The sequence below is a fragment of the Pongo pygmaeus genome, chromosome 10, assembly GCF_028885625.2.
Source record: "Pongo pygmaeus isolate AG05252 chromosome 10, NHGRI_mPonPyg2-v2.0_pri, whole genome shotgun sequence".
In the NCBI taxonomy this organism is placed as follows: domain Eukaryota; kingdom Metazoa; phylum Chordata; class Mammalia; order Primates; family Hominidae; genus Pongo; species Pongo pygmaeus.
This window is the reverse complement of record NC_072383.2, coordinates 102,862,274-103,314,739: the sequence shown is the minus strand read 5'-3', so window position 1 is coordinate 103,314,739 and position 452,466 is coordinate 102,862,274. Positions and strand designations below refer to the sequence as shown.

General features: G+C 45.1%; 2 protein-coding genes across 3 annotated transcripts; both read right to left on the bottom strand.

The window, feature by feature from the left end:
- Positions 1–33,108: 33,108 nt before the first annotated feature.
- CHST11 (carbohydrate sulfotransferase 11) lies at positions 33,109–339,180 on the bottom strand. Of its 2 annotated transcripts, none has more exons than XM_054445122.2 (3): positions 338,714–339,180; positions 193,500–193,585; positions 33,109–38,185 (listed from the first exon to the last, which is right to left on the bottom strand). In XM_054445122.2, the coding sequence occupies exons 1-3, from the start codon at positions 338,829–338,831 to the stop codon at positions 37,331–37,333; spliced, it is 1,059 nt and encodes a 352-aa protein (XP_054301097.1). In that variant the 5' UTR covers positions 338,832–339,180; the 3' UTR covers positions 33,109–37,330. The 2 variants fall into 2 exon arrangements, with proteins under 2 accessions (XP_054301097.1, XP_054301098.1); XM_054445123.2 differs by having other exon boundaries at positions 338,729–339,180.
- LOC129010627 (ATP synthase F(0) complex subunit C1, mitochondrial-like) lies at positions 277,897–284,062 on the bottom strand. The gene has a single exon (XM_054445124.2). The coding sequence runs from the start codon at positions 282,044–282,046 to the stop codon at positions 281,636–281,638; it is 411 nt and encodes a 136-aa protein (XP_054301099.1). The 5' UTR covers positions 282,047–284,062; the 3' UTR covers positions 277,897–281,635.
- Positions 339,181–452,466: the final 113,286 nt, after the last annotated feature.

Here is a 452,466-nt window from a genome sequence, read left to right as displayed (position 1 = left end):
CCAGGATACATAGTAAGGTGAAAAAAGCAAGGCATGGAACAGTGTATAAAATATCCTTCCTTTTTGTAAGGTTGTGAGAAACAGGATAGTTCTCTCATTGGGAAATAAACATTTGAGCAAGAAACACTGGGAGAAAAATGGTTACCTATAGAGGACAAGGCATAATAAGCTGAAAGGGAATAGGGATGAGGACAAGACTGGTCAGTGTATACTTTATAGATCATTTTCATTTTTGAATGATGTATGTGTATCTCAAAAAATCATTTAGAACTTTTATTTTTAAAGAAAATTTATTTTTAAAGAAAAATATATTCTTTGCCCTATTGATATACCATTGCAGAAATCGGTCCTAAGGTAATAATCACAATATACATTGCAGCAATTTTCAGCTTTACATTTTTCATTTGAAAACAGACTTAAGCTGGGACTGGTGGCCCATGCCTGTAATCCCAACACTTTGGGAGGCCAAGTGAGAGGATCTCTTGAGGCCAGGCATTCAAGACCAGCCTGGGCAACACAGCGAGACCCCATCTCTAAAAAAAAAATTTAGCCATGCATGGTGGCATGCACCTGTAGTCCCCGCTACTTGGGAGGCTAAGGCAGGAAGATCACTTGAGCCTAGGAATTTGATGTTATAATGAGCTATGATTGCACCACTGTACTCCATCCAGCCTGGGCGACAGAGCAAGATCCTGTCTCAAAAAACAAACAAACAAAACAGACTTAAAGTTCAAAAAAAATTGGTACTATATATTGTAGTCAGTAAATTTATATTTTAAAGCTCATTTGATGAGTTAGGAAAATATTTATAAAATAATGTGTGAAAAATACTGAGTATAAAACTTTATCTGGAATGACACTAATTTTTTAAGACACCAAAATATTTTAAATGTTTTGCTCTGGATGATGTGATTATGGATTTTTTTTCTTTTTAAAACTCTTTTGTGCTGAACACATTTTCAAAAATGAACCTGTCACTTTTGTATTTATTTTTTGAATTACTTAATAATTATTACTTTTCTAGACAATAGATCCCCAGCTCAAATAGTAATTAACTATTGTTTTGGGTCTTAAAAAATAAAAAAAGATTGATTTTTGTCCTGTTTAGTAATGAGTACCTAATGTTTTAAAAAAATGAACATCCTTTTTATTCTTACAGATGAGAGAAAATATTCTGTAGAAATGGAACATTTTAGTACTTAAAGACACTGGGGTATTATTAGTAAGAAGAAATAGTGAATAAATATGGGCCTAGAAGAATAACATTTTTCTCCCTATCATCTGTTCTTTAGGCAAGTGATAATGTTATACTAACATAGGCTTCTGACTTCTGGTAATTCCCACAGACAGCCTTCTCTGGTCCTTCTCCCAGATCACACACCAAATTCCACGGGTTTGGCATAAAACCATTCATGTCTGGCTTACTATAAATCCATGCTGTCCAGCTCCACGAACTTGCCCAGAGGGCAGTTTCAGAGCTTCTCTCTTCGAACTCTTTCTCCTCCACGGCCCTCAGCAGGTGGTTCTGACTCCAGGGAGAAGGCTGAGGCCTCTGGATAAGCTTCCTCAGTAACTCTTTGTCCATGCCTTGACATGCCCATATTGTTTCAAGCTCACCCTTCAACCCATCCATTTCTACCACGTTTCCTCTCTTTAGCACCAGTGGCCCACTTCTCTGCTCCATCATATGCACAAGACTTCCTTGGAAGGGAAAGCCTCCATCTGACCTTACCAACACCATTCTACTCTTCTCCTCTTTAATTGTCCACTCTTGCACAAGAAGAGACTCCTGCCTCTTCTTCCTGGCCATTGCCTCTCTGCTTAGCACCTGACAGCCATGGCACAACTTAACTGCAAGGGAAGCTCGGAAATGTGGTCTTCCTGTGTGCCCAGGAAGAGGAAGAAGAAATGAAATCGAGTTTAACACATAGCATTTGTCTCCACCACAGGACTTAAGACATTTTATTTGGATATTCAAGGAAGACATCACCCAGGAGGCTGAAGGGCTTGAGGCTATTTGAGAAACAGAAGAAAGAGAAACCCATGCAGCTAACAGACTCAGTCACTAAGTCACAATTCCAACTCCTCCTGGCAGAAAATCTAATGACTCATCTTGGCTCTGGCTTCCGATCTGCTGTGGCCAAGTTAAGGAGCAGATATCACATGGTGATTGGACCGCCTCTTCCAGTGCTGTGAGTCCTCTCACAGAGAGGAGTAAGTGGAGAAAGAATGATTGGCACCTCTGGAGTACACACCAAGCCAATCTACGGATCACAGGGAAGGCGACCTGAAGGTTATTTTATGAACTGCTCAAGATAGAACAGAAACAACTTTGCCTTACACTTTACACATTACTTATCCAGGTACTTTCGGGAAAGTAAAAGTTGCAAAGTAAAGTTATATAACATAGAGTAAAATCCTAAAATGTAGTCTACACACACACACACACACACACACAGAGAGAGAGAGAGAGAGAGAGAGAGAGAGAATGAATGCATGGAAAATATGTGGAAAGTGTTTCCTCAAACAATGAATGACTTTTAAACTAATACCTCTCTTCTAGATTAAGACATGAGATACTCTTAGGTTGAATCCCTTTTCACCCTCAGATCAAAATGTCAGTGTCAATAGGCCAAAGCCAGAGACTAGACTCAGCTCTAGCGTTTTGTGGGAATAAGAAGTAATGGATTCACCTGAATCTTGCTGAAGTCAACCTGTATTCCATGGGCAATTCTGGGCCCAGGGTTGGGCAGATAGTAAAGTCCCATTTTAGGTTCAGCCTGCTTCAGGGCAGTGGTAAAACTAAAGTCTTTAAAAGCTGATTTCCAAAAGATCTTTTGCCTAAAGGCAGTAGTCAGGTAGTTTTGGGACGTAGTCTCTTTTGCCTTGACTTTCTATTTCTCTTAGTGAATTAACAGTTGATGTTTATATCATTCATTGGAATATTACTGTCATCCATGTAATTGTATGTGTCTGTGTCATGAAATTTGGACTTTATGCACACAATGATGTGCATCATATAAATCACCAGGAAGGTAAGTTAAGTACTGCCTGGGATTTGTTACACAGTTCCTTTTGAAAGGACACCATCTGAATATGAGATTCTGTTGCTGCAGCTATAAATTAATATGTATGATGCAGGCATTGCAAAGTGTTTTTTAAGAAATTATTACTTGTGTTTTCATTGTTTGCCTTAATGGTTTCTGCTAATAGCATTTCAGAAGTTGAATGTAACAGAAACATGAAATGCCTGTTTATAGAGTGGATAGGTCGTGATAGATGCTAATTGGATTTGGCATACTCTTGTGATTTCATATGGCTTAATATTAAAGAGACAGGTTTTATAGGGCCCCCATGTAAGCTGATCTAGGCCATGAGTGAAGTTAACAAGCTTTAATTAAGTCCCACATGTGAAACCACTTCTGTTATTAACACCGAGAGGACTCCAAAAGGATAAAATATGGTACTCTCAATGTTCATGGTAAATGATATGTGAGAGGGCCAAAGATTTATATATGAGACAATTTATATCAGTTATTGATAAGAGTGAAAATCATAAACTAAATGTCAACAGAGAAATGGTTAAAAAACTATGGTACATAAAATTTGCAAAATAGGTATCATCGTGGACAATCATCTTTTCCAAAAACATTCAATGACATAGGGGAAATTTTCCCAATATAATGGAAGTGAAAAAAGGCATGGCATATGCAGAGAGAGAGAGAATGCATAGAATATATGTGGAAAGTGTTTCCTCAAACAATGAGTGATTTTTAACTAATACATTTTTAATATATTTTTAACAAATAACATTTTAATATATTTTTAACTAATAATTTTTAACTAATTTTAAACTAATACATCTCTTCAAGATTGTTTAGGAAATGAAATACTCTTAGATTGAATCCCCTTTTCACCCTCAGATCAAAAGGGCAGTGTCTATAGGCCAAAACCAGAGACTAGATTCAGCTCCAGACCTTTGGTGGGAATGAGAAGTAATGGATTCACTTGAGTTTGCTGTGGACTGTCCTCCACCATCTCCCACCCAGGGATTAGAGAGAAGCAAAGAAAGTCACATAGGTTTATCAATTTTTCTAAGTCAAAACAAAGAAACTGTGATACAACTCAGGGAGGAGTAAATGAATCCTCACAAAGCTCAGGTATATACTTTTAGACCTTATTTTGGAGAAAACAGCATCAGAACACCCTTATCCAGACCCTTTCCAGCTCAACTCCCCGCCGCAAGCTAGAGGCCTCCTTCACTGAGACCGCGCTCGCTGCTGCCCCTGATGGCGTCAACAGAAACTGCAAGGAGGGCCAGTGGCCGCGGAGAATCCACAGGTCGTGGAATTGAGGAGCATGTCGTCGTGAGCTATTTCTGCAGGAGCGAGTGGTAGTGTGCCCAAGGGAAAGGAAGAGGTTGGGGACACTAAGGGGAGAAGGCAGAAGTGGGAATAAGTAGGGTATAAGCGAGGGCCGCCTAGCACAGCGCTGAGGGCTTAGCCAGTGTTTCACACTCGCACATTAGAGTCACCTGAATCCCTAAAAGAAACACAGATGGCTCCACCCCACTTCAGATTAATTGAGTCAGCTGTGGGGCCTGGGCACCTCAGGGCCATAGTACAGAAGGAGAGAGCAGTGCGGTACAAGTTCAGTAAGTCAGGGACACGGCTGATCAGCTCTTGCCGCCTCCCCGATTCAGCTTCCTGACAGCCCCTGGGGGATTGATTATAGGACTTTCCATCCTCTTTGGCGGCGCCGTGTATGCCTGCTTCAGCGAAGGGGCCGGTGGGGAGGCTGGCCTCCCGTCCTTTATTCAGTGAACGACAGCAGCCCCTCACCTGAACACGGAGGGACACGGAGAGACATCGAGGACCAGTGGAAGTCCCAACTTTCCTCTTCCCCTAAGGTGGCTTGAGACATGCTCTGGGGACAGAAATAAGAAGGGACTCCCAAAGGGCCCACACTGACTTTGAAGTGGAAGACTCGGGATGGGGCTCAGACGAATGAAATATGCATTTAAAAATATATATATATATAGTGATGTATACAATAAAATATATCTTGTATATACATTTTATTGTCTGTATATCATGATGTTTTGGCTTCTTAAAAACCCATAAGAATGATACAATGGACTGTGGGGACTCTGGGGAAAAGGGTGGGAAGGGGGTGAGGGACAAAAGGCTACAAATTGGGTATAATGTATGCTGCTTGAGTGATGAGTGCACCAAAATCTCACAGATCATCACTTAAGAACTTACTCAGCTGCGCGCGGTGGCTCACGCCTGTAATCCCAGAACTTTGGGGGGCCGAGGCGGATGGATCACCTGAGGTCAGGAGTTCGAGACCAGCCTGGCCAACATGGGGAAACCCCGTCTCTAATAAAAATACAAAAATAAGCCGGGCGTGGTGACGCGTGCCTGTAATCCCAGCTGCTTGGGAGGCTGGGGCAGAAGAATCGCTCAAACCCAGAAGGCGGAGGTTGCAGTGAGTCGAGATTGCGCCACAGCACTCCAGCCTGGGCGACAGAGCAAGACTCTGTCTCAAAAAAAAAAAAAAAAAAGTAAACAAATACCACCGGTTCCCCAAAAACCTATGGAATTTTTTTTAAAAAAAAAAGAGGAAGGAACGCTGTCCAATTGCTTTATTTGGCAAAAATAAATAAATAAATAAATAAATAAATAAATAAATAAGTTCTTGTCCTATTAAAAAAAAACAACAGAGGAGATTCAAACAAAAAAATCCTTCTGGGCTGGAGACAGGCTACTCTCTGGGGCTAGCCAATTCTTAGGGAAAGCAAAGGACTCAGCTGGGAGCATGTCTGATATGCAAACTAGCCACTCCAGAGCCACACCTCCTTCATCTGGCCCATACATCCCAGGAGACAGTATTCCTTGGCTTTAGTCACCCCAGGGCCAGGTACTGGGCAACCAGGGACCACTCCTATAGTTTAGAGCCCACCAAAATTATTCAAACTGGCCAATTCTAAACAGTTTAGCCTGCCCTGCCCTGCCCTGCCTTTCCCAGGAAACCCCTGTAACCTCTGGCCTAGACTTTCCCCTTGCCCCTGCTTTCTGCCCCTTGATCATCCCATGTGGCTTCCCCATGTGACCCTGCAGGAGTGCCACACTTCGTGTTTCCAAAATGTGTGAATACAATAAACTGTTGTTTTCCTGAGCCTCTCCTGTGTCCTTTTGTGGCCACATCTGACTGACCATCACATAAAAGAACACAGAACAAAATATACGTGTAATATGTAACTGCATTTTTAAGAGATTGGAAGGAAATGTTCATTATCTTACAGTGAGATTTTAGATTATTTTCTCTTTATGCTTCTCTTTCTCAAATTGTCTACAATGAACATGTATTATTTTTGTATTATTATTATTTTGAGATGGGTTCCTGCTCTGTCCCCCAGGCTGGAGTGCAATGGCATTATCTCGGCTCACTGTAACCTTTGTCTCCTGGGTTCAAGCGATTCTCCAGCCTCGGCCTCCTGAGTAGCTGGAATTATAGGCACGCACCACCACACCCAGGTAATTTTTGTATTTTTTTAGTGGAGACATGGTTTCACCTTGTTGGCCAGGCTGGTCTTGAATTCCTGACCTCAGGTGATCCACCTGCCTTGGTCTCCCAAAGTGTTAGGATTACAGGCATGAACCACTGTGCTCAGCGTATTTTTGTATTTTTTAAAAAGTTATGTGTCCTAGAAGAGAAAGAAACCTGCCAAAAGTGTGTGTTCTAAATGAGATTTTCAAATGAAGTTGGCTGTAGCATTTATGACAGGGGATGTCAGGTTTACTTGTGGCACCCTCATTGCCCAGGCTACTGTCTGTCACTATCATTAGTGATAAAACCATGTTGATTGATATCATCACAGGATAGTGATTGAAGGATTTCTTGCATCCTTTTGAGGTGATTTTGGTGAGCAAGTGATCCTCTATATGACACGGCCAGGAGCAGACAGGACGAGAGTTCTTCATTGCATTTCCCAGGCTTCCAAAACGTCTGCAGACATATATTGGGCAAATTATATTCTAACTTGTTCTATCAACTGTTACCCAGCTTGGTATCTCCCTAAGACCTAGTGTGCAACAAAATATAGTAAATACAACTTCAATTGTGATGTTTTGTCTTGCTACTGATCAGATTATTGGATTATACTATTTTTGGACCCAAATAAATCAACCACATCCTTTGAAATGCACCGTAAGAAGTAAGATAGTGCCCTTGAGAATATTAACAGTAGGTGCCCCTAAAAGTAAAGGGCCAAATATAAGGACATTTCAAGCCCAGTTAACCAGGTAGATGGGGGTGACTTCTTCAGCTGAGGAAGACCTTGGCTCTTGGAACTACTAAATTCCAATGATAAATATCTTTCTTTAAGGGCATTTGAAGGATACAAGCCTATGTACTTTTATTTAGTATATCTTTCTGCCAACTTTAAAAAAAAAGTATTATTTTAGAGACAGGATCTCTCTCTGTTGCCCAGGCTGGTCTCCAGCTCCTGGCCTCATGTGAGCCTCCTGCTTCAGCCTCCCAAAGCACTGGAATTACAGGTGTGAGCCACTGTGTCTGGCCCCCTCTTTCAGTCGACTTTTTGTTGGGTAAACTGAATGCTTAATTCACTATACCCAACAAAACTTATGTTTATGTTTATACAATTATGTATTAATTTTGTGTTGCCTTGGCATCCATTTTAAATACATTAGACTTTCTCATACCAGAAGCAGGGGTCAGTCATTCTTGACACTATTTCCAGTTCAACTCCCTGCCGAGTTCCTCAATGTGCCCCATCCAGATATCTGCCTTATACAACTGCTCCCTAGTGACCACTTCCCCATGGGACAGCTAGATGCAGCCTGCTTGACTGGCCCCATTCACTCTTACACCCCACAGAGACTGTGCAGATCTGCCATAGTGACCACATATCAGTTATTGTGTGACCTTCTGGAACTTGTGCCTGCTTGATTTAAACCCAATTAAAACTCCACACAGGAAACCTGTTTGGATAATGCCCAATACCCAATAAAGGCATTGGCCCATGGGTCTCTTTCTTCTCTCCCTGCCTGTGCTGTCTGACCTCCCTGTGTGGCCTCTAGGCATGCCATGTCCCACCCAAGGACCTGTAAGTAATACAGTCTTTATTTCCATCTTGTATTTCTCCTAATCATTGAAGGATGCTCTCATCTTAAAGATCCTAAATCAAAGAAATGAGGAAACACCAATAGGGTTAATTTTGAGTTTCAATTCAAGCATATTATGAAGTATTCCATATGAGGAAGAATTTTAGACTTCTTGGTCGTTTATCCAGAGGCTAAATTCAGATTAAGAAGCTTTATTAAGCCCCAATTATGAATGTGGCCAAAGGAAAAATGTGGTTAGTGGCCTCAGAGGAATCAGCACATTAACCATCTTGCAGAAATTTAAAACAATTCTGTCCGGGTTAATGGATACAATTAACACCAACAGACACCGTATGTAAGTAACTGAGGCTATTTAACGCAGTTATTGACTATACAAATCTCTGCACTGTGGATTAAGCAGTCTCACAATTCGTTAGAGAACATAATCAGCAAGACTTTATTAAATGTCATTATTGGCTCCAGAGCAGATTTATATGAGAAACACCTAGGTAGGTAGTTTTCTGAGAAGAATGCCTAAATGACCATCATTTTGATGCTTGGTTTTAAGTGGGTAAATATGTATCTTCAAATACAAATTGTTTACTAAATTCAACTTAACTTTCAGCATATCCTTTCTCCCTACTTCTCTCCAATCTTCACTGGCCTTCATTTCTCCCACCACATTAAATGGACTTTTCTGTCCAGCCAACAAGGTCCTTCATAATCTCCCTACTACCCTCATTTCACTTTGACGCGTGTTTTTGCCAGTGTTAGGGCTGGCCTCCTCGTTATCTATTTTATCCAGTGAGCTCATTTCCTCCTTATCTCCCAGCTCCTCAATGGCTGACTCCTGCCCATCATCACCAAAGAATCATTTATTGAGAAAAAGGGAGTCAGAAGTAAGTAAGCCTGTGGTAGAAAGAAGAAAGGATGCATATTTGAATCTGTAATGAGGCTGCCATGGCATGAGTGTGTCTCCTAAAGTTCATGTGCTGGACACTTAATCCCTAATGCAACCATGTTGGGAGGTGGGGCCTAATGAGAGGTGATGGGGTCATGAGGGCTCTGGTCTCGTAAGTAGATTAATGTTGTTATTATGGGAATGGGCTAGTTCTTGAGTGGGTTGTCACAAAAGCGAGTTTGGCTCCCACTCGTTCTCATCTCTTTCCTCTTTTGCCCCTCCACCTTCCACCATGGGATGACACAGCATGAAGGCCCTTGCCAGATGCCAGTGCCATGCCCCCAGACTCCAGAACTGTAAACCCAGGTCTCCAGGTGATTCTGAGAGTTACAGGAGCCAGACATTTATCATTGGAGTTTAGTAGTTCCAGGAATTTAGCAGTTCCAGGCCAGGTCAATAACCATTCCTTAAGAGTGGTTACTAACTTCTCAAACTTTGATGTGCATGTAAGTCACTGGGGGATTTTGTTACAGATTCTGGTTCAGTGGGCCTGGGGTGAGGCTTGACGTTCTCAAACTTTTTCATTTCAAAAAAGTTCTCAGGTGATGCTTATGTTGCTGGTCTGTGGACCACAGAATGAATAGCAAGGCTGGAATGGGAAAGGTAGAAAAGGACACATAGACTGAAATCATTTTGCATCCAAAAAGAAGTTCAGATAAAGCACAATTGCTATCATACTGAGTTTGTGCAGAATAGGATGTTAATGATGATGATAATGGCAATGCTAGGCTGGATAAATATAATTCAGGTTTCCCCAGACCTCACCAACCTGAGTACAAATAAGGTCTTATGTTTACAATATGTTTACAGTAAGTACTCAGATTTATCCTGCTCATTAGTCTATTTGCATATCACAGAAACGCTAGCTCCCTCTCTTTAAGCCTCACCCAATCATTTCTAGGAGTCCCTGGGGGTCTCTCACTTCACTTTGGCAAGAGTCGTCCTCTCAGGGTCTTCAGCTCAGGATCCCCTTTGTTCATGCTCAAAGCTCAAGACGCTGTTTGGGTAGGGGCTTTACTCCTGTTGGTGCCATTCCTGCCCTGACAGCCCTGGTGTCTACTCCTAAGGCACTGTCTCCCAGGATCCCAAAGCTGTAGAACCTTGAGAGGCCAGAGCAGGGCTTTATCCTTGAACTGAAGCCATGGAACGTTGCACATAGCAGAGGGCAATAGCTTTTCAGCAGCATTTTATGCTGAAGCAGCCCCACTTGCTCCCTGCTGTGTCTGTCTGAGTTCCCTGGGAAATGACATCAGATTCTACCTGCAGCCTGTGTCCAGGCCATACCTATAGGCTGGCAAATGAACAGATATCATATCTGTCTCAGTACAAGAGGAAGCATACAGATAGACTCCAAACTGAAAAATCTGTCTCCTGGAATTGAGTTTCTTACCAAAGAAGTGTAAAAATAGGGGCAAGATGGCCAGTGCTTACGCCCATTTGCATAGAAGTTATCTGGGATTACCTTTTGTTGCACTCTTTAATTGGTTCACTGTTCTTGGAGGTCATGCCATTGTTTGTCTTCAAGTTATTTTTCCTTTTGCTGCAGTAAATCCTTAAGTTACTTTTTCAGAAAGTGTATATACTTACCTATATATATGTGTGTATCTATATATAACCTATATGCAAACATGCATATATAACCTATATATGCATGTTATATATAACATGTTATATAACCTGTATATGCATGTCATATATAACATGTTATATATAACCTATAAACATGCATATATAACCTATATAACATGCTTGCACACACATGCATGTTTGAAGATAGGTTTTTGTATATCTAAGTTTTTACATGTGTGAAAATGTATTATATCCCTCTAATATTTGATTACTATTTTGGGTAATTTTCCATTTAAAATTATGTTTCTTCAGAACTTTGAAGGCATTTCTTTACTGCTTTCTAGAATTCACTGTCACTAATGAAAGACAATAGTGGTTAAGAGTACTAAGCCAGACTGCTGGGTTTGAGTCTCAGTTCTGCCACTCACAAGGTATGTATCCATGGGTAAGTTCCTTGATATTTTCATCTGAAAAATGGTAATAATAAGAGTAGCTAACTTGTAGGACTATAGTGAGGTTGAAATTAACCAATATAGATCAAGTGCTGAAAACAGCTGATCACACATAGTAAGCCTATTAAAATGTTAGCTTATTAACATTTATTATTAAAATGTTAGATCATTAACATTTATTATTAAAATGTTAGATCATTTTCTTCCTTTGCTCAAAGCTCTCCAGTGGCTCCCTTCTCTTTCATCTTTATATTTATCCTCCATGTTCCAAAACATCATGGTACTATAGCTATGTCAGTCATTTTGCACTCATTGAACTTGGAACTTAGGAAACTTTTTTGAATATCTTCCTTTAGTTCTGGGATTTAAAAAAAAAACCATTTCATGCTTTTTATTCTCTCTTTTCTCTTTCTAGGATGTCTTAGTTAAATTTGGACCCTCTTGGATTGATCTTATGTATTTCTTATTTTTTTCCCCTCAGATTTTCCATTTCTTCGGGTTTTTGTTGTTGTTGTTGTTGTTGTTCTATATTCTGGGAGATTTTTTCATCTATTTATTTCACCCAATGTATTACATTCTTCATTTATGCATTTATATCTTTAATTTTTCACAGCCTACTTCTTGTTTTTTGCTTCTTTTTGTTAGTACTTTGAATGGATGGATATGATATTGATCCATATCTTTGTGGCTCTTAATTATTTGTTTTATGGTCTTCATTTTCTAAGTTATCTCAGTTCCTCCCAGAATGTGATGAACAAAAGTCACTTATAGATGCTTGAAATCTTTGAGCACTCTCCCCATATTTTGATACCTTTTCATAATATTAATTTCATCTTCTCATAGACATTACAAATATTACATTTTCCATCTCCTTGTAATTAGAATATAGACTTTGGTTCAGCCAACCAGCATAGGCCCTTTTGAGAGCTTTGATTCTAAAGTTAGTTGCAAGAAGAACGTGCTAGGACACCTGGCGCCTGTTTTGCTGGCACTGGGGTAAGGCAGAGGTGCAACATTTTTGGAGTCCATAGCAGCAGTGGCCACAGCAGATCTCTTCTCAGACCAGTCCTGGAGTATGGTTCAGGGAGATGTTCCTGGAGACTCAGCCTGAGATGATTCCTCCAGTCCTTTCAAAGATTATCCAATAATAAATACATTCCCCATGATGGCTTTCCAGCCTGGACTTATCCCTCAGATTCCAGATTTTTTCCAACTGCCTATATGACCTTGCCACATGGATATGCAGTGAACCCCACCACCTGGCATTTGTGTCCATGTGTAATCCTCTTTCCTTGAGTGTGGGCTGGCTGGGCATGTTAACTCACTCCTAATTAATAGAATATGGTAGATGTGATGGATGTCACTCCAAGATTATGTTATAAAAGGACTGTGCCTTTCATCTTGGGCACTCACTCTCTCTAGCCCTTTCTTGGATGACTCAACCTGAGAAAAGCCAACTCTCATATTATAAGGAAGCCATGCAGAGAGGCCTCTGTGGCGAGGGACCAGTGCCTGCCAAAAACCATGTGAGTTAGATGGGAAGCAGATCCCTCACTCTCAGTCAAATTTTCCAATGAGACCACAGCCCAAGCCCCAGTGACTCCAAGAGAGACTTTGGGCCACAGATACTCAGCTAAACTGTACTCAAGATCAAACTCACACAAGCTGTGAGATAATAAATGTTTGGGGTTTTTCAGCCACTGAGTGTTATTTTGCAGCAACAGATAATGAATACAGGTGTCATAAATTTAACTTGTCTAGAACCAAACTCCTGATCTTCAAGTCTGCCCTCAAAACACTCTTCTCATAGTCTTTCCTTAAAAAAAGAAAACAGTGGTGAAGAGTACTAAGCCAAACTACTGGGTTTGAGTCTCAGTTCTGCCACTCACTAGGTGTATATCCATGGGTAAGTTCCTTGATATTTTCATCTGAAAAATGCTAATAAGACTAGCTAACTTATAGGACTATTGCGAGGTTGAAATTAATGAATATATGTTGAGTGCTTAAAACAGTTGATCACGCATAGTAAGTACTATAAAAGTTTTAGCTATTTTTCTTAGTTTCATCATTATCTTTATATTTATCTTACTCTATCCTTCTAGTTGCTGAGGCCAAAAACTTGGAAGCCATCCTTTAATTTTCTTCCCCTCTCATAACTGATGCCAAACCACCAGCAAATCCAATTATATCTTTAAAATGTCTCTAAAATTTGATCATTTTTCATCACCTCTACTACTACTACCCTGTACCAGATCACTGTCACTTCTGGTATGGATTATTGCGATAGCCACCTCACTGGTCTCCTGTCTTCCATTTTGACCCTCTAGAGCCTTTTCCACACACAGCCAAAGTGATCTGTGTAACATCAGATCATTTTACTCCTTTGCTCAAAGCTCTCCAGTGACTCCCCTCTCTTTCATAGTAAAGACAGTCTCTTGAAGGGCTTTATGTGGCCTTACCTTACCTCCTACTGTGCTTCCCTGTGCTATCTTCCCAAGTTACACTGCCACCCTGCTCCTCAAATACACAAAGCCTGCTGTCATCTCAGGGCCTCTGCACTGGCCGTTCTTCATCCAGAAGGCCTGATTGCACTTGACTGAAAGGAAGGGATCATGTCCAATCTATTCGTTGCTGTACCACCAACACCTGAAAAAGTACCTGGTTCATTGTAGGCCTTTAAATATTTGTTGAATAAATGTATAAACCCGGGTAGAGTAGATACTTCACTCTGCAGCTAAAAACCCAGACTGATATGTAGCATTCATTGTTTTCTTTGTTCCCCTAAATTTTTCTCCTTTGTGAAGTAGCTTCTCCTTGAATGTCTTATGGTATTAGCGATAGTGAAAGGAGGCAGACAGATTTCTCAGCAGACAGGGATAGGTCCCTGGTGAAACCCAACTTTCAAGCCAAAAACAGCTTAAAGTCTAAAAACTGAGCTGCCAGTTCCAGGTAGAGTCCACAACTGGAGTGAGAACTTCCTCAATGCCTTTTAGCCAATCAAATGATGCTTTTTCCAGGCCTGTCCATGGACTATCAGCACACACTCTCCCATTCTGAGCCCATAAAAACCCTGGACTCAGCCACACACTGGGCTACCTGCTTTTGGGCCCCCTCTCGTTGTCAAGAGCTTTTCTGTCACTCAGTAAAATTGTTCCCTGCTTTGCTCACTCTCTGGTGTCCACATAACCTCATTCTTCTTGGTCATAGGACAAGAACCTGGAATCTGCTGAATGCTGGGGCAAAAAGAGCAGTAACACTGTAACCCTCCCTCCCGCTCACCAAGCAACTGGGGAGTAAAAGCCACTGGGCACCACACAACGCCCATTCACCACACTGCAGGCAGCAGGAACGAATGAGCTGTAACACAAATGAGCTGTAACACATCCCCCATTTGCCGCACACTGCAGGAGGTGGGGACGAGAGAGAGCTGTAACACTTTTTGGGGGCTCAAACCTTGAGACTCCCCAGGTGAGAGCCATAATGCCCTTTGGGGCTCAGTGGTTACTGGCATCTCTGAGTTTTTGGGTGCCACCACATTCCCCTCATCCAGATGCTGGTGCCCAAGGCAGAAGCAGGTCACAGCACACCTGGCTCAGCTGCAGGCTGAGCACAGATCCTGAGGTGGGTGCAGGATCCAGGACAGGGCACAAGCCAAGCATACCCTGTCAGGCCAAGTGGGCAGAGTGAGCCCAGTGTCAAATCAAGGGCCAAGCAAAGCCTGGGCAGGGGCACCATTGGCCATGGAGATTTCTGGCTGGCAAAGCAGCACTGAAAGGATCCTGTGTCAGTAGGTTCATTCACTTAGGTCATTGGCATGATTTTCTCTGTCTTTACTGGCCTCTCTTTTTGCGTGATATGATCGACTATATAATGTGGGTGTTTTTCTGTGTGTGGTGTGTGTGTGTTTGTGTTTAGGGGTGTAGGGCATATCCAATGATGGGCATCACTAAAAGCTTTCATGAAAACATGTCCAGGTTAGGAACAAGCAGATATACTTTCTCTTCCAAATGTTCAATGGGGATGGCTTTCTCTACTTTGAGAACTCAACCACTACTAGAGGAACCCTAAATCCTAGTTCAACTTTTTAGAGGATGTTTATCTGGTTTAAGCCTGGGGGCAAATGCCACCATCACTCATAGGGGTGAGGGAAGCAGGTACTTGATGTTTTTCTGCGATTTCTGTCAACGTCTGCTCTTTGTCTGAATTTCGCCCATTGTACCTGCTGACTCTGAGGGCACCTGGAGGAAAGAGCTCTCTACAGTATGTCTGGGGATGGGGCTCATTCCCTGCAATTTTGTGTTACCCCATCCACTTTCCATCCATTGGTAGCCACAATCTAAGAATGCAGATACTCACTCTCTTTTCTATTCTCAGCAATTTTATGACTTGATTCTATTTCAATCCTGATGCGTTGCTAGGACTAAGAGGTGGTAAACTCAATTGCTCAGTATATCACCTTCAACCTAAAGACACCTCATTATATTGTAATTTTTATGACTTGCCTTCCCCATTATATGGTAGTTTTATTTATCTATTTGTCTTTATTTTCTTTTACCAGAAGGATTTGTTCCTGGCGTTATGAAATTTTGTGATAAGCGTCTTGGTGTGGGCATTTGTTTATTCACTGTGCTGAGCACACAGAGTCCCTCCTTTACTTCTGGGAAAACTTCCACTACTTTTTGATAATTTCCTACTTACTGTTTTATCTTCCTGGAATTCTTATTAGATGGAAATTGTACCTCCTGGGTAGATAAACCACCTCTTCCATCTCTCGTTTTCTATCTGTGTATTTTAAAAAATTTTTTCTATGAGCTTTCTTCAACTCTGTCTCCCTATCCTTCAATTAAATTTATCTTGGCTGTGCTATATTTAATTTCCAAGAGCTCTTTTTATTCTCTATTCTCTATTGCTTATTCTCCTTGTTTCTGGCATTTCTTGTTTTATGTATATAATATCCTCTCTTACCTCTACTTGTTTTTTTTTTGTCTGTTTTAATCTTCTGTATTTCCTCCAGATTTATTTTTTGCCTTCACTTTGTGCTCTTCCTCTTGCATTGGTTGGCTTTCCCAAATATTTGGAGATTCCTGGCTGTATGCTTATGTATCATAAGTGTAAGACCATGCATGGGCTTCATTTGTTGACAAATGGGTTTCACTGTAGAATAATTAGGACAATTGAGCATTTCTATGGTGGTTATTTCTCGGGAGCCTGACTGAAATTTATATTGAAAGAGGCTTATCTCCACATTAAGAAGCAAGGAATCATAGTCAATCACAGAGCAGCAAATGTCAGTGATAAAGTAGCATTGTCTAAGCAGGATTGTCCCCCAAGATGGTGAGCTATGCCCTTACCATATTTGGCTTTATTATCATATATTTTGTGACCAAATTGAAGACAAGTACTTTGATTCATTTTGATATTCCTCAGTGTCTCAATAAATGCATGTGGAATGAATTAATTGATAAGTCAAGCCTGGTAGGAATTTACTGTCTGCCCTCCATATTGTGGGCTTGGCACTGGCTGATTCAACCAAGCACAAATCAAAAGTATTTGGGAAAGAAACCCAATATAACAATAACAAAATTTTTAAATACAGTATAACAACTATTTATATAACATGCACATCAATTAAACTAGAGATAATTTAAAGTATACAGGAGGATGGGTATAGGTTATATGTAAGTACTATAGTATTTTATATAATGTACTTGAATATCTCTGGATTTTGGCATCTGTAGGGGTCCTGGAATCAATCCCCTATGAATACCAAGCAACAACTATACTTAGACCCTTGCCCAGCACCTCAAATTACATCAACCGAATAATGTTGGCCAACCAACTGCTGACTGTGGCAGAGGCCCCAGCCTAGGCCCTGAGTGATCAGCTCCAGGTGAGGCAGCTCAGACCTCATGTGACTGAGGGAAGGTGCACATGTGCCCAGTAGGAAAAGAGTCATGCCTGCCATGTTGTGTTGCTGCTCATTCTTACCAGTGGGGCTGAGCTCATTGTTGGGTCCCTGTTGCCAAAACAAGCCATGGAAATAATGGCTCCCAACTACACGGTGATCCCAAACCACTCTTGTGTCTATGTGGTTTAGATGTGTTCCCCTTTTGTATTTTCCACATTAAAGCACTACTGGTCCTATGTAATCCCAGACATTTTGCCATTTAACTCTCCTGAAGAGCCACTTGTCATCTGAAAATGTGCCCTTTTGAGATCAATAGTGAACATCATGTCCTTTTCCATCGGGGAGAGAAACATTATCCACACTCTCTTTCCTTCTCTAAGTCACTTTATGTCAGATTTTTTCCAATGCCAAGATAATTAAAATTTTTAATTGGCTTTCTTAAGACTTTCTGGATGTAAAAATAGATGATGCCCTTCCCATTTAAGTATGTATTATTCACCTGCATCATACTAAGTACAATAATGGATAAAGAGAAAAATGCTCCCTTCAGAGCCTTACAATTTAATGGAGGAAAACCACACAAACCTAACTATTATAAGTCTGGTAAGTCCTATATTAGTATTTGCACCTCAAAAACAGTATTTAGGGATAGAGTAAAAGCCAGTGGCTCTCTGTGACCCTAGCTGGGTATGCACAGGGCTTCTAAATGACCCTCAAACTTAAAAGTAAAATTTAAAATCAGGAAAATTACCTTGTGCTTTGCTTTTGTTGCTTGCAATTCAGATTTGTAAATTAACAAATGGAAATTCTAAGTGACAGGCAGGTGTGAAAGAGAACTCAAAGAAACAGCTGCTTTAAGGAATAATATTGAAAACATACAAAAGCTGTTAATAAATAAAAAGATGCCCATATGTGTATTTTAGATATCCAAAACACTTATTTCCTGGCTTCTTCACAATCCCTAAGTGTAAATAGATTTTTAAAAAATTAACCAAATCTGCCTAGATTTCTAAAGACCCTCGAGGAAGCATGAGGGATAAGACATAGGTTAATGTAAAATGTTAAGTAAGAAATGATGGTATTAAAAAGGAAAGTTGAGCAAACATGAAAGACAGAACTCAGGCTTATAAATGTGTCTAGGATGTAAAACCAAGGTGGGAAAGCAGACCTGACGCAAGTGCAGCTTGAGTAAGACTACTTGGAACCCTTGGGTTCTCAGAATTCTCTTGGGGACTTCTGGCGATGGGGGATGGAGAAGTGGGGAGGGCTCCATACCCTCTCAATCCTCTTCCCTCACCACCACCAATGACCAAAGCAGCTCTGGGTATGCCTCTTTTTCAGATTGGACTTCTGCATAAGATTTCATTTGAACCAAGTGTTTGGCAAAGTTTACACAGATGCTATTGCATCAGCTCAAAAAGCCAGTCAATAAGGTGGTGGATGCACCTGCACAGCAACCTAAATCAATACCAAATCGCAGACACAGAGACTAGAATGCAGGAAAAATGGACAGATCTTGGGAGTCCTGGGAAGAACTCATTAAATAGAATAGGACAAGCAGATCCCAACAGTGTCTAAGGCTTCAAGGGATACACTAGGGCCAAGAAAATCATTAAAGATCCGTATTCTATCCTGAATGGCAATCTTGTTTCTGTCACTGGGAGAGAATGACAGAAATCCACATTCAAAAAATTAAAGAATAACATTAATTTAAAAATTAAAGAGTAACATTCTAAGAAAGACAGTTTCTGGTCAATGTTTTAGACATCAGAATTAAAGACAGCCTCTTTTAAGGATTTAAAAAGAAAGGAAGCATTGAGAGATGTAAGAAGAAAACAAATTTGGAGTTTACCCCTTAAACTATAGAGAACAGAAAAGGAAGGCTTTGGGGAAAACATACAAAACTAAGAGAAATGGAGTTGTCCATATCCTTGCAGGGCTGGTCAGGTTGACCTTTCAAGGTCTGATTGGCCTTTTGCTTGACCTTTAACCTAGGCCAGGTTGACCTTTTATGAGCTAATATAAGATATGTCAGAGGTACTGAAATAATTTGTCAACCCCACATCCCACAGCTGCAAGAACTTCTATCAGGGGCAATGCAGATTTGAATTACATGAAAACCCTTCTGAAAGAGAAATTGTCTAGGACATTCCCAGAGGGCACAGTTAACAAAGAAACATTAATAACTATAAAACAGACAATAAAATATGAGAAGCACAAGATAAAACTAGACTCTTGAAAAGAGCTGATTACTGGGTTAAGCCACATATACCTGGTCTCCATAGCATTCATGGCAGGGTCTCAGTAATTATTTTTAAATGAATGAATCAATGTGCCAGATACTGTGCTAGATACTGAGAATATGGCAGTTACAACACAGACATGGTTTCACAACACAGACATGGAATTTAGAGTCCAGTAGATTGGGAGTGCAGAATGAAGGGAAATCAAGGTGCTAAAATTTACTACAGTGGCAATGCAAATAAAAAGAGAAAGCAGGCCATAGCAGCCCTTAAAAATAGACTTAGGAAGTAGTAAAAAGTATAAATACATCAACTTATATTTAAGCCAAAAAGATAAAATCCTCTGGATAAAGAAGAACCAGGCCAGGAGCGGTGGCTCACACCTGTAATCCCAGCACTTTGGGAGGCCAAGGTGGGTGGATCATTTGAGCTCAGGAGTTCAAGACCAGACTGGGCAACATGGTAAAATGCCATCTCTACCAAAAATTAAGAAATTAGCCAGGTGTGGTGGCACATGCCTGTAGTCCCAGCTACTCTGGAGGATTGCCTGAGCTAGGGAGGCTGAAGCTGCAGTGAGCCATGATTGTCCCAGCCTAGGCAATAGAGCAAGACTCTGCCTCACAAAAAAAAAAAAAAAAAAAAAAGAAGAAGAAGAGATGAGAAGAAGAGGAGGAGGAGGAGGAGGAGGAACCAGGAACAGAATTAAGAACAAAATCTAACAATCTGTTGCTTAAAGAAGACTGAAAAATGAAAGTCACTTGTAAACTAAAAGAGGGGATTAAGCTATGTGAAAAACACAACAGATAATAGCGTGCAATTCTACAAAATGTAATGAGGTCCTATAATATAAATACCATAATTCCACTTGCTACCTCATCAAGATTGATGAACAGATAGTTTATATACAAGAAAAATCAGACATTTAATTATCTATTGAGAAAATGCACTCCTAGCACTATGAGAAAAAATAACAAATTGAACCATCTTCTAGGCACCATTACTCACGGGTTCAACTAATGAAAATAAATTAGAGTGATAAAGTCCAATGCTAGCAATCAGGAGAAATATGTATTCATACTCCTAGAGGCACTGTAAATGAGTCTTATCTTTCTGGAGACAATCAGGAAATAATGCAATGAGAACTATAAAATTATTCATATCCTTTGTTTTGGTAACTCTAAATCTTAAGGAAATATCCTCTAAAGAAAAAAATCATTTTTAATAATAATGTTCTCATTGGCACTAGGTATAAGGTTTTAAATAGAAATAATTAGAAAAAGCATTATGAAACATAATATTTAAAACTAGAGAAATAACACTAAATTCTTAGTGTTAAGGGATTAACTAAATAACCATAAGATGTTGGCTTAACTATAGGTATTAAAACAGGCATTTTTCTGCATCCACCTATGACAGGATAAGACAGTCCAGAATTAACTTCCCACAATAAAATACTAGAAAAATGGACAAAATATAGACAATAACAATTTTCAGACACTGAACAACAGGCAGAAATGAACTGTGATTCCTTAGAAAAGGGAGCAAAGGAGGCAAGGTCCACATTGCCAAGACTTTCTGTCTGAGGTAATTACCAGACTGTGGTTCACAGAAGGAAATTCCATACAGTCTCTCTGAGTCGAGGAGTTAGACTGAAATTCTGAAATGCCTAGGTGGCTAGAATTAGGTGCAGAGCAGGGTACGCAAGTGAAGAGAGCTACACTAAGAAAAAGCATCAGAAATTTGGATAGAGGTCCTTTTGTGTCTTTGAATGAATGCCAGTGAGTGCATGCATAGAGTGAAATCCTACAAGGCCAGAAGAGAACAACTTCCAAGGAAAGGACAGTTGCTGAGGTACTATATGAAAAATATTTCCCAGAGGTTACACAATGCTGGGAATTATTTGAATTGCTTCTAGCAAGTGTAAAAGACCTCATTAAATATTCATGGAATTAACTGGAACCCTCAGAAAGACCACACCTTACAAATGGGGTTAAATCAGCTCTAGAATAAAGGCTACTCCAGACCCACTTTAACTGAGTTTAAAAACAAACCTGAAGAGGATCAGTCTAATCCATAAGTAATGTAATTGCCTGCCAGAAAATGTCCAACACCTCTTAAAAGAGTATAGTAAAACCCAGCCTGAAAAATGTAAAATTAAATATCCGCCATCAAATTAAAAGTTGCTAGACATACAAAAAGGCAGGAAAATTGGAACAGTAATCAGGAGAAAAATTAGTCAGTATAAGCAGACCCAAAAATGATAGTGATGATGGATTAGCAGATAATAACTTTAAAAGATTACACACACACACACACACACACACACACACTTCCACATTCTCAAGGATATAAAGGACATATGATCATTATAAGGAAAGAAATGTAATACTTTTAAAGATCCAAATGGAACTTATAGAAATAAAAAATGCAACATCTGAAATGAAAATTTCCCTGGGATGGCATTAACAGCAAGATTAAGAATCAGTAAACTTGAAGAAAGAGCAATTAGAAAATATTCAAAATGAAGCACATCAAGAAAACAAAAACTTTAAAAAATGAACAAAGCATTCATGATCAATGGAGCAACATCAAGTGGTCTAACATATAAGTGGAGTCCTAGAAAGAGTGTAGGGGCAGGAAAGAATATTTAGAGAAGTAATGGCCAAGTAATGGCCACACATTTTCAAATTTGATCAAGAGTTTTTAGTTAAACAAAAGATGAGATAATTTGCTGCCAGCAGACCTATAATACAAGGAATAAGAAAATTTTTCAGGTTGAAAGAAAATGAGACCAGATGTGTGGAGTTATGCAAAAGAACAAGGGCCAGAAATGATAAATGTGAGGGTAGATATTAAATTGTCTTTCTCACTTTTTGCATATGTAAAGGATAATTGACAGATAAAGCAAGTGATAACAATACATTTTATAGTTTGTAACATGTAGAACAAAATATATGACAACAAGGGCAAAAAGAAGGGGAATGGAAGTAATCTGTTGTGGGGTTCTCGTGTTAAATGTGTATATAGCATAAATTTTTAAAGATAGACTGTAATAAGTTTAAATATGCATATTATAAATCCTAAGGCAACCACTAAACACAAACCAACAAAGAAATAGCTAATTAGCCAAAAGTAAACGGAAAACTAGAATAATAAAAATACCCAATATAAGCAAAGGAAAGGAAAAAAAGGGAAAAAGGAAGAAAGATAAGAAATAGAAAACGACAAGATAGTAGGTTTAAACCTAACTATATCAATAATTACATGAAATGTAAATGGTCTAAATACTCCAACTAAAAGGAAGAGGTTGTCAGATTAGATTTTTTTTTGTTAAAAAAGACCTGGCCAAGTGTGGTGGCTCATGCCTGTAATCCAAGCACTTTGGGAGGCCAAGGTGGGAGGATTGCTTGGAGCCAGGAGTTCAAGACCAGCCTGGGTGACATTGCAAGATCCTGCCTCTACAAAAAGTAAAAAATTACTTGGGCAAAGGGTGTGCACCTGTAGTCTGGCTACTTGGGAGGCTGAGGCAGGATGATCTCTTGAGCCCAGGAGTTAGAGGCTGCCGTTAGCTATGATCACACCATGCATTCCAGCCTGGGTGACAGAGTGAGACCCTGTCTCTAAAATTTTTTTAAATTAAATTTAATTTGATTTTAAAAGACCCAAATATAGGTTGTTAACAAAGAAAGCTACTTTAAACATAAATACACAGATAGGTTAAAAGTAAAAGAGAGAAAATGATATATAATGCAAACACTGAAAAAAGAAAGCTGGCGTAGCTATAGTAGTATCAAAGTGGACTTCAGAACAAGGAATACAGCTGGGGAAAAACAGGGACATTTCATAATAATAAAGGAGTTAATTCATCAAGAAAACATAACTTTAAATGTGTATGCAACGAATTTTTAAAGTTTTAAAATTAAGCAAAAATTGAGAGGAGAAATAGATTAATCCACAATTATAGTAGGACATTTTAATACTCCCCTTTTCCAATAATTGATAAATAAATGTTCAGAAAATGAATAAGATATGGAAGACTTGAACAACATTTTCCATCAACTTGATCCAGTTGACAGTTATAAAACCTTCCATCCAACAACAGTGGAATAAACATAGTTTTAAAGTCCACAGGGAACATATACCAAGACAGACCCTATTCTGGGCCTTAAAACAAGTCTCTATGAAGTTAAAAGGACAAAAATCATACAAAATATGTTCTGTGATAACAATGGAATTTAAGTAGAAATAAAATGAAGATATCAAAAAAATTCCCAGCACACTTAATAATCTATGAATTAAATAAATAACTATAAAGAAAACTAGAAAATCCTTTAAACTGAATAAAAATGGAAACACAATTTGCCAAAATTTATGGGATGCAGCTAAAGTAGTACTTAGAAGGACAATTTTAGCCTTAAGTGCTTATATTAGTAAAGAAGAAAGGACTCAAATTAATAATCTAAAGTTCTGGCATAAACTAGAAAAAGAAGAACAAATTATTCACAAGGCAAACAGAAGGAAGTAAATAATAAAAATGGGAGCACAAATCAATGAAACCGAAAACAAACAAAAAAAGGCAGAGAAAATCAACAAAACCAAAAGATTGCTCTTAGAAAGAATCAATAAAACTGATAAATTTCCAGCCAGACAATGGAAAAAAGAGAGAAGACATCAACTACCAATATCAGGAATGAAAAACGGAATATAATTACTTATCCAACAGGCATTAAATGTTAATATGAGAAACTTATAAACAACGTTATGCCAATAAATTCAGCAACTTAGAAGAAACAGACATATTCCTTAAAATATATTTTACCAAAGCTCATTCAAGAAAAATTAGATTACTTAAGTAGCTTACTTAAAATTAATAATTTTATTTATCTATTAAATATTTATCTATTAAATAAAATTAATTTTTAATTAAAAACCTTCCCACAGTGAAAATTCCAGGAGCAGATAGCTTTGCAAGTGAGTTCTACCAGATATTTGAGGAAAAAAAAAATACAATTTGTACACAAATTCCTCCAGAAAATAGAAGAGGAAGGAATATTTCCCAAGTCGTATTATGAGGCCGGCATTACCCTCCCATCAAAACCAGACAAAAGCATCACAAGAAAAATATAGGGTGATATTTTCTAGGAACATAGGTGAAAAAATTTAAATAAAATATTAGCAAATTGACCACTTTAATCTGATAAAGGGCATCCACTAAAAACCTACAGCTAGAATCATACTTCATAGTAAAAAACTGAAGCTTTCCTCTTAACCACTTTTATTAAACCTGGTATTGGAAGTCATAGCCAGTGCAATAAAGAAAAACATAAAAGCATACTTGGGGAATTATAATACCTGACTTCAAGGCCTCCTATAAAGCTATAATAATTAAGACAGTGTGATATTGGCATAGGAACAGGCATATAGATCGATAGAACAACAGAGAGAGTCCAGAAAGCAGCTCGCATATACGTGATCACTTGATTTTTGACAAAGGCACCAATGTAAAAATAGTACAGCTCTTTCAACAAATGGTAATGGAACAACTGGATATTTATAAGGTCTGAACTACGACCCTTACTTCATATATACAATACTAACTAAATGGTCATAAACGTAAATGTAAAAGCAAAAATTATGACACTTCTAAAAGAAAACATTGGATAAAATCCTGGAGACTTTAGGTTAGGTAAAGATTTCTTACACAGGACACAAAAAACCCAGCTGTAAAATAAAAATTGATAAATTGGACTTCATCAAAATTTAAAATGTTTGCTCTTTGAAAGACATTAAGAAAATGAAAAGGGCAAACCACAGACTGAGAGAAAATATTTGTAAAACACATTTCTGATAAAGGACTTATGATTTGAATAAACATTTCTCCAAAGAATATATAGGAATGTGTATATAGAATAATCTAAAGTGATACATACATATAAATATGTAATTCATATATAAACAATGGAAAGAATCAGAAATGGATCACAAAAATGATTTTGAGTTCAATATTCAGTGGAATATATTTAAATAAAGGGTTTATTTTACATATAAATATTTTAAGGAAAGCTTAAATTCATTTAAATGAATAATGAATAATCCTTGATTTTGGTGCCAAGATACCAACTTTCCAACATTCACCTCATGGCAACACCCAAAGATGTAAGCTCAAAAGGGAAGAATATAGACGTGGGTATATCACATGAATATAATTTTAGAGTTTGCAACATCTCAAACAGGAAGGTACATTGACTCTCATCTGGCTAATAATTTGTAGCTGTAGGTTTATTTCTGGAAGAAGAATAAAGCCTATTCGTTCTTGATGGAGCAGGGAAATGGGAGCAACTCTTGGTTCTGAAGCAATGACAGGCATTGTTCTCCAAAACACGCAAATGTCTTTTAAAGAATGAATTGGCATTTGGATCCTGCTGCCGCTGATGGAGACTTGTGTCTCTGGTGAATAAGAATAGTACAACAGAAGATCATCCTGCTGTTTTGCTGTAGTTCGCCTCATCTCAATCACAGATCTAACAAGAGAATTCGCCTGCTTTCATTCTTTTATAATATAGCTGGGATTCTGTATGTCTGCCAGTGAGGCTGAAGTTGATGGATGCTTCCAGCACAGGGGTGCCTGGCTTTGGGCTGAATGCTGTCAGAACACGCGGAGGCTTGTTTGGAACAATACAGCTCAGGTGTCGGAGTTGGCATTCTGCTATGGCAGACCCACACAAAAAGCAGATCATTTTATTTTATGCTCCTTGTGCCCCTTACCTGTGTTTCTGTCTGAAAGTCCACATGGCTTGTAAAAAAAAAAAAAAAAAAAAAAAAAAAAAAAAGCCTGGACTGTTAACCGAGCAGTGTCTAGCTCATTAATAATCCTCTTGGAGCAAGTGTCATGCCAAAGGAGCATGGGGTCTGAACGAACCCTAGCTCTCTCATATACTAGTTTTGCAGTGACTTAACCTCTCTGAGCCTCAGTTGATCCATTTGTAAAATTGGGGTAGTACAAATTCACAATTCTTATCTGAAACCCTTGGATCAGATGTGTTTTAGAATTAATAATTTACCCCCCCCCCAAATACTGTGCAAATATCATGTATTTCTTAATACCCCAGTAGAATATGGGGCTGAACTCCCATAATAAAACACATGAATATTTCTGCAGGAAAATGCATGAATATTCACAGTAAGTGGGATAAATAAAGACTATAATTAGTCTCATGCTAGCTAAGGTCAGGTTTCTCTGCCAAGTGAGCTTGCTGCAAATCTATGAAAAAACATTTCATTTTCAGAGTTTTGTGGATTTCAGAACTGCAGATAAAGGGATGTGAAATCATTATATCTAGGGCCACTGCTAAGTCACAGAGCTTTTGTGCAAATTTGACAATTCATTTTCTGGGTGGGTACAGCTTTTGGGCCCATAACTTGGCAACTGGGGTAAGAAAAAGGCATCCAGTCCTTCAGAGTAAATGACAAATGTCAACCCCATCTTGGGCCTACCTTTGTGCAGTGCACAGCCTGCACAACCAGACACAGTGGACCTGATCATACACATCTCAGGGTTGCTGGAAGAGTAAACAGCAATGAAACATGACCCCATCTCCCAAAGCCACAGCTTCTCCTCAGGCTCTCTCTTGTGCTTAGACAGGGGCTTCTCAAATGTGAAGCATATGAATCACCTGGGGAGATTGCTAAAATGCAGGAAGGCTGGTGTGGGGCCTGAAACACTGGGTTTCTAGCAAGCTCCCAAGTAATTTCCATGTTGCCGGTCTACAAACCACACTTTGAGTAATAAGGCTCTAGAACCACTCCAACTTCTCCTGGATGTTTTACCTGAACTTTAATTCAGCGTGTCTCATAGTTAACTGACAGCCTTCCCCAAAACCTGTTTCTGCTCCTAATTAACTGACCTCCAATAATGGCCCCACTATCCAGCTATGGTTGCTCAAACTTGATTCGTGGCAATCCTCCTTCCCTTCTTATTTCCCTCTTCCTCACCTACATTTCCATTCAGTTACTAAAAGCCATAGGTTCTATCCCAAATTAATATTTCTCAATGTAGGGCTTTCCAACCTCAGCATTACTGACATTGTGAACTGAGCAAGTTTTTGTTGTGGGGATCTATCCATTGGAAGGCAAAATCATTCCTGGTTGGGAGCCACTGTTCCAAACCCTCAACTTTTCTCCATCTTTCTAGTTACTGACTTGCATCACTTCTTTCCCAGGGGGAATTTGGTGTTTTGTCTTCATGCATGTGTCAACTATCCCATAACTACCTGTTAACATTTCTATGTTGTCACTTATGAATCTTAAGAATTCCCATATTCTTGGCATCTTGCACAGAGGCTGACATAGGCAGATGCTTAATATATGTTTGCATGGATGAAGGAATGAATGTATCTCTTGACAGCTGCAGGTTCCTGGGGCTGAGATGGAGGAGGGGAAGTTGGGGAAGCTCAGAGCTCTCAGCTTACAGAGTAAGGCCTAGGGCTGTCTGCAGGGTGCTACCATGCAGAGGGAACTCTGTAGAAGAGACATCCAAAGGTGCCCTAAGACACTCTCACCTGCCATGGAGTCTCTTTCTCTTACCCTATTTTTGTCTGGCCTTTCTGTACTGCTTGGAAATGTCCTTCACTTGGGCTAAATGACTCCAGTCCCACTGCTGCTTGCCCAAGTGCATTGCATGGCAGTGTTGCTGTGTGTGCAGCTGCTTGAACACAACCTTTACCCTGAATGGCTGCCCTTGGAACTTGATTTGGGGCTATGTTGGAACCTCAGGCTGGCTTGCTCTGTTAGAGCATCAGAATACTTATGGCTTGTTCTTTCCATTCAACAGTCTCACAGCTCCCTCTGAGACCCCGATTTGAATTTCACTTTGCCATTCATTGGCTTTTTTCGGAAGTCCAAGCTTTCTAAACAGTTTGTCCAAATTTGATGTTCATCAGTCCAGTAGGTTTTCCAAGCTTTTGCCAACTGGGCTAAAGTTTTCATCTCTATCCATGTCTCTTTGTAGCACCATTGGCTTCCACATTTAGACTTCTGGCCTCCTCCACTCTTGGTCCACCAATGATGCCCAATTTTAGTGGGCTGTAGAGTCAACCAGACCTGGATCTGAATTCTGGGTAACTTGGGGCAAGTTACTTATTCTAATTTTCTGCATCTTTATGTGTGTATTAGTTCATTCTCATGCTGCTAATAAAGACATACCCAAGACTGGGTAATTTATAAAGGAAAGAGGTTTGATGGACTCATAGTTCCACATGGCTGGGGAGGCCTCACAATCATGGCAGAAAATGAAGGAAGAGCAAAGGGACATCTTACATGGTGGCACGCAAGAGAGAATGAGAGCCATGTGAAAGGGGAAACTTCTTAAAAACCATCAGATCTCGTGAGACTTATTCACTAACATGAGAACGGTATGTGGGAAACTGCCCCTGTGATTCAGTGATCTCCCACCAGGTCCCTCCCACAACATGTGGGAATTATGGGAGCTAAAATTCAAGATGATATTTGGGTGGGGACACAGCCAAACCATATCAATCTGTAAAAAGGGTCCCAATATCTACCTTGTTGGTTGTTTGTGAGGATTAAATTGAAAGCATGTAACACACTGTGTGGCATATAATAAACTAATAGTTAATAAAAGTTAGCTACCTTTATAGTCAGCTTTCCCTGTGAAAATATAGAATTTGGAAAAGAGCACATTAAAAGCAAACATTTCCAAGCCACCCACAGTTGAGTTTGTGTTCATTGTGTGAAGAAGCTCAGCATAAAGGTATAATTTCTATAGTCAGAGTTCCTTCTTCCTTCATCTCTTCTTTAGGCATTTTTTTTCTCCATCCTTTTGCCAGTTTGGTTCCAGGCACAAAGTTGTTTCTGGCTTGATCTATCAGATAAAGCCCAAGGCTGGTCCTCGCCACAAAATAATCTCTAGCTGCTGCTGGCTTGTCCAAACCAACGTGAAATCCAAAGCCCTTACTCTTCTCCCATAATGAGATGCTCTATTATTTTTAAAAACAAACATGGAGCTGGGTGTGGTGGCTCATGCCTATAATCCCAGCACTTTGGGAGCCTGAGGCGGGCGGATCACGAGGGCAGGAGATCGAGACTATCCTGGCTAACACGGTGAAACCCCGTCTCTGCTAAAAAAAAAAAAAAAAAAAATTAGGCAGGCATGGTGGCGGGCACCTGTAGTCCCAGCTACTCGGGAGGCTGAGGCAGGAGAATGGCGGGAACCTGAAAGGTGGAGCTTGCAGTGAGCCGAGATCACGCCACTGCACTGCAGCCTGGGTGACAGAGTGAGACTCCATCTCAAAAAAAGAAAACAAAACAAAAAAGAAAAACAAAACAAAACCATGGAAAAATAAAAAGCAGATTAATACAGAGACTGTTTTTCATTCCAGTCTCTTGTATTTCAAATTAATAGGGTTTTGTAGAAAGGTAGAGCCTGTGTTTCCATGGTAGAGCGTTTGGAAAGAGGAGTGTAAATTTCGGTTCCCATCTTGAATCTAGCTATGAGCTATTTCTTTCCTGCATCAGCTTTTACGTTTTTCTTTTTTTTTTTTTTAATAATTTCTATTGTTGCATCTTAATCTCTGTCTAACGCCATCCCCTTAACTCCCTTCTCAAAGCAGTTTTTACCTGCGTGGTACCATCTACCTGGTCAATCTCTTAGGCATAAAGCAGCAGAAGCCACAGAGGTGGATTCAGGTAGATCATTAGAGAAGTCAAAGCAGGAAAGGCTCAGAGGTCACGTAACTTAACTGCTTCTCAAACTGTTTTCCTTAGAACCCTACGGCCCATGACGGTTTACGGGGACTTTATGGGAAAAAGGCAGAGCTGGGCCTCGAACCATTCAGTCACAGCATCTCTGCCTCATCTGTTTTACATATGAGTGTTCAGAATGCAAAAATTTTTAAGATGCTCATTTTTAAAAACCGCATTGAAAACCACAGATATAGCTCAATTCTTTTGTTCCGCAGATGAGGAAATGTAAGTCCCCTCCCTGCATAGGAAGTAATTACCTGTAGGTTGCAGACAGCTCCTTGGTGGATGAACTGCAGCTAGGAAAGGGTTTTCAGTCGTGGCACAATCCAGATATTATTGTTTTCCCTATTTCAAAGAGGAAGTGACTATGGGAGTTTGGGAACGGTTCTCAGCCAGCAACGCATTTGGAACCAGCAGGCTGCCTCCACTCACATCCTCTGGCTGTTTTCTCCACCTGTGGGTTCTTACAATTTGGGGAAGAGGCGGGTGCTAGGTGAAGATTGTGAAATAGGGAAAAGGTGGTTGTTTTTCTCATATCAGCCTTGCTAGAATGTTCCTTTTCCTATTACACCAGACATAGTCATCACCCCTGACCCAAGATATCTGATAAACTTTATCTACAGTGAATGTAGCTAGCCCAGTGTTCAGCTTCCTGTAAGTCACCCCAGAACCCGGAGGCCATAGCCACTGGCCACATTGTGGTGTCCAGCTGTGGGGCACTCAGGACTGTGCTTCAGAAGGGGTTTCCACAGAGTTCTGTTCACCAAGCCCTGAGGTTTCTCTCCCATCGCTTCATGCCTCAGATGTATTCTTGACCAATGGTTCCTGGTCTTTTGGATATCGTAACTTTTTCAGAAAATGTTTAAAATGACTTTGGGGGCTGACCCTAAGTTACCAATATTTTATGTCCTAGTATCAATTAACATCTATTATTGTAAGAGAGCCTGGGCATGGTGGCTCACACCTGTAATCCCAGCACTTTGGGAGGCTGAGGCAGGCGGATTACAAGGTCAAGAGATCGAGACCATCCTGGCCAACATGGTGAAACCCTGTCTCTACTAAAAATACAAAAATTAGCTGGGCATGGTGGTGGGTGCCTGTAGTCCCAGCTACTCGGGAGGCTGAGGCAGGAGGATCGCTTGAACCCGGGAGGTGGAGGTTGCAGTGAGCCAAGATCACGCCACTGCACTCCAGCCTGATGACAGGATGACAGAGTGGGACTCCGTTTCAAAAAAACAAACCAAAAAAAAAAAAAAAAAAAAACCCAGACAAACAAAAAAAAAAGAAACAAAAAAAAGAAAAGGTATTCTAATACCAAAAATGTAGGAAAGACATAACTTGAGAAAAGGGAGCTCTTCCCGAGAAAGAGTACTTTACATCTTACACTAATGATTCTGCCTCATCCTATTTTTGTCCACTTGGGGGATCAATAATTACCTTACCCTGACCTGGCCCAGGCAATATTCTGGGCCACAGGCTTCTCAGGTTCTGCAGCTTCTGCAGTTCAGACAGAGGGCACCTGGGGCACCATCAGAAACACCTCCCGATTAGCTGGCAAGAAAGCATGTCAGTGTCACTCCAAGGGGAGCAAACAGGCTAGAGATGACCTCGTCTAGCTTTGCTTCCCACTGACATTTACAATGTTCCAAATGAGACAGAGACAGGCTATGGCAAAGTCACATCCATTCACTGATGAAAAAGGATTATGTTTTCTATGAATCTAAGATGACTAAGCTCTGTGGTCTGGGCATTTCCCAACCAGATGGGACCATAGCAAGGACAGTGATGACACTAGCAATGTATTCTTGGCTAAATGTATTCTTAGCCAATGGTTCCTGGTCTTTTTGGATATCATGCCCATGGGTGGGCACCAGCTACCAGTGGGGAAAGCCAGCTGGTGATTAGAAACCATATCTAGCATGGTTGAAAACGGGATCTATTTTCTCACCCAATATTGTAATGTTAAAAATGTTTAGATGTTATGTTTAAAGAAATTGGTTAGCCGGGCATGGTGGCACATGCCTATAATCCTTGGGTATTTTGGAGGCTGTGCCAGGAGATCGCTTGCACCTAGGTCAAGGTTGCAGTGAGTTACGATCGTGCCACTGCACTCCAGCCTGGGTGACAGAGTGAGACCTTGTCTCTTAAAAGAAAATTAAATTAGAATACAATGAAATACAGAAACAATATTGAGTATAATTTCTTCTTTGGAAAAATATACAGAAATCATTTTTACCAATAAAGCTAAAAGATGCGGTTGGGCATGGTGGCTCATGCCTGTAATCCCAGCACTTTGGGAGGCTGGGGCGGGTGGATAACAAGGTCAAGAGATCGAGACCATCCTGGCCAACATGGTGAAACCCCATCTTTACTAAAAATACAAAAACCAGCTGGGCGTGGTGGTGCACACCTGTAGTCCCAGCTACTCTGGGGCTGAGGAAGGAGAATCACTTGAACCCGGGAGGTGGAGGTTGCAGTGAGCCGAGATCTCACCACTGCACTCCCGTCTGGCAACAGAGTGAGACTCCGTTTCCAAAAAAAAAAAAAAAAAAAAAAGCTAAATGCTCATCCATAGAGCTGAAATAAGCTATGTGGGGAATCAGAACAGGATTGGATTTGGAATTGAAAAACTGGGACTTGAAGTGCAGGCTTGCAACTTCCTAGCAGTGGCACCATGGATGGCCATTTAGAGAGGCATGTCATTCAGTGCCAAAAACATGGAGTTCTGAAGGCACATCAACCTGGGCTTGAATACTGGCTCTGCCACCAAAGCCATTTACTGACAGCCTTCATGGCCTTTTCACATGAGTGGTGGAACTGTGTGATCACAGTGGACCTTCTAATGCATTACTCTACAAAGAGTTTATAGAAAAAATGGAAAGAAGAAAAGCTTCCATTCACCGGATAAACAGAAAGAATTTGGATCTATGGCGGTTTTTACCAGGGCTGAGTCTGCCAACGGAGCCTGCATCTCCATCCTTTGATACACATGAGCAGGGCGCCCTGCATACTAAGGTCCACGGCCCACCCCACCCCTACAGTCTTTTGTTAATGAGCCATGAACAAACCATACACAGAAAGCAGCTTCTTTTTTCTTCAATTTAATTGAAGTTACTTAGAAAAATAATCAGGCTTGAATGGCTTTTCCTGGAGGAAGGTTCATGAACATTTTCACGCTTTTGTTGGCAATGTGGAATTCAGCTTTCTTTAACAGTACAGCAAGATACAGGGAGCGTTTTCTACAACAGGCCCTCTACTGCATACAAATATGTGAAAAAAGAAAATCACACTCCACAAAGATGTGACATTACACGTCCATATGCCATACTGAGCATGCTCATAAGAAAGTAGTATGGGCAGCTCCTTCTGGACCTAACAAAGTGTAGCAGACTGAAATTTGCCTGTTATCAGCCAAGGGTCAAGCAGATTCTAGAAGGCCTTGTTGCCCGTAGGGTTCTAACTGGTTGTGATGGAAAAAGGTTGGAGGAAATGCTGGTGGTGGGAACTCAGGGGAGTGATGTGGTCAGTCCTGCTGACATAGAGATGGGCAAGGAAGGGATTTGGTCACTGGGATTGCACAGAATGGCGCAGCTGAGATTGTGTGTGTGTGTGTGTATGTGTGTGTGTCGGGGAGGACTGGCTAGGAAAGCAAGCAGAGTGCCTCTGCTTCTTCTGCCAACTCTATCTCAGCACTGATCCAGACCTCACCAGCCAAGCGTTTGTGGGACCCGCACACTTTGCTCTGGAGCTTTCTAGTAGCCTGGATTAGACCCCTGTGCTTCATGCCTTTGCCACCAGGAGAACCAGTGCAACTGAAGTTTCCACTGCCTGCTGCTCTCCTGTGGCATCCACATCCTGATTAGGCAGGAGGGTGCAGCTCACCTGGTACACAGGGAGGAGGAGGAACGTCCCCTCTGAGATACCACAGGTCAGCAGACCACCTCTTCCCAGACCAGCTGGGGAGGGCAGGGAGGCGGGGTCTGGGGGAGCTGTGGGAATCATCTAGAGCTTTCCAACCAAAGGGATAAAGTAAGCAGGACTGTCCTTGCAAATACTGCCCTGGCTGTACCCGGTCTTTAAAACACAGCAGCACCTTTGAGAAGTGGCTGGGAGATGGGACGCCTGCCTGTACTTTTCTCCAGCTAAGCATGCATAGAAAGCAGTTTCAAATATTCCTCTTTAAAAAACACAAACTTTCATTTTCCAGGCACACGTCACCAGTGGATTTCTTTAACCAAGGACACAGAATACTTTCTACATTCTGCAAAAACAGTTGAATCCATTTTTTTTTAAAAAGTTTCAATGCCATTAGAAAAGAAAATGTGAACACAAAGCAAAACACGGGGAGAAAGAGTCCCTCATTCCAGAAACCTATTGATGTCATGTCCCCTGAAGGACAATCTTTCTCACTTAAGAGAGAAGCCAGATGAAAGGCCATCTTCACATGACAGTGAGCAGGCTTGCACAACTGATCAAAGACGGGCACAGAAATGCAAAGCAACGTGAATTTCCATTGAAAACCCCCCCAAAAGCACACAGTGAACGATTCCAAACTATGAAACTGAAGAAGCACTCATCAAGAGATCATCTGTTCCCACTGAGCGTCCTTTTGAGCTTGAGGAGTAGGGAGCCACCCTGGGCCCTATACCCTACTCGCCCTCTCCTCTCTTCCTTCTGTCCACACCACCCAAGACTTCCTCCACTCCCTCTGGGAGGGATGGAATCGTAGTCCATGGCAGTATCCAGGATTAGAACCATTGCACTTAAGTAAAAGCTTAATTCATTAAATAAAGTACCTCTGTTGCTGTAAACCAGATGGAGACTGTGGTGCTATTTTGTATTTTTTTTTTTATGGAAGGGTGTTGGGGTGGCAGTTTTTATCCTTGAAGACCTCAGATATGCTAAATCAACCTAAGCAAAGTATACTCGGTGGAACCCTAGCTCTGCGGGGTGATCTGCAAAACAGAGTATCCTGGTCATTAAGTTCAGGAAATGCTACAGACTCAAGGATTATTTTTGGGGATTCACCATGCACAGCACACATTGAAGGCTGAAAAGTCCTGCAGAAAGGAAACTGACTTAACTTTGTTTCTTAAGGATAGTTGACCACAAAACCCTTAGTTTGCATCACACCAACCTGATGCCTCCTGGAACCTGTGTTCTGTAGAGTATGTATTAGAAAATGTTGGACAACCTGTTTCATTATCAGAAGTCCCATTTCTGAGGACAGTGTTCTCTGCCTGGAAATAAGGTCCAGATTCTCAATTCCAGGGACAGCCAAGGTCTGTCACTCTACCCAGTAAAACACATTGCATAAATCTCCATCCATCAAGGGTATAGTTGCTGTGCCCTTCACAAAGGGGAGAGAGCTCAGAAGAAGGTACACAACGTTTTATAAATAGCTTCAGCTACCTTCTCCAGCCCACATCTCACTCACGTTAAATAAAATAATTTCTCCGGTGAGATGTTGCAGCTGCTGCCCACTGAGCTTGCTGTGAGCTTTACAATACAATCTTAATAGTTTCTGTGAATAAATTATTCAATTTTTGTTTGTTTAGAATATCCTCACCCCTTCACTATATACTGCATCAAAAACAAAACAAAAGGCAAAACTTACCCACACCCCATCCCACCCTCCCCTATTATTAAAACTATTATTATTATTATATACAGTATCTGCTACCAACTCATTCACTAGCTGTAAGAGGGATGTGGCTCAAACTTCAACCGAGAAGCATCAGCAATGGCTGGAAATGAGAAGCATGTTTAGATGTTAATTAGCAAGGAACAGGAAATGAAAAGTTTCCAGGCTTCCAGAGGAAATGGGGCATTGATTAAGAGCATGGAAGGCTGTCCTTGCTGCTCATGCATGGCAGTTACCAAGGTGCTGATGGTCTTTCAGCCTCTGGAGGACATGAGAGGGTGTGCATGTGTGTATGTGTACAAATAGTCCACCTCTGACCTTCATGAGGAGTAAAAACCATTGCAAATCCCCAAGTGTGTGAGCCTCACCTCGGCATTTCACACTCGTATGTGGCAAGCAGTAGAAGACAACACTTCTACATGGGGATGTGGTGCTAGGCTGAATGGAGATGACAGTAGGAGGCACTTGAGGAGTGTTCCCCTTTCCTTGCCCAAGGCAGACATTGCTAATCAACCACAGCACTCTTCCACACTGTGCCTGGAGAATCCATTCTGGGGCTTAAAGGCAGACATTACCCATCAATTGGAGCAGGCACATGATAGGAAACAGTTTTTTAGCATCTTTTCTGTTGGTCAGTAAGCTTGGGATCACTCACGAATATAAAGTGGCCTGCTCCAAATGTGAGGTTTTCAAATATGGGCCATAGAAAAATGTAAATTTGTAGGGGTCATGGACCTTCTGCTGTTGCTCATGAATAGTCCAAACCTCATGTCAAGTCCATGAATAATACCAGGGGTTTGCTAATTGTCGAGCTGGATGCTCTATGTCACGTAAAGCTTTTTGAGGGCCAAGACTATTGGGTTCGTTCAACGCTCTATCTTCAGGGCCTAGTATATAGAAGATGCTCAATAAATATTTGTCGAATATAAAGCAATAGCCACTTCACCTTCACTGCAACTGGCACCGCCAGTTTAAAATTCCTGTTAAAAAAGCCTATTCTATCAGATTGCTAATTCTGGTGAAAAATTGTTACAACCAACTTTCTCCTTGGGTTAAAAAAAATCACATTTCTTTAGTGCAAGGGACTTTCAGGTCGATTGGAATTGGTTTGGAATGAGTCCCTTGCAAAGATGCCGCTAAGTGCAATAGCAACCTACTTATTTCTAGCAGAAATTCAAGAATGGTGGCATCCATACACATGACAATGGCTGTTATCACATGACTCCATGAGAGGTTAGTAAGGAGAACATTCATGCCCCCAGATGAGCTGTAGCAAGCAAAGCAGGAAACACAGATTTCTTCTGGAAAGATGTTAGAATTTTGCTGCCACAAAAAGAAATAATGAGACCATGTTTAAATAACTATAAATAATATTAATTAGAATTTATGGAATGCACAATTCATGGAATTCACCAGAACACAAGAAATCTTTGAGACAGTGTTGCAGTATTCACTTCTACAGACAAGGACGACCCATCCTATTTCCCCTGCAAAGACAGCTGTCCTTCCCTACGAAGGATTTTAAATAATTCTCACTATGCTGCTCGCAGCATCATCCCCAAAGAAATATTAATTTACAAAATAACCCAATATCCATATAATTCTTTTGACAAATAAAAATCTTAAATTAAAAAGCATGATTCTCTCCCTCTCCCCACCCCCTTTATTCCAATTTCAGGTAGCTTGGCACTGAGTAATTGAACATTAAAAAATCGAGTTTGTAGACTTCGTACAGCTGCGTTTGGTGCTCTGAGCTGATGTTCTGGAAGAATTCTGTGGTCATTTCATCAGTAGTTCTCGTAGACTTTGCATAGGTGGGGAACTTCAGGTAGCTGCCCACTCCTGCCAGCTGCAGGACGTAATTAGAATCCTCTTCCAGTGTCTCGTACTTGCCCACGAGGTCATAGTGGATGTGGCAGGGATGGCAGAGTGAGTAGACGGTTTGCCAGTGTTCGTTGAACGGCTCCTCCCGCTGGGTGTGTGGGTCGATGAGATAGGCCACAAACTCCTCGAATTTGACATCGTCCCCTTTGCGCAGGGCCTCCTGGGTGGCGTTCTTCCGCTGGCGTTTGATGATCTTGGTGCCGTACCGCTTGTGGAAGGAGATGTTGTACTTCTGGGTGAACTTGTTGCGGTAGGCGGACACCAGCCTCTCGAAGGGCTCCCGGACAAACAGGAACTTCATGTAGCTTTTCAAGCGGTGGTTGATTTCTGGGATGCTGTACTGGTTCAGGGTCTTCAGGTTGGCGGAGACGTGTGCCTCACTGGCCGGGATCTCCATGGGGTCGCTGTACTTCCCCCGCCCGGTCAGGACCATCATGAGCCGCTTCCAGTTGGTGCAGGCCACCTTGGGCACGTAGCAGTAGATGAGCTCGTGGTCCTCATCCACCACCAAGTGCTTCAGGTCGTTGGGGGTCAGCACCCTCCGCTTACGGCTTGTGGCGCTGTTGGCTCGGCACGTGTCTGTCACCTGGTCCCGCCGCATCTGGTGCAGGACAGCAGTGTTTGAGAGCTCCAGCTGCAGAGGAGACACAAGATGAATAAGAACTCAGTACTTGCCTGAAACATTTCTACTTGGCTACAAGTAGATCATAAATCCACCCGTTCAAACACATATCTAAGCTGGGTGCAGTGGCTCATGCCTTTAATCCCAGCACTCTGGGAAGCTGAGGCAGGAGGATCGCTTGAGGCCACAAGTTCAAGACCAGCCTTGGCAACATAGTGAGACTCCACCTCTAAAAAAATTGAAAAATTAGGAAGGCATGGTGGCGTACACTTGACATCCCAGCTACTTGGGAGGCTGAAGCAGGAGAATCACTTAAGCCCCAGAGTTCAAGGTTACCTTGAGGTATGACTGTGCAACTGTGCTCTAGCTTGGGTGCCAAAGCAAGACCCTGTCTGTAAACACACACACACACACACGGATCCAGACCTCATGATGTATAAAGTGCTCTGCTCAGCACTGCTAAGAGACATAACCTAAATCACTCAGAGTCTAGGAGGTGCCAGGGCAGAGAGCTGTCAGCCTCAATAGAGGGCAAAGGGAAATGCTTAGGAAGATTTGTGTGTTCCTCTGAATTCTAAGAGCAAAAGTTTCTCCCCAAAGGCCATTCACTCCTAGTCCAAACTAGTGCTCATAGTCCACCTAGAACAGGAAACAGGAGGGCACTCTGCCCTGCTCTGCCACCGCCTGCGTCTCCAGCATCCAGAGACTCAGAGACCTTCATGGAGTGGTGGCACCCTATTGTTGGCTTCCTGCCTTACCTCCACCACCACTCATGAAAGTTCAGTGTGGTCTTTCTTTTATATAAATGGAATAATATTAATTGTGATTAAAGTTACAGAGAAACTGGGGGCACAGGGCTATGGAATAGTTGCTCTGGAGCTACAGATGAGGTGGTGTCTTGGTTGCCTCCTTGCCCCAGGAACCAAGCCCCCATTCATACACTGGTCTTTTGGGGTTCTCCATAGCCCAGTGCCAACCTACTTTTCCAGTCTGATTCCTACTCCTCACCCCTTCATAACCAGAGGGGGGTCCCAAAAAACCAATGATTCACTCTTTCCTTTTTGCTGCAAGCATTCCTTAGGCTGGGCCCATCTGGGATTCTCCCCTCTCAATCTCTGCTGGTACAAACTTGACAATTCTTTTCTTTTCTTTTTTTTTCCAGAGTCTTACTCTGTTGCCCAGGCTGGAATGCAGTGGCGCGATCTCAGCTCACTGCAACCTCTGCCTCCAGATTTCAAACGATTCTCCTGCCTCAGCCTCCCGAGTAGCTGGGATTACAGGCACGCACCACCATGCCCTGCTAATTTTTCTATTTTTAGTAGAGATGGGGTTTCATTATGTTGGCCAGGCTGGTCTCAAACTCCTGACCTCAGGTGATCGGCCAGCCTCAGTCTCCCAAAGTGCTGGGACTGCAGGGGTGAGCCACTGTGCCTGGCCCCAAACTTGACAATTCTTCATGGCCCCACATGCTCCCCTGCCACACAAGTGGAATAATCATTCCCTCCATTGAACACCCACAACACTGAGTGTGCTTCATAGCACAACCCTCCTGTCTACTTCATTGTTGGTTTTCTCAACTCCTGTGGCCACTTGCTTCACAGGGACTCAGAGCCCCAGAGTCACTGCCTCCTCCAGGCCAGACTGTGGGTGGCTTTGAGTCCTGAGAATGCAGCCGTATCCGTGAAATCCTCCAATTACCTGGACAGCCAAGTCAGTAGAGCCTAGGACTTGAGTGCAACCCAAGTATCTGCCCCTGCTCCTCCAACTTTAAACCTCAATCTGCACAATTTTTACTAAAAGGTGCACAGGGCCATTGGGATGGGCCTAAAGTAGGGCCACTGATGAGTTTGCTGGGGAACTGAGGGGCATCATGGTAGCCACCAGGGAGAAGCCATTGCATCCTGCATTAAGCTCCATGTCCATTTCCTCTCATGGTCCCCAGGACAAAGGATGGTGATGGTCACCATGACAACAGCAGACAGTATGACTAAGGAGCTACTCTGTAGGAGGCACCTTCACAGGTGATTTAAATACATTATGTTTAATCTTCCCAGCAACATGCTGAACTATAACATGCCATCGCCACTAAAAATTTTTATACTCAAGGGAGGAAGCAAACCAAGACAGAGTACTAACACTTTGCAAGGTCTATGTGTGAAGAGTATGGTGATTGTCTCACTGCTTTAGCCTCACAAATAACTGGTGGAAATCTGGAAAGAGTTGCTAGTATCCCCTGATGTGCATTCCCCTTTGCAATCTGACATTGACACTCCTCCCATCAAGAAGTAGAGACTCTACTTCTCCAGTTCTTTGAATGGGGGCTGGCTGTGACTTCCTCTGATGAGTAGAATGAGGTAGAAGCAATGATGAACACGTTCTGAAGCCTATTAGGAAGCCCAGCAGTTCCTAGCCTTCACGCTGTTGGAACGCTGCTCTGAGACAGTCATGCTATGGAAAGACCTGTCTAGCCTCCTGGAGGATGAAGACTGGGGCACTGCAGACCAGCACCAACTGCCAGCCATCCACTGACCACAGTGATGTGAATGATCCCAGGTGAGACCAGCAGACCTGCCTGATTACCTATCCACAGAGCTGTGGCAGATGACATATCAGTGCTGTGTTAAGTCACTAAATTTTGGGGTGATCTGTTGCCCAGCAATAAATAACTGAAACAGGAGAGCTGAAAAACAGGAGAGCTGAGGGTCCCAGCCAGGATATGATGCTGAGACCCTCAGCCAGATTCCAGAGAAGCAAAGGCACCATATAAATTTTCATTTTCCACTTGGTAAAACCAGGTTGGCCTGGAGTTTCCCAAATTGGAAATAACTGGCAAATTACTGACCTCTGGTTATTCACAGACCAAATGTCACCACTCAACCAATTTATCCCCATTATAAAGAGCAGAGCAATAATCTATATGTACAAAGAGGCCTGGGCTACTGAACCACGGATCAAGTTTGCATGTTATTATGACCCAAATGTGGGGCCTGGACCTTTCTTGGCCTTTGTTTCCTTGCCTGTGCAAAGGAGATCCTCACTCCCATGCCTTGTTAGGCTGGTGTGAGGACTATAAGGTGCGTACTCCGTGGCCTGAACACAGTAGATACACAATCAGTATTATTTCTTCCTTTCCTCCCTCTCTAGGCTGCCCCTGCCTTGCCTGTATAAAGAGGCAGTTAGATTAGCTGACTGCCGGGGTCTTGGCCACCTTTAATGTTGGGTAGAGCCCAGTTTCTTCCAGGGTAGCCAACTGGTGGCCATGCATTCTTCTCTGGGCCCCATAAAGAATCTTCCAGAACGTTCTTCCTTAGTGCCTGGGTATTGTTTTGTCTTGCTGAGATTTTGCCACAAAGGCTCAATGCCCAGTGGTCATGGGTCCCCCATCAATCCAAATCTCCAGTGATGCTATTTTTTAGTTCTCCAAGTATAAGTGACACTAGGCATATGCCAAGGAATACCAAAAGCAAGCTGCAGAATTTCCTAATTTTCCCTCCTGCACAATATGTATCAGGATGATGATGACACCTAACACTGACTAGGTGAGTGCTCATTGTGAGCCAGGTAATGCTCTTCATGCTTCACGCTGACTAACTTCTTTAATGCAATCAGTAATAACGGAGATTATTAGGATCTCCATTTTACAGCTGAGGATCCGTCAGATGCACCAGCACATGAACGATAATATGGAAAACGATTTGTGGAGCACTCCTTGTTCATTACCTTGAGGAGATTCTCCCAACATTTGTAAAGCTGTGGTGGTCTCGGCATTGCCTTCTGTCAACGAGGAAACAGGCTGAGACAGGCAAAATGACTGCCCAAGGTAAGTCCTTCTAAGAGAAGCAGAACTGTGACTCGAGCCAGAGTGTGTGACTCAGATCTATGCTTGTCACACCATTCTGGCATGAAGTGTCTGCCTTATCAAACAGAGGTACCACAGAGCAGGAACTTGTCTTTCCATAGTGGTATCCCCGGTGCTTGCAAAAGTGCCAGCCCCATAGGAGATGCTCCATAAGTGTTTGTTGAGTGAATGAATGAATGGCTTAATAATCTCTGTAGGGATACTTGATCTGTAAGCAGGAAGACCCCTCTGTAGTTAAAGAAATTTCTGGGCCAGGTGCGGTGGCTCAGGCCTGTAATCCCAGCACTTTGGGAGGCCGCAGCAGGCAGATCACTTGAGGTCAGGAGTTTGAGACCACTCTGGCCAACATGGCGAAACCCCATCTCTACTAAAAATACAAAAATTAGCTGGGCGTGGTGGTGGGTGCCTGTGATGCCAGCTACTCGGGAGGCTGAGGCAGGAGAATTGCTTGAACTCAAGAGGCGGAGGTTGCAGTGAGCCGCGATCGCAGCACTGGACTCCAGCCTGGGCGACAGAGTGAGACTCTGTCTCAAAAATAAATAAATAAATAAATTAATTAATTTCCCAATTGTTTGTTGATATCATAAAGTTCTTTCATAGAGCTATACTGTGACAAATAATGTCCCTCCCTAATTCATGTCCACCCAGAACCTCAGAATGTGATTTGATATGGAAATAGGGTTTTTGCAGATGTAATTAGTTAAGTGAGATTATACTGGATTAGGGTGGGCCCTGACCCAATGGGTGGTGTCCTTATAAGAAGAGAAAGCAGAGACACAGAGACACGCAGGGAGAATGCCACGCGAGGACAGAGTCGGAGACTGCAATGATGTGTCTCAATGCCAAGGACTGCTGGCCACCACCAGAAGCTGGAAAGAGGCAAGGAAGGATCCATTCCTCTGGAGCCTTCAGAGACAGCATGCCCTGCCAACAGCTTGATTTCAGACTTCTGGCTTCCAGGACTGTGAGAGAATACATTTCTTTAGTTTTAAGCCACTCAGTTTGTGGTAATTTGTTGTGATGGCCTCAGGAACCTAATAGAGGAGGTCAATCATTCAAGTGATAACTTTGAGCAAGTTGGTATTAAATTATAAGTTTAGAGAGAAGATAACATCATATAAGAGACTATTTTATATAGAAGAATAAGGACAGTGTATTAGGGCACTTGTAAAGTACAGTGAGGATAAGATTTGAAATAAGAAGATCTGGGCTTGATCTTGGGCAAGAGCCTTAACCTTCTGAGTCTCAGTTCCTTTATTTGCAAAATGGGGATAGTACCACCTACCCCGCAGGGGTGGTGACTACAGCAAATAAGGTACATTTCAGCATTCAGTAAATAAGATCAACTCTAGTACAGGATTTGGACAAGGTATGGCACAAAATAGGTAGTTAATACGCAGGCATTCTTTTACCAAAGAAGAAAAAAGAAATCTGAAAAAGAACACCTGGATAGGAATCTCAAAGACAAATTTCACCAGCTCTGTAATTTTGTTGCAGGTCAGCCCTAGGTCACTGGATTCAATTAATATTGAATTTGAATAGGAAAACTCTGACCTTTGCAATTCATGACTTCTTAGCTGATGTATTCATCACCCTAAGAGAAGCATTCATGGGCCTCTTGGGCTATTGAACAACGCCATTAAACAAAACAAAACCTGTGTTTAAAGGAAATGAAAGGACTAGGAAGGAAACGGGGCCCATCAATTCTGCCATTTGAATCGCTAAGGACAATTTTGAAGGCAATAACTTACTAAGATGAGCAGAGAAATAAGGGGATCTCCCCCTCATCACCCTCCCAACCCCTTTTGAGTTGGAGACAATGTTCTGGCCACCTGAATCCCCAGGGAGGTAGCATGCCAGTTAATACTGCATTCAGGACCACAAAGGCAGGAAAAATGGAAATGACACCAGCATATCATTTTACATTCAGTTGCACAGGTGGAAAATAACTCAGTGGGGCTTTAAAACCTGGTATTTGAGGTTTCTTTCCCCTCCATTTCCCACTTCTCCACAGCAGTTTAAGGGGCAAATGGTGCACCTGCCACAATGAGGCACACACAGTTTCCCCTCAGGAAGACTCTGGGGTAGGGGTCAAGAGAATGCTTCTCAAATCCAAGACAGAAATTCACCTGGGCCTCTACTATTAATGTTTTTTAAAATATATTTTAATTGGTTTTTATAATTTTTTAATTTTAAAATAATTTCAGGTGACAGATAAAAATATTTTCAGACTAGTGTTGATTTAAATTATTAAAAATAAAATGGTACTAAAATGTGCACAAGCCAGGCACGGTGGCTCACACCTGTAATCCCAACATTTAGGGAGGCCGAGGCGAGTAGATCACCTGAGGTCAGGAGTTCGAGACCAGCCTGGCCAACACAGTGAAACCCTGTCTCTACTAAAAATACAAAAATTAGCCGGGCATGGTGGCGGACACCTGTACTCCCAGCTACTGGGGAGGCTGAGGCAGGGGAAAATCACTTGAACCCAGGAGGCAGAGGTTGCAGTGAGCCGAGATTGCACCATTGCACTCCAGCCTGGGTGACAGAGTGAGACTCAGTCTCAAAAAAAAAAAAAAAAAAAAAAAGTGCAGAAATATAAAACCAGGTGCACAACTGCAAGTTCAAAATAAACATAAACATTCAAATGCACAACATTAACATGAGGGGTGATGTTTTACTGGAACTAAAGCCCTGCCTGAAACCACGCAGATGCTCACTCACTGCTGTGGGTCGGGGTGTTTGGAGTAGAGCTTCCCTCTTCTGTGCTGCATGAGGACTCGGTTTCCTTACCACTTCCTCATTCCTAGTTACTGTGAAACTCAGCACGCTGGAATCTCATTTGACCTTTACTTGGTAAAAGCTCATCACGTATATATTTTCCTTTTCTGCTCATTTCCAATTAGCCCAAGACAATAAAAACGGAGCTACACGGAACCACCAAGAACATCAATGAACACAGGCACCATGACTTCATATGGCAGAACTAGGTTATCCGGGGCAGACCTGATGATCCAGAAATGGATAATCATTTTTCAAAAGATTATCACCAAAATAAATATGCTCAATCAATAAAGTTCTTCTATGGAACTCTAGACCCCTGGGGGTTCTATCTGTGGACTTCTTGAACCTTGGTTTATGAAACCTGGATTAAGGACAGCCCTGGACAGGCCAGAGGGAAGAGAGGAATTCTTCGCCATCATGTCAAAATGGGGCAGGAGAGATTTCTGATGACAGCCTGGCTCCACCAGGGCTCAGAAGAGCTTTTGTAACTGTCATAACCCTTCAGCAACTAACACGTTCCCTGAGCACAGTTCCGGAACTACCGATGGGACCAACAGCTATGGGGACATCAGGAAGACGAGAGTGAAGAAGACGCACTCATTAATGAAGAAAAACCTGTTCCCTCATCAGTAAAAGAGAATGCCCAATTTTTCCAACCAAGTTTGATCAATTTTACAAAGAAAGGACTTGTTGATCTGACAATTATCTGAGCTGTGAGATCAATGTCTTTCTTCTTACATTCCCTTTCTTTCCCCTCTTCCTGTTTGCTTTCTCAAAAGGTTTTGAAGAGACCATAACAAAGGACATATGTGCAGTATGAGATAAAAATAGAAAAAAAAATATTCTATGAGGGCTGGGATTTACAGTCTCAATTGGTTGTGGGCTTCCTAGCAGCAAGGACAAAAGGGGAAATATGATTACATCTTCTTGCTCTAGTTATCAGAAAAGAGAAACATTCCAGTTGTTTGGAGAGGAATATGCACAAGATTTCAAAGGACTCAGAAAATTCAGTGCAGGAGGGAGATTATTGGATTCAGTTTGCCTGTGTTGGGGTATTTAGAGGGTTGCTTTCTTCAGCTGACTGAATAATGCCACGATTCACTTCCACCTAAGGTCAACAGAAAGCTTCAGCATGTATGGAACACTTTGACATACACCATCCCATTTAAGGAACCCGCTGGGACTCTTCCAGAAGCTGCAGAGCCTACTAAAAGAAAGTTTATATTTAGCCGACCAGTCCCTACTCCAACCATGCGTCATTCTCTCCTGGGCTGGCTACCACTGAGTACTAATCATACTTCATGCCAGTGGTTCTCAAACTTGAGCCCACATGAGCATTATTACCTGGAGGGCTTGTTACAACACAGCTTGCTGGGTTCTCCTCCCAGAATTTCTGACTCAGTAGGTCAGACAGGCCTGAGAACCTGCATTTCTAGCAAGCCCCCAAAGTGTTTGGGCCGCCATAATAAATACCACAGACCAGGTGGTTTAAACAACAGAGATTTATTTTTTCACAGTTCTGGAGGCTGGAATTTAAAGACTAAGGTGCCGGATGGGGCTGGTGTTCCCTGAGGCTTCTCTCTTTGGCCTGTAGATGTGCCTTGCTTGCTGCCTTCTCACACAGCCATTTCTCCCCCAGGCCTACGCCACTCCACTCCCCAGGTGTCTCTTCCTCTTAATCTCCCCCCTCCCCCCACAGCCCCCACCGGGCATGTGCTCCAGGTGTCTCTTCCTCTTATAAGGACACCAGTCAGACTGGATCAGGGTCCCACTCGAAAGTCCTCATTTTTCCTCAATCCCCCATTTAACAGCCCTTTCTCCAAATACAGTCACCTTTGGAAGTCCTGGGTGTTGAGAATTCAACATACGAATTTGGGAGGGACACAATTCAACCCACATAACACAAGGAGATGCTGATGCTGCTGGACTGGGAACCAAACTTTGAGAACCACAGCTTTATACTATTTGGAAATGACTGTAATCTAATGTCTTTCACCAATTCACAGCTATACTTGATTACAAAACACAAAACCCAGGTTCGCCATCTGCTGCCAAGAGACTCCTAGATCCACCCCCAGCCCCAGCCTCCAACTCCCTTCATCTCGCTTTGATCTCTCAAAAGTATAAATTAGGTCAGAGGAGGGCTGATTCTAGGAAACCGTGAACATGGCTCCGGGCTCTGGGCTGTGTCCTGCATTCTCGTTTAGATGTCTATTTTTAATTTGGACATTTATAAAAGGCAACCATAATTAGTTTAAGTACCAAATTTAGGGACTGTTTGAAAAAGTCTTTAAAATTTTACTACGTTTCATCTTAAAAGGAAGAGCTAGTTTCCCTTAAATTAAAACATTACTGCAGCGTTTGCAATTTCCCTCAGACACAAGAACCCAAACAGGAGGAAGAGAGGTCGCCCCCTTTGACTGTCTCGGGGTGGGCAGAGTCGGGGGACATACAGGGAAATAGACCCAGAGAAACAGGTACATTTGGAAGCATTAAGTGACTGAGGCTTTTCTGAATCTGCCTTTAACAACTGTTAGCTTGGGTCTAGCCTCAGTTTCTCCACTTAAAAATCTGAATGCAAAACCCCTCTCAGCATCTTATTTGCGCTGCCATCATCTTTCTGTTTCAGAATTGGGGGAGGGGGAGGAGCACCTGATGAGCTGATTTGCTCTGATTATATGACGTTTCTTTCTGGTAGAGAATTACTAAACTCTCAGGAAAAGGGCTAGTCATGAGGGATCACTGAAGACACCACATCCACAGCAAAAAACGGGTCACATGTTTATACTAGCTACCATATATTGAGCACTTACTATGTACCAGCTACTGCTGATCTTCACACTCTATGAGGTAGGTATCATTAGTATTTTCAACTTGTGCATAAGGAAACAGGCACAGGGAGAATAATTAACTTGCTCAAGCTCAGGGAGCTAGGAACCGGGTCTGGGGTTCGAGTCCAGGCAGACTGTGGTCTGAGATCCTGCATGGTGCAGCCTCCTGGGGTCTGAAGACCCACCCGGGAGTTATCGGCTCCCAGGCAGCCACTGGAGGCGTGGGTCTCAACCCTAGCAGCTCACTGGGATCATAGGAGAGCTTTAAACACTGAGGCCTGAGTCCCATCCCAGAGATCTGTTATATTTAATTTCTCCTGGAAATCTGAGGCTGCCCGGGTGGGACCCCACTATTTCAGGGGCTCCAATGCCAGGAGCTATAAGCTAAAGCAAAGACCTGGACTGGAGTGGTGACCGGCATATGATCTTGGGCCAGTTTCATCTTCCCGGTCCTCAGGTTTAAGATAGGGGACTTTTCATTCAGTAGAGCCAGGGGTCAAAGGTCTAGAAGGTCACAGGTCTCAGACATCTTTGGGTGCATTTTAGGGGAAGCACTAGGAATTACATAATGCTCAAAAACTCTTAGGTTTAGAAAAGAAAGGAGAAAAATATTGGGCCTTTAAAGAAACGATCTGGTCTGGACCTGGTACAAAACGTAAAGGGTTTAGGAAAGAAGTGATTTCATGTTAACTGACATTAACGTTGTCAGGGAAATGGGTTTCTCTGGATTGTAACTTGTCACTAGGGAAACACCTGTTTGACTGCAAGGAACAACAACTGAATCTCTGCAGAAGTTTTGCCTTCCTTTCCAAGGCAAAAGGAAGAAGGAAAACGCACCGTGGCTGGAAAGCATTTTGAGCCCTGAAGGTGAGCTAGGAGGCTCTGGGTGACGGTGATGGAGGACCCGGTGTTGGCCTCTGGATCAGCCCCCAGCCAGCCTCAGCTGACACTGGCACGGGTGAGTGATAGTTCTGAGCTCCATTTGAACCTTGGGATCTTTATAGGCAGAAAAAAATGAGCAGAAAGGAAAGCCCAGGATTTGCTGAGCAATGAGAAAGGGTTGTTTCACCCTAGTAGTTAGAGTACTTCTTTTGTAGGCAGGGTTTATATTGGGTGACCTGGGTTAGAGTCACAAACTCAGAGGCTCTCCAGAGCTATCAGGAAATAGATATGAATGGCCTCGGCACCTTGAATGGGAACGAACCCAATCAGAGTCCTCGGGCCACTGAAGGTGACTGATGCCACATAGATCTCACTGATATCGTCATTAGGGAATGAGGAGCTGGTCTTTCAAGATGTTTCAATTTCTCAAGAGAAGTCAGAATTCAAACCCAGAGCCAACATCATACTAAATGGGCAAAAGCTGGAAGCATTCCCCTTGAAAACCAGCACAAGACAAGGATGCCTTCCCTCACTACTCCTATTAAACCTAGTATTGGAAGTTCTGGCCAGGGTGATCAGGCAAGAGAATGAAATAAACGACATTCGAGTAGGAATAAAGGAAGTCAAACTACTTCTGTTTGCAGATGAGATGATCTTATATATAGAAAACCCTATTGTCTGAGCCCAAAAGCTTCTTGAGCTGATAAACAACTTCAGCAAAGTCTCAGGATACAAAATCAGTGTACGAAAATCACTAGCACTCTCATACACCAACAATAGTCAAGTCAAGAGCCAAGTCAGGAACAAACTCCCATTCACAATGGCCACAAAAAGAATAAAATACCTAGGGATACAGCTAACTAGGGAGGTGAAAGATCTCTACAAGGAGAACTATAAGCCACTGCTCAAAAAAATCAGAGACAACACAAACAAATGGAAAAACATTCCATGCTCATGGATAGGAAGAATCAATATCATTAAAATGGCCCTACTGCCCAAAGCAATTTATAGATTCAATGCTATTCCTATTAAACTACCACTGACATTTTTCACAGTACTAGACAAAACTATTCTATAATTCATATGGAACCAAAAAAGAGCCCGAATGGCCAAGAGAATCCTAAGCAAAAAGAACAAAGCTGGAGGCATCAGCTACCCTACTTAAAGCTATTCTACAGGGCTATAGTAACCAAAACGGCATGGTACTGGAACAAAAACAGACACATAGACCAATGGAACAGAATAGAGAACCCAGAAATAGGAGCATACACCTACAACTATCTGATCTTCAGCAAACCTGACAAAAACAAACAATGAGGAAAGGATTCCCTATTCAATAAATGGTGCTAGGGGCTGGGCGTGCTGGCTTACGCCTGTAATCCCAGCACTTTGGGAGGCTGAGGCAGGCGGATCACTTGAGGTCAGGAGTTCGAGAACAGCCTGGCCAACATGGTGAAACCCCGTCTCTACTAAAAATACAAAAATTACCCAGGCATGGTGGTGGGCACCTGTAATCCTAGCTACTTGGGAGGCTGAGGCAGGAGAATTGCTTGGACCCGGGAGGCGGAGGTTGCAGTGAGCCAAGATCGTGCCATTGCACTCCAGCCTGGGCAAGAGAGCAAGACTCTGTCTCGAAAAATAAATAAATAAATAAATGATGCTGGGATAACTGGCTGTCCCTATGCAGAAGATTAAAACTGAATCCCTTCCTTATACCATAGACATAAATTAACTCAAGATGGATTAAAGACTTATATGTGAAACCCAAAACTATAAAAACCCTAGAAGACAACCTAGGCGATCCCATTCAGGACATACACATGGGAAAAGATTTCATGATGAAGATACCAAAAGAATTGCAACAAAAGCAAAAACTGACAAGTGGGATCTAATTTAACTAGAGAGCTTCTGCACAGCAAAAGAAACTATCAACAGAGTAAACAGACAACCTACAGAATGGGAGAAAATTTTTACAAACTACGCATCTGACAAAGGTCTAATATCCAGCATCTATAAGGAACTTAAATTTACAAGAAAAAAACAAACCCATAAAAAAGTGGGCAGAGGAAGTGAACAGTTTTCAAAACAAGACATACATGAGGCCAAAAATCACACACAAAAAAGTTCCGCATCACTGATCATTAGAGAAATGCAGATCAAACCCACAATGAGATACCATCTCACACCAGTCAGAATGGCTATTACTAAAAAGTCAAAAATAACAGATGCTGGCAAGGTTGTGGAGAAAAAGGAACACTTATACACTGTTGGTGGTAGTGTAAATTAGTTCAACCATTGTGGAAGACAGTGTGGCGATTCCTCAAAGACCTAAAGACAGAAATACCATTTGACCTAGCAATCCCATTACCGGGTATATACCCAAAGGAATATAAATCATTCTATAATAAAGACACATGCACACATATGTTCAGTGCAGCACTATTTACAATAGCAAAGACATGGAATCAACCTAAATGCCCAATAATAGTCTGGATGAGGAAAATGTGGTACACATATACAATGGAATACTATGCAGCCATAAAAAAGAAAGAGATCATGTCCTCTGCTGGGACATGGATGGAGCTGGAGGCCATAATCCTTAGCAAATGAATGCAGAACAGAAAACCAAATGCCACATGTTCTCACTTATAAGTGGGAGCTAAATGATGAGAACACATGGACACAGAGGGGAACACTCAGTGGGGCCTTTTGGAGGGTGGAGGGTGGGAGGAGGGAGAGGATCACGAAAAATAACTAATGGGTACTGGGTTTAATACTTGGGTGATGAAAGAATCTGTACAACAGACCCCCATGACCCCAGTTCACCTATGTAACAAACCTGCATATGTGCCCCGGAACTTAAAAGTTAGAAAAATGTAAATTCAAAAAAGAGAAGTCAGAATATTAGGTTTCATGTGACATCTCTGTGTTCTTAAATGTTAGCTACAATCATTTTGCTGGTGTGAGCCGAACCATCCCTGTAGGGTTGGTGCCTCCCCCAGGTGTTTGAGGATAGTAAGGGGGTACCTTCCTCTGGCTACTCTCAGTCCCCACCGCCTCCAGCCCAGCTGCCCCTGCTCAGTTAGTGGAACCTGTGGGCAACTGCAAAAGAAAGACAAGGCGGAACCAGCCAGACTGTGGGAGTCCCTGGGTGCAGTTAGGAAGGCTCACACTCAGTGGTGGAGATTAAGAGATACCTCTGGAACTGCAGCTCTCCCATCCCCTTCCCTGCTTCCCTTTTCTTTGTAGTACTTATCTCCTTAGTTTATCACAATTTACTTATTTTGCTGGTCTCTCCCTTCTTGAATGTTAACTCTGAGATGGCAGGTAGTTTTCACTAATTTTTGTTCACTGTTGTATTCCCAGTGCTTCACAGACAGTGGACACTGAAAGCTTTGTTGAATGCATGAATGACTTTGGGACAGTAGGGATTGTTCGGGTCACAAGACGGCCAATGAGGCTGCATGGGCTTCCTGTGCCTAAACCCGCAGCCCCCGCCTCATCTTCTGGTGGAGATTTCTGGCTTAGAGCCTGTGGCTGCCACACAGGAGCTTAGCATCAGCCCTAGGGCTGGAGGCCAAGAGAGAAGAGCGGGGACTCTCGGCCCTGGGTAGAAATGCAACAGCTTTTGATGAGGGAAGGACGCTGGTACTTTCCACCCATCTGGTGAGGCCAAGAAACAAGAGGAGGGGAATCAAATCATGCTGGAGGGGGAGGGCTCCAAGGGCTGCCCAGGAAGGACTTGGTCTGAGGCTGCGTGGTACCCCCGGGGCTCCCTTTCAGCCAGGCCAGGTGCAGCTGGAAGGGCCTTATTGACATCTCAGATCAGCTGTTTGGGCTTCCGGAGGCCTGGGCAGGGTGCCGGAGGGGTGCAGGAATAGGAATGGGGCTGCTGCCAAGCTGGACTGCTTTCCAATGAATGGTGGCCCGGAACAGGAACAATAGTGAGGAAGGGATGCAGCTCCCACACTGCTTGGGAAATCAGAAGTAAGGGCAGGCAGGCTGAGCACCTGCTGCCTAGTGCTTTGGGGTCCTCGGAAGTTGCTGCTGGCAGGAGTAGGGGAGGAGCATGGGTTCACTGAGCAGTCCCGGGTGGCTTACCCCTCCCCTAGCCAAGGAGGCCATCAACCTCCCCCACCAAGATGGGCCTCCCAGAGGGTGATGCTCTTGGGAGGCAGGGGCTTGCCACCCTTCAGGATCTCCTCCTGGCCTCTCCCTTCTTTGAACTAGTTGGCTTCATTGGTTCTCTTCCCAGACTGACCAGAATATTCTACTTCTATTTTGGCCTAATCACTTGAGCCCTTCAGGCCTTAGTTTCCCCATCTGCAAAATGGGGACAATAATAAAGTCTACTTCTCAGGGTTGTTTTGAGGATTAGATGAGAGCCCACAAGGAAAGCACATAGCACAGTACCTGGCACATAGTAGGCACTCAGGAAGTAGCTACTGTAAACCTTACAGAGGGTGGTTTCTCAAGTGCCAGGCAGGATAGCAGCAATATTGCTTTGCCTTTCACCTGACAGCATTTCTCAATGTTCAGTGTATGGAAGAATCACAGTGGGAATCTGATGCAATGCGGGTTCCCAGACACCACCCTGAGTAATTCTGGATCAGTGGGTCTGGCTGTCCTGGGAACTTGCTCTTGATCGCTGCCCCATGGTGATGCTATCAGGCCAATTCTGAGGCTGGTGGTCTTTGTTTCACTTTGAGAACTGCTGATTGAGCGTCGCTTTTACATGAGCGGGTTCTGCAGTGAACGCCAAACACGTTTGTCATCTGTGCAAAATGCCTGGCTCATGGCGACTTAATATCTCACTGACATAGAAGACCGGTAGAGACAATTGGCGGCAACTTAGATTGGCAGCTGTTAAGCAAATTGGAGGTCTGAAGAGCAATTTTCTGGCACTATCAAAATTAGCTATTAATATGTATTAACAGACTGTAAAGGATTCATGGAACTTCACAGTAACTCAACTATGAATTGAGAGGCACCCAAAGAGGTCCATTTATTTCTTAATCAAGCAGCATGTTTCAACAATACCTGATTTCTCCATTGTTCCAAAGGTACGCATAAGCCATGCTCTGGGCCTTTTGTTTCTGCATGTTGCAAGCTTCCAGTGAGAGGAAGGCTGGTCTTCCCCCAAGAGAAAGGTGGAGCTAGTTCTGCAGACGGGGCTCCAAAGCCCTCCTCCTACCCCTGCCTGGAAGACACCCTCGTTCTCTCCCCAGTAACCACCACCACCAAGCCTGGGGCCCCAACAGAGCCATTTCCACCACTTTTACCTGCACCCCTTTGCCTCAAGCTGCTCCATCCTGATCATAGTTAATGTCACTATGAACAATGTGAGCTCAACTCATGCCCTCCCTCCAGGGCAGCTGGGATAAGGCCCAGGTATCTCAATGTCCCAAGCACTTGGTGCCCAATACTTGCAGAATTCAGAAAAGGGTGATTGGCTTTGTGGCAACACATGAACATCTTTGCAGAGTACTAAGAAGATTTTGTTTATCACTTCACTGCCTTTTTCCTCTTTCAAGAAGGACGGCCCATTCGCAATCACAGTGAAAGTGAAACAGGAAGACCATCGTGGAGTGCTAGAGGGACAAGCACGTCTAAATCCATCCGTCAGCTGTTTACTGAGGAAGTCAGACATCTCTGTGGCTTCTTAGGCCATGGCCGAGGACATGAAGATACAGATATCCAGGAACAGAGTCACACACGATGGCACGGACACAGACCTGGGGCCCAGAAGTGAATAAGACACCCTCGATTGCATGACATCAGAGGTATTAATATTCTTCTGCCTGTAGAGCTTTCAAATAATTTTACATCTCAGAGTCCTTAGAACCCAGAACTTCAGAGTTACAAAATACCTTTGTGATTATCTGATACCACCCTCTGATTTTCAGATGGCAAAACTGAGGCCCAGAGATGAGAGCTCACCCACCCACTCCCAGAAAGCAGCAGAGCAAAGACTGGAACCCAAATATGCCTTTCTGTTGTGCTGCTGGACTGCAGAGCAAAAAGAGGGATTTTCTCCTTCTATCCACCCAGCAGCCCTTGTTGGAGGTGCAGGGATGGATTCCAGGGCAGAGCGAGGGGGCGGGGAGTGTCATCTGTGTGGTGCCATAACATTCCTATGAAATAGAAAAACCATCTTTGCTACCTTCCATCAACCTCAGAGGAGTATTTTGACAACACATGTAGATTTATGATCAATGGAAATTATAAAACTAAAAAGAAGTGAGTGACCCATTTTATTATCCAGAATAGGGAACGTGGGATAGGTCCCCCTGGGCTGGCCTGATTTCAGAGCTCATTAAAGAAAAGTGAGGCAAGAACTAGGAAAAGTCTTTGCATTTTTTTTTTTAAAGGCCGGTGACCCTACTGAAACTAAGTGGTAGAAACTAAATTGATTTCAGGATACAATTTTTACAGAAAATCAGTGTCTGCCTGATCTCATTCAGTAAATACTGAACAAAAATGGAGAGTATTTGCTTTGAAGGAACAAAGGTTTACTCTCCCTAGGGTGTCTGGAACTCTGCGGACATGAGCAAGCTCGTCAGCACAGGCTGGAGATCAGACTCTGGAGTCAGGCAGACCAATCCGGATGTAAAATTTGGCAATGGCCCTGACCAGCCCCATGATCTGGTGTCAGTAAGATTCACTCTCCCGGCCTCAGTCTCCTCATCAGTAAAGTGGGAGCTGACGAGAGCACAAACCTCACTGGCTCTTATGAGGTTTAAAGGGAATAAAGTCTGCAAAGAACTTACTGCGTCACTTGACCCGCAGCTGCTCTTAATGGACAAGCAATTGATATTCACAGTTAAAAGTTTTTTCTCATGAAAAAAATAGAGTTCTTTACTATGTGGCTGTTTCCATCAAGGGGCAGCAGAGCAGAGTGGTTCAGAACACAGGCTCTGCAGCCAGACAGCCTGGGCTTAAAATCTGGCTCTAGCACTTACTGGCTGTGGACCTTGGGCAAGTTACTTAATCTGAGACTCAGCATTCTCATCTGTAAAATGGGGATGACGGTGCCACGGACCTCCTGTGGTTATAGATGATGGTGAGAACAGCTGACTGTATGCCTGGTGCACAGATGAATACACTGGCCGAGAGAAGTCACTCTACCTTCTAGAAATTCAGGCCAATGCGGTAATGAAAAGATGAGGACATCCTTCCCAACTAAAATTTTGCCCTAAGCTGCTGACAAGGAGGGAGAGTGGCTGATGTCACTTTTGCTTTCACTTTCCCTGCCTCCCTTGGTTGGAGCCCAAAAAGTGATGAGTTCAGGGTGTTCCAGGTGGAGAAGGAGAGAACGCTCAGGCCTGCTCTTGCCCGTACCCACTGCCTGGGCTCCTCTGGCACGCACAGGCTTTGGTTCCCAACCTCCCGCTGACAGCGTCTGCCACCTGCAGGTCCCGCTTTGCCCTGGATGAGCTTTGGACTGGTCAGCTCGCCCCTCACCCCTGCCCAGCAGGCTGTCTACCTCCCAGCCCGGTCCTCCATCTTCAGGAGGGACCCTGCAACCTGGTGGCAGCTCCATCCTTGGCCTGAATCAGTCCAATGACTGCCTCAGCCTGAGGTGCTGGGGGAGCCCAGTTTGAAGCAAGATATGATTTCAGGGAGAAAGCACACATTCTAATAGGGACAAGGAACAGAAAAGATGGCAATGCAGTGTGGCAGCTGGAGTGTAATTTAGTGGCCAAGAGAAGACGCTGGTGTCAGATTCCCAGATCTGGCACCAACTAGCTATGAGGTCCGGGCTTTCTCCTAAAGCCTCTATTTCCGCACTGTAAAATGAGCCAAACAGTACCCCCTGCTTCAAAGGTGGCTGTAAAGCTCAGATGAGAGGAGGCAGTTGCATGTGCCCCTGCAGGTGAGCGCTCAGGAAACGCCTCATTGCATCATGGGGCGGGTGTGAGGATGAAGTCAGGAAGGCCAGACCAGGCCCTTGCCTGGGTGTGTGTTTAGTTCATGTTCACTGCTTTTATTAAGCACAGGTGCCATGGACGCATGGCACAGGAGTGCCGTTCCAGCTTGGGAGAGCAGGGAATGATTTTCCCAAGAAAGAAGTATTCATACAAAGCCCACAGAGGAGGAGTGAGCTGGTGCCAAAGGCCATCTAAGAGAGGATTGGGTGGGGGAACAGGGAGTGCAGCCTTGAGGCGACAGAGAGCAGGGCACCTCTGCGAACCTCGAAGCTGGTCGGGAAGGGGAAGGGCTCCATGGCTGTCCCTGCACAGGCTTTATGCCCAAAATGACAGGGCAGGCCGGTCTGCTGAAGAAGGATGAGCCCGCGGGGTCTGGGAAGGCTGCAGCACCCCCTGACCAGGGCCTTCCAGAAAGGAAGTGTAGCAGACATAATTACACTGGTCCAGCAGGGCGGGGCGTTGGGATCCTTTTTTATACACTAAGTGGCATTCTCTGAGCCAAAGCAAAGAACAGAAAGGTTCAAAAAAGCAAGTAGGGTTGGGGCCTGGGGGGTGAGTTTTCATGAATGAATCTGCTTCCTGTGGCAACTGATGCCTCCAAGGGAGGCCCCTTGGCTCCAGGGAACAAAGGCATCCAGTGACAGCTGGGGACAGGCCACCCAGCCTTCCCAGGGGACAGCCTTGCCCTCCCTTTCCGCCTGGCTCATCTTTCACCTCCCCATGCCCAGCACATTCTCAGGCCAGGCCCTCCCTGCAAAACTGCCTGGTGGGGGATTCTCCCTCCTCTATTTCTGAAATGTTCTTTTCTTTTGAAAAACATCAAAACCACAGGCGCTCAAGAGGAGACAGAAATGCCTCTACTCTGTGTCTTCCTCCACTGCCCCGAGGAAGGCACTGGGCAAAAGGGTCAATGCGAGATCTGGAATGAGGCAGAAAGATCTAGAAGGCTGTAGATCAACTGATCATTCACTAACTAATCTATGACCCCAAGGTGGCCAGACAAGGGAAAACTATAAACTTACCTGCAGGGCTCTGTGATGGGTCAGGCATCCCACGAAGCACTTGACAGTCACCACCTCAGTTAATCCTCACAGTAATCCCCAAAGTGATATCCCCAACTTACAAATGAGTCAACTGAGGCTCAGAGGGCTTGAATTCATGTCCCAAGGCTCAGGCCTCGCAAGTGGTGAGGCCCAGGTTCCACCCTGGCTGTCCTGTTCTGAAGTACATGTCTTTGGCCCCCAAGTCAGCCTCCCCCATGATGACCTCCCGTGTGACCTCAGTCATTCCCACGGGGGATGGCAAGGAGCCCGCAGGCTGATCCACAGCCCAGATCTACGTGGCTTCTGGGTACAGGGAAGCCCCTTGGGCAGTGATTATTGAACTCAGTTCTTAGTCGGGAAGTTCTGATTAACTTCCTTTCCTTAAAGTTGTTACGGAATTTTAAAATTCCCATAGCTAATTGCTGAGGCGGAATATCCCATAAAGATCATCTATAAATGGTGTTAAAGGAAAGTCACATTTTATTCTCAAAGATACTCCTGGTTTCAGTTGTGTAAGTCACAGGGTGAGCTTTGGCCTTCTTGAGCCCTGAAGCCATACTTGGTTTCTATCAAGACTCACAATGAAGATGCTTTACGCAGCAGAAGGACGCATTTCTCCTATACTTTCAAAAATCAGATTTTCAGGGCAGTTTACACATGACTTCTAGTACACCTACAGAGCTGTGTGGGGGACTGAAAGGGACTCGAAGGAGTCTCTTTCATGGACACCTGGATGGAGTTCAGAACTGAACCAGCTTCTCAAAGGGCTACTCTAAGACCCCCAACCTGGCCAACTCCGGGCAAATCAGAGTTCACAGGCCAGACTCACAGAGGGCCAGGTGGGCTTCCTGAGTTGTACGTGCACTGGGTCCCAGCCCAAAAGCCCACCACTGCATCTCTGAGGCTTTGCTACGCTCAGTCAGCCTGGGGTGCTCTTCAAACTGGGCCAGAATCCAGGAGGGCAGGGCATTTTCTCTGAATGTTATAGGAACTTCTAACCAGAAACATCTGGAAATACATGGGACTCTGCCGGATGCCTCTGGGTAAATCTCCAGCTCAGCCAGGCTGGGCATTCTCTGTATGAGCTTGTGAGTCACTGGTCTTTTTCTTATCATCACCCCCTACAAAATGGCCCTCCCCCACCTTCCTTCTCTCTTCTCTTCTCTCTCTCTTCTTCCTTTCCTTTCCTTCCACTGAACATGCCACACGCAGGGCAGTGAACATCCTGTTCCTTCTCCATGGAATGTTCTTTCCCCAGATTCTGTAGGCACAGGGATGGTATCTTGCAGGGGGAACTTTGGGGAAGGGAGGATTTATACCAGAGGCGAGAAGCATGCTCTCACCTTCCCGTTGGACATTGCCCATGGAATGTCCCACAGGAACCTCAAACTCGGAATGTCTGAGAGTGGTCACTGCCCTCTTCCTGTGTCCCATCTCAGGGAATGGCACTGCTGTCTGCCCAGGTTCCCTGCCAGGTACCTAGGCACCCACTCCCCACAGCCTGGCCACAACCCCCCATCCTGGCAATCCTGGTACAAACCACATCCCCTTGAGCCTGGACTGCTGCTGACAATCCCCTAGTTTCTGGGCTCCGAGCCTGGGTCCCCTCCGGACCAAAACAGAGGCTCTGATCACAGCTCTAACTCTGCTGTTCTTGTGCTTTAAACCCATGACGACTCCCCACTGCCTTCCATGGAAAGTGCAGATGCCTGAGCCTGGCACCCAGCATCTGCATCCTGGCCCCTGCCAGCCCCTCAGACTCTTGTCTCTCAGCAGCTCTGTCCCATGCAGGGCACTGGACCCCTGTGATTTCTCTAGAAGTACTGCGTTTTCTTGCACCTAAGGGACCTGCCCAGGAGCGAGTCCCCTGCCCCCAAGTCTCTCTGGATTTGCTTACTCTCCTCTTCCCGCTAACTGTGGGGCTTTCAGACCTCACCATATTCCTCACTTCCTCTAAGATGATGTCTCGGATGACCCAGCCCCGCCACCAGGCTTGGATCAGTCAGGTATCCCCTTTTCCTCGTGCTCCGCCAGTGATCTAGGCTCATCTCTCTTATAGAATGTGGTATTATTATTTTTACCATTATTGCTGTTATCATTCACAGCACAGCCACCAGCACCACCAGAAGAGCTAATATATTTTGAGTGTCAGGGGCCAAGCATCGTCCTAAGCTCTTGTGTAATCACATTTAGTCCTTCTATCACTCCTACAAGGTAGAGACGTATTATATTCCCAGTTTATAGATGAGGCAACTGAAACCCAGAGAGGTGGTCATTTAAGTCACAAAGCTAGCCGGTGGTGCAGCCAGGATTTGAACCCAGGTGACTGGATTCTGGAGCTTACTCTCTTCTCACAACATACTGTAACTGTTTGTTTACCCACTGGACCCCTACCTCTGCTCCCTGAAGTTCAGGACTGTTGCCTTGCTCATCCTAGAATCCCCCGTGTTGAGCACCACCCTTGCCCCCAGAGCAGGAGCTCAAAAAATATTTGCAGAACAGAAGCAAACCTGGCAATTTTGCAGTTTGCCCTGATGAGAGCATGTGGTGCCCGGCAGGGTTCACGTAAACAACACGATGATGATACAGAATCACTGTGTTATTTATCAGATGAAGGCAGGCCTCACCCTTGTCTAAGCATTCCAAGCCCTTCTCCTCTGGATCTCCGTATTATCTGTCTTTTGTCTGTGTTCTCTTGCTTTTACTTTGCCATAAAGCTCCCAGGAGGCACAGCGCCAATTCTCACAAATCCTCCTCACCCTGGGGCACGTAACTGAGTGCCTACCAGGGAAGGCTGTTGGTGGCTGCCTGGGTATCCCATGGGGTGAAGGGTGGAATGAACTACAGGGCGATAACCCCAGGTTCTCATTTCTCCCCATGGCAAAGTAAGAAACACGGGACTGGAGTATCGCAGGCCACCCCGTTTTCCACCTGTGACTGTATTCAGAACTAGGGGAGGGAGGAACAGCAGGCACTTGGGTCCAGATCTTAAGGTCCAGTCCTGCCCTTGTTAGCAGCACAGCCTTGGGCAAGCTGACCTCTCTGAGCCCCAGTTTCTGCAACTATAAAACGGGCCCGGGGTGAGATTTAAATGAATGACATTCATCTTGTGCCTACACAGGGCCCGGAACTGCTGGTCCTTCAGGAGGGATAGTGCCCCTGTGATACTGAGGCCAATCATCTTTCTGATGAATTTTGGGGCTGAATTTTCCTCAAGCAGCTCTGTATCTCCAACTATTTCAAGATAGTTGGATTTAAAATTTTTAAATAAGAAAAATAAACAGAAAAGCACGGCCACTTCTGCAGAGAAGCATGGGCTGGGCCTGAGCAAACACCTCTCTGTGCCCCTCTGGTGGCAGTGCTGACCAGGTACCTCTCAATAAGCAGCTCTGCGGGCAGGAGCTGGCCCTCCCGGCCTTCCCTACTGTTGTCTCAGAGCTACTGGCCCAGGGGAAGCCCTGCTGCCTTCTTCGGAGGAGCAGTGCCCAGCCAAAAGCTACAGAGATTGCTGGTGGTGGCGGGGAGGAGGCATGAGCCCACATTCCTGCGCAGCCCCCACAGGCACGCACTTTCGCCAGGGCTGGGCCATGGGGGCATGGCAGCAATCATGGCATCATCAGAAGGCTCAAAGCGCCCCCAGCTGGCTTTTCAAAGAAACCAGACCCATCACCCAACTCCTTCTACCTTACGTCAAAAGCAGGGTTCCCCTCCTCAGAGGCAGTACAGATAAGATCAGTGCAGCCAACCAATCTCCCTGGGTTTGAATCTGGTTCTGCCACCTACTTAGTGATGTGTGATCTTAGGCAAGTTACTTCACCTCTCTGTGCCTTAACTTCCTTATCTATAAGGTGGGGATAGTATTAGGTTGGCGCAAAAGTAATTGCAGTTTTACCATTACTTTTGATGACAAGAACTACAATTACTTTTGCACCGACCTAATGGAAGTACCAACCTCACAGAATATGCAAAGCATTCAGAAGACTGCTTGAAACACAGTGTGTGTCAAAGTGTTGGCTGCGACTCCCAACAACTGACCCTGGTTCAAGCGTTCCATCATGCAGCCCTGGGAGGGAGGGCTGAACACAGGGGAACTTGCTGGGTTTAAAGGTGCCCCCAGAATCAGGCAAGGCCCTTTCTTGATACCCACAGTCACAGTGTTACTGCCTCCCACAAAGGCCTTATAAATGTCCCCTTTCCTCTTTCTTCCATGCCATGGGGGAATCTTGGATCTACTCCGAGGTCTTTTCCCTGTGGGATCGGGAAAGCTAGACTCCAGATTTTGCATCGAGCAAAAACAGTCTGGCCTCATGCCCTCCATAGCTACATTCAAGATATGTCTTATCTACATCATCTTCCAGTTAAAGAACCCAATGGCAGAACAGCATTGTGGGAAGAGGACACACCCTGGAGACAAGGTGCATGGGTGGAATCCCAGTGCGTGACCTTGCACACATCACCTTACTGGTCTGGGCCTCAGTTTCCCCATCTCTCATAGGGCTGGTCATACCTACTACACAAGGGTGTGCAGCAAAGATTAAGTGAGACGATGCATGTCAAGTTCAAAGCACAGGGCTGACACCCTCTTTGTGGACTACATGTAACGAAATAAGTGCTTAAAAAAATACTTAATACTTAGTTCCAGAAAGAAAGCTTCCAATTCCGATGTCACTGCAAAATCAGTCCCCATTTGTTTTGCCATCTGGTCTCATCAGTGATTAGGAAGCTGGGGAGGAGGATGCCAAAAAGAATCTGGAGACTGGGGGTATCAATAGATGACGTCAGCACCTGGGTGCGGCAAATGCCCCGGTGACAGCAACACCGATCGGATACCTGACTGAGCTCAGGTTTGGATATGGAGGGACATTTGGTGGCTAAGCCCCAAAAGGTGTTTTATTACCTAGTGCTGTGCATGACAGGCACTCCTCCCTGTTACTTCACCCTTAGACCCTTAGAGGGTGGGTTGGGGAAGGGAGAAGAGACGTGAGGAGACTCAGAGATAGGGCAAGAAGGTCTTGTGATGACCTATTTCTAATGTGATGAAAGGTGAATTTTTAAAAAGTAAGTAAAATCCATTGATTTAGTTTTCAGGCCACCTATAAATGTCCCTGGGGTCAAAACTTACGAAAACCAGCCATTGAGTCTAGCTTTTCTGCCAGGACCTTGTCAAAGGCTGGGGAGGCCCTTAGGGAAATGGGGATCACCGCTTTCATCTTTCCGAGGCACTCACGTCTTTGGGAGAAGCCTTGCTGGGGTCTGGTTTATGGCACATAGGCCAACAGAGGACAGGCTCCTGGCACAGCCTGGTTCATGCCAGCAAAGCCCACGAACCCCAGGGGGCCCAGCCACCACAGGGCATGGCCATAACCTGCCACCTCCTGCTTCTGAGCCGCTGATGCTGAGGTGTACCCAAATAGAACCGACCACCAGCAGTGCAATCCTCTTCCCTGGAGGGACCGAGCATAGCTGTGGAGCTGGTTGCAGTTTCTCCTGCCCTAGGACAGAGGGGAGGATGTTGGGGTGGACTTTCTGCCATCACTGCTGATTCCCCCAAAATGCCACCAAAGGCCAATCTGCTGGGCTGCCAGCCCCTGGGGCAGGCTCATCTGTCTCATTCACAGCTCTATTTCCAATGCCCAGTACATTGGGGATTAAACAGTATTTAGTAAACAAATACACCTTGAAGGAGGCTGCCGTTGCCTTGGTGCAAAACCACATTTCGGAATCATGACACGGATGGACATTATGCCAGGGAAGGAAGGGAACTAAAAATAGGAAACCTTTACTTGGTGCTGGAAACTGGACACATTATACCCCGAATCCTTTCAACCCTGAGAGGTGGACACGCTCTGCTCCAATTTACAGATGGAAACGCTGAGGCCCACAGAGGCTGAGTCCATGGTCCCGAGTCTCAGAGGTGCAGGGGTTTACACCCAGTTTGCTTACTCTCCTATTACAAAATGTGGCCTTAGAGCCACAGCCCTCGAGCCCATTTTCAGAACAGGGATACCAGGTTCCCCCCTCTTCTCCTCCTGATCCCCCCAAAATAAAACCGGGAGAAGCCTTTCAGATCTGTTTTCATACTTCCAGCCCAAGCAGGACTTACTCTCTTAGGTCTCAGCAGCATAGACAGCCACCTGGCTGCACAGGCTGGAGGTAGATGACATCTCTTTGGTGTACTTCTTTCGGCTTTGGTTTGCTTACGGATTGAACTGCCTGTTTAGTTTGCTGGTGGGAGTGTCCCTGTTCGGGCTGCTCTTGTTTTCCAGGGCGGGGGCAGCCATGTCCGGGTGATAGATACATTCACCCTCCATGCCTCTAAGCTGTGTTGTGTACAGTAAGTTAGCGCTCCGATGAGGGTTCTGGTCAATTTGGGTTCTCTGGCTTGGAATGATGCAGGAGACAGCCAATGTCAAGGCACACAGATAAACAAGATGAAATGGAGCCGGCAGCCAGGACTGGCCTGAGGAAGACAGCTCGTAAATGGAGCGCAGACAGCAAATGTCCAGGAGGCAGGACAGCTGCAGCAGTCCAGGGCAGAAGGTAAGATGGGCATCCTCTCCCTGGTTTGACATTGAGGCAGCTGCAGTTAACTACCTCACAGCTGGGACCAGGGAGCTGTGGGGAGCAGACTTTTCTGGCAGCTGCAACCCAGGAGCCTTGTAGAGCCCTTCTGGGAAACTGATGTACCTTCCATCCACTCCAAGTTGGCCTTGGATTCAACCTGGCCACTCCTAGAGATGAACAGTGTGGGCGAGCAGAAGCCACTCCTCTCCCCATTTCTCCCCAAAGCAGAGGATAAAGGAGTGAGGATGTTACATCCTGGACTTGGGACTTTTCATATGCCATTCCCTCCACCTGGGAATGTCCTCTCGCCTTCCCATTCTGTCCTTTCAAGATCCAACCAAGTGTCTCCTCCTCTGGGCCCGTCGCTGGGCCAGCCACGCCACACTTTGTACTACCCGCATCCGAGACACACCACTTCATCATACTGTGTGTCACAGGAGGCTATTTCATACCCATCCGGGCCCATCATGAGCTCCTGGTGCCTCTAGCCCCTCCCTCACACCTAGCATGGAGGAGTTCAGTAAACAGTTGCCAGGTGAACACCTGTATCAGTGGCTAACATTTATTGTGCCCTTGCTAAGTGTCAGGCCCTGCATCAAAGGTTTTGTGTGGATTATCTCAGGGACAATCCTTATGACAACCCTCTGTGGCAAGTCACTCTTCTCCCATGTCATACAAGAGGCTGTGTGAACAGAGAGGTTAATTAACTGCTCTCAGGTCACACAGTAAATGAGTGGCAGAGGCAGGATGCCAACCCAGGTCAGATAGTTCCTCCAGAACAAGTGAAGGAATGGTGGAGGAAGCAGCAGGGAGCTTTCAGAGTCGACTGGAAGCAAACCAGTGAGTACAAGGCCCTAGAGGGAGGCCTCATTACTGTCTCTGACCAGTCTGACAGGACGACGGTGCGTGCCTGCCCAGCTAGTGCAATGCTACTTAGAGACCCAAGTCCTGGGACAGGTGAGATCAGGAAACAGAAAGTGCAAAACCACCCCGACACCAACCAGCAGCCAGACACACACGGCTAGAGGAGGAGGCCTTGCCCTCCCACCTGGTGGACCCTGCTCACCAGGGGCTCCCCCATCCAGGTGGCCTGTGCTGCTCCTCCTCTTCATTTTTCTAAACCCAACCTACTCTCCGCAGACCTCTGCCCCAGCGCCATCGAGCTCCCCCTCAACTCCTAAGCACGCGGCACTTCACTAGGCCACCGTCTGCACACTGTACGATTGTGCACACCCACTTCTCACTTCTCCAGCAAGGTTCAAGTTGCGAGAAGACAATACGCTAGACCTTACGCTGCTTCTGTCACTCATGGCACCTATGACAGCCATCCTTCCATGTTCCTGCCCTGATGCTGTCTGTCTGAAATGCCTGGATCTCAAAGTCGGAGGGCAGGTGCTTGTTAAAATGCAGATTCCTGGACCCCGCTCCCAGAGACCCAATCTGGGCACAGGAATCTGCATTCTTCACAAATCATTTGGGTGAACTGTCTGCAAAGAAACACTGCTTGAATCCTCGTACTTCATGACTGGCTCACACTCATCCTCTACACAATTTGCCAGGTCCCCTGTCTTCTCACTTGAGCATCAGGACAACTGATAAGATGGTCAGCACAGGAAGCATGATTTCACGGGGGAAGAAGCTGAAGGTCACGGAGGGGCTTGCTCAAGGGGACAGAGTATGTGGGGCAGGAGGTCAGTCTCCCCTAGTCTGTTGGTCATTCTGGCCGTGTATCTGCTTCTGTCAGCTCATCTTGGCCTCTGTGTTTTTTCTGTCTCTTTTATTTATTTCTTGCTTGCTGTTATCCTTAAAACAATTGTAGAAACTAACGGTAATAATTAGAGGAAAACAATAACAGGAAAATAAAATTCCCCTAAGTTCCCATTAACCAGAGGTAATTATTATCCCTGTTTTGATGTTTTCCCAGCTTTCTGGGGTAAGTTTTAATTGGTATTATACTGTTTTGTAAGTTACAGTTTTCCATCTGACAATTAACCAGCACGACATTGCTCTAACTGGCTCTTGACTCTGGAAGAAAGATACTGGCCATCTACCTTGGAGCTTCCCCTTTCTGTCCATCTCCACACCCATGTCCGCCTTCTTCAGTGGCTTCTTTTTATCCTCTCCCCTCTGCCCTCTAAGGAGTCTAAGAGCTGGTGGGACCCAGGAGGGCAGGGGCCCAGCAGGGTAGGGTGGGAGCAAGCCTTCCCGGGTACGGTTGGGACTTCAGGAGGATCAAGGCCCTCAGTTCAGGACTTCAAGGGTCCCCAGTGTTTTCTTGAGTCAAACCAGTGAGACAAGAGCACATCATGGCCAATGAAGAACAGAAGCTGGCACTTTCCACAGGGCACCTGTAAAACACAGTTGGGAACTCTGAAATTCATCCTAACCTCAGAGAGATGGGTGGCTCCTGTCTGAAATTCCTCCTTCAACTCCTTGCTTTTTAAAGAGAACAACTCACAGCCTTTTTTTTTTTTTAAGGAAGAGTTTGGAGTTGAAGATGGTCTGATCATTTCAGATGTTTCTCCATAGAACACAAAACGCTGGGTGCTAAGTGTGTGCACAGACTGTGGGAGCATCCAAATTTCTGTTTCCTTTCTTCTGAAATCCATCATGCTCCTCCGGGCTTTGCTTTACATTAGTCACAGCTACGGGGAAGTTTTAAGTTCAAGCCCGAAGAGACCTGCTAATCAGTTCCTGCTGAAGACTTCTGAATGGCGACTGATTACAATCCCTAATTGTTTCTAAAGGAACCACTTACCCAATTAAAGCCTCAGCCCATGAAAGGGAAAGTGAAGACTCTCTTGATGTAGAGCTGTGAGAAATTGCAGCTATTATTATTATTACTATTATTGCTGACAATGTTTTTAAAATCATGCTATGTCCAGAGGGCATCAACTCTTTCAACACTGGATTTTATCCCCAGACGTGCCGGAAGGCACAGCTGTGCCTGGATCCACGTCTGTCTCCAGTGTGCCTGCCTGATTTTTAACTTGCTTGCCAGGTTTGGCTACAATGTCATTTCCTTGGAGGGACTTTCCTGAGTAGCTTAGGGTCCCTGTTCTTGGTTCTGTGACCGTCTCCTTATCCTCCCACTAGTCCATAAGCTTCCTGTGCTCAAGGAGCTCGTTTGCCATTTTCATGGCTGTGTCTCCAGCACCTAGAACATTGCCTGGGACATAGTAGATACTGAATAAACACCTGTTGAATGACTGAAAGGGACTGGAGAATGAAGCATTTCCTACTGTGAGTGCAGGCTCCTATCTATACTCGATTATAAAATCACTTGATTAACTCATTCATTCAGTAAACATTTAGGAACACCTACCATGTGCTGGGTGGTGGACTGGTTGATCCAGTCTTATCATCTCCACTCTACCAATTCCCAAAACACTACTCCAAGGTGTGGTGAATGCGCCTCCCCAGAGCCCTGCTACCTGGGGCCTGCCCACTCCCATCAGCCTTCCTGCTGGCCCCATAGCCACAGTCTGTGCTGGGATTTGAGGAGTAAATTTCTGTTTGCATTGGTGTAACTTCAGCACCTGAGCAGATGGCCAACTTCCCTGGCCTTGCTGTATATTCTTGGCTAGATTAATACATTTATTGCTCCTCCAAGGGCTGAACAGGATGAGCTGGGAGCAAGGTTTGGCCCCAAAGGATCTTGAATGTAGGCCCCTGAGGGGTGCAACACAAAATGTAACCAATCAAGACCTTAGGGACTTCCAGGAATTGGCAAATTACATTATTAGAACCATTCTCTTCTAGAAGGTTCTAATAATGTAATTTGCCATTGCCATGAGTGCACTATCATTTGGGGTGGGGGTGGATGGCCAAATAAATGTCTGTTTCCTTTTGGATCCCTAGAGACCCACTTGTTCACAATTACACTGGTGAACTAAGGCAGCTTGGTGGATCAGACAAAAATGCCAGGTGGGAATAATCATCCTTTGTCATGATAGTGACCAGTTCCAGGCATGTTCTTAATAGCCTCCTTACTCTATCCACCAATATTTATCTGCCCTACATCCTACCTTTCAGGGCCCTGAATTCTGCAAGAGAGATGAGATTGTTCAGATATATCAGATCTTGCTATGGGTTCCTTAGGCAGTGTAATCTAATCACATATACAACCACATCTAAGCCCAGTTAAAATGTGTATGCTGGGGATATTTTTGAGGAATTACACTCTAATGTCTCACCCCTACAGCAGGTTTTGATGCAGCTCAAATCCTGGCACGCCCATTACACCTACAGACCAGCCTGGCCCTTTCCAGAAAACCCCATCCTGAAGCAGGGTTGTTGAGCTTCTCTGTCTTGGGGGAGAGGAGGGGAGGAAGACGCATGTTGCCTCCTCTGTCCACCTCCCAGTGGTCCATGATCACTGGGATTTCCCTGCTTGTTCTGTGGAAAGAGTCTATTTTTAGTTTGCGGTGCCAGGTGCCAATTCCAGGCCTCTGGTTTACACCACAGCCTTTTAATTACAAGCCCCTTAGTTTTTCATTTTAATTCAGCTGCCTTGTTTTTCTCTTTGAATATGCTCAATGGCAGATCCAGTGACTGCTTCAAGCGTGGACTCTGCACCCGGGGATGTACAAATATGGACTTCACTGGCCTGCAAGACCACCCAATTTTGACAAGGTCTGTCAGAAAATGAAAAAGACAAAAATTACCATTGAACTTTGAAGCTAGGCCTAAAGCAAAGAATTAAAGAGTCTCTGATTACATATTTCACTAAGGATTCTAGATGAGATGCTTAGAACCCCTTATGAAATATGCAATATTTCTTTCTGCTGTCTCTCTGTTGTCTTCTCTGACCTCTGTCAACAGAGGCTTGGCTCAGGCCTATTCACCACAGGCCTTGTTCTTGCCAATCCCGCTTCATTGGCTCAAGAGATGTCCACAAAGGGATTGATGATGTCAAGACTGAAGAGCTCCCTGTGGTCTAGCCACATCTTGATTAATCAAGATGGCAGAGGCAAAGCAGCTGAAAAGATCATCCATACACCGCTCCTACTGGCCCTTGGGAGTCATGGTGACTGCCCTACCTTGTCTTGCTTGAGTCTGGTGAGTGATGAACCTGCCCACGGACCATCCGTCCTGTGTGGGTTGACCTGGGGCTGTGAGACCCACTGCCCATTCTCCAAGAAAACCAATCCCTGGTGTGTAAAGGGTAATAAGAATTGGCCTACAGGAAGTCCAGGGTTGGAAGCTAGGCTCCACCACCCAAGAGCTATGTGCCCCTGAGTCAGGGGCTTAGAACTTTTCTGAGTCCTGAGACTTATTTAAGTTGAGAAGTGACACCCACTTCCCACGATTGCTAGTATTAGGTGAGAAACCAACCATGGCAGAGAGGAGATACAGGGGAGGCATGCTCAGAATTAAAAAAAAAAAATTAACAGCTTTATTGAGGTATCATGTACACTTTTGAATTTGAAAGGAACCTGAGAACTGTTTAATTGAATTTAGAGCTGGGAAAACTGAGACCCAGAGGTGAACTGACTCACTCGAGGTCACGAACCCATATGACAAGGCTCGGCTGAAGAACCAGGTCTTCACTGCTGTTTTCTTGTTTCGGCACCACAGCCTCAGGCTCATCTAGAAAATGGTCATCTTTAATTCATAAAGGAAGGCAAAGAAACAGAAACAACCTGAAGTGTTGACACGAACACAATGCTTGCTATGCTAACGGCTGCACAGCTACTGTCATTTCATCCTCTGCCATTTCATGAGGAGGGAACCATTATTATCCACATGTGCAGATAAGGAAATTGAGAGTCAGAAAGCTGGGAACGTGCTCAAAGTCAAGTGGCTACAAAATGGGGGCGCTGGACTTAGAAGAGTCCATACCAGAACTGGGGCTCGCAAGGCTGACACTCTACCACCCACTTCCAGCCCTAAAGCACCAGGACACACTGGGGAGAATTCCACTCCTGGGTTGCCTCTCACACAGGTTTGCCAGATTTAGCAAAGAAAATACAGAACACTAGTTAAATGGGAGTTGCAGATCATTTTAGTATGAGTATGTCCCTATATCACATGGGATATACATATACTATAAAATTATTCATTGTCTATGTGAAATTCAATATTAATGGGGTGTCTTGTATTTTATCAGTCCATCTTACTCTAACATGTTGTATTATTTGACCACAGCTGATCGCAAATGCTCTGTAAGGCAACTGCGGCAGCCCCACCGGTGGAGGGAAAGACCAAGGGAGTCCTCCAGCAACTGTTCTGGGCAAGGAACAGCCCAGAAAGCCCACGGTGAGGCCTCAGAGGTGCAGAGGGGAGGCCTGAGGACAAGTTTCTCTGCCTCCTGGGACCCTGGCTGCTGCTCCTAACCCTGTGTGAACAAATGCTTCCACATGGCAAGAGCTCCCTAGGTAGTGACATGGGCAGAAAACCACCCAGAAGTCTCCCCTTTAAAAAAAAAATGGTGGTGAAACATATGCAACACAAAATGTACCTTTTTCTCCTTCCAGTTCAGTGGCATTCGGCACATTGCCATGGCTGTGCAACCATCACCAACCCCCGATCTCCAGAACCTTTTCATTTTCCCTATGGATTCTCTCTGTACCCATCAAACATGAACTCCCCATTCCCCTCCCCCAGCCCCTGGTAGCCATCCTCCTGAGGCATCCTGACTACTCCGGGTGCCGTCAGATACATGGTAAAGTATTTGTCCTTCTGTGTCTGGCTTCTTTCAGTTACCATAATGCCCTTCTCACCACTTGAAGGCCACTATTTTCTCTGTTTAGGACTACTTCAGTAGCCCTTTAACTACTCACCACACTACTGCTCTTTTCCCTATAATCTATTTTCAACAGAGCAGCTAAAGTGATTATTTTAAAATGTCAGATCATATCACACTCTCCCTATAAACCTCTAACAGCTCTCCTTCAACTCAAATTTACATAATTGCCTGTAATACCTTATATGTTCAATTATATACATATACACTTACCACCATGTCTGTGAAATGTCTTTCTCCTACTTCCCAGTATGAACCCTCAAGGTTCATCCACATAGCTTATGTCAAAATTTCATTCCTTTTTAAACACTGAACAGAATTCGTTTTATATAGGAACTGTTTTTCTCTGAGAAGAGGTCAGAAAACACCCAGTCCAATCGCTCGGTCTTCTGCGCACTAAAGGGATACGACAGAGCCCCTTTCCAGGGAGGGCCACTTAGGGTCACAGTAATTAGGGGTACTTGGCCAGGGTGATCAAGGCAGCCCCTCACCCCAGAGTCTAATTTGGGCACCACCTCTTGGCTAACCCAACTCTTACCACCTCCCAGGAGCATGTCTCTCTGTGCCAAAGACCCTATAAAGAAGCCAGAGGCAGATATATGGGGCGCTGCATGGAGGTTTCATTCTCGCTCTAACAATAAAACTAAAACAGGGAGTGGTTTATCGGAGTGAGTGTCGGGAAAGGGGAGCGCAAATTCTCACTTCACTGCAGGCCACAGATTGAACAAGCCTTCAGGGTTAGGGGTGGTGCAGGCAGAGGCCTGGGGCAGACCCACGGCCCCCCAGACGTCCACCCCGCCCGCCAGGCCATAAGACTGTGGCATGCAGTCCCCCATCGGGCTAATGATATCCACAGGGTGATGCCAGGACTTTGTCAAACATGCAGTCGCGTCCCCAGCATACAGGAGGTGCTCATGAGAGACAGTCGTGGGGGTACCACGGCGGTACTCAGAAGCCCAAGCCCTGGCTGGATGGGTGTATTGGGACGTTTGTCATTGGGATTTGGGGAATGGAATTGAAATGGATTAAAAAGATGATTGATTATCAAAAAATTCTAAAAAGAAATAAATAAGGGAGAGTCAGATAAGCCGCAGTTTGTTTTCTCTGGGGAGAGACCCATAGGCCACTTTCTAGGGGGTGCAGGGGTCCTGGAGTGGGCAGGCACTCTCCTCCTAAGCCCCCAGCTTCCAAGGGGCTGAACCCCACAGCGGCGTTTAGCTGCAGATGAGCATTTCATTTACTGAGGACTTGGGGTTTTTAAAGTGAAGTGCATGTGTTTAACACAACTATGAACTGGCTCCCTCAGAAAGCACAGCCCCGTTATGCAGCTGAGGTCGAGGTTCCCAGCTCAGCTCCACTTCAACACCAGTCTCTCATGCAGGCTGGGATAGGCTGGGTCTGGGCTTTTACAGAAGAAAAAAATGAAGGGCAGAGGGTGAAAGGGGGTCAGAGAGGAAGGAACGCGGGGAGGCACAGACCAATGGCTTGTGGCGGTTACCTTCCAGGCAAGACAGGCTGCTGGCCTCACTGTCCCTGCGCAAGGCGAGAGAACCAATGCTGCTTGAGAACCCACTGTCTGAGGCCCCCTGGCCTGAGCTAGTGCCTTCCATTCATTTGGAGTCCTGACTCTGTTGTGTGTACTTGCTGTGTGATCCTGGGCAAGTCGGCAGCCTCTCTGTTTTCTCATCAGCGATTTTAAGACAGGAATGAGTTAAAACAAAGGGCTCACAGCTGTATTAGGGATATCGTGAGTATTAAATACAGTCCTTGAGGGGCCCAGCTGCCCTTGTTGTCACTGTTGTTAATACTGCTGACTGCTACCATGCCTCCCAGGGGAGGTGATACTACCCTCACACCACAGATCAAAAAACTGAGGCACAGGGCCAGAGGCAGGACTCAGCCAGGCATGCCAGGCTCCTGTCTGGGGTAAGCGGGTCTGACAGGGCACGCCAGCACCACCCCCCCGAGAACTGATGGACAAAGGCCAAGAAAGTCATTAGCCTTCACCTAGACACAGAGCAGCCTTCCCGTAGGACACGTGGGTTTGTCTGTGCAGGTCTGAAATCCTTAGGAAGTGATACTGATGAGCGTTCTGGAAAGGTGTGATCCCCATCTCAGCCTCACAAAGGTCTTGGCTCACTTTGATGATGTTTCACTGCCAGGGCCTTTGAGAAAAGCTCCCCTCACCTCCCCCCAGGTATCAGCAGGAAACAGAAAGATGACCTGCAGGGATGGGGCCTTGCTTTCTTTGGACACTCTTTTCAGCAGACTCCAGACAGCAAGGCTGGAAGAGAGAACCAGATCACAGGAAGGAACAGGTGCCAGGCTACGTCCACCATAGCCCGTCCTCTTCCACAAGCAGAAACAATGACGTGTTAGAAATAAAACTCATTCTCACCATTTTTGAACGTCTGCAAAGGCACAATTCATCCACTTCACAGAGGCACTTACGCTGTGTTTCAGAAAACCAGTCTACCTCATCTAAGTACTGCAGTTCAGTCAATATACAAAATATACTAAAAACCACGGTTAGGGCAGTGCTGAGTTTGGGCATCACACTTAGTTTGTGCTTCCTGGTAGCCAAGGTATAAAGAGAAATATGATGGATTATGAAAACTTTTACCTCTGATGAAGTTAAAAACACACCAAATTGGCCAGGCACAGTGGCTCGCATCTGTAATTCCAGCACTTTGGGAGGCTGAGGAGGGCAGATGGCTTAGCCCAGGAATTCAAGACCAGCCCAGGCAACAATGGTAAAATCTCATACACACACACACACAATTAGCTGAGTGTGGTAGTGTGCGCCAGTAGTCCCAGCTACTCCAGGGACTGAGGGGAGCGGATGGTTTGAGCCTGGGAGGTCCAGGCTGCAGTGAGCTATGATTGCATCACTGCACGCCAGCTTGGGTGACAGAGCAAGACCCTGTCTCAAAAAATCCCCCCAAAACCAAACAGGCAAACAACAACAAACCCACACAGAATTTAGAGGTGGGACGTGGATCTGAGTTTAAACTCCATCACTTGCAGACAGTGCAACCTCAGGCAATACCTTAACCTCTTATTTCCTTGTTTATTAAACAGTCTCAGTAATATCTCAGAATATTGGGGGAATCGCCTGAGCCGTGTGTGGCAGTGCTTTGAAAATTATACAGTATCTTCCAGAAATCTGACTTATCATGGAGTATTTATAGTGGTTCTTTCAGTGAAACGATGTATTTTTTTTCTGTATGCTGGCTGTGTTCTCTTTGAGGTGGCTCTGAAAACGTTTGCTCAGGTAACTCCTTATACCAGGGACGCTGTACAATAGGAAGGACAGTAGTCACACCCCATTTTGAGCAGTCATTATCTATCAGGCGCAGGGGTACACTTGCCTGAATTTGAATGAGTTGAGCACACTGTCTAACCCATGGCACCTTCACAGACATTCCGGGATAGAAATACCATTAGCATTCCTATTTTGCAGAAGAGGAAGCTGAGGCACAGAGATACATGAACTGATCTGACTCTCTTTCCCATAAAGGTGGCACAGATGGTCAGAGACAGTGAGCCAGTGGGGCACTGGGCCCATGTGGGATTAAAGGCTCTATGCTGAAGGCACCATTCTGAGGTAGCTCTGGTGTGTGTGTGGGTGTGTGTGTCTGTGTCTGTGTGAGAGAGAAAGAGAGACACAGAGATAAGCCCCAGCAGATTCTTAAGGGCTCAGAGAGCACCAGGGACCCACAGCCCTACTCCTTAAATCTGTGATGCCTGATGAGATGGGGATGGGGATGGGGCCAGGCCCAAACCCAGCTTCTGGCTCTAGGGTTTGCTCTTGCATTAAATTCCCCTTGGTTTCAGCACCACAGGGTGGGTTTCAGTCTTTTGTAAGCAAACATTTCTCAGGGAAGACATGAGTTTTCCTCTAGAAAAACCAAGGAAGCCAGCTTAGCCGAGGACCAGCCCCGGCCCTGGAGCAAACACTGCAGGGCACATGAGATGGTTTCTCCTGCCTTCTCGAATCCACGACCTCTCAACCTTGCTCCTCTGAGCCTCAGAATTCCAGGCTCACTAAGAGAGGTGAGCGGCATCTATAAGACGCTGTCATTTTAAAAGTCCCAAAGCAGCAGCGACTGGTCCACGGTAGACGACATTTCCTGTTTGTGTGAACTTGTTTTGTTTTTTTTTTCAAATTAGATTTCTACTCACTGATCCTCTCCATTTTTTTTTTCCTTTTTAAAAATCGAACAGCAGATCAAAAGAAAAGCAACGGAAAGCTCGTGGTGTTCCTCTGCCTCAAAGGCCAAACGTCTGTGGGTTTTTTGTCTTGGCTGCCGACCGCAGCACGTCACACTGTTTGAAATTTGCAGCTGTGATCATTCATCTTCAGGGGACAGGGGTGGTAGGTGGCCGTGGTCCTGGGGAGACCCCGGGAGACCCTCCCAGCGCATGACATGAGTGTAGCTGCCGTCCAGCCCTAGGTCCTGTCTTCCTGGATGAGGAAATACTGTTCGGGGTCTGGAAGGGGAGGCTGCATGCAGCCCTCGGGGAGAGACACAGCACCAAATGCCTTGGACGCCATGAGTCCTGGCCCTGCCTCTCACGATCGTGAGGCTGTGGGGAGCTACTCGGCCTTCCTCAATTCCAGTTTCTTCATCTGTAAAAAGGGAAAATCCTGGTACCCACTGCATAAGATCGAGGATAAAATTGGACCCTGCAGGTAAAATGCTTGGCACACAGTAGGCTCTCAAGACATGGCAGCTGATGCCAGAGTTGGGGAGCTGTCCTGCCCGCAGGGCAGTGTTTCAGGAGGAAGCATGCTTCCTGGGGCTCCGGATGTCGCCGGCAATGTTTACGAAACTAGACAAGTCCACTTGTTCAATTTACAAAAAGCAACATGTTTACAAGCCCCTCCATAGCTGTGGATCTAAAGGCGGAAAAGTGCCTGGACGGCAGCGTTAGTCTGGAGAGAGGGAATTCTTCTCAGGAGCCATGGAGCAGGGACCCATTCCTAAACCATTCCCACTTTTCCTCCAGGAAATGGGTGCAAGACAAGGAAAGCCATGGCCTGGACTGTCACGTAGAAGCAGCTGGGACACAGTGTTCCCTGGGGCATCTGGGGACAGTGGTGCCTGTAACTGTCCCCTGGCCATGGGGTGCAGCCCCCGCCACCCCTCCCTGAGTGCCCAGGGCCAGTCCATCCTCCATGCCACAGCCAGGGCCTCAACTCCTCATTCTGAAGAATACTGAAAATAAACGAGGGGTCCCAGTTAAAAGGAGGTGTTTATAACTTGAAAAATGCTGATACGCCAGCCAGTCATTTGCCCTGAAGTAGGTAATAGCTAGAGCAGCATTTCTTAGAATTAAAAAAAGACTATGAATAGATAGTTATGCTGTGTCTGCAGTCAGGGCCCTCCAATTAATGGCAAGAAGCCTATGTTTCTGTCGGACTGCAGCCTGAGCCCTGTGTGCGTGTGCCTGTGCGTGAGAGAGACAGCGTGAGGTGGGCAAGGGGAGCGTGGGTGGATGGTGTGTTGACTTCCAGAACTTCGGATCTCAGGTGGTCACCTAGAAATCCAATTGATGGGAAAGAACATGATTTCCTACTTGTAAGCCAACATGGCATTTCTTCATGCAAGCCCCTTACCTAGAAAGAGATACTGGCATCACTACAAAGGGACATGGGGACTCCAGAACTCAACCCTGGCCCACTGAGCATGTATTCAAGCTGGGGAGGCAAGAGCTGTCAGCCTAGAAGACAGTGCATTGCGGAGTGTCTGCTTCCGGGCGTCACCATTCCGGAACCAATAGCCACCAAGGCAGAGTCCTGGGGGCCACGCCTGCAGCCCAGCCCTCACCCAGCAAGAGAGGGAAGGAAGAGGAGGCTGGGTTTACTGTGCCCCATTCTGTATCCTCAACCTAAGTGGCCATTGATCCTCCAAAGGAGAAATGCATTGGGGTTCCATGCACCCTGGAAAGTCGGAGAACCTTCCTGCCAGAGGCTCCTTTCCTGGAATTTACTGTTCAAGCCTTCAGTAACTTCTGCCTTGCTCCTCAAGAACCTCCCTTGTCTTGTTTAATTTAGACCTGGGCAGTAATGAGGACTGTGTCGACTCCACTCTCGTCCACAGGATTGAAATTTTTCATTAAGGAGTTCCTGGGAGACTGGCCACGTTTACTCTCGCAAGCATCGCATCTGCCTGCTTGCTGCAGTCTTCAGGCTGGCTGGCTAAATGACAGTCCTGGGTGGCAGGGAGGAGACGCCCCCAATTTCAGTTCTAAAGTAGGAGTGATTGCTTACCTCTGTGGGGGGCCTGGGGAACTACAAACAATCGCCACTCCTCAAAGGGACTGCAGGTGGCAGGGAGTGTTTTGAAAATATTCATTTTCTACAAATTCATTCTTCATTAGTAACACATGGCAAGGCAGTGTGATGCGGAGAAGGAGCCCAGGCAGCTCACTGAACGGCTGAGTGACACTGGGCTGGCCACATAATCCTTGTCAGCCTCAGTCTCTGTATCTAAGCAGTAGGGATTCAAAAGAAATCCCATCCTCACCTGGTGGTTGTGCAACTGCAATGGAACAATGTGCGTGAATGGTAGAGAAGCAGGAGGTCAAGCCAGGAAAGAGCCAAGATTCTGGAGTCCAACTCACTGGGTTCAAATCCCAGTTCTGCCACTGACAGACTGTGTGGCTTCAGGCAAGTCACAAAACCCCTCTGTGCCACAGCTGTCTCATCTGTCAAATGGGGGTGACAACTGAAACTACTTCAAGGGACTGTAATGAGAATTTAGTGAGGGAATGGGCATCTCATGCCTGATAAAGTGCCTTTCGCATAGTAAGTGCTCAATAAAGATGGGCCCAGGAGTGGGGCTGCTGCTGAATGCAACCAACGCTGGCACTTGGGAGGGGCTCCATGAACAACTCCTGATTCTGCATCTGGGCTACTGTCCTATTGTCCTTTATTTTTATTTATTAATTTAATTAATTTATTTATTTTGAGACAGAGTCTTGCTCTGTCACCCAGGCTGGAGTGCAGTGGCACAATCTTGGCTCACTGCAACCTATGCCTCCTGGGTTCAAGCGATTCTCCTGCCTCAGCCTCCCAAGTAGCTGGGATTACAGGCGCCCACCACCTTGCCCAGCTAATTTGTTGTTATTGTTGTTGTTGTTGTTGTTTTGAGGCAGAGTCTCACTCTGTCACCCAGACTGGAGTGCAGTGGCGCGATATCAGCTCACTGCAACCTCTGCCTCCCAAGTTCAAGCGATTCTCCTGCCTCAGACTCGAGAGTAGCTGGGACTACAGGCACCCACCACCACATCGTCTACTTTTTGTATTTGTAGTAAAGATGGGGTTTCACTATATTGGCTAGGCTGGTCTCGAACTCCTGACCTTGTGATCCGCCTGCCTCGGCCTCCCAAAGTGCTGGGATTACAGGTGTGAGCCATGGCGCCCAGCCTATTGGCCTTTATTGAGGCTTGTCTTCCTGGCACTTATGACCATCCCTGGAAAATGACTAAAAAAAATCCCTGAAGCCTGGAGCCACGCAATTCAGAAAGAGATACCATGAAGACCTACTGAAGGAAGCACTGGTCTAAGTCATTTCCCTCTCAAAATGGTTTTGGGGCAGCTACATCTTCCTGAATAAATACAAATCCCTGTGGTTGGAAGAATAACCTCCCCCTCTTCCTGCATCCGAGATGTCCACATCCTAACCTGCAGAAGCTGTGAATATGTTATGTTACATGGCAAGAGGGAATCAAGGTAGCAGATGGAATGAAGGCTACTAATCATCTGACCACAAAATAAAAAGATTAGCCTGGATTATGTGGGTGGGTCCTGTGTAATCTGTAATCACAAGGGTCCTTTAAACGTGGAAGAGGGAGGCAGGGGATTCAGTGATAAGATGCAAGAAGGACTCGACTGGCCATTGCTGGCTCTGAGGATGGAAGCATGTCATGAATGCAGGTGGCCCCCAAAGCAACAATCCCCTTGATTTGATTTTAGCCAGTGAGATCCGTATCAGATTTCTGAGCCCCAGAACCATAAGATGTAAATGTGTATTGTTTGAAACCATTAAGTTTGCAGTAATTTGTTACAGCAGCGATAGGAAACTAAGATAGCCCCAGATGATTCCTTCATCTTCGAATCTAAGGTAAATTCTGGGCCTGTGAAGCCCTCCAGGGATGAGCAGCATTCATAGACCCCTGCCCCTGCCTCCCCCAGGCACGTTGGGAGCGATCGCGTATATGTTTGCTCATGCATCCTTCATGTATTCAGCAAATATTTCCTGAGAACTTTCCTTGGGACACAGCAATGAAGAAGACAGACCATCCCCTGCCCTCATGGCACTCACAGCCAAAAGTGGAGACTAATTTACGACAGATATGGGTGCAAGATGATCATAGAAACACTCTTCTGTACTTACTGTGTGCATGGCAATGTGCCATATATTAACTCGTTTACTTCTCACAATACTCATGAGGAAAGGAATATTATCATCCCCATTTTACACATGAGGAAACTGAGGCATAGAGTGTTTGCATGAGGTGCTCATGTTCACACAGCTGGATGGGGGTGGACTCAGATTTGGAACCCAGGCAGTGCTTCCATCACTATACTATGCTGCATAAAATGACAAGGGATGGGGGCCATCCCGGAGAAGAAGGACGGTGTGACCCTGGCCTCTAAGGTTTCTCTCTACCCTAAAGGAAGGGAGTCCCCATTTAAAGCAGATGTCTGCAACATTGGCTCTGGGGCTGATATTCAAAGGGCTAAATATGATAGAGCCCTTGGCAGCCCGTGTGCAGACACAGTACCACCAGATCCACCCAAGCTAGGGGCTTGAGCTATACCTTTCTCTGGGCTTGGCACAGACCCCAGGCCTGGGCTGGAGCTGAGCCAAGCTGAGCCTGCTGACAGTCAACAGGCCTTTACTGACTGTTCATGCTCTGCAGCACACGGCTGTCCATTTAAACGCGGATCTAATATTGCTATAGGTCAGGTAAGCTCATTGAGAATGCACAGGGTGATGCTCTCTCAACGAGAGACAGGCACGACACACACGAGCTCATTTATTCCAGCAACAGCCTGCAGCCCCAGAACCCTTTCATCCCTGAGCGATATCCCCCAGGGGTGGGGACAGCAAGGTGGCAAGGCTTCCTGTTAGGGGGAGGGGAGTCACAGGAGCCTAAGCCGGGAGGGGCTGGTGCATGTGGGGGCCCTCCTGGGAGCTGGGGCAGCAGCATCCTTTGGCAGCCAGGCAAACCCTGGCCTGGGTCCATTTCCTCCACCTGTACCTCTCCAGCTGGGTGACCTACAACATGCTCCTCTGGATGTCCAAACTTGCACATCTATAAAGTGAGGACTCATAATAGTACTTCCCTATTGCTGGGAGGACTGAGACAATATAAAGTGTTTAGCTTGGCAGCCGGCACTTAATAATCACATGATTATGTCATGTAGGGTCTTATTTAATCCCTTCCAATGGCTCTGAGAGAAGTAACTGTTACTGTCTTCATTTTTATTTTTTATTTTGTTTTTGAGACAGAGTCTCACTCTGTCACCCAGGCTGGAGTGCCATGGCGTGATCTTGGCTCACTGCAGCCTCCACCTTCTGGGCTCAAGCGATTCTCCTGCCTCAGCCTCCCAAGTAGCTGGGATTACAGGCACCGACCACCACATCCAGCTAATTTTTTTCTTTTTTGTATTTTTAGTAGAGATGGGGTTACACCATGTTGGCCAGGCTGGTCTCGAACTCCTGACCTCAAGTGATCGGCCTGCCTTGGCCTCCCAAAGTGCTGGGATTACAGGCATGAGCCACCATGCCCGGCCTGTCTTTATTTTATAGATGTGGAAACTAAGGCTGGCACAGGAGCCAGAACTTGCCCATGGACTTCTGGCAAGTCAAGGGTTTGCATCCAGGTCACGAGTGGGCTCTTCCCACAGCTCTGCCTCGAGGTCAGCTACCCCAGCTTGCTTGCGGTCTGGATCGGAACATTATGTCTTGAGTTTTAGCCCATGGTCTTTGAAACTGAGTACTCTAGGAGGGATGTACTGTTATCATTCCCATTTTACAGATGAGAAAACTGAGGCACAAAAAGTATGAGTGACCAGCCCAAAGTCACAGAGCTGAGTGGTGGACCCAGATTTGGAACCCAGGTAGTCTTTTTATCTCTACCCCACGCTGCACCTAAAATAAATCCTACACTATGCTGGGCTGTGCTGTGCTCACCACCACGAAGCTCACTGTGAAGAAAGGCCTCCGATGTGGTGCCAGGGTGAACGTCAAGCAGCCGCTGTGTCTGGCTGAGCTCATTATTGTCCTTGTCATCATCACCATCACCATCATCATCATCATCATCATCATCATCATCATCATCATCATCACCTCCACAAAAGCAAACCCGAATTCCTCACATTTATCAGGCAATTTTATATTTTAAAGCCCTTTCCCATCCCTCAGGCCTCTGACCTTTGCCCCAGCCCTGACAGATCACCACTATGGTGGGAAAAACAAGCTCAGTTTGCAGACAGTGAAACTGACCAAGGTGCCATGGTCCTCTACTAGCAGATGAGGCTTTGCACTCCACTTCACAATCTCTCAGGCTAGGCACTTTCTCCCCAGTGCCTCAATCTGCTGCATCCTTTGGCATTTGTGGGAGAGGAAGCAGGAAGCAGTCCCCAGCCCCCGCCAAAGGGAGGGGGCCTCAGTGATAGGGACTTGAACAAGTTTGTTTACGGAGATGGGGCTTCCCTTAGTGGGACTCTCCCAGTGCGCCTTCTTCACATGCTCTGACCTTTGAGATACATATATAAACATCCATGTGCTTGTACAACCCACCATATTGGACATGTAATGGTCACATTGCAATGCTCTGAGCTATGCTTAGGTGGGAGGCAGGGGGTAGCCTTACTACCCAGGAGGCATCTTTAGAGCACCTGACAGGTGGCAGGGAGGCTGCTCAAGCTGCTTCCAAGTTGGAGAACCCAAGGAGAACCCACTGCCAGAATCAAAATAAAGGGGTGGCTATGGGTGGGTTGGCAAAAATGCAACCAACATGTCTCTCTACACCCTAGCCTCGCCTGCTGCTCCAACTCTTCAGGCAGCCTCTGCTCATCCATAGGAGCTGGCTTGGGGAGGAAACCTGTTAGGAAGCCCTGGCTGCAATGAGAGAGCCTGAACTGCAGCATCAGGGGGTAATGAGGATAAATGGCCTCAAATCAGGAAACACATAGCCTGGTGTGGACCTGGCCTCAGGAGTCAGCCAAGTGGGCAAACAGAAGAGTGGCCCAGCACGGCATCCTTCACCAGCAGGACTCCTTTGGGAGGAGGTGCAGAGCCAGGTATCGGCTCCTGTTACCTACCCTTTAGCTGCCATTCGAAACTCATGTAGAGTAAGCTGTTCAGATCTTTTATCTTCATACAGAGCCATTTTGAAAAATTTCTTTACATTTGGCTATACACACCCTGGTTCCCACCTGGTTTTGCTGGTATATTGATCGTGCTTAGAGTAGGCAAAGCAGGTAAATAGTCCCATTCCCAGGACACTGGCTTAGCTTGGCTGATTTCTATCCTGGAGGGCTCCATCTCACAAATACACCTACAATCCACTGTCTCGCTTTGGCTAAAGAGTGGGAGACAGTCATGTCATGTCAAATCCCCAAGCAGAATAAATGCAGTCCAGCCACATCCTTGAATACCTACTGGATTCGGAGGAGGGCCCAGGGTGGAAATATCCACAACCTGGCCTGTGTTTGATAAGACTGAGCTCCTGGAATGGTGCAGCCAGGCTGGGTTACAAGGCATCCATTATTTGTCTTCCGTAGCTGCCAGTAGATCCTTAAGAACACGCTGCTGTGTGCTAAGCATTTTTCCTATGTCCTTACTGCAAGCCGCATGAATTAGAGGTTGGACTTGTTTAATGAGTGCATTTTCTTATTTATCTCGGGGGTCCTGGAGGGGAAGGTGGGAAGGGGGATGGGGTTTGCTTGCACAGAACAATAGAAGATTGTCCCCTAAAATAACAATCCCCCTGTCCCCAGCCAAATAATGGAAGACTTTAAGTTGCCAGGGTCAGGGCCTATGAGAACTACCCAGTCAAACTGGCATCACCCCATAAATTGGGAGAAACGGTCTCCATTCATTCAGCCCAGGAGAAAAGGGCATTTATGCTGTTGTAGAGGGAGGTTTCAAGAATGATGACGTTGGTTTTAGGAATTTCCATGCAATGTCAGGGGGACTGTTCAGGGACTGAGGCTCTGGCTGACCAGGATTTCTCTTGGCTGGTAGTTCTGAGGGTTAACAGCTGATTAGTGTAGACGTGGCCAGCTCCTTCACACCAAATGCTTTCCAGGCAACTCCGAATGGAGTTCAGGGGCTGGGAGAAAATGGCTGCCTGGCCTTTGGAAACAGACAGACCTGGATTTTGACCTTGGCTCCACTACCTTCTAGCTGTGTGCTTCTTCACCTTTCTGGGTCCTAATGTCCTCACGTGTAAAGAAGTGGTAGTACAAAAAGGGGCGGCTGCTGTGAGGAGCGTTACACTGGCACACAGTAAATATGAGATCAAAATGGACTATCTGTTTTACAGAAGATGAGGAGTCAAGATGAGATGCTGAAGGCACACTCCAAACTCGAGTTCCACCCCTCAGATGGCTGTGCATCTGGACAAGATGTTGTGTTTCTCTGGGCCTCAGTTTCCTCAGGTGTCAAATGGGAATAGGAGTAACAGTACCCACCTCACAGAAACCAAATGGTACAGTTGGTGTAAAATGCTCACCCCGTGCCTTCTGCATGGTGAACACTTGATAAGTGTGAGGTCCCAGCTTGACTTTTCCATCCTAACCACTCATTCCTGCCCTGCCCCAGCCCAACCTTAACGTGTTCTTACCCAATCAACACATTCCCAGTGAGACTCAGCTTTTCCCCCAGAACACTCCTCTCCTTCCAACGTCAGGTGCTGCCTGTCCCGTCCCTCCCATAAAGCTAAACTGTGGTCAGAGGCAGCACCAGCTGGACTAGTCTGAAGCCTCCTGGAAGCTTCTTCTGCCTCAGTGGTCTCCTATTATTTCTCCTTGTTGGAATGAGACAGTGCAAGTTTGTAAAATCCTGAGCCCCAGGTGGACCTGGAACCCAGAGATGTAAAACTCATCTAAGTCCTGTTTAGCTATTTCCTTCCAAAGTTTTTTATTTTTTATTTTTTTAATTTTTAAAGCATCACTTGTCTTTAAAGAACCTGGCTGTCACCTCTACTTCACCCTCTCAGGCCCTTTTAAATTCACCCTTGTAGGCTTAAAAAAATGTCAGTGCACATGGCTGAGAAGAGAATAAACCTCTCACTTCCCACTCCTGCCACCCCCCAGTTTGGATTCAATTATAAATTGGCCGACGTTGTCCTTGGGTCATTCCCAAGATTAATTGGGAAATCGCCATTAAGGACTTAAAAAAAAATGAGCCTGGCTGTTTATTCACAGTAGAAGGGAAGGAGGGATCATTTCTAATTCTATTTCCTACCATCTCCATGTGATGCTGAAACGTCAGCTTTCTTTTCTTTCTTTTTGTAAGAAGCATTTTTTATTTGGATATATAACCTATGCAAGAGTTAGGGCAAGAAAGTGCTAGGGACTGCCTATGAAAGGAAGTGCATCTATAAACCAGTGAAAAAAATTCAATCCATCTGGGAACTTCAGGCACTGTTTTAAAAGGGACATTTAAAAAAGCATCCACAGGGCATCTCAGGAAATGTGCTCTGTGTACAAGCCCATCTTGGCATGAATACAGTTTTACTGAGTATGACACAACACGGTTGCTCTAGGGAAGAAGAAAGAATATGTACCCCCCACGCAAATATTTGATAATTGCAACAGGATGTTAAAATGGAAGTTTTGCTAAAACATCAAAATATACTAGACGCCCGATCCAAAAGAGGTCTTGGACTAAAAGCAGACTCTACGATACAGACTAAGGCTGGTGAGCTACTCTTAACTCGTAACCACAATCCTACTCAACTTTGCCCATATGGAGCACAAAAGGGTTGGGTTTTAGGAGATGGGGAAGGAGGCTGTAGAGAAGTTTGCTGGAGGGATGTTTCAGAGCTGGAAGTCACATCTGCCCATATACCCATGGGAGAAGCCTGGGAGATGTCCTCGCATGTGTTAAATAGAAGATGGGGGGTTAAATCACTGAAGAGCTTAATATATGTGCCCTTACAGTTTGAGGGGCCACGTTTACTCATTGTCTGGGGGCACAAACCTGTGACTTACTGCTAAGTAACATCAAAGGAAAAGCTGGAGTGCAGCTGGCCCTCCCAGACCTTCCAGGAAGAGGATGAATGTGGCTTCTTGTGGACCAGAGGGGGCCTTGCTCCAGGGAGGGGTCATGCTTGGGCCTGTCCAGGAGGAGGGGTCCCCTGGAAGGGCATGGGATGGATTTCCTATCCTAGAGGAGCTGAGGAATGAGTTGGGAACTGCAAGCGGGAATGAAGCCTTATTAAGGAAACTGATTCCCCAGAGAGCCCACGGAAGTGCCTCAGAAGAAAAGAGCCTGCTGGGAACATCTGCCCAGTCTGGAGACAGCCAGCACCAACTCAAGACCATGTCAGTGGTGCAAGAATTTCTGTGCATCTTTTCCCTTTCTCCCTCCCTCCTCGCCGCAGCCACAGGCCAGCTGACAGAGGAATCAAGGGCTTGGCTTCACATGAAAAAACTTCTTTTTTTTGAGACAGGGTCTTGCTTTGTGGCCCAGGCTGGAGTGCAGTGGTGCAATCATGGCTCTCTGCAGCCTTAACCTCCTGGGCTCAAGAGCTTCTCTCACTCAGCCTCCCAAGTAGCTGGGACTACAGTCACACGCCACCACGCCTGGCAGATTTTTTGAATTTCTGTGTAGATGGGGTCTTGCTGGCTGTGTTCCCCAGGCTGGTCTCAAACTCCTGGACTGAAGTGATCCTCCCACCTCGGTATCCCAAAATGCTGGGATTATAAGCATGAGCCACCATGCCCAGCTGAAAGTTTTTAATAACAGCTTTACTGAGATAGGAGTCACATACCATACATTTCACCCATTTAAAGTACATTATTCAATGGTTTTCAGTTTTTGTTATTTCAAAAAGAAATCTTGTACCCACCACCCACTTTCGCTGTTACCCTCTGTCCCCATCCCCCTACCCCTAAGCAACCATTGACCTGCTGTCTGTCTCCACGGATTTGCCTATTCTGGACATTTCATAGAAATGGACCGCATGGTGCCCTGCGACGGGCTTCTTAATGAAAGAACTGCATGGGCTGGCTGAACTCTGCAGCTTCCTAGTCATGGGTTCTCGGCAGGTCACAGTAGCACCTGCCTCAAAGGAAGGTGGTAAGGATTAAATGAGATGTCCCCAGTCAACTCTTTCATTTGCACAAGCTCACTCCAGCTCCCCGGCCCCACCCAGAGCTGGCAGAGAAATCTCCAGCATGCTTTGCTATGGTGGGCATCACTATGAGGACAGTGCCTGTCCCTCTACCGGACGACAGCCTGTGAGGGCCATGTCTGCCTTGTTGGCTTTCCTGTCCCCAAAGCCACCTGCCACATGCCTGGCTCCTATCAGAGCCTCATGTACTTGCTACCTGATGACGGGAGGAAGCTGAGGAGAGAGAGAAGGCCCTGGAGCGAACCCTGGCTGTGGGGGCGAGGCTGTGGGTGCAGGGGGCTCGTAGGCCCCACAAGAGGGCCAGGAGGCAGCGCCAGATGGCAGGCAAACTCTGTTGCTTTCTGGTTAAGTTTTAAGCATTTCTTTGTTTTGCAGTTTCTTTGTCATTGACATCTGCTGCTTTGTCTTGTTCTGAAGGCAAATGTAAAGCAGAAACCGGGTCTTGGTGCTTTGCTCCTCCTCATCCCGGGTGCCCTATGTGAACGTGCTCTGTCCTTGGGCCCAGGATGGCTGATCCCCATTCCTTGCCCCGTGACCTTTCTCTCTCCCTACATTCACAGCTTTGTCACTTCCTCTCTGTAAGGCCACGTTCTATGAAGCTACTAAGGTGAAAACGACACACTTTTCAACCGATGCTCACTGGGGCACCTGAGGGGCCCCTGTCGCATCGCAGGTAATACAGGGTCATCGTGCTGGAGCCTTCTGGAGATGGGGGAAGCTGGAGCAAGAGTAGACCCATCTGAGAAGTCACAGATGGCATTTCAAGGGGATGTCTCTACATGGCCCAGACAGTGGTTTTCTAGGGAGCGTCCCCGCCAGAGGGGAGCCCAGCCTGGCTTCCATGTGACCCCAGAGATGGTGAGGATGGCATGGGGTGGGCTGGCTAGGAGGGGGCACCTGGAGGAAGACGCAGCCTTGGAGGACGGAGTAGGGACACCCTGAGCACCTTGCAAGCTTGGCCAGCCTCGGAGCTGTCACTCCTCATAGAGAGCCTTGTTTCCTCCTCACTAGGATCCTGCCAGAGATAGGAGATCCTCACTTTACAAAAGAGGTATCTGGGGCCAGGGAGCTGGTCCAATGCCGCACAGCTAAGCAGGGGCACAAGTGGGTCCCACGCACCTGCAGGGAAAGCTGGCGCCTTTGACAACCCTGCTCCCAGCTCATCCACACAGCCGCCCCCAGGAAGGAGGCATGACTGTCATCAGCCCCATTTCTCAGGTGATGAATCAGGCTCTGTGAAATGAAGTACCCTGACCAAGGTCACTCAGTCACTCAGTGGAGATTCGAACCCAAGTTGGCCTAACTGCAAAGCCTGTGGATGCACCCACCCCTAACACCCCACTGACTTTGGTTAGTGGAAAGGCTGTGTTCTGCGCTCTCCCTTGCCAGAGTGCACGTCTGAACATGGCCCGGCAATCTCCCCGGGGAGGAGAAGGTGTCAGTGCATGGAACAGAATAAGGATGATCGTGTATGGACATGTGTGTTGTGTGTATGTGCATGTGTTGAATAAAACTGTGTCTGTGTGATGTGTCCGTATGCACACATATGCTTGTGAGCATGAGTCTATATGTGTATCTGTGTGTGTGCGTGCATGTGTCTATGTGTACATGTGTGTTTGTATATGCACACATCTGTGAGTGCACTGCTGTGAGCTTGCACCTGTGTTTGAATGTATGGATGTATCTGCCTTCATGTATGTATGTGTCTATGTGTCCTCGTTGTCAGTGGGTATATATGACACATGTATCTGTGTGTGTTTGTGTGCATTTGTATGGGAGTGTGTAAATGATCGCATGTATGTCAGTGGAGATTTAGGAGACTGGGTCCCCTACAGTGGAAAGTTATTCATTTTTTTCAGCTAATAGAAAACAAAGGAATCTTTTCTTCAAGTTCTGCTTTGGGGCCCCAGAATGTAAACTTTATGCGACTAGGTTTACAGTCTCCAGGGGAAGAATGTTCCTTTTGAAGTCATCTAGGCTGAGAAAACTTAGCATTCACTGCTGAGTTTCAAATTTTTTGATTACTACACGAGAAATAAAGTATATCATTCCATATATATTTCTTAAAACAACAGTTACCCTTATCATGTGTAATGTGCGCTATTTTTTATTTTTTCTATTTCATTTTTTAAATGCCAGTAACTATGAGTCACTAAAGTGATGTCACAGCCCATTCGTGGGACATGAACTACACTTTGAAAAACGCTGGCTGGGGGACCCCTGCCCCGACTCTGTAGGAAGGGGTTTCACCCACCCATTTAGCAAATGAGCACTGAGCAGTTACTTTGTGCCAACTACTTTTCTAGATTCTTGGAAAACAAGTTTCCTGCCTTCTTGGCACTTTCATTCTAAAGGAGAAAATGAACAACCACCCTAAAACACTTCAATCATTTCAGGTGGGAGCAGGGTCTGGGAAGGTGCTGCAGTGGGCTGGTCTGGGAGGACTTCTCTGAGGAGGTGACAGTTGCACTGAGACTCGGATGATGAGAAGGAGCTGGCCTTGGCAGGAGGTGAGAGGACGACTGTCCCGTATTTTCTTTCCAGTCTATGCCGCCAAAGGGTGGAAATGGACCTCAATTCAGAGCCTTGCTGTGATCCCATCCTCCTCCCCACCCTTCTCTCCTTCTCCCCTTTCAACTACGTTTTGCCCCAAGTTCTCCATATTAAAATATGGCAGCTCTACAGTGGCATAGACTCATTTCTCCCCCTGGGACATTAAAATATAACATTAGTCTGATAGAAGACAGCTGAGTTTGTGGAGGGCGATTTGGTTGATCAATAAGGCTCAGGAATGAAGGGGAGAGGCCAGGCAGGTGGGGTTGAGAGGCTCGTGTCAGAAAGCCCACTTCCAATGAGACAAAAACAGTGAAAGGAGACCTTGCCCCCAAAGTCATTCAAGGCTGGGGGCTGCCTCTCCAGGGATAGAAAGTGAATGTCTCCTGGTGTAGGTAGGGTCATCTCCCTCACTGCCAGGGGGTCGCTTCTCAAATGCCATCTACTCAGTGAGCCTTCGTTCACCACTCACTCTATCATCTCTCTCTCTCTCTCTCTCTCTCTCTCTCTCCATCCACCCACCCATCCACCCACCTATGTACCTACCTACCTACCTACCTATCTGTTTTTGTTTGTTTTTCTTTTTTTGAGACAGTCTCATTCTGTTGCCCAAGCTGGAGTGCAGTGGCGCAATCTCGGCTCACTGCAACCTCCGCCTCCCAGGTTCAAGTAATCCTCCTACCTCAGCCTCCCGAGTAGCTGGGATTACAGGCACGCGCCACCACACCTGGCTAATTTTTGTATTTTTAATAGAGACAGGGTTTCCCCATGTTGGCCAGGCTGGTCTCGAGCTCCTGACCTCAGGTGATCTGCATGCCTCGGCCTCCCAAAGTGCTGGGATTACAGGCGTGAGCCACTGTGCCCACCAATATCTATCTGTTTTTGAGATAGGGCCTCATTCCTTCTCCCCAGCTGGAGTGCAGTGGTGCAATCACAGCTCACTGCAACCTCAAACTTCTGCACTCAAGCAATCCTCCTGCCTCAGCCTCCCCAGTAGCTGGGACTACATGCATGTTCCACCATGCCTGTCTAATTTTAAATTTCTTTTTATTTTTTGAGACACAGTATCGCTCTGTCTCCCAGGCAGTGGTGCGATCTTGGCTCACTGCAACCTCCGCCTCCCAGGCTCAGTCAATTCTCTGCCTCAGCCTCCTGAGTAGCTGGGATTACAAGCACACACCACCACGCCCGGCTAACTTTTGTATTTTTTGTAGAGATGGGGTTTCGCTATGTTGGCCAGGCTGTTCTCAAACTCCTGGCCCCAAGCAATCCTCCTGTCTTGGCCTCCTAAGATATTGGGATCACACGTGTGAGCCACCGCACCCGGCCCTGCCCACATTATTTAACCTTCAGCCCTTACCTTCCAGACTTGCTATATATTAATATTTCACTTGCTTATCTGTTGATTACCCGGCTCCCCATCTAGAGTGTGAGCACCACAAGGGCAGAGATTTTTATTTTATTTCCCATCTCAGGCACAGTTGGTGCTCAAAAAAATAGCTGTTGCCCAGGTCAATGAATAACAGCTCCCATTTACTAGGCGCCTGGTATGTGCTGAGCCCTTTACATACCTGTGACCCCTGGTCCTCATAGAAGCCCTGCAAAGTGGTTACTATCATTCCCATTCTAGAGATAATAAAACGGAGGCTCTGAGAGGTGAAGGCAACACAGGGAATCAGTGATGAATTTGGAGCCGAAGCCTGGGTCTCCCTGGCTTCAAACCCTCCATTCCATGATGCTTCCACTTAGCAAACAGTAACACTGTATACACCAGGTGACCCACACCAAGATCTTCCTAAAAGCAGGCTCCATAGGCAGCAAGCACTTCTCCACGTTTTGCCTAAAGAAAGTGCGAAGGTGGTGTTATTAATCAGCAGAGAGGCTTCTCTGCCAAACAGCTGGCCCATCCTCTCTGAGTGGAAGGAGAGTTTCATATTGTAATATTATTCATAAAAAATGTCCATGCTTTTTGTTTCTGAACACACTAAGGCACACGGAACATAAACAAGTAGAAACCTATGCCACTAAATACCCTTTGTCAAGTCCCCTGAGATTGAAGCTGGGTGCGCTCCTCTCAGCGCCCCGGGAGGAGTACTGAGGGGCCAAGGTGGCCGGGTGATGTGGGATGTGACAACAACCTTCCGCTTTCCTCCATAACTCGGGGCCAAGCCACCAAGAACAAATGAGCCAGGCATTTGAGGCCTCCAAAGGCCGGGGTTCTGAGGCCTCCAAAGGCCGGGGTTCTGAGGCATCAGCAGCATGATTTTGGTTAGGGACAGCAGCTGTTTGTACTTTTTGAACTACTCTAAACAGCAGATTAACAAGGTTTTTCTGCCCTGGAAAGAGACCAAAAGACATGGGCCACGGCCTTCATTCTCAGACTCTTCTGGCTAAAGCCTCCAGCTGAGAGGCAGAGAAAGGCCACAAGCAGTGACGGTCAAGGCAGCTGGGTCCCACCCCCTCCTCTAAACAGCAGCAGTTCCCAGAATGCCTGGGCAGAACCTGAGCAACAGAGGTGAGGCGGGGAGAGCCCAACACAAGGTCTCACCTCTGCAGGGGCTGCTGCCCGCCTTCCACAGCTTCCCTTTCCTCCCTCTCCTGCAGCCTCCCCCGCCCCAATTAAGCCAGGTCTGGAGCCCAGTTCCTTCCAGGAGACCACAGCCCTGGCCTTCCTGGATCTCCCTGAGCACGGAACCAGGAGGCAAGGGTTAGGCCCCAGGAAAGTGACACAGACAGCGGGGGGAGGTGGGGGTGGAAGGAGTTTGCTTCCAGAATATATCGAAGTGATGGGCTGTCACCTTTCTCTCACACTGTCCAGTTCCTATGGCCTGAACTAAGCAGTGTGTGCACTGCCTCCCAGGCTCGTCTCTACACCTTCAGTTCGACGAACGTTTGACTTCCCACTTGGTGCCAGGCATTGGACCAGGCCCTGGACATGTATCCCATTCAACAAAAGGAGGATCAGCTACGAACCAGGCCCTAAGGAGCCGTTATAAGAACCCGGCCGTAACTACCAGCTATTGAGCTAGGCACTGTTCTAAATGCCCCTCACATGCAAACTCGTCCATCCTCAAAACCAGGCGTCGATGATAAGTGATTTTTGAGCAGAAGCCTGAAGGAAGTGAGGGAACTAATGGGGAAACCTGGAGGAAGGGTGTTACACACAGCGTTGACAGCAAGGCAAAGGCATGTGCCTGGTGTGTGCTTAGCACGTGCCTGGTACAAGCGAGGAACCACACAGTGAGCCTGGAATGGAGTGGGCAGTGCCAGGCCTCACAGGCCATAAGGAGGCTCTGAGCTTTCACTCTGAGCTGGGAGCCCTTGGAGGTGTGAGTGTGGGAGGAACATGATCCGACTTACGCTGTAGACCAGCTCTGGCTGCGGCAGTAGAATGTTCTCAGGTGGGAGAGGAGGTGGAGGCAGGGTTCATCCAAGTGAGACTGGAGAAGAGAGACGGCAGCCAGGATGGGGTGAAGTGGCTGAATTATTGATCTTTGAAAGTAGAGCTGAGAGGACCTGCGTGGGGGCTAAACATGCGGCATGGAAAAGGAGGATGTCACAGAGGCCTCTGAGGATTTTACCCTGAAAAGACCAGGTTGCATTTGTTGAGGTGGGAGATCTGAGCTGTTTCAGACCTGCCAAATTTGCAACGCCAAATAAAGATGGCCAGGAGGCAGCTGTGGGAACAAGTCTGGGGTCCGAGAGGCCCAAGGTGTCAGCTGCCTCATGCTAAGAACAGGAATTATGAATGCATTCACCTAGCACATACTCTAGGGTGCACCCACTATGGCCCAGGCACTGTGCTAGGTTCAGGGGATGCAGCAGGAAGCAGACAAAGTCTCCGCCCTGGTGAGTTCCCATGAGCCAGCAGGCACGCGGCAGGCAGGATGACAGGGAAAGTCACTGGGGAATGCGAGAAGCCAGCACTGAGCGTGATTAGTCCTAGAGAGTGTGGGTGTGGGGCTGCGGGGCCAGGAGATCAGTGGTGACCACACGCCTGCCATCCCCTCCAGGCTGCTTTGGAACTTGCTGTTAAGGCATGAGGAGGACTTGGACTCCAAGTCTGTAAAGGGTGCCAGACTCAAGTTAGATCTGAACGCTGTCCAATCTGCTGGAACCCATTATCGACTCTCGCTGACCCGCTGTCCGCCCTTGGAGAAACGTCGAAATGGTACTGTCTGAGCCAACAACAGCTCAGATGAATAGCAGGGGACGACTTAATGTTCGCAACGTGCTTGAAGACACTGCTGGGGGCAGGGTGGAATCTGGGAAGGAGCCGAGAGAATGGGGAGGGAGAGATGATTTGCCCCAGTGGGAGGGGAGTCGCTCAACCACTGGGACAAAGGGCTGTCTCTTCTCTCCCTACAGCTTCCTGAGGGACCGCGAGGAATCAGCTGGGTGCAGTCCTCCCGTGTCCCATCAGTCGACATCAGAGAATGGGTTCAGGACCACCCAGGTTCCCAACCTTGCTAGCTGTGAACCTTGCGCAAATGATTTAACCTCCCTATGCCTCAGTTTCCATATCTACAAATTAGAGCTGCTGTGCAGTCTCACAGAATTGTTGAGAGAATTGAATGAAATAGCACAGAGCATGACTTAGAAGTGTCTGGCATGCAGTAGTACTCAGTAATTGTTAGCTATTATTATTTATCAAGCACCCAGCGTGTGCTGGTATCGGGATTTCTTTGAAATGGGCAATGGAGGACTTGGTAAGAGGGCAGGGTGAATTAAACACTATCATGAGTTACCTGGGGTAGAGACATTTTCTCCAACAGTCTTTGAGAATGTCATAGAGCAGAGTCTCTCGGCCTGCTTCTCGAATGAATAAAAGATGGCCTTCTAGAACCCAAGGTGATCTTGGCAGTGCTTGGTGCAGCTCACATGAACCTGTGAGGCCAGCCTGGCTGTCTGCCAGAAGTGAGTGCCTCTGAGTCCCTCCCTGACCCCAAACCAAGGTGAACTGTGCTTGAAGCAATATTGGGAGCCCAATACTGGTGGGAGGGGAACACAGCCAGGGTCACTGTGCCCCCTGCCATGTCCAGCACCCAAGTGCATATCAGGCTGCACCTTCCCTGCTCAGTCCCACCTGAATTGAACACACAGACCAGCCTCGGGCAGCCCAAGTCCAGGCTTCCCCCTACTTCCCATGGCTTGGTAAGATGGCAGGGTGAATTAAACACTATGAGTTACCCAGGGTAGAGATACTTTCTCCAATGGTCTTTGAAAATGTCATAGAGCATCCTAAAGTCTCACCTGGAGGGATCCTGCTAGTCTGCTCAATGCCGAACATTCCTGAACAACTGTGTCTTTAGCCTCTGCTTGACTCCTGCAGTGACAGGGATCTCTGTACTACCAGGCAGCCTGCCCCACCTTCTCAGATCTGACCAGCACTGGGCCTCTCGTACTGGAGGTTAGCCCACCCCACGCAGTGTGCCCGCCGGGTTCACTTCATGCACCTACAGTCAGTCTGGGGCTCACAGAAAGCAGGGACCTTCTCATTTCAACCTCAATGATTTATTTTTGCCAGTCCCCAATAACATTGGGTATAAGAGATGTCTTATTATGAAACAGATTTTCAGATACATCAAAGGGATTGATCCCATCTCTTCAACGGAGAGAACTGAGTCAGTAGAAAGAGGGGACACATTCTGGGCAGAAAGACATGGGTTTGGATTCAGTTTGGCCACTTAGCAGCAGGTTAGTTAACTTTGGCCTGGTTACTCAACCCCTCTGAGCCTCATCTGTGTCAAATGGAGGGATTATAAAGAGGAAATGAGACCGTGTGTGTAATGGGACTGCACTATGGTAGGCATCTGGTGTTATTATTGTTGTTGCTATATTTTGCCTGTCCAGCTCCTATGGGGTTCAAGCAATTCCCCTGCCTCAGCCTCCCAAGTAGCTGGGACTACAGGCGTGCACCACCATGCCTGGCTAATTTTTGTATTTTAGTAGAGACAGGGTTTCACTATGTTGGTCAGGATGGTCTCGATCTCCTGACCTCGTGATCCACCTGTGTTGGCCTCCCAAAGTGCTGGGATTATAGGCGTGAACCACTGCGCCCAGCCCAACTTTTCCTTTTTTGAATCTATGTCTGTTTACATCTTAATCCTTTCATTATGCCATTCTCCCAAAAAGCTTCCCTTCTCTGGGATACTGGGTGATATCCAATAATACCTAGCATAGAGTAGGTGCCAAAAAGAAAAAGTTGTTGAAACAGCAATCAATAGCAGTATGAATGTATTACCAGGTGCCAGGTACCATGCTAACTGCTTTACATACATTAGTCACCTGTAACCCTCCCATCTTACACAGGGGCTAATTACTAGTATTATCCCCATTTTACAGATGAGGGAACCGAGGTGCTCAGTTCATTTGTCCAAAGTCACATAACTAGTAAGATGTAGGGATGGGATATGAGCCTAGATGACTGGATTTTGAAGACTGCTCTTTTGACCACCATAGTAAATATGTAATTTTCAGAGCCATTTAAGCCTACAGTGACTCCTGTGAAATAATGAAGGAGGCAGGCATTTCTGTATTCCAGGACTTCGGGGATTTCAGAATGGGTTCATATGATTTTCTTTTTTATTTTTGGTAGTTTTAAAATTTTATTCTATCAGTATTTTTAATAAATGTTTATTGCTGTATTCCCGACAACCCCCAGTGTATTACTGTTTCATTGTTTTGCTATCCTTGTAGTACTGGAATTTAGTTGGAAGAATAAGACATTTACTTCTAATCTGATTTTAAAAAAGCCAGATGGGTAGTATTTGAATACAGCCAGTGTTTTAAATGTAAAAGAAAATGTTTAATCTGGTATTTCTAGAGTTGAGTCATGAATTACAGGCAATGGGATAAAAGTGAATAATTATAGTAGTCCTGTGGGGACAGCTGTAAGAGAGATGGGCACCACAGCTTGCCACAGTGGGCAGGGCAGGACTGTTCCTAGTTTTGAGTGGAACTGAGAGATTTGGGGAAGGATTGCAAAGGCAGATAAAATTATCGAGGGCTCCCAGGAGGTGCTGGCCTCATTCACTCTCAAGCTGGAGGCAGCATCATTTCCCGCCCCTGCTGATGAAGCACTGTAGTCACTGCAAGTGGAGGCCCAAGATCCTTCCCCAAATCACTGAGATCCAACTGTAGGTGAACAAAAGGGCTCCAGTTACTCTGCTTATATTACAGATATAAGAGAAGTGAAACAGCTTGTCTAGGTCCCCTAGTAGGTAAGTGGAAACCACGTGTTACGCGTCAGCCTCATTCACTCATTTGTCTACTCAACAGACATTCAATGAATACCAACTATCTGAAAGCCACCAGGAGGGAAGCACCATGTTCTCAGTGACCCTACAATTGAGACCAGTGCTGTCCCATAGAGGGAGATATCATGCAGGCCACGCTTACAATCTAAAATGTTCTAGCAGCCACCTTCAAAAGCAAAAATAGGCAGGTGGAATAAATTCTCATCATTTATTTCACTCAATATATCCAAAATATCATTTTAACATGTAATTAATATTTAACAAATATTAATGAAAGAGATATTTTACTTTCTTTGTACTCTTTGAAATCTGTATTTTATACTTATGGCACATCGCAACTCAGACTGGCAAAATTTCAAGAGCTCAATCACCACACGTGAGCTACCATATTGGAAAGCACAGATCTGTATGTACAGTTCTCAATCTCAGTATGTGTTAGAATCACATGGGGAACATCTACAAAAATACAGCTTCCCAGCCCCCACCCAAAGATTTGATTCATTAGATGTAGGGTGAGGCCTGAGATTTTGTATTTTAACCAGCATTCCATGGGATTCTAATGCAACTAGTCATTTTGGAAGCAGTGAGCTGCGAAAATGCAGCCGAGTCATTTATTGTGCCTTCTTAGAGACCGGCCAGATAGCCAGTGAAGACTCTTCCCTAATTCATATCGATTAGGAAAAGCTTGGTTTTTAACTAGCCAAGTCAGAATTAAAGACAATATTCAATCACATTCAATTGAATTACTTTTAAGTATAAAGAGTAAATTCAAAAGAGTTTCCAAGTAAACAGTGCTTGCTTTAGTAAACAGATAAGACTTCCTGATTAATAATAAAGAATATTCATTTGCACATGCTACATTAAACTCTTGAAATACTAATTTATTTTCTCAAGATTAAACAAACCTTCAGTCATGTCTCCAGTAATTTGCTCAGCAGAAGAACTTTCTAACAGATAACAGACAGCTGAGTGGTAGCACTGCCTATGCCGAGCCGGTAAGTGCAGGAAGGAAGGTCAGGAGACATCCACCAATATGCTTTCATTGAATGCCTTCTGCATGCCAGACACGGCCCTTAGCCCTGAGACTACAGAGATGGGTGAGAACTTCGGAATTACAGAGTTTTCACTGTAGCTGAAGAGACAGGTGATGACAGGTAGATAACTCTACGGAAGCAGACAAGGAAAAAGATAGTCCTGCACTGGAGCCCGAGGAAAGCTCCCTGGGTAAGAAATGAGCTTACCAAGTGACTTCCAAGTAACAGGAAAGTGTTTCACAAGTAGAGACAGGGAACATTGGCAGAGGGAGCAAGAACACTGTCGTCAAGTGCTTGGAGTCACGTAGGTGAGGAGGTGGAGAAGATGGAGATGATGCTGGAGAAATGGGTTGAGGTTGGGATGATGAAATGCCTTGATGGCCAGGCTAAGGCATGTGGGTTGGGTTCTGCAGGTAATGAGGGGCAGTAACTACAGTTACAGGGGTGCACTGAACAGGGCTCCGGTCAATAATGGATGAATAAATGGCTTGATACGTGACTGCATGAAATAAACATGTTGATGTATTCAACTAGGGGACATTGACACCAGGAGACCAGTGAAGATGCAGGGCACCCATCCAGGCAAGAGATGAGTAATGAGGCTTGGACCAGGTGCTGACAGCAGATGGGAGAAGAGGCCCAAATATTCTTAAATGACCCAGGTAAGAAAGTCAAGACTTGGTAAAAAAAAATGCCATAGGAAGTCACCCTTTACTTGGCAAAGGCTGAAATGCCATGCCACTGTGCATGGTCCCAGGAAAAGAAAAGAAAAGCGCTCCTGAGTCCAGAATCTCCAGGAGCCCTGAGGAAAGATGATGTTGAACTCTGGGATTTACAAAGCATTCCTTTTCATGGGCAGGTCATGCCACTTCTGAGCAAGCTCCTTGTTTTAAATTTTCTTATTTTTTTCAATGGAGAGGCCACTTAGTTGGGAAGAAACACAAAACATCTGTGTGTTAGGGTTCTCCAGAGAAACAGAATCAGTAGGATATATAAGACATATATAACAGGAGGTTTATTATGGAAATTGGCTTGTGTGATTATGGAGGCTGTGAAGTCCCATGATATGTCATTGGCAAGCTGGAGAACCAGGAAAGCTGGTGGTGAGATTCAGTCTGGATACGAGGGCTGGAGAACCAGGAGCTCTGATGTCCCAGCTCAAGAAAAGAGAGAACTGGCCCTTCCTCCACCTTTTTGTTTGATCCAAGGCCTCAAGTGATTGGAAGGATGCCCGGCCACACTGGAGAGGAAGCTCTTCTTTACTCAGTCTACTGATTCAAAGACTAATCTCTTCCAGAAACACCCTCACAGACACACCCAGAAATAATGTTTTACCAGTTATCTGGGCATCCCTTAATCCAGTCACATTGTCACAAAAAATTAACTATCACAATATGTCAACACGAAGCAGTGAGGAGCACCCAGGGAAATCGGGGTCCCCATCCACTGCTGGAGGGTGTCCTGAGACACGCACTGTAGGGACACACTTATACTTGTGCATCTGAAGGCAGACATGCACCAGGATGCTTTGATCAATGTTATTCATAATGATAAAAAAAAATGGAAACAATTTATGTGTCTACCTATAGGGAGATACATAAATAGAATGCAATATAATCATATGATGGAACATGATACAGTAATTGGAACAGACTGAGGGATCCACAGGGCTGGACATCAAAACACATAGCTGCATAGAACAGGCAAATTGAAGAGTAATATATTCAGTATGATAGCACCTACATAAATTATGAAAACATAAACCTGTGTTGCATATTGTATCTGGGTCCTGATATAGGAGTCACAGTATAAAACAAACACTGAAATTTATATTGTAAATTCATAAGAGGTTGAGAGGCAGGGATGAAGGGGAGAAGAGGAGATTCAAAAGAGATTTCTACCTTGGTGATGGTTTATTTATTTTATTTTATTCTTTTTTTGAGACCGAGTCTCACTCTGTTGCTCAGGCTGGAGTGCAGTAGCGTGATCTCAGCTCACTTCAACCTCTGCCTTCCCGGTTCAAGCAATTCTCCTGCCTCAGCCTCCCGTGTAGCTGGGAGTACAGGCGTGCACCACCACGCCCAGCTATGGTTTTTTTTTTTTTTTTTTTGTATTTTTAGCAGAGTCGGGGTTTCACCATGTTGGCCAGGCTGGTCTTGAATTCCTGACCTCAAGTAATCCACCTGCCTTGGCCTCCCAAAGTGCTGCGATTACAGGCATGAGCCACCATGCCTGACCCTGATGATTTATTTCTATTATATAAGCAGATCTATAAAAGATCTGAAGCAAATATGCCACAATGTTACATTTGTGAATTCAGGATGGTGAGTAAAAAGTGTTTATTATATCATCTGCTGCACTTTATCTTCAAAAATTTCCCAAGTAGACAAAAGGAAAAAAGAAAAAAGGTAGGGCGGGTGGGAGCCAAACAGAAGGCTTGGAAACCATTTCTGTGCTCTTTGTACAGCAAAGGGAGCATGCAGATGGCGAGTTAACATACCTAGGAGGCTCCCCTGGGGTTTAATGTTGCATTGTGTACACTCAGGACGACTGCTCAGCAAAGGCAAAATAAACACATTTCCTGTGCTTCCCTTTCTCAGCCCCGCAGCGTTGCCAAAGTGGGGGTGGGAGTGTCACATCATTTATTTACACAAGGTCCTCTTTATATGGATGCCTCCAATAACGTTATTCATCGGGTTGGCTCCTCCAGGGCTGCCCCACCATTCCCAGCAGGCCAGGAGTGTGACTTCATGGTGAAGCGTCACGTCCAAGTTACTCTGTACGTGGCAATGCCAGCTACCCACAAGAAAGGAGGGCTGTGAAGGGGGAGCTGGGGCCGCTTCTGGGTAATGGATTTCCCCCGCCCCCATTTCTGGCAAAGAACTCTGTGGTCACACAATTAAAAAAAATCTATCAATTGTAAGCTAAGGCACATGCGGGGTGGAAGTGAGAGTGAGGGAACCTATTCTTATCACTAGCTCTGAGGTAAGATAGAAATGTCTGGAAGCTCCCCGCTTGCAGCCAGGAACTGTGCCTTAGTCATCTTTATGTTTCCAAGGCTTTCCACAAAGTAGGTGCTCAGGAAATGCTTGTTCAAGAAGCAAACCACAAGGACACACATAAACACACACTCATTGTGTTGTGAATTGTGTTTTCATGAGTTTTCTTTCTCTTCACAGACAGTATCATCTAATGGTTAAGGATGTTGATTCCGGAACCAAACTGCCTAATTCTAGGAACAGACACAAAACCTCTACCTCAGTGCCTTCAAACTATCAGGCCTTGGAGGGGGCTGAGCTGAGGCCCTCCCCACAATGGCTGGCACATAAGGAGCATTTGAGGAATGTTGGCAATTTCCAAATTTAGTCTCAGGGCAAGCCAGTTGGAAAAGCAACACCACGTCCATCTTACAGATGGGACAGCTGAGGCTCAAAGAAATCCTGTTGCTTGTGAAAGGCCACACGTGTTCCTGCCAAATAATGATGCCAGGATCTGAAGGCAGGGTGTCAAGCTTCAGAGAACCCCCCAGCATCCCCTGTGGCTCTATTTCTCAACAGCTGACTCAAGGACCAACAGATCCTTCTTGGCTGCTGTGTTTTCCACCCAGCAAAGGGTCCGGTGGGAACCCCCTCAGCCAAATGGGAGCCACTGACTTCTCCTGTGGGGCCCAGAATCTGACTCAGGCCCAGGGAAATCTGATTCCCACGTCAAAGCTCAGGACTCGGAGCTGCACTTGTTCCGAACACAGAGCAGGCATAAAGTTCTGATGCCAGAAGAAGGGAGGAAACTCCAACGAGCTTTAATCACTCTTCCATCACGAACAGCTCTAGTGACAGCTTGGCCTTTTTATCCCAGGAGTTCAAAGAGTTTCCACCGTTCGTTCTCACAAAGTCCCACGTCCCCTCTGCCTCATTCCCGCTTCACTTTATTGAAGTAACTGTGACCCCAGATAGAATCCTGGCAGGCGACCCAGGTGAAGTCACCCACTTCAATAAACTCATTCCCTCCACTAACGCAGCGTCAAAACAGGGGGCTGTACTCCTCACAACACCCAGGTTTTTTATGAAAATGACCACAAAAACAAAACAAAACAAAACCAAAAAACACATTCAAAAAACATTTTTTTCCAAAGCAGCATCTTGGCCACCTTTGAACTCCAGGGCCTGGTGCAGTGCCCAGTGCAGGATAAGTGTTTGATGAATGCTGAGTAAGAGGAATGAGAAGGCAGCTAACAGCAGCCCTGAGAAGCAGTGCTATTACCCACATTCCACAAAGTCAGGAAACAGATTCAGAGAGGTTAAGTGGCTTGGCTGGGGCTGGACTGCAGCTGGATAGTGGAGGTAGGTTTGAATATGGGTTTTTGCTGGGCTTTTGGGGGCTTTTGGGGGCTTTTGACGTAGGTATGTCCACGATACAAGCTACCCTCTGCCCCACGGTCTATACAATACCTGGCAAAGCTTTCTGATGAATAGATATGCCATAAACTGGGCAAGACCGTAAACTTTGAGATAAATGTGCAGGCCAAATCCAATTTGCTGCCTGTTTTAATATGGTCCCGGAGCTAAGAATATTTTCATATTTTTAAATGGTTTTAAGTAACTATACAAGTTCCTATGTAATATCCTTGATATTGCCTCTTGGCCCACAGAATCTAAAATATTTACTCTCTGGCTTTTTAAGAAAAAGTTACAGATCCTTGAAGTAAACTGTATCTCATTTTATATAAGCGGTCCCAGAGAGTAGGGGTGTACCCGAGCCTAGAGGCCTCATCTCTAGATTGAGGCCTTGGTATCCATTCCATCTCAGCTCTCACCACTATGTACTTCACTTTGGCTAACTCCTACTTATCCATCAATCTCATCTTAGTTGTCGTCTCCTCCAGGAAGCCCTCCCTGACCCCCAGAGACCAAATCAGGGGCCCTTCTCTGTGCTCCCAACTTCTCATGGTCCCTTAAAACCCCCATATCCTGACACTTGGCATGTTGCATTAGCATTGCCACTTTCTTGTCTCCCACCCAGTGGACTATAGACTCCACGAGGGCAGGCACCATTCCACCAGAGTTAAGAAGTTGGGTAATTTAAGTGACCACATATCCTGGTGTGCCTGAGACAGCCTCATCTTATGCCTGTTGACCCAGCACAAATATTAATGATGATCCTTCCCTCTCAAAGTGTCCCAATTTGGAGGATAAATTATATAGTACTGCCACCCTAGGTATGGCATAGTAGCTTAAGAGCATGGCCTCTGGGTTCCAATCTCAGCCCTCCATTTTTCAGTGGTGTCACACTGGGCGTGTTGCGCTGATCTGTGACCCCTTCAAATTTATATGTTGAAGTCTTAGCCCCCAGCACTTCAGAATGTAACTGTATTTGGAGATAAGATTTGGAAAGAGGTAATTAAGATACAATGAGTTCTTTGGGGGGCGGGGCCTGATCCAATCTGATTAATGTCCGTATAAGAAGAGGAAATTGAGACATCAGATATGTGTGTGTGTGGAGGAAAGACTAAGTGAGGATGCAGCAAGACGTCATCTGCAAGCCAAGGAGAGAAGCCTCAGGAGAAACCAACCTGCGGCCACCTTGATCTTGGACTTCCAGCCTCCAGGACAGTAAGACAATAAATTGCTGTGGTTTAAGTCAGCAGTCCCAGCCTTTCTGGTACCAGGGACTGGTTTCATGGAAGACAGTTTTTTTTTTTTTTTTTTTTTTTAATGGATGGGGGTGGGAGGGGCGGGGTTGGATGGTTTCAGGATGAAACTGTTCCACCTCAGATCATCAGGCATTAGATTCTCATAAGGAGCACAGAACCTAGATCCTTGCATATGCAATTCACAATAAGGTTTGTGCTTCTGTGAGAATCTAATGAAGCCACTGATATGACAGGAGGTAGAGCTCAGGCAGTAATGCTTGCTCGCCTGCCACTCACCTCTTGCTGTGGGGCCTGGTTCCTAAAAGGCCAGGGACTGGTACGGGTCTGTGGCCAGGGGCATTAGGGACCCCCGGTTTAAGTAACCCAGTCTGTGATGTTTTATTATGCCAGTCAGAGCAGGCTAATACAGTAAGTTATTTAACCTCTGTGTCTCAATTCTCTCCTCTGTAAAATAATAACAGTTTCCCTCAGAGGTTTGTAAGGCTTCAGTGGGTTAATATATGCAAAACACTGAAAACATCACTCAGGAAATTGCAAATGCTATGAAAGTGTTAGCTATTTTTGTTGGTCACGCCAAATCCCTGGTTCCTAATTCAATGTCTTGAAGGTGGTAGGCAGTCACACACATTGTCTGGATGGACAATGCCCGACTTCAGAGTGAGGATGAGCTGGCCAGGGAGCACTGCATGTGTCGGTGCAGCTGTGCTTGTGGGCTGCACGCTCTGAGGACTGTGGACCGAGGTTTGCTCCATGGGTGAAACTGCAGAGACAGTGAACAGGAGCTGCTTTGGGGGAAGTTGCTGTGCCTGGAACCAGGTCCTCCATTCAGGAAGAAATGCAATCCTTGAATGACTTCATCATCTTGCTCTCAATATTCAAAGACCTTGTATGTATTTAAAACTGATGATAAAGTCAAAACAAGGAGACATGCTGAGGTCTGGTCTGTGGTGTGGCACTGCTCTGCAGAGAATCTGCAGCTTAGGAGAGAAAGGGTTTCCTGAGGCAGTGACTTCCTAAACAGCAGTCACTCACCACATTGTCACACATCCAAGTACCGAGCCACACACTCGGAATTCATCTGGTCTGCATGAGGCCGGTTGCCAAAGCCTGGTGTCCCTTGTCCTGCCCTTAGGTGACAATACCTGTGTTAAATTGTGCCTCTAGGCTGGGGGTGGTGGCTCACACCCATAATCCCAGCACTTTAGGAGGCTGAGGTGGGCAGATCATGAGGTAAGAAGATCGAGACCATCCTGGCCAACATGGTGAAACCCCATCTGTACGAAGAATAAAAAAAAAAAATTAGCTGGGCATTGTGGCGCGTGCCTGTAATCCCAGCTACTTGGGAGGCTGAGGCAGGAGAATCGCTTGAACCAGGGAGTTGGAGGTTGCAGTGAGCTGAGATCGCACCACTGCACTCCAGCCTAGCAACAAAGGGAGACTCCATCTCAAAAAAAATAAAAAATAAAATAAAATAAAATAATTGTGCCTCTAATGTGCCTGTTTTTTTTCCCCCTAGTATTCTTTAAAATAGACACATCACCAGTAAGAGAAAAATGGTTGGTGTGGGTAGCATGCTTTGGGGAATGCTGGCTTGTGCTCATCTAACAGTGGATGAGCTGAAAGTCTAACTCTCACTTTAGCACCCACCTGATGCCCTCTCTAGGCGCCCTTCCCTGGTGAAAGACAGCAGGACACAGAACCTCACATCCTCACAGCACATCCAGAACTGAAAGGAAGTTCAGAACGAGCTGAGCCAACCAGCCCTTCCCGTGCCTTGTTGCGCACTGGCACATTTTCTTAGTGGAGAAACTGAGGACCTGGAGACCTGTCTAAGGCCATCTGTTCTTCGAGGACAGGACTGTGGCTAGAACCCACATCTTTGACCCCAGCCCTGGTGAGAGTTGGGAGGAAAGAAGATGGTAGGAGTCTATACATGACCTAATTTTTTCAACATAGCCAATAATGGATTCTTTCAGGCAAGAAAAGACCAGTCTTTGATGCTGGCCAAAGATGATTCTGATATGCAGTAACTACAGTGAGTAAGCTGCACTTGTGAAAATCCTGTTTTGGTCTGACATTCCCCGATCACTCTGTTTTTATTCTCTTGCTCATATCTCTTTTATTTTATTTTTATTTTTGGAGACAGGGTCTCACTCTGTTGCCCAGGCTGGAGTGCAGTGGTGCAATCCTGGCTCACTGCATCCTCAACCTCCCAGCTCAGATGATCCTCCCACCTCAGCCTTCCTAGTAGCTGGGACCACAGGCATATGCCCCCATGCCCAGCTAATTTTTGTATTTTTTTTATTTATGTAGAGATGGGGTTTCACCATGTTGCCCAGGCCGGTCTGGAACTCCTGGGCTCAAGCAATCCACCCTCCTCGGCCTCCCAAAGTGCTGGGATTACAGGCAAGAGCCAGCGCGCCCAGTCTCGTATCTCTTTTCAAGCAGCCTGTTTGTCATTGTTTTATGACTGGTCAGAGGAAGACCTCAGATGTTGGACCTAATGCATCCATTTTTCATATAAGAGGCGATCAGAAATCGACTTTTATTCCTACCCAACAAGAAGCAACAAATGGAGCAACTTTAAGAATAGTTTTTAGCAAATTGAAAAGAGAAATACAAATGAAATGATTCAACCTTCAGAATGCACAGAGACCCAGAGACAGGAAGGGAATGTTTAAATCCTCACAGAGTCCCCATACAAAATCCTTCCAATGCAATTCTTTCCATCAACTCCACTTTAATAGAAAGCTATTAACTGGATTCTCACCTTATTTATAGGTACTGTGTTATTTTAATGAAAACTAAATCTCGCTTGCTCTGCTCAATCCTTTCTCTGCTCAATTGATTTCCTGTGGCTACATGGGAATAATTTATTTTTAAATCTTCACCTTCGTCACAAGAGTCTGAGCCCACCTGAATGGGGAGACAATTGATATTAGACAAACTGAAAATACTCTTGAGAATGTCACGCAAAATCCTCTCTGGGTTGAATCGACCCAGTTTTGACTTAAATTACGATTTTTGCGTAGTGGTTTTAAGTAAAAAAAATATGCACGGACATCTTGTGAAAGAGGAAAGGGAAGAGGCAGGGGGAGCGACCACAGCAGAGGGGAATGGGGAAGAGCACCTGGGGGGCAGAGCTGGGGACAGTATTGGGAGGAGGAAAGAGACAGGGAACTGGGCTTTTCTGTCCAGTTAAGCAGACAGTGCCTGTGTTAGGCTCTATTTTCCCCTGATGGTTCTTCACAGGGCTCTGTCTCTCCCACGACAGTCCAAACCTCTCCAATGTTAAAGGACAGCTGTCTCCCCCACCCTGTCTCTAACTTCAGGCAGGTATGCTAGCTGCCTTGGGCAATGGTATAAGGCAGCACCTACCACAGTGCCTGGCAAGGAAAAGAATCACATAAATGTAGTTGCAATGATTAATCACGTAATTATAGTAAGTGTGTGACACAAGGTTGCTGAATGAATGCATGAAAGAGAATTCAAAAGGACTTGCTCACCTCATCTCAGCCTCACAGCTGCTGGGAGGTATGTTCTGCCCCATCTTCAACAGAGCATAACACACAAATGAGGGTCTCAGGCGTCTGCCTGCTATGGGATAGAACAGCCATTGGGCCTACCCTTGGCCATGGAAAAAGCTTCCATTGTATTTCTATTGGAAGCAAGCGTGTCCACCCGAGGAGGCAGCAGGCAATTTATGGCCCTGAGGTTTCAGGTTGGGTAGGAAGGGATTCTGGCTGAGGCCAAGGTTTGTTTTGGTCTTAAAAATTTCTTTTCCTAATCCTTACTCATTGCAGGCAGCTTGGAAGGAAAATGAGAAAGTTACAAAAGAATGAAGAACATCACAATAGACCATAACACCCAAAGGAAATACTGTTAATATTTTGACATTTGTCCTAAAAATGTTCTTTCATGACTGTGTGTATATAGAAAGAATTGTATCATATAATACTTATATTAAAAAGCCTACTGTTTTTATTTAACAATAGCTTGTCTCCTTCACCTCCTCTTCTTGCTCCTTTTCTTGCCCCTTCTTGCCCAGGCTGGTCTCGAACTCCTGGGCTCAAGCCGTCCTCCTGCCTCAACCTCCCAAGGAGCTGGGACTGCAGGCTCACCACCATGCCCAGTAGCAATGGCTTTTAACTGACATCTTCCCATGTCCATAAACTTTATGCTACAACATCATCTTAAGGGCTCTATACGTTTTCCTTACATGGCTGTGACAGAATATACTTAACCACACCCCTATGTTTGGTTACTGTCTAGTTCCAATTTTTTGTTATTAGAAATAATACCTGTGTGAACATCCTTAAGGATCCTTAACATTTTATTTTTCACATATTTCTGAAGATTATCTTGAGAATATCTTACGGGTTTTTAAATACACGTTTCAGGTTGATGTTTTAACATTAATTTATGTTTCTAGCAAAACAAGTGAGAGGAAGAAGCAATTTATTCAGAAGACTTCCCAATACGTCAATCTAGCCCTATAGTTCACTAGGCTCAGGGGCTCTTGAGCCTTGCTACCTGGGGCCACATCTCATTTTACCACCTACTGGCTCAGGGACTAGTGGTGAGTTACTTCTCCTTGCCTCTGTCTTCCCATCTATAAAATGGGTAGAGTGGCGCCCACCACACAGGGTTGCTGTGAAGATTCAACTTGTCAATCTACACGGAAAGCATTTGTGATCAAGGATCAGAACAAGAGCTCCAGGAATCTGTCGGTACCCACCCTTTCTAAAAGCAAGCTATTCATCCAGAGTTAAAATCCCACAGCAACAGTCACCTGAACACTTGCATCTCATTTTAAAATGGTCCCTATTGTTTTCCTCTGCTGCAACAGCCTGGGGTTCTTAAAGCGCACACAGGGATGCCAATTTCCAGCCACACAAATGACCACATCTTTGTGTTTTCTGAGAATCAGAAGGCCCATCTGATGCCATGCAGGGAAGTGATGCACAGAAAACACAACCACACTGTTGCCAAATTCGAGTGTGAACCACACACTGGCTGAGAGCAGGAAATACAGAATAACAACCGCCACCCTCACCCAACGGCATTAAACTGTGAAATGCTGGTATGGTATGAAAACAGCTTCCCGCGTATCAGAAAACTGCATTTGGAGTATTTCTCCAGGAAATATTGTTGGTGTTACTAAAATCCAAAGCTGCAAAGGAAAAAAAAAAATTTTGGGGGGGCGGGGGGCGCTGTTTGAAATAGGATCATTCTAGGCAGGAAAGGCCATTTCTTTAAAAAAGAATCTTGAGCTAAATTGGCCTTGACATCTATCTTCCCATTTCAACTCGTAGTACCTCCTCACTTCCCAGAAACTCCTCACTGCCCAGGTCTTCGGGAAGTACCTCCTCACTGCCCAGGTCTTTGTCTAAAGACTACCCTGGAATCAAATCCTTGCCTCCGGCTTCCCGGCTATGACTATGGGCAAATTCTTAAGCTCTTTGGCCTCTTTCTTCATCTGTAAAATAAGGGCTACTGCAGCATCTACTTAATGCGGTGGTTGGAGAGTGAGATGAGATAACTCGGGTAAAGCGCTTCACATGGTGTGTGGTACATAGTAAGTGCTCAATAAATGAGAACCATTGTTATTAACCATCACTACTGCTGTATTGTCCAGGATTTATACACATTTACTTAGTGCCTCTGATGTGTAAGGTGCTTTTACGAATTCAGTCAACAACCCTTGGCTTGACCACCCAAATGAGAACAAGGTATAAAGCACTTGGATGCTAAAAAAACAAAATAGTTCCAGAAGTGCTGGTGAGGGGCGTGGGCCCTGCGGACTGCCCAACGCAACTTCTGAATCCTAGGCCCTATTGCAACCACTCTTAGCACTTGGCAAGGCCAGAAAAGTTGCTGTGTTAACTGTAGGTTTGTGGCATCTATACAGAAGGACCATGAGCCTTGGCAGTTGGGACCTGCACAATGCTCAAACCAATCCCTGTAGAGACAGAGAGATGCAAGCTGATTCAAAATATACAATTTTAAAACAAAACAAAAAGAAACAAGAATGGCCAGGCGTGGTGGCTCACGCCTGTAATCCCAGCAGTTTGGGAGGCTGAGGTGGATGGATCACCTGAGGTCAGGAGTTGAGACCAGCCTGACCAACATAGTGAAACCCTGTTTCTGCTAAATACAAAAAAATTAGCCAGGCCTGGTGGCGAGTGCCTGTAGTCCCAGCCACTTGGGAGGCTGAGGCAGGAGAATTGCTTGAGCCTGGGAGGCGGAGGTTATAGTGAGCCGAGATTGCGCCACTGCACTCCAGCCTGGGCAACAAGAACGAAACTCCGTCTCCAAACAAACAAACAAAACAAATAAATAAAATAAACCAGAACAACAAACTAAAGTCTCTACTTAGCAGTTACTTTGTAACTTTTGATACAGTAGCAGCCACAGTTGCAAATCTTGTCCAGAAGTCCTACAATTTTAAATAAATAGCCAACAGGAAGTGACACATAGTAACTGAATTTGTGTAGGCCTAGTATCAGATTCAAGTTTCTCATCCTTTATTCCAGCAATCATCAACCAACTTTCTAGTCTTTACTGTCTTCTGCACCTGAGTGAGCAGAGGACTCTCTCTCAGAGCACAGCTGTCCCACATTCTGGCACCTGGAATCAGTCAGCCAAGCACTGGATCAGCAGCTAAGCAGCTGTCCATTAGACTCTTTGGAAAAGTCAGGTCAACCCTATGAATCACTATGCTGTCTTTTTTTTTTTTTTTTTTTTTTAAGAGATGAGTTCTCCCTTTGTGCTCAGGTTGAAGTGCAGTGGTGGGACCATGTTCACTATAGCCTCCAATCTCAGGCTCAAGCGATTCTCCCGCCTCAGCCTTCCGAGTAGCTAGGACTACAGGTATGCACCACCATGCCCAGCTAATTTTTTAAAAGTGTTTTTGTAGAGATGGGCGTCTCACTAAGGCTGCCTAGGCTGGTCTCAAACTCCTGGCCTCAAGTGGTCCTCCCACTTTGAACTCCTAAAGTGTTGTGATTCTTGGTGTAAGCCACTGTGCCCAGCCTATAGAAATGTTTTGCATGAATTTCTGGAACCATCAGAAAACACCAGAGTCTGCCAGAGAAGTCCCCAAATAGCACAGGAATAATGGCATAAAATATTAATAATTCATGTCTCAGCAAGGGAATAGGCAGAGAACACATGTTCAGCACCAGCAGTGCCAGAAGCTGTTATTTTGACCTAACTTGCTCCAAATGAAAGTCCAGACACAATCTCTCACACAAAATTCTTCATCAGCTCAACCATAACACGAATAGTCCCTAATAGCATTTATTAAGTGCTATTATGTGCCAAGCACCCCACATACATTAAACATATAATCCTCACAGTAGTCCTACAGGCAAGTGTTCATCTAGGTGATGGAAATGGAGCTCAACTAGGCTGAGAGACTTGCCTGAGGTCACACATTTAATGAGTATTTGAATCCCTGGTCGCCAACCCATACATTATGTCTTAATGATGAATATTTAAAAATGGAGAAAAGGTGTTCAAAATTTATCATTGGGTAATAAATCATGGTATAACTTTTCTCAATAAAAAGCATCTATGTAACTTGAGATGAGCATCTGCATTAAAAGTCATAAAATAAGTTTAGGTTTCTTATACCAAACAACCTAATTTGCTTATATATAAATATCAAGGGATAGAAAAGCAGAATTTCAAGCCAAATTGAATAAAAAGCATGCAGTAACATCGCACCTCAGCCCTCTCAGGAGGCTATATATTTAGATTTTTTTTAGGCCTTACACCTAATGCTTCTGGAGCAAGGAGACAGATGAGGTTTTGCAGATTTATTTCAGCATAAATTAATGCTAACCATCTGGATGGATAAGATAACCAAATAGCCATAAAATCTTGGCAACCTCCAATGTAAGAAAAATTGCTTGGGAGCTGAGAGGAGGAAAAATCCATGCAGAGTTTGTTGGAGGAATGCCAAAGTGATCACAGGGTTTACTAAGATTTTGACTTGCTCTTGCACTTTAATCATAATATATTTGCAGCATGGGGGATTAGAGGCAGTCTTTGGAGGGAAGAGGTTGCATAGAAAATAATTCCTTATAGCTGCAGAGCACCTTGACTGAACAAAGGTGTTTTGGGGCTGGGTGTGGTGGTGGCTCATGCCTGTAATCCCAGCACTTTGGGAGGCCGAGGCGGGCAGACCACTTGAGGTCAGGAGTTCGAGACTAGACTGGCCAACATGGTGAAATCCTGTCTGTACTAAAAATACAAAAAATTAGCCAGGCATGGTGGCGCATGCCTGTAATCCCAGCTACTTGTGAAGCTGAGGCAGGAGAATCACTTGAACCTGGGAGGCAGAGGTTGCAGTGAGCTGAGATCGCACCACTGCACTCCAGCCTGGGTAACAGAGTGGGACTCCATCTCTAACCAAACCAAACCAAACCAAACCAAACCATACCAAACAAAACAAAGCTGTCTTGGCTTTCAGTTTGAGCTTTCTAATAGCCTTTGGAGCCATGGAGGGGCAGGGTGTACCATCCCCTTTTTACAGATGATAGAGTTGGGCTCAAAGAAGCTGAGTAGCTCTGCCATTCAAGGCCAATGCTCTTTTCACCACCCTACGTAGATGTCCTCTCATCCATCCACCTATCTGTCCATCTATCCATCCACTCACTCACCCATCCATCCATCCATCCATCCATCCATCCATCCATCCATCCATCCATCCATCCACATTTCGTACCAATTCCTATTTATTCTGTAATCCTTCAAGAAAGAAGAAAAGGAAAGCCAATCCTTTGGGGAAAGAGCCACACCCATGTGTCTACGCACAGTTTTGCAAGAGGAGTCCTTTCTCATAAATAATGCCACCATCTCGGGGATCTGGAGCTCTGCCCCACTGCTAGTTCTGCTACATCTCCTCGCTCCTCCCTCATTTCCACTGCTGACTATTCTGCCAGCAGTGTGCATTTACAGTCAAGAGCTAAGCATTAAGAGAACATTCTTTCACCTCTCTGCCCTTCTAATCCACTGAATTGGTAGGACTTCAGGCCTCTCCAGCTTAGGTTACTTGGCTAACAGATGCTAGCATGATGGAACTGAGTTCAGAGGTGAATCCAATCATAGTGAATTTTCCCATAGATGTGAATGCATGCATTCACTCACACATTCATTTATTCATCACCTTCATTCATCCTGGTAGATGTTCTTGGCATCTACTCACTGCCCAGCAATGCGCCCAAGGGATGTAACAATGGATACAATTCAAATGTTAAAGAAAAATGTTCAAATCATGATTTAAAAAAATTTTCCTTTGCGGGTGGGTAATCTGGTGTTGGCAAATCAAAGATCTGCCCCATGAGAGTGATAAGTTCTGGGGTGGCTGAAAGGGGAATCTCATATCTTACTATTTCCTGGGAAAATCTATCCATATTTCTGAATACCATATTTCAACCCCACAAAGTTGCTCCCAACCATTACAGGAAAATTGTTCAGTGTAGCCGCAGCTGGATTTAGACCTTTAGAGGTCTGAAACCCTAACAAAACCATAGGGCCACCTCTAAAATGTGATTCAAAGTGAAAATAAGGTGAAACCATAAAGTAAGTATAAGCCCGGCCTCATTTCTGACTGGTCCTATGATGACTACATTGATGATTTTTATAAATATAAATGATTTCTCTTTCCCTCTCTCTCTGTTTTGGGGTGGGGAGCTAGCATGTGTCCAGCTTTGCTGAAGCCTCTGCCTTGGTTTTGTCTGACTGCTGGGTTGTCTCACACTGAGCAGGTGGGTACTGGGCCTGAAAGCGTCAAACCCTGCCCATTGATGACATTCTCACCCTGCCCAATCAACCTCCATTCCGCCTCCTGCTGAAGACCCTGCCCCCTTTTGCCATCTCAACACTTTCTTCCTTCCTGCAAACGTCAGTTTCCCTTTTGAGGCTTGCACATCTTTTAAAGTGGCTTCACTTTTGTCTTTGAATGCATAACACTCCCGTGAAGATAAGTATAGTTTACCCCTATTAGACAAGTCTGGAGAAGAAGGACAGAGAGTCAGGTGGGGCTGGACACAGGGTTGGATACTCGGTGATCAGTGGCTACGGTTACGGTAGCTGGCTTGTTGGGGCCAGGAGCAGTGTTGAAATCTGAAACCTGATTCTCAGTGCTTTCTGCCGGGCTATGCTGCTGTCACCGGGATTGAACATCGGTTGCCACGGGGCAGAATTTATTTCCCAGTGAGGTGGCTTCACGGGAGAAACACAACATACAGGTGAGATCCTTATGCCATATGGAGGATACCATTGCTATCTCTAGTCGGTCTCAGATTCTCCCAATGTCAGTTTGGTGAAAAACAAGACCATAAACACCAGAGAGATGAAATCTTTCACTACCAAGATCCAGGCCAAGACATTACAGGTGTTACCAAAACTGGGGTAACCAGGAGTCAACTGATATCAATGATCCACTTGTGTCCAGTGGCCAGGGAGGGTTTCTTGTCACCAAGGACACAACTAAAATACAACCATAACAAATGCTGCTGCTGTTTCTTCAGGCAGGTCAAAGCTTATAGAATATTACTGATCTTTTCTTTTGTGTGCTGCTGCCTCTACTCGGTTTGTGGTGGTTGGCCAGACAGATGAACACCTTTATTCCTCAACGGCATGCTCAGATGCAACCCCCTTTAGAAAACTTTCCTGATACTCTTGCTCCCTCACTTTGTCCCTCTCTGATGGAATTTGCTGTTCCCAGTGCTGTACAACATATATACTTCCAGTAGAGCCCAATCCCACATTATATTATTTCGGCATTTGTCAAAATATTATGCCAGTTTCTTTTTTGAAAAATCAAAACAGACCAGGCGCGGTGGCTCACGTCTGTAATCCCAGCACTTTGGGAGGCCGAGGCGGGTGGATCACGAGGTCAGGAGATCGAGACCATCCTGGCTAACACAGTGAAACCCCGTCTCTACTAAAAATACAAAAAAAATTAGCTGGGCGTGGTGGCAGGTGCCTGTAGTCCCAGCTACTCAGGAGGCTGAGGCAGGAGAATGGCGTGAACCTGGGAGGCAGAGCTCGCAGTGAGCCGAGATTGTGCCATTGCACTCCAGCCTGGGCGACAGAGAGAGACTCCATCTCAAAAAAAAAAAAAAAATCAAAACAAACAAAAAGAAAAAAGAGGTATATGAGTGTTTCTAGACCTATCAGACTGAAAAACAGACTTCAATTGCCTCCCAAGTAGCAACTGGGACTACAGGTGCGTGCTACCACACCTGGCTACTTTTATTTTATTTTTTTCTGTAGAGAAGGGGTTTTTTGCCATGTTGCCCAGGCTTAGCATGCCATTTTAAACTTTGTATTATTTCCGAAAGTAATGAAACTATATCTCTTTTTTAAAAAGCAGCTTGAGATATAATTTATATACCATAAAATTCATCCATTTAAAATGTACGATTTAGTGGTTTTTCGTGTATTTACAGAGTTGTGCAATCATCACTGTAATCTAATTTTAGAATACATTTATCACCCCCAAAAGATTCTGCCTATGCCCTTTCTAAGCCCTATGCAACCACTAATCTAGTTTCTGTCTCTATAGATTTATCCACTCTGGAACTTTCATATTAATAGAATCATATCATATGCAGTCTTTTGTGAGTGATTTCTTTCACTTAGCATAATGTTTTTGAGGTTCATCCATGTTGTAGCATGTATCAGTACTGTATTCCTTTTTATTGATGATCTATTTATATGTATCCCATCATTTAGATGGTAATGCATGAAGTTATTCATTACAAAGTCATTAGACGGCCCAGCCCTACTCACTGCCACCCAATGATGTGTTACTAGAGAAGTGTTGTACCTTTCCTTCCAGGTACTCCACAACAGGCTGGTAAGAGACTGAAAGAAGAGAAAACCTTTAAACTGATCAAGCACTTGCCTTGCACTAGATGTCTTCATTTATTATCTCAATTCATCCTCACAACAACTTTTTGAAGTAGATATTATTATCCCCAGTGTTATTGAGGTCCAGAGACTTTAAGAGACTGTCGAAGACCACACAGCCATTAAGTGGCAAGACTGAGATTCAAACCTAAGATCTGTCTGCCCCTAACATCTATGCCTTCTTCACCTGAACCCTCCACTCACAGCAGGAACATGGGGGCAGGGACACTCAAAGATGTGGGCCCAGCTAGTCAAGCTTTGCTTGCACGCGAGAACCCGAGGGAGTGTGGTATAAGTTAAAAGTCAGGGTGACCTGACGATTTCAAACGTGGTTTGGGTGGGCACATACCACAGGAGGAGGGATTGAGAGGAACTGACTTTACTGAGTGCACAGCATTTCCTTCCCACATGGAGCAGGTGCAGGAGCTGAATCATTGACCCAATAAGCAGAAATAAACCCTCGAATGACAGGACACCAGTGGGAGGCTCCACACTTCTGCCCAGTAGGCAAAAGCAATGGTGCTTCCTAGCAGAACATCCTTACTTCTATGGTCTGACCAGGCCCCGCAGATTGGCCCCTGCGTGCCTGCGGCCACATGTCCGTCCCCATCCCCACATTCATCAAGGTTTCCCTGCACAGCCTTTGTGTTGGCTTCTTCCAGCCACCAGGTTTGCTTCTGCTGTGGTGCCTTTGCACTTGCTCTTCTCTCTGCCTGAGTATGTCCCTGAGATGTCCCCATGGCATTTGCCTCTCACTCCAGTGTTGAGAGGCAAGAGCGTGGCTTAAGAGCAACACCCACCGGCTCACTCTGTTTTCTTGACTGCATGCTATTACTACCTTGTATCTTCTTATTTATCTATTTGCTATCACCTGCGTCCTCTCAACCAGAAAGTATGCCCCTTGAGAACAAGGATTAGACAGCCTTATGCACTGCTGTATCCCTGGGGCCTAGCCCAAAACCCCTGCACACAGCAGGAGTCCAGTTGATGCTTGGTGAGTCAACGAATACTCAGAGGTTCAAGTCACTCTAATGAAAGCAGACCAGTTGGTGGGGCTTTGCAAATTATAAGGTGGTCCAGCAGATAACCCTGATTCCTGGGGCAGTAAAAAAAACAAACCAACAACAAAAACAAACCAGAGGGGTTTTGTTGTGGGAAGGCCTCTTCCTCTGGACAGTCAGGGCCCGCCACCCTTTGACAAGAGCCAGGGATGCTGCGAGGAGCCTGCCATGATTCTGGCAGCCCTGTGGGGAGCTAATTAGGATTTTCCATGGGGCGGGCTCCATTGCGTCTTTCTCTGTGCTCTACCATGAATTACACATGGCAGTTTCCAAAAGGGAAAGAAAGGTGCCTGCTCTCTGCAGGGCAGGTGATAGTGCTGGCTGTCCCTGCAGCTGGGGCTCGGCGGCCCCAGTATGTTCAGGCCACAAATCCCACTCAAAATCCACACAGGCCTGGCCCCCTCACCAGCTGCTGAGGTCTCATCAGCAAATGACTTTGCATGAGGGCTCTCTCCATTCCCAACTCTTCCTTCTCAAACCACACACGGGGCGGAGGTCAAAGGGGAAGATCTGACTCCAGAGTTCTGCTCAAGGGAGACTGCGGCCCAGGGGGATATGGAGCAGGACGCGGAGGCTCCGGGGCCTGAATTGGTTCCAGGCCTGAGCGGATACCCTCCCAACGGGTTTACAGACAAACGTATATGCCCTCAGTCTCCCTTTGCCTCTCTCCTGGCCGGTGGGGGCTGTAAACTGTGGAGAAGGCATTTGGGGTCCTGAAGTCCTCACTGCTAAATTCTACCTCCCTCAAATAGCACTGGCTTCTGGAAATGGAACTTTCTGGGTTGGAATCTTGACTTGATCATTTACTAGCCAGGTGACCTTGGACTGAATCTCTCTAAATTCCAGTTTCCTCATCTGAGTACTACGAAGATAGGAACATCCACCCTCACAGGTCAGCTGGTGGCCTTTCTTCCTCCTTCATTCAGCCAATGTCTACTGAGTACCAATGACATCATGGTGCTCTCTTATGAGTTAGTTTTGTCTGGAGAATCTCAGGAGAGATAAAAATAGCGGCGAGACTGTGTGAGCTAGAGCAGGAGAAATTAAAATAACCCTAAGAAGGTGTGAGCTGGAGTAAGTGACTTTACCTCTCAGTCTGTTTCACAAACTGAATGAAATGGGGTCAATGCCACACTCCTGAGGACTGTTTTGAGTATTTAATTCCAAACGTAACAGAGAGCCTGACGCACAGTAGATGCTCAATTAATGCTCATTGTCACTCTCTGAAAATATAAAATGTGGTTTTTATCTCCTCCACCATGAAGAAAAATAAAAACCTTGTCCTTTCCATTCCTTGGCAGCCTTAACAAGCATGAAGAAATAGGGTGTTTTGTTATGCAGAATTACTGTAGCAATGGATAACTGATACAATTGCTGAATCAATTCAGTAATACCTCCAATATACCTGAATAGTCTAATTCATTTGATGTTTTTCATTTATTAAACTATGTAAAATGGATTAGTTGAGAAGACTAAATGAATTAAATCATGCAAAACATTTAGAACAGGATGTGGCCCATAATAAGCGCAGCATGTTAGCAAGTATTTTCATAAATGCCCTTCATGTGTTAAGCAATGTCTCACTCTGGGGTTATGGGGTTATGGCAGTCAATAAGAGCCAATGTCCCTGTTCCCCTAGAAGTTCCATTCCAGAGGTGGTGAGAGAGATACCAGACAAATAAGGTGTCTTCTTTCAGTGAATGGAAATGTTGGGGAAGGATATATCTTTCTAGGCAAACCTTTACAATATATTATTAGAACATTTTTCTTTCTCCATTGGGCCCTAAGATAGGCCAACAGAGATATCCAGCAATAAAAGTTAAATGTAACGTTAAATTCTAGAGGTGATGAGAGAGACACCAGACAAATAAATGAGCAAGATCACTTCTGATGGTGACAAGTGCTATGAAGACAATAAAACAAGGTAATGCAAGGAGCAGTGCCTGGAAGGTTGGAGAAGGCCTCTCGAAGGAGGTGATATTTCATCTGAAACTTAATGAGAAGGCACCAACCACAGAAAGATCTCAGGGAAGTATGTTCCAGGAGTGGGAACAGCAAATATGCAAGTCCTTTGGAGGAACCTGTTTGACATGTTTGAGGAATGTGGGCCAGGAAGCTGGAACAGCAACTGAGGGTGATATGAGGTGAGGCTGGAAGGCAAGCAGGGCCCCTTGGAAACAGAATTATCTAGCCCTCTGCCATTGAATCTCTAACCGCCCGTCTTGGCAACATGGTACCCAAGGAGGAGGGGAAGCTGTGCGCAGCTATGCGCCACATTTGAACTTCCGTGAATCTGCAAATGGACCGAATTTCCCTACCTCTCTCTCTGCTCTATTTCCCTCAAATTCCTAGTGGTTTCTCCCACTTTCAAATGGACACCCTGAAGGAGAAACATCACATGACCTGTGAAAGGCTGATCAAACAGAGTTGCTATTTAGGCTCTAGGCTCCAATAGGGGCTATAAATATCTTGGGCCTCTTTTAATATAAACGCTGTCACAAAAGACTGCCTTGATCTGCAGCATTCACAAGAAAATACTGTTTGACAAGCTAATCTCCACTCACCTTCCCCTTCTGGTCCTCACCCATCCTCTGGTCAGCTGAATAACCCTTTTGTTCCTAACTGAGTCCAGTTCTAGCTAGTTGGAACCAGGTTTTGTTGTTTTTCTGCTTTTTGGAGGCCATGGGGACCCCTCGACCTGCACGCTAAGACTTTTGTTCCCTCTGACCAGGCCAAGACACTGGGCTCTGTTTGTTATTACAGGAGCATTAAAAATAATTGAAAAGTAATCATTGCGAGAATAATGGCTCCCATTTTTGAGAGCCAATTAGGACCAGGCACTTTCCACACATTACTTCATTTTGCGCTTTCAACAGTCATGCAAAACTGGTACTGAAAACTCTTCTTCAGATGAGGAAAGGAGGAAATGGAGCAGGGTCGGGAGAAGGTTGGAGAAGGGCGAAGAAATGAAATGTCTGTGTAGCACACCAGCATGGCGCATGTATACATATGTAACTACCCTGCACATTGTGCACATGTACCCTAAAACTTATAGTAAAAAAAAAAAGAAATGTCTGCTTAGCCTAGGCTCACAGGCTAGTTAGTAAGGGCAGGGGCTGGGATGGGGCCCGCACCACACAGCCCCTATAGAAACAAGGATGTGCCAGCACCCTGGCACGATGAGAATGGCCATCTGTGCTAGGCAGAATGACACACCCAAAAGGCCGCATCCTAATCCCTGGAACCTGTGAATGTGACCTTCCACGGCAAAAGGAGAATTTGCAGCTGTGGTAGAGTGAAGGGTCTTGAGGTGGGAAGGTTATCCTGGATTTCCCAAGTGAGCTGCAGCTTCCTTAGGAAAGGAGGCAGGGAGGCCGGGTGCAGTGGCTCACGCCTCTAATCCCAACACTTTGGGAGGCCGATCACAAGGTCAGGAGATCGAGACCATCCTGGCCAACATGGGGAAACCCCATCTCTACTAAAAATACAAAAATTAGCCGGGCGTGGTGGCACACGCCTGTAGTCCTGGCTGCTTGGGAGGCTGGGGCAGAAAAATCACTTGAACCTGGGAGGCGGAGCTTGCAATGAGCCGAGATTGCGCCACTGCACTCCAGCCTGGCGACAGAGCGAGACTCTGTCTCAAAAAAAAAAAAAAAAAGAGGAGGCAGTGACTCAGAGTCAGAGGAGATGTGACAATGGAAGCAGAGTTGAGGAGATGCGGCCATGAGCCAAAAAATTCAGAAGGCATCTAATAGCTAAAAAAGGCAAGGGGCAGATTCTCCACTGGAACCTCTGGAAGGAACTCATTTCTGCGGACACCTTGATTCTTGCCCCAGGAGACCCATTTCAGACTCCTGACCTCCAGAACAGTAAAATAATACATTTATATTGTTTCAGCCTCTACTTTGTAGTATCTTGTTACAGCAGCAATTGGAAACCAATATGGTGCCCTAACTGCAGGCTGATCTCTTGCTCAAACGAGATACGTGGCTCAAAAATCACAATATAAAAAGGTAATCACTGAACAGGTCTTTCCTGTGCAGACAAAATTACAGGAGTTGACCAGCCGAGGCGTGCGAGGATGTAGCTTGTGAACCTTGGCTCTGGAGTCAGACCTGGATTTTAGCCTACACCTCCTGACCAAAGCACAGGTGACCTTGAGCAAGCCCCAACCCTCTCTGAGCACAAGTTCCTCATCCACAAAACAGGGGTGTACCTCTGTCAGAGTCCTTGAAGGAATTAACAGCAATTAATGGAACTGAGTGCTTACAGCCTGACAGCACGCTGTGGACTTTGCATGTATATATCATCTAAGCCTCAAAACAACCCTGTGAGAAGGGCAATGTTATTAATCCCATTCCACAGGAGAGGAAACTGAGGCACAGGGAAGTAATTCGCTCAAGTACATGGTTTAGGACCAGGAATCTGACTCCAGAGTGAGTGATTCTTCAACTCCTGGATTGAATAAAGTCCAAACAAAGCATTTGGCACTGAGTAAGCACTCAGCTCATAACAGTGGTTGTTAGTTCAATTCATTCATTCATTCATCTATTTATTTATTATGGCCTCAGTTGATTGGATCCTGTGAATAGGAGATAGTAATACATCCTACTCACATTACATAGCTAAGAGAAAATAAGAAAAATGAATATTGGAAAGTTATAAGTCTGTATCACCCAGGGGGAAAAAGGCAAATCTATGGTTGAGGCAATTCCATACCATCCTTACTTGTAGAGAAGGCACATGAGTGTATTCGATGCTGCCATCAAGACGTGAGCATAACAGAAGCTGAAGTAATTTATGTCAATTATAGGTCCTTAATGAGATCTATTTCAACGGTAAACTACTCTTTTTAAAATAATGACGACTATCGTCATCTACTTCTGGTTCAATTTTAAAAGCATTTCTTTATAAACTTTTCATTTGGCCACAATATTTTAATATATGTAACTGCTTAGAGTGATCATCACTAAAACATTAATATAATAGAGACACCTATACTAGATTGACCAGAGCAAGGTAAATACAGTAAAAATATACCTTAAGAGTTACGCAGTACCTTTCTTCAGAAAAATGCAAAGTATTTTGTATTTTATTTTTCAAGTCACTGTGTATCAGGACCTGTTATTATGCCCAGCACTTTACATACATTAGCACATTTAATGTGTTAAATGTTATTAACCCCTGAAAAGTGAGGCTCAGAGAGGTTACGTGACTTGCCCAGGTTACACAGTATCTGGGTTTGAAAGACCATCCTTTTTATACCATACACAGGCAAGAAAACAAGGGCATTATATCCTAGATATAGGACTGGAAAACCAATGAGAGAAAAATCTACACTTGTTTCAAGCCAGAGGCTGAAAAAAAAAAGTCTAATCCATTAGCAAAGACTGACTGAGATTCCTCTGTTAACAGGAAAAGCCATTCAATATTCAATTAATTCTATAAACATTTATGGAACTCTGACTCTTAGAAATTATTCAGGCATTTAATGAGGGACAGTCCTGGGTGGTGGCTCAGAGCAGAGCTGCTGGACTCAGGAGGGCCTGGGTTTGAATCTCAGCTTTACCACTTATAAAGTGGGTGATACTGGACAAGAAGTTACTGAACACTTTTTGTTTCTTGGGCCTTGTTTGTTTGTTCATTTCTAAAATGTGGACTGTAACAGCACCTTCCTCATTAGGATGCCAGGATTAAGTATAAAGTCCTTACAACAATGCCTGGCACAGAGTAAGTGCTATGGCAGGGTGGTTATCATTACAGAAACACTGGTTGTCGTAGAATTTGTGATCTGCTTCGGACCACTCTGACAGACCACTGAGAGAAACGAGGCAGCATCTTAACGAACAGCTAAGAGTTTTAAAGACACAAAGTTAGAATCTACCTGGAAATCTTTTACTGACAGAACAGCTAAGGTTTGATTCTGTATTAACAAATATCCTCCCCAAAGAAGCCAGCAAAAAAATCCTGCTCTGGGACAGCAGTCTGAAATGTACAGCCTTATCTGTGCTGGAAACTGCAGAGAAATCAGACTCAGGAGAGGAAATAGACTAAAACTAAGTGCAGGCCATTCAACAGAGGCCAGGAGAGCTGACAGCAGAGGAAAACCAAGCGGCCATAAAGACACGGGCAGGGAAGAAAGATGCCACCAACGTCTGTGGAGAGGCAAGACTAACATGCTGCCTTCTCACTGCTCAGCCAACGTGGATTGATGCAGAACATGTGTCACGAGGCTGACCACATTTAATCTTTCAGCAGCCCTTCCAGGGAATGTTCTGCCAGACTCAGAGAGGTTAAGGAACTTGCCCAAGGTCACACAGCAACAAATTCCAAGTGATTTTAAGTAGGTTGAAAAGTCGAAACAAATGGTTTGCAAATGTGCTGTGCTACATGTTAAATAGTTGTCTAGGACAGTCTCATTGCCTGGGGTAGGTTCCAATGATGATTATGATGCCATGATGTTAATCACCATAAGAATGGTTGATATTTATGGAGTGCTTTGCTAATTGCCAGATAGCACTCAAAGCACTATACTTACATGAACTCATTTAATCCTCATAACAAGCCTATGGGTAGGTACTATTATCATTCCCATTTTACAGGTGAAGAAACTGAGGCCCAAAGAGGATAAGTTACTTGTCCAAGTTAAATAGCTAAAAATAGGTGTCACCACATGTTTATTTTTGAGAAAATGCTCTAGGCTCACCCTAGAAAGCCTCAAGTCAGTGTTAATCCATGTAACAAACCATTCCATTAACAGGTACAGTAGGCTGCATGGTACCTCCCCAAAAGATAGGTCCACATCCAAATTCCCAGAATCTGGGAATGTGACCTTCTTTGGATAAACGGTCTTTGCAGATGTGATTAAGCTAAGGATCTTGAGATTATCCTGGAGTGTGTGGGTAGGCCCTAAATATTAATGACGTATCTTTATAAGAGACAAAAAAGAAGACAGAAGAGGGGGCAGCAACGTGTACATGGAGCAGAGAGATGTGGCCCCAAGCCAAGGAGTTTGGCAACTGGGAGAGGCAAAGAATAAATCTTCCCTTAGAGTCTCCAGAGGGAGTGCAGCTTTGCTGACACCTTGATTTTGGACTTCTGGCCTCCAGAACTGGGAAAGAATACATTTCTGTTGTTTTAAGCCACCTGGTCTGTGGTGATTCGTTATGGCAGCCTCAGAAAGAAATAGTGGGGCAGGTATGGCCAAGCATCAGGGTTTCAGAGTAATCCTCATGCCTGGGTGTCTGAGTGGTGGCAGCAGGAGAACAGAGGTGCCATGCAGGAGGCATGTGAAATCTGGGGGAGGCTCTTGGCTTGGAAAGTGTAGGAAGGAGAGTCACAGTCAGAATCACGAGCCAGTTTTTTCCAGCCAAGAACGCTGCCCAGCAGAGCATACGCTTGTTGCCATGCACTGAGCTGCCTGTCATGGGGAGTCATCTTGCCCCATTGGGAGGTTACTCCTCCCGAGGTCCCTTTGGAGGTGGTGAAGCCAACCATCCTCACATGTTCTATTCCTGAAAGAGGCCAGGGCCAGGTCAGCTTCCAGCTCTCAGAAACACCTGCTCAATGGCCACAAGGCTTGGGATAGCTGATAAAGGGGTTTTCCTTCAAAGTTTTTCATTCTCTGTAGTATTTTGGCAGAATTTGCCAGAAAGCAGAAAGCAATGGTCTCTTTATTCTCCATTTCTGGAGCTATCTGCTCCTTTTGCCCCTCTCTGCAAAGACACTTGCCACAAGACAGCCGGACAGCTGGGCCCCTAATGGAGCCCTGCACACACATCACTCACGAGAGCCATTACTCCGTGAGCCAGAGCTGACCTTGGGGAGAGAGGGACAATCCCCTCTCTCCTGCAGGGTCCACCCCCCTGTGCAGGCCGGACAGGTCTCAGGGAGGTATGTTTCCAGAAAACGCGCTTCCCTGGCATTCCTGGGCATTTTCATTGTCAGGGAGGGAGAACTCGAGCTACCCAAATTGTATCAAAACATCTGAAGTCAGAGCAGAAATCTTAATGCTCCTTCCTCCAGGGCTGATCATTACAATATTTCTTAATGGGTAGGACATGGTCACTGATGGGTCAGAAGGAATGCTGGCTGGGAACTGTGCCAAGGCCTCCTGCCAAGTGCCAGTTTTGCCCCAGCCCCCAACCACACCCCAGTTATGGAGAGGAAATTGATGAGTCACTGGCCGATTTGCTAACTTCAGTGTCCCAATGCCACACGCCTACAAGGTGACAAAGGGGGTTTCCATTTGGCTGTTGAAAGCCTCTTCTCACATTACGCAAGAAGAGGGCTGGGGGCGGGGAGGAGAAAGAGACAGAGAGAGAGAGAGAGAGAGAGAGAAAGAGAGAGAAAGATAGAGATTGGGTAAAATGTCTAAAATTCAAATCATAAGTTAAAGAGGGACTTGCCGTAAGTAAAGGAATCTTTAGTGAATAAAGTGTCACCTCACTTTAAACAGTAGCTTTGCTCACACTGTAGGGGTTCTCTAGGTTGCCTGAGATAACTGTCCTGGCCCGTTTGCTGCGAAACCTGTGGGGGAAGCGACAGAACTTCTTAGACCGATCACAGTGCAGTGGGCTAAGAGCTTCCACGATCAAAACCATGATCGCGCTGGTAACAGTAACGATCAGTAGGCAGGCATTCCAAGCACTTGATGTGGCTCTCCTCATCGAATATTCTTAACAACCCTAAGAATCAGGGCAAATACTGACCCCACTCTGCAAATGGGGAAATGAAGGCACAGCAAAACCAAATAACTTGCAGAGCCAAGATTTCAACCAAGCAGCCCTGCTCCAGCGCTCTTCCCTACCACCCACACCCCATGCTTAGGATCATGGGCGCAGCAAGAAGCCGTGTCCAATCAGAGATCACAAGAGGCTTCGCGGAGGAGGGTGTGCCCATGGCCAGCAGACTAGCTGTCAGCTAAAAAGAAAAGGTCATCTGCTCCCACCCCGTGTTAATGAGAAAAGCTAAAACTGGCCGTTCTCCACTGTCTCATCTCCAGTCTTCCAATCTGGTGATTATGTTTTCAGCTCTGAACATGATCTTAGGGTTTCTCACCTAACACCCTCAGAAGGCAGGGCAGGAAATCCATATGTGGGAAATCAAAGAAACTGAAAAGGCAGAAGCAGAAACACAAAACTGGAAAAGAGTGTGTGTGTGAGTGTGCATGTATGTATGCGTGTGTGTGTTTCTGTTGGTGTATATGTATAGGTGTGGGGGGTATGTGTGGGAGTGTGTGAGAGTGTATGTGTGGGAGTGTGTTTATGTGGGGCGTGTGTGTGAGTGTATGTGTGGGTGTGTATTGGTGTGTGTATGTGAGGGGTATGTGTGGGAGTGTGTGTGTATATGTGGTGTGTATGTATAATGTGTGTGTGTATGCAGGAGTACGTGTGAGAGTATATTTGTGTGGGTGTGTATGTGTGGGAGAGTGTGTATGAGTGTGAGTGCGTGTGTATGGATGTGTTCGTGTGGGAGTGTGTGTATGAGTGTGAGTGCGTGTGTATGGATGTGTTTGTGTGGCAGTGTGTGTATGAGTGTGAGTGCATGTGTGTGGGTGTGTATGTGTGGGAGTGTGTGTATGAGTGTGAGTGCGTGTGTATGGATGTGTTTGTGTGGGAGTGTATGAGTGTGAGTGCGTGTGTATGGATGTGTTTGTGTGGGAGTGTGCATATGAGTGTGAGTGCGTGTGTGTGGGTGTGTATGTGTGGGAGTGTGTGTATGAGTGTGAGTGCATGTGTGTATGGATGTTTGTGTGAGTGTGTATGAGTGTGAGTGCGTGTGTGTGTGTGTGTGTATGTGTGGGTCTGAACATACGCACTTGCACATGTGTATATGCTCCATGAAGGAGGCTACATTGGGGGTGGGTGGGTGAAATGGAGGCAGTTCATGGACGGTCTGGAATAGAAAAGCGGGGAAGGACCACCCTGCCCTGGGTGCCGTGCAGAGGCAGAGATTGCTGGTGGATTCAGAGTGGTGGGGAAGCCCCTTGGTTTTGAGGACTCGCTCTGCTACAGCCCTGTTAGCATCCTAAGGACTGAGGAAGTTGGGAGACCACAAGGCCTCTGTGGGCTGCTCTCGCCAGAGTGCACCTGGCCAGGGTGGACCCCCCTTCCTCCCTCTCCCTGTGAGGCCAGCAGGCCCTGCAGCAGGCGGTGTGGAGTCCAGATTCTTCTGACTCTCTTGGCAAGCTTCCGCCGCTGTCCAGCTGTTGGCTTAGGTGAAGCTTTAGGAAAGCGAGAGGGGAAAAGGGAACTTAGATTTATTAAGGGCCTCCTCTAAACTAACATTTGTTGAGTTGAGCACTTTTTATGTGCTAAGCACAAGTATTTGATATGCATCAACTCAGTCCCCTTGCCACCTTTTGAGGGAATCGCTATTATTCCTGACTGAAGGTGAATCAACTGACAAAACAGAAAAGCCAGGCTCACAGGAGGAGGAAGCGGCAGAGCTGGGATCTGGACACGGGCAGGCTGGCCTCCAAAGCAAGTAAGCTACGAGCTGTCATCATACCCATTTAACAGATGAAAAACTGTGTTCTGGAGAAGCTGGGAACTGTGCCAAGGGTCACGCAGCTAATTTGCAGGTCGCAGCTTGACCTTGGGTCAGCCTGGATCCCAAAGCCAGGCTCTCTGACCTGGTTTACTACGCATGAGTTAGAAACAGTCCACGGCAGAAAGGGGGAGCACTCTACAAACACAATGTAGGCCTGGAGCACGGAGATGCCCAATTAACGTTTATGAACGAACAAAACCTCAGCGAATGCACCCAGGTCTGGAGGCCTGCATTCAGAATCCAGCCTCGGGGGCAGTGGAAAGACCTAGAAGCATCCCTTTTCAAGGGGGAAAAAAAATCATTTGCACCATTTCTGAGAGCTGGAGGGGGAATGGATTCAAAACAAGCAAAGCTCTCCAAATAGCGATAAATACCTTAAATTACCCAGCAAGTTTAAAAGCCTTCATGCTGCTCTTTTTCCCAGTGCAGAACAGGCTCCTGATTGTGGCTGTTTAGAATGGAACATTCAGGAGGGCGTGGAGCTGGCGGGGCAGGGGAAGGGGAGGGGAGTGTGAGGAGGGGAGGAAAAACGCTCTGGCTGCCCGGGAACATTCACCCAGCTGGCTGGCAGGAGACACAGCAGGCGATTGTGCGAGCCTGTGCTTGCAGAGGGGTGCGTATGTCTAACGCACGCTGCAGTGGGGACTTCCTCAGTGCCTGGGGGCCGTGTTCCTTGCCCACAGAAATGGGGAGAAAGAAATGTCAGGGCTAATGTGGCTTCTCAAAGAGGCCTTCATTTCTGGAACCCAGAGTTGCCTGAGTCTTCTCTGTGTTCTTACAGGAAAACAACAGTATTGGTTCCAAAGAGAACAGTTCGCTGAGGGCTGTGACTATCGGAATCTCATTCCCTCCAAATAGCGTGAGTTTGGGGTTTCTCCCTCTTCCGCCATGACCCATACATCTAAGGGGGTTGCTGCCATCAGACAGACTGGTATGAATTAGTGCTATCCACCCGGGGGGATAATAAACGTCGGAACTAGGGGACGACAAATGTTCACAGGCAAGACAGCTGGAAAGACCTGGAATGCCTCTTCCCTTCTGCACAACACAGCTAATCTCCAGCCCCAGATAAGATAAACATGCTTTATGGGGACTGTATTCAGTTGCCCACTTGTGTGGTCAGCTGCAGCTCAGGGAGCATGCACTCACAGGTCCTTCAGCCGACCCAGCTGACGGCCCAATGCGGTGTGTTCTGTGTTGTCACGGTGTCTCGGGAGTGGGTTTAACACCGTGACCTTAGAGGAGTTACAGAGACGCTCCACATATGGAAACTGGATAATGACATAATCTACTACCCAGGGTTGTTCTGGAGAGTGAGTTAACGTGTATCACGTGCTCACCGCTTCCTGGGGGCTTCCTTTGTGGCAGGCACTTTTTAATGTAAGACTTGGCATGGATAATCTCATTTAGTCCCTATATGACCCTATGAGGGGTGCTCAAAAATACTGTCCTCACTTTCTTATTGTGTAAACTGACTTCCAGGGAAGTCGTTAGCTCAAGGTCACACAGCCAGGGGTATATGGTGTGGGTGTAAGCCAGGTGTGGTACCGGGATTGGAACCCAAGTATTCTTACTCCAGCTTCTGTGGGTTGGCTCTACTGGCTAGACTCCCTCCTAAAGACAAAACCCCATGAGTCCAGTTCCTTTAGAATTAGTGGTTTCAATCCTGACTAGGCACACAGATCATCTCTGAGGATTTTAAAAACCATGAACTCATGGGTGCATACCCCTAGAGATTCTGATTCCGTGGGTCTGGGTGTCTAAGGTGTTTGAAAGCTCGCCAGGTGCTTTGGATGTGCAGCTGCAATAACCAGCGTCACCAGAGACCTTAGGTGGTGCTAAGAAGCTGACAGGCAGCATCTCACTCCATCCTCACAACCAGCCTGAGGTAGGTCCATGACTTGCTTGCTTTACAGATGAGGAAACTGAGGCCCAGAGGAATTCATGGCTCCCCTAATGTCATAAAATGAGCAGAAAGCAGAGTCCGGATGAATGTGGAAGTCCTAGTTCCAACACTGGATGGAAATGTAGATGGAAAAGTTAGGGCCACTCATCTAAAACCATCCTGTGCCCACTTGGTTCCTTCCCAAATGACGGTCAAAATTCTGTCCCCGATCGAGATGCAAGGGAAGGACTGGTACGAAACTCCAAGAGCTGGAGCTTTAAGGAACATACATGTTATCATCCAATGACATTTATCTGGAGCTGGATCAGCATCTAGCAAAACCAAGGCCAGATTGCACAACCTTGGTGTGTAACCTGGAACACACAGTGAGCTGAGGCTGGATGACTGTCATTTCTCATTACCAGAAGCGTGGCGGGGGATAAGGACACCTGTAGGTCTCTGTGGTGCCGAAGTACTGTCAACTTCTAATGAGACAGCCTGGAAGAACCTTAAAAGTTTGCAGTCAATAGCTCAGGCCAAATGACTGTTAAAAACCAGACTCTGCTGGACCAAATTCACGGAACTGAATAATTCTTGTGGACAGGGTCGGGGTCACTTACCTCTCAAAATAACTTCGTATCATTTAACACAAGTTCTGTCAATGAAAATGAATGACTATGTTCATGAAGAACTATCAGGTCAACTGGAATGTTCTGCTCAACAAGTGTTTTAAAGGCACCTACTATTTGCCAGGCCCCATGCCATACACTGGCAGGAGTGTGACCCAGACAGAGTCCTGGCCAGCTACCCCGGGCATAGTTTTGGGGGATGGCAAGGGGCAACGACTTGTCTGTTCTGGCTCACTCCAGACCCCACCGCACACGGTACTGTAGAAGGGTGAAAAAAGAGGTTATCAGACCTTGCCCCGCCTCTCTGATGAGGTACCTGATCCCAGCTCTACTGTTCCACACAGGACTTCCCTAGCTTCTCCTCCTCTCCCTTCCCTTTCCTTCTATCTTTTTTCAATCAAGAAACATTTGTTGGCCATCCACTGTATTTCAGAGCAAATCTGTATTTCAGGCATGTGGAGCCTTGGATACTGAATTTGAATACCAATGCGGCAGGACACTGGTATTATTCCATCCCATTTCATTCTTCCATCATCGCACCCTCTAGAATTCAACACGCAGACAGAGGCAAACGAGTTGCAAAAACACAGAGTCCCAAGAACAACGGAAGGAAATTGGATAGTCCTATCTTAATAAAATCTTGCTTTGGCAAAGCAGAATTTAAGGTAAAGGGGACTGCAAAAGCCTGCCCACGTTTCACAATAACCCCAATCTTCTGTATTGCATTTTGGAAAACAAATAAAAATCTTTATTAAATTTCTCCATTGTTGCTTGCATCCAAAGTTGAATTGTTTTGGAAAAAGCTTGAGGGAAACAGTTCAGGTGTTTTTCAGGGAGAGAAAACCTAGACCCGTGATCATTTCAAATGCTAAGCATATTCTAAACCCCTACCAAACAGAACTTGCAATTAGTAGCAATTTAAATAAAGTATTCAATCTTAATTCTATACATGATAGTCTAAATAAGATTAAAAGAGAAAGAGGCCGGGCGCGGTGGCTCATACCTGTAATCCCAGCACTTTGGGAGGCCGAGGCGGGCGAATCATGAGGTCAGGAGATCAAGACCATCCTGGCCAACATGGTGAAACCCCATCTCTACTAAAATACAAAACATTAGCCGGGCATGGTGACGGGCGCCTGTAATCCCAGCTACTCGGGAGGCTGAGGCAGGAGAATCACTTGAACCTGGAAGGCAGAGGTTGCAGTGAGCCGAGATTGCGCCACTGCAGTCCAGCCTGGTGACAGAGCAAGATTCCGTCTCAAAAAAAAAAAAAAAAAAAAGAGAGAGAGAGAAAGAGAAAGGGAAAGAAAAAAGAAAGACCCCCACCTCTAACCCCACAAATCATGGACATTTGCTTGGCATCCAGAGAAAATTCCAAGTATGTTGTTTCAAATTTAAATGCAGAGTTTTCAAGTTTTCAATAGGCATAAAAAGTTAAAAATTAGAAATACAACTACTTACATTTATTGAACATGATGTACCCGATGCTGTGCAAAGCACTTTAGGTTGATGAACTAAGTTAATACTCAGAACCGCCCTGTGAGTAGTCATTATTATCCCAAGTTTACAGATGAGGAAATAGAGATTCAGCTGTGATTCACACCTAGGCAGCATGAACCCAGGATTTGCACTTGTAACTGTTACATTCAACTACCTCCACGCAGATGGCACAGTTTGAAACAAGACTTTCTGGACTACAATACATTTGTAAATGTTTTTAAGACTAGACTCTCTTCTTCTTTTCTTCCATGCTGCTCCTTGCTCCTCCCAAAGTTCTGTTTCCCCCCAAATCCTGAGATGAGTGCTATTAGTATGCTGGCCTTTTATAGATGTAAAAATAAGCCCAGAGTAGGACAGTGACGTAACCAAGGCCACACAGTAAATAACAAATGGGGTAGAATCAGATTTCAGAGTCAGGCCTTTCGATCCCAAATCTGAAGGTTATTCTCATACATCTGCTATTCATCCAAGAGTGACCAGATCACCTAGAGAGGTGAAAGTGGGAGGAGGATGGAAGATAAAAGTTTATGGAGGTAACCCTCCTGAGTCTGCTAGCATAAGGTGAGGCACTCAGGCAGAACATAGAGCCACTCTCTCTTCCTGAATAGCCTGGGTGTTGGCCACATTCATTACTGTAATTAACCCTCGAGGTCTGCCTCAGGGTTGGGGTTATTAAATATATTTTGGTATCTTTAAAAAAGCACATACAGCAAGTTCCATAAATTTAATAAATGGGCCTACGTTGGTGACATGGAAATGTTTCCATGAAACAGTTCTTGCAATTTCATAACCGGCTCATGTAAAACTTTAGGATGTCACTTGGGCCCATTGGAGGAATTATTTCCTTATAAATCTATGGTAGTCTTAGGAAGTCAAAATGGCACCATAAAAAGAAATAACCCCACTTCCCTGGAAAAAGGGCAGCATGCTCTGTCCGAGGAGGGGACTTGGGCTGTCTGCACTTGTAACGTTTTACAGTGACTATTGCTGGCTTCGGCAGCATGCTCTGTCTGAGGAGGGACTGGGGCTGTTAGCACTTGTAACATTTCACAGTGACTGTTGCTGGCATCCAGTGAGGATGTATGCTGTTGCTGGGCTGGGCTGTGTGTTATATTTTACTGGCAAAAATAAGTCTTACATTTTCACATAAAGCCATGCTTCTCTAGAACACACCAAGAGAAAATGTGTCTAAACCTTAACAAAAAGGCCCTGCTGTCTCTCAAAGACCTAAGAAGACCACACTTATAAAAATAAAGTCTTAAGTAATCAAAAAACATTTTTGTTAGCATCTTCATTTTTCTTTGATAGATGACATACATAAGAGTTGTGTTGAGAAACAGCTTTTTAAAAATGTTCCCGCCGCTTCACCCTCAGCTCTAAAATTCAGTTCACCTTGTGGTCTCCCTGAGTATTAGGCTACAAGCACAGTCAGCATTTCGCGGTTTACAGAAGAGAGGTGATATACAGTTCCTACCCTTGAGATGACTCCACTGTAAAGGGAGGAATTATCTGCTAGATAGCTCGCTGGAAGTAATCAATTCCATGGTGAAGAAGTAAGATGGAGGTCCCTATCTCATGTCCAGGGCAGATGGAAGTCCTGGATGAAGACTGGTACCCTAGTGGACAGGGGCTGCTGAAATTATGTATCTGTGTCTTTATCACCAGACACAATGCCTGGCACAGCCTAATTGCTCCATTCATGGATGGATGGATGGATGGATGAACAGATGGATGGGTGGAAGAAAGGGAACAAGAATAACAAAGTCACCCCTAGGAACTTGTTAATAAAGTACCTTAAATGGGCTAAAGAAAGGGGGAGGGGCATTCTTATTATGTCATTGCCCTTGAAATGACATTAAAGCAACCCAAACAGAAATACACAGCTCTCTATAAGGGCACAATGCACTTGGGCAAACCATTCCCGGTAAGATTTTTTAAAATTAGGGTTGGTCTGTATGAGCCCCCTTTGAACACCAGTCTAAGCAAAGCAGTTGAATGTTACGGAGAAAAACTGCTCAAAAGTGATACATGAATAAAAACAGGTTACCAAACAATATAAGCTAAGAGTATCCATTTTTTAAAAAAATACAAACATGAATATCAGAGAAAAAGTCTGGAAAGATGTTTATCAAAATTGTTAGCAATGATTATCTCTGGGTGGTAGATTTGCTGGTGATTTTTACCTTATTCATTTGACTTGTATTTATTTTCTCTACTTTCTATACTAAACAAGTATTTGTCTCATACCCACAAAAAAAAGTTTAAAAATTGCAAGAAATCTGTGATGATGCCAGAGAAGAAAAAGTGTTCGCAAAACAAACCCACTGAAATCAACCTTAGTGAAATCACAGATTCAGTAGAACATCACGAGATGGAAGTTGCACCGAGGTGAGGATGGAGTAGGTTAGAAAGGGCTCGCCCAGGCCTCTGGAAGGAAGCCTTGTCGCACTGACCCAACACAGGCCAGCCTGCTGGATCCTCCTGGGTGCTCCCTAGTCTTTGGCCCAATCCCTCGGGGCACTCCCCGTTTTTCTAGGGGAACAGTTGGTGTTTGTTTTTCCTTTGTCTGTGGTGAGGAACAGCTGTACAACCCAAATCACATTAAATAAATTAGTGGCACCTGAGTGGGCTCCGTGGCACAATTTCTAATTCATACAATGCCTCCAGTTTTGCTATTTCAACTAAATCATTTATCAATTCCTTCACGGATGTCAGTAAATCTCAGCATCTGGGGAACTGTAAACATTAAAATAAGAAGCTATAAAAAATATTAGTAAACCAATCAAAAGCTCAAACAGCAATAAACCCTACTTGCATTACACCTAAAAAACAAAAACAGACCCTCCTCCTCTGAAATTAAATAAACATTCCATATCAGCAGTTTTCAACGAGCTTTTTCTTTCTTCTCAAAAGACCTCCTTATCTCCCATCTGGTACCTTGGTGAGCTGGGAATTACACATCAGGTAAAAAGGAATAAAGGATGGAAAAAATCTGAATTTCTGACTCCAGAAAGCAAACACGATCCATATTTCATTGCAAGAGTTAGGAAATGGCCTAAAAATCGTTATCATTTGAAAAATATCTAGTTTGAGTCATGACTGGGAATTGGCTAATATTTACCCAAGTCAAATGAAAAAGATACACAATTATCACTAACCACAATGATAAGGAGGAGGAACTACCATTCTATGGAGTTCTGCCATTTACAAAGCCCTTTCATTTGATGATTCAAGCCTCACAACCACCCCATGAGGCAGGTAAAAGTTGCAATTATTTCCAGCCTTTAAGATGAGAAACGTGGGGCTCAGAGATGTTCAGTGGTTTTCCTGAGGGCACACAGCTAATGAGAGGAAGTGCTGACACTTAAACCCAGATCTTGGACTCCCAGCCCGTTTCCTCTGCTCGATGACCTGCTTCAGGTGTGACATCAAGGATAAGAAAGTAACATACACTGAGATCCTACTATGTGCCAGGCGCCTTGTTACCAACACCTATCCTTGACTTTAATCTTGTGGCCATGAGAGTTTATATTTCTATTAAAAATGATTTCCTGCTCTCCTTCACCTTCACCCAGATGGAGCTCACTGATTCATCTCAGACTGAGAAACGAGGCTCAGGATGTTTAATTAAAAGTAACATCTTCTTTTTGCCAAGATTCCATGTTCTAATCCTGACACAAATAGAAAGAACAGGTGTTTTCTGAAAAGCAAGGCGGTGGAAACACTAGTCATCTCCAACTTCCAGAATACTTTATCCAAATTTTGTTGTGGAAGAGACCCCATCACTGGGTATGGTTAAATTGGGGTGAAAATCATGTGGCTGCTAGGAAACCAGGCATCCTGGGTCCTGGTCAAAGAGAGGAGCACCTTCACCACTACTGCTGTGTATCAGGAGGCAGAGGAGGGTGAGACAGAAAAACTAGCACTCAGGACCCAGGAGAGAAGGGGCTCCCTTGCTTCCTAAATGTCTACCACATGCTAAGTGCTGTTTGCTGCTTTTTAAAATGTGCAGTGATGGTGCCACTGCACTCTGTTGCCCAGGCTGGAGTTCAGCAGCGCCATCATAGCTCACTCAAAGCCCACCTCAACCTCCCAAGCTGAAGTGATCTTCTCACCTCAGCCTCCCAAGCTGCTGGGACTACAGGTGCATACCACCACATCCAGCTAATTTTTTGTATTATTATTGTTAGTAGTAGTAGCAGTAGTAGTAGAGATGGGGTATTACCATATTGCCCAGGCTGGTCTTGAACTCCTGGGCTTAAGGAGGTGGAAACACTAGTAATCTCCAGTGATCCACCCGCCTGGCCCTTCCAAAGTGCTAGGATTACAGGTGTGAGCCACTGTGCCTGGCCTGTTTGCTGCTTTTTACATATTGTCTCATTTAACCCCACAGACAAATGAGGCAAGAGCTACTCCTTCCATTTTTATGGATGAGGAAACTGAGTCTCGGAGAAGTTGTCACTTGCTCAGAGACACAGAACTCAGGCGAAGCTATGTCAGGATTTGGGCATAGGTGAATCGCTGTTCTCATAGATTCAGCTACATCACCCTTCCCAGGCTCATGGCAGTCTGGAAGTGGACAGAGTGGATCGAGCTGAGGATGTGGTCATCTAGGCTCATTTCTCTTGCATGCTGAGCCCTCAATAGTAGCAGAGACGTCACAGAAGGATAAGAACAACAGAAACCCCAAATGTAAGTAGTTTAGACTAAGACCCCTTTGAACTCCAGCATCTTTTAACTGTAATTCCTTCCCTGTATTGCTCCACCCAGTGGCCTCAAATCTTGGGATTGATCAAGATTGCAGGTGGAGCTAGACTCAGTTTTCATAAAATGTAAGATTAAAGAGGAATGGCAGATACACACCCCTTTACAAGAGCTGGGTTTTGGGTTTTCTTCTGAGAAGAAAGGGGTATGAAAAAGGGCCAGGGATAGAAGGAGTACACTTCTATCTTCACAAGGCTCCTGTGAGCAGCCAAGTCCAGGAGAGGACCTCAGCTGGGATGGAAATTTCCTTCGGGTCTTTCTCTCCTGCTGTTTGCACACAGTGTCCTCTTTCACGGGCCTCCTCTGGCCTATGAAATGAGCTTTCATGTCCTCCATACAAAGTTGGTTTCTCTAACGTGCTGAAAATAGAAGAAACTACCATAGCCATGTTTTCCCTTGGGCTGAAGAGCAAGACGGTGGCTCTGCCATCAAACCCACGTTCAGCTGGGGGCCCACCTGCGCCAAGCCCATGGGCAATGGCAATGCCACAGAGATCCAGTGAGCTAAAAACCCAGCCTGTAGCCCTTTTCCTGAGCTTTGGGAACCAAGGACTTTCCTCTGGTCCTGGCGTGGTACCCAGGAGACCTTTCTGGGGCTAAGAACAGAGCATCTGTACAATCAAAACAGCATCAACAAGTATTTTCTGAGCATCTACTGTAAAGCCAGGATCTGGGCTAGGTGCTGGGATACCACGATAAGCAAAACAGATGTGGTCCCTGGAGCGTCTCATTTCTAGTCTAGCCCAGTACAGTCCAATAGAAGTATAATGTGAGCTACATATTTAATTTTAAGCTTTCCAGTAGCCGCAATTTTAAAAAGTAAAAGAATGAAATTAATTTGTTTTCTTTTAGAGACAGGGTCTCACTCTGTTGCCCAGGCTGGAGTGTGGCAGTGCCATTATAGCTCACTGTAACCTCAAACTCTTGGGCTCAAGCAATCCTCCCACCTCAGCCTCCCTAGTAGCTAGGACTACAGGTGCACACCACCATACCCAGCTAATTTTAAAAAATTATTTGTAGAGATGGGGCGGTCTCACTATGTTGCCCAGGCTGGTCTCGAACTTCTGGCCTCAAGCAATCCTTCTGCCTTGGCCTCCCAAAGCACTGGAATTACAGGCATGAACCACTGTGCCTGGCCATAATTAATTTTAATAATATATCTTTATTTAACCCGACATACCTAAAACATTTTCATTTCAACATAAAATCAATATAAAAATTATTCATGAGATCATTTACATTTTTTGGTACTCATTCTTCAAAATATGGTATGTATTTAACCCTTACAGCACGTCTCAATTCACACTCGCCACATTTCAAGTGCTCAGCAGCCATTTGGAGCTCAGGGCCACCACCCTGAGCAGCACAGCTCTGCACTGTGGGGATGGAGGATCAGGGCAGCGATGGCTCTTGGAGATCCCCAGAAGCTCTTAGAGATATGGAGAAATAATATTACCACCAATGATCATACGTCTGGAGCAATTATCATGTGCCAGGCCTCAAGGAATCCTCCCTAAACAACCCCAAGAGACTGTCACCCCACTTTGCAGATGAGGAAAGTAAGGCACAGGGCAGCTACATCACTTGCCCAAAGTCACACAGCTAATCAATGCAGAGCCTGCGACGCAGAACACAGAGCTGTACTCTCATCCATGGCATCACCCCAGTTCTTGAGCACAGACCCAGACAGACCCCGGGTTAGAACCCGTTCCTTCCGAGCGCCCCCAGTGCTGCTCTTTTGCGATGGGGATCAAGTGAGAGAACGCTTTGGGAGCCCTTGGTAAGATGTGAACGGCTCCAAGTGGAACATTATTACATCTACTAAGTGAAGTAAAAGTGGTTTATAAAGTATCCTCTGCAACCAGACTGCCTGGCTTCAAATCCCAGCTTCGCCACTTACTAGCAGTGTGACCTTGGGCAAGTTACTAAATCTCTGTGTGCCTCAGTTCCCTTGTTTATACAATGAGAACAGCAATAGAGCCTATTTCAAGGATCATCATGAGGATTACACGAGTTAATAAAAAGAAAATGCCTAGCACTTTGCTTGGCACCTAAGAAGCATCCAATAAGGAGTAGTTATCATTATTATGGAGCGAACAGGGTACAGATGTGGGGGTTATTGGATGAGTGAGTCTGGGAGGAGGAGAATGGAAACAGAAGGTAGGAGAAAAGCCAATCATCAAGGCGCTAGGAAGTGCCAGAGTTACGGTCCCCAGGGCTACTTCCCCCTCTCCAGATAAACACCACGGAATGTAAGGTACACGCTGTCATGAGTTAACTGTCTCTCCAAAATGCACATGCTGAGGTACGAACCCCCAGTCCTTCAGACAGTACCCTTATTTGGAGATAGGGTCTGCACAGAGGTGATCAAGTGAAAAGGAGGTCCTTAGGGTGGGGTCCCAGTCTAATCTGTCTGGTATCAAGACAAGAGGGGGAAATTTGCACAGAGACACAAGGAGACTGCTGTGTGAACATGAAGGTGCATCTACCAGCCAAGGAGACAGGCCTGGGACAGCCCCTTCTCTCATGGCCTGAGAAGAAACCAACCCTGACCACACCTTGATCTTAGACTCCCAGCCTCCAGAAGTGTGAGAAAATAAATTGCTATTTAAGTCCCTCGGCCTCTGGTACTTTGTCATGGCAATGCTAGCAGACGCTCATCCTGCCTCCTCTCCTCACCAAGAGGCACTGCAGGTTGGGGGCGGCATAGGGGGCTCTAAGCCAGCCCCTGCCCCAGTCCACACAGCATGCTTGTAAAACTCTGAGTATCCTTGGCCAGCTGGCCTCGGCGGGTCTGTCGCAGTGGAAAACTACCCAGGAAGGTGGGCTGCGTCCCTGAACACTGCTCACTCTGTTTCCCCTGCTACCTTCAAAATCCCCCTCCGTCAACTGAAGGGGGAATAAAGCGTGTCTTTATTCGGGTCCAGGCTGCCTTGGACACCCTGCTCCAGCTTGAGCCAAGGCAGACACAGATGCTTATTGAGCAAGGTTCTCCCTATGTTCCCGACACAGCACACTGGAGCCCAGGTACCCTCAAGAATGCAAGTCCAGCCATTGGAGTCCAGAGGGTGAAGGTGGAAGAAGCCGTCCAGGTAGCCGGCGCCACCATCACCTGGGTATTCAAACACACGGGGCACTTGGAAAAGTACAGAGAAAATCCTTCCAAAATTCCAGCAATCTGAAACAACTACTGCTGATTTTCCAAGCTGTGAAATGGAACATGCATTATTTCTCCCATGCTCTTCACAGAAAAAACATGGGAGCAGGGCTGGCCTGCAAATGATCTCGAGGGTTTTTTTTTTTTTCATCTGCCAGGGAAGAAAGAAGCGCTGTGGCTCCCAGATCAATTCTCCATTCCCAACAAAGGCTGGGTGAGAGGCGTGATCCTGAAAGACTTAATACTTCTCTCCATGAACGGCTGTTAAAGTTTCTAATCAATTATGTCTCTCACCCAGGAGAATTAGCTAAACATAGCAAGGCTTGTATTTTAAAACACAAATCGCTGACAATAACTTAAAATGTGCATAAGTGGTCATTTAGGGTGAAGGATGTGAAAACCTTTCAAATTTACTCTTTTTGTTTCACTCCCAGAGATGAGAAAGACATGCAAATGGTGAACTGAGGATGCTTGCTAGACCAGGAAATATGATTCCCCTTGACTGTTAGGTAACGGGAAAAACAAATTGGGATGGCAGCACGGGCTTGGGCTGACAGCCCAGAGCTGAGGCTGGGCTCCACTGCTTCCAAGTTTTCTGGCCTTAAGCAACTCAATTTCCTGATGCCACGCTTTCTTCATCAATTTAAATAAAAAAAAAAAAAAAAAAAAAAAAAGATGAAGTTTGATCAGACAATGCCTGAAGGTCTTTCCCAGCATACTGTGCCTTTGTAAGGAACACCATATCTTAGAAACATTGAAACTTCTGAAGTATGAACTAGAGGTAGGGACCTGGGATTGTCACCTCTGTAGTCTTAACACCTAGACGGGGTCATTGAAAGCTTGTTGAACAGAAAGACACTAAACAGCAACAAACAAAATAAGGATTTGGTCTTCCTTTCTCCTCCACTGTCTCTGGCTTTAAACCAGCAACCCCCCACTGTGGTCACGAAGATGGTTTGTGAGTGTGTATCTGTGTCTCACTGGCTGAGGACAACATCCCAACATCCCGTGAGCAAGGCTGGCAGGGGCTACTTGTGCGTTAGTGAGACCAGTCGCAGTGGGTCTGGGGCTGGGAATGTCCTGCGGAGCAAATTCCACAGAGGCCAACGAAGAGTCACTGGTGAACGCTGAGCTCTGCCAGCACGCCACAGTTGGCTTCATAGGAGATGACACAAGATGATAAGACTGGATCTATGCAAAGTTACTGTGGCCACCAGAGACGGAGCCTGTGTGCTGTGCTCAGGCCAAGGCACTATCTTTAGTCTGTGAAGACAGACCCAGGGCCTCATCCCAGGCTGACCACTGAGCCTCAGCAATAGGGAGCCTGATGCATCACTTGGAAAAAACATAGAAAATGAATGAGAAAAAAAGAGGAAAAGTGGGTGAGCAGGGTTGCTAATTACCTACCCAGCATCTGGTCTTCCCTCTGTTCTTCACTCATTTGTTTGATTTGATTCGAGGTGGACACCAAATTTCCAAATCTCCCTACCAGTGGCCAACTGACATAGCTCTATCCAATGAATTGTAACCAGAAATCTTTTAAGGTTTGTTCAGAAAGTCTTGTTTTCTAGGTCTAGGAACTACCCCTTTCGTCTTGCTTACCTTCCTTCTTTCTGCTGCCTGGAATCTAGACATGACGGATGGCGCTATAGCAGCTATCTTGGGACCAGAGGAAAAAACTAAGAAAATCATAGATACTTCAGCTCTGCCATTTTTGAGCTGCTGACTTAAAAGAGTAACTCCAACTTTGACTTGTTGCAACAAGAGAGAAAAACACCCTGAATTTACATAAGCGACTACACAGGGAGTGGGGCAGAAGAACTCTCTGTCACTTATACCTGAATGGGCCCACCCTGGTTTATACATGAGCACAGCACCCCTTTTGTACTCTGGGACTTAATGTGTTCCTTAGGTTCAAAATGATTACATTTCCACTCCCTTCTTTACCCAAATCTCTTACCCATTGCTTGTAACACTGTTTCTCTGTTAAACTGACTCTGGTGTATCTTTCTGAGCAACAAGGAGTGAGGCAAGGCAGCCCCGCCTTTGCTAGTGAACTCTGGCCATGAAAAGCAAGAAGGAGGCTGTCCCTTACTTCCCACCACCTTCTCCACCTCCCCAGGGCTCCCACTCCCAAAAGGAAAGTCAAATTCCTCAAACCTTTGCTGAGAAACCCTGGGATCCAGGATAAAGCGATGTTGTGGGGAGTGAGAGCAGTGCTGGAATCCATCCCTAGCTATCCTGCTGAGGCTGGAGGGGCAGAGCTGCCTTCACACTGGCATCTCATACATCAATCAGGAAAGAATTAAAAGAAATGCTGTGAAGTGGAAAATACCTGCCCGTGGCTCCGGCGCGAAGGTCAGGGGGATTTGTACCGAGCAGCTGGAAGCCTGCTCTATCTAGGCTCTGCAAAGTCGCTCACCCTTCCACCAAAAGCAAGGCATGCAGAAACCTTCCCCGTCAACTTGACAAAACCCTCTGCCATTTCCAGCAACTATTATTGGGCATGAATGTGCCCTCACCAACCCCCACTTTCTGAGTGTTTCCCAGAATTCCATGAAGAGATAAGAGAGACACAGACAGACAGAGATCCAAGACACGCATGCAAACAGCCAAAGGATGAGAGAAAGGAGAGCTAAATGTGTGTTCCTTAAGTGCCAGACACAGGACCAGATGCTTCAAGTTTATTTCATTCAGTCATTACAATGCGGATGCTATGACCACTCCTGTTCTGGAGATGGGGGAGCGGGTAGCGGCCTGGTGATGACTTCATAGCTAGGGGGATGTTGGCAGTGGAAATAAATAGAAAGCAGGGGTGCAGGGGCTCATGGTTAACTCAGTTCACTTCTGTGGGGAGGCTAGAGGTTGGCGTCTGTGTGGATGTGGCCCTGCAGCATCCAGCCTCAGCTACGAGCTGGGGTTAGCAGGTACCAGTTCCTTGCTCCTGGCGAGTGGACAGGCCGAGGTCTCTGGAGCACTGGGCTGGGGGCAGGGGGTGGCATGGGGGACATTACTCCCCATAGGAATGGCAAAGGAAGCTTCCCTGCCAGGTGGACTCCTCCTCTGGACTCTCATTCCGTGCTGTGTATCATCCCCATGGGGAATCCAGGGACCCCAGGAGTGACCACCCAGCAGTGCACTGCACTGTCCTCACTGCACAGCCCTCCCCCATGTTTCCATGGCTTTGGTCATGTCCTACTGTCTCCATGGGTGTCTTTCTGTGGATCTCATCATCATCCTGTTGAGACAATCAAGCAGCTTCTCACAGCCTCAGCCCTACGTATTCTTATACAACTGTCCAAAGAGGACTCAATGGAAAATTTTTGGGTTCTACCAAGTGCTGGGACCAGCTTGGATGATTCTGAACACCGGGGCTTATTTGTCCAAGACTCCAGTGACTGCAGGTAGCCTTAGAGCTCTCTCCCCCGACTTCCCTGGTCCTGTATTCAAAAAGCTCCCCTTGCTGAAGGCAGGGCCTTGCCTTCTAGATCACCTCTGCATCCCCGGCACCTAGCACACAGGAGGTGCTCAATACTTGTGGGATGACCCTCTTAAGCCTGGCACCCATACAGGGTTCCATTACATTCTGCAACTGGGAAACCAACCACATATCTATGACTTGCTCCAGACCATGGGGCAGAGGTGGTGTGGGGGGACGTTCTACTACCCTGGGAAAAGCATCTTGGCCCCCCGCAGGTGAAATAGAAGCACAGCACCCGTTTGAGGTTTTTCAGTCTAACCACACATCTGCAGTTCAGGAACCTAGAGCCAGATTGCCTGGGTTTGAATCCTGGTTCTGCCACTACCTGCTACATGATCTCGGGAGGTCACTTAATCTCCTCGAGCCTCCGTTCCTCACTAGAGATAATGTTAAGTTGATGGAGAAGGTTTCTGCATATAGGGTTGTTAATGATTGAATGAGATCATATAAGATGGAGACACAAATACAGACATCAGACCACTGTCAGGCACATGGTAAGGGCCCAGTAAACATGAGCTGTTGTATTATGGGGTGGCTATGATGGCGGTCCACATTTAGTTTTCACTCAGTGGGAGATGGTGTTTGTTTTCTTTCCTCTCAGGTACTCGGATTCACTCACACTGCCCCTCCCATGAGTATACATTTTAGCACGAAGATAAGGGGGTACTGTCTACCACGTAGTAGGTGCTCAGTACTTGTTAAAGAAGGGTAAACTCTGGTGGAAGAAAGCCAAATGTCTATGAACAGATGAATGGAGAAAGAAAATGCAGTATATATATCCAGTGGACTATCATTCAACCTTACAAAGATGGAAATCCTACCATGTTACAACACGGAGGAGCCTGGGGATATTAGGTTAAGGGAAATAAGGCAGTCACAAAAGGACAGATACTATATGATTTCACTTATATGAGGTATCTAAAAGCATCAAACTCATAGAAACAAAAAGTAGAATGGTGGTTACAAGGGGCTGGGGGGCGGGAGAAATGGGGAGTTATTGTTCAAAGTGTATAGAGATTCCACGTTGCAAGATGAAGCAGCTCTGGCAAGCTGTTGCACAACAATGTGAAGGTACTGAGCTCTACAGAACTGTACACTTAAAAACGGTTATGATGGCATATTTTAGGTTATTGCTTTTTACAATTTAAAAAAAAGGTCACTGCCTCCCTAGATGGAATGAGTGGTCATCAGGCCGGGGACGAAGCAGTTTGACTAAGATGTGCGTAGGGAGCGTGTAGGGAGCAGAGACCAAGCAGGGCAGCCTCCCTCTTCGCTGGCCAGGACAAGGCTGTCCTGAGCAAAGCCACTGGCCCCTTGGGCCAGCTTCCACAGGCAAACAGAGCTCAGGATCGAAACCATCATCCATTAACAGCTTCATTTCAACCCAGGAGCCCTGTTGGGGCTTCGGGTCTTCCCCCAAGACGAAGAGGGTGGCCCCTCCTGGGCTAGGTTTGTAAATCAGTTCCTCTGTCTTGGGCCTTGGGAATGTACCAGTTTCCTCACCATGGCGGGGAAAGCGAACAGTAAATACAGCTGCAATAAAATATCATCTAAGCCATCCCAAATGTGAGCTCTGTTCTCCAGAGGCAGTCCAGCAAAATACACATCAGTGATGATCATTTGCGGGCAAATTGGAACAATTTCCCCCTGAAGACATGCTGCTCCCGTGACTGTCCCCTCACCTTGTCTTGAAACTTCTGGTTTTCTTACAGCAACTCAGGACCTGGGACAAGGCCTGAGCTTCTGCCTGCAGGAGCCTACAGGCTCAACTCATCAGGGAGCTGCCTTCCTTTGTGTAATTAGATCAATTATCCCGCTGCCGACAATTACCGTCATTGTCCGTGCCATTTTTAGTTTATTTGGCAGTTATTCTTCTCAACTAAATCAAACTACAAGTTTGATTGCGCTGAAAATGTAAATGATTGTTAAACAACACTAAAAAATCTTCACATTTTTCCTGAATCTCTAAGAGCTGGGGGTGGGTGGGAAGGATGGAACGTGGCATGGAGTGGGGACTGCATTAGGGACAGTCACACAAGCCACCTCTTTTGTGCCTCACAAGCCTGCTAAGTGGGTATAATTATCCCTGCTCAGGAAAAGTATCTTCCTTGTCTAACGTCACCCAGCCAGGAAATGCAGAAGTCAGGGGCTGTGTCTCATGCAAGGAAAGAATGAGAATGAAATGTTAACTCTATTAGATGAGGTGCAGTTGGGGAACCCTGCAAGGGGATCTTCCCAAATGCATTGATTGGGAGCTTCTTAGAGCGGCATCCATGCACAAGAAAAGAAAATGGGTCGGGTTAGCAAGAGCTGGGATGGGGAGAAATCAAGAGGCAGCAGAAAGCAGAAGGCATTTTTACAATTACGGGCAAAGAGCAATAAAAAGCAAGAAAAGAAAAAAGGGTGCTGGGCTGGGAATCATAGGCCCGGGTTTTGTTTCCTTAGAACCTTCTAGAATGGCCTTAGGTGGGTCACTTCTGGTCAGTTCTTCTCAAGGCACAAAGGAGGAGTGACCAGGGGCCAAGGCCAGAGAATCCTAAGCAGGACTGGCCCCCAGGGTCAAGGAGAGGCTGAGCAAGAGAGGTCTGGGCTTCTCCCACTCCCACCCCAATCCTTTTGGCGAGGGTTCCAAGGTAATATTTTATTTAAGGTGTTTTTCTTCTGAAAAACAGTGGTGGGTAACACTATTGAGGTGTGCAGTGATGAACGGCACAGGGCCTCCAACAGAGTAGGTGTTCAGTACTTGTTAATTACATTATATGCATCCAAACAGCTTCCAAAGAAACAAACCAGAGTGTCACATTCTTGGCTCATATTAACTTTTTCAGGGAGAAGTGACAGATCATCTTCATGTGAACTGATGCCAAATTGCAAATCAGGTCTCTTACATCTGGTATTAATTTTTTAAATGCAAATAAGCAATGTACACAAAGCTTTAGGTTAATTTAGAAATTAATCTGATAGTGATGTGCTGGATGGCTTTGGACCAGGAGATGAATCGGCAATTGGGCCACCAGACTGAGGGTCTTGAAAAAGTCTGGGTATCAAAGGTTGGCTTGGCTATTTGAAAATGGGGCTAAAAATTAGAAATAATAATAATGACTAATAAATACTATGTGCTAAGCTCTTCACAAGTATTAAATCATTTAACACTTGCAACAACCTCATGAAGTAGGGTGATTATTATCTGTGACTTGCCCAGGATCACAGAGGGCAGGATGCAAATCCAGGCCCTCTGGCTCCCATGTCCCCATTATTAACCACCTCCACACTGGCAAGGTTCTTAGCAATGCTGGCTGAGGAAGCACCTCCTGCGTGCAGGATCCTGGGCCAAAGTTCACCCCAAGTGCTATTGTGCCTCTCACGTTTTAGGCTCAGATCAAATTCCATTTCCAATTCCAGCCTATGTGGAATTGTCCATTGGCTGGCAAAGCCTTAGATGGGTGCCTGGTCACCTCTTTAGTGCCCTGGAGACTTTGTGAACACATGGGCTGCCCACCCCCACCATCATTTCCTCCCTCCTGTGTCCCATTCCCCCTCGCACTGTGCCCGCGTCTCCAAAGTGAATAAGCAGAGAGTTCTGGTGACCCTTCTAGAGACTCCTCTCACAGACATAGGTTCTAATCAGTGAGATTAACTTGGCAAGCATCTGTGCATCTCAGGGTTGATGAGGTATTTCAACCATGGCATCCAGAGTTCTGAGGTATAAATAGATAATTCTCTACCTGGTAGAAAAACGCAAACAAATCTGCCAAACCCATCAGGTCCTGGCCTCAGCTCAAGGAGAGCCTGACCCAAGAGTTGGGCCAAAGTCTTTGGAGACTGTGGGCTCTTGGCCACTCTCCAGCCCATCCTCCACCCCGTGACCTCCCCAGCACAATCTCATCAACTCCACTCTTCCATTTCAGGAAGCATCCAAAGGATACAGACAAAAACCAGAGAAGTTCCTAAATTTTTTACTACACGTCCAGTGCTGAAGACAGAGTGGGTAATTTTCATTATTGCAAAATACCAAGTGTAAAGTAATGTCATTCTGTTGCAACTCTCTCCCTCTCCCCTGCCCTCTCTGACTTCTGCCGATCCTTCTCTCATCCATCCATCTGCACTGTGGGGGAAATTTTCTTCTAAAACCAAGTAATTGATGGAGTGCCCTTTGGGTGCCCAGGGCTGCCAGGACACTGTTTTCAGAGCCACCAGGGGCACTGAGGGATGCCAGTGTACCTTGTCCATCAGCAGCAGTCTCTGCACAATAATTTACTGAGATCTCCAAGGTGACTTTATTATGTGAGCTCACCATGCTGAGTGCTGCATTCCCCATTCCATTATTTCAAGGGATCTTTTCCTCACTTCTTGCCTACTTTGTATGCACTGACACAAAACTCATAATTTGCCAAACACACTATACTCTGACTCCTGGGCAATTGTTCAGATGAGTTGGCATGCTAAAGATTTTCTTCCCTTCCTTCTTCTTTTTAAAATTATTGCTCCACTGTGGAAGAAGGCATTGAAAGCTTCTTACAGAAACCACATTGGTTCGCCCACTCCCCTCTTAGGTTGGTCTAGACTGCTTTTAGACAAAAGCACTTGGAGTTTAGAGTAAAACAGACCTGAGTTTAATCCTAGATCTACTACAGATTTTGTGACCTCAGGCAGATACTGAGCCTTTCCAAACTCATTTTTCCTTGCCTGAAAGAGACTCATAATAACATGTGCCTAACAGATTGGCTATAAAGATTAGAAATTGTATGTGTTAAATGCCCTGTAACGTAATACAATGCCCTGTACATGGAAAAGACTTAACACAGGATAGCTAATATTGCTGTTAAGATTATTATTAATAATAAAATTACCTCAGATCTACAATAGGGCAGGAGTCAGTAACCTCTGCTCCGATACATCATTCTGTGTCTTAATGATGTTCCAAGAATATTGACTGAACGTGTTGGCTTTCCCATTCCCTCATTTTCCCACCCCTAGCCCCATCCATTCCCCCCCCTTCTCTGCTCTGCTTCCCCCACCCCCGAGGCTGATTCCCATCCTATATCAGCCGGGCTCCATGCTGGCAGCTGGCTGACCTCTGTTTTAGTTTGGCCAACAGGAGGAACCAGCAAGAGGACAGAAAGGAAGAGAGGGAGGAAGGGGAGGTTGATTGGAGTAAGGCTGTATTTCCCCTGCTTCCACTGCAGTTCAAGCAGCTGTCACCCCGGCTCTTCAGGCCTCAGGGTGACAATGGCTCATCTCTGTTGCCATTCTCAGGGTGCCTCAAATCTTGCTGGTTTGCTAGTCCCTGCTCAGATCTTTCTCTCTTTTCTATTTTTTTGAGAGTCTCGCTCTGTTGTCCAGGCTGGAATGCAGTGGTGTGATCTCGGCTCACTGCAACCTCCGCCTCCTGTGTTCAAGTGATTCTCCTGCCCTGGCCTCCGGAGTAGCTGGGATTACAGGTACACACCACTACATCTGGCTAATTTTTTTTGTATTTTTAGTAGAGACGGGGTTTCTCCATGTTGGCCAGACTGGTCTCGAACTCCTGACTTCAAGTGATCCACCCGCCTCAACGTCCCAAAGTGCTGGGATTACAGGCATGAGCCACCATGCCCAGCCCCCTGCTCAGATCTTTATAAGTGGGGCCTTCATGAGAGTCTCTGAGTTGATTTTTGTTTCCTGCCAGACCTTGCTAACCTACTGAACCACGATGACCATCCCCTCAGGAGATGGTCTGTGAAAATGCTTAAAGGGAATGGTCCAAATGGGAGGCAGCTTTGGGTATGGCCCCAAAATGACTCTGCTCCTAAGTTGTAACTTTGAAACTCTGGTTGGACTAAGTGAATTCAAATGTAGATCAGGCACTTGTCCCACATCAGGTACCTAAGGTTTTCAGGAATGTACGTGCCCTATGAGAGTGAAACAGTGGAAACAATATAGATACCCAACAAGAGGGGATTGGTGAAGAAGCAATTATTGCGGTAAGAGGATACACAGTAGTCAGCCTCTGAGGTGTCTCCAAATAAACTTCACCTCCTTGTATTCATACCTTATGTACACATGCTCTCAAAATAGAATAGATTGACCTACATGACCAATAGAATACCATGCAAGTGACAGCATGTGGCTTCTGAGACCAAGTCATAGAAAAGGCATATCCTCTATCTGCCTCTTGCTCTCAGACCATTCACTTGGGGAAGCCAGCCACCATGTTGTAAGGACACTCAAGCAGTCTAGTGGAAAGGCCACGTGGAAAAGTATGAACTTGATAACCATGTGAGGGCACCACCTTGAAAGCTCCAATCCAGTCTTCAGATGATGGCAGCCCCAAACCACAGACCCCACACCAGACATGTCCAACCAAGCCACTCTCAAATTCCTGACCCACAGAAATCAGGAGAGATCACGATTGTTGTTAAGCTGCTAATTTTTGGGGTGATAGAGCATATCAATAGATAACATATATATGGAAATATCACACAGAGGTAAAAATCTTATTTTGAAATGATATTTAGCAAAGTAAAAAGTACTCACAATCTTTTAAATGAAAGGAACAAGATAGAAGATGTGATCTTGGTTTTTAAAAAATGTGTATTTTTATATATTCATCAAAAAGGCCACTGTTAAATGTTTACAATAATTACCTTTGAGTAGAGGAATTAAAGTCCTTCCAATTTTCCTTTCAGTCTTTCTGTGTTTTCCAAAATGATCATTTTTCTTTGAAAAAAAGTATAGCTAAAAAAATAGATTTCCTGGTATTTTTTTAAATGAAAATTTATTTTATATCAAAGGCAAGTGTTTAGTTCCGGTTTTCAAGAGAAGCCAGTTGACTTCCATCAGGAAAAGACAAAGATGTCAACCTTGCATGCTGCTACTGGACTCTGACAGCCACACAACAGCAGCCACCCCATGGCGTCCTCCAGAGAACCAGAGAATCATGGAGGTAAGAGGGACCTTTAGGAGCCTCCACTTGCAGCATCATGACAATGGGCTCTTTCTTTTCCAGGATCTTATTGAATACTTCCTGTGACAGAGAGCTCACCTCCACGTGAGGCAGTCAGTCTATTGGCTGGCAATGCTCATCATTAAAAGTGTATGTGAGAATGAATGGGCATTCCTCTTCCTGTTGATCACTTATTGAACACACACAGAATGAGTGGCTGGTCTGACAGCAGGCACTTGGCTTTGCTCACTGTTGTATCCTTAGCAACTAGCATGGTACCCAGCACAGAATAAGCACTCAGGGATTATTTGTGGAATGAATGATTGAGTAAATTAATGGATGAATGAATAAGTAGTATTTATCAGACACTTTAGGCTCTGGTGATTCAGCGCTAAGCCTGGCACATTGGTCCTGGCCTTCACTGAGCTTAGAGTCTGGGAGGGGAGATGGGTGCAAAGGAAATAGTAAGTTATTTCGTTTTTTTGAGACGGAGTCTTGCTCTGTCGCCAGGTTGGAGTGCAGTGGCGCAATCTCAGGTCACTGCAACCTCTGCCTCCCAGATTCAAGCGATTCTCCTGCTTCAGCCTCTCAAGTAGCTGGGACTCCAGGCCCAGCTATTCTTTGTATTTTTAGTAGAGACGAGGTTTCACCATGTTGGCCAGGATGGTCTTGATCTCTTGACCTTGTGATCCACCCGCCTCGGCCTCCCAAAGTGCTGGGATTACAGGGGTGAGCCACCGCGCCCGGCCAGAAATAATGGTTTAATCACCACTACGATGAAGGTGAACTCCAGGGTTCCATGAGAAATCAGTTTAGGGAGGTTAGGGAAAGGTACCCTGAGAAAGCAACATTTAAGACAAGGTCTGAAGACTAAGTAGGTGTTGGCCAAGTGAAGTGGAGGTGAGAGGAGGAACACTGCAAGCAAAGGCCACCAAGAGGTTGCAGCAAGAGAGCAAAGGAGGAGGAGAAAGTCGAGTGGAAGCGAGGCATGGAAGGAGGGCAGACTAAAGGGATGTGGGGAGTGGATCTCCCAGGGCCCTGGAAAGTGGAATAGAGGTTATGAAATGCAACTTCTCCCCTGTAGGGGAACCCAGAGCCATTACCTGGGTCCATTCACCAGGGAGACACCGGCTGAGCTGGCAGCATCCTGCACGCAGAACTCAGAAAGAAGTCGGGGAGGGGCTAGTGTGAGCAAAGCGCTGGACAGTATGATGCCATCATCAAGGTCCCCAAAGAACATGTTTGCTGAAGCCACCATGACGACCAGCTTGATCATGACAGGCAGAGCTGGTGAGGGTGGAAGAAGAGATGATGGCCCCGCTGGGAGCCACACCCTAATTTGTAGGTAGATGGATACCCTTCAGGATAAAGAGTGGTGCTCTGTTAACACATCTTATTTGGTGCTGTTGTTTTTTCTCGTTTGAGGTTTGTTTATCCTTTCATTTCCTAGTTTAATTTGCTTTTAATAAAGCTCTAATCTTGTCTTGGCTCACCTAATGGGAAAAGGGATTAGTCCACAGCTAAGCCAAGGGGAGGGTGGGGGGAAGGACTTGGAGCCCTTGGAGGCCAGGACCAGCAGGGGAAGGTGAGTGGGTGGGAAGGGCCCCCCAGAGCCCAGGCAGACAAAGAGCAAACTCAGAAGGGGCCAAAATAAAGACAACTGCGGTGCCCACCCCCACCTGCAGGTTGCTTTTCCAACAAGCCCAGCTGGGCTTCCAACACAAATATTTCTTGCAAAGCAGAATAGGAGGCCTGAGCTCCAGTCCTGGCCCAGCCCCCTGGCTCTCTGTTGGGTCAGTTCTTTAACTTCCTGAGCCTCAGTTTCCTCACCCGTATGGTGGGGATGAGAATCACAGATTCCACCTCAGAGGATTATTGCCAAGTACCTGGCTCAGAGTGGGCGCCCTCCAACCATGGGAACTATTATTATTAATTTAAAAGTGGAAGGCCGGGTGCGGTGGCTCACACCTGTAAGCCCAGCACTTTGGGAGGCCGAGGAGGGCAGATCATGAGGTCAGGAGATCAAGACCATCCTGGCTAACACGATGAAACCCCGTCTCTACTAAAAATACAAAAAATTAGCCGGGTGTGGTGGCAGGTGCCTGTAGTCCCAGCTTCTTGGGAGGCTGAGGCAGGAGAATGGCGTGAACCTGGGAGGCAGAGCTTGCAGTGAGCCACTGTGCCACTGCACTCCAGCCTGGACAACAGTGCAAGACTCTGTCTCAAAAAAAAAAAAAAAAGTGGAAGAAGGCTCGCTGCAGTGATCTGTCCTCAGGTTTCATGCAGATAAGCCACGGGCCTGTTCCAGCACAGGGCTGGTGTCTACAGCAAATCCTACCAGCTCTGCTCCTGCACCGTCTCCCAGACTGAAGCCTCTAAGGGGTCTCATCCCAACCCTACTTTCAAGGGACAGATCTGAGATGGAGGTCCAGCCAGTCTTCCCCTACCTACACTGGTCAGCCTGCCACCAGGCTCTGAGACAGAACCACTCCAGCTGCACTCTGCCTGCCAGGGCCAGGGCCAGGACTCAGCCAGAGACTCCAAACCCGACTCTCTTCGTCTCCTCCCCAGTGCTGCTTCAAGGATTTGAAAAACCAGAAGCAGGAAAGCTCCCCTAGAAAGAGGGCATGCTGGCTTGGCAAGATGCCCAGGCAGCACCACGCCAGCTGCAGGGAGCCCAGGTGTGTCTTTTTGGCAGATGCGAGCAGGGCCACTCTGCCTTTGAAGAAAGAGGATTGGCCACACGTTAGACACTGAAGGCAGGAAACAGAATCTGGCCTCAGTGAGGGCTGGAAACAAGGAGAAACCACTTACAAGATGGCTGAGGAAAGACATCAGCAGGGAGGCCACTGTGTGGAATCATAAGCGGTGGAGAGTCAAAAGGCAACCTGAGACAAAATGCAGCAAGTGCATGCGGGAGCCCACCTAGATGCAGGGAAGGTAGGGGGTGTCCAGGAGCTTCCATGGACAGATATCCAGGAGGTGCACTCTGGGAGGGTGGCTGCGGCAGGGATTTCCCAGCAGCCTCTGGGCAGCAATAAGCACAGTGAGGAGGAAGCAGAAGTCCCTCTCTTCAGAGGAAGCAGTTATCCATCCTGTGAGCCAATCCACAACTGGCCGGACAGCTCCTGGCAGAAACCCTCCAAGAAAAGCAGTCTCCACTAGCAGACAGCAAAGGCAGAGAGACCTAAGAGGTTCCTTTCTTTGCTAACTGCACCCCTAAACTCCAGAGGAAATAAGAAAATTCAAATTGCTTCCTGTTGGTACCAGAAGAATCAGGTTTGACAAGTCTCTTTATGAGATGACAGCTGAGAAATGTTCTAGAGAGGTCCCTTCTTACCCTGGGTTAAAACAGTGAAGTCTTGGCTTTCCAGGAGCTGGAAAACACATTCATGAGACCCAGACCAGATTCTCAGGCACAACTGATGTTTCCATCACTGATCTAGAATAAGCCATTCCAGACAAAGGAATTTTCCAGATAGGAAAAACTCCTCAAGTGCAACAACAAAAAAAAGTCATGAGAACCTTTTGTATGTGCGTGTGAAGAAAGTCTCTGAATGTCCTCTTAAGTTCCTCAAATGGAAATCCCCTAAATGTGCTGGGGTTCTTTAAAAGAGCATATTGGAAGAAATCTGTTACTGATAATCCCACGCAAACACGCTACCCAGTACAGTGGCACATTGCCCCTACCATGGTACAGAGGGAAAGACTTGGACTTTGAAAACACAGGGTAGAACCCCATCTCTGCATCTGACGTATGTAACCCTCCAAACTTCTGCTTCCTCATCTCTAAAATGGGTAGTGAGGAGCAACAACAAGGTTTGGGGTTTTTTGTTTTGCTTTGTTTTAAGAGATAGGGTCTTGTTCTATTGCCTAGGCTGGAACACAGGGGCACAATCATAGCTCACTACAGCCTCGAATTTTTGGGCTCAAGCTATCCTCCCGCCTCAGCCTCCCCCAAGTAGCTGGGACTACAGGCATGTGCCATCATGCCCAGCTAATTTTTTTATTTTTTTGTAGAGACAGGGGTCTCACTATGTTGCCCAGGCTAGTCTTGAACTCCCAGCCTCAAGCGATCCTCCTGCCTCAGCCTCCCAAAGTGCTGGCATTACAGGTGTGCACCACCATGTCCAGCCTACAACACGGTTTTTTGAGAAGTAAATGAAATGTACAAAACCTGCATGTAGTGGACATCTAATTGGTATGACAATTTGTTCCTTAAAATGCTTTTGAAAGTAATTAGTAGATGAAAATAAACCTTAGTATTTAAGCAACCTCTACTTGACTACACATCTAGTTGCATAATTTCTTAATTTTAAAAAGTATTCTTGTTTTAATTATAAAAGTAATAAATGTTCATCATAAAAAAATTCTAAATCCCCAAAATAATTTTAAAAGTTAAAAACCACCTATATTCCAACCACCTAGACACAGGCTTGAGATTTTGTTATGTGTCTTCTCAGAGATACACAACAGGCTTGATGTAGTGGCTCATAGCTGTAATACTAACACTTGTGAACGCTGAGGCAGGAGGATCGCTTGGGCCCAGGAGTTCTAGGCCAGCCTGGGCAACATGGTGAAACCCCATCTCTACAAAAATACAAAAATTACCCAGGCATGGTGGCACACGCCTGTAGTCCCAGCTACTGAGGAGGCTGAAGTGGGAGGACTGCTTGAGCCTGGGAGGGCGAAGCTGCAGTAAGCCACGATTGTGCCACTGCACTCCAGCCTGGGTGACACAGCAAGACCTTGTCTCAAAATTTTAAAAAATCATATTAATTTTTAAAAAGTAAAAAAAGAAATGCACAAAGGTACTCTGTCTTTACAATGATACAATTCTTCTATGCATGTTGCTTCGTAATTTTTTTCATTTATGTCTCATGAGCATTTTTTTTCATATTAGAGATCATACTCCCATACTGCCATTCTAAAGGCTGCACAGGATCCCACAGTATGGATATACCATCCTTTAATTACTGCCACATGATATTTTGATCATTTCTAATTTCTCACTACTGTGAACAATACTGAGATGAGTACTATATACCTACCGAATTCCTCATTTGGGCTTCTCAGAAGTGTCACTAATGACGTACAGGATCAGATAACTCTCTGTTGTAAGGACTGTCCTGTGCACCACAGGATGTACAGCAGCATCCCTGGCCTCGACCCACTACAGGACAGTAGCAGCTCCCCAGCTCTGACAATCAAAACTGTCTTCGGATGTTGCCAAATGTCCTCCCTGGGGTGGATGGGGTGCAAAATCCCCCCTGGTTGAGAACCATGTCTTTAGGATAAACTCCTAGAAGTGCCAGATCAACTTATTTTCTTATCCATTGCTAAACTGCCCCCAGAAGGTTGAGTGCCCCCGTCAGCACTGGGGAACAGCCATCCTCCTTCTCATGTTTGCTGATAGGAAGGTGGGTAGGGTCAGCCCAGTTTTGTTTTTAATTAAATTAATAGATTCTCTTTTTTGAGCAGTTTTAGGTTGACAGAAAAATTGAGTGGAAAGTATAGAGAGCTTCCATATACATACACTCATAGCTTAACCCCCAGTTTCCCATTATTAATGAAGCAGGATACTTTCCTGACCCCTTTGTAGGCAGGAACTGGAGTACATGGGTGCTGGCAGGGGCAAGTCCCACTCACTCACTGTTCCACCCCTCGGGGGAGGGGGAACACAGGAGGTGGGATGAACACTTTTGTGTGCCAGCAAGAGCGAACTCTGTACTGACCCTGTGGCAGCATCTAGGGGAGGGTGCCCGTGACCCCTGAAGCCCCAGAAGAAGTGTTACAGTGCCCTTTTAGCTTTGCCATCCATGGACAGCTTAAGTGTTAACAGCTCAGTGGAGGGTCAGTGTGACACCCTTTTGCATTAGCATTTGTGGAATCTGAGTTCTTGTCTGGCGTCCAGGAGGAAAGAGGTCACACAAATGACTTGAAGATGGCAATTGTGGGGGATTTTATTGCCAGTGAAAGTGGCTTTCAGCAGGAAGGGGAGCTAAAAAGGGGACGGAGTGGGAAGGTAATTTTCCCCTGGAGTCCAGCGGTCTCCAGTTGGACTCATCTCCAAAGCTATGCCATCAAGCTGTCCCTCTGAAGTCAAGCTGCTTCTGACATTCAACTGTAGTCTCCAATGTCCAGCTGCTTCTCCACTCTCTGTTGGCTGAGCCTGGGGTATTTATGGGCACAGGATGGGGGTCGGGGCAGGCAACATTTGAGCGGGAAAACAGGGATGCAAGGTCTCACTTTGGGCTACAGTATTAGGCTTTTCAGCTTGAGGGTAGGGACCTCGCTGGGGACCAACCCTCTTCTGCCCAGAATTTCCCTGCCTCCTGTCCCTATCATTAATATCTTGCATTGGTGTGGTACATATGTTGTGACTGATGAGCCACTATCAATGCATTCTTATTAATTGAAGTCCATAGTTTACATTAGACTTCACTCTTTGTGTAATGTCATGTATCCACCATTAAAGCATTGCATAGAGTAGTTTTCTGTCCTAAAAATCCGTTGTGCTCTTTCTGTTCATCCCTCTCCCCACCTCCTGAAATCCTGGCAACCACTGATCTTTTTACTGCCCCCATAGTCATTTACTGCCTTTTACAGACATTTACCAACTTTTACGGAATGTCATATAGTTGGAATCATACAGAATGTAGCCTTTTCAGATTGATTTCTTTCACTTAGTAATATGCACTTAAGGTTCCTCCATATCTTTTTGTGGCTGGATGGCATATTTCTGATTGCTGAATAATATTCTGTTGTATGGATGCACCATAGCGTGTTTATCCCTTCACTTGTGTAAGGGTATCATGGTTGCTTCCAAGTTTTGGCAATTATGAATAAAGCTGCCATAAACATTTGTGTGCAGATTTTTGAGGATACATAAGTTTTTAGCTCATTTGAGTAAATACTAAGGAGTGCAATTGCTGGATCACATGATAAGAGGATGTTTAGTTTCATAAGAAACTGCCAAACTGTCTTCCAAAAGGGCTGTATCATTTTGCATTTCCACCCGCAGTGAATGAGATTTCTGTTACTCTGTGTCTTCACCAGCATTTGGTGTTGCTGGTGTTTTGGATTTTAGCCATTCTAATAGGTATTTAGTGTTATTTCATTTTTGTTTTAATTTGTAATTCCCTAATGACATATGATGTAGAGCATCCTTTCTTACGCTTACTTGCCATCTGTAGATCTCCTTTGGCGACATCTGTTTGTATCTTTCACCCATTTTTAATTGGGCTGTTTGTTCTCTTACTGTTGAATTTAAGAGTTCTCTGTATATTTGGTATACAAGTCTTTTTTTAGATATGTGTTTTGCAAACACAAGGTGGTTGAGACCACCGACCTCCAACTGGGCCTGCACAAAGCCATGAGAGGTGACCTTTTGACATCAGAGGGCCAAGCACTACTCCCTCAGATCATGTTAATGCCACCATTTTCTGAACTCTCATTCCGTGAAGGGCAATGAAGCTTGACTATGCATGCATGGATTGCCAATTACCTCATGTTCCCTTACCCGCAATTGCCTTTCCCCATGCCTCAGGCCACCTTGCTCCTCTATCCCATAAAGATCCCTAAAATCCTATCTTTGGGGAGGCAGATTTGAGACCTGTTCTCCTACCTCCTAGCTTGGCTGCCTCATGAAAAAATTACTTCTCTTTAGGAAAATCCATCATCACAGTGATTGGCTTACTGTGTGTAGGCAAAACTAATGTGGTTGGGTATCAATTGTATGGATATACCACATTTTGTGTATTCATTCACAAGCTTATGGACATTTGTTTCCAGTTTGGGGCCTTTAGGATTGATGCTATTTATTTTTAGTCCTTGGGCTGTGACCAGTGGTGTTAAAGTATTTTGCCATCTTAATCTTCAACCTGTAATATACAAGTATGTCTTATTATACTTCAAACTGTGTGAACTGATACCACAAATGCCAACACGGGCTATGTGACTCCAGACCTGAATTTCAAAGCACATTAATCAGAAGTTCCTGCCACATGCCCTGCAAACTCCAGGATGGCATACATTTCTAACAAAGGTCATGGAAAGGCACATGCAATTCTGAGAACCCCAGTCCCTGAAAGCCACCAAGCCACAGAGTAGCAAGACTGACATTTTCAAGCTTCCCACTCCCAAGCTGACATTTCTAAAAGAGACAATCTCAGCTCAAGTGCCAGGAGAAAAGCCACATGCACAGCTTTTGGAATCTGTGCCTGCCACTGGTATTTGGGATTTGTTCAACTCAAAAGCCACTGCACTTTGCAGATTGCCTGTACCTTTCGAGTTCTGGGAAGCAGAAAAAAAGCAGCTGAAAACTAAAGTTATACCCTATGAAAGAAGTTGCAGGACCTGGATCCATTCAGATAGAGAAATCCTTCCTTTAGGTAAGCTGCACATATTCATCGGCGATTTCAGCCAAAGCAACACAGGATAAGGAACTTGAGACAAATGTCCCACACCCATTCTTCTGCAAAGTTAGCAGGCTTAAAGAAGGGGATTCCTGGCAGAAATGCAAGGCTATTTTTTGTTACCCCAACCCTTACCTCACAATACCCTATCCTGTCCACTACCCAAATCACCCCCACGTACTCCCTTTATCATGAGAGTAGTGGATGTTGGTAATTCAAGTGGCAGTTGGATGCTCACTGCATTTTCCCATCCCACTCCACTGGGAAGGGCAAGAGTTCAGGTTGAGTCACGTGGTTGACACCTATTGCTAATATCATCACACTTTAAGTCAGGTAACTTTCCCACCTTTTTTTTTTTTTTACTTCAACCTATAGTAAGAACATATTGTGCAACTTCACACACACATACACATCTGTTCACACACATACAAAATGAAACAGTCTTACGAGACAATATTTTTATCCTTTCACATGCAATGTCTTCTGATATTTTCTATTTCATTTTGTTCTGTTCTTTTTCTTTCTCTCTTCCTCCTTCTTTTCCTCCAGCTCCTTCTCATTTTGCTCCTCCTTCCTCCTCCTCCTTTTCCCCTGCTTCCAAGGTTGGTTATGACCCGGAAGACCAATTTTACAACAGGTCACAACATACCAATGGTAAACCATTGCCTGGTGCTTGTGCCTCCTTGAGTTGCTCAGCTGAGAGAGCCTGCTCTATGCCAGGACCTGTGCTAGGCACTGAGAAGGTGGTGGTGAATTTTGTAAGGAGTCCCTGTCCTCATAGAGGTTCCAGCCTGGCAGGACCCAGACACAGAAAGAGAAGTGCAGGGAGCTTGTAACATGGACACCTGATTTGGGGTGGGGGGGGCGGGTGGCAAAGGGAGAAGAGAGGAGATGATCATTTTGCTGAGTCCTGCTGAGCAGGAAGCAGACCAAGTGCATGTATGTGACCAGATGAGTTGAAGGTCAGAGCAAGAGTTCCACTCAAAGGGGACAGCAGATGCAGTCTCTCCGGCAAGAAAATGCAAATCTCAGTGGGGAACAGGGAAAGTGACCAGCTTTGAGTGCCAGGGTGGAAGGCAGGCAGGGGCTAGTGGGGGGGCCCTCATGGACGTTGTTAGAGACTTTGCATTTTATTCTAAGTGCAACAGGAAGGAAGCCATAGAGAGGTCTCACACAGATTTTAATCTGGATACAGGTTGGGCATTTTGTAGCCAAAGGTTTTTTTTTTTTTTTAATTATTATTATACTTTTTTAGGATACATGTACACAATGTGCAGGTTAGTTACATATGTATACATGTGCCATGTTGGTGTGCTGCACCCATTAACTCGTCATTTAGCATTAGGTATATCTCCTAATGCTATCCCTCCCCCGCCCCTTTTTTTTTTTTTTTTTTTTTTTTTTTTTGAGACAGGGTCTCACTCCCATGGCCCAGGCTGGGATGCTGTTGGTGCAATCACAGCTCACTGCAGCCTCAACTTCCAGGCTCAGGTGATCCTCCTACCTCAGCCTCCTAAGTAGCTGGGACTACAAGTACGTGCCACCACACCCAGCTAATTTTTTTTGTATTTTTAGTAGAGACGAGGTTTCACCATGTTGGCCAGGCTGGTCTCAAACTCCTGGGATCAAGCAATCTACCTGCCTCAGCCTCCCAAAATGCTGGGATTACAGGTGTGAGCCACTGTGCCTAGCCAGCCAAGGGTCTTTCTTTTTTAAAAGCAAGACTTGGAGATTTCAGTTTAGTCACTAAGTACTTATCCTTACAGATGATGACAGTCAGTGTTTCTTATAGAAACCAGGCCCAAGATCATCTATTCCAGGACAGGGGTGCAAAAATAAAAGTTGTTTTAAAAAAAAAAAATAGGAGTAGTAGGAGTTGCAGTAAGAGCTAGATTTTTTTGTGAGCCTCCTATTAATATATATTGGTCATGCTCTAAGTGCCTTACTTTGATTAGCTCCTTTGATTCTTACAACAATTCCATTAGCTAAATACCATTATCCCATTTTACAGATAAAGAAACCGAGGCACAGAGAGGTTAAGTCACTTGCCCAAGGTCACACAGCTGCAAAGTAGCAGAGCTGAGACTCACATCCAGGCTCTTAAACGCTAGACAATACTGCTAAATAATTAAATGGCACAAAAATCAACGGGAAATAAAAGGGGTGTTCCTTCTTGGCTCTTTACCTGAAGGCCACAAAAGGTGTCATAGAGATAGACGGTACCAGAGTGCACCTAAAGGGCCAAGGACTTTTACAGGAGCTTCGAGCTCCTCAGAGGCTGATGGAGAGAACATGGAGAACAGACGGAGAGAACTGTATAAACAGTTGAGCCTTAGGAAGTTTCTTTGGTTCAGCCTTCTCTCTCCCGGCCTCCACTGTCCTTCCCTGTAAAGCACAGCGTGTCCCATCATGTTTCTTTGAGTTAGAGAGGAACCCAGTCTGGCCAGGGTAGACGGTGGTAGTGTTGAACAAAGAAATGGAGCGGGATGTCTGAGGACACTGAACAACACAGAAATGAGGACACGGGAGGCCAACGCCTGGATCTGATCTGGCCTCTGCCACAGCCCTACTGTGTAACCTGGATCAGCCACCGAACTCTCCAGGCCTCAATAGCCACATCTGTAAAATGGGGGTGATCATGGTCACAATCCAGAGTCAAACCTCATGGCAAGCTTATGGTACATAATATACACTCTGTAAATGTTAATTATATTAGCATTAAATTGTACTGGATCCAGCAGCCCATCCCGTCCGGAATGAAAACTACACAGGTTGAATGACAATGATGTACATTAAGGCGGTGTTGTGTGCTGGCCTGGGAGCTGTTTTCTTTTTTAATTTTTAATTATTATGGATACATAATAGTTGTACATACTGGGGGCTGGTGAACACAGAAGACTTGATCACCAGCAGCTGCTTCTCCATTGAGCGATCACCAACCACGCCCCAACATTTGCAAAGAACAGACTCCCTAATTTGCTTCTTTGGATGAGACTAGCACTGATGAACTCTTACTTCATTAAAAGAGAGGAATGGGAATTAGTAACACTCAGTTGATGTCAGAGATGGCAGATGTGGCTACAGACATGTCCTAAGGCTCTGTCATTCCACCAAATGTTGGGAAACGGCAAAGCCATCAACACAGTCATTTTTAGTCTTGTTCAAAGACATTATCCAGTGGAACTGGATCTGCCAGGTGCTCTTGCGGCTGTTTGCCTCCTGAATTCTCCTTCCAACCCCCCTGTGATGAGATGACTGCTTGTAAGACAACCAGCAATTACATCCTCTTAAGGGTCTGGGTTTATATCAAAACACTGGAAGCCCTGGGCGTGTGCCACCGGAGGGCAAGGCAACATTTGCGATGGATGGGCCTTTAAGTAATCATGTAAGTGTAAAAATGTACTTTTCATTCCTGAAAATGTGGAGAGTCTCACTTCCCTCCCACGCTGTCTTTCACAGACTTTTGCTACATACAAACCTCGGACATGGTGGGGAGGTGATGTGAGGGTGTGCGGAGGCCCCTCGTGGGTTACCTGGGGTCACCTTTGGAGCTCGGTCATCACCTAATGAAAGGCTTTTGTGACAAATGAAATCTCAAAGGGGAATGAAGCTGGGTACAGGGGCAGGACAGGACTCCATACCCAGGAACAGGACTGACGACTCTGCACTTGCCTGGTCCTGAGGGTGAACGCTGCCTTAAATTCTGCAACCCATGAGCCCAGCTTGCCTTACCTAGTCCTGGCCCCAATCCCTCCCTCCCTCCCTCCTTCCCTTGATGAATGACTCAACAAATGAATGAACAAACAGCCAAATGGACAACCCCAGGAGTAAATGGAGCAAATGCATATTGTTGAGGACAGTGATGATCTGCTTTTCAGCTGAAGGTGTGGGGTTTTTAAGAGGTTAATGCCTGGTCTGACGACATCAGTAGGAAGCCACTAGCCCTGGGTTAAAAACAATGGTGAAACAGAAGTTGCTCAGCTAACCCCAAACAGGGAAGACCCCTCTTGACACCTAGAAGAGGTGCCTCAGGGCAAGTAAAGGGCCCTGACATGATCACCCAGCAAGTATATATTTGACATAAAGTAAAATGACCCCAAGAAGTTGTAAGTGCAAAAATACACAGAAATGGAAGAGGGGAGAGACCCTCGAGGAGCGGTTTGGAAATGGTGCGAGACGTGTGGGGCACATGGCAAAGGACAAACCATGAGCATCCTGTGGGCCCTGGAGTTCTTCAGGGACCAGCTCCAGGCCCGGAAGCCCTGTGGTGGAGCCAGCTCGGCTCCTCTTATATTCCCTCTAACAGGCTGTGTAATTCAGTCTTGAGGAGGTAATTCCACATGATGACCTCTGGATTCCCAAGGAAGATGCAGCCACCTCAGAGAGCCGAGATGATCAAACAGCAGCCATCAATCCCAGAATGTCTTTCATTCCCCAGAAACCTACTGAGTGCCTACTATGCACTGGGGATTCATGGTACTGTGAACGAGACAGATATGGCCCTGTCTTCATGGAGCTTCCAGTCTAGTGGAGAAGACAAGTTAACAAACCAATTGCTGAATAATTACTCATCAACACAATGGCAATGAGCTTAGATTACCAGTTCCATAAGGACAGAGCTTTGTGTCTGTTTTGTTAATTGCTATGTCACAACAGCCTGGCGCATAGTAAGTGCTCAAAAAATATTTGTTGAACGAAGTGCTATAAAAGAAAAGCAAAAGTCAAGGGGAGGGAATAGGAGAGGACCTAAGCTAGCTGGGGGCACCAGGGTCCCCGAGAAAGAATGTGGAAGATGCTCCAGGCAGAGAGAACAGAGAGGTGGGGCAGGGGGAGCTGGGAGTGGCAGAGGACGGGAAAATGCAGCTGTGGGACAGAGGGCTCTGAGATGTGGCAGAGGTAGGCAGGGGCCAGATCACACAGAGCCATGTTCCAGGGCCCTTCTGAAGCCCAACTAAAAAATAAAATAAAATTCTAAAACAAGACAGAGGGAGAGGCTGGGCATGGTGTGGCTCATGCCTGTAATCCCAGCACTTTGGGAGGCCGAGGCAGGCGGAACTCCCAGTCAGGAGTTCAAGACCAGCCTGGCCAACATGGTGAAACCATGTCTCTACTAAAAATACAAAAAAATGAGCAGGGTGTGGTGGTGGGCACCTGTAATCCCAGCTACTAGGGAGGCTGAGGTACGAGAATTGCCTGAACCCAAGAGGCAGAGGTTGCAGTGAGCCGAGATCACGCCACTGAACTTCAGCCTGCGTGACAGAGTGAGACTCCATCTCAAAAAAAAAAAAAAAAAAAGACAGAGGGAAAGAGCACATGCAGTTCTTTCCCTCACTGTTCTCTGGCTTCCAACACCACTCAATAATTTAAAATCATTTGATCATATATATTCATAGAATAATGTGTGCCTTCTTTTAATTGCTTAATAGGAGGCAGTGAAGAAATCATGAGTTATTGTCCCAAATGAGGCATTTGTCAAGGAAGAATTATGAGTCAGCCTCGGTTGGTGCTCACATCCAACCCAGGAGCAGCTGAATATTTCCAGCATTAGAAGAGAGCACATCATCAAACCCAGGGCAGCCCCGTCATCCTGCTTCCCGGCAAAGCCCAGCTGCTTTCGTGCATTTATAAACTTATTCCTGGATGGAAGAGCTCTTACCCTCCCTGCCCATGAGCATGCTCTGAAAAATGAGAGATGGCTTCAGCCTGACAAAGTCGATGATAAAGAAAAGATTTTCCCAGGGCCCCTGAGAACCACAAGCGTTTCACCATCACCTTCCCTCACCCGCTCCAGGGAGGACCGCAGCCAGCTGCCCACATTTCCCAGCTTAGAAGAGGCTCCTTAATGTCAGCGATAGCTTCAGTGTACTGGGAAACCAGTGTGGTGTCTGTGGGCTCCTCCCGGAGAGGACCGGGAACGAGTGGGGGCATCCTGCAGAGCACTGTCACCAGCCCAGGTCAGGGTGCAGCTGCAGTACTGACGGACCCAGGGTCATTTCAGATAGCAAACTTGGAAGAGAACTTAATTTCACCTCAGCAGACTGATGGGCTAAAACTAAGACACCCGTTTGAGCGGATGGGGGAACCCATCACATAAAGTGATTTCAGGAGGTTCCCTCCTCCCCCAAACCAAGCCTGACAGCTTGCCAATTTCTGAAATTCTACAGTTAGCGAACCTTTTCTTTGATGAGAAGCTCTAGGACTCCTAACACCTAGTGGGAACTTCTTAGAAGACCAGACTCCTCTTGTATCTACCACTTCCCCTCATCCGCGTTAGCTCAGCACTTCCCTTGCACAGAATTCCACCGGAGCTGGTTGTACGCATCTCTTGTGAGCAACCTGGGGGCAGGAACTTGGACTTTTCAAATGCAAGTCTTCTGCACTGAGCACAGGTAGGCTCCTGTGAACTAAATGGAAGTCCCCCTGCTACACCTCTGCTTGCGCTGTGCCCTTCTGAAGTGATGCCCCATCCTTCCCCCATATCATAACCCCCAATTCTATTCATCCATCATTTGGGGCAGAAGACGGAACCCTGGCGTGGAATCCAGGAGGTCTCGTGTTCCCAGGCAGCATCACCTCCCCACGTTGCAGACACCTCGGGGACGGGGCTCTGCTTCACAGTCTATGACAGGATGATCTGTGCCTACATCTGTCTTCCCTGCTAAAGAGTTGGCCCCTCGAGGGAAAGGTTGGTGCTATATCTACTGTAGAATCCAGCCCCTCAGCGTTATGCCTCAACAGTGGCCTTAAGTCAGGTTCATCAGAGCAGAGTACAAGACATGAGTTCACATGCAAGGGACTGAATAAGGGGGAGCTCCTGGAAAAGTTGGGGAGCAGGGAGGCCCAACTTCGTAGGTGTGCAACCTGTGCCGTGGCTCCGACCCTGCAATCAGAAGGGTCTTAGGTTAGGTTTTAGGCTCTGCTGTCACTGTTGTTTTACAATTCTTAATCATTTTTTAACAAGGGGCCTTGCCTTTTCATTCAGCTCTGAGTCCTGCAAATCACGTAGCCAGTCCTGGGAGCAAAGGGAGGTGGAGAGGCCCAGCAAGGATGGAATTCAGGCCTTCATGCCAGGCTTAATTCTGATCCCATGGGGAGCTCTGGAACATAACTTTACTTCTCTGAATTTGTCCTGACTTACGGGAGCCGGGCTGAGGGCCCCCCCATGAAGAGGTAACTTCCCAGCCTCCTCCCCATCTCTGGGCATGGGAGAAGCAGCTCTTGTAGCTCAAAGGTGGCCTCAGAAAGCAAGTCGCAGGTGCAGGCAGCCATTAGAGGAAAGCACATAGACGCTGGGGGATGAGAGCCCAGAAACCCTAAAACGGATGCGACCGGGTCTGGGCAGAGCGCCAACAGGGTCCGCTACCACCGTCAATAAAATGACTTGAATTATCAGATGCAAAATATGAGGTCTGAGGAAGAGTGAATGACTTGCCCCGGGTGACCCCACTGAAAAGGATTTCAATAAAGCGAGTCCCTTCCAAAGAAAGAAGCTGCACCATCCCTCTCCCCCGACCAGCCAGTATTCATAAATATGCCACTGCGAACTTGCTCCATTGACTCACGGCGCTGCTTCTTCCCACATTTGGTTAACAGCATCCCAGACGGAGCAACAAATCGATTCTGAACACTTTCCTCTCCAGCAAAATGCACACATCGTGGGGCAAATTCCCAGGCGGGCCTCCTCCTGACCACATGTCAGTGAGACCTAATAACCCTGTTCACGTTATTAGGGGTCTCACTGGTGTTAATGAGAGGCCCTTATTCTTAAACTGAACCGACTGAGATCCTGTTTCAGAAGAAAGCCTTCCCTTAAGGCAGACATAAACTTTGGGGTGCAGCTGCTGACACAAGTTGCCAGGATATCCAATTATGCTCATTTCTTCATATCTGAGAGATATCAATCGATTTAAATCCCTGATGTAAGGGATTTCAAAGCTTTCCAGAGAGATGAGGCCGTGACTCCTTGCCTTGAGAAGAGATGTTTTCATGAAAGGAACTAAAATAAGGGCACGTGCACCCACATAGATCTAATTTGTTTTAGTAACTTGATACAGCTTTCCACCTGCTTTGCCCATTTTCGCCTGGTGGAGTAGAAGCTGTCAGTTTCCCTTTCGGGATGGCCAATTTACCAAGTCATTGATATTCTCTGGTGTCTTCTTTCCCCGTCAGCCTGCCTTCTCAGATTTCATTTTCCAGCCAGTTGGTGGACTGCATTTCTAAGCTGGGAGCCCACTGGCTCGGCTGGAGATTATCCTCATCTTTATGGTTGTAACAGCTAACATTTATTGAGTACTCACCACCTGCCAGGAATTGTCTTAAGCACTTTCCATAAATCAACTTGTTTAACCTTTACAACAAATCCTATGAAGTGGGTATTACTCTACAGACAGTGGCACAGAGAAGTTAAGCAACTTCCCCAAAGCCACACAGCTAGTGTGGTAGGCAGAATTCTAAGATGGTCCCAGTGATTCCTGCTCCTGGTATACATGTCCTGTATAATACCCTTTGAGTGTGGACAGGACCTGGGGATGTGAGGGGCTATCACTTCATGGTTATGTTATATTACACAGCAAGGGCGAAGGGATTTGCAGATATAACTAAGATCCATAAGTGAGTTACGTATTAATCAAAAGGAAAAATTATCCTGGATGGGGCTAACCTAAACAGGGAATAAGTAAGACAATCTCCAACTTAACAGTGGGTTGGCTTTAAATCTGATTCAAAATTCTTCCAGATAACTTTATTATAAAATAAGCTCCGTGCTAGATGATGTTGCCCAATTGTAGGCTAATGTTAGTATTCTGAGCATGTTTAAGGTAGGCTGCACTAAGCTGTGATGTTTCATAGGTTAAGTGTATTAAATGCATTTTTTTAAAAAAATTTTGAGATGGAGTCCCATTAACTCTGTTGCCCAGGCTGGAGTGCAGTGCCGCAACCTCAGCTCACTGCAACCTCCACCTCCTGGGTTCAAGCAATTCTTCTGCCTCAGCCTCCTGAGTAGCTGGGATTACAAGTGCGTGCCACCACACCCAGCTAAATTTTGTATTTTTAGTAGAGATGGGATTTCACCATGTTAGCCAAGTTGGCCTCAAACTCCTGGCCTCAAGTGATCTGCCTGCCTCGGCCTCCCAAAGTGTTGGGATTATAGGCGTGAGCCACTGTGACTGGCCAAATGCATTTTTGACTTATGATACTTTCAACTTAGAATTATGAAGAAATAATCCCATTGTAAGTCAAGGGGCATCTGTACTTTAAAGAGGGCTTAACCTTCTCTGAACTCAGAGAGACTGTCCTCTTGGCCTTGAAGAAGCAAGCCACTGTGAGTTCTATGGCTACAAGGAAACGATTTCTGCCAACAACCATGTGAGCTTCAAGGACCCTAAGCTTCACATGAGACTGTAGCCTGGTGAGATCCTAAGTAGAGGACCCAGTTAAAAGATACTCAGACTCCTGGCTCATCAAAACTGTGGGATTTAAAAAAAGTGTGTTGTCGTAAACTGCTAAGTTTGTGTGATTTGTTACCCAGCAAGAGAAACAAATACAGCTAGTAAGAGGCAGGGCTGGAATACAAATGCAGGCAGCCTGATTCTAGAGCACTTGCTCTTAACCCCTGTGTAATTTGCAACTCTAGATCGTTTAGAATGAGGCATTGAGTAGACTGGCCAGAAGACTAAGCTCTTAGGAAGCTTGGGGTGCCGTTATCCTCACCCTGAGGCTCCCAGCTTGTCCATCCATCCAGCTCCCCCTTGTTTCTTGTAGTACATTAGGCACAAAGCCAGCACAGAGGCAGCCAGCGTGGACCTTAGCATCCAATGAGGAAGACAGCAATAAATAAATAACCAGAAAGTCATAAAATAATTACAATAAGCAAAGGGCTGTCAAAGAGAGGCAAGGGTATTAGAGGAACATGTGACCAGCCCTAGAGACCCTAAAGGCTGAGAAGGAGTCAGCCAAGTAGAGGTGAAGCAGAAAGAACAGCAGGTGCAAAGGCCCAGTGGCAGGAAAAAGCAAGGACAGCAGAGGAACTAAACCAAGGCCTGGAGGGCTGGAAGGAATAGAGGGACACCAGATGAGGCTGAAGAGCGAGGGAGGGGCCGGCTCTATTGAAATGATGCTGCTCATTAACACCGATGCAGAGCCTCTTCTGTCAGAGAAATTCAACGCCACGTTACCCTGGACAACGGAAACACATTTCACTGAGCATCGGTGGCCCAAAGTCAAAATTTCTGCTTTCTGAGGAAGAAGCTGGAATTGCTTCCAAGCTCAACAAGTCTTGATAGGCTCATGTTGTGTCTGACAGCTGAAAATAGAAGTCTTTTGGCCTTTTTCTTCTCTTGAATGTAAAAAATGGAACCTGAAGAGATGGTCTGGGCACATGCAGTCAGCGAGCCCTGTGGGGTGAGGGGCTACCTGTCAGCATTTGTGAGGCTGGAGAGAAATCCCTTAAAAGAAACACAGGAAGAACGGGACCGTTGGGATTAAGCAGGACAACTGCAGTCTCCTGTCTCCTGACCTCGGGTTTAATGGCAAATGTCGGGGCCCTGAGATACATCACTCCGTGCATCCCATAACTTCTAAAAGCCTTGGCAGATAGAGACTTAGAGCACTGTGCCAGGCAGCAGGGAAGGGGGTAAGGGCATTAGATGGCTGGGGATTACCTGCTGCTGCTATCATATGCCAGCTGTGTGACCTTAGGGAAGTGATTAACTTCTTTGGGCTTTGGTATTGTCATCTGTCAAACAGAGTGTCTGCCTTAAAGAGTTGTGATGATTGAAATAATGTGTGTAAAGCACAGAGCGAGTATTCAAGAAATGTTAACAATAATTACCACCAGTCCTGCCACTGCTGCTGCTGCTAGTTATCACCACCAACCCACCACCTGCTAATTCTGTCATCCTCCACCACCATCATCATCATCAACTGGCTTTATGCTGAGAAGACACTTTGAAAATAAGCCCTAATCTTCTACAATCCTGATTTGTGTTAAAGATGCATTAAATGCCCAAAAGGAGAGAATAAGAAGCCCATCAAATACTTGGGAGTGCTCCATTCTTGTTGGCTGTGGCTGTGGCAGAGAATTCACATCCCAAGGCTAAGGAACACTTAGTAATTCTGGCCATCTTGCTGGGGCTCTGAATCTGGGCTTGTTAAATAACCTGTTGATTGCAGTTCGGTGCCCCAGTAGGTCTGACTCTGGGGAGAGTATGCGCTGATCTGCTGATGAGGACATTCCAATCCATGCGGCAGCTACAGTTTGATTTAAATTAATAAACAGGCATCTCATTAAATTTTTTTAAACAGTCAACATACTCCTACCATAGGATCCAGCAATCACACTCCTTGGTATTTACTCAGAGGAGTTGAAAACTTACATCCACACAAAAAACCTGCGCATTGATGTTTAGAGCAACTTTATTCTTAATTGCCAAAACTTGGAAGCAACCAAGATGTCCTGCAGTAGGTGACTGGATAAATAAACTGTGTTCCATCCAGACAATGGAATATTCAGCACTAAAAAGAAACGAGCCATCAAGCCATGCAAAGACATGGAGAAAATGTAAATGCATATTACAAAGTGAAAGAAGCCACTCTGAAAAGGCTACACATTGTATTCCAACTATATGACATTCTGGAAAAGGCAAAACTATGGAGACAGTAAAAAGATCAGGGGTTGCCAGTGGTTGGGGGGAGGGAGGGATGGACAGGTAGACCCACGGGATTTTGGGGGCAGTGAAACTACTCTAAAATGTATAATGACACGTGGCTACATGTCCAAACCCGTAGAATATACAACACCAACACTGAACCCTAATGTAAACTGTGAGCCCGGGTGACAAAGACATGTCAATGCAGGTTCATCAGTTGTAACAAATGGATCACTTCAGTGGAGGATGCTGATGACGGGGGAGGCCGTGCATGTCTGGGGGCAGGGGTGTCTGGGAAATCTCTGTGCCTTCTGCTTGATTTTGCCATGAACCTAAAACTGCTCTAAAAAAAAAAATCAAGTCTATTAAAAAACAAATCACATGGAAAACAGGCCATTCCCTCAGGACTCTCCCAGGAAATACCACATTTACATGCACAAGTATATTTTGACCATGTGTTTTTTTTTTGGGTGGGGAGGTTGCCCAAGTCAGAAATGGCAATTAAGAAAAACAAATGTACAGAACCCTCTCTCACACATGATTTCATGTGCTCTGCCCCAATCCTGTAAAGTATTATAGCTCTCCTTGTTTCTCAGGGGTTCGGTGAATGCTGCTTTTAAGGTTAACATGAATAGACAAAAGTTCTGGTCTTTTAAAAAGAAGTTGTTAATGACATAATTGTAAGAGGGAATGTTGGTCAGAATGAATTGTACAGAAGGTTTTATGAGGTTTTAAAAAAGCTTTTCTTATTAAATCACTATAAAACCTCACCAAAATAGCTCAAACTAACTTGGGAGAAGGCCAGTCATAATTAGTGGGGAACCTGAAATGCAGAATATTTCTTTAAAAATGCACTTTTAGTACTTGAGGTTCACATTGTAAAAGGAACCCACAGCTAATAAAGAGTTTCTGTCTTTCACAAACAAATAAGTCTCCGTGTTTTAGGCTGGTGTCCTGAAGGAGGTTAAACAGTCCCCCTGTGTGAGTGTGGAAGAGCCACAGAACCTCACTGGGCCTCGATTTCCTCATTTGAAAAGAAACAAGCCACCAATGAAAAGGACTGGATCACCTCCAGGTACCTCCCAACACTACAAGACTCATCTTTTCTAATTATGTTCACACTATTAATTTGCTTCACAAATTCCTTCTTCGTGGTGAGCTTGGAGGAAATGTTACATATTCTAAATTAGCAGGGTTCAAATTGATGAGCTTTCACTGTCTTCCAGGCAGATTTGGAAATGAAAAAGAAGACAGGGAAGAAAATGAGATTTAGTAGTGCTCACTCTGACACAAAATCACAGGTTCACATGGTCAATTTCAACTCCCAGGGCACCTGTTTTATGGAATCCTTAGGAAGACAATTCAGAAATTTTGCTTTTTTCAGAAAAACAGCATGAGTGAGTTGCCTGTTTGTCTAACAGCGGAAAGAAAAAGGATGGTCAGCTGCGCGTGGTGGCTGATGCCTGTAATCTCAGCACTTTGGGAGGCCAAGGTGGGTGGATTGCCTGAGGTCAGGAGTTCGAGACCAGCCTGGCCAACATGGTGAAACCCCATCTCTACTAAAAACACAAAAATTAGCCAGGCATGGTGGCAGGCACCTGTAATCCCAGCTACTCAGGAGGCTGAGGCAGGAGAATTGCTTGAACCCAGGAGGCAGAGGTTGCAGTGAGCTGAGACCAAGCCACTGCACTCAAGCCTGGGCGACAAGAGCGAAACTCCGTCTCAGAAAAAGAAAAAGGATGGTCACTGGGATCTTTGAATAGCAGAGTCAGGCACTAACACAGAAGGACATAAGTTACTGGAAGTCTATTTGCTTTTCCAGAACACTGGGGCATCTCCAGTTTCGCATCTCAGGAAACAGTGACTCTAGTGGCTTTAAAAGGTTTTGCACAGCTGCTTAGTCACAAGATCAGGCCTAATCACCACAATAGCAAAGTCTGATTCTTCACCTGGTGTTATGGAATGAGGTGGGTCCCCCAAAATTTTATGTTGAAGCGCTATCCTCCAATGTGACTGTATTTGGAGATGAGGCCTTTGAAGAGGTAATTAGGGTTAAATGAGGTCATAAAGGCAGAAACCTAACCCAGAATGACCACGTCCTTATAAGAAGAGAAACCAGGAGTGCACGGGCACCGCGGAAAGACCATGTGAGGACACAGCCAAAAAGGTGGCCGTCTGTGAGCCAAAAAGAGAGGCTCACCAGAAACCAACCTTACTGGCACCTGGATCTTGGGTTTCCAGCCTCCAAGACCCGAGTCAATAAATGTCTGTTGTTCAAGCCACCCAGTCTGTGGTATGTTGTTATGGCAGTCTGAGCTGACTAACACACCTGGGAAAATGTAATCGCAATACTAGCTAGAATTGAGAGCCTGCCACTGTCAGGCTCTGTGCTAACAGCTTTAAGTGCATTATACCACCTCATTCTCACAGTAGTCATGTAAGGTATGTATGATTATTATCTTCATTTTACATGAATTCTTAACCTTTTTAACTCTTCATTCATTTTTCCCACCTTCATTCATTTGATATGGCAAGCACAAATCATTCATTCATTCAACAAACATATCCCAAACACCATGCTTACAACTTTGTACAAAGCAAACCACTTCGATTCCAAGAAGTCCTATTAAGGGTACCAAATGCACTGCCCACATGGCCCGTATGCAATCCTGAGACCACACATTCAGTCTTAAGTACCCAGGGTGTCCACTCCTTCCATCCCTGTCTTCCTTGCTGTGACAATCATTTAATACCTATTGTTTCAAACTGTCTCCCTTCTTTTTCTTCTCCTGCCGATTATGCACCAACCCCTTTTCAAACCTCAAAATTGAGGTTTGCACATAATTGCTCCGACAATTCCCCTAGGATCAGAGGCCGGAATGGAGTGCATCTTAATGAGCTGCATAATTGCTCCTTGAAATGCTTTTCTTCCGCAGCCATTCTCTGAGATTCCGCTCAGCAATTCATTTTCCACATACCTTCCCTCCATCAAGGCTGCAGGCTTCACTCCCCCAGCCTGAGACACTGAGAACGAGTGCTGTGTTTCTCAGGAGCCCCCATTCATCATGGTCATTCTGTTCATTTGCCATTTTCAGAATGAAGATCAACTCAGACTACACAAGGCTTCGTGGCTAGAGAAACATCACATGACAGCAACGGGAAGCTTTCAGAGGCTGGTGTGTTTCCCATACCCCAAAACAAGTTGAAAGTGATTGAAATTAAATAACCCTTTCCTGATTTCATAATGCAACTGCAGACAGCAGAGACGGCGAGATAGAGCCCAGTATTTTACACCAAGGGCACATGAATTTTTTTTTTTTTTTTTGAGATGGAATCTCACTCTGTCACCCAGGCTGGAGTACAGTGGCATGATCTCGGCTCACTGCAACCTCTGCCTCCCAGGTTCAATCGATTCTCCTGCCTCAGCCTCCCGAGTAGCTGGGATTATAGGCATGTGCCACCATGCCTGGCTAATTTTGTATTTTTAGTAGAGACGGGGTTTTTCCATGTTGGTCAGGCTGGTCTCGAACTCCCAACCTCAGGTGATCCACCTGGCTCGGCCTCCCAAAGTGCTGGGATTACAGGCGTGAGCCACTTCGTCCAGTCCACATGCACTTTTATCTACCACGGGTGGCCTGGACCTCGACCGTACATCAGCAATAAAATACTAATAACCAAATCAGGCACGGTACTCTACAGTTTACAAACAGCTTCCATTGTCTCACCAGCTCTTGAGGGAGGCATTATTATTCCCATTTTTAGAGGTTAAGGGCCTGACTCTGGGGAGCCTTCCTGACTTGCTCAAGAACACCCTTGCAGTGTGGTTAGGCTGGGACTTGAACTCAAGACCTCTGGCTCTCGGCACAGTCTAAAGCAGGGAACCCCTGTGGATGAAATCTGGCCACGCCCATTCATTTACATATTGTCTTGGTTGCTTTCATTCACAAGGGCAAAGCTGAGTAGTTGCAACAGAGACCTAAAATATTTGCTGTCTGGCCCTTTACAGAAAACGTCTGCTGACCTCTGGTCTACAGATTAATGCACCAACTTAGTTGAGCACTTTAGACTGCTTCAGCAGGGCGAGATGGCTTTGGGGGTGCTTTGGCTCTTAATGCATGGACAATCATGAACTGAACACTGGACTGGGAGTTAATTGACCCTTGGCTATTGCTGTGGCTGCTGCTGCTGCTAGTATGCAATTACACACTTTTACCATGTGCTTGGCATGGGTCTCAGCCTTTTATTGCATTATCTTCACTTAGTCTTCACAACAAACCTGTGAGGTAGGTACATTATCCTTACATTGGGAGATGAGGAAACTGAGGCACGGTGAGGTTAAGTAATTGCCCAAAGTCACCCAGCTAGTGCCTGGCAGGGGTGTCTGCTCTGAATCGGCATGCTCTTTGCCCTCTCTAGGCTCGACGTTCAGGTTTAGCCTTACCTGACATTTATTAAGAGCTTACTTGGCTGGGGAGAGTTATTTAATGACCCGATCTTCCTTCTCTTTGCACCGTCTAAAATGGGAAGATAATATCTCCCCTGCCAACCTGGAGACAATTGTGAGTTTCAATGAAGCTAGCCTATATGCGGGTACTTTGAGAATACTGTAAGAATTATATAATCATTTCATGAAGGAAAATCTTGACAAATATAACACTATTAATTCCAAATATTTACTCCATCCTTTAAAAAAAAATAAATGTACTGACTAAACAGTGGTAGTACCTCCTACCTATAGGAACCCATCCACAAAACTGTGATCTCATATAAATTTCAGGTTGACTGTGTGGTTGTCAAAGAGTTCTTATGAATATGTACAAGGATTTTGGTTGTATCAACTCGGGCTATTCCCTGCCGGTGTGTAAGCCATGATGTGCCTGTGGGGGTCACCGGGGTTGCCGGCTTATACCTAGATTCGCCAGGCGTTTTCACAGTACCTCACTTGATCCTCAAAACAATTCTGAAAAAGGCAGTATCACCACCACCATCAGCATCCCACTTCCCAGACTCACCACGCTGCTGCCGGACTGCTTACCTGATGTCACAGACCCGGTCTCTCCCAGGCCTCCTTTGGACCCTGGTCTTGGCAGAGGGAAGCTTAGCTCCAACTAAAAAGGGGTGTGTGCATGTTAGTTTTCTATTGCCGCTGTAACAAATCACTACAAACAACTGCTTCCATTCTGGAGGTCACGAGTCCTAAAGTCAAGGGGTTAGCAGGCTTGTGTTCCTTCTGGAGGCTCCAAGGGAAAATCTGTTCTGTGCCTTTTCCATCTTTTACAGGTCACTTACATTCCTAGGCTTGTGGCCCCCTTCCTCACATCACTCCAAGCTCTGCTTCCATCCTCACAACATCTCTTTTCCTGGCTTTGACACTCCTGCCTCCCTTATCATCCTGATGATTATACTGGACCCATCCAGATAATCCAGGGTAACCTCTCCATCTTAAAATCCTTAACTTAAACTGCCTTTGCAAAGTCCCTTTTGCCAAATAAGGTAACATATTCTTATTGCTTGGAAAAGGGGCAAGGCATTCTGCCTACCATAGCTTGGGAAGCCATGACTGCAGGCCTTGGGTTTTGAATGGCCCTGGGCCAATGGCAAGGTCTAGGACAGCACCAGAGAAAGACAGGATGTCTGCAGCCCATCGCCTTGACTGGGTTTAACAGGCTGGGCCACACATGTTCATCTTTGAGGCTGGCTTGGCTTTTATTCTCCAAACAGATCCTTTGCCTAGGCCTTGATCAAGGTGCCCCCACAAACTGGGGGCTGTGGTCTGTGAGACTCCCCAAGATCCCACTGTGTCAAACTTGAGATCAGTAACAACACTGCTTTTGAAAGTCTGCCCAGGCTTTGGACAATGATATTTAGCAAGTTAAATTTGAAATGAACTGATAGAGACAAGCAGGGTTTCTGAGGCTCAAGAAAGACTACACTCTGTGCTCAGTATTAGATAACAAATGGCAGCAATTTGCCATGAGTTGTTTTTGGCAAAGACTTATCTTAACAAGATACTTATCACTTGTTCCTCCCTGGTTTAGTTACACCATAATATCCTGGGGAAGGAGACTCAATTATCAACTGCAATTGACTGTCATTCTCCTAGCTCCTGGTTTTTATTTCAAGATTTTCTAGGCCTGAATCCCAATCATTTTTGTTTTATTTTGTTTTGTGTTAGTGAAAAGAAAGTCACAATGTTCTACGCTATTCTCTGACACGACAAACAATGAACAAAATCAGCCAAGAAAATAAGCTCATTTTGCCACTTGCTCAAGAAAAATGACGCTTTACTCTGGGTAAGTAACAAAAATAAATAAATAAATAAATAAATGGGGAATTTCCATTCCTTGCAATGCTTCTCATTAAGAGAAGGATTGGCAAATTAATTTTACTGTACTGATCTCTCAGGACCTCCGTTTTGAAAACAGCGCTAAATCAGCCCATTTCTTGGTACTGTTAAAGGCATGTTGGAAGAGAAGGCTATGGATGAGCATAAGGTTTGGAGATTATCTGTGGATTTCTATTTCTCATTCAATCCCTTTACCCCATGACCGTGAATAATTGGATGTCAGCTGCTTCTGAACTCCCCTAGTATCTGCCAGTTCCCTGAGGAAGTCACACTTCTTTTCAGACTCCAGCTCATTTATCCTGGAAAATGAAGGAAAACCTATGGAGAGCTGAGGTTGAGATTCTGAACTAAGATTAACTGTTCTATGGATGAGAGAAACTCAGATGAAGCCAGAAGAAAGTTGCGGGGGACACCATTTGGGAGTCATTCTGTGTGGTGACAAAATACCTTTGTGGGACATGTCTCAAGGCAGCCTTCAAGCCTCCTAATTTCCAAATGTCTCTTTAGCATGCAATTTCCCTACAAAATTCAATGAGATCTTCAAGTGGCCCCATCAGGACTGGGATGAAGGCTCATCGGGAATGACAATTATAGAATGACAAAGCTTCTGGGCTGAGGAGTTGGCTGGGCTCACCTATTGGCTAAGGGAACCGTTTCTCCCATTCAAATTTGGTCCTTCGCAAAGATTACAAGTTCCTCCTTGTTAATGAACTTTTGGGTTGCTCTTGAAAAGTAGAAACCAGAATGTTCCATCGGCAAAAACCATGGGCTTAGCACCAGTTAATTTAATTCTTTACCCTTAGTGAATGGGTTTGCGAGATGAGTTAACCCTTTCTGAACCCGGAGCCAACCAAAACCCAATGAGTCTGCAGATCGGTGTAAACAGCCTTCTCCAAAATGGGCAGCCCCCAGATAAGCAGCCCCCACTCCAGCCTCTCCCAGTGCCTCTTTGGGGCTTGCTTTCACTCCTTAGGGCTTCCTGTTAATTAGGAAAGAGACCCCGAATCATTCTGATTCCTGTTTGAACACCAATTCTTGGTTGGGGCTTAGAAGAGAGCGCTGGAAACACAACCCAGTGGAGTGGCTAAAAATAGCCCTCCCCTGAGGAGAAGAGTGAATTGAGAAGAAAATTACACATGGTTACTGTGCCTAGACAGGGAAGAGCTCAAAAAAGAAACATCTAAAAGCAGCCTCCTAACATTTGTGTGTGTGTGTGTAAAATTAAAAAAAAGTTCCAAGCCCACAGAAGTCCTTCTCTGCAACTCCCATTTCAAGCACAGCCTCTGGCCTGAGCAAACCCAGTCCTGGTTCAGGGATGCTCTGTCTGACTCAGAAGAGGTCTGAGTGAGTTTCTAGGAGAAGCTGACAATCCAGGAAACTGAGAGGTGTAGCCGGCACAGGCGCAGGTGGGCACACAGCCCGCCATGCCTTGCTCCCATTTCACTGAATCCTGCCTGCTAGAATGGGGGCTTTCAGGACCCTCCACCCAGGTGTGCCTGGGACAGCCATTGGTGGTCTTCACTGTGCATTTCATTCCAGCTGACCACCCACCTGCGGGCAGGCATTGAGTCAGCCCATTTACAAGCTCTGTATACTCCTTCCACAAACCACTGGAGAAGGAGGGGGTTTCATCTTGACTTAAAGGCCAGTAAATTAAGAATCAAACGAATTCAGGTCACTCATGTAATCAATGAATTGACCCCAGTTGAGCTGGTGGAGGTGGCCTAGCCTGGTCCCACGAGCAACAAACAAGCTCCAGAGCTGGACTGAATCATGGTTCTGCAATTCCCCAAATAGGCTGGATGACGCTGCACACCAACAAGAAAACGCCTCTCTATGCCTCAGGTTCCTCATCTGTAAAATGGGGAATGATGCATTTGAAAAGCAGTGAAAGGTTGTCTGAATGTGAGGGAGTAAAAAGGTCACTGGGCAAAAGAAGCTTCTCTGAAAAAGCACTTACTAGGACCCAAATCATGATTACAATTTTCTTTTTAAAGAAAGAATAGTGGAAAGTTTTAAATGTGAGTACATAGAAATAAAAAAGAAAAAAAAATACTTGGCTAGGTGCAGTGGCTCACGCCAGTAATCCCAGCACTTTGGGAGGCCAAGGCAGGAGACCTACTTGACCCCAGGAGTTCAAGACCAACCTAGGCAACATAGTGAGACCCCATCTCTACCAAAAAAAGAACAACAACAATTAACTGGGCGTGGTGGCCCAGGCCTGCAGTCCCAGCTACTTGGGAGGCTGAAGTGGCAGGATCACTTGCGCCCAGGAAGTCAAACCTGCAGTGAGCCATGATCGCGCCACTGCACTCCAGCCTGGGCAACAGAGCAAGACCCTGCTTTAAAAAAAAAAAAAAAGAAGAAGAAGCCAGGCACAGTGGCTCACGCCTGTAATCCCAGAACTTTGGGAGGCCGAGGCAGGCAGATCACAAGGTCAGGAGTTCGAGACCAGCCTGGCCAACATGGTGAAAACCTGTCGCTACTAAAAATACAAAAATTAGCTGGGCGTGGTGGTGTGCACCTGTAATCCCAGCTACTCGGGAGGCTGAGGCAGGAGAATCACTTGAACCTGAGAGGTGGAGGTTGCAGTGAGCTGAGATTGCACCATTGCTCACCAGCCTGGGCAATAGAGTGAGACTCTATCCCAAGAAAAAAAAAAAAAAGAAAGAAAAAGGAAAGAAAAAAATACGTATTTGACTGTGTACTGCTAGCCACTGTTCTAGGCACTTTACACAAATCAACTCATTTAATTTTCAAAATAATCCAAAGAGCTAGGTATTGTTTTTCTTGTTTTTACATAGAATGAAACTGAGGCACAGAGGGATTAGAAAACTGATCCCAAATTGCTCTGCCAGTAAGTATAAATTAGAACCGAGGCAACCTGACTCTGAGAACCCACAGTTTTAACTGTTACACTTTGTGGCCTTGTTAGCTGAACTTAAATAAGTTATTCCAGCTTTCCAGATGAGGAAACCTAGAAGTTGAAACCTAGAAGTTGAATTACTTGCTCAAAATCCCACTGCTAGTAAGTGGAAGAGGCAGGATTTGAACTCAGGACGTAGGGGTCTAAATTCCATGCTCTTCCCACAAAACTGCATTGTTTGAGATTTGCTGCACCAGGCATTTGGGGGCCGTGCAGGGGGGATGGGAGGAGGGTAAGATGACACCTAAAAAAAAAAAATGAAGGAAAAGGCTGGAGTGAAGGTGAGAGGCGGGCATGGAGAGCCTAGGTTGCCTTCTCCTTCTTGTTTGTTGTGAAAAGTGAAGGAACAGCCCAATCTATGAAAAGAACTATTAATAACTCTGACTGTGGCTACCCAGGGGACCCTATCCTCTAGCCCCACAAATCCCCTTCACTCCAGGGACGCTGCACCCAGGCTGGACAGGTTCTCTTTTTACAGGTACTGCGGTGACCTCTGTTTCTAAAGGCACCTGTTCAATGCCACATTTCTCTTCTCCCTGGGTTGAGTCATATGAAATTATGAGTATTTACTGCATCCAGAGGGACCGAGAGGCTGCACATCCATCTGGCCCACCTTGGGATTCCAGCTCCCTGCCACGGACTAGTACTCCACAGCTGCATAAACGTGGCCTTTTATTTTCCAGGGTTTCTGGAAGCAGAAGCATGCTACCTTCCAAGAGAGGTCAGGGCCTCTTCTGGTGTCCCGTCTCAGCAATCTACACAAACTCTGGGACCACTCGTCCTTTGTGACCTAACCTACTTGAGGGTTGCTTCTTCTAGGGCCTCCCGGGCTCTAAGAAGCTTTATCCAGTTAATGCTTGTGCAGACCACCTGGGACTCTGTTAAAAAGTTTCCTGGCCGGGCACAGTGGCTCATGCCTGTAATCCCAGCACTTTGGGAGGCCAAGGCAGGTGGATCATGAGGTCAGGAGATCAAGACCATCCTGGCCAATGTGGTGAAACCCTGCCTCTGCTAAAAATACAAAAATTAGCTGGGCGTGGTGGTGTGCGCCTGTAGTCCCTGCTACTCAGGAGGCTGAGGCAGCAGAATCTCTTGAACCCAGGAGGCAGAGGTTGCAGTGAGCCGAGATTGCGTCCCTGCACTCCAGCCGAGGCAACAGAGTAAGACTCCGTCTCAAAAAAAAAAAAAAAAAAAAAAAAAAAAGTAGTTTCCCTTTGGCAGGCTGGGGTGGGGGCCAATTCTGCACTTCTAATAAGTTCCCGCGTGTGTCAATGTTGCTGGTCCTTGGATCTGTCTTTGAGTAGGAAAAACCTAGAGAGGTGGTTCTCAAACTTGGTTGTTCATTGAGGGTTTATAGAAAATACTGACTGGGTGGACTGAGCATTGCGATTTTTTTAATTTCCTTTTTTGCTTCTAAAGTGCAGCCAAAGCTGTGAACCCCTGCACTAAAAGATGGTGTTTCTTTTAGAGATAGTGGATTTACAAGATGATGGAAGATTATCCGGCGGACGATGGAGTTCCATCGTCCAAGTGATCTTAGCCTCCACCTGCTCATTTGCTCCCAGGGACCATTTGCTCCTCTCTGCCTTTGCGCCTGAGTAACAGTAACAACAGCAAATAGCAAACAGCCTTCACTTGGTGCCAGACACCTTTCTGAGCACTTCACATGTCTGGATTCATCAAATTCTCACAGAAGAGAATAAGGTAGGGGCTATTCTTTAATTTTATTTTGAGATAGAGTCTTGCTCTGTCACCTAGGCTGGAGTGCAGTGGTGCGATCTTAGCTCACTGCAGCCTCCACCTCCCAGGTTCAAGCGATTCTCCTGCTTCAGCCTTTTGAGTAGCTGAGACTACAGGTGCCTGCCACCACGCCTGGCTAATTTTTGTATTTTTGGCAGAGACGGGGTTTCCACCATGTTGGCCAGACTGATCTTGAACTCCTGACCTCAAGTGATGCGCCCACCTCGGCCTCCTGAAGTGCTAGGATTACAGGCGTGAGCCACTGAGCCCAGCCAATTCTTATTCTCATTTTACAAGTGAGACAAGTGAGGCACAGAGTTGGTAAGAAGCTCTCCTATGTCACATAGCCGGCAGGCGCTGGTGCTGGGATTTCAGCCCACGTGGGGCTAGTTCTAGAGCCTGTGCTCTTGACTACTTCTAGGCTGTGTGGCCTCAGACATTCATCTTTCTCTCAGAGCTTTTCTCCAAACACTGGATGGGACATGAGGCAGGAATCCAGGCAAGCACTGAGCTTGCCGAGTTCTCAAGAGCCAAGCTCTGCCTTGGCAGGATGTCTGTTATATCCGTGGATATATCCGTGGGTATTCTCTGAGGAACATGCTGGAGACAAAACAGATGGCCAGAGCGATTTCTCCAATACTCAAAATGACTGCCAGAACTGCGTATTTGCCATTTTGTGGCTTCAAGTCCCTGATTTAAGATGAAGAGAGGGGAATGTTGCAAAAGGCCATTTTAGGCAGCACTGGAGTCGGCCTGGGCGTCACACCCCTGTGGCACATTCCAAGGACAGCCAGCTTCCTTCTAGGGCTGCCCAATGTCTGCTATGGCCTGCGGCAGGCCTAACCTGTCAGTGTCTCCCAGTGCAGTAATGTAGACATTGAACAGCAGAGGATCAGCTAGAGATACGGGGGCTGTTGACTTTTCTAGAAGTCTGGAGCTACAGTGGAACTCAGTTTTCATGCATCTTTGGCCTGCTTATCCTCTGTATCCAAGCAGAGGGGTGTGGATGGAGAATGCCTGCCCAGGAGGGACAAAGCTTCAGCCCCTCCAGTCAGTGCCTCTTCTCCTTTCTCCCCTCTCCCATCTCCCCTCTCACCTTGGCCAGATTTTAACTGTGCAAGGGAGGGTGGAGTCACTTGTTCTTCCGTGTGCCACCCTCCTGTGTCTTTGCTCTGTCGGGATGACCAAGGCTCTACACACACACACACACACACACACACACACACACGCCTAGTCTAGGTCCATCTCTATGCTCCTCCAACGTCATGTATTAAACTCATATAGGACATCATTTTATAATTTTTTTTATTTTTTTTAATAAAAAAAAAATCCATCCAGGCTGGAGAGCAGTGGCACAATCATAGCTCACTGTTGCCTCGAATTCCTGGGCTCAGGGGATCCTCCGGTCTCAGCCTCCCGAGTCAGCTGGAACAACTGGCGCACAACACCATGCCCAGGTAATTCTTAAATTTTTTGTAGAGACAGGATCTTGCCATCTGGCCCAGGCTGGTCTCAAACTCCTGCCATCCTCCCACCTCAGACTCCCAAAGTGTAGGGATTACAGGCATGAGCCACTGCATCTGGCCAGGACCTCATTTTATAATGGTCAGTCAGTTTACTGGCTTGACACCCCAATTAGAGCACAAACTTCCCCAGACTTATTGAGGTTAATTTGGCAAATAAAAATTATATATATTCATGGTACACAACATGATGCTTAGATAGAGAGATAGATAGTGAAAATGCTGAACACAATCAAGCTAAGTAACACATCTATCACCTCACATAGTTAACATTTTTCGTGTGGTCAGAACATTTAAGATCTGCTTTCCTAGCAGATTTCAAGTCTACAATACATTATTATTAACCATAGTCACCAAGCTGTGCATTAGATCTCCAGAATTTATTCATTCTGTCTAATGAAACTTTGTACCCTTTGACCAACATCTCCCTGTTTTCCCCGCCTCTGGTAACCATTCTGCTCTCTGCTTCTACCAGTTCAACCTTTTTAGATTCTACATATAAGTGAGATCACAAGGTATTTGTCTTTCTGGGCCTGGCTTATTTTACTTAGCATACTGTCCCTGTATTAGTCCGTTCATGCACTGCTATAAAGAACTACCTGAGACTGAGTAATTTGTAAAGAAAAGATGTTTCATTGGTTCCACAGGCTGTACAGGAAACATGGCTGGGGAGGCCTCAGGAAAGTTACAATCATGGTAGAAGGCGAAGGGGAAGCAGGCACATCTTACATGGCCAGAGCAGGAGGAAGAGAGAGAAGGGGGAGGTGCTACACACTTTCAAACAACCAATTCCCGTGAGAACTCACTCACTATCATGAGAACAGCGAGGGGGAAATCCACCCCATGGTCCAATCACCTCCCACCAGGTCCCTCCTCCAACACTGGGGACTACAATTTGACATGAGATTTGGGGATGGGGGTGACACAAATCCAAACCATATCAGTACCCTCAGGTTCACCCATGTTGTCACGAAGGGCTGAAAATTTCCCTCTTTTTTAAGGTTAAATAACATTCCATTTATATATATCTATATATCTATATCTACATCTATCTATCTATCTATCTATCTATCTGTCTATCTCTCACTCACATTTTCTTTATCCATTCGTCCGTTGATGAACATTTAGGTTGATTCTGTATCTTTTTTTTTCTTTTTGAGACAGGGTCTCCCCAGGCTGGGGAGCAGTGGCATGATCATGGCTTACTGCAGCCTCAACCTGACCTCCCTCAGTCTCTCGGGTATCTGGGGCTACAGGCACGTGCCACCATGCCTGGTTAATTTTATTATATTTTTTGTAGAGACAGGGTTTTGCCATGTTGCCCAGGCTGGTCTCAAACTCCTGGGCCTCAAGCAATCTGGCTGCCTCGGCCTTCCAAAGTGCTGGGATTACAGGCATGAGCCATCGCGCCCAGCCTGATTCCGTGTCTTACTGTTGTGAACAATGCTGCAGCTCTGCTACAGTGAGAATGCTGGTGTCTGTTTCAGATGCTGCTTGCATTTCCTTTGGGCATATATCCAGAAGTGGGATTGCTGGATCATATGGTAGTTCTGTTTTTAATTTCTTGGAGAACCTCCATACTGTTTTCCATAATGGCTGCACCAATTTACATTCTCACCAACAGCGCACAGGAGTTCCCTCTTCTCCACGTCCCTGCCAACCCTGATCCTTTATCTTTGACAACAGACGGACTTTTATCTCAAAAGCCCTAACATCTAGCAGAATGCGACACACATAGTAAGCACTAGGGATTGAACTGTGTCCCCTCCAAAATTCGTATGTTGAAGTTCTCACCCCAGTACCTTCAAATGTGATCTTATTTGGAAATAGGGTCATTGCAGATGTAATTAGCTAAGATGAGGTCATACTGGAGTCAGTGGGCCCCTACTCCAATATGATGGGTGTCCTTATAACAAGGGGAAATGTGGACACAAAGCCAGACACCCACACAGGGGGAGCACCATGTGAAGATGAAGGCAGCAATCAGAGCAAGGAAGCCAAAGATCACCCTCAAACCAGGAGGCTAACAGGCAGGTCTGGAACAGGCACTTCTTCACGGCCCTTAGAAGGAACCAATCCTGCTGGCGCCTTGATCTCCGACTCCCAGCCTCCAAAACTGTGAGACGATACATTTCTATTGTCTAAACCACCCAGTCTGTGGTACGTTGTTACAGCAGCCCCAGCGAACTACTACAGTGAATATGCAATCAGTGAGGGAGGCAGGCTGGGGTGTGAGGGAATTCCAGTTCCATTTCACGCAGTGCATATTTGCTGCGTGCCACACACTATAGAAGAAGGAGGAAAGGAGGTAGGAGCGGAAGGAATTGAGAAACAGGGCTGAGTGTGGGCTAAGCGGTGAGGGAGGGTGGGGTCGGGGCTTAAGCAGCCCCCTAATCCCTTCCTAGTCCCGTGACTTGCTTTCCCCAGTTCCTTCGCGCAACTAATCCCTTGCTCCTATTCTCTCCAACCGCCTCACACCTGTCGCACACTAGTCACATAACGTCTTATGAAATCAAAGTTGAGATATAATGACTGATATGTTTCAAAGTGTTAGCCCTTCTACGATACTCACACTTACACTTTCCGGAAGGAATTTCTGGGGGAAACATCGGACATCAGCATGAATAGGAGACTTGGGACAAAAGCGCCATACTCTTCACTGGGTCCCAGGAAACCGCCCACCCTGATGTCCGGCCGCCTCTGCACCTCTAGGGGAGTGAAGCCCTGGTTGCCTCTCCATGCCTCACATGAGGCACAGGAGCAAGTGGCTTCATTCACTGCCCAAACATCCACTGGATACCTTTTCTGGGGCTGGCCCATAGTAGCTACTGGACACCCCAAGATGAATAAGAAAGACAGCTCCTTCCCTCAAGGGGCGCAAAGCCTGGTGGAATCGTTTTAAATAAGTGAGATTAGTGTCATAACATGGGCAGGACGCAGGGACAACGGGGCATTTTACAGACCAGCACTGTCCAAGACAGCAGTCACAAGCCACATGCAGCTACTGAGCACTTGATGTACTGCCTGTCCCAATGGAGATGTGCTGTAGGTGTCAAATACACATCAGATTTCAAAGGCTTAGCATGAAAACACAAACATAAAATATACTAACATATTTTTTATTGACTAAATATGGAAATAATCATTTTTAGGTACACTGGGTTAAATTTTAAACATTATTAAACTTAATTTCACCTGTTTTCTTTTTCCTTTTCAAAATGTGGCTACCAAAAAATTTCAAATGACATATGTAACTTATATTATATTGCTAGTGGGCAGCACCATTCTAGAAAGACATTTCACCGGAGCTTGGAGGGGAAAGAAAAAAATCAGAGCTTCCTGGAGGAGGTTTCTCGCATGCAAATAAAAAAATCAACATTGACTGGGCATCTTGCCATGTGCCTGGGATTCTATATATTTTCTAATTTAATCCTTAATAACTGAACCACAAGCATTTTATTCCTGTTTTATAAACAAGGTCTCCAGTGCTCACAAAGGTTCAGCCATGTGCCTCAGATCTCAGAGTAACTAGTGTGAAGATGGGGTGGAAACTCCCCCGAGATCTGCGTGGTCCATCAGACCCACAGACTCCACTGGGGAAGGAAGATGCGTGCTGCCGCCACCCTCTCACCCTCGATGTCTCTCCTATGGTCAGTTTCAGAACAAGCCAGGGCTTTGTTTCAGTTCTATCCATTCTGACAAGGTTAAAATCCAATTGGCTGAGAAGCTACTTGAGTTGTGTCATTTACAGAAAAATCAAATTATGTGGAGGCCTCTTATAATTGAGGGTAATTCAGGAAATAACTTTCGGGAAATGGCAGATTGTACAGCTGTGTTACCATGTGGAAATTGCCGAGGTCATTTTGTCACTTGAATGCCCTTCTCCAGTTTAAATATGTCAGATTATATTCACACAGACTGACACAGAAAAACTCCATTAGCGCATTGAGCTTACTGTCCAGATTTGAATATATTGGATCAAATTAGGCTTGATCCTGAAACCTCTGTTTCTGAAGCAGAACAACTGCCTATAAAGAAAGCTTGAGTTAAATGTGGACTAATCAATGAGATCAATGCTTTCACATGAACACAACCCAGAGATGAGGTCTTATTTAGCAACCATTACAGAGTACCTAACTAGGCATTGGGAGTATAACAGACATGCCCATGGGAGACTTTTAAAATATGAAAGCTGCATCTGCACATTTTATAGAATATAGGTTGAGTGAACATATATGTAACACATACCACACACACACACACACACACACACAGAGGCACTCATGGCTTTATAAATCAGTGCATCAAGCTTGCTGATCAACACAGACTCTGCTAGAAACAAATAAATCAAAATTGTTAGGAAGTACTCACAACGAAGATAGCTAGTAGCTTCCAGGTAAGAGGAAATCATCCATCTTATTATGCAACAAAATTCCAAATGTGCATGTGCAAAATGTCTGAGCCTATATTACAGAGCACAGCAAGGGCCCAGACCCCTAAGAAAATTCCCAGGTTACCTAACTCCATCGAGACAATGAATGGCTAATGATTAACACCAACTCTGACCTTGGCACTGTCCTAGGTGCTTTTGATACAGAATTCTGAATCTCACAAACCTGCAAGACTGGTATCAAGCTCTGATTTTACAGATAACCAAGGCTTGAACAGGGTAAGTGACTGCCCCAGGTCATATAGCTGGGCTGAGACTCCCCAGTTCCTTCAGGCATCCAATCCTTTCCTCTAAACCCAAATTGTGTTTGACTGTCATGTCCCCTGGCTTGACCAGAAATCCTTCCTGGCTTGACTGGAAATCTGACCGGGAAGCTTCCCTGGTTCAAGAATAATCAATCCGCTAGCCACGGTGAAAGAGGTAGTTCACCGTCCGTGGTTTTTTGCAATGGGCCTCGCTAGTCTATTGTAATTTGCAATTAATAATGAAGCATTCTCCCAAGTACTGTGTGTAAGATCAGGTTAATGTAATATTTCATCTTTGCCAGCCAGCTGCCAGGCTGGCAGTAAGCATTATCTTTGCATAAGGAGTCGGTCTACAACCAAATCAATTAATCCCTCTTTGGCTGGTAGACAGCTGCTGAGTCAAAGAAGATAATTAGATGAACTCGTCATTTACCAGGTGGTTGGTAATGAAGGGATTAATTGACCAGAGTTGGGGACAGTACAACGTCTGCTCTTTCATGCCTTCCCCAGCATATGTGACCACTCAGCATCGTTCTTCCTGAATAGCATTCTAAAGGCAGAGGGCCCTTCTCGTTCCATGCTCATTTCTATGATTGTAACTGATCCTTCAGAAATGTCCATCTGACGCCTGGCCTGGAGCAAGTCTGAGTTCTCCTTCTTACTGGCTCAAGACAGAAGTGGCTCAAGGATCCCTTTCACAGGGCTCCTCCCAACACTTTGGCTGAAGACTTGGCACCTCGGATGGGCCCACATGCTGCTGGCTGGATGTCTAGCACTATAGGCATCAGACCCACAAACCTACAAATGGAGTAGATGAGGGACAATGATCTCTGTGTCCTAGTGGAAAACACGGACACAGAGCTTTCATATAGAAAGACAGTAGAAACTACGTAGAGTGAACAACCTCAGCATATACGCTTTGAGTTGCTTTTCACATAATGGGTTATGTCCTGCATTGCGACTCTCTGGCGTTGGTGTTATGTGGGTGGTAAAAAGAGTTTACCAAGAGAATTGTAGGGAAAGAAAGGCAGATTTATGAGAAAAAGTATGAAAACACATTGCAAGGGAGCAATGGGCAGGTCAGCAAGAGAGGAACTGACTGCAAGCAGACAAAGGCTTGCTGGGGATTTTATAGGATGGTGCTTGTGCTGTGTGCTGAAGAGGGCTTTGTGCAGTACTGATAACGCCAAGGTTTTAGTGAACTCACTTGCATTTTTCTATCATCCGAGGGTCTGGTGATAGGTGGGTGCAGGAAGATGATGAGTTATTTGCATAGGAGGACTATGTGTCCTAGAACATGAAGAAAGGCAGATGTATAGCTTATCTGCTTTCTCTTTTTGTTTTCTCTTGGTCCTGCCAGCCTGCTTCTCCCTCCCTAACTTAGCAAGTTATAGGTTATGTTAGAATCAAAGACTTTTAGGACCAGGGAGTAGGGGGTGCTTAAAGACCCTCCAACTCAGGGCTTCCAAACTCTGGCTACTACCCATTAGAATCACTTAGGGAGCTTTGAAAAATACCAACACCCCAGCCCGAACCCAGACCAATAAAATCAGAATCGCCAGTGGTGAGGACTGCGCACTGGTCATTTCCCAAAAGCTCCCAGAGTGGTCCTAATATGAGGACCACAGGCTTGAGAAACACTGATCCAGTCTAACCCCTTCATTTTATAGATGACAATGCTGAGGCCTGGAAGGGGACATTACCTGCCCTGGAGAAGCCCCACAGTTAGCAAGCGGCTGAGTCAAAAGGAGAAGCTAGGTCATAAGATGCATGCCAGTTTTTGTGGGCCCCTCGTGACCTCCAACCCTGCCAATAGGTAAAGACCAGATGGATTGGAAATGACGAGAATGGCAGACATGAGCCAATCCACATGCTACCAACCTGCCACTCCTGCCCCCTCTCCGATCCGCCCCTGGCATCACCTTCACTCCAGCCACAAACCCCTCACAGTTCTCTGAATGTGCCGTGGACTGTCTCCCTGCGGCCTCGCTGATGTTCCCACTCTGTGATGCTATCTCTCTTCTTTAACATGGGAAAGTCTGCTGTGTCTTCAGAGTCCGGACTCAAATCCTGTATAAAGGCCCCCACTGTGCACCGCCCCTCAGAGGCTAACCATTCACTCCTGATTCTCTCATAACTTTGCAAAAAACTTCTATTATATACCGCTTATCAGGTTACATGACCTAGGTGCCTCTCCTCCCCACGCCCTTTTCCTCTGTTTATTCTATAAGTGTCCACTGAAGGAACAAATTTTGTCAAGCATTGCTGAAAAAGCTATTTAGGTTGGGACTAAGAGAGTCCTCCGCAACTGCCCCAACAACCTTTGGACTATTACAAGCTTTTATCAATCTAAAACATTCAACGAAATCAATGAGCCCAGCTTCCAAATGTCACCAAGATGTTCTATCCCGTGGCAGAATTCTCAGGGGTGATTCCTGCTCTGACAGCCCCAGCCAGGAGACAAAGGCGTGTCCTTCACTGGGCTATGTATCAGGTTCAGTAAGCAAAAAATAAATCTGCAATTTTTATTTATTTATTTATTTATTTTTATTTTTTATTTTTGGAGACAGAGTCTCACTCTATCACCCAGGCTGGAGTGTAGGGGCACGATCTTGGCTCACTGCAATCTCTGCCTCCCAGGTTTTCCTGCCTCAGCCTCCCGAGTAGCTGAGATTACAGGCACGAGCCACCATGCCCGGCTAATTTTTGTATTTTTAGTAGAGACAAAGTTTCACTATGTTGCCCAGGCTGGTTTAGAACTCCTGATCTCAGGTGATTCGCCCACCTCAGCCTCCCAAAGTGCGGGATTACAGGCATGAGCCACTGTGCCCGGCCTGTAATTGTTTACAGCTATTGTCCATTCCATGCCATTCCAGAAGTCCTGGCCCCTGCTTTTGTGAATTTTGCAAGTGGTCCTGAGCACACCTCAGGTCTCGGCTTGAGTCACTGGGAAAAAGAATCTCAAGGAAGCATTTTTTCACCGGGGAAAAATAAAGTACTAGCCTCTCCTCATCCTGCAACCTAGCCAGGCTACGTAGGCCTGGCTCTCCCATTCAGGAGCTGCATGATTGGCACATTGCTCAACCCTCTGAGCCTCAGTTAACATACCTAAAAAATGGGGTTACTGGAGACCTTCCTCTTCGGGTTGTTGTAAAGATTCCATGAGACATGTATGAAAAATACATCAAACGGTCACTGGCATGTATTATACATTTAGTAAATAGTAATTCGTCTTCCTTTTTCTCTCTCATCCTTCTTTCCTTCTGACTTCCTTCTCCCTCCTCATCCTCCTCCCCATCCTGCTTCCTGGAGTCTAACTGATGGAGAAATAAGTTTACTTGAGCACCCTGAAGACTTGACCAATGAGGAGTCACCATGTAATAGAGATTTCAGTGGGGGCCTCCAAGATCTTGTCATTCTCAGTTTTCCTGGAGCTTTTGTTTCCCCCCCAGAGAGTTCCCCAGAATTCCTCTAAATCCCTTGAACACTGTTTGGTCCTCAGAGACCCCTAGAACAATTGGATCTGCTGTGCCCTATACAAACCTCCTAGACTCAGCGCTTATAAATTCAGGGTCAGCCCTGTGCTGTGTGTCTCTCCCCTTGGAACATGGTAATCACAGAGCAAGTGTAAATGCTAAAGAAAGAATCAAGCAGGGCAGGGCTGAACCACATGAGTGATGTTGTGAAGATTTCAGGGAACCCACGAGAGGACCAGGAGGTGGGCGGGGCAGAAGGAAAAGCTGTCTCGCCCTAGCTGGCATTTAGGGGAAATTAGGCCCTATTAATGGCTGACAATGCAGCTCTGCCCTGTGCCTCTGAACTGAGCCAGAGCGGCCCGCAGATGTGCTTGGCCCACAAATATGCAGTTGACACCTCCTGAACTTTCGGTGACTTGATTCCAGCTGATCTGATCGGCAATTACATTTTATTTTGGGGCCAAGGAAACAGCAGAGAACCAGGAAAATTATAAGACATCAGAGTACAGTTTTTCTAAGAATATCAACTCCAAATTTTTTTTTTTAATTTTTTATTTTTTTGAGACGGAGTCTGGCTCTTTTGCCCAGGCTGGACTGCAGTGGCGCAATCTCCGCTCACTGCAAGCTCTGCCTCCCGGGCTCACGCCATTCTCCTGCCTCAGCCTCCGCAGTAGCTGGGACTACAGGCGCCCGCCACCACGCCCATAGAATTTTTTGTATTTTTAGTGGAGACGGGGTTTCACAGTGTTAGCCAGGATGGTCTCGATCTCCTGACCCCATTGTTGTTTTATTGGTTAGGGGTTTGCAAGGCACTAAAATAAGAAAATCTTGGACACTAAAATAAAAAACTCTGTACACTCAAATCAGATTATAGCCAATTTCCCAATATTATAGCCAATTTTCCCAGATTATAGCCAAAATTTCCCAATTTTCCCAACACTTTGTCCAGTGAAAATCTGGGTTTGATTTTTTTTTTTTTTTTTTGGAGAGGGGATGGGTAACTCCCACCAAGAGAACTTTGCTAGTAACAGCAAGTACAGCATAGAGGTAAAGAAATTTGGATTTGTAGTTTGTTTTTGGGTTGAATTTCACTCTGTTTCTTACTAGTTATGTGGCCTTGGATAAGTTGTATGAAGTTATTGGCCTCAGTTCCCCCATCCATAAAATGGTGATATAAAACCTAGCTTGGGGCTTATTATTACAAGGATTAGATAAGATGTTTATAAGCATCTAGATAGTATCTGGCCTACGGTACTGGTAACAGAGTAACTAAGATGGTGTCTTCTTGCCATAATGTTGGTTTCTTATCACCTAAAATAAACAGTTCCTGTTTTCACCATTATATATCAAGCCCAAATACGCAGTCAGTACAAAAAACGGAAACGCCAGCTCGGGGAGCAGTTTGGTTTCTAGCAACTAGAGGGTTTGTCATCTGCCTCAGTGATAACATCATTCCGGGCTCAGCAGCTTCAACAGCTTGGCTGGTAGGGAAATACAAGAAACTGCAACAGAGCCCAATCAGGTGCAAAGTTTGTAAATGGCTCATGGACACAAAACCAACTAAACTCAATAGAAGCTCTCACTCCCTTCTCTCCTCAACTCCCTGGCCCATGGCAGCCCAAATGATCACCAAGACAGTTTCTCTGAAAAGTGCCACTTACTGAACTTGCGTGGGATGGAACATAATTGCAGCTTGTAAAGGAAACCAGCCTAAGAAAAAACATCCCGAGGAAACGAGGTGATTTTCCTGCAGCTACATTTCCCTGGTTGCTGGCTAATGGGGCCAGACAACTTGCCCAAAACGTCCTTGAGGGAGGACGGTGACTCACCCACCTACGCCCTCCCCAATGCCTCCTGGAGCTGCTCTCCAGCCCCAGGTTCCCTCCCAAGTCCCAGGCTACTGCTCAATAGGCCTGTCATCTAGACAATGCTCAGAACACTACCGGAAGGAAGAGAGGGCCCCTACCCAGGACAGGCATCTCTTCTCTGACTGGTTTACAATGGGACCAAGCAGGGTCTGCCTCGCCAGTCAACTCATTCCCCTCAACCCTGAGCTCAGAGTTACCAGCCACAAAAGGTTAAGCACACACCCTCTCCACCCTTTTGTGCCCAGCGCCTAGTGCTAAGCTGCTAAGCTACTAAGCTATATGTTCCTAGGCACATGTAACAGCACATGAAGAAATGAATGAAAAAAAGGAGTGAATGAACTCATGAAGGAGCAAACTCCACAGGAAGCTCCAAGCAAGACACATCACCACATGCAACACTGCAAGGCAGGTATTATTCATGCCACATTATAAATCAAGGAAAGAAACCTCAGAGAGGTTAAGTAAACACCCCATAGTCACATAGCTAAGAAATGATGAAACTAGGCTTTGAACCCAGGTCTGACTCCTAAGTCAAGGCTTCTGATATGGAAGCCACCCTCCTGACCACAAAAATGACAAATCATACCGACAGAGCCCCTGACACATCAGAATTATTTCATCCTCCCAACATTCCAGGAGAGTGTTAGGTAGGAAAACTGACCCCTAAAGAGAACGCATCATATATTCAGGGTTGCACAACTAGTTAGAGATGAAGCCGGGATTTGAACCTGGACTTTCATGTTTTGAATCACAAGTATTTGAGAGCCCTGTGTTAGGTACTGAGGAGCCAACAGTGAACAGGACAGACGCAGTCCATGGACCTTCCATCCACAGGGGCGGTGACTTCAGAAATAGCTTTTCCCATGACACCATATGTTACCCAAAAAATTTGCAGCAGTGTTTCAGTAGTTTTGTTTTGAAGGAGAAAATGATCTGAGAACAGAGGATATCAACAAAAAGATGGGAATGGTTTGCATCTGAGGAGCCTGTGTTGTTTTCGACACGGGTTACCAGAAATCCTATCCTTTGTTGAAGCACAGTTCTGCCTCTTCCTTAGGACAGGGTGTGTGTGGACAGGCTGGGAGATCTGCCTATAATATGCAGATTTTTGGGGCGCCAAAGGGAACCCAACTATCAAATTCCCCACTGAGTTACCACAGAACCCAGTACAGGAAGCCTCAGGCAATACTGACTTGGCAATTAATGGGCTAATCTGGCCAAGTCACACCTCAAGACAGGGCATGAGTTAACCTAATTAGGCCACCATGATGCATAAACTCAGGAGTCCATTTTTCTAGAAGGGAGTGCAGGTGAGAGATTGGGAAGGGGGGTAGGGGGCATCAGATAGTTCTCAAGTGCATCCCCTTGCAAGAGTTCTAAAAATTTGACAGCTTTGAGGCCCATGCATTATCTTCCTCCACCAGGTACCTTGGTCCAAAGAAGTATTAAATTTAGTCAGAGACTGTAGCCAAAGCAGTACATTTTTCCCTCTTTCTCTACAGCTATTGAAGGTCCACTGATGCTGCTGCTAGTTGTTCACTTACCAGTTCTGGGCATCAAGTGCTAATTAATGTTCCTACAAAAGGATCAGCCCCAGCGTCTCCACATCAGGACCCACACACGCCACTGAGGCTGCTGCCATGGCAACCAGGCCTCCTAACTTTGCACTAGCTTTCCATAGAAGACACTTTTCCTTGGTTGGAGCTTTTTTTTTGCTCAAAGAGGAGCTCTTTTCATAACTGATGGCATAGAGGTCACGTTTGCTGCCTCATTTAACTAACGAGTTAGATTTACTGAGGCAGTCACTTAGCAAAAGGTCCCTGCTCACAAGGGAGTTTGCCAAACTGGCACAGTAAGGTGGGGCATCACTGGGTTTTAATATGTGGGATGTGGGAGTGGGTGTCAAGTGCACCCATGTGCAACTCTTCCTTTGGGGATACCAAAGGGAAGACTGCACGGCCTCGCTGGACCTTTAATTCCCGAGTCCCATTGCTCGGACTTGAGACTGTGTTAATCTCAGGAGTTCAAATCCTGGGCAGGTCTGAATGCTTAGCACTAAACCTAGGCATTTCTCTAATTCTAAACATCCCCTGCTAGAATTTTTTCAGAGATGCTACATAGAAAAAGGGTGATGGAGAAAGCAACCACTGAAGGTAAAATGCCAGGCTGTGAAAGGAAGTTTTAAATCCCCCAAAGACCACAATTTTGGAGTTTTTAGTATCCATCCCCACCAAAAAAAAAAAAAAAAAAATTCACATGCTGACAGAGTGCTCGAAGCTTACCTGGATTGGGTTGTAGAGTTCCTGCAGGGGGCTTCGGGACCCCTTCCGGCAGCAGATGTCCACACCAAAGGGATTCCTCCGCATGACTGAGGAAAGAAAGTGAAGGCTCATCAGAAATGAGCAACAAAGATTTGTTGTCTAACAAAGAAAAAGGCACAGAGTAGGGTAGAAGAAACAGGCAGGAAAGAAAGAGAAAACCAGCTTCTAGCAAAGGAAGATTTCCACACTGTCCCTTCTCCAACAGCACAGCTGCTGTCTGTCTTCCCAACATTCAGGCATTTCCACACCCAGAAGGATCTAAATCATGCTAAAAAGTCTCCCCAGCAAGTGTTTTAAGAAAACAGGACAGGCATCTAAAGCTCATTGAAATGAAACCACTTACAAAAGATGGCGTAATGGCTGCTTCAAGACAGCAAGTTCTACCCAGCACCAGGCTTGGTAACACATTTTAAGATTCCGCAGACTTCTCCAGCAACAGTCAATGACCTTTTATTCCTTGTCCCTGGAAGCTGGGCTTCTGAGAACGGGCAGTTCCTTCCCCAGGAGGCTCCTCCCACTGGGTAGGTCAGAGGCCCAGCCTCCCCAAAGCCTCTCCTAAATTATGTTACTTTTAGTGAAAATATCAGCATGAAGCAGAAAAGACAAGAGTTTACGGTTCCAGACAGAGATGGTACTTACAATTAATAAAAGAGGGGGAATTAAGTGAACTCCTCAAACCCCCCCAACATTGAAGCCACCAAGAGCTCTTTTTAAGTGGCAATGAATTCTTTCTTTTTCATTTTTCTTGTTCATTCTGTGCAGCCCCTCGTGCATTGTGTAACACATAGTCATGGGCTTGATCATTATTTGTTGGAGGGAGGAGGAAGGAGGAAGGGAGGGATGCAATGGGGAGAGAGGGAAGGAAGGAAGGAAAAAAGGAAGGTAGGAGGGAAGGAAAGAGAGCAGTAGAGAGGGAGAGAAGGAAGGAGGGAAGGAGGAAAAAAGAAGGAAAGGGAGGGGAGCAAGCGAAGGAAGGAAGGGAAAGGAGGAAGGAGAGAGGAAAAGAGGGAGGAAAGGAAGGAGGAAAGGAAAAAAGGAAGCAGAGAAGGAGGAAGGTGGAAGGCGGGAAGAAGGGAGGGAAGGAAGAAAGGAAAGAAGGAGAGAGAAAAAAAAGAGAGATGGGGAAAGAATAAATGGGGCTTTCTTCTCAAGTACGAGGCAGTTTTCTTATGGTTTGAGGTGCAACAGTGGCATGAGTGGAACAAGGAAAACTAGATCCTTTCATGAGCCTGAAGAATTCACCTGCTCCACAGAGGCAATGAACGGACAGCAGGACATTCCCTGGAACAGACAGCCTGGGTTTCAATACTGGCTCTACCACTACCAGCTGTGTGACCTTAAGGAAACTACCTAACCTCTCTGCGTCTCTGCTTCTTTGTCTATAAAATGGGAATGAGAGGGGCATCTAACTTCCTGGGTTGGATGTGAAGATTAAATGAGTAACTACTATGTGCAGAATGCTTAAAACTGTGCCTGGCCAAAAGCCAGAGTTTAAAAGTGCTGGTGACAAATTTCAGAAGCTGTTTTAGATCCCCCTGGGAGGAAGGCGGGAATTTCTCTATTCGTGGCTATCAAGGGGCCTGATGAGGAGTGACCAGACCTCAAGCAGGGTGCAGCTCAAATGACTGGGAGGGCTGGCTGCAGGGGGTTAGCCCAGGGACCTCTGCTTAGAAGTCAACCTGAGGTCAGGAAAGGGAGGAGAGTCATCCACAAGCAGCTGATGACATCTGGAAGGTCTCCGGAAGAACAACTACTGCTCAGGTGAGCCTCCGTTGACTTGTCACTTTGAGCCACATGGAAACTCTGAAAATCAATCATCAATGCCCAGAAACAAGATGCCATGTTTTCTCTTTCCTTTTCCTTGACTTCCTAGGGCAGGGGTCAGCAAAATTTTCTGTAAGGGGACAAACAGTATTTAGGCTTTGCACCCTACAGTGTCTGTCATAACTCTTCCGCAGGGCCATTGTGGTGTGAAATCCTCCCCAAACAATACAGAAATGAATGGGTGTGGCTGGGTGCCAACAAAACTTCACTGATGAACAGGGAAATCTGGGAAAGTGTCATCTAATTTTCATGTGTCAGAAAATATTATTCTTCTTTTGAGTTTTTTCCACCAATGAACAAAAATGGGCAGTGGGCCAGATTTGGCCCTTGGGCTAGAGTTTGCCAACCCCTGCCCTAGAGAACTGCTCCAGGTCTTCTCGGGGTCAGTAGTACAAGCTCCAAACATAGCTACATGCCCACAGTCTTCCCTGGGGAGGAGGGAATCGCAGGCAAATGTCAATACATTAAAGCCATTAGAATTTGATCAGGCTGTACAGAGAAACACTGGTTCTTTGTTCCTCCAGTTGCCCCAAGAAGAGGGAAAAAAATTCTATGTTGTGTTTTTCTTTAATTTATGACTTCATTTTTCATTTCCACCAAAAAGGAGGTAAACTGTTAAATGCACGCAAGTTGCCCTTGGTGCACAATGACATAGCAACACTTCGGAGAAGTAAAAACAGCCATAAAACTCATAAAATTATGCCCACGCCGGGCAAGATTAAATTCTCCCTATGGCGGCAGACGGGCTCATCGAGGCCCATGGCTCCGGGACCGCCACGGTGAAAAACCTACCATGGAATCCATTAAAAGTCTGCTTTTATGGGGGGCAGTATTATTTAATTGGTTTATTTTTCTAATACAAGGCCTTTAAAATGCTTTGACCATGTGGGGCCTGAACCTTGGGTTCTTTGCATACAGCCATCAGCCCTGCCCGTGACTTCACTGGGTGCCATGGGAACCGGCCTTGGCTCCCCAGACCACAAAAGCTAAAGGGGCCTTGTGTGCCTTTTATGGGAATGATAACAACCCCACCGTTTCTGGAGTGCTCACTGTGCAACAGGCAGTCGGTGCAGTGTGATCCTTCCCACAGTGAAGGAAGTACCTGCATTTTACAGACAACCCCTCCGCGCCTCCCTTAGCTGCAAGCACTTGGCCATGGTCAAGGCCATGTCAGTGGAAAGGAGCCAAGCTGAGTCTCGAGACCGACAGGTGCTGCCCAACCTGTGAGCCGAGGGTCACCTCCCAACTCAGCTAGGCCAGCCGGCCACAAGGATACAGACCACTGAGTCAAGGCCCACCCCACCCACCAGGGTGGGAGGCTTGGGTCAGCACTTTATCTCTCCCCAAGAGGAAAGAAGGAGCCAGATGACTCAGGAGGGGCCCAGTGATCTGTGGAAGGATGAGAAGGAGAGTCAAGAGAAGATAAAGTTCCCCAAATCCTCCGTGTCATGTTCCAAAAACTAGAGTTTCTCAACGTGTGCTCTACTCACTTTCCCCATGATATTGCTTGTTAAAAAGCAGATTTCTGGGCATATTCTTGGGCTTCATCCCAGAGTTGTTGAATCAGAAGGAGGGGAAGATGGAAGTTAAGGCCCAGGAATCTGCATTTTAATAAGATTTCCCCACCATGGGGAAGAGAGGTACAAATTATACTCTTTATGCTTTCTGATTCTTGAGCATCCAATTATAGAATAAACAATTTCCACACGACCTGGCTCCATCTACCTCAGAAGACACTGTAGCATCTACAATAAGAGCTGTAGAACATCTCCTACTGCTGATGTTGTGCAAAGGTTCCGACCCTCCCTAGAGGCTGATCTCCACTGTACCCTCTCAGGTTTAGACCACAGGGGCTTTTGGTTTCCAGGGGCCACAAATGACTTCTGGGCTAGTCATATGCAAATGGTAACAATGAGGACCTACTCTGTTGCCTGGGATGCAAAGGAAGGACCAGCAATTATGCACATGAGTATATTCACCCCACATGTATCTTACAAGTGGCGTTAGGGAAGTTTGAGTAACCAAGGCCCAGACGGTGGCAGCTAACGTTTAGAGGTCACCAATGCTTCGCCAAGCAGTTCACATATTTAATCCCCACAACAGTCCCATGGCGCGGGTACTACTACCATTCTCACTTTACTGATGAGAATACCGAGGCATGGCAGGGTTAGGTAACTTGCCCAGGTCTCATGACTAGAAAGAGGTGGAGACAGAATTCTGCCTTAGACAGCCCATGGTCTCAGCTGCCACACTGGGTCACCTCTTCACTGACAGGTAAGTCAAACATCTCCATAGTCTCCTCATGGCCTGAGACCTGATTGGCTGGCCACTTCTAGGACAAGTCCAAAACACAATAGGATTCATCAAAATGCTGTGACGGCAAACTATTAATTAATGGTTTTATTACACTCATTCATTCGACAAGTTTTTATCAAGCACCTACGATGTGCGGGGCAACTCGCCAGGCACTGGGTTTTGGGGATAGAGCCTCTCTCTAACCTATTCATGTTGTTGCTGTGGTGCTTGGCACGTAGTAGGTACTCAAAAGGTTTATGAATGATAGAAGATTTAACACTTCCTTTAAGAGCATCAGAGAGGTTTGGTTCTTGCTATATAAGGAGAAAACTGCCAGTAGCATTAGGCTACGGTTATTTTTTTTTTTCCTTTGAAAAATGAAAGGTCTGATGATCAAAAGCCCCGCAAAAGAAATCCCTGAGGCCCTGAGGACATTTAACGGCAGCCTTCTGCTGTCCACCCCGCCCACTGGGAGTTTTATTTAGCCACAACACTTGTTTTCTCCTCTCTAAACTCAAATCAATGGGATTAAAGATTTTTTTTTAAAGAATCTAATTAGCTCAATTTACAGTATGATTTCTTGGACCCAGGAACAGTTCCATATCTCCCACAATACATAAATGAAGCTAAAATTAAACTCAAGCCGCTCGTGTTTGTTTCATTGTAATGAAGAGCACGTTGTTTTCAAGTGGACACTCCATTCCCAGTCTGCTAACTGAGAGCAGCCCACGGAGAGCTGGCTCAGGACAAAGGAATCAAGCCCACTTGGTTCTCTGGGCGACTCCCTGTGACCCCTCTCAGTGCTGCTGGAATGCAGGGAGCTGCTGGATTGTTAATTCAGGTCTGAAGACATAGAACTGAAATACTGCGGGACCCTGAGTAGGAACTTGCCTCTCATGCATGGCCTAAAACCAAAGACATTTAGAATTCCAAGGGATTCGAGTATAGGCCAATCCCCTCGATTTACAGAAGAAACTCGGAGACCTTACACGCTTGCCCGAAGTGCCCAGTGTAGCTAGCAGCAGAGCCAGGGCTGGAAGTCATATCTTACAAAATAAACTACCACATACTGAGAATGTACCATGTATCTGATGCCTGACACAACGCTCAGCCTTTTTCTCACATTGTTTCATTGAATCCTCATAAAAAACCCTTTAAGTTAGATGTAATAATGACATCATTTGGTCCCATTTTGCACTTGAGAAAACTGAAGCCCAGAGAGGTTAAGTAACTTGTCCAAGATCACACAGTCAGCAAGCAGCAAGGGCAAGTAGCAGATTGACAACCCATATCTGTTTATTTCCAGCACTGGTGCTCTTCACCGTGCTGTCTCGAAAGGCAGTAAAAGACACTTTTACCCTTACAACTCCTACCATTTTGGGGCTGTCACTTCCCTCAACATTTCAAAATGAAGCACTGTTGTACTAAATCACCCAAGTCCAGATGGGTCTCTGCTCCTTCCACTGGCAAAACAACCATAATACTCGGTTGACTTCGGACACTTTCCAAATCTCCGGACTTGCTAACAGGCTGGGCATGATTCATCTGCTCCACACTCTGAGAGTGCAGAGCAGCAATGCATTTGCAGAAACGTTTTTTCCAAATGCACAAATTCATGCTGGAGCCCTGGCAGTGTGGCCCAGCCCATCCGTCAAGACAGAACAGTGTCTGATTCAACCTCATCAAGTTAGAGGAGTGAGCAATACCCAGCTCCCTCAGAAGGAGCTGCTCCTGCAAAGACAGGCAATTCTGTTTTGCACCTGGGGGACCCAAAGTCAGCCCTCAAAGGACATTGAATCTCCCAGCTCTCCCTCATCCTCTTCTGAGGTCACTGTGATGAAACTAGAGGACCAACCAGTCTAGTTTGCCTGGTCCAAGGAGATACCCAGGATTCAGGACTTTGAGTGCTAAAACCAAGTAAGTTCCAGGCAAACCAAGATGAGTTGCTCACCCAGCAACACCCTTTGTTAGGAGAAGCTTCAACCAGAATTGGATTCAAGTCCTAGTTTTACCCATTAACTAGCCTTGGGACCTTGGGTCAACTTCCTAATCTCTGAAACTCAACTATGCAATGCAGTTAATAATGCCTGTATTATAAGGTGGTGGTGGGAATGAAATGAACATGTAAACTAGCCTGGTCCATGGCACTCAAAAACTGTCCATGTGGAAAGCCACAGAGCTGGATCCCACTCCCAGCTCTGCCACCAAACTAAGATCCTCACTTTGAACAAGGTCTCCCTGGGCCTCCGTCTTCTCCTTGGTCAGGTGAAGAGGTTCAACCCGGTGATTCCTAAGTCCCTTCCAACTCTAAATTCCTAACTTCCAAACACAGGGTGGTGGGGCATCTCCCTGTAGGACCGTGGGTTAAACAAGCCCCAGAATTGCTCAGGTTTGGGGAGTCAAGGTGAAAGGAGTGGTGGGTGGGGAGCAGTGAAACAGTAATTGGTGTGGGAGGAAAGAATCTGAGGCCAGGAGAGGCAGGGAACGGAAAGCGACACCTAGCTGTGAGAACAATCTCTACCTGGTTTACAATCCACCAGGGTTTTAAAACCCCTGGTGGTGAGGTTTTTATCATTTTGTAATAATAACACAAAAATAGTGACATCCCCTCCAAAAAAAAACCTTATATAGAAGCAGAGCTGGTAGTCTGCAGCTCAGTGGGCCATGGGCCACAGGGGTAGCTTTTAGGACAAACTCCTTGTCTCAGTAACCCAGCTGCAACCTGAAGCTCTCCCAGGAGGGAATCAGAGTTAGGGGATCTCAGAGTGGGAAGAATCTGACCTCTAACAGAGGCACCTTGAAGCTCTCCTTAGCAATGACTAACATTATTTTGAGTTCAGCACTGCCAACACTCTCCTTTTATTTTTATTTTATTTTTTTTTTTTTTGAGACAGGGTCTCGCTCTGTCATCCAGGCTGGAGGGCAGTGGCCCAATCTCAACCTCTACCTCCCAGGCTCAAGTGATCCTCCCACCTCAGCCTCCCCAGTGCCTGGGACTACAGGCATATGACACCATGCCCAGATAATTTTTGCAATTTTTTTGTAGAAACAGTTTTGCCATGTTGCCCAGGCTGGTCTTGAACTCCTGCATTCAAGCAATCCTCCCACCTTGGTCTCCCAGAGTGCTGGGACTACAGGCGTGAGCCACCACGTCAAGCCCTACTCTCCTTTTAAATGCAAAGGAAGAAACTTAGAACCCAAGTGCATTGTTTGAGTTGATTTCTGGAAGGAATACCAGAACTGGAGGAAAGAGAAGAAAAGCAAAATAAAAGGGGGAAGGGGGGAGGGGGGAGAAGAGGGGGGAGAGTACTGAAGCCTGAAGGCTTCTACATCACAGTTTGGCTTAGACTTGGTTCAATCCTAAACCGTTCTCATAAATATGAGAGGTAAACAAAAGCCAATAAGTCCTCCTGAAAACTACATCTGAAGCTAATCCATTCCGAGATTTAAAAATACCCAGGAACCTCTATCTGTGTGAGATTTCATTTTATTTCAAGGATCCTGTAGCTCTTTCATTCCAAACTCATGTTTGGAGTCTGAGGGTTTCTTAGCCCTCGTCTGGTCACTCCTGCTCATTTGCAGAGGAAAATACTGGGCCCAGTGTGGGGACAGAATGGCCAGAGGTCCCACAGCAGGGCTGGAGATCACACCTGGGCCTAGCCAAGCCCCTCACCTGCCAGGTTTGCCCCTCTCCACCTGTCCACTGCCTAAGTGCTCCGTGCATAGCAGGTACTCGGTATGTTTGTGTCAAATGAATAAAAACAACAGATCAAGTGATCTGAGGACTTAACCAAAGATATTCTACTAAAGGGTATCAGACCAAATGACTTACTAACAGCAAATGAACAAAGAAGAGGAGTTAGCATGTTCTCTCCTGACAAATTCTTCTCAAAGTGCCAATGCTTCCTCAAAGTGGTTTAATTACCTTCTTAGCCAAAGTAGTTAAATCAAAAAGAAAAATTAATATGATATACTCTTGTGGTACTGTGATGTGTCTTAAATAAACTCTCCAAGTACCCAGTAAACATGAACCGTTATTACTGTCTCTCTCTATTACTTACCACCAGCCAGGAGGTAGGTGGTATCACACCCATTTTACAGACAAGGAGGCTGAGGCTCAAAGAAGTTAAGAACTGACCCAGTGACATAGCTAGTGAGTGGCAGAGTTGGGATTCAAACCCACAAACTTGCATGCTTTCCCCCACTCCTGGGAAATGGGACATGTCACAGCTTATAGATGTTCGGGACTGATAGAGACCAAGCAAATAGGCAGTCCCAAATGTTGACCCGATATTCTCCCACCAATCAGGCCTTCGGGAGCTTTACAAAACATTCAGCATGCTTGTATTCACAAGCGACTTTTCAGGAGCCCCGAAACAGTGAGGTGAAAATAGGGTTCAGCCTAACCTGTCATTCATGCCGTTATCAAACTTAAGTTTTCCAACTTCCCATTCCTTCCCTCACCCAGTCCCTCCCACAGGGACAATTCAGAGCCATTAAAACCATTCCCAAATTTCTCTCTCCTTACTGGAGACCCTATAAGCAAATTCACGGAAGAATACTGAGGGATTTGGGGTTGATTTGATTTCAGAATAATCTGAACCTATATCATAACCATTCCCATGTCGGCCTCTCCTACTCCAGCTCCTCAAAGCAAGAGCCCCTCCCAACGCCCAGCCTGTAGAAGGTGGTTGTAGAACTAAAGTGAATTAAACTTGGCAGATGAAGGTCAAGGGAGTAAATCTCAGAATTACGTGAATGTGCTTGGTATAGCTTGGGAAAAGACGCAGCTTCATCCAAGAGCCGTGAGATTTACTGACATGGAAGCCTTCCAGTGGGGACTCTAATACTCAGCTTTGAAGAATATACTGTACACACTAAAATATTTACCGGCCAGGAGAAGAACTGGGTCACCAAATGGAGTCCCCCAAACCAATGGCCCCAGCAGCAAACCCATTCCCTCTTTTAGAGAATTCTGGTCCATCCGCAGAAACATGCCCAGAGAACATGCCTACTTCCAAAAGTACAAGATCCCTGTCCAAGTACAAATCAGTTGTCAATCTGACAGGTTAGTGCACCATCAGGCACATCTAAGACAAAAAGGGCCCTTTAGAGACCACCTGGGCCAATGACTTTCACAGAAGGAAAGAGAATGAATCTATGTGGTTAGGGAAAGTATCCTCAAAACTGATTCTGACTGAGCAAGAGAAATGGCAGGAAGCAAAGTGCTATAATCTGGATGTTTGTGTCCCCACTAACCTTCATGTTAAAATACTAACCCCCAAGATTATCATTTTAGAGGATGGGGACTTCAGAAGGTGATTTGGTCATGGGGGTAGAGCCCTCTTAAATGGGATTAGTGCCCTTATAAAAGAAGCCCCAGAAAAGACCATTTACCCCCTCCACCATGTAAGGACACAGCAAGAAGGGACTGTCTATGAACCAGAAAGCAGGGCCTCACCAGACACCAAATCTGCCAATGCTTTGGTCTTGGACTTCCCAGCCTCCAGAACTGTGAGAAATAAATTTCTGTTGTGTATAAGCCACCCAGTTTATGGTATTTTGTTGTAGCACCCCGAACAGATTAAGACATAAACCTCAAAAATAATCTTCCTGGCCAGTGGGGTATGCTGCCCACCCGCTGAGAGCATGAGAGACGGGAAGGGAGAATAGAGAAAGGGAGAGTAAGGGAGAGAAGGGTAAGGGAGGAGAGGAGACAGGAGGGGAGAGGAGGGGAGAGGAGGGGAGGGGAGGGGAGGACGTGCCAGGCATTAAAAGATTAAACCACCTCATCCCTAGCCCCATTTTACAGGTAAAGAAATGGACGTGCAGGATAGAAGGTGATCTGTCCAAGGACACACTGCTGGCTATAGGCCGAGTTGCAGCTAAAATGAAGATCTCCTGATTCCTGGCCTCATCCCTTTCTCCTTTTGCATGTGATTTACATACAAATATATACAGAAAGCCAAGACAAGTTTTATTTTAAAAGTACTATCCTTACTATGTGTGATGAACTTACATTTTCTATTGTTCTTTTATGAAGTACTAGTCACAACTCATTAAATCCATTTTACAACACACAAATGGGTCATGGTGCATGCTTTGAAAACGCCTGACTCGGATATCTGGAAAGAGTCAAGTCAAGGCCAGAGGTCCCACAGGTGTGCTTTCCAGCCCTGCTGTGGGACCTCTGGCCTTGACTTGACTCTTCCTTTAAGTTCAATTTGAGGGTGCTTATGAATGGAATATGTTAAACATTGATAAAGAGAACTCATGGCTTCCACAGCTAAAATTTCCCTCCCACAATGTTCACCATCACAGTGGATGCCACCACCATGCCCCTAGCTGTGAAGACCAAACAGCGAGGAATTATTCTTAAATTCTCTTTTCTGTCTGCTATGCCCCACCCATCAGCATGTCTCTGTCCTCACCACCCTGGTACAAGCCATCATCGCCTTCCCCTTGGGCTATGACAAAAACCTCTCAACTGGTCTCCCTGCTGCCACCCTGGCCTCCCTACTCTATTCTCCACCAGTGGCCAGAATAATCTTCTAAAAACGTAAATCAGATCACAACAGCCTTCCTGCTCCAAAGACCTGCCACCATCTTAGAACAAAATCCAAAGTCTTTCCATGGCCCAGAGGCCCTGTGATATAGCCCTGCCTGCCTCTGCCCCTTTTCCGCCATACTGGTCATCTTGCTCTTTCTCCAAAAAACCAAGCATGAGCCTCAGGGCCTTTGCACTCAATGCTGTGTCAGCCTGGAGCCCCTCTCCCAACACCAACAACTGCTCTCTTCTTTACTCTGCCCTCTGACCGCATCATCAGGTCCCCAGAGAGAGCTTCCCTGGACACACTGTCTCCCATGGCCTCACTTCTCTCTCCGTCCCTCCCCTTCCTTGCTGTATTCTTTTTTTTTTTTTTTTAAGACAGGGTCTCGTTCTGTCACCCAGGCTGCAGTAAAGTGGTGCGATATCGGCTCACTACAACCTCCACCTACAATGTTCGAGCGATTATCCTGCCTCAGCCTCCCAAGTAGCTGGCATTACAGGCGTATGCCACCACGTCCAGCTAATTTTTGGCATTTTTAAGTAGACAGGGTTTCACCATGTTGGCCAGGCTGGTCTCGAACTCCTGGCTTCAAGTGATCTGCCTGCCTCAGCCTCCCAAAGTGCTGGGATTACAGCATGAGCCACTGCGCCCCACCTGCCATATGCTTCTTCAAGGCATTGATTCTCTCCTGTCTTTTTATCTTAAATGCTTTATTAGCTGTTGTCTGTTGCCACCACGAGACGCTAAGTTTCATGAGCAAAAGGACTTGGACTGTCTTGTCTATCACAATATCCTCGGTTCCTAAAAGAGGCCTAAATTCAGGGCTGAATGAATAAATGAATGAATGGAAGTGCCTTTCCCAAAAGACAGGAAACTAAACCGTTTTGAAATACAGTCACCCCAGTCCAAGGTCTTCTAAACTTTCCTGATAAGAGTCATCCGAGGTACTTATTTAAAAAACATATATTCCCAGCCCTTCTGTATCAGATTCTCCTACAAAGGGGCCTGGGAAGCTTCAAGCTTGATGAGCGCCCCAGGTGATTTGTATCTTGGAAGGGTCTGGGGATGCTGGGTCAGCTAGACATGAGGAACAGGTGCGCACATAGAGAGCGCACCTGCAGGCTGTCTGGAGAAGAGGAGGGGGAGAAACTGGTGCCAGATGGGGCCAACGAGGCCAGGGGCCTGGGCATAGGTACTTACAAGGGTCATGTGGCACCTAATAGCCAAGGGACAGGCCAGCTAGGGTGAGGCATCTTCATTTATTTATTTATTTATTTATTTATTTATTTTTGAGACAGAGTCTCGCTTTGTCGCCCAGGCTGGAGTACAGTGGTGCCATCTTGGCTCACTGCAGCCTCCTCCTCCCAGATTCAAGCAATTCTCCTGCCTCAGCCTCCCAAGTAGCTGGGATTACAGGCTTCTGCCACTACGCCCAGCTAATTTTTGTATTTTCGTAGAGACGGGATTTCACCATGTTGACCACGCTGGTCTTGAACTCCTGACCTCAGGTGATCTGCCTGCCTCAGCCTCCCAAAGTGCTGGGAACTTTAAGTCATCCCAGAAAAGGATTTGAGGCCAAACCGAGAAAACATTCATTTGACTCTGTAGTCAAACTAGAACCCTTGAATAAGTTCTTCAAGGCAAGAAATAATACAACTGCAGTTTTGCTTTTTTGTTATTGTGATAAAATACACATAACATAAAATTTACCATTTTGACCACTTTTAGGTGTCCAGGTCAGTGGCATTAAGTACATTCACATTCTTGTGCAACTGTCACCAACTATACATCACTTTGTACTTATTAAATAACAACTCCCCATTCCCGTCTCTCTTGTCCATGGTAACCCCCATTCTAGTTCCTGTCTCTATGAATTTGAATTTTTTTTTTTTTTTTGAGACAAGGTCTTGCTGTGTCACTCAGGCTGGAGTGCAGTGGTACAATCTTGGCTCACTGCAACCTCTGCCTTCCAGTCTCAAGCAATCCTCCCACCTCAGCCTTCAGAGTAGCTGGGACTACAGACACAGGCCACCATCCCTGGCTAATTTTTGACTTTTTAATAGAGATGGGTTTCACCGTGTTGCCCAGGCTTGCCTTGAATTCCTGGACTCAAGCAATCCACCCACCTTGGCCTCCCAAAGTGCTGGAATTACAGATGTAAGCCACCAAACCCAGCTAAATTAGAATATTCTAAGTACTTCATACAAGTAGGATCATACAGTGTCTGTCCTTTCGTGTCTGGCTTTTTTCACTTAGCGTAATGTCTTCTAAGTCCATCCATGTTGTAGGATGTATGAGAATTTCCTTATTCTGACATATTATTATTCTGAATAATATCCCATCATACATACCACTATCCATTCATCCACTGATGGGCATTAGGATTGCTTCCACCTTCTGGCCACCGTGACTCATGCTGCTATGAACACGGGTGTTCAGGTATCTATGCAACTCCTGGCTGCGGTTTTGCTTTTTAAGCTGTTTTGCTGGGACATGGCGCAACACCCTGAGGCAGAGCCCAGAGGCTGCTGGTGAGCAGGTTGGCTGGTGGCCTCCAAGTTGGTGCTGTAAGGATGGCAGGTGGGCAATGGAGCATGGCTGTCAAGTACAGAACTTCAGAACAGTGACCTTAGGTCAAACATCGCCGGGATGGACTTCAGTCAGCTCTCACTTAACTAAGTCTTAAAGCTGTTTGTGAGCCCGAGGACAGGCAAGGAAGGAATCAAGACATAACGAAGCCACCTGGGTGGGTCTGGTCTTTGGCGGCAAGACATTGGAATGAGCCAGTCTGTGACTCAAGTCTGGGTCACAGGCTGCAGGAACCCACTCAGAGCAGAGCTCAGCTCTGAAGAAAGCAGTTTCAGCCTTCTGAGACTGTAACCCGAAAAGTGGCTTGAGAAGGTGACCCCAGTATTGTTTGAGATGCCAAAATTGTTTTCTTAAAAACCTAGGATGATTTCAAATGAAGTGCAAAAAATGTCCAGAACTGGTAAGTACATAGACACAGAAAGTAGACCAGCAATTGCCTAAGGCCAGGGGTGGGGATGGCAAGTGACAATAAATAGACACAGAGTTTCTTTCTAGGGTGATGGAAATGTTCTAAAATTAGACTGTGGGGATGCTGTACAGCTCTATAAATATGCTAAAATTCATTGAATTCTACACTTAAAGTGGGTGAATTTTACATGTAAATAGTATTTCAATAAGACTTTTTAAAATAAGTATAGAGATGTTTAAGAATCAACCCATAATATTAACATTTTCAAGATTTTGAATAGATCTCTTTGAATAGATCTACATTGCAATACAATATGAAAGACTTAATTGAACAATTTATTTGATTTGAAATTTTAAGCTGAAATCTAAGTTTATATATAATACTAGAGCATTTTAAAAACTTAATCTCCTCCAGCCCGGGTGACAAAGTGAGACTCCATCTCAAAAAAACAAAAAACAAACTTAATCTCTAACGAATTGAAGAGTCTGAAACAATAAATAAATAAATAAATAAGTAAATCTTAAGATCCACCATATTTCTAAGTTTGAGGTATTAGATTTCTATTATGTAAATACTTGAGCCGGGCAGGATGGTGAACACATGTAATCCCAGCACTTTGGAAGGCTAAGGCGGGTGGATTGCTTGAGCCCAGGTGTTCGAGACCTGCCTGGGCAACAGGACAAAACCCCATCTCTACAAAAAATACAAACACCACCAAGGTGTGGTGGTGCACACCTGTAGTCCCAGCCACTGGGGAGGCTGAAGTGGGAGGACTGCTTGAGCCCAGGAGGTTGAGGCTGCAGTGAGCCAGGATCCTGCCACTGCACTCTAGTCTGGGCAATTGTGTGAGACCCTATCTCAAAATAAACAAATGAATAAATAAATGCTTGTTCATTAATTGGGCAAATGAAGTATTCAAAAATAACTATAAATAGATGACATTTTAAATGCAATTTAAATTGTTATCAGAAGATTAAGTGTGTTAAAGGACCAAATATTAATTAAAGGCTACCCTAAATGTATCTGTTAAAGGCTTATGAATAGAAGAGTAAGATTCTAAGTTTAAAGGTAGCTTCCTAGATTTGTGAGTTTAATTTTATTAGAAGCCTTTTCTGTATACAACTGTCATCACATTGACATGAAAAAGACCTCACATTAACAGAGAAGATAATTAATAGGAATTGGCATCTTCAGGCTGGCCTAAGGGGCGGAGGGTGTGAGTGTCTGGGGTAAAGGAGAACCAGCCCCTACCCCAAACCTCAGCATAAATTGTCCCTGAAAACCCCCACAGTAGTAGAAGAACTTTAATGCTGAGAAACTTAAGACGCTGTGGAAAAAACGCAGTTCAAGGAATTGATATTGGCAGTTAACGTGGGGAAGTCCTCATAAATTATATTTTATGTTCACTTAAATAAAACAAGAGAGACAGCACTGCAACACAGATCATATTAATTACACACTTCAAATGAGTAATTATAAGCCTTATACGTTTACTTTGCATTTATCCTTCCTCGCCTGCTGAAGAATGTTCCCCTCTCCCTGCAGTTTCCCTGGAATGCTTATACATTTATTTTGCAGTGAGGCAGAAAACATGCCGAAGTGCTTTCTCCCCTGCCTGGTGCTCCAAGTCTGATTTTACAACCTGGACACGCTGATGTCTGCCTCTGGGGTTCCCCCACGGCTTCAGAGACAGAGTAATGTAGCTGCTTGAGAAAGGAAATAGTCCAGGTAACCTTTATTTAAGCTACTCAAGCATGGCGGGGCATGAACTCCAAACCTGCCTCCTCCCCTTGAGTCCAGAAAGCTGTTTAGCTCTGTCCAGGATAATCTCACACTCACACAGTCTTCACACAGTCTGACTGTGCCCGGCAACCCCACCTCACTCGGGCAGGCATCTCGCCCAGGGCTCCAGTCCCTCCCGGCCACACAACCTTTTAAAAGCCCAAGGGATTTTCGCCCATTCTTTGTCCATTCAAGAGCACCTGGGCAAACCCTGAGCCTACCCAGGCTTCTGCTTTCTTTCCCTTTTCTCCACTCTTGTCCTAGAAGGCAGGAACAGGTCCTGGCTATGACCATGGTACAGTGGACTGCACAGTGTCCCTCCCAAATTCATATCCACTGGGGACCTGCAACTGTGGATTGCAGTGTACAATCCACTGTGACATGCTATGACCGTGATATAGTGGATTGCACAGTGTCCCTTCCAAATACATATCCACTGGGAACCTCATAAGGTGACCTCTGGAAATAGAGTCTTTGCAGAGATAATGAGTTAAATTAAGTGAGGTCAGACTAGTGTCCTTATGAGAAGAGGAGAGGACCCACAGAGACACACACAGGGAAGAGGGCCACGGAAGACAGAGGCAGAGATTCAAGTGATGCAGCTACAGGCCAGGACATGCCTAGGATTGCTGGGAGCCACCGGAAGCCAGGAAGAGGCAAGGAGGGATTCTCCCCTAGGGCCTTCAGAGGGAACACGGCCCTGCTGACACCTTGATTTTGGACCTCTGGTCTCCCTTTAGAACTGTGGGAGAACAAATTTCTGTGGTTTAAAGCCACCTAGTGTGTGGGAATTTGTCATGGCAGCCCTAGCAAACTGATACACATGGGTTCCCATCTTGTATGTCCTTGACAAGATACTCAATCTCTTGGCCTCAGTTATCTCACCTGTAAAATGGGGAGAACAATTTGCCTACCTAGTAGAGTTGTTGTGGGGACTGAATAAGTTCATCCATGTCAGTGTTTGGAGCAGGGTGTGGCCCAAGGTAAGTGCTCAATAAGCCATAATTAGTTTCCATTTCTAACTGTCCACTCCCTTGTCTTTCTAATTATTTGAGAGTATCTCAAAACCTTGTTCTATTCCAACCCAAAATCTCGCTGTTTTAATACATACACATTAATCTGTGGACACAAAATTATTTCACAAATCAGAGAGGAGCTGTTGCACAGTTAACAGACAGAAGGCGTTGATGACGTATGTTGGAGGCCTAAGCGCTTTGGCATTGCTCAAGGTGTGTACGAGGCAAGTGCAGGAGGCTGAAGTGGGGCTGTTGAACAAGCACTGTGAGAATCTTTTCTCCAGAAGCAAAGATAGTTGGAAAGACTGATCTCTCCCCCAAGGAAAGGCATGCCTGCAGTAACAGAGCTGGGGCTTCCAAGGCAGCAGCCATGGACCCAAACCCCTATTTCATTTCCATATTTTTAAGAGTTAAAGATGGGGATTGCTTTTTAATTGTTCATTTGTATTATTTTCTTCTGACATTTTTCTGGCACAAGATGCCAACAGAGAGAACACTGATTTTAAAAATATCCCCACGTGCACTGCATTACTGGAGCCATGAAGATGTTTACACCCTTCAAATCCGGCAATTTCCCTCTTGGGAAATTACACCAAGGGATTAATCCAACAGAAACTAAAAGATGAATGCACAAAGATGTTTGCTATAGAATTTCCCTTCTAGTGGCCAAAAATTGGAAACACTCTAGGATATGAACTATCATTTATGAAATTATTCCTATAATCTTGTACCAATCGAAAAATGCTGCTGTTATTAAAAGTAATAACATGAAGACATGAAAATGGAGTTTAAGTTAAAGCAACAGAATTCAAAATATTATGTGGATCGGGACCTTGGTTGTGTAAATACACATACACATACAAAAGACAGCATATAAAAGTGAAAACAGGCAGGGCATGGTGGCTCATGCCTGTAATCCCAGCACTGTGGGAGGCTGAGGAAGGGGGATCATCTGAGGTCAGGAGTTCAAGACCAGTCTGGCCAATGTGCTGAAACCTCATCTCTACTAAAAATACAAAAATTAGCCAGGTATGGTGGTGTACACCTGTAGTCCCAGCTACTGGGGAGGCTGAGGCACAAGAATCGCTTGAACCCGGGAGGCAGAAGTTGCAGTGAGCCTAGATTCTACCACTGCACTCCAACCTGGGTGACAGAGTTAAGACTCTGTCTAAAAAAAAAAGAAAAGAAAAAGAAAACAATTTTGTTAGAATAGAGTAGCTTTTACACTTTCTTTCACGTTGTATAGTAGTCTTCCCACTAAAAATGATGACTCAACACAATGCCATATCCAAATCAACTCTGTTAGAGATGCTACTGAAAATCAGGGAAGTTCTAAACAAAGAGTTGGAATTTCCCCAATAAAAACCAAACAATTTTCTATCTGCAGCCACTGATGTGAATATTTTTACTCAAGGGATCTTTGGACGGGGTGCGGTGGCTCAAGCCTATAATCCCAACACTTTGGGAGGCCGAGGAGGGCGGATCACTTGAGGTCAGGAGTTTGAGACCAGCCTGGTTAACATGGTGAAACCCCATCTCTACTAAAAATACAAAAATTAGCTGGGTGTGGTGGCAGATGCCTGTAATCCCAGCTACTCAGGAGGCTGAGGCAGGAGACTTGCTTGAACCCGGGAGGCAGAGGTTGCAGTGAGCTAAGATCTCGCCACTGCACTCCAGCCTGGGTGACAGAGTGAGACTCCATCTCAAAAAAAAAAAAAAAAAAAACAAAACAAACAAAACAAAACAAAACAAAAAAAAGATCTTTGAAAACAGAGAGCACAAGGCATTTGTTTAATTTCTGAATATTTTAGGAATATAGGATGCTTAAGTATAACTTAAGTTGCTGCCATCAAGAAGTGCTGAAGGGGTGAGGGAGATAAAAGCAGGTGTCAGAATAGATCTGAAAATGAATAGGGGAAGCCCCAGACAGGGGCAGAGGTGCACATGTGAGCTTTGGGGGAAGCTAGGCTGTGTGTCAAGTGTGGTTGTTGAAATATGGTCAGAGGGAAAAGGCCATTGGAGCTGCATCTGATGAAACACGCCCATGGTCCCCCAATCTCCCTCACTCCCTGCTTCCCTTCTTGTGAATCCAAGATGCAAAGCTGAGCCCCATTCCATAGACCCTCCAAAGATATGGAATGGGATCAGAATGATCCCAAGGAGGGGAAAAAGAATCAAAGCCACTGTAGTGGTTTTTCCCCCAGGGAAATCCAGGGAAACACTCACAATTTTGAGGGGGGTTTCATCTTAAACTAAAAATAAAAAAGTGTTATGACAAAATGGAGACAAGGTCCCATCTTTATCCAGAAACTAAGAAAACCATGTACAAGATTTCTGTTGCCTTGATAAGCAGGAAGGCATCGCCCCAGTACACAACACATATGTATGTGGCCACACTTAGATATTAAAATTCCCTCCAAGTTGGCCAGGCAGGTCTATTTGTGCAGGCAAATTAAAAAGCTGTACGACAATAAGGTGTCTGCAAATGGTTACAGCTACAAGAGGATATGAAGCTATTTGCATGTCTGTCTCTAGGGGAAGCAGCCAGATGTGTTAGAAACAGTTCCAGTTCAGAGCTTGTGGCCACCTGTGATCTGGGTGACTCGGGGAGAAGGGAAACAGGTACAAGCAGAAGACATTTGGAGTTACGGCTCTATACAATGCTGAATGCCAGGCATGCACTTCAGTGAAAGTCATTTTATATAACCCTCCCTTCCTCACTACCATCCCGAGATGTATTATTTCTATCATACAGATGAGGAAACAAGTGCAGAGAGGTTCTTGCCAACAGTACACAGTTAATAAATGACATATCCTCTAGGATGATACAGCAGGGAAATGTTTATTATCTCTGAGTGTTCCCAAGAGTGACTGGCCCCATGAGGAGGGCGTGCAGAGGGGAGGTGGAATGCGCAGAAAGAACTTAAACTCCAGTTGCATCCCTTAGTAAAGATAATAACATGAAAACAAGGGCCTGGGGTTTAAGTAACTCAGTAAAGGTAATGGGGTAGGGGCAACATATCTGTCTGACACATCTGGTCAAAATGTTGACATCAAAGTCTTCCAGCACAAACACACGCACACACACATGACTACCCCAACACTGATTTCAATGCTCAGGAGCAGAGCACCGTAGCCAAGTGTAGACTCTAAGGGTGTTAGAATTCCTGCCTCAAATGCTGGCCCCTCCACTAGCCAGCAGAGTGATCTTCTGCAAGCTTCTTAACCCCCCGCATCTCAGTTTGCTCACCAATAAGATGGAAATAATGAGAGAACCTGCCTGATAGTTACTAAGAGGAGGACGTGAGCGGAAAGCACTGAGTGCATTGGCTGCCACAACTCTCAGGTGCACATTTCCATATTTCAATTTCTCTGAAATAAGAATGCATCCTACAACCATAGTCTTCTTAGACTGAATGAAATAAGGATATAATGATGATGCTGATGATAATGACGTAGTGCATCCCTTACTTCCTTTCCACCTCCCTCTGTCCCATCCCCATCCCTATCTCAAAGCCCAAACTCCTGGATGGAGTGTTTGTTCTCAACTTCTCTTCCTTTTTCTTTTAATTTGCTGCAAGTTGAATGCTTTGTTTTCCAAGCCAAGACAAATCTCCTCAAATTCAAATGGCAAAGTGCCACAGCATCAAAATGCCCTGTGCCTTCTGAGGCTGCACCCAAAGAGAGGGCTTGCTAAGATGCAGGCAGGCAGCTCCAGGGTAACAGGCCCTTTGAGAGCACCTGTGCCCAAGCCACTCCTCACACAGCCAAGATCACTGCCCTGGATGTCATGAACAGCTGGGGAAATCTCTGTCAGGTTAGACCGAGGTAGGGGTCTTCAGCAGTACCCAGAAAGACCCTCCCCACCCTCCCGCCCACCAAATAACTGCCTCAGCCTTCGCTGAGGCCAGAAATCCCAGGCAGTGTTCCTTTAAATCAACGGTTTCCAGTCACTCTCCAATGTTTGGCCACTACATCAAATCATAACCAGCTTTCTCAAAGTCTGAAAAACTACAAGAAGTTGTGGTTCAAATAAATAAATAGGGATAAAATTTTCTCAATTATCAAGCTTTCTCCCATAAAACTTTGTTAAACAGTTGACACAGTTGTGCTTGAATCATATACACAGATATACATATATAAACATAGATAGTACTAATATCTCAACAAATATTAGCATGTCATGAAGACTTCCAGATATCTGCCACCTGGCCAAGCTTGAGGTTGTTCCCCCAGCAGAAGTTAATGAAAGTCAACACCCTGAAGCTAATGAAGGCCAACACCCTTGGGATCAGAGCCCAAAGTCCACAAAGGTAAGGATGCAAGAAGCATCCGTTTATCAGAGGTTCTACTCAGAAAAGGCTGATGGGAGAAGTAGCTCCTGCATGTCCAAGATCAGGGGTTCAGGGACAGAAATCAGAACAGAACAGGAGGGCCAGAAAAACACCAGGAAAGGTGGAAAAGGCACTCAGATTTTTGCCTTTCACTTTGTCCTAATCTCAATAAACATCAATATTCAAGGCTTCACTTGCCTTTCACGATGAGTGTATTGGAACTGAGAATTCTAAGACAATTATAAGAAATATGAAAACCCAGGCTGGGTGCAGTGGCTCACGCTTTTAATCCCAGCACTTTGGGAAGCCAAGGCGGGAGGATTGCTTGAGGCCAGGAGTTCAAGACCAGCCTGGACTTGAAACCCCATCTCTACAAAAAAAGAAAACAAGAAGTATGAAAATTCCCCTTCCTTCCAACTGAAGTATGGAGCCTCAGAAGACTGAGCACCCATTTCTTGACAAAATCCTCCTGGCCCAGCTATATCCTAGAAGTAAATTACAAGAAGCAGAGAGAAAAAATTGGGCTCCCAAACTTCCAGGAAGCTTTGCATGGGGCACAATCCTAGCTGTTATAGAGGTTGAAAGTTAAGTTACATATTTTTCTACCATTCTCTGATTGTGTCTGACATACTGAATATTCATTTATTTTTCCTTTAATTTATCCATAATCAACATGTCTACCATGCATGAGGGCTTAAAGCTCCACTGAAATAAATTAAATCCCATGGTATTTAGAAACAGGCAGCCTAACATCTAATCTAATTGATCTAATTAACCCTTTTCTTAAATGCCCATGCTTTATTATATCAGCCAGAGCATACAGTGAATGCTTTTGGTTTTATTGTGGCTGAACAATATTAGAAACTTTAGTCAAATCCAGAACCCAATCTTTAGTTTCAATTTCCTTTCATACTCCAGCTCAAGCCTGAAATCTTCCTTCTTGTAAACAAAAACCACAAAACATATTCTATCCCCCATTCCCCAAATGCAGGGGGAAATTCACAAATGATGTCTGGCTTCAATCCCCTAATGAAATAGCTGAAAGGCCTTGAAAGCAAAAAGATGACGCTTTTATTGAAAGTTCAGGCCTTTTTCTTCAAATGTCCATTAGAATAAAAGGGACTGGTAACTTAGGGATGATCTTATGTGATCGTTGTCCACAGTCTTCAATTATAAGCAATGATTCTGTGTGCTCCTTGATGACCAAAGCTGGTGGAGAGTACAGTAATTAACCCAGATGATTCAGAAGCAGCAGAGGATCCAATGCATCACTTCTGGTCATCTTGATACTGCTAGACCTTAGACATTTAGCTTTTATCTCCAATTACGTTTTGGCTTAAACAGTTATTCAAATTACCTTTCATCTCTGGGATACAAGCTGGTTGGGTGTAGTGGGGCTACACAATTAGAGTGGGCAACAGATTTAAAGCAGGCAATGTGTGGATGTGCCCTCCCCTGCCGGGTTGCTGAGGAATACACCCCGGGTAGGGGGGCGGCACATCCACACATTGACAAATGAAAGTTACCCACGTTGCAATGTATCATTCTCTTGAAATTTCATTTGAGATAAAACAGTAAGATAGTAGCCCATTTCTGACATGGGAATGATAATAATGAATGCCTGTTTCACTGTCTGTTCCGACACGTGCTCCACACTCATCTTCACTGTCCCTCATTTTAAAGATGAGAAATCCAAGGTCAGGGAGGTTAAGTGATGCCCCCAAGGTCACGAGATCGATCGCTAGCATCTCCACTCTATTGATGCAACAAAAATGGGGGCCCGGCAACATCAAGTGACTTGTCCAGGGACAAGAGTAAAGTGATGGGGCAAAGACTTCAACCCAGGTAAACTGGACCCAAGTCTAGTCTTATTCCCTCTACACAACAATTGCCTCCCATATGAAGGCTAAAAAGAAAGAGCAGATATTCACTGAGCATCCACATGGTACTAGGAGCCCAGGAATGGAGGAGGGGAAACAGACCCAACCCTCGCCAAGCTTAAAGGGCAAGCAGAGCTTCTGCTCTTCTTCAAGCATCTCTCTCTCATTCCTTAAGGGTAACAAGGAAACAGGGACATGTAACCAAGCCCCTTGATAAGTACCTGGACACCTTCTCATGGCTTCTTCTGGTCAAAGACAGCATCAAGTTGCTTTTTGTATTTTCTACTTTGAGTAGGGCCAGGCCCAAAATAGGACCTCAACAAACATCTTGCATTAAGTGAGTTAATTAATCCAGCTTTGAAGCTGTGACAATTGTGTGTCACAAGAGCCTAACATTTTCCTAGCTTTTACCTGAGAACATGAGGGGTTTGGCTCTCACATGGCAATCTATCTCCAATTAACACTGTTGGCTTTTCATGGCCTCCTCAAGAACTCCTATCTCTCTATCTCCAATTAACACTGTTGGCTTTTGCCTCCTCAAGAATTCCTATCTCAGAGAGCTTGCTGAGTGCTTTCCATGGCTTACATGTGAATCACTTTTCACACTGCAAGGACAGTGACTAAATAGTATCAGACAGCACTTAGGGATTCTGGGACAGAATAAACCACGCCAGAAAGCTGATGACTCAATTCTCCACTTTTCAAACCGTGCTGCCATCGCAGAGAGACAGCCAACGTACCCAGGGCTCTCATCACAATAGAGGCGGGGGGTTCTGAAAATGCAACCAGAAAGATAAAGATCTTAGGAAAGACACTCAAACAGAAAGATCTGCTCAGAGACAAAGACTGATTCTACCCAAATGCAGGAAAAGAAAAATGGAGACGTCACCAAATCTATAAATGATTTTCGAAAGAATATTCAATTCAGGAAAACTTATCGTTAGGTGTATTATATTACAAGGCATCTAGTTCAATGGAACTCAGGGTTCAAGGACTGGGAAGATCTGAGCAGTGGCAAGTCAATGGGTCTGGAGACCAGGAAGTCAGTGATGGGCTGAGATCCTAACCAGCGATGTGACCTTAGGTCAGAACCACCCCCTGTTTCTGGGTCTTCATATCTTCATCTATAAATAAGGGGGGATTTAGTCTATATAAGATTCCTTCCAGCTGCAAAATTCAGTGCTTCTGCACCTCCCAGCCCACTCCCTTCTATCTCTGTGAAGTTCACCAAAATTCCACTGGCACCATGCTCCAGCCCTGAACAGGCTGGCTTTTGTGGACTTCCCTCAGTGCATGGTAACCACAGAAATAAACCCAAATACACCAAAAAATGTAAATGGGTCGTGAGTGCTGCTATACTTATGAAGTCAGCGGTGTGAAATGTATAACAAGATTGTCTACAGATCTTTTGTTGACACGTGGTAAGAAAAATCTCCTCTTAAGTATAAAAAGGCCCATTTGTCTGGTTCTCAACCAGATCGGTCTTGAGTCAGCGGCATTTGAAACTGGAGTCCCAGTCATAACTGTGGGCTGCCCTTACCCGACACACACATAGGAAGAAAATTTGGATTTTTCACAGATATCCTCTATTCTGCCATGGGAGCCTAGGAAAGCAGGGGAAGTTGCCCTTGGCATTGACCAGACAATGAACTCATCATCCTGCTTCACCCAGAAATAGAAATGAAGTGTTAAACATAGCTCACTAGTGTCTGCTTCAGCATTACAGACTGAAGTTAAGTTGCCTAAGAAAGTACAGCGTGGGAATGCTTACTTAATCCATGATAATGTAGCCTACCACTCCGATAATCCCACCACCCCACTGTCATCTGAAAGCACTTATTAAGCAACTAGTGTGTACACAGCCCTTTCTTCCTGGAGTGTTCCAAAAGGAGCTCTCAAGTTTGGGCTGCATGAACACAACGTGAATGTACTTCACGCCACTGAACTGTACACTAAAAATGGTTAAAATGGTAAATTTTATGTTATGTGTATTTTACCATTTTCTTAAATACCAAAAAAATAAAAATGAAGGGCTGCAGCCCTCAGATACACGAATCATACTGGTGCAAAACAGAAACACTCTGTCAGGCAGATATTTCCAGCACGTCCCCAAAGTGTCTGGGGCTGATGATAATAACCTTTACCCCTGGCCCTGAGTGACCATGGTCTTTTGTTGAAGCACCCCACCTGAAGCATTAGACTGAACCCACAGTCATTTCCACCCCTCTGGAGTCTTAGTACCGAGGTCTAGGGATTCTCCAACATGAATGTTCCTGGAACCCTCACCCCTGCAATGGCACCACCCTGCATGTCTTCCTCAGAGCACTGTCCCCACCCGACATGGCCTCGTCCCTGTCCCCAGTTCCTCCTCCATCCCTTAATGGCAACATGAATCTTCGAGGAACATGAATGTCCCTCAGGGCAGCCTGGGGTGGTGTCAATGCAGAGTCCTAGGCCCCCAAAATCCAGATCCGGATTCAATAGGCCTATCTCGAGGCCCAGAAATCTGCCCTTTTAAACACGTTCCAGGTGATTTTTAAGGATTTGGGAACGAATTAAAGGCCCTGGCTAAATGGAAGTGGGTGGCTGGCCAAATGCAGCCTTCTCACGGGCTTTGGAAATGACCAGAGACTACAGCCATAGGAGGTGCTCCCAGCTCTTGCTCTCCAGTTCAGAGCTCTTCTCTGAAGAACTTCTCTGAAGAGTCCGTTGCTCTTCTCCAAGTTCTGTGAGGCCCCTGACCAAGTCCTTGAACAAGTAACGGGCTCATATATATGGTTCTGCCACCTTTCCCTTTCTAGTGGACGGTCACCCGGAACCAGAACTCCCAGATTCCAGGCCCAGCCCTCCGCCACACATTTTGCATCACTGCACCTCAGTCTTCCCCTCTGCAAAATGGGCCTGCTAATACCTGCCCTGGCTTCCACTAGGCCCACCGTGTCAGGGATTCCAGCCCCTGTTCTCCCAAGCGTGTGACCTTGGGCTCCTTCGGTTTCACCTCTCTGGGTCTCAGCTTCCACATCTTGAAAGTAGGAATAAACACAGTACTTAGTTCATAGAGTTCCTGGGAGGATACAGTGGGCTAAGGCAAGAAAAGCTCTCCTGCCACTGAGCAGCACAGTGAATACTTAACGTGAACCACCATCACGCCTGTAAGTTGACGTGGATATACTGTACTTGGGAGGGAATAGGCATAAGAGAGAACAGTTCTCACACTTCTATTTTAGAGACCAAAGCTCATGCACACATGCCACCCACCCACCCGAGGGCCATGGTTTGTAATCACAGGGTGGGTGGCATTCGTGCACGAGCTTTGGTTTCTAACAATAGAAGACAAGAATGAATTTTGAAGAAGCTAACCCTTTTATTTACAATGTTGAGTTCATCTACTCCCCAGGCAGAGACCAAGGAATACCCCGATAAGCAATTTCTGAGCACTGCCGAAGTAGGGAAGGGCAGGATGGGCCCTTCTGATGAAGCAGTGGCCTCCAACCCTGTTGCCTACAGAACAGCCTCCTTCAGAAGGGGACCACTCTGTGGCTCGGCATCCTTCACCCCGACAGCTGGCTCACGCAGGCCAGGCTGCAGCCTGCACTCCATCCAACCCCACAGAACAGCACCTGCTGGCCACTCAGCAGCTCACTCAGAACACACCCAGGAAATTTCCTTCAAACGGACACATGTTCCTGCTCCCAGGCCTTTCTTTGCCTTTCAGTTGTCTAAGTTAAGACCCCCTTCACCCAGATTATCACAGAGGACTCGCGGAGGCCTTCCTGGCACCCTCACCCCTGCAATGCCACTACCCTGCATGTCTTCCTCAGAGCACTGTCCCCACCCGACATGGCCTCGTCCCTGTCCCCAGTTCCTCCTGCATCCCTCAATGGCAAGCTCCTGGGCCCTCTTCTGTTCATAGCAAGAACACTGTCTGGCACACAGCAGACACTCAGAAAATACCTGTTTACTGGATTGTGCATCCTGTTTAGGGCAAACACAAAGCCCCGTCACCCTGGGATCATCCCAGTTTATGCCTGTGGGCCTGTGGTCCTACAGTCTTTTTTTTTTTTTTTTTTTTTTTTTTTTGAGACAGGATCTCACTCTGTCACTCAGGCTGGGGTGCAGTGGCGCAATCTCGGCTCACTGAAACCTCTGCCTTCTGGGTTCAAGTGATTCTTGTGCCTCAGCCTCCTGAGTAGCTGAAATTACAGGTGCATGCCACCATGCCGGCTCCTTTCTTTGTGTTTTTAGTAAAGATGGGGTTTCATCATGTTGGCCAGGCTGGTCTTGAACTAGTGAACTCAAATGATCCACCCGTCTTGGCCTCCCAAAGAGCTGGGATTATAGGCGTGAGTCACCACGCCCAGCCTCTACAGTCATTTTTAATAGCTCTTTTTTCTTTTTTTTTCCTTTTTATTATACTTTAAGTTTTAGGCTACATGTGCACAACGTGCAGGTTTGTTACATATGTATACATGTGCCATGTTGGTGTGCTGCACCCATTAACTCGTCATTTACATTAGGTATATCTCCCAATGCTATCCCTCCCCCCTACCCCCACCCCACAACAGGCCCCCGTGTATTATGTTCCCCTTCCTGTGTCCAGGTGTTCTCATTGTTCAATTCCCACCTATGAGTGAGAACATGCGGTGTTTGGTTTTTTGTCCTTGCGATAGTTTGCTGAGAATGATGGTTTCCAGCTTCCTCCATGTCCCTACAAAGGACATGAACTCATCATTTTTTATGGCTGCAGAGTATTCCATGGTGTATATGTGCCACATTTTCTTAATCCAGTCTATCATTGTTGGACATTTGGCTTGGTTCCAAGTCTTTGCTATTGTGAATAGTGCCACAATAAACATACATGTGCATGTGTCTTAATAGCAGCATGATTTATAATCCTTTGGGTATATACCCAGTAATGGGATGGCTGGGTCAAATAGTATTTCTAGTTCTAGATCCCTGAGGAATCGCCACACTGACTTCCACAATGGTTGAACTAGTTTACAGTCCCACCAACAGTGTAAAAGTGTTCCTATTTCTCCACATCCTCTCCAGCACCTGTTGTTTCCTGACTTTTTAATGATCGCCATTCTAACTGGTGTGAGTTGGTATCCCACTGTGGTTTTGATTTGCATTTCTCTGATGGCCAATGATGATGAGCATTTTCTCATATGTGTTTTGGCTGCATAAATGTCTTCTTTTGAGAAGTGTCTGTTCATACCCTTCGCCCACTTGTTGATGGGGTTGTTTTTTTCTTGTAAATTTGTTGGAGTTCATTGTAGATTCTGGATATTAGCCCTTTGTCAGATGAGTAGATTGCAAAAATTTTCTCCCATTCTGTAGGTTGCCTGTTCACTCTGATGGTAGTTTCTTTTGCTGTGCAGAAGCTCTTTAGCTTCAGTAGATCCCATTTGTCAATTTTGGCTTTTGTTGCCATTGCTTTTGGTGTTTTAGACATGAAGTCTTTGCCTATGCCTATGTACTGAATGGTATTGCCTAGGTTTTCTTCTAGGGTTTTTATGGTTTTAGGTCTAACATTTAAGTCTTTAATCCATCTTGAATTAATTTTTGTATAAGGTGTAAGGAAGGAGTCCAGTTTCAGCTTTCTACATATGGCTAGCCAGTTTTGCCAGCACCATTTATTAAATAGGGAATCCTTTCCCCATTTCTTGTTTTTGTCAGGTTTGTCAAAGATCAGATAGTTGTAGATATGCGGCATTATTTCTGAGGGCTCTGTTCTGTTCCATTGGTCTATATCTCTGTTTTGGCACCAGTACCATGCTGTTTTGGTTACTCTAGCCTTGTAGTATAGTTTGAAGTCAGGTAGCGTGATGCCTCCAGCTTTGTTCTTTTGGCTTACGATTGACGTGGCAATGCAGGCTCTTTTTTGGTCACATATGAACTTTAAAGTAGTTTTTTTCCAATTCTGTGAAGAAAGTCATTGGTAGCTTGATGGGGATGGCATTGAATCTATAAATTACCTTGGAGAATATGGCCATTTTCATGATATTGATTCTTCCTACCCATGAGCATGGAATGTTCTTCCATTTCTTTGTATCCTGTTTTATTTCGTTGAGCAGTGGTTTGTAGTTCTCCTTGAAGAGGTCCTTCACATCCCTTGTAAGTTGGATTCCTAGGTATTTTATTCTCTTTGAAGCAATTGTGAATGGGAGTTCACTCATGATTTGGCTCTCTGTTTGTCTGTTATTGGTGTATAAGAATGCTTGTGATTTTTGCACATTGATTTTGTATCCTGAGACTTTGCTGAAGTTGCTTATCAGCTTAAGGAGATTTTGGGCTGAGACGATGGGGTTTTCTAGATATACAATCATGTCATCTGCAAACAGGGACAATGTGACTTCCTCTTTTCCTAATTGAATACCTTTTATTTCCTTCTCCTGCCTGATTGCCCTGGCCAGAACTTCCACCACTATGTTGAATAGCAGGAAAGGTCTAAAATTGACACCCTAACATCACAATTAAAAGAACAAGAGAAGCAAGAGCAAACACATTCAAAAGCTAGCAGAAGGCAAGAAATAACTAAGATCAGAGCAGAACTGAAGGAGATAGAGACACAAAAAACCCTTCAAAAGATCAATGAATCCAGGAGCTGGTTTTTTTGAAAAGATCAACAAAATTGATAGACCGTTAGCAAGACTAATAAAGAAGAAAAGAGAGAAGAATCAAATAGATGCAATAAAAAATGATAAAGGGGATGTCACCACTGATCCCACAGAAATACACACTACCATCAGAGAATACTATAAACACCTCTGCGCAAATAAACTAGAAAATCTAGAAGAAATGGATAAATTCCTCGACATATACACCCTCCCAAGACTAAACCAGGAAGAAGTTGAATCTCTGAATAGACCAATAACAGGCTCTGAAATTGAGGCAATAATTAATAGCTTACCAACCAAAAAAAGTCCAGGACCAGATGGATTCACAGCCGAATTCTACCAGAGGTACAAGGAGGAGCTGGTACCATTCCTTCTGAAACTATTCCAATCAACAGAAAAAGAGGGAATCCTCCCTAACTCATTTTATGAAGCCAGCATCATCATCATCCTCATACCAAAGCCTAGCAGAGACACAACCAAAAAAAGAGAATTTTAGACCAATATCCCTGATGAACATCAATGCAAAAATCCTCAATAAAATACTGGCAAACCGAATCCAGCAGCACATCAAAAAGCTTATCCACCATGATCAAGTGGGCTTCATCTCTGGGATGCAAGGCTGGTTCAACATATGCAAATCAATAAACATAATCCAGCATATAAACAGAACCAATGACAAAAACCACATGATTATCTCAATAGATGCAGAAAAGGCCTTTGACAAAATTCAACAGCACTTCACGCTAAAAACTCTCAATAAATTAGGTATTGATGGGATGTATCTCAAAATAATAAGAGCTATTTATGACAAACCCACAGCCAATATCATACTGAATGGGCAAAAACTGGAAGCATTCCCTTTGAAAACTGGCACAAGACAGGGATGCCCTCTCTGACCACTCCTAATAGCTCCTGTTTCTAGTCTAACAAGTGGCTGGGTTTGATAATACATCTTGCAGCATTTTGATGAGAGGTGATACAGTCCAGGGGTTAGGAGCCAGAAAGGTCAGGAGTCAGACAAACTTCATCGTCAGACCTGAGCTGCCACTTCCTCTTGTGTGGTGATCCTCACAAAACATGACCCTCTCTGATCAAAGTGTCCACAACACTTCAGGAAACTGAAAGCCTGTGTGTACAAGCACTGACAAGTGGGATGCTGGAGGCATTCAGTCAACACTGTTCTTAATAATATTGTTTGTCACTGGGTGCAGGGCTCAGACCTGTAATCCCAGCACTTTGGGAGGCCGAGGTGGGCAGATCAGCTGAGGTCGGGAGATCAAGACCAGCCTGACCAACATGGAGAAACCCCGTCTCTACTAAAAATACAAATTAGCCAGGCGTGGTGGCGCATGCCTGTAATCCCAGCTACTCAGGAGGCTGAGGCAGGAGATTCGCTTGCACCTGGGAGGGAGAGACTGCAGTGAGCGGAGATCACGCCACTGCACTCTAGCCTGGCGAGACTCAGTTTCAAAAAAAAAAAAAAAAAAAAAGCAAGCACAGTAGCTCACATATCCTGAAACTGAATAAATGGTAGCAATTGTTAATAATGTTGCTACTCCTTCCAAATTCCCGAGTTGCTTGAAGGCAAGAACCTTGTGTCTCCACTTCTGTATCCCTAATACTAAATGCCTGGCACATTTTCTTGCAGGAAGGAAAGGAGTAGGCTTCTTTCTGAGGTCCTGCCGTGCTCATCACCAGTGAGCTTGGTTCCTGATTTCTGAGAGAGGCATAGATGGGACACCGAGAAGGCACGTGGCTTGGGTGGGCTGCACAGTGCTGAAAGGTAGAAAGAGTATCTGCTGGAGTGTGGAAGGTTTACAGATGGTAAAATCCACAGCTGCTCGCACACCTACTAGAGGGGGAGGCTTGAGAAATGTTAAAAATGAGTCGACTTTTTCATATACAACAAGAACAACAACGAAGACAGTGAGGAAGAGAGGAGTAAACAGGGTGTGGGTGGAGAAAAACAGGTACCTGAGCCTGGCTCTTGTGAAATGGAACCCTTTAGGGGTAGAGGTGGGGTGGGGAGGGCAGTCACTGGTTTAATACAGATCCTCCCAAATAGGCTGGATCACAGCCGAGCTTACAGATGCTCACTTTGGACTCCTCTGACACCACCAGAGAGATCAAACCCCAGGACATGTTGGTTTTGTAGGTTGTCAGATACGTCAAGACCACTAACTGTTTCTATCAGAATTTAGAACTTTTGCAGACCATGGAGGGGGCTGTTCAGATGGCCCAGCGCTCTGACTGCACGCAAAGGAAGTTCCTTTCGCAACCCGTCCTCTTCCTCCAACTGTAAAGTAAGATTATGAAGCAGAATCAAGAGCCTACACTGAACCTCAAAAGGGAAAGCCCAGGGTTGGGGACTCCCAGTGCAGCACGGTCAATGGTGCCACCCCAATACCACCTGCACCAACATTACCTTCAATAGCAGGACTTATTCCCCTGTGGCTCCATAAACTTGGCAGATCAATGGAGAAGGGGCAGCCTGAAAACCCTGGAGGCATCCCCTAGAATCTGGGCCCCAAATTCCTAGCTTGGAATCTCCCCCACTTCATTGTGTTCTTACCCCAGGCATAACAATTCCGTTGCTGATCAATCCAATATGTCTGCTGTACCTAAGAGCTATGACGCACTCAGCCACAGAGCTCTGTGTGATGAAGATGCAAAATGGACTCAGACGTCCTCTGAGCTCTTCCCCTAAGTTTTGAAGGTAACTGCTCAGGACAGAAAACTGAGATTGTAAGAGACACTGGTCTCGACGTGAACTGTCCACAGATCCCGAGGATTGTTCCTTTGAACAAATGCATCTGGTTGTTTTTGTTGTGTGCATTTTTTTATTCAAAATATAAAATATTCTGAAAAGCTATGCAGTCTCACAAATTGAGCTCTAGTAACTAAGACGGTAACTCCAGGAGGGTTCTCTATTCCTAGAATTTCTTCCGTCAGAATAACCAAGTTGAGAGGTTTGTCAAATTTTGTTTCATAAGCTAGTAGTTTTACTTTTATTTAGAATCTAGAGCCAGACAATTGGGTTCCAGTCCTGACCCTGTCACATCCTGGCTCTGTGACTGTGGATACTAACCCTCTCCATGCCTCAGTTTTCTCCTCTGCAAAATGGGGATGAAAATAATAATACTTACCTCTCAGGAGTGTTGTGGGGATTAATGAGCTAATACATGAGAGCAACTAGAAGAGTACCTGGCATACTCTTAGGTACTTTATTCAGTCAGTATTTCATAAATGTCGCTACATACATAGACTGTCTTAAAGAGCTAATGACCTACTTTTATTTTTAAAGATCTCCAATGGTAGGTTTCAACTTTTAGTTTAGAAATAGAGAGGCAGTATAAAATAGCGGTTAAGAGCATGAACTATAAAGCCATATTGCCTGGGAATGGATCCCAGCTCTGCCCCTTTTTTACTGTGTTAATTTGGTCAAGTTACTTAACCTCTCTGAGCTTTAGTTTCCTTATCTGTAAAATGGAGATAATACTGCCTCCAGGTTTAAGTGAGTTGATAAATACAAGCCACATTATAGATAATAGTAGAGATGACAGGTGCTGCTGTCATTGTATCTCTAGGGGAGGTCCCATCAGCAGCTCCCATGATCACATTTGTAAAATGCCAAGATGCCAAAGTCCCAGGAGGCAACTAGGCAGCCAGCCATTCTCTTCCCATCTCAGCTCTGTTGGAAGTTGCTGACCTACAGCTCATCAGTAAATGTGTACCAAGCAGAAATCAATTAAAATCAGCCACACTTGCTGCTGCAGTCTCCTCTGTCCCCATCCCATGGCAGGGCTGAAGGCTAAGGGGGCAGACAGAGGAGCTGTTGCAAGGACAGTGGGAGGGGGGCCACTGGCACAGTACCTCTTCCTGCTCCATGGCAACGGTAGCTGCTAGACAGCAGAGCAGCAACAACACACTGCAGCAAGAGAGGAGAGCCTGACTCCTCTCGCCAGGCAAAGCACCAGGCCATTCACGAGGCCAGATGACAGGAAGACCCTGGCCCTAAACAGCAGCCCTGATCATGGGACCCAGCCCAACCTCTGACTCCTGGCATAGAAAAACAACACACATACGAGTCCTTCCTCCAGGCTCACCTGCCCTGGGAAGCCACAAATCCACAGACAAACTGGGTATCTCTGTCTTAGTCTACTCCTGCTGCTATAACAAAATATACTAGACTAAGGAATTTATCAATGTATTGCTCACAGTTCTGGAGGCTGGGAAGTCCAAGATCAAAGCAACAGCAGATTCGGTGTCTGGCAAGGCACCGAATAGTGATGTCTTCTGGTCTTCACATGGCAGAAGGGGTGAAGAGGCTCCCTCAGGCCTCTTTTATAAGGGCACTAATTCCATTCATGAAGGCAGAGCCCTCAAGACGTAATCACCTCCCAATACTTGCATTAGGGATTAGGTTTCAACACTTGAGTTTGTGGGGGATACACATACATTCAGACCATGGCAACCTCTAAACTTCGCACACAGCTCATGGGCTGTGTGGCCCTGGATCCTTGCTCAACATTGTCAGGTACACAGGAAAAATTTCACAGGAGAGCTCATGCTAGGTGGAGCTGTGAGGCTCTCACTGGGAACAGAATTAAGTGTTTCAATAGGAATGAAACTAGAGGTACTTCGGGCAGGCAGCAGAGGGGAAGATTCCTGGAGGAGGGAGCTGGATCTTAAAGGACAAAAGGAAATAAAGGAAGAGGCAGGGAGAGAGGGACAGACATAAGCCTCATAAAACATCTACCCAGGGAACACCTTTCTACCCAAAAAGAAACTAATCATTTCAAACAAATGTTTCTCTACCCTCTAGGAAAGGATTGCATTTTCTGCCAGATCTGATTGAAGCAGGCAGATATTTTGTAACTGCGCCTCCTTGCCTAGCAAAAAATGTTCCAACTTGTCAGTCATCCTCCATCTCAGGTGCATTCTGCCTGCTCCAGGTGATGTGGCCCATCTGACACATGCAGCTCATTTTCCCAAATATTCCTGCAGCTCAAACTTGGCAAGCGTAAGGGATACGCTACTTTATCAGTGTGATAGTGTACTCCATTCTTAGAGACAGCAACAAGTTTTGCAAATTGGTCCTGATGGAGAACCTCAGATTTAAATGTATTGGGCGGGAGGTGTTCCATCAGGAACAATTTGCAAAACTTGCCAACATAAAATTTACATATATATGTGTGTGTATATATATTTATATTCATTCACCTTACAAGAAGACTGCCTTACACTAGATACTTAAGTCTCTGGGTCTCAATTTCTATAACTATAAAAGTATATATTTTCTCAGGCTCAGGCACTACGGGGAAAAGATTCTAAGGTTCCATTCAGGTTCAGCACAGAGAATGGTGATGGGATCCATTACTGATGTCTGCCGTACTCACACTAGGGGAACATGGGAGGTGTATGTACCTGTAGGTGTTTGTATTTCCCAAACAGAGGGTAATTTCGACTTTCTAAAGACCTATTCTTTCAAACATTCCGAGCATTGAGTTATAAAGGCCACACTCATGGGTTCAAAGGAGTCCCTCTGCTGCAAAGAGAGGAACAATGCTGTCTGTTGAGAAGATCCCTCCAGAACCCACCCTCACAATCCCCGAGAGCACACCCCACAGGTCCTCAGGTGAAAGTCACAAAGTTGCTCCTCTGCCAGGACCTGTGGGGTTGGAGGAATGTCTCCCAGCATGAGAAACCAAGCGTTTTTGTTCAGCTGTTGAGTCACAATAACTTCTGTGTGAGTCTAAAATTATTTCCATTATGAGAGGCTTTCATTTTGTAGGCAGACCGCCCCCCCAACCCAACCCCTAGATGCAATTTAGAAGAAAGAACAGAGAAAGGAGAATTTCACACAAGTGACAACAAGGACTGGAATAGACTTTGAGATAGGGCTTAGGGGAAAGAACAGAGAAAGAAGTAATTTATGGGGGACCATAAAGCCTCAAAACCTCTCAGTGAAGAATATTCTCGATTCCCATTAGAGCAGTGACACTGAGGCACAGAGTCATCAGGTTAACTCTCATGAACATCACACGGCCAGAGAATGGCTTCCAAGCCCTTGTTCTTTGCATGCCACAGTCATGCTGCCTGGACATACTCCAGAAGGCTGAGTGTGTCCAGAGAATCTAGAACATTCACAGGCCTAGGAATGGAGGCAAAAGGGGAAGCACAAAGGAGTGAGAATGTGGCTGCCACACGGGCCATCCCTGCTCTCCCAAGAAACGTGGTAAGCACAGGCCTGGAGGTTCTGTCCCAACTTCTCAGCAACCATAGCAATTTCCCTGTGGCAAACACAGGGAGAAAGTGGTACACAGTGTTCCTTTCTCTCTAAGAGGTGAGCCAGAAGTCTGCCCAATTTCAAGGGCCTGCTGAGAAGAACAACAGAGCACCCTAATTAGCCCAGGTTTCCTAACAACTATGCTGGCGATGCCAGAGCCGCACAAATCCCCTGGGTCTCCTCATCCTGGAGCATTTGCTCTGTCTCTTATTCCCTGCCCCGCTGCCTGAAGACTCCTCAAATACTGGTGATAGAGCCTCTTAGTGCTGGGGGCCTCCTGAGCCATGGGTTAATACTCAGGTAGACAATTTACAAAAGTCCTAGAGGCCAGGCACAGTAGCTTACGCCTGTAATCCCAGCAATTTGGGAGGCCGAGGCGGGTGGATCACTTGAGGTCAGGAGTTTGAGACCAGCCTGGCCAACATGGTGAAACCCCGTATCTACTAAAAATACAGAAATTAGCCTGGCATGGTGGCACGTACATGTAGTCCCAGCTACTCGGGAGGCTGAGGCAGGAGAATTGCTTGAACCTGGGAGGTGGAGGTTACAGTGAGCCCAAGATCATGCCACTGCACTCCAGCCTGAGTGACAGAACGAGACACTGTCTCAAAAAAAAAAAAAAAAAAAATCCTAGAAAACATGGAGGCTGCCCAGGTGGTCCCAAAAGTCCCTTCCAGGATAGGAATTCAGAGGTATCTACAGCTGGTTTCTCCACCTACCACCATTCGCCACCAGGGAGCCCTTGAGTCCCCACCACTGGAGTCACCCTAGGTGTGAATGGCAAATTATCTTATTGAGGGGAAAATAATACTGATGTGGTTTGGCTGTGTCCCCACCCAAATCTCATCTTGAATTGTAGCTCCCATAATCCCCACATGTCACAAGAAGGACCTGGTGGGATGTAATTGAATCATGGGGGTGGGTTTTTCCTGTGCTGTTCTCATGATAGTGAGTAAATCTCAAGACATCTGATGGTTTCATAAAGGGCAGTTCCCCTGCACACACTCTCTTGCCTGCCACCATGTAAGATGTGCCTTTGCTCCTCCTTCACCTTCCACCATGATTGTGAGGCCTCCCCAGCCATGTAGAACTGTGAGTCCATTAAATCTCATTTTCTTTATCAATTACCCAGTCTCGGGTATTTCTTGATAGCAGTATGAAAATGTACGAATACAAATACATTGGCAAAGGATCACCGACTTGCATCTTGGACAATTCTATCCTTAGGCAGACTTGGGGAAAAAAGAGGCAAGATTTAACAAGACTTAATATTGGGAGGGAACTAGGCTCCAAGAGCCTTGCAGTGAGGGGCCACAGGAATAATATCATAACACCAGCAGTTACATTGTTTGCAGACCCGCTAAACCCTGAGCACTGTGGTTCCAGCTTCAGAGGCACTATCTCATTTAATTCTCTTAAGAGCACCATGAGGTGGACACTATGATCTCTACTTTAGAGATAAGAAGCTGAGGGATTGAGAGATGAGATGACTTGCCTGAGGCAACACACTAATCGTCATTCGTCTAACATAGATTTATTCCACATGTGGCTCCCGCACTGTCCCAGATTGGGAGACACAGAGTGGCAAAGTGGGATCTACACCCAAGTGTTTGGACTCTGGAGTGTGTCTGGGCTTCTGTAATGCCCCAGTGGGCTGGTCCCCACAGGGAAACATCAGGTGTTTGCTGAACTATGAAGACACACAGAGGAGACCCACCTGGGAAGCTCAGGTCTCAGCCCACTCTTGGGGGTGCTCATCCTTGGAGCTGCAGAAAAGGGGAAGACTAGGGGAAACAGGGTCTCGTTAGAGCTCCTGGGGGCAGACACTGAGTCTACCATCAGGACACCTCAATGCTCCTGGGTGTCTCCACGTAGATCTCAAATAACTGTCCCAGGAACATATTCCAGCCACACCTTAGTAGTGCCAGACCCCAGAACCACTTACACAGAGGGTAACTAAGAGCAGGCTGTGGAGTCAAATGACAACTGAGCACCTATAAGAAACTGAGAAACGTTCCCCACCTGACCCGCTCCAGAGCCAAGTAGAGCCTACTCCAAACCCCTCCCGAACCATACAACCCCAGAAAGCCCCTTACATTGCGCTGAAAACCACCAACAGCAAACATCCACAACCACTCCCACCAGATCCAGAACAAGAACACCAACCCCCACCATCTCACCAGTCTACCCCATGGAAGAAGGATGGGTTTATTTCCTGCCAATTTGTCATGGAAAAGGTCATGTTCTGCGAGGCTATTAAACAAGCTAAAATTACATTTATGGATGAAAAGGCTATTATGACTATTGAAGAATTCACGCATGGCGCACTGGAGATAGTCAAGGTAAACAAAAAAGTTTTTAAGCTGATGGATGATGTGACGTAGGAAATACAAAGACGAATGAGACAAAGATCCCCAAGCTTTCTTAGGAGCACATAGCCCCTTGAGCGAGAGTGAAAAAGGCTACTATGGAAGTGATCATAACGACTGCTTTGAGTGTTTCCTTCATGCTGGACATGGTCTAAGCACAGCAAACACTATCAGCTCAACAATGGCCGAGCAAAGTGACTCACACCTGTAATCCCAGCACTTAGGGAGGCCGAGGCAGGCGGATCACTTGAGGTCAGGAGTTCGAGACCAGCCTGGCCAACAGGCAAAATCGTCTCTACTGAAAATACAAAAATTAGTCAGGCTTGGTAGTGAACGCCTGTAATCCCAGCTACTCGGGAGGCTGAGACACGAGAATCACTTGAACCCGGGGGGACGGAGGTTCAGTGAGCCAAGATCACGCCACTGCACTCCAGCCTTGGCAACAGAGCAAGACTACATCTTAAAACAAACAAACAAACAAACAAAACACTTCACAACAACCCTTTATGAGGTGAGTTCTGTTACTACCATACCCATTTCACAGATGGGGAAACTGAGGCACCAAACTGGTAAGCCAACACAGTGGAGAATCAAGAATGCCCCTTTAACCCATTATGTGCTTTGAGAAGGTGCCAAGAGGCAGACAAATGTCCAGTCGTAATGAATTGCCACCTCTGTTGCCTATATGAGAATTCACAAAGTCTTGTCCCTCATGCTCAGGTAGGGCCCCCAAAGACTCAGCCCTAACTCAACGTAGCTACCAGACCCTGGGCAGGCCCGGCAGGCAGGCTTTCTAGTCCTCTGTGAGATAAGGATTGGATTAATAACGCCTAAGCCCCCTTGAGCTCTAAAATCCTGCAACTAAACCAGGATACGATCACCTTTCATTGGATAATGATTTTGATATCATTGAGAAATGGGTGCTGAATTCTGAACACACTAAACCAACCAATTTGCCAACAGGACAAAGTGCAGTCACTTTAGCATGAAGAGACTTTTGAGTTTTGCTCTGGGCCCGGGAAGGTTCTGGAAGGCTCAAGCAAAGGCTCTGACCACTATTACGGGCTCTGCGCTTTTTCCTACCAGAGTAACTCAGGTGCAGGGGGAAGATGGCCTCATCTTCTCTGTGTTTACAGAGCTGCAGGTGACCCTCGAAGGCAGTAGGAAGTCTAAATCCCTTCAAAATGGTAATTCCCAAATCACATCTGTCCACCTAGAGCTGGTTTTCCTAACTCTGCCCACTTGACCTCTGTGGGACCTGAGCCCTCTCCTACCAGCATGAGCAGCCTCCTCCGTGGTGGCCCGTATTTCTGCGAATCAATTCCATTTCGGGTGGATGACAGCGCTGCTAGGAACAACACCAGCCACAGCACTAGTGTCCGCTCCATGTCAGTGGCATTTCTGGAAATGAGGCCCAGCCAGGAAGGTGGGGGCAGAAAAACTAGATATATCCAGAGCAGAAACACCAGATTGGAACCAGGAGACTGGGCAGTAGGAGCTATTGAAGGTATGAGGTCTGGAGTCCAGCATTCCCAAGTTCCAATCCTTCCTCTGACTTCTCTAAGCCTCAGTCTCCCTAATTCCAGCTACTCCGGAGGCTGAGGCAGGAGAATCGCTTGTATCTGGGAGGCAGAGGTTGCAGTGAGCCGAGATCGCACCACTGCACTCCAGCCTGGCGACTGAGTGAGACTCTGTCTCAAAAAAAAAAAGAAAAAAAAAAAAAATGGACCTAATAATGGGACCTACGCAATAAGACCGTTGTGAGGATTAACCAGAAACAGCACCTATGAAACCCTTAGCACAGTGGCTGGCACCGAGCAAGCATTCAATGACAATAATAATACAGAAGATACAGGGCGTTGTTTTCCATTAGACTTCAGCAGAATCAAATCATTTCCAATTCAAGCTGTGGGTGAGCCCTGAATCATTTCCACTTCAAAATTCAGAATTATCTTTTATTTTGCTGTGGCAGAGACTTTGCTTGTTCCCCAAAACCTGGTCTTACCTTCTTTCATAGTGTTAGAAACTGAGTCAGGCATGCTGGCACCTAGAATAAAGACCAGCTGAAAACCCCTTTCAGCAAGAAGTACACCACATGGCCCAGTTCTGGCCAATGGGATTATGAAGACACCCTTTGTCCCTGTTCCCCCTTTCCCTGCAAGGGATAAGAATGTAGTGGAGGGCCATCTTGGGCTATATGGATAAGGTCAACACTCAGTGTGGGGGCAGAACAACAAGATGGGAGGGGTCTGGGCTTCTGATGCCATGGCGTCACCACATCAGGCCATGTCAGGACTGTTTAGTGAGAGATGAACTCCCATGTTCTGAAAGCCATTGCTATCTGGTTGCCATGGAATAGCAGTCAGTCCTATAACCTAATACACTCATGTTTCTTCATCTGACCCTCACAAGTAGCACGAGTTTGGTAAAATTATCTTACTCGTCTCGCAGATGGAAAAAAGTACCATAAGGAAGTTAAGTGACTAGTCCAAGCCAAGCCCCTCTAAGTCACTGAGCTAGAATTTCGGCTCCAATTTGAGCGCTCTTCTCCCAGGTTATGTGACACTTCTGTTGCAGACTCTGTCCCCGGGAGACATGGCTGACCACAGCAATGTCACAGCAGAATTCGATTCACAGCAAATCCAGTGAGCACCTTGGCATTCTGCTAATTCCAAGAGACCCAGAATGCATGAAATGCAGCCCCCATACTCAAGGAGCTCACAGTCTAATAGAAGGGTTTATAATGGAGGATGTAGTGGCAACAGTTTACAAAGGGTTTTCAGATTCACTGTGGAAAAGCAGAACAAGGACATCACCTGCAAAAACTAAGCTTGTAGAGGTTAAATGACAAATCCAAGATCACTCCATAAGTGGGGGAACTGGAACTAGAAACCTTATCTTTCAAATTCAAGTCTTGTGCCTTTTCTGCTGCCCAATTATAAAGTGCCATAAAGCACTAATGCCGCCTGTTGAGGCATGACCGTCCCTTCCCATCCCTATCTCAAGATGCTTCCCGGTGCTGATCCATGTTTTTGAGTTTGAATAGCACACATCAAATTCACCCCATCAAAGACTGAATTCCTAGAAGGTACCATGAACCCTCCTATGGCTCAACCAAACCTTCCCACTGCTCTGCCATGTTGAATTCCTAGATTAACTACAAAGCAATGCCTCTGTATCTATGAGCAGAAGGTAAACTGCAAACAGGGTTGAACAGAATCATATTCATACAACTGTCTTATCTTTTTTCAATACTAATTTGGTTTCCTGCAGGCCTTTGATGTGCATCTGGTCAATACTAACCTGGATTATAATCAATCAAACACCCAACCTTGACCGTTAAGACCCTACATAATCTAACCCTTGCCTGCCTCTCCCACCCAATCCAGCCTCATCATTCCTCTAACATGCCCAGCTCATCCCCAACTCTGATCCTTTGTCCTTGGTATTCCCTCTGCCACAAACACTCTTCCCTTAGAAATTCCCATGGCTCACCCTTCCCATCCCTTCAGTCTCTGCCCAAAAGCCACCCTTCAGGAAAGACTTCCTCAATGGTACCTTCTAAAATATTAAATTGGTGCAAAAGTAATTACTGTTTTCTCCATTACTTTTAAAATGGCAAAAACCACAATTACTTTTGCACCAACCTATAGCTTTCCCACTTCATCATCACTCCATTTCCTAGCCCTGCTTAAATGGCATTCTTCATTACCCCAAATTACGTTATTTACCATGCACGTGTTTATTTTATTTTATTTTATTTTTTTGAGATGGAGTTCCACTCTTGTTGCCCAGGCTGGAGTGCAATGGTATGATCTTGGCTCACTGCAACCTCTGCCTCCCGGGTTCAAGTGATTCTCCCACTTCAGCCTCCAGAGTAGCTGGGATTACATGCACCCACCACCATGCCCAGCTAATTTTTGTATTTTTAGTAAAGAGGGGGTTTTACCATGTTGGTCAGGCTGGTCTCGAACTCCTGACCTTAGGTGATTCACCCGCCTTGGCCTCCCAAAGTGCTGGGATTACAGGCATGAGCCACCGCGCCTGGCCGTGTTCACTTCTTGATAGTCTGTCTTCCCCACCAGAATGGAGGCTCCATGAAGGAAGGGACTTTGTTTACTTTAATGCCATCTCCTTAGTCCTGGAATGAAGCCTGGCACATAGTAGGTGCTCAGTAAGTACTTGAGAAGTGAGTGGATGAATTAATTTGTTGAACATTTACTACAAGCCAAGTACTGTGCTAGGCTCTGGGGATACAGCAACTGAAAAACAAAAACAAAATACTGTCCCTGCCCTTGAGTTTACAGCTTAGAGAGGTGATACCTAGAGAAGTAGCCAAGCCCAGAAGTGCCAGGAGAGTCCCCATGGTGTTCTGGAAGCACCAAAGAGAAAACACTGTCCCTGTTCCCACCCCACTGATTGATACTGGGGAACCACAGCTCCTCCCTCTCGGTGGGAATGCAACCTTGAAAGACACACTCCTGCCTCAGAAGCCTACTGTCCAGAAGCAGATTCCACCCACCTCCAATGGAGAATGCAGCTGTGCTGTTAAGATGGGTTTGTGACTCACCTGCTTAGGAAGCAGTCACCCACATAGAAACCTAAAATCATTTTTGAAAAGTCTCTATTAGAGATGCTCCTGGTGCCCGAGGACTTAGAATTAAAAATTTCTAGGCCAGGCGCGGTGACTCAAGCCTGTAATCCCAGCACTTTGGGAGGCCGAGGCGGGCAGATCACTTGAGGTCAGGAGTTCAAGACCACCCTGGGCAACATGTTGAAACCCTGTCTCTACCAAAAAATACAAAAATTAGCTGGACGTGGTGGCACACACCTGTAGTCCCAGTTACTTGGGAGGCTAAGGCAGGAGAATTGCTTGAACCCAGGAGGTGGAGGTTGCAGTGACCCAAGATCGCGCCACTGCACTGCAGCTTGGGAGACAAGAGTGAGAACCTGTCTCGGGGGGGCGGGGGGGCGGGGAATTTCTGCTAAACAGAGAAAATGACAATAGGCAACAGAATTAATTCTGTATACTTTGGGAGGGGAGGGGGCGGGGAGGGTACAGAAATGGGGGCCTCCAATTTGCAGGAATTGGTACAATTCAGATGAACATCATTCAGAGAATAAGGAGACTTCAAGCTCCCTCCCCAGCTTTTCCTTAAAACAAATCATAAAGACAGGTACAGACAAGGAGCCTAGAAGACAGCCCAGCAGAGGGCTAGGGGCTCGGTTTCAAGAAGTCTCATCTATCTCAAGTCACAGACAGGTGCGAAGCCTTCGACAGGTCCCGCTCTGGCCCTGGCATGCCCACCAGCAGGGACGGCGTCAGCTCTTCCCTTTATTCACCCAGGCTGCTGGGGGAGGCAAAGAGGCAGAGGGGGTGCTTTGTGAAACTCAAGGCTGAAATATTGATGAGCGGGAGTAACTGCACATCTCCACGGCTGGAGGACAGGAGCTGCTGCTGCGGCTGGAAAAGGTCCTCTCCGCACAGCAGAGCTGGTCCTGTCTGGCCCTGGGTGGAACTGCACTCGGCTTCAGCTCTGGGCCTCTGTACAGGTTGTCCCCACCCCTGAAATGCATCCCCTGCTTTCCTGCCTCTGTACTTCCTTCCCCCAAGTCAGACCTACACCCCCACGAAGGCTTCTCTGATTGCTCCAGCCCACACTGGTTGAGAATCACAAAAACCTGGGGAAGCTTCAGGATTAATTTGGTTCCCACATTTCCCTGGGAGAAGAATCCGCAGTCGGTGAGATGGAGTGAGCTGGTTTCCTCGCCTCTCTTCCCACTTCCTTCCCTCCCACCATGCTCTTGCTCCTCCTAGGGATAATCCACCCTCCTTCGCTACAGACTCCTTCAATTCACTCAACAAATGTTCCCTCCTCTCCCACCCTCTCCCTTTGAGAGCAAGGCCTGCCCACCTGACCACCTGGATTCCTGTCCAGCCGCCCTCCTCTTCCCTCTGGGCTTCAGGCCCTGCTCCTCTCCCCTGGGCCGTCATTATCTGAGACCCAGGCCGGTGCCCCCCGTCTCCTGTCCCCACCCGGTGCATCCCCCTCCCAATGCTCACCATGTACTCTGACCATACACACCTCCACTTCAGCTCCTTCAATGGCTCTGCCTAGTCCAGGATCAGGTCCAAAGCCTTTACCAAGGCCTATAAGCCCCTCATGACCTGGCCTCTCCAGCATCCAGGTTCCCAGCTGGTGATGAGCAGTGAAGGAGCCCTGTTCCCAGGTACACAGCCCAGAGAACCAGAAAGAGGCAGAAGTGAGTTCACTTCCCTTCAGCCCAACTCCGCCCCTGCACATTCCCGCCTTACAGCCATCCACACTGTTGTGGGTTGAATTTTGTCCCCGAAAAAGAAATGTCCAGGTCCTAACCAACCAGTACCTGTGAATGTGACCTTATTTGGAAACAGGGTCTCTGCAAATGTCATCAAGTTAAGATAAGGTCATACTGGAGTAGTGTGAGCCCTAATCCAATATCCAATGACTGGTATCCTTACAAGAAGAGGGAAATCTTTTTTTGAAACAGAGTCTCGCTCTGTTGCCCAGGCTGGAGTGCAATGGTGCAATCTTAGCTCACTGTAGCCTCCACCTCCTGGGTTCAAGCCATTCTCCTGCTTCAGCCTCCTGAGTAGCTGGGACTACAGGTGCATGACACCACACCTGGCTAATTTTTGTATTTTTGGTAGAGACAGGGTTTCACCATGTTGGCCAGGCTGGTCTCGAACTCCTGACCTCAGGTGATCCGCCCACCTTGGCCTCCCAAAGTGCTGGGATTACAGGCATGAGCCACCGCACCCAGCCCAAGAAGAGGGAAATCTGAATACAGAGACACACATGGAAGGAAGACAGTGTGAAGACAGAACACACAGGGCAGAATGTCAGGTGAGGATGGAGGCAGAGACTGGAGAGACGTGCCTACGGGCCAGGGAACACCAAGGATTGCCAACGACCACAGAAGCCAGGAGACAGACATGGGAAAGATTCTTCTTCAGAGCCTCCAGAAGGAACCAAGCCTTCATCTCAGACTTTGAGCCTCCAGAACCACGAAAGGATAAATGTCTGTTTCAAGCAACCCACTTTATGATAATGAGAATTTGTATGGCAGCCCTGGGAACCTAATACACCCACCCTTCCAAACTCCAGGATCATAGGGATCCTCTTCCTGTAGCCCTCGTATAATCTCTTAGCTGGGAAAAGGGGGGCTTTGGAGCCAGCTGAACCACCTAGAATAAGTCTCCTGAGGTCTCAGAGCCTCAGTTTCTCCTCTGTAAAATGGGGTCCCGCGGGGCCCCACACCATCTTAGATGTTAGAGATAATATATGTAACTAACTTATACAGAATAAAAAATAAACAAGCATCAGCTGCTGCTATTCCTGTGCCTTGTCTTTCCAGGGGAGGGGGGTCTTTCTGGTCCCTCCAAAGCTCACCCCTGCATGTGCTCCACACCTGTACCACTGAGACCCCAAAGAGTGGAGCTGCCTCGGTCAAGTGTTCCAGGGTCTGATTCGGGAGAGCTGCCCCTCCCACCACCCGACGGTAATCCCTCTCCCTTCCTTCCCGGAGGACAGACACCTTCCTTTCTCATCCACCCGGACTCCCTGCCCGGAGAGCAGCAGGGGCTAGACCCCCCACAAGGCTGCCTTTGTGCGGCTGCCAACACATAACCTGTTGCTTTTAAGAATAGGCCCCTTGCCAGCTCCATCTGCCTCAGGGACAAGCTGTTTAATGGAGCCTAGAGTTGGCTCCAGGGAAGACAATAAATTTTAATGCTTCTGGACACAGCAGTCAGGCAGAACCCAGCCTCCCAGGCATGGCCATGAGGAGCTTAGAAATTGTGGGGCCCAACCCCCATCCTGGACCCCTGAGTTCAGGGTGGTTGGGCCACTTGTCCAAGATCCCACAGCTAGGGAGTGGCAATTAGTTCCCAAACCAGAGAGAACCAGCTGTTTCTCTGAGTCCTACACAGAACAGTGTCTTTTATAAAATTTAAAATATGCACAGAAGACAGGAAATGACAGGGAAAGAGGCAAAAGGAAAGGTGTGTGCCTCCTGTCTAGAAGATGAATGAAATATCTTCTCAGGTCACTCCAGATTACAGAAATTTAACCCACAAATCTAAAAAGTAAAAACCCTATTACAAAAATATATTTCCCCCTTCTATGGGTCAACTCTTCCTTACCCTACTCATCTCCACTCCCCATTCTGCCCACCATTCCTACAGATACTCTTTTCCATGGGTTCCACCAGAGAATAGAGACACGGCCCCTGACATGGTGCCCTTCCTCCAGAGAGCAAGCCACCAGGTGTGCACAACCTCGACTGCTACCTGCCTGTCTGATGTGGCTGGAATCAGAGTTTCTTATTTCACAAGCTTGGCAATGACAAAACATTTTGGAGGTGGACGTGATAAAGCCCCACGTTAACACTGACTGCCATTTGCCAATACAGCAATGAGTGAGTAAAAGAACAAATGAACAACTGAGTGAGTGAATGAATGAAATAGTTGAGATCACAAGCTCGGAAACTGGATTTTCCAGTAACTCAGTAACATACCTCCCCACCAACCCCGGTACAGCCTCAAGTCCCCCTTTTTCCTGATTCTGGATGGGGAAAGCAATATCATTGGTTGGCTGGCTCAGGGTCTTAGGTTTTGGTCCTGGCTCAAGCTCATAGGAACCATAAAAGAACCACATGCGGTCAGCATAAGAGGGCTCTCTGAGGGCAGCTAGTGCTGGCATTTTCACCTGTTTTTAAGTCATGGAAGCTCTGTTGAAAGAAAGAAAATCATATACAGAAATCTCAGTATTGCACAGATCAAAGCAGAGCTGCTCTGGCAAAGAGGCAGGGGATGCTCACTCCTCCTCCATCCTCCCCAGTGGTCCCTGAGATTTCTCTGTGGGGCCCTAGCTTCCCTGGTACCCAGGGTGAAAATGCCTGATCCAGGACATGCCTCTTGCTTTATGCAGCTGGGGAAATGGAAGCCCAGAGCAAGGAACATACCCTGAATCATCACCAGGAGCAGTAATACCAGCATCAGAGCCCATGCATCCTTGCTCCCAGTCTTACCCTCATTTCAAACACTTTGCCAGTCACTGGTCAGCCAGGCCCATCAAGATGGGCATTTCCTCACTAGGACATGGTGCTCCCTCTCTCTTGGCCCTTGCACATGCTGTTCCCTCTGCCTGGATTGCCCCTCCTGTCAAACCCTCGGTCCCCTCTTGTTATCTATGGTGGAAAGATTCCAAGACAACCCCCAGTAACCCCCAAATCCTGGTATTCACAGCCTGTGTAATGCCCCTTTGCCCTTGAGCATAAGCTAGCCTAACTTGCTTCTAAATAATAGAATACAGCAAAGGTGAGGACATATTGCTTCCATGATTACATTATATAAGATTATAACATCCCTTGTGCCATCACTCTCTCGATGGCTTTGATGAAGTAAGCTGCCTCGTTGTGAGCTGACCAGAGACACCAACATGGCAAGAATCAAATCCTGCCAGCAATCATGTGAGCTTGGAAGTGGATCCTTCCCCAGTCAAGCCTTCTGATGAGACCCCAGCCCTGGCTGATACCTTCACTGAGGCCAGAGAGAGACCCTAAGGCAAAGGGCCCATCTAAGCTGTGCTCATGTTCCTGACCCAAAAATACTGCGGTATAATAAATGTGTGTTGTTTTAAGCTGCTAGATTTGTGACAATTTGTCATGCAGCTGATATGGTTTGGCTCTGTGTCCCCATCCAAATCTCATGCTGAATTGTAATTTGCAATGTTGGGGGAGGAACCTAACATTGGAAGGTGATTGGATCATGGGGGCAGATTTCCTCCCATGCTGTTCTCATGATAGTCAGTTCTCTCAAGATCTGATGGTTTAAGGGTGTGGCACTTCCCCCCTAGTTCTCACTCTCTCTCTCTCTCTCTCGCTTCACCATGTGAAGATTTGCTTGCTTCCCCTTCGCCTTCTGCCATGATTGTAAGTTCCCTGAGGCCTCCCAGCCATGCTTCCTGTACAGCTTGTGGAACTGTAAGTCAATTAAACCTCTTTTCTTCATAAATTACCCAGTCTCAGGTAGTTCTTTATAGCAGTGTAAGATCAGACTAATAAAACAGCAATGGTAACTAAGACACTGCCCTAAGGCATTACTACTTGCCTTTGGAAATTCAGCTCAAAGTGCACTTCCTATGTGAAGCCCTCCCTGAAAAGTTAGGCTCTCCCTCCGCAACTATCACCATAACCATCCCCACCACCACCAGTTCATCATTTTCATCATCCTCTTCATCACAACTAACACTTCCTGATGGTCCACTCTATACAAGGTATTTTGCTCAGGCTTTACATTTATTAGATTTAATCCTCACAACAGATGTACAAGAAAGGTACTATGACTTCACCTCATTTTAATGAGAAAACTGAGGCACAAGCGATTTTAGAGTCACATGGATTAGAACCCAGACAGCCTGGGGTCTACTCCTTCTCACACTGCTTTTCAACACCACAGTTATAACTAGTTACTGACTTTTCCATCTCTCATTCTAGTCAGTGGGACCCTTGGAGATAGGAATTGTGACCTTCTTCTCAACACAATTTGAGTACCTACTATGTGCTAGGCATCCTGCTAGGCTCGGCCAAGGGTGGGAGGAAGAAACAGCACTGGACAGAGACAGACAAGTGCAAGGGCTTTGTTCTCGCAGAACTCCTCTTCTCATAGAGACAGAGAGAAATACCAAACAAGATCATCTCAGAGGCTGTCTTCTAAGAGCTAAAACAGGCAGTGGGAGCTACTTTAGATTTGGGCCATGGGAGAAAACAAAGTTTCTCTAGGTGGTGACGTTTTTGCTGAGATGGGAATGAAAGGAAGACAGCCACGTAAAGATCTAGAGGAAGGCTGGGCACGGTGGCTAACACCTGTAATCCCAGCACTGTGGTAGGCCAAGACAGGAGGATCACTTGAGCCCAGGAGTTTGAGACCAGCCTGGGCAATATAGTGAGACCTCGTCTCCACAAAAAAATGAAAAATTAGCCAGGTGTGGTGGTGTGCACCTGTAGTCCCAGCTACTCAGGAGGCTGAGGTGGGAGGATAGCTTGAGCCCAGGCGGTCAAGGCTACAGTGAGCTGTGATCATGCCACTGCACTGCAGCCTGGGTGACAGAGTAAGACCTGTCTCAAAGAAAAACAAAAAATACAAAAAACAAAAAAGATCCAGAGGAAGAACATCTGGGCAAATGGGAAAGGAAGGTCTTGAGGCAGAAACAAGCTCAAGTGTTTAATCTTGTCATACCAAAGTGGCATACAGTGTTAGGCCTTCTGAGTAGAGGTATGGTCCCCGGACTAGCAGCATCGACATCACCCAGAAGCCTGTTAGAAAGGCAGACTCTCAGCCCATCCCAGATCTACTAACAGGATCCGCACGTTAACAAGACAGCCTGGTGATCCTGTATGTACAAGAAAGTTTCAGAAACTCTAATTTACTCAAAAAATGCTTGTTGAATGAATAAACAAATGAATGCTCTGCAGATCAAGTTTCCAGTTCCAACTGCACCCCTTCCAGCACCCAGACAGCAGAGAAGGTGTCAATTTCACACCCCATAAAGCAGGCTGACTGACAGCTGTCACAGCAGGCAAACAGACCACCAGCCCGCACCAGGATCAAATCACCCCACAGCTGCCCCACACCTACGTCGCCCAACCTCGGTCTCCTTCCACCTCGCACCACTTCCGTACGGCCTCACATGAAGCTTTAGATTCAATTACTAGTCCCCAAATGGCTATCAAACCCACACAACTTGGCTAAAAATACTCTTCACACTTGTTAGGCCTCCCCACCCTTAAATCACTTCGAGGAATCTGACAGCTGTAATTAGCAAAATATGTAAATCCAGTCTTTTCACAGAGAGGATGCCCTTCTAAGTTACACTGGCACAGCGCAAGTCGGAAAGGAGGAGGGTGATTATCTCATTTCTTCTTGCAAGACCTCAAAGGGATTGAAACTGGGTGATTCTAGCAACTTGAGCCAGGGCTTTTGTCGCTTGAAGCTGACCTTTCCATCCATCTATAGCCAACACATGCTTACAAAAGCAAGCAGTCACGGGACATACGTTGAAAACCAGCCAACTTCCCTGCACACTACCTGGTGGAATGAGGCTGTCAGCGTTTGGAGGCCCTCACCCTGGTGTGCCGATCTAAGAGGTGTCAGCTTGACCCCACACCTCCTTCTGGGTCTTAATGTGAAAATAGATTGAGGCAACATGCAGTTGCCTATTAATTTTTCCTGTCGAAAGTCTGCTGGGGAAATCGTCACATTTGTAAAATTGGAAACTGCTTTCCTTTCTTAATAGAGCCATCCCCAGTCTGGGAGGATATGCAAGTGAATCCCAACCCACACTTCAAGACGACAGAGTAGGTCGCCTTTGAAATAGGCCAAAGCCTGAAAAGTGCTAAGAAATAAGCTGTAGTGTGTCTCAAGTAGGGACCATCAGCACTCACCTTATTTTCCTCTTTATCCAGGCTAGTAGAAAGAGGAAAAAAAAATTACAGACGTGAGGATTTAGTGAAGTCCTAGGGAGAAGTTAAACTTTAGCCAGCCGGTTAACACAAAAGACGCGGACATCACTGAGTGAGAAGTTCAAAGCCTGCACCATCCAAGTATATATACTTACATAAAGTGGCCCAACGACATCTTCTTCCTCTTTTACCCCTTGAGCACCAATGGAATAAGAAGGAGTTCGCTGTCCCTTTTTGCTCTTCACTGTGCTTTCAGGTGAGGAAGTGTCTCTTAGCCAAATAGCACACTGACTTTTAAAATGCATTAGGACCCATATGGGCAAGAGAGAAGCTTCCATTCCATCCAAGACCCCTTAGAGTCATGGTTGGCAAACAATGGCATGTGGGCCAAATCCTTCCCACTGCTTGTTTTTGTAAACAGTGTTATTGGGTGACAGCCACACTCATTTGTGTACTTATTGCCTATAGATGCTTTCACTCTACAACTGCACAGTTGAAAAGTTGTGACAGAGACTGCATGGTCTGCAAAACCCAAAGTTTACTGCTTGGCTCTTTAAAAACAAAGTTTGCCAACCCCCGCCTTCAAGGAACAAGGCAAGGTTTTCAAAGCAGGACATTTTCCATTCTGCTTAGAGAAAGATCAAAATATTTGGCTGATGACTGAATACCCAGACGTTGATCTCTAACCTAAAGTAGTTTTGCCTTTATAACACAGGAGGTCAGAGCACATGGGGGGAAATGCCAGCTGACCCAGGAAACACTATCAAACAATAAAGAACCAAGCTACTCCTGCACTGGGGGTCGTAAGCTCTAGACTGGAAAGCCTAAAAAGAACTGTCGCCTCCAACCAATGTTCTTCTGAACATCAACTCGGCATGGCCACAAGGGGTGCCTCTAGTTTTACCAACAGCCCAAAGAGTTCTGGTAGGAATCAATTCTGACTCCCAGGACACTTTACAGTCAGCTGAGAAATAATGAGTGGCCTCTTTTTACCTGGCTGCCACCAGGCTTCTCCTCTAGCTGAAGTGAGTCATCGTTTCAAAACAGGGTCCATGTCTTCCAAATTAGTCATCTTTTTTTTGGAGATGAGGTCTCACTCTGTCGCCCAGGCTGGAATGCAATAGTGAGATCACAGCTCACTGCAGCCTCCACCTCCCAGGCTCAAGAGATCCTCCCACCTCAGCCTCCCGAGTAGCTGGGACTACAGGCACGCACCACCACACCTGACTAATTTTTGTTATTTTGTGAGGGGCGGGGGTCTCTCTATGTTGCTTAGAGCAGCCTCAAACTCCTGGGCTCAAGCAATCCTCCTGCCTCGGCCTTCCAACCCGCTTCAATAGGAAGTTTAGGCCTGTCCATCACATGGTGCCTCCTACCAGAATTGTTAATCGCCTTACATCGATTTCTTCCCTTCCTTTGTTTTCCCACACTGGGCCTCCTAAGAGGCGGAACCCATAAATCACTTGTAATCTCTTTTGTTTGTTTGTTTTTGAAAGAAACTGACAACAGGATATAAAATCTGCAAAAATTATGAAGAGGATGCTAGGACTACAGAAATATCCCTTAGAACAGTTCTTGCCCTCTTTCTCCCAATAATGGTCCCAATTAGCATTTTCTTTTATTCTATATATTTTGCCTGCCACAGAATTGCAATAACTCCAGACTCTCCACTGTGAGCCACCAGCCCAGCAGGATATGTAAACGAGCATGTTGATCCATAATGAAGGAACTTTGCAGTTGACATGCCCACCACCTCACCCTGTCCACCTCACTCCTGCCAGAGCCGTCCCCACTCCAGCCCATGCAGGACTGCACAGCCCGACTAAACATGGTGAATCTGCACACAGGAAGCTCCAGTTTTCACTTCTGGACGCTTTATCGCAATCATATTTTGACAAGCTGCATAGATTTCCCATCTCCCCACCTCATTTATCACTGTGGTTGGGATCTGTTTGGTTTAGAAAACCAACCATTCTATATGAAGGACTGGGTCAGTTTATGATGTTTGGAGTGGTATCTACAGAAATGAAAGAAGGCAGTGAGAAATTTTAGAATTTTGATGATGAGGAGGCTAGTTCACTTTGCTGAAAAGGCAACTTTGTGTCTGAAAAATAATCCATTCTACTTGAAAGGTCTTGTCTTTTCAGATAGTCTTGGTTGCTTATCCCACAGTCCTCCTCCTTGGCTGACAGTTGCCTGCCTGCGTTCAGGGAGGCGAGGGGCCCTGCCCTAAGGAATGACACCTGAATGGCCCAAGCAAGACATAACACTTCCGCTTTCCTTTGCCAAACTTTTCTTGCCTCTCCTGCAACTAGGAAAGGCCATGCAACCGAGCTATGGTCAATGAGATGCAAAGGGAAGATCACTAGAAGGGACCTGAGAACCTGGAACAGAGTAAGCTCTCAATAAAGTTTAAATATTGTTAGTGCTGTTACCATGATTACTATTAATTTTAATAACAAATTTTCTTCCTTTTTCTCTCTCCCTTTCTTTTTCCCTGTCCTTCTAGTGGTGAGCTACAGCTGGACTGCACCAACTCTCAAGAACTGACTGTGCCCATCTCTTCCCAACACTGAGCTCACTGACATCACACTGGTAGCGTGAAATCGGCCACGACAGCAATATTTACACCATGGAAATTGGCAAATGCTACAAATCAGAATTTTTCCCCAGAGATCTAATTGTTAAATGTTTACCAGCACATCACTTCTACCTGCCTCCTTGCCTCCTTCCCCTCTTTCTAACCACACATCTTCCTATCATAAACCACTAAGCACCTACTGTGTGCCACCGTGCATTAGGTTAGGCTGTCCTTGACAGCCCAAAGGTGAATAAGACATGGCTCTGCCCTCAATGAGTTTACAGTCTGGCAACAAGCCTGCATCAATTAAGATACGTTTGGTTACAAGTAACAGAAGGCCCAGCCATCGGTGGTTGATTTCAGAAAGTCTGAAGGTGGGAGGTCAGCTTTGGCCACCCCACAGTCATCAAGGATCCCAACAGCTTCACCCCTCATCCGCCATCGTTTGCATATCAACTTTTCCCCTTCACACTCTTCATCATGTATACAAGAGAGCTGCCACACTTCTGGGGATCAAGACTGTATTCAAAAGCAAGAATCAGGGGCAAAAGTCCTTTTTTTTAATCCACAGAGAAAATAATTTCTCATAATAAATTCATGAGATAGATACTATAACTATTCTCATTTTATAGCTATGGAAATTGAAACCCAAAAAAGATTAAGGAATTTGCCCAGGGCCACACAGTTTGAGTAGTCAGAATATAAACCCAAGATTCTGACACCAGAGTGTGCTGGTGTCAGATACACTACTCGGAGATGCTGGCACTTGGAAGCAAAACCATGCAATGTATTACTCAGCTATGCCGTCTTGTGCTATTCTCTCATTTTTGCAGGTGCTCACCACTTAGCCTAAGACTTCTTGTTGCTCAGGCATGGAAACCCCATTTGCTCATCTGCCTACACTCTGCTCCCTGCACCCACAGTCATGGGCACGGTACTGGATCCTTGCATTTGTTAACTGGCCGGGGAAGTACTCCCATGCACCCATCTTAGCTCTGAGATGACACAACCTGAACGGAAAATCTTGCTGCTCCTGGCGCCAGCAGGCCTGTGTTTGGCTCCTTCCTGTTCTAATTACCCACTTGAAAACCTGAAGACTTGGGCTCCAATCCACTTGGCAATCAGACCGTCTCCTTGGCCCATCTGCCTGCAACTGCACACCTCCCTTTCTGGGGCTGCATTCCTTTTTTCTGTATCCAGTCCTCGGGAAGATCTTACGATTTGTACCTGTCTCAATTACTCCCCTATCACAGAAAATTCCAACCTTACTGGCACCGCACTATAAACTCATATTCCTTCCTAGACTCAGCTAGAGAAAAATATCAGTATTTGCAAGAGTGGTTGAAGACCTGAGTGCTTTATTACTGATAATTTTTTAAATAGAAAAAGTGAGTTCTCCCCTTGGTTTCTGTCAGAATCAGAAATCCTGCTTTGCTTAAAGACAGTCTTTGGAAATCTCAGTACCACTTCACTAGTACTTTGGAGGACACTTTTCTAAAAGGCACAGCCTGGGACCGTACTTGTCACAGCAAGTTTGGGCTCATGCCCTGAGCATGTACCAACCGCCCAAGGGTACACACGTGGCTGGTCCTATCCCCACTTCTCTTTTGTTTTTGGACTTGTTTTGCTTTGTTTTGGTTTTGTCCAGTGGGGAAAAGAGGAAGTTGGATCAAAGCAGCTGCAGGAACCTATCAGGAAGTAGCCTGACAAGAAAACTTTTCTCCATCCTGGAAAAAAAAAATCGCCAGGTGCTGCAATGGCCCTTTCTGAGACTGCATGCCCTTCTGTGTCAACTTTTTCAATCCCCTTTTCCATCCATATTGAAGCAAAACCCAGAGCTTTCTAAATAGGCAGTCTGAGTTGCTCAGACTATCCCTTATTATGCTAGCTAAGAAAAACTTAAAAAGGAAATTTAAATCTTTTTTTTTTTTTTTTTTTTTTTGAGACAGGGTCTGTCACCCAAGCTGGGATGCAATGGCAAGACCATAGCTCACTGCAACCTTGAGCTCCTGGGCTCAAGCGATTCTCCTGCCTCAGCCTCCCATGTAGCTGGGACTACAGGCATGCACCACCATGCTTGGCTAATTTTTTTTTTTTTTTTTTTTTGTAGAGATGGGGTCTTGTTATGTTGCCCAGGCTGGTCTCAAACTCCTGACCTCAGGTGATCCTCCTACCTAAGCCTTCCAAAGTGCTGGGATTATAGGTATGAGCCACTGTACCCAACCCAGGAAAGTTAAATCTTTTGCAAGTCTTAATCAATCAGAAATAAAATGAAAAAAAAAATGGATCACTTATGATTCAACAATGTTGGCTCCTCATCTGTTATGGACTGAATGCGTGTGTCGAAATCCACAATGTGCTGGTATTAGAGGGTGGAGCCTGTGGGAGGTAATTAGGTCATGAGGGTGGAGCCCTCATAAGTGGGATTGATGCCTTTATAAAAGAGACCCTAGAAGATGGGCATGGAGACTGAGGTGGGAGGATCACTTGAGCCCGGGAGGTGGAGGTTGCAGTGAGCTGAGATCATACCATTGCACTCCAGCCTGGGTGACAAAGTGAGATGCTGCTTTTAAAAAAAAAGAGAGAGAGAGACAGAGCAAGAGAGAGAGACCCTAGAGAGCTCTCCAGCCATCCTTCTCCCATGTGAGACTATAATGAGAAGTTGGCCATCTGCAAACCCAGAAGAGAGCCTCACTAACACCCAACTATGCTGCCACCTAGATCCCAGACTTTCAGCTTCCAGACTGTGAAAAACAAGTTTCTATTGTTTATAAGAAACATGCCTTTGTTTGTTACAGCAGCCTGAGCTGACCAAGGCATCATCTTTATGGAACCTGGTATAGTGATAGTGAGTAAGATTAAGTAGCTCAATATCATTTGTTCTATATTTAAGCCAAGGCTTCTAGATATTCCATCAATCAGCCAAGCATGTGCCCACCTGAGAGACAAGGACTGTTATTTTCAAAAACCTGACCAAGAACAATTTATTTTCCTCCATCAGAACACAGTCCACATCCATTCTCCTGGACAGGCTCCACGAGGGAAGGCCGAAATGATCGATCAAGTCCATGGGTCACAACACCTGATATCAATAAAGCCCAACATGTGGCCAGCTCTGCAGAAGCCCTGAGGCAGCTCATGGGGCTGGGCCCTGCCCTCCCCACCCTCAAAGGGGCCATTCCCTGATGGTCCTTAAACCTCTGAGTGTGGAGGAACATGACAGAGAATTTAAGAAGGCAATGAATGGATTGATTTTTTTGCTTTTCGATTTGTAACGAAATTCACCTTGGGTCTTTGTCTCCCTTTTACTCTGCAGGGTAATAATAGGGATGCTCAGACAGGATTTGTGCCTGGCTCTGGGGGATTCTTGCCATCCACAGGGACAAGCCCAACAAAAAGGAATGCTGGCCATTCCTGCATGCCTCCCTCTTCTCAGAACAAGGACGCTGCCCTGTGGATCTAATAAACCCACCCATTTTTCAGCTGCAGGGCAAAACAACGGCATACTTCGAAACCACATAATTGCTGTGGCAAGGCCAACATCCACCCCATATAAATTTACTGCAGTAATTCAGAAGGAAGCGAAAATGACTTTATTATTATTTTGAAAAATCAAAAAGAAAGCACCAAATCCATTATCTCCGGGGGAGGACTGTGACCTCCAGGGCACATCATTGACTGCTCAAATTTCTGATTTCTTTTTTTTTTTTAGACCAAGTCTCCCTCTGTCACCCAGGCTGGAGTGCAGTGGCATGATCTTAGCTCACTGCAACCTCCGCCTCCCAGGTTCAAGTGACTCTCCTGCATCAGCCTCCTGAGTAGCTGGGATGACAGGTGCCTGCCACGACGCCCAGCTAATTTTTGTATTTTTAGTAGAGACACAGTTTCGCCATGTTGGCCAGGCTGGTCTCGAACTCCTGGCCTCAGGTGATCCACCCGCCAAAGTGCTGGGATTACAGGCATAAGCCACCGTGCCCGGCCCAAATTTCTGATTTCTACAATGGCAAAATACATTTTCTCCCTTACCCTCCTCTCTCCCTATCAATCCACCAATTTTTTAATTTTGACATGGGATACAGTCTCCATAGTTTACATTTTCTCAGTTATCCTTACCTATGCTCATTATTTTCTAAGAAATTAGCCTAGACAGTATAGTTGATCAATACTTTCTTTAGAGCCAGAAGGTTCTCATCAAAAATTCTATGTATGAGTGTTAATTAGTTCTTTTCAGGTCTTCTTTCTTTCTTTTTCTTTTTCTTTTTTTTTTTTTTTTTACAGACAAGGTCTCTCTCTCTGTTGCCCAGGCTGGAGTGCAGTGATTCAACCATAGCTCACTGCAGCCTCAAACTCCTGGGCTCCAGCCATCCTCCCGCCTCAGCCTCCCGAGTAGCCAGGACTACAGGTGTAGGCCAGCAGGCTCGGCTAATTTTTTAAAATTTTTTGCATAGATGGGGGTCTTGCTATGATGTGCAGGCTAGTCTTGAATTCCTAGGATCCTCCCAACTTGGCCTCCTGAGTAGCTGGGACTATAGGTGCATACCTCCATGCTCTGCTTCAGATACATCTTTACCGGTACCCAAAAAAGGTGAAGGTAAAAATATAATAATCAGCTCCTTGACTGGAAGGAATCTGTTAGTTACCGGGGCAGGGGAGATGGGTAAGGGAAGAGGCAGGAAGAGGTGAAAAAAAGTATACAGTGACTTCAGTGACTGTTGTCAGGTCTCATGATGCCACTGATAGATAAAGTACATCAGGCAGGATCCAACCAAATGTGTTAATTTCCTCAACTTATACTCCTGGACTCCTGCAAGACTCTGAACCAAGTCCAGGGACAAGAAGGATGGGAGGGGGTTGGGGGAAAACACCATATTTCTCTGCAAAACAGTTCAAAAGCATAAAAAGCTAGAAGAGACCACTAGTGTCCTCCCCATCAGGAGCAAATGGAAACACAAAATATGACATGTTGCCAAAAATGCCTGTCCTGCTAATGTAAAAACTAAGCCTGGAAAAATACTGCATGACACAGTTTGGATGGTTTGTCCCCTCCAAATCTCATGTTGAAATGTGCCCTCTAATGTTGGGCGTGGGCTTGGCGGGGGGTGTTTGTGTCATGGAGGCTGATCTCTCAAGAATGGCTTGGTGCTGTCCTCTCGGTAATGAGTGAGTTCTCACACTGTGAGTTTACACGGGATCTGGTTGTTTAAAAGACCCTGGCACCTCCTCCCCCTCTCTCTTGCTCACTCTCTCACCATGTGACACCCCGGCTCCCCTTCACCTTCTACCATGACCGGAAGCTCCCTGAGGCCTCACCTGAAGCTCAGCAGACGCTGGTGCCATGCTTGTACAGCCTGCAGAACTGTAAGCCAATCAAACGTCTTTCCTCTATAAATTGCCCAGCCTCAGGTATCCCTTTATAGCATCACAAATGGACTAACACACTGGTTGTCACTGTCCCCTGTCAACATCCCTTCGGCATGAGGATGGTTCAGAGATTTAATTTAATCATCAACGACTCCTTAGGGTAACAACCCTTGGGGGTCCTAAAATGTCCTAAATGGGAACTTACATCTCCCTTTACCACCTTCACTGCCACTGGATCTAAAGGGTTAATGTTTTGAAGAGGTAACGAAGCCACACAGTATGAAAACCAAAAGGCACTAAAAGGTTTATACAGTGAAAAATAGGTCTTCCCCACTATCCCCACTCTACCCAGGCAACCACTGTCTACTCATTAGTATTTCTAAAACACACACTATGTGCTGGACACTGGGGCTCCAGGTCCTAGACCATTTTGCATAATCATTGATACCAGTTTCATGTGTGTCTCTCCCAAAATACCCTGTGCTTTTTACATTGTTATGAAATCGGATCACACAGTATTTGTCCTTCTGTGTCTGGCTGACTTCACTTTGTATCATGTCTTCAAGGTTCACCCATGTTGTAGCATGTGTCAAAATGTTCTTTCATTTTAAGCCTGAATGAATAGCTGTCCATTGTATGTTTATATTACATTTGGTTTATCCATTCATCCCTCGATGGACATGTGAGTTGTTTTCACCTTTTGGCTATTGTGAATAATGCCACTATGAACATAGGTGTACAAATATCCATTCAAGTCTCTGCTTTCAGTTCTTTTGGGTATAAATCCAAGAAGTAGAATTCTGGACCACATAATTCTACGTTTAATTTTTGGGGGAACTGCCATACCGTTTCCCACAGTAGCTATAATGGATTATTTCTAAAATGTTAGCATATCCTCCACGATGTTCAACCCTACCATTTAAAAGCATGCCTCACTCTTCTCAACTGAGGAAAGACGAAGTTAGTTGCTTATCATAACTTGGTCCTATACATCCAAGATGTTGAAAATGAAATAGTGGACATGAAAGTTGCTAGAAAGTAAAATGCAGGGGTATTATCATTCAGTTATCACTTCTGGTATAGCAACTGGTAGCTGACAGTCTTTTTGAGATAGAGTCTCGCTCTGTCTCTCAGGCTGGAGTGCAGTGGCACAATCTCAGCTCACTGCAACCTCCACCTCCCGGGTTCAAGCAATTTTCCCTGCCTCAGCCTCCCGAGTATCTGGGATTACAGGCACCTGCCTCCATGCCTAACTAATAACAATCTTTACTCCTAAGACACTTCTTTCCCCTCCAGATTAGCTGACCTGAAGTTATTTGCACTGCCCTTTTCTCATTTGTTTTCCCAATTTCCCCATGAGATGGAGCAAAGCAAGAGAGCCTCTAAAATTCAGACAAATTCATTCAAAGTAAATATCCTATCCCCAACAGGAGGATTTGAAAGAAAGAGGTGATGCCAAAACTCTATTTCAGAATATCTACTAGCCCACCACAGACATTTAAAAAATGTTAGAGTACTGCTTCCTAAATACTCAGGCAAGGAAGCTAAAGGAATTAAAAAGAAAACACCATCGTTATTTTGTCATAGTGAAAAGAAAAAGAGGCACCGAGATGACTATACAAACCGAACACAGACCACATTTCATGAAAAGGGTCTTGCAGGCTCTGAGAAGAAATACCCCCAAAAGGGATGTCAAGCCAGACTGCCATTTAAGATGTCAACTTCACTGACACGTGATGAATCACTTTGTAGGTTTACATCACTCCGTGGAGGTCACCTCAAGGATTTTTGCACCTCCAGAGCAAAGCCAAAGACTCTCAATTAATCACAAAAGAAGGACAGCGTGATCAGGGCACATGAAAGCTTTTAAAATGTGTGTGTGTGTGTGTGAGAGAGAGAGAGAGATTCTGCAGAATACAAACATATGCGTCATGTTCTGATCCTTATTCTTACAAGCTAGTGTGTTGGATACCTCAGGGACGCCGGGTCATCTTCTAAGAGTCATTTGAAAAGTTCTGCCACTGGCTCTTTGCTTTTGCTATCAAAACACTAGCGATGAAAAAGCATTTTCTGACCTGACCCTAACCTTAACTCAAGAAGCAAAATCTTAGAGGGGAAGCTCCATTTCCACCTCACCCCTTCACTTCAATCCACACACGATCAGGTAAGACCACGTAATAAACATGAGCTGTTTTAGGGCATCAAAATGCTCCCTGGCTCACCTTGGGCCGTCTGGATCCTTTGCCTCCAGCCCTCATTAATTTTGTAATTAGAGAGGATGGAGCTGTGGCTTTCCCAGACTGAACCCTGCGGTTTCACCCATCTGCAGGTTTCCCTGGTGGTCCTTGACATGTAATCAATCGTTCTGATTCTGCTGAGGCACGAATCTAAGACAAGATCACCCAGATGAGGGTGGAGGAGTACAGGAGAGGGGCCTCAGGTCACTGGGGATCTGCCCTTGTGGCCCAGTGGTTCGAGGTTCCTGTCTCTTGCACCCATACACACTGTCTCTGACTTTCATCTTTCTTTACAAAAAATATGGCTCTCCCAAAAAGTGGCCTGCCAGAGCTATTGATTAAAGTGAAGATAAGATTAACAAGTCTAGAATTGATGGTTCTTAGCTAAAAATAATGACTTTTCCTAAATCTGAGACACTACCTATATTCTTTTTTATGGCTCCCAAATTACAATTTTAAAAATTTTAAATATACATCAATTTTAAAGTAGGCTTTATTCATTCATTTTATTTATGACTTTTTGTCCTGTACAATCAGCCTCCATATTCATGCATTCCACATTCATGGGTTCCACACTCATGGGTTCAACCAACCTCAGATGGAAAATATTCAGAAAAAAATTCCATAAAGTTCCAAAAAGCAAAACTTGAATTTGCTGCACAACAAGTACTACACTGAATCACACAAACGAAGTGATGTATAGGCACTGTATTAAGTATTTTAAGTAATCTAGAAATTAAAGTATATGGGAGGAGGCACATAGGTTATATGCAAATAAATACTAATACACCTTTTTAGGGCCGGGTGTGGTGGTTCACACTTGTAATCCCAGCACTTTGGGAGGCTGAGGTGGGAGGACTGCTTGAGCTCACGAGTTTGAGACCAGCCTGGGCAACACAGTGAGACCCTATCTCTAAAGAAAAGAAAAAACAAATACTACTACATTATTTTATATAAGGGACTTGAGCATTGTAGATTTCAGTATAAGTAGGAGGTCCTGGAACCAACCCCCCAAGGATACCAAGGGACGACTGTATTTAGATAATTATTAAAAGTCTGAAAAGATAACCAAAGTCTTTCAGTCTATGCTTTACTATGAATTATGCCATTGTGGTTGACAACTTTGGGGGTGTGAGCTGCATGCCTCCCCAGTGCCAAGGGTCCTAACGTGTCCTAGCTTTCTCAGTCCCTTCTACAATCTAGCTCCTCCATCTTTCTTACAAGCATGTTATAATCCCACTGTTCAGCCATCCCACTTTTAGGAAACAATCCCTATTTTAAATATTTCATCATATCCCCATACAAACACTTGCAGTTTTTCATCCATGTCCCAGTACTTTTAATTCAGGAAATACAGCAGTTGTATTTGTAATAAATGCTAAAAGATAATAAAAATAAATGCTAACTACTAGGTGCTTTATTTTATTAAAGTGCATATCTTATAAGGTGCATTATCTTATTAAAGCCTCCAGGGAGGTACCAATATTATTATTATCCCCATTTTTCAGATGCAGAGACACAGAAGTGAAGTAACCTGCCTAAGGTCACACAGCAGGCAAGTGCTGGAACCAGGAATAAACACTGTGGCTGTGGTGCTCCAAAGTCTGGACTCTGTGCTATCACAGGAAAAAAGTGAAGAGTGGCGTTATCAAGCTACTTGTGGGTAGAGGGAAGAACGGTTAGCAGATATATAGATAACTTTTTGCTTTCAAAATTCTATTGCCCAGCTCTGCAATTTGCTAGCTGTGTAACCTTGGGCAACACTTCTCTGGGCATGACAACTCTCTTGGCCTCAGTGTCTTCATCTGTAAAATGAGGAGAATAAGCGTGACTGCTTTATAGGACTGTTGTGTGAATTCAATGAGTTGGCATATGTTGAGTGCAGACACTGTGTCTGAAATACAAGAAGTGCTATGTAAGTGTGAGCTTTCATTGTTATTATTGATTGGACTTTCTAGGCCTCAATTACTCAAAAATCAACACTTCTCAAAATAAAGATAGTAAATTTCTGTTTCTCACTGCCAGATGTTATAATGCTGAATTAGAATATGCACTGGCAATTGGGGCAACTGTTCTGCAATGTCAAGTAACTTGGCCAATTAACCTATATTGTTTACACAAATCAGCCTTGGCTTTTTCCATGAAGGAGATTACAATCTGGTGGAGGAAAGAAATGAAGTGGATTTTAATAGGATGTGGGCTACAGAAAATGTTGAAAAAAGGTATGGATGGGCAAAGTTTAAAAAATACATATTCTCTTTAACATTCTCCATAACTTTAGGCTGCGTATAATAACTCTCTCCCAAAGAATGCAGTATGGAAAGAGTGGGAAAGAGCAATTTTACCACAGAAAAACTCAACAAACACTACTTAGCCAAGAGACCAAGGTCAACGTCAACAGTGATAACTCATGTTGAGAGGGTGATGCACCCTTGATAGGATGAGATGAGAACAGATCCTAACCTCTCTGATCTTTCTCCTGAAATCCCCAAACCTCAGTCAATTCATGAGAAAAATATGAGAAAAAATCCCAATTGAGGAACGTCCTACAAAACACCTGACCAACATGCCTCAAAATGGGCAAGATCACCGAAATAAGGAATGTCTGAGAAACTGCCACAGCCACATGCCTAAGGAAACATGACAACTAAACATAATGTGATCTCTTACATGGAATTCTGGAATAAGAAAAGAACATTAGGTAACAACTAAGAAAATCTGAGTAAAATATGGTCATCAGTTAATAATAATGTATTAATATCAGTTCATTAGTCATGACAAATGTACCATACTAATGTAAGATGTTAACAACAGTGGGTGGCTAACGCCTGGAATCCCAGCACTGTGGGAGGCTGAGGTGGGAGGATTGTTTGAGCTCAGGAGTTCAAAACCAGCCTAGGCAACATAGCAAGACTTCATCTCTACTAAAAATAAAAAAATTAGCCGGGTATGGTGGTACGCACCTGTGGTCCCAGTCATTCAAGAGGCTGAGGTGTGAGGATCACTAGAGCCCGGGAATTTGGGGCTATAGTGAGCCATGACGGCATCACTGCACTCCAGCCTAGGGAACAGAGTGAGACCCTGTCTCCAAAAAAAAAAGGAAGGGAGGTACTGGGAGGAGTAGATGAAAACTGTATTATTTTCACAATTTTTCTCGAATTTTAAACCTATTCCAAATTAAAAATACATTAAAAGGGTTTTTAAAAATTCTATTGAACTCAACCAGTCAGGGCATAAATCCATCTCCAGTGTTCTAATGTTCTTGTGAGTGGTGTGGGTTGGTGAAGTTAAGTAACTTGCCTGTGATTCCACTGATAAGAAGCAGGGCCAAGATTCCAACCCAAGTCATTGGACCTCCAAGCCCACCCTGTTAACTACTTGGCCCCGCTACCCCCCTAATGTTGTGGAAAGCCACATGCTGGGTATCTCAAGGTCAATGCTAATTCAATGCTGGGCACCTGCCTGGTCAGCTGTTTCTATGGACAGCACCGGCCCACCATCTTAGGTTCTGCTGTTTTAGGTCTTCTGTATCTTAGAACCACAATCCCAATCCAAGATGACAACTCCCCAAGTTGGTGGATGATTGAAGCCTGTTATTTGAGCTCTTCACTTTCCATCTCATTCCAGAGTGACATGATAATGGAAACCTTGAGCTGGTATATTTTCAGCAACTACCCCTTTTTGTTCCACACACCTGCGTGCAATGTGGTATGTAACCAGAGGGCAGCCATGGACATGCCTGAACCTGACAGTGAAGAAATTGCTTCCTAACAGCTTCTAGAATGCTTCCCCTGGGAGATACAGTTATTAGGACTGCTGCCTCTGACTCAAACTGAATTTTTCAGAGATCAAGGATCTTAAGGTACAGATGCTAGTGCTGCACAACTATCCCTTCAGCCATCAAACATGTTCCAGGCACAGAGAAGCTGGAATAGAAAGATGAACTGGACAGGGAGGCTCTTTCAAAGGAACATACAACCACCAGGGGAGATGGGACATAAACATCACTGTTATCACAGTAATAACCACCATCTTCTATCTGCCTCGCTCTGTGCCAAGTGTTTTATAAATATTCTCTTAAAAGCCCTGTGAGGTTGTTGCTGGCATCTCCACTTTATAGAAGAGAAAAGCAAGGCAGAGCAATGAAAAGGCAGGCAGAGCTAAGCTGAGCACAGTTCTGATCCGATCCAAAATCCAGACTCCTCCCGATCAAAGGAAGAGAATGAGACATGGTACCATGGGCTGATGTGGATGACATGGAAGAACAGTGAACCAAAGGCGTGCAAAATTTACACGAGTACATCACATGGACAAGTGAGGCCTGAGATTCTGCACTGCTAACATCTAACAACCGTGGTGCTCATACTGCTGGTCCTATGACCACACATTGAGTATGAAGTCTTTACCAAGCAACTATGGGCATCAACTCTTGGGCAGTTCTATATGAAGAAGAGGTTGGCCTCATTAGACTTAAATACTGAGTCTATGACATAAACACCAGACTTAAAGTAAATTAAGTGGTCATAGTTTGCCCTGAAAGGGTTTGAGCAAATACTATTTCTCATGAGCTCCAAGGCATCATTTCTCAGCCTTTACGAGCACTCATCCCGAAGATACTTTCCCAGTCCATCATTTTCATGTCCCTGCCAGGCAAGAAGACTTGTCCTGCTTTGCTGTCTGTATTTTGTATGGAAAAAACCAGTAAAGTGAATTGATATGTTTTATCAAATTACAGTCTCACCCTCATTTCTAATGCATATCCCCTCTGTATGTTGCTGATGCACCATTGAAAACAGCTGAACTAACAGATGTCCTAGAGGAAAGTAAATGTTATATAATAAAAAGGATTGTCCTTCACAATCCACTGTATATGGGACTCTAGAATGAATCTGCTTTTTATCACATGGAATCCAGAGCTACGATCTCTTTCATATGTCTATGCATAAATACATGTATAAATTAAATTTTCTATAGTGCCACAAATGAATACATGATACTGTTTAGGAAATAATGCCCTGGTTTATAACTCTGAGGTTAGCTCTGGTTAAATGAATGTCATCACAAACAAACACTGCAATGTACTTTCCCACCCATTCCGCTCTCCCCTTCTGCTCGGTGTACCCATATGGATTCAATTTTAGCAGACACTGAGCCACCCTGGCAATGGAAGAGGAGAAGATATTTGCAAATACCTCTATTCCACAATGTAAGGTTTATGTTCCTTGAGGTAAGCAACATTCCACATTGCCTGTGGAATGCAGCATGGTCAAAGAGAGTCAGTGTGAGATCTGGCCCTGAGGTCTAAGGACCTCATTGGGATGCACATATTAGAACTCCCAGACATTAAGACCAGATTATTCTAAAACAGTTTGCAGTTAAAACCCAGTGCATGGCAGCCCATGAGGCACTAAGGACAGACACTCCACTGAAAGGTCCCCAAAACAAGCTACCATCTGAACAAGAAGACAGCGTCAGACCTCAATGTCTTCAGACTTGACCTACCATTCCCATTCCTTCCAACCTGAAATCCAGGAGGACGAGGGCATCTCTATGAGCATATCAAGGACGGAGTCCCTACACCATAACTCAGCCCACAGACTCCAAAGGGTGGGTGAGGCCTAGGGAAGGAGGATCAGAAGGCATAAGTACAATCTTTTCACATTTACAAGTTTTCTTACAACATGAAGAAACAGCTCCACGAGGAGTGATTTTACAACCCCATATGATGTCATCTTCTAGCCAGAATCTTTGCCACAGGGGTTTCACAGAAATATAAATGTGTCAGGCTTTACCATAATTAGCTGCTTTTTAAAAAATGTATAATTCACATCTTAAATTGCCTAATGGAGATGGGGTTGGTATAGCTAATCAGAAACTTGGCTTCTGCAAAGAAAGAATAATTGAGCTTCTTAATAAGATGAAATAAAAAGATTTCTAGCCTTTACATTCTGGTGCTTAATAAATCAGTATGCAAATGAAAATAATCAAAACAAAAGCTCCCAAGAAATCAGCCCACACATGCATTATGCTCTTCAGTCTGGCCGTCTGGAGATTAGCAGAGCTTCAAGGCCATGCACCACTCACACCAGAAACCATGCAGCACCGATACAGGATTACATGATGAATCCTTCCTTCCTGGGAGGAAACATTAATGAGGACAGTGGCTTCTCCCGCCCTCTCAGTGGGATCAACTGAAATCCATCCACCTGGCAACCTTCAGGTATGTGTTTGTAATGTGATAAGAACGAATTCAAAAGTCACTAAGCAAAAAGTTCATTGAAATGGAAATCACTAAATGGGAACCGTGAGCAGCAAGTGACTAACCGCAACTTGGAAAAATATGGCTGGGAAATTGTCCTTGCTCTATTTCCCCGGTTCTGAGGGAAGAAGGAGGAAGAGGCTAAGTCATGAGAATTGCTAGAGAAACTACAGACAGTTTCAGGGTCAAGGTCTTCATTTGTGGCCCATATCACATTGTCAAAGAAAATGGAAATGAGGGGTAGAGTCCTTGATATTCATTCTGTCACTCTCCTTCCTTAGTCAAAGCAATATTCTGGACTAAGAAACCAAATTTATTGCTGAAATATGTCATTTTGCTAAATACATTTATTTATCCATAAAACTTTATATCACTATTACACTGACAATGTTGAAGGAAAAAAAGAACTGTTATTTCAACATGAACCTTGCCAAAGGCTTAAGAAAACCACATTTTAGTTTTCCCTTTCTCTATTAAAAAATGCATCTCTACTAACCCAAGATCTCTCTTTCATTATAAGTAACTTTAATTTCATTGAAAGGATTTGGGGATGGGGGTAAATTTTAGTTTCATTCTAAATAAATGCCTTCAATTTCCCAGCCTCGGCCCAATCCAATGGAAATTTTTGTAACAGGACGTGAGCTACAGCCAAAAAGACTTATCTAGAAAAGCTGCCTGTCTCTCTCTCTCTGAACATCCATTGGCTGAGGCCATTTCAGAGTGCCTTCTTTTCATTGCTTATTGATTGGCACTTGCAACCAGCTCCTATGTTTCCACTGTCCCCGACAAGTGATAATGATCCATGAACCATCTAAGACCCCAAGTGTCTTTTGGGAGCACAGTTTGGAAGAAAATGTGCTGGGAAGAATCATTATCATGCGAAGAATCCTTCCACTCATTTATTTATTGATTTATTTATTCATTTTTTTAGTTGTCAAGTCCAGGTTAAGGGGAGAGTGGCAGGAAACAAAAGAACCATCAAAATAAGCCTTGAAAAGTCTCCATTTTAGTAATCATCCCTACTTCATACATTTCACCTCGTCATATTTTCAGGCTCAGAGGAAATTAAACTTATAAGTTCTTCCCCAGGTGCTTCACAAAATGCCAGTGTTTTCAGGCTTGATGCCAGCAACCCAGATAAAGCATGGCCAAATACAAAACAACAAAGGAATCCATGACGCTGGGAACACCTGATCATGTTTACAAGTTCATTACACTTCTTCCTATTCTTCCCAACCCAGGGCTCCTTGGCTTCCTCAAGTCTTGGTCAGGAATCCACAGGGATGACAATCAAGTATACAACCAACTATGGCATGATGTGATGAGTACAGTCATGGAGGTGGGTTCAAAATACCATGGAAATTTATGAAACAGAGTGACGGAATCTGTTGAGGGTATGGGGGTTTGAGTAATTGGGAGCTGATCAAGAAAACAGATTTGGAAGCAAGACATGGTGGTGCGTGCCTGTAGCCCCAGCTACTCAGGAGGCTGAGGTAAGAAGTTTGCTTGAGCCCAGGAGTTCAAGACCAGCCTGGGCAACATAGTGAGAACCTATCTCTAAAAGGAAATAAAAAGAAAAAAGATTTGGCAGTAACACACAACAGCACTTAAACAGGGTTGCATGAGAGGGAAGTCCCTCATAGCATGAGACCATCCAGAGGGTTATGGTGGGTGTGGGGGCCACTGTCTGGGGTGGGGAGGGGAACTGTAGGGGATGATGTAGCTCAGGAGCATTGTAGGATCGTTGGGCCAGTGAGCAGTCTTAGGTCTTATAACCATAAGGCTCTGTCTCATCAATGGCTGGCACATGGTGGGTATAGTTCTGTGGGGTATGCAAAGTAGGCAGGCCCTGAATGGCTAGAAATCTGCTTGTTTTGGCTATTTTTAAAACAAATGGATGTGTAAAAATTTGAGCTTGGGAAGGGATGTGGAGAGCTTATGAGCTGGTGAACACACAGGCGGTGGGAGGGTGGCATGCCTGGAGAGGGCATGGACGCTCTGCACCCCTCTCGCACCTTGCCCTATGTACCTCTGCATCGGACTGTTCCTTGGTATTCTTTGTAATAAACTCACAAACATTTTAAAAATTGAGTTTGGAACCTACAGGTTTTTGAGACTGTTAGGTGCAGTCTGTTGTGAAGAAACAACCTAGGAACCAATACACCGTCTTTGGCTAATTTTTATAACGGGGGTGGAGGTGGGAATCATCATGAAAGGGCTGTGAACTAGACCTTGGAGTGAAATTTTGCCAGTCAAAAGGGAGAGGGAAGGCACTCCAGGCAGAGGACAGCAAACATGAAGGTTCAGACACCATGACATGGGCAACTTCAAGTCATGCTGTTGATGGCAACAAGACAGGGACATGAAAGCCGATTCGTGGGGCTGGAAGCCAGGGTGTGAGGGAAAGGGATGGTGGGAAAAGAGGACAGACAGAGATGAGACCAACACATGAAATGGGGATTAAGAGCACTAGTTTTGGAGCACAGCTGCCCAGAGCCCAATCCTGGTTTCATCACTTTTTAGCAGGAGCCACTGGGCAAGTGACTTAATCCCTCTAGCCTCCATTTCCTTCACAGTAAAAAAGACTTACAAACAATGCCTACCATGATGCCAGATATTCTGACTGTTAGCAAACAACCATAGTCATGGTCTGGTCTTGGATCCCATGCCAAGGAAGGTTGACTCCATGCCATTGACAGTAATGGGGAAGGTACTATGTGTAACAGAGAGAGTGACTGGGCCAGATCAGTGCTGGGAGAACATGCACAGGACAGAGAAGAGGCAGGAGGCAAGGAAACCAGAAGACTACTGCACTAGTCCTAGCAAGGGATACTACAGGCCTGAATTGAACAGTAACAGAAGGGAAGAAATGAATGAGAGGAATTTCCAAGAGAGATCTCAGGGAGAATGCACAGGGACTGAAAAGAAGAAAGAATCAGGGAAAGAAAAAATAAATCAACAATGACTTCAAGCTTTCTTTGCAGGATTTTCCCATCCATTGTCTCCATGTCACTTAATCTTTTTTTTTCTCTCTCTTTTTTTTTTTGGACACAGGATCTCCCTCTGTTGCCACAATCATAGCTCACTGCAGCCTCAAACTCCTGGGCTCAAGCGATCCTCTTGCCTCTCAAGTACCTGGGAGTACCGGCATGGACCACAACACCTGGCTAATTTTTTACATTTTTTGTAAAGACAAGGTCCCACTATGTTGCCAAGGCTGGTCTCAAACTCCTGGCCTCAGATGACCCTCCCACTTCAGCCTCCCAAAGTGTTGGGATTACAGGCATGAGCCACCATGCCCACCCACCACGTCGCTTAATCTTTAAAGACAAATACCATGGTAGAAAGAAGGAAGGCCATCATCTTTGAGCGATTCTTCTCCTAGGAGAAAAAAATGTCACTTTCTGATACAGTATTTTAGAAAGGACAAGGGAAGAGATGAAGGTAAGTGTGGCTGACGGAAAACATGAAAGCTGGCTGCAGCTCCACTAAATCAGCCTCACTGGGATTTATACTGAGAGAGTGGCATCCGGCTTCCCAAACACCTTAATGAGCCTTAAATCCACGTGAAATTTCAATGAACCATCTCTATCCTGAAAAGCTCCTGCGAAACATCTAAATCATGAATCAGGGTCTACAGCACGAATCCATTTATATACTGAAAGTGCTTCTGAACCAAAAGAAACTTGGCTTCCATCACCTTCTTAAGGCCACAGATTTTGAACTTATCATATTTTGGAAACCCCAAAGGTGAGTCAGGAGGCTGGATATCCAGGCTGAAGCTTTGAGAAGAATTCCATGGAGATTCAAGGCATCTTCAGTGGAAGTTCACAAAAGTGAGTGGAAAGAATACAACAAAATGAAGCAAGTGCTTAACCTACATTTCAAGGTAGCTAGACTTTTTTCTTCCTTCCATCTCCTTTTCCTATAGTATTTCAATGAAGCTGCCAAGTAGATTGCTAAGACTTTATGCTCTAGTCTCCCTAAACTGTCAATGTCCTCACCAGCTTTAAGATCCATTTCCATCACACAGGACCTTATTGTAGGACTCTAGTTACATTGCCAACCTCTGGGTATAAAAAGGTCTCAAGACACGGAGAGAGGCAAATCATGCAACAGAACAAAGCACAAGCTAACATGGGCTAAAATGGAGAATAAGGGGATCAAATAAGAAGTGAGGACGTGTTATACACCAATAACAGACAAACTGAGAGCCAAATCATGAGTGAACTCCCATTCACAATTGCTTCAAAGAGAATAAAATACCTAGGAATCCAACTTACAAGGGACGTGAAGGACCTCTTCAAGGAGAACTACAAACCACTGCTCAATGAAATAAAAGAGGATACAAACAAATGGAAGAACATTCCATGCTCATGGGTAGGAAGAATCAATATCGTGAAAATGGCCATACTGCCCAAGGTAATTTATAGATTCAATGCCATCCCCATCAAGCTACCAATGACTTTCTTCACAGAATTGGAAAAAACTACTTTAAAGTTCATATGGAACCAAAAAAGAGCCCGCATCGCCAAGTCAATCCTAAGCCAAAAGAACAAAGCTGGAGGCATCACGCTACCTGACTTCAAACTATACTACAAGGCTACAGTAACCAAAACAGCATGGTGCTGGTACCAAAACAGAGATATAGACCAATGGAACAGAACAGAGCCCTCAGAAATAATGCCACATATCTACAACTATCTGATCTTTGACAAACCTGAGAAAAACAAGCAATGGGGAAAGGATTCCCTATTTAATAAACGGTGCTGGGAAAACTGGCTAGCCATATGTAGAAAGCTGAAACTGGACCCCTTCCTTACACCTTATACAAAAATCAATTCAAGATGGATTAAAGACTTAAATGTTAGACCTAAAACCATAAAAACCCTAGAAGAAAACCTAGGCAATACCATTCAGGACATAGGCTTGGGCAAGGACTTCATGTCTAAAACACCAAAAGCAATGGCAACAAAAGCCAAAATTGACAAATGGAATCTAATTAAACTCATGTTCTCACTCATAGATGGGAATTGAACAATGAGAACACATGGACACAGGAAGGGGAACATCACACTCTGGGGACTGTTGTGGGGTGGGGGAGGGGGGAGGGATAGCATTAGGAGATATACCTAATACTAAACGATGAGTTAATGGGTGCAGCACACCAGCATGGCACATGTATACATATGAAACTAACCTACACATTGTGCACATGTACCCTAAAACTTAAAGTATAATAATAATTTTAAAAAAAAAAGAAGTGAGGATGTGGAGGAATTTTTGGCTAAGACCAGAAATGATGATGATCATGATGATTATAATGATGGTGGTGGTGGTGGTAGTGATAACTAACATTTATTGAGCATTTAACTCTTGGATAGATACTGCAAGTAGTCCCCAGTATCCCACCTCTCTTTCTTATACAGTAATAGTGCTTTGAGACAGTCTCACTCTGTCTCCCAGACTCAAGTATAATGGCGCAATCTCGGCTCACAGCAACCTCCACCTCCCGGGTTCAAGAGATTCTTGTGCCTCAGCCTCCCAATTGGCTGGGATTACAGGCTTGTGCCACCATGCCTGGCTAATTTTTTGTATTTTTAGTAGAGATGAGGTTTCACTATGTTGGCCAGGCTGGTCTTGAACTCCTGTCTTCAAGTGATCCACCCACCTCAGCCTCTCAAAGTGTTGGGATTACAGGCTCATGCTTTTTAGTTGGGCATCCAGCTAAAGACTACAATTTCCCCGCCTCACTTGTGAATAATGTGATCACATGATTGAGCTTTGGCCAGTGAGATGAGGCAGTGCTGTGAGTAACTTTTCGGCCATGTTGTTAAGGGAAAGAGCCATGCCTTCCTTATCCCCTTTTCCCTTACTGGCTGGAACGCAGAAATGATGGCAGGAACTGAAGCAGCCACCTTGGACCAGGAGATGGAAGGCATATATTGAAGATGGCAAAACAACAAGCTATAGAAGGCTGGGTCTCTGATCATTGTGGAACCTGCAGAACCAGTCCTAAGCCATCTACCCTGACCATGTATCACAGAGAAATCAATTTACATCTTTTTAAAGTCATCATTATTTGGAGCCTCTCTGTCAAAGCAGCTGAATTGATAAAACAAGTACTGGGCTACATACTTTACATGCATGATCTTATTTAATCCACACACAGCCCTATAAAAGAACCAAGAGAGTCAAACCACTTCTCTGAGCTCTCAGAGTAAGTGGCAGGGCCAGGGATGGAAAAAGGCAGCCAGATTCCAGAGGTTAGAATACAATGTCTCCCTGTCACACAACAAATTGACCTAAACCAAGGAAGGAATCTAATAACCCCCAAAAATGTATGCCAGACCTAACAATCTCTCCAGCAAAGAGTAAGTAGGCACAACTCCTTAGTTACTCTGGTCTCCAGGTGCTCAATTTGCCCTCATCTCCTTCCCCAGCCTCAGGGAAGCTCAGGTAGAGACTTGTCCACCTCTCTATTTAAATTTCATTTCCTCCACAGCATCTGCCTGAGCACTAAGGTAAAATGAGAAAGCTGTGGACACAACTATTTCCTGATGGCAGCCAGCTCTCTCTACACTAGACTGAGGTCCTACTTGCCCAGCAGTGTGTTTATTGAATTTCTACCTTTCTTTATTCTTCTCACCTCCCTTCCAAAAGGTAAGGTTGCCCTCAGTAGATTCAGTGGTATGGCACAACTCAGAAAGAATTGCAAAGTCAGTCCTGGGGACACTGCAGCACAAGGAAATACTGTCAAGTACATTGGATCGAAAATGGCCAGGTCATCCCTCTTCTTTCCCAGGGTTTTAAAATGAAAAATAACTAAAAGCCTTGATAGCACCTAAAGCAAAAAGTGAATTTTAAATTCTCTCTATCTGAACACCAAAGGAAAAACAGCACAGTCTAGTGCACTCACTAGCTCTTCTTATAACCTGACAACGTCTTGGAAAACTCCTCCAGGTCTCTTTTTCCACATCTAAAGAGTGGCAGGTGGAAGAACAGCACTGGCCACCCAGTCCCCAAGCTGCAGGGGGACCCAGTGAACTCATGATGGTTCTACTGAACAGAGTTGTCACTGAACAATTTCTTCCTACGTTTGCAAATGAAGAGTGAGTTAAAGGAGGTTTCATTTTCTCGCCAGTTTCATTGAAATTTACTCTGTGATTGGGCACCTGAAGAAAAATCACTTTGGAGTGTCAAGGCCTGCCAGAAATGATCTGGAGGCAAAGAAGCCTTTAGCTTTTGAATCTTCTTGCTCACAGCTGGGCTATGCCATCTCCCAGATGAAGCTGGCTCAAGTTTACTTGAAAATACACTTACCTGAAAGGGTGTTGCGACAGTCAGGTGAGGCACATGCTTGTTTGGTGTATAGAACGTGCTCAGTAAATACTAGCTAAAATTACTAGAGTTATCACGGACATAACCATCATCATCTGGGACATACCTGTGTGAAGCTATTAACACCCTGTGGAAAATCAAGGTTTATCATCTGATATGGTTTAGCTCTGTGTCCCCACCCAAATCTCATCTCCACTTGTAATCCCCATGTGTTTCAAGGGAGGAACCTGGTGGGAGGTGACTGGATCATGGGGGTGGTTTCCCCCATACTGTTCTCGTGATACTGAGTGAATTCTCATGAGAGCTGATGATTGTAAAGTGTGGTACTTCCTCCCTTACTCTCTCTCTTGCTGCCATGTAAGACGTGCCTTGCTTCCCTTTCACCTTCCGCCATGATTGTAAGTTTCCTGAGCTCTCCCAGCCATGTGGAACTGTGAGTCAATTAAACCTCTTTTCTTCATAAATTACACAGTCTCAGGTAGTTCTTTACAGCAGTGTGGAAACAGACTAATACATCATCTTTTCTAATAGAGCACTAAGTTGGGGGTAGTGGGTAGCTTCCTAAGGAAACAAAACAATAAAGTGTAAGTCTCAACTAATTCAATAAACACTGATTAACTACCAGGCTCAGAGCTAGGTGCTGTCTCTGCCCTCAAGGTTCTCAGAAGTGTATAGAAGATCCACGTAGGTGGGGAGGGGAGGGAGAGAGAGAGAAGGATTGCCTCCGAGGCCCTCACACAGAGCAGGTAGCCTAGAACTGAGTCATAAAGGATCTGTAGTTTCTCAGGCAAGAGAAGAGAGCTCTGCCCAAGGTCAGAAAGGCAGACAGCAGCCAGAGACAAAAGACCTCCTGTGACACTCCATGAAGTTGGAAATGTACCGCATCGGTCAAGGTAGCCATGTGTATTAATCCACTCAGGCTGCCATAATAAAGTACCACAGACTGGGTGGCCTAAACAACAAAGTTATTTTCTCACAGTTCTGGAGGCTGGAAGATAAGGTGTTGGCAGGTCAGGTCTGGTTTCTGTGCCATCAGTCAGACTGGATTAGTATCCACCCTAATGACCCCATTTTACCTTAATCACCTTTTTAAAGGCCCTATCTATCTCTGAATACAGTCACATTCTGAGGCATTGGGGGTTAGGAATTTGTGGGGAGACACATTTCAACCCGTTATACCATGAAAGGACTGGCAGGAGGAGAGCCATTTTAGAAAGAGTGCCGTGTGGTGCTGAGAATGGAATTTGGGAGGGGAGGCTGGAGGCAGTCAGGCCGCTGAGGACCCAGGGAGGAGAACATGGAGGCCTCGCCAACCCGGGAGAAAAGAGGACAAGGTATGGGCCATCTTGCTCAAGACTCAACCCCTTGTTATTCACCGCAAATCCCTGCCATCCCCTGCGGGGAGGAGTCCACTTGTGTGTGTGGGTTCTCAGAACAACCCTTCCCTGGCTGGGCTTGATCACCCACTCCCAAAACCTGCCAGGGTTCTCAGGACCCCAGGAAGCTAAACATTTCTACCTGAGGAGCAGAAATAAAAACAAGACTTGCAGTGGGTTGAGAACACGAGTCCAAGCCCTGAGAGTCAACTCTTCAGAGTGGAAGAACTGGCGCTCTGGTGCCCCCACTGGCCCATCAAGCCCCCTCTAACAAGCACCCCTCACAAATAAAGCCCCAGCAGGAAGCCCATTAACACCTCACAGGGGCAAACCTCAGGCCCGGAGGAGAAACTTCAAAAGACATCCCAGCAGCACAACATGCCAGAAGAGCCATCAATCAAGAACACCATCCCAGGAAGTAGCCGGCTGAACTGGGGAAAAGAGTCAGGCACATAAATTAAATGTCCCTCAGCCCCTATACGGAGCTCAATTTATTGCGATAGAGGCCAACTGGGCTCCTTAAGTTTAAAAAGGATCAAGGCCTCTATAAACAGTATGTAGAACTACCTTCCATGGAACAAAAACACCAAGAGAAATTCTCCCTTCTTTTCTTTTTCTTTTTTTTTTTTTTTTTTAAGAAAATGATCCATTTGTGAAAATAATTCCCACAACACGGAACTCTTTGCCTCAAATGTTATATAAAAGTCAACTCACTGGTCAACAAAAAAAAAAGTCAGATACAACTACCAATCAGCCTTTCTGATTTGTTGAAATTAATTTCAGAATTGGATTTTCTAAGTGGGGTGGCCTGCCGAAAATACATGCTAAAAACCTAAAATCTAATTCGTGTTAAAATTAGCTGAAAATCTGAAGCATTGTTTATAGGCTTGACACTCTTTCTTCTCCCACCCCCACCCAACACATACAAACATTTCCCACCAATCCTTGAACTGCAAAAAACAGCTTGGTAAAAATCAGCATCATAGCAAAGATGCAAATAAGGGCTATGTGAGAAACCTTACAATTTCTCAGGAGATTGTTAGTTGTGTAATACCAAAAGGCATCACATATCTTATTTCCACAGAAACCCTCCAATGGCCAATATTTGGTTTTCCTTTTTTTGTTAACTATCTAATCTCTTTGCCCTTAATAATAATCAAAATAGCACTTACTACGTCCCAGCCCTGTGTTGAGTACTTTGCAAGTCTTTACTCTCACTTCATTCTAATATCAATTCTCTCAGGTAAATACTGTTGTTATTCCCATCTTATAAAAAGGAAAGCTGAGGCTCAGGGAGATTAAGTAATTTGCCCCAAGTCACACAGGTAGAGAACAGCAAAATGGAAATCCAAACCCAGGTTTGTCAGACCTAAATCCCGTGCTCTTAACCATGAATTTTAATGGCCTGTCCTCATGCTAATTCAAAAGATGATGGAATCCTCTTCTTCTCAACTGGCCTTTCAGTAAAATACATTTAGAAAGTGTTTGCCATTTAAACTTATGGTTCAAAAAGTGATTCTGAAGAATACACACTATGAGGTTTAAAAATATCTCTTAAGAATTAGAAGCAGTGGCTCACGCTTGTAATCCCAGCACTTTGGGAGGCTGAGGCAGGAGGATTGCTTGAGGCCACAAGTTCTAGGATCACTTGAACCCAGGAGTTGAAGGCTGCAGTGAACTATGATCATGATACTGCATTCCAGCCTATGTAACTGAGACTGTCTCTTAAAAAAAAAAAAAGAAAAGAAAAGAAAGAAAAAAGGAAAGAATTCCATTGGATACCTTAATAAATTACAGTCATAAGATTTGATCTTTTTTCTGGATTGTCATTTCTTCCCTCTTTTTCTGTTTAAAAATACAAGCACTTACACTATGCTGAGTTACGCAAACCATGAAATCCAACTCTAGAACTTGGGTTTATAAAAACAAATGAAAGTGTTACAATGGTTGCATGCTTTGCTCTGTTCACAGAGATGAGAACCAAAACAAAATAAAAATAGGTATGTGTCAAGGAAGAATTTGACTTAAAATTTAGGAAAACATCCTGTATCCCAGACTGTAGGCTCCTTGAGGTCAGAGATCCTGTCTTATTTGACTTTTCATCCCCAAAACCCAGGACAGAATTGGCACCTAGTAGGTGCTTGATAACCATTTGCCAAAATGGAGCATGGATGAATGGATGGATGGATGGATGGATGGATGGATGGATGGATGGATGGATGGATGGATGGGTGGATGAATGGATGGACAGATGGACGGACGGACGGACGGATGAGTGGATGGCTAGAAGGGTAGGTGAGTGGATGGATGAATGGAAGGAGGGATGGAAAATGGATGGTAAGGTGGATAAGTAGATGAATGGATGGATGGAAGGATGCTTATACCAATGGTTAAATACTGAAATTCTCTGTCAAGAACTCATTCCCTATACGTGTCTATATCTGTTTTCTGGCTGGATATATATTTTTAAACAGTCCATCCTAGATTAGGATAAATGAATGAACGAGCTGCAAAGCCCACTAGCTCTCTGACTAAGGGTCAAATGCAGGCCACTACTGAACTATCGCCTTCCCAAGGACAGGCAAACAAACACTAGCAACTGTACACTCCATAATTGCCCATTTAACAAATACATGGTGAATGCAAATAATTTTTCTGGAAGGCTGCCCTATCTGTTGGCACCAAAACCTATTTATAATCCTCTCCATGTGTCCTTCCTATTCTCGAGTCACTATGGTGGGAAGCAACATTTATTCGCAAGAAAAATACTTTGGGTCAGTAATTAATCCAGAAAACAAGTCTTGCTGCAGCACTATATGACTCCAATTGAGAGGCAAAAAAAAAGAAAGAAAACAAAAATATCTGGCTTTCCTGAACACTGCAGCTTTGAGGTTGCCGATCAGAGCTTCTGTCTTTCACCCCAGAAAACACAGGGGGATAGGGACTTCTAAAGACAAACTATGTGGATAGGGTGAGGTGAAACCCATGTGAAATTCCAGAAAACCCTTCTTCAAAGTGTCTAGGCACTGCAGGGTTCCCAGAAGACTAAAAAGCAGAAAGAAAACTTATAAACAAATAATTTTCCATGTTTAACACAGAGAGAGATAACAGGTAAACAACCAGCAAAAATGCTGAGTAAATGCCAGTGTTCTAACAAGCAACAAAATATTCCTTTTACAGTAAGGGTGAGACTGCTCTGCGGTTTTACAAAAGCATTTTTACATAAAATATTATTTCACTTGAGAAAGCTAAGGAAAGGAATGTGAACACTCCATTTCACAAATAAGGGAACCGAGGCTTACTCTCTAAGGTTCAATGACTTGCTGAAGGTCAGAAAACCAGGAAGTGGAAATGGACAGGTTTCCTGATTTGGGTTTTTTTTCACCTTTCTCTGATATATTTCTCTTTGCTCAACAAAAACATTTGAGGCCGCACGTTGAGTGCCAGGTTATACCCAGGTAGATTCCAAGCTGGGAACAGATCCCACCTATATGACACTTCCAGATGGGATTTAAGGATTGGAGCCAGAATTCAAGTTGGCTTCCCTCACTCCAAAGCATGTGGGTCCTCCAGGAAGCGATAAGAATTCCCAGTATTAAGCCAGCCAGAGGAGGAGGGACAGAGACAGAGACAAGAAACCCCACCCACACATCTGGAAACAGATAAGAAACTCAATGTGGACTCTCACCACTCCATCTTAAAGCCATCTCAGAGATAAGTTTCTGCATCTGAAGGCAAACCCTATGGTGGCCTGAACAGATATAATCTGGTTGTCTTTAGTACTATGAAGAGTGCCTTTTTAAGAAGCAAATTCTCCATTTCTAATTAGTCAAGCATCACAGCTTCTCTTATTAGACTACTGTTTTGTAATTGTCCGCCTTTCCTACCCCATCTATCCCAACAAACTTGCTGTGAACAGAGCCCAAATCAAGCATGAAAAAATGATCAGATTGAAATCCTCAAGTCTCTATACCACACCACCATTTTGCCTTTATCAAGGACGATGAGAAAAAATAAAACCCATCCTACAGAGGTCCCCAAATGTGGCCGAGGATTCAAAATAGCACAGGGGGAGCCTTTCAGAATGATGCAATAGGACCAGGTGCAGTGGTTCACACCTGTAATCCCAGCACTTTGGGAGGCTGAGGCAGGAGGATTGCCTGAGGCCAGGAGTTCAAGACCAGCCCAAGCAACATAGCGAGACCACCCCCCCGCCCACCACGTCTACAAAAATATTGAAAAAAATAGAAAAATAAAATAAAATGATGGAACATAGGGCCCACCTCCAGAGATTCGGATGAGTGAGTGGTCTAGGGGAACCCTGGTATCTGATGCTCATGCTGGGATTATTTCAAAGTACACCAGGTAATTCTGATGATCAGCCTGCCTGAGAACCCTATACCAATACACATAAATACATCTACATCAGGCAAAAGGCTGTCTTGAAAGCTCGGACCTCCACTTGAAGACCCACTAAGTGCCAAACACGAAGTGAGGTATATCCTACACACCATACAATCTCATGTAATCCTTACAGCGTGGTGGCACACTGATGCCCATTTTACAGATTAAAAATAACATGGCTCAGTGAGATATACTGATATTCCCAAGTTTATGCAGCTAAAGATGTGTAAATTTCTATGCTTTCCCAGGAGGTTTGCTCTGTGCTCCTAAATTGTGTGGAAAAATCCCCTTCTGAGAAAAAGAGCCAAAGCAAATACTAGAATACAGAGATAAATGTATTGGAGAAGCTGGTGCCGGCATAAAGAATTTCTTGATTTAATTCCACATTATTGATTAATATAACTGGGAAAGAAATGCTAGTGGAAACAGACATCCCAATTTTATAAGCTCCAGAAGAGTCGAATTTTCCGGGCACGGAGAGGGCGATAAGATCCTAACTGAGATTTCACCACCAAGCAGGAACTAGGCCAAACAATTTCATTAGCCTGTAGTTCAGCCTGCCCCAGCCTAGGTGACCCATTCAGCAGCCATGAGCAGGGATAAAGGCAGAAAATGCCCACTGGCAGTAAAACAAGATACGACTCACCAGGCTGGGGACAGAAGAGGCCCATTTCAATCAAACAGTGGAGTAGACTCAAATCAACTTTCCCTAAGTGGGCATAGAATCAAAGAATCACTGTGGGATCCCCAGAGGACAGAGTGAAGTACTTTGACACCCTTACACAGGACACCTCCATCCAGCCCTCATTCCCTTAGCAGGATACCATTTCTTCCCAGGATATGTTGGGGCAGAAGCTAGATGCAGTCACCTTCCTGGAATTAGGTCTGAGCTAAGCGTCAGGAGAGCTAGCTCTCTATGACCACCTCACTCACTCAGTGTATTCTTGGGCAAGTCATTTCACTTTGGGCTCGAGTTTATAAAATAAAGAGGTAAAACCACATCATCTTTGAATTCCTTGCCATCTCTGACAGTATACGAAACCAAGATCCACAGTCACAACCAGGCTGACCAGACAAAGTCTGCAGGGGGATTTAATCCCAAAATGTGGACCACAAAGAAGGGAGAAAAACCAACCTGCATGTAATCATATTCACCCAGGTTCACATGTTGCGGAAATGCATTAAAGAAAAGCATGCAGATAAGGAGAAAATAGTTACATGGGAAGGGAAAAGATGCAGACCCGGAGAAGAAGAATGTTCGCCTTAAAGGTCCCACCAGCGTAGACTTGAATACAATGGCAAATCTCCGAACCTTCCTTTGGATCTCCAAGTCATTCATCTACAAATATGTATTGAGCAACTTCACTGGGAGACAGGACACTGAGATCAACTGTTATCCTTATCCTTATTATGATTACTATTTAATTAGGGCAGCTGGGGAAAAAAAGACATGTCTAATTAAGTGCTCAGATTCCCTAAATAGATTTTTTAAATCCACCATTAAGATTCAGAATATGTTCTATTCTTTCCCACTGGACTCACATATTCCAAAGGAATATCAGGCAGTCGCCTTTAAAACAAATGGACCACAAGCCTCCAGGGCCAGAGAACAGAAGGGGTGGCTGCACACGCCACTGGCTGCAGACTGTCTGACTTCCTTAGCAGATACAAGCAAAGGCCAAGTGCCCTCAAGAGAATTCAAAAACCCCTGCCATCCCCCCTCCCATGCTGTGAGCCTGGGACAGATTTAGTTCCAGCCACAGAACACTTCACTGCACCAGCTTGATGCTCAGGGCTTATCCTGAACATGGCTAGGATCATGCCCCAGGAAGAAGATCCTATGAGTGAACAAAATTACGCCATCCTAAGAATCCCCTTCAACAAGTGCTTTGGAATTTCAGATGCTGGAACAATCTATCCTATAGCAGACTGAGAGGTTTGGTTTTTTTTGTTTTGCTTTGTTTTTTTTTTTTTAAAAAAAAAAAGGTTACACAAGTGGCTAAGTAGCAACAGCAATGGTGCTCCTCCTGACCACCACCCATGTACTAACCCGCCCTTCTTACACTAACAACTGCTGCTCCTACTTAGCAAACTAATCACTAACCATTAGTCCTACTGCCTCTCACTGAATGCACCCACGTCCATTCCTTTAGGCTTATAAAGCATTTACTTCTCCATTAGCTTATGTGGCATGTAAGATCCTGAGAGGTGCCATTGGGCCCATTGGACAGATAAAGAAACTAATGCTCAGTAGTTCAGAGACTCTCCTGAAGCCTCCCAGCTGATAAGCAGTGAACTGGTTTTGCTACCTCATCCCTTACTGTCTGTAGCATGGGTGTGCAGAAAGACAACAGACAACTTTGATCTGTTCCGACGCCAGCAGCTAGGAATGAAGCTGAGACATAAGGAACATGGAGTTCCTGCACCCCGTTCCCTGATGGAGTCCCAGTCCCTTGCACAGCTGTGCCTCCTAAATTAAACACATGCACTCTCCATAAGTAGTTTCCTAGGAAAACCAGACTACTGTCCTTTAGGAACCAACCCTGCACCTGCAGAAAAGCCTTCAACAAAACCAACTGTGAAGGCTTTGCCGAAACAGTTCTCAGAACAGCTGTCCTGGTCCTGCCACAGCACAGGAAATCATCCCATCTTGGCAAACCCCACTCAACCATGTTTCCATGCTGCAGCCTTAGAGGAATGAAAATATCAATCTGAGCCAAGCAAATCTAACAGGCTATCATGCAAAATGCTGGTGTCAAATCAAGCCTCAACCAGTAATTATCCATCAAGCAGGGCCATAATAATGGGCTCCCTGGGGTCACTTCACTGGGAGGCAGGGAGGTGGTTACTAAAGAGGGAGTTGGAATTGGACAAGTGACAGCCTTAAGAGAAAGGCGTTCATCTCACTTTTCTAGCTTCTTCTACAGGTTAGGGGGTTCTACCCAACCCTCTAACCAAACCTATCCCCACTGAGGTCAAAACCCATCCTGTGGCTGCCTCGAGGCATTTATGATGACACACTGGGGCAGATCTCTATCATGTTGTACCCTCCTTTAAGTTTAAAGGAAGTTGGCTTTAGCTAATGGTCTGAAAGGTGCTTCCTTTACCAACTGCTGTCATTAAACTAGCAGAACATTAATTTAAACTCTTATGGTAAGGGGGTTTCCTGGAAATTCCTTAAAGGAAGTCTGTAATTGACAGTGTGGTTAAACGTCATACAGACAGCACAAAAATCCTAATCAAATACAATTAGTGCAGGCTCAAGTCCCCTTGTAGACAAATAGCACTTTTGTTCATAAGAAGTATTGTGCCATACCCCTGTTTAGGGTTGGGACTATTATGGAGAAAGAAACACACACGCGCGCGCGCACACACACACACACACACACACACACAAACACACACACACACCTCAAGAGTCCAGGCCTGGGCCTCAAAGCTCATCATGACATTTGCTCCAACTCTACAATCTGATTGAAGAGAAGAAAGAGTTAAAAAAAAAAAGAGAGAGAAAAAAAAGAAAAGATTTTAAGAAAACAATAGTTTCTATTAAAATGCATAACATCATCTTTCAAAGATGAAAGGACTTAGTAGAAACACCATAAACCTCAGAATTACACAGTAAATTGCTTCTTTTGTTTAAGGCAAATTAATATTGGATCACAGATAAAAAATAAATCCTCCCAACATCCCCAGCTAAAGGATGCTATTATTCATTATGCAGCTTGGGAGACTGCATGTTGACTATTTTGTAGAAAATGAATGAAGGGTTGGTTATAATCACCTTCCCACTCAAATCCTGTCTCATTACCTGAAGTGTTTTTCCTGCAAAGTGACACACAAATGATTTTCTAGTCTTCGTTTTCTTCTCATAAGCCACCACACGCAGGGCGAGGGAAAGTCCGGGGTGTATTAACTATGCCAGTGAATCTGCCCGGGGTCCTTCAAAGCGCTTCCCAGAACACGGTGCACAGACATTACATTTGCCTAGGTCTTTATCAGAGTCCAACTGAATCTGGCACAAAGGCAACTGACAACCTCTGAATATCCCTTACTGAGCCCATATAATTAGTGAAGGAAATACAGCACGATAACATGTGTATCATCCGAATCTTCCCTCCTACTCACGCGCTCCTGTCATGCTTGCTGACTCAAAGGTGGTCTTTATTTTTATTTTTATTTTTTTGAGACAGGTCTCTTGTCTCGCTCTCTCACCCAGGCTGAAGTGCAGTGGCACAATCACGGCTCACCGCAGTCTTGAACTCCTGGGCTCAAGCAATCCTCCCGCCTCAGCCTCCCATGTAGCAGGGACTACAGGCACATGCCACTGCGCCTAATTTTATTTTTTTGTCAAGTAAGGGTCTCACTATGTTGCCCAGGCTGGTCTTGAGCTCCTGGGCCAAGCTCCCACCTCAGCTTCCTAAAGTACTGGGATTACAGGCGTGAGCCACCATTTCTGGACTCAAAGGTAGTCTTGACTCAGAGGCGGGAAATTCTCACTGCCAAAGTGACCTTAGATCCAAAGTTATCCAGTACGATCCTCAGTGGGAAAAGGCACTGACACGCAGTAGGTATTCAAAAAGTGTTAGACACTACACAAAGAAAAGGGACCAATTATAAAATGTCTGGCTTCATTTCGCCAAGCTCATCAGGAGTCAGCTTAAGGAACACCACATCCTTGTCATTTACCTCTATCACTCCAATTCCACACTCCCCGCAGAGATGAAACTCTTCCTGGGGCCAGGTTCCCAGGTCTCTTTTGAGGCAAAATTTCTCTTCTAAGAATTTGGTACAGCCTCTGAAGTAGGGTGAGGGCGATGGCATCTAGAACTAGGGACTTCAGTGTGGCCAGAGGACAGCCACCTCCGCATCATCACCCGGGAGCTGGTTACAAATGCAGGATCAGACCCCAGGCCAGGCCTATGGAATCACAACCTGCAACTTAACTCCAACCCCAGGGAATTCCACATGCATCTAAGTGTGAGAAGCTCTGGTCTACAAGTGGTGATTGCAAACAGGGGTCTGGAAGCCCCTACACCACCCCCTGGTTCTCCAGACATTAAAATTGACAAGCTTCAGAAGGAAGAGGGCACTGATGACCATAAAATGAGGCTGTCAATAGCTTGCTGCTCCCTTGTGTAGACAGACCGGGATTAAGTCAGCTTCAAGAGACTCATCCAAGCACGGGTGCAATAAAAGGCTCTGAGGATGGAGCCCAGGAATCCCCCCAGGCGCTGAGCTTTGGGGTGCAGTTTTAATTTCACTGGACAATTCTTGGACTTCTCTTATGGTGCATCCAAGATTTTGCAGACAAAAAAGGCTGCAGAGATCAAATTCCAGCTTCCCCCAGTTACTTAACCACTCAGCCTAGCAATGTTACTAAACCTCTCAAGGCTCTTCCTTCATCTTTAAGTGGCAATAACAGCCATGATGGAGAGGATTTGGAAGGGGGGAAAGAGAATGCATGAAGAGAGCTTAGAGCACATAAGAAGTGCTCAGTAAATATCAGTTATTGCCTTTTTACCATTCATAACTCTAGAAGGAAGAACAAACAGGAACATTTTGCTCCATGATCAACTTAGGCACAGGATAGAAGGTAGAGTGGAGGAAATCAATCCAAATGAGCCCAACAGGGAACACAAATTCAAAAAGACATTTCTGCTAGGCTCTCCTAATGTGCCCCTTCTGCTTGGTGCCCTGAGCTTCCGTTCCTCTTTACAGCAAGGCATGCCTTTAATTCAGCACGGCCAGAGGTGACTTAGGTATCAACCCATCCTAGGGGCTCCCCCAGGCAAAGAGGCCAATTTTCAACAGATGGCATGTTACCAGGGAGCCTCAGAGGAACAGTATAAAAGCACTTCACTCTTTTATCTGTATGTCTCCCCTCCTGGAGTTCAGATGGGCCAAAAGCATGGACTCAGGGGGCTCAGGCATGTTTCGTAAGCCTTAAGCCCTCCACTTCCAACCATGCCTAAAAGTGGATGGAAGAAATGATGTCCACCTCATTGCTTCACATAAGCGATGATGACTAGCAAGAGAAAAAAATGCAATGAAAAAATTGCAAAGATGACCATTTTAGTAGCTTGTATTTTAACACAAGGATCTGAGCCAATCAAATCGTATACTTCTCACCAGGATATGAACAGACACCGTGCTCTCTGCTGAAGAAAAGGTGAACAGGAGAGAAAAAGAGTCAGGGTCTCTGCTCTCTCAACTAACATTTGCCCAAATTTTGCCCCTAGGGGACATATGACACTGTTTGGAGACATTTTTGGTTATCACAACAAGTATCTAGTGAGTAAAGGCCAGGAATGCTACTAAACTGCCTCCATTGCACAGGACAGCTTCCAGCAACAAAGATTTTGTTCAGCCCTAAATGTCAATATTGCCAAGGTTGAGCTTCAACTCTTATCTGCCTGGAACCCCTTCTCTTAACCACTGCGCTACATGGTCTCCCTTTGTGTTTCCTATTGTTCTGAAGATAAAATAATTTTTTAAAAACAGGATCACATATCAGATTACCACAGCTCTGCCAATGCTGAAATTAAAATACACACAAAAATGCTCTGTGCACATTGCTCTCCTTTGACCATCTCCAATGCTTGCACCCCAAGGCTTTTGAACTTGCTTTGCCCTCTGCCTAAGCAGACTCCCCACTGCCCCAGCCCCATCATGTAGGTTCAGGGCTCACACCCCACCTCCTTCACATCACCTATGGCCTTCTCAGTATGGCCTTTCCTAACAGTCCCCACTCTCTCCCCCTGCCCTTCCATATCATCCATCACCCTCAGGCGGGTCAGGAATTTTATTTGTGTATTATCTTACTCCTCCCACTAGACTGTAAGCTGCAGGAGGGCAGGCATTTTCTCCTGTGTCACTGCATTTTCCTCACCACCCCTAACAGTGTCTGGCACACAGCAGGAACTCAACGAATATTTGGTGAAACGATGAATGAATGAATGAATGAATGAATGAGTGAATGAAAAAACAAACTAGCTTTGATTTCTTCCTCAGAAATTTGAGAGCCTTAGCTTTCCCCAAGCTTTAACACCATCGGAGGGAAAGATCTCTGTGTAGAACCCGGTTCATCTTGCTACAAGATGAACAATAACCACTACAATAACCACTGTTCTACATCAGGGGCTGGCACATTTTTTCCTGTAAAGGGCCAGATAAGTGCCTTCAGCTTCGCAGGCCCATTCAGTCTCTGGAGCAACTATTCAACTCTGCCATTATCGCACAAAAGTGGCACAGAAAGTATGCCAACAAGGGAGCATGGCTGAGTTCCAGCGAAACTTTATTTAAGGACATTGAAATCTGAATTTCATAGACTTTTCATGTGTCAAGAAATACTGTTCTTCTTTTGAATTTTTTTTCCCAACCATTTTAAAATGTAAAAACAATTCTTAGCTCTCAGGCTATACAAAAGCAGGAGATGGGCTAGATTCAGTCATGAATTTAGATGGTTCATTCAATAATACGACACCACATTAAAACAACCCAGAGTTCTTTCACAATGGCCATCTCATTCATCCTCAGAACGACCCTAACAGGTTGGTTCTTCATATCCTTCTTTACCCCAGTTTACTGCTGAGGAAACTTGAGGCACAAAGTGACTCATTGATAGAGTTCAGATATTTGTCCCCTCCAAATCTCATGTTAAAGTGTGATCACCAATGTTGGACATGGGGCCTAGTGTGTCATGGAGGCAGATCTTGCCACCCTGGGGTAATGAGTGAGTTGTCGCTCTATTAGTTCCCACAATCAGCTTAACAATTAGCTGATTGTTAAGAAGAGCCTGGCACCTCTCTCCCCTCTCTCTCTTGCTCCCTCCCTCACCATGTGATAAGCCAGTTTTTCTTTGCCTTCAATCCTGAGTGGAAGCTTCCTGAAGCCCTCACCAAGAGCAGACACTGACGTCATGCTTCGTGTACAGCCTGCAGAACCGTGAGCCAAGTAAACCTCTATTTCTTTTTTCTTTTTTTTAGAGAAATGTTGTAAAGCTTAGCACATCCCAGCACCAGTAATGGTATGGAGTCGTAGCAGCAGGGACAGGCAGATGACCCCCACAGAGTCTCACGTGGTGAAGAGGATGAGGAAGGCAACCATCAGACAGAAGAGCCCCATGACCTCAGACAGGGCAAAGCCCAGAATGGCATAGAAGAAGAGCTGCTGCTTGAGAGACAGGTTTCTGGCACAGCCAATGATCAGGCTGCCAAACACCGTTCCAATGCCAGCCCCTGAACCACCCACACCAACTGTGGCTGCCCAAACACCAATAAACTTGGCTGCTGTGTCAATGTCCCAGGAGACAACACTGGTCTGGAACTCCCATGTGGCCACCTGGAGTAGGGAGCTGCTGTAGGAAGGCTGTTTAGATGAATTCTCTGGGCTATTCAAGAAGGAGGCAGACACAGGCCTGATTAGACCCCTGGTACCACAGTAGACCAGAGCTAGAGAAATGAGTAGTGCCCCAGGGGTCTGCATTTTTTAAGTCTGCACTCCCACTGCCCCTGCAGCCCCTGCTAAGCCCACAGCACTCGTCCAGCTCTAACCCTCTCTTCTTTAAAAATGACTCAGCTTCAGGTATTCCTTTATAGCAACACAAACAGACTCAGACAGTGACTTATCCAAGGTTGCCGAGCCTTGGCCTTCTGACGCCACTGCCAGATTCTTCCTGCACTCAAGGGACTGTCTCGAAACCTTGCCAATAATGAATACAAAGACCTCAACTAATCCATCATCAATTCAGAGAACAGCAGAGAGTATTCCAGTGAATCGAGCATTGGAATCAGCAAAGATTCTTGTGTGAAGACACAAATACCAAATCAACAGGAAGATCACTGGGCCTCATCCATCTTATGGCACAGATGGTCGTTCAACTTGCCTTGGAGAAACAAAAGGTGGAGACCAGCATCCTCCTGCCCTTTGGTGTTACAGGAAAAAGTTAATGACACAGAAAATTGGTTGTGTTGCCCAGGATTGCAAACAAGAATCTTAAAGGTGAAGGCTTCATAATAAACACACAAGGGTTATATGTTAGTACCTAAGCCAGAATTCTTTTTTCCACCTTAATTTCACAAACGTTCTGGAATGGTAATTAAGACACTCAAACCAAATGCAAACACTGGGGGTGGGGGAGATTTACCTCCCAAATCTGAGAAGTCTGAACTGCATTCCTCTTGCTAATGAATTTAACAATAATCTCTGAATATATAAAATATCACCTTTTAACTGTCTCTGAAGTTATTGCAACCAATATTCTCTCTGTGTATGTGAGACATGGCACAGAAACACTAAGTTTCTGTGTTTCAAATTTCAAACACTAAGTCAAGGAAGGGTACTACTCTGGCCCACCTCTCCCTCCCTCCACCCCGCCCACCCCCACCCCCACCCCCAGTCACGACATTTGGAAGCACTGGCAGAAATGCAAAAGTAGCCTTGAGCTCCACCCCTCAAGACCTGCATACCTAGACTCAGGAGGGAAATGGCCATACAAACCAATGACCTAGCTAAGCATCTCATGTGCAACCTGGAGTTGCTCCCTATTCCCAAAATGCTTTTGCTGGGGAATTTTTAAGGCAATTGTTAAAGCCTAATGGAGTCTCCAAGAAAACATCTGAGACACGCTGATGGTGAAACCTAAAAAGGCTGCGCACCTGAGGCTGCTCTTCACACTCTGGAATTCAAGATGGCACCTCCAGTTGGGTTCTGTCCATCACACTGGTAGTGTTTGGTTTACTCTATCTCCAAAATGCTTTCCCCTCTCCCACCACTTTGCTGGTCCTACAACTAACCATCTAGCCTCAATTCAACTCCCTAGAAAATACTTTTCATCATGCTCCTTCTTGTTTAGACAACTTCCATAGTCCTTTTCTGGAGAAACTCCCTCTGCCTCAATAATAGCCTATATTGATGACCCTATAATTAGTTTCCAAAACCAGGACACTTGAAATAAAAGGGGGCACTGTGAATAATTATGCTAGGATAAGAGCAGTAAACAGGATTGTCCAGGGAAAAGTGGGACACAGAATCACCCCAACTCTAAGGCCTGGGAGGGAGAACATGCTGACTTATTTTCTTAACTGTACTATCTATTTAACTGAACAGTTCCTAGCACAGCACCTGACATAACACAGGCACTTGATAATAAATATTTCTGGAACTGAATCTATAAAACAGGAGCCCTAATAATATCACAGATACTACTAACTAGAATGCATTTGCCTCCACAAAGGATCCTGTAGATCACTACAAATTAAAATCATACCAGAAAATCACTGCTTCTGATAGTCTATTTCATTTTCTTTCTACCTGGACATTTTTAAATCTCTCACTAACAGTGATTTTGTATATCTTAATAATTATTAACAATACAGTCAGTCCTCTATAACTTTAGGTTCTGCATCTACAGATTAAATCAAGCACAGATTGAAAATATGTAGGGGGAAAAATACAACAATTTTAAAAGTACAAATAAAAAAACAATACAGTGGAACAACTACTCACATGGCATTTACACTGTATTAGTTATTAATATTATAAGTGATCTAGAGATGATTTAAAGTATATGGGAGGATGTGTGTAGGTTATATGCAAATACTATACCATTTCATAGCACAGACTTGAGCTTCCTTGGATTTTGGTATTTGAGAGGGGACCTGGAACCAATCCCCCATGGATACCCAGAGATGACTGTGGTTACCATTACTGAGTCTTGCATTTGCTAAGTAGCCAAGGAACCTCAGCTACATTCTCTCAGCAGCCCTCATAAGGAAAGTGATAGTGTGCCTAGTCTCCAAGTGAAGAAATTGAGGCTCTGCAAGGATAGATAATTCACTTGTGGTCACAGACTCTGCCCAAGGTCATTCCCTTCCATTGACCAGAAAACTCACCAACCAGAACATTTCAGTTCCAAAGCATCATTTTGTTTAAACCATTTCATGACCGAGACGAGGTGGCATAACATTCAGCATACTAAAAAAGCCATGAAATGGGCCATGCATGCTCCAACTACACCACTGACTGTCAACTGCATTTGCTGTAACATAATGCAGATTCAAACTCAGGCAAGCAAGAAGACCCAGAAGAAAACCAGCAAGACTGGATGATAACATACCACACAAGCCTTCTATGAGCAGAAAGCAGAAAGGCAGAAACTGGCATCCTCTTCTCCAACTTCCAAAGAAGTTTTGCTGGCCAGCCTCGCAAGTGGGAAACATAATTTCCTGAGCAATGCAAAGGAGGAAGTCCCTGCTTGCCTGAAGGGAGGTGAGGACAAGGCTGGGAGGAGGAAGAAGAGATTCTATTATTAAACAAGGCAGATGAAAATTCCTTTTGAAAAAGGGAAGGGAACTTAGGCTATAAACTCCCTGAAAGTGGAGACTGATTCAACCCAGGGGTTGTCCCAAACTTCTCCAGCATTTTGTCCACCTTATCTTTCTCAATGAAATTCCACATACAAAGTCTAGAAAATTTATCTCCCATAATGCTTTGATTTATGGTAATTTCAAACAAAAGGTTTTGGGCTTTTTTTTTAAGTAAAATATACATACTTAAAGTTCCCCCTCCAACCTACTCATTTCAAAGTATGTATAAATATCCCAAATCTATAAGACTAGGCTCTCATGAGTACATTCCTCAAATTACAAGCTATCAAATATTTTACAGTAATACAATGGGTTGTTGACTCCTCTCTTAAAAAAAAAATCAAGAAACTCACATACACTTACAAGAATCACTAACCAACTTCTCATAAATACACTCCCAGGAAATTAACTGAGCATTTCAATCCCAACGAAGGGAAGGCTTTGTCTGCCAAACAAGACATTCTCTTCATTAATGTCTCCCTTGTATTGATTATGGAAGACATGCTGTACAAACAGTGTTTCCACAAAGAGGAGCGGGGAGCAAAGTTTTGCTGCAGTCACTGAATTTAATAGTCACCCACTCCCTGCAGATTAAATTCTGCTCCTGGAAGCACATTCAGCCACCATAGATCTCAAAGGCTTTAAACCAAGCAAGGTGCGCACGGTGTTTCCTGCAGCTCTCAGCCATATAAACATTCAGTCTAAAAATGAACTGGGTTCTAAGAACAGTACGAAGTAACACTCTTATCTTCATCATGCATAAATTGCAAACAGCAGCTCACAGTCTCCAACCCTTCCCCCATTTCTGGTTCAAGGGCCCCCTTTTAGTCACATGGCTGTAGTCTAGAGCCAATATTGCATGAAACGGAAGTAGGGTTTGGTTAAGATCGGTTTAGCAGTAGAAAACCAGATAGAGGTATTAAAAAAAAAATGTTTTGGCATATCTCCTGCATAAACAGTGTTGTATGAGGTCTTACTAAACAGAAAATGAACACATGGCTGACTAGATTTGTCAGCCTCCCCAAGACCAAGTTCTGGCCAGTGGAATGGGAGCAGAAGTGATGGGGACCTCTTCTGGGCCTGATTCAGTAAGCTCAATGTCCTTATCCCCTCTACCTAGATGCCAAAAAAGTAGATGACCTTCACCGTGGCCTTGAAAGCCTGTGTTAAAGATGGAAGATTCTCACCATGGAAGGAGCCTAGGTCCCTGAACCACCAAATGGAGGAGAGCTCCCCAATCAACAACACCTACTCTAGGCTATTCACGTCAGTGGGAAATAAGTTTTTCTTGTGTTCATTCACCAAGATTTTGGGGCTTATGTTACAGAAGTTCATGTTACCTTAAATAACACAGGCAATATGGAAAGTCCATTTATAAATATCAGAATTAGAGGCCCCACTGGATCTCAGGCTTGCTAGCATGTGCCTATCCATGAATTCCAATGTCTCATGTCATTCATGAGTTCTACTCTATTCTACACCCCTGCAACCATGGTTGTCGGGGGCGGGGGCCTTTTACTGCAATTTTTGGTTTTAGAACAAGAATATCACGAGAGTAAGATGAAATTTCTCTGTCAATGTTCAACAGGTATAAATTGAGCATCTATTATATGCCAGATCCTTCTCTTAGATGTTAAGGTACGGAGACATGTTTTCTGCCCCCTTATATAGGAGAAAACAGGAGACTGACAAACAAAAACTGTACTTCAAATACGCTGTTAAAACAGAAGCAGGTACAAGATACAAAATAATAGAATGCTGTGTTAGTCCCTTTTCACACTGCTGATAAAGACATACCCGAGACTGGGCAATTTACAAAAGAAAGAGATTTCCTCAGCTTATAGTTCCACATGGCTGGGGAAACCTCACAATCATGGTGGAAAGCAAAGAGGAGCAAGTCACATCTTACATGGATGGCAGCAGGCAAAGAGAGAGATTGGGCAGGGAAACTCCCCCTTATAGAACCATCAGATCTCATGAGACTTATTCACTATCACAAGAACAGCACAGGAAAGACCTGCCCCCATGGTTCAATTACCTCCCACGGGATCCCTCCCACAACACATGGGAATTCAAGATGGATTTGGATGGGGAAAATGTTACTACTTGTTTGGGGGAAGCTGGTTAAGAAAGTCATCATAGGTAAGATGACCTGGCAGGGCTGTGAAGGATTATAGTCATTCTGGTTGAGCTGGAGTGATGGTGGTGATGATGGTGGTAGTGATGGTAGTGATGGTGGTGGTGGTGGTGTGGCAGTGGTGGTAGTTGTGGTAGTGGTAGAAACAGCAGGAGTAACAGTAGCAGCAACACGTAGAAGGAAGAGAAAAGCATTTAAGAAAGAAAAAATCTTACTTGCAAAGAGGTTCAGGGGGACCAGCTATAAGAAAGACTGTCACACCACATAAATAATCACAAGAGATAATTACCTCTGCTGCTGCCACGTTTCTCATATATGATCATAACCACAAGAAGCAATCATATCATCACTGCCAAGTTAAGGATAAAGCTGATGGCTGGATAATCCAGGCTTATGGAAAATGGTCAAGATTTCCTTTATTCAGGGGACCAGAATGAGACAGAGTGACCCTGTTATTTCTGACACATCTCAAGGTTAAAATGGTTTATTTTGCTTTGTTTTTCCCAGTTATTGGATGTGATGCACACCCTTGCTCCAACAGCAACAGGGCAAAATGTAAACTCTGCTTTACAAAAGCAAACCTCTATTGAGCATTTCCTTTTTGTTTTTTGCAGTCACGGATACGTGCTTTACAACTCTTATTTAATCCACACGACAACCCTGGCAGAGAAGGAAGAAGGTTACGATACTTACTTTACAGAGGAAGCAGCTGAAGCCCAGAGAGGGTGAGAAACTTGCCAGGGTCATGAAGCTTTAAATAAATGACATGAACCAGCTTTAAACCCAAACAGTCTGACCCCAGAGCTGAGTTGATCAGATGGGTAAGCCAAGGGGCAGGCATTACAGGCAGAAGGAACAGCAGTACAAAGGTGTCATGGACGGGGGAAATAGAACAGTATATGGAGGGAACTACAAGAAGTCAGAGGAGAAAAGAATTCCTAATCTGGGTGTGTGGCTTAAGGGCAAGGAGACCAGTGAGGATCCTCTGTCCTAAGACTGGTAAGTGGGTGAGGGTTTGCTTGCATAAGAAACTGTGAGGTTAGTACTCATGGTAGATTGCAAAAAACACCCCAATTCCATACACCTTGGCGCTGTGACTCTGCAGTGCCATCCTGGGAAGTGCAGTCTGCCAGGAGCCTTGATGCTGGGCTCGGCCATGTGACTTGCTGTGGCCAATGGGATGGCAGCAAACATGGTGGGGAGCGGGTGAGAAAAGAACTTAAAAGCAGTTACATGAGTGGCTCACTGGCTCTTGTACCTTTGCCAGATCCATGAGAATTTGCCTGGGCTACACCACTAGAGGAGGATGAGAGAGATACAGGAAGCTGAGACAAATCATCTCAGTCATTCCCCTCAGCCAAAGCCATCCAGACACATGAGCAAGGCCAGCCAAGACCAGCAAAGCCCTCTGGCCAGCCCAGATGTGTGAACAACAAACACTTACTACTGTGTGCTACTGACATAGTTTGCTGGGCAGCATTGTGGTGGCAAAAACTGATGAGTACTATTGCCACCATTACCATTTTACAAATGGGGAAACCAAGGCCCAGAGAAGGGAAGAAACAGGATCAAGATGACACGGCTAGCAAAAGCGGCAATCTGAAAGCAGGCAGTGGTGCCAAAGCCTTTGCCCTTAGCCATTTTCATGTGTTAAAACTTCTCTCAAGGAAGCAGCAAAAGCAGGATCTGTCTCAGCAGGAGGCAAAGCATGCTGCCTGGCTCCCAGGTGGGGCTGCTGGGCTGGGAGAAGGGGCTCTGGATATCCTGCTAATTGGCAGCATTCGCCCTCTGCAGTCATTGATTTAGGTTGGCAGCGACAGAGACCATCTGCTCACACTTCGCGTCCTTGCCCTCCCCGGGAGCTCTGCAACACGCAGAGGGAGCCTGGCACACCTGAGCTTACCCCACCTGTCCCTGCACTGAACCGTCACAGCTCAGACCCTTCTCTCCAAAGATGCCTTCTGGGGCCAGCATCTGGAGCCAGCAGGGGCTCTCTCCCCAGCTGCGCTCTTCCCCTCTGAATCTTCCCAGCTTGGCAGCCCCTTCCAGGAAGTCTGCAGCAATGTCTCCAGCACCTGCCTCTGCTCCCACCTTCCATCACCTCCCCTCTTTGTTTCCAGATTGCTTACGCCTGGCTCGGAGGTTATCCCATTTAGAGGTTGACTGTTCTGACAGCCAGCTGAATATGTCCCCTCTCCCCGCCCTGTGGTCCCTCCTCTAGCCAAGTAACAAATGACGGCTTGGCAAAGAAAGCCAAGCCCTTGCCAAGATAAAAGGTCTGTCGGAGCAACTCTCAAGAGTTACTGTGTCCTCTTAGCCCTCCCGCCTGGGGAACATTTCCTGCGAAGTTTCCATCTTTGTCAGACACCAGAATCCCAAAGGTGATCACTGTAAATTTAGCACCTGGACTAGGTTTCTCAAAGTGGCACAGCACAGCTAGAATCCCTGAGGGTGCCTGTTTGATTCCAAGCCTCATCCTGGCCCTAATGAATCAACTATCTGAGGGGGACCTCTGAATAAGTTTCCAAGTGATTGTCCCACTCCAACATTTGCAAATGGCCTTTCTAATGTGCAGGACCGTCCACCCTGGTCAAGTCATCAAGTAATTTACATGTATCATCTCACCTCCGCCTCACTTCAACTCTAGAAGCAGATACTATTTTGCTCCCATTTTAGATATGAGGAAACTGAGGCTTTGTGATGTTATATAACCCCTAGGTCACACAGCTAATACGTGGCAATGTTGGACTTTGAACAAAGCTCAATCCCATACTCAAAACTCGTTCTGAAATACTCCTGCAATAGGTGACTTGAGTATTTCAGGACGCTGATGAAATTGGATATCTGCATTCGCTTGTCATCCTTCTCTATGATCCCTAAAACCATGGTGAATGGAAACGCACGAATCAGACACCTGATTTTTGGGACATTCCTTCCACAGTCACTTTTGTTGAGTGGAGAATAACTACCATGTTTCCAGAATTTGAAGAATGACTTGGTGATGCCCCCAGTTCTCAAAATGTTTCTCTTGGAGTTGATTTTAAGTCCTATTCCAGCCTCACTTCCCACCCCGTGACAGAAGGTGGGGTGACTTAGGAGGAAAAACAATGCTAGTAATCTTTATAACTCACCAAAACAGAGATAATGCTTTCAATCACCTCCCACCTCATCTTATTTTTTTATAGCAAAGCATGAGACACAAAATAGGTAAATAATGAAACAATGGACCATTAAAGCTGAACTGCTAAGCAAATAATAATGGAGTGAAAGGAACAGCTACATTTGCTGAATGCTTGCCAAGGCCAATAACCTGTATTAAGCTCTTTACACATACTATCTAATTTGGCCCTAAGTGATATGATCTCCATTTTGCAGATGAATAAACTTAAGGTGACAGAGGTTAAAGTAACTTGTCCAAGATCAAGCAGCTAGTTAATGGTACAGCTGTGACTCCAACCCACTTCTGAGTCACTCTGAAATCAATTGCTCTGAACATACTTGCTATGCATAGTGTGGTCCCCAGACCGGCAGCATCAATGTCACCCAGGAGCTTTTCAGAAATACAGACTCTCAGGCCACACCCCAGACCTATTAAACCAGGACCCAGTGAGTGCAGTTAAGTCTGAGAAATGTTCATCCAGAACAGGGTTGCTTAGCCTCTGAACTACTGACATCATGTGCAGGGCAGCTCTCTGCTGGGGGGGTGTGGGGGGTGCTGTCCCATGCAGTATCCCTGGCTTCTACCCACTAGATGCCAGCAGCAACTCTCACCCCTTTACAAGTCATAATGACCAAAAATGTCTCCAGCATTGCTAAACGTCCCCTGGGAAAGTGAAATAGCCCCCAGGTAGAATAGAACTGCTGGTGTCTATAACAGCGCTGTTCTGCCAGGCTGAATTTCTGGCATAAATCTGGGGTTTGTGGGCAAAAATTACAGAAGCCAGTCTAATAGGTGTCTGTAAGCCAAAACAAGAGCCTCTGAGTTCCAAGGTCTGGGTTTGGCTACAGGTCTGTCACTGACATGCTCTGGTGACAGAATCACAGACTTGCACCTCCGCATTCAGCACCAGTGCAAGGCTGGACTCTGGCATGGCTTCCCCAAACCTTGCTGCCTATGAGGAACACCTGGGAGTCATTTTAAAAATATTGATTAAGGTTCCCCACCTACTCCAACCACCCAAACTAAATCAGAACCTCCAAGTGGGGCCCCAGACTTTGCTTATTTTTCAAGATAGGGGGATGGGTGTCTCACTATGTTGCCCAGGCTGGTCTCCAACTCCTGGGCTCAAGGGATCCTCCCACCCCAGCCTCCCTAGTAGATGGGACTACAGGCGCACACCACCCACCACACTCAGCCCCCGCTTTTTAAACAAGATCCTCAAAAGATCCAAATGTACCTAGGTCATGAACAGGCTTTTAGGAATCACTAGACGAGAACACTCCCAGGGACCCTAAATTGTAGGATTTGACCTCCTGTGCCCCAGGCCTCTTCCCTACCCAGATGTGTCACTTACAGCTGACTTTGAAGTCACCAGACCCTAGAGAGTCCTCAGACTCCCAGGGCAGCCATTTAGCCCAGCACGGGCTGCCCACCTGCTGCCACTGAGGTGACATCGAAGAAACGGGACTCAGCAGTGCCAGAGTCAGGAGTCTGGCATCTCGTTTTCTTAACACACATGCCACTGTGCCTGAGTCCACCTCAGTGAGAAGCCAGTGAGCTAATTACATTAACACAGCTCGACCAAGCTGGGCAAGGCAGGGCTGCTTCAGCTGTGAGCAGTCAGGGAGAAATGGGACTTTTCTGCAGCTGCAAAACTACGGGAGGCACTGAAGTGGGCCCAGAGGAGCCCTTCCTCCCAGCCACCAACTCTCCCCAAAGCAAGGCGCTGATGACATGGATGCTGCCCTGGGGGTGTGGGGTACACCCAGGTAAGACCTAGAGAGTGAGAATGATTACCTTGACGGAGCAAACTCAGTGGAATGTTCTCTGCAGAGCCAGAAAGAAAAGCTAACATTGACTGGGTGCATCCAACTTTTGAGGCATTTTACATCTCATTTCACCAGCTTACTGAGCCCACAAATATAAGGTTGAGCCCAAAAGCATTTTACCGTTTTTAATCAGGAATCTGCCTGATGACTTTTTTTTCCTCTCCACACAAAATTTTCTTTTTCTCCCCATAAGTCCTCATGCATTCATTCACAGCTCTTCCGTGGCTTCCGCTGGTCAGTTCCTGAAGCAATCCCTGGCCACAGAGAAAGTGGGTCCTAACTGTGTCCCGTGCTGATGTCCCACAGGTGGTGGCCAGAACTCTCAGGAAGATCAGGAAGCACCATCATAATCAGGAGAGCAGAAGTCAGCTTTCCAGTCCTGCAGGGCCTCTAGGGGACACGAGACACAGGGCCCAGGCACGGATGGTCTCACTGGTCAAGTCCCAGTAAGAAGAGGAGTTCCCAAGTGAGAGAATGGAAAGACTCTTATTGTTGGCTACTTGAGGTGTGCCAGGAGCTGTTCTAAGCATTTACATGGATTTGCTCTTTTATTCCTAAAGATGCACACACTTTAGAAGGTGTAGAAGGTGGGTATTAATTGCCAGCCCCAATGTGCAGGTGTGCAGTGAGGCTCTGATAGTGTTAATGATTTGTCCGAGGCCACATAGCCAGGCAGTGTGGGGTTAGAATGCAGATTTGGGGTTAGAATGCAGACATGCAATGCCACACACCACCCTAGCAATGTCTGAATGGGCATATTCCTCCCATCTAACAACAGTTCCTTCTCTCTTGTAACTAACACCTTTAATCACATTACCTGTTAATGACTTGTCCGAGGTCATACAGCCAGGCAGTGGCAAATCTGGGGTTAGAATACAGACAGGCAATGTCACACACCACCCTGACGATGTCTGGATGGGCATATTCCTCCCATCTACCAACAGTTCCTTCTCTCTTGTAATGAGCACCTTTAATCACATTACCTGCATCTATACATTACTGTCTAACCTAACTATTACATAACACTTTGCTACACAAAGTGTGGCCTCAGGCCAGCAGCATCAGCATCACCTGTGAGCTTGTTAGAAAGGCCAAATCCCAGCTCTGCCCCACATCTACTGAATCCAGATCTGCACTTTAACCAGAACGCCAGGCGATTCCTAGGCATGTGCAGATTTGAGGGGCGCTGATATGGCACTTTTCTTGCTGACTCAGTAGAACGGCCTGCCTCTGAATTCTCCTCTCCTGGGTTCTGGGCCTCGGGAGTGTTTGGATTCTAACTGAAGATTTATAACTTTCCATTGTTACAATTCTTTCATGAACTCTTTCCTGATGATGCCCCAGCTGGTGTCTCTCTTAACTCACTTTGCACTTGACAGTCTGAATTGCACCATGAGCTCCTTGGAACGTAGATCAGCTACCCAATTTAACACCTGGTGCTCTCTCCATCCGGATCACCTTGTTTCTCAGATGCGGGGAGTAGGGCTAAAAGTTAAGAGACTAATCGCAGAGGGACTGGAGATAAATTATCACTCACAAATCCACTGATTTCCTTCCAATTAAATTACTAGCAATCTGAGGAGATGACTTTTTCCCCCACAGCAACCAATGGGTACGCAGAAAAATGTACATCTTTATTAACTGAGACATCTGGCCAATTATTATTTTCCTAGACTGTTCTAAAAGCCAAGCATTTAGAAGAAATAAGAATCTGGGCACAATAGCTCACATCTATAATCCCAGCACTTTGGGTGGCCGAGGCAGGAGAATCGCTTAAAGCCAGGAGTTCAAGACCAGCCTTGGCAACATAGTGAGACCACTGCCCCGCCACACCCCAGGTCTTTACAAAAAAAGTTAAAAATTAGCCAGGCATGGTGGTGCAGGCCTGTAGCCCCAGCTACTCAGGACGTTGAGACAGGAGGATCCCTTGAGCCCAGCAGTTCAAGCTGCAGTGAGCTATGATCATGCCACTGCACTCCAGCCTAGGTGACAAAGTAAGACACTGTCCTAGAAAAAAAAAAAAGTAAAAAGAAGAAATAAGGAAACAATGGTTGAGGTCACACGTGTGGTGAGCTAGGAGTCCACTCATGTGCTGCTAGGGAAGGAGAAAGAGGTGAGCTGTTTGCTCACAGCTGTGCCTTACCCTAAAATCGGCAAGGGCCATGTGTCTGATTAACAATTTCCACAGTGACTGAAGCCAGGGTTTACTGGATGGCACTTCTGATTTGCCAATGACTTTCTTTCTGCAAAGGCTCTTAGCCTCCCTGCCTGGCTAGAGAGAGGCTGACTCCTTCACACAGCATCTGGTGGGTGGACCTGAAGGAGCTCACCGTTTGCAGACCATAACTCATGAGTTCATTTTCTCCACGCTGACTATAAATACCAGGCCAGGCTCTCGGCTGAGCACTTTACCTGCATTATGGAATTTAATAATCACAAATGCCAAGGAGGGTGCTCAGAGTGTCAGCTTGGGCCCACTTTGCAGGTCAAATGAGCATCTGTGAGCTAAGCGATTTGCCCAAGGTTAGAAATCTAGTAAGTGACTGGGCCAGGATTTGAACATGACCACCAAATGCTAGGCCACATTTCCTAAGAGGGAGAAAAAGGACTTCAGATCCTGAACCTTCAGGTTTGGTGCCTCCCCAAAATTACCTAGCAAAATTAAGGTGTTTGCTTTCAGGGACTGGGAGGTGCCCTCTTGTTACTTCCTGGACCCCAGGGCTCTACTATGTGTCCATCAAGGACACACTCTAAAACCTGTCCCTCCCAGGAACTCCCAGGCAGCAGGTTGTACAGTCAAAAGCAAAAGAGACCTGGGCTTGTGGCCCAGCTGTGGAAACAAGGAAGGGGAGTCCTTCCTTGAGCATCTTTCTACTCCATTCCCAGACTCCAGTCTCATCTCTTATTCTAGAATGCTCTGAAAAGCTCCTCCACTTTTTTATAAGGCAGAAAAACTTAGAGACCCTTGGATCCTCAAGATCCTGAAGGACTTCGAAGGCATAATAAAGTGTCCTGAACAGCAGGTGCTGTTTGCTGTAAATGCTGAGCTAGCTGAGGTAGGGATGGAATTAAAGGGCTCCATCCAACCTCCTCACAACAAGGGCAGAGATCAGACCTGCCCTCCCACCCATCCTACAGAGACCAGAGCCTGGGGAACTTCCTCCCAGTTTATTCCCTAATGTCACCAGACTTACTTGCCAACCTACCGCAATAGTTCATTTCCACTACTCTGTTTTTATTTCTTTCACAGAATCAGATGCACTGAAAGCTAAAGCTCTGTGGACACACCCCACACCAAACCCAGGTCAAAAACTGACCACTTTGGCATCCAAATATAACCCTCCCTTGCAAGGGATTTGCAACCCCTCTTCTAAGATAGATTTTGTGGGGAAAAGTATATATGTAGCTTCAAGAGACCCAACGTCATCATCATCAGAGCACTGTGTTCATAAATCCCTTGCCTATTTGTTCCTCTCTTAGCTCATGTCTTTCTGCCCATTTCCCAGAGAAATACCAAACTAAAAAACAAATAAATCTTGTGTTGGTAAAACACCAAGGGCAGAAGAAGTCAGAAGTTCATTTGCTTTCTTCCTTGCTTGTTCATTTCTAGTATCCTTGGTTCATTCTGTCCCTTAATTAGCTACATGGCTTAAAACAAATCATCTAAAATTCTCTGTGCCACTCATCGCTAAGTTGGGACTAATAAATCTAAATTCTTACCTCCCAATGTAAAAAACAAGGGCCACCAAACCCTTCGCAAGCACCAAGGCTGCCAGAGGAGAGGCAATATTATCCGTTACGAAAATAAAATGAGAGCTCAGATATAAGCTGCCAGGTATTAATGCAAAGTAATAAAACAGGAAAAAGCCCAACAGCAACGTTTTATGGAGATGAAGCAAGAACTTCTCCCAGGAAGGGGGAGGCCAAGAACTGAGCTTCTAATCTAATAAATCAAAAGGGAAAAAACAAACCATTAACAAGGCCCGGCAAATGAATCTCAAAAGACAGCTACAGGGAAAAATAGAAGGAGCTTAAGGGTCACCTGGGGTGCCAGATTAAAAGTCCACAATCAAACACTGCAAAGCTGTATGAATCTTATTTATCACCATCAAAAAAATACTGATGGAGCACTTCCCCCACTGAGCTCTGGGCTGGCTGTACCAGGTGCAGGGGGCTCAGAAAATGTCCCCAGAACCTGTGGGGGCAGTCCCATGGCCACAGGGGGCAGAAGGAGAACAGCAAGAGAACAGTGGGGCAGAATGAGGGAAGGTGGCACTGAGGACCGGAGGCAGCCCCAGGCCCAGAAAACCCACCCCTATTTTTGATCATTTCCCTTCCTGACTTTTTTCCTTCTTTTTTTGGTGTGAACTCTTCTAGCATTGAGCTACCTGCTGTCCAGACTTAAGTGGCTATTTGATTTATGTAATAATGACTTCTTTCTACTCATGACCCACCAGGATGAATTTGTATTTATTTATCAAAGCACATTTTCTCCAGGTCTCCCCTTTAATGTTTTCTTGCTGAGGCCAAGGTTATAGGATGCACAGTCTGGCCCCAGAACTACATAAAGTTAATGGCCCAATCACCAATTGCTGCTCCAGGCTTAGGGTGGGCTGGAGAACAGCCCAGGTACCTGGACTTGGAGTCCCTAATTCATCCCTTTCCACTCCATGAAGGCAGGGGACCAGGAAGTACAAGCAGTTCTAACTCAGCTTCTGGGGCCCCACTGGCTGGTCACAGGCCTCACCCGGACTCTGATGCAGTCCCAAAGACACTCCTACCCCTTGGCCTCAACAGAAAGCCCAGGTATGAAGCAGTAAATCAAATCTAACAGCCTATGAGAAAAGGATTTTAAAAATCTAACACCCTCTCCCATAAAAAGAAGTATTTGCTGAGTGTTACTCTATTCTTTGGGATCCACGTGAACTGAAAAACAAGAATCATGGTCCCTGCTGCAAAGAAATCAAATTCCAGATAGGGAGATTTAAATTAAACCAGCCATGGGAGGAAAAAAGAATGAGGACTGGCAATAGTGAGCCACTGAAAGTTCTGGAGAGGGAGAGTGGTAGCCATTCTGAAAAGGGGTTAAGAAGATCAAGAAAAGATCAAAGGAAATTCAAAGTTGAATCACCTTTCTTCTTCTTCTGGAAAAGCATATAAAACAAAAACAACTCCTCTCTCCCACTACCTAAAAAGTATCGTATTAAAGGTTCATAAAAGAAACCCTTAATGCTATCGGCTGCAAAAGATGATTAAAATCAACGGCTAATTCAAGTGTTCCAGGTCTTTGAACTGAATCCACCCCACATCCGCTTGAGCAGGCTCTCTTGGAAATCATTAAGAGTTGCACAAATAACCAAGACCCTTTCCCAACAAGTCGGATAACCCAGATGTGAAACTCTCAGTGAAAAAGGTCCTATAGGGACGTTTTCAATAAAAACATCTTTGAAGGCCTGGCCCTCCTGTGAACTCCACAGTAGATTATCCCAGTCATGAGGCGCTAACACCATCCCCAGCCTTCCTATACACATCCCTTTGTTCTCCTGGCTTTTTACTGGTTTGAGGTTAAGCCCCACTGATAGTTTAAAATTCCCCTAAAATCTAGTCACTTCCCATCCTATCTGACTATTCCCCAGTCATGATTGGCAATAAAGCCTTTAAAATAAAATGGACCCATATGCTTGGGGAAGTGGAGAAGCTTACATTTGCCCCACCCCCAGCCCAGGAGGGAGAAGAGTGCCAGAGATGGCAATTGTTATTAAGATGACAGGTGGAGCCTAACAGCCCTGGAGCTGTAGGACAGAACAAGAGAGGGGACAGGGCCTGGTGCAGTGGCTCATGCCTGCAATCCCAGCTCACAGCACTTTAGGAGGCTGAGGTGGGTGGATCACTTGAGTTCAGGAGTTCAAAACCAACCTGGCCAACATAGCAAAACCCCATCTCTACTAAAAATACAAAAAGTTAGCCAAGTGTGGTGGTACATGCCTATAATCACAGCTACTCGGGAGGCTGAGGCACGAGAATCGCTTGAACTGGGAGGCGGAGGTTGCAGTGAGCCAAGATCTCACCATTACATTCCAGCCTGGGTGATAACAGAGTGAGACTCTCTCTCAAAGAAAAAAAGAAAAGAGGGGGCAGGAAGATACTCAGCACATGCAGGGTGAAGCGGGACCCTGAGCACTTGCCCCATATGCACCTGTCTGCATGTAATTGGCTTGTGAAGAAACAGCAGGCTGATCACACTGTTACCATCCAGTCCCCTCTCTCCAGTCCACGCCACCCACTATCACAGACCCGGGTTCTCAGCAAGGTGGGGAGAAAGAAGACAGATGTAGACATACGGTAAGAAGGTTAGCAGAGACCAAGAGACTTTGGTTCCTCATGGAAAACCCCAGAAAACAACTTAAGAAGAAACCACCAAGGAAACAGTGTAGAGAAAACAGGATGTAAACATTTTTTTTTTAATACATGAGGTACTTAAGCATCAGAGGAGTTTAATCATGTATTGATTTGCCTGGGCTGCCATAACAAAATACCACAGAGTAGGTGGCTTTCACAACAGAATTTTATGTTCTCACAGTTCTGGAGGCTGGAAGTCTAGGATCAAGGTGTCAGCAGGGTTGGTTTCTCCCGGGGCCTCTCTCTTCAGCCTGCAGACGGTCACCTTCTTGCCGTGTCCTCACATGAGGACTTTCCTCTGTGCATGCACAACCCTGGTGCCTCCGTGCATCCAAATTTTCTCTTCTTACAAGAATACCAGGCAGGTTGGATTAGGGCCCATCCTAATGATCTCATAATCATTTGTTTGTCTCTCTAAAGACCCCATATCCACATGTAGTGACATTTTGAGGTACTGGGGGTTAGGTCTTCAACATACGAACTTTAGGGGAACAAAATTAAGCCTGCAGCAAACAAAAATGACAATATCTGTCCTTTGAGGTATAGCACCTGTTAAGTGAAAGTCTTATGACAGATACCAGGGGCTTGATATCCAGGAGAGGTCCCAGGAGGCAGGTATTCTCATCCACAAGTCAGAGGTGAGAGTAGCAAGTACCACACTGTTGCAAGAGGGGCTAAATTATCCACAATCATAACTGCAGAGGTAGGCCTGAGCCCATGAGGGAGTCAAGCAGGCCCCTCTTCCCCACCTCCAGTGGAAAGTTTTTCTGGATGGCAAATTCTTGTGGACTTCTCAGTTCCACGATCCTCAAAACACACCATACATAAAACATCCTACAAACTCTCTATGATTTTGTTGCAGGAAACAACATCTCATATTTTCTTTGTCTTGTTTAAAAAAAAAAAAAGTTTTGAGGATTAGTCTATGACTTGAGCTCTTCACAGAGACTTCATTTCATAGCACCAAAATAAGAAAAATGTTCACAAAACATATCAAAGAGTGAAGAGAGGCCCTGCAGACTTAATTGGCCCTGTTAGAATGGCCCTGTGCCATTATTTACTGATAGGATTACCAGATGTGAGTGTGGAATTGGTCCCCCAACTTAAAATAACATAACGGATTTTTTTCTAATGTAATTTGAAGCATTTGTTAATATAATAATCCAACACAAACATTACAGCTGATATGGGGAATTGTGGCCAGCAGTCACTTCAACAGTGCCTAAAGGCCTCTGGCCCATTATTAGGTCTAGTCAAAAAACAAAATTAAATATGATGAAGATTAACAAAAATTAAACCAACTGTGTCACATTGATTTTTCATTTGACAGGCATTATAGCACATGTATGGCTTTCCAGAAAATCTGGTGGCTCTAGTGAACCTTCTAATGCAACAATAACTCATCAACACACCTCCCTCCCCCCCGCCACACACACACACACACACACACAGAGATTTGGAATAAGAAACCAAACTCAAAGTGGAATGGTGTCAAGAAAAAAATGTTGTGCCTCTCTCCTCACATTTTCTGTTATTTACTTAACAAGGGAATTCAAACCAAAAAAGTACAGAGTATTTTACAAGCCCAGGGCTTAGGAGACTAGGCCACTATTTCTAAAGCCCTCGCTTAAGTCTGCTATCCAAGGCATCAGTGATGACTGAGGCATGGGCCTTATTCCAAGTCTTCACTCCTGGGCACTTCAAGGAACTCCATTCAGGAGTCAGGATGTCATTATCTTCTATAACTTTCTTGATATGGGTCAGCTGAAGATGTGAATTTTAAAGAGCATAGTCAATTAGGAAAAGAGAGCCAGAGAACACCCTAGTAGCCAGATGGTTGGGTTCAAATCCAGGCATAGGCTTCAATTCGTTGTGTGATCTTGTATGAGTTCCTTACATTCTCCAAGCCTCAATTTCCTCATCTATAAAATGGGTAAAAATGGAACCTCTTCCTCATAGAGATGTAATGAGAATTAAGTCATGAAAGATGCTTAGAACACTTAATAAGCACTCAATAAATAGTAGTTATCAATTTTTATTAGTACTAATTTATGTATTGGTTACATGAAGTATAAATAATAAAACTACACTGTTTAACCATAATAAGATATTACTTTACACCTATTAGGACTGTGACTATCAAAAAAAATAAAATCAGAAAGTAACAAGTGTTGGCAAGGATGTGGGGAAACTGGAACCCTTGTGTACTGTTGGTAGGAATATAAAATGGCACGACCACTATGGAAAAGAGTGTGATGGGCCCTCAAAAAATTTAAAATAGAATTACCATAAACCTGGCAATCCCACTTCTTTCAATTCTTTCAAAAGAATTGAAAGCAGGATTCCAAAGAGATATTTACACACCTATGTTCACAGCAGCAGTATCCACAACAGCCAAGACACAGGAACAACCCAGATGCCCATCAACTGATGAACAGATAAACAAAATGTGGTGTACACATACAATGAATCATTCAGCCTTAAAAAGGAATCCTGTCACATGCTACAACATGGATGAACTCTGAGGACATTAAGCTAAGCAAAATAAGCCAGTCCCAAAAACAGAAATACTGTATGACTCCACGCATCTGAAGTGTCTCAAGTTATCAAACTCATAGAAACAGAAAGTAGAACGGTGGTTACTGGAAGCTCAGGGGGTCCGGGAAAATTGGGAGTTGTTGTTTGCTTAATGGGTACAGCATTTCAGTTTTGCAAAACAAAAAAGTTCTGGAGATCTGTTGCACAACAGTATGAATATACTTACCACTGCTGACCTGTACTCTTAAAAAGGATTAAAATGGTAAAGTTTACATTGTGCTTTTTTAACCACAATTTTACATTTTTGGAATTATTTTTAAAAATGTACCCACAAAACAAAACACCCTGAATTGTTTAAGTGTTTTACAAAATGAACTCTAGATGCCTCCAAGTCAATCAGTGAGCCCCTACCCCACCCCACAGTTATTCTGAATTCGTGGTGACTTACAGAGCTCATACGCCTACGACATTGTTCTGAGAAGCGCTGGAACCCATCCTCGGCAGTCAGCTGCTAGCAAGAGGATCAAGATCGGAGAAGTTTTGTGAAGTTAACTTTAAAAGGAATATTCTGACTTAGAACAGATTCTATTTTAATGCTTTGAGACAAAAATCCTTCCCCTGGGAAACTGCCTCCAACTCACTTGTCACATCCTCAGAAGTGGAGACCCTGTTTTTCATTTCTGAGATGTTATCACTGAGACATTCAAATAAGAGCAGTGTTGAAGAACAGTGACATGTAATGTGGTGGCTTTAAGGCAGTGACGGACTATAGACACTAAGAGGCCAAGGCCAGAGGGGTCAGCTCACAAGCTGACAAGTTCCTGCCTTTGCTTCGTGGTGCAGGCTCTGTCTCTCATCTGCACGGCATCTCTTCAGAGGGGATCTCCTTGGAGATTTGGGGAAATCAGCTCAATTTTGTCACCCAGCCTGTAGTCCCAAGTCCTCGTGCCTGTGGATGGGCCAGGAATGTGGCTTCACATACGGACGTCTTGTTAGGCCAGGCATGGTGGCTCACACTGTAATCCCAACACTTTGGGAGGCCAAGGCAGAAGGCTTGCTTGAGCCCAGAAATTCAAGACCAGCCTGGACAATACAGTGAGATCTTAAAGGATTACCCGGGCATGGTGGTGTGCGTGTTTAGTCCCAGCTACTTGGGAGGCTGGGGTGGGAAGATCACTTGAGCCCAAGAGATGGAGGCTGCAGTGAGCCAAGATGGTGCCACTGCACTTCAGCCTGGGTGACAGAGCGAGACCCAGTCTCAAAAAACAAAACTGAACTCCTTGTTGCTGCACATGTGATACCACAGGGAGCATCACGCCCACTGATGAAATGCATCCGAAGGGACGGCCCTCCATAAACCGTAATGTGTCTTTCTACATCCAAGTCTCTCTTTTCTTTCCATGCCTACTAGGGTGAGTCACTTTGGGCATTCGCCTGATCCAGAGTTGAGGGAAGGGTAGGGACAGCAAGGAAGGAAGCTTTGATGGAACGCCTTCAGGCCTTCAAACTCTCCCTCCATTTCCCACTTCTGAGGCATTTGACACATATTCGCATACACTATTTCCACCCCTCTCACCAGGACACGTCCAAAGCCACTGGATTAGAAGCCAGAAAGTGTACTTTATTCACCAACGAACCCCCAGCACCTGGCACCTCATAGGTGCTCTGTTAAGGGAATGACAGGTGTGCTTCAAGAACACCTATGTCTATTAAAGAGCAAATTAAGTAGCCCAAGGCCTACCTGGTTCCAGGGCAAAAACATTCTCTTCCACATCCATCATCTGATGAGAAAGCAATAAACATCTTGCCACATTACTGGATACCAGCTCCAAGGTAAACACTAGGATCAGCGGCTCCTGCCTGAATGTGAATGGCTGAGGCCATCTGCATTGCTTGCAAACCACTGAGCCATCGTACACCATTTCCATTAATTTTATTTCGCTTTCCGATCTTTTTTTGGTCAAAAACATCTGACCTAACTGAGAGCAGGAAACACAGTTATAGGTAAGTGGGCACTTAATTTCCACTTCATTTTCCTCAGTTACATCCTGGATTCTTTTCTTTTTTTTTTTTTTTTTTTTTGAGACTGAGTCTTGCTCTGTCGCCCAGGCTGGAGTGCAGTGGCGTGATCTCGGCTCACTGCAACCTCCACCTCCCGGGATCAAGCAATTCTCCTGCCTCAGCCTCCTGAGTAGCTGGGATTACAGGTGCCTGCCACCATACCAGCTAATTTTTGTATTTTTTAGTAGAGGCAGGGTTTCACCATGTTGGTCAGGCTGGTCTCAAACTGCTGACCTCGTGATCTGCCCGCCTCAGTCTCCCAAAATGCTAGGATCACAGGCATGAGCCACCACACCCGGACACATCCTGGATTCTTATTACTAAAACCTTAATCAGCTCAACTGATGTCATGTCCCATGGTAGTATCTTCAAACTGTATCTTGTTCCAGACACACAGATCAATAGCCAAAAGCGTAATCTTAAAAAGGGATCCCATTCTTTACTTGCAACTTCCAAAGGGCATTAAAAGGGATTTATTCATTCATTTAGTCAACAATAATATTTACTAAGATTTTACTTTAGAGCAGGCAGGCACTGGGGTATGTGCCAGAGACACATAGTGAAGGGCCCAAAGACAAAAGTTCTGGCCTCAGGAACTTCTATTCTGGTTGAGGGAAATGGATGATAACAAGGAAAAAGAAGAAAGAAGCTAATTTTCAGAGAGTGATACATGCCTTTAAAATAAATAAAACACTTTGGGAGATGGAGGCGGGCAGATCACGAGGTCAGGAGATCGAGACCATCCTGGCTAACACGGTGAAACCCCATCTCTACTAAAAATACAAAAAATTAGCTGGGTGTGGTGGTGGGTGCCCATAGTCCCAGCTACTTGGGAGGCTGAGGCAGGAGAACGGCATGAAGCTGGGAGGTGGAGCTTGCAGTGAGCAGAGATTGCGCCACTGCACTCCAGCCTGGGTGACAGAGCGAGACTCCATCTCTAAATAAATAAACAAATAAATGAATAAATAAATAAATAAATAAATAAATAAAACAGAGTGACATGATAAGAGGAGATTCTTTGGATTGGTTGGTCAGAAGAGGTGTTTCCAAGGAGATAATATATGAGCTAAGACTGACTGATGGAAATCACACAGCCTTTGGGAAGAACAGCAGGTGCAAATGACCTGAGGCAGTTTTAGAGACAGGAGGAGGATCCACATGGCTGGAGCACAGCAAGTGAGGCTGCAGGTGGTAGAGGGCAGGTCACAATGTTGAGCAAGGATTCAGTCTTGAAGAGTCTTGTGGGCCCCAGTGAGTGGTGGGAATTTCAACCCAAGTGCAATGGGAAATGCTGGAGTGTTTTAAGAAGGGTACTGGCCGAGTATGGTAGCTCATGCCGTAATTCCAACACTTTGGGAGGAGGAGACAGGAGGATCACTTGAGGCCAGGAGTTTGAGACCAGCCTGGGAACATAGCAAGACACTGTCTCTATTGAAAAAAATTTTCTTTTTTCAATTAGCCAGATGTGGTGGCACAAACCTGTAGTCCTAGCTACTAAGGAAGCAGAGGCAGGAGGATCACTTGAGCCTGGGAGTTCAAGGCTGCTGTGAGCCAAGATCATACCACTGCACTCCAGCCTGGGCAACAGAGCCAGATCCCAATAATACTAAAAAAAAAAGAAGAAGAAGAAGAAGAAACTAAGGTAAAGTGATTCTTGTTTCTGAAAATCTCATTCAGACTGCTACATAAAGAATAGATCATGGGGGGCACAGGGAGATAACTTTTATTATATAGATTTTACTTATACACTCTTGCTAAATTCTCCTGTCCATCCCACCCCCGGTCACTCTCAGAAAACTCCAGATCAAATGAGATGAGTATGGTGAATTGGGCTGGCAATTAGAGGATACTCTCCAATGGTGATGAAGGGAGATGTCTGGGGGAAATCCAGCAGGATGTTGATTTAGTATGTACACAGTGAGAGGATACTTGCAGAGAACCTAGAATCTTCTCTGAATGTGACAGGCCCTCAGAGATAATTGTTAACAGATGAGTGGATGATTAAATACACTTTCTCCAGTAGGCTAGATGTTAAGACGAAGATCAAAAAAAGCCCGAGACCTCCCCTGCCACCCAGCACAGCACCTGTTCCACAGCAGGGGCTCTGAAGTTGGAGAGAGAGAAGTGAAATGTGAGCAAAATGACAGGCTATGCCAAAGATCGCCCTGTGTTTTTCTCTTTGAAGGATGGTCAATATTTTATTATTTCTCAAATCTTAGAGTTCTGAAAATGGTTCAAGAATAAACACTCCTGAGATCGAAATGTTGTCTCTTTAGATCTGCCACACATACTAAAACGTGCCACGCTGACTTTTTTTTAAATGTCAGTTCTGGTGAAGAATCCATCCTCCCTTTTCAAAGGGTGAAAAAAGCCCACTTTCCACTTCTCAAATTCCTCTGACCAATGTTCAGCAAAAGCAGGTTCAAGACTTAACACGGAATAAAAATGCAGCATCAACTCCAATCTCTCTCTTGCTTTTGTTGAACTTTTCAAGAAAGGAAATCATTGTGCTTGTACCTTGATCTGGGAATGGTGTAAGCTCAGGGCAAAATGCTGACATGGTGAAGTTTTCTGATAAACTCATATTGCCTACAACTTCCCTTAAAACACTTCGGCACCAACTGCGTGACACAGTATGTGTCCATTTTAATATTGGCGCAGTTGGGTAATACCTGAGAACCTTAAACAGGAAACACACATGCCAGGGGTGATTCATATTTGAAAGACCGTATCAGAGCCCACTTCCATTGGCAGCCTAAGAGCACGTCTGCCATCTTTATCTCCTATACACACCAGAGGGTGGGAAAGTTAGTATAACAAATGAGGGCTGTTCAAGATGTGTGATTTGGCTAGTCTTGCCCTGCTTTTCCTCAACCAGCTAGGCCAGGACACACATCTTCAGAGTACACTGGCCCAGAGAGCCACCTGGTCTGTGCACAGACATTTTCAAAGGATTCTGTTGCCTAATCCAACTAGAAAGCTGAATGCTGCCCCAGAACTTTCTCATCTGTCATGGGAGAAATTTCCATGCAAAGAGAGCCTCAGAGGACAAACAATCTGAACTTCATCAGGCTCCAAGTAGAAGCTGCATGAATGTTTGTGTGCCTGCTTGCTGAAAAATGTATCTGAGGTAGAATCTGGTCTGAGGCTTGCTTTCATCCTACTAGTCCCATGATCTTGAGAATATATGGAGAGATCAATGGCCCTCAGCTCCCTCAAAATACTGGAGGCCACAGGCCTCTGCCAAAATCAGCCAGTGATGGTTGTTATAGATTGAATTGTGTCCTCCCCTCCCCCAAATTCATGTTCAAGGATAGGGTATTCCAGCCGGGCGCACTGGCTCATGCCTATAATCCCAGCACTTTGGGAGGCCGAGGTGGGTGGATCACGAGGTCAAGAGATTGAGACCATCCTGGCCAACTCTCTACTAAAAATACAAAAATTAGCTGGGCGTGGTGGTGCGCACCTGTAGTCCCAGCTACTTGGGAGGCTGAGGCCAGAGAATCGCTTGAACCCAGGAGGGGGAGGTTGCAGTGAGCTGAGATTGTGCCACTGCACTCCAGCCTGGCGATAGAGTGAGACTCCATCTCAAAAAAAAAAAAAAAGATAGGGTATTCCTACCCCCCCAAGGACCTTAAAATGTTACTATATTTGGAAACAGGGCCTTTAAAGAGGTAATTAAGTCAAAACGGTAGATGGACCCTAATCCAATCTGACTGGTGTCCTTGTAAGAAGAAGAAATTAGGGCTGGGCGCAGTGGCTCACACCTGTAATCCCAGCACTTGGGGAGGCCCAGGCAGGCAGATCACCTGAGGTCAGGAGTCCGAGACTAGCACGGCCAACACGGTGAAACCCCGTCTCTACTAAAAATACAAAAATTAGCTGGGCATGGTGGCGGACGCATGTAATCCCAGCCACTTGGGAGGCTGAGGCCGGAGAATCGCTTGAACTTGGGAGGCGGAGGTTGCAGTGAGCCAAGATCATGCCATTGCACTCCAGCCTGGGCAACAAGAGCAAAACTCCATCTCAAGAAAAAAAAAAGAGGAAGAAGAAGAAATTAGGACACAGAAAGAGACACCAGGGAGGCGCACAGAGGAAAAAGACCATGTGAGGATGTGAGGACACAGTGAGAAGGTGGCCATCAAGCCAAGAAGAGAGGCCTCACGAGGAACCAACCTACCAACATCTTGATCTTGGACTTCCAGCCTCCAGAACTGCGAGCCACCCAGTTTGCAGTACTTTGTTATAGCAGCCCTAGCAAACTAACACAACGGTGAACAACCAAACAGGCTTGGTATGTGTATAGAGACACACACACACATACACACACACACGCACATACACGCACACATACATACACGCATACACACACATACACACACACGCACATACACACACGCATACACACACATACACACAGAGATACACACAGATACACACATATACTCATACACATGCATACACACATACATGCATATACACACATACACATACACACACGGATACACATACACACACGCATACACACATACACGCATACACACATATGCATACACACACAAACTTGCATACACATACACGCACACATACACATACACACATAAACACACACGCATACACACACACGCATACACATACACACATGTATGCATACATACACATGCATACACATAAACACATACACACATATGCATACACACATACATACATGCACACATACACACAGATACACACAGACACTCATACACATGCATACACATGCATATACATACACACGCATACACATACATACATACACACAGATACACACGCACACATACACCCGCGCATACACATACACACACACACGCATACACACACACAGACCTCTCTACTCTCAGGCTCCCCAAGGAGCTTTGCAGGTGGAGCACATCCTCACCCTCCACAGCACCTCCACCTGCACCTGCCATCTTGGGCAGCAACGTCTTTCTCCTTCCTTTGAACATGGTTCCCATGTGCAAAGCCAATTCTCAGAAGCCCTGGGCCCCTGACAGGCTAGCTTAATTAAAAAGAAAAAAAAAATCATCCAAATAAAAAAATTAGTTCTAATGTTTGTTTTTGAAAAATTTGCCAGGATTTTAAAGCAGGCGTGGTGGCATGCACCAATAGTCCCAGCTACTTGGGAGGCTAAGGCAGGGGGATTGCTTGAGCCCAGGAGTTCGAGGCTGCAGTGAGCTATGATTGTGTCACTGCACTCCAGCCTGGAAAACACAGTAAGACTCTGTCTCAAAAAATAAAAATAAAAATAAATCTTCTAATAGATGTACGAAGTGGTATCTCCTTGTGAAAAAAAAATAGAGAAAAAAAAAGAAAAATGTACCAGTATTTTAACCACGCAAGGAGACATGCAAGAGAATACAAATAATTAAATGATACACAACTCTATGTTCACCCAGAAAGCTCCATTTTGTTTAAAAAAAAAAAAAAATACGTACATACCGTTTTGTATGCATTTTTACAGGATTCTTAAAGGAGCCAGCACTCTAAGTTCAGCTGGTGAGCTCGGATAAATATCTTTACCTCTCCAAGCCCAACTTCCTCATCGGTAAAATAAGGACAATGAAAACATCTCTAAAGTTGTATTAAACAAGACAATGCCAGGAGCAGTGTCTCATGCCTGTAATACTAACACTTTGGGAGGTTGAGGCGGGAGCATCGCTTGAGCTCAGGAATTCAAGACCAGCCTGGGCAACATAGTGAGACCTTGTCTCTACAAAAAGTTTAAAAATTAAGCAGGTGTGGTGGCATGTGCCTGTAGTCCCAGCTACTTGGGAGGCTGAGATGGGAGGATCGCTTAAGCCCAAGAAGTTAAGGCTGGAGTGAGCTATGATCATGCCACTGCACTCCCGCCTGGAAGACAGTGAGACCCTGTCTCAAGAAAAACAAAACAAAAAAAGAAAAACCAAGATATTGTTTCTAAAGCACCTGGCATAGAACGTATCAGGCACTCAAGAAGAGACAGTCATTATTGTGAGTCTAGTAATGTTGATAACGGGGTTATTACAAGGAAGAATTCTTGACAGTCACGGGATGGAAAGAAGGCTATTTTTAGGCAGACAGAAACTATAATCTGGCAAGCCTGTGTTCTTCATTTATAAAGTCTACTGTATCAACCAAAGGATTCACCAAAAACCAAGACAGGACTTTAAAATATCTCATACCGGAAATATGCTTTGCTTTGGTATATTCCTAACTCTATCTGGATATGCCTCTTTATAAAAGCCTTGCGCTGTTGGATTGCTCAATTGGACTATTATGTATTTGTGTAACAAAGGGTAGAAGCCTAGTATGCCCCCCATTTGTTTTAAACATGCTCTTCCCTCAGAAATCATGTTCAGCTGCAATGGGAGTAGGGCAGGAGCCCCGAATTTGGGTCTTCCTACTCTCAGGGAAGTTCTTTTCCCCTCCAGTTGGCTCAGGGGCTGTTTCCAACTCTGAAATTCCATCATTCCATGATTCGGTTTGTCCCAGGGAGCGGCCCTGGCAATGAGGCTTTCGTGTGTGGTCATTAAATACTCACCATGGTGAAGCCTGACTGGAAAGTTCCAGAAACACACCCTTCTAGACAATCTCATCATCCAGACGTACCAGAAAACGCAGCCCACATCTGTCAAACTCTCTCATGCATGCATGGGCTGTGAAGCCCAGGATTAAGTTCTGGCTGGTGAACCCCACAGTCCAGCCACACTGTGTCACCAACAGGCAAGAAGTCAGACCCCCAAACAGCTGAAGTCATCATTTCTGAAAGCTGAGAGCACCCCGCTGCATTCCCCGATTCCTATCCAAACAGCCATTCAACAGAGTGGCCCTCTCGTCTAATATTCATTTCTGTGTCATTGAAAAAAAAAATCACACTGACTTTAAAACACTTTTTCCCCGTGGATGTGAAGTGAAGCAGGAAGACTGCTCGCGACTGGTATACATCTGCTGGAGAACACAGACTAATGATCATATTTTCCCTAAAGAGAAAAATTTAAAGGTCAAGCAAGAATGACTAGCAGCATGCACTGGAAGTAACCCAGCAAAGTGAAATTCACAGCGCAGGCAGCCCCAAAGCCCAGGCAGGGAAGGCTGGGAGGGGAAGGAAGACGAAGATGGGCACACACACACAGGCACACACATACACACATGCCCACACACACACGCACACAGAATGGTGCGATGACTTATGCTCCAGCTTTTAACCAAGCAGGCCGTGCAAAGGCCCAATTCACCTTAGATCACCCTGCCGCCTAACAATGGTGCATCAGTAATTACAACCCAAGGGGCCCTGAAGGGAGGAGGGAGGTGGGTCAGCAGGAAGTCTTGTGGTAGGAGGTCTGTTCGGTTTCCACCGTTTCCATTTGCAGCTCAAGCACTCATGATAAGCCCCACTGATTACAGATGTGTTGTGGTTATGAATGTTAAAGTTGCTTTGGGCTTGAATTCAAGGCTCTCCACGACCAACTCCTAAGCCTGGCAATGTCAGGGAACATAGACAGGTGCCCGAGTCAGTCTACCTTCTGCAGAGAAAGTCTAAACCGATTGTTTCTGCCGTTGTCACAACTGCACTGACACTGAACAACCCTGAAGTTGGGGCTGGGTGTCAGATGGCCAGTTCACCCTCTGCGGTGAGCAGAAGGCCAGAAACAGCGAGGTTCCCAAAGGCCGTGGATCCTTCTTAAGACCTGCAGCTCCTCCGAGCCCTGCTCCCTGCAGCTGTGGCCCTCCTGACATGGGGTTGCATACCACTCTTCTTGCCCACTGTGTACTTTCTAAGATCAAATATAAAGTCTCTGGAGGTGCCCCTGTATATTCTCCGCTGGAATCATTTACTGTCGTGCCTTCGTGTTCCCGATTTTTTAGAAGAGTCAGTCTTCCAGAGATGTGTTTCTCAAAGCAAGGTCGGGGAACCCCCTGCAGCAGAATCGCCTCAGGATGCGTCTGTTAAATAGAGTCCCAGGCCCCACGGCTGCATTTTGAGTGAGACTCAGGTGATTTCTAAGCACATGAACCTCTGAGGCCCGCTGTCCTGGAGCAGCAATTCCAAAAAATATTTCCAAGGGTGTTCCAAATTTCTTGGGTAAGTTTTAAAGACATTCATTTCTGGACCCCACAGCCTACTAGAGCCTGCCCCTACCTCCCTAATTCTGAAATAGACAGTCCAGAGAATTTAACTCCCCAGACGGCACCTGTGTGTGTAAGCCCCTGACATTCGGGCCATGTTTCCCAAGGCAAGGAGGCCTCACTCCCATCCCACCCTTTTCCAACAACCCCCGCATCCTTCATGTCTTAGCTTCAGCATGGCTTGCTCAGGAGAGAGCCTTCTGTGACCACTACCGCCGTCCCACCTGCCAACATTCATTAGGTTTCCTTGCTATGTGCTCTCTTGACACCCTGTCCTCTTTTGTATAACTTACCGCCATTGTTACTAAATAGGTACCTGTTTAATTGTTTAATATCTGATCCTCCACTAGGGTGATAACAATCATACATATGTATCACTGACCACTTACAATGTCCCTGGGCTGTGCCAAACACTTACCCTGCATTAGCTCATTAAATGTAGACCTCACCATAATCCTGCAAGGTAGACACTCCTGTATACCCATTTTATAGATGAGAACATTGTAAGTTTGCCAGGTCTGCCTTGTCACCTCCATATCTCAGGTCTGAATAGCATCTGCACAGGGTAGGTGCTCAGTAACTATTTAATCAATAAATGAAGTGGTACCTCTCCAGTCCCCAAAAAAGATTCTGTGGTTGTGTAAGTTTAAGAAATTCTGGATTAACTGGGGTTCTTAATGGCAGGACTTCCCAGAGCACTGAGTATGTTAATGTGATCGTGAATCGTCACGATGGGGCTGTCCCATTTGTGATCTCAAGCCAAGGATGCCTGTTCCCAGGAACCTGCACACAGCTCTCCAAGCCCAGTCTCTCCCTCCTTGGCAATGACCCACTGAAAGATGACTTGTCTCTGTCGCCCACTCCAGTCACTAACCAGGAGAGGAACCATTAGGAAATGGGTCACTCTGGCCATGATGCCATCTAATCTCATTCCATCTTATGCCAATTCCCAACAATGGCAAAAAGAAGATCTAGATGCAGGTGACTATGTAGCAGTAGAAACAGCAGACCTTGGCAGACAGTAGTAGAAACAAACAGAGACTGTAGAGTCAAACAGGCCCAGGTTCAGATCCTCCCTGACCCCAGCAGCAGACCCTCTACTTGCAGAAGAAGCTACAGAGCCTACGTCCCCACCTTTGCCTCCAGCCTCCTCCACCAGGCCAGCTTCATCAGCAGGTAAGAAGAGCCACAGTCCTCCCCGACCCCAGGCCTCTCCTGGGTCATTCATCTACTCATCTGTTCCTTTCAGTCACCCAGTGAACAAACTCACTAAGGGAGCGTACTGAGGAACAAGTACATGTGGAGCTTGTGGAGCAGAATACTGAAGAAGAGACATAAAACAAACTCAGGTACCCCTTACTCTCCAAAAGCAGGAACCAAAGAGATGCAGGTAACATTGGGGAGTTTGTATCTGAACTCTCTTCTCTTATTATCCAAAATCTGCAGGCTGAATGAATCACATCCTGAGGGATTGCTGCATGGACAAACGAAGTGCAATGAAAAAAAGTCAAAGTGCATGGGGAGGCCGGGCACGGTGGCTCACACCTATAATCCCAGCACTTTGGGAGGCCGAGGCAGGTCGATCACCTGAGGTCAGGAGTTCGAGACCAGCTTGGCCAACATGGCAAAATCCTGTCTCTACTAAAAATACAAAAATTAGCCAGTCATGGTGGCCGGCACCTGTAATCCCAGCTACTCGAGAGGCTGAGGCAGGATAATTTCTTGAACCCAGGAAGCAGAGGTTGCAGTAAGCTGAGATCACGTCACTGCACTCCAGTCTGGACGACAGAGCGAGACTCCGTCTCAACAAAAAACAACCAAATGCATGGGGAGAGACTGTAACCAAGGGACCTGCCTTCAGGAACTGGGATGTGAAGGGTGTGGAGAATGGATGGGGTGTGAAGGGTGAGCATGTGAGGATGCAGGAGTCCAGTTTTGGAGATATTGCACCAGGAGGCATGTGGGTATCAATGAACTACATGAAAGGATGTCCAAGTTGTTCTTAAGTTGAGCCAAGGTTAGAAACCTTGAATCTGTGGTGACCTGAATCAGCATTGTTTCAGACAGGATGACTTTCTCCCATGCTGACTCTGGGCCAAGTCTATGAGAACCACCATCTGTTCCAAAAAGTACGCAGAGACTTCAGACATGAAGCCACCAAAAGACAGAAAAAGTGAGGACATTTTTAAGACATTAAAGTCTTAAGCAGGGGGATGCACAGACTCTGGAGTGAGTTGGGCCCGAGTTGAAATCTGCAACCTTGGGTAAGTGGAATGAGTTCTCTGAGCTGCTGTCTTTGTCCATAATATGAAGGTAACATGTACCTTATGAGGTCGTTGTGAGAATTTGAGGCAATGTGTGTGAAGTTCCGGGCACACACTAGATCCTCCGTAATTGTCAGCTCTTATTACAACAACTCCTACCTTGCTCAAAGGACCAAAATCTTGTCTCATCGATCTAAGCAAGCAGAACCACGTTGGAGTTCTGTAAGCCTTTCCTCTGTGGGAAAAGTCAAAATGACACTGAGGGTGGGGAAAGGGAAGGGAGGCAGTGGCCACTTGGTCTAGGAAAGTGGTGAGCCCACTTACCTAAAAAATAAAGCAATGTGGATGTAAAGGATGTGCCTAAACTTAAAAGAAGTAAACACTAGCTGCCCATTTGACATGGCCTCCTTTCATTTTTTTTTGGGGGGGGGCTCCCTGTTTGATGTGGCTCTGGGGCACAGCTGGCCCCAGGTGGCAGAGCAGCCTCCACTGCCTCGTAAATACCCAGGGCTACCCCAGATGACACACCGTCTTCAGCAAAGAGAAGGGATGGGGGAAGGCAAAAGGAAGGCAGAAGGTAGTGAGGAATAGGAAAAAAAAAAGAGCCATACATTCTTTATATCAGCAACGATCTATCCAAAAATAAAACCAAGAAAACAATCCTGGGGAGGCTGAGGTGGGTGGATCACTTGAGGTCAGGAGTTTGAAACCAGCCTGGCCAATATGGTGAAACCCTGTCTCTACTAAAAAAAAAAAAAAAAAAAAAAAAAATACAATAAAATTAGCCAGGCATTGTGGCGGGTTCCTGTAATCCCAGCTACTCAGGAGCCTGAGGCAGGAGAATTGCTTGAACATGGGAGGTGGAGGCTGCAGTGAGACAAGATCGTACGATTGCACTCCAGCCTGAGCAACAAGAACAAAACTTCAAAAAAAAAAAAAATGCAAGAGAAAGGAAGGAAAAGAGGGAGGGAGAGAGGGAGGGAGGGAGAGAGGGAGGGAGGGAGGGAGGGAGGAAGGAAGGAAGGAAGGAAGGAAGGAAGGAAGGAAGGAAGGAAGGAAAGGAAGGAAGGAAGGAAGGAAATGAAGGAAGGAAGGAAGGAAGGAAAGGAAGGAAACAGTCCTATTTGCAATAACATCAAAAAGATATTCTTTTTTCATGTCATAGATGAGTAACTATTCTGTTCACTTGGATGAGACATTTAGGTATCAGAAACCCCAAAGCCCTTTCCAAAAATGCCTTCCCTTTCTTGGCCAATCTTTGCCGTATCTGATATCATTGCCCCCCATCGACGTGTGAGAGAATCCATGACCACTCCCTACAGAAGGAAGCCACCAGCTGGAACAGTGGGCTCAGGTGACTGCAGCCAGGTTTGGTTTTTGAAACCATTTCTTTCAGTGGCTTAAAAAACCACTGAAAGAAATTCTAAAAATTGTAAAGTATGACAGTAGATTTTTTTTTTAAGTGATAACTTATTCCAGTGCACCCAACTGGGAAGGCCAATATGAGGAAGCAACATTAAATGAGACCTGAAGGAAAAGCACGCCAAACACAGGGAACGGCAAGTGCAAAATTCGTGACGTGGCAAGAGCTTGGTGCTCATAAGGCACTGAAAGAAGGCAGAGTGGCGCAAGTCCAGCTGGGCAGGGGAACAAGGAAGTGGGACCAGGCAGGCCTCAGTGAGGTGGGACCTTGAAGTCAGGCTAAGGATTTGGGTTTCTCTTCTGGGTGCAATGAGAAGTCATGAAACGCTGTACCTTTGCAGTGTTACAGCAGAGCAGAAAGGCAGCTCTCTTCCCATTTCATAGCTGGAAAGTATGGCACAGAGAGGTTAAGTGACCTCTGCTGAGTCACATCCCGGCACAGGGGTGAAGCTAAGAAGCCACATCCCCTGACTCCAACTGGAAAGAATCCCTACAGGGTCAAGGCAAGAAATGTGTTCCTTCAGACTGCAGTATTTTCCCAGGACTGCTATAACAAAGTGCCACAAACCTGGTGGCTTAATACAATAGAAATGTATTCCTTCATGGTTCTGGAGACCACAAGTCCAAAATCAAGATGTTGGCAGGCCCATGCCCTCTCTGAGGCCTCTAGAGAAGGATCCTTTCTTGTTTCTTCCAGCTTCTGGTGGCTCCTGGCATTCCTTGGCTCGTGGCAGCATCAATCCAGTCTCTGCCTCCATTATCACATGGTCTTATGTGTGTTTCTGTGTCTCTTCTCCTCTTATAATAAGGACACTAGTCATAATGGATTAAGGGCACACTGTCCTCTAATATGACTTCATCTTTTTTTTTTTTTTTTTTTTGAGATGGAGTCTTGCTCTGTAGCCCAGGCTGGGGTGCAGTGGCATGATCTCGGCTCACTGCAACCTCCGCCTCCCAGGTTCATGCGATTCTCCTGCCTCAGCCTCCTGAGTAGCAGGGATTACAGGCACCCGCCACCACACCCAGCTAATTTTTTATATTTTTTAGTAGAGACGGGGTTTCACCATCTTGGCCAGGCTGGTCTCAAACTCCTGACCTCGTGATCCACCCGCCTCAGCCTCCCAAAGGGCTGGGATTACAGGCAGGAGCCACTGCACCCGGCTGACTTCATCTTAACTAACTATATCTGCAATGCCCCTATTTCCAAGTCAAGTCACATTCTAAGGTTCCAGGAAGGACAAGAATTTGGGGGGGACACTATCAACTCAGTGCACTGACTAAGCAGATGTTTATGAAAGATAGGCCTGAATTCAACAGGGGCTCAGAGCACTGACCAACTAAAGTATAGAACTTTTTGCAGCAGAACTCCTGGTTGACCCCCAATATCCATTCTCTGTCTTCCTTTAGAATAAAGAAAACACAAGTTTAGCACATGACCACACAGAACAAAGACTACCTTTCCCAGCCTCCCCTGCAGACATAAATGGCTGGAGCTAAGTGAGATTTAAGCAAAAGTGATGGATCCAAGGGGAATGCTCTCCGCTGGACCTCTCTCCCTCTTCCCACTGGCAGGAAGGCAGACATGGTGGTGAGCCATCTTCAACAAGTGGCGTGCTTACATGAGAAAAATATGTCCTGTGGCTTCTTCAAGCCATAGGAACACATTTGTCTTCTAGCAACAGGAAGTAAACAGAATCAAAAGTTCATGCAGCCATTTTCAGTCCAAATAGGTTTTCCTAGTGGCAAAAAACTTCCAAGCATACTACCTACTACCTACTACCTAAGAGTGCAAGACTTTTTAAAATCTAATTATATATTTTTTACCTCTTGCCTCTCTTGGTTCTGTATTCATCAGAAAAACAAGATCTGATGCCTATCTTGGATAAGAGCATCTCTGGTTTTCTTTCTCTCACTCCCAGCCTTACTCTCAAACTGGGCATGTGATCCCAGCCACACGTATGAGATTTACTCACTCAACACATTTTTATTGAACACTTGCTGTAAGACAGGCACCTTTCTAGGAGCTGGGGATGACAGTAAACAAAATATAAAAATCCCTGCCCTTAAGAACTTTACATTCCAGGACTTTTGTGGAAACTGCTGGAAAAAAGAAGTACTCTCTCTTTCTACTGGGACTGCTGAAAGGCTGGGATGGAGGCTGGAACTGCAGGCAGCCATCTTGCCACCATGAGGAGACAGACACAGCATGAACAATCACATCCTAGGGTGCTTGGTCTCTGCCACACTGAGTTTGGCTCAGTTCCCTGAGCCAAAAAAAAGGGGGGGGGGCACTTCTTTTTTTTTGCTTAAACCAATTTGAATTGGGTTGGGAAAGGAAGGAGTTGCATCCAATTCCTACCTATACATTAAGAGTCTCTCAGAAAGATATCTGAGGCAAGTTTGGAAATGCCAAGTAAAGACAGGTGACTCTTTTGAAAATGGCTTTTCCTTGGACATGCCTTGGAAATGCACTGTTTAAAGGCTCCCTCCATGTTGTCATTTCCAGTTTTAAAAACCTCCTTTTCAATAACCCCCTAGAATGAAGGCACCAGTTCACTGCCGCTCCCACTATGCGTTAAGAACCAAACCATGTCATCACATCCCCCAAATGACCAGAGACTAGACGGTTCCAGTCACCTCCTGAAGCTCTTGAAATTGCCTGCCACTGCTGCTGATGGCCACAGGGAACACCACCTTTATTTCCCAAACGGCTAAATCCCACAGGTTTTCCTCAAGGTAGTGACTGTGTCCCAACATTTCTGATAATTGCTTTCCTTCCCAGGCAAGCACCTCCATGTTCTGGGGCTCCGTGAATACTCAGCTGTTAACAGGAACAGCCTGAACTAGACTTACAGATAACCGAAGCTAATTGACCACATCCTACTTAACAGGAAACCTAATAGACAGCTATTTTAGACTTATTCTCACTTCCCCTCATCCGCTTCCACCTTGGCACTCTGTTGCTGGGAAGTCAGGGTGTACATAAAAGGGACTATGGGGAAGGGGTCAGTGGAGACTCCAGAATTCAGATATAAAAAGGCTTAGGGACGTGGACCTGGTGGAAGAGAGGTGCTGGCACTGCATTCACGTGGCAAACATCACATTTTTACTTACAGTGTATTTTGGGGTCATCTGGTATGGGCTAGTGGAAATCATTTTTTTAATGTTTAAGAAAAGAAAATAATAAAATTAAAATATACCCAGGCCTTCCTTCTGGAGATATAAGTAACAGAAATATTACACAGGAAGCTCCATCTGCCGTGTGTGTGTGTGTGTGTGTGTGTGTGTGTGTATGTAACGATCAGCAATGTCTTTCACTTTTGCAAGAGGAAAGATACAGTTTGAGTTATGGGTTTGCTTTGGTTTTTCTCTCCCTGTCTCCCACCCCCACTTCCTTTTAGGGGGGTTGTTTCCCAAACTTGAGAGCCCCATGAACACACAACTCCCTGGAGAGGCTTCATTCTCAGGGTGCTGCCAGCCATCACCCTTCTTAGAGTCATAGGAGACATGTGAAGAGCTCTGAGACCTTCTCACTAAATGAACTTCCTCATAACTGAATTCCTTTCTCCCATCAGTTGAGGACCATTGAGTGCACAATGCCTCCTAGAGCTATCATTGTGTCTTTCCAACTGCAGAGCAGTTGTTCATTTTCCTTTCAGCTCAAGGATCGTTCCTCGTCTTGGTCCATTTGGACTGCTATATCAAAATATCCTGCACTAGGTGGCTTGTAAACTACAGAAATTTATTGCTCAAACAATTCTGGAGGCTGGAAAGTCCAAGATCGAGGCACTGGCAGATTTGGTGTCTGGAAAGGCCCCACTTCCTGGTTCTCACTGTGTCCTCCCATGGCACAAGAGGTGAGGGTCTCTCTGGGGTCTCTTTTATAAGGGCACTAATCCCATTCATGAGGGCTCCCTCATGACCTAATCACGTCCCAAAGACCACCACCTTCTAAGAGCCTCATATTTGGGATTAGGTTTCAACCCATGAATTAGGGAAAGACGCAGCATTCAGACAATAGGGTTTCTCCATATGTTTTTCCTTCTAAATCACAAAAAGAAATTTTTCTTGCAGATGCCAGCCCACACTTTGCAGAGAGAAATTTTATTAGAGCACTTTGAGTCAGATGAGCCAGGGCATCCAAGCTACACTAACTATTAGCTGGGTTACTTTAAGTTAATTACAAAACTTCTCTGAGTCCCACCTAAAAATGAGGATGAGGCCAGTCCTCCTTGCCAGGCTGTGGAGAAGACTAAATAATTTAACACCTGTAATGGGTACCTAGTGAGTGGCAGTGAAAATGTATCTTTTCATTGAATTTGAATCCTAAGGATGTTCTATTATAGGACTCTTGGACAGGCACTGAGGATGTGGAGGTGGCTTTACAGCAAGCTACTTGTCCATTCATGAATCCCCCTATCCCTGGAAGCCCATTAATAACATACTTTGTGACATCTGAAGAAAGTTCTGTTCTCTTCCCAGATATCAACTGAAACCTCTCCTTACCTTCCTTGGCTCATTCATTCAGACATGCAAGCATGTATGCAACAAACATTTATTTTATTACAAGTCTGTCATATGCCATGCCAGGGACTGGGGACACAGTTTGTGGCCTCCAAAAGCCTATGGTCTAGTGTGGACCAAAAACTCAATGAAAGCATGAATGTTGAGATAGAGGAAGGCTCCATCAGGAATCTGGATGACAGCTTAATAAAAGGAGCTGGGATATAGTAAGACGGACATTTTCACACACTGCTGGTTGGAGCATCAATAGATACAATCTTCTAGAAAATAATTTGGCTACACTTACCAAGAGCCTTCAAAGGTTTATAACCTGTGAATTGCCCCTCTGAAATTTTATTTGAAAGAGACATTAAGAAACTCAGACAAAAGTTTAGTTCACAAAAAAAAAAATCATGGCATTTTTTTAAAAGGGAAAATCTTTTCCAAAAATGTTCAACAAAGGAGAATGGCAAAATGAAAATACGTCGATCTGATGGAATATTACAGTGTTGTCAGAGAAAACTGAATGACATGAGAAAATGTCCATGATTCGGTGCTACATGGCAAAAGCAAAATACACTATAATATAAGCCTGATGATTTCATCTTTGTAAATATATATACACATATATATTACATATTTTACATATATGTGTATATATTATTATATATGTGTAAAATATATGTATATATTATATCACATATGTGTATATATTACATATATTACATATATGTGTAATATATGCTATTATATATAACATATATGTAATATTGTTTTTGTATGTATTTGTTATAATTTTTATAATTATAATTCTATTTATTTATATATTTATTATACTACACTATATTATTATTTATATTTATTTATATATAATTATAATTTATACTTATATAACTACATATATGTAATTATATATTACAAGTATTACATATATGTATATATTATAATATATTTATTTGTAAATATATATTATATACATTTATAATAATACATTAGGGATAACTTTTTAAAATATATCTTTGTAACTATATTATATATATAATATAAGGGACCTACTTCTAAAAAAAAGTCATATATATATATGGGACCTACTTTCAAAAAAATTCATCCCTAATCCCTGCCACCCAGGAAAAATCTCTTGACCTTCTGGTCTATTTTTCCATGGATATATATATAAATATATATATATATATATGCATATATATGGCAGGGATTGGGGTGACTTTTTTTGGAAGTAAGTCCCTTTTTTTCAAAATTCTCTGTAATACACTTGAATTAATTTCATAATCACAAATATATATATATATAAAAAATACTGTTTTACTCTGAGGCATCATAGGATAGGGGAGGGAGATGATGGTGAAGGAGACAGTGGGGCCACCAACCTTGCCCCTTGATAAATTTTATGCCAAGAACGTGAGCTCTATTAAGATAGGGATCATTGTCTGTTGTGTCCCCCACTGTTTCCCTAGCACAGGAACAGTCTTGGCACAAACAGTAGCCATTCAACAAATGCTTGTTAAATAACTGAACAAATGACCAGAGCCCAGCTCAAATGTTCCTTCCTCTGTCAAGTTCCCTGACCTCCCCTAAACTAATTACTCTTTTTTTTTTCCTAGCCACCCATAGCCATTATTATAAAGCATTACAGCTAATAATTATGGGTCTGTCACCACTTGCTAAATTGCAAGTTATTTGTAGGTAGGAACTAAGTCTTATTTAGATTTGTCTCTTTGGTCAGATAAATATTTGGTCAATAAATGTTTGAGTGCTGGATGGAGGGGTGGACAGATGTCAGACAGTTCATACTGCATGAACAGTAATTATTAATTTTAATTATGATTTAACCGTCATGTAAATGTGTATTGATTCTGAGAACTGCTAATAGCATCAGATCTGAGTTGGGAAGAGACCTTAGAAATAGTCTAAGTAGTCAACTGCAAAATTGTTGGTTTCAGCCCTGAAATACTTTATTCTAACAAAATTTTACTCAGAACCCCAAAATATGAAACAGATAAGCAAGGAGCCACTCTGATGGGGGTGGGTTTACTGGGACCCCCAGCCCCCTCCAAGGACCTTCCCCCATGCTTGGGCTTAGAGGAGAAGTTTGAAAACTGCCAACATCTACATTTGTTAGTAACACATGTGGGGTCCCCAAAGGGGGTAGAAGAACCAGGACAAGAACCCAAGATCCCTGATGCCCCACCCAATGCCCACCCAATGCCCTTTCTACTTTGTTGGAGTTTTATAACAGATTGAACACTCAGCAATGACCTCTGTGTTCCTAATCCATTCCTTGTTTATTTCCCATGAAAATAAAAAAGGAATGTTGCTGTGACTTTCCAATGACAACATCCTGCACATCCCTCAAATCTCATTTGCAGGAAGTCACTTACTATCAGCCCTAGATTTATTTTTAAAAATCTCATTTTGCTTTTACAGGCACAGGAAACAAAGTCAGCATAAGCCTTGAAAGAATTCCCTGCAGAGTCCCAAGAAAGAGCCCTGAGCCGCTTCCCTCCTGAATGCAATGGATTATCCTAAAGTGAGCAAGGCCACTATTCCGAGTTAATATTTTTAAGCACATAATTGTCATTCGGATGATGGCTCACACTCTCCCAACAAAAGCTGTTTTATTACAATTAACTAAAAGATTGCTTGTTCGGTTTCTGATCTCAAACCTGCACTTCCATTTTTGAACAGCAAAATTATACAGAAAACCCTACATATAATGAAACCTTGGCTCTTAAAGGATTTCACTAATTCTTCCAATTGCAAAATAATCTCCGTTCCAATACCTCTGCATAGGCTTGCAATAATAAGTACTACCTCAATTAGACCTTCCAATCTCTAATCCCTAAATCTTTATAAATTTGCAAGCATAAATCCAGAAACCCTTTTAGCTTGCCTGTCCACATGCCCCCTTTAAAACACACTGTATATCTGTGATTACATTATATTACTTTCTTTTCCAATTAAGCCTTTGGAAGAGTTCTCCCTGTCGTGGTTGTGGTGGCAGCGGTGGTGGTGTGGTGGTGGTGATGGTGATGTTTTAACGGAAAATAAAGGGGATCAAAGGTGGTGAGATGCCCCTATGAGAAAACCAGCTCTTAATTATTCATCAACAGGCGTCAAGTGCTACAGTCTAGCAGAGAAAATACAGACAGCCCTCAGCTTTGTACCAAGCACAATGGCCCCCAGAAGTGATTGTGAAAGCCACAGAGAGATGCCTTTTTACATTGTGTATGAGCTCTACAATACCTCCATTCCCTCTCCCACAGCCCAGGAAGGGCAGCCTAAAAATGAGGCAGTCTTTTGATTTAAAGAGGACACAGGGCGGCATCTTTCAGGGGGACAATGTGCTCAGACCCCACACACAGTGCACTTGGGTCTCGCTTCCAGGATGAAGCAGCTGACTTTGTTCTCCATCCTTCACTGCTCATCTCTAGGGCAGCCCAACAGCGGCAGCCTGACCCGGATACACCCATGAGCTCCCATAGAAGCAAGCAACTCTCTTCCCTGGGACTATTTACACACTTTCCCTTTCTCCTGCCACTGCTTCCAGGGCCCTCTGAGGGTGAAGCTAGGGCACCATTAACAACTGAGAGACTGAAATTTAACCTCCATGGCCTATAATTTTGGCCCGAGCAACGCAAAACAGAGGAGTTTCAAATCCCACTACAGAGTGCTTTTAAGCTCTTTCTTACTTTGCACTTTAGTCGTTCATGAATAATCTTCTTACCTCCCATTAAATGACGATAATAGAAACGATTTCCAAATGGCCCCGAGTTCATTTTGGGAAAGTGAGTTTGAAACTACTGCCTTTCTAATGAAACAAGAGAGTTTAAATTCAGCTTAAATTTCATCATCTGAAAAACAGGAGACACTAAACCTTCTGTGGCTCCCTGGTACCAAGAATAAAACTCAAACTTTAGAGCATTCAGAGCCATCCAGGTTCACCTCTCCACCCTTGGGCTCCCATATTCCCAGACATCACTCTCCTGACTGCTCCACTCCCTGCTCTGGCAGGCGTCCTCAACTGGAATGTCTTTCCTCCCCATTCCCAGATTCCACCAGCAAATTTCTACTCATCCTTCAGAGCCCGGTGCAAACCTCAACTTTCCCTAGAAGGCTTCCTTCGAACACCACCACCACGACCACCACCATCACCACCATCACCAAAATCAATCACCCTCCTCTCCCTTTCCTTCACAGTTTGTCTCTCTTTGTAACAGCAATCGCATCTGGCCCCATAAGACAGTGAAGTATGTGTGTTTACATCCACCCTAATAGAATGAATGTTCCTTGGGCCAGACTTTGCAGCTAAACGTTGGTATTAGAACCATTTGAAATAAAATTTAAGCAAATCCCTAAATCCTTCTGCGTCTCCATTGCCTCATCTGTAGAATGGAGCTAGTAACAGTTGCTCTTGCTACATGGCAGACTGTGTCAAGATCTCAATAGCACAATCAAGTTTCAGATGGCGACTGATTAACTAGAAGACTTTGAAGATACCTTAGAGGCCTGAAATGACTTTAGGGGTGTGTGTGTGTGTGTGTGTATAAAACTTTGCAGCCAATATCTTGTATTTAACATGTTGAGCCTTAAGATAATCAATATTGTTCCCAAAGGGTATAGATAAAACCCAGGAAAGACAACATCCCCTTAAGAAAATGGAAGGGGCAGGCACAATGGCTCACGCCTGTACTCCCAGTACTTCAGGAGGCTGAGGCAAGATCCCTTGAGCCCAGGCATTTGAGACCAGCCTGGGCAACTTAACTAGACCCTGTCTCTACAAAAAAAAAAAAAATCAAAAATCAGCCAAGTGTGATGGTGCACACCTGTAGTCCCAGCTACTTGGGAGGCTGAGGTAGGAGAATTGCTTGAGCCCAGGAGGTCAAAGCTGCAGTGAACTATGATCATGCCACTGCATTCCAGTCTGGGTGACAGAGCAAGATTGTGTCACCATAAATTTTTTTTTTTTAATTAGGGTGAGGGGAGACAAAAAAAAGCCCTAATTCAATGTAGAAAAGGTTCTCTAATACTTTAGAGCTACACTATTCATTACAGTAGCCCTAGTCACGTATGGCTAGTAAGCATTTGAAATGCAGCTAGTCTGAATTTAGATATCCTGTAAAAATACACATTGGATTTCTGGAGACTTAGTACCAAAAATATGTAAAATATTGCAATGAGTTTTAATATTGAGTACCTGTTGCAATATTTCAGGTATTAATCTCACCTGTTTCTTTCTACTTTTTTCAATGTAAAAATGGCTACTGGAAAATTTAGTTTCGTGTGCAGCAGCAGTGTATTTCCACTGGACAGTGTTGCTCTACAAAAGTCTTGTCTCAGACCCTCCCATTGCAAACCAAATTAGCAGATCCCTTTCTGGGACACATTTAATTACCTTTGCGGTTACTGTGATGCAATTCCTACAACTTTGACAGTTGTTCACTTTTTGGCTGTTCACATTTAGCCACGGTATAAAAGGGGTTGTTCTTGGCTCTCTTAAGTGACAGCTCACCATAGAATCAAAATGAAAATCAAATCAGCATTGAAAATTCCATACCCGCTATCCCAAAAAGGGGGATTTTCTTCTTAGTGACCAATTACCATCAGTGTATTCCTTCTTTTAGCAAATAGTTACTGAGTGACCATTATGTACCAGGCTCTATTGTAGATGTTGGGATATTGTGCTAAACAAGACATGGCCCCTTCCCTGAAGAAGTCAATGTATCAGAATGAGTAATATTAGAGATGTACACACACAAAGTACCACAGGGATGAGAGGAAGGACATCTATCCCCTCATTCTGCCCAAGAGGGGATGGATGGTAATATAAGAGGTAATACATGAACTAGAATAGACTTCGACCCAAGGTCACATCCAAGTTGAAGAAAGACATGAGCGTCATCTAAACACAGATGATACACCAGGCCCCGAGAAGGGATGAGCTCACCAGGGATACAGTGTAGGGTAAGAAGAGAAGGGGCTATCACTGAATGTCCCACTTACAGAGTCTACAGCTGAGCTTAAGGCCTTTATGAAATAATTACTTCTTGACCTAATTATCTGAAACCAAGAACATGGAGATGGGCATACTGGTGAGGTAAAGAGTACAGTGTTTGCTGTCAGTTAGACCAGAGCCAGGATCCTGTTCCAGCTTTCCAATTAGGCAGGCTCCTTCACCTCTCTAAGCCTCAGTTTCCTCACCTGTATAATGGGATTGGTAAATGCGCATCTCACAAGGTTGTGGTGGGGATTAAATAGGATGGATAATCCAAACACAGCAGCTGACATACTGTCTGATACAGAGCAAGTATTTGCTAAGCGGTCACTGTTGTTACTGGTTTTTTTCATAAAGCATCAGAAAAATGTTGAATCAAATAAGGATTTGGTATGGTTTGACTGTGTCCCCATCCAAATCTCACCTTGAATTGTAATAATCCCCACGTGTCAAGGGCAGGACCAAGTGGAGTTAATTGGATCATGGGGGTGGTTTCCCCCATGCTGTTCTCATGATAGTGAGTGAGTCTCATGAGAGCTGATGGCTTTATCAGTGTCTAGCATTTCCCCTGCTTGCACACATTCTCTCTCCTGCTTCCCTGTGAAGAGGTGCCTTCTGCCATGATTTTAAGTTTCCTGAGGCCTCCCCAGCCATGCAGAACTGTGAGTCAATTAAACCTCTTTCCTTCATAAATTACCCAGTCTGAGGTATTTCTTCACAGCAGCATGAGAACAGACTAACTCAGGGTTTCCCGACTACTGATATTTTGAGCTGGCCTATTCTTTGTTGTGGGGAAGTCTATCCTATCCATTGTAGGATGTTTAACAGCATCCCTGGCCTCCACTCACTAAATGCCAGTAGCACACCTTCCTCAGTTAATGGCAACCCAAAATGTCTCCAGACATTGCCACCTGTCCCCTGTGGGGGAAGAAGGAGGTCCCAAACCAGTTACGAACAAATAGTCTAAATCAATGATTAGGTGGAATGGAAAGAGGTCTGGGTGCTTAAAAAGATAGAAACTTGTTCAACTTGTAAAGAAATGTGAGCCCTGACAAATATGCTCCCCTTCCTCTATGATAACTCTGCAGCCTAACAGGGACTATTTCAAATGTGAGCCTGGCCTCAGGTTGAAGAACGCTGGGCCTAGCCCAGATCAGGGTTATGGAGTCTTTGAACTAAATTTCAGCACCTGGTCTGGTGAAGAAGGGTGGAAATGGGTCTGTGCCGCAGCTACAAATGCCAGCCACAGAGCAAGCTCCATGACACCTGCAGTTAAGCAGTGGGAAGGACTGACCCCTAAATAGGAAGAGCCCTTAAAGTCCTCCACAGCACAGAACAAGCCCAATGTGGAGACACAGAGCCAATTGATGCTGTCCTGTGCAATGAGCCATGCTAACCCACCCAACAACTGCTCACATACGGGCTGCCATGCTACCACTGTTATTTTTCTGAAATGACTGCTTTTCATCCTCCTTGGAGTTCAGCTTCAGAAATGGCATTGACCAGTTCCTGTTATTTCCCAAGTTTCACTTGTTAAAGCTAATGGGAACCTGAGGAGTAATTAAGTGCATAATTGGGAGGAAATGCTCTGGTCACTGCATTCAGCAAAAAAAACACAAGGCTGATTTCTGACCAAATATAAACTCTGCTTTGCAAACTGCTACACAGTTTTGGCCTTGGCAGAGGGTATGCCTGTTAGCACAGCAGACAGAGGGTGAGCATATACAGAGAGAAGATATTTACAGGAGCCTCATACTTATAGAAGTCAGATCCTTTCAGTAAATCTTACAGTGTAGGACACACATGTTAAAAGGATAAAAACTTGCTCAGGTTTCAAACAGAATGAAATACCACAGCATCTTGTTGACATGGAGATTCACATCCTTGAACGAGGAACCACACAGGTTATTTAACAACAATATGTTTATACTGCTTTTACATTCATTTTTTCTTTTTTTTAAATTTAATTTAATTTTAAGTTCCAGGATACATGTGCAGGACATGCAGTTTTGTTACACAGGTTTACATCCATTTCCAATGCATTTTCACATCTAACTTCTCATTTAATCTTTACCACCGCCACCCATAAGAGAGGTAATATTACTACCTTCACTTGGCAAACGAGGGGACCAAATCTTTTGTCTGCGACTTTCACTCAGTCACTCATTCAATCAATTATTAAGCCCCTACACTTGCCAGGCACTTGCCCAAGTCATGGGATGCAGCCAAGTACTACGCCAGATGCTGTTTACACATAGAGTCTTGAGCTGTTTCACAAGGAGGGGCATTGGTGGCATTTGGGCAGAATGATTCTTTGATGGGCAGAAAGGTCCCAACCTTCGCAGAATGTCTATCACTAAATTGCAATTGTTCTCACCAATCTTTGGGGTGACTGGGAAGAGTAATGCCCAAATGAGAGCCCTCCCAGATGTTCAGAGCAGCGGATATGAAGTCATACAGCCGGGTTTGGTTCTTATTCCATCCATTCCTCTCCTGGGGATCTTAGACAAGTGATAATGCTCTATGCTTCAGTCTCCCCCCTTGTAAAATGGTGGTAATTATAGCGTATACATTATACGAGTCCCGTGGGGGAGTAATCTATATTCAATGCCTGACCCAAGTTGGCCTTCGGTAAATAATATCCAATAAATATCTTTATTATTTCATTGGTTCATCTCCCATCTACTCTCATCTCCTTCAATCTTTAAAGCCACCTTTGCAGAGAGAACTTCCCTGACAATGCTATTTAAAATTTCAATCCCCCCACCACTGCCACTTCACATCCCCCTTCCTTGCTTCCCCACCCCCCGCAGCATTTGTCACCTTCAAACATACTCTATAATTTAACATGCATTTGTTATTGTGTCTCCCCCACTATGATGTATGTTCCAAGAGGACATGAATTTTCACCTGTTTGATTCTACACCTAGAACAGAGCTTAACTCTTAGTAAGCATTTAATGAAAATATCTTGAATGATGTCAAATGGATATAGGGAACAGCCAAATCCTAAAAGCTGGTGTCTAGACTCCAAATTCTGGGCTCTTTTCACTATAATAAGTGACCATATGCAATATTAAAGGTAAAATATGACAACCGTTAAGAAATGTTAAGTGTCCTGTTACAACACTACCTTAGAGGGGCCTCTGTGGTTTCCCTCTTCTGAGATTCTTTGAAGTTAACAGTTTCCAACAGAAACCCAGCCACCAGCTTATTTCACTTGAGTTGCTTTTGTGAGTTTTTCTCCCAAGGCATTTAAGATAACCACTCAAGCCAGAGAATGATAAGGACTGAAACACTTCCATTACCAGGTTTCTTTGTCTCTATCCATATCTACATGAGACAGAACCCAAGTCCTGGTGATGCTGGAAATATCAGCCCTCCCCACATGGCTTATCTAAAGCCAAACTAAGCCTCCACTACTGCTAGAACTGGCACCAGGTTAACACTGTACTTTCACCCAGAGTTGACAATGGCAGGTCTGACAATAACCAATGACATTCAAGGCAGGTCTAGTCCTGGGGTTCCAAAATCCTAGTGGACGCTGTGCCACAAAAGGGGTCCGGGAAGGAAACATCAGACTTTCCATTTTTTGTTCATCTAAACGTCAGACCTTCCATTTTCAGTTAACCTAAAAAAAATTTAACTATATCGAGAATACAAATGGCCACAAACAACCCCATCTAACCTGTCATATCAAATTACATCTCACTTATGAAACTCAGGCAGGTATCCTCAACCACAAAATGAACTGGAGTGACCACCTCAATAATTCCACCATTCTCAGCATATTTCAATGAATAACCATTTACAACTGAATCATAAGTAAATTTACAGATTACATTATCTACTTTTAACTGTCCTATTCCTCACAAAATAGAACTGAGGCCTAAAGAGATCCCAGCCAAGAAACCACAACTTGAAGATAATTGTCACAATCCAGGCACACAAGAAAATGGCATTCCTCCCTCTTGAGTACTAGCTCTCCATCGTATCTTTGTGGACAACATTACAAGGTCAAAAAGATGAAAGAATCAGAATTGATAAAGAGTCAGCCAACAGAATTATCCAACAGATAATGACATATGGGTTTGCAGTCACTAGTCAGAAAGGATCCTATCCTAGATACGTAGATAATGGTAGTAATATGCAGAAATTATTTATAAACAAAATATATTGAGGGATGGCTGCTCAAATGTTTTACCAATAGGGTGTGGTGAGTATTGTGATTATTTGCTCATCATTCATTCCACCCTCCTTCTAGAAAGCTTTCTAGCCTGCAGAGGCTGGTAATTGAAAAGCTGTATTTCCCAGGCTTCTATGAAGCTAAGGTTCTAGGTGTGAATTTGGCTCCCCCAAACAGAAGCACTCACTTGAGATTTCGAAAGCAGATGTGAGGCAGAGGCCATCTTCTTGCCTTTGCGGTGTTTGGCTTCTGGCAAGCATGGAGATGGGGACACGAGGGTTTTTTGCAACAGCATTATAGGGTCCACTCTCCGGCTTTGCCATCAGTTTGTTCTTGAACTCAATAGTTCCAGACACAGTCTCAGAGGGTGTAGCATCCCTGGTGAGTCAGTTTTTTTTGTTTTTTGTTTTTTTGAACAGCCATGCCAACATACGTGTGTTTATAAATTATTATATAAACTACTACCATTAGCTGGGAGACATTCCTGGAGCCCCATTCCTCCAGCCCCCTAATGCCTTTATAAGCACCAAATTCCCTCTAGTAAATATCTTTCTGCTTAAAATACCTAGACTGGGGCCGGACACAGTGGCTTATGTCTGTAATCCTAGCTTTTGGGAGGCTGAGGTGGGCAGATCACCTGAGGTCAGGAGTTCGAGACCAGCCTGGCCAACATGGTGAAACTCCGTCTCTACTAAAAATACAAAAATTAGCTGGGCGTGGTGGCAGGCACCTGTAATCCCAGCTACTTGGAAGGCTGAGGCAGGAGACTCACTTGAACCCAGGAGGCAGAGGAGCCAGATGGTGCCACTACACTCCAGCCTGGGCGACAGAGTGAGACTCTGTCTCAAAAAAAAATTAAATTAAATTAAAAAATAAAATACCTAGACTGATTTCTATTTCCTGCCCTGAACCACAGCAAAACAGAAGCAAAGAGATCTGGGAGACAAATGGAGCAGACCACAGCAGATGCTGTTTGTACATGACAATCCAACCTGGCTCCTTCTTCTGAGTTCTGGGCACATGGGTTGGCTGGTGACCGAGGTGGAAAGGCTTATCTTTGAGAATCAATTATTTACTCTTTAAATGTTTCCTAGGCACCTCTGGGCCAGGGTCAGAGGCTATAAAGATGAACCTGACAGAATCCATGCCTTGCTGTGTCAAAAGAGGAAGAAGATATACAAAAAAACAAACAACTACAGTACATTTCTAAAAGGGCCAGAAAAGAGAGATGACAAAGTCATGACAGCTCAGTAGCCTTGAAAGAAACAAAAATCCACATTGGTGATACTTTCCCTGGGCAATGTTTATGTCATTTCTAGATGAACTTCCGGGTTCAAGCCCCAAGTTAAATCACTTACTTCCCACCCTCCCCATTCTAACTCTTAACCAACCTCATCGTTAATCAGAGAAATACTAACCACAAGCCCTGGGCTCTGAAAATAAGTGCCAGGCAAAGTTAAAAAGACGGACAGACTGCATGCCAGTCTGGCCATTGAGAAGCAAGTACTCAAGACTAACCAGGTACTTTTGAGCCCTCAGACTCTGCATCTTGGAGGAATGCCATTTTTCATCACTTACTGAGGTTATGAAGCATGCCACAGTTTACATAAAGTACTTTCATAATTTACAGAGGTGGCCTCAGAAGGCATCCATGGTGAAGGCACACTGCTATTTGATGGAACACTAAGAAACAAAACAGCTGCTCATTAAAGGGCAGCACGGTGCTGAGATGCCATCAATCACAACACAAATTGCATAATTACTAAAATGTGAAAAAATATGTCCTGGAATCAATAATACACAATAATTCATGGGGATAGGACATGGGAGACCCCAGACTAGGACTCGAGTCTTCCATTCCCAGAGCAGTGATCCACTTCATCGCTATATTTTTATTGAGTGCCGATTTAAGTCTGGCACTTTTTCTGGATATTTTTAGTCACAAATGCCACCGATTGCACCCTGAAGATATTACGAATTTCCCACTACAAGCTCAGTCAAAATTTTTCTCAAATCTCTTTTTCAGATCTCTTCATTACTGCTTTAAAAATTGGAAATGGGACTGGGTGTGTGGCACACCTGTAAGTCCCAGCTGCTTGGGAGGCTGATGTAGGAGGATCCCTTGAGCCCAGGAGTTCGAGGATCCAGTGAGCCGTGATCTCACCACCACTCTCCAGCCTGGGCAATAGAGCAAGACCCTGTTTTTAAAAATAAAGATAAATTTTTAAAAATTGAAAAAGGAGATGGTCTAGTTGGGGGTCAAGGGGGAGCAGGTGGTAGAGGCGAGATGGGACTTATATGGTGACCACTTAACCAAAGTATACTATCGGCTGCCCAAAGATGAGCACAAATGTGCAAGTAGAGCTGGGCACAGTGACTCACACCTATACCAGCACTTTGGGAGGCCGAGGAGGGTGGATCACTTAAGGTCAGGAGTTCAAGACCAGCTTGGCCAACATGGCAAAACCCAGTATCTATTAAAACTACAAAAATTAGCCAGGTGTGGTGGTGCATGCCTGTAATCCCAGCTACTCAGGAGGCTGAGGCAGGACAACTGCTTGGGCCCAGGAGGCAGAGGTTGCAATGAGCCCAGATTGTACCACTGCACTCCAGCCTAGGTGACAGAGCAAGACTCCATCTCAAAAAAAAAAAAAAGTGCAAGTAGGAGACTTCATTTTCAATCTTGCTACATTGCTTCCACCCTTATTCCCCGCCTCCCTGCCCCAAGAGACGTCTGCTCAAGCTTCTGCAGTGCTTCCCTCCCATCTACAGTTAAACCCAAGGCTCAAAACAATTGTCTCTCTCTGACTTGTCTCTCCCCACTGCGGTTGTTGGCTGCCTCCGTCCCTCTGCTCTGGGCACTCTGACCACCTTGCCATGCATGTTCTTGTCTCAGGGACCAGACTTGACTTGTGTTGCTCTCTGCCTGGAACATGGCCGGCTCCTTCATTTCCTGCAGGTGTCTGCTCTCAATGTCATCTTATCAATGACATTCCCTAATTACCTCTATATTATATTGCAACCCCTGCCTCTCACATCCCTCAACCATCTTCTCTGTTTTGTTTTTCTCTTAACACCATCTGATATACCATATATGTCACTTCTGCATTTGCTTAAAGTCTGTCCGCCCCACTAGAATCTAAGTTCCATGAAGGCAGAGATGTATGTGTTACATCTCTAGTGCCAAGAACAGTACCTGGCACAGAGTAGAAGAAAGGAAAAGAGAGAGAGACAGACAGAGAGGGGGCTGGGGAGGAGGAGAACAAGTCTGCTTGTAAGTTTCAATCAATCACATTGGCTCTAAGATGCATCAAATTACAAGTTCTAGGAAATTTTAACTGAAAGAACAGATTGTTCATAGGAAGAACTGCCTCCCCTTTTATTTGTTATAAAGGTGGTGTCCCAAAACTTCAAAAGAAAAACTAAAAAGAAAAAAAAAATGAATCAGCAGAATGACTTTTGGTTTTCCTCAGAGTCTGAACTTAGAAGAGGCCTGCTGGCAATGACTTTCATGAGAGCCTTTTTCACTTGACCTCCAGACTAAAGAGAGGTCCTTTTGGTGGGTTTAAGAAGGGAAAGGGTGGTGCCTTTGCTTATGAGCCTTTCACTTCCTGTTTTGAAATGACTGTGCTGATAAAGCTATGAACAAAGTGATTTTTCAACCAGACAAATACTAACAGCAGATACCTCTCCTGAAGGATGGATTCCCTCACCCCTCACCCCACGGAAACCCCCAAACCACCCTTTCTATGTTGCCTGATCACCCCTTTTTATTTTGGAAGGCAATGAAAATGAGGACTGTAACAATCAAAGGAGATCACCTACATCTGTCTCATCTGAGCACAGCAATGAAAATGCTCCATCGAGGTGCAAACATTTAAATGATCAAGGAGAGACCCCATGCTAAAAATGTCTTCTCCTTCAGTTATTTTTTTACTTGCTAATTTTTGTAGGTACATAGTAGTTGTATATATTTATGGGGTACATGAGATCCTTCAGTGATTCGATGCTGTTTTCAGAATTCATAACAGTCTCATATTTGAGACTCTCTTGACACCTTTTCAGTGGAAGTTTCAGGTGTATAACCTAAGAACAGCCCCTATAAATTGGTACGACTCCAAACTCATTCCATGTATAAGCAAAAAGATTCTGTAACGTAACATTAAATTTGTGCAACCACAGCAAAAAAATAATACCAGACTAACATCCTGCAGAGGGGTAGGGTGGGAGGTGGAGACGCATGCAAGTCTATACATTTAAACAGTTAGGGTTAAACTTTGTCTTTAACTTTAATAACTAGTTGTGATAATGATGTATTTGTCTAAAATACTTATTATCAAACAGGACACAAAATGCATGATGTTATCTCAACTATATATATGCATTTTGCATAGTTGAGAAAAATATAGAATATATAAATATATTCTATAATATATTTTTAAAGTACCAGTTGCCTCTTGGTGGTGGAATAATGATTGTTTTTCTTCTATACCTCCTAAATTTTCTTTTTTTCTTTTCTTTTTTTTTTTTTTTTTTTGAGATGGTGTTTAACTCTTGCTGCCCAGGATGGAGTGCAATGGCATGATCTCAGCTCACTGCAACCTCCACCTCCCTGGTTCAAGCGATTCTGCTGCCTCAGCCTCCCAAGTAGCTGGGATTACAGGCGTGCACCACCACGCCCGGCTAAATTTTTTTGTATTTTTAGTAGAGACGGGGTTTCACCATGTTGGTCAGGCTGGTCTCAAACTCCTGACCTCAGGTGATCCACCCGCCTCGGACTCCCAAAGTGCTGGGATTACAAGTGTGAGCCATCGCACCTGGCCACCTCCTAAATTTTCTAAAATGAGCACATATTATGTTTACAATTAGTTTAAAATTATAATGCGAAATGCATTTTAGATTCAACCTGATCAAGTGAAAGTGAAAGGGGGTAAACTGAGACATCTTTAAATAAAGCATATAATCTTTCAATACATTCAACCGAGGCAAAGAAATCCCAGGTGACAGTGAAAATAAACATTTTGCAAAAATAAAAATAATAGGAAGCAAACAGGAGAGAAAAGGCTTTCTCCTCTGAAGGCTTCTTTCTATGAACAGTAGATTTCAAACAAAAACCACAATCCTATGGAGTAACACAAAAGGAAAGTTCTGAAGATCTGCCTTCACACACTCTGCGCTAATGCAGCCTGGGGGGCCTCTCAGCTTTGCACTGCATGACACAGCTCCATCAAAACCCAGCTATCTGGGGCAGGTATGCAAGACATTTTAATGTAAGCTGATGAACTTTCATAGGAAGCATTCACTGGTGAACTCAAACCTGTGTAGAAACCACAGGTATGTGGTTCCATTCTCCCTAGCTTTAGGAATAGTTCATGGCCATAGAAGGTGTCTGTTCTATGGATGGATTTCCTTAGTGGCTAAACAAGGCCAACCTTCTGCAGAATCCAGGACACAGAGCAGTGCCTCAGCTACCTACACCTCACAGGCTGCAAATTTAGGCCACGGTGAAAGCTCCTGTCTGGCGCCTGATTAGTTTAAACTGGGTCCGTGTCAGAGTTCAGGAAGGCAGGAAGTGTCCCCACAGGACAGAGCCAGAGTTATTGACCAGGCATTCTTGGCAAGGCTAGAAGTGACCTTCCTGAAAACCAGAGAAGTGGGTCTACTTCTGGAGTTTAACCACTTCATGCATTCACCCAGCAAATATTTTATTGAGAACCCACTGTTGTCAGACACTGTGCAAAAAACATCGGGATTAAAATGGAGTCTAAAACCTGGTCCTTGCCCTATAAAATATTCTTAAGGAAGACTATTAACTCAGAGTATCAAAAACTTCTAAATGTAACTATCCTACTGACAAGGCCCACTTCTGCTAAACCCTTGTGCAACTGATGACCAATTACTCAAATTTGCAAATTAATCAATTCTATGAATTAGAAAAGATAATGGGCCCCAGATTAGAATCGGAGAGAGGGACAGCCAGCCTTGCCAGCTGTCTCCTTTTTGTCTCTTTTTTTTTTTTTTTGAGACACAGTTTCACTCTGTCGCCCAGGCTGGAGCGCAGTGGTACCATCTTAGCTCACAGCAACCTCTGCCTCCCGGGTTCATGCTATTCTCATGCCTCAGCCTCCGGAGTTCCTGGGATTACAGGCGTGTGCCACCACACCCAGCTAATTTTTGTTATTTTCAGTAGAGATGTGGTTTCGCCATGTTGGCCAGGCTGGTCTCGAACTCCTGAGCTCAAGTGATTCACCTGCCTCGGCCTCCCAAGGTGCTGGGATTCCAGGCATGAGCCACTGCGCCCCGCCTTCCTTTTTTTCTTTCTCTCCCTCCTCTCACACCCTCCAGCCACCAACGAAGCCTGGAACCCATTGCTTTTGCAATACTATTTTTCTATTTCACATGTAGGTATCTGGAACCCCTGCCAGAGGCCCCCAAATTTTTAGCTACACAATCTGTGCCATGCTGTGGTCCCTTCTGCCTCTCCCAGGGTGATCTGGAGAGACAGAAACTGCAGAGCCAGGCTGAAGGATCAGCTCTCCTTACCCCAAGATACTTCAGAGAAGCAAGGATCTTTAACATTTAAAGAAATTCAGACCAGTGAAAAAGATTCCACATCAGCGGTCATCAACAGTGTAGCTTAATAAAATGAACCCCCCAAAAAGAAAATGTTTAATGTGGATTTGAAAGTATATTTTTATGCCCCGTGTAATGATAAACTGTTGACAGAGTTTTTGTGGACTGTAAGTAATTTGAAATAAGGAAGGCCTTTCAATTGAACTATCTGTAATTCTACATTCAACAGAATGTTTTGAAAGTAGTATTTGCTATGGATTGGAGGGAAATATCAGAAAAGTATATTTATAGAGATCCAAATAATAAACAATGGGAGAAAATAGGACTCGAAGGGGAAATAAAGGATGGGGCAGGATCATCGACAGAGGATCTTTTTCAGCACAAGCTTAGAAAAGGTTCTCTGCCTCTTCCAAAATGCTAGACTGAAAAGATATGATGTCACTTTCAAGTCAACTTAAGACTCTAACAAGAGCTGGAAATTTTCACAAAGTGACAATTACAAGTTGGAAGTTTCTTCTAGTATCTTTGGCTAGAAAGTTATTTCCCAATTCTCACAAAGAATTCCATGACAATTGTATTTCCCTGGGCAATTAACAGGTACACAGAAGCTCAAGCGCATTCCTGCTGAAGGCTGACACTCATCCGTGTTCTGGGCATTTGTACAGAGCATTACTGGCATTCACGGTCCCAGCAAAACCTGAACACAGCTCTAGAGTCTAGACCAAATCACCGGCCCTTTGTTTAAACTGTTTGAACCCCAGTGTATCTGCACACCACCAGTCCTCTGGCGCTCTGGGGTGAGTCTGGCCTGGTCTCCGGTGGCCCCAGGAGCTTGGCACTCTGAGATACCCCTGGCTGTCTGGTCCTGCCCACTGCAACCAAGGCCTGCCTGCCGGAATGCAAGCCAGGTCCATTTTTAAATTCCTTTAGAAGTTTCACAACCGCAGGTTTGGGTGAGGAGACAAACACCGCTGTAGTTTGCTGACATTAAACTAAAAATACCCAGCTGCAAACAAAAGCCATCTTTAACAGTGCTGGCTCGGACGTCCTGAGGTTACATGTGGTAGAGTCGGACCATATCCTTGGCAGTGTGGCTGCCTTAACAACTGCTCCAGACCGAGTGGGGCAAAGGGGCCGTCTGTCCCTGCGCTGTCAAGGAATCTGCAGCTTGCAGCCCTGCCTGTTTGATGGAAAGAACAGCTTTATTCCTCTGCCATCGACCCAAACGCAGGCTTGATGAATTCGGGACTGCGTCTGCTTAAAGTGTTAGATACACAGTGAAAGAAGGCGGGAGGCAAAAATGAAAAACACCAACCCCACTTCCCTGGAAGGAAATGCGTTTCCACCTCCCTCCTCCTTGCAATTAGAAAAGCAAATTATTGCTGTGACTACGCTGAGAAAGGCAACTCGGAGGCGTAGAAAATGGATTTCTGAGCCAACGTGGCCCGGCAGGGGGCTGCTAAGGGAGGGTAAAAGGGAGCAGGGGAGCCACGGCTTGGCGGGGAGACCCGTGTTACCCGGAAGGCTTCTCGGAACGTTCTACCTGTTGGGCTTCGCAGCAGAGCTGCTCACCCCCGGCCGCCGCGCTCAAGGGCGCCCCTCCCTCTCCAGAACCCAAACTTTCCCTCGCGCCCCTAGGAAGCGACGAGCCTCGTCCCTCCCCCAGTCCAGATTTCGGACGTGGAACTTTGCCTGAGCCACAAGGGACCGGAGGAATGGGGTTCATTCCCACGCCGCCTAGGGGATTCCCGTTGCTCGGATCCCAGAAGTGGGGGATGCAAACGGACGGTCAGCCCAGAACCTGGCCAAAGTTTCCTCCAAAACTGCAGTGGTCAAGGCGTGACCCAGGAGCTCGGAGTTTCCAGCTCAGGGGCTGGGGGCTGGAGCAGGCCCCGGGACACCAGCCGCAAGGTCACTGCGGAGCGGGACCCCGGGAGCAAACGGCCGGCGCGTGGTGGAGGGGCAACGCTGGGCACCCGACCACTCTCCACACCTGCTCAGCTCTGCGCAGAGCCCGGGACACGTGGGAGCCCAGTCCCGGGCTCCCAGCCTGCTGCAGGGACTCGCAACCTCGCCGGGGCGTACACCCTTCGCCCCCGGCCCGGCAACCAGGAAGAGGCGGCTCGCCCGGGCGCAGAGCAGCCGGCTCCAGGTAACTCATCCTCCGACCTCGGCAGCAGCGGGGAGGGAGTTTTGTTCTCCTCAAACCAGCCCCTCACCCCCGGCTGCTTCCCACACCTCTCCGTTTCCCTGCTACCTCGCAGACAGACAGACAAGGGACACAAAGAAAAAAAAAAAAAGAAGAAGAAAAAAAAAAAAACTACCGCCCCTCCTGGTCCCATCCTCCAGCCCGGAGCCGGGAGGAAGAAGAGGGGGAAGCACACCTTCCCTTCTCCTTCCCATCCCGACGCGGTGACCCGGGTAGATCTGGGCAGCCAGGAGCCCCGAAGAGGCCGAAGGCGGAGAGGTAGGGTTGGAAGAGGCAGAAATCAGGCGGAGCGAGCGAGAGCGCGAGAGAGAAGAAAATATCCAACAAAACCACGCTAACGCGCCCCCTACCTGGGTGCAACATACTTTGGAAATAGAAGATGACCAGGATAAAGGATCCCAAGCAAGTGGCCAGCACCATCCGGCAGATTCTGTTCATCCTCATCACTTCCAGCAGCGCTGGCTTCATGGCTTTGTCCTGGCTGCGGGGACCGGGGTGTCCGGGAGGCGCGCCCGGGGCGCAGGAGCAGGGACCCCGCCGCGCGGACCGGAGCCCGGGAGGAGCGGGGCAGAGCTGAGCAAGGCTCGGAGGGAGGATCGGACTCGCTTCGCGGCCGCTCTCGGAGCCCCCAGCCCTGGCAGGGGTGTGGAAGGTGCCGGAGTTGGTCTGGAAGTGCTGAGATGCGTGGACCCGCTGGCTGCGCGCTCCTGCTCCTCCTCCTCGCCGCTCCGCCGCCTCCTCCGATCCCGCCGGCGGCCGCCGCTGCCTGGTCGCGGGCCGGGCGGCTGGGGTGCGAGCGGTGATGGTGGTGCCGCCGCCGCTGCCGCTGCGCTGGCCGCTGTGGCTGTCCGACGGGCCCTCTCCCTCCTCTCCAAAGGCTACTTCATTGCGCTCCAACGATCTATATATTCCGGGGCTGGGTTTTACCAAATGCAACTCGCGGCCCCCGGCGAGGGGAGGGCGCCTGCGGAGAGCCGGGAGGAGGGAGGGACCCTAGCGCCGGGGCGGAGCGTCGCGCTCCCCCCGCCCCTACCCGGGATATGGTCGCGTCCAGCTGTTGCCCGGGGAGTGCGGTGTGCGCGCCGCGCTCCCGCAGGGTCCCAAAAGCCCTCAGTCCCCGGCCGGGCTCGGCCGCCGTCTGGAGGTTGTGTCAGCGTTTCCATGACAAAACCCGGAGGAAAAAAAGACGAAGAAAATCGCCTCGGTGCTGCTACCCACCCCCGCCAGCGTTTGGAGAGGAAAGTGGCAAGGAGCGGGCTGGGTCTCGGAGGGGAGAATTAAGGGTTAGGGGGTTTCTGGTGGCTGGCAATTATTTAAAATTCCTGGACGACGTAGCGGGGAAGTTGCCCCAAACCCCCAGGGAGCGAGTGCCCATTTTCCGACGCTCAGAACTGGGCGGTTTCGTTTTTCTTTCAAAGGACAGCCAAGCTTGGGAGTCGGGGTTAAAGAGGGCTGACTTAAAGTCAAGATTGAGGAAACTGCACGACCCTTGGGTCAGACGACAGCTGAGCTTTCCTGGGGACTTATACAGACAGAATCTCTGACACCCACCATCACCACCATTCCTCAAGGTAAAAGGGATTTGTGGGTTGCAAAACTCTGCTACCCCAAAGGGTAGAGCATCCTCCAAATTATTCAAAATTCACAGCAGTCTTAGCTGGGAGGGGGTGAGAAAATGCCCCTAGGAAGCCACCTCACCCAAAAAACTGCTGGAAAAGCCAAGCCAGCCATAGCACTGGCAGGTACATGGAAAGATGGTGTTGCTTTCTTGTATTGTGTAAACTGACTTCCAGTTTCCAATTCCATGCATTTAGGCTGTTTCACAATCAGTAAAGTGGACACAGCCGATAGTGTAGGGATCACTTTTATGTCAGGAAAAAAAAATGTTATTGTAAAGACTAACCTTTGTGCCTTATCAAGTCATTACTAATTCAATTAAAAATGAAATAAGATACTGTGTCTTTCAATGCCTCTCACAAAATAGGCATTTGATAAATTCTTATTGAATCTGAATGTAATGGGCCTTATCCTCCCCTCGGTAGACAGAGACACAACTTGCAGTTAGACACGTGCAACAAAAACCACCTGGGCAACCTCAGTTCCCTTCCCCCAGAGTTCTCCTCCAGCAGTTGCATGGTGGGGAAAGTAACAAACTCAGCAGCCTTGCCTTTGATTACAGAAGACAATCAAAGCACAATATTTATGTAGCCGGTGTGCGCTGTATTAATTTGGACTTACCTGTGAATGAGTTGCTTGCTCAAGGAAGCCAGGCTGAACAAGCTTCAGACAGAGTCATTCTCCAGTGATTCTTCTGCTCTGGTGATAGGAGATCAGGAATGGGAGTTGCACTGCACCCTCCCCACCTCCCCACCATGATCACTAAGAAAGGGGATTCCTTGCAGGGGGCATGGCTTAGATGGGCATTTGCACAAAGCCTTTGCCTGGAATATCAATCTCTCATTTAACACTTGGCTTTACAGAGCCAGGGAGGGGAAGGGATTTACTCCCAGGTCAGCCAAGTGACCTCTCACCTCACAGGGCAAAGACTTCAGTTACCTGCCCCAAAGCCTGGACATGCGCAAGGCAGTTTGGGGAGTCACAGAGTCAAGGGAGACATCAGAAGTCTAATTCCCTGTGAGTCATAGAGATCATGGAGCTGGCCCACATGGTGGGGGAGGATGGTGAATCATGCCCAGCATCCATTCTTGCATTCCCACAATCAGGAACCTGCCCAAACACAGTGAGGATTAAGGCTATGACACATAAGCTACCACCTCTCCCAAGAAGTCTTTGCTGTTTTCTCACCTGAAATTGCATCTTTCCTCCTCTGTGCTGTGAGCACTAGGTCCAAACCTCTTTTGGGCCACTGTACCCACTAGGCTGAACTCCTTCCTGGAGATCCAAGTTGTCTTCATCTCTGTCTCTTTCTAATGCCCGGCACAATGACTGGTACATAGTAGGTACAAATAAGCAGAGGCAGAGAGGTAATGCCTACTTGGACTAGGAAGTTAAATTAGATCACCTCTAAAATCTATGGCAAAGGTCAGTGGTAATGGTCTGTGATTCTGTTGTTCTATGCACATTGAGGGGTGATGGAAAAATTCTGTTTTCTCCTTCATCACACTCTAAACTGCCCAACTACAGTTAGAATCATTGCTTTCTTTCCATTCCTAGCCTAAGAAAATTTTGTTACATCTTATGCTATATAACAAATATTAGCCAAGTAAAGGACAGTATTAACTGATAAGACTGAGGAGAAAGATTTTATACTTTGAACATTGAAAGAGGAACGGATCCATCTTCAGATCCTTTCTCCCTCACCTTTCTAAATTCCCTTTTGCCCTGAAAGATTCTGCAGATTGGCACTGTGCTCACTGTGGGACCTGGCTTGATTGATTGACTCTCCAAATTCAACAACATGCAAATGAAACTGGGGCCTGCCTTTTTTTTTTTTTTTTTTTTTTGAGATGGAGTCTCTGTCGCCCAGGCTGGAGTGCAGTGGCGCGATCTCAGCTCACTGCAAGCTCCGCCTCCCAGGTTCACGCCATTCTCCTGCCTCAGCCTCCTGACTAGCTGGGACTACAGGCACGTGCCACCACGCCCGGCTAATTTTTTGTATTTTTTAGTAAAGACGGGGTTTCACCATGTTAGCCAGGATGGTCTTGATCTCCTGACCTCGTGATCCACCCACCTCGGCCTCCCAAAGTGCTGGGATTACAGGTGTGAGCCACCGCGCCCGGCCAGGGGCCTGCCTATTTTAAAGCCTGACATGGCCCTGAAAAACTGGTTGAGGAGAAAGTCTTATTTATGTTGACGATCTTGTAGAATTTATAGCAGGGGAAGAAATCAGTGTGAAGTCACAATTCGGGCTTGTGGGTGCCATTGGCAATGGACTGACAAATGTTTATGTGGCCCTTCCAATCCGCACAGGCTGAGCTCCTCCTCATTCCCGCAGATTATACCTACAATGCACTGTCTTGTTAAGATCTTGCAAACCTGGCAACGATGCCCTTTTCTGCACCTTGTTGGAGAGAAAAGTGGGCCCAGGGTACTAGTAGACAGAGAGCTCTTTAGCATCCTTGAGGGGAGAGAGGGATGTATCTTCTGCCAACATCAGCCAGGGGCCCCAGACTGGCTCCTCCAAGGACTGGTGCTGCCATTTGCATCTTTCTGGCACCTCTAGCACAAAGGACACTCAGTTAACCAGAGCACAGTAAATATTTGTGGAGTTGAATTATAAACCATTTGCCGCAGTATGTGGAGATCTTAGGGTACAAATTTTCTACAGGTAGGTAAACCGCAAATAACACAAGTGGGTTACTCATGACATGACTCTGAGAGCAGGCTCTGCTTTGCAGGCTTTTCTGAACAAGGTGGAGAAAGAAGACAGCAAAAGAGAAAGGGATTGAAGAAGGGAGAGAGAAAGGGAGAAAAAGAGGGGAAGGGAAGAGACAAAGGGGAGGGAAGGAGAGGAGAAAGGGTTGGGGAAGAAAAGAGAAGAATTGCCTGGGAAAGAGAAGGAGGAAGGATGGGAGAGGGAAAGGGAGAGAAAAGAAGGAAGGAGGAAGGAAAGGAGGGAGGGAGGAAGGGAAGACAAGATGAAGAGGGAGGAAGGAGAGAGGGAAGAAGGAAGAGAAGAAAATAAAGGAGGGAGGAGAGGAAGGAGGAAAGGACTATCCCTCATTATTCTGTCTCACTTTCTTCTTTTTTTTTTTTTTGAGGCAGACTCTGTCACTCAGGCTGGAGTGCAGTGGCGTGATCTTAGCTCACTGTAACCTCCGCCTTCCGGGTTCAAGCAATTCTCCTGCCTCAATCTTCTGAGTAGCTGCAGTACAGGCGTGCATCACCATGCCCAGCTAATTTTTGTATTTTTAGTAGAGATTGGTGTCACCATGTTGGCCAGGCTGGTCTCCACTTCCTGGCCTCAAGTGATCCGCCTGCCTCAGCCTCCCAGAGTGCTGAGATTACAGGCGTGAACCACCGTGCCAGGCCTTGTCTGACTTTCTGATGCCACCTTTGCTCCTCCACCTAGTTTAGGCCTGAAAGACTCCTCTCCCTCCCTTACTGAGGACCAGGTCTGTGGGATCCTTGGGCCCTACCCCAAGCCGACTCCAGCTGCCCTCTGGATAGCCCTGGCCACCTCCCTGTCTCCAGGCACAGCCCAGAAATCGGTTCCATGAGCCGCTCATCCCTCTCAAATATTTCTCAGCTGGTGGCCCCTGATCAACTCCTAACCTCTATCTGCATAACTAGGAAACCTTCAGCTCCTGGCCGTCCACCCACCCCAGTACCCCTCCTCACCCAACCAGGTGCCTTCACTGTGTTTTTTTCACTTTGCCCCTGCCAGCCCCTCTGCTGGCCCCATCCACCAGATCATCCAGGTCTTTCTATGGAGTCTTTCCAGGCCCGCTGCCTGCCTCTTGCTGCTCCTCAGTGAGGACATTAGCATTTCTTGAGCACACTTTGACATTCATGGCATGATAATTTATTGAAGTATTCATTTGTGTGTGTTATCCTCCTATTTCCACTTCTCCACGCCCCCTCCATTTCAAGCAGGCTTTGTGCCACCTTGCCTGAGGGATTTGATAAAGTCTTCCTGGGAGAAAAATTTAAAACTGTGGAAGAGATAATGGCAGGGAGAGAAGGGGGTGTTGGGGGCGGATTTGTGAAGGAATAAGTGAGTGCCCTGCCCCCTTTTGCCTGGGAGGTGGATGCTCCATAGGTACTAGTACCTGGGATGGCTAAAACCTGGCACAGTGATCCCAGTGCCACCAGGGATTCCAGTGTCCTAAGCATGGCACAAAAGTCACAGAACTGCTGACCTGAGGGAGCTTCAAGGACAGAGCCAGGCAGATGCCTTGGAGGTGATTCCTGTGGCCAAGAGGGCCTGTCATGCTGTGGTGCCAGGGCCAGATTAAGATGCTGAGAACCTCTGAGTGCTGGGAGCTTATGGTGTACCACTCCCATATGTAATTCAGAATAGAAATAATACTAAAGAAGGAAGCTGGGTGCATTGGCTCACGCCTATAATCCCTGCACTTTGGGAGGATCATTTGAGGTCAGGAGTTCGAGACCAGCCTGGCCAACATGGTGAAACCCCCATCTCTACTAAAAATACAAAAATTAGCTGGGCATGGTGGCAGGCACCTGTAATCCCAGCTACTTGGGAGGCTGAGGCAGGAGAATCGCTTGAACACTGGAGGCAGAGGTTGCAGTGAGCCGAAATTGTGCCACTGCGCTCCAGCCTGGGTGACAGAGTGAGACTCCGTCTCAAAAAAATAATAATAAATCAAGAAGGAAATACCTTTTAAAAGAGCAAAGTTCAGATTTGTTACTGTTTTTTCTCTCAGCTTTATTTAAATATAATTTACATAAATAAAATATATTCATTCTAAGTATACAGCCTGCTGAGTTTTGGCAATTGTCTATAGGTGTATACAAACCCTCATCACCATAACCAAGACACAGAGCATTTCCATCATTCAGAAAGCTCCCTCTTACCCCTGTGCTGTTGATCCCCAGCCCAGACCCTGGACCCAGGCAACCACTGATCATCTTGCTTTGATTATAGTTTTGCCTTTTCTAGAATTTCTTATAAAGGGAACTATACTGGACACAGCCCATCATGTCTGGCTTCTTTGACTTAGCAAAGTTATTTTGAAATTCATTCATCTTGTTGCATGTATTAATATTTAATCCTTTTTATTGTTGAGCATGGATTTACCATAATTTGTTTTTGACTGATGGACATTTACACTGTTTCCAGTTGTTAGCTGTTACCAAAAAATGTTGCTATGAACAATTGCATACAAGGTTTTGTATGGACAAATATTTTATCTTGGGAAAATACTTAGGAAACTTTATAAAACACTGCCAAACTCTTCTCCAAAGTGGCTATATCCCTTTGCATTTCCACCAGCAAGGTAGGAAAGTGTCACATCCTCACCAACAGAGTGTTGTCAATCTTTTTAATTTTTGCCATTCTACTGAGTGTGACATGTTATCTCATTATGGTTTGAATTACATTTCCTTAATGACTAGTGGTGTTGAGTATCTTTGCATGTTTGTTAATCATTCATGAATTTCTTTATAAAATGGCTGTTCAAATCATTTGCCCATTTTTAAATTCATACTGATATCCAGTTGTTCTAGCACCATTTTATTGTATTATTATTTTATCCCGTGTTGTGCAATTAGAGTATGCTACATCGGGACATAATCCTCATAGGCAAGGTATGGTCCTCAAGGCATCGATAATAGACCTAAGATTCTGAGGATGTTGTAGAAATGAGGCCAGAAAAGCATAATCTAGTTCATGTTGTTCCCCTAGAAAATCCTTCAGGATGTTCTGTGTTGTTCACCTACTAGCTGTTGTATTCCATGAGTTAACAATGGGCAAAAAAGAACATCTGTCCACCAAGAAACAAGAGGCCACATTGCTGTAAAACCTCCGTGGGCCCGTTTCACTTTACTCATTAAGGACCTGACTGGATAATCCAAGAAATGCAAATTACAACACCCCTCATCACAGTTTACAGTAATTACTGGTTTAATGTCTCTTTTTCCTACTGGTCTCTGAGCTTTCAGAGGGGATGGCTAGGACCATGTCTTTATTACCACTGATTAACACAGAGTCGTCTAAAAATACATATTAAACGAGTGATATAATTTTTACCTGGCAGCTTGGCAATGACTATAAAACACTGACAATTGTCAGTACTGGGAAGGGTGTGGGAAAAAGGGAACCCTTATAAACTGATGGTGGAAGGTGATATAAACTGATACAACTTTTATAACATTTCTGGAAAGTGATCCGGCCAGAAGACCAAAATCACTAAGTTATTGATTGATGAAACTGAGGCATTCATGTACTTAACCATGCTGAAATAACCTAAATTTTTAGTAGTAAGGATTTAAACAAATTATAAAGCCTCTGTATAATGGAATATTCTACAATATTTACATATTCTCCTGTTTTTTGCATAAATAAGCAAACATAATTGTATTTATATACAAATATATATGTTCATACAACGAAGTATTGATAGTAGGTATTCTTGGGCAGTCAGACTTTTTAATTGATTTACTGTATTATCTAAGTATTTTTAAAAGAGTACATATTATTGTTTAAAAGGAAAAATATGTAGCTATTTTCATTTTCAGATGGAAAAATATTCTGTCTAATCAAAGAATATGTTTCTTAAATCATCAACACCCAACTTAAACTCCTACTTCTTCCGTGAAGCTTTCCCTAATTATTTCAAACCATAGAGTTATCTTTCTGCTTATAAGAATTAAACCACTCCTCTATAGTTTGGCACTTTTACACGTCATATACAGTTGCAGAGTCATTTTGTGAGCTGTGCCCTATCTCCTTGGCCACACCATACAAGCTCACGCAGGTTGACTGTTAGAACCTGCTGTCACAGAACTTGGTGCAATGCCGACCACACACTGATGACCCACACGAACTTGCTGATTAATTTCCTGGTATGTTAGAACGGCCTCTGATTGCATACCCACTGTGGGCAGACTCTGCTATGCACTTTACATACACGACCACTGATCCTCATCCATCACACAAGGGCAGCATGAGTATCCCCTCACACAGATGGCAAAAACTGAGCCTCACAAAGCTTAAGGGACTCACTCTCACTTACACATCTGTTAATTGGCAGAGGTGTGGGGGGATTTGAACCAAGGTTGTAAGGCAGCAAGGCCCATGCTTCTGAGCATCTGAGAGTATCCAGCATATGTTCTTTTTTTTATATATACAGGGTCTCACTCTGTTGCCCACGCTGAATGCAGTGATGCAAACACGGCTCACTGTAGCCTCAAACTCCCAGTCTCAAGCTCCTCCTGCCTCACCCTCGTGAGGAGCTGAGACTATAGGTGCACGCCACTACACCCGGCTAATTTTTTTATTATTATTTTTTGGAGAGATGGGGGTCTCACTATGTTGCCCAGGCTGGTCTTGAACTCCTGGGCTCAAACGATCCTCCTGCCTCGGCCTCCCAAAGTGCTTGTATTACAGGTATGAACCACCACAGCACTTGGCCTCGTATTTGTATGTCCTACCCATGTCTAGCAAGCACCATCTCCAGGCTTCTTGTCAAGATCAACCTTTAAAGGAGCTTGGGAGAAGCTTGGGGGTGCAGGATAGGAAACAGGCAATTAAAGGAGAGCTTTTCCCCCAGGCAGCTGGGTCCTCCCTTCTCACTCACAGACTTGCTCACTTCCAGGGACTTTCCGCAGGGCAAATCTTGTGACTTTTAAAGCCCCCTGTCCTCCTCTTCTCCTTCCCTACAAATAGTTGTTTAGAAAGAAGGATAAAATGAGTCTGTGTAAATAATTGGCGCAAACAATTCGTACCTTTGTCTTTTTTTTTTTTTTTTGCCCTAAAGTGCAGTGAAAAAGTATGTCTCTCAGAGTTGTTTCTGGCCCTCTCTCTAAATATGAAACGGCTCTCTATAAACCTGCTCACCCAAAGGACTGGGAAGTAGCAGGGAGTCCAAAAACAGGAATTATCTAAGTATTCAGAGAGTTTTTTTTGCCTAAAACAATCCCTTGCATTATGCGGGCAGCCTGAGAAATATTTGTCAAATATTTGTTCATAAACGTAAAACTTTTGTATGTCAAAGGAAAAGGAGCAAAGTTAAACAGCACATTAAAAATGTGGTGAAAATATTCATTGAAAAATGAAAGATAGGCCAGGGACTGTGGCTCATGCCTGCAATCCCAGCACTTTGGGAGGCCAAGGCGGGCGGATCACTTGAGGTCAAGAGTTTGAGATCAGCATGACCAACATGGTGAAACCTACAAAATTAGCCGGGCATGGTGGCGGGCACCTGTAATTCCAGCTACTTGAGAGGCTGAGGCAGGAGAATCGCTTGAACCTGGGAGGCGGAGGTTGTAGTGAGCCGAGATCACACCGCTGCACTCCAGGCTGGACAACAAAGTGAGACTCCATCTCAAAAAAAAAAAAAAAAAAGGAAGAAAATGAAAGATAAAAGGTTAAACCTCTTTGTGATATGCTCACATATCTCCCATTAGAAGTGGGAGCTAAACATTGGGTACACAAGGACACAGAGATGGGAACAGTAGGCACTGGGGGTTCCACAAGGAGGGGAAGGGGATGGGGGACACAAGGGTCGAAAAACTACCTATTGGCGGTGCAAGATGTGCTTTGTTAAACAGATGCTTGAAGGCAGCATGCTCTTTAAGAGTCATCACCACTCCCTAATCTCAAGTACCCAGGGACACAAACACTGCGGAAGGCCGCAGGGACCTCTGCCTAGGAAAACCAGAGACATTTGTTCACGTGTTTATCTGCTGACCTTCTCTCCACTATTATCCTATGACCCTGCCACATCCCCCTTTCCGAGAAACACCCAAGAATGATCAATAAATACTTAAAAAAAAAGAAAAAGAAAAAGAAAAACTACCTATTGGCTACTATATTCACTACTTGGGCAACAGGATCATTAGAGGCCCAAACCTCAGCATCACGCAATATACTCGTGTAACAAACCTGCACAGGTACTCCATGAATCTAAAATAAAAGGAAGAAAAACTTATTTGTGATATATAAAGATCTCATACATACAACTAGATAACCCCACAAAGATCCCAATAGACACACGAACAAAAACAATGGACAAGATTTTTCACACACACACACACAAAGGAAATATACCAGATAGTAAAATATAAGGAAGCATCTAATCTGGCTTGGTTCTGTGTCCCCACCCAAATCTCATCCTGAATTGTACTCCCATAATTCCCACATGTTGTGGGAGATAATTTGAATCATGGAGGCAGTTTCCTCCATATTATTTTTGTGGTAGTGAAATAAGTCCCACGAGATCTGATGAGATCTCATCAGAGGTTTCCGCTTTTGCGTCTTCCTCATTTTTCTCTTGCTGCTGCCATGTAAGGAGTGCCTTGCACCTCCTGTGATGATTCTGAGGCCTCCCCAGCCATGTGCAATTGTAAGTCCAATTAAACCTCTTTTTCTTCCCAGTCTTGAGTATGTCTTTATCAGCAGTATGAAAACAGACTAATACAGCATCCAACCTCAATAATTAAAGAGAGGCAAACCAAAACAATAAGACATCATTTTAGTTTATCAAATTAGCAAAGATGTGTGTTAGACAATACATTTCCCTTGAGGCTGGAAAGGGTGGAATGCAAAGGAGCCACCCAAGTGTTGCTGGTAGAAGCAACTGGAACAACCTCTTTGAAGTATACTTTGGAATTCTTTTATCCCAGCCATGGGATGGAATTACCACACTGTGATTACTGGGAGAGTGGGCTTTGGAGTCAGACAGGCCTGAATTTGCCTGTGGCCAGTCACCTAGCATATTTAAGCCTCAGGTTCCTCATCTGTAAAATGGGAATCATGATACATATTTTCAGGATGTTGTGAAGACTACACAAACCTAAGTCAGAGCACTCAGAGGCACCTATGACATGGGCTGGGACAGGAGCTGGTGGTGCAAAGAAGCAGAGCTGGTAGAGAACCTGCTTTCATGATGGACACAGCAAATCCAATGGCTATGGTTGTGGTGGCCTTACTGGACCAGCCGTGTGCTGTGATCTTGGCTATTGCTGACCTCCCTTCCTTCCTGCTGATTTTCAAGCCATTTCCCAGCCTTTTTAGCATTTCTCTGTGTTACCCACAACACTTTCAATAAATTCCTTTTTTGCCTAAATCATACTTTCCGTTGCTTGCAGCTAAGAGCCTTGAAGATACAGATCACAAGGTATGGGCAGAGAGGCAGAACCTATAGCTGGGCCACCAATGTCTAAGGAGATTGATATTTTCCCTTTTGTGGCCCCTTGCTACTAGGCAGTAAGCTAAAATGGATCCCAAAGACCAGTCATGGTAAGTATCATTCTATTTTCTAAATACCTTTGTTTTTCTAAATGCATTTGTGACCCAACCTGCCCAAATCTTATGGGGGTTGAACTCAGGGGTGGGCTCGCAGTCAGGAGGCCTAGGCTCAAATCTCAACGTGCCTCTAACTAGCTGTGGGAGTGTTATGGACTCAAAATCATATGCTGAAGCCCTAACCCGCAATGTGTCTGTATTTGGAGAGAAGGCCTTTAAGGAGGTAATTAAGGTTAGGTGAGGTCATGAGGCTGGGGCTCTAATCCAATAGGATTGGCATCCTTGCAAGAAGAGAAAGGGACACTAGATAGCTCACTCTTTGTGCCTGCCCAGAGGAACGGCCATGTGAGGATACAGCAAGAAGGCAGCCATCTACAGGCCTCACCAGAAACCAACCCTGCTGGCACCTTGACCTTGGACTTCTAGTTTCCGGAGCATGATGAGAATAAATGTCTGTTGTTGGAGCCACCCAGTCTATGGCATTTGCTCTGTCACCGAGGCTGGAGTGCAATGGCCCCATCTTGGCTCACTGCACCCTCTGCCTCCAGGGTTTAAGTGATTCTTCTGCCTCAGCCTGCTGAGTAGCTGGGATTACAGGCGTGTGCCACCACACCTGGCTAATTTTTGTATCTTTTATAGAGACGGGGTTTCACCATGTTGGCAAGGCTGGACAAAGTGATTTACCCAAAGTCACTGAATCAATCTGTTCAGGCTGCTACTATAAAACGCTAACAACAGAAATGTAACCTCTCATGGTTCTGGTGGCCAGAAGTCTGAAATTAAGATGTTGGCAGGGCTGTGTGCTCCCTCTGAAATTTCTAGGGGAGAGTCTTTCTTTGCCTCTTCCAGCTTCTGGTGGCTCCCAGTGTTCCCTGGCTTGTCCCCATATCACTCCAGTCTCTGCCTCCATGTTCACATGGCCTTCTCTGTGTCTGTGCTGTCTCCTTTTCTGTATCTTATAAAGGCTTATTATTTGTTATTTGATTTAGGGCCCACTAAGATAATCCAGAACCATCTCTTTACATTAATTACATCTGCAAAGATGCTTTTCCCAAGTAAGGTCACATGTATAGGTCAGTATGTGGGCATATCTTTTTGATGGCCACCATTCAACCGACTGTAGACAGTGATAGTGATATATTTACTGGGGAAGCCCCTGCAGTTCTTGTTTCCAGTTGCATAGGCACATACCTGCTTCTCTGACCCTCCTGGAATTTCTGTAAGCTACCTTTAAAATATTCATATTCTTAAGTTAGCAGAGTACTTGCCTCTAAGCAAGAACTCTGACTGATACATACTTGACTTTCCAAGTCTCACTTTTCCAACTGGAAAATGCAAGGATTGGACCAAATAACTTTTAACATCCCTTCCTGTTCTGGTTGATCCTGGAATTGTCAGTTGAGCTTGGTTCATGGAGAAGTGACAGATCAATGCCATCAATATTAGGAACTCAAATGAAGAGGCTTTAAAATGTGATCTCCATAGGGAGGCTGTGGGGAACTGTCTCTTGCCCTTCGGAGTGATGTTTCTCAAAAAACAGCAGGTCAAGTGATGAGTTCTGGTAAACAACAATAACCTTGGAATGCAAATCTTACTCTCTGGTGTCAGATTTTTAATATTCAATATGTTAGATAATCTATGATAATGATAAAGCCAGGCTCTGAAAATGAAAGTGAGAATGCTGATCAGCAAGGGGAGAGCAACAAGAACTAATTGCACACAGCAGGGAAGCTCGAAGCAGCATGCTTCAGAGAGCACACAGCGCTTAGGGTCAGAGTGCTTATCCCAGCCTGGCCACCAGCCGACATGTGTCCTGCAGCCAGTCACTCTCTTGCAGCCAATCACTCCCTTTCCCTGAGTCTCCATAGCTGCATGAGATGAAGCCTGAGGAAGCAATATACTGATGTACCAGGGTTAGGATTTGTTAAGTGAAAAGAACTGAAGTAGTAACTCTCAGCAGGAACATCCTCTGGGGCAAAGGGACTCAAATTTTCTCCTCGGTTTTAATTGTAAGATCAGTGGCATTTGGGTACTAACATGCCTTCTCTTGGGTAGTACTGGGTGGTGCTCCACAGTGTTGAACTTCCACAAAATCAATAATCAGATAATCCAATTTAGGTGACTCCTAACCACATAACACTATTAGTCAGAAACATCTGGGTTCAGAACTTCAACTAGCTTAAACAAAAAGAGACTTGATTGGCTCCTGTCACTGGAATCTTTAAGCTGTCTTTAGACATGACCTGATTCAGGTTTCTAGCTGTGTCTTAAGGAGAATACCTCTCTTTCCAGTCCTTGGCTCAGCTTTCTTTTGTGTTGTCTTCATTCTCAAGTGGCTGCCCGCCTGTTCCAGACTTCTCTCCAGCTCAGTATCCACTGTAGAAAGGACACATCCCCTTCCTAACAGCTCCAGCAAGAGTCTAGAGCTGCCTTCTGAAGGGCCTTGCTCACCCCTGACCAGCCACCGTGACCAGAGAATGTAGCATGCTTGTTGCCCAGGCCTGGAGGCTATGTTCTGCCCTGGAGCCAGGAGTGTGGTCAGCCCCACTCACATCACCAGACCAAGAATTGGGCCAGGTGGTTTCTCCAAGATGCAACTACCTGGAGAGGCCAAGATGACTTCTATTATAGTTAATAAGAGAGGATACTGCATGTGTTAGTTTGCTATTGCTGCTGTAACAAATTACCACAAACTTAGTGACTTCAAACAACACAAATGTATCATTTTACAGTTCTGGAGTTCCAAAGTACAAAACCAGTCTCAGTGGGCTAAAATCAAGGTGTCAGCAAGGCTGCCTCCCCTCCAGAGGCTGTGGGGAAAAGGTCTGTTTCCTAGTCTTCTTATGGCTTCTGGAGGTCTGTCACTTGCATCACTTGCCTCATGGCCCCATCCTCCATCTTCAAAGCCACCTCATAGCCTCTCTCTTCCTCTCTTCCTCTCTTATCTTCTCCTCTTCTCCTTTTCTCTTCTCCTCCTCTCCTCCTCACTTCCTCTCTTCCTCTCTCCCTCTCTCTCTCTCTCTCTCCCCTCCCCCCCACCTCCTGCTTCCCTCTTACAAGAATGATTGTAATTACATCAGGTCTATCCAGATAATCCAGGATAATCTTTCCATTTCAAAATCCTTAATTGGGTCACATCTGCAAAGTCTCTTCTGCCATTCAAGGTAACATAATCACAGGTTCCATAGATTAGGACAGGAATATATTTGGAAAGCCATTTTTGTGGATGGGAAAGAACAGATATTCTTTACAGAATCTGCACCTGCCTATAGATTACAAGAGACAATAAAGATCTAATGCTAGCAACAAATAATATGTAGCAAGAAGTTTACTAGAGTCAAGTGTGAAGATATACATTCAAGCCCAAACTCCACCATTAACTAGCCCTCTTTGACTCAGTGGTCCTGTCTGTATAATGGACATGTCTACCTCAATCTCTGAGTTATCATGACCAAAAGTTCATGAAAGCACGTTTACAAAGGCAAACTATCATTTCTAGAATGAAAATCATGGAATGAAACTGGGGGATATGAAATTTCACTCACCTTTGCAGTCATTCACACCAACCCTAGGCTATAAGGCTTCTTTCTCCAGAGTAAGGAAGGCTCCATCTAGAGCAAAAAGGTCATTCATCAGATTTGGATATTAAAGTAGCATGAGGCTGGGCATGGTGGCTCATACCTGTAATCCTAGCACTTTGGGAGGCCGAGGCAGGTGGATCAACTGAAGTCAGGAGTTCGAGCCCAGCTTGGCCAACATAGTGAAACCCTGTGTCTACTAAAAATACAAAAAAAATAATAATTTAGCTGGGCGTGGTGGTGCACCCCTATGATCCCAGCTACTCGGGAGGCTGAGGCAGGAGAATCGCCTGAACCCTGGAGGCAGAGGTTGTGGTGAGCTGAGATCATGCCACTGCACTCCAACGTGGGTGACAGAGCAAGACTCTGTCTCCAAAAAAAAAAAAAAAAAAAAGTAGCATAAAAAGCCAGAATTTGCCAAGAGATAAAAGGATTTTCTATACTCCCCAAGGTCCTGTTAAGTGGCCATTAGGTCATATAATGTGTTAACACATTAACAACAGCTAAAACTGGCTGCCCAGGTGCCAGTTTTACTCCAGATATGATGTTGTGGCTTTGGAGACATGGGAAGCCATGTATTCCCACCTCAGTGTTCTGTGGGCAGGAGAAAAGACAAAGAGGCAGAGAGAGCAGTTCAAATGCCAGCGTTCTTGTTCCCTCTTCCCATCCGCCACCTCGGGACAAACACAGATGGATGATAGGACCCAAGGGGCACTTAGGTTACTAGACAGTGAGGTGGTCATGCTAGACTTCCCTGTGTGTACCAGTGGAGGGGAGAGCATGGCAAAGAAGTCCCCATGTGGTCACATCCAACCCAGGGTGGTAGCATTGGTGGAAGGAAGTGCCTGGCTGGCTAGTTGGCCTGCCACAACCCTCCTGGCCTTCCGTGGCCTGCCCGGGATGTACAGGGCTTCAGAGAGCAAATGGCCTCCAACAGGACCGAGAACCTATTGTGACTCAATGGCCTCCAGTCCAGGGATGAGGGAGATACATGTGGCTCTGAGGCCTCTGGCAGAAAAGAGTTAACATAGTCAGTTTGAGACTGCTTGCAAGGTTGGCCCTTGGCTGGCATCTACAAACTTGGATTTGGGGTGGGTTCCCAGCACTCCCAGAAAGGACAGGAGCAGCTCGCTGCACCTGAACTCTTTGTACAAAAATGTGGTTTATGCTGAACACCTGCCTTCCTTCTGGAAGCCCGGACTTTTGGTACAGCCTAGGCCACAGATGCTAACGTGACTGACCCTCAGTAAAATCCTTGGACTGACTCCTAGGCCTAGTGGCACTTCCCTGGTAGACAGCATTCCACATAGGTTGTCACAATTCTTTCTAAATAAACTAAGTATACCCTGTGTGACTTCTTGGAATTTTGCACCTGGTCTCCTCCAGCTTTGCCCCGTGTGTCTCTTCCTTTCACTCATTTTATTTTGCACCCGTTCACTATAATAAATCATAGCCATGACTGTGACTATATGCTGAGTCCCATGAGTCCTCCTAGAAGTCTTTGGAGCTGAGGGTGGTTGTGGGGATCCCCGACCCAGGCCCTTCTTCCCCTGCCTCCAAGATGTCCCTTGAGTTCTCTTCTATACACCCAGCTGACTCTTGCAGAGAAGGAGTGGCATGGAATCTGAACCACTGAGTGTGGAGCTGACAGACGCGTCCTTTCCAGAGGTTGTGTGTATTACTTATTGGACTAAATGTTGATTTCTCTCCTTCTTACCATTCACTACATTTTTGGATACTTCTAGGTGTAATGTGAACAAACACTCAAGCCCCGTGTCATTGTTATCGTAAAATGTCACTTTCTCACTATTCCCATGTGTCTACCTCTACCCTCCCCACTCAGCAGGTGACAGGGCAATCTGTTCACCAAAGAATTGGTCTCCCCCTCATCAGGCCAGTTCCTGGGACTCTCCAGCACCAAGTCCATGCTCAGATCCATCTCCTTTCAACACTGACCCTATCTCTTCCATATATATATATATATGGAAGGGAAATAGAGAAATCCTTTTCTCTCTTGGTAAATACTGGCTTTTCGTGCTACTTCAATATCCAAATCTGATGAATGACCTTTTTGCTCTAGATGGAGCCTTTCTCTCTCTGGAGAGAGAAGCCTCATAGCCTAGGGTTGGTGTGGATGACTGCATATATATGGAAGAGATAGGGCCAGTGTGTGTTTTTTAGATATTTTAACATATACATTTAACATATATGTATACACGTGCATCTTATATATACATATATACATCTCATATGTATATACATCTCATATATATACATCTCATACACATACACACATACACACACACACATACACGTTTGGTGGCCTGTTTTCTTATCTGTCAGATGAGAGTGGGAATTATAAAATACTTAAATTGTTGACCATTGCACATGAAAATTGCATAGTTATGTGTTAGTGTATGTCTCAGCACAGACAAATAACATGCTGAGCACACATTACATTCCTCAGTAGACTTAGGAACTTTTTATTAAGCTTTCTTGTTTATTCATTATCCTTAATGCAATCCACAAATCCTCATAAAGAAATTATATTTATATATATATATCCGTAAAAAAAATTCCCAGTTTTGGCTTGACCATGGAGAATAAGGTGTTTGTCCATTTGTGTCTAGGTGGGTCAAATGTAAATAACTTTAGCACTAAAAGTTTAACCAGTGAGAAAATATTCCCTGAAATCCAGGGGCCATTCCATAAATTGATGCCTGTGAAACACTGGCCTAGTAGATCTGAGAAGCACCTGCCAGGGCTAATAGACCAGGATTTTTCAGATGGAGTTCACTCCAGGCAGGTGTCAGGATCAGAAAGCTCTTTTTTGATGCTGCAGTTTCATGTTTCTTAGATCATATTGTTAGTGGTGAAAATTATCCAAGTCACATGGTACCAAAATATGTTACCGGCAGCAAATCCGTAGGGGTCTGCAGCAACCTCAATTTTTGCCTCCTCAGAAGAAAGAATTCGACGAAGGGGCAGAAGGCAGAAGGAGAGACTGGGGCAAGCTTTAGAGCAGGAATGAAAGTTGATTAAAAAGCTTTACAGCAGAAACAAAAGGCAGGAAAATACATTTGGAAGAGGGCCAAGCGGGCAACGTGAAAGGCAAGTGCACGGTTTGACCTTTGACTTGGGGTTTTATATGTTGGCATACTTCCAGGGTCTTGCATTCCTTCTCCCCTGATTCTTCTCTTGGGGTGGGCTGCCGGCGCTTGAGAGGGGAGCGTGCACAGTGTGTTTACTGGAGTTGTACCCATGCTCACTTACAGTGTTACTCCCTTACCAGTCCAATGTCCCTAGGAGGTCATATGCCAGTTAAACTCCGCCATTTTCCCCCTTAGTGCTCATGTGTGAGCCCACTCTCCCAACTCCTGAGATCTTATTGGGTAGCTACTGATAATCAGTTTCAGGCTTTTCTTTTCTATAGGGAGACTGCCTTTTTCTGGGGCTGGCTGCGACCAATTATTATTTTAGAGAGACAGTTAACCACCTGACCATCACCTGATGGTCACCTGACATTCCTGCTTGGGTTGGAGCAGGGCCTCTCCTGCCCTGCTCATGTCTGACTAGCTACTCACTGGAACAGGGAGACACACACACACACACAAAGTGGAAGATGTTTTCAGAGAGTGACTCTGGAGTACTTTGAGGAAAATGAAATGGGGTTATGTGATCGAAGCTGGCTGGTACAGAAACACTGCCTTAGAAAGGGTGGTCAAGGGAAGGCCCAGTAAGGATCTGACATTTGGGCCAAAACTGGAATAATGAGAAGTCAGCCATGTGCAAATCTGGAGGGTGCATCTCAGGGGCAGAGAGTGGCAGCCCAAAGGCTCTAAGCAGGGATAAGCCTGGTGTATTCAAAGGACATTAGAAGAAGCCAGAATGGCTACATTGTGTTGAACATGGTCAAGGAGGTGGGGTCAAATAGCAGGCAGGGGCCCAGTAGCCTAGAGTTTACAACCCAGATATGGCAGGAACTTTTGGCCATTCCTACCAACCCCAATATCTGGTCTATTCTTTCATAGCAATAAAACTTCCAAGTTTTAGCTAAGCACATGACTGCCTACAATAAAAACTACATCTCCCAGCCTCTTATAGTTAGGTGATGTAGTCATGTGACTAAGTTCTGCCAATGAGGTCTTAGCAAAATTACCTTGCTTAAAAGATTGCTAGTATATGCTCTCTGCCCCTTCTTTTCCATGCCTCCTTCCTACAGGGGTTCTGCTACTTGGACCCATGATGCAATGACTGGTGCTTTTGCTGTCGTATTGTGTCATGAAGAGGTAGATCATATCCAGGGATGGTGGAACAGTGACCTGAAAGGTGCCTGCATCCCTGAGGAGTTCATGGAGTTTAGATACACTAGGAAGTCTGGACTACCTACCTCCCTCTCTACCGGAGGAAGAAATACACAAAGTAGATTTCTATTTTTTTAAGTCACAGTTATTTTGGGTCTCTGTTACCCTCAATTAAACAATAGCTGCCTTTGCTATTGATATCCACAATAAAGAATATGGGTGCCTCCTAAGTTTTTGGCTTGAGCAATTGAATAGGTGTTGCCATTTAAGGAAGTGGTAAAGACTAAGGGGAAAAAAACCAAAAACAAGATTTGGGTGCAAATCAAGAGTTATCTTTTGGTTATGCTGGAGCTGAGATGCTATTATACATCCAAGAGGATCTATAGACAGGCAGGCAGCTGAATATTTGAGTTTGAAGCTTGGGAGTGGGGAGGAGGCAGAGCTGAAGGCGTAAGTTTTGAAGCCACTGTAGGTTGAGATGTCTCAAGAGTCATCAGCAGCACCATGTCCTCCACGGCGGGGATGACCTTGCCTTTGCTGTGAAAGGTAAGCTTCATGTTATACCACAAATTCTTGGAAAAAAATGGAATTTTGGTAAATCAAATTTCATTATACCTATACTGGACAAACTTGCTATTTCAAAACATCCTTTCATTAATTATTTCAGGAAGTCTACTTTTTTTTTTTTTTTTTCTGTCACTTCTCCTTCTTTTACTTGTTTAGTTTATCCAAATTTTGGTATTTGGGTCTTTTTTTTTTTTCAAGCATTCTTGCATTTTCTTTCCTGTAAATGAAAGTGTTAAAAAGATATTTATACTGTTACAGTAGGTAGCTAGTCAGACATGAACAGGGCAGGAAAGGTCCCCCCACCCACAACCAGGAATGTCAGGAGACCATCAGGTGATGGTTAGGTTGTTGTTAACTGCCTCTCTAAAATAATAATTGGTCCAGCCAGTGCCAGGGAAACGCAGTCGCCCTATCGAAGGGAAAAACCTGAAACTGGTGATCAGCAGCTTCCCGATAAGATCTTAGCAGTTGGGTGAGTGGGCTCACACATGTGCCCTAAGAGGTAAAGTGGTGGAGTTTAACTGGTATATGACCTCCTAAGGCACATTGGGCTGGTAAGGGAAGAACATCTCGAGTGAGCATGCGTACAATGCTAGTAAACACACTGCTCATGTTCTGCTCCCAAGCACTGGCAGCCACTGCTCATGCGGACAGCCCATCCCAAGGGGAGAATCAGAGAAGAAGGGACGTAAGACCTCAGAAGCATGCCAACATATAAAACCCCAAGTCGAAACGTCAAACTTGTCTTTTGAATCGCCTACTTGGTCCTCTTCCAAGTGTACTTTCCTTCCTTTTGCTTCTGCAGTAAAGTTTTTTTTTTTTTTTTTTCGAGACAGAGTCTCACTCTGTCACCCAGGCTGGAGTGCACTGGCACGATCTCGGCCCACTGCAACCTCCGCCTCCCCGGTTCAAGCGATTCTCCTGCCTCAGCCTCCCAAGTAGCTGGGATTACAAGTGCATGCCACCACGCCCAGCTAATTTTTGTATTTTAGTAGAGACAGGGTTTCACCATTTTGGCCAGGCTGGTCTTGAACTCCTGACCTCAGGTGATCCGCCTGTCTCAGCCTCCCAAAGTGCTGGGATTACAGGTGTGAGCAACCGCACCCGGCCAGCAAAGCTTTTCAATAAACTTTCACTCCTGCTCTAAAACTTGCCTCAGTCTCTCCTTCTACCGTCTGCCCCTTGGTCAAATTCTTTCTTCTAAAGAGGCAAGAACTGCGGTTGCTGCAGACCCCTACAGATTCGCCTCTGGTAACATCCCAACTCAAGAACATAAGCTTCAGCAGGCCAGGGACCTCAGCTGTTTGTTTAGAGTTAATTCTCCACACTGGCATAGAGTTGGCACTCCACAAATACCTGTTAAATAAATGAATGAGCTTATCAATTAGTTTTTCTCATCAACACATTTGAAATTGAACTTATCAATTTGTTTTATCATTAGTATTCCTGAGCTTCCCACGGAGATGCTACTGCTGTCTTTGGACAATTTCTTTGCTGCTGAGTTAAGGAAAGGACTCATTTTCCCTGAGGCCTCATCAGGAGAGAAGGGAGAAGACTTCAAAGGAAGCTCCGACTTTACTGCCCGAACTGGCCCTAAAGGAAAGGGGAAGAGAAAGATCAGGAAGGTTTTTGCAGCCTTTTGTGCTACCATGCTGTCTGGAAGTTTCTGAGCTGGGTCTCTGGGTGGCGGCTGCAGCTCCTGGGCAAGGTGGGCTGTAGCAGTCAAGACCAGTCTCCTTCCTAGTTCTGCCACTTACTGGCTGTGTCAGTGTAGCATTAGGCAAGTCCCTTAAACACTCAGTGCCTCAGTTTCCACATTTGTAAGTTGACACAAATAGTGACAACTCCTTCATCACGGGCTGTTGTGTTGATTAAATTAGTTAAAATACATAAAGTGCCTTTTAAGCTGACTATATAATAAGCTTTCAATCAATGAAATCATTATTCTTGGATGCCAGGCGCTTCAAGTATACTTTCTCTAAGTCTCCCAGATAACCTTGAAAAGGTAGCCATTTAACTCACAAAATCGAGGCTTGGAGAGAGCAAGTTTTTTGGCCCAAAGAACTCCAGGGCTCTTTATACCTAATCACCCCCGTAATGTGGCTGAACCCCCTGAAAACCACCTGGAATAAGTTCTGGTTTCAGGAGCAGGACTACCGTCTTGATGTGCTAACTCAGCAGGTATGACCTGAGTGGCCATCACGCTGGCTTATTTGGCTACAAGTACAACAAAAGTTCTTAACTTGCACTAAGACTTTACCCTGAGCTTAAAACCCTGGGATAGGCACTGCAGATGCCAAAGGTGCAGGAAATCAGCCGTTGCCCTGAGGAAGCTCACAGGTGACGGGGGAGACAGGTGTGCAGACCGAGCCCCCAACATTTCAGTAAACAGTGGCCAGTGCTCTGCCAGGGGCCATGTAAGACTTCCTAGAGGAAAGGAAAGGATGTCAGACTTCAGTCTAGAAGGATGAGCAGAAAATAACGAAGCAAAAATGTGGGTGGGAGTAAGGAAGAAGAAGGATGGATCTGGGAAGAAAGAGCTTCTCAAAGAAAGGGAACTGAAGGGACAAAGGTACAAACCTGTGGAGCAGTGATCTTTGTGTTGGTCACTGCTAAATCTCCTAGAATGATGGCACATAGCAGGTGACCAATAAACACTTGCTGATTGAATAGGAAACCAAGGGAAATTAGGCATTATTGTTTGCAGAGACAAATGAGACTCAGAAAGGCTAAATAGTTTTCCCAAGGTTCACAGAGCTGGTAAGTAGAGTATCCAGGACATGAATCCAGCACTTTTGACTGAGTTGCACAGAGACATAAAATAATAGTAAAACAGTAAAAAGTGGAGCTACCCAAACCAGGATGAAAAAAAAATCCTCTGTCAACTCCAGAATGGATAAATTAAATGTGGCATAGTCCAGGCACAGTGGCTCAAGCCTGTAATCCCAGCACTTTGTGAGGCCGAGGCAGGTAGATTACTTGAGCACAGGAGTTTGAGACCAGCCTGGGCTACATGGAGAAATCACATCTCTAAAAAAAAAAAAAAAAAGAAAGAAAAAAAAAATTAGCCAGGTGTGGTGGTGCATGCCTGTAGTCCCAGCTACTCAGGAGGCTGATGGGAGAGGACTGATAGAACCTGGCAGGTGAAGGCTACACTGAGCCTGGGCAACAGAGTGAGACCCTGTCTCAAAAAAAAAAAAAAAAAAAAAAAGGTGGTATAGTCACAAAATGGAATACTATACAGGAAAGAAAATGAAGGAAAAACTGTCACAGGCAACCACAAGAATGAATCTCACAAGCACCATGTGGAGGAAAGCAGCAGCCACAAAAAACTACATAGGCTATGATTCAATGCATGTGAAGTTTATAAGCAGGCAAATCTTTTTTTTTTTTTTAGACAGTCTTGCTCTGTTGCCCAGGCTGGAGTGCAGTGACCTGATCATGGCTCACTGCAACCTCTCCCTCCCAGATTCAAGCAATTCTCCTGCCTAACCTCCTGAGTAGCTGGGATTACAGGCATGCGCCACCACGCCTGGCTAATTTTTGTATTTTTAGTAGAGATGGGATTTCACCATGTTGGCCAGGCTGGTCTCGAACTCCTGACCTCAAGTGATCCACTTGTCTCGGCCTCCCAAAGTGCTGGGATTACAGGCCTGAGCCACCGTGCCCGGCCATAAACAGGCAAATCTAACCCATGATGTACCAAGTTAGGACAGCAATTACCTTTGGGAAGGAGGAGGGGGTTAGAGGTTGTGCAGGATCCCAGGGTGGCTTCCAGGGAGCTGAGCAGGCTCACCTGGTCACACAGGTGTGCTCCCCTGTGATAACTCATTGAGGGGCACACTTATGGTTCGTGCATTTTTCTCTATGTTATATTTCTGTTTAAAAGTTTTGTATTTTAAGTGGGGATATCTATACTTTGCTTTAAAATTGGTTTCAGGATCAGTATTCCAGAAGATGTCTGTGATCACCCAAGTTGAAATTTAAATGAGCGAATGCCCCAAAAGCACTTAGTGTGATGTCTGGAATGGTGGACTCTGCTCCATAAACGCTAACAGTTGTTATTATTACTATTATGTCTTTCACTTTCCAAACGGGAGCGGATAATTTTTTAAAGCACGCCACAACGCAGGTGCACCTCAAGCACCAGGAGTCCACCTTAAACAGGAGCAGTAGAAAAATAAAGGCGAAATCACCCACCGGTGGGCCCATCCAACACCAAAGCTAACGCAGTTTGCCCGTGTGGCCACATGCCACGGGAGGGCCAAGCTGCCTGCCAAGCTCCAGTGCAGCCCAGATCCTTTTCCAGGTCCATATGTCTTTCTTTGCCCTTTTTTTCCATTACCCTGCACAGGATACCTTTTTATAACATGAGGCTTCTGGACTCAGACTGACCACAGGCGCTTGTGTTTTTAGGGAAGGAAGGCGGAGCAGCTGCTTGGAGCTGCTGGCCACAAGTGTGGGGAACACACTGTTCTATAGCTCACTGACTCCCGTCTCAGAGCCCTTGTCATTTGGTGCAATCCCTCCAGCCCTTCTCGTCCTCACCAGGCACCTACACCCCATCCTGGGCTTGTGTCTTCCTGCCAATGACACCCAACCCTGTGTCTTACCCCAGGACTGCTGCCCTGCCCCACCTCCTCCCCATACACTATAGTCATATGTTCACACATGCACACACATAGTCACACTCATATTCACTCCCACCCCATGCTTACACATACACGTGCTCACACACATTCTCATGCATGCTCGTTCTCACTTATCAAGAACAACTCACAACAAAGAAATGCCCCTTGAACACCAGAAAAGCCTTGTGAATCCGGGGCAGAGTTTCAGAAAACATGGTCTGAACATCGTCCCATCATTGTCCTATGTCACAGTCATCTGCAGTGGAAAACTCCACATCCTCCTCAGCCAAGCCCTAGACTGACTGAAACGGCATCTGTGGCAGCATAGCCCAGGAATCTGTAGCTTAACAAGTCATGGGTGGTTTTTACAATGAACCTGAGAGCAGGAGAAAAGGCAGGAGGGGGTGACAGGGTGCAGGCACCAAATGCTTCTGAGGTAGGGGTGCAGAGGCGAATGTGAGTCCACACCCCTGAGCCACAGAAGCCCCCAACTCTGCTCTAGGCATAACGGAGATGGGTCTGGCTGGGCTCAGAAGAGTCTGGCTATTGGCTGCAGGACTAGAGAGGGAGGCAGAGGCTCACTTTTTCCTCTTCAGTCCTGGGAACAAAGTGCCCAAAGACCAGAAAAGGGCAGACGTCGCTCTACAGTAAGGTTACTTTCATTATCCTGGGAACTTCTGACAGGGGTTGAATATTAGATTGCTCAGTTATCTGTCGCTGGATAACCAACCATTCCAAAATGTAATGGCTAAAATGACAACCATTGTATTACATCTCACAATTCTGTGGGTTGACCAGCTGGCTCATTTCTGCTGCTCTTACCCAAAGTGTTTTGTATGGCTTCAGTAAGGTGGCAGCTGGGGCTGGAACATTCAGCATGGCTTTGCTCATATGTCTGGCACCATGGTGGGGATGGTTGGAAGGATCTCTCCACACAGCTAACCTGGGCTTGGCTTTCTCCACGTGACCTCTCCACACAGCTGCGTGATACAGCCTACTACACCTAGGCTATCTGAGACAGCCTACTGCTCCCAGACTACAAAACTGTACAGCACGTGACTGTACTGAATACAGTAGGCAATTTTAACACAATGGTAAGTATTTGTGTATCTAAACATATCTAAACATAGAAAAGGCACAGGAAAAATACAGTATTAAAATCTTATGGAACCACTCTCATATATATGCAGTCCATCATTGATTGAAATGTCATTATGTGATGCATGACTGTACATATGATTGCATTATATTAAATTCTAGAAAATGCAAACTAATCTATAGTAGGAGAAAGGAGATCAATGACTGGGGACAAGGGTGGGGAGTAGAGAGAAATGGATTATATATACAAGGGCATGAGGAAGCTTTTGGAGGTGATAAGTACGTTCATTATCTTGACTGTGGTGACGGTTTTGCAGATGTACAATTATATCAAACCTCATCAAATTATGCAGTTTATTGTATATCAGTTATACCTCAGTAAAGCTTTAATAGAAAAATAACAATATGCAAAACATAGCAAATATATATTGAAAATATGTTTTCTACTGCAAAGAGCTGCCCAAAACAAGTATATATATTTGTTTTGGGCAGCTCTTTGCAGCAGAAAACGTATTCTTGAGTTTCATCATTTATAAGCCTCACAAATACTAAGACATGTATTGGCAAAATCTGTTGACACAACAACCCAGACAGAGGAGATATTGCTTTTCAGTTTATTGCACGAACCTCTTCAGCATCATGTGACATCCCATCAATACATTGACTGATATCGTATTCCCTGAGAGTGAAACCTTTCCAATCCCTCATACTGCATCTTGTCCTGGCAGTTTATTCACTGAAATTTTATAGGTATTATTAGGTTCTCACCACCTGTGTGGCCTTCCCTTTTCTGGCCAATAAGTTCTGCTACTAGATCTTGCTTCCTGTGCCTGAGGGTGGATTTTTAACAAAAGCTTTCCACTCTTTGAGATTCCAATTGCCATTTAAAATAGCCTCTTACCTTACCAATAGCAGTGGCCTGTAGGTCAGTGTGTTTTCAGTGGGCCAGGCCACTGTTGCACTTGTGAGTTGTTTGCCACAGAGACACACGGTGGGGCGGGCGGAGGGGGGGTAGGACCACGTGGATCACCAGCCTGCACAAAGCTCATTGAAGAGTGGTTTTCATCACAAGGAGCAGCTTCTCTGTGTCCTGAAGATTGTCGTCTTAGTCACTTCCGGCTGCTATAACAAAAATACCATAGATTGGGTGGCTTAAACAGCATTTATTCCTCAAAGTTCTTGAGGCTGGAAGTCTGAGATCAGGATGCCAGCATGGATGGTAAGAACTCTTTTCCGAGTTTGCAAATGGCTGCCTTCTTGCTGTATTCACATGTAACAGAGGGAGAGAGGTTATCTCTCTCAGTGTCCGTTTTTATAAGGGCACCAATCCAGTTCGTGAGGGGTCCACCCTCATGACCTAATCACCTCCCAAAGCCCCCACCTCCAGATACTATTACACCGGGGTTAGGTAGGGCTTCATGTGTGAATTTTGGCCAGAGATACAGGCATTCAGTCCATAGAAACTGTAATTCCTCATTGATGACTTCAGTTTCAGGTCCTATGTGTGATTTTCCATCACTGATTTTACCAGGACTGTCTGTAGGTCTAGACCTGGAACTTTCCTCCATCACATCATACATCATCTTCACAACTCACCACATGACCCTCAAAAGAAATTGTAAACACAAATGTTAATAAAATACAAAATAAAAAGCACAAGAAGTCTGAGTGCCATGGCTCACGCCTGTAATCCCAGCAGTTTGGGAGGCCGAGGCAGGTGGAACACCTGAGGTTGGGAGTTCGAGACCAGCCTGGCCAACATGGTGAAACCCCATGTCTACTAAAAACACAAAAATTAGCCGGGCATGGTGGCACACGCCTGTAATCCCAGCTACTCTCCTGGAGGCTGAGGCAGGATAATCGCTTGAACCTGGGAAGCAGAGGTTGCAGTGAGCCAAGATCATGCCACTGCACTCCAGCCTGGGCAACAGAGCGAGACTGTGTCTAAAAAAAAAAAAAAAGAAAAAAGAAAAAGGAAAAAGAAAAGAAAAGCACAAGAAAATGAAATACAAAACACAAAACTTCACAATACAAGTCTCTTATCCACTCAGTCTGTTTTGCAGTGTTTTCAATGACAACAAAGAGGCAAGGTGAGGCAGCTGGGTCACAGTGGGTGAACATTTCAGTCTTAAAATTTCTGAGTTTCTATTACACCAGTAGAGCTAGTTTGCTCCTATAAGCCAGTCAGCAGCAAGTAAGGGGAGGCTGTGGGAGGGAGAAGCTCATGCCATCATCCTACTCTCCTTACTTCTGGGCAATTCAGAACTCACTTGTTATCCACAGCCTCCCTGTCTTCACTCAATGGACTCATCTGAGAATGGACTCAACAGAGTGGACATAGCTCTCCAGCACACTGTCACAGGGTCTGTGACAGTGAGTTTTAGGTGCCAGCTTGTCTAGGCTGCAGTCTTCAGCTACTCAATCAAACACTAACCACTTGTTGCTGTGAAGGTGTTTTACAGATGTGGTTAAAGTCTATGTATTAGTCTGTTTTCACACTACTACAAAGATACTACTTGGGACTGGGTAATTTATAAAGGAAAGAGGTTTAATGGACTCACAGTTCCACGTGGCTAGGGAGGCCTCAGATAACTTACAATCATGGCAGAAGGCAAAGGGGAAGCAAGGCACGTGTTACATGGCAGCAGGAGGGAAAGAGAGAAGGGGGAAGTGCCACTTATCAAACAACCAGATCTTACAAGAATTTACTCATCAACATTAGAAGAGCATGATGGAAACTGCCCCCCATGATCCAATAACCTCCCACCAGGTCCCTCCCTCAACCCATGGGGATTACCATTTGGATTATAATCAGAGATGAGATTTGGGTGGGGACACAGCCAAACCATATTAGTCTATATAATCAGTTTATTTTAAAGAAGGAAGATTATATTACATCGTCTGGAAGGGCCTGATTTAATCAGTTGAAAGGCTTTAAGAGCAGAACTGAGGCTTCCCCAAGGAAGAGGAAATTCTGACTGTAGGACTATAGTTCAGCTCCTGCACCTAGGGTTCCAGGCTTCCTTCCTCATGGCCTGCCCTACGGATATCAAACTTGTCTAGGCGGTCCCCACAATGGCTTAAGCCAATTCCTTGCAATACATCTCTTAATATATAAAACTTACTTATTCTGTTTCCCTAGTGGAACCCTGATTGCCTGATTGATTCTGGGGCTAAAAGACCTTTAACAAAATTGCAAACAGAGTTGCTGTGTTGAAGCCCCTTACTGTATACACAAACATAACATGGCACACAAATTTAAGTTATGATGTGGGCTCCTTTTGCAATAACAAGTTTTCATGGAAGTGGGTTCTGTGGAACTCTAGTCTAGAAACTCTGGTTCAAAGTTGCAGTTCTGGGCCACTCATTGGCCCTCCTTCTCCATTCAGATCCAGTATTCTTTCTGACTCGGCTCATCCTCTGGTGTTTAGTTTATTATCTGAGCCCTGCTTTGCAGGATGTTTTAAATAAGCAATGCTTCCAGTTCTTCATGGTCCAGGGACTCTCTCCTACCCTATTACCCTGCTCCTCCCGCCCTTGAAAACCAATCCCCAAAAAACTATCACTGGACCCAAATAGAAAATCAAGCTCTCCTTTCCTCATGTGGAAAACAAAGATAATGATTCTTTTCCTGTCCAGCTTCTTATGACTGCAATGAATCAAATGTGATAAAGGATTATTCTGAAAATGTAAAGTCATGAAGACAGATAGGTCATCATTCTCTTTATAATTACCTTAATTATTATTATGGTACTAAACCCACCAATTATTCTCTTCCTGCCCACTCTTCCTTTTTTTTTTTTTTTTTTTGAGACAGAGTCTAGCTGTCTCACCCAGGCTGTAGTGCAGAGGCTCAATCTCGGCTCACTGCAAGCTCCGCCTCCCGGGTTCACTCCATTCTCCTGCCTCACCCTCCCGAGTAGCTGGGACTATAGGCGCCAGCCACCATGCCCAGCTAATTTTTTTGTATTTTTAGTAGAGATGGGGTTTCATTGTGTTAGCCAGGATGGTCTCGATCTCCTGACCTCGTGATCCGTCCGCCTCGGCCTCCCAAAGTGCTGAGATTACAGGCGTGAGCCACCACGCCCCGCCTTCCACAACTCCTTTCTAAAAGAATTTGCCTTCACCATAAACCAAGGTGGTGTTAAGCCACTACATTTATACCAGGTAGTGTAGAGAAGATAGATTACTAAAAACGCTGGGTTTCTTCAAGAATTGGCTGTAGTTCTGCACTCAGGATCCATTGGTTAGGGCTCTTGAGTTGCAAATTTCAGACACCTCAACCACACTAACTAAAGAAAAATAATTTATCAATCCCATAAACTGAAAATTCATAGTTGACTCTCATTGCTAATGATTACATGATACTAGAGGCCGTAGCCAATGAGAGAGGGAGAGAGCGAGAGTGAGAGAGAGAAAGAGAGAATGTAAAAATTGGAAGGGAAGAGATAAAGCTATCATCATTTACCTAGGAAAATCAACAGGATTAACAGGATAATTATTAGAACTTAGAAATAGCATTGCCAGATACAAGATTAGCCCATAAAAATCAATAGTATTTCTTTACACTAGCAACAAATCAATAGAAAAAATTAGACACTTTTTTAACATTTTAATGTCTCTAAAATTGAGATGCATCTTACATTGATAGCATCTTAGATTTAAATAAATACAGAATAGAAAATAAGACACCATTCACAACAGCCACAGACATTTTTAGTGTTTTGGAAATAACAAAGGCCCTCTGTGGAGAAAACTTTAAAATTCTAGTAAAGGAAACAGAAGATGATCCCAATGAGTGAAGTGACTTTCTCGTTCTCAACAGGATGATATAATATTATAAAGATGTTGATTCTCTCCAAATTCACCCATAAATTCAAGGCAATCTCAATAAAAATTCCTTACAAATTTTTTAGAGGAACTCAGTAAACTAAAATTCTATATAACTTAAAGACCTCAATATGAAAGATAAAGACTATAAAGTTAACAAAACAAAATGTAGGCTGTGTGCAGTGGCTCATGCCTGTAATCCCAGCACTTGGGAGGGTGAGGAAGGAGGATTGCCGGTGCCCAGGTGTTTGAGGCCAGCCTGGGCAACATAGTGAGACCCCATCTCTACAAAAAATCAAAAATTAGCCAGGAATAGTGGTGCATGCCTGTAGCTCCAGCTACTCAGGAGACTAAGGTAGGGGCATCACTTGAGCCTGAGAGTTCAAGGCTTCAGTAAGCCATGATTGTGCCATTGCACTCCAGCCTGGGCAACAGAATAAGGTCCTCTCTCTAAATAAATAAATAAATAAAATGTAGAAGAATATCATTGTGACATGGGGCCAGTGTTTTGCCAACTTCTTTTAATTATCACCTAAAACTCATAAAAACTCCTAAGAAGTTTTTTTTAAGACTTTTTTTTCCTAAATGTAACCCTCCAGGGGGGATGTTAATGCCAGTTATGTTGGTTTCCTCTCTCTATATATATACATATATATAGTGCATATATAGATATAGATATATAGATATAGATATCTGTGCTTTAAACATAAAAGAGTTGGGTTTTTTTCACCTCCCAAGAACCAATTTTCACCCTCATGGCGGGGGCAATAACACCCCACAAGGCTGAAAATTCATGCGTGCACAGGGGTAAGAAAAAACTTGAAAAAAAAAATCCAGACACATAAACCATAAGGCAAAAGATTGACAAGTATGATTTCTCTATTAGTTTCCTCTTGCTGCCATACAAATTACCACAAATTGATTGACTCTCATTTATTATCTCACAGTTTTGCAGGTCAAACCCAGTGGGCTCAGTTGGGCACTTTTCTTAGGCTCTCACCAGGCTAATATCAAGGTGCCAGCTGGTATGGGCTCTTATCTGGAAGCTCTGGAAGAGAATCTGCTTCCGGGCTCCTTCCGGTTGTTGGCCAAATTCAGTTCCCGGCAACTGTGGGACTAAGGCCCCTGTTTCCTTGCTGGCTGCCAGCCCAGGGGCCCTTCCCAGCTTCTAGAGGCCATAGCCAATGCTTGGTTCATAGCCTCCTTCCTCAGTCTTTCAAGCCAGCAACATTCAGGCAAGCCCTTCTCATGATTCACACCTCTGTTTGCTCCTTCTCCATCTGTCCTCCTACATCTCTCGGATGCCAGGCTGGAGACATTTCACTGCTTTTAAGGACTCAAGTGATGAGATTGGGGTTACCCAAATTATCCAGGATAATCTCCCTGTTTTAAAGTCCTAACGTTATATACATCAGCAAAGTTTCTTCTCTGCAGTACCTAGGTTAGCGTTTGATTAGATAATCAGAGAAATGGAATCTTGGGATGACATCTTTAGAATTCTGCAGACCAAAAGAAAAAAAAAATAGAATTCTGCAGGCCAGAATTCCATTAAAATTAAGGATCTCTGATCCACAAAGGACACTGTGGACAAAGCTAATGGGTAGATGAAAGAAAAGGGGAAATATCTTCAATTTCTAAAACCAACAAGGGGTTAAATACCATACTACATATGGAACACTTGTGAACCAACAAGAAGAAAGCAGCCCCAGTAGAAAAATGGGTGATGAATATGAACAGGGAGTTTATAGAAGGGGTAACCCCAAATACTTACAGGCATATGGAGAGATGTTGCAAGTTATTGGTAATTAATGAAATGCCAATTAAAAAAATATGAGACTAGATGCAGTGGCCCACACCTCTAATCCCAGTACTTTGGGAGGCCTAGGCAGGAGGACTGTCTGAGTCCAGGAGCTGGAGACCTGCCTGGGCAACATGTTGAGACCCCCATCTCTACAAAAATTTTAAAACTTAGCTGAATGTGGTGGTGCACACCTGTGGTACCAGCTACTGGGGAGGCTGTGGTAGGAGGATCACTTGAGCCCTGGGGGTCAAGGTCATATTCATACTACTGTACTCCAGAGTGTGACCCTGTCTCAAAAAAATAAATAAAAACATGACATATTACCTTTTTAAAATTTGACCAGCAAAAATTAGAAACCTCAATAATGCTAAGTGCTAGTGACAAATAGAGATACAAGAACCCTTGGGTGGCAAATACAGATACAAGAACCCTCGCCATTGGAAATGTAGACTGACATCCATTACCCAGAGAAATAAGCCATTACTTAGTCAAATCAAGTGCCTCCTCGGACCCAGCAATCCCACTGCTAATGTTATGACCCAAGGAAATTGTTACATAGCTCCACAGGAGACACATACAGCATGTTCATTGCTGTCAGGGGATTTTGTGGTGGTGGTTGTGGGCTATGGATATGGAAAAACACAGTGAATACACACCATGGAGAAGTATGCAGTAATGAGAAGCAGTTGGAAAGCTGTTAACCACAGTAGCATCATGGAAAGACCTCAGAGACATGGTGCTCAGTGACAAAAGTAAAAGAAAGAAGATATGATAAAATTATTTGAATAAATTAGAAATGCTTACAACCACTGCAGACAAAGTTCCATATTAACCATATTAGAGTGATTGCCCGTAGGAAGAAATGGGGAAAGCGGAGAGGGGTAAGAGTTAATCAGAGATGAAGAGATTTTGCATATACTGTCATGATCTGAGGATGATGAAGAACTCAGCCTTCTGCACAGATGTCTAGTTCTTTAAAAAGGCAGTAGGCAGAGATGGGTTCAGGCACAGCTTCACCCAGGCCTCGGGCAATGCCATGAGGCTCTGTCTCTCTGTTCTATGTCATCTGGAATTGGTTCTACCCTCAGTTTGGCTTGGACAGAAGTGGAATTTGATTAACTACAATTTTCAAGGCAAATATGTGCTCTGCTTAATTGAGTATTCCTACTTACTAGGCCATACCTAGACTTGTGGTTGAAGACATAACATTTATTAGTGGTCTTCCCCGCCTCAGTAATTTTAGCCGATTTGCATGTGACTTACTAAGGCGCCTGGCATGCCCTTTTGAATAGTTGTGGTCATCTTCTCAAAACTAACAGTACAAACATTAAACTGTGGGTCAAAACATCTATGCTGATAAGAGATCTCCCTTGCATGTGGTTATATTCTAATTAAGGACTTGAGATAAGCTCATTTAGCTATTTTCCAACAAGTGAGGAGAGAGGTACGAGTGAACGTTCATTCTACAGGGACTCTAGCTTAGTCAGAATTAAAGCTTTCATGAAAGCTTTCCTCTTCCAGTATGATTTTTGTTAGTCATAATATTGGGGGAAGGCCTGCTTCAAGTCTCCCCCTCAATGAGCTCCATGAAGTTCCCACCCCTGATCCCTTTCAAAAGTAATTTATGTTCCTGGTGAGTTAAAAGCGGACCAGGGCATCCCTGGCTCTGTCCTTCCCTTTATTTTTCACTCTGTAGCCGCTGGCATCATCATTGTCCTTGACTGTTGCATTAGTGTCCTAGGACTGCCAAAACAAGTTACCACAAACTGGATGGCCTAAAACAAAGAAGTGCATTCTCTCACAGTCCTGGAGGCCGTAAGTCCGAAATCAAGGTTGTCAGCAGAGTTGATTCCTTCTGGAAGATTCTGGAAGAACCTGTTCCATGCCTCTCCCCTGGCTTCTGGGGGCTCCCGGCAAGCTTTGGCCTTCCTTGGCTCATAGCTGCATCCCTCCAATCTTCTCTTATCTTGGCATGGCTTCTTCTCCATGAATGTCTCTCCGTGATCTCTTAAAGATACTAGTCATTGAATCTGAGGCTCACCCTGATCCAGAATGGCCCCATCTTAACTAATCACATCTACAAAGACCCTATTTCCAAATAAAGTCACATTCTGAGGCCCAGGTTGATGTGAATTTGCGGGGATACTATAATCCAAAACAATGGTCTAGACATGCATTCACCCAGGCCTGGGTGGGTGAATTGGCCTAATGCAGAGTGAAGGCAGGCACGTATGGATTAGTAAGCAGAGTGGGCACATATGGATTAGTAAGCTGTTGGGTCAGACGTAGGCCACCCATCTGCTATCGCTTCATCGATAATAAAGGTCAGAAGGGAGTTCTGACAAATCTCTGCCTTCTGCAGGCAGCAAAACACCTTGTGCTCCAGTGAGAAGTGAAGAAGAACAGTAGCTTGCTTTGAGTCCCCTTTAAGACCCTGCAGTCCTCCAGGTGCCCCCTAGCCATCCATCTGGTAGCAATCAACATTCTCCAGCTTCCCTGGGTGGTTCTGTGCCGTTCAATTATGCAGCTACCAACCCTGGCATGTGAGCAGAATTTCTAACCAAAACCCCTACCCTGCAACAGAGAGGCGTATCCAAGGAGACTGGCAGGTAAATGCGAATGTGATAAATCAGGATCTTGATGCTGCATTCTTATTGCCTTTTTCCTCTGAAGGGACTTCTGTGCTCTCCTCTCGGCAGACTTGTTACAGATGTCATCAAACCTTGGGCGGCACCTGAATGAGAATGTCACCCCATGTAGTTCCAGAACTGTTGGGATATAATCCTCTTATTCTAGAAACCCAATTCCAGCTCCCTGCTGAAGATTTGGCTTGGCTGGGAGGGATGGGGGAATCAATACCATCGCAGAATGATCTCTCGAATCTTCCTTTCTGTGCAGCTTCAAAAAGACTATTTTAAAGATATTTGCATATACCTTCATTTTCGAGTCATTGAAAAGATTCCACCTAACCAAGCTTAAGAACTTAGTCCACTTATAAGCCCAGAAAACAAAGATGGTGGCAATATTTTTACAATGGTTAATATCAGAAACTTGGAGTTGAGTGTCTGGAGTTGAGCAGAGGAAATTCACATTTGAACTAACAGTAAAAGAAATAATAAATATCCTTGGCCCTCAGCTCATATTGTAGGTGTTGGATCATCCCTTCTCTGACTCTGACACCAAGTTTACAAGGGTTTTTCCTTCTTTCAATTCCCCACCTGGCCGTGGTACTGAATGAAGATTTTAGTCTGGTGCAGGGAGTGTCTTCACCACAATATGTCACTGCTTTGTCATTGATAGTTTCTTCTACTGAACTTGGGTAAATGAAGAAGCAATTGGGAACTTCCAGTGTGTGTTCTGACCCTGCAAGTGGGCCTCTAGTGGTATCCTGAGCCCTGAAAACCTGTAACCTGACAATATTGCTAGTTCTGGTGGAACATGTTATTGTATACATGTTGCTTAAATTAAAGCCACCCTCACGGGTATCTCATCAAAACCGGTCAGCCTACTGTGCATTCTAGAGGATTTCTTCTACAGAAAAAATGCAAGAGCATTGTCTCAGGGATATGACCCATCCTCACTCAATACAATTAACAATCTCATTGGGAAAAATTTCAAAATGCAGGTGAACACATTGACAAGCCCTTGAACTGCATGGCAGCAGGAGGTGGTTGGCTCTGAAGTCTAAGCAAAGATGTGCAACATCTAAATTACCTGAGAAAATCCTTTAAATGCTCATCAGGTACACAGTCTTCCTCCTGCATCTCTACAAAGGGCTAGCATGATTAGTTTTCCCTCCAATATTGTGGCAGATTTCTGTTTCTTTGGTTGTCCCCAAAGATGAAACAGCAGGCTTGTACTTGGAATATATTTCATATAATGATGCATCTTTTAGGCACTTTAAGTGCAGAGGCAGGATGCTCATACCACACAAGGTGCATGGAAAGTAAGACTGGGGGAACAGTTGAATCTCTTCTCTCCCTCTGAGACGTAGACTCTGCCTTTTTACTTGTCCTCCATAAACATGTGGAACCGCTGCTCATTTTATCCTGCAAACACTATGGTTTTCCACTTGCTAACTTGATCAAGGATGCCTTTCTCCACCTTCTCCACTGTCTCTCTCCTATTCAGCTCATGTGTCACCTCCTCCACGAAGCCTCTCGAATCAGCCTCCCTTGCAAAGCTGGGTTATATGACCCTCCTCTGTATCCCACAGGATCCTGTTCGTCTCTCTATCATTATGCACTATTTCATTAGAGAGTTTCTGTTTCTGCCTCATTACACGGTGAGCTCCTGAGGACTCTAGCTACGTCTCACTCAACTCAATATTGCCACATATATTGGCATCTAGAAGGTGCTGGGTAAATGTTGAATAAGTAAACAAATTGTTGGCTTTAAAGGATGGCCAGGGTTGAAATAGATTGATAGGGTATTCTGGGCAGGAACAAAACTATGTGCCTGGCACAGAGTAAATTTTCAAAAAAAGGTAACTGCTACTATTGTTTGTAGTGCTTTCTGGAGAAATGGAAAGACTGATAAGGCCCCAAAAGCACTTCTTGCATAGAAAAATCAGATCCAGGCAGGGTTTTTTGTTTTGTTTTGTTTTTTGTTTTTTTTTTGAGAAAGATCTGCTCGCTAACTGTCATGATAGTGACATGGGGTCAGCTCTCTCAGTGAGGTTACTGAAGTCCTTGAAGACTCACAGACTGTTGTATGTCAACAGAAGGTGGGCAGAACCAACTTGTAGGGACTCAGTTGCATTTCCCTAAGCCAGTGTACAAACAGAAGTGCTGATTGATTTTCCTATTCACCAAAGGAATCATAGCTCCTTTCTGCAAAGTAGACCCATTCGTTTCTCCCAGGCAGGCCTTCAAAGGAGGCTCTAAACTTGAGAGAAGTTTGCTCAGTCATCAAATGATTGAAGTGGCAGGGATCTGTGGTTCTTGAGAAACAATCCTATTCTAAGGCCAGGTGCAATGACTCATGCCTGTAAATCCCAGCACTTTGGGAGGCTGAGGTGGGAGGATCACTTGACCCCAGGAGTTCAAGACCAGCCTGGGCAACATAGTGAGACCCTCACCTCTACAAAAAAAAAATTAAACAATTAGCCATGTGTTTGTGGTGCACACTTACTGTAATCCCAGCTACTTGGGAGGCTGAGGTGGGAGGATCGCTTGAGCCCAGAAGTTCAACTAGCCTGGGCAATGTAGTGAAACCTCATCTCTACAAATTAAAAAAGTAATAAGGTAGCTTGAGGTAGTCAGAAAGAACCTCTCCTCATCTGAGAGAGCCAACATTTTTTTGTGTGTTTTCTCTGTCTCTGCTTTCTGTGAATATCTATGCCCCTTACACCCCTTCTGGACTCTTCCTTTAGGCATATTAATGAGTTAGTCTTGTCTTAATTGTGCCTGAGGGCCATTTCAAGGTTAAAAGAAAAAAAGACCATGTCTTTCAGGAGTTTACCCTTGTAGGAAACACAGACTTGTACAAATAATTTCAAAATAAGGAAAGTGCTGCAGGAAAGCTGTCTTTGGAAGCAGAAAGAGGGGGAAAAGGGAAAAAGAGTAAAATCAAAAGAGCTGGGCGTGACTAATACTAACATAAACCAAAAATAAAACTCTAAGTCCACAACTGGCCAATGGACCCCACCCTCTTGGCCAAGGGCATTCCAAAGTTAACCTGAAAAGTTAGTTCAAGCCATGATGGGAAGTGAGGTTTAGACATGCCTCATTATACCCTCCTCCCATTGGAATTTAGGCACAGCTGACTAGCATTAACATAAAAAGAAAGACCTTAATACAGATAGAATAGACTCTTTTACATCTGATAAGAAATATTCTCTTCTGTTGATTTCATCTGCATAATGGGAAACTTGGTCACTACAACCCCTTATCTTAACCCAGACATTCCCTTCCATTGATTCTAGGTCTTTAGATAATAACTCTTTCAACCAATTGCCAACTAGAAAATTCTTGAATCTGTCTATGACCTGGAAGCCCATTCCCCTCAGAGTTGCCCCCCTTTTCCAGACTGATCTTATGCATATTGATTGATTGATGTCTTATGTCTCTGTAAAATGCATAAAACCAAGCTGTAGACTGACCACCTTGTACACATGTTCTCAAGATCCCCTGGGACTGTGTGATGAGCCATTGGTCACTCATATTTGGCTCAGAATAAATCTCTTCAAATATTTTATAGAGTTTGACTTTTTTCATCCACATGGACTAGGTGGACTTGGGGGCCTTGGAAACCTGAAGCCTAATTAGGCAGATAAGAGTTCAAAGGAGAAGACAGATTCCAGGACATATTTTTGGACATAGAGTATGAACTGAGTGACAGACCAAATTGTGGATGGAGAGGAAATTGGAGAAAGTCAATGATAACCCTTGGGCTGCCCCTGATAAATTCTGCTGCCTCCCAGGTGTGGAAGAATTAGTGATGAAGGTAGAATTTCCAGAAGATATATTTGGCTAAGGCTTCTGGGTACTAGAAATGCTTGAATCTAAAGCAACTATCTCATTCATGCTTCTATCATGGCCCGTGAAATTATTTTCCCTGGTGGCAATTGGGAGAGTAAACAAATATGTTGCCAGAAGCAGAGGTGTAACAACTATTGGATTAGAATCAGACAAAGCCGGGCTTGAGTCCTCACCTAATGGCTTAGAGGCCATCATTTCTCTGAGCCTTAGGGGACAATAACAATATCCTAAAGGCTGGTGAAGATAAAATTAATAATAGTTAACATTTGAGCACTTACCAGGCACATGCACCATCTCAAGTGGTTTACATTTAATCCTCACAACCCCCTATGGTAAGTGCTGTTTTGATCACCCTTGCACTGATAAGGAAACTGAAGCACAGAGATGTTAAATGAGTTCCCCAGAGTCACACAGCTGTGAATCTAACCTCTATCCTATAAACTGTAGATAACTTACAGAAACCAAAAAGTGACTGAGGCAGCTGTCTTAATCAATTAGAGGTTTATTTAGCCAAGGTTGAGGACACACCAGGGAAAAACACACAAGTCACCAAGGTACGTGTGACCTATGCTTTTCCCAAAAGAAGCTTTGGGAACTACGGTGTTTACAGGGGAGAGAACAAGCAGAAGGGGAAAAAAGGGAGGGAGGGTAGACAGTGAGGCAGACGGTTACATTTTTCTAAGGCTCTGGTTAGCCTCCATAAATCTACATTTTACATGCTAAATGAGAATAGAGGAAAAAATCAATTATGCATTGTCTTGTGCTCAGTAAATCTATATTTTACCTAAGGTAAAGTAAACATGTGAAAGCGAGAGGACAGGAAATGTGGCTATGACGGGTTGTGAAATTACAGCTATCTGTTTGAGAACAAAAGGAAGAGAAGGAAGACAGCGTTGGTGACTCAGTTCCTAGGCTTAACTTTCCCTTTGGCATGGTGAATTTGGGGTCCTGAAAGTCTATTTTTCTTTCACATTTACAAATCTTAGTTAATGGTAATTATTTATCAAGGCCTGTTACACTGCAGTAAGTTTTTTTAATTATTTTATTTATTTATTTATTTATTTATTTATTTTTTGAGACAGTCTTGCTCTGTCACCCAGGCTGGAGTGCAATGGCGTGATCTCAGCTCACTACAACCTCCACCTCCCAGGTTCAAGCAATTCTCCTGCCTCAGCCTCCTGAGTAGCTGGGATTACAGGTGCATGCCACCATGCCCAGCTAATTTTTGTATTTTTAGTAGAGATGGGGTTTCACCATTTTGGCTGATCTCGGACTCCTGACCTTGTGATCCATCTACCTCGGCCTCCCAAAGTGCTGGGATTACAGGCCAGGAGGTTTATTTGTATTATTTCTAATTCTTAATACAATGCCAAGAGGTAGAAATCAAATCACTCCCTTTTACAGATGAGAGAACTGACTTCTAGAGAGTTAGGAGCTAGGTACAGAGCTGGGAGGCAACTGAAAAATTCAAGCCCAGCTCTGTCGCATCCCATGCCTCTCCATTCCAAACAGGCCTTTCTGAGGAAAGATCCAGAAGCTGAATTGAAGACCTTAGATTCTGGATAAAAATTTACCTTCCATTGTTTAATGAGTATAGAGTTTCAGTTTTACAGGATGAAAAGAGTTATGGAGCTAGATGGTGGTGATATTTTTACAACATTATGAATGTATTTAATACCTCTGAAATTCATGTTTAAAAATGGTTAAGATGGTAAATTTTATGTAACACGTATTTTAACACAATAAAAATGGAAAAAAATTACTTTCCATAATTCCTTCTACTACTCTGAGAGAAGAAATAATTTTGGCTCCTTCTAAAATCTGAAAGAAAAGAGAGGAAAAGCACATATAAGTAATGAGAGAAATAGGTTGGCATTTTCAATATCCCCAAACCCTGGGTATATCTATTCATGATAATGACAATAATAATTTTTAAGTAGCAAAACCCCTTCCATGGGATAAAACAATCAGTGTCCCAATAAGGTAGATGGATGTAGCCAACTACTCAATTATTTCACCTTTGTCTTCTTGGACAAGGAATTTGGCTGATGGCATTTTGCCCAACACTTCTTGTCCAGCATTGAGCTCCCTCTAACCCAGGGCCTGCTGGTCACTTAGGGTAGCAGGTGTCACACTCCAGCACGCACAAGTCTCTTGGAGATGCTGATTAAACACAGATTTCCGGAAATCATGTGTCCTTACCAAGACTTGAACATTTATAGTAACTTTATTCATAATAGTCATAAACTGGAAACACCCACATGTCTAATAAATAGACCAACTGTGGTACATGCTAGAGTACTCCTGAGCAATAGAAAGAACAAACTTGGAATCTACACAACAGTATGGATAAATAACAACAACATTAGGCCATGCCGAAAAACCCAGATATGAAAAGATGCATCCTATGTGATATCACTTATGTGAAATTCTACAACAGGTGGAAATCTATGGCGATAGCAAACAGATCAGTGCGTATCTTGGTCTGGGGTGGGGAGGTTAGAAGGGAGACTGACTGCAAAAGGATACAAGGGGATCTTGTGGGGTGAGGGAAAAGTTTTATATTTTGATTAGGGTAGTGATTACATGGTTGTATACATTTGTCAAAACTCACAGAACTGTAAGCTTAAAAAGGACACCTTTTATTGGATGTAAATTATACAGAATAAAATTGATTTTTAAAGCAAAAAAAGCTTTTAAAAAAACAGATCCTGGGCTGCATTTCCAAAGATCCTGATTCAATGGACCTGGGTGAGGCTCAGAAATCTTTATTTATTTATTTATTTATTTATTTATTTATTTATTTATTTATTTATTTTTGAGATGGAGTCTTGCACTGTTGCCTGGGCCGAAGTGAAGTGGTACAATCTCGGCTCACTGCAACCCCTGCCTCCCAGGTTCATGCGATCCTCCTGCCCCAGCCTCCCGAGTAGCTGGGACTACAGGCACCCGCCACCACACCCGGCTAGTTTTTTGTATTTTTAGTAGAGACGGGGTTTCACCATGTTAGCCAGGATGGTCTCGATCTCCTGACCTCATGATCCACCTGCCTTGGCCTTCCAAAGTGCTGGGATTACAGGCATGAGCCACCGTGCCCAGCCCAGGAATCTTTATTTTTAATAAAGTACCTCATGTGATTCTAATGCAGGTAGTCAAAGGCCACACTTAGAGAATCATTACCCTGGAGGGCTTAAGGAAGATCAAATCCAGGGTCCCTAGAAAGGGTTATATCTAATTGTTAACCTTTCCCTTCTTGTACCTGCAAACTTTTGCCTTGTCAGTCAATAAATATTTATTGAACTGTTGAGGACTATGAACAACACTTGGCTTTGTGGTAGAAAGACAACATAATATTTATTTCAGCAAGCTAGGTGAACAGGTAGGACTGCTTCATTAAAAGATGAATGAGTGGAAGGAAGGGGGAGGAGCCAAGATGGCCGAATACGAACAGCTCCCACCTTGAGCGACGCAGAAGACGGGTGATTTCTGCATTTCCATCTGAGGTACCAGGTTCATCTCACTAGGGAGTGCCAGACAGTGGGCACAGGACAGTAGGTGCAGCGCACCATGCGCCAGCTGAAGCAGGGCGAGGCATTGCCTCACTCGGGAAGTACAAGGGGTCAGGGAGTTCCCTTTCCTGGTCAAGGAAAGGGGTGACAAACGGCACCTGGAAAATCGGGCCACTCCCACCCAAATACTGTGCTTTTCCGACAGGCTTAGGAAACTGCGCACCAGGAGATTATAGCCCACACCTGGCTTGGAGGGTCCTACGCCCACGGAGTCTCGCTGATTGCTAGCACAGCAGTCTGAGATCAAACAGCAAGTCAGCAGCGAGGCTGGGGGAGGGGCGCCCGCCATTGCCCAGGCTCGCTTATGTAAACAAAGCAGCCGGGAAACTCCAACTGGGTGGAGCCCACCACAGCTCAAGGAGGCCTGCCTGCCTCTGTAGGCTCCACCTCTGGGGGCAGGGCACAGACAAACAAAAAGACAGCAGTAACCTCTGCAGACTTAAATGTCCCTGTCTGACAGCTTTGAGGAGAGCAGTGGTTCTCCCAGCACGCAGCTGGAGATCTGAGAACACACAGACTGCCTCCTCAAGTGGGCCCCTGACCCCTGACCCCTGAGCAGCCTAACTGGGAGGCACCCCCCAGTAGGGGCAGACTGACACCTCACACGGCCGGGTACCCCTCTGAGACAAAACTTCCAGAGGAACGATCAGACAGCAGCATTCGCGGATCACGAAATTCCGTGGTTCTGCAGACACAGCTGCTGATACCCAGGCAAACAGGGTCTAGAGTGGACCTCTAGCAAACTCCAACAGACCTGCAGCTGAGGGTCCTGTGTGTTAGAAGGAAAACTAACAAACAGAAAGGACATCCACACCAAAAACCCATCTGTACATTACCATCATCAAAGACCAAAAGTAGATAAAACCACAAAGATGGGGAAAAAACAGAGCAGAAAAACTGGAAACTCTAAAAAGCAGAGCGCCTCTCCTCCTCCAAAAGAATGCAGTTTCTCACCAGCAACATAACAAAGCTGGACAGAGAATGACTTTGATGAGTTGAGAGAAGAAGGCTTCAGACTATCAAACTACTCCGAGCTACAGGAGGAAATTCAAACCAAAGGCAAAGAAGTTGAAAACTTAGAAAAAACTTTAGACGAATGTATAACTAGAATAACCAATACAGAGAAGTGCTTAAAGGAGCTGATGGAGCTGAAAGCCAAGGCTCGAGAACTACGTGAAGAATGCAGAAGCCTCAGGAGCCGATGCGACCAACTGGAAGAAAGAGTATCAGTGATGGAAGATGAAATGAATGAAATGAAGCAAGAAGGGAAGTTTAGAGAAAAAAGAATAAAAAGAAACGAACAAAGCCTCCAAGAAATATGGGACGATGTGAAAAGACCAAATCTGCATCTGATTGGTGTACCTGAAAGTGACGGGGAGAATGGAACCAAGTTGGAAAACACTCTGCAGGATATTATCCAGGAGAACTTCCCCAATCTAGCAAGGCAGGCCAACATTCAGATTCAGGAAATACAGAGAACGCCACAAAGATACTCCTCGAGAAGAGCAACTCCAAGACACAAAATTGTCAGATTCACCAAAGTTGAAATGAAGGAAAAAACGTTAAGGGAAGCCAGAGAGGAAGGTCGGGTTACCATCAAAGGGAAGCCCATCAGACTAACAGCAGATCTCTCGGCAGAAACTCTAAAAGCCAGAAGAGAGTGGGGGCCAATATTCAACATTCTTAAAGAAAAGAGTTTTCAACCCAGAATTTCATATCCAGCCAAACTAAGCTTCATAAGTGAAGGAGAAATAAAATCCTTTACAGACAAGCAAATGCTGAGAGATTTTGTCACCACCAGGCCTGCCCTAAAAGAGCTCCTGAATGAAGCACTAAACATGGAAAGCCACAACCGGTACCAGCCACTGGAAAATCATGCCAAAATGTAAAGACCATTGAGACTAGGAAGAAACTGCATCAACTAACAAGCAAAATAACCAGCTAACATCATAATGACAGGATCAAATTCACACATAACAATATTAACTTTAAATGTAAATGGAATAAATGCTCCAATTAAAAGACACAGACTGGCAAATTGGATAAAGAGTCAAGACCCATCAGTGTGCTGTATTCAGGAAACTCATCTCACGTGCAGAGACACACATCGGCTCAAAATAAAAGGATGGAGGAAGATCTACCAAGCAAATGGAAAACAAAAAAGGCAGGGGTTGCAATCCTGGTATCTGATAAAACAGACTTTAAACCAACAAAAATCAAAAGAGACAAAGCAGGCCATTGCATAATGGTAAAGGGATCAATTCAACAAGAAGAGCTAACTATCCTAAATATATATGCACCCAATACAGGAGCACCCAGATTCATAAAGCAAGTCCTGAGTGACCTACAAAGAGACTTAGACTCCCACACAATAATAATGGGAGACTTTAACACCCCACTGTCAACATTAGACAGATCAACGAGACAGAAAGTTAACAAGGATACCCAGGAATTGAACTCAGCTCTGCACCAAGACATCTACAGACATCTACAGAACTCTCCACCCCAAATCAACAGAATATACATTTTTTTCAGCACCACACCACACCTATTCCAAAATTGACCACATAGTTGGAAGTAAAGCTCTCCTCAGCAAATGTAAAAGAACAGAAATTATAACAAACTGTCTCTCAGACCACAGTGCAATCAAAATAGAACTCAGGATTAAGAAACTCACTCAAAACCGCTCAACTACATGGAAACCGAACAACCTGCTCCTGAATGACTACTGGGTAAATAACGAAATGAAGGCAGAAATAAAGATGTTCTTTGAAACCAATGAGAACAAAGACACAACATACCAGAATCTCTGGGACACATTCAAAGCAGTGTGTAGAGGGAAATTTATAGCACTAAATGCCCACAAGAGAAAGCAGGAAAGATCCAAAATTGACACCCTAACATCACAATTAAAAGAACTAGAAAAGCAAGAGCAAACACATTCAAAAGCTAGCAGAAGGCAAGAAATAACTAAAATCAGAGCAGAACTGAAGGAAATAGAGACAAAAAAAAAACCCTTCAAAAAATTAATGAAGCCAGGAGCTGGTTTTTTGAAAGGATCAACAAAATTGATAGACCGCTAGCAAGACTAATAAAGAAAAAAAGAGAGAGGAATCAAATAGACACAATAAAAAATGATAAAGGGGATATCACCACTGATCCCACAGAAATACAAACTACCATCAGAGAATACTACAAACACCTCTATGCAAATAAACTGGAAAATCTAGAAGAAATGGATAAATTCCTCGACACATACACCTTCCCAAGACTAAACCAGGAAGAAGTTGAATCTCTCAATAGACCAATAACAGGCTCTGAAATTGTGGCAATAATCAATAGCTTACCAACCAAAAAGAGTCCAGGACCAGGTGGAATCACAGCCGAATTCTACCAGAGGTACAAGGAGGAGCTGGTACCATTCCTTCTGAAATTATTCCAATCAATAGAAAAAGAGGGAATCCTCCCTAACTCATTTTATGAGGCCAGCATCATCCTGATACCAAAGCCGGGCAGAGACACAACAAAAAAAGAGAATTTTAGGCCAATATCCTTGATGAACATTGATGCAAAAATCCTCAATAAAATACTGGCAAACTGAATCCAGCAGCACATCAAAAAGCTTATCCACTATGATCAAGTGGGCTTCATCCCTGGGATGCAAGGCTGGTTCAATATATGCAAATCAATAAATGTAATCCAGCCTATAAACAGAACCAAAGACAAAAACCACATGATTATCTCAATAGATGCAGAAAAGGCCTTTGACAAAATTCAACAACGCTTCATGCTAAAAACTCTCAATAAATTGGGTATTGATGGGATGTATCTCAAAATAATAGGAGCTATCTATGACAAACCCACAGCCAATATCATACTGAGTGGGCAAAAACTGGAAGCATTCCCTTTGAAAACCAGCATAAGACAGGGATGCCCTCTCTCACCACTCCTATTCAACACAGTGTTGGAAGTTCTGGCCAGGGCAATCAGGCAGGAGAAGGAAATAAAGGGTATTCAATTAGGAAAAGAGGAAGTCAAATTGTCCCTGTTTGCAGATGACATGATTGTATATCTAGAAAACCCCATTGTCTCAGCCCAAAATCTCCTTAAGCTGATAAGCAACTTCAGCAAAGTCTCAGGATACAAAATCAATGTGCAAAAATCACAGGCGTTCTTATACACCAATAACAGACAAACAGAAAGCCAAATCACGAGTGAACTCCCATTCACAACTGCTTCAAAGAGAATAAAATACTTAGGAATCCAACTTACAAGGGACATGAAGGACCTCTTCAAGGAGAACTACAAACCACTGCCCAATGAAATAAAAGAGGATGCAAACAAATGGAAGAACATTCCATGCTCATGGGTAGGAAGAATCAATATCGTGAAATGGCCACACTACCCAAGGTAATTTACAGATTCAATGCCATCCCCATCAAGCTACCAATGACTTTCTTCACAGAATTGGAAAAAGATACTTTAAAGTTCATATGGAACCAAAAAAGAGCCCACATTGCCAAGTCAATCCTAAGCCAAAAGAACAAAGCTGGAGGCATCACGCTACCTGACTTCAAACTATACTACAAGGCTACAGTAACCAAAACAGCATGGTGCTGGTACCAAAACAGAGATATAGATTAATGGAACAGAACAGAGCCCTCAGAAATAACGCCGCATATCTACAACTATCTGATCTTTGACAAACCTGAGAAAAACAAGCAATGGGGAAAGGATTTCCTATTTAATAAATGGTGCTGGGAAACTGGCTAGCCATATGTCGAAAGCTGAAACTGGATCCCTTCCTTACACCTTATACAAAAATCAATTCAAGATGGATTAAAGACTTAAATGTTAGACCTAAAACCATAAAAACCCTAGAAGAAAACCTAGGCATTACCATTCAGGACATAGGCATGGGCAAGGACTTCATGTCTAAAACACCAAAAGCAATGGCAACAAAAGCCAAAATTGACAAATGGGATCTAATTAAACTCAAGAGCTTCTGCACAGAAAAAGAAACTACCATCAGAGTGAACAGGCAACCTACAAAACGGGAGAAAATTTTTGCAACCTACTCATCTGACAGAGGGCTAATATCCAGAATCTACAATGAACTCAAACAGATTTACAAGAAAAAAACAAACAACCCCATCAAAAAGTGGGCGAAGGACATGAACAGACACTTCTCAAAAGAAGACATTTATGCAGCCAAAAAACACATGAAAAAATGCTCACCATCACTGGCCATCAGAGAAATACAAATCAAAACCACAATGAGATACCATCTCACACCAGTTAGAATGGCAATCATTAAAAAGTCAGGAAACAACAGGTGCTGGAGAGAGGAAACAACAGGTGCTGGAGAGGACGTGGAGAAATAGGAACACTTTTACACTGTTGGTGGGACTGTAAACTAGTTCAACCCTTGTGGAAGTCAGTGTGGCCATTCCTCAGGGATCTAGAACTAGAAATTCCATTTGACCCAGCCATCCCATTACTGGGTATATACCCAAAGGACTATAAATCATGCTGCTATAAAGACACATGCACATGTATGTTTACTGAGGCATTATTCACAATAGCAAAGACTTGGAACCAACCCAAGTGTCCAACAATGATAGACTGGATTAAGAAAATGTGGCACATATACACCATGGAATACTATGCAGCCATAAAAAATGATGAGTTCATGTCCTTTGTAGGGACATGGATGAAATTGGAAATCATCATTCTCAGTAAACTATCGCAAGAACAAAAAACCAAACACCGCATATTCTCACTCATAGGTGGGAATTGAACAATGAGAACACATGGACACAGGAAGGGGAACATCACACTTCGGGGACTGTTGTGGGGTGGGGGGAGTGGGGAGGGATAGCAGTGGGAGATATACCTAATGCTAGATGATGAGTTAGTGGGTGCAGCGCACCAGTATGGCACATGTATACATATGTAACTAACCTGCACATTGCGCACATGTACCCTAAAACCTAAAGTATAATAATAATAAATAAATTAAAAAATAATAAAATTATAATGTATTTTACTAAACTACTCAATTCATACTTATTGATATTAAAATAAAAGATACCCTAATTAATAGTATATATAAAAATTAATTATTTTTTATTTACAAACTAAAATTGTATGTATTTATGGTATACAACATGATGTTTTGTTATATGTACACATTGTGAATAGCTAAATCAAGAAAATTAACGTGTATATTTTCTCACATACTTATCATTTCTTGTGGTGAGAACCCTGAAAATCTACTCTAATAGCCATTTTCTAGTATACAAGATATTGCTGTTAACTATGGTCACTATGATGTACAATACAGCTTTTGAACTTATCCCTTCTATCTAAATAAAATTTTGTATTTTTTGACCAAAAAAAAAAAAAAAAAAAAAAACAGCATGGTACTGGTACCAAAACAGAGACATAGATCAATGGAACAGAACAGAGCCCTCAGAAATAACGCCGCATATCTACAACTATCTGATCTTTGACAAACCTGAGAAAAACAAGCAATGGGGAAAGGATTTCCTATTTAATAAATGGTGCTGGGAAAACTGGCTAGCCATGTGGAGAAAGCTGAAACTGGATCCCTTCCTTACACCTTATACAAAAATCAATTCAAGATGGATTAAAGACTCAAACGTTAGACCTAAAACCATAAAAACTCTAGAAGAAAACCTAGGCATTACCATTCAGGACATAGGCATGGGCAAGGACTTCATGTCTAAAACACCAAAAGCAATGGCAACAAAAGCCAAAATTGACAAATGGGATCTAATTAAACTCAAGAGCTTCTGCACAGAAAAAGAAACTACCATCAGAGTGAACAGGCAACCTACAAAATGGGAGAAAATTTTCGCAACCTACTCATCTGACAAAGGGCTAATATCCAGAATCTACAATGAACTCAAACAGATTTACAAGAAAAAAACAAACAACCCCATCAAAAAGTGGGCGAAGGACATGAACAGACACTTCTCAAAAGAAGACATTTATGCAGCCAAAAAGCACATGAAAAAATGCTCATCATCACTGGCCATCAGAGAAATGCAAATCAAAACCACAATGAGATACCATCTCACACCAATTAGAATGGCAATCATTAAAAAGTCAGGAAACAACAGGTGCTGGAGAGGATGTGGAGAAATAGGAACACTTTTACACTGTTGGTGGGACTGTAAACTAGTTCAGCCATTGTGGAAGTCAGTGTGGCGATTCCTCAGGGATCTAGAATTAGAAATACCATTTGACCCAGCCATCCCATTACTGGGTATGTACCCAAAGGACTACAAATCATGCTGCTATAAAGACACATGCACACGTATGTTTATTGCGGCACTATTCACAATAGCAAAGACTTGGAACCAACCGAAATGTCCAACAATGATAGACTGGATTAAGAAAATGTGGCACATATACACCGTGGAATACTATACAGCCATAAAAGATGATGAGTTCATGTCCTTTGTAGGGACATGGATGAAATTGGAAATCATCATTCTCAGTAAACTATCGCAAGGACAAAAAACCAAACACCACATGTTCTCACTCATAGATGGGAATTGAACAATGAGGACACATGGACACAGGAAGGGGAACATCACACTCCGGGGACTGTTGTGGGGTGGGGGGAGGGGGGAGGGATAGCATTAGGAGATATACCTAATGTTAAATGATGAGTTAATGGGTGCAGCACACCAGCATGGCACATGTATACGTATGTAACTAACCTGCACATTGTGCACATGTACTGTAAAACTTAAAGTATAATAAAAAAATAAACAAAACAAAAAAAAAAGAGGAATGAGTAGTCCAATTACCTTCCTATTCCTTTTTGTCATTATTGTTCTTAACCTCAAGGGCACAGAGTCCTTGGTTTATGACACCCTCCCATCATTGATCCATGAAAGGCTCTCTTTTACTTAAATAATTTATTTTAGTATTAAGAATTTAAATGTAAGGCGAGGCGCAGTGGCTCATGCCTGTAATCCCTGCACTTTGGGAGGCTGAGGTGGGTGGATCACCTGAGGTCAAGAGTTCTAGACCAGCCTGGCCAACATAATGAAACCCCATCTCTACTAAAAATACAAAAAATTAGCTAGGCGCTGTGGCATGTGCCTGTACTCGCAGCTACTCAGGAGGCTGAGGCAAGAGAATCACTTGCTCCTGGGAGGCAGAGGCTGCAGTGAGCTGAGATCATGCTACTGTGCACTCCAACCTGGGCAACAAGAGCAAAACTCCATCTCAAAAAAAAAAAAGAATATAAACGTAAAAAACAAAACTTGGCTGGGTGAGGTGACTCACACCTGTAATCCTAGCACTTTGGGAGGCTGAGGCAGGCAGATCATCTGAGGTCAGGAGTTTGAGATCAGCCTGGCCAATGTGATGAAACCCCATCTCTACTAAAAATACAAAAATCAGCCAGGCGTGATGGCACACACCTGTAATCCCAGCTACTCTGGAGGCCGAGTCAGGAGAGTAACTTGAACCCAGGGGGTGGAGGTTGCAGTGAGCTGAGATCACACCACTGCACTCCAGCCTGGGCAACAGAGTGGGACTCTGTCCCAAAAAAGCAAAACAAACAAAACTTGAAAACTTTTAAGAAAAAAATACGTTAACAACTTTTTAATTTCAGGGTAAGAAAAAATTTTTCTTAAACAAGACACATAAAGCATCAACTATAAATGAAAGGTTGATAAATATGATTACATTAAAATTGAGCTTCTATTAATTAAAGAACACCTTAAAGAAAATGAAAACACGATTTACAAACTAAGAGGAGAAATTTGCAACACATGTATCTGACAGGATTAGTGTTAAGAATACATGAAGAACTCCTGTATATGGATGTTCAGTTTGTGTATCCAACTGTGTATTTGACATCTTCATATGACATTCAAATTATAAAACTAAGCTATGAATACCAACCCACCCGAAACCTGTTCTCTCACCATCGTTCTCATTAGTTAACAGTAATCCCACCATTTTAGTTGGACAGGCAAAAAACCTTGGCATCATTCTTGAGTCTTTTCTTGCTCTCACACTTCACATTTATCAGCAAGCCCTGTTGGCTCTGTCTTCAAAATATATTCAAGTCCTTCTCACCACCTCCACAGATACCACCCTGACTCAACCAACTATCATGCTTCCCCCAGATTATTGCAATAGATTCCCTGATGGCCTTCTGTGTTTGCCTTGTCCCTTCATAATCTGTTCTCAATGTAGCAGCCAAAATGGTTTTTTTTAAATGTAAGTTATATCTTACCTCTCCTCTGAACAAAACTCTCTGCAGCCTCCCAAGTCTCTCTACAGGAAACCCAGTCTTGCCGCTGGTCAACAAGGTCTCCACGATCAGGCCCTCTCACCTAACTGACCTTACTTCTAAATATTCACTGTGTACCCTGCACCAACCACACTGACCTTCTTGCTGTCTTAGACACTCTGGGCATGTTCCCACCTTGGGGTCTTTGCACTTGCTGCTCCCAAATATCTGCATGCCTCTCTCCCTTACTCCTTCAGGTCTTTGCTCCAAGGTCCACTTCTCTGTGAGTCTTCCCTGACCATTCAGATATCAAATTGCAAGCCCTTCATACATGGCTGCACTTCTCTCCCCATTTCCAACTTTATCTTAATAGAACTTCACTGCCACTTAGAATGCACATATTATGCTTTTTAAAAAATATGTTTATTGACTCTCTCTCCTGAATAGAATATAAGTTATATGTGGGCAGCAAATTTTGTCTTCTTATTGTTGTGTTCCCAGTGCCTTGCATTCTCCAATTTGTTGGGTTGATGAATTAACTAATGAATACAATCTCCTACAACCTTCCTCTGTCTCTCCTCATTTCTGGATATTTTCTGTACCATCCCCTATGCTCCATTCACTCTGACTGCTACCCTGGCCTTCACATACACTTTTCTTTCTTTTGGCTTAATAAACTCCTGTGCAATTGCTCACACCCAGATCAAATACCACCTCCTCTTGGCAGCCTTCCCTCACTCCTCCAGGCAGCATCAGCCACTTTGTTCTCTGAAGTTTCCCAGCTCCGTGGTAGATCTCTCTACCATGCTGTGCCTCACTCAGGTGCACAGTGATCTCTCACTTGATCATGAGCCTCAAAGACAGTGGCTGTGTCTAATTCATATGTATATTCTCAGCACAATCCCTGGCTCTTCTCCCACCTGTCTGCCTTTATGACCCACGCTAGTCCCACTGGCTTCTTTCTACTTCTGAAATTGGCCAAACCATCCTATCTGAAGGCATTTGCATTAGCTCTACACAGAATGCTCTTCACACACACACGCACATCCTTCACCTGATCAATGCTATGCCTTTTTTTTTTTTTTTTTTTTTTTGAGATGGAGTCTCGCACTGTGGCCCAGGCTGGAGTGCAGTGGCGTGATTTTGGCTCACTGCAAACTTCACCTCCCAGGTTCAAGCGATTCTTTTGCCTCAGCCTCCTGAGTAGCTGGGATTACAGACGTGTGCTACCACACCCACCTGATTATTGTATTTTTAGTAGAGATGAGGTTTCACCACATTGGCCAGGCTGATCTCAAACTCATGACCTCAAAGTGATCTGCCCGCCTCGGCCTCCCGAAGTGCTGGGATTACAGACGTGGACTACTGCACCCAGCCACCATGCCTGTTAGATTCAATCTTCAGGCCTCAGCTTAATGTCACCTCCTCAGGGACTTCTTCCCTAATCTCCCAGGCTAAGTTAGATTCCATCCCTCCCCCCATTTTATATTCTCAGGCTATCCTCCATTTTCCTCCTTAACACTTATCACAATTAGAATTATATAATCATTTGTGGAATTACATATTTGATGTCCATCTCTCCCACCAGTCTACAATCCAAAAGACCTTCATTCTCCTGTACTTTACTATCCCCCAGCGCCTAGCACAGTGACTGACACACAGTAGGTGGTTGAAAATCATGTGTTGAATGAATGAGTGAGTGGATGTATGGATAGATAAGCAGTTTGTCCTTCACTTACATTTTGGATAAATAAAGTGTTTATCAGGATGATGTGGGCTGGGTTCCTGCTCACCTCTCCCCACTTCCTTTCCTATAACTTGATGAATACATCAGAGTATTATTTTCTTTCACCCCAGTCTTGTGATTGCTACTTGATTTTATATAAAGGGATTACTGGTAAAAAGGATTAGTTTGGACTATGATCCATTCCTGATAATACCTTACAGGGAACATTTTCTTGAGGATTAGAAAACAAAATTTCAGAGGCAAGATCCTGTTATGCATATGGTTGATATTAGGCAACCAGATATCCTCCAGCCCCGTGATTAGACACAGAGCAGATAGGAATTAAGCCCCAGGCACCATCCCTATGGAAGAAGGACAAGCCTTGTGGGATTCTTATACCCCAATTGTCCCAGCATGCAGTGTCTCAAAAACATTTCAGCCAATTCCCTAATTTTGAACACCACTAATTTGATGAACAAGAGCCCATTTCTTACATCTATTAGGTTGTTAGCCACAAGTTTTACCAATAAAAACCTACTTCTGCTATTCTCTGTGCTAATTAGTAAGACACCTGGTGTTGGTCAGTGATATGGAAAACAGAAGAGCTGGCAGCAGGTGTCCTGAGGTGTGACCCTTCTGTGTGAATGTTAATTAATCAACCCTGGCGTGTAGATTCCTAACTGGCTTAGTCAGTGGAGCTGCTATAACAGATTACCATTCACTGGGTGGTTTAAACAACAAACATTGATCCCTCACAGTTCTGGAAGCTGGGAAGCCCAAGATCAAGGTGCCGGCAGATCTGAACGCCTGGTGGGGACCAGCTTTCTGGCATGCAGATGGCTATCTTGTTGTATCCTCACATGCCAGAAAGAGAGCAAGCTACCGCTCTGACCTCTTCTCATCAGGGCACCAATTCCATTCATGAGGGCTCCACTTTCATGACCTAATCACCTCCCAAGGGCCCCACCTCCTAATATCACACTGGCGATTAGGCTTCAACACAGGAATTTTAGGGGGACATATATATTTAATTCACAGCACAAACACACACAGGTATATCGCGCCACCTACAACTATATATCTTACAGTAGATTGCAGACCTTATAACACTAAGGGTTCTTTTTGTTGTTATTGTTTTGTTTTTGTTTTTTTATAACCTGAGGTCCACAGACTCCCAGGGAGTCCTTGCATATAATTCAAGGAATCCAGATTTTGGGTGAGGAAAAATTACTTCTTTATTTTCATTGACCTCAGTATTTGCAAAACCTGTGATTTTGTCATCAACGGAAGTCAGATATTTTCATATCCCAGTATAACTGCTGTGTATATCTTGAGATATCATTAATATTCATTGCCTCTTCTAGATGATTCATCCCACTGATGGATCTTTCATTAACTATATTACTGTATAATAGTAATTTATATATTGCTGTCATATATTAATATGTAATAAATCTATTTCATAATGGTTTGATAACTATATTGCAATAGAGTGGGTTTCCTTTACAATCCTATGTCTTTTATTTTAGGCATTTACAAACATTAACTTAAGAAAGGGTCCATAATACAAAAAAAGAATTTCGGACATGTCTGAGAACCTTTTGCCTCATAGGCTAGTCCTCCAACACATTGCTTTCCTTCTCAGCTTCTGGACTGAAAATTTGCAGTACAGTCTTTAAGATTCTGGCCAACCAGAAATATCTGATATTCCAGTGGCTTAGAATCATTCTGCCAAGATACTACTATCCGTTGGGTTCCCGGGAAACTGGACTCTGAGATTGAGATTTGCATGCAGGACATTTATTGGGGACTACACAAAACCTGTCCTGTAAGGGGAGTCAAGGATACAGGATTGGAAAGAGGGAGAGGCAGGATGATGGTGCAATCACAGCAGAGGGCTTAGCCCATCCAAAGTGGCTAACCCCAGGGAAGGAGATGTCCTGGGGTGAGGCAAGGCCGTGTGGGGATGCAGCTGTTAGTCATCAGCTACCAACAAGCCCAACAACTGGGACAATAAGTGATTTGGTCCTGGAGGGGCTTGGGCAGCCCAACATGACATCCAGGACACCTACTCCACACCGCGTCCTGCCATGAGTCACCCACCTGCACAAGCTCTCTCTACTGCACAACCATGCTACAAGGCCCACTTATCACCCCATTTTACATCTGAGAAACCGAAGTTCAGAGCCAGTAGGTGACGCCTCAGTGAAGCGCAGCTGGGAGGGGCTCACCTGGGCAGCTGTGAGGTCTGCTGGGCTCCCGGATCCCCTCTGTGTATGGGGGGGGTCAGTGTTGCCAGCTGACCCTTCTTTTAAATCTGAGACTGCAGGTAATACAACTCAACCAGTTCTCCAAATGAGAATCAGTGAGCTGAAGAACTCTTCTGTTTTCACTCAAGTTTCCCCTCAGAACTTGCGTCTCCCTAACACCTCCTGTTTCTGGTCTGAAACCTCCCTATTTAAGTCCACAGCCCTGGTCTCTTCCCCACTCCACCACCAAATCGTGCCTCCCACCGTCCTCCTCGCTCCGAGGGCCCCCACCCTTCGCATGCATTCCGTCCTTCCCTTTCCACAGCCACACCCACTTTCACCTCAGGAGCCCGAAGAGCTGTCTGGTGGCTACTGGCGCCCTGTTCCCAGCTGTATTAGCCTGTTCTCACGCTGCTGATAAAGACATACCCCAGACTGGGTAATTTATAAAGAAAAGAGGTTTAATTGACTCATAGTTTCACAGGGCTGGGAAGGCCCCAGGAAACTTACAATCATGGCAGAAGGGGGAAGCAAGCATGTCCTTCTTCACATGGTAACAGCAAGGAGAAAGGCAGAGCGAAGGTGGGAAAAGCCCCTTATAAAACCATCAGATCTCATGAGAACTCACTCAGTGTCACGAGAACAGTATGGAGGTAACCGCCCCCATGGCTCAATTACCTCACACCCAATCCCTCCCACAACACGTGGGATTATGGGAACTACTATTCAAGATGAGATTTGGGTGGGGACACAGCCAAACCATATGACTGGCCTACTTTCTCCCTCTCCCTGTCCCCACCAGCCAGACGGACACGCCTCGGTAGCCCCAATCACATCTGGTCATAGCTCCCCATCACCTCCCAGATTAAGCATCTGGTCTTCATCACCGCCTTCCTCACTGCCTATCACCTCCTACACATGCTGTGTTCAGGCTGCAGCTGATCTGTGTGACTCACTCCATTCCCCACTTTTGCTCATGATATTCCTTTTGCTAGAAATTCTCAGGAGAGTGTCTGTTGAGTGCCTCCCATGCCAGACACCACTGAGGAGAGAGCAATGGAATGGGGTTGTGTGTTACAGGGCTTTATTCTTTACTGGAAAAGGCAGGCGGTGAACAAGTCAATCAACACCATCATCACAGATCCCAGCAATTGCTATGAAAGCGGTAAAACAGGTTCAGCTGACCTTCCTGATCATGCGCCGTGAGTGGATTACAGATGTGCAAAATGGGGAGCCCCTGGAAGTTTCCGCTACCACCTCTGGCTTATCCATTCAGTCCAGCAAGCCACACAGAGTACTGTTTCTGCCTCTGCCATAATGTGAAAAAGGCTTGAAAAGCATGAGTGCTGGGGAAGTCCCATGTGAAATGGGCGCTGCCAGTGGCCTGGCTGCTGCCTTGGCATTTGAGCTGAGATGGAAGAGAAGCCCCAGGTAAGAAGGTTCAGGGAAGAGCAATCCAGGCATGAAGGCCAGCAGGTGTGCAGAGCTGCAGGTGCTGCGAGAGCAGAAAGGAGTCCCTGGGGGCTGAGCAGAGGGGTCGGGGTGGGAGATGATGCAGGAGGAGCGAGGGAGGGCCAGATCCTCCCATTCACAGTGCAGCCTACGGACCTACGTCACCTGGGAACTTGCTAGAAATGCAGAATTTTGGCACCACCAGAGGACTACTGAATCAGAATTTGCATTTTATTTTATTTTATTTCATTTCATTATTAGTATTATTATTTTTAGACAGAGTCTTGCTCTATTGCCCAGGCTGGAATGCACTGGTGCCATCTCGGCTCACTGCAACCTCCACCTCCGGGGTTCAAGCAGTTCTCCTGCCTCAGCCTCCCAAGTAGCTGGGATTGCAGGCACCCGACACCAGGCCCCGCTAATTTTTTATATTTTTAGTAGAGACGGGGTTTCACCATGTTGGCCAGGCTGGTTTTGAACTCCTGACCTCAAGTGATCCTCCCACCTCAGCCTCCAAGGGTGCTAGGATTACAAGCGTGAGCCACCACACCCAGAATTTGCATTTTAGTAAGATCCCAGGCAATACATATGCACATTAAAACTGTGGCCAGGACAAGGCCACACAGGTCCTTATAGGCCATGAAAAGGAATTTTAAATGATCACTCCCTCTTTTTGAGGTCAATGCCTAGTGCTTATTCCTCTAGGAAGCCTGTCTTGATCCTTATAAGTTGTTGAAATTTACAATATTTTAGGTGACTAAAATGTACTTGGCCCCAGTTACTGAATCAAACTATTTGAGGTCCAAGAGTATGTCTTAGTCATCTTTACTTAATTTAGTTTTTTATTTTTTGTTTGTTTTGTTTTATTTGAGACAGGGTCTCACTCTGTGGCACAGGCTAGAGTATGGTGGCATGATCACAGCTCACTGTAGCCTTGACCTTGTGGGCTCAAGCAGTCCTCCCACCTCAGCCTCCTAAGTAGCTGGGACTACAAGTGCATGCCTCCACAGCCAGCTAGTTTTTCTATTTTTTGTAGAGACAGGGTCTCACTATGTTGTCCAGGCTGGTCTCAAACTACTGGGCTCAAACAATCCTCCTGCCTCAGCCTCCCAAATTGTTGGGATTACAGGCATGAGCCACTATGCCTGGCCTCTTAGTCATTTTTATAATCTCCAAATCCCCTTGTAACATCTTGCTCATAGTGGGTAAATTGCCAGGAAGAAAAAAGCAAAAACAAAAAATAATACAGTCATGTACTGGGATATGTCAGGTAGAGTGATACCATATTCAAATAAGATTCTGAACTCTTTGCAGGGAAAGTGACAGAATCCAACTCTACTGGCTTAAGCAAAGAAAGGGAGAACTTATCTCCCACAATGGAAAAGTATAGGAGAATAGCTTCAGGCATGGCTGGATCCAGGTGTTCAAACTATAATATGTAATCAGGAATCTGTTTCTCTCCATTTCTCTAATTTGCTTTCCTCCATTCTGGCTTCATCTTTAGGACCAAGTCCACGTATTAACAAAAATGGCCTCCAGCAGTTCCAGACCTATAGTGAACCAGCCTAACAACCTGGAAAAAAGAACCCTCTTTCTCAATTTTTTTTTTTTTTGAGACAGTCTCACTCTGTCACCCAGGCTGGAGTGCAGTGCTGTGATCTTGGCTCACCACAACCCCCGCCTCTCAGGTTCAAGTGATACTTGTGTCTCAGCCTCCTGAGTAGCTGGGATTACAGGCATATGCTACCATGCCAGGATGATTTTTGTGTTTTTAGTAGAGATGGGGTTTCATCACGTTGGCCAGGCTGGTCTCAAACTCCTGACCTCAGGTGATCCACCCGCCTCATCCTCCCAAAGTGCTGGGATTACAGGTGTGAGCCACTGTGCCCAGCCCTCTTTCTCAATATTGATGACTTTGGTCCTAGGCCAAAGAGGGGTCAGGAGGTAGGATTTAGCCCCACCTGAACCACATGGCCTGGGAGTTGGGGCAGGGGAGATCCCTAAAAGAAAATCTGATGCTGTTACCAGAAAAAGGAGGAAGGATGTTGAGCAGGGAGCAAAGCCATTCACTACAGCTGGCATCAGACAGATGCTGTGCTAGCATTAAAAATCAGGATGTGGAATAACATTTGTTAACCTGGGGAAAAATTCATAGAGTCTTGATAAGTGAAAAAAGTAAGCTGCAAAACACTACTGTGAAATGATACCATTCCGAGTTATGAAAATATTATAGTGTAAGTATGCCTAGAATTAATTCTTAAGGCAATATCCCAATGCACCCTGAAGTGGAAAGTTTTCTTTTTTATATTTGTTTGCAATTTTAAAATTTCTATACTGAATATCTATTGCGTTTACTATTATTTAAGACACATTTTAAAATTAAGGTGTGTGTGAGGATTGATTTTATGTGTCAACATGGCTGGGCTATGGTGCCCAAATATTTGGTCAATCATTCTAGATGTTTCTGTGAAGGTGGGTATTTTTTTTTATGAGATTAACATTAAAATTGGTGGACTTTGAGTAAAGCAGATTGCCAGCTACAATGTGAGTGGCCCTCATCCAATCAGTTGAAGGCCTGAATGAAACAAAGACCAACCTTCAGAGCAAGAAGGAATTCTTCCAGCCGGCTGAGCTTGGACTTGAACTGCAACTTTTCACGAAGTCTCCAGCCTGCTGGCCTATCACATTAGATTTTGGACTTACCAAGCCTCCACAATTGTGAAAGCCAATTTCTTAAAGTCTCTCTCTACACACACACACACACACACACACACACACACACACCCTGTTGGTTCTGTCTCTCTGGAGAACACTAACACAATCCAGCTCCTGCCTTCTAATCAACTCCCCGAAGAAGATAACAGCAGTCAGGAAGCTTGTGTCCCAGCCCAGGGCTGTCTCTTACCAGAAGGTTGGTCCCAGGCAACTCCATTCTTCCCTGAGCCTAGCTTCCTTATCTCTAACCCCGACGGTGACTCACTATTCCAGCCTCGACTGACTGCCGAATGGCCCAGACAGGGCCAATGATATTCCCACAGTGCCCATCCTTAGTATAATTTCTCAACACTGAGCTGCCAGTCACTTATTTCTGAAGATTAGGTACTGCCATGAGTTTCTTTACACGAGAAGTCAGTGTGGGAAAAAAAAGTAGAATAAAACAATAAAATCTCCCGAGCCGAGAGACTTTTCTAGTCACTGTTGAATAGATAAAAAGAAATGTCTGTTTCATCTTCACGCTTAAAACACCTGCAATATCAATACACTTCCTGATCTCATCATTAGCACTGAGCAGACTGATCCAAGCTTAAACCCAACAAGACTTAGCTCCCAAAGTAAAGGGCCTTTGCCTCTTGGCTCACCTCTCTGGCTTTGTACTTTCTTTGTGCACTGAAGATCAAATGTGGCATGAAGTGAGAAACTCACTTCAAACCCCCACTCCGAATCGCTGAACAGGTTCTAAAAGCACGGGAGCTGAAAGGCCCCTCTCCTGATTCCAGCCCGTGTGCACTGGGCATGCCCAGAAAGGAAGCCCTGCTATTGTCCGGGATGTGTCTCACTGACATCACCAGCAGTCTTCCTTGAGTTTCCCAATGTCCCCAACGCTTCCCTTGGTGGTCAACTACCCAAGTAGTTCTCTTGTGGCTTCAGGAATGCTCAAGGGCCTAGGGCCTGTTGAAACAGTCCACTAATGAAAATCATTCTGTCCAGACTATCACTCTTATGCCTCTCAGATATGGCAGCCCTTTTAGAGAACAAAAGATTTCCATGCTTCCTTCACTATGTGGAAATGAAATTTACAGATAATTTTACCTTCCTGCACACACAATTAAAAAAAATCAATAGAATGTCCTATCTATACTATGAAGAAGGAATAAAAGTAATTTAGGATAAAAACAGACGTAATGTAGAATAAAACATATCCATGCTGTCAATCATTCCACAGTGTTTATGAGTGTCTCCCTCCAGGCACGGGTGTCAGTGCAGAACAGCAAAGAAAACTGTCAGGAAGGGGTATACAGCATTGAGGGCATGGGCTCCTAGCTCAGGCAAGACCTTACTGGAAGTCCTAATGAAATAATTAGATGCTTGCATCTCCTGTGTTAATGAATTCAATGAATATTTACCGAGTGTTGACTGTGGGGCAGGCACTATTCTAGGGGACGGAAAGTCAGGAATGAACAAACCCTTTCCCCCCCGGGTTGCCATTCCAGGTGGGGGCATAAATTTCAATGTAAGAGGAATGAGGAGATCAGGAGCCAGTGTCTACAAGGTAATCAAATGAGCTGCAGGTATGCAAGGACATGAGAAGAAATGTGAGAATATCATATCCTGCAGGAAATGGAGGGAGGGAGAGTCATGGGTCACCCCCAGGTCTCAAGCCCTGCTGAAATTTAGAGCAAGAATGCTTCACTGGAACAGGGCAAGAAAAGAAATATATCTGTGTCATCTTAGAAGATACCCCAGACTTCCCAGATCTTGAGACCTTCAGAAACAGAGATTAAAAGTAACCCCCAGGCATCCTCCTGCCTCCCACCTCATAGAATTGATGTTGGTTTTTCCTTCTCCCTGCTCTTTGCCCAGGAATCCTCACAAACTCTCTCCTTCACTTCATTCAAATTTATGCTCATGACACCCTTTAGGGAGGACATTCGTGTCCACTACATGCAAAAGAGCTCCCACCCTCACCCCATCCCAGCCTGCCCTCCTACTCCACTCCAATTGTCACTCACCACTCCTCAACATTGTATTACGTATTTACCAGTTCCTTTGGTGGTTGTCTTGTCTCTCCTACTCAATCTAAATTTCATTAGAGCAGGGGCCACCTGTTTCATTCATTGCTGTCACATCAGCAATTGGAACACTGCCTGGCACACAGGAGGCCCTCAATAAATATGTGTATGGACTGGGTACTGTGGCTCACATCTGTAATCCCAACACTTTGGGAGGCTGAGGTGGGCAGATTGCTTGAGCTCAGGAGTTCAAAACCAGCCTGGGCAACATGGCGAAACCCTATCTCCACAAAAATGTAAACATTAGCCTGGTGTGGTGGTGTGCACTTATAATCTCAGCTACTCAGGAGGCTGAGATGGGAGGATCACTTGAGCCCAGGAAGTGGAGGTTACAGTGAACCAAGATCATGCCACTGCACTTCAGCCTGGGCAACAGAGCCAGACCCTGTCTCAAATAAATAAATAAATAAGTCTACCATAGAATTAATATCCAGTGATGTGCTAGAGCTGGCTGACTCCAGCTTGAGAGTCAATTGCATGCCTCTGGTCCCAAATGTGTATTTCATGATGTAGGGTTGGTATCTTAAAATCTGCCATGACTGGAGTATTTACACCACAGTAATTGGCCAATGATACATGTCAGAGTTCCTTCCCCCACTGGAAAGCTGGTTGTTATACATTTATCAGTACATCATTGGACATAAACACATGCTACTGGACTATATCACCTTTGTTAAGAGACGTGGTTCCCCTACAGTTCTGAAGACAAACCATTTCAACCCCAAGTTGCTGCTTCTGTCATAGGCCTAACAAACTGGTTGAATGGCAAGAAACCCAAACACCTTATATTTATTCTCTGCACACAACGTTACTGATATTAGTGTGCAAGTGCATTCTTCGTGACACTAGAGCCATCTCAGCTAAGAGGCAACAATTTTTTTTGCCCCAGTAATTAAAAAATGGCAATTGCTAGTTATTAAAATAGGAAAGTAGATAAATAGCGATGATAATTACTGCATTTTTCTTTTCAGAGAAAACAGCAATACTGTATGTAGTCATTTTCGATAAATATAGAAAATAAGTAATTATTGCTGGAGCTATTCATTATGAATCTCTATTCGCAATCTTACTTCTGCAAACACCATTCATTGTTTAAAATAATTGTTCTAAAGGGCAAGGCAAACTTCTCATTACCGGCTGGCAGGCATCCGTGGATGGAGAGGTGGCAGGCACACAGGGCAGCTTGGCTAGTTGGTCATCTCAGTGCTGATTGTGAAAATAAGTTCGAAAAGATAATCTTATCCAACAGAAAAAAACAAAAAGAGCAAAAAAGACTAGCACATCTGTCTGTGGGCCAGCCAATGGCAGCTGCAGGTAAGGAGCTCTAATTAAGCAATGTGCAGTGGGTGGAGGGGAACTTGGTGTCCACTCAGCTACAGTGCTGTTTTCATGTCTAACCTTGATTGAACCAAGCTTCTCAGAAAGCCCAACCCTAATGGAAAATAAATTCTGCTGAATTTGAATGGAGCCATTAACGTCTCCCTTCTCAGGTCTTGAAACATTTATTTGCTTTAAAATACACGCACTCATCTCAGTTCTATTAGGAGTCAGAGCCAGCTTTTGCCTGAGAGCAGATTTATCTCTGCCCACACCCTCCCACTCCCATTGCTGCTCTCCTCCCCAGGCAGGGCTGAGCTGCAGGGGAGAAGGGACAGGGGCAGAGGGCAGAGCATCCCAGGGGCTTCCCTCCTCATCAGCTCGTGGGAGTTGCCTTAGTACCACCCTGGGGTGCTGAGTCCTGATAAGCCCCAAGCCCCTGTCCCTCCGGGAGCTTCCTTCATGATCTGAACAAGTCCAACTCTCAGTGATTGGAGAAAAAGTCTTTTTTTTTTTTTTTAATTTGAGACAAGGTCTCACTCTGTTGCCTAGGCTGGAGTCCAGTGGCCTGATCGTGACCTCCCTGGCTCAAGTGATCCTCCCACCTCAGCCTCCCAAGTGACTGGGACTACAGGCATATGCCACCATGTCTGGCCAATTTTTTAATTTTTTGTAGAGACAGGGTCTTGCTCTATTGCCCAGGCTGGTCTTGAACTCCTAGGCTCAAGCAATCCTCCCAACTCAGCCTCCCAAGATGCTGGGATTATAGGTATGAGCCACCTGCCTGGCCCTACAGAAAGATTCTTAATCCAGAGTCAGGAATTTGTTCCAAATGCTGGCTCCATCATTTGAGGAGGTCTGTCTTCCTCCATGGGTCTTAGTTTCTTCATCCATTTGGAAGGACAGGCTGGATCTGCAGTTCCCAGGGGTGTGCCGTCCCTATGAGGTGTTTTAGAGAACTTCCAGAACATCTCTGATTATCACAATGATTAGAGACACCATTGGCTTTCATGGGCATTGGCAGGCAATGCCTGGGACAGTCTTGCACAGCAAAGAACTGCTTCACGTCCCATGTGACTTTCAAAAACCCCACTGCACATTCCCATACCGGTGTGACCTTGTGAAGTCACTTTGCTTCTTCATACTTTTACTTTCCTCTTTTTTTTTTTTTTTGAGATAGAGTTTCGCTCTTGTTGCCCAGGCTGGAGTGCAATGGCACGAACTCGGCTCACTGCAACCTCCGCCTCCTGAGTTCAAGCAATTTTCCTGCCTCAGCCTCCCAAGTAGCTGGGATTACAGGCATGCACCACCACGCCCGGCTAATTTTGTAATTTTAGTAGAGATAGGGTTTCTCCATGTTGGTCAGGCTGGTCTCGAACTCCCGACCTCAGGTGGTCTGCCTGCCTTGGCCTCCCAAAGTGCTGGGATTACAGGCGTGAGCCACTGCGCCTAGCCTACTTTCCTCTTCTTTAGCTAAGAAGTATTGTTCTCAAGGCTCAGGCCAGGTTGGGCAGTGTAGGAGTCTATGAGAGGAATTCAGATAAGTATGTTCATTGATAACAAATATTTCTTGAGCACCAACCAAGCACTGGGTTCTGGGCTGGATGCTGGGGATACAGCACTCAGTCAGACACATGTAGTTCTTGTCTGCACAGGGCTCATAGCCCAGTGTACTCAAACCTGTGATTCTGGAAAGGATATTATGCCCCTTTAATAATTAACACTCAGTCTCCATTTATGTGGCCCCATTAGGTGCTGGGCATGCAGCTACTACTACAGATTCAGAGATGAAGGGCAGTAGGCAAGTAAACAGCAAACCAGAGGTGGTGGAATCCGTCCTGTAATGCAGGTTGCATATTACAAGATGAGAGCTACTATTTGTCACATACTTACTATACACCGGACCAGGAGAGGGACTTTTTTTGTTGTTGTAGAGACAGGGTCTTACTCTATCATCCAGGCTGGTGTGCAGTGGCACAATCACAGATCACTGCAGCCTCCACCTTCCGGGCTCAAGCAGTGCAGTCCTCCCACCTCAGCCTCTTGGGTAGCTGGGACTACAGATGCACATCACCATGCCTGGCTAATTTTTTGTACTTTTTGTAGAGATGGGGTGTTGCCACGTTGCCAAAGCTTGTCTCAAACTCCTGGGCTCAGTCGATCCACCTGCCTCGGCCCCTTGGGCCAGCCCACGAGAGGGACTTCACATACACGATGTCATTTGAGCCTCACAATAACCATATGGAATAAGCCAGCCTGTGTGTCACTGTCACAATTTTTGCCATTTCCACCTGCCACCTTTTGTTATTTACTTGACATTTTTCTTTAACCAACTCGCATAATTAAACCAATCCTTGTCCTAAGTGATAATATCTCTGAAATCATAAGCCTGATGAGGTTTTTGTGTGTGTGTATTTAATACTTTGTTGTGGTCTGAATGTGTGTGACCTCTCAAATTCATATGTTAAAACCCTAACCCTCAATGGGATGGTATTAGGAGGTAGGGCCTTTAGGAGTTGATTAGGTCAGGAGGGTGGAGCCCTCATGAATAGAATTGGTGTCCTTATAAAACGAACCCCAGACACACATACATGATGGAATACTATACCATATTATACCATACTGTACCAATACTATACCATACCATAAAGAAGAATGAGTTCATGTCCTTTGCAGGGACATGGATGAAGCTGGAAGCCATCCTTCTCAGCAAACTAACACAGCAACAGAAAACCAAATACCACATGTTCTCACTTATAAGTGGGAGTTGAACAATGAGAACACATGGACACAGGGAGGGGAACATCACACACCAGGGCCTGTTGGGGGGAGGGGGGCAAGGGAAGGGAGAGCATTAGGACAAATACCTAACGAATGTAGGGCTTAAAACCTAGATGATGGGTTGATAGATCCAGCAAGCCACCATGGCACATGTATTCCTATGCAAAAAACCTGCACGTTCTGCACATGTATCCCAGAACTTAAAGTAAAATAAAAATAAATAAATAAATAAATAAACAAAATTTTTTCAAAAAAGAGACCCTAGAGAGCTCTCTAGCCATCTTTCCATCATGTGAGGATGCAACAGGAAGTTGACAGTCTACAACCTGGGAGAGGGCCGTCACCAGAACCCAACCCTGCTGGCACCCTGATCTTGGACTTCCAGCCTCCAGGACTGTGAGAAATAAATGTTGCTTAAGCCATCCAGTCTATGGTTCTTTGTTAATAAAGAAATACCTATAAAACAAATATGTAATACATCAACAAAGCATACCTATAAAACAAATGTGTAAGAAGTGAACATTTTAAACTGTTTGGGTATACTTAAATCATCTTGTGTATCAGACACTGGGAAATGCTGGGTAGATGGGCCTGGGTAAGGAATGCTAGCTGCTATAAAAGCAACATGCCCAATGTTTATTTTTCACTCGTGTCACATCCAGTGTAGCTGATTAGGGGGTGGAGGTTCTCCACCCAGTCACTCAGGGACTCAGGCTCCTCCCATCTAAAAGCTCATCCTCCTGGAGCCTTAGAAGCTTCCCCTTGGATTCTCAGCTCCCAGCTGACAGGTGTAGGAAGAGAAGTCATCACACGCTATTGGTCAGAGTCCAGCAACATGACCCCTCCCTAACAGTGGGGACACTGGCATGTGTGGTTTGTCCATGGGCCCTGGAGGAAAGAAAACAAGTTTTGGTGAAGATCTAGCATGGTCTCTGCCACACACAGATAAGAATTTCTACTTTGGAAACACTAAGGCAAGAATTTCCATTTTACAAGGGAGGAAATAGAGGCTTTAAAAAGCGAAGTGCTGCTGAGTGTGGTAACTCACGTCTGTAATCCCAGCATTTTGGGAGGCCGAGGCGAGAGGATCATCTGAGGTCAGGAGTTTGAGAACAGCCTGGCCAACATGGTGAAACCCCGTCTCTACTGAAAATACAAAAATTAGCCTGGCATGGTGGCGGGCGCCTGTAATCCCAGCTACTCAGGAGGCTGAAGCATGAGAATCACTTGAGCCCAGCAGGCAGAGGTTGCAGTGAGCCAAGATCATGCCACTGCACTCCAGCCGGGGTGACAGTGAGACTCTGTCTCAACAGCAACAAAAACAACAACAACAAAAATTTAAAAAGGCTGGGCACAGTGGCTCACGCATGTAATCCCAGTACTTTGGGAGGCTGAGGTGGGCAGATCACCTGAGATTGGGAGTTTGAGACAAGCCTGACTAACATGGAGAAACCCTGTCTCGACTAAAAATACAAAATTAGCCGGGTGTGGTGGCACATTCCTGTAATCCCAGCTACTCGGGAGGCTGAGGCAAGAGAATCACTTGAACCCAGGAGGTGGAGGTTGTGGTGAGCTGAGATCGCACCATTGCACTCCAGCCTAGAGGCAACAAGAGCAAAACTCCATCTCAAAAACAAAAACAAAACAAAACAAAAAAGAAGTGCCTTTCTCCAGGTGACACAGGTATTAAGAAGTAAGGCTGGATCCAAGCCAAAGCCAAAGCCTATGTTTCAATCTCCCTCTCTCTGTGCAGCTCAAGGATTGCCATAGTGCTATCTCCTGTGAACTCACTCCTGACCTCCAGATCTGCACCTCAAACCTTCAGCAGATGTCCTCACCTGGTGTCCCTCCAGCACTGCTAAGCATGTCCTGAACCAAGGTCATCCTTTCTCCCCACTTCCCAAGGCCCATTGCCTTCTCCTTCTGAATGTCCTGTTATAGAAAATGGATCCACTGATAAAGCCAGAAAACTGGAGCTTCTTCTAGAATGTCCCTGTCTCAGAGTGCGTTTAGCTGCAAGTAACAGAAAACCCAACTCAAAATGACTTAAACCACTAGAAAATGTCCCACCTCCTATAAAAACAAGTCCCTACATGCGGGGGTTTCAGGATTGGCAAATGTGGTGGTTCAACCACACAATCTAAGGACCCAAGTCCCCCTGTCTTCCCACTTGACCGCCCTCAGCCCTTGGCTTGATCTCTTCATGATCCCTTCATGGAACTCCACTGTAGTCCCAAGATGGCTGCCTGGTTCTGGGCAACACACACAGAAAGGAAAGTTTCTACGTAATAGTCTTTTGCCAGGATTGTGTCACATGCCCATTCCTAAACAAGTCGTGGGCAGGGGCTTCCCATGGAATGATCAGAATGGCTGAGATTAATAACGGTTGGATTTTGTGTGGAGACCTAGCAGCTGTTCTCCACAACAATCCTTTGGTTTTATAAAGAATGAGCACCTTTCCTGCCAAGAAAGGATGAGCACCATACGATATCTGTACACTACCCTCTTCCTTACTCCAACTTCTAGCCAATCACCACAGCCTGCTGATTTCACCTCCTTCATTTCTCTTGGTTCCATATCTTACTTTTGATCTCCATTTAAGCTATCATCATTCAAAACCTCAGGAAGTTGGGCAAACTTTTAACAGTGAATTACTTCATTAACATATAAGTCCTTAAATGCTAAAAAGCACATTCTCTTAAATGGTTTGTCCTGTCCAGTTGCTCCAGCAAATCATCTTTTCCTCACAGATATACAAAGATAAATTTTATTCTGGTTTTTGTGCAAATTGAAAGAAAAGAATAAAGAAATTCTAAAAGTGAGACAGCAGAATTCATGGGTTGGTACTGTATTTGATGTTTTCCATTTCCAGAAATAATTATGACTAAAATTATTATAACATCTGATTTTTTTTTTTTTTTTAGATAGGATCTCACTCCCATCACCCACACTGGAGTGCAGTGGCGTGATCACGGCTCGCTGCAGCCTCAACTTCCTGGGCTCAAGTGATCCTCCCACCTTAGCCTCCCAAGTAGCTAGGACTACAGGCACACACCACCACACACAGCTAATTTTTGCATTTTTAATAGAGATGGGGTTTCTCTATGTTGCCCAGGCTGGTCTTGAACTCCTGGGTTCAAGCCATCCACCTGCCTCGGCCTCTCAAAGTGCTGGGATTACAGGTGTGAGCCATCATACCCGGCCTAGAATCTGATTTTTGAAGATGCCTTAAATAACTTTGTTTTAAGGTGGCTCATGGAGAGTATTTAGATTCTATATATTGGTAGCTAATTACCATTTGAAAAATTAGTGAGAAGTATTATCACAAAAATAGATACTTATGTGCATTGTACATATCCAAAACTTGCCATCAGCTGGGCACAGTGGCTCACACCTGTAATCCCAACACTTTGGGAGGCTGAGGCAGGTGGATCATCTGAGGTCAGGAGTTCGAGACCAGCCTGGCCAACATGGTGAAACCCAGTCTCTATAAAAATTAGCCAGGCATGATGGCATGTGCCTGTAATCTCAGCTACTCAGGAGGCTAAGGTGGGAGAATCACCTGAACCCAGGAAGTGGAGGTTGCAGTGAGCCAAGATTGCGCCAATTCACTCCAGCCTAGGCAACAGGGCGAGACTCCATCATCAAAAAAAAAAGAAACCTGAAATCTCCCTGTAAAGAAACGCTCTACCTACACTCATCTTGTGATATCGTAAATACTAATTTTATTCTTCCAGTTGCCAAAAACCTTGTGTATTAATTATATATTGTGGCATAACAAATTGTCCCAAAATTTAACAGTTGAAAAAGCACACATGTATTATCTCAGTTTTGTGGGTGAAAAATCTGGAGATGGCTTAGCTGTCCCCTCTGCTTTGGTGTCTTTCTCAAAGAACAGTCACACTGTTGACTGGTGCCATGCTCTCATCTCATGGCACAACTGGGAAGGATGCACTCCAAGCTCACGTGGTTCAAGATTCAGTTCATCAGGGGTAGGTGGACAGACATCTTCAGTTCCTGGCTGGCTGTTGGTCAGGGGCTGCCCTCAGTTCCTTGCCATGTGGGCCTCTCAACAAGGCAGATTGCTTCACTGAAGTGTAAAAGCCAAGAAAGCAATGGAGAGAATCTGCCAGCAAGACAGAAGTCACAATCTTCATGATATATCCACAGAAATTAGATCCCATCAACTTTGCCGTAATCTATTCATGATAGAAAAAAAAAAAAAAAAAGGCAGGCAGGGTGCAGTGGCTCATGCCTGTAATCCCAGCACTTTGGGAGGCTGAGGTGGGTGGATCATGAGGTCAGGAGTTCAAGACCAGCCTGGCCAAGATGGTGAAACCCTGTCTCTACTAAAAATACAAAAAATTAGCCAGGCATGGTGGCGCATGCCTGTAATCCCAGCTACTTGGGAGGCTGAAGCAGAAGAATTGCTTGAACTCGGAGGGTGGAGATTGCAGTGAGCCAAGATTACACCACTGCACTCCAGCCTGGGCAACAGAGTGAGACTCCATCTCAAAAAAAAAAAAAAAAAAAAAAAAAAAGTCACTAGGTCCATTACAGACTCAAGAAGAAATAAGTTATACAAGAGCATGAATACCAGGAGGTGGGGATCACTGTGAGCTGTGTCATAAACTGCCTACCACGCATTGGAGTCATCCTCAATTTCTCACCTTCTCTCATATCCTTTATCCAATCCTTCAGGCAGCCCAGCAGGCTGCACCTTCAAAGCAACTGAGTCAGTATCATTTGCTGATGGTTTGCTCAAATGTCACCTGTTCAGTGGCATTTAACCATCTTACTTAAAATTGCAACTCACCCATGGACACACATATTCCCACTCCTTTTCCCTCATTTTTCTTTATAGCACCAATCACCATCAGACATTCCAGATATTTAATCGTCTTTTAAATTTGCTCTCTCTCCACCTTAGCATGTAAGCTCTGTGAGGGCAGTGGTTTTTATCTGTTTTGTTTGCTGCTGTATTCCCCAGGCCTAGTGCAGCACACACAAAACAAATATTGTGGAATGAATAAATGTTAAAATACATGGAAACATGTTCTCTTTTTTTAAAAAACCTAAGGGAACACCTTATTCAAAGAATGTCAAAGATTCCATCATCTATACACACATAAGTATAGACTCTGTTGGTTTCACTAGGCTCCTAAACGGAGACCATCACAGCTCTAGCCACCTACTACCCATTCCTAACCCCTCCTATACCAAAACCACGTGAGATTGGCCAAAGGAACAGGCTTCATTTCAGCCTCAAAATTCTGGGGTGGTCTCTGACTTAGCCTTGAAAACCACACTCCATGGACCTCCTGGTCTAAAACTACAGGGGACACTCTGCCAAGGAAGCCCTCAACTCCAAAAGACCCTGCCTGCCAATGGGCAGACCATGGTCATGGGCAAACAGCAATGGGAGGCAGCCAAGGACAGAAGGAACCGGGTGTATTTTTCTGCTTAATGACCAATGGCCAAGAGGCTCAAGGGACTCTTTGTAACATAGAGTGCCTCAAACTTTTCCACACCAGTATCGTTTGGGGCAGCAAAAATGATCACTGAATCTGGGGGCTTGGAGGTCTAGACTGAAGCTGACCAGGAAGCTAGAAATGTATCTGCTCATCTTAGTTTTCACTTTAAGATTCACCTAGATTTCATATATTCCCCAGTAATGTAGCTGCATTGAATTTAATGCAACAATAATGCTTTAAATTACTTACACATTTTTTCAAAAAATTCTACCTTTTTTTTCAGTCAATGAATGCAATGCTAAAGTACCAAGAAATTCTGGAAAATCTGTACTGAATTGAAGTGAGTGCATACTGCAAGCAGATTCAGGGCAATTTCTTTTCACGATAGCTGGAAAATTCAGACCCTCATAAACATTTGGGTGCAGAAGGCAGATGGCAGACAGCAAGGAAGTCTCAGGGGAGAAAATGCTGTCAGGGAGGAAGTACCATGCGCCTCTTTGAGGCTCCTATCCATGGACATTCTGTATTAGTCCATTCTCACACTGCTAATAAAGACATATCCAAGACTGGCTTATTTATAAAGAAAAAGAGGTTTAATGGACTCACAGTTCCACATTCCTAGGGAGGCCTCACAATCATGGTGTAAGGTGGAGGAGGAGTAAAGGCACGTTTTATATGGTGGCAGGCGAGAGAGTGTGCAGGGGAACTCCCCTTTATAAAATCATCAGATCACGTGATACGTATTCACTATCACGAGACTAGCATGGGAAAGACCCGCCGCCATGATTCAATTACCTCTCACTGGGTCCCTCCCACAACATATAGAGATTATGGGAGCTACAATTCAAGATAAGATTGATTTGGGTGGAGACACAGCCAAACCATATTAATTCCATAAACATCCTCTTAGACAGCAAGAAGCTGGTATCAGATGGTGGAATTTAGCAGTCTCTGATCCCAGTTGCTCTTTCTCTCTTTTTTTCTGTCTCTCTCTCTTCCCTTCCTTAGAAAACAGTTTTCAAAAGATATTTCCATGAACTAAGATGAAAGTTATTTCCATGAACAAAGATGACTGATTTTTTTTGTGTTCTATTTTATCACCAAGGCTGTAACTTTTGTCACCTGAAAATGAATTAAGCCTCCAAAGACTCAGTCTCCATAATCAATTATAGCCACTGATATCTCAAATTTCACTGTCATCCTATCAATTTTGTAAAATACAATAAAAGCAATAAAATAAAAAAATTTGCACTAATTCAGCCTTTTTAAAAAATCTGCTAAATACAGTATTGAGAGCTAGGCTTTCCTATTAGGTCAAACACTAAATTCACAGGTTTACCCTTTGTCCTAATGTCTACTTAAAACTTGGCAAACAATAATAACTCAGGCCTGAATTCAGTCCTCGACAACTGAGATTGCTTCTTCCCTTGACAAAGGCTGCAAATGTCTGTGTAGAAGTCATCAAAGTCACTCCCCATTTCAATATAAGTTATGAGAAAAGATGAGTACCCAAACTACTTTTGTTTCTACTCTTTTCAACACTCCATTGAACACAATAAGAAACACTCTGGTGTGAGAGGCCTTACGTAAATGAAGCAGCACCTTCTGGAATGTTCTGGGTGATAAATGGCGTTGATGCAAGTTTCTTCTGCTATTTTACCAATCACACAATTGGCCTCGTTTTCACAACATATTTGCACTTTTTTTTTTTTCTTAATCAGTGCTATGCTTGTTAAAATACAAATCTGGTCAACAATTCACCAGTTATTATCTGACACATTGCAAAGTAGCACCTCTCTTGGTGAGATGCTATCATACAGACCCTGGAGCTGACTGCCTGGGTTGGAATCCCATCTAGCTCTACCAATCTCTGGCTGTGTGGCTGTATCTTCTAAGTACCTCAGTTTCCTTACCTATAAAATGGCTCTTGAATGAGTTAACATGAATGGAGCACTGACCCATGGCAGATCAGAAGTTCTATATGTGTGAACTGTTACTGTATTTCATTGTATGTAATATGTTGTTAATTATAACATGCACCATTATTTTATATATCACTGAGGAAGCAAACAGAAGATGCTACTAATTAAATTATGACATAGTACTTTCTTAGATCTCTTTAAATTTCTAAGACTTATTGAGGGGGTGGAGCCAAGATGGCCGAATAGGAACAGCCCCAGTCTACAGCTCCCAGCATGAGCGACACAGAAGACAGCTGATTTCTGCATTTCCAACTGAGGTACTGGGTTCATCTCACTGGGGAGTGTTGGAAAGTGGGTGCAGGACAGTGGGTGCAGTGCACCCAGCATGAGCCAAAGCAGGGCGAGGCATCCCCTCACCCGGGAAGTGCAAGGAGTCAGGGAATTCCCTTTCCTAGTCAAAGAAAGGGGTGACAGACAGCAGCTGGAAAATCGGGTCACTCCCACCCTAATACTGCGCTTTTCCAATGGTCTTAGCAAATGGCACACCAGGAGATTATATACCGCGCCTGGCTCGGAGGGTCCTACGCCCATGGAGCCTTGCTCCCTGCTAGCACAGCAGTCTGAGATCAAACTGCAAGGCAGCAGCGAGGCTGGGGCAGGGGCACCTGCTATTGCCGAGGCTTGAGTAGGTAAACAAAGCGGCTGGGAAGCTCGAACTGGGTGGAGCCCACCGCAGCTCAAGGAGGCCTGCCTGCCTCTGTAGACTCCACCTCTGGGGGCAGGGCATAGCCAAACAAAAGGCAGCAGAAGCCTCTGCAGACTTAAATGTCCCTGTCTGACAGCTTGGAAGGCAGTAGTGGTTCTCCCAGCACACAGCTGGAGATCTGAGAACACACAGACTGCCTCCTCAAGTGGGTCCCTGACCCCCGAGTAGCCTAACTGGGAGGCACCCCCCAGTAGGGGCAGACTGACACCTCACACTGCTGGGTACTCCTCTGAGACAAAACTTCCAGAGGAACGATCAGGCAGCAACATTTGCTGTTCACCAATATCCGCTGTTCTGCAGCCTCCGCTGCTGATACCCAGGCAAACAAGGTCTGGAGTGGACCTCCAGCAAACTCCAACAGACCTGCAGCTGAGGGTCCTGACTGTTAGAAGGAAAACTAACAAACAGAAAGGACATCCACACCAAAACCCCATCTGTATGTCACCATCATCAAAGACCAAAGGTAGATAAAACCACAAAGATGGGGAAAAAACAGAGCAGAAAAACTGGAAACTCTAAAAAGCAGAGCGCCTCTCGTCCTCCAAAGGAACACAGCTCCTAACCAGCAACAGAACAAAGCTGGACGGAGAATGACTTTGACGAGTTGAGAGAAGGATTCAGATGATCAAACTACTCCAAGCTAAAGGAGGAAGTTCAAACCCATGGCAAGGAAGTTAAAAACCTTGAAAAAAAATTAGACAAATGGCTAACTAGAATAACCAATGCAGAGAAGTGCCATGCTGGTGTGCTGCACCCATTAACTCGTCATTTAGCATTAGGTATATCTCCTAATGCTCTCCCTTCCCACTCCCCCTACCCCACAACAGTCCCCAGAGTGTGATGTTGACTCTTTATCCAATGTATAACTGGGTTATACATCCAGTCTGTGTCTTTTAAATGGAGCATTTAGCCCATTTACATTTAAGGTTAATATTGTTATGTGTGAATTTGATCCTGTCATTATGATGTTAGCTGGTTATTTTTCTCGTTAGTTGGCATGTTTTTGCAGTGGGTAGTACCAGTTGTTCCTTTCCATGTTTAGTGCTTCCTTCAGGAGCTCTTTCAGGGCAGACCTGGTGGTGACAAAATCTCTCAGTTCCTGGGAGATTTTTCCTGGGAGTTATCCTTGGTAACTTTCTGTCTCGTTGATCTGTCTAATGTTGACAGTGGGGTGTTAAAGTCTCCCATTATTATTGTGTGGGAGTCTAAATCTCTTTGTAGGTCCCTCAGGACTTGCTTTATGAATCTGGGAGGAGCACTGAGATTCATAAAGCAAGTCCCTAGAGACCTACAAAGAGTCTTAGACCCCCACACAATAATAATGGGAGACTTTAACACCCCGCTGTCAACATTAGACAGATCAACGAGACAGAAAGTTAACAAGGATACCCAGGAATTGAACTCAACTCTGCACCAAGCGGACCTAATAGACATCTACAGAACTCTCCACCCCAAATCAACAGAATATACATTCCTTTCAGCAGCACACCACACCTATTCCAAAATTGACCACATAGTTGGAAGTAAAGCTCTCCTCAGCAAATGTAAAAGAACAGAAATTAAAACAAACCGTCTCTCAGACCACAGTGCAATCAAACTAGAACACAGGATTAAGAAACTCACTCAAAACCGCTCAACTACATGGAAACTGAACAATCTGCTCCTGAATGACTACTGGGTAAATAACGAAATGAAGGCAGAAATAAAGATGTTCTTTGAAACCAATGAGAACAAAGACACACATACCAGAATCTCTGGGACACATTCAAAGCAGTGTGTAGAGGGAAATTTATAGCACTAAATGCCCACAAGAGAAAGCAGGAAAGATCCAAAATTGACGCCCTAACATCACAATTAAAAGAACTAGAGAAGCAAGAGCAAACACATTCAAAAGCTAGCAGAACGCAAGAAATAACTAAGATCAGAGCAGAACTGAAGGAAATAGAGACACAAAAAACCCTTTAAAAAATCAATGGATCCAGGAGCTGTTTTTTTGAAAGGATCAACAAAATTGATAGACCGCTAGCAAGACTAATAAAGAAGAAAAGAGAGAAGAATCAAATAGACGCAATAAAAGATGATAAAGGGGATATCACCACCGATCCCACAGAAATACAAACTACCATCAGAGAATACTATAAACACCTCTACGCAAATAAACTGGAAAATCTAGAAGAAATGGATAAATTCCTCGACACAGACACTCTCCCAAGACTAAACCAGGAAGAAGTTGAATTTCTGAATAGACCAATAACAGGCTCTGAAATTGTGGCAATAATCAATAGCTTACCAACCAAAAAGTGTCCAGGACCAGATGGAATCACAGCCGAATTCTACCAGAGGTACAAGGAGGAGCTGGTACCATTCCTTCTGAAACTATTCCAATCAATAGAAAAAGAGGGAATCCTCCCTAACTCATTTTATGAGGCCAGCATCATCCTGATACCAAAGCCGGGCAGAGACACAACAAAAAAAAGAGAATTTTAGACCAATATCTCTGATGAACATTGATGCAAAAATCCTCAATAAAATACTGGCAAATCTAATCCAGCAGCACATCAAAAATCTTATCCACCATGATCAAGTGAGCTTCATCCCTGGGATGCAAGGCTGGTTCAGCATACACAAATCAATAAATGTAATCCAGCATATAAACAGAACCAATGACAAAAACCACATGATTATCTCAATAGATGCAGAAAAGGCCTTTGGCAAAATTCAACAACGCTTCATGCTAAAAACTCTCAATAAATTGGGTATTGATGGGATGTATCTCAAAATAATAGGAGCTATCTATGACAAACCCACAGCCAATATCATACCGAATGGGCAAAAACTGGAAGCATTCCCTTTGAAAACCAGCATAAGACATGGATGCCGTCTCTCACCACTCCTATTCAACATAGTGTTGGAAGTTCTGGCCAGGGCAATCAGGCAGGAGAAGGAAATAAAGGGTATTCAATTAGGAAAAGAGGAAGTCAAATTGTCCCTGTTTGCAGATGACATGATTGTATATCTAGAAAACCCCATTGTCTCAGCCCAAAATCTCCTTAAGCTGATAAGCAACTTCAGCAAAGTCTCAGGATACAAAATCAATGTACAAAAATCACAGGCGTTCTTATACACCAATAACAGACAAACAGAGAGCCAAATCATGAGTGAACTCCCATTCACAATTGCTTCAAAGAGAATAAAATACCTAGGAATCCAACTTACAAGGGACGTGAAGGCCCTCTTCAAGGAGAACTACAAACCACTGCTCAATGAAATAAAAGAGGATACAAACAAATGGAAGAACATTCCATGCTCATGGATAGGAAGAATCAATATCGTGAAAATGGCCATACTGCCCAAGGTAATTTATAGATTCAATGCCATCCCCATCAAGCTACCAATGACTTTCCTCACAGAATTGGAAAAAACTACTTTAAAGTTCATATGGAAACAAAAAAGAGCCTGCATTGCCAAGTCAATCCTAAGCCAAAAGAACAAAGCTGGAGGCATCATGCTACCTGACTTCAAACTATACTGCAAGTCTACAGTAACCAAAACAGCATGGTGCTGGTACCAAAACAGAGATATAGACCAATGGAACAGAACAGAGCCGTCAGAAATAATGCCACATATCTACAACTATCTGATCTTTGACAAACCTGAGAAAAACAAGCAATGGGGAAAGGATTCCCTATTTAATAAACGGTGCTGGGAAAACTGGCTAGCCATATGTAGAAAGCTGAAACTGGACCCCTTCCTTACACCTTATACAAAAATTAATTCAAGATGGATTGAAGACTTAAATGTTAGACCTAAAACCATAAAAACCCTAGAAGAAAACCTAGGCAATACCATTCAGGACATAGGCTTGGGCAAGGACTTCATGTCTAAAACACCAAAAGCAATGGCAACAAAAGCCAAAATTGACAAATGGAATCTAATTAAACTAAAGAGCTTCTGCACAGCAAAAGAAACTACCATCAGAGTGAACACGCAACCTACAGAATGGGAGAAAATTTTTGCAACCTACTCATCTGACAAAGGGCTAATATCCAGAATCTACAATGAACTCCAACAAATTTACAAGAAAAAAACAACCCCATCAAAAAGTGGGGGAAGGATGTGAACAGACACTTCTCAAACGAAGACATTTATGCAGCCAAAAGACACATGAAAAAATGCTCATCATCACTGGCCATCAGAGAAATGCAAATCAGAACCACAATGAGATACCATCTCACACCAGTTAGAATGGCAATCATTAAAAAGTCAGGAAACAACAGGTGCTGGAGAGGATGTGGAGAAATAGGAACATTTTTACACTGTTGGTGGGACTGTAAACTAGTTCAACCATTGTGGAAGTCAGTGTGGCGATTCCTCAGGGATCTAGGACTAGAAATACCATTTGACTCAGCCATCCCATTACTGGGTATACACCCAAAGGATTATAAAACATGCTGCTATAAAGACACATGCACACGTATGTTTATTGTGGCACTATTCACAATAGCAAAGACTTGGAACCAACCCAAATTTCCAACAATGATAGAGTGGATTAAGAAAATGTGGCACATATACACCATGGAATACTATGCAGTCATAAAAAATGATGAGTTCATGTCCTTTGTAGGGACATGGATGAAGCTGGAAACCATCATTCTCAGCAAACTACTGCAAGGACAAAAAACCAAACACCACATGTTCTCATTCATAGGCAGAAATTGAACAATGAGAACACATGGACATGGGAAGGGGAACATCACACACCGGGGCCTGTTGTGGGGTGGGGGGAGGGGGGAGGGATAGCATTAGGAGATATACCTAATGTAAATGACGAGTTAATGGGTGCAGCACACCAACATGGCATATGTATACATATGTAACAAACCTGCACATTGTACACATGTACCCTAAAACTTAAAGTATAATAATTTAAAAAGAAGACTTACTGAAAGTAATTTTTTAGACTTATTTAGACATCTCATGTGTCACCCTTGGGCACTCAAAATAGGAAAACAAGTGAAAAAGGTTGGTTAAGTTATTCACAAACTTTTTCAGAGAGTCTAAATCTTGTTTGTGATTTTCAGCTCAATCTTGTCATTGTGTGTATCTTTCAACGTTTGCCATCAAGAGCGTTGATGAGGAAGCAATTCTTACAAAGATGCTACGGTGAGGTCTCAGAGGTTTCTCCCAGGCTGCTGACACTCACTCATTCTGCAAACTTTGTTCCCGGGTCTTTCTGATCTCACCAGAAGGTGTCGGCAATGACAACCATGTTATGACCTTGTGTCAATGACTGTAAGACACTGATCTTAAGACCCATCCTAATTACACAGCTGCTAAAAATGTATGTGGGTTGGGGGGTGGGGGGCCGTAGAATTGCAGCTTAGAACCAATGAAATGTTACTATTACTACATTTTCATTACAAATAGAACAAATAAAGTTTGCTAAAATGGTTGAATCATCAATGTCACCCCTTCATCAAATGGTAAGGTAAAGAACCACTAACCTGTATCAGGATCTCAACTAGTTCAAATGCAATTTCTGAACACATTCAATTTGTCATTTCACAAGGGCATGATTTTCAGCGTGGTGCTTAATTTTGACCCAAATCAGGTTCATGCAAGTCCACCAAGGTTTTTCTTGAGATGTTCAGGTCACTGTCCAAGCAGTTCTCAAAGGAAATGTCAATTTTTACTTACATATTTGATTATGCATCTGTAGGAATAAGAAACACGCATGATGTTGATTCCCTTCAATCAACTTCTTCTCTTTATCTGCGCTGGGCTGCCTTGCCTGTGATTCCTGGGCACACACTGAAATAGAGTTGCATCTGGGCAGTGGTTCTCAAATCTGGCAGCAGTACAGTGCCCTGGAGAGCTTAGTGACAAGAGCATAAGGAATGGTTGCTTCCACAGAACACCTTCTCCAAAAGTGGCTCTTTTTCAACAAATTTTGCAAGGTAATACATTGATTTTGTAGGGGTGTTAACATGTGATGAAAGAAGTGAAGGCAGCTATGGGGAGGGTTTAGGTTACGATGCTGTCTGCCTCAATCACAAGTCCTACCCCAGCCAGATGAAATAATTTGGCAGTTTGCCAGCTACCCAGGAAGAGTCCAGCAGCATGGTCAAGCAGCTCGCTGAGATCCTGAGGGAGCTTGTTCCTTTCCGTCCCTCCTCTCTGCCACACTCAGCGTTGGCTTCATCAGAAGGCTGGAACCCTCACAACTATAGAGTGATTTCCAGGAAAATCGGAGTAATGTGCTCACTGAGGAGGCCCTAGGAAATGGCAACCAACTGATTCACCTGTTTAGAAATTACTGTGAGGGTTCTTTAGAAGAAATAAAATATAGAGACTACTGTAAAATAATTCAAAGGACGTTTTTAAATACTCATAACCCCAGCAGTCTTACAAAGACATTACTTCCATTTGTTAATTATGACCTTCTCATTTTAATTCCTCAGAGTATATCTATATAGTTTTGTGAATAATTTTTTCTCTTAGTATCTTTATGTAAACATTTCTTCATGTTTTATAGTCATTGTGTTATTTTAAATAACAGCATGCCATTGCTTTTTATTGAGATACCACAGCTTGCTTAATGAAACTCTATGATTTCTTCCAGTGATTCACTGTTGCAGGCCATGCTGTGACGAAAATTTTTTGCGTATGGCATTTTTATGTACCTACTGCTTAAATAATTTTCGTTTTCTTTCTTGCCCTGCGGAAAAGAGAGGAACTTTCTCAGGACCTCCAGCAAACAGTTCCTCAGCTGCATGGGTCACATGTCTATTCCTGAATCAATCACCAGAATGGGGTGGGGAGTGTCGTAACACCCGCCAGTCCCACCCCAGAGCTGCCCAGAACAGTGCCTGGCCCTCAGCAGCGCTCAACAAATATGCGGCAAATGAATGAATGATTTCTTAAATGGACAGTCCAGCTTCAGTGAGCAACTACATCAAAGCAGCTGAGAGTCCTAAAGTTGCCACCTGGGCTTCTAACACACTCCTTGCTTTCACTGGCTGAAACTATGACTGATAGCATGGCAGAGAAGCCAGTCTCTCTGGGAAATCACTGAACTATATTGATTATGTAGAAATGTATTTCTAAAGTCTAATTATAGGCTATCCTCCTCACTTCCCAGCGTCTCTTACTTTTCCAAGAAAGATTTATAATTAGTCATAAGTCTATTAAGGAGTTGGAGGAGGAGGAGGAGGAGGAGGAGAAACTTTGATGGTCTCAGAGGAAGAAACAAACATGACAATGTGTAAGACTTTTTAAATTAATTTCTTTTCTTTTCTTTTCTTTTCTTTCTTTCTTTCTCTTTTTGAGACAAGATCTTGCTTTGGAGTGCAGTGGCATGATAACAGCTCACTGCAGCCTTGACCTCCTGGGAAGTTATCCTCCCACCTCAGCCTCCCAAGTAGCTGAGACTACAAGCACAGGCCACCATACCTGACTTTTTTTTTTTTTTTTTGTAGAGACAGGGTCTTGTTATGTTGCCCAGGTTGGCCTCAAACTTCTGGGATGAAGCAATCCTTCCACCTTGGCCTCCCAAAGTGCTGGGATTATGGGCGTGAACCCCCAAGCCTAGCCTTAAAATTAATTGCTATTGGCTCCATTTGTTAAAGTTGACAAGGTGAGATTGCTATTACTAGCATTTATCTTTACTGAATTTGATCACATTTATTCTCTCCTTTGCACACTGGAAGTGCGAGTAACATTTCTTTCTTTTCCTGCTCCTCCTGCTGATAACAATGGTGATGATGATGGTGATGATGATGGTGGTGATGATGATGATGGTGGTGATGGTGGTGATGTTGGTGGTGATGATGGTGGTGGTGATGGTGGTGGTGATGGGTGTGGTGATGCTGATGGTGATGGGTGTGGTGATGCTGATGGTGATGGGTGTGGTGATGCTGATGGTGATGGGTGTGGTGATGGTGGTGGTGATAATGGTGGTGGTGATGGGGGTGGTAACGATGGTGGTGGTGATGGGGATGGTGATGGTGATGTTGATGGTGGTCGTGATGGGAGTGGTGATGACGGTGGTGGTGATGGTGATGTTGATGATGGTGGTGGTAATGGTGGTGGTGATGATGGTGGTAGTGATGGGGGGTGGTGATGATGGTGGTGGTGATGGGGATGGGGATGGGGATGGGGATGGGGATGGTGATGTTGATGATGGTGGTGGTGATGGGAGTGGTGATGGGAGTGGTGATGGGGGTGGTGATGATGGTGGTTATGATGGTGATGGTGACGATAACTAACATATATTAAGACTTACCGTGGCCAGGCATGGTGGCTCATGCCTGTAATCCCAGCACTTCAGGAGGCTGAGGCAGGCAGATCACCTGAGGTCAGGAGTTCGAGACCAGACTGGCTAACATGGTGAAACCCTGTCTCTACTAAAAATACAAAATTAGCCGGGCTTGGTGGCAGGCACCTGTAATCCCAGCTACTCGGGACGCTGAGGCAGGAGAATCACTTGAACCTGGGAGGCAGAGGTTGCAGTGAGCCATTGCACTTCAGTCTGGGCAACAAGGGCAAAAACTCAATCTCAAACAAACAAACAAACAACAACGACAACAAAACCACATGCCAGGCACTGTTTAAAATGCTTTATGTGCATTAAATCATATAATCTCTCAACAATTGTCTCAAGTAGGTACTATTATTCTCCTGATTTTACAAATGAGGAGACCAAAGCAGAGAGGCTATACAGTATTAGATACTGGGCAAAACATGGAAGCAGAGGGAACTGCCCACCCACCTGGGCAGCCAAAGACCACTAGTTAGGTATGTTGTATGGCTGATTCTTCTACCTATAACATAGTTTTGATTTGGACCTTAAAGATTGGGTAGTTCCATTAACTCATTGCATTGGATAGACTCGGATAGGCTATGCTACAGTGACAAGCATTCCCCAAATTTCCTAAGTTTGTTTCTTCATTATATAAGCAGGTAGGTGCAGGTAACAATCCAGGGTGCCTGTTCTCCATGTAGTGACATGCAATCCAGGCTGCTTCAGTCCATCTCAAGAGAAGGCCTCCATATTTATCATGGCAGGGAAGGACAGAGGCTGAAGTGTCACATGGAGGCTTCCACTGACTCAGCCTGGAAGTAACGCACTTCACTTGTGCTCACTTTCATTGGCCAAAGCTAGTCATTAGTCATGTGCCCCCACCCAAAGAAGGAGAGGAGAGCTGGGTATTGGTGAGCACCAGTAATGTTTACCATACTCACTCATGCAGTAAGTAAGTACCTTCCAGGCCAAACAGGCAATGTGCTAGACTCTGGGTGTTTTAATCCATTCAGGCTGCTATAACAAAATACCAAAGACAAGGCGGCTTATACACAACAGAAATTTACTTCTCCCAGTTCTGGAAGCTGGATGTCCGAGATCAAGATGCCAACAGATTCAGTGTCTGGTGAGAGCTTACTTCCTGGCTCCTAGACGGCACCTTCTCACTGTGTCCTCACGTGGTGGAAGAGGCAAAGGTCTCTCTGTGGCTGTTTTTATAAGGGCACCAATCCCATCATAACAGCCCCATCCTCATGACCTCATCTAAACCTAATCACCTCCCAAAGGCCCCACCTCCTCATACCATCACCTTGGGAGTTAAGTTTTCAGCATATGAATTTTGAGGAGACACAAACATTCAAACACTGGAGATATAAAGATAAAACCACACAAAGCCCTTTCCCAATCCTTATTTATTTTGAACTGGATCTGTTTTCCCAGAGTGCTACACTGAATAATGGCCCCCAAAGACATCCATATCCTAATCTTTGAAACCTGCGAATATGTTACTGCACATGGTAAAAGAAAATTTGCAGACAGGTTATTAAGGATCTTGAGATGAGAAAACAATCCTGGATTATCTGTATGGGACCAAGTTACAAATCCTTAAAAGGACGCAAGAGGATCTAAATTAGTAGCAGAAGATGGGGCGATGGAAGCAAGAGGTTGGAGAGATGTAAGAAGGGGTCACAAGGCCAGCAATGTGGATGGCCAGCTGGAAGCTGGCAAGGGAATGGATTTTCCCCTGAGGTCTCCGGAGACAACACAGCTCTGCCAACATCTTGATTATAGACTTCTGACCTCTAGAACTGTAAGAGAATAAATTTGTGCTGTTTTTAGCCATTCTATTAGTAGTAATGTCTTAGAGCAGCAATTGAAAACAAGTACACCTATGCTAGGGCTGGGATGGGAGAGGTACAAAAATTAGTGACAACAGGAATGGCAGGGCACAGTGGCTCACGTCTGTAATCCCAGCACTTTGGGAGGCTGAGGTGGCAGGATCACTTCAGCTTAGGAGTTTAAGACCCAGCCTGGGCAACATGGCGAAACCCTATCTCTACTAAAAATATCCCCCCCCCCCCAAAAAAAAAATTAGCCAGGTGTGGCGGTGCACTCCTATAATCCCAGCTACTTAGGAAGTTGAGGTAAGAGGATCACTTGAGCCCCAGAGGCAGATGTCGCAGTGCGCTGTGATCATGCCACTGCACTCCAGCCTGGGTAACAGAGTGAGACTATGTCTCAAAAACAATAATAATAATAATAATAATAATAATAATAATAATGGCCGGGTGTGGTGGCTCACGCCTGTAATCTCAGCACTTTGGGAGGCCGAGGCAGGTGGATCACAAGGTCAGCAGTTTGAGACCAGCCTGGCCAATATGGTGAAACCACGTCTCTACTAAAAGTATAAAATTAGCCGGACATGGTGGCGTGCACCTATAGTCCCAGCTACTCAGGAGGCTGAGGCAGAAGAATCACTTGAACCCGGGAGGTGGAGGTTGCAGTGAGCCAAGATCGTGCCACTGCACTCCAGTCTGGGTGACAGAATGAGACTCTGTCTCAAAATAAATAAATAAATAAATGTGATAAAATAATAACTGCCAATGTCCATCAAGAGCTTACTCGATGCTGGGGCTGGCATTGTGGTTCCCTGCCCGTAATCTCAGTGCTTTGGGAGGCCAAAGTGGGAGGATCACCTGAGCCCAAAAGTTGAAGGTTACAGTGAGCTATGATCATACCACTGCACTCCAGCCCGGGCAACAGAGCAAGATCCTGTCTCTAAAAAAATAAAAAATAAAACCTCACTACACTATGAGTGTCTTTATTATCTCCAGATGACAGACGTGAACCTGAGGCTCACGAAGGTTAAGTAACATTCCTAAGAGGGCACCACAGCTGTGGGTGGTCAAGTCAGGATTTGGACTCAGTCCAGAATCTAGCAAAGACGTGTACAAGTCTTGTCCAAGGCACACTGCTAGCGGCAGAGGCAGGACAAAACCTTGAGCCTCCCAACTGACTCCAGAGGACTCTTTCCCTAAAGTATACTTAATGTGGTGGGGTGGATCAAGGTATCTGCAGGGGGCAGGATCTGGAGGGGGTGTGGGCATTGAGCCAGCCTGGAAGGGACGTGGAGCCCAGGGTAGATTCTTTAGGATTCTTTCCAGGCCTGGCCAGGGTGTTGACACTTCATAACCACACAGAGGCTCCGTGTGGGCATGCTTGTCTCAGAAGCTGCTGGTAGGTGCCTCTGACATCTCGCAGGAGCCTCCAGCCAGCACCACCTCTCAAGCCTTCCCTCCTTTGTCAGTAGGGAAGTCAGAGAAAGTATTACCAAGTCCACCAACCCAGAGCTCATGGGGTCCTTGCAGCTTCTAGACTCTAAAGTGCATCTCACTTAAAGAACAAATGCCCCACAGACCAAATCTAGCTAAACAGAGGTTCTTGGGTCTACTGTTGGCCTCCAAGAGCAACTGTATGTTCTGAGCGCCACCTAGTGGTACCCAGGGCCCCCAGCGTTTTTGACTTCTCAAATCTGCCCTTAAGGACGGAGCTCCTACCTCCCACCTTGGAGGTCTCTCCAGGGAGGCTTAGGTGACTTAGAGGACCGCCAGCCCCTTCTGGTTCCAGAGCTCTTCAGAGAGGTCGAAGGCCAGCTGGTTCCTCGAAACTGTGGGTTTACACTGGGACTGCCCCATCCTGGACTCTGCCTGTCAAGAATGCTGTCCTGGATTAGGGCACAGGATAATGCGTTTTGTCATTGATCTGGAGGGAGGGAAGGCATGTGGGGGAATCAGCATCTCATTTCAATGTGAGAGAAACTAATGGAGGGAAGAGAATTTTTTAAAGCTACTGAGAACACACATTCATTTGACAACTTAGTTAAAAAGGACCGATTCCTTGAAAAATACAAATGACTACAACTCACCCAATGTGAACTAGATAATTTGAATATGCCTACAACTGTTAAGGAAATTGAATTTGCAATTTTAAAACTCCCAAAAAAGAAGTCTCCAGATCCAGATGGTTTCACTGAAGAATTCTACCAAATGTTTAAAGAGGAATTCACACCATCTCTCTACATTCTCTTTCAGAAAATAGAAGAGGAGGGAACACTTTCCAATTCATTTTATGAAGATAGTATTTCCCTGATATTAAAACCAGAGATAGGACTGAGTACGGTGGCTCACACCTGTAATCCTAGCATTTTGGGAGGTCAAAGTGGGAGGATGACTTGAGCCCAGGGGTTCAAGACCAGCCTGGGCAACAAAGTGAGACCCTGTCTCTATAAATTACAAAAATTAACCAGGCATGGTAGCATGTGCCTGCAGTCCCAGCTACTCGGGAAGCTGAGGCCAGAGGATTGCTTGAGCTTAAGAGGTTGAGGCTGCTGGCTGGGCACGGTGGCTCACGCCTGTAATTCCAGCACTTTGGGAGGCCGAGGTGGACGGATCACTTGAGGTCAGCAGTTTGAGACCAGCCTGGCCAAGATGCCAAAATCCCGTCTCTACTAAAAATACAAAAATTAGCCAGGCATGGCGGCACATGCCTGTAATCCCAGTTACTCAGGAGGCTGAGGCAGAAGCATCACTTGAACCTGGGAGGCAGAGGTTACACTGAGCCAAGATCGCGCCACTGAACTCCAGCCTGAACAACAGAGAGAGGCTCTGTCTCAAAAACAAACAAACAAATAAAACTAAGGTAGTAAAAAAAACCTACAGATCAATATCCCTCATGAATATATACATGAAAATCTTTAACAAAATATTAGCAAATAGAATTCAGCAATATATCTCAAGGATTGTACATGATGATCAACTGGAGTTTATTCCACAGATGAAAGAGTAGTTGAATATTTGAAAATCAATCAATGCAATCCACCATATTAACAGGCGAAAGGAGAGAAATCATATGATCATATAAATTAATGCAGAAAAAGCATTTGACAAAATTCAGCACCCATTCGTGTTAAAAAAAAAAACTTTCAGAAAAATGGGAATAGAGGCATTGCTTAACTTAATAAAGAGCATCTACCAACAAAACTATAGCTAACACACTTAATGCTTGAAAGACTAAATGCTTTCCCCCACAAAATTAGTGACAAGGCCAAGAGGTCCACTCTTTTTTTTTTTTTTTTGAGACAGAGTCTCACTCTGTCACCCAGGCTGAAGCGCAGTGGCATGATCTCGGCTCACTGCAAGCTCCACCTCCCGGGTTCACACCGTTCTCCTGCCTCAGCCTCCCGAGTAGCTGGGACTACAGGCGCCCGCCACCACGCCCAGCTAATTTTTTTTTTGTATTTTTAGTAGAGATGGGATTTCACTGTGTTAGCCAGGATAGTCTCGATTTCCTGACCTTGTGATCCACCCGCCTCTGCCTCCCAAAGTGCTGGGATTACAGGCGTGAGCCACCGCGCCCGGCCAGGAGGTCCACCCTTATTCAGCATAGTGCTAGAAGTTATAGCTAGTGAAGTCAGGCTAGAAAAAAGAAAAAGGCATACAGTTTTGCTTATGTTTGCAAATCAAGAAGATTAAGGTCACTTATGAAGCATAACGGGCTTTGTCTGCTCAGGGATTCTTCACACTGGTCTTCATTTTAATTTATTTTAACACTACAGAGATGAGGAAATCACTTGGGAAATTTTGTAACGAACTAGCAAAGCCCAAGTTCCACTCCCCATGACTGGCTTCATCTGGTCCAGGGTAGGGCCTGAGCATCTGAATTTTGTAACACTCCCCAGGTGATTCTAAGGTGCACATTTAGCAAATGTGAGAACCACTTTACTAAAGGAAGAGCTTCCAAAAAACACCCAAATACAGCGCCTCTCCAGGTTTGGTTCCTGACCAGTTGGCAGCCTCAGTGTCACCTGGGAGCTTGTTAGAAATGCCCAGCCCCAGGCTGGGCACGTTGGCTCACGCCTGTAACCCCAGCACTTTGGGAAGCCGAGGTGGGAGGATCACCTGATTTCAGGAGTTCAAGACCAGCCTGGTCAACATGGTGAAGCCCTGTCTTTACTAAAAATACAAAAATTAGTTGGGCATGACGGCATGTGCCTGTAATCCCAGCTGCTTGGGAGGCTGAGGTGAGAGAATCACTTGAACCCAGGAGGTGGAAACTGCAGTGAGCCGAGATCACACCACTGCACTCCAGCCTGGCTAACAGAGTGAGACTATGGATCAAAAAAAAAAAAAAAAAGAAAGAAATGCCCAACGCCAGACCCCACCCCAGACCTACTGAATCAGAAACTCTGAGGATACAACACAGAGATCTGCTTTTTAAGAAGCCCTCCTCTGATTCTGATGCCCACTCAAGGCTGAGAACCTCTGCCTCAGCAGACGAATTCTAGGAGAAGCTGATTCACAAACTAGAAACTAAACCTGGTTAAAAAGCATCGAGAACATTGTTCAGCCTCCATGGTGATCAAAAGAAAGGCAATGTAAAAACAGCAGTGAAATCCCATGTGACACCTGTCAAATTAGTAAATTTCAAAATAAGGCAAAGAAATACTAGTACTTTATGATTCCCTTTCCACACAACTAGGTTAATACGACCATCTAGTTTGCCAAGGACTGAGGTTCCCAGAATTTGAGGCTTTCTGTGCTAAAGCCAGAAAGTCTCTGCAAGCCGGGACCAGTTGGTCCTTCCATACAAGACTCATCAGATTGGTATCACTATGGTTTACTCTCTGTTGTCCCCATTGGACTGGACCCTTTGGGGTCCATAGGGACAGGACCCTGTGTGTCTAGTATTATAGCCTTGTCAAAGGCATGAGAGTCTAGAGGGGAGGAGAATGAGTGCTGAGTTCAGTCTGTCTGGCTTCAAGTCCTAACTCCACAGATTATCAGCTGTAAGACCTTGAACAAGCTATTTCTACTTTCTGTACCTCAGTGTTCTCATCCGAAAAATGGGTATGATAAGAATGACATAGGACTAACCTCATGGGGATGTTGTGAGAATTGAACATGAGTTACTGCATGTGACCCACTTAGAATAGTGCTGGGCCTATAGAAAGTGCTCGATGATGTTAGCAGCAATTGCGAAAGGAGGGGAGCCCAGAAACCCCATTTGAGAGATTGGAAGTAATCGCATGGTGGTTACAGAAGCTGTAGGTGGCTGGATTTTCTGGATGATGGATAGACAGCAGTCTCTGGCTACCTCCAAAGGGTCAGGAGGGAACTTTTCAGGGTGAGGAAGATGACACAGGGGGCTGCAGGCTGTCCCTGGCCTCCCCCTTTCTGGGTCCCCTACTCATTTTCCCTTAGACAGACTCCCCAGTGCCTGGGGTCCTCAGGGCTCCTGGCCTAAAACTACACTTTCCATTGCATTCTCACTTGAAGAGGCCGGGGGCTCTCACTGGAGAGGCCACCACAGGAGGGTGGGTGCTTCTGTTCATTGTTGAGGAACCAGGACTGAGCTTCTAGCACAGGGTAGGTACTTTGTAACTATTTGTTAAATGATTAATTTTAATGGGTCAATCTTTGTTTTCTTTGTTTTTATTTATTTATTTTTTTCATAGGGTCTCTCTCTGTCACTAAGGCTGGAGTGCAGTGGCACAATCTCCACTCACTGCAACCTCAACCTCCTGGTATCAAGCAATCCTCACACCTCAGCTTCCCAAGTAGCCAGGACTACAGGTGTGTACTACCATGCCCAGCTAATTATTGTATTTTTTTCTTTTTAGAGATGGGGTCTCGCTATGTTGCCCATGCTGGTCTTGAACTCCTTGACTCAAGCAATCCTCCCTCCTCAGCCTCCCACAGTGCTGGAATGACAGGCGTGAACCACTGTGCCTGACCTACATACTTTTTAATTATCGTCATCTATCAGTGCCCAGATCTGCCTCATCTCTGGTCCTGCCCTTGATCAAGACCCTCCCAGCTGTGTCCTTCCTGTTGGGTCATGAACCAGGAAGCAGAATGGCCATACGCAAAATGACCGCACCTGGGAATCCCCCAGGGGTCCTCCTCTCCCCATTCCCCACCTCGACTTGAGAGATAGCAAACGGAAAGAGAACATACTGGATGCAATAGTCAGATGCCTAAATCGTCTTCTTTATCACCATCATTAGGAACCTAACACAAGAGCCCTGTGTCCTGGCTCCTCAATGGCATTGCACATATTCTCTCGGCTCTGAGGCGCTAAATAGCCTGGTTGTTAGGCTTAATGGGAGCATCCGTCCAGAAGAGAGTGCTTGTGAAAGCAATGAAGGCTGAATTCACTCCACTCTTCCCCTCACCCTGCCCTCTGGAATGGATTATCCTTCCTGTGTGTCCCTCCGGGACATGCCACTACCAACGCTTTAACAAACTTGCTCATCAGTTTCCCTTTCCTAGCCCGTGAGTTTTTGAAGGACAGGGACCCTGTTCAATCATCATTTGTTTAGGGAACCCCTACCTAGGAGGTGCCTGGTACTACCCTAAATAAGGCAAGCAGAGATGAATAAGACACAGCCGAGGAATTTATAACTAGCCACCTCCTGTCTTACTCATCTCTGCATCCTTGGCATTTAACACAGTGCCTGGTAAATAAGACACATGTTTGTTAAATAAGTGGATGAAAATCCCTAAATGACCCCAAATCAGGCTATGGAAGGTGCTGTAACTAAAATCCATTGTAGCACTGCTGTGGCAATCTAGGTCTCCTCCCCGCCCCTGCCCTCAAGGAGGGGCAGCGATGGGGACAGTGGGGACAGGACGGCTCTGAGTCACATAAGGACTGAAGGCACCCTTTATAGGGCAGATCAATAGCAGCACAGCGAGCTACTGTTCTCAGCCCAGTCCTACCTTTTGTGGAAGAGAGACCTGCAAAACCAAGACCTGTTTTTCAGGAGTGGAAGCGGATTCACAGTGTCACGGTGTTCTTTGTTGTCATTTTATTTTTTTCCCTTTTAACAAAAATTGGGTCACATAGTACATGCTATTTGGTAACTTTGTGTCTTCCCCCGCCCCCCAGCACTTACTAGCTATAATGAATATTTTTTCCAGATTACTAAACTTACACATTAAGCACCTTTTTTATTTTTATTTTTTCTGAGACAGGGTCTTGTTCTCCCATCCAGGCAGGAGCGCAGTGGTGCACTCACAGCTCACTGAATCCTTGCACTCCTAGGCTCAAGCAATCTTCCCACCTTGGCCTCCCAAAGCACTAGGATTATAGGCATGAGCCACCATGTCAGCCTTAAGCACCCTTTTTAATGGTTACATAATGTTCCATCTAAGGAATGTATATTACCCTTTACTTAACTATTTCCCTGCTTTGAGATTTTAGGGTGGTACCAGATTTCTCCTATAATGAATATTCTTATCCTCAAATCCTTAGGAAAAATTCCTAGAAGAGAGATTGCTGAGTCAAAGAGCAGGTGCATGCTAACCACTGCTGATAGTTATTGCCTTACAGAAAGATTTTCTATGAGGAACGTATGAGCAACCCCGACCTACCGTGAGCATTAGTGGACAATTTTATACAGATACACAGCCCTTGTCTGAATCCCTTAGGACCAGATGCGTTTGAGAATTCAGGATTTCCTAGAGAAACACAATGTGATTTCTGTATACCCTGTCAGATTCCCAGCAAGGTCTAACAGACCCACAATCTAACTCATTCATATTTCTTCAGGAAATCATGTGAACGTCCACAATAAGTGAGATAAATCAAGACCACAATGAGCCTTGTGGCAGCTCAGGGCAAGTTTTCCCACAAAAAACTTTCCATTTTCAGAGTTTTTGCAGGCGGGATTTCTGGAGGGGAACATGTGCACCAATGTCAAGTTGCTCTGCTGCTTTGCAAGAGAAATTGGCTTCGGGAAGACACAAGAAGGTAGCTCAGGAGAAAGATTAAGTCATCTGCTTGGGAGGAAAATTAGATCTGGGTTTAAGTCCTAGCTTCACCTACGATAAGCTGGGTGACCCTGGGCCAGTGACTCACCCTTTCTGGGCCTCAGTTTTGTCATTTCTGAAGAGTACACCCATGCCAGAGCTGTGGAGATGACAAAGGATAAGGTGTATGTAATGCTTAGCACACACCTAAATGGCGTTGAATCGATGGCCCTCAACAACTTGTGCTAGTAAGTGGCAGAGCTGGGAGGTGACAGCTTCTGCTTTTCCTGCAATGCCAGGTGGGACCAGTTGAACACTAAGACCCTTCTCATCTGGCAGCCCCCAAAGCCAAAGCCCAGCATTCCCACTATAACTCACCCAAGCAGAAGGTCCAAAACTTTGGGTGGAAGGAAGGCCCAACAGGAGCCACGGTGGAATTTCTCTCAGTGGCCCCACATGGCTTCTGCCCACCTTGCTGGTGCTGGGGCACTCTGTCTCCCTAGCGCCCTACTTGGGTGGGGCCAAGCCCAGGCCAGCCCCACCCAGACCTCCACCGGGACCTGTTTTGGTGTCCCAGTGTGTGGCTGTTGCAAATGAAAGGCTGAACAGTTTGATGCTACAGTTCCAGGAGCAGGCCATCCCACCACCCCTCACACCCGTCCCTGGGCAGGACACCAGCAGGTCCCACAAAACATCAAGCTGCCTCATTAAGGACAGGGGCTGTCCAGCGGGAGGGGGTGTGAGAATGGGCAAAGGTGTGGTGTCCTCTGTCAGACCGCAGGTGGGTGCTGGGGTGGGAGAGAAGTGTGAGGGCAGCAGGGGTGGCCGGAAGGGATACAGGTCTGCAGGGACAATGCGAGGCCTCCTTCCATCTCATCCGACCCCCACAGACCTGGGGGAGTACAAAAATCATCCCTGGGATGTTTACAAAACTTGGGAAAAAAAAAAAAAAAAAAGAAGGGGGAGAAGGAACAGAGTGGGAAATAAAGGCCTGAAAAGGCCTCTGTGGAATCCCTGCTGTTTACAAAGCTTCACCGACACAGATTCTAGCACCTCTGTTGCTAAAGGCTCTTTGCACTGAGAACTCTTTCTGAGATGAGCTTGCCTTTGCCAAGAATAATTTTGCCAGGTCTGAGTTGCTATCCACCAGGAGGTGGGGAGATGGAAATTTCCAGAAGCCCCCTATCCAATGGGGCCTTTCACAGCTCACTCAATAGACTCTGGAAAATAGCAAACCACCAGCTCATCTGTCTAGAAAATACTGCAGGGGTTTTTTTAAAAGAGTTTAAAACATATTCTAGAATCCACTGTAAAACATTACCAAAGGTGTTTCTTAATTGCTGCTAATTTTACACAGCAATGACTTTATCTCTAAATGGGCCTTTCAATCTTCATCTATGTAGATATACATGTTTACATTCTTTAAATCACAGTATTATTAAATTTCATTTACGAACATCCCATAAACCTGTTCTCCTGGTTTGATAGTCCTCTTGTTAATTCTAATAATAGCATGCCATTTCATCGCATTCATATACCACAGATTTCTTAACCAGATTGTACAAAATAATTTCCTACCATTATAAACAATGCTGCAATGAACATCTTTGTGTATATGCTCTTTTCACATATGAGCTGCTTAAATTAATTTTCAGTCATTTGCTAAGCATATGTTTATTGGGTACCTACTATGTATGTTAGGGCCTAGGGGTAAGTGAACAGAACAGATGCAGTCTCTGCCCCACAATCTAAACGTTCTATATTTTAATAATTTTTGGATCTCCCTCTGTGGGGCTCAAATATATTTTTTAAAATCCTCTGAGTTTAAAATGGTAGCATTTGCAGCTGAGAAAGTGTACACTGAGGCCTGCCAGCTTCAGGAGTAGATGGAACACAGTTTCCCCACACTGTTGGAGGTGGGGCTAGTGAACCACACCCCTCTCTTGCCTACTCATGGAGCCCGCCAGGGTCCCAGGGATGGACAGCAAAGTGGCAGCTCATTTTTACAAGAGTTAGGCTGGGGATGAGGCCGGGCGTGGTGGCTCATGCCTGTAATCCCAGCACTTTGGGAGGCCGAGGTGGGCGGATCATGAGGTCAGGAGATCGAGACCATCCTGGCTAACACAGTGAAACCTCATTTCTACTAAAAATACAAAAAAATTAGCCGGGCGTGGTGGTGGGTGCCTGTAGTCCCGGCTACTCGGGAGGCTGAGGCAGGAGAATGGCGTGAACCCGGGAGGTGGAGCTTGCGGTGAGCCAAGACAGTGCCACTGCACTCCAGCCTGGGCGACAGAGTGAGACCCTGTCTCAAAAAAAAAAGAGGTAGGCTGGGGAACAGGAAGCTGGGGACAATGTGCAAGGCTGCCAAGACTGCAGTGCACAAATGAACTTGCCCACCCATCACAGGGGCTGCTGGGGGCCCTCTGCAGACCTCCATCCACCCCCAACCCCAGGGCCTGGCCCTCTTTCACCCTTGGTGGGAGCTGGCTCCCACAGGGCAGGGATGAGCAGAGCACACTTACTCTTTCTCCTGAGCTCCCTAAATCCAGTAACTCTCTCCTCTCCTGACAGAGGCCGGGATGCTGCTCTCCTCTGGGAGCCCTTCTGCGTGGACACATAGATGGAGACCTAAAGCTCATGGGCAAGGTTGGCCAGTCTCTGCTGCTTACAGCTCCCTTCCCCCACCTGACACGCACTCCTAACACTCACCTCCTCTCAAAGCCCAGCCCGGCCCTGCTGGGCTTCCAGGGCCTTGTCAGAGGTCCTTCCGGGCCAGGGAAGTCTTGGTACTGCCCGTGCAGCACGCAGGGGCTGGGAGACGGCTGGAAGTGGCTGGACGGGGGAAGGTCAGGATTCCTTCTTCAGCCAGCATCTGCTTCCACCCTGGCGCTCCTGGGACTGCCATTCAGGAAGGTGGTGGATTCCGGGGCAGATGATCGGGGGCAAATCCCCCTCCCTCAGCTGCAAGCTGATTTTCTATTGCATCATCGTGGCTTCAGCATGGCTGAATTAACTGATTGAATCCTTCCTTTGTGCCAGGCATGGCGCTGGCCTTTTGATATCTCTGTTCTATTGGATCCCCTGAGCAGCTCTAGGGTCCAGGAGCACTCGTTGTTTCTCCTTCACACATGAGGGTAGATGACTTCTCCAGGATCACTCTACTAATGGGCAGCGACTGAGTTCAACCCAAAACATGTCTGACTCAGAGTTGTAGTTCCCAGCCTTTCTGCTTTCTTGTGTATACAGCACTGGTAAGCTTTCCCCACCCCCTTCCCCAGTCTCTTTTGCCTTCTTTCCTGAAAATGCATGAATTGCTTTCAAAACCATTTCTTGCATTAACAAAGAGGAAAGAAAGAGGTTCTCCAGATGTCTCTGAGACAAGGGGTCCCCAACCTCCAGGCTGTGGACCGGTAGCCATCCGGTCTGTGGCCTGTTAGGAACTGGGCCCCACGGCAGGAAGTGGGGCGAGTCACTGCGGGCGAGCGAGTGAAGCTTCATCTGTATTTACAGCCGCACCCTATCCCTGGCCTCATCGTCTGAGCCCCGCCTCCTGTCAGATCAGTGGTGGCATTAGATTCTCATGGGACCATGAACCTTATCGTGAACTGGGCACGCGAGGGATCTAAGTTGTGTACTGCTTATGAGAATCCAACTAATGTCTGATGATCTGAGGTGGAACAATTTCATCCCAAAACCATCCTGACCCCCCTCACCCCCCGACCGTGGGAAAAATCGTCCTCCATGAAACTGGTCCCTGATGCCAAAAATGTTGGGGACTGCTGTCTTAGACCACACAAGACGTTCATAGTCATCGTCAGGAAGAAAGTAGCATCCCTCAACGGCCAGACCTTCCATCTGCTGCTGGTTCACACATAAGAATCACCAACACTAACACAGCACGTTCTAGAGGCCAGCCCCTGTCCTCGATATCTTACTCACCCAGAGTTAACTTATTTACTAATTAACTTTCCTTACTTCCCTAAGTTAACTTATTTTGTCCTTCTGACAACCACACAAGGGAGGTGCTGCTATTGCCACCCCCATTTTCCAGCTGAGGATGCTGAGGCACAGAGAGGTTAAACAATATGCCTGAGGTTACACAGTAAGTGATTCATCCAGGATGTGAACCCAGGCTAGCTGGCGTTAGAAGCTGCGGGTGTAGCCACATTCCTCTAATTCCTTGTGACAAAGGAAAACAAAGAAGCCCATCCGTTTAGGGAACCAGGATGCTGTGGTGGTTGGCAGTGGTGGTATTTCCGTCAGTACTTTTGGCATAAACACCTCTAGATTATTTCACAAAACAGCCCCTGGGAAGCATCCCTTATTTCCTAAAAAGGGGCGGCAAGGCAGCAGGTGGGGCTGGCTTACCAAGGCCTTATTCTCCTTCTTAACCAGTAGACTCGCCTTATTCTCAAACCCAAGTTCTTAACCCTTCTTAGTCCCTTTATTGACTCTCCCTGATTCTCAAGTGTCTCCCTGCATAAAACATGCCATTTCCATAATGTGGCCTTTCTTACTTGTGGAGACGTCTCTTCCTTGCAAATATTGACAGAGCCTTTCCCTGCCGCCGAAATAACACTCGCCCCTACCCAGGCGGCATTCTCTGCTCCCCTGTATACCTTGAAGTGTACCTACAGGGTTGTTCACTGATTTTATTTGCAGGAAGAACTGACAGGCCCCTCGGACTTGGAGCAAACAGTGAACAGAACGAGGATTGAAAGAGGTGAGATTTTTAAAGTAAATGCGTTAAAAAGCAAAATGTGTGGTGGCTTATGCCTGTAATCCCAGCACTTTGGGAGGCTGAGGCAGGAGGATCACCTGAGACCAGGAGTTCGAGACCAGCCTGGGCAATGTGGTGAAACCCTCTCTCTACAAAAAAATACAAAAATTAGCTGGGTGTGGTGGTGTGCGCCTGCAGCCCCAGCTACTTAGGAGACTGAGGTGGGAGGATCACTGGAGCTGAGGAGGTTGAGTCTGCAGTGAGCCTAGGTTGCACCACTGCATTTGAGACTGGGTGGCAGAGTGAGATCCTAACACGATAAATAAACAAACAAACAAATAAATAAAGCAAATGCTTAGACTGCTTAATGACGATTTACTTCAAATCCAAACCTTCCAAATAGGAAAAAAAAAAAGAAAAAGAAAAAAGAAAAAGCAGGCTGCTTTAGGACGATTCACTTTGTTTTACCCTTTTGGCAGCTCTGATATTCTGCATGATGGCTAAATGATAATGAGCCCTTATGACAACTGCTGGGGAGAGACGGAGCCCGGACGGGGTGTCGGGGGCAGACATGAAACACACATCCATTTCGCCTGCCTCCCTTCACTGCCTAGTGGAGTCTCTGCTTTATATGCTGAGATAGACACTCTTCATGTGCTCTATAGATTAGAAAAGCTAAAACTCACTTTCTCAGCTTCCCTTGCAGCTAGGGATGGCCCAGGACAGAGATCTGGCCAATGAGTTAAAAGCAGAAGTGTGTCAGGCAACACTGGGATGGCTGTGTAAAGGGTAGAGAGGCAGTCCTATCTTTCACCCCCTCTTCTTACTGCCTTACTAAATACAGACTCAATGGCTGGAACTACAGCAGCCATTTTGTGACCATGAGGGAAAGAATGAGAAAATTGCAAAGAAGCAGATCCAAAACCTCTGACATTACTGAGTTGCTTCTCCAGTGTCCACATCCAAATGGCTGCGACTCCTTATGTCAGAAAAATGAACATATATTTGTTTAAGCCCCTGTTAGTGGGTGTTTGTTACTTAAAGCCAGGAACACGCCTACTTAGGTGTTACTATCTCCATTATTCAGATGAAGAAAGTGAGGCCCAAGCCAGTGAGTGTCTTGTTGAAGGTCCCATTGTTAACCAACAAAACGTAACTGAAGTTTTTCCATGCCTTGTCCTGGCCTCTCCCCATTATTTCTCAGCTGCCTCCACCAGCCCAGCAGAAATTCCATGCAGCAGAAGAATCTATTGACCATGCATGACTGGTACTTCATTCAAGCAGTTAAGGAGTTTCCCTGGGTCAGTGGTCCAAGTGTCTGTGTGCAGTCATAAGGCTCCCTCAATGTTCAGATGTTACTCAGTTGGGCCTTTGTCATTGAAAGCGAAGAGGACATTGTCTTAGCTGTCAGAAGCTTTGGGACTGTTCTTTAAGTCTGGCTTAAGTAATACTCAGTGACCTTTCCCTCTCAGCTTAGAGGTATGGTTGAGATCAGTCATTGGCACCCCCAGGTCCTGACCACCATCTTACTATACAATGGCAGGCAAAAGGACAACTGGACATTTACTGTGTCCAAAAGGGATGTAATGACCTTGCCCTCCTTCTGCCTGTGTAAATGCTTGTGTGGACCCATCCCTTAGAGGCCGACCCAGCAAGACTTCTCCATTAACTCCCTTCTGCATGCTGGGCAGGGTGGTTTCCTGGATTCTTATCCCCAGTTCCCCAGTTCCCAACCTCCAGCCCTGGGCTATGGTGATTTTCCTGTTAAAACATTCTTAAGTCCTCTGTATCGTATGTTGCCTCACTCATCACAATTGTAATGAAATCATGATTTATGCACCATTGTTTGTTTAAGGTTTGTTTCTCCTATTAGGCTGGAAGCCCAGGTGGGGCTTGGACGTAGAAGACCTTCAGTGATGGTCTTTGGATAAATAAATGCAGGTATAACTGGGTAGTTTCAGTGGCTCTTTCTTCTTCCTGCTAATCCCCCCAATCTCTGCATCTCACTCCAGAAGCTGGCAGGTTCTCTTGGCATCTGCCATTTTTTCCTCCTTTTCTGACTTAGCTTTTGTTTTAGGCCTTGAGATATGTATAGAGGTAAATAATAATAATAACAATTAGCATTTTCAAGTACTTAGTATGGCCAAGCACTGTGCTAAGTGCTTTGTAAGTATGATCTCATCTAATCTACATACCCACTCTCTAAAGCAGATGCTACTATTATTTTCATTTTATGGAGGATTCGGGGCACAGTGAAGCTCAGTCATTTTTTTCAAGATCACACAGCTAGTAAGTGGCAGATCCAGGATTCAACCTGGACTCCGGCTACATGCTCCCCTAAATGTTCTCACTGTCTAACAGACGTGGCCCTGATCATTTTGGATCGTCCAGCCAGGCTGAGGAGAAAGTTGTTACTCAAATAATCCCACTGTATTAGGCAGGGTTCCCCAGAGAAACAGGAGATAGATGATAGATAGGTGGCAGGTAGATAGATAGATGATAGATAGATAGATAGACAGATAGGAGATTTACTATGGGAATTGGCTCAGATGGTTATGGAAGCTGAGATGTCCCACCATCTTCCACCTGCCAGCTGGAGAGCCAGGAAAGCTGGTGGTGTAATTCAGGCCAAGTCTGAGAGCTTCAGAACCAGGGAAGCCCATGGCAAGTGGGCAGGGGAGGCCACTGGTGTAAATCCAGAGCCTGAAGGTCTAAGAATCAGGAGCTCCAATGTCCAAGGTAGGACAAGATGATGGATATCCCAGGCCCCAAAGAGAGAGCAAATTCACCCTTCTTCCACCTTTTTGTTCTATTCAGGCCCTCAACAGATGGGATGGTGCCTCCTGCAGTGGTGCAGGGTGGTGAGGGTAGATCTTCTTCACCCAGACTAATTCAAATGCTAATGTCTTGGTAAAGGAATTTAAGAGATGAAAAAAGAAAAAATGCTAATCTCTTCCAGAAACACCCTCACAGACACACCCAGGCATCATGTTTTATCAGCTACCTTGGCATCCCTGAGCCCAGTCAGGCTGACACCTAAAATTAACCATCACACCCGCCATGATCAGCACTGTGAAGAAAAATTCTGAGGGACACTGGCTTTGATCAGCAAATCCTCTGTGACATGGGGAGAGCCTGCTGAGCACCAGGGTTGCTCCTTCGGTGCCCTCCTGGGGTGAAGACACAGTGGACGCAGGGAACAGCTCTTCATGACTAGGTCCCTGGCTTAGGTTCACAATCCCTGGAACGCATGCCTGTAGGGCTGGAAGAAGCTGCAATGCTCCGCCTGGCCTCCCTTCCCGGACGCTGCTTTCGCCCAAGCCCTCATGCACTTGGATTCTCTGCAGACCCCGCCCACTCGTCTTCATCCGGATTCCCAGGCTGCCTCTAGACAAGACATAGACCAGCCAGGAGCCCTGTCCTCTGGAATGCACTTTAGAATCTTCCCACATAGTGCCGGGCACAGTGGCTCACGCCTGTAATCCCTGCACTTTGGGAGGCCGAGGCAGGCAGATCACCCGAGGTCAGGAGTTTGGGACCAGCCTGGCCAATATGGTGAAACTCCGTCTCTACTAAAAATACAAAAATTAGGCCAGGCGCGGTGGCTTACGCCTGTAATCCCAGCACTTTGGGAGGCTGAGGCGGGTGGATCACAAGGTCAGGAGTTTGAGACCAGCCTGACCAACATAGTGAAACCCTGTCTCTTCTAAAAATACAAAAAATTAGCTGGGCATGGTGGTGGGTGCCTGTAATCTCAGCTACTTGGGAGGCTGAGGCAAGAGAATAGCTTGAACCTGGGAGGCAGAGGTTGCAGTGAGCCGAGATTGTGCCACTGCACTCCAGCCTGGGCGAAAGGCGAGACCCTGTCTCAAAAAAAAAAAAAAAACAAAACAAAAATTAGCCAGGCGTGATGGTGGGCGCCTGTAATCCCAGCTACTTGGGAGGCTGAGGCATAAGAATCACTTGAACCGGGAGGTGGACGTTGCATTGAGCTGAGATTGTGCCACTGCATTCCAGCCAGGTCAACTGAGCAAGACTCCATCTCAAAAAAAAAAAAGCCAGGCGCGGTGGCTCACGCCTGTAATCCCAGCACTTTGGGAGGCCAAGGCGGGCAGATCACCTGAGGTCAGGAGTTCAAGACCAGCCTGACCAACATGGAGAGACCCCATCTCTACTAAAAATACAAAATTAGCCAGGCATGGTGACACATGCCTGTAATCCCAGCTACTCTGGAGGCTGAGGCAGGAGAATCTCTTGAACCTGGGAGGCGGAGGTTGTAGTGAGCCGAGATCACGCCATTGCACTCCAGCCTGGGCAACAGCAGCAAAACTCTGTCTCAACAAAAAAAAAAAAAAGAAAAAAGAAGAATCTTCCCACATAGCGAGATGTAAAGGTGACTTAGATCTAAGCTACCCTCAGGGTGGTCAGCTGTCCTAATCAGGAGCATATATTTCATCAAGGTCCACACCCTAGAGGGGTGGCTACGTGCTACAGCTGTCTTCCTCTCTGATCTACACTGGAGATTTTGCTGTTTTGCAAGAATAAATGTCAGAAGTGGGTTTTGTTGATAAACTAGTGCCTTTTTAATTACTAGAATGGAATCTAAAAATGGGCTCTCTTTAGTAAAATTTGTGATTTTCAGGTATGCGGATAAGCTAAAATATTCTAGAGCCAGTCCCCATCCCTGTGAGAACAGGGTATAGATCCGGTGTTAAGGCTTGTGCCACATATCCGGTTCATAAAAGGGCCTGAGTCCAGCTGCCAGTTCAGAAGATGTGGGGACATTTGCCTCGGTGAGCCCTTTATCCAAGGTCCAGGTGGAGCACCTAATAGGGCAAAGAATTGGGCCTCCTCTGGGTTTATCAAACAGGTTGAATGACTGCTTTGGGCCTTCTTGCTGGTATGTGTCAATCGAGTAGTGACTTTTTAACCAAGTAGCAAGGTGGGGGAGTAACTTACCCTCACTACCTCTAACAGCTAGTAGCCTCTGCTACCTACCAAAAATCACCTAATTATTGTACACTCAACCCAATACCATAGGTATGGGTCCTTTTAGAATTCCATGGGGTTTTTTTTGTATAGCTTTAGAAACAGCTTTGACAGTCTAAGTTCTTAATACTTGACAGAGGCTGGGCGCGGTGGCTCATGCCTGTAATCCCAGCACTTTGGGAGGCCAAGGTGGGTGGATCACGAGGTCAGGAGTTCGAGACCAGCCTGACCAACATGGAGAAACCCCGTCTCTAGTAAAATTCAAAAATACGCCGGGCGTGGTGGGGATGCCTGTAATCTCAGCTACTTGGGAGGCTGAGGCAAGGAACTGCTTGAACCCGGGAGGTGGAGGTTGCAGTGAGCCAAGATCACGCCACTACACTCCAGCCTAGGTGACAGGGTGAGACTCCGTCTCAAAAAAAAAAAAAAAAAAAAAAAAAAAAAAAAAAAACTTGACAGCAGCGTTTCTAAGCCTCAGCACTGCTTCTCATTTGGACTGGACAAGTCTTTTTTTGTGTTTGTTTTTGTTTTTTAGACAAGGTCTCACTCTGTCACCCAGGCTGGAGTGCAGTGGCATGATTATGGCTCACTGCAGCCTCAACCTCCTGGGCTCATGCAATCCTCTCATCTCACCCTCCCAAGTAGCTGGGACTATTGGTGTACACTACCATGCCCAGTTAATTTTTAATTTTTTTGTAGAGACGGGGTCTCAGTATGTTGCCTAGGCTCATTGCAAACCCTTGGGCTCAAGCAATCCTCCTGCCTTGGCCGCCCAAAGTGGTGGGATCACAGGCATGAGCCACCATGCCGGGCCTGGACTGGAAAAGTCTTTGTTGCAGGAGCTGTCCTGTGCACTGCAGGATGTTTAGCAGCATCCTGGCCTCCATGCACTAGATGCTGGGAGAAACACCCATGCAATTCCTGTGCCCACTTGTGACAACCAAACATGCCTCCAGACATTGCTAAATGTCCCCTGCCAGGCAAAATTGCCCTGGTTGAGGATCACTGCTCTGGTACAGTAAGGTGAGAAATTCCAATACAGTTAATATGTCAATTAATCAAAGAAGGGATCCTTCAACCTCCCACTTGAACTGAGGCTGTGAACAAACATGTTGGCCAAAACACAGTCCCAGGTTTCCACTTTCTAGTGGAGAAACAACCTTAAAAATGATGGAGAAATTAGGTCTGGTGCATATTCTAATCTTTTTTTTTTTTTTTTTAAGATGGAGTCTTGCTCTGTCACCCAGGCTGGAGTGCAGTGGTGCGATCTTGGCTCACTGCAACCTCCGCATCCTAGTTTCAAGCAATTATCCCACCTCAGCCTCCCAAATAGTTGGGATTGCAGGCGCACATCACCATGCCTGGCTAATTTTTGTATTTTTTTAGTAGAGATGGGGTTTCACCATGTTGGCCAGGCTGGTCTCGAACTTCTGACCTTGTGATCCGCCCACCTCAGCCTCCCAAAGTGCTGAAATTACAGGCGTGAGCCACTGCTCCTGGCTGCACATTCTAATCTTTAAGTCATCTGAACACTTGGGCAAGAGCACAATCCAAACACCCTCAATGGAACAGGGGCCCTGGAACATGAGCCACTATTGCCATCTTGGCTGTCCCCGAGCAGTTAGCAATGCCAGAAAGTCCCACATCCCCATGGTCAGGAGTGGGTCTTTCCACCTGAGATTGCTTTGTACAAGTGTGACATTTGATCACTGTACAAATACTGGAGCCTTAGCATCCTTGAAGTCACTTAGCATCCCTGAGCCTCTATGCCTCCCTTTGGACATTAAGGCTGGGAAGTCTTCTCCTTTTGTGCTGGACAGAATGGGTCCTTGTGGCATCTTTCCTCCAGCTCAAAGATCCATCCTTCTCATCATGAATGCACAAGTGCATCTAGAAACAATATGCTGAGAGATACCACGAGCCAGGCATCCTTGGAGATGTCACTCCTTTCTGAATCCCATAGGGACTTTTAGGAATCATGGCCCTCTTTGGAGCTCTGATAGAGACCAGCCACCATCTCCCTGGAAAATATACATGAGCACAGGATTTTGCATAAGGTTTCAGAGGCTTCACTTCACTCCCCTTTGGGAGTGAGTGAACCAGGTGAGGAATATTTGGCTGGAGGCCTCTAAGACTGCTTTCAATTCCAACTTCTGTTCCTGGAGCAATGGTGGCCTGGTGGGGGAAACCCTGAGTCGAAGACCTGGGAGAGAGGGCGACTGAAGATGGAAACTGAGACGGCATGAATAGCACCATCGCAGGGTGGGAAAGAGTCCCTCACGAGCTGTCAGCTTTTCTGTTACCTCAACTGGATGCGAAAGCCCCTTTACCATCTCCCTCTGCTGGCGAATGCTCCGCAGCAGAGAGAAGCCTCAGGTTTAGCAACTTCAGCTGGCAACAGCGTCTGGCCAGAATCTAATGTCAATGTTTTGTTTTCACATCTTTTCTTCCCCAAATTCTTTGTTTTTATTGAATTCCAAAAGCCAAAAAAAGTATAAATGGAAATACACAGGAATGTTCCTTAAAAGAGGGCCCCACCCCTGCCCCTAGCCATGGGTTCTTCTCCTTACAGGTAATCACTATGCACCTCTTATATGTCCTTCCAGAAATACCTTACGCAAATGCAAGCTACAGAAATATGTGTTTTTGCATTTATTTTAAAAATTAGTCTCTGGCAAATGAGACTGGTTTCCATTTATGGTTTCAATCTATGGGTGTCTTTTAAAATAAATGTGTTTTCATTTAAAAGGAGTAGGAATCGCTTTGATGTGCAGTGTTAGTAAATACAGTGATGACAAAATGTACGACCGAGGCACGCGATGACACAGACCGAGAGCTGCGAAGCCCACGGGGATCTGCTCCCAGATCTGCTCTCCGCAGTGGGGGAGGCTGGAAGGTCTTCCGTTTAGATCCAGGCCCCCTGCTTAAGAGCAGCCCCTGACAAGTTCCCTTCTTCACCTAGGAAGGACAGAAAGACCCAGTTGGGGGCACAGACCCTGACCAAAAAGGCTCCCAGCCATTAAAGGCATCTGTAGATGGGACTTGGCCAGAATATCAGAAGCGTTTGGGGCCTCTCTGTCTCTATTGCTACATCCAAGGGAATGGCGGTTCAGGTCAGATCATACCTGATGTGTATTTGCATCCAGAAAGAACGTATCACCTGGATGCCATCCCTCCCCATGCTGCATGGGGGGCGTGGGTGCAGGTGTGTACAACACACATACGTGTGTGCCTGTGAGCCCAGGGTGTGAACCTCAGTAAAGGAGAGGAGAAGCTGCAGAAACAAAGCAGTGACTCAAAACTCCCTGTCTCAGCACAGCACTGATCTCTCCAGCAGCAGCATTTAATAGTTATGCATAAAACATGAATACTTACGCGTGAATGAATTTCATTATAAATACAATTAATGATCTTGTTCTCAGATACAACACCTCATGAATCTAATGAACAAAGTTTACAGAGAGTCACATATCACTCTCCATAACTAAATTCAGATTTCAGGAGAGTGCATGAGGCAGGACAGGCAAGCCCTGAAATTGGGGCTTAGCCCAGGAAGGTTCTTGGCTTCACTCAGGAAAGAATTCAAGAGCAAGCCAGTGGTAGAAGAAAACAGCTTTATTGAGGCAGCAGTGTTACAGCTCCATGTCTGCTCCTACAGAGCAGGCTACCTCACAGGCAGTGTGCTCAGAGTAGCAGCTCAGAGGTCGTTCTGCAGTCATATTTATACTCACTTTTTATTACATGCAAATTAAGAGGCAGGTTATTCAGAAATTTCTAGAAAAGGAATGGTAACTTCCAGGTGTTGCCATGGCAATGGTAAACTGGCATGGCACTGGTGGGTGTGTCATATGGAGAGGTGCTTTTGCCCCTCCCCTGTTTCAGCCAGTCTCCAATCTGGTCCAGAGTTTGAGCCCTGCCTCTAGAATAGAGTCCCACCTCCTACCTCATATGCAGACTGTCAAAATCAGCCCACATAACTCAGAAGCACGTACAATTCTTATCAACAGCTTTAGGAGCTGTGTTGAATTCCAAAATGATGAGACATCTTTACCATGGCACAGAACAATTCTGAGATTAATTTCAAAAGGGCAAAACAAAAACACACTCAGAAATGCATGCAACTGCCATAAATAGTCACTGTATATACCACTGATAGTCACTTACATAATAACAGGTTTGATTTTCCTAAAGCCACTGGATTCCTCCTCATTCATTGGTTGGAAGGATCATGTGACTCTCCTACCCAGCTGAACTTTGGGGAAACCTACCCGAGCATCTGGCAGAGAGATGTTCACTGGGAGATAAAAGCTCCAAGTTCCAGGCACTACCTTCAAATAAATGTGTGCCTTGCTTCTCAGCAAGCCTTGAGAAGGCTGAGGCCACACCACAGAAAAATGTGAGTCTTATACCTTTGGTAGACACCTATGTAGTTTTTTAAATAGACTTTATTTTTTAGAGAAGTTTTAAGTCCACAGCAATATTGAGCACAAGGTACGGAGATTTCTACATACTCCCTGCCCACATACATGCACAGCCTCCCCAACTATCAACTTCACCCATCAAAGTGGTCTATTTGTTACAATTGACAAACCTGCACTGATACATCATTATCACCCAAAGTCCAGAGTTTACATTAGGGGCCACTCCTGGTGCTGCACGTCCTATGGGTTCGCGCAAATGTGTAACGACATGGATCCCCCACTGGAGTATCACACAGAATAGTTTCACTGCCCTAAAAAAATCTAGTTTTTATATACCAATTTTTTTCCACTGAGGTATACACTATAAGCTTTTTTCTCATATCGTTAACTAGTTTCTGAAAAACAAGATTTAAATGGCTATATTAGTTGGGAGCACAGACTAAGCAGCTATGTCAGAGACCCAAAATTCAGTGTCTTCAAAGAGTAGTCTACGTAAGACGTTTGTTCTTTCCCACCCAGCAGATGGAGGTGGGGGTGGGGGATGCTACAGGGTGTGGGTCATCAGGGCCCTGGTTCCTTCCAACTTGTTGCTCAGCATCTGCTTGCTTCTTGACTCATCTGCTTGCTCATGGCTGGCCTCCAGCCCTCCAGAGTGGGTGTCAGGTCATTCACAGATGCAGGGGAAAGAGAAAGTGGAGAGCAAGTGTTTTTCTTACACAGAACATAACACTTTCACATCCATTCTATCCCAGAGCTTAGCCACAGAGCAACTTAGTATCATGGAGGCTGGGAAATTCAGTACATAGCTAGGTGCCCAAGCACATTGCTAAAATCTACGTATGTGTAGAGGTTGGGGGTGCGGGGCGAGGTTCTACTACCAAAAAGACAAAGGGGAGAAGGACAGAAGAACAATTAGATCTTTCCAATCATTTGGATAAACTGTCTCCCATGGTTGGATATTTCAATTATTTTTCATTTTTCACTAATATAAATAACACTGTGAACACCCTTATACACCTAGCACCCCCTTTGTGCCAGCCACACTATTCTAAGCACTTCATGTGTGTGTTAACTTGATCCTCACAGCAACTCTGGGAGGTGAGCACAATTATTATCTCTATTTTACGGTAAGAAAACAGAGGTACTGGGGGCTAAGTTACCCTGCTGCAGGGGCTGGGCTTGTAACCACTGCCTGTAGGAAAGCCTGCCTGGGTCAGTGCTCTTTCTCTTCAACACCCCTTTATTTCCATTCACTTCCTATTTCCCTCTCCATAGACAGCCCCTCTGATGTGGTGCATGTGTACTATTCTGCTTGTAAAACATGTACCATGGTTTCATGGGCATGCATTTTTAGTACACAGAAGCAGTTATAGGGGGCTTGGTCTCTTTTTCTTTCCACTCGCCTCTACCCATGTCATGAGTACTCGCCAAGTACTGCTCCATCATCTTGCATCTGCCGCAGCCTACTCATCTATTCCCCAGTGAGGGTCATCAGGATGGAGTTCAATTTCCCCACACTGCACACGGTGCCATAACGGGTGTCTTCGTGCACGTTACCTCGTGGATACACAGAATTTCTCTGGGGTTGAGAGCCAGGAGCCGTATTGCTGGTTCCTGGGCTACACAGTGCTTGAGGTCTAAACACTGAGCAGCAAACAGTCTCTTCTCCAACCAGCAGGGCCTGACGGTCCCCTCGCCTAGCTCATCATTTGGCATTAACCAGCTTTCTGATGTGTGCAAATCTGATGGCTGTAAAGCAATCTCTCATTATTTTAATTTGCCTTTCTTAATGACTCATGAGTTTGTACACCTCTCCTATCCTGGTAGACTTCCAGGTTTTATCTTTGGTGAATAAGCAGTTCAATGTCCTTTGCCCATTTTCTTTTGTGGTTCCTGTCTTCTTGTTGATTCGCCAGAGTTCCTTGAAGTCACCTGGGTCTAAATTCCTTATCAGTTTTAGACACTGAACTGTCCCCTCCCACATGGTCATCTCTCTATTAACTTTTTCCATGATGGTCTTCATGAATCAGAACTTCTGGGGCAACTGGCACATCAATGCTTTGCCTTTTGGTTTGTGCTTAAGACCATAGTTTAAGAAACCCTCACCCACCTCTAGGTCACAGAGGTATTTTCCTATATGTACCATATAAATTTTATGGCTGTACCATATACATTTAGGTCTTCAATATGTTTCAAGTCTATCTTTGTCATCCAGTGTTAGGTAAGGATTCAGTTTTATAGCTAAACATATAGCAAACAAGTTTTCCCAGAATTATCTGCTAAACTGTTTGCCCATCCCCCTTGATTTGCAAGCCCTATAAAATTTTTTAGCTATGTGGCCTTATACATTCAAGCCCATAAACAAAGTGTGTTCTAGTAAAACTGAACACCAAAGTGGCAGCCTGCCGTTCACAGGGATGGACACTAGGAGGCACACCTTCTCTTTTGCTTTGGAGTCACCCATGCCACAGAAGCCACATAGTGTGAGCCTAGGCAAGTGACTGACTCTGAACCTCCCTTTTTTCATCTAAAAAGTGGGTGTAGGGCTGGGCACAGTGGCTCACGCCTATAATCCCAGCACTTTGGGAGGCCGAGGCGGATGGATCACTTGAGGTCAGGAGTTCAAGACCAGCCTGACCAACATGGTGAAACCCTGTCTCTACTAAAAATACAGAATTAGCCGGGCATGGTGGCACACATCTGTGATCCCAGCTACTTGGGAGGCTGAGGCAGGAGAATTGCTTGAACTCGGGAGGCGGAGGTTGCAGTGAGCCAAGATCGTGCCATTGCTCTCCAGCCTGGGCAACAAGAGTGAAACTCCATCTCAAAAAAAAAAAAAAGAACGAAAGAAAGAAAAAGGAAAAGTGAGTGTAACACTAGTTCTAAAGTTCTTACAAGATGAGTGGGGCCACTGTGTGGAAGGCGTTTTGGATGTAGTTCTTTCTCTGCCTGCAGCTCTCCTCAGTAACGCCTCTTCTCTTTTCATTTCTTCTCTGGGCCATTTTAAGGCCTTTATTCCTCTACGCACTTGTACTTCCAGAGCCCACATCATTCCATACATAATGAAATGCATCACTTTCCCACTTTCAATATACTTCATTTACAGACATACAGGAATCAGATCTAATTGCATTTGATTGGCATAAGGCAAGTATGTAGGCATTTAAAGATTTGTCTATTGTAATTTTCTTCTGTTGAGTTATTTTCCTTCATATTCTGAGCTTTTTCAAAATGGTTTCAAAGCCTTTTGTAAACACTGGGCCTTTTGCTTATGGCACTTAGCGAGGATGAAACAAGCCTCGCCTTCTCTGCCTTAGCAACACTAACAGATCTTGTGGTTGTCATTCTTTTTTGTGTGTGGATATTGACTCAGAGCCCTCTACCTCTCCTCCCTCCTGAGCCCCAGACCCACTTTCTTGTCTTCTCATTGGTGGACCCCACTGAGTGCCTGGCCAGGACTTCCAATTGAGGATGAGTAGTGGCCATGAGGATTAAATGTTGCTGTGTGCATAGCACTTACAACACAACCCTACCATGCAGGAAGTAAGCATATGAGAAAAATGTGACTATTATTATTACCCGATTTGGTCAGAATGGAGAGTGGAAAGGAAGGTTAAAGAGACAATTTAGTAGGCAATTGCAAATCAGAGCAAAAGATAAAGGAAGCCTTTAAAAAGGTGGTTGCCATGGAAAAGACGAGACCAAAGAGAATGAAACCTGTGGGACTTCACAGTGTTCTTTCCTTCCAACGGTGTAGAAAGTACCGACAGTGTACTTGGAGCTGTTCTGAGAGCTGGGTTGATGGGAAAGCAAGGGAAAGTCTAGTCCTCCAAAGAAGAGTCCAGTGGGGCAAGAGGAGGTGGGAAGACGGCAGCCTCCACACAAGGCTTTGGTCTCCCCGCCCCCAAGCTCAGGACAGGCAGTTCAACAACAGAAGCCTAAAAAGTGGCTTATCTGTTGGCCTGAAGCGTACAATTACTGCTCCTATTTTACAGAAGAGGAAACTGAGGCCAAGTGAGGTTAAGCACAGATAACTTGGCAAAAACTACGCTGCTGGGATTCAAACCTGTGTGGCTTGGGTCTGGAGTGAGTTGGGAATTTAATCTGCCCAGAGCCCAGCTGTTTGTTAGTTCTGCAGGGCCAGGCTTAGGGTGAGGGAATGGCAAACTGAACTCTCAGCGCTGTTAAAGGACTGATCTTGCTCTGGGAGAGCGTGTGTCTCCTTGGATTTTGCGGCCAGAAGCCTCAACCTCGTCCTAGCCCTGTCCCCGTGTGCCTTTTCTGCTCCCCACTGCCCCAGAATGGTGCCCCGCGTTGGCCTGCACTTGGGCGCTTCTCTTTCTGTCTCCATGCTCCTCCAAGCCCCGAACCTGGACTACATCCGTGCTTTCACTTGCCAGGGGTCTGCCTGGAGTGTCCTTTCCTCGCCCCTGTGTTTCTAGATCTAAACCTCGCCATCCCTCATCATGGACAGGGTCCCCAGGATCCCCAGGCAGCTCTGTTCCAGTGTGGGCCCCTCCTATAGCTGCAGGTTCCCAGCAGAGCTTATCTCTTTTCTATAAGCATTCATGCCCTGTGGTACTTCATCATTCTTGAGACCTTAAACACCCTTCTAGGCTGATGCTGTGACATTTGTTTAACTGTATCCTGGACTTCATTCTGGAACTCTGGTCTCATGTCCAACTGCCCACTCACCATCTCTACTCAGACGTCTCATAAGCATCTCAAACTCAGCACCCAAAACCCAAGCATCTGATAATTCCCACCCATCTTCCTATAGTTTTCCCACCTCAGTGAAATGGCACTTCCATCCTCAGTCCTTCCAATTCTTCAAGTCCAAAACTCTGGAGTCATCCCTGACTCCTCTCTCCCCCACCCCACATCCAATTTAACAATAAATTCTACTCTCAAATTAGGTCAGAATGTCCATCCACTGCTACTACCATGGCTTAGGCATCATCTTCTCTCCCTTAGATTACTACAGCGGCCTCCCTGCTGGGCTCCTACCTTCCACCCTTTCCTCAACCTCAGGCTGCCCTCAGCCCAGCCCGAGTGCTCCTGAGAACCTGTGAGTTAGAAGCACACCCCTCCTCTGCTCAGAGCCCTCCAATGGCTCCCAATGATGCCAGTGCAAAAAGATCCTACACCACCTGCCCCTCTCTCCCTGTTCTGTCTCCAACCTTGACTCCTTTCCCCACTCAACTCCACCGTACTGGACATTCCTCCAACCTCCCAGACATGTGCTGCCTCAGGGCCTTTGCACTTGCTGACCTCTGTGCCTGGAATGAGCTTTTCCCCAGATATCTGCTTGGCTTTCTCCCTCACTTCCCTTGAGTCTTCAGCCAAATGTCACCTTCTCACTGAGGTCTTCCCTGACCACCTTAATTAAAATTCCACTGCCTATGCCCCACAGCCCTAACCCCACCTCTGCTTAGATTTTTCTCCATGGCACTAACTTCTATATAGTTTACTTATTTGTGTTAGTTTTGCCTGTTTACCTCCAACTATAACATAAGCCTTTCAGGATGAGGATGTCTGATGTTTGTTCACTGCTCAGCTCTACTGCCTAGAAAGGTGCCTGGTGCATAGTATTTGTTGAAGAAATGAAGGAATAACAATTTTTTTACACTCACCCACCTTACCTGACCACACTCACCCTAGAGTTGTGTTTCTTCATTTTGTGTCCACTGTGCTCTGGACATAAAGGATAGTCCATAATTTTCTTCCTTGACTCTACTGACTTAGCAAACACTCACCCAGACTGTTTGCTTTTGCAATTATTAGGCAGGTTCTACCTCATTTTCCCAACATACAAGAGGGTATCACCATCATACACAAAAGGAAGTCAATGGCAAGGACTTCTGATGCATCACTTGAGGTCAGTAGGATGTGTTTCCTGCATACCTACCATGTGTGGACTGCAGGGCCAAGGACCTGTCGGCTTTTTTAATAAGCAATGTATGCTTTCTTCACACTCTTCAACTTCACTGCAATCAAAAGTGTGCTTACATGGTTGGGTGTGTTTAAGAATGTAGGAGAATCTACAAAGATGATGATGGGCAGGATGGTGGCGTGGAAAAATAGATAACTGGAAGTTAAAACTGGCTTCTGTGTTTGGCTGTTTAACCTTGACCTTGATGTTGACTTGGTAGCTTTGCCTATTTAGCCCTCAGTTTCTGCATCTGCAAACAGACTTGGAGGAGCTGATCTCCCTTTCCAATCTCAAATACTATGAAATAGTGCTGGATAGATGAACAACTGTACTAAAGGACGTTCACTGGTAAGACCACGCTCACTTTGAGGGCCAAGGGACGCAGAAGCATCCTAGTCTGCTCTGCTCAGCTCCTTGTGAGATCTTGTGGCACAAAAAAGTGCCCAGAAGGCAATGTGTCAACGCATCAGTGAAGTGCATTAGCAGGAAAGGTACTGCAGGGAAACCTTGCTTCCTTGCTATGGAACCTCACGTTTAACAACTTAATGCATCCCTTTTCTTTTCTTAAATAAAATCTTGTAAAATGTTAAAAGTTGAGTGCTGTGATATAAAGGGGGTATAAGGCCTGGCCTACTTGTTCTGTAACCTCCCACTCCAACTCCCACATATTAATTATCTATTGCTGTGTCAGAAATTACCCCAAAATTTAGTGCATGTTTAACCCATTCCTCGACTTCAGACTGATGTTGGAACCATGGTAGGTGATGGGCAGGAAGGGCTTTCTGCTGTAGCATCTTTCTTTCTAGTCTGGTCTATTTCTGTATGTGAAAACGTGATGGACATATTCCTATTACCTAGTGTTCTGCCAATACTCCAAGCTGCACCCTCCACCCCCACCTCTTCTAAGCTGCTTGTTTTTAAAAGTTTATTAAAAATATAGATATTATCCCTTAATAGTTTAAGGCAGAACCAAATAAAAAATATATAGATAGATAACACTGATAAACAAATGCACAAGTCCAGAGTGACCTTTCAGTCATGGTTGCCCCTTCCTAATCCCATCTTCTATTGTTTGGCTGTGTCCCCACCCAAATCTCATCTTAATTGTAGCTCCCCTGATTCCCACGTGTTGCGGGAGGGATCTGGTGGGAGATAATTGAATCATGGGCAGCTTCCCTCATACCGTTCTCGTGGCAGTGAATAAGTGGCCTGATGGTTTTATAAGGGTAGACCCCCTTCACTTGGTTCTCATTCTGCCTTATCTGCAGCCACGTAAGACATGCCTTTTGCCTTCTGCCATGATTGTGAGGCCTCCCCAGCCACGTGGAACTGTGAGTCCATTAAACCTTTTTTCTTTATAAATTACGCAGTCTTGGGTATGTCTTTATCGGCAGCGTGAAAACAGACTAAT

What these genes read in the sequence shown, in the direction of transcription:
- LOC129010627 (XM_054445124.2), bottom strand. Translation starts at nt 282,046, where the DNA reads ATGCAGACCCCTGGGGCACTACTCATTTCTCTAGCTCTGGTCTACTGT.
- CHST11 (XM_054445122.2), bottom strand. Translation starts at nt 338,831, where the DNA reads ATGAAGCCAGCGCTGCTGGAAGTGATGAGGATGAACAGAATCTGCCGG. An exon ending in CCAAAGTATGTTGCACCCAG is followed by an intron (nt 193,586 to 338,713) that starts GTAGGGGGCGCG and finishes TTCTTTCCTCAG; the next exon opens with TCATGCGGAGGAATCCCTTT. An exon ending in AACTCTACAACCCAATCCAG is followed by an intron (nt 38,186 to 193,499) that starts GTAAGCTTCGAG and finishes TCTCCTCTGCAG; the next exon opens with CTGGAGCTCTCAAACACTGC.